At 36.7% G+C, this 576,716-nt stretch overlaps 1 protein-coding gene, 1 long non-coding RNA gene and 1 pseudogene across 2 annotated transcripts; 2 read left to right on the top strand and 1 right to left on the bottom strand.

Moving 5' to 3' along the window:
- The first annotated feature begins 111,146 nt into the window (after nucleotides 1-111,146).
- Nucleotides 111,147-387,847, top strand: LOC131481383 (uncharacterized). The gene is made up of 3 exons (XR_009246272.1): nucleotides 111,147-111,286; nucleotides 267,049-267,103; nucleotides 387,672-387,847. It is a non-coding gene; the product is annotated as an uncharacterized LOC131481383 (long non-coding RNA).
- A 35,220-nt stretch (nucleotides 387,848-423,067) lies between these two features.
- LOC101527697 (receptor expression-enhancing protein 3-like) lies at nucleotides 423,068-423,833 on the bottom strand (annotated as a pseudogene).
- Nucleotides 423,834-535,082: 111,249 nt separating this feature from the next.
- LOC101534196 (MOB kinase activator 1A-like) lies at nucleotides 535,083-536,848 on the top strand. Its single transcript, XM_036496908.2, has one exon. It carries the CDS (start codon nucleotides 535,135-535,137, stop codon nucleotides 535,783-535,785), a length of 651 nt encoding a protein of 216 aa, XP_036352801.2. The 5' UTR covers nucleotides 535,083-535,134; the 3' UTR covers nucleotides 535,786-536,848.
- The last annotated feature ends 39,868 nt before the right edge of the window (nucleotides 536,849-576,716 follow it).

Genomic DNA, 576,716 nt, shown 5'->3' with positions numbered 1-576,716 from the left:
TGGAATGACGTGAATATAAATGGAATTTCTGAAGTCTTTTTTTAAAGGGTGAAAGATGTTTCTGTTTCCTGGGATCATGTGAGGAGGGTATCCTGAGGAAGTCAACTCTTGAGGCAATGTAAAGTTGAACCTTTTGTAACCCTCAGCAAATATAATCTGAGTGCCTTTAACATGCCAGACATTGAATCAAGTACTGGAGAAAACAGCTATTAGGAGAAATTGCAGTGTCCGGGTTTGAAGTAGAAAGGATCTCTGGCAGCAATTCATCCGACTAGGAATTCCAAACTATTGTCAAGGCACTCTGCTTATAATGATGTTAATACCCATGCTCACTGCGATTCTTTTAAAATTGCTAGGAACTGCAGTGGTGATTGTGAGCCCATTCACAATTTATTTATAACTATTTTAAAACATGTTGCTTTAATTATAATGTTACCTGTAAATTGAGATCATCTCCTAACTAAATGACCTGAGTCATTTAAATAAAAAAGTATTGTTCTAAAACACAAACAAAAGCCAAATTTTCATTATGGAAATATGTCCACCTCATTTTCCCTTCTAAAACATTCACAGAACTTCAGATATTTGAGTTTCAATATGAGATGCATTTGAAAACTTTTTCCAGGGTTTGGCGTTGTGTTAAACCATTGGATTTAAACCACCACTTGTCACACCAACATTACACTTTAGATTGCTGGTTCTAGTTTTATTTAACTTCCTGCTAACACACCTGAGAAGTGTTTGTGCCCCTTTACTCATGTAGGAAATGAGACTGCAGTTCCTGGCCCCTCAGTATGAACTGGCTCAACTCTGGCCGTTGTAACTGGTAAATGACCCAGTTAAAGGATGATTAATCTCTCCCACTCCCTCTTTAGCTCTTACTCTTGCTCTCTTACCTCTGAAATTCAAATATATTAATAACTTTTAATAAATATGATTTAAAAATATTAGGGAGCCTGCATGGTTTAACCATATACTGCTTTTGCTTGATTGTAGCAAAAATCATTAATGTTTTAAATCTAAATTTAATCTTCCATGCTTTCTTTATGTGTGGTGACCAAGATAATATTTCAGGGATTTAAAAATCCTGGGGCCATCAAAGTTTTTGTACTTTGACTACAAAGTCATAGTTTGGTGCTACAGAGTAAGTTCCTGGTGCTTACAAATTTGAAATGATAAAGGATTTCTTTTGAATACATTCAGGCATATTAAACATAAAATGAGAGTTTTCATGCCTTAGATGTAGCCAAGGAGATTTGCTCAATGTCATTTTGAATTCTCCCCCAAATCCGAGGAGGGAGTCCCTCAGGTAACGCTTGAAACATTTTGAGCACTTGTATTTGTAAAAGAGGCACTTAAAATAAATAACCAAGAATGCTTTTAAACAAGAAAGTGCAGTTTGAGGGATTCAACAAGGAAATACAAGATGATGATTATAAAATGTAGCAATATTGGGTCACCTTTTATTTTTAGGGCATTCTAGTTTTCTGAAATAATCGAAAGTTAAATAGAAGCAATTATTTTAAACATTCTGATTTCTTCCCCTATTCAGGAAAGAAAAATAATTCAAATGTGACATTAATAGCTTTATGCAGCAGAATCTTCTTTCTGCTGTTGTAGCCATTCATTAACAGCAGCAACAAAATATGTGTTGAACTCTTCTGACATCTTTGATGAGTCTTGAGTAATGAATTATTTGTCAGCATACTGAACTAAACATAGACTAGTTTTACTTCTGTTAAAAAAATTAGTTTGATGCCATTTCCCTCAAAACACATCACAGGAAGAATAGCAGAAGGAATGGGGCAAATGGAATATTTACCAGCAAATAGGAAGTATCTGTTGCAACTCACAGCACTAAGTGAAGATTTCCAAATAAAAAGACCAACTCCATAGAAAGACATAAAATGAAACATTAGCAAAATCCCCATTAGTGAGAAATGCAATGGAAAGAAATGCATTCTCCCATGGTTTAGTTCCATAAAAGAAACCTAACTAAACACATTTTACCTTTAAAATAAGAGAAAGCAAGGAGATCTATCTATATTAATAGAGATATTACAAGATTCTTGGCTATAGAAGATGATTTTTTTACCTATATTTAGTGGGAAGTATTTCAGTTAACTAGACGATGGCTAGACTAGTAGACCTGTTTGTTTATATATCCATATCATCAATGTGATTTGCCTCTAGAAGATGAGATGGAATGTGCTTTGCTCACATGCTCATGTGACAGGCTGCAGATTCCTGTTCCTGCCTCTTGACCTCAGTCTTCAGCACTGTCTACTTGAGCTGATTTATCCATAGCTCTTAATTTAATTTCTTCAAAACTCTGTCTTCCCTGTCTGTATCTTCACTCTTGATTTTATTTTTACCTAAGTTCTCTTACCCTTCTGTATTTAGGCTTCAGTCTTCATGTCTATGGGAAAAGGTACTGAACTTGTCCTTAGGGAGGTTAATAGCAACACTTCCAGTAATGCTCCCGGGTCTTGGAGATCACCCAGTCTACCTCATTCCTATCCTTCACAATGACCTGAAATCATCTGGTGTTTGATTTCCTGTATGATTCTTGACTGGCTTGTCCTATTAATAGGTATGCTCAAAATAGAAAGAATATCTTGCCTGACTAATTTGATCATTGTGCTTCTAGTGGCTGAAATTGTACTGTACCTGACTAAAAATAAGAAATTTGTACATTTTAAATTGATTTAGCAGTTTATCAGTTTCACTGATTGTTCCAAAATAATGTGAATGCCAGGTAGGTGTCTTTTCATCTCCAGCACCAAGAGAAAAAAAGAATGGCTGACACACAGCTGCATAATTTTAGACCCTGCCTTTCCCTAGAAACAGTTGGGGAGAAGTGATTCACATAGAGAACCAAAATACCAAAACTGTTCCTTCTCATAAATTTTACTCCTACAACTGGATGTCTTAAAAAGCAGCCTAAAAAGGTGATGAGTTATTTGAGACAGGAAATCCGGCAGGTCTACACAATTGCTCAAACAATGCGTGTAGCAGAGGATCGCTGATCCAAGTCACAGCAACTCACTCTGGCCCCATTTTAATTTACTTTGATGGGAATCTGTCTGAGAGGTAGTAAAAGTGGGTGTGCTGCAGACAGCTATTTCCATGAGTCGAGCAATAAAACAGTGGGACTGGCAAATGTGGACAGAAGTAATCTAAAACATTTTGATCTGAGCAGCCCATTTGTGAATCTAATGATTTTCTGTGTTACTTAGATGACTTCGGAGAAGTTTACAGTCATCCATCTCAACTCAAAAATTACATTTAGAGGAATCAATGATGCATCATAGGCATGCTGCTTGGCACTGGATGAATTCTCATTCTCAAAAATCTACAGCCTAAAATCTCATTCCAGAACATTGAAACAAGCTTCCAAAAGGCACTGTTCATGTCTATCTTGTTAAGTGTGCTCAAGTAGCTATTATGAGAAAGCAGTATGAAGCACATATCTTAAAATGTGTTTTACATATTCAAGCATGTGGCTTTTTTCAGTGTTTTTACAAGAACAGTCAAAAGTATATTTTAGTACATTGGCTTTATCTGAGTGTTTCACATGGAGATAGCGAAAATTCTTTCCTAGGCCATATCATAAGCATTCTCAAGATGCAATGAGAATAACACACACACACACACACACACACACACACACACACCCCCCTGCTACAATTGATGCCTTTATCCTCTTAACTGTCACTCTTGCCAATAGCAGTGTTTATCATTATGCCTGGATGGGAGCGGGTTTTTTTTTTTTTTTTTTTCACAAAATGAAAGGGAGCTAGTCCAGAGGATTGAAGCCACAGCTGTGGGGTAGGACAGTCTGCTACCTAATACTCCAGTGTATTCACAAGGGTACTCAGCTCTCCTGCTGTGCTGCTATCAGTACAGGCTCTGAGGTCAACAGCAAGGAGTCCTCAAAGGCGTGAGTTCTCCTGTATTTAGTGTCAATGAGGTGAGTGAGGTTTCTGAATACTAGCTCATTGGCCCAGGAAGGTGTGTGCCATAGATAAGAAGGTATGCTGGGTGATTTCTGGAAAATGAAGTAATTTCATAAAGCATCTTTTTTAAAGATTATATAGTTCTTGTTTTCATATGTTATGAAGTTTGTCCTTTTATGGCACAATAATTTTAATAAGTGATCTGTTAGTGTAATTTTTTTAATGATTTGGATTGCCTCTCCCACATACCAAAAATTGGCAATGTCCATTGATCCTCAAATAGCATTTTAAACTGTAGGGAACCTTCATATTACAAAATGTGAAGAGTACTGTTTGAGGATCCACTTTATAATTACACATACATATTTGTGTATATATTAATTTCATTTTTAGTTTAAATATTACAACTTCCTGCCCAGTGCCTGTTGTTCACATCACCTCACAACTTTTAATAGAAGAAAAAATAGGCAGGCTATTTTTGCTCTTCCAATCTAAAAGCTTCTTGTTATGCATGGTTCACACATATGTACTGTGCCTTTTTTAGAAGTGATCATGCATTCTTTAATTTCATCAGATTTTTATGACGCAGTTTCAATCTCAGCTTCTAGAGAATGTGACCTTTTGAAGTTCTGGTCTATGAATCATACTAAGTACAACAGGAAAGCAATACGTTGTTTAATGAGTTCGTTAGGTCTCAGTGGCTTGTCTTTCAATTAACTTCGCAATAAGTGCAGAATTGTAGGCAGCAGATGACAGTAATTATTATCCACATCTTCAAATTTTATATGTGGTGGCAGCAAGCTTCTGTTTATCCTAACCTATCTCATTGCATCCAATGCAATTTAGTTACCCCCACAAATCAGTCACTTAATTCATGGCTTGTTACGTGTATGTATTGACACACTACATTCTTTTCCCCACATGTCCTGGCATCTGAAGTGCAAGTGTTTGCTTTATGAGTTTGTCTTTGGACTGCATAATATGAACTTCTTGACAATAGGAAGCATACTTTCTAATTTTGATATCTGAAGTAGTTGATGTGGACCCTGGCACAACTTTCGATTACAACAATTTATTTGTTATAAACTGTGGCATGATTTTTGACTCAGACAATGAATACACAGTAAAATGATTATAACTTATTTTTTGTGTCTTCACTTGACTCACCAGCTCCAAATCTTTCCATGGCTCCAGGGAGTTGAGTGTTTCAGAGTCAGATGAACACACTTAGGAAAACAGCTTGTTTGCAATGATGTTAAGAAAATGAAGTCTGTGATTTCTTTCACATCTGAACAGTATGTTTTTATAGAAAGTATATTATGTTTGGGGAAATACAGCATCTCAAAGTGAGTACAGCAAAGTGGACTTTACTATTAGGATTGTACTGAAATAATGCATAATTAAAGATTTCAATAAGGAGTCTTTTAGTGCTATTCTTAGATGATTCAATAGATTTTATTTGAAGAGAATTTGTAAATTGCACTACCCAAGATAACATGAAATAATTTTGAGTTTTGGTATTTTTCATTATCAGTTGAAATGTTCCCGTCCAAAGAATTTCTATTTTTGTATTCTATCACGAAATGCTATCCTTTCTGGAAGCATGTTATCAACAAATGCATTTTCCCCAAGCATAACACTTTATAAGACATGAGTAAAGAAAAATAACACATTTATAAAAGCAATACATGGTCGTTAGGATACAAATTTTGTTATAGTGTTAAGTGTGATGACTTTATCATGAAGATATTTGACATTAGTAAAACTGCTCATGGTTAGATCTGTCTTAAATATGCAGCAAAAGGGACCATTGACTTCTTGGAATCTAAGTTGCTTTTTACTTGGACATAAAACAATTAATTAGCACATGAGTTATAAAACAAAGGAGGAAAAAGGAAAATGTCATTTATTGAGCAACTGTTATACGCATATATACTTGGCATTTGCACATTATCATTAACCTCCATAATGTCAAGCCTCACGCAAAGAGATAATTTTGTCAAAGAAAAGATTCTTGGAGGTTAAATATCTATCTGCAGGCTGCAGGAAGGAGCAAAATCAGTATTTGACACCACTTTTCATAATCCTTATGTAATTTTGTGAAACTCTGAGTCACTGTTAACAAAAGTACCACCATGGTCTGAAAAGGGATGATGTTCTGATCTTCATAGCGTTCATAAGATGTTTAAAAAAGAGCAACATTGGGGCAGGCATTTGGAGCAGGAGTTAAAGTGCCATTTTTGACTTCACATCCCATTACAGAGTTAACTAGGTTTGAGTCCTGGAGCTGCTGCTACTGATCCCAGATTCCTGCAGCTGCTTGTGAGACTGCTCAACTACTTGGGCCTCTGCATCCCACGTGGGAGACCCTGACTGAGTTCCTGTCTCCTGGCTTGCCTGGCCCAGTGCCTCAGCTTTTTTGAGCCTTTAGGGAAAATACCTTTAGATGAAAGATCAAACCTTGTATGTATGTGTTTCTGTCTCTCTTTCAGATGATTTTTATTGAAAAGTTATTTTTGTTCTTTGTTCAGAAATGCTAAGCACAAGGTAGAGTCAGTAATGATAACAAATTTGAAATGTAGTATTGAATATGTAGAAAATAGAGCAACAGCATAAAATGCCTCATGAAGAAGTTAATATGGAAAGGGATCAAAAGCTGACCGATTGTGGATCCTTGCTGATTTTCGAGGGGGCAGTTTAGGTGCAGGACTAAATATGTATAGCATTCCATGTGTATATGAATTAGAGGTCTCAGGAGGATACTACTTCATGAATTTAAGCCCTTATCTCTTACTAGAAACAGTCAAAGGCTCATAACTCCCTTTGGCTCTCAATTATTATGCCCATTTTGGGGGCAGGGTGCATGAGGAAATAAACCCAGAGAGGTGGGATTAAAAGACAAAGTCAGCCAAAGACATTCAAGTGTCTAAAATGAGATTGACTCACAAATGCCCTAAATCCAAAAGAAATATCTTCAATATCTCCTTTCTCTAAGAATAATTGAAGAGTGCACGACAGAAGGTCTAAATGAGTGGAGTTCTAAAGAACTGGAAAAGGAATTAAAAAGAAGGAAAGGCATAGATGAAAGACGTCATGTAAAGAGGAGAGGGGATATTTCATTTTATGAGAGTAAGAGCAGAGAAAAGTTAACTACTGGCGTGGCACAAAAGCTGTCTTGGTGACAGGCTGGATAAACCTATCTAAGCCACATGTCCTATTCGTCTTTAATGCCACAGTGCATGCATTGTTGCTGCTATGTGTTGATTATATTACCATGCAATCGGTGCTACTTTTTCTGGAAAAAGGCACATAGTTTGCCCAGTAAACATCAGGTTTTTGACCACACTTGATATGGCTATATACTCAACATCTGATTCTGAAAAATTTTGGCTAATTCGTAAAATAAGTGCACAGAAATGAAAGTCATTATGTGAGAACATTTTTATTCTCAGGGAGTCATAAATAAAGTAAAATTTTTCTCATCTACCAAATTTGAATATTAATCTGCTAATTGCTGAATTGGAAAATTTGCTGTGTTTGTAGGGAATAGATGTTGACCTAGGAGAAGGGTGCATCTGTTTTTGACACAGTAAATCCTATGTTTGTGCCAAATAATGTTCTGTAGCACAATGTGGGAAAATTGACGGGACAGAGTGTTTCCTTGCAGAAATTCTAAGTGTATTAGAGGGAGATGACTCTGGATTAATGGGTCTCAAATTTAATGCATATATGAAAATCTGGAAATCTTTATAAAAATGCAAATGTTGACTGTAGAAGCATGGAGGAAATGTGTGCAATTTGTTGTTTATAACAAATGTGTGCATGATTTCAAAGATACTGATGATCAGAGAATGTTTTTTTTTGTATAACTGGGGACTGTATTGTGGCTACGTGAATTGTTCATTCAGAACTATTCATCCAGAACCAATTCTATGCATTTCTTCTTACATCTTCATTTAGTGACATCAAGTTAGTATCTTCATGATGGGTGTGGTGTGAATATCTGCACCATGGAAATCAGTAAATGCTGTGACTTTTTTTTTTTTTTAAAGTGGCCTCCTCTCGTACTATCATTCTAGGCCACAAAAATCAGGTTAATTCAGGGAATCTTTCTTCCATGGCACTCAATATCTGTAACATGGCATAAATTAATGAATTTTTTTAGGATTAAAGTTCCAAGCTGCCCAGTAGCCTATATTCTCTGGGGTAAAAGCATGGTGAAGTGATATACCCTTACATAAAACTTACGCTATTCACAACGTGGTATTCCCAATACTACAATGAAATACTAGCAGAAGACAAGAATTTTGGGTCTCACCTTCAGGAGACCTTAACATACTTGTGTCTTTGTTTCTTAATGTGTGCAATAAGAACAATTGTCACATTTCATTTATTATCCTAAATAATATATGTGGCAATCTCACAGCTACTGTATACATACTATTTCAGTAAGAAAATGTATGCTGAACTAAAAGTAAAAACTTTTCAGCATAGCTATGGGTCTGAGCTCATTTTGAACTGAGACAAATTAGGTGACTTGAATCAACTGATTTCATCCGTTTCCAATTAAGAATTGTGTTAATATGAAAAAAATCAAATCTGTATATACGGATGTACTTGTTTGTACAGGGAATAATATGAAGAAAACATGAAAATGGGGTAGAAGTTGTACCCCATTAAGTTAGATTCAGAAACTTGCTGAACCTAACTTAAAATTAAGTGACACTGTATCAAGTTGATATCAAGGCACTGAGAGGCACAATAGTCACAGATGGAGTACAAAGCAGCATAAATCCCTTGGGTTTTTGTAGTACCTGCTTTGGAATAGAAAAATGAACTTGAACTTCAATGAATTGTTCTTTCTCCTGCTTCCTTCTATTAGCTCTAATAAATGTGCTTAGGTGCAGTGAAATTATTCCAAAGTAAGCAGCAGAGGGTTTGGGGGATGAAAAATGAAGAGTATCACTGTTAATTAATGAATAATATACTCTGGACTTGGCTATGCCTTAAGTATGTTTATAGGGGAAAATAATAAGATCCCAATAAAATCCCAAGTGTTTAAGGTTTTTCTGAAACATGCTTTCATTTCTGTAATTATTATTTCATCATTAGTCATCATATCAAAAACACAAAATAAGTATCAATTTGACAGTTATTAATAGATTAAACAAAATTTTGAAGCCTATATCAGCAAGATAAGCTGTCTGAATATATTTTGAGCTTATAGGCAACATCCTGTCTATAAATAATAATTCACAATGCTAATTTTGTCTATTAGTTCCATTACAGATAGTTATAAATATCATGGAAAATAAATTAGCTGTCCACCATAAGTAATAAACTTTGCACAGTTGGGATTTGCTGTCAAAATTGATCTTTTTTTTTTCTTTAGCAATCACTAAATTGTGTATTTTTCTTCACAATATTAGTGAAGGCAGAAATTGAAATAAAAAGAGAAAGAGGACTGAGTCAGAGGCTTGGCAATGTTTAAGTTGTAGCAATAAGTTGCCATGAGAGACGTTGACAAGTCATTTAAATTACCTGGGCAACTGTCTTTTAACATACAAAATAAGAATATACCCACTAAGAAGTCTCTAAAATTATCCAATAACATCATTATTCCCTGCTTGGGAAATGGAAAAGCCTTTCAAAGCAGTGAAATATCACTCTGAGGACTACAAGGATGGTATATAAGCTTATCTTATTCTGCACCATCCCAGAGCCTATGAAAATTGTCTGAAAACATAATCCAGTGTTGATATGAAGGGCAAAACTGAGAGGACTCCATTGTAGTATGTGGCTCACTTAAAGGAGAAGTGGTGTTGAATGATCCCTGCATGCGTCAGTGTTACAAACGAAGCTTGCACTATGCCAGGGAAAAAAACACACCTGACTGAAATTCATACCATAACTCCAGTGCTAAGTTCTTGGTGGGAATGTTAGGAATTTGAAAACAAGTATTCAAATGGAATTTAAAGTGTAATAAACTAGGCTGCCACCTTGGGTGTCCCATCCCATGTCCCAGTGCTTCGTTTCAGTGCTGCCTTGGCTTCAATGCAGCTTCCTGCTAACCGTAATCCCTGGGGGGCAGCACTACTCACGTACTTGGCTTCCTGCCTCTGTTGTGGGAGACTGCAGCTTGACTTTGGGCTACTGGTTCTGACCTGGTCCAGCTCTGGTTGTATTAAACAAAGGGTGAGAAACCCCTTTTCTGCTTCTGTTCCTTTCTAACAATATAAGTACATAGGCAGATAGGGATTTTTAGAAACCATTTTGCCAGTGATTTTGAATGAGCAGGTATAGTTTTGCACCTTTCAGAGATAGAAAGTAACAACTGGAAACACTTCTGATCCGTGTGAGTGTAAAGTGGTACTTTAATCTGGTGGGTGTAGGGCTGGGATTCTATTAAACTTCCACAATGAAGAATAATCCTCCCTACAATATCGATAGTACCAAGGTCAGGAAATGCTGAATGAGGAGTTTCTACTCAAAAATCATATGAGTCACAAAGCTACTTCAGATGAGTTAATCGTTTTTAATTCCAATTCACAGGCAGGATACTGTGTCACCTCAGTGTGGTGGTGGTGATGGTGCTGAAATGGCATCTTGAACATTGTCTTTTAGCCTCTATTTAATGTCCTTTCCTGTTCCTCAGACTGTAAGGCAGTGCTGGGTATGTGAACTACCAGTACTGATTTTAGAAGACGGAAGTAAAAATAGATAAATAATTGTCAGTCATTCAGCAAGGCTGAGGTAGGGAACTTGAATCTTGTCAAGGGTGGAAAACCAAGAACCTATACATTGAAATGCCTCTGTGCAGTTGTTGTGTGCAAAAGCAGCTCTGGCTGTTGCAGGTGTTTCACAAATTGTAGTATTGGAGACACAAAACAATAAATGTATAAGACAGAATGAAGAGTTCAAAGAAGTTCTTTAATTTTGGAGCTTAGAGAAAATTTCCCAGTATAAATGATCACCATACAGGTCTTTAGGGAATAACTAATTTTTTTAATCATTCAGAAGTAAAGCATAAACATCAGCCCAGCATCTCTTCTGTGTATATCCATAGTGAAATTAAGATCAAACACCGAAGAGTCTATCCCTGTGGCAATTGAACTCAAGAAAACTAGGGACCCCAATTTTAGTGTCACAGAGTTAATGTTCTACACATCTAAATGGATAGATGAAGAGCTGAACTAACACTAGAGAAAACAGACTTGAGATATCCAGCTATAATTGAACAAGGAACTGTACATTTTCATTCTGGTACTTTAACAGGACATACTAGCCTTCCTGCATATGGATATTGGTAGCATTTAGTTAAATTTTAAGACTAAACCAGATAAAACTAATACAGCAGAACATTTTGTTGCTACTCATTTGCAGAAACTGATGAACTGTTCATGTTGAGAATTATTGATTTGGAGGCAAGAAGGGGAATACACAGCATGTATGCAGGGTGAGTGGAGTTGGCAGTCGGTGTGTTATTCTCATAACCTCCTTGTGCTTGCAGATTGCCGCCTGTCAAGTGGAAAGGGTGCAGAAAGCAAATTTTTCCATGATGTTTGTTGATGGTCTGAACACTCTAGCTTATGAGCAAATTTTCTCTCCTGGAAGGCTTGCAATGAAGGGTTTACAGACTCCAATTATTCATGTTTTCTGAGAACACCGATAACATAACAATACAGGTATAATATGATCAACATAAAATTTGAGTGGAAGACAAATTCAGATGGCTCAATCTGTTAATGGTTACCCTAGGCTTGTATCCAAGGCAACATTTCTTACATTTAATTTTATGTCATAGAAGAGAAAAAGACTACTTCTATCCTAAAGTGGAAAAAAAAACATTTCAGTTACAAGAATACTTAGTTCCTTAAATTACTTGATTTCTACACTAAGTAAATATGATTCATAACTGTATGTCTGTACTAACTCCAATAATAGACACATCAAACAATATTTAAAGCACAACAAAATTAGGGTTGTTAATTCTAATATTAAAGAGTCCTTTGAAGATTATTAAAAACAAAGAGGGGATTTCTGGTTTGCAGAAAATCATTTGCTTGTACTTGGTGGCCATGACTGCCTCTTATCTATGTATGGAACCCTTCCAGCACTGGTTATCACTTAGCTATTCAGGAGGATCAGCGCGGGAGTTTTGCAAAACTGGTTGCCTCTAGCTCTAGCTCCAAGATTCTGATATAATTGGTATGCGGTAGAGCCCGTGCAAAGGGGTTTGTCTTAGAAGGCCTCCAGGTGATTATAATGTTCACCTGAGGGTGAAAGTCACTGATGAGCAGAAACTTTTTATGGCTAGATTGTTTTACAGTATAGAAGAACTATTAATGAAATGCAAGTTTTCCCCCCTTCTATTAATGATCTCCTGCCAGCCATTCAGAAAAAAAAAAATTGGTCTCTGCTCTAATATCTGTCATTTGTATAGACCCACTTTGACAAACATTATCTCTTAATTAGATTCCAACCTTCTGTCCTTCTGTTTTCCTATGCAAAAGTCAATGAATAAAAGGGAAGAGAATAAGAAAAGTCATTTGAATGACTAAGGATTTAAGGGTTAAATCCACATAAATCTTTACGTGTGGGTCAATATTTTGATAAGTGGTAAACAGCATTAATGAAGGATTTACAAATAAAGATTGTTTGAAGTGATTGTTGATACTACTTCTTATAGAATGCAGTGTAACTGTAGTTTAAGCTCTTTTAAGCTCTCTGTGCAATGAGAGCTTCAGCTGCATGCTTCATGATCCTCAGGTGAAGTGTATTTCAATTCAAATATCTAAAGTGGAAAATTCCTATATTCTCTTATCATTAATTTGCTGTAATATCTAAAATTCAGTGGACAAAAATATCATATTTGCAAATCTCTCAGAATGTCAGGAAGCAGGTACAGCTTGTGTACTTAAATACCTTTGTGTGTATATACATTCGTATGTGCCCACTTTACCTACAGCTGTACATACCTGATTCAGGTTCCATCATTGCTTTTTTTCCTGGCTTTTATATTACAAACATATTGGCTTGCTGTTTATTAGCAAATTGCTTATTTTTACTATTCTAATGATAATAATTTTTTTGGTCTTTAGAGAATAATATGGATGCAAAGAAATTCAACTTTAAGAGTGTCAGTGGTATTTGTATGACAGGTAATGAGACAATTTGGCAGAACATCAGAAACTAATTGAGCTCAGCTCACATCAATGAGGCTTGTTCAGCTGAGGCTGTGCTTCCTAAAAAGAACCGTGGAATTAAATGAGACAATGTGACATGTACAATTTTAATTGGAAGCTCTAATTTAAAATATTTAAAAGCATGTTTAAAATAATTTGTGAATCCATACAGATGCTTCCTTCCCCAACTAATTAAGAATATTCAGTGGGTCATATAATGTCTGGATGTCAAAAGTATGAATTATTGAAGTGTCTGCACATATAAGTATACTTGCACCTTAGGCAAGATCAGATTTACTATAACAGAGGCAAGTGGAAAGAAACAACCCTAAGACTGCAGAAGGGTAGGTGATTTTTAATGTGGTTATTTTTGAAACTAGTGAAAGTGTCACTAAATTGCACGCTGATTTTGAAAAATTAAAATTATATTTAAAGTAATTTAGTCCAGTAAAACTTGGAAAGCAGTTTAAAGATGTAGTAGCACATATCTGTTCAGATTGGTTTGTGGTGTGCTCACTTTTCTTTTTTGTTTGAAGCTGTTTGGTTTTGGGGTTACAAAGTGAAACAATTTAAAATAACACCCACCATTTTAATAGCTCTGAAATTCTCTGTAATAAAATCTGTGACTGTTGTGCCTTTAGGAATTCTTTATTATGCTCCTTTTATAACAAGTATGAAGGGGAAAATTTTAGAAATTACTTCTAGGAATAACATTGAGAATTTGACACTAAATCATTTGTGATAAACTTGTAGAATCTGATACTTGCTAATTGAATATGTAGTTCTATAATGTGTAGTTAGAATGATGCTAAAGCAACATTTTAAAAACTGTAAAAACCTTTTTGCCAGTTATTTCAGCAATCTTAGCATGCTTTCTTGAGAATAATACACTTGGAAATGTTTAATCATATTTTTTGCACATTAGTAAGTGATATCAACACTGAATTATTGGAGGAGAAAATGTTTCAGAATGGTTTTGTTATTTACCATTTTGTTACCCTCCTTCATTTTCAACTGTTAACAAATGTAATGGGCCAGACTAACATAGCACTAAAAACAGAAATTTTTTAGGAAAGAAGAATTGATTAATAAGATAATTGGAAAAGCCTTAGGAAAAGAGGTAAGGAAGTGAAATGCAATACAAGAAGCAAAATCAGAGTAGATGAGACAAGACTGCAGTAAGAGAAGACAAAGACAAGAATTCATTTTATTTTTAACTGGAGTCGGAAAAAGAATTAAGGAGCCTAAAACCTACTGGGAGAAAAATAGGAGCTAATATCAAGAAAACAGACATTTTAAGGGAAACATTTGTCTCCAAGCTGGCATCTCCTGGCTCTAAAAACTGCAACTCCTTCTTACATTATTTTGCACATTACATATTATCCAGGGTCTTTAATTTATCTTGCAGAATTGCACAGGGAAGGAAAACTCAAAGAAAAATGCTTTTTGAGACAAAGAAAAACAAGCCTGAAATCTTATCGACTATAGACATTTAAGCACACACATGTTGTAAATCACACATGCATCAGGCATGCACACATGCTTCCAACAAACATATATGGTGCATGCAGACCCAAACATGCAATGCATATGTTGATAACTCACACATGGTCAAATATCCTGAAGATAGGCACATGGGTCCCACTTTTTTCGCTTATGTCCTGCTTCTAAATGACAACTAAAGATGCAATCGTGTTGATTTAATATAACTTATTTAAATATAGGGGCTAATCTTAGGTGTAAAATTTCTTATTCTACTTATAAACAGCTTTAAGAACATTCCCATTTTATTTCTTCATAAAAATAAATACATGTTCTCCACTCCCCAAAGCCAAATCATTTTTAGAGTTTTCCTGGGGAGGTAGCATAATTATGCAGGGCAGCATTGTTATCTGTGTAACAATTCAGATTTCCCAAGATGCACATAATTTGGGCAAAACATAGATTGGAATTCAGAGGAAGGGAAAATTCTCCTGAATCTGAGGACTTCACATTTTTTTTGCTAGCTTAAATAATTTTCATGTAATCAGAATGTGATTATGCCAACATTCCACCTGTTAACCACCTATGTTGCTTTCTGTTGTAAAAGCACAGGTAATGGAGAGCTGTTGTATTTTGGTGAAGTGGCTTCTAGTATTTTTTAGTAGGCCTAATCCTGTATAAGTAATTATTATTGCATGTGACAGTTTGTTCAAAAATAACTTATATCTAATTATTAAGCATTCCTTTGGGGACTAGAAGGATGTAAATAAATGCTGCAAAGGGAACCTCGCAAACAGAAACTGTTGGCCTGCTGAGTCATGTTTTCTTATGAAAGCTTACATATAGTTCCCTAGGACAAAACCCAATGCATCCTTATGCTATTGCATTCTCAGAAACTGCATGACTGCCCCGGTCCCACAATATCTCTGCAGGCAACTACATTGTCCTTTAAGTGTAGGTACACTAAGTCTACTTTTAAAGACATTATAGCACTGCAAATACTTACTCTTTGGATTTTTTGGCTTGAAGTGAGGGAATTACGAGAAATGTAATGTTGACTTGATATTACTGCTTTGTTGTACACATCCCTGTAGATTCAACCTGTTTTATCTATAGATGTGCTTTCAAGTCAGATAATCGTAATTTTTCTCTGAGGAAAAGTATGTGATTTTAGGTATGTAGATGTAAAAACTCAATTGAGAGGATCTCACAAAATTTTTCTTATAGTTCTTTACACAGCTAAATGTTTTAATATAAAAATCACATGAAACAGCATCTGCAGTACTTCCACTGATTCTCATCTTTTAATCATCTCTATTTCATTATTTTTAATAAATGAAGAAAACAAATGCTATAATTTCATAAAGTAGAATCATTATAGCAAAATTTATGTTAAGATTTAATACTCGTCAAAGCATATGTTATAATTAATCCTAGACTCAGTAGTACCAGCTATAAACTCCCAACAAGACTTGGTTTTTTTAGTCTTTCTAACAATGTAGAAAGGCAGTCAATAATTAATGTAAATAATTGTTATGTTAATAATTAGCATAATTATCAATATGTCCACAAATAGACATTTCCAAAATAGATCAGTAGGCAGTCAAAATTTTTATGCAAGAATAGTTTTCTCTCAAGTAAGGATGAGCAGTTTTATAATGTGAGCATATGTTGCTACAACATGTTATAACCCAGTCATATATGTTAACAATTTTCCTTATTTTTGCATTTATAACTTCTCTAAGTTGAATGCTATTTTAAGGGAAAAAAATGAACCTCTGTTAGCCTTTAGTGAAAAATTATCAGTAACTAAAATGAAACAAGATTCTCAACAGCCAGTGGTATGGTACATTTGTTGAACTTAATGTTATTTAGAAATATAATTACGATACTTGAACTACAGCAGCCCTGTTCTACTACAAGCTCTCAAAAATGTGTGTGCCTAACTGCAGATTTATGGCAGCATATGAATGGAAACCCAGCTTGGCAAACACTAACTTTTCCAGCAAAATCATCATGTGTTAGGACTATCAAGTGTGCCCAGTGAAGGATGATTTGTGTCAGCTAAAACTATAGCCTGGAGCTACACTTGATGTGTTATTACTTTAATCTAGTTATTGTAGCCTTGAAGTATATGTTAGCAAATCCAGGGAAGGAATGTCAGAAGTGAAACCATGATAATTAAGAATTTCAAGGGAAGGAAAAAAAATCCACATACTCACCATTAAATTGTTTCTTTTGGAATATAGTGATTTTTTTTGTTTACTTCAGATGTAGCATTGTGTATTACAGGGAAAATTTAGAGTTTGTTACAATGTTTTATATATATATATACACATATATATATAACATTTCATGATTAAGTTTAAAGATGTGCTAATAAAGTGTTAGTTATGCACACTAAAACTTTTAAATAAGATGTATCTATAAACATTAAGGTAAAAAGAAATGCAGCAGGATTCTGACAGGTTGGGTTGTGAATTGCAAATTATGATACTTCTTGATTTACATAAATATTATGTATGTAGTTGCAAATAAGCCTAAGAAAGATATTGAGAAATGAATTGATAAAATGAAATATTATATTAATATATTTGAGTAAAAATGAATGATAAGTCAGTATAAAATTAAAAGATCAGTATGATTTCAGCAACAAATTGAATTTTCTGGTTTTTGTTGATGAAGAAAAAGATTCAGAATTTTGAGCTTTTTTAGCATTATGAATATAACAATGCATTATCCAGAAAATAATTCATAAGGGATGTGAAAATCATCCTTAATATTTTAATTACAAGTATGTAAAATTTCTGATTCTTCTCAGTTTTATTCATTATTACATTTTTTGTTTAATCAGACTAAAATTGCTTTATAATAGCCAAGTTGTTTTACAGTATTTAAATTGAATTCTTAAATGTAGAAAATGTTATTTTCAAAAAATTTTAGACTTTCAGGATGTTTAAATACATAAATACATCATCAAATGTATTAAAATGTTGATATTTGCACAAAAATTAACTATAAGTAAAATTGAGAGCAATTTATAAAGAAATTAAATGCACCTTAAGTTAGTTAAAATTCAAGTGTAAATATATTGATCTGACAAACATTGTATTAAATAATGTCGCATTACAGTGATTGAATCAAGTGAGAGATAGCGTTGATATCAGTGATGATTTTAGGCTGAAAGTTAATATATTAACACCCTAGTAGGCAACAATACTTTTGGAGTTGTGATTGTATAAATGTGTTAAGCCTACAGAATGTTTAATATGCAGTGCTAAATATTTGCCAATGCTTTATTTATAACAAACTCCATAATTTGTAAAATTAGGATACATAGTCACTGGTATCTGAAATTTATTTATTCCTTCTGGATGAAATCAAACTGTACCTGCATGTTTTGATTAATTAGGGGAATTCACAACTTTAATCTTTTCAAAGCAGTCGTCTCTCTTCTGTCCTCTCATACAGAATTTCACAGGAAGTCATTACATGAAAGTCATTAGTTTTCTTTTAAATCATCCAGTGTATTTGAGGGGAGGTGAGTAGTGAGAAAGACAGCAAGAGGATGGGATCGCTTATGCTGATTTGCTACATGAGCGTAACTGCTGGTCTGCTGCTGAAGCTGGGAGCTTCATTTAGGTCTCTCAGGTGTGTGCCCAGGAACCTGGTTATTTGAATCGTCACAGCTGCCTCTCAGAGTCTTCATCAGCTGCAGGCTGGAATCAGGAGTCGTAGCTGGGAGACTGTCCTTGGCACTCTTGGGGGAGAAGAGCATCTCAGCATCTTACCTGAAAGGCAAAATGCCCATGAAGAAAGTTATAGGTATTTACATATTATTAAGTCCACCAAATCTCATGCACAGATTATATATTGGAGATACGCTGGAATCACTGTACTAAACACTTTAAAACTGGTTTCTGAAATAGAAGCAATTCAAAATTTTTATTTGACTTAGATGTCCATGAATGTAAGCTTGTGCATAGTTATGCAGCCCTATAAGGATATGTTATCTAACATTTGCAAATTATTTAGTCATAAGTGTCTTGTTTTTCAATGTGACGCTGCAAACACTGAAAATGATATAGAGTAGCTTTTTCTTCCAACATTTGCTTTAAACTGTTGCATCAAAATATCTTAGTGTTTTTCAAGCCATAGATTATGTTTAAAAGATTATTCTAATTTATTTAATCATAGCACACTATTATTGCATATCTCCAAGAAAATAGCATCTATTCTAAAAAAAGCTCACATGGTACTTTTAAGCTTTATTTATACTTAGCATTTTCAGTTGGATTAAGAAACTTCACTGTAAATATGTCTGTGAACCATAGAATTGCAGAATAATTTGAACATCACTGCTGGCATGTTGTTTAGTTAACTTATTCTCACTATTTTTATTACAACCATCAAAAAAATTTTAAAGCTACCTATCAACCTCTCCACAGAGAAATCATCATATGTTTTGCATTCTGTTGTTCCATATTTTAGCCACAGCAAGGATTCTATGACATACTCTAACCTGAGGGGAGACACCTGTAAATTTAGACAACATCTGACAATGCTTAGGAGCAAAGACTAGAAGTTGAAATGGCTGGGACCTGGCATGGTAGTGAAATGACCAAAGTCCTCACCTTGCATGTGCTGGGACCCCATATGGTTACAGTTTTGTGTCCTGACTGCTCCACTTCCCATCCAGCTCCCTGCTTGAGGCCTGGGAAAGCCATAAAGGATGGCCCAAAGCCTTGGGACCCTGCACTCATGTGTAAGACCTGAGAGAAGATCCTGGCTCCTAACTTCGAATCGGCTCAGCATCGACTATGGCAGCCACTTGGGGAGTGAATCAGCAGACTGAAGATCTTTCTCTCCTCTCTGTAAATTTGACTTTCCAGTCAAAATAAATAAATAAATCTTACGAGTTGAAAGAGCTATAATAATCCAAGTGCATTCAATTTTTTTTCTTTGGTTTAAGACAGTCTGGGAAGATATTCCTGATCATGGCAAACTTCAGAAAGATTTGGGGTATAATATGTTCAGAAAATCAAGTAAAAATCTTAATTTTTATCTACAAAAACAGTTTTAAGATGCAAAAGTCAGCTAGATGTATAATCTATACTGCCAATGCTTTTATAAAAAATCTATTTGAAAAAGGAAAAGGAATGTGTATGCAAGTTTGTGTGTGGGGTGTGAGAGAGGAGAGAGAGAGAGAGAGAGAGAGAGACTGATTTTCCATCGATGATTCACTCCCCAAATGGCTGAGGTTAGGCCATGCCAAAGTCAAGAGACTGAATTCCATTTAATTCTCCCATGTGTATGTAGAAGCACAAGGACTTGCGCTACCTTCCCCTGCTTTGCCAGGCACCTTAGAAGGGAGCTTCATCAGAAGTGGAACTGTGGGATTGCCACCATTGCAGATGATTTCTTAACCTGATACACTACGATGTTGGCCCACAGCTAAATTCCTCGAGGATGCCTTTGTGAGGCTGAACACTGCAAATGACTGGGGAATAGGGATGAGAGGATGAGCACTGGGGAAATGTCATTTTTGAATTGTGTTTTCTTCGGGGTTGGCAGTTTTAGAAAGTACTAACCACAAAGCACATATTGAATGTATTTAATTCACTGGTGGCTCATCTGCCTTAATCACCAGTTTCACTGTGTTCTGGAGTGGCTCGTGTTGATACAAGGATAGAAATGCCAGTCTAATATCCCGATAACAGAGTCAGCGTCGTATGTTTATTCTGTCAAGTTCTAGTGGCGCTTACAGCATTGGGAAAAAATCTGCATCTCTTCCATGTAGATATTTTAAGTTTTAGTTTCAAAATAGAAAATTGTACTTGCATCTCAAAAAAAAAGGCATCTAAAATTAGAAAAAAAAGCCATCTCAGGCCTCAATAGTCTTTCATAATTTCATTATTACTTATCATTTGCTAATTCTTGATCTGATTTCAGATACGAGATTGTGCTTCAAAGTAAATGATTCTGTGAGTTGTTATTGTTGTTTTGCTTGTAAGTTGACATGTGTCAGATGCTTTTGGATGAAAAGTTTTGAGGTACCCAATCAGAAAACACCACCACCCACTACTCCCTCTCTCTCTTAAATGCACACTTAGACACATATGTACACCGTGTAATACTGCTCTGTACCATCTTATTTACATGTGAATAATTTCTAAACCTGGTGCCATTTATCTAAACTACTGTTTTAATAGAATCATTTGGGATCACACCCCTTCCAAAATACCTTTTATAAACTGCTTGTCATTTATCTCAGTCTCAGTCTTGCTGAAATTATTACTTCTTTGCATTGTAGATGATTTCAAGAAAGTTGAAAGGAATTTTACTGATAGGAAATCATTTCAAGCAACTGAATGCTTTCACTGGCAAAACATGACACAAGTTAAAGCAGTAGACATCAGTCCTGTTGAATAAACATTCTTCCATAATGAGAATTATCTGTTAACACTGTTCAATATGGTATCCACTTTGCCTATGTGGAAAATGTAACTGCTATAATTACAGCAGTGACTTTTCAGTTTAATTTGGTTTTTATTTAATTATTACTTACATAGCACATGTGGCTAGGAGCTGTAATATTGCACATGTCTTAATCTTTGACCTGAAGATCATAAAGTAGTTTCCCATGCAGGCACCCTGAACAGCAGAAACATAAAAGAAGCCAGAATGTCAGTATTGGTTTCATGTTTGTACATCTCTTCTTATTTGTATTCTTACCTCTTTTCAAGACAGGAGCAAGGTCTTAACATTCTTTGTGCATGCAATATAAATGCCTTCTAAATTGAATTTAAGGAGTTGGATTTAAAAAGAGGATATTAGGAAGAAAATGTGCTGCTTGGATAATAATGAGTGTAGAGAGGGGAAAATGAGGGAAATGGAGAATAATTCAGAGCTATAAGAGGAAAGGTTTGCAAGGCCAGGGAGTTTTCAGAGCTGTTTCTTTATCACAAAGTGAGTGAATTTACACCCAGCTCATGTCCTTGCATAGAAACAAAGCAGGGTAATTTACATAGCAGGGATGTCACTCAGTGGCAAACTATAGCTGTGCCTGGAGAGCAATGTGGAGGGATTCTCAGAACACAGTTCTGGCCTTTCCTGATGTTCTGTTATGCTCAGGCTGGTAGATGGGCAAGAAGGCTGCTTTCCTGGCCTTGACTTATTCTTCTGGTTTTAGAAACTGCCTGATTGCCCAATAAGGAAAGGGTTAATCCATTGTGAATAACTGAAGGCACCGAGACTTTGGTAACCACTAGCTGTTATGATCAGTACCAACATTTTTGCTGATTTTTTGATATGAGAAGTCATATCTTAAAGAGTTAAAACTATTCAAGCATTTGTGGGTTGAAGGGTGTATGGATCAGCTACCTAGGGCTATGGCTAAGGAAACCTGCATTTTCCATTGAGTGGCTGCTGCAAGTGGCAGCTTACTGCAGTGGCAGCTTACTGTTGTTGCACTTCCTGAAGCTAGCTGATGATTGCTCAAGTACATGGGTCCCTGCTTTCCAAGTGAGAGACTTTGGTGGAAACCTGGGCTGCTGTCTTCCGCTTGGTCCAATCACAGTTAATGTAGGCATTTGAAGAGTGAACTAGGGTGCTAGAAGATCTCTCTGCTTTAGTCAGTCTCTCTATCTCTCTCTCTTCACTTCTCTTATCTTTCCTCCAACCTCTTCAAGTGAAAATAAATTTTTTTAAAACTCTGCGCTTCTTAAGTATGTATTATCTGCCATTTGCTATTTTTTTTTAAAGGATGAGGTCTGTCATCCACAAGAGAACCCAATACTTACACACACCTATTTTTCTGTGAGATAAATGAGAACATTGTAGCTGACAGATTTCAGGTGACATTTCAGGCTGACATTTAATAAGCCAGGAACTGACCTGCCCATCTGTAGTTAAGACCATCTTGACTTTAGAATGTGGACATACCTAACTATTCCATTTTGCTTCCTGAAAGAGCAGGACTGGGCTCAAATTATCAACACCTAGAGAAAATTCCTTATTTTCTCTTGACTATTCCATGTGGATGGAGAATTTAACTTTGAGAAATAAACTAAAAGGGACAATTTCTAACCCCTTATTTCTTTAAGAAGTATTTTGGTTAGGGAGGCCCTTACAATAATATTCAATTTGATCCTGTCAATCATCTTTTTAAATAGCTTGATTTCAAATCACACATTTGACATGTCCACAGAGTCTGTTGGGATTGTGCACACACTGGAAAAGGCAAGTTTGTCATTAAACTAGGAAACTGGCATTGTTTCTCAAAATTTACTTGGAAAAAGATAGTTTGGATCTTTTTCATTGCTAAATTTGGAACGCATATTTAAGTGAAGATTGGCTTGTTTTATGAAAAGCATTTTAAATATTTTTAAATAAGCTTGAATTAGAGATATGCTACCCTGTTCCATCATGCTGAATCTGGGAAATATGCCTATCACCTCAGAAAACTAAGGAGATTAGAACGTTAAGGCTATAGGGCCCACATGGTGGCATACAGTCTAATCCTCTGCCTGTGGTGCTGGCAGCCCACATGTGTGCCAATTTTAGTACCAGATGCTCCAATTTCCATCCATCTCCCTGCAACTAGCCTGGAAAGGTAATGGAGGATAGTCCAAGTACATGGACCCCTGCACTCACATGGGAGACCCAGAAGAAACTCCTGGCTTTCAGTGTCAGATCAGCTCAGCTCTGGCCATTGAGGCCATTTTGGAAGAAAGTCAGTGGATAGAAGACCTCTGTCTGTTTTTCCTCCTTTCTCTGTAACTTTTAAAAGTAAAATTAATATTTTTTAAAATTACCTATCTAATATAGATTTTCTATTCTCAGATATCAGAGGTCATTGCACAAAACTTGAATTTTTTTTGCCATGATCAATGGCAAACTTCTTAAATGTTGAAATATATATAGTTTATCAATTTTGTATGTAATGCAAGATTTCCTTACATTGTCCTGTCCATGTTTCTTATTTTACAGAGGTTTAAAGAGTACAAGTGACCAAGCTCAGAAGTAAATGCTGTGTCAGGACTCAAGCCTAACACTCTGGATGAGCTGTCCAGTGTCACTTCCCCTAGGGTCCTCTGTCTCTCTGGAACCTGTGTCACATTGCTTTCCTCTTCTGTGGAATATTGTTTGGGCATGAGTTTAAGGTGTTTAAAAATTGTTCCCAGGAATTCTGACTACCTAAATAAATCATTTCTAGAACATGAAATATTAAAATTCATTGTATTCCAATATTTACAATAGAAATGTCTTTTATTTTCAAATACTGATTCAAGATTTTTTTATAATCACATAGATTTAACATCTCTACTGTCAAAATCTGAAATCTAAATTGCTCCTGAAGTCAAAACATTATAGGGAACAGAAAGCCTAAAATGGAAACATACTTCTATTGGATAGAAAACCGATTTCATAACAAAATAAAAATACAGGTAATATCTGAGGTACTTTCATTTTATTTTAATTTTAGTCATTTGAAAGAGGGATATCTTCCATATATTGGATCAGTCCCTAAATCCCAACAAGAAGCTGGGCTGTGCCAAACCCAAGTCAGGAGTCCAGGATTGGTGTCTGTAATTATTGGTGGCCAAGACCCAACCAGCTGATCTATTACCTTTGCCTCCCAGAGTGTACATTAGCAATGGTTGTTATTGGAAGTGGAATTGGAACTTGAATCCTGGCACTTATATATGGGAAGCACCAGATATTCCATGTGATGTCTTAATTCCTGTGCTAAACACTTGCCTCTTGAAAGAATCTTATAGAAGGTTTCAGCAGACATCTCAAGGAAGTAGTATGAAAGCCTGTGACAGGGTGACATGCAGATTCTTCAGGTAGAGAGAGTAAATTGTTTTCTCCCCTTAGCTTTAGTTCTTGGGTATAAAGCAGAAATTATTGTAAATTCAGTTCTTTAAAAATGTGCTCATATCCTGCCAGCATGGGCCTCCATTTGGTTTTGGATTGCAGCAGTTAAACAATATTGCATATTGTGTATTCTCTTTATATAGCTTTCAATATACAAAACAGATTAAAATATAAAAGGTTGCTCTAATGACCTTGTGTGTTTTTGCTGCATTAGGAAAGAGCTCGACCATTGGTTCAATTCAGTGGTAATATTAATTTGGAACAGAATTGTGATTAAGTACCACTTTACCTCCTGTAGCCGACTATATGTTGTCACAGATAAAAACAGTGAAGAGATTATGTGGCTTAATGATTTAGTCAATACATATTTTTCAACAATCACTATGCAAGATAAAGGAGCACACATTTCCTGCCCACAGGAAACTCACAGTTTGGGGAGAAAAGAGGTACATAAATGTTCAATGGGATGTAATTAGTAGCAGGAGTTCTAACATTTCAGTGTAAAATGCTACAAAGCAGGAGGGGTAATTACTCCCTCTGCCTAATGAAAAAGAATCATCCCAAGGAAAGTGACTTTGCAATAAGACTTGCAAGTGTGACATAAGCATATTACAAACTCAGCAAATTCTGGGATGTAATTGCTCTATTTATTTGATTCCTGTACTCAGGAAGAAATGATAGGGGTTGAACAGAGTGAAAGGGTGATTGTACATCAGTTCTTTTTTTTAATTATTATTAATTACATTGCATTATGTGACACAGTTTTATAGGTACTGGGATTCCCCCACCCCTCCCCAAACCCTCCCCCCATGCTGGATTCCCCCACCTTGTTGCATTATCATAGTTCAAGTTCAGTTGAGATTCCTTCATTGCAAGCATATACCAAGCATAGAGTCCAGCATCTTATTGTTCAGATAAGTTCAACAGTTTGTTGAGGAGACCATCTCTGTCTGAAGGTAGCCGGCCGAGTATCATCCTGATCAATTAAAAGCCCCAACATAACATCAGCAACAATTTATAACATTATGGAATTAATTGACATGGTATTGAGTAACCAATATGTTAAAAAAAAATGCAAGTTCTTAACCACATCCTGCGACTTCTTCACTGACATTTCGATTTTAGTTTATATACAACTGGGTTCTATACACCTTAAAATGGCTATAGATTTCTATTCAGCTGTCTCGTGTCTATTTTAATTTTAGTATTTAGCGTTTTATAGCGTTGAAGCATAATTTTGCTGAACCTGGCTTTTTTTTTTGGGGGGGTGGTCTAGACTGGCCTATGACTCTAACAAGGCATGTGTCAACAATTTAGGTGCAGAACAGTTTTAGGAGGGGTGTGCAGAGAAATCTTCAATATCCTAGTGAGGAGTAACTAATCTTTGTGTCCCACCTAGTAAGGTGTAACTGAATCCACGCTGACCATTTCGTGTCTAATTCTAAGCTTTCCTTGTTGTTCTCTATCTATTCTAGATTCTTTGTGTGTTTGTTTTGAGGGGTTTCTGGAGTGATCTTGATGGTCATTGCCAGAGAGGGTGGGGACCCAAAGTTGGGACCAAGAGAGGACCAGAGAAAGCTCCCCTCCCTAGTCTGGAAGGAAGTTTACTGTTCTTCTGTTACTGCAGACTGCTCAGTGCTCTTGGCTACACCTCAGTTCTTAAAATGTCAAGTTTATAGGTTCTCTTTAAACTTGAATCTCACTCAACAGCTTCTTTTGCCCTCAATTTCTAGGAATTGTTTTGCAACCCACAGGGAAGAGAGGCTCTTGGTCTTATGAGAAATGCATTTCAGAAGACTGATGACATAAATTTGAAAAATTATTCAAAAATACCTTGTGGAAACAAGATGGATAACACTACAGTGATGAAATGTAGGCAGATAAGGAGATAAAAATATGCACTTTAAAATAGAAAGGTGTTATAGAAAAGAAAATATTATTTACCCTGAAAGGCAATTTAGATGTTATAAGGCCAATTATTATAGCTTTTTGTTGTTGTTAGACATTTGAAACTCCACCTTACACAATGAGTGGCAGTGTTGTTTTAATCATAGAGGACGAATGATTTAGCAAAGGTCAAGAAATCACTATAACTATTACAAATGAAGGAATAATATTCCAAAATTATGGTGGTATATCTGTATGGTTGATGCTAAGGAAAACTTGAAATCATGTATACCTAAATGTAAAGTGTATGCTTCATTAATATATGCAATGGAAACAGAATGTGTCAATGATAACATTGACATTTAGATATTCATTGAAAATGGGATGTCCATCGAGCCATGGCTGGGCTGAAACATCCAATAACAGGAACCACTGTTCCTGCTAGGACAGAAGGTGAACTGAGTAGGGCTGGCTCATGGACCCCCTGGTATGCACAAAATAAGCACAAGAAGCATGATGGGAGGCAGCACAGAATAGGCCATGGAAAGTTTCCCACTGGCATACATTTGGCATGGGTCAGGGGCAGACCAGGCTGAATCGGTTCATGTCATCCACTGGCAAACCCAGGCACCGGAACAGAGTGTGGGTCGGGACGGGTCTGGTCGCAACAGAAACCAGTCCACAATACGGAATACCAAGGTAAGGTTGCTTGTACTGGATTTGAATGCAGCACCCAACCAGCACGCGTGAGAACCAGGAAGGGAGAGGGCAGAGCAGCGGGGGGACTGAGGGGCTGGTCCCCTCGCCGGACAGCTACTCCCACTGGATAGCGTGGGCTGGGATGGAGACAGACCAGACTAAACAGGGCCACAACACCTGTGCGCTTCATGTGGACTAGATCGGAAAAGCCAGGCGGGGCAGATTATTCCTGATAGTGCAAGCATAAATTAGAGTGGGTGAGGGTTGTTTGGGCTTGGCCGCAGCATCAGCTGGTAGGGGCTGGCACTGGGGGCTAATTCTGTCAAGTCAAACCACAGAATCACCCGAAGAGTGCATAAACGGGGACTGAGAGAGACCCGGGAGGGAAGTGGTGGGTTCCCCCCTCTTGGGTCACTACTCCTGCGGGAGAGCTTGAGAACTGGGACGGGGGCTGGGGTGGCTAGACAGAGAGGCACTCAGCAACATCCCTGAGGACTAGATTGTTGAGTTGGTTAGAAGGAACTAAGCTTTAATACCCATTGACAAGCACGAGAGCCAAATGGGAAGCGGGACAGACTGGACTAGTCTGCTATGCAAACTGGCAGGCCAGGGAGAGAGGCGGGGCTGGTGGGAGTTATTGTGGGTCGCCCCGACTGGGCTACAGCTCCCACTGGTTGATGAAAGGGTCAAGTACGTGCTGGGCAGAACCAGGCTGGACTGCAACACCCATAGGTTCCAGTGCAAGTCGGGACTGAGAGCAGAGCCAACCCAGCAATTGCAACCACCAGCTGATCGTGGCGATGGACTGTGCTGGGCCCGTTGCTTGCTGGAGCATACAGGAATCTGGTCTGGGAATACCTCAAAGTTTCTTTGGAGATCTCCCCAATTGAACTGCTGGACTCAGAACCCTGGCCAAGATGGGACAGAGGACAGAACAAGTCAATCAACCACCTCAGCTATATGTTGAGCAGCGAAATACTGGGCAAATGAAGACTCTAGGATGGACTGTGATAATCAGTGGATTCTTCAATGACCTCATCGAGCTGGGAGTGGCGAGATTGGCAGCGATTCACAACTGGAGAACTATTAAACCACTCGAGCAGGTATCTCAGAGCATACCCCAAATCCGGGACTTTGGGTGGGTGGGAAACTGGGTTGGCCTTCTCCCTCAATATCCTCCTTTACCTCAGATACATGAAGGAAACAATATGGACATAAAGGTCTTACCTACATCCCTATAGCCCCTAAACCTTTTTACCGTAATTAACTATGTAAAGATTGTTAACAATAAAAAAAAAGATGTAGCAATAAAAAAAAAAGAAAATGGGATGTCCATAAATATATGATATTAGGATATTAACATACTCTAATACATAGACAATTGTAAATATCTTATTACATTAAAATGAATTAAAGTAAAAGAAAAATTACTAAGTATAGTTTAACAGATGGACATTTGAAGTTTCAGTTCTGAATACATTATCAATTGATTCACTGCAGTATCAGCTCTAGAGAAATTGTGCTTGTTTTCTTCAGTGTTGGGTGCAAAGGATCAGACCTGCAAGGTAGCAGAATAGCAGCTGGATGTATTCTGTGAATGGTGCCCCTTAGACATAGTAGTTTCTCAAAGGATAAACAATTGTGTTCAACTGAAGTATGTGATTAACATTCTCTTCTGCCCTGGTTCAGTAGAATTTACATACAACTGGTGTGTGCAGATAGGCTGTGTATAGAAAATATTTGAAAAATTATTGTTGACTGGACATCTAACACTCTGGAACTTTCAGGGTTTTTGAGAACTTGGTGAAAGATTTTGTCAGGTGCCATGCATTCCATGATAATTGAATTATTTTTATTTTCTGAGTACAAAAAATGCTACCAGGCTGACATTACCCCTCAGAAATAATGCAAAATGAGGATAAGTTGTGATTTGTTCTAACATTTATATTTTCCCAAGTCTTTTTGTTAATCTTGGCAAAGTTTTTCAGCTAGACATTTCGATAAGGCCATTTTATCATTGTATCAGTTTGTATGCAGGTGTAGACTTTGAAGACCACTTGTATTAACAACCTTATTCCTTGAAAATTCTATCAAGACATGATACAGCATTTGTTCTCTAATGTAATAAAGAAATTGTTGGAATTCTTTGAAGATGTGGTTTCATGGACCTTTTAGTCTGCATATTACAATTGTCAAAATGGTAGACATTATTTAATAAATTGATGATTAATTTGAAAAAGAGGTTGTAATGAAAGTAGTCTATTTACCTCTTCAAGGAAAACTCCATCAGATTACAGTTTAATTCAGCAATCATTGTGCAGTGTATAGGAAGGGTTTTTGAAAAGATCAGAAGGCCAAAAACTACTAATTGATCTTCTGCTTACTGTAGCTAATCCTGGGTTTGCACTGTCAACAGAAAGCAGATAAAATCTTCTAGAGTTCTAAAGAATAGTTCTCTCATATACCCAGAGGAATTTTATATCATATCCAGGAACTGGCCTATTAAACTGCAGTTGTTACTCAGAATCCTTGATTTCTTTAGTTGCATATAACAGCAATTGGAAGGTGTGTTGAGCTTCATGTTTGCAAATTATTTCATGACTATTTCAGACATTAGTGAAATTTTGACCAAAATTAGTGTAAGGTATAATGTAGAACTCAAAGAACAGTATTCATAACAATCTAAATTTTTTTCAATAAAATATCGTGGTAATCAAGGTCTTTCAAGCTTCAAGATAAAAGAAGAAATGAAATAATTCTTATTTGAGAAATTGTTCTCTTTAATTAAAGTATATTGTTATATAAAAATACTATTTTCAAAAGGCCTATTATAAATGTAATGTACAATATTTTCTAAGAATATAGTATCATGTCTATTTTTTCATAGAATTGCGTTCTGACAATGTATAAGAAAATTTTACAAGGTTTTTGAAAACATGCAGTATCACATATGTTTTTGTTACTGAATTTGTTACTTAATTGACACATGTATGTTATTCTCATGCTCTTTTATTAAAGATTTTATTTATTTGAAAGAAATACAGAGAGGACAGGCGAGACGAAGAATCTTAATCTGTTTGTTCACTCCAAAAATGGCCACAATTGCCAGGATTGGACCAGGCTGAAGCCAGGAACCAAGAGCTTTTTCCAGATCCTTCATATGAGTGCAGCAACCCAAGGACTTTGGCCATTTTCAATGGCTTTCCAAGGTACATTCATGGAAAACTGCATCTGAAGTGAGCCAGTCAGGTCATTAACCAGTGTCCATGTGTAATGCCAGCATTACAGAGCCTTAGTCTGATACACCATAACACTGGCCCTTTGCCTCCTTCTGCAGGATGATGAGAACCTAGAGAAGTGATTTAGCTGTTTACTGACATTATGTCAGTAAATGAACTCAGAGATTTTAAGATCTGACTTAGAAATGTTTCAGAACTTTATTGAAACTGGAATGTACAAAAATGTTTATTCTGGTCCAAAAGCTTTTTCAAGTCATATTTAGATACAGTTTTATGTATCTATGCCTATATATAAAAATCTTTCAAATGCTTTTCTACAAAATTTCATTTTTATATCAAAACAAACCTTATCTTTGATTTTCATTGCTCCTGGAATGTTTGTAAGCTCTCCTTTGAAACACATACTTTCCTAGGCTACATATATGATATTCTAAGGACGCAAAACAGGAATCTAGGAGCCCAGGCTATATGTGTTTTGCTCTATAATACTTTTCCAATACTTAAGATAATGGAAAACTGGTACAAAATTATCCATCAAATAAGAGTTCTCAGGTTATGAATTTGATTTATTCTTGTGAAACCCATTTGTCAGTTTCTGTCCATTATTCCATCTGTCAAGATCTGTTTGCATTCTAATATTCTCATCTAGCACATTAATTGTCTTGGTACATAGAGGCATTTATCTGTTATATTTATCTTTTATTTTTCTTTTAGGCATAATTGTTGTTACTTTCTAGACACAAGCAATTACAAACGAGATGTATTCTTTTTATTTCCTCAACTCTCTGAACACTATCCTTATTTACTAAACCACCTGCTTAATGGTTCACTTATCCTCATCTCCTTTTTAACATAGTTATTATCAACTTATAATGCTGTCTAAAAATAGCTGTTAGAAAACATGTTAGTATTCTGGTTACTCAAAACCATGTCAATTCCATAATGTTGCAAATTGCTGTTGATGTTATATTGGGACTCTTAATTGACTGTGATGATATTCTACCAGCTCTAACTTCGGATCAGAAATGGTCTCCCCAAGAAACTGTTCAACCCATCTGGACAATATAGCTGGACTCTATGCTTGGTATACGTTTGCAAGGAAAGAATCTTGATTGAATTTGAACTGTAATACTACATCAAGGTGGAGGAATCCACCAGGGGGAGGGGCTTGGGGGGTGGGGTTATTCCCAGAGCCTATGAAACTGTCACATAATGCAAAATAATTAATAAAAAAACATCAAAAAGAAAACATGTTAGTATTAACCTTCAAAGGCTGTTAGAATGAGATTATGATCTAGAAATATAGGTCATCAATATGTAACATGCACTATGTAAGCAACCAAAAAGGTCAAATTTTAGGTTCTGTTTTGTTTGCTTATTTTTTTTGGACTTTTCAATCCCCTCCCCCTCCAAAAAAAAAACAGGTATGGAAAAACATACAGAGTTGCACAAGATTCTATTGATTCTCCATTTACAGTTTATATGATGTGTGAATTATCTCAAAGTTGTGATGATCCCATTTCAAAAGAAACATGCCTTCAGAGAAAATCTAAGGACCAATATTACACTATTACAATGATCTGAAGAATGCACTCTAAATGATTCTACCGCCAGTGCACATGTGTAGTCGAACCACCAGTGCTTGTCAGAAAACGGAACGTCTGCATTATGCACTTGGTAAACGCTTCAGTTAGCAACTCGTAACTCCTAGGGGTCACAAATGTCCTCTTTTTGTAAGCTCGTATAAATCGGATGTGGTAATCAGGAGTATTTTACGGAGAATAACTTTGTGGCTGCAGTTCAGTTCAAATAAAGTACCACAGCTGATGTCAGTGACATCAACAAACATATAAGTGTTGTGAGATATGGCACTCAGTAGGATCTGAGACTCAATGAAGTCAAAGTTGAACTCTTTTTTTTTTTTTTTTTTTTGATTCGTTAAACCTAACTTTTGTCCCTGCAACATTCTAATCATTTGTATTTGTGTATTTGTTTGGCTCATACTAATGATAGATATATTTGGAATCTATGTATTTCTTATCAGCCTATGCTACCTGGACAACCACCATCTCTTACCAGAATGAACTCAGTAACTTTTTGATTAATCCCCATGTTTTCCTGTTCATTTCTTCTTCAAATTATATTTTCAGTATAGCTGACAGATTTCTACAAAATCATCAGGCCAGGATGCCGTCTCACCATGTCATTTCTGTACTCAGGCATTCTTAGTGGCTCCAGATTCCATTTAAATAAATGCCAAACAACTTATGCTGGCAGGTGAGACCCCTCCTAATTTAGCAGGTCCTCCTCCCATCTCAGTTCTCCTTTCTTGCCTTGTTTTAAAGTTACTGAGTCTTTGCTGTATTCCCTGCTTGCGGAAGTTTGACATATTTGATTCAAAGAATTAACCCTTTATTTCTTTCTGGTTTATCTTTGATTCAACAAAATCTACCTTGGTGAATATATTTAAAAATCACATCCTCATTTGCAATTTCATTTTTCCTTTTAGAGCTACTCTCTCTTACATTGTTCTGTTCTTTCATAATACTTGCTACTTTCTGCAATGCATACAATTTACTATCTGTTGTATTTTAAAAGTGTGTTCCTTTATCTCAGGCTGAACCACAACAAGGTGTTTCTAGAATACTACACAGGTACTAGGATAGTGACCCGGCACATCCAAGGCATTCATTAGCTATTTTGCTCAGGATTTGTCATCACTGGTGCTCCCAGAGAGCAACACAGTGTCTTCTTGATGATTAAGTTATTAAATTTTCAAAAAGTACATCAGGCAATATATCAAATAGAAAATGGCCAAAACATCAGTGTCAAACTTAAGAAAATTAGGGAGGGGTTAACTATAGCCATGTCATCATCTATCATATCCCTTGCCAGATGCAATAGTTACTAAATAATAGGACTTTACATCTTTAAAACTGATTATACCATCTTGAACACTTTCTCTTCCAAGAGATTTTGGGGGTCTGCTAGATAGGACATAGTGAGTTATGTTAGAATTATTACATTGTTGGCTCATAATTTATCAAATGAGGATTCTTCAATCTGATGCATCCATCTTGTATGTAATGTGAAATCAATCATCTAATCTGTATTTAGCAATGAAAATGAAATGAGAATAAATTGAAGCCTATGTAGTATTAATGCCTGATTATACTAGATATTTATGTGACAAAAACAGTCTCTATCCAAAATTAAGACTTAAAGGTCACAGTTTTGAAGGCATTTCATAATACAGTCTCATTTGATTATCTCCATAATACTGTGAGTTTGAGTATGCCTGTAACTGCTGATTTTTAACAGTCCTGTGCGTCCAACACAGTTACTAATATAATTTAAGGTATATTGAAATAAATCATGAAAAAGATATTGAAGCAGAAATGTACAGTATCTAATAAAATCATGCTTCATGATAAAGTGACAAAATCAAAAGCTGGGTTCTGTGGTAACCAGCATGGCATGTTGTTTTCTAAATATATCTGAAATATATCTAAATATGTCTGAAACTCTTGCATTTTGACAGCAGGTACATTGAAACTATTACTTTCTATAGTACTTTCGAAGAATGGAAAACAATACCCGTTTAAGAATGTGAAGCTATAAAAAACATCTTTGTGAACTATTCAGACTTCTCAAACTACTGATGAATGAACTGTTTCCTATACACATTTCCAAAGGAGGGTTAAGGAGGACCAAGTACAGAGCTGAGTCGGACAGGTCACTGTTGTCACATTTGGGTAGTTGGCTAAGCCATAATGTCATTACTAAGTAGGTGCAGAGTCTCAGTCTTTCAATTGTTAATTCTGTGTTCATATTGCAAGTTGTGTCTCTTGAAGAGTGTGCGTTGTGACTTGGTTCTTGGTTCTCAGTATAAAAGCTGGTAAGTGTGATGTTCTATTATAAATGATGATGAAGAAATGTTGTCATTATAGCCAGGTATTCAAATCTATCCTACCCAAGAGGAGCATGAGAAAGAGGTGTGCCCTTTGCCAGACCCTGTCTTTACAGCCAGGTCTATAGCTATTCTGCTCCAATAATAAATCACAAAGGAAGCATCAGTGTGGCACTGCATTGGAATGAAGTTTTTCTGATCTTTGATTACTTGTCTCTTCAAAATATTTGCTATCATTTTGTTTCAATTTATGCTTAGTGAATTTGAAATTTACATAGAATTGCAGAAACAGAAATTGTTAGGGTTTAATGAGCTAATTCATTTTTATGAGTGTATTGGATTGTGTTTCTGCCTTAGATCTCCGGTTTTCATTCTTATTGAATTTTCTAGAGTACCTTGAACAACCCATTTTTTAGAGGATGTTGTTGTGGGAACTAGGCCCTCAGTTTGTACCGGCAAACACAATGAGAGACACAGAGGATTCTACTATAAGGAATAAATATCCTTAGTGCTGCATATGTATTTAAAGATATACAAAACATTTTAAGTGCATTATTTTACTATCAAAGAGTTATGTTAGATATATTTATTTGAAGCAGAATGGTTATTTCTGATTGCTGTTTCTGAGCAGAGCAAGTTTTCACTTGCTTTTGTCTGGGTTGTTTTATACTCCACAAAGAAGAAGACTTGTAGATATTGTACAGTTTGGATGCATATAATCCTATCAAATGAAACAGGTAACCCTCAAATGTTGTATTTTATGCCCCTGTTGGGCATTAACATGCTTCATATCTACTTTGTATGTTTTACTTTTCTTCTAAATACTTAGTTTCTCATACTCTTTGAACCAATTTTAGAAACTTACTATTCCCATCAGTGACTGAGTAAAAAATATATGTTTTCTCTCATAGTCATCTGAGAATTGTGATTTTGAGTGTTTTGGAAAAAAAAAATTGTTTCAACTCTTTGACATTAGAAAAGATATTCCTCCTGAGGAAAGACTGAAAAATGCAGTGCCATATATCTTTTTAAATTTGTAGAGCAGAGAAGATCTACATCTCCAGGTTTGGAGTAGTTGCTTTAAATTATCCATTAATACATGCAAAATTTAGTATGATGACATAATACCTGATGATAGAAATAAACCAGACAAGTTCAAGATAGTAGTATTAACACTGTACCTAAAACAGCAAACATGTTTAAATAAGTATACTTCATTTCAGTGATACATCCAGCACATATTTAGAATTGTATACTAGCAAGCCACTTAGGTTTGGAGATTAATATGTTCAGATCCCATATTGGAGTAGCTGTGTTCAGTGCCCACTTCTGGTTCCTGACTCCAGCTTCCTCCTGATATACTCTGGGAGACAGCAATGATGGTTCAGATAACTGAATTCCCACCACCAAAAGGGGAGAATTGGATTGAGTTCTTAGCTCCTTACTTTTGACTGGTTTAGTCCTGGCTGTTGAAAGCATTTGGGGAGTGATAGACATGTGGAATACATACATCCTCTCTCTCTCTGCCTCTCAAACAACACATACAACAAGCAAATACTGAATTTTCAAAATTATTTTTAAAATGTGAATGAAAGTATAGGTGATGATATATATTGCTGAAATGTTTTGTAGTTAAAGTGTACAGGAAATCTTTTGTGAATGAATATATATGTATGTATTTTAAATAATATATATTTAAACATATATTTTAATATATGTATTTTTAAAAATATGTCTTTACCACATTTTAATGGTAAATATAGAATCTATTCCCAGATATTATACCATTGTATACTCCCATAGAAATCTTTATCTGCTATATCTTTTGTTAACTTTTGAACTGTTTATACAGTCTTGGCAGAATACCATAGCACTGAAAGAGAGGTACTTAAGCTCTAAACTATGAATGCAAGTAATTTTAATTCTAAAAAGGTTATTTTTGTAGGAAAAGTGGGGTGAGAAGAATTAAAATTGGCAGTACTGCAAATAATGCAGCATATAAAAACTGTTTAAATTCTGATCCTGACTCTACTTAGAAATGACATTACTTAGAAGCACCAGAGAAATGAGCGTAAGAACCTGGACACAGTGTATGCTTTGGAAACATCAGTAGGTTGAAAGTAAAAGAATGGGTAACATATAGGGAGAATCTGTTATTGTATATCATCAATTTAACAATTCAGAATCCTAGGAAATGGAGATTATGAGAGAGATTGCAAGGGCCAAATAAATATATTTAACATAGTCATCTAGAGGAATGGCATAATAGTGACTATCATATTGAGATGTAAAGGTGCAATGCAGTATGCATCTCTGCTTGCAAATGAAATATAGACTCCCGATGAAACTGTTAAATATATCTGGACAATAGGATGCTGGACTATCTGCCATTGACAATACCTACAATGTCAGGATACACTTAAATAGCAGAATAATGGACTTATGACTGTTTTGGAAGGAATATACTATTATAATAATATAGGGGAAATCAGTGAGGAGAGGAGATTTGGGGAACAGAATGGGGAATCCCAGAGCCTATGGGACTATATAGATAAGTAAGCAAGTAAATAAATAGGTAAATAAATAAATAGAAAAGAACATATGTTTGATGCAAATGTTGTCATAGAAGCACAATAGCTTTAGGAAAGCAAAGAGGTATGTGAAAGTAATCCATAAAAAGAAACATTAAGATATTTATTTAAGTAGTTAACTCACCAGTAGGATGCACATATCCCATGTCAGATTAACTGTGTTTGATCCTCACCTAAGGCTTCTGGCTCCAGCTTCCTGCTAGTTTAGACTTCAGAAGTTAGCAAATGATGGTTTAAGTTGTCAGGTTTGTGATATTCATATGGAATTTGTGGATTGAGACTCCTGACTTCATCCTGGCTTAACCTGAATCATTGTGGGCACGTTAGGGAGTGCACCAGCAGTTGAGATATTCTATTTCTGTGTGTCTCTGATCCTCAAAAGTAAGTAAAAATATCAAACACAGATGTTCATCTGAGGCTTGACATAGTACTAAGGGGTTCTAGAGCATAATAGTATAATGTTAGAAAGTGTAATGTCTTCTTCTTTCCATATATTCTTTCATAGAAAATGTATTTATTGAAGGTCAAGTGCAGACCAAATCCTCCTTTAGATTCTGTCAAGAATAATAGAATAAAAGAGCCTGGTTCCTTTCCACAATAAGTTTCTACTTACAGCATTCATTATTATCATAGGGAGCCTTGATTGAGTACCTGCAATATGCCATGCACTCTGCAAAGCACTTTACATTATTTATTATGATTAATTTTATGGATGAGAAAATGAAGACCTAGAGAGGTTAAGTAACTTGAACAAGCTATTACAGTTTGTAAATGGCATATCCATCTTATTTCACAACCTTACTTCTTACACTATGCTTTCTTCTGCTGATGTAATAAAGAGAAGATGTATGTATATTTTGGGGTGTGAGAGAGAAACAGAAGTGTACAGCAAAATATTCTATTTGAAATTTATGTAAACAATCATATTTAGAAATTCATAGAAGAGAATGTGTTATGCAGCAATATTAGTAAATAATGCCTAGCAATGGGAACTTGATCGAAGCCTTGATAACACTGGAGAAATTTGACTTGCTGAACTAGGGGGACGAGAATAATAAAAAAGAAAAAAAAATCTGTCTGAAACATTAGCTTGAGAAAAATCACTTAGCCTAATTTTGGAATGAGAATTTGTTTTAAGGAAGAAGGCAGAAGAGGTTGGTGCCCATCATGGGGAGCAGTTAATACACACTAAGCAGTAAAATTACTGGTGAAAGGCAAAGGAGTGTAAAACAAGATTAATAAAACCATGGTTCAGAAGGAAAACTTAAAGGAGCAGCCAACTGGAAAAATAAAATATGATCTGAGCTTTCCAGTATGGAGACATGGGATGACAGTGATACAAGTAGCAGAAACAAATAAACTACAACTACAGGAAAGAAATATTCTACTTCCCTGCAGGTTTTTGCTGTATTTCACTTATGTGTCATGTTTTGTTATTTTTCATGTGTTTGTTTTCAATCTGTGTTTCATAAGGGCTGTATCTGTTTTCTTATCCTTGCATTCACCATGGTAATAGTGCATGGAACATACTGGATGCATTCAAAAAGGATGACAAAGCCAGCCTGCAGACAAGAAGTTACAAGGCTCATAGGACGCCCATGTAGATATACAGCTAATTTCTGAAATTTGGGACTAGTATTTGGAAGGGAAATAGGTGTGTAGGTGTATATTTGGAAGTCAACAGCAAAGCAATTATATTTGAAATTCTGCAAGTTGTAGGTGTACATTAACAAACAAGCAGGAATGGAAAAGAATAAAAAGATGCAAGGGGGTCCTGGCTCGGTGGCCTGGTGGCTAAAGTCCTTACCTTTAACATGCTGGGATCCCATATGGGCGCTGGTTCTAATCCCGGCAGCCCTGCTTCCCATCTAGCTTCCTGCCTGTCACCTGGAAAAGCAGTTGAGGATGGCCCAAGGCCTTGGGACCCTGCACCCATGTGGGAGACCTGCAATGGTTCTTGGCTCTTGGCTTCGGATCAGCACAGCTCTGGCCATTCCAGTGACTTAGGGAGTGAATCATCGGATGGAAGATCTTCCTTTCTGTCTCTCCTCCTCTATACATATATCTGAATTTGCAATAAAAATAAATAGATCTTTGAAAGAAAAAGATGCAAGGCAAAAACTGAACATTTCTCTTGGCTATGGGGTGAGATAAAGGTGAGGGATCAATATCAAATCCTATAGAAAAATCATAATAAATCATCATAGAAGGCTCTCCCATATATGCAGTTACATATAGTGTGGACTTTATTGAGTATTTGATTTTTGTAACTGCAAGGTCATTACTAACTAAAAAAGTCTTCAAAAATGAATATGTAAAGAGTAGTAAGTAAGTGGTAGCTGATAAAGAGACATGCTCAATCTTACTTTCAATGGTAAAAATCAGCAAATTCTAGTGGTGGTACCATGTGGGTGGTTAATATAAAGAGCAAAAATTAAAAGCTTCAATGATGGGCTGATTTTCAACTTGCTCATTTGGCAGGAGAAACTGTTTCACCTCATTGATTTTTTCCAGTGCTAAACAAGTCATCTTCCTCTGTTCATTAGGGATTGCTTCATTTCTTTTCAATTCATTTTTTTTTTACATCAGTATGGAATTTGTCTCTGTTAGAGCTGTGCTGCAAAGTGCAATTCCCAACTATTGATGGATATGACAGACCCACTCTGAAATATGAAAGAGTACAAATGCAGCATCATCACTCAGAACACAGATGCAAATTTACAGAAGTAGACTGAATGGGTTCTTAGTTTTACTTTATTTATCGAAGCCCTTTTAGAATATTTCCTGTGTCAAGTTATGTAATAATACTTATTAAGGGAATAAAGATCTACATTTCAAGTTTTATTTGAGTACAATAAAAGAATAAGTGCAGATCCCTTAGCTGATTCTTAGTAAGTTTTATTGGACATGTATATTCTACTTTATTACAGAAACATAAAATAGCTGAACAAAAAATAAATGAGCTAAGTCTGCACTGTTTACTAAAGAAACCTTCTTGTTGAATTCGTTGGGAGTTTCGCCTGAGAAAATATTAAGTAATCAGATCTTTCTTTTCCTCCCAGAGTGTTCAGACTGTTGTACCAAAATAGTTTTAAATTTTTAAATGGTAGTGTATTTCTGCATGAAAAGTCATCCCCTTCATAACTGCATTGCAGGCACAACTGGCATGCAACTTAAAATGTGAATTATGGCCTCAACCTACTGCTATTAACTCCACTTGAGAGATCAGGGTGTTACGATCAACCAGCTCTTTTTATTTTTATTATCCAAAGAATTGTAGTCAGTATATGATTTTGGCAGAAATGTGCCATCAGAGACAAGCTGGCATATCAGTGTTACTCACAGGGTGGAAATGAATTCTTATTGCATCCTGAGACAAGCCTTGTGTGTACTAAGTTAAGAATGATTGTGAAGATGGAAAGAAAGTTGTTTCTTTTTTCACCCCCAATGCCTGGGCCACCTGCAATTACCGGGTGGGCAAAGACCTGAGACATAAGCCATGATTGCATGGGTGTTAAGTCCTAACAGAAGGTCATTAGCAATCAATAGATGAAAGTAAGTTAGAATTAGTTTTGTGCTTAATTTAGCAGTGTTTATTTTCTAAAATCTTTCAGGTTGATAGAAACCACGTTTTCTCATGCGATTCAAAGTTCAAATTCTCTGACTTATTTAACCAGTTATAGTTATGTGCCAAAGGTAAACTAGAGTGTGTAATGATGAGTGACAAACCCAAATGAATTTTTCATTTACCATCTATGCCCATGCAAAAGAGACCAATGGGGCAAAACAGAGATGATGAAGCTCATCCTTCATTACACCTAAATTAGGAGTGCAAAAGGTGTCTTTCTAACCCAGTGACAAAGAATTAGACCTCACCAGCATGGTCCAGGATCCTGTCATACTTTAATGTTTTTTTAAGCTAAAGCATTAATGTGGCTTTTACTGCAAATATTGATATGTCCATCTACAATATCTGAATTTGGGAGCATCACAGTTCAGAAAATAGTCTTGATGTTAGGAGGGAAGAAAAACAGTGTGTTTTTCTTACTGTCACACAGCATTGAGCACAACACTTATTATATCCAGATGTGTGTGATTTTTTTCTCCTGCGCGCCATGCAGACAACTCTCCAGGGAATACCCACTGAGAGTTGTTGAATTCAATTCAGTACTAAAGCTGTTGCCCTGGAGGTAGCATCAGCTCCCACAGGTAAAAAGCTCAGTATGCCAAGACTGCCCCCTGTGTCAGTTGCCAGAATCAAGACTCAGGCTGTGATCTTGGCTTTGGACACACCTGCTATGCACTGATATTCTCACACTACCCTCCTTGGGTTTCATTAGTTTCTTACAGCTACTCAGAAGGCTAAGGAAAACACTTTACTCACACTTACACATTTGTTATAAACATTGTAAGAGAATACAGATGAATATCATAATGAAAGAGATACATAGTATGTGTGGAAGGGATACATAAGGTATGTGGAAAAGGGCTAGGATTTTGTCCTCTGAGTGCCACCTTTGAGACATCTCTATCTGTTCAGTAATCTCTAAGGTTTTTTTTTCCCTAAACAGTCTTTTTTGGGTTTTAATGTAATCTTCATAGGCACTTTGAATCAAATCTCTTGCCATTGGTTACCAATGCTTTAGTTGCTCTCTCCCCACCTAATCTGTGGCTCTGAGAATGGGGCGTTGGTCCTTATGATGGCTAGCCCTCCTCTTGATGTTATTTAAGAGTTCCCAGTTCCCAGTCATCTCATTAGTACATGAGACACATTCATTTCACTCTGGAGATTCCTAGGGTTTTAGGAGGAATGTGCCTGCCAGAAACCAGGGACCAAGACAGAGAATGTATTTTTTATTATATCACTATATCACTCAGGAAAAATAATATTCTATTAGTTGAGTTATTCAAAAAATTGTATTAAAAGTTGTGACCCTCTCCTAATTATCCTTGCTAATTTCATAAGGAAAACTCTTCCTTCCTGTATAGTCCTGTTTGCATCAGATGGCCTGGACAGTTAACCACCAAAGCATGCTGCTTACCAAGAAACAAGCTCAGTGTCACATTATAGTTCATGCTGCATTAATTAGGTCTTACCGATAAAAAGATGATTTCATATCTTTGTGAAATAAGCCAGTCTCAAAAAGACAAATGTCATGTTTTCCTGAGCTGGGTTACCTAAAATGCAGGATACAAAAAAATGTGTATGCAATATGAGTGAAATAGACATTTTTAGATTTGGTTATAGTTTCAAAAGTCAATCTGTACTCATGAGTAACAGTGACTTTTTTTTTATTTCTGCTTGTTGAATCATTTACCTAATTCAAGTTTAAGCCTGTGTTAAGGAAGCTGAAAAACTCTCATTGTAAAAAGAAAAATGAGGGAATACGGAGGGGGGCATCACTAGGGGGCTGGGTGAGAGGTATCACTTTGCTCCTAAAATTTGTGAAATACATAAAATATGTTCACCTTATAAAAATAAATTTCAACAATTATAAAAAAATCTGAGATGTGAAGTCTCATTTTTCGGGGATGATAATTGGACACTTATCCATGTATTATTAGGGAAGAGATACACATCTATAGCTGAAATTCCACATCAGTTTTTTTTTTTTTGGCTATTTAGTGTTCCAAGAAAGGAGATACTTCTGTATAAGCAGGAAAGCCCTCTCTTTGGCTCGCAGCCACTTCTTTCTACTATCCATTTACACGTAGCTGACCACTAACTTCAGAGTTTCAGATTCTGACAAGAATAAACATGACTTCCATCATACCCAGTCTAGGGGCTATGCTCTTGCAATAAATAATTATAGCACAGTATTACATGCAGTAGGAGAGACCCAAAGCTGCAGTATCAAAGAAGGCATTTCAGGACAGGTAGAATCTGCTCTTAAGGAGTGTAAGTGATAGGAGTAAAGATAGAGAAATGAGAAAATGCTGAATAGTGGATGACAGTAATAGCATGTTAAATGCCCACCCCCCACCCCCGCCAAAGGAGCAGGAATAAAACCAGAAAAAACAAACAACAGGACTACATAATAAAATAGGGGAAATCAGTGGGCTGCAGGGGTGGGGGGAGGTAGGGTGAAAGGGAGGGGGGAAATCCAGAGCCATTTAGCACTGTATCATAAGATAAATAAATTATTTTTTAAATAAAAAAAATGGTTTGATAAGTAATTGGCAAGCTGTGAATTGTCATCTAATAGCAATGTGAGCAAAAGCATGAAGTTTCTGCCATGCTAGGCTTAGGTTTTTATTTTGTCCTGAAGACCAGACTAAGGAGTTTATTATAAGTAAGGGAATGGCCTGAGCAGAGCTGTGCTTTACAAAGGCTATTCCAGGCAGCATGATCCAGACACTGAGTGGTTAGCAACATAAACGACTAGTCAGGAATTAACTAAGGGAATCTGATCACCTTCAGACATGAACCCTTTTCTTCATTGTACTCAAGACATATGTGGACAGCTTGCCAGAATGGAGCTTGAAGATAATATTGCAATGAAGATAGAAGCCTTCCATATCACTTAGGTTTTATTCATTTCTCTTGACTGCATTTTATACATTAACCACATTCCTCATCCCTCATTTGTTTCAATATTTAAACTTGATCTTGCTTTACCACCTCCTCACATTTTAGTTTGTTTTATTCTCTTCTGTTGTAATTTGTGTAAATCATCATAGCCTCCTAAACAGTAAAAACAAATTTTACTTCAAGAAAACCAGAATAAAAAAAAACCTGATCATTAATTAACTACAGTAGTTTGATTTAGAAATAAATCACATTACTCAAGAGATATTTATTTGTTCTCTAGAATATAATGTGTATTTGGAATGGAAATCAGAATTCTAATATTATTTCCATTTTTAATTATATGTATTCTATTGAAAGAGATCATGCAGTTAATACTTATTCTTTTCAGCTTTGAAACTTCTTAAATGCTCAGATATATTCAAGCAAGTAACATTATGAGCAAAAATCACCAAATTGACAACTTTCCATGATTATTGAAATTTATTGTTGAGTTTTACATGTTCTTGTAAAAACAGTAATATTTATTAATAAAGTCACATCCACCCCCTGAAAGACAAAACCAATGTGCATTTTTTGCCAATTCATTTCCCCCTTTTACATTAATTATGCATATTTTGCATGCTAAAATTGACATGACTCTGATTAACCTGACATTGCCCTTTCTTTGCATAGTCCTTGAATTTATTAGAATATTTTGTTTGTATGTGCCTTGGGGAGCAGAGAACTAAATGAGTTGCAAAAATGCCTATGGTTTATCACCAGCAGCTAAAATTTACAGCAAACTTGAATGAAGTCAGGAATTCTGTATTCTAAACTTTGAGAAAACTGTAACCAATCAGCAGCTGTGTTCCACAGAAGAAGGTGGATATCCTCTTGACTCTGCAAATAACTCAAAAATTCCCCTCACATATCACTATAATTTTTGAAAAGAAAAATTATATTTTAGGGAATTTGTTGTCCATGAGCAATGCAAATGTATTTTTTAGTGAAAAATGTAAAATCTTAATGATTGATTCATAAATGTGAGTGTTGAAGCAATTGATTTCAAAGGAAAAGAGGGATTCAATATTAAGAACATGTGCCTCTTGTGTCGTTTTGGAACCACAATACATTGCATATTGGAGGATATTCTGATGTTACAAAAATGTGCTTTTTGTTCCAGTTTAAGTATATGTACTGCCGAAGTGAGCACAAAATTTCAACTTCAGTTTTAAGATTTTACTTGTTCTGTATTATATACAGATAGATAAAATGAAATTTTGTACAATATGTTTATGCCAGGGAGATCTTATACACAGGTTTTTCCTAACACATAAACCAGTTCATTTAGAGTTAGAAAATATTGTTTTATCCAGTGGAAGTAAATGATAGGATCTTTACATTGCCTCATTCAAATATATGATGCAATATTTTCCATTAGAGTCTAAGAGCTTTCCTTTAATTTCTGCAGTGTTTTTTTTTTTTGGAGGGGGTAAGTTATTACAGATTGTAATTTACAGGCAATTATTTTGTGGTATTAAAGAGCAGGGATTTGGGTCATAAATATCTCAGCCTAAATCCTGAAGCAACCACTCTCTGTGAGATAACTTGATAATTGACTTAACTGTTTGGTAAAAGGGATGATAATATCCAATTCACGGGGCTATTAAAGATAGAATGATCTATAGCTCTTAATTATAGCAAAACAGTAAACGGCTGTTATTGTCATTATCATCATCACAATCAATATCATCACAGATTTGCTGAAAGAATCAACTCTTAAGAATATCTAATTTATTTAGTTTCCTAATACTGAATCAAAAATATGTAGCAGTAACAAAATTATTAGTGTGGGAATAATGTAATAATGTAATAATGTATTTCTAATTGCTACTTGAGTAGTGTCTTGATCATGTAACTTTACCTGAATTAAAAAGTTTTATTTGTCTTTAAATATTTTCCACTATATGGATATTAGTGTAGCATGGTATGTAATGGAAATGACATGGAAAGCAAACAGAATGGGCTAATATTCAACAATGAGAATATGTCCTCCATTCCTTTTCCACTTGACTGCTTCTTCTGTTCAAAGGCAAACAAACATGAAATAGCCACACAAGTTCCCTAGAAAAAAAACGTGCAACAGGTAAAACCAAATCATTTGTTAAAAGAACCATTTTCATATTAAGAAACTGGAAATACTGGCAAGTACAAAAAACATGCCAATTTGTCTCTTCCTCAAGTGTTAGTTCTAAAGGGAAAACAGAAAGCTTAATAAGGTGTACATGTGTGTATAATTTTTAAATTGCATTTTGCCAATTAAGAAGGCAAAAGGATAAGGAAATTCTATTCTTTGCTTGCAAACCAATGTTGGAAAGTACTACATCTCAGATTTAGGGGAAGGAAACATTATTTGCAGCCGGAGCAGCATTTGTTTTTGTTTAGAAAGATCTTGCTCCTTACCTATCTCCGTCTCCCTTTTCCTCTTCAATCCACATAATACAATTGTAAAGTCAACCTTGCGTAAAATCACCCAGACCAATTTGCTTATAACTCACATACCCCATGAATTGCAGATGCAAAGAATATATTTGTTGCAGATGGAGCAAACTGTGATCCATTGAACAAAACTGATTGTAAGAAAGGAAAAAGCATCAGATGACGGAGTTTGCATTTTTCCTGCCATGATAAGTGAACATGGCCTCCTCAGTTTTCCTGCCTGTATTTTCTTATCTGTAAAACAGAAAAACAGTAGCACTCTCAGGATGGAATTACTGTAGAGTTTAGTGAGTGAATTACATGTGTTGAAGGCATTACCTGGCACATACTAATGTTCAATTATTGTTAACATTTATTGTGGCTGATTATGAAGGATGTTCTGGCTTCTAGGATACATGGAACCCCTAAACCAGGAATTCCATAGTGCATTCTACATCAGAATATTCCAGAGTATAGTAGCTCATCCATCACTGGATACACAAAATATGCTGGCTAGTAACTGCTTTGAAAGTATGAGGACTGGAAGAACTAACTCAAGTATCTACAGGCAGAGGTTGCACAGTCCATGTATCCTTGAATGTCAGAGTAGCATTCAGTTTGACTCCCTCTTGAAAGCTGGCTTTGTGTAGACGCAGGGAAAACACTCAGTCAAGATGTTCCATTCTGCAGCATTTGTTAGATGTTCTTGTTATGCCAGGACAAATTATTTCTCCTTTTAGCTCATGAGTTTTTAAAATTTGGTCTTCATTTTCACTATTTTATTACCCAGCAAACATCTTTTTTTACTGTTGCAGTTATGTCTTTTTATGTCAGTTTTGAAAAATGTGTTGTTACCCTATTTTCTGAGGGTAACTAAAAGTTGAGAACTAATGTCATTAAATGTGAGTATTTTTAAAAGAATTTGTTCTGTTTTCAGGCACATTATCATAAAAGGGGAAAGCAGAAAATAATGAAGTAGAGTTTTTCTAGGACAATGAGTTGGCATTAAAATGGCACATACTTCAAAATGGGAATACAAAATGACTGAAAAAAAAGCCCTGAGATTTAAAGCATAAAAGATGTTTCTAACCTATTTGTGCTTCTCCAGTGCTGCTGATTGAAAGTTTCCCATATAAATTTATTTTTTTTTTGAAGCCTCCATTCTCCAGGAGAAAAACAAGGGCCAACTGCTCCAATAATCTTGCCAGATGCAGGCATCTCACTTCTAAAAAAGAATTTCAGACCAGCTCCAGGTCTCAACCAAGATCACATTTCACAAGTTGCCTGCCTTTATAGGAGAGCTGGTTTATGCAAATCTTGTATACTGACCCCATGCAGTAATCTAAAATGCAAAATTTTTGAGACAGATGTGGTGGGGACAGGGAAGGCTGTCCTTTGTAATAACAGGGCTATTGGAAAAAAAAAACTTACAAGGGAATTACAAATAATTTCTGATTCTAAAAATGAGGTTTTTTTTCTTTTTTTAATTTATGTTATCTCATTCCCCATTTCATTCATTACTATCATTTTCTACCCACCTCAGGCATTCAGGAAACCATTTCTGCACACTTAAAATTGTTGGAAACCTCACGGTAGTAGGGAAAATTTAGAGGACTATTACTTGAATGAAAAGCATCATCACTGACATTTGGACATCTAAAAGTGGTTTTAATTTTGCAAGATGTTTTCAAGTATTTCTGTGACAGACAAGCTATTATTACTTGTTTGAACCCCAAGGGACTTTTTCTATGGATCATGAAATGTGAGATCAATGAAGCAATCGATGAGAAGGCAAATTTAACATAGTTTATTGACCAAAGTGAAGAGGCAGAACCTCATACATCTGATAGACTAGGTAGGCATCTCAGAAGAGACTAGGCTTATCACGGACATGAGTATGAGTCCCCTATTACTTCTCTGAGGTGCTGATGAGTGAAGGGCTTTCTAGGTGTGGAAGTAAGATTAGACTTCCCTGAGCTGCTGCCAGGGAAAGGATTGAAACCCAGCAAACAGGATCATAAACAAGATCAATTACTTTAGAAAAGCAATTCTTAATCCATCTAGACAGTTATGATCACGCAGGTTTTTAATCTACCAGAGAAGTAAAAACTACTTCATTTCATTGTTCAGAACCTTATAGGGCCAGCTGTACTGCTGCTTCACAAGTCAGTGGTTTCCTTCTGATAAAGGATAACCTAGGACACTTTGGGCTAATGCAGACAGAGCAGCAGCTGGGCTCCCCTCTCAGGACCTGATTCCTTCTTGCTTTGCACATAAATCTCTTTCTTTAAAACTTTTTCATTTTCTCCTCCTCTTCTTAAACACAGAGGCTGATGTCTACCTAGCCACCCTACCATCATCGCCTCTGTGAACTAGGGAGAAAAGTTTAAAATGATCAGTACATGGAGTTTCATTCGTGGAAACCATGGCCATCAATAATAACACACAGGTGAGGTCTTAAATTATTCTTCAATTATAAATTCACCCATGTTAATGTTTTAAATGTTAGATTCCAACTGTTAAAGCACCTTGCCTAAATGAATCTAATCTTCTGCTTCAGTCACTGAAAGTCCCATCAGTGAAGCCTTGGTCTCTGTTATCACAACAGGATGAGTCTGGTGGGTCTTTGACTTCGTAACTTGGCTCAACTATTCTCAGGAAACAACTCAGGCATTGCATTTGGATGTAGGTTCAGTCAGCAACGACCTTTTCTGTGTATTACTTATCCAAATAACAGTGACAGTGGCCTGACTCACCTCATCTGTGCCACTGGTTGTCTAGCCTTATCTTTAGATAGGTTTAGTGAACTGTTCCCTTACAAACAGTTTGAGAAGAACCAGTAGTTCACAAAAGTATTTCTGAAAGTTCAAATTCTTCAGTATGTAGCAATTTTCACCCTGTAAAAGTAACACAGAAAACAATCATTTTAATAGGTCTGCTTTCAAAATACAGTAAGAGCCTACAAATGCCTGTTTAGAAAATGAAGTGCCATGCTGCTTACTACAGGTCTCATGACTGTTTTTGACCTTGTCACTCAGTTGAGCATTAAGTGGGATTTTACTTGGTATTGTGGTTTTGAAAGTTACTCAGTTATAAATAGCTCTCTAAGGTTTTTTTGGTACTGTTTCATTTATATGCATACTGTTGGATAATATTAAGAATGGAAAAGAAAAGTTAATGAACAATATAGGCAGGTGTTTAGCCTAGCAGTTATTGATGCTGCATGGGATGCTGGCATCCCATGTCTGAGTGCTTTGTTTGAGTCTCTTCTGTCCAATCTCCTGTTTCTTGCTAATGTATATCCTGAGTGCCAACAGTAATGACTCAAATAATTCAGACCCCGCTTCCGGTGTGTTCTAGGAGCCCAGCTTCAGGGTCAAAAGAGAGGTTGTCACAACATTTAAGACACAACCAAGAGATGGAAACCTTCCCCTCACTTCTCTCCCTCTCTATATACATTTGACTAGATGTTTTTCCTTGTCTCTCTGACTCAAATACAAATTTTGAAAAAAAAATTAAGCAAATAAGAAATATAAGAAGTAATAATTTTGTGAAATTTTATAAATTTGCCCCAAGTGACTAGCAAAAATTGGCACATAATTATTTCAATATTTTAATGGAGCCACAAAAAAGTATGTGTCACTCTGCAAGGCTCACAAATCTCCTGTGCGTAGGGGGGCCAAAAACTGCACTAAGTTATATTTTAACTCATAAGAAAGCTTTGCAAAGTTATATAATATAAAATCAACACACACAAAAAAATCAATAGTCTGCACAAAGAATACACAAAGAATGCCATGGCTGAGAAAGAACTTATAAAGGCATTGCTATTCACAATAGCTACGAAAGAGTCTAAATGTCTTGGGATAAATTTAACCAAAGATGTGGAATATCTCTGCAATGAAAATTGCAAAATGCAAAGGAATTTAAAGATTCAGGGTGAAAGCAATCAAAACACACCCCACCAAAAAAATTACCATAAATTTGTATGGAACCACAAGAGACCTTGAAGAAATACAGCAATCCTAGGCAATAAAAATGAAACTGTAAGCACAACAATACCAAATTTCAAGACATATTACAAGGCAGCTATAATCAAAACAGTTATAATCAAAACAGCTTGTTACTGGCACAAGAAGAGACCTGTTGATCAATGGAATAGATTAGGAACCCCAGGATTTAACCTTCACCTCTGCTACCAACTAATCTGACAAATGAACTGAAATCAGTGCTTGGAGAAACGACAGTCTCTTTAACAAATGGCTTTGGAAAAATTGATCTCTGCATGCAGACATATGAAACAAGAATCCTTCCTTATAACCTATGCAAAAATCAACTCACACTGGAACCTGCTACTGGGTTAAGACAGATCTCAGTGGTAATGCTGTTGGGGAAATTTAATTTACTAAAGAAACCAAGATAAATATCTCATAACCATGTTGTTTTGTATGCTGTTGAAATACTATACAATAACGATGAACATCACACAACTGTCTTGATTATAAGTCTATAGAAAACTTTGAGAATAAATATCACATTGTATTGACATTTCCCTGTATGTGAGCATGAAATAATTCAATTTTTATCTGAAATACTTCTACATGCCCTATTTCATCCTTTTAAATACAGGTTTATTATTGCATACTTCAGAAGCAAAAGCTCTGCATAATTATTTGCAAATGCTGTTTTCAAATCCCCAAGTTGTAGAAAAAGGCATATGTTTACATATATTATTTGCATCAAATTCTAAACATAAGATGTTACTATCGTCTGCCGAGATTTAATGTCATTGGATTGTGTTCACACTAGCCTTCTGTATTATAAAACCATTTCCAAAGAGACTGTGAGAACAAGTGTTGTTTTCTCATTGTCACACTATCTTTTTAATAGTGAGAGTTTAATATTAATGCTTTTCTCGCTTGACTAGGAGCATTAGTCAAACCACATGAAAATGACAATTCCCTAAGATGCTGAATCCTTCTATTTCTTTGCTTACCTATATTAATACCCCAATTATGGCTGAAATAAAATGAGGGCTATCAGTATTATTTGGTTAAAAAAGAAAAAAAAGATGGGCTGCCTATTTCAACATTTAATCCCTTTCTGTGTTATAACCTCTAGATTGTCATTATCATGATAAATTTTATTTGGCAATGCATTTTGGACATTTTTTCTCTTATTGCCAGTGTGAAATGTGCAGATTAAAACAATAAAAGATCTCCTTAGTTTGAAGTACATGTTATTTCTTGGACCCAAAGGAGCATCATGTTCTTAAAGTAGTCCTGATGGATGAGTCTGGCTTTTGACAGGGGTTAAGAAGACAAGCATCTCCCCAGGGGTGTAGTGCTTTTCTGTTCTAAGGTATTCTTTCCTACTCCATGAAGTTGTACCCATCTTGTACTCCTACCTATTTTCCAGGTTATCAAGTAGGAACATTCTTAACAACCCTTAGTTCAAATGATGCCTTGTAGTTCAAATGAATATAACTAGTAGCTTTTCAGTCTCTGCAGCAGTTAAGAGAACAGGATGCAAAGATTTCGTTCTAAATGTTCAATGTCTTTCTCACCTTTAGATTGTAATGTAGATACGTCCATCTTCATAATCTCTCTGAAATAGCTACTGTATATTTTACATAGGGATGTGTAAAAATTGAAAATTTCTATGGAGTGAAAACAAAAATGATTTCCTACAATCAAAGGATTACAGAAACAAGTATATGGTACATTGCATTACTTTTTCCCATGTTTCAGGGATGTGGTTCTTTATTTCCCTATGTGTGAATTTTGGATTGTGGATTAATAAGTACCAACCATGATGATCTTCACCCCCTTTTCATAGGCATATGTGGCCAATGAGACATTACCTGAATGTATCTTCAGTAAAACAAATCATTCTCTCTTGGTTTTGCCAAGCATCTCTCTTCGTCTGCCCAGATGCTATAAGACACTGACACTGTCTGGTTTAAACAAACTACTTTTATTTCATAACACTCTGGAGGCTATAAAATCCGAGGCCAAGTTGGCAGATGACTTGCTTCCTGGTGAAAGTCTTTTCTCTGACCTTTACATGGCAAGCATTTTTAGAATTACATTATGTTTATGGGGTATAGTTTGATAATTCAAGACATGCACTCAATGTGTGACAGTCCAATCAAATTACTAAATACGCCTGTATAGCCTATGTACAATTCATAAAAATTTTGACTAATACTTAATAATTGTAGAAGTTATGTAGCCAGTATGCAGCCTTAAATAACAGCTCTTAACATTTTCTTCTGATCATTATTTTTAGAGACTTCCAGGATTGACCTTTTATTTGTCCATAAAACATAGATTATTTTGAACTACATTAATCTCATTGCACTTTCTTACCCTAAATAACTATGTTTTGAACATATTGTCCAACCAGCCTTCGTGCCTGCTTCCACACATCCCAGTTAGAGGAAATCATGTTAAATAAACGCAGAAAGGCAAGTGTTTCTTATTCTTGCTCGTTTGTGGAAGCCAAAAGTCTATTCATGTGAGGACAATAGTCGTATTTACTTTTATGACCATTTACCTCCTAAAGGCCCTACATCCAAGGATCATCACACCACAGATTAGAACTTTATTGCTTGGCTCTTGGAGAATATCAAAACTGCATTTATCACAGTGTCAATATTACTGGGATCATATAAACTGTGTAATTAATTAGTTAATGAAACAGTTCTTCTGGGAACATTCTTTCATAGTCACTTATCCATTCTTGCATCCATTCATTTACTTACTAAGATTAAAATTGCAACAGTTAATAATTGTTTAGGTGTTATGGTAATAGGATCTCATTTACCATCATTTAATATATGCCTTTAACAGCTTAACCCTAAAAGTGATTAATATGAGCCATTTAAGTATTATTTGAAAATGGAAGATGATTATGTCATGGAATGATTCGTGATGGTCTTCTGAAAAGAAGACCTCTATGTTGTCCAGAAACTTTGTTATCCTTTTGTTTTGATCATTAAATACCTGTCAATGTTTCACTCATTTGTTTATATTACACCTCTATTATGAAAACTATGCTGTGAACTGTGCTAGAGGGTAGAGATTTAAAAAAAGGAATGGAACAATTTTATTGTCTTCTAGAGGGTCATAATCTATTTGCTGAGAGCTATGTGGAAATATTTAGAAACCAGTAAGCCTTTTTAATATTCATATTTATAGCAAGTTCTAGAAAATTTTAAATCAATATCTTCTATACTTATATATAACTCATGCCTTGCTTTTATTTGAATACTTCTAGTCCTTTATTTAGTTGTGTAATAATGGGTGGCCAAGAGAATGTTAACATTTATTTATTAATATTATATGGTGGAGCTCCACATATTCTATTTTTCTGATCTCAGAGATCAAAAATTAGCTTAAGTGTAGCATGATAATCATCCGTTGATATGAAAGGAAAATCTTCTTGTATTAAGTAACAGTGGGTGATTTATTCTTAAATAAGGACTGGTTTTAATGTTCCTGGAAGCCATAAAGATCTAAAAATCAAAGGACTACTGTTATAAAATGCCTAAAAAATTAATTGTAAATTATAAGGAGAAAACACACAGAAGAAGTTCTGAGGAAACACATCGTTTGAGACATTTTGGAAGGTAACAAACAATTTGGCTTCTGAATTGTCTCAAGTCCGTTCCCAGACAGTAGAGTTTCTGTTCTCCAGGTTTAGTGTTGAATAAGCTCTGTGACCAAGAAATGTATCTATGATTTTTAGCTTTCTTGTTAATTTCCTAAAAGAATTATGCTAGCCTTTGAAGAAATTATCTTCTATGACCTCATGAACATTTAAAAACTTAATCACATTGATACATCTGGTGAAAGGAATGTGCCATTATAGTTTGCCAAAAATACATGAATAAATATTCCAAAAGCAAGCCAAGTAGATGGTGGTAAAAACAGTATAAATATTAATGACAATATCTATGTGGGAAAAAAATATAACTTTTGAGATAAGGAAATTTATAATTGGAAGGTTAAGGAACAAATCATTCAAGGCTAAATCGAACAGTGCTCAAATTCTGTTCTCTGGCATATAGCGGAGATCTGGGGACTGGGGATCACAGTACCTGAATGGAGCAGGTGTGCTCTAAAGCATCTCCATTTTCTTAATTTTCCTTCCATGTCAGTCTCCACAGTAGCTTATATAGGTGAATTGACACACATGATTAAGCTTATATATGTGCATATATGTAGGTTTATAATGTAGGTTTTTATTGATTGTTGAGTACTTCAACATATTTTAGCAGATCATTATTTATATGCAAGTAGAATGGACGTTCTTTAGATTGAATCAGAATGCAATGCATGATTTATCTTGAAACCCCTATAGCCTAGTGTAGTGCCTGGCGAATTTTAAAGCTTCAGTAAATATTTGCTGAACTGAATTGAGGGTGCTAAACTGACATTTCTTACTTTAGTTTACAAAATCTGAATCAAGGGCTCTTAACTATTTAAAATGTATGGCCTATTACTCTATTTCCATTCATTAATTTACATTTTAACTTCCAAAGTGGTACTGCAAAATCCCCTAGGAATGTAACATTCTTTCACGGAAGGATTATTTATTTTAGTATTTTTCATCTGCTTTTCTTTAACAATTAGGTTAAGGGTGGAGGGCGGTTCCAGGGTTGAATCGGCTGTCTGTAAACTAAGGATGTGATCTGGTAAGGTTTCATTGATTTCAATGCAGACTGCTGTCAGTGCTTCATGTTTCCAGCCAGCAACACCTGATTGTCACCGGCTACATTGTGAGTTTGCGGATACGAGAATGAGCGTGAAGTTCTTCTAGAACAGCGCACGACCTGTAATTCCAGCTCCCAAGTTGTAAGCACTGTTTCTGAAAACACTGACACTGACCTAGTAAGCCTTGGCGTTCTCTTTGCTCCTTCTTTATGTATAACCGACTTACTGCTACTGCAGTAAAACTAAAAACTGAAAACTAAAAACCAATAGCTATTTGGTACTCTTTTTGAAAAAAAATTCCATCCCAGTTGTGAGAGCGGTAGGCTGGCTGCCATGGTTGATTGCTAGCACTTCATAACTCTGCCATGTCATATTTGAATTTGTGCTTGATAACATTTCTGGTGCCTGCTCTGTTTACTGTCATCCCTCAGCTCAGTCCAAAATGCTTGTTTAGGTATTATGCTGTCCTCCCTAGTTCAAACACATCACTTGCAAAGCTTCTGCTGGAGCAGCACATGATGTTTAAAGACCAGAAGAGTGGATTTGTTATGCGCAGGTGGTGATCATTCTGGCTTGTCATTTAATGTTGACTTTGCTTTAGATAAGGTTCTGATTTAGACGGAAAAAAGTCACCAATGAGTTATACAGGATGTTGTTGACAAGTTTTGAATCTCTTACGATGGACACAAGTGGCTTTATGAAATTTCTTCAGAAATGGAAATTTAAACAAAGGTGTTGTGATTGTTATCCTAATTTGGATAGAACACACAATAGGAATGACTCCCTGAGAAAAAGAATTATGCTTGTATGTTTGAGGAACGAAAAAGTTCCTTTAGGGAATAAGTCTAATAGGTCATCTTTTTAGGTTTCGATCAGTTAGAGAATACCTTTCATTTCAGCCTTCAAATAAGGATTGTAGGACCTTTGGAACATTGTCAGCTTTGTTATCCCTTTCCCTTGATCTCATCAAAAAATCACTGAGATGGAGTGACATTTAAATTTATAATGTAAAATTTAAACAAGAATCTTATCTACAATTTCACCTTAATGTCGGTCAACGTTAAATGACAGACAACTCACCAAAGAGTAGGCAATATTTATGTTTTAAATTCTGTGTTTTATCAAATGGCATTTAATTTTGTTTCTATGATTAAGGTCAAATCATTCCAGATAGAAGAATACTAAGTAGTCCATAGGAAGAAATTGTTGATGTCATGTGTACAGGTTGCTTATAATTTAAAAAGGATATAGCAGAATTACAAACATTATATTCATTAGTTAGTACCATTAATTTTTATTACATTATGTTTAGACCATATGTTGATAGTAAAGTCAGCATTATGTGAAGCTGAATGTTTTATTGAATTACAGGGAATTGCTACTAAAATGTTTTGAGTTGCTAACATACCAATAGTACAAAAAATTTTAAAAAAGAATGTTTTTTATCATGACTAGAGAAACTTAAGATTATACTAAAGAATCATAATTTGATCATATTCTAGGCTGCATTGTTTTGATTTACCTAATGGTCAGCATAATTTTGTCTGAAAAGCTACAAAATATGCAGTTTTACTGTCTCCAGGCAGAATTAATAACAGAGTACTATATCTACAGTATTGTATCTACATTTTTAGTTAGTAGGCCACCACGCTGGACCCTCTATTCACTTTTAAACATTACAGCAACTTAGGAAATTTGCTGTTTGAAAAATACACCCATGATGACTTGTTAAACTAGTAATGTTAGATATAGCTTCAGATTTTGAGAAATGTAATTATGAATTCTAGTTAGCACTAATTTATTTGGCTCTACACTGTTAATTTTGAAACTCCAACTGTCTGAAGGGAAAAAAAATGCAACTTCTAGAAAATCAGGTTATTACTTTTTAAAAAAGATTTGTTTATTTTTATTGCAAAGTCAGATATATATAGAGAGGAGGAGAGACAGAAAGATATTCTGTCTGATGATTCACTCCCCAAGTGACCACAATGGCCAGAGCTGAGCTGATCTGAAGCCAGGAGCTTCTTACGTGTCTCTCATGCAGGTGCAGGGTTCCAAGGCATTGGGCAGTCTTCGACTGTTTTCCCAGGCCACAAGCAGGGACCTGGAAGAAAAGCAGGGATGCCGGAATTAGAACGGGTGCCCATATGGGATCTGGTCTGTTCAAGGTGAGGACTTTAGCTGCTAGGCCACCGTGCAGGACCCCAGGTTATTACTTTTTAAAATACTATGCTTAAATAGAACACTATAGTTGCTAATGGGCAGAAGTGTTAGAGCAATAACTGTTTTTAAACCAACTTGAAATGACTTTTAGTTTAGAAATGTGAAAAAAATGAACATTATGTAGATTAGATGAAAATCTAAAGCATTCAATCATTTGTAGACTGTGGGTAGCAACAATTCAGGTTATTACATTACAGTTCTCTGTGATAGAGGTACAATCTGATTATAGGTAAATAACAGTGTGGTAAAACGAGCAGTAGAGATCTAGACTTTAAAAAAAAAAGGACTGGAGAGAAGAAAGGAGGCTTGCCATAATCAGTTACAATTGACTGCAACAGAAATTAGTTTTCAGGGATCAAAGCAAATGAGTGACTGACCAGGGCAACCAGACTATCCCACAGTGTGTTAAATATTTATTGCCAAGCCGCTCGGCCCAAAACAATCTGAATCTTGGAAATTTTCCACCAAAATAGCTCATCAGTAATTAATTTGGCATGCCATTTTGCATAAGATTAGGAATTAATATTAGTCTATGTGCAACATAGGCTTTTTTTCACTGAACTATACCACCTTGCTCCTTTTACCTTTCAAGCACATGCTGGAACAACTATTTTGTTTTGTAGTGAACTCATGCCATATATTGCAAAGAAATCCAAAAAGGAAAGTGTTGCAATAGCCATGAAGGAGACTTCAAAGTTCATGGATTCGATTTATATGAAGTTGTTCAAGGCTGTTGCAATTTTTCTTTCTGCTTGATGCTATAAGGACTACAATATATATACACCTTTATCCAGTTTTGGTGCCTTAATAAAATATTAAGATATGTTCATGAGGTTTCTTTTCCAGCGAATTTCTCAAATTTTTGTAGGTTATAATGAGATGTCTGCTAAATGTGTCATTCTGCAGTGAAGTCACTTTTCTGATTCATCAATCACCTTCATAAATATAAACCATATCATAAACAAAAAGAAAGTGGCTGTGTTGAGTGATTAAGAAGTTATTGAAAACCCTTATCCTTTCCCTTGTTTCAAAAATCTTACCAACACTGTTGCACAAGTGTCAGATACTTAATAAACTTTAAATTTTCAAAAAAATAGAATATTGGGCAGGTGCAGTGGCATATCAAGTTAATCTTCTGCCTGTGTTGTCATCATCCCATATGGGCCCTAGTTCATGTTCCAGTTGCTCCACTTCTGATCCAGCTCCCTGCCTATGGCCTGGGAAAGCAGTGCAGAATTGCTCAAATCCTTGAGCCCTTGTACCCACATGGGAGACATACAGGAAGCTCCTGGCTGCTGGCTTCAGAGAAGCTCAGTTCCAACCACTGCCCCCATTTGGAGAGTGAGCGAGCACTCTCACACTGTTTATCTGTCTCTTTCTCTCTCGCTCATCTTGTCTTTAAATATGGCTTTCACACAAAATAAATATCTTTAAAATTAGAATGTTTAATTTTTTTATAATTTGTGGTTAAGTTAGTGCTTGCCTAAATGCAAAGCATGCTCAACATTTGGTCTTATGTATCTATAACATTTCCTTCTATATCAGTCTTCAAAGCTTTTCTTTTCTTTAGCAAAGAATGAGTCCAATGGAGTTCATTTTTGCATTTGTGCCAAACTAATTTATGTGGAATTTTATTTTTAAAATTAATCATCTTAGTTTAGCTTTGTTTGTTTCTCTAAAAGAATGAGGTTATGTACATAGTTGTCCTGTCTTTTTACTCTTTTCAAGCCAGTGTTCCAGTTGATAACAACCTTCTTCAAGTGATTGGGCATAATTTACAGGTTCCCTATTCTTGTCCTCTTCCTCCATTTCCTTCCCTTGAAACATCATCTAGGTAGAGAGAAGCTGGAAAAGAGATAGAAAAACTCCAAGCATGACTGCCCTAACAGCATGACCTCACTTTTATTGTTGGTGTGCTGATTGACTAACAGGTCTTCTATTTAGTATCTGGCCTTAGAGATTATCTACAATGCCAGATTTTTACTTGAGGGCTCAATTAGGGGAAAATCATTTGCCAGGATTCAAAATCAAATGTTTAGCTTTGTGTGCATGTGTGCACATGTTTATGCTACCTATGTTAATAACCTTAGCCTGTTCATTCTGTAGATAATACAGTGCCATTTTAACTTTCCCGATTAAAAAAATCTTATAATTTGAAATTTATGATGATACCTCACAGGGTTTTGGTAACTTTTTTCCCCTAACACAATAATAAAATCTGTCTTCTAGCTTGGAAAATTGTTACTAATGATTTCCTCATCCAATAGGGACCATTTCTTACGCAACCAGACTCATGTCAGAGACACAGCCACTCTGCTCATCTCTTTTAATCCCTGCATGCCACTGCAGTTTCACCACTACCCGTGTTCTTTCTTCTCACTCATTTGGTTTCTATGTTCCCAAAGTGGGTAGTGCTGTTTTTTAACTTCTGTCCTGCAGGTGGGTATTCTCTGTTCCCTATAGAGAGAGCCCCACTTTACTTGTTCAAATAGTTTTTGCTGACAGATGCTAACAGCTCCCATATATTAGAAAGCAGTAATAGCTGAATAAGTGGACACCTAAAATGCAAAGTCAGAACGCCGAGTTTCTCATTTCTCTTACATTGTTTTTATATCTGAATATTTATTACTAATAAATAATAATTAATTTTAGGAGTTCTAATGGTAACGTGCTTGTATGTTTAAGAATCTTTCATTTATGAATATGCATTATGATTAATCTAGTGGAAAGAAGCGGATATAAATGAGAGAAAGCAAATTGGTCATGAGTGATTATTCATGCTGGGTAGTGGATGCATAGGGGGTTCATTATTGTGCTTTAAACTTTTGTATACTCTTAGAATGTTTGATAATGATCTTATAATCTCTTTGAAAGCAAGTACATAGCATTTTCCTTTGGTTTCAGCATTTCAAATACCAGGAGCTTTTGAAACCAATGTCTCAGTTTATTCTCACAATGTTCTCACATGAGCATTTTCCTCTGTTGGGCAAACATGGAATGTATAGTGTTAGGAGTTTTTTTTTCACAAAAGTTTCTAAAATTCTAAACATCAAATTAAGAAACTTCAGAAATACTGTTTTCTAAAAAAAATTAAACATTTTTGTTTGTTTGTGTGAAAGACAGAGGCATGCAAAGAGAAAGAGAGAAAGAAAAAAAATGAGATCCTCCATTTAGTGGTTCACCCTGTGCTTCCTAACATGGCCAGAACTGGGCTAGAAATTCCATAGTGGTTTTCCACATAGATACCAAGAATAAAAGCATTTGGACCTTTGTCTGCTGCTTTCTCGTGTGTATTATCAGGAAACTGGGTCACAAAGAGAGCATCCAGGACTCACACCAGCACTCTAGAATGGCATGTGGGTGTTCCCAACAACAGCAAGTTAATTCACTGCATCACAACACTTGTGCCACCCCAGAAATCCTTACAAGTAAGAAAGCCCTGATTTGAGTCCAGACTGGATATTCAATCAAGAGATTCCTACGTCCTACTTCTCAATAACCCTGGGTCAATTTAGTAATATTCCAAACTCTTGTTGTTTACCAAATTCCTCTTGAAACAAGGAAACAGATTCAACATGCCACAAATTTGCTTTTTTACCTCCTGAGCATGTTTTTTTTTTTTTTCTTTTTTCTGGCTAGTACACTGCACGCGCTCTCCAAGACTGACTTTCCCACAATGCTGGATGGTATTCACTGATCCTGCGGTGCCTCTGATCTCTGCCTTCCTTCGGCAGGAGGCAGGTGGGCAGTACAAAATTCAAAGATGCACTCACTGATCTTGCACACACCAGCAGACTCATTTGAATGGCTCTCTGCTCCTTGCTGAGCCAATGTATTTCGGGATCAGACTAAGAGATCTGAGGCACTGCAGGAGGAGCCTGACAATACAGGACCCTGTGAGCCCTGCTTCTACTCTAAGAAGTTTCCCCAGTCAGAGTACTATCCCTGATGGTCCTGTAACTAGGAAGGGCAGCTTTTCTTACATTACTGGACTTCTCATGCCTAACTCTACTGCTCCTGAAGTGGAATAAGTATAACACAAAAGTTAGTTAATTTGTTGGGGAGCTTACTGCCACCTTTAACTCACAGCTGTTTAACACTCTGGCACTTTTATACCATTATGTTAATGCGTGATATTAGTTGATTAAGTTACCAGTTGAAATTAACTGCAGATCATATGATTGCAATAAATTATGTGCCAGGAAATTAAAGCCAGGTAGGAAGAGACATAATTTAGAATATTAGTGGGAGAACATACTGTGGGAAATACATGTTGAACATTAAGGTGCGAACAAGTGAAACTTTTAGAAATCAAACAACATATCAAGAATTAAGCTGTAGGTCCCCATCTATCAGTGACAGCATCTAAGTGAAAACTTGCTTCTTATAACTTAAAAGTACATTTTTGTTTTTTTGAATTTAACATCATGCACCGTGCCTTGTTTTCAATTTGGGTCAGCCAATTTAAATGCCTACTTATTAAAAGGTCCTGGGCTCATGGCTGTAGGTAACACTGGAGTACAAGAGAAAAGGTGAAAATGACTATTGCGCCCTCATATATACAGGCAGCATTATTAGACTGGAATAAAATGTTTTGAAATAGTTTCTTGAAAGTTTAGATGGAGATTAGATGTGGATTGATGAAGAGTAAATGAAGACATAATTCCACATTCACATCGATCAATATCTATTCACTCCTGAAATGGAAATCACCAATACCTACAAAGAGGGAAAGACTGCTAGATTTTTGAAAGCGTGGAATAAGTTAATGTCAACACAACTTTAATACTATAAGATACTAGTCAAATCTTAGGTGCAGAGAATATGGCCTCATCCCAAAATTCATTGGTGTGCAAATTTATGTTTTTCTCTATTGGTTGTATCTGTTCCTGGGGCCAGCAATTCCTCAGATGATTAGGGACACTGCCAGCAGATTAAAGTGCTGGGTTTTTCTGGGTTTTTTGTTTGTTTTGTTTTGTTTTGTTTTGTTTTGTTTCGTTTTGTTTCTGGTTGATGGAGTATGTGTTTGCCAAGCAACCATTAAAAAACCAATTCAAAAAAGATTTCATCAAGTGGGTGGTTTTCCTTCTCAACATCTGGCACAACTACTTCTCTCCCTTCTCCAAATCCCTTCCCCACTCCCCAACCCCCAGCGTCACGAACACACACACACACAAACACACACACTGATTGACTGATAGTTTTGCCTTTATACAAAAACCCATTCAAGTCAGATTTTCCTCTGTGAAATTCATTCACTGGTAATGTCAAGTACAAATCCTTATTAGACCATCATGATGCACTGTGTAAACCTTTTTAATCACCTAATTGTTTTGCTGGGAGAAACAAGTCTAGCAGGAAAAATAAAATTCCTTTAGTGATTACACAGTATCCTCTAGGCTTCTAGATTAAGAAACATCAGAAAAGAAGAACACTCTGAGCTCTTCCAGAGTGCCAGTTTATTTTTGGATCTTAACCGCTTTATTTTATTTTTGTTGCTTCGCAAAAGAATCTTTATCTTTCTGAACTGTGTATGATTAATTATGGCATAATACATTAAGATGACTTTTTTCCCAGAGTAAGCTATATTTCAGAGAGATTCCGTGATGTACAGATAAGCTTGTCTTGACATAGAGAATGATTTAGAGAAGTAGACAGCGGAGCAACTCAGGAAAAATGCTCTCTGTGGCTTAACAGTAAGCTTACCAAAATTTGTCAAGAGACGAAACTAAGACTACCTTTAAACTCTATAACTCTGTGTCATTTTTCAAGTGTATTAAAAGCTATTTTGCTTTTGCAGTCCTTGATTTAATTTCTCTGGAATGCTAATACCTTAGGCATTGTCTAAAATCAAGGTTATGTGTGCTCTGTAAGGCTGAAATGAACATTTCAATGGCCTAAAAATTGCCCCTGATGGTTGCCATAAATGGCCATTATCCTGGATTTTTAACATGTTTATTAATTTAAAAATAGATGTAAACCAGACATACAAACTTTCTAAAAATAGTTTAAAGCTAGTATAGAGAATGGGCCTGGTGCAGTTGCCTAGTGGTTAAAGTCCTTGCCTTGCACACCCAGGATTCAATATGAGCTCCAGTTCCTGTCCTAGCGACTCCAATTCCTATCCAGCTCCCTGCTTATAGTCTTGGAAAGCAGTCGAGGATGGCCCAAAGTCTTGGAACCCTGTACCACGTGGGAGACCTGGAAGAAGCTCTTGGTACCTGGTTTTGGATCAGCTCAGCTCCAGTCGTTGCGGCCATTGTGGAGTGAATCAGTGGATAGATCTTCCTCCTTTTCTCTCCTGTATGTATATCTGACTTTCCAACAATAATAGAAAGAGAATCTCAAAAAAAAAAAAGAAGTACAGAGAAAACACTTCCAAGATTTACCGTGCCTCACATCATGAACTAGAAACAAACTTTTATCTTGGGAAAGGCAAAATGACGGATCTGAGGGAATTAATGAGTAATATAGTAGCTATGAGGCCTTAAATATTTATATGCTATCCAAGAATTTGCTAGTGCTAAATAGTCATTATAGATGTAAAAAGGAAAAGGACAGGTATGTCTGTACAGATAATTTCTATCTATTATAGATAATTAAGACATACTTATAGATATATTAAGATTTGAAATGTGATTTAGACACTGCATGCATAATAGATACTGGACAATATCAACACTACTATATTACTTATTATATATTGTCAATGGTAGATGAATATTTCCACTTGCAATTCAGGTTTATCAATATACAAAATAATGGTTTTATAACAATATACAGATTTATATTGTACAAATTCAAAATACATAAATATACTTACATATTATATTGCTCTTTGAAAGCCACAAACACACATACATGCATACTCACATAGTCTTTAAAAATTTCATGGAAATGCACATTACAAAAAAATCCCATGCATTCGTTTTAAAACAAATTTGAGTCAATCATTCCTTTGGATCCTGTTTTTAGGACTGTTTTGAAGTATTTGTGTATACACTTAAAATATGCTCAGATGCTTCTTAATGATTTTCCTATGGCTAAGATATGACTAAGTATTAAGGTTACTTGATATCCTACAGCACTCAAATATTTGAAAATCATTTGGTGATTTCCTATTGACAACTAATATAGCTGTACTATAGTATCTAAATAGACCATACTCCAACACTGCTGAGGAATTCCCAAATCCTCAGATGTGTCAGGTTTTTCACAGGACAGGCACTGTATTTGCACATATCCTATGCTGATCCTCCAATTACTTTAAATCATCCTGAGTTCCCTTATAATGTTTAATGTCATGCCCACACTTAAGTTCATTCGAACAGGTTCAACATAATCCTTAGAGTCTAGAAAATTTAAGTTTTGCTTTTGGGGTTTAATGTATAGAAATAAGACCTGTGAATATAAATGTGTGATTTTATGAATTTCTGCTTTTGATATTGTAGAAGTAGAAAAAACTAGAACCTTAAGAGGGAAAAATAGTAGTAAAGAATTATAGCTAACAGGCAACATTTGGTTAATGCTCTTTCTCTTTTCTGAGTTAAACAATCGAACAACACACCACATGGCAACTAATGCTTGTATTGTATGTAAATGATGTTTCTAATGCATTGTTGAATTAAAGAAAGATACAGTGTTAAATCTTATTTTTAATCACAGGCATAGCTTTGACAGATAATTGTCTAAAATATAGCTTGTTTAACTTTCAAAATTGTTGACCTCTTACATCATTAATAACATATATGGCATTAGAAGAAAAACAAAGTGATAATGTTTGTATTTATTGAGATCTTTGACTTTAGGCAAATAATAAACTCTATAATTCTTGGTTTCTTTAACTGTTAAATAAGTTTGACAGTTCTTGCTTTGGGGAGATTTTACATATGAAAATGCATATAGAAAAAATCGTGGCATAAATAAGCACAAAATCAAGGAAAGTATTGAGAGTGGCTGTTAGAAATTGTCAGACTGTTATTTCATTTCAAACTTAGCCAAAACTGACAGAAAATAAAGTAATCCAGGAGGAATGTAAATAATATCATATATACAGAATGTCATACTAAAGCCAGTTTTGTGGTTCTGCAGGTTAAGTGACACTTGCTGTACTGGCATCCCATATCAAAGCGCCAGTTTGAGTCCTTGCTCCATTTAATATTTGACTACTTGATAATGTGTCTAGGAAAGCAGGGGAGAATGACCCTAATAATTCCACCTCCGCCAGTCGTGGTGAGGGAGTGCCTGGTCCCTGACGTCAGCCAGAGCTACTCCTACCTATTGTGTCCATATGGGGATTGAACCATAAGACAGAAGTTATTTCTCTCCATCTATCTTTCCCTCAGTTTCTTTCACTCTGCCTTTTAAATAAATACATCTTAAAAGAAAAGAAGAAAGATCATGTTGCTAAGATCACACTAAAAGTTTCTCTAAATGCAGAGCAAATGGAATAGTTAAGATCACAGGGAAAAGCTGACTGTTGAAGGGACAGCTTTCCTGGCACCTTATAAAGCCTGAGTAGGATAAGATTCTAGTTTATTCTTCTTCACGTCCTTACACTCATGAAGCTTGACGTTAACTCACCCAGCCTGTCTTGCATGTAGCCCCATGGACTTGTGGCTGTGTCTGCACTTTATTTGCAGTTTACTATCAAATATATTACTTCCTACCTGACACCTAATAACACATTATTTACTTATTGAATAAATGCAGATTAAATTAAGATATATTTAATACTGTGATAAACAGTATTGATTTTTCTAATTTGTTAACCTCTTAAAGATTGACATCACACATTTGTTAATACTGAACAGATTCTGTTTCAAATTCAAAATTTATCATTTTATTTATCTGAATTCAAAGTCCATTTATTTATTAAACCAATCTTTTCTTTTTAGATACTAAAAATACAAGATTACATTTAGCAAACACTCAAGTAGCTAATACCACTCATATTGAGAATGTGACTCACAATCAAAACAACATGGTACATGTGCCACCATTTGGCGAGACTATGGAGTTGCAAAAAATTATTACTAATTTTTACATCAGGATGCAAAAGGGAAATTCCCTGAATAAGGTTATGTTACTGAAAATTAGAAGCAATACTTATGGTTTTTAAACCATGGCTTGCATTATGCACAAATTAATTTTTGAATCAATGAGTTTAAAATTCTACATAAATTGAAGGGGAAAGTTATCTTACTTAACCACCAGTGATTGTCTTCATTCATTTCTAACCATGCTAAACAGAGCCAAAGAAATTCAAAGCTAGAGAGGATATATTTTTTTTCAAAACTAGAAGAAACCAAGAGCATGCACTTCTATGTATGATGCTCAATCTTAAACGAATCAAGACCCTAAATTAATTATAACTTTCAGGCAAGTCCTAAATTGACTCTGAAGCGTTTCCTAGCAAAAGTTCAGAAATGAATTAAAGACAGCATCCATAGGTGCTGCTTTCTTTTCTGAGGACACAATGACAAGGAGCTCAAGGTTATGTCAAATTCAGCTCCTTGTGGCTAAATCCCCAAATTCAGTTTGACTCTTCCCAAGAGTTTTGCCTACATTGTTGCCTGACTTTCTGCAATCCCAGTGGGACTCTGTGGACTAGGCCACTGCCTCCCCACTGCACAGGGCTCCCTGGGAGAGACAACAGCATGATTTACAAGGGAATCAGAAACAGAAATAGTGTTTCAGGGAGAACTTTATTAATACCTCTTTATTGGATCCTTTCCATTGGGTTTCTTTGTCTTTTAATTTTGGATATAGCCATTGCTCAGACATTTATAACTGTAAGAAATAAGAGTAAACCTATTACTATTTTAAAGAGTTATGCATTTTTAATAGAAAGGCAGATCAGACCTACAGAGAGATGGAGAAACAGAAAGAAAGATCCTCCACCTGCTGATTCACTCCCCAAATGGCCTCCAGTGTCAGAGCTGAACTGATCTGTAGCTAGGAACCAGGAACCATGAACCAGAGGCTTCTTCTGGGTGTCCCACATGGCTTCAAAGTACCAAGGATATAGATCATTTTCCATTGCTTTCCCAGGCCATAAATAGGGAGTTGGGTGGGAAACAGAGTAGCCAGGACATGAGCTGGCACCCATAGAGGATCCGGGCATGTGTTAGGTGAGGTTTTAGCCACTAGGGCCGCTGTGCCAGGCCCCAAGAGTGACTTTAAAAATTACATATTCAGATACATTTCAGGTGTTTGAAATTATCTTTTTGTTTCCTGGCGTCTGATACTCACTTTAACAAAACAATAAAAATGTGAATTCTAATATTAGTGTAGAATTTACATAATCTAAAACCTTTTAAAGGAATGCTGATATGTGACTACCTATATTCTGAGGTAAAATTTATTGCTTTAAGATTCAGGTAGCTGCTGAAAAATTGTGAGATACAAGATATAATTCAGTCTTCAGATAAAGCAATTCAGTGTGTTATTAATAAGATAAATAGCTTCTGTATTAAAGAATAAATGTGCTAAGTGTGCTAAGATGCAAACAGGTATTCTGGAATTATAATTTATATGTAGGTGGCCATTTGAACACACTATTGAAAACAGCCATATAAAATTAGCATACTCATATCTAATTGAGTGGTATAGACAAATTTCCACATATTTGAGTAAAGCTTTCCAAGTTTCAGAAAAAAAGTCATGACTTTAGCTCTGAAATTTAAAATGCTGTTGTATAAGCCATTTAACTAGAAAAATAATCTTACCCTGTTACTATCATTGTCTGACATCTATTCAGGCCATATGGAAAAATACTTGAAGACAGATACTAGTAAAGTATGTTTAACTTCTTAATGTAAATGTATTACTAAAATGAATTTGGCGTGTACATGCAATTATGTAAGCAAATTCCATTTGAAATTCATTGCTTCTGTAGAACATATGAAAACTATCTTAGGCTCACTTATTTGATTTCTGGAAGCTAGAATAATTATGATTACTTCTAAACACAGGAATGATTCATAGTTGTCAAATTCTGTTTCATCCTGATAATGATTTTCTATTAAAAAAATGATCAATGTTGCTAAGTAATCACTAGTGAGAAAGATTCAAAAGCTGAAATAACAGAGCTACTTTTGTTCACTTATGTAGGCTGTTTGCAAAATTAGAGCCAGGTTTGATGTGAATTTTGTCAGCCATCTGCACGCTCTGATTCTGTGGGGTTGCATCTAAAGCCTCTGAAGATTTCACCTTCAGAGAAAGGTTGAGCTGGGTTCTTTTGTTGTTGCATATTGTGTTTTGAAATGAAAATGCCCTGATGTGTACTGGGTGAAATATTTCTGATTCTGAATATGTGGTCAGTAATGGTATAATACAGGAATAAAGAAAGTGAAATTGGAAAAAAAAATAATGTCATAGGTGGAAATAGTAAAATAGAAGAGGAAATAAAAAAGTATATTTCAAAGCCTCTTAAATTATTGTTTACTATAAATAATATTTCGTTGTGGATTTTAACATGATTAGACATAAATGTAAAGTGGTAAACATAGGGAAAATTTTAGAAGTGCTTTAATGACTCGTAATATAAAGATGTAATATATAGTATATAAAGTATGTATACTTTATAAAGTAATATAAATTACTTTAAAACTTTTAAATTATCAGTGAATTATGATTATATAAACATTGATTATTTCAATAAATGAGTAAGAGGATTATAAATAGTTTTGCAACATGCATTGAAATGATTTATGTCTCTGTTATTCATAGACCTCAGTAATATTTTTGCATGCTCTTATTCTTATTTTCCTTTTTTCCTTGTATTGTGTAAGTGGCACCAAAAAAAATTGTCTTCTTTTTCCTTTTTTTTTATGGCTGAGTTTGCTTCTTTTAAAACTAAGCACCTGGATTAATAAATCACCCCAAAGTATTCTTTGTTCATTCTCGGTTGTTTTCCTTACAAAGAAACAAAGAGAATTAGCAAAAAAAAAAAAAAAATGGTGTTGTCATTTGTTTTATAGTGGGTAATTTTGAAAGTTTATTTTTGTTGTGGAGCCTACCACAAATTAATGACACATGAAAATTTACTAACTACATTGAATAATGCTTTGTTTGTCATCAAAAATCAGTTGGGAATGGAGAACGGGTTATCCTATGTTTTGGAAGACTGTCTCAGCTCCTCAGTGTTGAAAGTGCTCTGCACGTTCTGATTTATTTTTTTCCTCACTCATTCTCGTTTTTGCAAGAGTGAAATAAGGATAGGAAAGAAAGTGGAGCAGGTACAGCCTACGTTTTATAATGTATAAAAAGGCACTTCAAAGATGTCTGGTTCAGATTTGAATAGTTTCCAGGTACTGCTCTACCAAAAAAAGCACCTGGATTTATTCTATTCTCTTTTTCAGATTAAGTTTCTTTCTTTTTTTAAGATTTATTTTATTTTTATTGCAAAGTCAGATATACGAGAGGAGGAGAGACAGAGAGGAAGATCTTCCATCTGATGACTCACTCCCCAAGTGACCACAACAGCCAGTTCTATGCCGATCTGAAGTGAGGAGCCAGGAACCTTCTCCAGGTTTCCCATGTGGGTGCAGGGTCCTAAGGCTTTGGGCCACCTTAAACTGTTTTCCCAGGCTACAAGCAGGGAGCTGGATGGAAAGTGGGGCTGCCGGGATTAGAACCGACACCCATATGGGATCCCAGGCGTGTTCAAGGAGAGGACTTTAGCCACTAGGCCACTGCACCAGGCTCCAGATTAAGTTTCAATGTTACTTGCACAAGGTGATGAAAACATTGAAGTGTGCCACATTGTCTACTGCTATTTGCCCCTTCAGTAACAAGTAACAATAGTACAAATGCCATGACTTTTGCCTAGAACGTCTTGAAACTACACTTGTGTTTTATTGATCTTTATCCTTTCCCAAGGAGAAAATCATAAAGGCCATAGAGCAGGCAGTGATGTAAGCTAACATTGACATGCCAAATGGGGATTGCTTTATGCCATCGCTTTCCTCCTTCTTCCGTCTGCTTACCCACATAAAGTTTTCATCTTTGACATTCGTTACCCCTTGTGCCCACACAGAGCAGAGAGAAAGTCAGGCCAAAACCACTATAGGACAAAGTGGGTGGTACCTGGCTAGCAAATAGTTCATGTCCTTTCCTCCCTTTTCAGATTGCAAGCAAACAGCTTCCTCCCAGCACAATGTTTTTTGTCCTTTCATCTTATCCTAGGTCATAAAGCATGTTGAAATTGCTACAAGTAATAGGATCACTGAATTATTGTATTTGGCCAGCTATTCTGAATCACTGTGATTATAACATCGACCCTATGGCCGAAAAAGCACAAGGAGGAATAAAGAAAATATTGTTTAGGTGTGCTTGATAATATGGCTAGCTATTTTTTTTTTAGGAATTGTTAGTAATAATGTTCAGGTTATATAATCATGGTGGCACTTTTATGTTTATAGTCAATAGTTCAGAATCCTATTGTAATATTTCCAACCAAAACACCATTTAACATTAAATAGCCAGTTATTCTAAAATGTACAGGTAATTGAAACCCAATAGTGACATATATTTGCGATACAGACTCTCCAGATTTTAACACCCCTATAGGTTTTATCTCAAATCAAAAATGAAATATAAGGCAGAAGTTACATTTGAAAAAATCTCCACATGCTTTTTCCTGAAACATTTTTTTAAAGGTAATTTTTATTTGTATTCTCCCAACCATGTCTTTTCTCTTCTAGAATGAAATTACCTGTCTCTGAGAGAAACCAAAGCAATTATTCCCTTGCATGTCTCTTTTTAAATTTCCTTACAAGGCAGAGAATCCCAGAGAGAAATAGTGTATTGTTTCACCTGCTGGTTCATACCCAGATACCCACAGTAGACAGGGATGGGGCAGGCAAGAGGCAGGAACTCATCTATTTCCCTTGTGGAGGGTGGGACTCAATTACCTGAGCTGTCACCTGTTTTCTCTCAAGGTAAGCATTAGCAGGAAATAAAAATTAGGATTGGAGCAAGGCATTGAGGTCTGAACACCAATATGGAATGTATGCCTCCCATATGGCATGGAAAACAATGCACTAAATGCTTGTTCTAGCCTACAGTCTTTATTAAATATCTTTGTTTCATGAAATGCTTTTAAATGTGAATAAATTTTGGAAAAAAAATAAATCATGATGGATAATCATTCAGTTTTATTTAAAATCCATCTGAATAAAAAAATGTGCTGGAACTAAATCAAATGCTATCAATTAGCACAAAATGTAAGGTAAGATACTCCAGCAGGCAGCTGCATATCTTACGGCTTTAATGAGACTGAAGCTTGTTTTTCATAGATTTGAAATAAAAACTATTTGGATGACACATGGGCACAATTTTCTTTTCTACTTGACACTGGTGATTCTTGATGCCTTGTAGTACTTTGAAGTGGTTTTTCTGGACTATATCTTGGCTGACACAGAATCAAAGTTATTTAGGAAGAATAAAGAATATATATCAAATATCAGCACTGCCACTCAGAAAACATCGTCTGCCACAGTGTGCAGCCAAGCTTTTCATGTCTGTTTTGTGGTCAAGATATACTGCATATTGTTCCGACTTCATGCTGGCAAGTGTGGACACATGATTAGAGCACACTGGCCTTTCATCAGCCTGAGTATTTTCACTCATCTGTTATAGTTTGTATGTGGTATTATTTTGGAAAGCTTAGTTCCTGCTTGGTTTCTAAATAATACCATAAACAGGACTTTAGCAGATGACTAGAAAAGGAAAAAAAAATGTCAAGCTCTGCTGTTGGCAGTTCTCTATGATCGTATTATTTATCATTCATTGTTTTGAATGTCAATTGCAAGAATCGTTGTCTCTCCATTTAAAAACCTTTCATTCGTTCTGAAGCTAAGTCTTATAAAATCAAAGAAACATATTTCCACTTTGCTTAAAATAGACTACCTGCATAAGCCAAGTGTGTATTGTAGCAATGCCTCATTTATTGCTTTTTAAACTTAATTTTAGATTAATGTATTTTAATATACATCATTAGAAAGGTTTAAAGGCTGTACTTAACAGAAGTTTCAATAAATAAAAAGTGAAAAGGCGTAATCCAGCAGGAAAACAGTGCAAGGACATAATGAAAAGTTGTTCAAGTTCATCTTGTGAATATAATGCTTGGTCAAGCTTTATTTTAAACTTTCATGAAGCAAATGAAAGGAACTGTATGTTACTAAAACTATGGTTTTGCCTTTCTTACATTCTATCTTAAAAATATTAATAGTTCATTTTCTCAAAAATTTCAATTATAGATACAAAATGAGAATTCATCTGATAAATATGTATTTTTAGCTTTTTCAATAAAATTTTGTCACCAGGCCCAGCACAATAGCATAATGGTTAAAGTCCTTGCCTTGCACGCCTGGGATCCCATATGGGCGCCAGTTGCAATCCCAGCAGCTCCACTTTCCATCCAGCTCCCTGCTTGTGGCCTGGGAAAGCAGTCGAGGACGGCCCAATGCATTGGGACCCTGCACCCACGTGAGAGACCTGGAAGAGGCTCCTGGCTTCGGATTGGCTCAGTTCCAGCCATTGCAGCCGCTTGGGGAGTGAATCATCAGATGGAACATCTTCCTCTCTGTTTCTTCTCCTCTATATATCTGAGTTTCCAATAAATAAATAAAATTTTGTCACCTTACAATATAATCTTTTGCAAACTATAGCCATTCTATATATTTGTGGCATTTAGAGGAAAAATCTTGGATAAAGTTGTAATAATTACTGAAGGAAAAACTGCTATCTAAAAGCCACATATGATTAATACCACAAAGACTTCTGAACAAGCCATTCTACAGTTTTCAGAAAAATACTGTCTTCTAAGTTTTGTTTCATGACTTAACTATTTCCTCTACAAAATGAAGCTCAGTAATAAAAATTATGTTTATTCATCAATCAGAGTCCTTTTGAAACACATTATGAATTTCAACAGAAGGATAAGGCACTGTTCATTGGATCAGATAAATAATTTCATATGTATATATGTGTGTGTGTATATATATATATATATATATATATATATATATATATATATATATGCTTATTTGTGAACGCAAGAGCATTTTCATTTCGGTGAGATAGCTAGCATCTTATGGTGAAAAGCCGGGCAGTGTTTTTATAGAATTGCTTCTTTTTACAGTTTACACCAAGCCTTTGTATATTGTAATAAAAATGGCAGAACAAATGCTTTCTAGAGAAGCATGTCAAGCAATGGAAAAATTACTTCCTTGTGGTAAAGATGTGTTATTTGTAAATGTTCCTTTGTCCTCTCGGAAATCATGATTCTTTCATTTTAATACCTGTTTTGAAGTACAGAATATTGCTATTACTCAAACTTGTTACTAAATTAAATTATTTTGAATAGAAATAGTTATAGTATGCAACCACTATTTTAATTGGTAGCTAAATTAGTCACGATAGGATTAACTAGAGCAATATTAATCATTTAACTTTACTTGGACCTTAAGTGTTATTTAATGTAAATTGACAAATGTCATTTAAATATTAAAATATTTTGTGGTGTTGCAGGAGTTTCATTCATAAATGAAATCTGTTGGCATTTTTCCCATATGCCCAAATATGTTTCTCAGTTTTTAGGCCTTAGTAAAGAACTTATTCCCATACTGTTGAAATCTTTTCTTTTCTTCGGATTAACTCTATAAGAATTCACAAATACTTCAAAATTAAATCAGGAACTATACACAATTTCTTCAGTCCAGAACTAAAAAAATCTATTAAAATATTTGTTATCATAAAACTCCAGCTATTTTCATCTATTATTTTATTAAAAGTAAATATATGAGCAGTTTATAGAAGCAATTCATTATGTATAGATAATTTTGTTTATTTTGGACCTCAACTTCATCATTTTGCACAATAAATAGGTTACACACACAGGCAAAATACTTTTTGATGTCAATGTTTTATAGCCAATATTGCACAGACCATTAAAGCATTTCACGTGAAAAAGTGTTTTTCTTCTGACCAAATGACTTCTCTGCTTTGAAATGAAAATAGTAAAAGCTATCCAAAGATACAGCAGAGACTAAATTTGAGTGTTTTCAGAACGATTAAATATTTAAGTTGTGAACAGTTTTTAAGTCAATATAGGAAAAATGTTCCATTGAGAATTGTGTTGCTGCCAACCACTGCCAGAGATGCCAAAAAGGTTCTTGCAACTCTTCTGGATTGCACCAAGCCTTTGTATATTGTAATAAAAAAAGAAAGTCTCAATATCAGCTTCCATTTCCTAACATTGCATTTGACATGGCATCTTCATGTCTTTTCCTCCCTGGGTTAAATAGTGTCCATATTTCTGGGAGCCTTATAATCCATCTTTCTCCCATAAGTCAGAACCCTCAAAAGAAAACAAATTCCTGACTTGGGGCTCAGAGTAAATCATCAAAAGGAATTTGTGCATGTCCAAATGGGATTTTGACACCAACTCTATCATTACAAATTGAGACATCTGCAGTGCCATTGAACCATTGAGTACAACAAAATCCAGGCACAATTTTGAAAGGGATGAAAAATTTCCCCTTCAGAAGTGTTTTCCTTTGTTTGAAAGCTGCCTCTTTGAGGCAGCAGTATGATCATCTGTGCTAGGTCCTTTCAATTGCACAGAAGAGTGAAATTATTCTAATTACTGCTAAGCAACAAAGAACTTGACAATAGACCTCTGTAAAAACTTACTGAAATATAAGGTTAAACAAGACTACACACACACACACACACACACACACACACACACACACAGAGGCATTGTATTTTCCTTAACGCAAAGGGCTATATTTGTAAAAGCAGTTTTGGGTGAAAATGAGTATTACTTTAAATCCGTGTTTTATTTTAGGGTGGAGAATTAAACCTCTGAGCACATAGCAAATGACTGTGCTTGGACAGTGTTTACTCCTGGCTTTATGTGACATGACATGCAACATATTCCCTTAAACTACTTGTTGAACAGTAGTGTTAGATCATAAACTTAATTGACATATAACTACATAGTTAGGAATCTCATCTAAAGGATGAGACTTTTGTACTTTAATCACCTTGATTGAAGCCAGCACAACACCTACCAAACTCCTTCCATCTCCTTTTTATTGAGAAATATGTTCCAGAAAATACATATCTGTAGAACGTGGATGAGATTCTAATTTCTCTTTGAATATCTGCATTAAAAACTGTTCCCCAACTTGGAAAGCTGAATATAGGGATCATTCACTGTAAGGGATGATTAGCACAATTTAATTAAGCAAGACCTTTTCAAAACTATAATACTTTGTGTATGCAGATTTTTTTTAAAGGTTGATTTTATTTTTATTTGAAAGGCAGGTCACAAAGAGAAACACACACACACACACACACACACACACACAATGAGATAGATCAGTGTGCTGGTTCACTCCTCAAATGGCTGTAATGGTTGGCGCATCACCAGTCTGAAGCCAAGAGCCTCTTCCAGGGCTCCATTGTGGGTATGGGGGACTAATGACTTGGGCCCTGCTTCACTGCCTTTCTAAGTCACTGGAAAGGAGCCGAATCAGAAGTGTTGCTGCTGGGATATGAACCAGAGGCTATACGAGGTGCTGGCGCTTCAAATGTAAGCCTATCTTGTTATGCCACTGGCTTGCCCCTGCAACACCTCCAAAGAACTCTCAAATTAGAGGGTATTTTTATTTTCTCTTAAATTCAGGTTCATCTGTTCAGATTCAAATAAAATGTAGAATGACATTTTAGTCAAAGTGATCAATATTAATTGAAAATTGATATAGAAAGTTTATGCAAGGAATTTTATGAAGGAATATACTCTTAATCTGAATACTAAGAGGTAACAACTGTTAATACTGTTAATACTTCTCAAAAATTGTCTTTATATATATGTTTTTGTATATATATATACAAAAAGCAGGGTAATGTTTATAAATGTTATTTTAAAGCTTCCATCGTCTCAATAATACATTATGAATAGTCTTACCAGGAGCTTTAACATGACACACCATATAACAAGATTAAAGTTCAGTTTCAAAAGATGATGCTGCTCATTCCAAGAACAGCTTTCCGTGTATGTCTCTCCCACTGAAATGAAGTCATGTAACTGGTTCCTTGCCGTGCCTTTTCAGATGCTGAATGAGGCTGTTACATGCTCCAGAAGACAAAGTCCCTGTAAGTTTACTGTCTTGGACTCCATAACTTCATTTCTATTAATGACAAATTGTATTGTGAAACATTCTCCTGGGAAAATCAAATGCTTTAAATTATGGTTCTATTCGTGAAAATGTATCAGTGCATGGCAATGGGATTTTATGTGTCACTGGCATGATTGCATAACAGCAGAGTACACCTGTTCTCTTACCAGGACTCAGGCATGAAAATATTTTAAGCATGGGCTGTGTGTCCGGACCCAAGGTGCAATCCACTGTTTAATAACTTCATGAGTGGACAACCTAATTTGTTCAATGAGGATGATGAAACATTTCCTGCATAGATTGTGTGTGTGTGTGTGTGTGTGTGTGTGAGAGAGAGAGAGAGAGAGAGAGAGAGAGAGAGAGAGAGATGGAAAGACAGAAAGAACAAGTTCATACACAAATTTTGGACGACGTTTTGAGGTTCTTGAAAAGTACCTGGGACATGTCAGGCACAACTTGAAAGATGAGTGGACTAGTTTACTCATGACTAGTAAATGCAAGCATTGTTCTTGGTTACTGTGCTTAGAACAAAGCAAATGCACAATACATTTAAAACAACAACAATAAACCTGGCTAGTTTCCTGATTGGCAGTATCAGTTTTACTTTGCTCTTTAGTAATCTGCAATAGAAGAAGAAAGATAATCTGTCACTGAATTGTGGGATTACTGGTGTTGAATCAGCAGCATTTTTTTTCTTTATATACATAGTCAACAGTCATGACTGAAAATTAGTGAATGATTGAGTGATCAATTCTCTTCCGGGGCAGAAGGAGTTCACTTATCTTCACTTACGAAAGCAGAGTCAAGTGATTATAACTAATGTCCTTTGGCATTGTCATGGCAATGAGGAGAAAGGTTACATACCCAAACAACGCATGATGCCTACTCTTATGATTGCTTTTCTAACATATAAACTTTAGGTTCAAGTTCAAGGTCTTATGGCCACTTTCACTTTATGTCAGTTCATGACAAATGAAGGACGTCTTTGCTACAACCTCCTGTTTTACTAGAATCTCACAAAATTCACGGTGGACTCTCACATGAATACTCGTGTATATTGAAGGAAAGAAACCAGCAATGAAAGAAACTCCATCAAGGAGTGGTCCAGACTCAGCTGTCACAGGTCCTGTCAGAGTCTCAGATGATGGTACCTCCTGCTGGCCAGTGTCTGAAAATGCACATACATATCGCCAACCAAGGGAGCTCAGCCTAAGACAATGATGTCCACACGACTTTTAAATAACCTGTTTATTTGAAAGAGAGGAGAGATAGGGTGAGAGATTTTCTACCTACTGACTCACTCTTCAGATAACTATAATAGCTTTAGCTGGGCCAGTCCAAAGACAGGAACCTGGAGCTGCTTCCAAGCCTGTCATGTGGGTGATGGTCCCAAGCACTTTGATCATCTCCAGCTGCTATTCAAGATGTAACAGCAGAGAGCCGAATTGTAGGTGGATTGGCTGGGACTGGAACCAGTGCCCACATGTGTTGGCATTGCAGGAGATGCTTTTATCCACTACACTACAACATTGGCCCCACCGTTGTTTTATTGGTTTTTGGGGAGGGGGGATGTTTCCAATATTGATTTTATGTATTTGAATGACAGGTTGACATCTAGAATTTGATCTTTGGCACACTATTTCACTCCACAAGTAACTGCAATGGTTAAGAATGATCTGTGCCAAAAACAGGGGCAAGGAGCTTCATCCAGGTCTCGCATTTGGGTGACAGGGTTGCAAGTACTTGGGGCATCTCCTGCTGCTTTCCTAGATATATAATTTAGGAACTAGGTGGGAAGTAGAACAGCCAGGCTTGAATTTCCATTACAATTAGGAATGCTGACATCACGTATGGTAACATAACTCCCTGAGTGACATTGCTGGCTCCACTTCAAGTTTTTAGTGGATCGGTATGACAAATTTTTTTCATGTCTGAGCTTTGGTTTTTAGCCCTTCCTAAAGGATTCAGCCACCTTTATTCCCTTGTTCCTCTGGAGGTTGAAACTGATGTGCTGTTACTCAAATCCTCTATTATAAAACTTACTGATAGGCTGTCCTGCGTGCAAAGCCTTCAGCAAACAAAGAAACTTGTATCAGGACAGGCATTCTAGCTGTCCAGAAATTACCTCCCAGTATGGGAGGTACAGGTCAGACACCTCTCTAGTTAAAAGGGATTCTTTATAATGTAGGATGGCATAGCAGTTTCAAATAAAGCAGTTGTTTCTGTAGAAACATTGTGAGTTATTGGAATTGAAACAAACATAATAGATGCAATCTTTTAGAAGGTTGATCCTATTAGCATGTGGAGTGGGAAAAGAAAGTGAAATCTTTTGTTGAATAGGTCTGATGAAATAAGCCTTCCAACAAGCAAAGTGTAATGAAACTGTGATGTGTTTGTTTCCCTTTGTAACTGCAACACCCAGAACTATGCCTGGCACATAACCAACAGATATTTTGGCAAAACGTCACATTGTTTCAATATTTAACAAATGTGGCTTCACTTGCCATTTCAGGACCATGAAGATAATGATATCATGAAACTCTTTCAAGAAATTATGGAAATGAAATTTTGTAGAGTATGGAGTACACTTTAAGATATATTGAATTTAAGTTAATGAGCATTTTGAAAAGGTTCTGAAACCAAATGGACTATGAAACTCAAATAGAACAAAAGATCCATGCCAATGTGAATTATTTAGATACAATTTTGGAAGTCCTAAGAATAAGTAGTTCTTCAAAAATTCAAATCTTTAAGAATAAGAGTAAATAACACAAGGAATTATATTTAGCCTATGGAAAATATTACTGCATCCTTTGTGAAGTACTTGGGTTCAGTTCCCACATTTGGCTTCTGGTAATGCATACCCTGGGAAACAACATGATGGTCCAAGTATTGTGTGTCTGCCACCCATACATGATGGATTTCTGGCTTTAGCACTAATCCAGCTCTGGTCACTGTGAGCATTTGAATAGTGAATCATTAGTTGGGAGCTCTTTGCATAATTGTCCCTCTTTCCCTTCGTTACTTGTCTTCTTGAATAAATACTTCTAAAAATATTTTAAAAGTTGGTTGTATGTAAAATATAGATTATTTTTAAAGTATTAGGATATTTTATTGTTCATTCTTCCAGGAACTGTTTATCCCTATTTATAACAATTTTTGTAATTATCTGAAAACAGCTGGGTGTATATATAGGAATATGGACTTCCTACGTAAGTCCTCAGTTCCCATCGATGTTCTGTCCATTGTAGATTGAAAATAATGAAATCTAGAGAAAGAGAAATTTACATGTCTTTATCTGTTGTGGTAAAGATGGCATTGGTTACATTATTTCTGCTGTGACCAGCTTTCTCTGCACCTTTCCAAGGGGTGACCACATGTAGCTCTGTTGCAAATACTGCTTCTTTGATGCAATGTCACTGAGTTTTCTTTGTCCTCTACTTCTATGTAATTGGAAAGCAGCCATCGTACAGCCATGAAGAAAAAAATAAGTAACTTCTGAGACATTGAACTGGTGAATGGAGCAGCATTAGCCTCTGCCTAACTTTGGATGACTAATTATGTAAAGAATAAATCTGGGTGCATTCAAGACATTTTATTTGAGTTCCCTCAAACAGTTATGCACCAGATTTATTATCGTGCCAACTTAGATTCCCCATTAGTAAAATGTAGATGATCTTAATAACACCTAAATACTGCTGTGGCAGTGAGGACTGAATTATGCTTCTGAAAACTGGCTTGCAAATTACACAATGCTATACAAATGCTCCTTGTTATTGCTCATAAAATCATGTGAGCCCTTTCCTCACATCCAATTATAAAGCATGATGAAAATGGCTGCAGTGGTGAATAAGTTTCCTCCAAGAGAAAACAGTTGTTAATTATTAGCTGCAATTACCTTCCGTGAGCAGGCTTTATGGACTTGTGTCTACCTGCTATGGTGCTATATGCAACTGCCAGGAATCTGTGTACATGATTTTGTTTCTCCCCTGCTCAGTTGTTCTGCCACAAAATTCTTATTAATAACCCTTCTTACATAAGAAGGAACATGTATACATTGTGTGAATCAAAGAAACGTACAAGGATGAAACTGTATTTTTGGAAGCCAAGAAGAGTGATACATCACAAACACATGCGTTTAGTTTCTCCAAGCCAAATAAGAACATAAATATTTATATCATATTTTATTTAAGGAATACAAACTTTAATAACATGACAAAGTATGCAGTTAATTTGCTAACCTGAGGCTATTATTTAATATATAGAGTTGCTTCACAGGGTATCAGCTATCATAAAGAAAATGTTAGGCGCTCATTTTCCTTACAAATAAACATGGAAAATTGGAGCTACACATTGTAGTCTTTCATTTAGTTTCCATGAAACTGCAGGTGCAATTCGAGTCATTCTGAATAGACCCTCTTATTTGAGCCTTACATCCAAGTTACAAACTCCAAGTGAGTGGTTACCTGAAGTGTGATTTGGATATGGCTTTGAACTTTGAAAAGAAGCTTCTTACTGTCTCTGAAGCTTAGATGTTATTTTGACCTTTTTTCTCCCTAAAAACTAGAGGTGGGCCTCTGACAATATTGTGCTCTGTAATCAGTCACTCATTGACTTGACCACACAGGACACAGAATGGGATATCGTAAAAGAAATGCAAAACGAGTCTTCCATTTTTGTATCCAAAAAAAGTCCTTCAGTCACTCAACTTGCCCTCGTTAGACTCTTGCTAGGGAATAAACACATCTGTATTTTTTTTCACCAGACAAAAGATACAAATTCCCTATATCCTTGGCTGTGAGGTTCATTGTTCTTCAGTGGAGTGAATTGTCTCACTGTCGAGGAAACGGGCATGGTATTCCTTTGTTCTCACCTGGTTTCATTTGGTGTAAGGCTTCCACTCCTGAGTGATCTCTGCAGAACCCAGCTGTTTGTAGAGTTGAAGTATAACATGACTATGATCTCCACTATGGTCATCTTCTTAAACTACCCTGTAGATTGTTGCTGTGCTCCTGGCTTTAAAGGTTTGCACATGCGTTGCCCACTTCGCATCTACCCATGTATTATTTCATTAGCCCGTCATTCTGTTCCTCTTTTGTGTCAAGCATTTTTCAAGGACCCCAGTGCAGAACTGAATGTGCTCTCATTAAATTTTCTTCTTTGTTCTAATAAAGAAAATGTGCACATGAAGATAATAAAAATTGTGAATAAATATTAAACAGAGTAATAGAAAATAGAAAAAATAGAAAATAGACCAATAAAATGAGAAGGTTTCTTTTACTTCAATCATTTCATTTTTTTCCCAATATATTCTTGACATTTCAACAGAATTCCTGACATACTTGTGAAGTTTCAAATTATGACTGGAATACAAATAATGGCTGGTGTATTGAAGGGACTTGCTCAATAGTTTAGTGACCTTCTCTGACCTATGATGTTCAAATAACCCCAACTCATGACTCTGTTAACAGCTTGCAGGCTAGTGTGCTATTAATCCACTAAAAAACAATTCCCAATGCAAATTAAAATTGTCATGGCCATTAGAGGTCGTTAAGTAACAGTGAAAGATGCCTCTGTTGACTGACTCTCATGTATTCTAATATTGTTTTTCAGCATCAGTGCTGTCATGTATTGCCAGTATCGTCAATTGCCGTCCTATTGTCAGCAATGCTACACATTGTCAGCATCTCAAAGAATAAATCAGGCAAATAATGCTATCAAAGTGGGTGAAATTTAGATGTCGGTACCTAGTAAATTAGTGTTTCACTTCTCTGAGGAAGTAAGCAAGAGATGAATGTCACTTTAAAATGTTTTATTTTGAAACATTGTATATGGTAATATGAATAATTTTTGTCATTTAAAATTGTTTATTAAGCACTTTCGCTGGAAATATGTGGACTGTGGAGAAGATTAGTTGATGACACAGGCCTGGGATTCTCTCCAGAGAAGCACATAAGGAGAAAATATTAGAACAATTACAGGAATTATACATGCAGAGGAAGTCTAGAATATGATGGCAGTATAGGCTAGGATTACACAGACAGTTGGATCAAGGAAGCTATCTTTGGAGCTAATGACATTTAACTGTCATAGGAAATAGATTGGAAAGCACTTAATGCTTCTGAAAAGCAAAGAAGGAGCATCAGGAAACAAAATCCATGACACACAAAAGTGTTTGGGCGGTTCCAGGAAATAAAAAAAAAAATGAGACAAGTACCATTGAAGTGTTGAAATAGGAGCAGAAAATTGGCTTAGATGTTACTGGACAGATAAGAACATACCAGATCAGATAAGGTCTAGCTGGACAGAAAAGAAAAGGAGGGGGCCTTTAAAGTTTTTCCTAGGGGCAAGAGGAAGTGATCTTTGAGAATTAAAAGAGAATGAAAAGATTTCGTGTTTTAAATGAATCCTTCTGACTATAAAGATTAGATTAGAGGTGACTCGAGACAATTGGTTGGAAGGATGGAATAAAAGCCAATTCAAGGCATCGTACAGATTAAGTGAGGACATTGGTGACTGGCATTGGACCAGATGAACAGAGCTCAGAGAGATCAAGATGGTACCTTTAGCAAGAGTTAGTAATTGATTGGGTTGGATTCATGAGAAATGTGTGAGGTGAAGCTCGGATTCCTGAGTGAGTGCGCCTCGGGATTGCTTGTTACACAACAATGACAAGAATCATCTCCAAGCATGATGCATCTTGTCTGTACAAACCTGAACATTGTTGCTTGAATTCTCAGTATCAGTAGAATCATCAAGATCATTTAGAAAATATTTTCTAATCAGAAGGCAGAAGAGAAATTCCAATCAAAAAGCAATAATGAAGGGATTTGCCATGCGAAGAGTTCATTTGTTCAGAAATTCTGACGTAAAACTTGGGTGGCTTCAGAACAAAAATTCAAGGGCAAATAACACAAAGTTTAATAAATAAAAAGAGTTCAGAAGGAGGGTGTACTTATTATCAAATACTCTCACAGCTCTCTGTTTTCTTCCGAATTCCAGTGAAAGGAGGTTTAAAAGTCATTGAAATATTTGAAACACTTGTATTTTGCCTTCACTCTTTTTTCCTCTGTGTTGAAATTTCTTTTCCTGTCCTTGTTCAAAAATGATTCTGGTATAAACACCAGATTCATTCTCTCTCTCTCTCTTGCTCTCTCTCTTAATCTCAGCATCACTTTATATATGTTCTGCTTCTATTTATATTTTTTCTAGTGCTTACATTTTATATAAGCATATACCATGTTAACTCCAAATAATGTGTGCATTAAGACACACTCACACACACACACACACACACACACACACACACACTTATACACATTGGTAACAGTTTCCTCATTGTACTACTGAAATGAAAACAAAAACATGAACCCCACTGTGGTTGACTTGACAGAGTGGCATGGCCTGACAATTTCCGCTTCAGTGCACTCTCTTTTCAGGATTTACTAGATCTTTTCAAAAATAGGAAAACTTTCAAAAGACTTATTTATTTGAAAGAGAGGTAGGGAGAGACACAGAGAGAGATGTGCCATCTGCTGTTTCCCTCTCCAAATGACCACAATGGTCAGGCTGGACCAGGCCAAAACTCTTGAGACAGAAACTAGGTCTGGATCTCCCAAGTGGGTTAGGAGTCCAAGGCCAATTCTTGCCTTGCATGCACGGGGATCCCTTATGGGCACCGTGTCTCAATTGCTCTATATCTCATCCAGCTACTTGCTTGCAGCCTGGGAAAGCAGTGGAGTATGTTTCAAAGCCTTGGGACCCTGTACTCTTGTGAAAGACAGGGAAGAAGATCCTGGGTCCTTGCTTCAGAGTGGTTCAGCTTCAGCCATTACTGGCCTCTTGTGGAGTGAACCCATGGATAAAAGATCTTTCTCTTTGTCTCTCCTCCCTGTAAATCTGCATTTCCAATAAAATAAAATAAAAAGTGTTTTTTTTAAGAATGACTTATTTATTCACCTGAAAAGCAGAGTTAGAGAGGAAGAGAATGATCTTCCATCTGATAGCATGCCCTGAGTGGCCTCAACAGCCAGTGAAGGACCAGGACAAAATCAGATGCTAGGGTATATACGGGGGTTTCCTATGTAGGGAGAGGGACCCACATACCTAGATCATCCCCCATTGCTGTTTAAGCACATCTGCAGAGACCGGGATGGGAAGTGGAGTGGCAGAGACCAAACCAGCACGTATAGGAGATGCCAGCATCTCAGGAGGTGACCCAACCCGCTGTGCCACAGCATCACTCCAAAAGAATGATTCCACTCCCAGATAAATAAAGCATCTGGGGATAGGGCAGTCAAAGCCAGGCCCAGAAATCAATCTGGCAGGTAGAAGGGACCCTACAACTTGAATCATCACCTTTCACCTTTGGTATGCAAGTGCTTTTCAGGGTTCAAGTCAATATTACTGTGGCAATTTCTGTTTAGAGTGTAGAATGCTACATTTGTAATACTCAAAGGAAAGCATGTAACAGACTGTTAATAATATATAACAGCATAGTAAGTAACATGCAATGTCTATAAAAGATGTGGTTTCAAGATTAGTATGTTAGTACTACATGATCAAATATGATTTTACCATAATTACAGTGTGTGAAGGTCTTTATCACCTAAGAGTATTCTCTGATTCATTTCCTATTGACCCATGTCATAAGCAGTGTATTTATTATTCAAAAGTGTTATTTTATGTACTCATATGCAGAGAGGTTATCTCATGTTTGATACAACTGTACATCCTTGGTTTGGTGGTCAATTTCTAACATGTTTTTATCTGGAAGGAGAAATACTAGGACACTTTAAAAAGTCTAACTAAAATTCAAGTAAACAAATTCCCAAGGCTCGTGTTGTGGCACAGTCATTAAGCTATCACGTGGAGTATTGACCCAATCCCTTATCAGAATGTTAGAATTAGATTCCTGCTTCTATGTCTTAGTAACATGCATAGTGGGAGACAGTGGGTGATGACTCAGGATGGGTCCCTTGTACTAATAGAGGTCTAGGTACTTGGTTGCAGCCTTGCCCAGCCCTGACTTTTGGGGACAGTTGAGGAGTGAACCAGTGGATGAAAATTTAATTCTCATTCTCTGTCCCTGTCTTACTTGGTCACTCACCCCACCTTTCAAGTCAATGAAATATAAATGTTAAAAACAATAATTTGTTTGAATGTTCTCCATACTGATTTCCATAGAGGCTGTACCAGCCTGCAGCCCCACCAGCAGTAGAATAGGGTTCCTGTTTCCCCACAACCTCGCCAACAAGTGTTGTTGGTGCTTTTATTCATGTGGGCCAGTCTTGCTGGCGTTAGGTGGTACCTCATTGATGTTTTAATTTGGATTTCCCTTATTGCCAGGGAACTTGAGCATTTTGGGGAGGACCCAAGTACCTATGAAACTGTGTCACATAATACGATGTAATTAATGAATTAAAAATAATAAATAATTAAAAAAACAATAATTTAAAAATGTAGCTCTGGTTTAAAGGCCTTTGAAATCCATGCTTAATTTTTCATCCTACCCATTTTCCACAGACCGTTTAGACCACTTATAGAATGCTCTAAATATGTTTTTCAATTTTTTTTGGCATCCCATGATCTTTTTAAAAAAAATTATGAATGGGGCCTGCAGTGGTAGCCTAGTGGCTAAAGTCCTTGTCTTGCAAGCGCCAGGATCCCATATGGGCACCAGTTCTAATCCCGGCAGCTCCACTTCCCATCCATCTCCCTGCTTGTGGCCCGAGAAAGCAGTCTAGGACAGCCCAAAGACTTGGGACCTTGTATGTGCCTGGGAGACCTGGAGGAGTCTCCTGGCTCCTGGTTTTGGGTCAGTTCAGCTCCATCCACTGTGGTCACTTGGGGAGTAAGTCAGCAGAGAGATCTTTCTCTCTCTGCCTCTCTGTATATCTGAGTTTCAGAAGTTTTTTTTTAATTTCTATGAATGTTCAGTATGAATATAATGTGGGATGAATATTTCAGCTGAAGCAAACTGCCCTGTGCTGAAAAGCTAGTTCTCTTTGCAGCGATGGACAATTCCGGAGAGCTGCTTAAAAAAAAAAAAAAAAAAAAAAGCAATCCCCCCAGTCCTCAATCTAGTGTGAAGGAGCCATTCTGGCATTGATGCCTTCCAACTGCAAGTCACATTCCTCCTTCCCTATCTCAGTGTGTGATCCGACCTCACCACGTGATGAAGGAAACAATACTATTATTACCGGCTCATGAAGTGCCTGTTTTTGATTTCTTTTGTAATTTATCTTCCATGGAACTCATATTGATTTCTTGGGGGAAACTGCATAATCTCCAAGGAGATTTTTAAAGGACTAATCGTAGTTTGTGTCTTTCCCCCAACTAGTTTGCTCTTTCCAGTAATTTATCTACGTAATAACATTACAGATACAACCTAGTCTTTCAATTTATTTCTTCAAGAGCTGTTCATGTTTGAGCATGCTTTGCCCTTAATTGCCTGGGGACTTTTAGATAGCCCTGTCTTGAGTAGTCTGAAACATGTTGCAATATAAGCAATTAAGGTACTGAGGGACAGAAGCTTACAAATTGCTGGTTTGCTTCCATGTGTGATATTTAACTAATTGCTCATGGCTGTGAAAACCTTTCACTTCACAGCTGCCATGACTTTAAAGGGATAAACATTGCTCTTATATTTAGTTTAAAATAATGTAATTGTAAATCTCCCACGTGATGGAAAATATTACCCTCCTCTATACTTTGCAACACAGGGTGAGACTGTTGTCAGCCATTCTTTACAAAACTGTACAATAAAAAAAAAACCTTCAAAAAGTTTGTGAAAAATATGTATCATGAGAAATGATGAATGGGTTTCAAAGTTTTTGCACCAAAACGAACCTATGTTTCAATTTCACTTGACTTATATAGAGAAACCTTAGGTTTGGGCAAAAACAGAGTTGACTGGAAGAAAGAGAGTTTGAATTGTAGACCATCCCAACCGAGCTGTGCTACCCTAACTTTTGTGGACTTCTTAGGGATTAAATCAAATGACTGTAAATGCCCTTTTCAGCGAGTGCTTTCAGTAGAGACAGAAACGTTAACTGGCTGAAATGAATGTGTGATATCAATCCAGCAGGAAAATATGTGCAACTATTTAAGAGGGTTTTTAAAAAAGTTCTGAATTGGACATTTCTTTCTCTTTGATATTGGCACATTCATAAAGACTTTATCTGAATTTGAATATTAAAATAATAGTCTTGCTCATTCTGAAAAAAAATTCTGCTGAACCGAATAATTCTATTTGCTGTGTAAGACAGAATGGCTTTAGTGTCTACTTAAAGCACATTCAAGAGTTGGAAACACATAAACTTGTTCTTAAGTTCACATCAGCCCCTCTGGACTCTGTGCTTGCAATTTATATTTTTTTATCGTGCTTATTTCTCTTGAAATTTTGTTTGCAGCTCCCCCCCATGGCTTGATGCCTGCTATAATAACAGTGCCCCTGAAAAACAAATCCAAAATGAGTAAATAGCAATGGTTCTTTTAACCCTCTCTCAAAGAAGAATTTGATGCCTTCCAAAGCATTTTCTTCCTCTCCAGGCCTTTAAAATGACCTTAATCTGCAGACACAATCTGGCACCATCCCTGGCTGTAATAGAGATGTCAATATTAGAAGGCACCCCTTTCAACAGTTAGCATCCTGGATTGATCACAAGTTGGATGATTTCATTCCTAGAAGACAGGCAGTCGGGGGCAAGAAAGAGCTACTTTGAAACATTCTCTAAGGGTTTTTGTTCTCTGTGTTTTTGTTTCTGAGAAAGGAAAATCGAGATTTAAATCCTGAGCAGGCTTTGTAAAAGGGAGACTGTTTGAGGGCTATGAGCAGGAACAACATTTTTGTTCAAAGACTGCAGCAACCTGTTTTCATCCACACCTGCCTCAGGTGCTGACTTTGCAAAGGTGCTCTGTAGTCACCTGATGTTTTCCATCGATGAGGATCAGGTAGTTTTGGAGAAACAACATACAAGAGAGCTACCTGCTCTTATTGGAGCTTTGAAATCTCGAAGTGGAAAGTTCTGTCTTTTGTTTGATGAAATTCGTCGTCCTTACGGGGAGGCCGATTGTTCTCACCACTAGGTGGCAGTGCAGCCGCACACTTACTGCTAGCACATTTGCCTGCTGTTGAAGATGAGGCTCTGTACTGTGTTTCTGTACGCTGCATGCATACTAATAGTCATGTCTCTATTCGGAGGACAGACTTATCTGAACTTAAGTGATTTACTCTCCACATCAAACTCTGTGAAATTTCCATTTGTGTTTGCTTTTATTTTCAAAGAAAACACTTGAATAAATTTTCAACACAGTATTACAAGTACCATGACATTCAAATAATCCTTTTATAAAGACTGAATATAAGGAATTTCTACGAGTACATGAAAAAAGAAAAATTAGCAAATGTTATTGTTCAATTTTTTTTTAATCCACAAAACTAAAGTGCCAGTCTTTCAGACATCTTAAAAGAAAAATGAATATGTAGAACTCAAATCTGAGAAGCTTGCTGAAGGTGCTGCCTTGTGACTTGACTTAATGAACTGATTGTATACATAAAACATTACAATTTCTGAAAGTAACAATGTTTGGAAGAATGCACTTGATAATGGTATGCTTTACTCGGCTTCTCTATAAATGTGTTAAGACGTTGTTTCTTTAGAATTGCCCAAGTCTCTTGGACCCTTTTGTGCAACACTTTACACTATCCCATTTAATGTATTTTGGTCCATTTCCACATTCCTGACTGTATCACCTGCTTAGATGCACAAAATGCAGGGTCTGCAATTCAGAAGGAGGAGGAAGAATCAATGATATTATTACAGCTTCTCACTGCTTTCCCGGTACTAAAATAAAAAATAAAAGACAAAATCCAGGCCATCATTGGAAAGCACTCACTAAAGATATTTACATGTAAATCTTAACTTTCTCATGTGTTGGACTTTATCTGACCTTGATCGCGTTGGCTCCAGACAAGCTGTTTCTGAGAATGTGGCAAGAGGCGTTCCTTGCTGTGCGTCTGCATAGAACCACAGTAGGGAGTTATAACCTGGAGTTATCTACTGTCCGTAGCCCTTGCCGAGGCCTCACAGCCACACGTTCTGGCCTTTGTCGGGGAAAAAAAGTGCTCTGTTCTAGAAAACACACACGAGTGGAAAAGCTCAAACCTTATTTATTTGGGGCTGCCCGATTTCTGTAAGGCTTTTACACAGACCAACAGTAGTGTCCTCCTGGAATATTACAATGTGATATAAGGGGGTGTAACAAGCTGTTAAGCCTAGAAAAATATTTATTCCTCTTTAATTTGCTGTCTTCAAAGCATCGGTTGCTTTGCTTTTATAGAGCCTCCATTTTCACGTTTTAACTCCTAGTTGCTGGTATGTCTGTTTTTTCTTTACAGTGGTAACTGGGAGGAAAAGCCTCACCACCTCCCACCCCCAGGAATTTTTTCCCTTTGATCTCCAGGGCGCAAGCTTCATCTGTGATCATAGTGCCCCCTGGTGGCCGAAAAGAATTCAGCTTCTGGAATCTGAAACGACTATCGCTAATACCATCGTGTTGTCATGCATTGCATGTCAACTTTTAAAATGAGCTCTACCAGCACGTGTTTTATATTCCTATGAACAGTTTAGATTCCTTCTTTAATTTTCATATCAGTCGTTATCTGACATGTTAGCTAGGCAGAGACAGGTTAGAAGAGGCAGGAGTGTCTGGCACAGGCTGTGTGCCCCTGTGTGTGAGTGAGCACAGGGCCGTGGCCATGTGAGGACAGGCAGGCAATTGCACCCAGTTAGGGCGGCTCTGATGCTTGACGCTTGTGATGTTCAGTCTGGCTTGGGAGGGTATGACAAAAACAATGTGGGAATCGAATGTATGTTGTCTTCCTAAAGCAAATTTCACCCTGTGATTACTGGCTTGAAACATGGAGGAACACATAGATTTTTTTTTTTCATCTCCGTATTTCATTATTCTAGTCATTTAAATTTAATGCCCAAACAATTGGCTTTTCAATATTTAAGCCCCATCAAATTGAATGACATGACCACCTTTTCACTTGTCACAGTTGGGCTATTCCTGATGACTTTCATTATTTATCCGCATTGATTGGATGACCCTTGCCGTCTATTGGTAACCTGTAAAAGATTTAAGGCTTTGATAAGCACAATCTGGCTGCATTCTTTCCCACATTAATTAGTATTATTGGTCCACTGTCATATATTTATGAATTGTGCTGCCTTGGCTTTTGTACCTGCTCTGACTCATTTCAAAGCTATGTTATCCCAATCAATTAAAAGATTAACCTTTACTGTCCAGCATCATGAAAAATGCATTCATTTTCTGGAAATACAATGTGCTACATTTCTTTCAAATTAGAATGCTTGCTTTTAGAATGTGGAGAATAGTATACGTATCAATTGCTTCCTCCCAAATAATATATAGAAAATTGATTAAGTCAGTAATGCGATGCAAATTGGATGAACATGAGGGTCAATTCCTGTAGTTTTTCTGCCTCTGAAATAAACTATAATACAATTTTTAATAGCCTTTATTTTTTTCGCAATTCACTGCTGAGTTCCATGGCACTAAAGTTATCTGTTGGACTGTCTCAAATTTCCTAGAAGAATAATAAAAGCATACTCATTGTGATGTAAAATAACTGCAGTTAGAATCCAGAAAGAATATTTAAAGGAGTCTTTTTCTGGAGGAAATTGGGAACTGAGAGAGCAGTAAGTCTAAGGAATTTTATAGAAATGTTTGGGGGAATGTTGATGAATGCTTTTCTGAACAGCTTTCCGAGAGAAACTAAATGAGTGGCTTCCTGTGCTGCCCAGCATTCTGTAACCATAATAGTGTAGCCTCAAATACTGGTTCCTAGTCTTCCTTCTCAGGAACTTGACACCGAACTTCAGGGAACAGACCGTTGCCTTGTAGCTGTTATTTAATTCACATTTTAATTGACCAATAACCACTTACATTTTTTAAATAGTTGTTTATGTTTGAAAGGCAAAGAAGTAGAAAGAGGAGGCAGCGGCAGAGATCCTCCACCCACTTGTTCACTCCTCAAACACCTACAGCAAACAGGGGACTCAGGCCACCGTTCTGACAGAGCGTGAGGGAATCCCAGCGGTGGAGTCTTCAGCTGCTGCCTTCGAAAGCACACGTTAGCAGCAAGTGGGGAATACCAGGCATTCTGATGGGGATCGCATGCATCCCAAGTGATGTGTAATTGCTGCTTCAAAAGCTGTGGCTATTCATGTGTTAGGATCCCAAAGAAATGGTTCTTTTGCACAGGACAGTATTTAAACATTGATATACTGCTGCCCTCCTTCAGTTTAACACTTAGAGGAGGTAAGATTAATTGTAGAGTAGGTAAGATATTGTCTCAAATAATTAACTATTCAAAATATGAAACATACAAAATATACTTTTTTTTGCTGAGTTTAACTTTATCCTAAGCTGCCAAGTATTAGCTAAAGTGTTTGAAGACAAAGAATCTTGACTCCAGGGAATATTCTTGTATCAAGTTCCCTTAGTCTTTCTCTTTACTGCTAAAGGCTGACCTCTCAAATAACAGTCTGTGAAGAATTAATACTCTTGAAAACAAATTTGCTTGTTGTCATACATTTTAATTTGTGTGTAGTGGATGCCATCCAGTGGTTAATAGATTGCGTGGGACACCAGATTCCTGTACTGGAATGCCTAGTACAAGTCCAAACATTTAATTCCAACTTCCCGCTAGTGCATATCATAGAAGGTAGAGGTAATGGCTCTCTAAGTAGTTGATTCCTTGCCACCTATGTGGGAAACTCAGATGGAAACCTCAGACCCCTGTCTGCAGCCTGGCTGTTGGCATTTCAAAAGTGAATCAGTGGTCGGGAGATCTCTCTCCACCTCTATACCCAATAAGATATAAAACACATTTAAAACTTCAAAATAAAGAAATGAAATTTTTGGCCAAATATTTGGAGCACAGAATTAGAACATTGGGTGTAGGCATCTTGATACAGATTTACACTCATCTGTAAGGTTTACTTAGCACAAGAGCTGAGAGCATATATTATTCTATCTGATGATCTGGATGGCTTAGGAGGTGAATAATGAATGGGTAATGGAGAATAGGACCAAAAGAGAAGTTCATTTTTCTCGGGGTTTAGTCCAGCCAGCAGGTCCTGGGGCCGAGGGTGAGGCGACAGTACTCTCTGGCCTTGAGAAGCACCAGGGACAAGCTGGTGAGGAACGCCCACTTTATTATGCACGGGTTACATATTTTAAAAGGTATGGAAGGAGAGAGCAGGAGGGAGCCTTCTGGCAGACCCCACTCCCACCAAAGACACTGTGGTTGTGTGACACGTCTGTTTCCCTGGATCTTCCGGTCATGTCAGAGGTCATGTTCCACTTGTACTTTCCTTGACCTTCTAGCCATGTTGGAGGCCACACTCCATGAGTAGGCCTGAAAGCTGTGTCTCAGGCCGTAGGGGAGTAAGCTTTAGGCTATGCCTGCCAGGCAACAGGGCAGGGGCCTGGGGCGATCGCCCACACATTTTAGTATTAAAAATTTAAATCCCTGCATAGTTTTATCATTGCATACATTTTTAGTGCAAGTTTTGGTGACCTCACATATGCACAGATAAACAGTTCAAAGGGAGTAACTAACATCCCACTTAGGCAAAAATGAGATTTCGACATTTTATACAGAATGGCATATCATATAAAATGCAAGTGATAGATTATTTATTTCTAAATTGTCTATGAATATTTCTGTACTATTACTGACCATGTCCTCAAAGAGAAGCAAACAAAACCAAGACAAATAGGTGGACTCCTATACCATGGTGGAAAACTTGAATATGTTTTTCTCATCTCCAACTTTCTCCTCCCCTCCAAGCATCCTATTTTTAGTGTGAACTTGTTTTAACTTGTCATATTGTCTTTATGGCTGGCCCAAGATTAGCTAAATGTACTTAAACATAGCATTGCTGATAGGTGCTTTCCCCAGAGAGAAGAAGGAAGCTGAATCACTAGTGTTAAAAGCCATGTAGTTCTGAGCCATGTGTGAGCTATACATGGGTATGGACGAGCCATGGATGGGCTGAGTCATCCAGCAACAGGAACCAAAGTAGGGTGAAAGCCAGCCATGAAAAGCCACTGTTCCTGCTAGGACAGAAGGTGAACTGAGAAGGGCTGGCTCATGGACCCCCTGGTATGCGCAAAATAAGCACAAGAAGTATGATAGGAAACAGCCCCGAATAGGCCATGGAAAGTTTCCCACTGGCATACATTTGGCATGGGTCAGGGGCAGACCAGGCTGAATCAGTTCATGTCATCCACTGGCAAACCCGGGTACCGGAGGAGAGTGTGGGTCGGGCCAGGTTCGGTCGCGACTAAAACTAGTGCATGATATGGAATTCCAGGGTGAGATTGCTTGTACTGGATTAGAATGCAGCACCCAACCAACACGCGTGAGAACCAGGAAGGGAGAGGGCAGAGCAGCGGGGAGATGGAGAGGCTGGTCCCCTCGCTGGACAGCTACTCCTACTGGATAGAGTGGGATGGGATGGGGACAGACCAGACTGGGCAGGGCTGCAACACCTGAGCCCCGCAAGTGGACTAGATCAGGGAAAAGCTAGGTTGGGCTGACTATTCCTGCCGGTTCTAGCATAAATTGGAGTGGGTGAATGTTGTTTGGGCTTGGCCGCAGATAGCTGGCAGAAGCTGGCACTGGGAGCTAACTCTGTCAAGTCAAACCACAGAACCACCCAAAGAGATCATAAACCAGGGCTGAGAGAGACCCAAGAGGGAAGTGGTGGGGTTCCCCCTCTTGGGTCACTACTCCCACAAGAGGGCATGAAAACTAAGGCGGGGGCTGGGGTGGCTAGAAGGAGAGCACTCAGCAATATCCGTGAGGGCTGGAGAGTTGAGTTGGTTGGAGGGAACTAAGCTTCAATGCCCATTGACAGGTACTGGAGCCATATGGGAAGCGGGAAAGACTGGACTAGTCTGCTATGTATACTGGCAGGCCAGGGTGAGGGGCGGGCCTGGTGGCGGTTATTGTGGGTCGCCCCGACTGGGCTGCAGACCCCACTGGTTGATGAAAGAGTCGAGTGCATGCTGGACAGAACCAGGCTGGACTGCAACACCCTTGGTTCCAGTGCAAGTCGGGGCTGAGAACGGAGCCAGCCCAGCGACTGCATCCACCAACTGATTGTGGCGATGGACTGTGCTGGAACCGGTACTAGCTGGAACATGCGGGAATCTGATCTGGGAATACCTCTAAGTCTCTTTGGTGATCTCCCCAATCGAACTGCTGGACTCAGAGCCCTGGCTAAGAGAGGATGGAGGACGGAACAGGTCAATCAACCACCTCAGCTAAACGTTGGGCAGCGAAATACTGGGCAAACGAAGACTCCATGATGGACTCTGACAATCAGTGGCTTCTTCAATGACCTCATCGAGCTGGGAGGGATGTGACTGGCAGCGATCCATAACTGGAAGACTATTAAGACTACTTGAGCAAGTATCTCAGCATGCCCCACATTTGGGACCTTGGGCGGGTGGGAGACTGGGTGGGGATTCTCCCTCAATATCCCCCTTCACCTCAGATACATAAATAACATAATAAATATATATTTTTAAAAAAGCCATGTAGTTGATAAACTCAAACCTGTGTTTGTGTTCACACTGTTTATCGAAATGTGTGCAGAAAGTGAGTGAATTTCAGTCACTTGGTAAAGACCACCTATTGTTTGCTACCTGACTCCACTCCCTGAAGCCGAAGCCCAGAGGCAGCTGAGGATGGCTTAAGGAGCTGAGTTCATTGCTATTCATGTGGGAGAAATGGCTGGAATTCCTAATGCCATTGAGAGCATTTGGGAGGGAACCCGTAGGTGACTGACTGCACTTGAAAGCACAGTGCCTTCACTCCCTCTCTCTCTCCTCAATCCCGCAAATAGATCATCTTAAACCTTGAAGTTTTATGTTATTTAGCAAGCAGTGATGATACTAAGACATAGATTGTTTGATGTAAGCATAGTGGGAGGAAAGAGAACATGCCGTTAGTGATTTATCTTCCATATTAATACAACCCCAAATTTTTAAATTAAAAAATTATAGGTAAAATTTGGGCCCGGCAGCGTGGCCTAGCGGCTAAAGTCCTCGCCTTGAAAGCCCCGGGATCCCATATGGGCGCCAGTTCTAATCCCGGCAGCTCCACTTCCCATCCAGCTCCCTGCTTGTGGCCTGGGAAAGCAGTCGAGGACGGCCCAAAACTTTGGGGCCCTGCACCCGCGTGGGAGACCTGGAAGAGGTTCCAGGCTCCTAGCTTTGGATTGGCGCGTACCGGCCCGTTGCGGCTCACTTGGGGAGTGAATCATCGGATGGAAGATCTTCCTCTCTGTCTCTCCTCCTCTCTGTATATCCGGCTTTCCAATAATAATAAAATCTTTAAAAAAAAAATTATAGGTAAAATTAAGTAAAAGCTAAAAAGAAACGTTATGATAGTGTCTTCATGCAGGTCTGGAAACCAAGCACAACCTAACCTTTATGCGGCTGCATTTTCTGGGCAGTTCCATTTATACACTTTTGCTTGGTCTTGCGTGTGGGGCATAATTCACTCTCAGGGTTATTGGATGACTATCTGCAAACTTCAGGTTAGTTTTTCTAACCATGTTTTCTGCGAAGATTCAGATCATTCTGCTGCTTATCCTTCTCAAAATTTCAGTTAGTTGTCTGAAGGTCGTAGGGTACTGACGGTGTGAAAAGGTATATTATTTATAGAAATCAGTCAACAACAACCTGCAACGAAATTTTAAGGTTTCTGAAGAAACCATACTTGTTAAATTCATTAAAACTTTGGGTGAAAAAAGCACCTGTTTCCTCTTAAAATGAACCTAGATCATGTTGTTGAATCATTATTTTTCTGATGAAAAGTTTCAATTTAAGCTTCCAAAAATCATGAGTGTTGACTTAATTTTTCTTGTATTTTTGAGTGGTATGGAAACTGTCTGATTCTGAAGTTTTACATAGCTTTTTGGAGTTTATGGAGTAGGAATTGGGTAAGAAATTATAGTCTAGAGCTCCTTTAAGTAGTTAAAGATCATGGGATATCATAAAACTCAATGATTTTTATCCCAATTTCAGCTGCTCTAAAATTGCCTTGTTCACCATGCTTTTCCCAATCTCAGCTTCTAGTATGGGTATTGACTTAAATCTAAGTGCATGTGGAAATTTTTTTGCTGTAGCCATTATGGCATGTACATGGTAGCTAAAAAGTAGCAATGCTGAATCATTTATTTCAACTCTGTTAGCTATTTTAAATAATGCTCTAAAAAGCTGCATTCACTCGCATGTGTATTAGCCATTCCCATATAATTTGGAAGATTCTGTAAGCATCATTATCCCACTTAGAACAACTAGCATTTTCTCTTATAAGGGTATATGTTCTATGTAAATAATAAAAATTGATAAAATACCATGTGAGAATCCATACTGTGTTGCTATATTCAGTGTTACTAAGTGATCAGACAGAATCAAGACATATTTCTAAGCACTGGATTACCTAGCATAATTGTTGCTTTTAAGATATCTGGTTCAGTGGATTTTTATCTATTGCATCTATGCTGTCAAGTGCTAATTTAAATAGCTTTCCATAGAAGTATTATTTCTTCCTCCGTACCTCCAGCTCCACATACATACACATACGGAGCCTAGGATGGAAATTTCAAGAGTGACAAATGTCATTTACATAGTAAATGTTACCCTCATATTCAATTTCAAGGATTTCATATCAATAATTTACAAGTAATTAATAATATATTTATAACACATGCTAGAAGTAGGATAAAATTATTTATGGATGCTCAATAAATGTTTGATAATACTTTTGCCATCCATGTTATAAATGATAAATAGGTGACTATAGATTCCTTGTTAAAAATTAATACCTAGCAGTTATGGTTATTCTATAATAGCTTGAAAAAGTTATTAGAAGGGTGAATTAAAATCATACATCCATTGTGTAAAACAATTATGGCAAAATATGTAACCAATTCAAATAATTTGTAGGAATTGTTGTTATTGAAGCTAATGATATTTATTCACTGCTGGTAATATACTGTACATAATACCAATCCTAAAGAGCTAGAGTTTCTCTTTGTCCTAAATCCCAAATTAGTATTGCTAAACTCTGGTTATGTGTTGAGACATCACACTTTTGAAGAAATTACTATTAAATCATTCACAGTCAAGTGAAATTCCATTGCAGTTTCAAATAATAAAAATGTGGAATGATGAATAAAAGAAAGGCATTCTCAAGATTGGATGAATAAACTTTGGGCCATTGTTTTCAATGCACAAAAGTCTATGTCATCGAGTTGTTTATAGAATTTCTGGAAAAGCAGGAATTAAAATTGCTGTCCTGCGTGAGCCCTTTCCCAATACAGCACACAGTGTTTATGCCTCTTAATGCATGTGTGTACCTATGTGTGTCCATCACTCTCTAAACCTGTCCAACATTTTTGTTAGAACCATTCAATACCCTTATCTAACCCATGTCTACTGAAGTTGTGCTCCTGCTTAACTTCTTTGAGTGCCTTCCTCTTACTTTCAGAATGATGCTTAAACTCATTTGCCTTTTAATATATGTAGGATGCCAAGATTCTAAATTGGAAGCTCCAGCTTTGGCACCAAAGACATATTAGATATGAGAGAAATATGAGATCAAAATGCAGACTTATTTGGAGACAAGCATAGCTGTGAAATGAGTTCTATTGGCTCAACAAAGGTGCAGAAATTGAATTGCCACCACCTAAATACCAATCTAATCTAGGTTTGTAAGGGAACACTGTGAGGACCTGATAGTGTACTCTCATCTAGTTTATAAAGGGAAACCTGTCAGGGTTGGTCTCATGCAGATGGCACTGTGGGAAATATACATTGCCTGGGCCTGGGTGGTAGCCTAGTGGCTGAAGTCCTCGCCTTGCGTGCAGCAGGATTCTATATGGACTCAGGATTGTGTCCTGGATCCCCTCCTTCCCGTCCAGCTCCCTGCTTGTGACCCATGAAAGCAGTTGAGGGTGGCTTTCTGTCTCTCCTTATCTCTGTAAATCTGACTTTCCAATAAAAATAAACAGATCTTTTTAAAAAATATCCATTGCCTTTGTCCCATGACAGAGATATATGATTTTACAGATAGATGCCAGGTCTTTCAGAAGGAATGATTATTGTAAAAGCACCTGGCTCGGGGAATCGTGTGCCAAGGGGTAAGTGGCTCCATTAAAATTGAGTTGTGTTTTGGGGCCCAGTGCCGTGGCCTAGCAGCTAAAGTCCTCGCCTTGAACACCCTGGGATCCCATATGGGCACCGTTTCTAATCCCGGCAGCTCCACTTCCCATCCAGCTCCCTGCTTGTGGCCTGGGAAAGCAGCCGAGGAAGGCCCAAAATGTTGGGACCCTGCACCCGTGTGGGAGACCGGGAAGAGGTTCCAGGTTCCTAGCATCGGATCGGCATAGCACCGGCCGTTGTGCTCACTTGGGGAGTGAATCATCGGACGGAAGATTTTCCTCTATCTTTCCTCCTCTCTGTGTATCTGACTTTGTAATAAAAATAAAATAAATTTTTAAAAAATTGAGTTGTTTTTCATGCAGAAATAGCCAGGTGAGGGTGTTGTAAGATGTGTTCCTAGGAGAACCATACTTGATATGTATTTGTGTGCATGTGTTTACTGGATCAGGATGTAGGCAACTTACCCTAACCACACTGTGTGGACAGACACTGTGGAAAATGAATAATGAAGGCTTATCTGTCCACACTATTGCACTGGCTTACTACATGAGCGCGTGCGTACACACACACACACACACACACACACACACACACGCAAGCAGTGCAAGCACCATGTTATCCCAGCATGTGAGACAATGAGTCCATTATGGAAATGCGGAGTAGATTTGATCCACTGACACAGAGGCTGAGAGATTGCAGATTATGAAACTTAGGAGATTCAGAAATCAATTTAAGATGATTACAATAAGCTTTGTCTTTCCTCTCTTCTGTATTTGCATGTTTTGTATTAGCTTGACCATTTATTTTATGCATTCCTAAAACTGCTTTCCTCATAATTTAATGTGTCTCTTTATTAAATCACATGTTTCCTGAGTAGAAACTATGTGCTAGTTTTTGCTTGATCGCATAGCACCAATTATAGGGCTGGGTATCCAGCAGGAATAGCATAATTATTGGTAAATTTCGAGATCAATAGCAATGCCAAGCCATAACGGTCACTTTTTGCTCTTTTCTTAGTCTATATTGAAGGCAGTTGCAGTAATTTATTCAGGCAAGTCAGGCCAAGACTCTGTCTGACCATGAAAATGGAAATGAAGGAACTGACTTAAGAAATATGGAGAAAAACATCGGTAGAATTTAGTGACAGAGTGAATAGAATATGACAGAAATTCAGGTGCCATTTTGGAAAATGCCAAAAGCATTGTCGAGGGCAAAATCATGGAAGCAGGTGCCCTTATGCAATGAGGTAGTGCCATGAAAGATCTAGTTATCACAGGAGGATTTTTCCACCGTTTCCTTTCTGGCTTGCAAATACTGTCAAGCTACATTAGTACCAAAAGGAGTTAGATTGCAATGACCTTTACTAATCCTCCGCATTTATGTTTGTGCTTTTCTTGCAATAAAGGTAACATTACAATTATTAATGTCAGCATTTTCTTTGGAAACAGTGGTGAACTCATTAAGAACACTGCCAGGTGTTGCCAACCCCAGGTGTGAACCTAGTTGTTAGTGAGATGTAAATAACTCTTTATGGAAAATTTGCAGTCTAACGAATTAGCAGCCTCACACAAAGCCAAACTAGTTTCCTGTGATTAGCTTCATTACGCCACTGGCAGTTCTTGTACAAGTCAAATAAAATGGTAGCATGTGCCCCTCTTTTTAGAGTGTAAATCAGAGTAGCATCTAACTCTCTGACCACCTTTCCTAAAACAGCTAACAGCCTTTTGTCACACACACACACACACACACACACACACACACACACACACACATATCTACACTGAAGTGCATGTCAGGGCCCTTGCCATTATTTGCTCTGTTGCTCAGAGATGCATGCTCAATTGGTAGTGAACTGTTTCACCCAACTATGGGGGTGTGTGTTATACTCTCTGCATCTCCCACCTGATTTGCTCTTTAAGGGTTATGGTATCTGCTGGTGCAGACAGAGATGAAAAAGAGTTTCAGATTCTTGTTGAACAGCTACTCAGTGGCTATCAGCTGTTTTACACTGCCTCGTGGTTTTGAGACTGTTTTCCATTTCTCTATCACCACTGAGACAAATGCTAATAAAATTAGAACACTAGAAAAAAAGTAACAATTTGGGATCTTGATATCTAAATATGTAAAACTGCTAGGTTACTGTAACTGCTTCTTGTTATTACTGGATTCAGTATTTAAACATATATGGTCACTGGAAGGGTTTATGAATTCCCATGTATGTCATGGTAACACTAATGACAAAAGATATATCCTTTTGCAAAAAAGGACAGCACTCAAGAAACATGTTTGATTAATATAACTCATATGAGATTATCTTTAAAACTATCAATTTTACCATTTTAGGCCTACGTGTTTTTGTAATATATAGATTATATAATTGTAGTTATTTAATGCTGCATTATAAATGTAGTAACTGCTGATTTCAATATTAAAGGGTTGTATTGTGGAAGTTAGGTTACTCAACCTCTCAGGGAAAACAGGGGCAGCTATTTCAGGCTCTTAAGGTGGTGGTGAGTAACATAAGAGATAAAGTAAATTTATCTAATGATTCCTACTAAGTGGTATATATTTTCAAAAATGGTAGCATGTCTTTCAGCAAAACAGCAATCAAGGTAACATGCTGCCTGTTTGGGTCATCAGTTAACATGCATTGATTTAACATACATCCTGTCGTTCATTTGTTTATATCCATTATGTCAAATGCCTGCCTTGACTTACATTCTTACTTCCACCAACATCACTCACTGAAACCATTTGGTCTCTAGGTAGAGGATTGTCTCTGCACACAGATTGAATATTCCACATCTGTAACGTTGGACTCATCTTAAACCCTATGAAAGTGTAGGTCAGAGAGGAAGTGAAGTGAATTCAGGATATATGTCTACCAAGCTCTACTCCTTGATTTATTAATGCTGTTTGTTAAAGGAGCATAAACAGAAGGATGAGTGCATGAGATATTGTAAATTTTATTCCACAAGTAGAGAAGACCACCATGGGACTCAGACATAATGGCTTAAATGCTTGAACCCGTGATTCCCATGTAGGAGACCTACCAGGCCTGATCCTGGATATATATATAAATTTAAACAATATATAAAAATATATTTGGCTTGAAAACATAGTATTTAAAATATATAAATATATTTAGTTTAAAACTATGTATATAGTTTTAAAAAGAGGGAGAAAATATTTCTTGAATTTGAGGAATTTATTTTTTATTGTAGGGATAAGACATATAATGTGGTATTGGTGGAAGGAGTCTTAAATCAGGATTTGTTCTAGTTCATTTTTGTTTTAAGAATGGGAAATTTATAAAGAAAACAGATTTGTTTAGCTCTCAGGTATGGAGGTTAGAAATTAAAAATTTATCCGTGTTATCTTGCAACTTCTGCTGAGAGTTTTGTCCTGCTTTGGGCATGATGGAGAACCGAAAAGACAACCGAGTAGTGCAGAGGCAGAACTCAAAAGATCGCCTTGGCTTTTAACAACCTTGTCTCAGAACTAACCGGTTCAACAAGAACTAATCCAGAGTCCTAAGGAAGATCTTACTCTGTTCTTGAAAGTCCAGCCACCATGAACTCATTACCTGTTTAAGGCCCTGCCTTGCACACATTTACACTGGTGGTCCAATTTCATTGTGAGATTTAGCAGGGGGGAACCGCATCCAAATCACATCAGGAATCTGATCATTTATATTTCAATCTTAGCCCAGCTAAGATTTTCCAGATAGGTTCATGAACTTAAGAAAAACAAAATATCTTCTTTTTAAAGTTCAGTTTCCTCAGGCATATTAAATGAATATAAGAACAACAGCATCATTCAGTTTATGAAATCATACTATCAGTTTTTTAATTACAAAGTACATTCTCTAAAGTAGCAGAATATTTTTTCTACATGAATGCGGGGCCTGCAATTTCCTTTTATTTCTTTATATCCATCTTACTGACCAGTACATTATTAAATGAATGCTTAACTGAAAGAAACAAAGTTCTTGTTGTTTTTATCAGATTAAATTTATTAATCTGAAAGGCAGAACTGCAGACAGAAGAAGAAAGACTGAGTGATACCTTCCATTTACTGGTTTACTCCCTAAATGGGTGTGAAAGTCAGAGATGGACCAAGCTAAAGCCAGAAGCTCTCTTTGAGACTCCCACCTAGTTGGCAGGGACCCAAGAACCCTAGCTATCTTACTTTCCAAGGTGCATGAGCAGGCACCAGCATGGGAAACAGAGCATCCCAGGGTTGAGTCTGCATGTAGATACAGGATACCAGTGTTCGAAATGGAAGCTTAATGTGCTGCACCATAATGGTGGATGCCAGAATTATTTTATTCTACTTTATTTTAGCTTAAGATTTTTTTATTGAAAAGGTAGATTTACAGAGAAAAGGAGAGCCAGAGAGAGATCTTCCATCTGCTATTTTACTCTCCAATAGGCAACTAGCTGAAACTGAGCCAATCTGAACCCAGAAGCAAGATACTCTTCTGGGCTTCTGAGCCACCAATGTGGGTTCAGGGTCCCAAGGCTTTGGGCTAACCTCTGTTGCTTTCCCAGACCATAAGCAGAGAGGTCAATGGAAAGTTTAGCAGGTGAAATACAAACTGGCACCCATATTGGATGCCAGCATTTACAAGAGAAAGATTAGCCAGTTGAGCCCTTAGATTGGTTACACCAGAATTATTTTAAGCACAGGAATTGAATTAAACTTAAATAGAAAATCTTATGGACAGGAGATTTATAGTATTCTGCTTTGTGGACTATGAACATAAATTCTTAAAAATCATAAATAGGTTCAGATCAGTCTTGGAAGATTTCATCGCTACATAGAAGCTTGTTATGGAAGGAAGTCATATACATATGTATGTGTGTATTTATATACACATACATATACATATTTTAAAAAACAGAGCAGTTTTACAACTTCTATGCACTTTTTAGCTCACTTATTCTTTGTAATAACTCCACATGGGAGTTATATATTGCATGTTGTATGTAAGAGGTAAAGACTCAGAAAGGTTTTAGGTGCTTGACTTCAGTTACAACAGAGCTCCAGCCTTATAGATCCAAAGCCAGGAGGCAAGAGTTTCTTTCTGGGTATCCCATGTGGGAACAGCATCCCAAGAACTTGTAGCATCCTCCGGGTGACAAGTAGGGAGCTGGGTCAGAAAGTCAAACAGCCAGGACTCAAGCTGGCACCCTTGGGGGATGCCGGCTCTCGGGCAGAGGATTGCATTAATCTGCACTGGCCCTGAAAAACCTTATTTTAATAGTCATCTTTAAAGAAAGCAGTGATAGTGTCACTGAAGGAAGCTAAGAATTTGGATTTACTTTTTCAAATGTATTTTTTAGCACAATATAAATGTCATGTATACTTTTATATTCATGTCTTCTACTCTTTCTCCACATACATCCATGATTGATCCATGACTAGTTGTGTATTCTAGATTCCATTATTCTCCCTCTGCCCTCTCTTCTCTGGTTTATTTTCTCCCTGACCCCTTTTCTCTGGTTACTGTTTCTTCTGTGGTCCCCCACCTCACTCACACAGCATAGAACTCAAATACTCGTTCTATGAAGTCTTCTACACAACTGAGGGTGTGATTCTCTGTGTTTTAATAGCACTGAGAACTCTGTGATAGAGATCATACAGTGTTATCTAGTATTATCATTGAAAGATTTGAATATTGGAAAGGTAATATGCTCTGAAAATTTTTTAAAAAATGGTGTAAGCTAAGCTGCAATACCTATAGGTGTATATGAGAGCCTGATTGAGATGCAACATGGACTGTACTAGTCTGCTGCACATTACTGACATGAGCAGGAACTTGGGGCTAGCAGAAGTCCTTCTGGGGGCTATTAGGGTTACCCAAACTAGGTTTCCATTCCTGCTGATATGCTCAAGGGACAACTCTGTGGCACACTGGATTGGGCTGGACTACAGCACCTGTCAGTGTGCTTAGGACATGGGACTGGGGACAGAACTGACCAGGCAACTACAATCACCAGTGTTTGCCTAGGTTGATAAGGGTGTTGGACTGAACTGGATTCCATACTGGCTGGCATATTCAAGAGTCAGCTCTGGAGAGATTTGTTGGGGACTTTCCAATTCAACCACTAGACTCAAGACTCTGACCACGGAGGGGGGAGTGGGGGTGGGTATAACATAGGATTTGTGATCTGATCTTGGGATGCATGTATCAGGACTAGGCCTCTTCAATTGCTGATGCCTATGCAGTGGATGAAATTCTCAAGTGCTTAAGGGGGACAAGATAGCAAAAATAGTAGGACGTGCAGAGAATGTCAAGTGTCATGTAAGAAGATATAGAGTGGAGCAGGTTGGACCCCTGTCTTGGCCAAGCTTTGGCAGCAAGTGTCTGGGTGAGTGGATGCATTAGGGTGTACTATGTCAGCCAATGGAACTTGGTCAGATTTTCTCAACCTTGGAACAATAAAATCAACAGTGTCTTAGAACTATCAAAACCATTGAAGTAATACTCTCAGAGCATTGTTCTCCACATCGGGGTTTCTAAGCTGACATCAAGTGCACAACCCCCATCCCTGGGTACTGATGTAGTTTAGAAGCTGGGAGCAATCCCCACCCTCATACCCTGCCTCTGCTGCTCAGATACAGAAGAAAAGGTAATAAAAGTAAAATTGGAAGCATTTTCTCCTCCCACCTTCTCCCATTTGTTGACCCTCCCCACTGTAATCAGTGGTCCTCATGAGCATGCATGCTTATCAACTATGTAAACAACATAAAATATGTTTTTTAAATATTGGATTATATCCAGTATCTAATAAGAAATATTCTGTTTTCTAGCTTTTTAAGACTTTCTAATATTGAGCATTACTCATATATTAAAAATATTCAGTTCTCATTCTACATCAATTTTATTTGCATATGTGAATAAGACATTTTAGACACTGAGAAGAAAAATCTTAGTCTCCAAATCCACAGAACTTTTTTTTCTATTTTGAAAGATTCATTTGTTTATTTGAAGGCAGAGTTACAAAGATAGGAGAGGATTGAGAAAGAGAGAGATTGACTTTTCCATTCTTTGGTTCACTAACCAAATGGCCATAAAGGCAGAGATGAGCCAGGTAAGACACTGCAAGTCCATTCAGGTCTGCCACATGAGTGACAGTGGCTGGGGCACTTGAACCATCTGCTGCTGCTTTTCCATGGTGTTAGCAGGGGGGTGATTGAAAGTGGATCGTCTGGGGCTAGAATTGGCACATACACATGGGATGCTGGATGCTGATGTTTCAGGTGGTGACTTCATGTGCTGTGCCACAATGTGGGATTCAAACTTTTTTGTTTGTTCATTTGTTTATATTTGAATGATGAGCAGAGAGAGACAGAAAGAGGAAACAAGAAAGAGAGATTATCCATCTTGTGTTTCACTCCCCAAATACCTGCAACAACCAGGATTGGACCAGCCAAAACCAGGAGCTGGGAGCTCAACTTGAGCCTCTTAAAGTGATGGCAAAGACGCATGCACTTGTGCTGCCTCCCAAGACACACATTAACAGGAAACTGAAGTCAAGAGTGGAGCCAGAACTTGAACCCAGGCACTCAGATATGCGATATAGAAATCCCAAGGCACATTGTAACAGTTGCCAAAGTCCTGCTTGTAAAACACAAGTATTTATGATTTACTTTGCACGAATCAGGAGCTAAGCATTTTATTAGAAAAATAACATTGAAGAACAGATATAATCATAGCCAGAACTATCTGAAAATCAAATAACGTGTCTAGAATATTGCAGCTGGAAAAGTATGAGATCAGCATTCATCATCTAGTTGCAGAATCTGAGTTCTTCATAGGGCTGCAAGTCTACTTCTACTTAAAGAAAAAGGGAAAATATCCTCAATATGAAATTCTAATCAGTACCAGCACCCAAAGAAGGGTGTCTGCGTATAGCACTCGGTTGGTGCTAACTGGATATGTAGGAGTTGAGTGTAACTGGTGTCAAGGGAAGCCTGTAAGAGAGAAGGCAACAGGCAGTAGGTAAACAAGTCTACCAATGGGGAGAGTATGTGGGTAGGAAATGATAGAGGGACTCTGTGTGTTATCCTATTGTCACTGACTAGCCAAGAGAAGCTACTTTGGAAGTAAGGAGTTTCCTTTTGGCTTATGGGTGATGGCAGGACAGGGAAGAAGAATTATGTGGTGATCTAGGTCATAGCAAGAGGGGTGCTGGGGCAGGGGGGAACTAACTCCCAGGGACACAACTGCAGTGGCTAAGGACCTCCTGCTAGGATCCCCTCCAAACACTGTTTTTGGGGACATCACTTCTAAAACCACCAACCCACAACTTTGGGGTTTAAACTTTGAGGTTCAGGCATCTCCAAGGGTCAGAGAATCCCATTCCAACAACAGCAAGGGACTGCTGAACTACAGAAGTACCACCAGGGTACAAGTTGAATGTCCATGATGTACCATAAACAGATTAGAATGTATGGTGTGTGAGGTCTCTCATACTTGTGTTTAGTAATTTATTCTCATCATATTGAGAGAAACTAAAGATACATCTTGTTTGCAACCAGCATTCAAGTCTTGTTTATTCTTTAAACACCACAAATAAAGCACCTCTGTAAATAGGAGCTGCTGTGCTATAATCTAATAAGGGCCACTAGGGATAATACTGTTGGATGAGGAGTTCAATGGTAGGCCTTTGCTCTCTCATCCTTGGGTGGAAAAGTCATTTAAAAATTATTCAGAAGATTTTATTTCTTTTTTTTTTTCAGATCAAAGGTGGCATTGAACTATGGGAATATTGTACTTGGTAATTGTAGAACTAGGGGATGGAGGTAAAGAATCAGTTCTGATACCAAGGCAAATAATCTGTTGCACAGTAGCAGGTTAATGTTCAAGCATTAAATCAAGAGAATATAGAGTTTTCTGTTCACATGGATAGGCAGTGAAATAGGAAGATTTCTGTTAAAATGAGAGATTGCCCAGATCCCTCCCATAAAGGCAGAGACATCTGAGGCTTTGAAGTTTATTTACCTGATACAAAATTGTGTATACATGACAATTACAGTTTTACATGAATCACATTTTTGGAATTTCTTCTTTTATTTGTATTTTAGAAATATCATCATCAGTATCACCCTTCACCTTTGGTATAAAATAGCCATAGAGTTAGACAAAAATATAGCCCTGTTACTTTAAGTAGCAAGGTCAGCAAACGTTAGGTTGTAATGGATTTAAAAAAAAATCTTTGCAATGGTACCCATTGCTCATTCTATGCTTCAGCAGCTGGGAAACATGGCAATTATTCATCAGACAGCCAGGGTCTTAGGCTCCTAACACACAGACACTGTAATTTCCCAAGCATTAGAGTCCATATCCTGTTGCCCTCAGTACTTGGAGGTCACAAGCACTTTATTGCAGTATTTACATTTCATCCTTTGTGACAAAAGTACACACAACTGTTAATGGATTCCATGTTCTGCCCATTCTATATTTTTGTTTTGTATCATTCTTGGTTTTCATGGAGTTCACCTACATGGAGTAGCATTGTCTGCAAATAAGGAAGGTGGTGGGGGCACAGGATGAAAAATGATTTGGATTCAGTTGCAAAATATGATTTTTGAACATGACCTTCTTAATTTATCCTCTAATCAAGAGATTGTGAATATTCAAGATAACTTAGGTGATATATTTTATGTTTATATTAAAGAACATTTTCACTGTATTTTAATGAATTTTTTGATGAAGCCATTCTAATTATATAAATCATTTTTAAATAATCATAAAATGCAGAATATATTAAATGAGCCATTGTGTTAGGTTTCATTATTTTCAAGATAATTCTATTAAAACACCAGTTTGTATCATCTTTAAGTAGCCATGGAATGTAATAATTACCATCTATCCAGTGAATATTGTAAGTCATTTTATTTGAATGAAACATGGATAATCAATGAGTAAAATATACTTCATGTGTGTCAAGCTGTGATTTAGCATTTTTAAAGAAAATTGTGTAACCTTTCTAAGAATCTTTTTCTCCTCCCTGACTACGATGTTTGCTCAGAATGCTGTCTTTGTTCCTTTAGTCCCCAGGATATTCTTTAGGGCATAATTGCTGCAGTGAGTAATTTTTCATAAATAGTATATGATGCATTCTATAGCATAGAGATGGAATTGGTATTTAAATATGCAGAAAGATAGACCAGTGTGTAATGTTTGTTTCCAATTTGTTCTTTTTCAGCACAGCAGGACACTAATAAGAGGACAGGGAAAGGATACAGGGACTTCTCAAGGTAGCTCCCAACTCTCCTTTTCTTCTTTAACAGGAAATGGCAGGTCAATTGAAACACAAAGGAATCATTGTGGAAGAGAACTTGTCTATTCCAAATAGTCATATATTTCACATTGACATTTTTATGACCTGTCCTGTCGCAGAAAATCATAACTACAGTGAGCTAGGTTTTCTGTAGTTGGTTTTAATACAGCAAGAAGCTATTAGAAGGTGCTGAACACTTTTGTCTTCATGCTAATTGTGTGCAAAAGACATGATAAAAGAATGTATCAGACTAGTACTGTCCAAAGGGTCATTTCCTCTATTTTTTACTTCAGGATGAGCCCATGGTATGACCTTGGAATGGCAAGAAGATTCCATGGCTACAACCATTGGCTTATTTCTCTGGGATTTGCTGAAAACTTTGTGGCCTCAGTGAGATGACATTCTAATGATGAAGATGGAAAATAAATCCATTTAATCCATATATAAATATTTTTAAAAACTCATTACAGATTGCTATTCATTCCTGAAGGAAATGAAATTTGGTTATTAAAGTTTGATGCTATGTGTTTCAGTAAAGTATCCATTGGAAGCATTCAAGTATAGGGAGACCTAAAACCACGACTGTGATAATGTCTGATCCATTCCTCCCCGCACATTGTTCCAAGGTTACTCTGAGGTCATCATTATTGAGAAGCATGAAGATTTGATGAAACATAAATGCATAATGGTGTGACTAGTTAAGAGGGAAACCAAGAATGATTTTTCCTTCCTAATTTCTCTGAGGATTGTCTGTATATGTCCAACCTTAATCTTCTGCTTAGATGGGAAAGGAGATAGGAGAGGAATCAAAAATTTACTTTAAATCTGAGAAGTCAGTTTGATAATGCAGTATGACACAGTATGAATCTACCTAAAGCCTAGTTCTGCTATGTTGCTTTATAAAATCAATGTTACATTTTTATATACTAAAATCCACTATAGCATAAATGTATGTGATTTTCTTGAATTTTATCATAGGGTTATTTACGTTCTTAAAGATTTAATAAACACTAATACAGAAATCCAAGTGGCAGCAAAGAAACGTTTTTCTGTAATTTACTATTAGAATGCATGATTTATCCTTAAACAGAGATACTGTGAGAAATAAATGAAAAATGTTGTTCGTGGCTATATGTTATTGTAAAACAGCATATTTGAATATTTTAAAGGCATTAAATTTGGTCCAAATCAAAGTAGGCTTTTTTTCTTATGTTGACACTAAGAAGCATATGCTGGAAATACGAGCCATAATTAAGCAGTAAGAGACCACAGGTTTATGTGTATTGTGCTGGGAATGTGCCATGCACTAGGTATGTAAAAATGGAAGGCCAAAAGGAGAAAAGCCACAGCCGTCATAGTGATGGCAGAATTCCAACCCAACATATGAGTGTGTGCCTTGCCGCTTGCTTTTGCCATAGTAACAATCCCTTATTATGAATCATGTTACTTTATAAGAATATTTAGATCTTTATGGTTGGGACCAAAATCAGAAAAACACACATTCCAAATTGAAACCTTTTTGTTGCCTTGATGTTTTATGGGGTGGGTTTTTACATTGTTTCCGATATTGTCCACGTTCCATTTCAGCTGGGGACTGTAGCATCTCTGTAACTGCCAAAGTAGGCGACTGCAAAGTGGGGAGGGCATTTGAATCCAACAGGAAAGTGCTAACTCAGAGTTCAACCTGGAATACTCCAATCCAATTAAAACAAATTGTTTTGCATCTCCAGTTTCAGAAAATAGACTTGACTCTTTGAAGTTCTTAAATAAAACCAACATGAATCGTGTTACAAGGACCACTTGAGCTTTTAAAACCGGTGGGAAAAAAATAACTAAACCGAAGAGGCTTCAGATTTGCCCTTTTCTTCTTGCTTTTAAGGAAGAGTTATACGAGACAATGATTTGTCTTATGCCTTAATTAATATTAATAGTCTTGGTTATAAGAGTTAGAAAATTCATCCGCAAAGCATTTGAATTTCATTGAATACTTTAAAATGGCCGTATGACAAAGGAGGTCTTCAAGGGAGAGATTGAGGATGTTTTGAGGTAAGAAAACGAGGGAAAATCCTGGATTTGTTTGTCAGACACTGCAGAGGTAGCAGAGTAGTCTTGTGTCTTTCTAATGTATTAGTTCTGAGCGAGAATCACAGTGGGTAGAGCAGGCTACTGTAAGGTTCGCCAACCACCAGTGAAAGGAAAAAAAACACAAACTTCAGCCCACTGTCGACAAGAGGACTTTATGGGGGGAGGAGGGGTAGTGTGGGAAAAATCTGTTCTCGGCCCTTTTCTCCATGCAATGGTGAGGCAAAAAGCCGGACCAGCGGGGAAGATGAGGCACAGATGAAAAAGGCGCACAAAGAAGCATGAAGAAGGCTTTTATACCCCCTGCTGACGTGGAAACCTGAGCGGGTGCCAATCCGGTCCTTATTAGGAGAGGAAAGGCGGGCCCGAGTGCGCCATTGGTCCAGCCGGGTTCCGTCGCCCTGGTGACGTGCAGGACCTGCGCCGCCTCTTCCGGGTCTGGTCAGAGGTGCTAGTGAGCTGTTGCAAACTCACCTCACATCTGAGGTGAAAGTTTTCGTTCTGGCTTCTTGGTAATAGGAAAAAGGGCAACAAAGTCGAGCTGGCTATTTCCTGCCGAGGAGGGGCATTGTCCCTATGCCAGGTTCCGAAGAGGTTCCGTGGACACCGGAGTGTAGGGATGGAGTAGCGTCTGGTTGAAGGCCACTTGAGAGACCGCCCTCATACGTGAGTAGATAAACCTGAGCAAACAGCGTGCAAACATGAGGAGCAGGCAAATAACAAATAGAGTGCCGGCCACCAAAGGAAAAGGGACATTTTGAGTATATTTGTTTTTCAGTTCCTCTCACGGTGGTTAGGGGTTGTTGATATTTTCCTTCACTAGGCCGAACTCACTGAGGTGGGAGCAGCACTCCTCCTGTAGAAAGAGGCAGGTTCCTCCTTTATCTGCAATCAGGGGATCCAGAGCCTGAAGATTTAGGAGCGCCACTCATGCTAGGGAGGTGATTTCCAGTCGAAGGGAATCGGTGGATGCAGCTGAGGCCTCGAGAGCGATTGTTGTCGATCTTTTAGGTTCTGTGAGGCAACGACATTATGGGGGAAGCCTCGACTTTCCACTCCGGCAGCTACAAGATAAGAGGCAAGGGAGAGTCCTGCTACTAATGGCAGGAATATCACCTTTCTTTCACGGTGAAATGGTGTGTCTGGAGTTAGTTGCAGAGTGAAAAGCCTTCCCCTCACTATGTAGTGTAAGTTGGGAAACTATAGAATGGGATGCAGGGGAGAGACATATAGATATTTATATGCTTGGTCAAGGTGCTGTTGCACCAAAAGAAAATCCCCAAAGAGGCATTAAGGGTCTGAGAGTGACAGCCACATTGGTGGTGTACCAGAAACCTGCGACTCTCAGCCCCCTATCGTGGTACCTGATGTTTTTGCCTTGGTCCTTCCGTCCCCCGCCATGACCTTGTAGCAGATGGACACAATCTGAGAGTCAGGGTCATACAGCAGTGGAAGGGGAAGATGGAAGAATGGGACTCCAGGGGGTGTAGAGGAGGTATTTACAGGGCCTGTTATGGGGACCGTGATTAGAGAGGGCTGCTGCAGCGAGGTGCATCAACAGTCTGAAACATTACCTGCAGCCGTGTAGTGGAGCACAGGCGCCCCCTGCTGGATGAGGGAGAACCACAAAAAGGGGTTGCCAGTGCTTTCCTGGGATGGTATCTGTTGCTGAATGTCCCAGTCTACTTGGTGTATCTGGGTGACCTGATCATCCAGTTGCGCACAGCAGGCAGGGCGGTGTTTGTGTAAGATTGGAAGATTGTGGTGGTCATCCAACAGGTGGATGAATATACTGAGTAATAACTTTACCTCTGACCCCCATGAGCCCACCTGGGTTCCTTGGGGTCATGGATATTAATGAATAGAGTATCATGGTGCGCATACGTCTTTCCTGGAGTTCGTTATTGGATCTGTTATAAAGATGTGCCTTCGATAAGAGTAATACAGGCAATCTCCAAATGTATCCTGCCACTTACAACCGTAGTCATAGAACTGGTTGTAGGTGAAACAGATCATTATGAGAGCGGGGGTCACATACCCATTTTCCCCATTGGCTGTATTTCTTTGGCCTTGATCCCTATAGGCTTGTATCCCATGGGATTTTGATGGAGATTGGGGCCTTGCATCCATGGGATGCACAGTCTTCAACTCCCAGTAACTGATCTGTACCTTACCCCTGGTGCTCTATGTTTCTTGAAGTTATAATTGCCATATGAAGTGCTTGTCATTTCCATGTATGTAGGGGATGAGAAGGGAAGGGAAGGAGAGAATGGGGACCAGTGAGAAAGCCAAGATGCATTGGCTGCAGTGGTAGGAAAGTCCATTGGTATGAGCTGGGGATCAACTTAGGGCACAAGACATGATGTCAGGCAGAATGTCCTACTAGTTCTGCTGTTGTGATGTGATCCAGATCACTGTATGAGGTCCTGTCTGCTTAGGTTTTAGAGACTTCAGCTGCAATTCTTTAGGAGGAGAGCCCCATTTCCTGATGTCTGGGGTGGTAAGGAATGTGGAGCGTTCAGATGTTTAGAGCTTCTGAACCCCATTGAGTCACCTGTATAGTAAAAGCGGGTCCATTGTCTGAATAGCAGTCAGGAGGTCATGTTGTGAAAGAGTGTCAACCAGGGTGAGCGAGTATCTGAAATTCCTGTGGCAAGTGACAGTGAGCTATGAAAAAATGCATATTTAGAGTCGGTGTGAGGATAATATAGCCAACAGATGCAGTAAAGTGAGATTAAGAGCATCCTTAGTGAAGGTTGCTGTTGAAGTGACATCAGCACAGTCTGAGTTCTGAACAGGGTGAGGGAGGCCCTCAGTATGGACAAGATATCTTGTCCAAACAATGCAGTGGGGCACGAGGGGATGACCAGGAAGGAATATGAAGGGTATTCCCTTGAGGGAGCATGGCAAACGACCCATCTGTAAGGGTTTAGAAAGTGTTGCATCAATACTCATAACTGATATCTGGGAAAGATTCATATGGCCAGCATGAGCAGGCAACACAGAATAATCCTCAGCCAGTTCCAAGAGTTTGGTTGTTGGCTGGATTGATAGGACTGCTCCGGGGGAGGCTGCAAAGTTCAATGGAGGTGGATTGCCAGACGCCTGCATTGGGCAATCCAATTTCCAGTGACCTGTTCATCTGCAGCATGGATATGGTATAATAGACCTGCAAGAACCTTGGTTGGGACACTATCTGGACCAGTCTCATTCCTGCCTGCATTTAAGCAGGCTCCCAGGGGTGGTGTCTGGGCTACACCTGGCGTGGCTGGCTGTAGGGCTGCCCTCAATGCCTAGGACTGAAGGGTGACCTTTTTCTGTAATCTAGCCCTTGCCTGTTCAGCTGCTTCCTCACAACTATTATAAACTTTAAAGGCCATTTTAACAGTTCCCAGATAGGAGTTTGAGGGCCCTCCTCCATCCATTTGAGCTTTCTCTGAGTATCCGGGCTGATTGGGTAATGAAATGGGTCATCAAGACCATGGCACCTGCAGAAGCCTTCAGCTAAACATGCTTTATAATAAAACTAGATGTTGTCTAGATTGCAGAAAATATTTCAGTATGTGTTTTAGTTCTGCTGAGGAAGTAAAAAAAATGACAATGTTTGAGATCGTCACAGTAATCAGACTGTCAAAGCCCATTCAAAGAGGATGAATAATATTGCTATTACCTGGACTAAGAAAAACTAATTACAAACTGTTAAAAAATTTGTTGATTCTATAATAAAGAAGAGAAAAATAGAGGACAATATAAAAGTCTATATCATGTCTACATTTTAGAACTACATTTTCTAGAAGGTTTTCATACTGATGCTCATAATTAAAAATATTGACATGAATTTGAATTGAGAACACAAGTAAATGTTTTGAATACATAAAATGTGTATGTGAAAACCATTCCCATTGTCAGGAAGTTTAATCAGCTGGATTAGAAAATTCACAGGACATGGCAATAAAAGGGGGACATCCATCAAGTATTGTATGAAAGATAATGACTGCTAGGAAACTGCTACTTCCTACTGGGAGAGTGATGGGAGCATTTGGAGGGAGTGATATTTGAGGAGGTGTTTCAAGTGTGGGTGGACTGTACAAAAGCAGAGACTAGTCAGTCTGTACAGAGTGATCAGATAACATTGGGGGATTTAAGAGTACAGGCATATTCAGGTGACAACTGTCAAGTTCTGTTTGCTGTGGGAGTAGATGGCTAGAAGGTTGGAATAGTGTTGGAGGCTTTGGAGATCACTGTTTTATCAGCTAACTTTCAGACATGAAATTGAGTGCCCTGAGAGTTGGTGGTTTGCACAGAGAAATACACCATTAGAATGAGCCCAAGTCTGAATATGGATTTGCTGACTTCCCTGGTCCTCTGTGAACTGATTGCTTAGAAAGATAGAATGACAAAATGAAAAAGATATTTTAGGGCCAGTACGGTGCCATAAGGGGTTAAACTGCTGCCGGTGACTGGAGTGTCCTATGTGGGTGCTGGTTCAAGTCCCAGTCATTTCCCATCCATTGTGTTGCTAATGGTCTGGAAAGCAGCAGGAAATGGCTGGGGCTCTGGCATCCATGTGGGAGACCAGCATGTATGGTGGACTCCTGAGGGCGTTCGGGAGACACCCAAAGACTGGAGAGGAGAACAAAGGAGGGGGGAAAGGGAGAAGAAGCCCTAATGCCTATTAAACTGTGTCATAATGTTTAAAAAAAAAATAAAAGAAAGAAATTATTTCCTTTGGATTGGCCCAGCTTTGGCTCTTGTGGGCATTTGGGACACAAATCAGCCTGTAGAAAATCTCTCTGCTTCTCTTTCTCTACCTTTCAAACAATAAATAAAAAATTTTAAAAATTGTATTTTTAGCAGCAGTGGGAAGCCTATAAAGAATTCTGCCAGAGGTAGAGTCTTACAGTCATTGTATAAATAATTGTGATGTTTTCATGCTTGGAGGCGACCTTCCACACATCCACATTTTGCTTTCTTCTCTCCCAAATTGGTTCTTATAGTTAACAAAAATATGCATCAGGAATTATAAGCAAATCACCAGATACAAATGGATAAATGGAAACTATGAAGGCATTTTATTCCTATATATGTTTACTTATCATTTTTAAAAGTGCAATCTAACTATTGGTACTGGAGATAAACAGGTAGCAACTACAAATACTGAGAGTCCTTCAGTTTGATTCTTCTTCTGAACTTGTGTAATGTGCTACACTTGTCTCATGATTTTAGCAGCAGCTCTTATGCAGCCACATGATCAATGTGGTTATGGGGACCACGTGGTTTGCATACAGGTATTTACAAAAAGAAATGAAAGTCTAAAATGTCAGATTTTTCATTTGAACAAAATTATTAATCTATGTGTGGTATGTGAGGAAACCAAGAACTTCTTGCAGTATGTTCCCAGAGATACATCCACTCTGTGTAGTATCCATAACACAGTTCCTTCAGTAAGTACAGGTAATAGGATAAAGATATTGTCAGGGAAATCTGTTGCTAGATGAGGACATAGCATGTCAGGTTCCTTTACTTCTCCCCATAGGTTAGTTACCTTGTTCTGATTTCTCACACAGTGGCTTCAGCCAGGAGAGAAACAGGTATAAGCAACTGGCAATGCAAAACTTTTCTTCTTTTGTCATGTTTTAAGTGTAAAGAGGGTTCCTGGATAAAAACTACAGCAGGAATTTGTGTGTGTGTGTGTGTGTGCGTATTTTACCAGTAGGGAGGTTCAGGAAAAAGAACATATAATTGTAGATATGAATTTACAAACTGAGGTAAAAGTAAATCAATGTTAATTAATGTTAATTAATTAAGTAAATTAATGTTAATAAGCCGGAAAATTTATAGGAAATAATTACTTTTAGTAAATAATAAAGGCAGGTGTATATGTATTGAAATATTGTTTCTTTACTACATTTACTTTTATTCTTCAGACTACCAAAATATTTTTTCTCTGAAAAATAAAAAGATTTGTTCCTTTCCAAAGTAATTGACCCTGGAAACTTTAACAATGCTTTGATGGAAAATGCCATACAAAACAATGCTAGACAATGTTAGTCTGGGTCAGATGTTAAATATTTGCTGAGTAAAATACTCCATTAAAATATATTAAATATGAATAAGAAGACAATAATAATTCGTAACATTTGCTGTTTGTGTTCAGATTTATTTCAGGTTAGCACAGGCATTTAGTGCTTTTAATTAGGTTTAGATATTAATTTAAGATTTGAAATAATATATTTTGTACTGTCCAGATTGAGGGATATTTTGTTGTTACCTAGAGTTCTTTGTTAACACTGGACTTCAAGTTGTAAAAGTTCATGTGATAGAAAACATAAGAAGAGCTGGTTTCAATAATGAGCAAAACGTAATGATAGAAGCCAATATTTATTAGTGGTCACTAAATCCACACAATCCCATTGATGCTTTATCCACAGCACTCAACTGCGCACAGCTTTATAGTTCCAGCTGTATTTTCATTTGCTGAGTTTGGCAGCCTTACACATATTGCGAGTCACAAACCTGAGTTCAAAGATTTCTTCCAAATCACAGCTTTTGCACAAAATTAGCTGGAAGTTAGAAAAGAAAGAGATGATATTCCTTCAGATCCTGTATTTTAACTTTGTATACCATCATTTGATGCATTCTAATGAAATGATACAAAAGTTGAATTTGTAGAAGGACTAAATGACAAAAATGGTGGAAACAGTTTGTCTAACAATGAGAGTGGAAAATCATTGGAGTAAAGAAAAATGTAGTTCAGTTTTCTTTGAATTTAGTCTTGACTTATTTTTTGTTTCTTTGTAGAAGGATGGGTTTCCCTTCAACTTCATTTGAATAGGCTTAGAGTAAACACAGCTGCTTTCTTTTAATGCCACATTAACAGGAATGCATGTAAATTTCAAATGAAAAAGAAGAGAAATTCGAGAGAAATGCAGCAGGAGAAATAGTTTCACTGCTAAAAAGAAGTGCGTTCTTATAAGCATCTCCAGATTGCATATATTTTAAGAGAAATTTATAGCTAATCACAATTACTCTTTGCATACCCACCATATGGCCAATACTGCATAAAAACTTGAAGCTCAAAGGGTATGAGTAAAGTACCCAGGTTCATTACATGAAATTCAGGGGGGAGGATTTTACTGGGAGAATTGGAAAGTTGTGAGATGATGGCATCCAGTGCTATATGTCTGGATTAGGCTTATTTGCTTTTCTTGTTCTATCTGTTACAAGCAGTGAGTCTCCTTAATCGGTCTCTTTTCTGTAAAATGAGGTTGATGATAGCTTCCATTGGGAAATGCACCCTAATACGCCAACTTGCAAAACCTCTCCACAAAGCAAGAGAGAAAGAAAACAGTTTTATTACTGAATAAAGATTAAATAAGAATAAAATTTGCATCACTAGCAGTCTGCTAAAGGGATTATAAGGACAGAAAGAAATTTTGCCCTTTGCATTGGTGAATAGACACTGTCCTTTATGTTCATTTCCTCATGGTTGTCCTCAAATAAGAAGCCTTGATAATCCTAACTCAACCTGTTAATATGGACCTTCTCTGTCAACTAATTTCCCTTCTCTTTCTCAATCTATCTACATAGATAGATATAGATGATCTAGATACATATATAGATATATATTTATGAAAGAGTAATTATGCAGCTTGCAGCCTGGTTACCCCTGATGCCAGGCTCTTAGTCTGGCCAAAACAACTGGGAAGTGAGGGGATGATTTTCTCTGGAACACACGCTTCAGAAAGATGGTCTGCATTCTGGTGCTAAAATATGACTTATTTAATTACAAAAAAAGGTGTATGCCTTTTGCAAGTCACAAGAATTTATACTTGTAATTTTCTAAAGCAAGTGCTATACAATAAAGCAGGGACCAAGATGGTAAAGTCTCTTATTTTCGACATGGAGATTTAGGCCTTTTATATTTAATTTGCATTTGGTCTTATATTTACCAAATAGCAACAGGCCCTGTGCAGTAGTCTAGTGGATGAAATTATCACCTTGCTTGCACCAGGATTCCATTTGGGTACAGGTTCTAATCCCAGCAGCCCTGCTTGTGGCCTGGGAAAAAAGTGCAGGTCAGTTCAAAGTCTTGGGACCCTGCACCCATGTGACAGACCCGGAAAAGGTTCCTGGCTTCAGATCGGCGCAGCTCTGGTGGTTGTCACTGCTTGGGGAGTGAATCATTGGAGGGAAGATCTTATTCTGTCTCTCCTCCTCTCTTTGCAATGAAAATGAAAAAAAATCTGAAAAAAAAAAGACTCAATAGCAACAAATTTCATCAGGACACTGTTCAAAATGTTGGGCTGAGGATTGGGGAGGGGAAAACTTGAAAGAGCAAAGAAATTATCAAGATGTTTTTTAATTTGGGTTCTATCAGTCGAATAATAGAAACAAATATTAGATTCACAGAATAGAAATATACACCCACAAATGCAAGTCTCCCTCACTAATTCTCAGGATACAGTTAGCCAGAGTGGTGTTTGTAGCTGCCAGGAAGTCCTCTTCCCATTTCCTAAAGCTGTTCCTTACAGAGATGCACATAACTATGGGAAGGAATGTGAGTGAAGGAGAGAGGGAGGGTGTGTGAGTGACTTTGAAGCCATGTTATTTGTTGAACTGACTGCTAAAGGTATTTAAGAAGGATGTCCTAAGTTTGGTTAGATAGTCCTAATCAACACTAAAGGTACAATGAATTGCCAGTGGGATAGAACTGTGTGATTATCTGTTTTTCCAGGAGTTCAGTAGTACAAAGAATGGAGTCAGAGGAAGTTTAGGTTGAAATTACATGAGGTTGGAATTAGTATGGAATACCCAGTGAGATGCCATGGAAAATGGATTTATCTGATTTTGAAAAATAATAATATAGGTCCACACCACATTCAACATTTTTTTCAATTTATATGTGTTTTTCAAATCACTTTTTCAAGCAATAATCATAAATATTATCTTACTAAGTTTTGTCTATATTGCATGACTATTTTATGACACAGTTTTGTTCATTTAACCATCATATTGAGATTGATTAAAGAGAAGGGAATGATTGAGATCTTTCTGCTATCTGCATGATACATTGTTGTCAAATTTTTGTTTTTCCAAAGAATGGGAAAAGTCATGACTGACTAAGATGACATAGGTTTTGGCAAACCATTCATCCATACAGAAAAGTTCAAGCATTTGAATTTTTCTTTTTTTTTTTTAGATTTCTTTTTTATTAGAAAGTCAGAATTACAGAGAAAAGGAAAGACAGAGAGAAGGATCTCTGTCCACCGATTTACTCCCCAAATGGCCTCAAAGACCTCGTCTGAGCTGAGTTAATCCAAGGCCAGGAGCCAGGAGCTTCTTTCAGGTCTCCTATGCAGGTACAGGATCCCAAAGTTTTTGGCCTGCTTTCACGGGCCACAAGCAGTAAGCCAGATAGGAAGTGAAGCAGCTACCATAGGAACCAATACCCATATTGGATCCTGGCTCATGCAAGGCAAAGACTTAAGCCACTAGGTTACCATGCCGGGTCCAAATGTTTGAATTTGTTTTACAAATAGCTTTCTTCCTTGCTAACCTTAGTAAAGTTGTCAGGGAGAGCTTAGAAAAAAAGACTAAGAGTAATCAGTAATAATGAATAAGGTGCATATTCCAGGTGCATATTTCTTTTAATAGTCCTGGTCATTCTTTAATATTTCCTTTTTTTTTGAATAAGTAATATAATTTGATATCTAGAACTCAAAAGGGAACACATCAAATCAAAGGCAGAAGCAGTAATGGTATATCAGACAATACTGAGATGATTTGTAGAAGATGACTTTTTTTTTCAAAAATCACCATCTGTTTAATCCCAATTATGGAACATTTATCAAGTATTTTCCTTCCATCGTAGACTTTTTACTTCATACATGATGCCCAAATTTTTTCTGGAAGGGATTTTTTTCCCTACATTTATTAAGAGGTATTTTCCTTGGTGACATGAATAACCTGTGATTCATAAGTATCTTAAGCTTTCAATATTCCATTTGTCTTTGCCACTATAATACTAATACCAAAGAAGTAAATAAATCACCTCAATTACTCAGCTGGTTTCAGTTGATCAAGATTACGCTACAATCCTAGATTCGTCTTTAAAGAAATGTTAAATTAGGATGTGTGCAGTGGAGGGTGAAGAGAATGATGTAAATCTAACAAGGCTGTCTTAATGTTTAGAAAAGAGAAGTTTTAGTGACAACTAGATAAGTAAGCTGAAGTATAGAATGAGTATAACTTCAGGCAAAAACTGTTTTACTCAAGCATAGAACACAGAGCAGGTAGGCAAATGATGCTACTCATCACAGACACTTATAGTATAGAGAACATTCTGCCCAACATTGAAGACTAAAGAAATATCATTTCTTGCTCCCAAAGCATTTACAAATTCGATTATATAATTGATGATACAAAAAGGGAGTTTGTTTTGAGCCATATTTGAGCCCTAAATCAATAGTAAAACATGCGGGTTAGGAATTCTAAATGCTAAGGCCAGTTGAAGACCTGAGTTCATATTTTGAGGATCATTTAGATGAAAACAGAGCATGACACAAGAAAAAAGTCCAACAAGAGTACCAGACTCCCCTTTGGAAAGCAGATAGTGTGGTTGATGTAGCTGCTAAAGGGAGAGAGAACTGAGCTCAGAATTGGGTGACTGGTAAGTGTCCCCAGATGGAATGGGGAAGTTCTCCAGCAAGTGTAAATGCTGCTCATGAATTGAAAAGTATCCTGCTGCTCTCCACACTGGGTATCCTTGTGATGCCATTGTCCACCTCAAGACTAAAACGAGCCTTCTTTATTCAGCCTAGGAATCCTCTCTGGGTTGTAAGTCATCCTACAGGGGGCATCTCAGAGTCAATACAGACGTTTATAGTCCTTCATGTTCAGAGAGCTTTTGGAAAAGCAGCTTTTTCTTCTCAAAGGCACACATCTTTCCTACTGTATATGTGAACTTTTCAAGGTAAAGAAACCCAACTGTTAAAACTCTGGTAGGCATCCTGAGGAAACCCTCACTCAGACCTAAGTATATTTGACTGCTTATTTAAGACTATAATATGCTATGCTTAAATTTGTTATAAGCCTACAAGAAAATATTAACACTTATCATTTAAGAAACTTGATCTTTCCCAACACAAACAGAAAGATAAAATAGAGTTGCAAAAATAAAATGATATATTGAGAGTGTACATGGAAAACAAACCATACAAGAACATACTTATCTAGACACTGAGGTATCTATTAAGCTCAAATATCAGCCTAAGTGAAATCCTGGAGACCTAATTAATCATCATGTATGCTATCAAGAAGCTTTTGAACTTGTTGTGTTTTAGTAAAAATGTTTTTTTGACTTAAAGAACTAATAGTCTTGCTTAAGTTTTATTTACTGTATCAGAAGCTGTGTGAGAAAGAGTACAACAAAAATACAGAATTTTGCATATAGAGAAAACATTTTTTTTGCTTGATCAGATTGTCCCAAATTTGATCAACCCATGGTCTCACCACCAGCCATAATTTAGAAAATCTCTGTATTACCCTTGTATCTTATTCACTTTATTTTCCTAGTCCATAACATGCTTTACTGTATTAGAGTTATGATCAAATTTTTCATCTCAACATTTATGAAAAATCAATATCCGGAACTGAGATAGACAGAATTTAAATTAGTATCTGGAGAAATCCTTCAATGCCCTCTCCCACTACAGAAGAGACCAGAACTTGTCTCCAGAGAGTTCCTACCATTTACAGGCAATTTTGAATGAGGTAATCTTGTCATAAATCTTCATGGGAAAACACAATTGTTGAACACTGTAGGTGTTCCATTAATTGAGAGGAATGTTGGGCCTGAGATGATATTCCACTAGCCCAAGGGCCTTCCTGATATCCGGTATTTGGGTGCACTCAACTACTAAAAAAAAAAAAAAAGAAGCTGTACTGATATAACTCTCATTGCAACTGGGAATTCCAAATGCTAAGTGCTAATGCATGATTTAGAAGTATGCTATTTCTACATTCCTTTTGGATTACAAAGCTTTTGTCTCTGTGCTAGCAACATCTAGGCCTCTTCAAGGTCGAACTGAGAATCAACCACATGATATAAACATCTGTGGTTGGGTTATGCTCCACAAACCCCCTGTGGTCTTTTGACTTTATTTCTGGGCTTTGAAAACTGTTCATTTGTGGACTAAAAATGGAAAGTTGCTTTATTTAAATTGATTTAGTATCATCTGCAGGATTAAATTGTTGAAATTTAGAATGAATTGTAAGGACAAGCAGAATGTTTACATTCACAGTAATTTTAATTATGCTGCTAAGTCTTAGAAACCCCAATATTTTGTGTAAAACTGTGGAAGCTAATGATATAGTAAAAATTTGAGTTGGCCAAATGTATATATTTGTACATATGTATATGTATGTATATATGTGTGTATATATATATACACACATATATATAAATATATATATAATGTATTTTTTTTAAGATTTATTTTATTTTATTACAAAGTCAGATATACAGAGAGGAGGAGAGACAGAGAGGAAGATCTTCCGTCCAATGATTCACTCCCCAAGTGAGCCGCAACGGGCCAATGCACACAGATCCAATGCCAGGAACCTGGAACCTCTTCCGGGTCTCCCACACGGGTGCAGGGTCCCAAAGCTTTGGGCCGTCCTCGACTGCTTTCCCAGGCCACAAGCAGGGAGCTGGATGGGAAGTGGGGCTGCCGGGGCTAGAACCGGCACCCATATGGGATCCCAGGGCGTTCAAGGTGAGGACTTAAGCCGCTAGGCCACGCGGCCGGGCCCTATAATGTATTTAAAATATTCTAATTCTTGGAAATTCTGATAGAAATTTTCATTTTTCGTAGCACACATTGTTTTCTTCATGAAAATTTATGATTTGATAGCAAATAAATAAATAATTAAGGAAAACTAAAATGCTACTGAGTCCCAAATTGAAGAATATTTTTTAAGTGATAGATGAAACAATGAGAATATGAGATGAAAGATACTTGAGGCTTCCTTTGATATATAATTGTTTTTGAATTGCATCATTCTAAGTGTTTATGTGCCTTTTCTGGCATATTATTAGACATAGTGCAGCTCTAGAGAGAGATTGGCAATAAGGAAACATTAACTATGAGATATTAATTTCCTCAATGGTCCCTGAAAATTTTCATTAGCCTAGAGGGTTAATTTTACAGTTTTCATGCAATCATTATTTATCATCTCTTGGTTTATGGGAAAGAATTAGAGTTATTAGCTATTAAATTATCCATGAAAATTTGACACTCTTCTAGACCAAACAAACCCTGGGGCTTGCTGATTTTCCCAGTGTGAAACATCTGTGGCTTCAACGAGAAAGAACTTCACATTGTCTAATTAGATTTCCAAGATTTATAAGGTTCAAATGCTCTGTTATGAGAAACCTGAGAATTAGCACAAAAGTTTAAATTTTCACTTATGAAAGTTTACTTGAAAGATCCTTAACAATAACTGGCTTCTTAACAAGAGGATTGATTTGTCTTTTATTCAAATCATGAACAACTTTGAGATACCTGGATTACATATATTAAAAATTTAGGCAAAAACAAATTTGGCAATAATTTTCATGATGATCATTTAATACTGTAAACATTTAAAACATAAGATACATTCCAACTCATTGAACTAAAGGCATATAGACTGAGTTAAAGGTATCGATTGATAACTGTTAGGGATTAAAAAAAATCATCTCACAAATTATTGGTTTTGCAAACTTCCTTCACCTGTGAGTCCTGTACACTTTTTACTGTAAAAAATGCTAATGACCTTATGAGAACCTGAAGTTTTGATGGAGAAATTTAGAAAGAGATAATATTTTATGTTTCCTTTGAGATACTCTCTCTAGGAAAACAAAACACCATTCTCCAGGATCTTCCCAGAGAAGAGAATTAGGATTCTAACAGCCTTTTGTTTTGCAACAGGCATGATTGCTTCCTATCAGAATGTTTAGAATGTCCCTCTATCCTACTTCACATAAAATAACAGAGTATTTTCTATCAACTGTGCTTTCTCCTGACATTTTAACCCTATATTTTCAGGAACCTTTCTCATTCAAGTTGGTTCCAGGGACTATGTTGACAAGAGAACCTTGATGCCATGATGTCTGAGGGGTATCCAAATAACCAAAACTATACAAACTGCCAAATGGATCATGCAGTTGTCACCTCAGGGATGCATGTTTTTCTTCTTACCTTGAGTAAAGATGGTGTGTCTTATTGTAATAGATTTCAAGGACTTGTGCTTAGTTGGTTCATTGTTCAACATGCAGTTTGCCTCAGTGATTTAAGATGTTGAAAAAGTAAATTCAAGTAAAAGCATGCTAGCTGATAGTAAATATGTGATCATTTCAGACATTGTTTAAATAATTTGTCCCTGGCATTCACTTTTTCCAACACTACTAAAGGTTTTTTTGTTTTTTCTTTATTTTTACATCTGAAGTATTTTATGAAAAAAGATTCATTTTTATCAGAAAGGCAGATTTACAAAGAGAAGAAGAGACAGAAAGATCTTCCATCTGCTGGTTCACTTCCCAAGTGGTTGCAGTGGCCAGAGCTGAGCCAATCTGAAGCCAGGAGCGTCTTCTGTGTCTCCTGTGTGGATACAGCTTCCCAGGGACTGGAGGTCCTCTAATACATTGCAAGGCCACAGGTAGGGAACTGGATGAGAAGTAGGACAGCTGGGATATGAACCAAGGTGTGCAAGGTGAGGATTTAGCCACAAGGCTACCGTTCTGGGCCCATTTCAAGTACTTTTAGTTGAGAAAATATACAGTGTTTAGTTATAGTATTTTTACCCAACTACCTTATCTTTTACCATAATATAGACATATAAACAGAATGTATAAGTATCAACAAAATCCCACTGAAGTCATTAAAGGAAATGATTTCTTTTATCAGATAAATAAAGCAGAAGGTTAATCAGGCAGGCAATGTCCATGTTACGATTGGGCAAAGCAAGAAATTTATGATCATGGACATTACCTGATGGTAAATTTCAGTTTTAAGAGGGCTGACTAACCAAAACTGTAACACAAAATGAGAGCTAGAGTGAGGTTAATAACTTCAGTGAGAATATTTAAGTGGGATTATTTAGTGTGAGCTTCTTTGAAGAAAAAATTCTAGGAGAAAGCGAAGACCTAAAACAGGCAAAAGTTAATGGGCAAAGGCAGCCAGGTTAGATCTCCCCAGGCAGAGAAGGAGCATTACATGTGGAGATGGACAGATTCAAATACTAGAAGCTGTGATAACAGTGGGATAAGAGTTTGTACTATCTGTATATTCCCTCCCTTTCTTTCAGCAGGTGGATTTGCTGCCTATACCTTTCTAAAGTTCAGTCTTAGCCATCATTGTTGATTTTCAGATTGCTCTCTAGGATGGCATGAACTAAGTGAATTCCAAGATTAAGGTCCTGACAGGGTTATTTTCTGGGAAGGCATCTCCTCCTGGCTTACAAGATGACTACCGTTTACCTCCAAGATCATAAGGCTTCTGTTCTCTATGGAGATATCACTAGGTTTATTTATAGGGAATTCAGGGACTACACTTACATCACATGTAACCCGATTATGTTCTTAAATGTCTTATCATTTATACTGACCTGTTAAGGGTTAAGGTTTTCCGTATTGTGACGGGTAAAATAATGTGAAGGAAGGCAACCTCAATTCTCACATGAAAGAAGGGTTTTCACATGGCACAGCAAGTAGTGCAGTAAATTTATTGACATCAGAGACCATCCATTGCAGAAGCCAGGAGTGTGCTCTAACAAGGAAAAATCTTCAAAACTGAGGGATCTAATCTTCTGAGCACAAATTTTGGGGAGAAAGTATCACCCAACAATCAATCAAAGGAGAAGAAGTTGAAATTGCAGTTTTGTCTAGCCTGCTCATAAGTTAAAAAAAAATGGTGGCATAGGTAAATTCTTCCTATTCTCCTGATAAGCCAAAAACTCAGAAGGGCAGAATTACTACTTCCTTGTTATTTTTGTGATAAAACTGGAAATTCATAAAAGTAGGATCCTCATTTTGATCTTTTGGGGAGAAGCATGCATTTTGCACCCTTTTAAAGAAGTTTCCCTCTGGGGACTAGGGAGGGGAGCTTTCCCCGGTCCTTGCTTGGTTCCTACTTTGGGTCCCCACCCTCTCTGGCAATGACCATCAGGATCACTCCAGAAACCCCTCAAAACAAACACACAAACAAACAAAAACTTAAGAATAGATAGAGAACAACAAGGAAAGCTTAGAATTAGATACGAAATGGCCAGCCTGGATTCACTTATACCTTACTAGGTGGAACACAAAGGATTAGTTACTCCTCACTAGGGTACTGAGGATTTCTCTGCACACCCCTCCTAAAACTGTTCTGCACCTAAATTGTTGACATATGCCTTGTTAGAGTTATAAGACAGTCTAGATCACCTGAAAAAAAAAGCAGGTTCATCAAAATTATGCTTCAACGCTATAAAATGCTAAATACTATAATGAAAATAGACACGAGACAGCTGAATAGTAATCTATAGCCATTTTAAGGTGTATAGAACCCGATTGTATATAAACTAAAATTAAAATGTCAATGAAGGAGTCGCAGGATATGTTAAAGAACTTGCATTTTTTTTTCCAACATGCTGGTTACTCAATACTATGTCAATTAATTCCATAACGTTATAAATTGTTGCTGATGTTATGTTGGGGCTTTTAATTGATCGGGATGATACTCTGCTGGCTCTGTCTTCAAACCAGAGAGGGTATACCTAAGAAGCCATTGAACTTGACTGGACAATAAGAGAACTTGCATTTTTTTTTTCAACATGCTGGTTACTCAATACTATGTCAATTAATTCCATAACGTTATAAATTGTTGCTGATGTTATGTTGGGGCTTTTAATTGATTGGGATGATACTCTGCCGGCTCTACTTTCAGACCAGAGATGGTCTCCCCAACAAGCCGTTGAACTTATCTGGACAATAAGATGCTGGACTCTATGCTTGGTATATGCTTGCAATGAAAGAATCTCAACTGAACTTGAACTATGGTAATGCAACAGAGTGGAGGAACCCACCTTGGGGGGGAGGGCTTGGGGAGGGGTGGGGGTATCCCAGTACCTATAAAACTGTGTCACATAATGCAATGTAATTAATAATAATAATTAAAAAAAGAGAGAAAAAAAGAAGTTCCCCTCTTCCCATCCTGATTGAATGAGATCCTACTCTCTGCCTTAGTCCATCTACTTCTGTAAATATGAATTTGAGGGGGTGGGGTGCACAGTTAAGTCCACAGCATTATTTTTGCAACTTTACTTCAGATTTTCCAGGATTGGGTTAACTGCAATCTTGAAAAACATTCTCATGTTTTCACAGCCACATAAGCTAAATTTTCCTGTTTTCATCCAGCACAGTGAAACAGAGTGGTGAACCTGAGGAAAGGAATAGCTGATTTGCTTGACAATACATTAATTAAAGGAGAATTGGAAATGTTATCCTGGGAATTTGAAAAAGGGGGCTGACAAAGTAACTCCCCAATAAAAATGGAAAGAGTGATCATTGAAATGGATTTCTGAAATGTGTTACCTGATGGTAGAGTATTGTTCTTGGTTAGTATTTCTAGCAGCCCTCTAGCCCAAATAAGAGGACCCTTAATGAGTTAGAATCTAAAACTTAATTTTTCTACTGTTTGGATTATTCATCTTTTTTTCTTTCTGTTTGATTTTCTGTTTAACCTCAACACTAGAAAGGAGGATGTGTTTCTACATGTCTTTTGGGCAGTTTGTGAGTATTTTTCAACTTGATAAGCAACCCAGTGTAGCCAGGATATATTCTGCAGTATGGGGAGGAGTATCTGGGAATGTTAACATTAGATATATAAGATAAGGCTCTATTTTTTCTGACCTGTAAGCTTTGATTTCTAATTCTTTCTAAAATGAGCCAAAAGACACAAAATTTTGAAAAAAATGAGTTTTAGACTTTACCAAAGAAATTTGCAATGGGTAGATTTTCAGATCTCTGTGAATAACAAGAAGTATAATACAATCCTTTACATGAAAACAAAATTTGCATGAACAACTGGGAAAGTTGTTTTTATTTCAAATATGATGTGAAAAAAGAACTCTGTCATATAATTGTCTCATTCTTTTAAAAAGATGAACTTTTTTAAGATTCAAAATATGCTTAAATTAATGGAGACCATTCTTCCAGATTTTAAACTAACTCCTAGTCATACAATAGGAGCACTTATTTCTTTGTCATCTGGAACTGATGAGGCTGTTAGATGCTAATTTCAGGGTGTCACTAGCAACCATTTTGGGAGTAAAGATTGATTTGAATAACAGTGGGTTTTCCTTGTGGTAAAGTAGAAATACAATTAGAGGAAGAAACTCATAATTTACCTCAGCTCTATGTAAAAATACTATCAAAAGGATAAGAGCAAGTAACAAATGTTGATATGTGCCAAGAATTTGAAATCTTGTCAGGCCTAAACAAGAAAATGAATCAAATTCTCTTTGTGTTATTTTATCTTAAAAATGTTGGTGAAAAAATTGGTACCAGTAAATTTAATTTAGATCTTCTATCTAAAACTGCTTAAGATCTGTGAATGCATTTTGCAGTGTTCCTTGAATATGCAGGTATTTGGAACTTAGATCATTGAGAAAAAGTCATAATTCTCCAGAAGCATGAAAGTTAACATTATCTAGCTGCTAAAAAATTTAGACAGCTAATAACAGCTGTTCTTCAGGACGAAAATTCATCTTTCTGCATTTAGAAACATTGCATTGAACATTTTTGTTATATAATATGGTCATAGATGTTTATATCAGAATATTCGTGTAGACTATTAAGTATAAAATTTTCTGTTAGGATACTTAAAAGCAAAATACTTAATGAGATCTTTCTTCTATCATTTACACTGAAATATTTTCTGGTTTAATTAGATTTGGATATTTAAGTGTTGTAATGAGTCTTTACATAAAATTTTCTTCCAAACCACCAATCGTATATTAAGTTTCAAGTTGTCTTTTTTGAGTCATTTGCCTATGAGCAGCTTTTCTCAATGGTTTACCTTATCTGTTTAATAACATATTTTTTGTAAAAAAAATCACTTAGGTTCTTATCTACATTCACATGATGTATAGGGAAGGAAAACTTTCACGTGTAATGATTATTTTCACTGATTAAGACAAATCAATGAGAAAATTCAAACATACTTTATTTTGTTAAATTTATTTTTATTGGAAAGGCAGATTTACAGAGAAGAGGGGAGACAATCCGCTGTTTTCAATCTCCAAGTGGCTGTAATGGCCAGAGATGAGCCAATCTGAAGCCAGGAGCCTGTTTCAGGTCTCCCATGCAGGTGCAAAGTCCCAAAGCTTTGGGCTACCCTCAACCTCTTTCCCAGGCTACAAGCAGGGAGCTGAATGGGAAGCAGAGTAGTCAGGACACAAACTGCGCCCATATGGGATCTCTGTGCAAGCAAGGCGAGGACTTTAGGTACTAGGCTACCACCCTGGACCTGTACTTTGTTAATTTTTAAATGTTATATATTCATGGTGCATTTACACACCAAAAATTTAAACATTGGGCCCGGTGTGATGGCATAGTGGTTAAAGTCCTCACCTTGCATGCACCAGGATCCCATATGGGTGCCAGTTCTAATCCCGGCAGCCCCTCTTCCCATCCAGCTCCCTGCTTGTGGCCTGGGAAAGCAGTTGAGGACAGCCCAGTACCTTGAGGCTATGCACGCATATGGGAGACCCAGAAGAAGCTCCTGACTCCTGGTTTTGGATTGGCTCAGCTCCAGCCGTTGCGGCCGCTTGGGGAATGAGCCATTGGATGGAAGATCTTCCTCTCTGTGTCTCCTCCTCTTTGTATACCTGATTTTGCAATAAAAATAAATAAATCTTTGAAAAATGAAAACCAAAAAAACCCCCCAAAATTTAAAGATCCTTCCCACCCACCAAAGAAGGAGATAGGGTTATATACCAGTGTCACAAAGGTTGGTAAAATGTTGGATGTTATCAAAGTAACAGGGAAACTTCTAGAATAAATAATTTATGGAAAGGTGACTAGGAAACATAGTGGAGAAATTATGCTAAGTGAGAATCATTTAGTAAGTTTTTGTTTGCAAGCTCAGCTCAGTGCTGCCTGTATCTGGTAATAAGGGTTGTTTTCTTCTTGACACCAGGAGAGAAGAGACACCCTCACAAGTGTTGTCTGTGTCCTATGGGTATCTAGGTAAGCAAAGGACAGAAAGCTCCTCCTATATCTGCTTTTTCTCAGTTGTCTTTAATGAACAATAACCCCATATCAACATGGTGTACTTTGGGGAAGTGTTTTTTGATCCTACCAAATCTCTATCAGAATGAAGGAGGTGTGGGAGAACAGGAACTTGAACTGAGCTCTACTTGGGTTCATGTGTCCAGTAAGTAAAGTGAGATTTATTAAAAGTAGAGACTTCCTGCTGCAGCTATCAGGACAGGGCCCCAAGGGAGGAAAATCCAAAAGATTAGTAAGGGTTAAGTATTTTAGGAACAATTTTTGTGAGAGAGAGAAAAAAAAATAGAATGGTAGCTAATAGTAAGTTAAAGAGGGAACAAACCTCATCAAAGGAACTGCCCTGATGGCATAACAGGGTAATCTCTGTCTGTAGTGCCAGTGTGCCATATGGGTGTTCCCCTTTGGATCCGGCCCCTCTTATGGCCTGGGAAAGCAGTGGAAAATGATTGAGTCCTTAGACCCCTGCAGCTATATGGGAGACACAAAAAAGAAGCTACTGGTGCCTGGCTTTAGATCTGCTCAGCTCTGGACATTGTGGTCATATAGGGAATGAATCAGCAGATGAAAGATCTCTCTTTCTGTCTTTCCTTCTCTCTGTATATTCTGCCTTTCAAACAAAAATAAGTCCTTTAAAAAACTCACCAAAAGGGAGGAATCACAGTCTTATCTAGTTTCCTGATAAGCAAAAGCAATCGGAAGGATGTGATAGATAAATTGTTTCTATCCTCATGATCAGCTGAGAGCTCAGAAGAATGGAATCACGTCTTCTTGCTTTCTCATGATAAAACTGGAAGCCTGGAGAAGAGGGGATATGCATTTTGATCTTCAATGTGGCTTTGGGTGCTGATATGATTGTTCAATTGGCTAGCCCTCTGCCTGCAGCATTGGCATCTGATATGATTACAGATTTATGTTCTGTCTGCTCTGCTTACCATCCAGCTCTCTGCTTGTGGCCTGGGAAAGCAGTTGAGTACCGCCCAAAGCCTAGGGAACCTGCACCCACATGGGAGACCCTGAAGAAGTTCCTTGCTCCTGGCTTTGGATTGTTTTGCTCTGATGTTTTTGGAAGTCTTAGTAAATCCTGGCTATTAGTCCCAGATTGGTTGTGTAGTGTGCAAAGATTTTCTCCCATTCTCTTGATTGCCTCTTTCATTTGTTGATCATTTCCTTTGTTGTACAAAAGTTGCTTTGGCCTAAGATTCTGACTTTGACTGCCTGTGCTTCTGGTAATTTTTCTAAGTCTATCTGCACCTATATCTTGTAGAATGCTTCCTATGCTTTCCTTTAGCAGTTTGATGGTTTCTGGGTGCAGGATTAGGTCCTTGATCCATTTAGAGCTGATCTTTGTATAAGGTAAAATATGGAGGTCTTTCTTATTTGTTAGTTCTGGAAGTTAACATCCAATAGTTCCAACAGCATTTGTTGAAGAGACCAGCCTTTCTCCCTGGGTTATTTTCAGTTTCCTTGTCAAAGATTAGTTGGCTGCAGATGTGTAGGCTCTGGGGTTTCTATTCTGCTCCATTGATCTTCTCTGTTTCAATACTAGTACCAAATTGTTTTGATTATCACTGCCCTTTGTATACCTTGAAATCTGGAATTGTGATTCCTCCATCTTTATATTTATTCCTCAAGATAGCTATGTATATTTGTAATCTCTTGTGTTCCCACATGAGTTTATGTATCATCTTGTCTAGCTCTGAGAAGAATATTGTGATGTTGGTGGGGATTACATTCAATCTGTGTATTAATTTCAGCAACATGGACATTTTGATGATGTTGATTCTGTTGATCATGAAGCATGACAAATTTCTTTATATTTTAATGTCTTCTATTTCTTTTAACAGAATGTTTTGTAATTTTTACTATAGATTTCTTCTACATTGTTTGTTAGGTTTATTCCAAGGTATTTAAGGTTCTTCTCTACAATTTATCAAAGCCAGATAAAGATAGACACAGTAGTGAGAACTGCTGACTAATATCCCTGATGAATATAAATACAAAAATCCTCAGCAAAATACTAGCCAACAGAAACCAACAATATATCACCCAGATCTTTGACCTGCACCAGCTGATAGTTATCCCCAATATTCAGGGATGTTTTAAGGTACACAAATCAATAAATGTAATACACCACAGCAACAAAATGAAGAATAAACATGCAATGATGCAGAGAAGGCATTTGATAAACTCCAACAGCATTTCATGCCAGAAATCCTAAGCAAGATAGGCATAGAAGGAAAATTATAAAATACCATCAAAAGAATAAACAAAAAAACCCTACTGTCATTCTTGTGAAAATGGAAATTCATAGACATTGGTATTTTGCTTACCAAAGGCAGCTTCTGGGCAAAAGCAAAATCTTGTATAATTTCAAAGGAAATTCCCCTTTTCCTCATACCACCCAGCACCTGCCCCTTTCTGCCTGTGGGCTCATGTAACCCAAACAAAGGGACAATACGTTTGCATATTTGCTTATTAATATGTCATCTTTTTGCTAAATAACTCACTATAATGTTTTTATAGACATATGAAAACTATGATACTCTATAGAATTTTACCTTTGTGTAGAAGAACCATTTTAGGAAATATTAATTTTGTTATTTTTGTAGTTTTGGTTGAATTAATTATACTAAAGATTAAATGTTGTAATACATATCTTGTAGTTGCAGTAAAGTTATTAAGTGCAGAATCACTAGCCTTAGATAATTCATTTCAAGTCTCTTAGCATCAGTTTTCTCATTAAGAAAAGACCACTCGGGCCCGGCCGCGTGGCCTAGCGGCTAAAGTCCTCGTCTTGAAAGCACCCTGGGATCCCATATGGGCGCCGGTTCTAATCCCGGCAGCTCCACTTCCCATCCAGCTCCCTGCTTGTGGCCTGGGAAAGCAGTCGAGGACGACCCAGTGCATTGGGACCCTGCACCCGTGTGGGAGACCCGGAGGAGGTTCCAGGTTCCTGGCATTGGATCTGCGGGCATTGGCCCGTTGTGGCTCACTTGGGGAGTGAAACATCAGATGGAAGATCTTCCTCTCTGTCTCTCCTCCTCTCTGTATATCTGACTTTGTAATAAAATAAATAAATCTTTTAAAAAAAAGAAAAGACCACTCATGGTAAAGCTTGACATTTTTATAACAATAAGAAATATAAAGTTTTGTATTTCAGAAATTATTTTAGCTTAGAAGATCCTGTAGTATTAGCTATTATTTTTGTGTTGTTTTACCATTAATGCTTATAAAAACTCTATATTATACTCAGTTTTAGTCATGATTGTTACTGTTTGTTGACAAACATATATGCACATGGTATATGAATTGTTAAATTTGTAAAATGCGAGTCTTTCATATTTTCCAATAGACTAAAATCTCTTTGTTTTGCTGATATTCGATACTTGTATGTCTATGTAATCACATCCTAAGTGAAATATTTTTATTGTTTGAAAATTTTCTACTGATTATCTTTTTGACTGAGTTCTATCACAGTACTCACTGTGAAATTATTGAAGTGTGTGTACATGTGTACAGCATTGTTGAGAGGGAGCAATAAATCAGGATCATGAGGCAAGTTGAAGTATTACATGCCAACTGCAATAGAATCATGACAATGTGTCTTTCCTTGCTTTGCTTGTTCTTAGAGATAATCTAATCATAGGAGAGGCAGAGTGACATGAGAAAGCGAGAAAGAGGCAGTAGTCTTCCATCTACTAGTTCCATCTCCTAAATGGTCCCAGAAGCTAGGTCTGAGCCATGCCAAGCCAGGAACCCAGAACTCTATATGGGTTTCCCATAGGGGGAGTTGCAGGGCCCCAAGTGTTTAAGTTGTCTTCTGTTGTCTTCTTAGGCCAACTAGCAGGGAGTTGAATAAGAAGCAGAGTAGCCAAGAGTGAACTGATGCTCTGACATGAAAAGTTAGCATTATAAGTGGAAGTTTAGCATTGCTTCACTGGGCAAGCACCATTATCATCACTCCTGTTATCATATCTGAAGTGGGACTATGTAAACTATATATATTATATATATAGAGAGATAGATATTACTTTGGTAATATATATATGTATGTTATGTAAATTAGCAGGAACTTCATTATTTTTCTGATTATTCTTAAAAATATAAAGTACATCATTATGAAGTCGATCACTCTTTCAGAGCCAGCATATTTACCTTTTTTTTTCTTATGAAATGCATGACAGCTAATATTTATAAAATACTGTTTTTAAAGGATGGAATTATTCAATGTTTACAAAACATGCTTGAGTAGTGGTGCATTTCAAACATGCAATCTCATTAATTTATTGGGTTTTAGTACCATCTAAATGAATTAATGTAGTATTCATGTGGATCTTACATGTTTTTATGTATTTTAATATTTCATTGATATGCTGTCATTACTTTAAAATAAGATAGCTCATATTGAATTGGTTAAATTTTTGGATTAATTTTTCTCCATAAAATTTGGCTAATATTTGGCTAAAATTTTGGCTAATATTTCACTTTAGCTATTAAGTGGTTAAATCCATTTTTGTTGGTTATTCAGACCTTTGCTTACTCATGAATCAAATAAACTCCACCTGTGATCCAAATAGTGGTTTTTACTCTACTGATTTTGCTTATTCTCTAGACAAAAGCAGCTTGGTATGTTAATATTTATTTTTATTCTTACACCATTTACCTTTAAAACATCAACCCAAAAATCTCATATTTAATACAGTCTTCCTAGCCAAACGTGCAAACATACCAGGAGATTTTGCAGACTTTGCCAATGAAACTCATTCGTGTACCCAGTCTTCTGATAAAAACAGAATTTTTGCTTGTGTCCTATTAACTTTTTATGCTCCCTTCCAGTCACTATTCTTCTTGGGAGAATAATAAATCCTGTTTTCCAATGGTATGGCTTACTTCAATAATGTTACTATCTTACATAAAAGGAATCATTAAATATGTACCAGATGGTGTCTAGAATTCATTATTTACCCCTTTTATGAATTAAATCTGTTTTTTATGTTATTGAAGGACAATTGATTAGTTTCCAGTATAAAATGAATACATACAAATAAAGCATTGTCTATATAACATTTCTTTTGCATTTAAATTGCTTATCCTTGTTAAGTGTAGAATTGCTGGATTATGGAATATGCATGTGCTCAATATTAGTATACTGCTGAACAGTCACCATTTTATAACCTTTTTGGGATGCGCGCAGTTACAGGTCATTCTGCCTTTTTTATTGTTTGCTATCATGTTTATTGATATGAGTTTAATTTGTATATTTCAGTAAGTAAAACTTTTATGTAAGTTAGTAGCCATTGATAATTCCTGTGAGAAGTGTCACTTGTGTATTTTTGTTCATATATCTATTGAGTTGCTTGTTGTTTCCTTAATGATCTTTAGGATTTTGATGTATATTATGGATATGAGTTCCTTATCAATTAGTTATTCCCAAACTGTAATTTGCAATTTCCCTCTTTTTAGCTTTAGAACTTGACTGTTTCATTTATTTAGATCATTACTTGTTTTTCATTTATGATTAGTTTTATTTGTTTAGCTTTTTATTATTTATACAATATATATACAAAATATATATAAATATGTATACAGAAATGAAAATAATTATGTTTCATCATTGATACATGCAGACGTAGTATCCACATGATGTTTGCTTAATTTTAAAGGAATAAAGATATATTACTTATAGTCACCTTAATGTGCGACAAAAATCCAAAATGTCTAATGTTCATTTAACTATAGCTCAGTAACTGCTATGCTAATCAGCATTTCTCGGCTTTTATCTTCTGTGAGATCACATATTTTTAAAGACTGTGCATATACATTAAGTCATGCCATAATTGTATTTTTATTTTTTGGTTATATCACCTAACATATTGACCTCTGCTTCCATCATAATTTTTGCAAATGTAAGATTTTGTACTTTTACAGGCATAGATATCATTCACTTGTGCATACAGACCACACTTTTTTTATGTATTTTTCAATGGATGAGCAAAGAAGTTGTTTCTATTGTGACTATTATGAATAGTGCGGCTGTCAACATAAAGTACAAGAATAGCTGCAACAGATGATTTATTGCCTTTGGATATGCATCCAGATAATTAGATCCTGAGTGTAATTTTTGAGTAACATTTTGATATTTTCCCTTTGTTTTTATTTTTTAAAAGATTTATTTTTATTTAATAGATTATTCAGATCGAGAAACAGACAGACAGGTTTTCCATCTGCTGGTTTTCTGCCGTAATGGCTGCAGTAGTGATTGCTGAACTGATTTGAATCTGGGAGTCAGGAGCTTCTTCCTGGATTCCATGTGGTTGCAGGGGTCCAAGGACTTGGGCTGTCCTTTGCTCCTTTGTTAGACCGTAAGCAGGGAATTGGATCAGAAGCAGAGCAGCAGGAACATGAATTGGTGCCAAGATGAATGTTAATGTGGTAAGCAGAAAACTAGTATATAATACCACCCTGGGGCTTGCTATGCTATATCCCATAATGGTTACACTAATTTACATTGCTGTCAGCAACATGCAAAGGATGTTTTTTCTCCATATTTTTGCCAGCCAGAACTTGTGCCTTTTTTCATTTTTGTAATAACCAAGCTAACTGGAATGAGATCATGGCTCCTGGTGGTTTTGATTTACATTTTCTGGTTTGTTAGTAATATTGAACAATTTTTTCAAGTTCCTGTTGGCCATCTGAATGTTTGTATTTCAGAAGTTTTCCTTTAGAATTGATTGCCCTTGGGCCCAGCGCTATAGCCCAGTGGCAAAAGTCTTTGCCTTGCATGCACCAGGATCTCAAATATGTGCCAGTTCGTATCCCAGCTGCTTTGCTTCTTATCCAGCTTCCTGCTTGTGGGCTAAGAAAGCAGTAGAGGATGGCCCAAGGCCTTGAGACCCTGCACCCACGTGGGAAACACGGAAGAAGCTCCAGGCTCTTGGTTCATTGCTTCTGATCAGCTTAACTGTGGCCATTGTGGCCACTTGGGGAGTGAACCAGAAGATGCAAGATCTTTCTCTGTGTCTCTCCTTTTTTGTGTAAATCTGACTTTCCAATAATAAATAAATAAATCTAAAAAGTACTAAAAATTATTGCCATTTTAAAATTGAGCTTTGTTTTCCTTTTTGCAATTGGGTTGAGTTCTTTATATATTTGATTAGTACCCTTGAGAGATGTATAGCTTGAAAATGTTATCCCAGTCCATAAGTTGTCTCTCTACTTTGTTGATTGTTTTCTTTAGTACACACTCTTTATTTCAATAAAACATAATTTTTCCATTTTAAAATATTTATTTCTTGTGCTTTTGGAATTTGAGTTAAACAAAACATCTTTATGCATTCCAAAATTGTTAAGTGGTTCTCCTATCTTTTTTCGCATCTTCAAAGTTTCACATCTTACATAGAGGACTTTAATTCACTCCAGATTGATTTTTATACTTCATTCTTTTTTTTTAAAGAGACCTTTTTTTTTTAAAGATTTTTTTTTTTATTACCAAGTCAGATATACAGAGAGGAGGAGAGACAGAGAGGAAGATCTTCCGTCCAATGATTCACTCCCAAGTGAGCCACAACGGCCGGTTCACGCCGATCCAAAGCCGGGAACCTGGAACCTCTTCTGGGTCTCCCACACGGGTGCAGGGTACCAAGGCTTTTGGCGTCCTCGACTGCTTTCCCAGGCCACAAGCAGGGAGCTGGATGGGAAGTGGAGCTGCCGGGACTAGAACCGGCGCCCATATGGGATCCCGGGGCATTCAAGGCGAGGACTTTAGCCGCTAGGCCACGCTGTCGGGCCCTATACTTCATTCTTCTGCATGTGGATATTCAGTTTTCCCTGTACCATATATCGACACCTCTCCTTTTCCCTTTGCATACCTTTGCATATTCTCAGCATCTTTGTCACACCTCAATTTGCTGCTGGTTTCCGATTTTCTTCTAGGTCTCCAGTCTATCTGACTGTTTTTAACATGAGATTTAATTACTATAGGCTTGTAATCTCAAGTCATATAATACCTCTCCCTTTTAAAAAGAGATTTATTTACTTACTTTCTTGAAAGAGTGACAGAGGATGAAAGAGAAATATTCCTGCTGGTTCATTCTCCAAATGGCAGCACTATCCACAGGCTGCCTCTGGGAGTCATCCTGGTCTCCCACAGGCCTGGCAAGGGTGCAGCAGTTGGACCATCTCCAGCTTCCATGGCAGGTGCATTAGCAAGAAGTTGGATTGAAAGTGTATGAACCAGGACTTGAACCAGAACTCTGATTAGGACACCAATTGCAACAATGTAGCTCCCTGCTTTGTTTTCATTCAAAATCATTTTGATTACTTCTGGACTTTTGTGGCATTTGTTTGGTACACATTTTCATAGTGTGTTTTCCTAGTTCCATGAAAACTGTCACTGGTATTTTTTTTAATGATTTAATTGAATCTGTAATTTTGCATATTATACACATTTTAGTGATATTAATTCTCCTAATTCATGAACACATCCTTCTATTTGTATTGTCTTCAATTCCTGTGGTCAATATTTCTGTTGTTGCTGTTGTAAAGATCTTTTACTTGTTTGATCAAAATTGATACCTTGCTGTGTTGTTTAATCTCTGGTGGCTGTTAATAATTGGATCAGCTTCCTAATCTTTTCAATCAAATAATCTATTTTTATGCATCAGGAATACTGAGTTTTACATGTTAGTTTTGTATGCCAAAACATTACTTATTCACTTGCTAGTTCTTAAAACTTTTCAGTTGAATCTTCTGGGTTTTCTCTGTAGAAGATCCTGTCGTCTTCAAACATTGAGACTTTGGCTGCCACTTTTTCTTCTTCTTTTTTTTTAAAGATTTATTTATTTTTGTTGGAAAGTCAGATACACAGAGAGGAAGAGAGATAGAGAGGAAGATCTTCCATCCAATGATTCATTCCCGAAGCGGCCACGATGGCCAGTGCTGCACCGGTCCGAAGCCAGAACCAGGAACCTCCTCCTGGTCTCCCACGTGGGTGCAGGGTCCCAAGGCTTTGGGCTGTCCTCGACTACTTTCCCAGTCCATAAGCAAGGAGCTGGATGGGAAGGCTGGGCTGTCAGCCGGGATTAGAACCGGCGCCCATATGGGATCCTGGCACATTCAGGGCAAAGACTTTAGCCGCTAGGCCACGTCGCCAGGCCCACCACTTTTTCTATTGGGTACATTTTTATTTCTTTTTCTTTCTACTTGTTCTGCCTTTGATATTAAAAGTATGCTGTTTGGGAGCCTGGGTGTGGCTTTTCTCCTTGCCTTCCCCCAGATACAGGAAGGAAAAAGGAGAATGTGGAAATGGTGATCTCACCCTTGACCCTAATCATCCTAATAAACTTTATAAAAAATCATCAAAAATAAAAATTCAAAAAAAGAAGTGTACTGGATAAGATTTGTTAAAGAAAGAATTCTCATGTATTTGGCTTAATAAATCCTTGCTTTTTTTTTTTTTTTTTTTTTTTTTTTTTTTTTTTTTTTTTTTTTTTATATATAATCCATTTTATTGTATTGTTGTTGACAATCTTTACATAGTTAACTATAGTTGAAGGAAAATCAAGAAAGAGAAGGAAAAAAAAAAAAAAAGGTTCAGGGGGATAGGGAGGTGGGCAATGCTATTATGTCCATATTGTTTCCATCATGTATCTGAGGTAAAAGGGGATATTGAGGGAGAAGCCCCACCCGGTTTCCCGCCCACCCCAAGTCCCATATGTGGGGCATGCTCTGAGATATGTGCTCAAGTGGAGTTAATAGTTCTCCAGTTATGAGTCACTGCCAGTTTCGCTCGATGAGGTGGTCCACTGATTGATATGGTCCATCATGAAGTCTCCATTTGTCCCATATTTCGCTGCCAACATGTAGCTGAGATGAATGATTGTCCTATTCTGTCTTCTGTCTTTTCTTGGTTAGAATTCTGAGTCCAGCAGTTCAAGTGGGGAGATCTCCAAAGATACTTTGAGGTATTCCCAGACCAGATTCTTGTATGTTCTAGCAAGCACAGGGCCCGGCACAGTCCATCACCCTGATCAGCTGGTGGTTGCAATTGCTGTGTTGGTTCTGTTTTCAGTCCCGAGTTGCACTGGAACCAATGGGTGTTGCAGTCCAGTCTGGTTCGGCCCTTACATCAACCAGTGGGAGCTGCAGCCTAGTCGGGGCGACCCACAATAACCCCCACCAAGCCTGCCCCCTACCCTGGTTTGCCAATTTGTGTAGCAGAAGACCAGTCTGTCCCCCATCCCATTTGGCTCTGGTACTTGTCAATGGGTATTAAAGCTTAGTTCTATCTAATCGACTCAACCATCCAGCCCTCACAGATGTTGTTGAGTGCCTCTGTCTAGCCATCCCAGCCCCCGTCCTAGTTTTCATGCCCTCCCACGGGAATAGTGACCCAAGAAGGGGGAACCCACTTTTTCCCTCCCAGGTCTCTCTGTCCCGGTTTATGCACTCTTTAGGTGGTCCTGTGATTTAACTCGACAGAATTAGTCCCCAGAGCCAGCTTCTGCCAGCTGATGCTGTGGCCCTGATCTTGTCCACATGCAGCGCACAGGTGTTGTAGCCTTGCTTAGTCGTGTCTGTCTCTATCCCAGCCAACACTCTCCAGTGGGAGTGGTTGTCCAGCGAGGGGACCAGCCCCTTAACCCCCCCGCCAGCTCTGCCCCTCCCTTCCTGGATCTCACGTGTGCTGGATGGGTGTTGCATTCATATCCAGTACAGGCAACCACGCCCTGGCGTTCCAGAATGTGTACTGGTTTTGTCGCAACCAAACCCGGCCCATTCCACACTCTGTTCTGGTGGTCGGATTTGCCAGAGGATGACATGAACTGATTCAGCCTGGCCTGCTCCTGACCCATGCCGAATGCATGCCAGTGGGAAACTTTCCATGGCCTATTCTGGGCTGTTTCCAATCATGCTTCTCGCGCTTACCTGCAGGGACTGTGTCCTGCCAGAGGAGTTGCCCAGGCTCCTCCATCAGAACCCCTCCCAATGCCAGATTTTGCGCTTGCCAGGGGGTTCTTGAGCCAACCCTACTCAGTTCACCTCCTGTCCTAGCAGGAACAGTGGCTTTTCCTGGCTGGCTTTCACCCCATTCTGACTCTTGTTGTTGGATGTTTCAGCCCAGCCATGGCTTGTCCATACCCACATACAGCTCACACATGGCTCAGAAGGGGATTGAGACCCAGCCTAGTCAGTCCCACATCTACCCTGTTTCTCCATAACACCAGATGGTGCTGGGATCTGAACCGGCCTGGTGCATCCAATCCCAGCCCACACTAGTGCCTCGGGTGACTGCAACTGTTTCCTAGATAGAACGCAGCCCCCATTCCAGCACATACACCCCTTGGTGGGAACCTCATCCCAGCTGTGGCTTCCCAGATTGGGACCGTTCCTAGCTGTAAATCACACACCTGCACGTGGTTGCTCCGAGGACCATTAGGTGCCAGCCTGCTACACAAGCCGGAGCTTATCTTTTACTTGATAGGTGTTCAAAGCTCAGCATTGTTAAGGGATTGGAAGTTCTTCAAAGGAAGAGTTACTGGCATTGGGAATCTTTAGGATTGACTCAGATCCCAGAAACAGTGGGGTCACTCTAGAGCTATCTCAGCAGCGATTCAGATGTCCAATACCCCAGAGCTCCCCGGCCGGGCGGCCAGTAGGCACAGCCTGGCGCCAAATGGCGCACTGGCCGCCCTGGCCCAGCCCGCCATGAGCCATGGGCACATGGCGGACTGGGTTCGGGATCCGAGCTAGACGTCCTCTCCCGCAGCCCTCGGCTTGCCTCTGGCAGCCGGAAGTTAAATCCTGCAGGCCCGAGGTTGCGCCCCTCCCCAATCCCGTTCACCCACCACCCAATGAGGGTGTTGGGTGGGTCCCGGACATGCCCAGTCACGGAGGCCTCCCCCCTCGGCGTACTCACCCCAGAAGGAAGCAGGCCGCACCCAGGCATGTCCGGGCCCAGATTTATTTACTCATTTATTTATTTATTTTTATTAGAAAGGCAGATATACAGAGAGGAGGAGAGACAGAGGAGGAAGAGCTTCCGTCCAATGATTCACTCCCCAAGAGGTCGCAACAGCTAGAGCTGAGCCAATCCAAAGCCAGGAGCCAGGACTTCTTCTGGGTCTCCCATGCGGGTGCAGGGTCCCAAAGCCTTGGGCCGTCCTCAATTGCTTTCCCAGGCCATAAGTAGGGAGCTTAATGGGAAGCGGGGCTGCTGGGCTTAGAACCAGCAACCGTATGGGATCCTGGGCATGGAAGGCAAGGACTTTAACCACTATGCCATTGCACTGGGCCCAATAAATCTTTGATTTTGACAAAAGTAGAGAGACAACCTCATACAACTGTTTATAAAAAGCTTTGTCTATGTGCGTTTCTACATGTACATCATCTGGAATTCATTTTTTTTTTCTTATCTGTGTCCGATTTTGTTAATAATATAGCTATGTAAAACATAATTTTAAGATAGGCTGACATCATAAATCACATGATTATATTTGTAGATTTTTATATAGCAGACTGTATTGTGTACCACTATTTAATTATTATGTTCTCCATTTTATGATATGTATTTACCTTTATCAATTAATTTTATTTCTTCAAGTGGTATCATGGTATCTGTTACTTAATATAATTTGATTTCAACTTGAAAATTTTCCTTTAGGTACTTATTGTAAATCAAGTATAGTTAGTGTGGAACTCTCAGGTTTTCCTTATTCAGAAATGCCTTTGTTGTTTTTTTATTCTCACAGATAGTTTTGTAAGTATAATATACCTTGTTAAGTTGTTTTTTCTTATAGATACTCTCTTTTGGAACGTCAAGTCTCTGCTGTGAATTTCATCGATTTCCCTATAGGGGTTTCTTTGTTGCGTGACAGGCTACTACTCTCTAGTTTAACAGTTATCTTAGTCTGCAACTTTTGACAGTTAAGCTGTAGGAAGTCTCAGAGTCATCTTTTAGTTGCTCTTGCTTGCATATTTAGAACATCATGAGTGTGGAAGTCCACAGTCCTTCCAAGAGTTGGAAAGTTTTCAGTCATTATTTCTGTCAATAGCTTTTGCCTTTTTCTTAAGTGTCATACTCTGTTTGCTTCATGATTTTTTTTACAAATATTATGTACTCTCTTCAACCATCCTTTTTTTCCATGAATTCTTGTATCTGGCTTATTTCAAGTGACCAGATTTTGAATTTAATGATTCTTTCATATACATATATATATATATAAACAAGTATGCATTGGATGTTCCCACCGAGCCTTCCACTTCAGTCATCATGTTCTTCAACCCCAAATTTTATAAATGATTTCTGCTTTTAAAAATCTTTGTAATAACATACTCTTAATTTACATTATAATTACATGCTCAGTGCTGCACCAAATGAAGAGTTCAGGTAAAAAGTAGAAAGATCTGTAATCAGCAGCAATATGGAAAAGTACTGAAAACAGTAATCAGATCTCAAAGAAAGGAAGGAGAAGGAAGAGAGGGATGGAAAAAAGAGAGTGCAATGATAGTGTTAGAATTGTATCTATGAACTGTATGAATCTTCTTCATGTCAGTAAAAAAAAAAGTACAAAGTAAATGATTTGTGTTTCTTTATCATGGTAACATCTTTTTCAATGGTTTGTTTCCTTAATTTAATTTTTCCATTTTGTTTCCTTGCACTTCATTGAACTAGCTGCAGGTGATCCTTTTGAATTCTTTGTCAGAGTTTTCATGTCTCAGTTTCTTTGGATTTTGTTAATTTACTTTGATGTCATGTTTACCTGATTCTTTGCGAATTTTGAAACCTTATGTTGCTTTTAGTGCCATTGGAAAAAAAAAATAAAACTCTCTACCAGACTTTATACCTGGGTTTCAGCGGGTAAAACTCTCTTATTTTCATTTCCCTGATAGGATTTCTTCCGGCTTGGCAATCAAGCAGAGTTTGGTCGGGTCACATGGCTACCTCTGGGTCTTTAGTGTATTTGCAGTTGGCAGACTTGATTACAGTGACTTCAGCGAATGCAGATCCTTCTGGTTCTTGGCACATCAATGGAGATTCACTTCAGGGTTAACAGTTGGGATTACAGATGATTGAACATATTATCAAATACATACACAGAAAGGTGCAATCTGTACTGGATCATCAAACAGTTCCTGGGTGACAGAAGTGGCCCTAGACAATGTCTGTGAATGGTTGAAACAAAAGTAATGGGATGCAGTAAGAACCGTAGGCTTGCTTATTGAGGCTAAATGAGCAAGTATCTCGGTAGGGCATTGGACTGGTTGTAACATGCTAGCACTATGGTTTCAAGAACTGTATCCAGTTTATGTTGCTGCTTAAGGAAGAAATATAGACCACTGATTTTTAAACATTCATTGTTGCTCATGTAACGATATATTTCCCTCCCCCAAAATTCTTTAGCTAGATCTTAAACTAGTACTGTTAAATATTTTATTGCTCAGTTTGACATGTTTTAACATTTCTAATTTAGATCATGTATTATTTTAAGCAAATTGATTAAAATTTGTGGCATTACATTTTTTTACTTGTTTCTTTGTTATTGCTTGCTTACTTCATTTTTATTGTGGTCAGATGGTTATTCTGGTAAAAGCTAGCATGAAAATATTCTTCCTTTACTATCCAAGTACCAGGTCATTTTTGTAAATGACATAAATGTTATTTATTTTATTTTTGAGTGCTCTTCAGTTTTAAAAGCTTCAATTTGTAAATTATGGTTTTCAACCTTTTATCAGTAAATATTTTTATATGTTAATTCACATACTCTTATGAATCTGATACAATCTCTGCTTCTGTGAGTGGGTCTTTATCTCCTTTTATTCGTGTCAGTCTGTTTTATCCATTTGTGTTTTTCATATATGGTAAGTTAGCCATAAATACATGTATCTTTGTTAGTAGGTACATATTTATCATTAGATATATTCTTAATATGCTGGAATATTTGCAATTGTAATAAAATCCTCTTTTTGTTTGGTAAAACCTGCCCTGAAATCTACTTTGTCTAACATTGGTATAGCTTTAGTAATCTTGTTTTGATTGTTTTATTAACTTAGTTGTATACTCTCTTCATACACTTTGAATTGTTATCTTAGTATTACAACAGGTATAACTGACTTATTGCAGTTTAATTAAATAATGACCATATTTGAAATAAGTTGAACCTCAGAAACTGTAAATCCTGTTAATTCATTTTCTATGTCTTCTTGTTTTTAGGTCTTTCCCTTCTTCATAAAATTATAATCCAGCAGCATATATACATTTTGATAGTATAATATTCATCTATATTTATTTATATATATATATACATTTATTGCCTATTTCCAGTGTTTTGTTTTTAAATGATTCATATCTAGAATTCATTATTTTTTCTATTATCAAATCAGCATTTTAATTTTTTTAGTGTAAATCAGTTAGAATTAACATCTTTGTTATTGGGTTGTCTGGAACTAATCACTGCTATTTTGTGTTCAGTTTTTGAGTGTATTTCATTCAAGCTTAGTAAGTGTACTTTGTGAATCACTAATACTAATCACTTTAACAATGTCATTTTGCTGTTTTAAAGTTTCTATAACTTATGGTGAAAAACTGCAATCAATCTTATGATTGTTCCTCTGATGATAATGTGTCTTTTTTTCTGTTCAGTTTTTCTGATTCGCAACCCCTTTGGAATATCAACTTTTTCTCTGTGTATATTGAGTGAGACTGTGTGTGTGTGTGTTTATACTAATTAAGTTTCACTGAACTTCTGAACATTCAGATCAATGTCTTTCATCTTATCTGGGAAATTTACATTCAGTTTGTGTTTTTTTACCTTTATTTAAAAGGAAGTCAGGAAAGGGAGAGTAAAAGAAAGAGAGACTGAGAACATGACCAAGAAAGAGAAGAGCAGCAGAGAGTTCCCATCCACCAGTTCTCTCTCCTAATGCCTGTGAAGATGGTGTAGACCAGGGCAGAAGCCCGGACAGGGAATGCAACCTAGGTTCCCAATTAAGGTGGCAGGAATCCAGGTACTTTAACTTTTATGATGCTTGCCAGGATCTGCACTGATGGTAAGCTGAGAGGTCAGGATCTGGAACTAGGAACTGAACTCAGCAGTCCTCATGCAGAATGTGGGCACAAGGATAAATGTCTGCTCTTAGCACCTGTTAGGCCACTGAGGCATAAATAGTTAACATAACCCTAATGAAACAGATAATGTAAACCATGGAAAGGCTGGTGGAATGTTAGTTGCCTACAAAACCCTTCTTCTAGAACATTCCAGATTGCTAAGCTAAGTAACATAGACTTTACCAGGGAGCCTTTCTGCAAGCTCACTCACTTACCAGGATCCCTAGGATGCTGTTATGTCCACATGATCTCACCAGCTAGCAGTTTAACCAGGGACTCTGCCAGTCAGAGAGGAGCCTGGTTTCAAGTCCCCTGCCTTTCATACAGTCAGTCTTTATATTCTGCCTCTCCTGAAATAAAGCCTTGCCTTGTTATCTGGCCTTCACCTTGCCTTGTTAGACTGTAGAAGTCTAAAATCTAACATGCACTCCTCAGTATGTTTAAGGATATTTGCTTTTATCCCATTAGTTACTCTCCTCTTAATTTAGTTATAATAATATTAGGCATTCTGTTTTTATCACTTATGTGACTTACACATTATTTTGTTTGTTCTTTCCTTTATAAATGTGTCTATTTTCCTTTCAGTATTTTCTTTTTTAAAAAATTTATTTATTTGAAAGGCAGATTTTACAAAGAGAAAAGAGATCTTCCCTGCACTGGTTCACTCCCCAAATTGCTTCAGTGGTCAGAGCTGAGCAGAGCCAGGATAATACTCCAGGTTTCCAACATGGGTGCAGGTTCCCAAGAACTTGAACTGTCCTCCAATATTTTTCCAGGACACAGACAAAGAGCTGGGTTAGAAGTGGAGCAGCCAGACCTGACACAGTAGCCTAGCAGCTAAAGCACTCGCCTTGAAAACACTGGGATACCATATGGGCACTGTTATAAACCCAGGCAGCCCTCCTTCCCATCCAGCTCCCTGCTTGTGTCCTGGAAATGTAGTCGAGGACGGCCTAAAACCTTGGAACCCTGTATCCACATATGAGACCCGGAAGAGGCTCTGGGCTTTTGATTTTGAATTGGCTCAGCTCTGGCCATTGTGGCCACTTGGTGAGTGAATCACTGAACAGAAGATCTTCCTCTCTGTTTCTCCCTCCCTATATATATGCCTTTCCAATAAAAATAAAATAAATCTTTTAAAAAAAGGAAGCAGTGGAGCAACTGGGCATGAGTTGAGACAAAAATGAAATGCTGACTCTACATGGTGGAGGTTTAGCCTGATGTACCAGTGCACTGGCCCATCCTTTCTATATTTTCTATTTATCCAGCCATGAGGTTACTTATTATTTTTCTCTGTTGAATGTGAAGTTATCTCATCCAATAAATTGTTTGAATGAAGCATCATCATTCCCTGTTATAGTATCCACTTAATTCCATTGTTCAAAGATTTTAGTTTAATTATTTTGAAAGTGTGTGTGTGTGTGTGTGTGTGTGTGAGAGAGAGAGAGAGAGAGAGAGAGAGAGAAAGAGAGAGAGGGAGATTGAGATTGATTGATTCTATCTGATTCTATCCTCTGGTTCACTTCCTGGATGACCGCAATGGCCAGCACTGGACAAGGCTGCAGCCAGGTACCAGGAACTGCATCTAGGTCTCTCACTTGAATGTCAGGGGCCCAAGTATTTGGAAGATCTTACACTGCTTTTCCCACGTCAGTAGCAGAGAGCTGGATCAGATGTGTAGCAGCTGGGACATGAATCAGTGCTGATATGGGATGCTGTTACCAGGGATGGTTTACCCATTTTGCCATAATGACAGTCTTTGAATATTGTTTGTAAATTAGAAATTTCTGTGGAAATTTTTCACCCTTGTATCTTTTTGCAAAATTTTGTTTTCTTTAGCATATGTGCAAATTTTGATTCTCAGTGCAATGAGATTCTTGTCATTTACTGTAAGAAATCAAGGATATAGCCTCTCATGGTAGCTTAGTGTCTAAAGTCTTCACTTTGCATGCAGTAGGGTCCCATATAGGTGCTAGTTCGTCTCCTGGCAGCTCCACTTCCCACCCAGCTCCCTGCTTGTGGCCTGGGAAAGCAGTAGAGGATGACCCAAAGCCTTTGGACTGTATCCATGTATCAGTCCAAGAAGAACCTCCTGACTCCTAGCTTTGGACAGACTCAATTCCAGCTGGTGCAGCTACTTCTCAATTGAACTGGCAAATGGAAAATCTTTCTCTTTGCCTCTCCTTCTCTCTGTTCATCTGCCTTTTCAATAAAAAGAAATAAATCTTTACAAAAAAGAAATCTAGGAGAGGCATCTTGTCATTTCATTTCAGATATTCTGGATTTATCCTCATCTCCTACTTTTACATGGATCAAAAACTTTGAGAGATTCAACCCAAAGCCGTCATTGTGCCTAACAGATCTACTTTTCCCTTTCTGGGGAAGTCTTCATTTCCTTCAGAACACAAGATCAGAGGTGATTTTCTTTTGCATTTATGAAGTATTCAGTCTTATTCCATGTGGCACCAAATTTCAACATATTTTAAGAAGGGGACCCTCTCAAGTTTTGCTTTGTCCTATAAGTCTTTTTTTTTTTTCTTTTTTTAAAGCCGGGAACCTGGAACCTCCTCCAGGTCTCCCACACGGGTGCAGTGTCCCAATGCATTGGGCCGTCCTCAACTGCTTTCCCAGGCCACAAGCAGGGAGCTGGATGGGAAGTGGAGCTGCCGGGATTAGAACCGGCGCCCATATGGGATCCTGGGGCGTTCAAGGCGAGGACTTTTTAGCTGCTAGGCCACGCCGCCAGGCCCTGTCCTATAAGTCTTGTAGCACAGCAACCAAAATTTTTGTTGGTTTGCTTTTGTGCTGGATTTCTTTAAACTAGCTTAATTCATCCTGCAATTAAAATCGGTGTATACCCTCAAAAGGGAAAAAAAAAATTAAAAATTTCACTTCACTACAGAAATATTCCTTTCTCTAATTTTAGTGCACTTGATATTTATTGCTTTCACATACCTCCAGCGCATGTTCAAACATGCTTTTAATTCATATGGCTTCCTTCTGTTACTGTGTTTCAATGACCTAACACATTATACCGTAAACTATAATATACTAAGATATGTTTAATGTCCTTTTAAGTGTTATTGTGCCCAAACTAAATTTGAATTTTCCTTGGCTAACTTTAAAGCTGAAAGCAAAGACAAATATCTTACATCTGTATTTCTAAGATTGGGTCACAGTTTAAAAATAAACCAAGACATTTTGGTGTCTAAAGTTTGCAGGAAAGCCTCTACTTGGTGCCTCGTGTTCTCCAGCCTTTGATATCCATTCCTTCATATGATGCCGTATTACCAAGTGTGCTCTGTATTGAGTCACTTGCTTTTGATACATTTAATGGGACAGGTGAGAAAGGATATCATTGTGTGAACAGGTTACCGAAAGTCTCAAACATTCTGCCTTGATGGACTGGTGGCTGAATCTTCATCTTGCATGTGTTGGGATCCTGTATAGATGCTGGTTTGTGTCCTGGCTGCTCCGCTTTCCATCCAGCTCCCTGCTTGTGGCTGGGGAAAGCAGTAGAGAATGGCCCAAAGCCTTGGGTGCCTGCACCTGAATGGGAAACTCCAAGAAAGCTCCAGGCTCCAGGTTCTGATTTGGCTCAGCTCCAGCTATTTAGACCACTTGGGGAGTGAGTGAACCTGTTGATGGAGCATCTTTCTGTCTCCTTCTCTCTGTTGGTTTGTCTTTCCAATAAAAATTGATAAAATATTTTTTACAAAGACTCAAGTATTAATCATGTGCATCCTCTGTTCTCTTTCTTGCTTTCTGAATAAAGCAAGTTATCCAATTGTAAGAGGCCCTAAGGGTAATCCCGCATGGAAAGGAACTACTATTTATGGGCACCAGCCATTGCAGGGCTGATCCTTGGCAACAGCTGTGTGAGTGAGCTTGAGTATATTGTTGACATTCAAGTATTGAGATTTCTGTGGCCCTGACCAATAGCCTGATCACAGGTTATTAAGATACCTAGGCCAGAGGCATGTTGGCTTATTCATAATAAGGTTCCTTACTCTATAAAAATTGTGAGACACTATATTTTTTGATTTATTCTGCTGAAGTGTGGAATAATTTTGGTACTCAGCAATACATAAATAATACAAAGCACTAGGATTTAAATGTGATTGCCTCCCCTGCCAACCTTATATACACAATTAATCTGCAAAAGCAATTGTTAAATGCACTAAGCATGTGGAGACTCAATCTGTTTTAGTGTTTAAGAGAGAGAGTGTAGAGAGAGGTCTTTGTGTCAGTGGAGTTATGTTCTTAAGATCTCATGAGAGGATTTTTATGGGAGCCTCAGTTTGGACTCACTGACTTTCTCTGCTTTGTTTGCCATGTAATCTCTTCGTTGTGTGCATTCTGCTCTTTCAGGCTCCTCTCTCCTGATAGGTTTCCTTGGGGCCACCCATTCTTCAACTTGAAATTACAAAACTATGAGTTAAATAAACTTTTTTTCTGTTGAAGGTTAGTTGTTTCAGGTATTTCTATGGAATAATGGAAATCTGAGTGATATTCAGAGGTAGATTTCTGTATACACTCTGCTTCCAATGTTTATCAGCATTTGATTAAGCTGTAGTATCTTCTCAGTTTCCTCATGAGTATAAAAAGGATGCCATCCATCATTGCAGCAAATGAAGACTCAGGGGGAAAACCTATGATAAAGAATATTAATTAATTTAATAATTTTCACAAAGCTATGCAAGAAAGGTTAGGCTTTTCAATACTTGCTTGCCAATGAAATAAATACAATGTCTACATGAAGAAAGTAAATAAAAAGGGAAAAAGATTACAAAAATTATGAAATAGCAAATTTAATGGTTAGTTTGCTCTAGAAAACAATAATTTGTCTTTTAGCAAAGGTATCATATTTGTAGAGATCTTCTTGTATGTTCAGATACCAGAATTGTGAAAGTTGGAAATGGACTTGATTTATGTTAGTGAATCATTGCTATGGAGGAAAGCCCCCACCTAACCAATCATCACTTGTTGCAGCAATCCAAGGTCCCAGTTGCTCTGTTGGTGATGGTGATGTGTATGAAAATACGAGTGTCTGAGCTGCAGTATGTGATTTTATTCATGGTACAGGAAGGGTGAAATACCAGTTTTAATTCACATCATTGTGATTTACATGAAATAAAATGTCAACCCAATTTTCTCCGTTACATGATAAGATCATCTTTTATTTTCCTGTGAAAAACTTTTTCTTTAAAGTTAACCCCATTCAATACAAATGATATATTTTTATTTGTAATTTAAAGATGTATTTATTTTGTCTGATATATTTCTATGCTTTCAATGTATTCTCCTACTTATAATCATTGTTTTCATTAACACACCAGTAGCCCCAATCTTCCTTCTATCTAATCTAGATTTTGTTTTTATTGTTTTGCATTCTTTATATTATCCTCCAAAATCATAAAAATCCCTCTGTTAATTATCACTGTAATTTATTTTTTGTTTTGCTATAAACACTACTTTCTCATCCTTTGAGGTTTAAGAATTCAAAATATTTTTTTGTCTTAAGCATTTATGGAAATGTGGGGAATTAAATATGTGAAGGCTGTATTATTCTATTGATGAGAAATCACAAAGCTTGAGGGATAGTTTCAGCTTTGAAAATACTGAGGAGAGAACACAGCATTATATTGCTAAAAATCCTAGAAATTTTACATAAAATGATGTGTTAGTGGATAAACTGAGCTATGAAAACACTTCAGAAAGTTCCTGGAAAATATTTTAAATTGGAAGACTGCATGGATTCAAATCCGTTTCTGCAACTCAATAAAATTATCTTTCAAATTCATTTTTGAAACTGTTGCATCTGATGAAAAGACTTGGGTAATTATTTTTTTAAATGTCTGTTAGAACAAGTTCAGGAGAAAGGTAGAAAGCAACCAGGGAACATACTGCTTGAAAATAGAGCTCACTTTAGAAGAGTACATTGAGAGAGTAAATGCCCAGTGTACAGATGGGCTTGACAGAGAAGTTTTAAGTACAGAGAATAAGGAATCATGTGTATGTTAGAGTTATATAGCTCTGAGGATTTCAGCCCAAAGCTTAATAGTTAGGGTTGAAACCCTGAGAAAGAGAATTCCTCCAAGGAACCTGGAGAATAATAAATAGATAGTTCCCCTGAAGGTAGAAATAAGGAATAACTGGCAAGAAAAGACCCTGAGGCTTAGAGTGTTTGGATAAATCTGTAAATGGAAGAGAATGAAACTGATTGGTCCCAGAATAAACAGGATAAATGTTTAAAAATGTGCCAAGATCTCTAAGCAATGTGATGTTGTACCTTCAGTGCAACTTGCCTGAATACAGTTTTCAAGAATCTTAATTTCAAAGATAATTTTGTATTCCTACCTGTCATACCCTATCTAGGTACAGGAAAACCTCTACTTCCTCCCTAGCAGTTAGCTTTAATGTACTTGGCACTGGGAAATACAGATATATACAACAATGCCATTTGTGTTACTTAGCAATTAACCATTTCATTCAGTCGGACCCCATCTGATTTAGATGATCATCAGCTATCAATCTTCATTCGGTCTTATAAGGCAACACAGCATTTTGTGATGGTCTTCCAAATGTGGGAGGTTTTTCTTTTTAGCTGTTTTATTCATCTATGAATATATCTCAGTTTTATTAACTATTTATGTGACATGCTTTTTGGGATCCTCATTATTTTAATTGCCTTTCTCCTGTAGGTTGCCAGCTGTCAGTTTCATAAAAATATTCCAAGAAAAGATTTTAAATGCCATTTCACCTTACATATGAAAAATGCTTAATACTGTTAATTCAAAGAACAAATAATGGATCAGTGAAATGGAAAAAATAATTCACTCTCAAAAATCTAGATTAGCTAAATTAAAATATAAATTTGAGCATATCAACAGTCTGTTAATTGCAGCCAAGTCTATATTTAGCTTTTGTTTATCCTTATTTATTTACAAATTGCAAGTACAGGAGTTTTGGTATAAGTGTTGGCTCAGTGTATTTGTTAAAATTCATCAGCTTGGGCCTGGCTCGGTGCCTAGTGATTAAATCTTCACCTTGCATGTGCCAGCCCATATGGCAACCTGTTAATGTCCTGACTGTCCTACTTTCCATTAAGGTCCCTGAATGTGACCTGAGAAAACAGTAGAGGATGGCTCAAAGCCTTGGGACCCTGTTCTAGCGTGGGAGACGTGGAAAAAGCTCCTTGCTCCTGGCTTCAGATTGGCCTAACTCCGGCCATTGTAGTTACTTAGTGAGTGATCCAGTTTGGAGGAACTTTTTCTTGCTGTCTTTCCTTCTCTCTGAAAAAATCTGACTTTCCAAGAAAAATAAATAAATCTTTAAAAATATATATATATATATTTATATAAATTCATCCAGCTCTTTCTCATGGGAATCATTGTATAAGCCTCTTTCCTTTATCTTGGTCCAATCAATTTTTTGTAACCTAAGTTTGAAACTTAGTAATTAGTTCATTTCAATTTATTTTTGTTAGATTTAGCCCAGCATACCAGGCGAAAAATTGGGAAATTCAATTTTTTAATGTGATATGCGTATTTTGGCAAAACATATTTTCCATACCTTCTAAGCCATCAATTTCAAATATTGCTTACAATAATCTTATGTCATTGAAAATATGCATACAATAATACATCAATCTACTAATTATAATTTGATTTTAATTGTTTAGTGAATTAGGTGTCTCACATAGTTGTTCCATTACCTATATACAACTTCATGTTTTATCTACAAGATTACAATTCAATGCTCTTTTAAAGTCTTAGCAGAAATCAAGCTTACCTATGGCATTTTCCCAACATCAGCCAATCAATTAATCATATTCTTAAAATAGTTGATATTCATTATATGGCTAGTATTGGCTCTTAGTAGTAGTTTTATTTCATAAATTCAAGCTTTTGCATCTCTACTCTTCTATAGTCACTTACAGATTTTTCATATTCTGTGTGTGTAAGTGGGGAAAATATGCAAAATATCTAAAGAACATCTGATTTAAATGTTTTGCTAACTCTCATAACTGAAAATGTGGTTATAAGATTTTGAATATTAAAATCACTGTTAGCATCTCAGCACATACTTCTAACCTAAATAAAAAGATGTCTTTCCCAATTGCAAGTGCTGTTTTCATTGGTAGGAAAACAGTAAACGTAAAATAGATTTGTCTTTACACAAACTGTCTGGAACAGTTCTATTTTCTGACGTTAGTTGAAAGGAATTTTGTTAGAGATCAAAAAGAGCCACATGTGTAATTGCCTAAGTTGTTAAAAGGAAAGTCATTTGTCCTGATGACTAAAGAATTAAAACTCAGCAGGAATATCCTTTGTTTTGATAATTCGTTATTTCTTCAAATGTTTCTCTAAGCATATCCCTTTTCAGTCCAACAGTAAGTGTTGCTGAACAAAAGAAGCTGCTCTGAAATACTGTCTTGAGGCAATCATGACCTCACTGATGTTTCTGAAGTTCATGTGCGTCAATATTGTGTTGGTTAGATGAACATACCATTTTTCCTACCTTCTGCATCTTACAAGGTTGCAAAGATTGGGAAACAATATGTAATCTTCCATGAGAGACTTAGAAAAGATGGAAAAGTATGGAATCTGACAGAATTGCTAACTTTAAAAAAATACATTTGAGATACTTTAAGTGGGAAGAGAAAAATTTAGCTCTTGATTTCTTTAGAAAAGCATATTAGAACTTCACTGCAAGTTAACATACTTCAGGAAAGTGCCAAGCATAAAGCTGTTCTGAGTACAATTCTGAATACAATTGTACAGTTTCATTTATTATTTTCCTGCTGTGATTAGATAATTAGTAAGGTACTTTGTGTTTAGGTGAATTTTCATTAGGAAAGCAGTAGAATTAAATTGAAATGGCAAAAGTGCCATTCATTTCTTCTCTTCCTTAATGTGTTGATTTCTTCATGCCAGCTTTCAAGAATGAGCTCAGCATGTGTTCACACGTAATGTAACCTTTATTCTTGATAATTAAATCTAAACATTTATTGAAATCAGACTACCTAGCTGTTTTGAATGTATTTCTCACCATTACAAATGAGCACGATCAATTTTAATAGCATGAAAAGGATACCCATTGTTATCCATTAATTTAATGTTTACTACTAAATGAGCAATCCCTCAGAAACAAAGGTCAAATCTGCTTCTTTCTCAAAGGAAATGTTTGCTTTCTGTGGAACAAATAGGCTTTTTCATTTGAAATTAATTATGTCACTAAACTGATATTTAGTAAGCATTGTCTATTATAAATTCTAGGAAACCTGAGAGATGGAAACAAGTTTATATTTTGATTTTCTGTTTAAAAGAAACGTGCAGGTACATTGGGGGTAACATTCAAATACATGAAAACAAAGAATGAGATGGATACAAGGGATATATGTTAGTGGCATTAATATATGTTAGTGGTATTAAGAGAAAGAATTAAAGTAGGGCTGGAATAAAATGTTTAATAAATGTATATATGTAATTCAGTGAATGAATGAATCCAATAAAACAGTATCAGTGATGATTGAAGAGGCCAGAAAATAACTATGGCATAAGAAGGAGTGAATATAGAATGCTACAATCCTTGAGAGCTGGAGATAAGTATGGTATTTGATGGCAGAATCAAGAACAGTGCTTGAAGGTAGAAAGAAGCAATGAGAAATACAGAATTAGCCTGAAAATTTTGTCCCTGGACATAAAGACTCATTTATATATGATACCTAAATTATTATACTATAGACAGGTGCTATCAAATTTTGAATGATACTGATTCAATTAATGGTATTTCCAGTTGGCATTTGTATTTAAAAATACAAAGCCAATAGGTTAGTCTAAAGTTGAAAAAATATAGTTTGGTTTTTCTCCATGACCTGTTTAAATTACCAGAGCTTTGAACCAATAATGCAGGGAGGGCACAAACTATGCTTTTTTCAAACAAAAGATTAAAAAAAAATTGGAAAGCCAGATTTATAGAAAGAGAGGAGAGACAGAAAGAAGAGAGAAATTCTATTCATTGTTTCACTTCACAAGTGGTCACAATAGCCAGTGCTGAGTTGAGCCAGGAGCCAGGAGCCAGGAGCCAGGAACCAGGAGCCAGGAGCTTCTTCCAGGTCTCCCATGTGCATTCTGGGTTCTAAGACTTTGGGCTGTCCTGTACTGCTTTCCCAGTTCATAAGCTGGATGGGAAATGGAGCAGCCCAGACATGAACCAGCACCCATATGGAATCCTGGCACATGCAAGGCAAGGATTTAGCTATGAGGATATCATGCCATGCTTCAAAATATGCATTTTTATATGCTTATTATCAGTAAAACTGCAAAGTGTGGTAATATTGTAAATTAAACTTCTTTTTAACATTTTGTCATTCACATTTTCTGATACTCTGAATAAAGCAAGTGTTCTTGTTAGAGTTTATAAATTCATGTTGCTTTTTTAGCATCACATATCACAATTCTACCACTTAAAATATTTATTTGTTAATTTTGAGAGAAGAAGAGACAGATTTCTAAATAAATTGAGTCTTACAGGCTTGGAAGATAGAAGGTATCCTTGGAAAGATTCAAACAGTGAATAAATGTGAGAAGTAAGAAGAAGAAAAGTAAGAAGAATGAAAGATTAAAGTGTAAACAGAATCTTTACAAAGAGGAAGGGGTTATAGGACAAATACAGGTGTTCAGTATAATTCAGAAGATATTTCTTAAATTGAACTCAGTACAAGAAAGACAGTGTATCAATGACAGATAGATCATGGGGAGAATCAAATAGGGTGTGATTATAGGGAGTGGGTTTGATCTTTACCTTATCAAAGATAAGATTGTCAACTTTGTGAGATAAAAGCTCCTCAAAGTGAGTATACTAGTTTGAAGTGTTTTATGGATATTAACATTTTTACTTATATAGACTTTGAAGATAGTGTTGGCATTGAATAAGAGATGAAAATAGGACATCCTAGTCGATGATAGAAATCAATTCAGTATAAACCAGTATCAGTGCAAGGGAAATAGAGTTTCAGAAACTGGCTTTTTTAAATATATAACTTTAGGCTGGGGATATTTTATTTTATTTTTAGTTGAAAGGGATGCATGCCCATGTGGGCCTCTGATTGGAGTGGGGAGGGTCAGGTATGCAGGAAGGTGGGTAGAACAACTGTTTCAGTTTATTTATTTATTTATTTATTCATTTGTTTATTTATTTATTTATTTAGTCCTGTATCTGCAAGGGTGGAAAGGAGAGGGAACCTTCCCTTGCTGTCAAAATAACATCAGCACTCAGGGTTGGGGTATTGTTATTTGTTGTCATCTTGGAGACCTTGATATGGGGAAGAGTGTTCCAACAATGTCAACTTGAGTAGTTTTAATAGTTCTGAGAAGTTGTTGGTTTTGTTGCTCCAGGGTTGAGAAAATCTTTCCAAGGTCTATTGGTTCATAAAGTCCACCTTCATGCATCTTCATATCTGGGAACATGCTACAAAGTTTGGCCAGGAAAATTGTGCAATCTGTTCTGCTTTCTGTCTTCTGACTAGGCAGTCAGTGTTCTCTGCTTGCCTAGGTGAATTGGTCATCATGTCCACTGTCTGCATCTGGGTGTGCTGTCTACTGCACAGGCATTAACAACAGAAGAGGCTCAGTATTGCTTCACACACTGTGATGTGGGATCATACATCCTGTGATTTTCCCTGTGGCCAGGATCTGAGAACAATGGCCTAGCTGGGGAGTTCCCTACAAGAAACCTTACCTGTGGTGACCTCAGACTTGACTCTAATGTATGCCAGCCAGTGCAGGGTCAGGTTCTGTCCATCATCTTCACCAGACTTGGAACTTGTAAGACAGTCTTATTAAATTGTTTCCTGGTACTTCAGAGTTGCAAAGTTCATAATGCCCTTATTGCTAAGTTCAATAGTGTCACTATGTGCTAGGATATCTGCAAACCAAGGTATATATTTGCAAGGGAGACCGAGTTTGCACTTGCTACCTCATTAAAGTAACATAGTGAAAGTGGCCAACCCACAATTTAAAGTGTATTTTTCATTAGACTGAGCTGTGGTCTGTGACGTTTGGTATTCGATCATGTGTCACAGGGGGCACTATGCTGTAGAGTCATGCCAGTAAATGTGTGAACAAAACAAATACGATGACTCTTTTACAAGGTTAATGCTGTTTAAAACTGGAAGTCCTTATTCCTTAGAGAATTAAAAGAACAAAATTACATCATTGTGAAAATTTAGAGCTGGAAAGTACGTGAGAGGCAAGCATACTTAGTCTTCTTGCACAAAAGGTGTGAAAGGAGCCTAGACACATATCACATCTCAAAGCTATTTAGGAGCAGAACAAGTTAGCTGATCTAGGCTTTCCCGCCCTCAACTCTAGCCTCTTGTCAGTAAACCGAGATGTAGAGACATTAAAAACATTAAGAGCTGTGGAATAATTTTCTGTTATTCTAAGTTGTGCCAGTTTAAAAATAAAATTAGTAAATTGTGGAGGGAACAGTTTGATGGAAAAACGTGGCAGCAAAACATTCCATAAATAACCTGCTGGATATGAGATGAGAGGCTTTGAATTCATAGAAAATATTTAAATGGAGAAATAGATTTGGTCTTCATTTGTTTACAGTCTGTTCTGACAAGGAAAATATTCTTTATAGAATCACTAAATAAAGTCACATTTACAAATACTACTCAGTATTTTTTTTTATTCATTAATTACATTGTATTATGTGACACAGTTTCATAGATACTGGGATTCTCCCCACCCCTCCCCAAACCCTCCCACCATGGTGGATTCCTCCACCTTGTTGCATAACCATAGTTCAAGTTCAGTTGAGATTCCCTCATTGCAAGCATATACCAAACATAGAGTCCAGCATCTTATTGTCCAGTCAAGTTCAATGGCTTCTTAGGTATACCCTCTCTGGTTTGAAGACAGAGCCAGCAGAGTATCATCCCGATCAATTAAAAGCTCCAGCATACCATCAGTAAAAATTTTCATCATTATGGAATTAATTGACATAGTAGTGAGTAGCCAATATGTTAAAAATAAATGTGAATTCTTAACCACCTTCTGTGACCACCTCATTGACATTTCAATTTTAGTTTATACACAACATATAACATATATAACACCACATGTTTGCCTTAATTTAAGATGATATGATGTTATGTATAACATGTTATGTATGTTATATGTTGTGTATATACTCAGTATTTTTGATAATTATTATAAGGGAATTATGGATCATGTATTAATGATCTTTAAAAAAAGATTTAGTTAACTTCGGGAGTAGAGAGAAGACTTAGAGACATTGTCATCTGCTCTGACCATAAAAGACAGAAAAGGTTTTGGGAATGAGTGATGAGGCTGACAGAGCATTTTTAAAAGACAACATGAGAACAGTGGGAGTTAGTAGTGATTAGGCAGTTTGGAATTGACCTTACTACCTAGTGTCTGTGTCACCTTAAGGTTGTGAATTTTTCTCTTCCTCAGCAGCAATAATTGATATGTCTTAGATCTTCCTGTGTATATTGCTGCAAGTACTATTTTATGTTATGCTTACAGTAACCATATGCATAAAATTTCTGTTCTTATTTATAGACTACAGAACAGAACAGCAGTTTCATTAATATATAAGCATTCATGACAAAAATAACATACAAAATTTCCTGGAGGCAAAGTGAGTATGTTTAAAGAGGATACATAAAGTCTGGAATCCAGTCAGGCTACACTGGTTTGAATTTTAGCTTCACTTCTTCCAACCCTTACTAGATAAACAAATGAGTCATACCCAGCATGTTAGTACTGCAGAAAAGCACAGATGCTTAGCACAATATCTTTTACTTTCTTTGGGTTAGAGGAATTACGCACCTGACTGTCTGGATGGTGCTTCATCTGTTACCTTTGTTATTGAAGTCTTTGGTTAGTTGGATTGTTTGGTAACTTTTAGCTGACTCAGACTCAGCTATTGCCAAGGATGTTCTGAGCTCAACAAACAAAAAATATTTCTGTTGTTGGGTAGTTCTGCTCTCTTCATGCTTACATTTTCAGAATGAACCTTTTTCACTAACATATGTCACCTCACATCCATGTAACGAAGGATGGAGTCTCAGGCCTTCCTCACTACTAATTTTGGTGAGGGAGGAAAGCCTCTCACAAGTCAAATGCTGAGTGAGATGTTGGCAAGATGGTGGTCAAGTCCTCCACTTCCAGAACTTTATAACCAAATTACTCTCTGTTGTATTTGATCACTTGGTGTTCTCTCTTGCCCTTTCTGCAACCATTGTTTTCTACGATCCTAAGATAAATTTATAAATTAGGCTACACATATAGATAAATGTGTACATGTGTATATTAATAGGGTAAATGTTCATGGTCCTTTGTTCTCCAATTTGAACATTACAAAGTATGTCTTCTATTTCTGATTTTTATCTCTGATACACATGGACTTTCTTCAGTTCATTTTTTACCTTATCCTTTCTCAGTATTCTGACATGTAGAGAAGCTATAGAATATTTTTATTTTTATTTTAAAAATATTTATTTATTTTTAATCAGAAAGTCATATATACAAAAAGGAGGAGAGACAGAGAGGAAGATCCTACAAGTGCTGATTCACTCCCCAAGCGACTGCAGTGGCCAGAGCTTAACTGTTCTGAAGCCAGGAGCCTGCAGACTCTTCTGGGTTTCCCACATGGGTGCAGGGCCCTAAGGCCTTGGGCTGTTCTTGACTGCTTTCCCAGACTACAAACAAGGAGCTGAATGGGAAATGGGGACGCTAGGATTAGAACTGGCATCCATATGGGATCCTGCACATGCAAGGCAAGGACTTTTGCTGCTAGACTATGGTGCTGGGTCCAGAAATATTTTTTTAAAATATTTTCATCACTGATTCCTCAAATCATTACACAGAGTGTAAATCACACATTTTATAAACAAAAACTTAAAGAGATTTTACTCCACCCTCTTCTGAAGCTAAATGAGCATGCCAGTGAAGAGTTTGGTTGTGAACAGTGCCATAGGGTTGTTTCTTTCTTTGGTATGATAAATGAATAGGCAATCTAAAGTCATCTGATTTCTTAAGCTTGCATTTAATTGTATTTCTCAGGATTTTACTATTTTTTAAAGGATGAACATTAATCTAGCATTCTGAAAACAGTCTTGAAAAACAGCTTAACTCAGTCCTTGTTGGAGTAATTACATTACATTTAGGCATTACCTGCATTTTTAAAAAAGTAAATAATAGTTCATCACTATAACATGGATGTGATGATTTTAGAGTGAACAATTCTAAATTTAGGGTACTGTGATATTGAATCAGGGACATTAATAATGTGCAATGGATGCTGGTAGTGTGTCTCAGTAATTAGTGGCTACAGATTATCAGTGGTTTTTGGAGCCTCAAAATTATTAATATTAATCACATATTAATATAAATCTTATAATAGTTCATTATAGCTTTATAAGGAACCTCTGTGTTTTAATTAATGTTAATTCAATTGTCACTAACATAAGGGGATTATGAAAAAAATGTCATGAGAAGAGCAGTAAGTCAATTAGTCCAGATTATATATAATACATACATACATACACATAAATCTTATATATGCACATATATCTAGATGTATCACAAAATGTAATATTTAACACTCCCACTTTAGGAAAGCTTTATAGTGCCTCTAGTTTGAAGAGCTTGTCCATGCTAATGGTAGAATTTTAACCCATTTGCTCGGGCAGTAGATCATGCCGTCTTGTGTTACTGTGTCTGCGTCAATATGACATAACTTCAACAAAGACTAAGTACAATATTTAAGAATTGTTTTTCCTAAAGTTAGTATAGTTGATTATTAACTATCTTTGTTACAAACATTCATTCAAAATGTTTTCTTGGTACTTAACATTTTCTAAGTAATTGTAGTTCCTGAGGATGTATTTAAGGAAGACAAATGGAGTTTGCATCCTTCCTTACTATTTTATCACATGTATTTGCAGTCAATTGTTAAGTTATAATTAATTTTTTATAAATATAAGAATAATTTGAAATAGTTGTTGACAAAAGCTCATCTAACCGTGCTGAAGGGTGTAATTTTCCTTACAATTTTAAGAAATAACAAAGATATAAAGCAAACGTTCTTTTCTCTGAGAAAGAAAAAAATATATTCTGCCTTTAAATCTAAACTCTTTTATGTCTCCATGCTTGGACAGGCCACTTCTACTACCAGAATTATGAATTAATGCAAACCAAGATATTTTCTGATGACACTTTCTGCTGTATACATAGATAGTGTTTATTTTGGATCAGAAAACTTGACATAAATGAAAATGCATAATAGCTGAGGGACATAAAGGGCTTATAAGTAAGGTATATATAGGTCCTAAGTTTATTCACCAATTGGCCTAGTAAAAGCTGCCAGTGAAGAAGCAAAAGTCACATATCACTGCAGCTGGATTAAGGCCTGCTCTGTTCATGATTCCAGCTTCCTGAGCAGACAGACTTTGAGTGGCAGTAAAGATGCTCAGATGTAAGGCTTCCTGCCATGCAAATGGGAGGCGTGGTGGTTCCTCACTGCTGGCTTTTCCCAGGCCCCTGCAGATGTTTAGAGAGTGAATCAGTAGACAAAGTAAATTGACCCATCTTTGTCTCTCTGTCTCTTAAACTGTTAAGAAGAAATAAGAAGTATGTTCTTAAATCAAAACTTGTGCTGTTGCTAAGAGCAAAAACAAACTTACCTTCTTGGTTGATTCTTGCCTTATTATTAATCCATTTACCTTTTAATTAGGTTATAATTTTCCCAGTGAAAAATGGTGCAACTTTATCTCCAATCTTACATTCATGTGTAACATGTGTCAGAGATCCTTTGTGTGGTGTGGAGATAGAGAGGAAAATTATGCAGTCATTGTTGATTATTAAAGTATGCACAAATTAGCTAAGACGTAACTAACCCTTTGGGTTAAGTGGCAAGATAAAGAATGAGACAACTAGATGATTTTCCATAAAGCAAACGCCATTCAAGTTGGGCTTTAAAGAAATATTCAGAATTGTATTGAGAGGTAACATAGAAAGAACTAGTCCAAGCAGAGTAAACATGAACAGATAATAACAAAAGGGATAAACAAAAACTGGGGAAAGTATTATGTGAGTGTTACGTGTGTTATGGGCAGTAAAAATAGAAAGAATGAGAGGAAGCAGAATTCTGAGAGGTTTTAGATTTCTGGGTCTGAAGTTCTGATTCACATGCTTATACAGTCAGAACACTTTGTGTTGAGGTGTTTTCAGAGGTTTCTGTTTTGTTTTTTAAGCTAGTGAGAGTATAAAGGAATAAGAGAAAAGATAATGAACAAAAATTTTAATTTCAAAACTCATCACAATATTTCTGTGAAGGTTGGAATATTCATGGGGTATCCATGAACCTTTGCTCTGATCTCACTAAGTGGTGCTCTATGTTCTTAGTAAGCTCAATAGTGCCTTTTTCTTTACTCAGCAACTCAGGTCTTGTTTATTCCAAATTTCTCCAATTTCTGCTACTATTTTTTTGCATCTTTGATGTTCCTCTGAGTTTCCGGAGTTCCCAATCTACACACTTGATAGTCCTACAGGGTAGATCATTGCATTGATCTCAGTCTCCACAATTCTTCACCAAATAGAATAACCCCCATCCATCCCTTAGTGTCAGGCATTTGAATCATAAATCTATGCAAAGCTTACATTAATTTTAACTTATTCCCCACTACATGCTCATGTTGTCTTGTTCAAATTTTGCTTTCGTAACATATATATATACCATTAATAATTCCTACTTAGAAAATATTTTAGTTCACTGTCTCTGATGATAGTATCATAATTCATATTAGCATGTTTAAGATACAAGTTCATCTCTAAATTTATTATAGTCTTCATTGTTATACTCCAGGACTAATATTTACAAGAAAATTTTAAAGTTTGAATGGTAGGAGAAGTTTCACAGCTGTTTCAGATAGTGTCCCCTCTTTTTATGGAAGTGCATTTTTATTATTATTTTGTTTTGTAACACAGTTTAATAAGCATTGGGTGACCCCTCCCCTTTCCCAAGTTCCTTCCCCTCCCCACTGATCTCCCCTCCAGTTAAAACACAGGTATCTTCAATGAACTTTCTTAAGTCCGTCATGCTGCCACTGAGGTGTCTCCCAACAATGTAGGCTTGGACAATGTTGGAGAATCCAGCATCCAACTGTCAAGACATTGTCAGCTGTTTCACTTTGAGTCCATTCTTGTGCTGCACACATGGAGAAATACTTCGCTCTGTCTTCACCTATGAATGTATCAAAATCGGCTATATTTGCATTATGCATCCCTTTCAATACAGAGCCAGTGTACACAGTCCACCACAGGGGGAAAATAGTGAATCTGCATCCACATGAAAATATATTTGTATATACTTAAGTAAAAGATGGTTTAAAAATAAGGGTTTATCCATATGTTTTGTTTACAACAATCACATAATTGTGTTGAGTAAACAAATTTTAAATGAAATCATTTATAAAATGTTTGATTCTCTAAGAATGACTTGAAAACAATAGTTTGGCTAATTTGTATTGTTATGTTGCTAAATGAGGTTTCCTTATATGATTTTTCCCTTTTAATGACCCTGGGTAACCTGGACAAGAGAAGCATTCAGGTTGTCAGGAAAGTGGACTATGACACTCTTGAGATGTTCCAGCAGAGAAATTTTTCCAACATTTTTGAGAGAATGTTGCAATCTCCTAATAAAATGATTGCCCTCTTTTAATAGTGAAGAAAAGGAAGGATGTATTTGATGTTGGAAATGTCAAATCTTTCTTTTTTGGTGACTCTTTGGTATTCAGTATTATCATTTAAGTTGATATCATCAATCATCTCAGAATTCATGTAGCCCATGTAAATTATTGTTAGGATGTGATTCAAATAACAGAAAATAGAGAATAATAGTGGCAGCTTTTATATATATTATATATATGTATATATACATATATATATATATCTGAATTCATTTTTCTATGCAAAAGAGATCTAGATAATGACAGTGTAATTTTGTTACATTAGATTCAGGGATAAGGGAGGCCCTATGCTCACTCATTTTGTTCCTTTGTTTCTGAAAAGTTTGTACTCTAATCATGATTTAAGTTTCAAACTGCAGGAAAGAGGTTTCTATGAAACATTTTCCTAAACCACTGATGTCTGTGTTATTGGTCAGAACATAACAGTTTATTCCTACATGAGATGCTGGAAAACATTAACTTTTATCTGGGCACATTGTTGTCTCTTAATAATAAATTCTGTAAGTTACCGCAAAGGCAAACATGGTGTTTACGGTGACTCTTTAGACATATATCTCATGTAAGCTCAGCTTTACATTGTGAAAATAAGGGGTAATAGAAAAGTAAACTAACATGTAGAGAAAGCACAAATTCCTTCATTTTCTTCATCAGTATTCTAGCCACACTATTGTTTATTTTTCAACATTAACTCATAGGTTCTAAATATCAATATGTGTGCATATTTAATACTTGAAATCAATTTCAACAACTTATGGTAGAAGAGCATCTATTTAACATTTCTGCAACTACAAAACAAAAAAATTCCTTTTGCTCAATCAACTTTATCTGTATATTTTTATTTATCAGTAGCTCATCATTATATCCAAATGAATCTGTTGTTTTTGAGTTGTGCGAAGGGGGAGAGAGAGAGAGATTGGCATGAGAATGAATTAGGGAAGCCTCTCTTCTCCTGGCTGTTCCTTTTCAATTCAGGTGCTCTCTCCTGAGTGACAAGAACTGAATTACTTGAGTCATCAACCGCTGTCTCTGAGGATCCATATCAGCAGGAAACTAGAATCAGAAAGCAGAAAAGATATCAAACTCAGTTCCATTTCCGATGTGAGAATTTATAACTGCAGGGCAAAAATGATTATCCTTTCATTCCATTTTTAATGTCATTGTTAGGCATATGTGCCTAACATGGAGTTGGCATGGCGATGAAGTTGTTTAAGCCATCACCTGTGAGACTCCTTTCTGAGTCCCAGCTGTTTCATTTCCAGTCAGGCCTTCTGCTAATGTGCCTGAGAAAGCAGTAAAAGCCCAAATTCTTGGGTCTGTACACTGACAAGACCAGGATGGAATTCCAGGCTTCTGGCTTTGGGTGATAGTCCTGTCCATTGTGGCCATTTGGAGATTGAATGAGCTGATGGAACACTTTCTCTCTCTCTCTTTTTAAGATTGATTTTATTTTTATTACAAAGTCAGATATACAGAGAGGAGGAGAGATAGAGAGGAAGATCTTCCATCCCATGATTTACTCCCCAAGTGACCACAAATACCGGTGCTGTGCCAATCCAAAGCCAGGAGCCTGAAACTTCCTCCGGGTCTTCCATACGAGTGCAGGATTCCAAGGCTTTGGGTCATCCTTGACTGCTTTCCCAGGCCACAAGGAGGGAGCTGGATGGTACACGGGGCCACCGGGATTAGAACTGGCGCTCATATGGGATCCCAGTGTGTTCAAGGCCAGGATTTTAGCCGCTAGGCCATGGTGCCAGGCCCGGGACACTTCTTCCTTTTTGAATCTACCTCTCTGTAGCTCTGAGTTTCAAATAAATATGTCTTAAAAAATTAGTAAGTACATTTCAGGTAATTTACCAGGTTATAAGTATATTGTAATTGTAGCTTGCTCAGCATTTTAAAAATTAATTTATAATGGCTATTGAATTTGAGCAAATGATTTTTTCTTACCCATTTAGAAGATCGTATTTTTTATCTTTTAATCTATTATAGTACTAAATTATATTAAAACTCCTAATATTGGATAATTCTTTAAACTCTTGGATGAAGTCCCCTAATTCATGATGTATCATTCTGCTAATACTTGGCTAAGTTCCACTGATTAATATTTTGTTCATCTGTGGTACACTAAAGTGAATTTAAATGTATATTGTTTTTACTTCTTATATTATTATGTCATGTTGGTGAAGTTTTGGATGTGTTTTTTTATATTTTTAAGCATTATGTCATGATTTAAATACTATAACAGTATAAAAGAAGTTTTCAAGTTTTCATAAAGTTCACAGAAAATATCTTTTGTGGAAATTTTATGAATGGAATTCAATTTTGTATCAAAAAATTTTAATGGTACTTCAGATAACTTTTGTAAGTACCATTATACAAATTTTTTGTACCTGTTTGATACAAATTGAGTTGGATTTTATTTTGTTAACTTATTAATATATTTAGATCATTTCTTATTTCAGTAAGATTTAAGCAGTATTTATCTTTTTTTTTTTTTAAAGACTTATTCATTTTATTACAGTCAGATATACACAGAGGAGGAGTGACAGAGAGGAAGATCTTCCGTCCAATGATTCATTCCTCAAGTGAGCCCCAATGGGCCGGTGCTATGCCGATCCGAAGCCGGGAACCAGGAACCTCTTCCGGGTCTCCCACACGGGTGCAGGGTCCCAATGCATTGGGCTGTCCTCGACTGCTTTCCCAGGCCACAAGCAGGAAGCTGGATGGGAAGTGGAGCTGCCAGGATTAGAACCGGTGCCTATATGGGATCCCAGGTCATTCAAGGCGAGGACTTTAGCCACTAGGCCACGCTGCCGGGCCCAATGTTTATCTTTTAGATGTAGTTTCACCTAGCTGAAAATCAGTATCTTCATAAATACCATTTTCTTGAAAAATTTGTTTTATTTATTTGAGAGGCAAAGTGAGAGGGGGGGAATGGGGAAAGAGACAAAAATATTTCATCCATTGGTTCACGTCCCAAATGGCTGTAATGATCAGGGCTGGGCTAGGCCAAAGCTGGGAACCAAAAGCTTCATCCTGATTTCTCACATGGGTACATGGTCAACATCTTCTGCTACTTTCTCAAAAATGGAGCAGCCAGGAGTTGAACTATAGCTAACATGAGATTCCTGCATCACAGGTGACAACTTTACACACTATGCCACAATGCTGACCATGTGACTTTTTAAATAATGTTTTAAATCATTTCCCAATATAATAATATAGACTTTCATTGTTAATATGATTTGTGTTAATGAATTTTTCTTCATCTGTCAAATAAGCAAGATTTGTAGGCTATACCAAAGAATCACTTTACATTATTAAGTTTTTGTTGTTGCTATTGTTATTTGAAAAAAAAAAGACATCTGGCTCTCAAATAATTTTTTAATATAGAGGTTTACAATTGATAAAGACAAAGAAATCTCAGAGGACTCCCTCTATATTAAAGTAATCCATTTATTTTAGAGCAAGAGAGAGAAAGAAGAAGCAAGCTGCCATCCAGTGGCTTATTACCCAAATACTGACAATGATCAGGGTGGGTACAGGCTAAGGTTAGGAGGTGAGAGTGCAATTCAGTTCCATCCGTATGGGTGTCAAGAACCAAATTATTTAGCTCATCAAGATTACCTCCCTGAATTCATTTCAGTGGAAGCTGAAGTTAGAATTTGAGTATCACATGCAGGAATTCTGAATACAGGCATCTTAACCAGCATTTTAAGGTAAGGTAAGGTAAAAGCATACAGGCATCTTAACCAGCATTTTAAGGTAAGGTAAATGTCTCAAACCTATGTTATTTTTGTTGACTTTTTGTTTACCTTAAAGGGTGCTTAGGTCAGTTTTATACTTTTTTTTTTTCCTTTACACACTCATTTAAGCTGAACATGTTCTTTTAGTACCACTGTAGACCCTCTGTGCTTGTAATATCTTCCATATTATTCATTTTTAAATATGGAATTGCATGGGTACTTATTTCTTGAATGTCAACATATCATAAACAGAGATTTATTCTGTTTTTACCACTTTTTTGTCCAAATATCACTTTAGTTTCTTACTTCTAGCTTCATTGCACTTAAAATAGAAAATATAGTCTGTGTAATATTTTCTTTGGGAAATTTTTAAGTTTTCTAGTCTAATACATTTACTTTTTATAAAATTTTTATAATATTAGACATATCTTCAATTATTGAGGCCAGTGATACTAAGCATTTTTTATGTGTTTGCCACTTGAATTAATCATTTGAAAAATACCTGTTCATGTCATTTACCCATTTCATAACTTGGTTGTTTATTTTGTAGTTGTTGCATTCTGGTCATTAGTTCTTTATGTAACCAATAATTGTAAGACATTATGTGTCATGGCTATTCTAGGTGTATCCTAGGTGTGTTCTGGGTGTGGCCATCTTTGTCACAAGATTTTGATGGCTGTGTTCATATTCTCAAGCTCATTTTGAAGAGGAGCTAATTGAGGTATTGAGAGGCAGCTTGCCTAAAGTCACATGACTTCAGTGTCTAAGCCAAGATTCAACATGGGCTGCCTCTGAATTTGAGGTAGATCCCATCTCCTACTAGTTAAGTGCACTTAGCTAGCTAGGTTCACTAATCTCTAAAACAAAAAAAAAAACCAAAAGAACGAAACCAAGGGAGAGCAGTGCCTTTTTAAGTGATCACACAAAAACTATAAGTTGCATAATAAATGCTCATAAATAGTTAACACAATCTTGAGATAAATTTCAAATATGTATCAGCAATCAGCGTTGAGTTTTGCTTATAGTCACAGAGAACAAAGAAAGAACAATGATATTTCTAAAAGTACCCTCTACATCAGTTTTAGTGTCACTTATAATATGAAGTGTAATTTTTAAAATTAAAACTTGGGTGTGAAATAAACATGCAGAAAGGAAAAATTAATCATTAACGTAACCCATACTCAGCACCACTGGAAACATAAAATTGAATGAGAAGTGATACTTAACTCATAGAATGATCACAATCAAACAGAAATGGCTATTTTCCCCCCAAAGTCACCCAATTTTAGAGAATATCATGCAGAAACAAGGCATTCTGACCTTTTTTTGTTATGTGTAAGTTAATATGTAGGCATATGAGCAAATCATAGTGCATACAAGGACCTGCCTCTGAGGACTGCTTGTATACTTTGGGAGGGGACTACAGAAAATCAGAGCACACTGAAAACAAAGTAATGAATGCATTTGTTAAAAAGACTGTGATTGTATCAGAAGAGAAGCATAATAAGATATACAAAAAGAGAGAGAAGAAAGAACCTGTATTAAAGAGGGTGGTTAAACCTCTTTAGACGGTTATATATAAGAAAACACAGGGAGCTTATTGAAGACATGGCTCAGGAATATGGCTACAGTTTAGGAAATGGAGATTCCAGAGAAGCTCGTTTTGGGGTAAACACATGATATATACCGTAAAGAACAGGTTTTGGCTTGCCTTCTGGTGGACAGAATAACAGGACCTTTGAGTCAGAGAAAACAGAAAATAGAATAATGAGTTCAGTCTCATTTGGGAAATGTCTTAGAAGCATGAAGATGTTTGGCTTGTGTTGACTGTGAGAATTGAATTTGAAGAGCAGAACCTGAAAGTTAGATTGGGGTCAGCTATTGGGAGGTTTACATGCCATGCAAAGAACTTCACTTCTTCCAAAGTGAAGATAGTCAGCCTACATATCTATTATCTCATGGTTCTATCTGAAACAATTCAATCAGTTTAAAGTATTCAGGGCATAGGAGAGATTTTGTTCTTATTACTTACATAAATACAGTTCAGCCTGTTTTAAATAATTTTTAGGCATTTATATGGTCACCAATTAAAAAGAGCGTACACTGAAATCACTTTAAATTTACCTTCATTGGTTAATAACTGTGAGGTCATAGACAAATCATCTCATCCAAACTTCATAACTTTAGATTTAAAATTTAGATGCTAAAGCTTACCCTAATATATTGCCAAAATAAATCAAAGGGAGGTGTGTTAAGTGGTCAAAATAGACATACTAGAAGTGCCTGTCACTTACCTTCTTTCTGCTCTAGATAATTGTGTATCAACTTATTTTGTTTCAGTTTGTATTATGTATTCAGCATGGCAAGATTCTGCAAATAATACATATTTGAAGTTATAATAAAGTGTAGAAGAGTATATGTAAGTCAAAACTATTTTGTATGTGAGAAATCTCATGCCTCAAGAGACACATTCATCAATGTAGTCTCATAACAAACATTGGTTGCACTCTGCCTATGCAACGCAGACCTGAATGTGAAGATAAAATAAAACAAGGAATTTGGCACATTGGTTTATTAGCCAATGAAAAATAAATTGGCAGACAAATCAGTAAATCAAAACAACTTCTGTTTTTATTATTCCACCATTTTATAACATGATGTAACTGATAGGAGATAGTTTTTATTCAAATTATGTACGAGTATACCAGGTTGATCTCCCCATATAAGCAAAGCAAGACTTATAACATCATTAGTACACTTTAAATGCAAAATGATAAGACTATACAACTCAGTTTTCAGAGGATGGAAGAAAACTTTTGAGCTAGAACATACAGAACAAACAAGGAAAACCACAAGTAGAAGTACCAAAACCAAACATAGCTGCAGCTGCATCTCATTTTTTTTAAATTTACATATGGTAGCAAGTTTGGTTTTGTGATATATAGAACTTTCTATCATACAAAATCCATTTGTGTTTCAGCAGACTAGATTTGGTAATCATCCACTCATTTATTTTTAATTTTATGAGGCTTTCAGAATAAAATATTTCCCTCCAATAATTAGTAGGTTTCAATTCAGGGTTGTTAGAAGCATAGACTGTGTGAATGCATTCAAAATGGGCATGTCAAATATTCACAGCAAACCCCCCTCCTGTGTTTTGCACTGCTTGGCCGAATCTTATGAGAGTCCCAACCCACCATGGGAAGAAGACTGATTTTTGTAGGCTTATTTTTCCTGGATGTTAAAGAAATAGCAGCCTTATAATACCCTTGTTAGTAGTTGCAGATTCAAGTTAGACAATGAATGTTAAATTATGATAGAGACATGGGAATTATTGTGAAATGTGACATAAATCAGAGATACCTGCATATATGTAGGAAGTGCGAATAATCAAAGGCATTAGGATGATCACGTTTTGGAGTTTAAAGGAAAGAAAAGATTCATGGAAGGAAAAAAGTGGGGGATAGCTAAAGGTTATTAACCCTTGGGCTAATTGTCAGGATCCCGTTGATATAACAGAATTACAGTAATTTATTCGTATTTCAGAAATATTGAAAAATAAAGTGCAGATATGACCTTTATATTCAAATGAAATACATCTGATAATCTTTCCAGAATTTAAACTTTTATAGATTTAAAACACATTCTCTGCTTCCCAGTTTTTATTTACTTTTAACCCAGATATTTTCTTAAAAAATAGAAGTAAAATTATCTTCTTGAGTTGTTTTCTAAGAACAAAGATTTAAATTTACTTTGATGTCAGTTATCCTGGGCAATGAAAAGCAAGCTTGGTTTGTGGTTGTTCAGTGGAGTGATTACATTTTTGGTGTTACATATTGCTTGCCTTAACTTTGTGAGGATAGGACACCTTACTTCCATTTTGTGAAGGATATCTCTGCCACTTTTGTCTAGCTGCTTTCTCTTGATTGTGAGTGATGTCTCCAGATTCCCTAAGCTGCTCCAATCCCCCAAAGACAGAGCTGTGGGGTGTCCTTAACCTCCAATAATTGTTCTTTTTCCATTTTCATTGCTTTCAACGGCATTTAGAACAACCTCCAAAAAGTAGACTGGGAGACAAAAGCAATGGTGGGATCTTTCAGGATGCTTTTATCTTGAGATTTAACAAAATAGACCGCTTCTGGGGAATGGTGTTCAAAATGGCTTCTGCCTAGAGTGGGTGTGGGAAAATACAACTCAGTAAGAAGCAAATGTGTTTAAAGTCTTCTTCTGTCCTCAGCACATCCTTCCACATAGCATTAGAACTTTTTCATGAATTTTCTCAACTAAATAGAGGAATGCAGTTTGGTAATGGGTCATCATTATGCTCAGGAGTGTGTAGTTGTCTAGGACTATGGACTCCTAATGCTGCCCCAGGTTGGATCCTTTTGCTGTTATAGATCATTCAATTGTGCTTTTAGAGTAGGTAAACATACTGTCATAACAGTGCTTTTCTCTTCCCTAAGAGATAAATTATGGCTACAAATTAAAAAAATATAAAATTGAAAAGGACTTCCTGGTATATTTCTTTACTTTTTTGCATAATGATGAGTTAGATATTTCATCTCATATTAAAAAAAAACATTAGGAGATAAAAATTTGAAAGAGAACTATGAAATTTCATTGTCCTAATGTTAACATGTATAGAGTTGATGATCAGATTTATTCTTATTAACTACTTGCAAATTTTCATGGGTATGCTTCGTTTGCACATGTGCACTGTGTATGTAGTTAATATCATAAATTCATTTTATCATATTACATAGATGTGTAGTAATTACCACACTATGGTCAGGCAATAATATTACAGTGTTTATGGAAAAACATAAGTTGTTGCAAGACATTCAACATCTTCATTAATAACTGTGTCTTTTTTAAATGGACACAAATTTAACAAAATAGTAGTGGAATTACATGCAAAATAAATGGCTGAATACATATAAAAACTACAATAAATGTGGCACTCTGTGTTAAAAAAACTCACTGAAAGGATGTTTTTTGTTTTTTGCTGCTATGGCCATGGTGGGCTGAACTCCTGGTCTGCTATGAAGTGGTTGGAGGAGGTCTCTCTGAAAGAGGAAGGAAGATTTTAACCTCAAACATGGTTACATGATTGCATGTTGATTCTAGACCTGGGTGCTGACTGTCACATTTAAGTGATCTGTTACATCCTTTTATCTCTGTGAAACTGTTTCTGTCTTTGGGGTATAGGTGATTTTTGTTTTTGTTTTGGGTTCATGGGCGTAATAGAGTTCTTATTTTGTGAAAATTGAATATTCAGGTATGAGCTTTTGAAGGATGTTAAGATTGCTGCTTGGGAGAGAGAGAGAGGTGGGGGACATAGAGAGAGAGGAGGAGGAGGAGGCAGAGAGAGCAACCTATAAATATATCTTCCTGATGATTCCCTAAGAAAGGAATATGTGATTCTTCTTTGATGCTGCAGGAGTATTCAGCAGGAAGCTCCACCTGCTACCCAGCTTTCTTCAAGTGTTGCTTTCTTATAATGCTTGCAGGTCTAAATCTGAGCACGCACTTTCAGAGAACTCTCCCATATGAATACAGTATATAAATGTGTGACCATTGATAACTCTTTAACAATACATTTCTGTTGGTTTTCCTTTTCCTTGTGATATAATGTTTGATAATATAATCATATAAACTTAAGATTTGCCAAAAACATATTCACATCAAACTGTACTTTATTAAATCCCCACAAATACCCTTGAGATTATTACTGTGAGAGATCTGCCCAAATAAAGTATATATTGCTTTATTCTAGATCCCATGGCCTCAAATGATAACAACCTATTAGAGATGTCACCTCATTGAATATATCATAGTTTAAAACATGAGAAAAAAAGCCTACTGCATAATTAGATATTCATATTTTCTGCAAGCTCTTTCAGCTATTGGACTATGAATTTATACTGTGGATTTATTTCCCAGAGCATACATGTATTTCTAATATTATATGGTCTTCATGATTATCTTTATGTATTTCCTTTTAAAGACAAAGAACAAATCTGAAGAAATTTCCTTTGAAGAAAAGTTTTTTTTAAAAGGCTTTTTTTTACATTGTCATTAGAGGTGCAAAGCAGGGTTGATTTCAAGAACTAAAACAATCTGGATTTGATTCTTGAAAATTCTTCTCTTCTAAGAGGAGGAGATATGAGTAAGTGACATGCAGAGTGTGTTGGGGCTCCTTGTCAGTGTCTTGCACTTTGCAGGCCTGCTAAATGTTTCATGGTTTTGCTGTCACATACTTCTTCCTTTAAGTATAAAGTAATGTCTGAAAGACAGCTTGTGGATTAAAATTGTCAGGTTGCCTGACAAAAACCTTCTCCGGATATGTGTGCATGTGTATGTGTGTGTATGAGTGGGGAGGGGGAAGAGAGAGAAATGCTTTTGTGGTACCAACAGTGTTCTGCCTGTTGAGAACTATCTAAAGAAGCACCATTGTAAAAGGTCAGTGTAGCTATTAAACTTTTACAGAAACGAAAACCTAAACTCATCAGATCTAGGGCAAGGTAATAAGAGAAACTGAAAAAGACTAAATCTGTGAGAAGTGAAAGATGAATCAGACTCAGAGGATGTAGTTATGTTATCTAGATTGTCATTGGATTCATTTTACTATTGCTTAATAGACTTTTGTAATCCAGCAGTTCAAATTTTTTGCTACACTTTTAATAATTCTTTCCTGAAATACCAGTTGTTGTATGATATACTATTTTGCCTATAAGTGTTTTCTTCATATATAATAAACATATTGATTGAAATGATTTTAATTATGAATAGTCATTTAAAATTAGATATTCAGATGATGGAAAAAGTGAAGGTTTAATTTACAATGTAAAGTGTGTTATCCAGGATTATTATTACATATTTGTGCTTGAGTTATAAGACTCTACAATTATTCACTGATTTAGATACCAAACATTTTAAGCACAATTCTTTAGCAGAAACAGCAAGCCCTACATATTAAAGTGACCTGTTGCTGGAAATCTTCAAACATTTGGTTTTGAGTTTTACCATTAGGCTTTCTCCACACTGAATATATAAAGGTATAGAGTATATAAAAATACCACTGAGTATTTGATCTTGAGTCTACATGGCTGGCACTGAAATATGTCTTTGATTTAAAAATGATCCCTATAACTAACTTTAGCTAAGATGAGAAGACAACAGCACAAACAGATACTTTCTTTCAAAGATTTATTTTTATTGGAAAGTCAGATATACAGAAAGGAGCAGAGACAGAGAGGAAGATCTTGCTTCCGATGATTCACTCCCCAAGTGAGCACAGTGGCCGGTGCTATGCCGATCCGAAGCCAGGAGCCAGGAACCTCTTCCAGGTCTCCCACACAGGTGCAGGGTCCCAAGGCTTTGGGCTGTCCTCGACTGCTTTCCCAGGTCACAAGCAGGGAGCTGGATGGGAAGTGGAGATGCCAGGATTAGAACCGGCGCCCATATGGGATCCTGGGGTGTTCAAGGCGAGGACTTTAGCTGCTAGTCCATGGCACCAGGCCCACAAACAGATCTTAATAGACTAGATTTAATTTCCTGCACTTGTTTTAACTGTGCATTTTAGGCAATGGTTCTGACACATAGTATTCTCAGAGTTAGGAATCTTGTTTCTCAGTCTGTCTCCATTTGTTTTCTCCTGAATACTCATTTTACAGTTTTTTGGAAGGCTATAAGAGGAAGCCATTGACAATTACTGCTTGCTTTATTTGAGGGAGTGGTTTCATCATTAATATGGTGTACAGATCTCAAAACGTATGAGATTTCATAGATTGGTTGATGTGAACTCAGATGTTTTCTGTCACATTATGCAAATCAAACATATTAGTTAGTCTTTGGGACTTGTATGTTAAGGAGAATGAGAGAAATCATCATTGACAATATATTTTCTTCTCAGAAAGAACTTCTTTAACCACAGCCATGATGATCCTTTCTGTTTTTGTTTTAAGTTTGCTTCTCTGGCTGTTGTTTGAGTCTTCCCACAATCGAAATCTAAGAGGAAGCATGTTGTCTTACTATTTTAACGAATGTCTGAAAAAATAAACATTCGGAAGGTGTTTAAAAGAAAGCCAAGGCATGACATGGAGTCATCCTTCGTCTTCCATTTGAACAGTATAATCCTGTATGTACATACACAAATAAAATTGAAGGATTGCTAAATTGGCGTATAGAGTTAACCATATTTATCTTTTAAGCACCTTCTGAACTGGGCTGTAGAACTTGCCTTTAATCAGGCTGCTTAGTGCAGGAGAAGCAACGTGGGCACACTGTTCAAAGTTCACCTCTTGGGCCTGGCAGCGTGGCCTAGCGGCTAAAGTCCTCGCCTTGAACGCGCCGGCATCCCATATGGGCGCCGGTTCTAATCCCGGCAGCTCCACTTCCCATCCACTCTCTGCTTGTGGCCTGGGAAAGCAGTCGAGGACAGCCCAAAGCCTTGGGACCCTGCACCCATGTGGGAGACAACCGGAACAGGTTGCTGGTTCCCGGCTTCGGATCGGCGCGCACCGGCCTGTTGCGGCTCACTTGGGGAGTGAAGGGAAGGAAGATCTTCCTCTCTGACTCTCCTCCTCTCTGTATATCTGACTTTGTAATAAAATAAATAAATCTTAAAAAAAAAAAAACAAAGTTCACCTCTTTCTTAGTGTCCTTGTTTAAAGCATCAATTTGCCATTTTACCACCAGTAGAGGTGAAAACACACAAATAATAACTTTCTTGACAAAGTGTCATTTTTACAAGATGCCTTCACTTTCTGGTGCATTATTTCACTTTCACCCCTGGCGTATTGCACTGTTTCGTAGAGGAAATCTGAAGTCATTCCTTCTGTTAATAGTCATGCTTATTTTGCAGCCAAGGACAATTATGTGCATATCCATGCAAGCAGAGAGAGAAAAAGTTGAAAAAGCTCAGAGCTAATGTGACTTTCATTCCTCAACATCCTTCTAATGTTCTTTTAAACAGAAAAAAATTTGCTTCTCCATAGTCTAATTTTTCCAGTGGATAAATTTTCTGAATGTTTAATGAGCATTTTTTTTAATGTGGCAAAAATGATATCAAAAGCTGTCAAGTCTACCATTGTCTCATAAGGGGAATAACATCAATATTCCCAGAGCTCAAGAGGATTGTCATGTGAGCCAAAGAAAATAAGCATTTAAACAAGTAATATATTAATGACTTTTAAGTTATACTTCACTGTCACTTTAAAAAATCTAGGCAGTGCTAGAAATGCATGATTGAATTACAATAAGAACTCCAAAGATACTCTCCTCTTACAGTAGTACCCCATGACCCTTTTAAAGTACTGAACATGTTAGATTGAAGTTAATTCTATTTATAAGAAAGTAAGACTCTACCTAATTTGATTTTTTTCAACAATCTAGTACTGGAAAAAGATTATTATTGCCATTTTAGAAATAAAGAAACTGAGTTCAGCTGGAGGTTACAAGAGTTGCCCAAGACCCAGCGTCACTGATAAATGACAAAGGCAACATTGAAAACAGGCCTTGTGCTTCTCAATGCATTCTGCCTTCATTTGCATCTCTATTAGAAGAGTCAAAATTATGACACGGTCTTGAATCACTGAAACAAATTTCTCAAATAATACATAATTTGTGTATATATATATATATATTTAAATCAGTTGCTTAGGAACTGAAAGTAGTCATGAGGTAAATCACTGGAGGTATAATTTAACTTGTTTATGCTTCTTTTTTTCTGGAACAAGCTATCTTAAGATACCATCTCAGTTATTGGATCATGTTTGGTGGCAAATTAAAATATGACCTTTGGATCAGTGACATATTTGCACATCAGCTTTTCTGTCTATTCACTGAGAAAATATTTGCAGATAAGATAAATGTGGAATGAAAGGCTACGTTAGATATATTCATGTGAATCTATGTAGTACCTATTAAAGTCTAAGTATAGTATTGATTATAAGGTCTAACAATTTAATTAATTCTACTTAGATTTGAAATATGTGGAGGTTTCAAAGCAAATTAAAACTCATAACTTGTCCTTCTGACACATCTAAATGTATAGATCTTAATGCTTTAAGGTTTCATGATTTGCTCTTTTGTCTAATGTGAAAAGCAGTAGCTCCTCTGCACAGATGAGCTGCAATGACCATTCATCCTCTTTTTTTTTTCAAAGATTTATTTATTTTTATTACAAAGTCAGATATACACAGAGGAGGAGAGACAGAGAGGAAGATCTTCCGTCCGATGATTCACTCCCCAAGTGACTGCAATGGCTGATGCTATGCCGATCATGGGTGCAGGGTCCCAAAGCTTTGGGCCATCCTCGACTGCTTTCCCAGGCCACAAGCAGGGAGCTGGATGAGAAGTGGAGCTGCCGGGATTAGAACCGGCGCCCATATGGGATCCTGGGGTGTTCAAGGCAAGGACTTTAGCCACTAGTCCATTGCCGACGGACCCAAGATTTTCAACTTCATTCATACAGAGGGAAAGATCTGTTGTCTGCTCAAGCTAAGACAGCAATATTCAGATTTTTAGTCTGGTTCCACTGTAAGCATAGGATGAATTCACACTTCCACATATTACAGGGCTTCAAGACAAGTCCATGAGAAAAAATTGTATGAAACAAACAACATCGTCAGAGCACTGATAGAGAAAAATAGCTGTATTTGAATGTCAATGAACAAAATCCAGTGAGGAAAAATAGATAATTAACACTGGATAAAATTTATATGCGATATTTGTACGTATTCTATTACCTAAAGATGTCAACAAGTAGAAAATACAATGACCTACTGTTTTTCACATGTACAAAGCTGTAAACAATGATCAAATCCCAGGAGGGCAATCCCATTCCTATAGATCACACTTTTTGTACTCCACCCATTAGCTGTCACAGATCAAGCAAAGCAGGATATGTCCCTTTGGGGATTGGTATTTTTCACTAAGCCTAATGGATTCCAATTGAATCCAGTTAATTGCAAAAGACAAGATTTTATTTTTTTTTGTGGCTGAGTAGTATTCCACAGTGTATACAGACTGCCTTTTCTTTATCCATTCACCATTGAATGGACATCTGGGCTGACTCCATGTCTTAGCTACTGTGAATTGAGCAGTTATAAATATGGTGGGGGCAGGGGTATATACAACTCTCTCATATACTGATTTGATTTCATTTGGATAAATTTCCAGGAGTGACATGACAGGGTCATATGGTAGATCCATTATCAGATACCTGAAGAATCACCATAGTTTTTTCCATAACACTTGCACTAGTTTTCATTCTCAATAGTAGTGAATTGGAATACCCTTTTCCTCAAATCCTCACTAACATTTATTGTTTTCTTATTTTTTAAAAGATTTATTTGTTTTTGTTGGAAAGACAGATAAACAGAGAAGGAGAGACAAAGAGAAAGATTTTCCATCCTCTGGTTCATTCCCCAAAGTGGCCTCAATGACTGGAGCAGAGCCAATCCAAAACCAGGAGCCAAGAATTTCTTCTAGGTCTCTCATGGGCACTGGGGTGCAGGGTCACAAGGCTTTGGGCTATCCTCAACTACTTTCCCAGGCTATAAGCAGTGGAGCAGCTGGGACACGAACCAGTGGTCCCATGGGGTCCCAGAACATGCAACATGAGGACTTTAATCACTAGGCTACTGTGCTGGACCCAGTTTTTTGATTTTTGTATAATAGCCATTCTAACTTGGGTGAGGTGAAACCACATTGTGATTTTTACTAAGATTTGCCTTATGGCTAATGGTCCTGAGCATTTTGTTCACATGCCTGTTAGCCATTTGAATTTCATCCTTTTAAAATCTGTATCTGTTGAGTTTCTGCAGTTCTTTATCGGTTCCGGACATTAGTCCTCTGTCACCTGCACAGTTCGCAGATATCTTCTCCCATTCTGTTGGCTGCTGCTTCACTTTGTTGACAGTTTCATTTTCAATGCAGAATTTTCTTACCTTATTGTGTAATCCCCTTTGTTTTTGTTTTAATCGTCTGTGCTCCTTGGATCTATTTAAGGAAGTTTGCCTGTGCCTCTCTCTTGCAGAGTATCCTCAGTATTTTCCTCTACTAATTTGATGATATCAGGTCATAGTGTTTATTGCCTCAATCCATTTAAAATAGATTTTTCTTAAAGGCAGAGGTCTTGTACCTTCTTTTCTCCCTGGAATGATTTCAGTTCATTTATCAAAAATTAGGCAGATGTGTGGTTTCATTTCTGGGATTTCGATTCAGTTTCATGAACCTTCGTGTGTATATTTGCGCCAGCATGATGCTGTTTTAATGACAGCTGCCTTCCTGTGTATCTTGAGGTGTGGAATTGTGAAGCCAACAGCTTTGTTTTTGTTCTTTAAGATTGCTCTAGCTAGGGCCCGGCGCCGTGGCCTAGCAGCTAAAGTCCTCGCCTTGAAAGCGCCGGGATCCCATATGGGCGCCGGTTCTAATCCTGGCAGCTCCACTTCCCATGCAGCTCCCTGCTTGTGGTCTGGGAAAGCAGTCGAGGATGGCCCAAAGCCTTGGGACCCTGCACCTGTGTGGGAGACCTGGAAGAGGTTCCTGGCTCCTGGCATCGGATCGGCATAGCACCGGCCCATTGGGGCTCACTTGCAGAGTGAAACATCAGAAGGAAGATCTTCCTCTCTGTCTCTCCTCCTCTCTGTATATCTGACTTTGTAATAATAAATAAATAAATCTTTGAAAAAAAAGATTGCTCTAGCTATTCGGGATCTGCTATGTTCTCATATGCATCTTTTTTTAGACTGTCAAAAGTATTTTGGTTGAGATCTCATTGAATCTATAAATTGTTTTCAACAGTAGGGAAATTTTGATTATATTAATTCTACCAGACCATGAATGTGGCAGCTTTCTCTGATTTTGATGCTTTCTCTTTCTTTTTTTAATATTTTTAAATTTGCATAGTAGAGATCCCTCCCATTTCTGATTAGATTTATTCAAAGGTATTTTTTTTTCACCATTATCATGAGCGGGACTGATCTTGTAAGTTCTTTCTCATCCATAGAATTGTTTGTGTACACAAAAAACCTGATTTCTTCATAATATGCATTTTTCATGATTTTTAAATGTCTCTTTGTAGTTATAATTTCTGTTTTTTAAAATTTGTATCTGAAAGTGTTTAAAGAAAAAATAGAATCAAAGAGTAAGGAACAAGTACTTGGGAAAGAAAAATAATTTTAGAAAACTTTGATCAAGCAGTAATTAGTAAATGGTAAAAAAAAATAAAATTCTGTGGCAAAATGAAAAAATAAAATGATTGAAAAACTCAATTTATTGGTAATCACAATAAATTTGTTCTTTAAAGATTCCATTCAAAATTTAGGTGCTATTTATAAATATTCTTCCTTAAAAATGTATAGTGTTCAAATTTTATAAATAAATCTAAGGTGGGGGCAGCGATTGGCACAATGGCTCAATGGCAAAGTCCTTACCTTGCAAGTGCTAAGATCCCATATCAGTTCTGGTTTGTGTCCCCTGGCTGAACCACTTCCCATCCAGATCCCTGTGTAAGGCCTGGGAAAGTAGCAAAGGATGGCCCAAACTCTTGGGACCCTGCACCCATGTGAGAGATCCAAAATAACTTCCTATTTCCTAGCTTCTGGCTTAAGATGGGCTAAGCTGTGACAATTGCAGCCATCTGGGTGTGAACCAGTGGATGGAAGATCTTTCTGTTTCTTCTCTACAGAAATCTAACCTGCCTTTCTGATTAAAATAAGCATGTTTGTGAAAAAATTAAGAGGAAAATGTCAATACAATTATAATGGAATTTGATTTAGTTATTTTAACATTAAATGTGTTTCTATAAAGCAAAGCAAAACAAAACAAAATAAAACTGGACTCTTTCATGTGATATTATGGGTTAAGCCAGAATTTGTGATGAGGGCATCATCCCGTATCAGAGTGTTGTTGGAATCCTGACTCACATGCTTGCCACCCTATTTCCTAATAATTTCACTGGGAACAGAAACATAGGGCACAGAATCAGTGTACACACTACATCACTAACAACATGAGTGTTCCCAGCTCCCCATGAAAAATAATAATGATAATAATAATAGTAAAACGGAGCAATAAAAGAAAGAAAACAACATATAGCCAGCAAAGTTAGGAATCTAATCTACTACTGGCACAAACATGAAAATTGGCTTCAATTTCCTAGAATAAATCTGGAAGAGGGCTTTTGTATATTGTATGTCAGATTGGTTTTGCTTCCATGTGCACTGATTTCCTGAATTATATAATTTGAATGTGTTGGGGCTTTAACACTACATTAGGGAGTAGTTTCTTTTTATTATCTGCAGACATTTTCAAAGTTGACAGGAACAGCATTTTAAGTAGTATAGTAGGTCATGTATATGAAAGGGAACTGGAAAGACCTAATCAGGAATTTACAGAAAGAACATCATTTATGATCCTCATCATGTAAAGGTTGATGAATGAAGGTAGTGTTAAGAAATATCAGACATCCATGTATGCTATGGATTTATTACTTATGTCTTCCCAAATCTCTTAAAGCCTTGACCCCCAAGAAGATGTGTGGAGGTGGGGCTTTCAGAGAGTAATTAGGCTGTAAGAGTAGTTTGAGTTCCTGTGACTGAATCAGTGCCCTTAGAAAAAAATGTTTGTGGAGATGTATTCATGTAGCAGGATAAGGGAGCTTTTTCTGCTAATAAAAAGCTTGGCAGTATTGTTGCACATTTATAGCATTCCTTCTTGGTCATAAAACATTATCAGCTTAAATGTTAGCTGGCTATACATTCATCAGGTTTTAAATGCCATCTCTGGTTGCATTGGCAGGGCTTGACCAAATCAAGCTGATTGAAAAGAGCTGATTGTTTCCAACCCCTGAAAGGATACAGAAAGGGGTCTCCTGCAAGTAAGAAAGAAGATCCTCAGTAAATACCGAATGACCTGATACTTGGTTCTTGGATTTCCAAAGCACATGGAACAGGGAAAAGCAAAAGTTTCTGTTTCACATCACCCAGATTATGGGACATGACAGTGAGTTTTTTTTTTTTAAAGATTTTTTATTATTATTGGAAAGCCGGATATACAGAGAGGCGGAGAGACAGAGAGGAAGATCTTCCATCCGATGTTCCACTCCCAAGTGAGCCGCAACGGGCCGGTATGCGCCGATCCGAAGCCAGGAACCAGGAACCTCTTCCGGGTCTCCCACGTGGGTGCAGGGTCCCAAAGCTTTGGGTCGTCCTCGACTGCTTTCCCAGGCAACAAGCAGGGAGCTGCATGGGAAGTGGAGCTGCCAGGATTAGAACCGGTGCCCATATGGGATCCCGGCGCTTTCAAGGCGAGGACTTTAGCTGCTAGGCCACGCCGCCAGGCCCATGACAGTGAGTTTTTACTACACTGGGACTGAAGGACAGACGTAGACAATCAGTGTGGCTTCCTTTTAAGTGTTACTCAAAGCAAAACAGATACTTGTTTGAATGTCTAAGAACCATTTATTAATACCCACTAAATTTGAAACAGAAAAGATTAGACAGTAACTCCAGAGTTAATAAATTAGCATAATCCACTTTTACTTAAAAATATAAAATTCATGCTGATAGGGTTTGAAAGAAAATGGATGTTCATAATAATCATTCTCCATTAATAATAATGTAGCCACTGAAATGGAACATCTGAACACGTTTACATACGTTGATACAAAATTATAAAGTTCTAATAAAACTTCCTCTAAACTAAACATGAAAAAAAATTCCTGCATGTAGCAAAATCTGTATTTTGAGTCCTACTGAAATATTCCAGAAAATTAATTTAGGTTCCCCTCTCTTACATTTCATATGTATGGGGTCACTTCAAATTATGCACAAAAATGGAACTAAAAGATGAGGTTATTTTCCTGCAAAATAATTCTTGAACTCCAGTCATAGTTTTTGCATAATACACATTTTCCATGAACTTTTGAAGACCCCTTTTATACCATTTGCCTTATTATTTTTTCTCTGAAACTTCAGCAATGTGCAGCTTTTTCCATGTAGAAAGAATTCTGATAACTTCTATTATACAGTAACTGATATAAATGGATTACATATAGTAATAGAATCCAGTAGCTGGATGTTATTGTTTCCTGCACTTATCAAACAAGGCCACTGAAAGAGAAAGAGGTTAGGCCACTTAAGATCACGCATCTACTCATTGTCAACATAATATTGCTTAAGCGCATATGTATATTTGCATATGCATATATCTTGGATAAAGTACCCATTAATAAATCTACACATTATTACATTTACATCATTGAGTAATGAGGAGAATGTTGAACATTCTGAGTTTTCATGTTCTGTTAGTAAATGTCTATAACAACAAGGTGAATGGCAAGGGCATGGATAGGATTTTGGAGCAGATAATTTCTGAATATAGGTTAAATATATCACAAAATAACACCAATTGTAGAACTTAGGAGGCTCATACTAATGATGTTTTATTTGAATTCACCTATTTTATTGAAAAAAAAATGTTTTTTTTTTTTTAATTATTTATTATTTAACTTCAGTAATTACATTGTATTATGTGACACAGTTACATAGATACTTGGGTTCTCCCCACCCCTCCCCAAACCCTCCCACCATGGTGGATTCCTCCACCTTGTTGCATAACCACAGCTCAAGTTCAGTTGAGATTTCCCCATTGCAAGCGTATACCAAACATAGAGTCCAGCATCTTATTGTCCCGTCAAGTTCAACGGCTTCTTAGGTATACCCTCTCTGGTCTGATGACAGAGCCAGCAGAGTATCATCCCGGTCAATTGAAAGCTCCAACATACCATCAGCAAAAATTTACATCATTATGGAATTAATTGACATAGTAATGAGTAACCAATATGTTAAAAGTAAATGCGGGTTCCCAGCCACCTTCTGTGACCATTTCTATTGTGGAAATAATTTTGTCATTTTAAAATGAGTACTTGTTGAAAAAATTAGTTTCTTCACTGAATGTTACATTTCCGGCAGCCATTATTTTTCAATTGCTAATTCTTACATAATTATTATATATGTATTTATGGGATATAAATTGCTACTTTGATATATTTATACAATGGGCACTGCTGCAATCGGCGTAATTGGCATTTCCATCACCTTAACCATTTGCTGTTTCTTTGTGTTGGGAACCTTCAAATCCTTTTTTTCAAGTTCTTTATGAAGTATGTAATTATTTTTATAATTTATGGTAACTCTGTTGTGCTGTGGAACACTAACCCTTAATCCTCATACCCAATTGTCTATGTAATGTTGGTACCCATTATCCAACCTCTCTTTATCTCCTTCTTCCTCCTGCATTTCACCATGCTAATGACCACTATTCTACTCTATACTACAATGAAATCAACATTCTTAGCTTCCACATGATAATAATATATGAAGTCATACTTGTCTTTCTGCTTATTTCACTTTATATAATATCCATCAGTTCCATTCACGTTATTGAAAATGGCAGAATTTCAATCTTTCTATGACTGAATAATATTCCATTGTGTGCATACACCACCTTTTCATTATCTGTTCTTCTATCAATGTATATTTTGGTTAGTTCCATATCTTAGTCGTTGTGAATAGTACAACAATAAGCATAGGAATATATTCATTCTTTGATACACTGATTGTATTCCCTTTCAGTGTATATCCTGAGTAGGAGAACTGGCTCATATAATGGTTTTATTATTAGATTTTGAATGAAACACCTGCTATTTTTCACAATGGTCCCACGGATTTATAGTCCTAATAACAGTGTTATGAACCCCACTTGTTCCATATGCTCAACATTTGCTATTTTTGTCATTTTGAAACTAATTATTCTCTAATTTGAAGAAGATAACATTTCTTGGTGTTTTGTTTTACATGATTAATGTTGTTGAGTGTATTACCATATACATGTTAGCCATGTTTTTCTTGTTTAAGATTTATTTATTTATTTGAAGGAAAGAGGCACACAGAGGTAGCTGAAGAGAGGAGAAAGGGAAATCACCCACTTGTTGGTTCACTCCCTGTATGGCCATAACAGATGGTCCTAGATCAAGAAGAAGCAAGCAACCTGGAGCTCCAAGGGTCTTCAGTGTGACTGTTACAGTCATGAGCACTTGAGCCATCTTTGCCTGCTTTTCCAGATTCATCAATAGGGGGCTGGATCAGAAGTAGAAAAGTCATGGGTCATGTGCGATTGCTCAACTGGTTATATCTTTGCTGCAAGCATCAGCATGTTGTGTGGGCGTTGGTTTGTGTCCTAGCTTTCCACTTCCAATCCACCATCCCATTTATGACCTGGGAAAGCACTGGAGGATGGTATGAGGCCTTGGGACCCTGTACTGTCTGGGAGCTCCTGGTTTCTGACCTTGGATCAACTCAGCTCTGACCATAATAACCTTTGGAGAGTGACCCAGCGGATGGAAGATCTTTCTAAGTCTCATCACTCCTCTCTGTAAATCTACCTTTCCAATAAAAATAAATAAAAGATTGGCATACATTCAGAATTCCACCAACAACACCTGCTGGCATGGATATTGGGAGAAATGTACCCTCCTTCACTGTTGGTGAGAGTGTAGGCTAGTATAACCACTATGGAAGTCGGTATGGAGAGTACTAAGAACTGAAAATTGACTCACCATATGACCCAGTTATCCCACTTTTGGGAATATATCCAAAGAAAATGAAATCTGCATATGAAAAAGGGATCTGTAATCCTATATTTACAGCAGCATAATCTACAATAGCAAAGATATGGAAACAATCCAGTTGCCTGCCCAAATAGGAGTGGTTAAAGAAAGTGTGTTACATAAACTCCATGGAATAGCACTCAACCATTAAAAAGAATGAAATTATACCATTTGCAACTAGATGGTCCCATTATGCTCAATGAAATAAGTCAATCCCCAAAGGACAAATATAAGAACAGTAGCCCTTTCAGTACTGTTTTTGCTAAAACTTCATGGTTTTTTTTTAAGATTTATTTATTTTTATTGCAAAGTCAGATATATAGAGAGGAGGAGAGAGACAAGATCTTCTGTCTGATGATTCTCTCCCCAAGTGACCGCAATGGCCACAGCTGCAGTGATCCAAAGCCAGGAGCCAGGAGCACCTGCAGGTCTCCCACACAGGTGCAGGGTCCCAAGGCTTTGGGGCCATCCTCGACTGCTTTCCCAGGCCACAAGCAGGGAGCTGGATGGGAAGCAGCGCTGCGGGTTTAGAACTGGCTCCCATATGGGATCCCAGCGCATTCTAAGCAAGGACTTTAGCTGTTAGGCCACCACACTGGACCCTAAGCCTCATGGATTTTAATATTTCTATTTTTATTTTCATTTTTTCAAAAAAGTTTTTTTTTTGTTAATTTCGTCACTGGCTTATAATACATGTAGTAGCATAATTTTCTTTAAGAAGGTTTTCTTTTTGATTTTTTCAGGGGCACATTGCTCATTCAGTAGTATGTTCTTTAACTTCATGTTGTAAATTTTCTATTTTTCTTCCTGTTGATTTTGTTTTGTGGCTTTTCATCTCAGGGGATGTATAGTGACTGTACAGTAGAGACTATCATATCCAAGTATGAAAATACAGTGCTGTATGCATCTCTACTTCCAAGTAAGAGATGGGTTCCTAGTGAAAATGTTGAATGTATCTTGTCAGTAGGATGATAGACTCTCTGTCATTGTCCAGACTTACAATGTCATGATATACTTAACTAGCCCAATGATAGACTTCTGTTTGTGAAGCACTATACTACTGTAATAATGGAGGGGAAATCACTTGGTCGGAGTGGGGGTGGGGAGTTTGGAGATGAGGGAAGATAAATCCCAGAGTCAATGGAACTGTACTGTAAAGTGATAATAAAGTAAAAAAAAAGACAAAAAGTGGGTTCAAAAATATAATGTTCTTTTATGAGAAGCTGGAACTGCAGGTGTCAGCTTAGCTTGCTCCAAAACACTGATACCTTTGTAGAGTTCCTTCATAGAAATGTCTGCTTGTATCCTTAGACCATTTTTAAATTGATTCTTAACTATTAAATTCCTTATATATTCTGGATGCTATTCCTTTGCCAGATGAATAGTTTGTCTTTTTTGGATGCCATCAATTGGTAACCTTGCTCTCTCTGGTCTCTGAACAATAATGTTTCGTATACTGATATAATTGTTTTTTATATAGCGGCTTTATTAGTCTTGTAGTTCCTAGAGAATGATAATTTTGTTTTATTACATATTTATATCCAGTAACCAGCATAATCAATGTTATAAAAAAGAAAAAGGGAGAAAGGAAGTGGATATTTGGTTCTCAATTATAATAATAGGTTATTGTCGATTCAGATGACTGTTCAATTCCAGAGCATTTTGGAATTTTGATCATGGACCGTTCAAAGCAGGATACTCACATTTAAATGGAAATGATCTTAACTGGCAGCTGTTCAAGGCCAGGGAAGGGAAAGCATTCCAAATAGGCAGTGTTCTCATGCAGAAGCTTTCACATCTTGCTCACTTTCTTAAAAGAGCAAAACAAAGGGACCACATCTCCTTGGCAGACATCTAAAATGTATAGTTTGATTATTAGTTCAAATTATGAGATGCCTATTATATTTATAAATAGATATGAAATACATATAGATATGAAAGAAACATTGATGTGGAAAATGCTACAATTGCAAATCTTATCATATGAAACAATTTTTGAAATAACTTGCCAGAAGGGTAATGACCTCAGTTAAATTTTATGCGAAATAATAATTGGTGATTTAAACAAATAAAGTATCTTGCAGATTACATATTTGATAATATAATATTTTGGTATTATTTCCCTCTGTCTTGTGTTTATATATTAAATAAAAAATTTGAGATTATCGATTGAGATTTATAATTTAAAAGGGCTTTTTATTTCAACATACTGAAAAAGCTTTTAAATAGTTTAAATTCAAAAAGAGTGAGACAAGGTAAAGATTTTTAAAGCCATTGTGTAGATAGTTATTTTGTCTGAGGAAAAATGTTGGCCATTAACAATGTTTTGTGAGTATCAAAGTTCCATAGGTCTGAGAGGGAGAATTATTAAAAGCCATGGGATTATTTGTAGACATTTCAGTTAGATAAATATGTTTGTTGTGAATCATCTGAAAAATATTAAATGTAAGTAACACTTTTTCTGTATGAATGTGATCTACTGACCTGTAGAGATGCTTCTGTGCTTATAAACTTCCTTAGATTTACAGTTGTTTAGTGTTCTTCCAACAAAACATACATTTATGAAGTTTTATGTTTAGATAACTGAAATTTAACAGGGCGAAACTTTTACTTGCATTTCTGTCATTACCAACAAAACATTTCCCTGAAAGGTAATGCTGACAGACATAGCACTAAAGACTGACTGTATACATTTATCTGTTAATTCAACTCAGAAGGAGCAAACCTGCATTATCCTGTTCCTCTTCTGTCAAAGCCCCCTGCATGATTTTTGTTGTTGTATAATGCAAATTCAATCCAGATTCTGGATGAAGCCTGTAAACCCTCAGGGTACAATCTAAGTCAGTTTGTTGTTCTTGTTGTTGCTATTTACAAGGCATAGTTGTTCTCAGTTGGTGTTCGGTATTGTTAACAACAACAATAATGGGGTAAGCTTGGACTGAAATGAGCCAGCATTAGTCATAAGCATTTTACAAGGCAATGCAACAAACATGTAAATGACTTAGTTGCAAAACACTGCTTCACCCAAATGTATTTTTAGAGTTACTGACATTCATGAACTACAAGGTTTCAATTGTATGCTACATTTTTACATCAAAATTCATTTCTTTGGTTGGAATTTTACTAACTGGATTCTGAGGAACCACATGGCAATATCCCTCTTCATGAAAATTTCCCTATGTGTCTGGAGAGGTTTTCACAATTATTTGCTACTTCAGCATTAACAAAACTTAATGAGTATTGAACTTACCTATAGAACATTAATCATTTTCTCCCGACATATTATGATTTGTCATTTTTCTTCTTGAACTGTGCCGACAGATGTGGCCATAATACGTTTAAATATTCCCTGAACAATGCAAAGCTTGGTAGAAAGTATTTCATGTGTTTGTATTCTGAAAAGGATAAAGCTATTAAGGGAGTTTAAGGTGTTGCTATCTAAGTAGTCCTATCTTGATATTGCTATGTGGAATTTGCGGTCATTTCTTAGGAGTTTTGGAGCAGTCTCCAGGGAATTTAAATAATCAACCTTACTCTGGATGTTTCTATCAGTTGCTATGGCTGTGACTACATAAAGCTACTGGTGGAACTGAAAGCGTCAGAAGGACAGTTAAGAGCAATTCAACTGTTTCTCCTGAGAATTTTCTAGGACATGCACTGCTTAGTTGTAGTAAAAATATCAGAAAACCACATCATTATATATCATTCAGAAAAAGAAAAGCATAGGATTTGAATATTCTGTTTTAATAACTTGGGCAGTGAATAGCCAACCAAGCGATTTTTATTCATGTGGAAGCTTAAAAGATGTATATTTTAAATGAGTTGATAATAACAAGATATCTATTGTTTTCTTTATTTGAAAATAATGCCCCAATTATAAAAAGAGAAACAATGAATATAAATGAAAAGGTATTTTAGTGTGATCTGTTCCATATTAAATAAACTTAACTGGTGTCAAGAAGCTAAAATATCAGAAAGGTCTTTATGTAGTGAAATGACTCTTCATGAGACTCAATATTCGTCTACTGTTACTTGCCCTCCACCAAGCTCTGAAATATCTCCTGTGTTTTCTTCCTTTATGTATCTGCTTTTCACACACATGCATACACACATACATGCAAATACACATACACATATGTACGCTACCATTTCCCTATAGAATTTTTGAATAGACTAGGTCCAACGTACAGTGGGGCAGTCTGAATATTCAGGCATGTGGCAAGAGGATTTACACTACATGCTCTCAACCAAATGCTAACTCATCCCCAAGGGAACATTTGGTAACTTCTTGAGATTTTTTTTTCTGATGATTAACTGGTAGGATGTTACAGGAATTAAGTGGGTAAGGACCTGGGTTGCTGCTAAACACTATAATGCATTGATTATTATAATGCATTGATTATTATAATGCATTGATTATTAATGCATCTCTCACAACAGAGGTTCACTTGATCCCAAATGTCAGCTGTGCTAAGACTGAGAAAGCCTGCTTGAGACAGGTAGGTCTTGAGGTGAATGTACTGAGTTAACTCTCACTAGACGAGCTTTGAAGGGCAGCAGCTGCCCATGGTGTTCTTAGAACAGATCCTATGGTGAGGCCTACTGTGCTCTTTTTATAGCTATAGTCTGTCTGGGTGAATGTTTCATGAACAAAGCATATTTTTTTCTAGATTGCTTTCTTATTTGGGAGAGCTGTTGTTATTTAACTGATAGTCTATATATAATTTTTCCCCTCTAGACCATCATCATGAGTTGTGTTATTTTAGACTCTCATTTTCTGCCATGTTTTCCAGTTAAGCCTAAAAAACTTACATCTAACTAGGCTTGCTGTTTCTTTTTCTCTGTTCTGGCTCTTGTACACTCTGTCCTTCTTTAGACCACCATACTGGGGCTTCAACTCTAGGTACCTGTCAGAATAATTTGTGTGAAAAACAATTCTCATCCTGTCACTCACCTGTTAGCAAGGTAGAAAAATGTCCATTGCCTTTGTGATGAAAACGCAGCCTGACTGTACAGCCCAACAGAGCAAATTGTGCCACTCGACTCCTGCTGACTTCCACAGACCCCTCTCTTGATTCCATTGGTCACAAATTTTCCAGCCTGCCAAACTGAATTTCTTAGATCTGTCTGCACAAGCCGTGCGCTCTTACTCTGTGACTCACGTTCAGCCTTCTTCTAGGTTTATAGCTTTACCTTTATCTGCATCAACTCCTTTCTGTTTCATTTGCTTCTTGCTCTAGGAAACCATCTATAATCTTACAGGTGGGGTTACTCCTGTGAATATTTCTCTCACTGCTTTAACAGGTTGTCTTGCAAGCAGCATTTTTTTCTTTGCTTATGGTATTGATGAAGTTATGAGCTGTGCCCATAACTTTTTTACTTTATTCTTTAACTGACTAGGTAATGATCCTAAAGATAATTTTTGAAGTGATCACATGGAAGGAAGGAAGGAAGGAAGGAAGGAAGGAAGGAAGGAAGGAAGGAAAGAAAGAAAGAAAGAAATCAGTAGCAGTGAATTGATTTTTTCTAAATGTGATGTTGTGTCCTTGTTTATTTTCAGAGTAATTTTTTTCCAACTTTATCTAGTTTTTGTAATTCACCAAAAGAAAGACATTTATCCATGTTTTTCCCTATACTAATTCGTGTCTGTAGTTGGGCTCACATTATCAGAGATAAATATCTATACATATAGGGCCTGGCGAGGTTACTTAGTGGCTAAAGTCCTCGCCTTGCAAGTGCTGGAATCCCATATGGGCACCAGTTCATATCCCAGATGCTCCACATCCCTCCCAGTTCTCACTCTTTTGGCCTGGGAAAGCAGTAGAGGATGGCCCAAAGCCTTGGGACTCTGCACCCTTGTGGGAGACCTGGAAGAAGCTCCTGGCTCCTGGCTTTGGATAGAGTCAGCACTGGCCGTTGTGGCCAGTTGGGGAGTGATTCAGCAGATGGAAGATTTTTCTCTGTCTTTCATTCTGTAAATCTGACTTTCCAACAAGTTTTTTAAAATTGTACAAATGTTAGATGATAATTTTTCTGGTAATAATATCTGGTAAATTTCAAATCTACTTCTGTAGTCTAAAATATGATTAAGAGCAAGAAGCAGCAAATAATATGAGAATGAGTACATCACAAAATTTAAGGAAAATAGAAGAAAGTTTATTTGTGGTATGAAAATGTTTGAAATCTATACATATGAATGGTCTTTAAAAACATCATGGTAAATCTATTCTATGCAAAATTAATATTAGTTATCAAGATTCTTTATGTACCAAAATAGCCTATCCTGTAAATTGTTTTAACTACTTTTTATTACTGTTGTTTTTCTTATTGTTATTGTTATTATTTTGAGAGCTGGAGAGAGTTCCCACCCATTGATTTGTTCCTCAAATGCCTGCAGACTTAGTTTTGGGCCAACCCAAAATCAAAAGCCTAGAGCTCAATCCAGGTCTGCCAGATGAGTGGCAGAAATAAAATTACTAGGGTCAGCAGAGCTGTCTTGCAAAGTCTGTACTAGCGGGAAGCTGCAGTCAGAAGGCATAGCTGGGTATCAGACTCAGCCACTATCATATGAGGTGCAAGCCTTTTAAGCCATGTCTTAAGCTCTAGGCCAAGTCTTCTTTCCACTAACTTGAAAAGTTCGGTCATAATATCTGTAATACTAATTAATATTAACTAATGTAAATCAGCTACAATGCTGAAGAACATATAAAATTTCCCTATTTAACCTATCAAATAGGACTGTAATTATTCCTAGTTTATATATTTTTCCATATACACAAGGAAATTCATGCAAACAAATAAAATACTTGACTCAGAGTTGTAGGTAAAGAAGCAAGAGTTCAGTTGCTTCAAGAGCTTCAATTTTTCAGCAACATTTTCTAATTGGAAAATATCTAAGTTTTTAATTTTAAATCCAGAGATTATTTCTTGCTAAATACCTCTTCGTTGTAAATAAATGGACTAATATGCATAAAGCACATAGCAAGTAAAGAATGAGGAATATCTTGCCACAGTCACTATGGAGAGAAGGAATAAAATGATTCTCCAGCCCTTTTTCAGGAAGAGTGTTGCAAACTGATTTAAAAGGAATTGTAAATTAACTAGCACCTTGAAGTTTGTGCTTCTATCAAGACTCACCCCTGAACTGTCCACACCATAGATGCTTAGCAGAATTCTTGTGAAATTCTATTACTTTTTTATGTTGGAGAACATATTTAGAAAAGCACTTCCTAATCTGCATTTAGCAGTGAGGCCATTACTCTCTCTTTAAGTAAAATTGTTGTTTATTCTAATGACTGTCTAATTGACAATCAAGTGGTTCAACAAAGCAGACCTCTTACCTGGAAAGAGGATTCTGTGGAACTGATTGAATGATGTTCATGGCCACTGCATTCAGAAGTGTTTCTTACTGCTGCAGATTTCACTGCACCCAGATTGCTGTGAGACATTCAGTACGGAAATCAAGTCTCGTTGCTGCCTCAGTCAGCAATAAGGCTTCACATCCTTTCCCTTTCTCATTTTGGAAGTTCTGTTTGACTTTTAGGATTTTTATGCATGTTTTGAATAACCTGAATCTAATGCTAAATACTGCCTCAGTGAGACAAGATAAAGAAGGTGAAGTCCTCCCAGTCATTGACCTGTTTCAGAAAACTTAGTTATAATGAAATACTTCCATAATAACAACTGAGCTCTACTAAAGTAACTCTTATTGGGGCCAGGCATTTGTTCTAGTGGCTATGATATTGCTTAAGATGCCCATATCCTGTGTCTCTGTTGTGCCCTTGATTCCATTTTCTTGCTGATTTGATCGCTTAAGCAGTAGGTTTTATTGTCACCAATTAAGAAGATCTCAATTGAGTTCCATGTTAAACATGGGTTAAAATAACTCTGATTTCAATTTTAAACTAAGGCAGGATGATTGTTGTATTTCAAATGTCAGCTGGGCAAATTTTGGTGACAGAGATACTTGAGTTTAAATTTTACCTGGTTTCTTTCTGGCTTAAGTAAGTTGCTTAAACTTTGTTACCTTTAGCATCCTAACCTTTAAAGCTGCTAACAGTAATGGCCAGCTGGTGTTAGACAACTCCTAAACGGGTGGGAGCAATTACTATAGAGCTCACCACTCTGTGTGTGTGTTGGCAGAATGCACAGCAAGACAGCATATGGATGCAGAAGGAAATAGGAATCTATTGCAAAGCACAGAGCAGAGTCAGTCAACTAATGCTTAGTTCCTGGGTTTCCCAGGGTTACAGGTCCTTATGGTCTGAAGTCGGGTCTGAAAGTACATGTTTCATTCTTCTACAGGTTCCTGGTTACTAAGAAGTGCAATTGCCCCTCTTTACATAGGTCAGTGATACCACATTCTTGAAGGAATTTTGATGATGGCAAAATGGACATCAGTCAGTCAATGGACTACCTGCAACTCATAGTTGGATTTGTTTTTGGGCTCAGGTTTCCTTGGAAAACAAGTTTTCAAAAAAGACTGAATGTCCAGATGTCGTCTATGGAGCAGATACATTATGTCATGAGTCTTTTGCCAGAGACACTGTAGGTAGAGCTGGTTGAAACACACCCTGTTAAATCAGTGAGCTAATTTTAGTAAAAGGTTGATTTGCTGTCTTAAAAGCAGAGTGAGAAAGCTTTAAGCTTGGGGAGCAAAGCTGGGAGACTGTGGAGAACTAAAACCTGAAGATATTTAGCATCTCTTTTCCAGGCATTGCATTAGAGTTTGGTTTCAAAGAGATTAAGGATTAGATAAAATGATGAATAAAGGGGCTTAATATAATAGTTGACAGTAATATCTCAAATGCCATAGATGTTTATTAGAATATTTTTCTACTCCTGAATAAATGAGTAATAATATATCACTGAGACTTAAACTTTAGAAACTGGTGTTTTAAGGGTTCCTATAGTTGTTCTTAACTTTCTAGCTACTCACAGCTTCCCCCGCCCCTTGTCAATCATAATAAAGCTATCTCCTTTTCTAATGTTTTTTTTTTTTTTTACAGCAGATATACTCTGCCACATCTCCCTTCTGGTACTGTCTTTTATTTGAGCTATATTGGGTCTGTTATATTTCTATTTTTCCACACCAAATATAGAAAAGATAATTAAAAGGAATCACTCTCAGATCAGAGCTTTATGTGTAAGTTGGTCAAGCAGCTTAAGCAAGTGTTTCTGTCCTTGAGCACCATCACCTGTTTGTTGTTGCTTGTTTCAATGCATTTCTTGGTCCTTTCAAATTCACCATGCCATCTGATTAAGTTAGCACCTAACTTAACTGAAGTGAAATATACAGATGCTAATTTGGGTACACTATTTTAATACTACTTGATATAAAAATTTTCGGACACTTAACAACAGACAGAATATTGAACACAGCCTAGACCCAATAATTACAAAGTTGTTGCCTTACTAGTTTTTTTTTTTTTTTTAAGATTTTTATTGTTATTGGAAAGCCGGATATACAGAGAGGAGGAAAGACAGAGAGGAAGATCTTCCATCCGATGTTTTACTCCCAAGTGAGCCGCAACGGGCCGGTGCTATGCCAATCCGATGCCAGGAACCAGGAACCTGTTCCAGGTCTCCCACGCGGGTGCAGGGTCCCAAAGCTTTGGGCCGTTCTCGACTGCTTTCCCAGGCCACAAGCAGGGAGCTAGATGGGAAGTGGAGCTGCCAGGATTAGAACCGGCGCCCATATGGGATCCCAGGGCTTTTTCAAGGCGAGGACTTTAGCTGCTAGGCCACGCCGCCGGGCCCACCATACTAGTTTTTAAGGTGCTCCTTTCTTTACCTCTCTCTCTCTTTTGTTTAAAAACACTTAAAGCATATCCTGTATTTCTAATCAGTTTATTCCAGTTGTGGGAGAGCCCTTAGCCCTTGGGTAAGCTATTTTCTGCACAAGAAAGAATTCAAGGAAAATGTACAGGTGATGATCAACAGAGAAACAAGACTTATTTAAAGCCAAAGTCTGGGCCAGGGCCTAATTGATTACGCAAAAGGGGTGGCTTTGAGGCTTGGTTTGAATGCCAATATGTTATTCTAACACCACAGGCAGAGGCTTAGTGAATTATACTACGGTGCTGATCCCTGGTTATTACTTTTTGAAAAATTCCTTTTACTCTAGAGAAGTTCCTTTCTGCACTCCTTTATTTTTGTGTAATTGACTTGTAAACTGGAAGAGTTATTATACAACATTTTATGTATTTTTCATTTGCCCCCCCCCAAACACTTGAGATTGTGTAACTCATTTGGAGGCCTTTAGACAAGTCTCCAACCCTCTGGGAAGATAGACAGTACAGAATCACTGAAGAGTCCCAAGTAGTATGAGATGATTGTAGTGATGATGTTAGTGTATTCATCCACCGTTCATTAGAAAAACAAATCATAGAAGAGATCACTTCCTATTTGGAGATGAGTATAATGTATTGTCTCAGTCCTGAGAGTCTCTTCAAGTTACTGTGTCCAGGGTTTGCCAACATATGTGTATGCAGCTCCTGTTTACCAGCAGCTAAATGGCCAACAGGGTCTTCATTTTGGCTTTGTGAGGAAGGGACACTGAGAAGAAGGAAAAGACCTGGCAAATAGGGAATGAGCATTTTAGGTAGTGAGAACTGCCATCGTAAGACTATGAGATCTGAATGCTTGGCAGGTTTGATAACCATCATGGAGGTCCCTAATCTGTACTGAAGTGAGTAATGGATCAGAGTGTGTATGTTTGAGTATTTCTGAATAAAGACATTGTGAGTACTTACATTGGAATTTGTCTGGCGATAAGTTAGTTTATATAAACCTACATACAGTTACCACACTTCCAATTTGCCAAAGGCCCAGGAATCTAAACTTTAACATCTAGGGAACAAAAATATTCTCTAAAATAAGTTTTGGAAACTGGAACAGCAATGTTAGTGCCCTAGAGCCCAGCTCTATACACAGAAACTGTGGTTCTCTTTATCTCTTCATTCCCATTGTAACACAATAGGTACATTCTTCGCTTTAGCCTCTCCTCAAATGCCTGCCAGCTCTCAGCTCTGCATGAGTATAAATTCCAATTCCTCTTCTTCTTCCCCCATTATTAAACAAAAAGAAGTCAGAATCCGAAAGTGAGGAAAACATGACAAATGGCAAAGAACAAAGACAATGCTTAGCCACAAACGACTTGACTACTGACAAGAGGTCATAAAATGAGTGTAAGGGATTTGACAGCATGATATGCACCTTGAGTCATCTGAATGGTCTGAGATATTTCTCTGCATGTCTTGGCCAGTCTGCTATGGTTTTGTGGAATCTGACAGGAGCATGAGATCTCAGGGTTGGAGACATGAGACTCTCTAATACTCTGTGATTCTACACAGTATCAGTACCTTTTCTCCAATTCCTTAGGCACAAGTCTTCGAAGTTGATGCAAAGAGAGTCAAATGGCTTGTACATTCAATGTGTTAAGTCATAGGGAAGAAATTCTTATTTTAGGAAACTTTTATAATGAGTAGCAAGCCTTTCTGACCCAGAGGGAATTTTGCTTCAATTGGAGACTTATTTTCCTAAAATATAAAAAAAACAAAATGCTCACAATTTCAGAAGAAGCAAAACCATTCAAACAGTTATGTCCCATATTTGATAGATACCATATCTAATTCATATAGAAAGTTTCTGGGTTTCAGAAAACATGAAGTGGCTGGCACAGTGACCCTGCTGACTATCCTGTGCCTGCAAATGCGAGCGTCCTATATGTGCACTGATTTGTGTCTCAGCTACTCCATTTCCAATTCAACTCCTTGCTGGGGCCTGGAAAAACAGTGTAGAGAATGGCCCAAGTCCTTGGGACCCTGAACCCCTGTGCAAGACCTGGGTGAAGCTTCTGGCTCCTGGCTTCGGACAAGCCCAGGTCTAGATGTTGTAGCTATTTGAGGAGTAAACCTCTAGATGGAAGATCATTCTCTTTCTCTCTACAAATCTGACATTCCAATAAAAACAAATAAAACTTAAAAGAAATGGATGTTAAACAAAATGAATGAAAATAAGAAATATAATAATAACAAGTGGTTTTTTTTAATTTATTCATTAATTACATTGTATTATGTGACACAGTTTCATAGGTACTGGGATACTACCCACCCATCCCCAAACCCTCCCCCCAAGCAAGTGGTTTTTTATTCCAAGAGAAAAAAAACTTTCAAAAATTACTAGATACATTAAATATGTAAATTTACAAAAACACACCAGTGATTCATGGTCCAAATGTAAGGTAAAAGTTTATGTGAGTAATTTCAAGAAAAAGTGACAGGAATCTATTTGAATCTTTTTTCCTGGAATGACAAAAAGGTATGACTGTTTATATAGAAGACATGCTATCTTACTCTATTGACTTATTTTTATATTAAACAATATTCACATAGTTATATAAATACTACTTAATATTTCCAACTGTTGAAATCAATTTATAAATATATGACTATAATAGTATAACATTTTTCAAAATTTACTACTAAGGAAAATTAATGTGAATAAATAAAATGGAAGGAGAAGTGAATCGATATTTATGTAGCAGTTAAAATACCTTGTGACTTCCCTACAAGACACTTCAGATGAGTTCAAGTACCAGCTCCACTTCTTATTCCAGGTTTCCCTAAAGTATATTATAGGAAGGAGCACACAGTGACTCCAGCAATTGAATTTTTGCTGTTCCTATGGGATAAATGGATGAATTCCTAAACCCTGATTCCTACCTTTTGCCTGTTTGTTGCCGCTCTGGCTATTTTCGATTTCCAAGGAATAGACCAGCAGATGGGGAAATCTTTGTCTCTTTTTCTGCCTTTCAAATGAACAAGTAAATACGTGTAATTAATTAAAAACAATAACTACAATAAAAATGAAGGGAAAGTAGAAAGAAAAGGAGAAAACAAACTTCTTTGTCTTATAAAGCAAAGTCTTGAGTGCGTATGTTAAAATTGTTGGGATTTGGGATTTTACTAAAATCCCAATCAAAGGCACTAAAAAATTGAAAATAGTAACATAACATTAAAGGGTTGAACAGGTAAGGAGAGAAAAATCATCTAGTTCTTTTCTGTCATGGCAAAAACACAATATATATGGATTCATATCAATAAATCAAACAGTTAAAAAGATATATGGTCATAATCACTAGAAGAACTAAAAGGAAAAAAAGTAGTTAAACATGTTGCCTCTGGGAAGCAGTACTGGAAGTAGGGTGAGTGGATGCAGTGGGATCATTAGTTTTCATTAAACTTCAGTGCCACTATTATTAACATGCATATGTGTACCAATATATTAGCAATGGAGAATTACTCATCCTATGTCAAACTTTTTAAGACAGTGAATCTTAATTATAACATTTCCTTAATGGTATTGGAATGAGGTTGTGCCTTAAAAATGAGGCACAAAACACTTAAATAATTTTAACTGTACTTATATTGTAATTTGAATATCATTTCCTGAATTCAGGAAGTAATTTTTTATATATTTAGAAAAGTTGTTGTATAGTTGAACATGTGATTCATATGCTCTGAGCCATCTAATACTTTTTAGATAGTAGTAGTGATTTAAAATTCATTTCTGAAGTGAGCTTTTGGTTCACTTCCATTTCTCTAATAGTAAGCAGTAAGATGTTATTGCTTAACGTAGTAACAGATGCAATTTTAAATTTCATCTTTATGGAGAAAATAAGTGTGATGTTATATTGCATTGTCTAACGAAAAACGCATACCTTCCTTTTGACTTAGGTTTTTATTTTTTTAAGCTTCTTTGCCTACCAGTTCCTGCAACTTTTATAATGTAGATGTTCAGACTAATCCAAAGGGCAATTTACACTTAACCTTTTTTAACGAAATTCCCTGAGCAGCATGTCTCAGCAGTTCATTTACGATTCTTGCTGCAGACAACAGACTACGGCTTGTCTCCAAAATGGGCTTTATGTATTGTAACCACAGGACTAGACAGGAAAGGTTTTGCATTCATTGCATTTTGGCAAAGAGATTATATCTCAAGCAGCTTTCCCTGGAGTCCAGTCAAATAGCATCAAAGGTGAAGAAATTACTGACCTTTTTCTACTAAGCTGCCATGAGCCTCATGCAAAGAGGCCCTTTGTTGAGGAAGGGCAAGAAATGACTGCAGCATCCTTCCCTAATCTATAAAGTCTCTTTCCCTGTCAGTTTTCCTTACTGGTTTTACATATACACACGCGATATTGGGCACCAACAGAATATATTGGGGAACAACGTAAGATCAGTGTGTTTACTGAAATTTCCTGATCTAGTAAGACAATGAGGGGATTATTGTCTTCCCCCCCCCAATTTTTTTTACAATTGTACCCTAATCCTAATGTGGAAACAAGAGTGCACATTTTCAGATATTGCTACCTCAACACAAAGTGAACTAAAGCAAGCACATGAATCAATGAGATCTTGAGGTAATTACAGGCATATAATAAACATTTAATGGAGTGAGGGTGAATATAGCTAGGCACAGTCTTAAAACCCAAAGGAAGACGAATGTTAAATAAAATAACACTTTGAGACTCCAGGCCTTTAATTCCTGTGGATGATTACTGGGATGTTTTTGCAGTGCCAACTCTAACATTTGGTCTTAATTTTTAGCATGTTTAAAATTACAGAAGTGAAACCTGAGAAATATTCCATTTGAAAATATTTTTCACATCTTTTGTACATCTTTTAAAGCATCTTGTCTAGACTATAAACATTCAATCATCTAAAATCCTGTAGTAATACTAAGCCAGCCTAAGTATCAGTTGCCGGGTAGATATTTCACTTCTTCATTGTTTGAAGAAAACTTCCTGGTAAGCTTAATAAACACATTTCCATATATGTGTTTGCATGTATGTAACTGTGCAAATGATTTTACACTCAGACATTTGTTCTCAATAACTTGGTTTCTCAAGTGCGAGGAAATCTTGATACAGGAAAATTACTTTCAAATAATAACAATATAGAAAATAGTAACATTGGAAAAAGTTAATACCTGTGGATGTCTAGCACTTAGTCACTGACTCACTACACACGTAATTTTTTAAAAGTGTTTTGAGTATGAAAAAAAGAATGTTCCTGATGGTGCTCAGTATAACTTAAGAGATGTTTTGTAAAAGTTTAGATGTGTTCCTTAAAGTTGGTATGAATATTTAGTCTTTTCAGAATATCAGCATTGGCTTAAGAAAAATGGAAGGAGAATAATAGAATCAAAAATTTCATCAAAACATGTTATATACTCTCAATTGCCTATTAAAATGATATGACTGTTGTGGGACAATGGGGATAATCTGCCATCTTTTAAGTTTATTGAACTTCCTTATTTAGTCAGTGTATCTCTGCTTACTCAGTTGTTTCCATTATAGTCATATGTAAGAATGTATGGTATGAAATACATGTGCACACAGGCACACATGTGTGGAACAATGTGTTATTAAACATGTGATTAAAAGTTTTTTTATAGTAATCCAAATTTCATGTATATAATATTTCAAGCCCCTGCATGTTTGAATGTCACACAATTGGTAGTTTCATAGATTTCACATTCATACATTGAAATTTTGCATTTCTCACAAAGAATTAGTCCTTTTTCTTTAATGCATGATGCTTAGGTTGATCCTGAGTTTTGGGAAGTTCCCTGTTACTAGAAAGGGAGTAAATCCCTCCCTTGTTGGGAAAGACATCTTAGGGGAGAAAGAGAAAGTGAGAGGAGCCTTTCTCTTGACCTTCCAAGCAATGGAGCAGGTGCAACAGGCACTTGCACTGATTTCACACTTCAGGGCTGAGAACCAGAAGGTGCCTGCAACCTGTTCTCTGTTCCCCATTTCCCAATGAAGACAGGTAAAAGTTTTTGATTTTCCCTTTCTAGGGGTGATGTCAGTCATCTTGTGTAGAAATTAGTGACTGTGTGGTAGTTATCCTCCTCTAAATTCTGTAAGGATATTAACTTTCACATATTGCATGTTAAACTTTCAGGCATTTCTGGAAGTAAATTAACTAAGAGTGGATAGTGGATAACTATTTATATAGTTACTACTTAACTTGTATATGGGAAAAAAGATGTGAATAATGTAAATTACTTTTGGGGGCCTAAAATAACCTCTTATGTCATCTCATTTAGTAAGTAATGGCTTCAAATATAAAAAAGATTCAGGAGTCAGTCACAGGCACACTCTTTGTTATTATAGAAGTGAGACAAGTTGATGTTCTAATGACATGAAGAACTTCATTGATCTGGTATCAATCAAGAAACAGAAATCATGCAAAGATTAGTGGGAATGAATTCCACTTTTTATTCCAGTGAAGGTAATGCCAAAGTCAATACAGACCAGAATCTCCAGGGATGTTGCACCTGGCGGTGTCTTGATTTGAAAATATCATGGTGTGATTTGAGCACTGGTTTGTATTTTCTGCAAAGTGGAGACGTAAAGCTCAGTTTATCCAAGTAGATACTATTTTCCTTCCTAGATATCATAGGTATCAAAACATACCTGCCTATCCATCTGTCAAACACCAACTAGAGGAGAATATTTCATCAAGTTCCTTTTGATACATGAAAGAAAACTCAGTACCTTCTGTTCTCAGAAAGTCACACTATATAATACTAATGCCTGGAGGATAGCTTCCCGGGATGAAGAGGAAGGGAAAATGAACATTTAGTTGAAGTAGTTCCTTCCAAAAATTTCCTGCTATGTTTTAATATGTCACATAGAGATACCTGGGACCCCTTTACCACATTTTCTCACCTCTCTTGAAGACACATTTCCTGGTCTAATTGCCCCCTCTAACAGCAACCTTCTCTGAAAGTTCCTTTTATGTAATGATCAGATCTGCTCTTACTTCTCATCTGTCGACCTCAAACATGAATTGTACTGTGTTGTGGCTGTCACGAAGTCCAACCATCTGCTATGCTCTCCTGTGTTTGAAGGCTAGCGAATTAATGCCAACGGAATGAATTTACTAACTTTATTAAAACATCCACTTTCATAAGGAAAATCGTATTTGCTGTCGATAACAGTTAGGTCTCAAGAAATTTAGCCCCTCATTACTAGGCAGTTGTCCAGGTAACAATGTTGTCAAAGCCTTTTTTTTTTTAAATCCTCTTTAAATTTGCTTTTAGTGGGACAAACTTGCCAGCGATGTGCCAGGAAAATTTTTCCTTAACACTTGCCTGCAGGATCATGACCCCTTATGTCATTACCAGGCTGATAACTCCTGGGCAGCAGAGTAAGCCTGCATTCATGAAATCTGCTAGCAGATGTACTTCTGGAGGGGAGGGTACAATCACATCATCTGTGAGCTGCCACTGGTGAATGCTGTTCCATGTAAATTATTGCAGGTACTTTAAGAGAACCTAATGATACCTTTGTTGGCTAATGTTTTTCACCTTCAAAATAACAGTTGCATTCTCAATAGATTTGGGCAGGCAGGGAAAAACAAGCTGTTAAGCTTCCCAATTTCTTGTATACTAATTCACACAGTTTAGTTGGCATTCCCTCTGGCACAGGCATCTAGTCAGGTGAGATTGCACATCTCACTCATCAGCTTTTCATATTCCTCCACTGAGCTCTGGGGACTACATACTCTAGCACCCTTCCACTCTTCCTATGAATAAGTTGATTTATAATTGAAGAAAACACAAGCTTCTTTATAAATTGAAGAGTATGGAAGGAGGATACCTACTAGTGAAATAAGCTCTTTTAAACATTTAACAAAGTTTCATAGTGACAAAAAATTCAGGGATTTCCATCCTCAAGGCATTTTAGCAGACTGTACTTAGACATTTTCAAGATGCAGATATTGTGTTCTTTCAAATTTGTGTATAACTGTGTCAGCTCTTTCACAGTCTACGTGTTCAAGGGAAAAACATTATGATATAACGGGTTAAGCCTCTGCATGGATACCAGTGTCCTATATCCAAGTACTTGGTCTCAGTCCCTGCTTCTTTGCTGCTGATTCTGCTAATGTGCACTAGAGAGGCAATAGATGATGGCTCAAATGCTTAGGTTTCTATCACCCTTGTGAGAGACCTAATTGCAGTTCCTAGCTTTTGACTTCCAGCTAGCCAGCCCTAGCTCTTGGAGGCATTTAGGCGATGGAGGAGACTCTAACACACATTCTCTCTCTCTCTCTCCTTCTTTCTCTCTTGCTCTCTCTCTCTCTCTCTCTCTCTCTCTCTCTCTCTCTCACACACACACACACACACACACACACACACACACACACAAACTTTTAGAGGTTTTTTTCCTAACTAACCTCTGACAATCTTCTGGACAGTCCTGTCTCTGAGTTTGGATGGAAGTCTGCAATTCAGGGTGCCACACATATTTCTCTGCTATTTTCAAATTATATTGTAAGTTATCTCTTGTGAAATTAAACTTGTATAAGTTGGTGCTTCCCTCATCCATTTCTGGGGGAGTTTTCGGCATAGTGCAGCATTACCTTCTTAAATCTAGAAATACTTCCTCCCTCCCTCATAGATGACATGATAGTATCTGTGTTAACAGTCTTTTCTGATATTTTATTCTTTTAATGTAAATAATTAAGTCCTGGCTTTAGGATCTTTTGCAAAAGAAGTTATGAATGCATTGGGTTCTGTCCCTTTCCTCCTGTTTACTCACAATCATTATTACCCAAGTTTCACGTAGATTGGTTCTTCCTACTGATACACATTGAATATCAACCAACAACTGGAACATCCCATACCGTTCTTCTGCTTTGATGTTACTACCATGCAAGTGAACTTGCTCAACTTTTCTCCTTTTCTTGGGAAGATGAAAACTGGAAAGGTTGATTATTTTCTACCCTAGGTTTGAATTTAAGAAGATGAGGTATTTCTCATTTCTAGCAGTAGGCATGGATTTTCAATCTGTCGTTTTCTCCTTCCAGCCAAAGACACACAGAATGTTCAGTCAGCATTGGAGGAGGGATTCTGGGAGTAGGAGCAATCTGCCTCATCTGGCCTTGAGGTGGAAACACTATCGTGTCTCATTAAAAGGTCATCTTTCCCAGTTTCCTCTAATAGTGTGAAGGCAGATTGCCTATAATAGCATTGCTCCTCTGCTTGTGGCTGGTTAGAAACATAACTTGATATAGATGTGTACTATTTTCTTGGATAGATGTCACTTTCAGAGTGGTTGCAGCTGTTCCCAGTGCCACTGAAAAATACCTTTTAAGCAAGAATACTGATTCCCTTCTGTAAGGAACTGTGGACAGACATGTGATTCATCAGTACTCTGACACGGTAGAAATAGTAAAATGTGCACACTTCTCTTTGATTCTATTATGGGTTGCTGCACCAATTCACAGCTGGAAACAAATTGAAGTTGTTCATTCTGACAATGTAATGAAAGTGGTTTGCAAGTAAAGATCCTCTTCAAATTATTCAGGATGCTTTCCCTTCTAGGAATAAGTGTCGTTATTGGCTAAATTAAATTGGTTTTCTTTTAAATGTTAATAACAGAGATCTTGTAGTAGGCAAGCTTGGTCAAGGTAAGTGATATACTTGGGAAGATACTCATATACACTGACTGGTAGCTCATGATTCTTTTGTGTATTGATTCTTAAGTCTTCTTTCCCTTTGAGTTATCATAACATTTAAACATAATAGTAACAATGTGTTCATTTTATTATTTCTCATTCTAAAAGATTTAAGTGCAGTCTGCCTCCATCTTATGCCTAGGGAGGCAGTTCTCTTTTTTCATATGTAACCTTCCTTTTTCCTGTATGTGAATCCATTTTCAACTTTTAAAAATTTCTGTGGTTCTTTCACCACATAAACTTGAAATACAATCAGGTAAGGCAAACACTTCTTACTCCCATGGGAACTAAAGGCCTTTCCAATTGAGGGATATTTCTATGGCTGGTCTGGTTCTGTTGAGGATTATTTTTTTCCTCTTTAAATCAACATGAAACCTTAAAATCAGCCCCTGGGTAAGATTGTTATTGCTTTTGGTTTCTTTTATTGGTTTAAGCATCTTATTGACATTTGACAACACAAAACACAAACAAGGAACTTCATATGTCCTTTACATCTGTGATGCATTTGCCCTTTATTTTAATGGCTTTAATTTTTGCTCTTCTAGAAAGCATTGTTTGTCCAAAGTGCATCAAGGCTGTTGAGAAATAGTTTACCTCCCATGCTAAGTAAAATTAACAACTGAGTTGGGCCAGCTAAAAAAGCATTGACAAGTACCCTCCTTCCCAAATACCCCATTCCTACATCCCTGTTTGAATTGGTTTTGAATATTAAGAGTCACCAAAATCTGATCAGGCTCAGATTTTTTTTTTAAATTGAGATTTGTAAACATGACAGTTTGACTCAGCAGTCTGGAATTACCCCCAGTAGCCACTCTAGCATATTGACTTTATTAAGTTAAAGACACTGGGGAAACAGTTGAAACAAAAAGAATACTTTGATCTTTGTTTCTTTAAAGCAGAGATAAAGTTCTAGTGTGTAATAAATCCTCTCCACACCAGAGGGAACATAACGTTATTTTTTTTAAGATTTATTTATTTTTATTGTGAAGTCGGATTTACAAAGCGGAGGAGTGACAGAGAGGAAGATCTTCTGTTGGTTGATTCACTCCCCAAGTGGCCACAACCGTTAGAGCTGTGTCTATCTAAAGCCTGGAGCCTGGAGCTTCTTCCGGGTCTCCCATGCAGGTCCAGGGTCCAAGGGTTTGGGCCGTCCTCCACTGCTTTCCCAGGCCACAAGCAGGGTGCTGGATGGGAAGCAGGGCTGCTGGGATATGAACTTGTGTCCGTATGGGATTGAAGTGCATGCAAGGTGAGGACTTTAGCCACTAGGCTACTGGGCAGAGCCCCAAAATAACATTCTTATTACCAAGGGTAAGAAGTAGAGGCCCAGAGATATTTTTATAGACATTTGTTAAATAAATCCTTGTCTTACTAAACACTTCATCCAATCTACTTCCATGGTCCAAGCTCTTCTCTCTTGTATTGTTTTCCACAACTTACTATTTAATTCAGTATATAAGCATTTAAATCTACCTTCAGTTTGGGCAAAGGGAGTCTTCATTTCCTTGTGAAGGATCCAGTGCCACATTAGAGTTATATGTTGTTATCCTGTGCATAGGTCTCATGTCAGTGTAATGCTCAGGCTCAGCTGTAATCAACCATAGCAAACACCCAAACCAAAGAAACAGCTAGAAGAGAGAGAAACTACTGTGTCTCCTACCGGATGTATGTTTCAAGCTAACATAAAATTCGTTCCCTGAGCCACGTCCACCCATACTGAGCTCTTGTATTTCAGGAATGGCACCAGGATTGTTCATTTTTGAAAGTCTTATGGCTTCACCTATATCGTTTAACTTATTTTTAATTGCTTTCTGCCAAGAAATTTAGTTCTGCCTATCTTAGACAATTTTATGTCCAAGAACGTTTTTGAAAATGTTTATTTATGTATTTGAAATTCAGAATTACAAAGGGATGAGTGGGAGCAGTATTTGAAAATCAGAGTTACAAAGAGCTGAGTGAGAGCAAGAGACAGAGTGAGAATGAGAAAGAATGCTGGTTCATTGATTTGCTGATTACAACAGTCAGGGTTGGTCCAGAACAAAGCAAAGAACCTGGAGCTGCTTTCAGGTCTCCCACACAGAACAGAAGCCCAAGTGCTTGGGTTATCCTACCCTCATTTTCCCAGGCTATTATCAGGTAGCTGGATTGTAAGTAAAACAGCTGGTACACAAACTGGTACCAATTATGGGAAGTAGAATTGACAGGCAATGGATCTACCTGCAATGCCACAATGCCAGTCCCAAGTTCTTTTGTTTCTTTTTTAAAACAGTAATGTTTAAAGGATTGAAAGTATACCATAAATGATCACAGGCTCTGATCTCTAAGATCTCATAAAGCTTGATTTCCTAACAAAGGGAGCAAAGGGACGCATTCATATTACTGCTATCATTTCCATTAGAGAAATTTAAAAATGTTTCTTAATTGTTTTGTTTTGGTTAAGATATCATAGGTTAAACTGAAATTTTATTTTAATGTGATTTATCTTAAGCAATTAAATATATTCCCTTGAGTTAATAATTCCACATTACATACAGTTTAATGGTCTATAAGAAGAATCAGTGGCCAAGACTAAAGTTCATAACTAATTATTCTTTTGACTCTGACTCAACGAGGGCTATGTCCAAAATTCTTCATGATATCTGGTCAGTGACCCAATGAAATGAGTTGTTGGAAACATCATTCCTTTTCTCAGGAGTTGTGTTTATAATTCTCAGTGTGAATGATTACAAATAACATGCTGGCTGGCAGTGTCAAACAGGAGGGCAACAGTTAATGGTCCATAGAGATTTAACTACCTGTATTCCAAAAGGTGCTTCTTGTCAGACAGTGATACACACATTAGGAACTGACTTCTCCACTGCTTCTCTACTTACATAAATAAATAGATGCTGTTTTATAAATCCTGTCTCAGGTGTTTCTTGACAGGCAGAATCCCAAAACCACCGAGGGGGTAAGGCAATGGTGTTCTTCAGCATGAACCACCAGAGACAGTTTGATCGAACATGTCCATTTATTACATTGCAAGCACAAACTTATATAAACTAACAAAGGGCAAGGCAGGGGGGATGTCTCCCAACAGTCCGCCCACCCTAAAATGGCACTCTAATTGGCTAGAAGGCACCTCTTTCTTGACCCTACAATCATGTCATAGGTCACATACAACACTCACAGCTGGCATGTACGCTGTGGGTCACATATTCCAGGCAGGCTGGCAGGTGATGTGAACCACACTTGACTTCTCAGAGTTGCTTACCAGGGAAGTCTCAGCAAAGCCCATTCAAGGACAGAGAATAGAGACTTAGGTGCAATCTACCACCCTCACCTATATGGTCAGTGAACAGGCCAGGTTGATGTCTTGGTTAGCTGAAAAATCATTATCAGGGGATTCCCCCAGGGACAGCGTGTGCTATCTGCCTGCTACCTCCCATATAAGCCAAGCAGGCAGAAATCCTGGTGCAATCTCCCACAATCCAAGTTTTGTATTTTGTACATATTGCCTCCCCTTTTCAATAGTGTGAAAATATTCACATGTGTACAAAAGAGTGACCTGAGCCATTGTTGTGTCATAGCAGATCCATATGGATGCCGATTCATGTCCAGGTTTCTTTTCTTGCAGTACAACTTTCTACAAAAAGAATGGAAGGTATTCAAAGTGTTTGGGTCCCTACAACTTACATGGGAGACCCAGTTGATGCTCTTGGTTCTTGGATTTGGTCTGGCCCGAGGCTGTTCATTATGGCCATCTGGGGATGAAATACCTCTCAGTAGATGAAATACCTCTCTTTTCCCTCCTCTTCCTTTCCCATGCTTTCCTCCTTCTGCCTTCTGTAACTCTGATTTTGAATATAAATAAATATTTTTGAAAATAGTGACCTAGATGCATTTTCCCCCATTACTTCACCAGTAATTATCTATGAATCTGTAAAAGATCAACTAGAAATACAGCTAATCTCTTCATAAGAAATTAAGTACAGGCATCTGTAGAGGTGAAACTCCATTTATCATGATAATATCCCTTAGCAGATTTTCCAGGTTCTAGTCATGGCTCCTTCCTGAAGTCCAGTTTCTGTCTGTTGTACCCTCAGAGGTAGTAGGTGTGAGAGAGAGCAGTTGAATCCCTGCCACCTACATGGAAGACCCTGATTAAATTTCTAGCTTCTGGCTTCTGCTCAGGGTAGCCCTGATTTTTGTGAGCAAAAAATCAGGTAAATCAGTAGATGGAAGCACACTGTGCTTTCTCTCTCTCCCTGATTCTGTCTTCTACTTTCAAGTAGTTAAAATGAAAATGTTAAGAACTGACCATATTCATATGTTACTAGCATACCCTTGACACTGTTTTTTTCAGTGCCTTCTAAGCACAGATTGAACTATTTGTTAGTCTTTAGCTATCACAACGATTTTGTATGGTTGGTATTAAAAATGTTTATACAAGAGAAAGCCATTTTATTTAAGATAAATGAAAATGTCATCAGGTCTGGAAAAAATGAGTTAAGAATAACAGGATAAATTTAAGAATGGATAAAATTGATGATCATCTACATAAAGCCCTCAAGTGGTTATTCAAAAGGTAACTATAATAGTGTAGGATTATATCTATGATAGTAGTCCTAGATATTTCATATCTGCTGTGTGCTAAGCATATGGCTTAGTACCTACTGTAGTGAACTAGTCATATTTAACATTGTATTAAAAGGGAATAAATAGGAAACTTGTATGCAGATGTAAACTATTTAAGGTAGTGCCAGCTGGTGGGCATAAATATAGTTGGGCATGGATGGACTAAGATATGGGGTAGTTGATTACTTTATATAGAGTAGTCAGGAAAGACTTCTCTCAGAGTTGACATTTGAGTTGGGATCTGAATGAGATTTAAAAAGAACTGGTGAGAAGTATATTATTAGAATTAGAAAAAGAAACAAATTGTATAGTAACACAAACAAAACAAAATTGCATTGTTTACAGAAAGGAAAGTTGATTGGAAAAATACAAAGCAAAGGAAAGAGTGAAAGACAGGAGAAACAGACAGCTGAATTGGAAGTAGAACTTGCTTATGAAGGTACGAAACAGGAGAAATACTTCAATAGGTGTGTGTGAGAAATCAATACATGGTCCTCATTACCCCCATCTATATGAGCTGCATAGCGTACAGGAATCAGCAGGAGATGGGAGTGGGAAATCCAGTTCTTATCTAGAATTCTGCAGTTAACTTACACTATGTTCATGAAACAATCACTGTCACAACTGTAATACAAGCATTAGATACATGAGTTCTAAAACTCATTACATAACAAAAGAATTTCTGTTTTGTAAATGGGAATAAACATTTGTGATATATCAGATACCTAAGTGTTGGGGCACGTGGGTATAATATCCTTTCATGGATCTTGAAGAGAAAGCTGGTAAAGCCTTGTTTTGTTGATGCTTCTTCATGCATCAGTCATTCAGACGCTTGTAAACACCAAATAACCAATAACGTTTCTAAAGTTAATAAATATGGAAGGATACATTTAGCCTCACAGGTAAGATGTCTGTGCCCCAGAGGATTGCTTGTGTTCAATGCCTGGCTCTTGAGTCTAGCTTTCCACCCATGCAGACACTTTGAAAGCAGCTCCAGTAGTTTGGTCCCAGCTGTCTATTTGGGAAGCCTGGATTAGGATTTTAATTTCTGGCTCTGGTCTTTGCCCAGCTCCAGCCATGGCAGGCATTTGGAGAAGGAACCAGTAATGGAACTCTTTCTATGTCTGTCTCCATCCCTCTGTATCTAAAGAAAAAATTACACACATGCATATGCACATACATTCCGTACTCATGTATTTAACTTCCACAGACACACTGTTCAAATTTTCCTAAAAATGATTAACCTCTGAGCTATAGTTTACAATTGTTCCAATGTGCCTAATTATTGCAATATAAAATTAGCTTAAATTATATAAATATCTAAAAGCAAACATCATTTAGATGTCATTCACAGCAAGCCATAAAATTGAAACATAAAATGGCAATTTTATATAATACTACATAGTTACCATTTGCTGCACAAAATATAGTTGTGAATATCTCAGTTTCATTTCTGTTAATATTTCTATGTTTCTATTCTACAATTTATTAGTGTATAAGTATATTGAAGTAATTGATAAAACTTTCTGTGAAGCAGTTATCTTTGCTAGATAGACACTTATTTTAATATTGTTGCAAGTTATATCCTATGTAATAAGCCTCAATTCTTCAATGTTATATATGATATTAAAGTCACAACATCAAATGGGATTAAAGTTGAAAAAAATTACCTGAGGGCATTTTTGTTTTGTAGTTAAATTTTATTTTGTCATTTATTCTTATTAGCAATCATTAAGCAATTTGATAATTATAAGCTCCTTTAGCATTTTAATGAGTCTGGTGGCCATTACTAAGTGTAATTAAATTAGTTTTATTAGATGATATTTTGCCACTGTGATTAAATTAATTTTTATTGTGCTTAAACAATGAAAGCCAATGAAAATTTTTACATTAATGTTGGTATGAAACTCCTTTTTACTATAATTGAAACTTTCTCTTAGAAGTTATTTTATCACACAGTATATAAATTAGGAGGTTCTCAGAACTACAAATTCTTCTGCCAGTTTTGAGATTTGATTCTTTATTGTTAGTACTATTAGATAAATTCTGAAATACTCTCAAGAGTAAAGTGAGAAATTCCTGTTTTCTGTTGAATTGCCTTACGTAGACTACAGTTAAGCATTTCATAGGATATTAATTTGTATAGCATATACAGCACATGTTTACTTAAGGGAATTATGTGGTTTTGCTGTAATTATTAAATTCTATTGATTGTGTACAATTATGTTGTTTCCAGAAGAAGCACATCCTGCAGTTGCATGCCATGCCAACTCATATTTTATCAGCCTCAGGGACATTGTTTTAGTGTTTTTAAAATGCTATGGCAATATTTTATCATTATGAGTTTTTTCTCTTGTATCTTTTCTGTAATTAATAAGATACATGAACATATAACTGGCATTTGGAGTAATAGTAATATTGCATTATCATCATGTATACCATATACCAGAGATCAAACGTTAGAAATGAACCTCCATCTTAATATCTTATGTTCAGTGTTGTACCAATTTCATTTTTTAGCTTTTCATAACACTGTTGGAATTTTAAAAATAAAGCTCCGAAAGTCTTAAGAAATCAGCATATAATCCAATATTTTCATATATATTTCTGAAATAAAACAAAACCAAGATTATTGCTGCATAAAGATCACCAACAAAAGATTTTTGACCTTAATAGCATTCTTTCTGTTAAGGATTGCATTTTAATTGGATCGTTCAGTAAATATCATGTTCCAGGTGACAGAATGGCTCAAGTTGACCCTTACCATCCCTGAATTGACTCCTTTCAATCTGTTTGCCATTCTCTATCTCTTTTCTCTCCCCAGATAATTTAAGCTGTTCCAGTTGATTCAAAGAGTTCTTTTGAGGAAAAATTAATAATTCACATTGAGTTGAAGATTATTATTACTTGTGCACTGATAGCACCACTTGGGTATCTGAAAGACCTTTTAGCCTTTTTTAGCTTTGAATTTTGCCCTCAATCTCTGGAAAAAGGTCTCCAACCAGAATTCCCAAGGTCATGTTAATTCCCTTTCTTTCTTCCTGTTCCCCTAACATGCCCAACACTGTGTTTCATCATTCAGTGTTCAATCTCACCTTTATTTCGTTGGTCTCTTTTCTTCTCCCCTCTTTGAGACCAAACCACTGACATCTTTTCTGCTGTGACTTCTGCATTCAGCCCCGACTGCAAGTCTTTCTGTCTTTTACACATAAACTAGTCAGCAACCACAGGAACCTTCCAACTTTTAAGAACATTTATCTTGCTGTTTCTTCTCTTATTCAGTTTCAGTGTGTTCTGATTTCACATAGAGTAGAATGTTTGCTTAAAATTTAATGTTATATTTGCATGTGAACAAATTATTTGCTTAAAATGTAATGTTTCTAAATATTTTATCTTTTCAGAGTGTAAGTTTTAGAAGTCCTAAACATCATCTTTAAGGTTACTACTGAATCTTCTATACCTACTATAATGCCTGGTAAATAACAAACATGAATCCTTGAGTCTCTCCTGATTGTTTACAACAGTAACTCATTTTCATTTTTAATATCTTTTTTGTGGGATTTTTTTTTTAAACTTAGTGGTTAATACTCTGGTAAGAAACCAAATCCCCCATTAAGTGCCACAGTTTAATGCTTGGCTCTGACACCTGACTACATGGTTTCTGGAAGGTAGTTGTGATGGCTCCAGTTTTTGGGTTCCTGCCACCTGCAAGGATACCTGAATAGCGTTGATGGTTCTAAGCTTCAACCTTGGTAAGCACTGGCCATTGCAGGCAACTGGGGAGTAAACCAGTGCGTGAGTGCTTTCTTTTGTCTATCGGTCTTTCCTTTACTCCATCGATGTCTCTCCATCTCTTCCTTTTAAGGCATAAGAAAAAAAAAACCCCGATCTTTAGATTCACTTTCCCTAAAATCTTAATCATTATTATTCTCTATAGCTTTACTTATTTTTTATTGAAAGACAGATTTTTTCGGAGAAAGGAGAAACAGAGAGAGCTTTTATATCTGTTAGTTCACTCTGCAAATGGCTTCAGTAGCCAGACCCGAGCTGATCCAAAGCCAAACGCAGGAAGTTTTGCCTGGCTTCCCACGTGGATGTTGGATCCTGGGGCATCCTTTGCTGACTTTCCATGCCACAAGCAGAGAGCTCAACTGAATGTAGAGCAGCCAGGACATGAACCTACGTCCACATGGTATGTAGGTGCTTTTAGACAAAGACGTAGCATGCCACACTAGCACTCCAGCTAAAATAATCCATAAAATATTTAACTTTTTACCATAGCATAGTGTTGAATTTCATTACACACATGTCACAGACTATAATGAGTTTTTGTGTTTCTCTCACTGTAACAGATGCTTCATTAGGACAGGAACTATATTTGTTTTGCTCATCAGGTACCTAATCTTTGGCACCTATCTCTGCCTGACAAATAATACGGATGTAAAAATATTAAATATTATTGTCAGCTGAGGCTTTAGTATGTTTTACCTTTTTGTGTAATGCACAGAAAGTTCAACTGGTTAAGACACAGTGTTGAGTTTGCTATGTAAAATTTATTTTTCCTCCTCTGGATAATTGATGACCTTTACATGATATCTAAAGACAGGGTTTCAGATCTTATCTCTTGATATACATCGTTAAAATCCTTTTATTTTAAGTTATGGGAGCCCACATTTTGAAGAACACCTGTAATCATTTGCTGTTTGTACTTGTTATGTTTTATTATGTGCCAGACCTTATTAGAAGTGATTATTTCAAACTTTTATTCTTTAAGAATGCTCTATGATGAAAAATATTATCACCATTATTTGCTAAATTAAGGGAAAATATAATTAGTTCAATGAATTTTCAAACTCTGTATTCAAACTCTGTGAATGCAGAGCCTATATTGCTATTTACTAACTGTATTGCTTGAAAGAACATTGCTCCAATAGAGAAAATATATTAAAAAAAGTATGTACTATTTGATTTTCTAACACTTAAGACAAAAATATCTAATCTAATTGTCTAAGTAATATGCATTGTTTCAGTATTCATAAAATTATACATTTCAACAAAAGGTAGAATTTTAACATGATATATCCATGATAACATAAAAATGAAATATAAAAAGAAGATAAATTTTAAATATTAAAAAATTCAGTATGTGTTTATGATATTCTCTGTTTTTTCCCATTATTGGGGCAGGTTTTTTTTTTTATAAATATATTAGGCAAGGTCCAAATAAGAAGTAAATATTACATATGACTATTTAAGGACTTAATTTGTTCAAGTTAACTTATAGAAATTATTTAGTGGTTGAAAGAGATGCAAATGAAACTTTTGCCAAACAATGACAGCAGCCTTGTTGCAGCTCTTTTGCAATGCATTCTGCTCGTTGCTCATAGCTTTTTTTGCTTGGCACTTGTATTTGGTCAGACTGCAGAGCTTAAGGTTAATGCCCAGTGGACAGGTCCAAATGTACATTCGATACCATCATTATGAGCATTCTTACTGATAAGACACAGAGCAGATGAAAGTTCCACCTTGCCTTTGCCCAGGAGCCCTTAGGAAGATGGAAAAGGATGAATCAGTCCCTTGTTTGCAGAAAGGGTGACATTAATCATCCGACATCGTGAACCACTAGACAGGTGTCATTTGTTTTTTAAAGTTATGCTATGTTGTTTGTGGAGCTGCATAAATCTTCAGGTTCTTTTAAAATAGACTCCACAGGTAGAGCAAATGGGAAGTGAATCTGTCATGCTTGAAAATGTTAAAGATCAGCAAGTGCAGAGTTACTGTAGAGCTGACCTTCCTCCTTCATTACTGACTGCCAGATCTATAAGTGGAGAAAAGATTGAGGACATAAAGACAATAGAATGAACTTCATTTCATGTCTGAAAAGGGTCACACTCATAAACCACAGCATTTATTTAGGGATGTTTCCTGCAGTGTGTTTGGAAGGACCAAATAATGCAGCTATTTCCCTGATATTTCGTGTAACAGTGCAGACTGGGATGTCATGTTTTGACTCATTTGGTACACAGGAGTGTCGTGGTGGTTCACAAAAACATCCTTAATAAAAAAGAGAAAATATTAGAGGGAAGGAAGGCTGGCTGAGTTCATCATTGCTTTAATCACTCTGTGGTTTCAGAAATGCACTCAGATAGCCTTGGTTCAAGTCCAGAGCACACAATTGTTATTTGGGCAGTAAGTGTTTGTTGTCACGATGACAGGATTTCAACCACTTGTAAACCATAATTTTAATTCTGAGAGTAATGTTTACTTACTAGGAAAAGTAATTGAAAAATGGATTCCAGGAAGTGTCGCAGCCTTCAGAGATGTCAAAATCAGACCAATCTTGTGGCACGTAAACATTGGGCCTATTAAAATACACTTTGTAGTCTTCTGGATAAATCTAATTTCTTTTTTATAGCATTGAAGTACATGAATAGAAACTACAATGAAATTGTCTCATCACAAGACAAAAACAACCAAATCTATATTTCCACTGAGATAAAGATCCTGGCAGCCTATTATTTACAGTGTAGTTAGCATCATCAGTTAACATCATTGTCCCTGAAAAAATTTTGGATATTTTCTTTTAGTTTATTCTGTTCATTTTAAGCTCTGTCAATCATGATGATATGTATCTTTTAGGACAATAGGTATGAAATTTCATTATATTTTATGTTATACTGAGATTAGCAATTGCTATATTTTGACTGGACCTTCTAAAACTTCCACTGGAGTTTAACTGTATAGGCACAGTTCTCCTGAAGAGATTAGGTCATGAAGAAATCACCTTTACTAACAGATCCCTGCTGGTGTGGTATTAGAGGAGTGAATTCCTAACAAAAGTCTACATTCAGGCTCTACCCATTCCTCTTTTGGCTCCCCTGTGCTTGCCCGTTGGCCATTTATGTGACAGCACAAAATATCCCTATTGTATTGGGCCTTTCTGTCTTGGAGTTCTTACCTCTAGGACCCTAAGCCAAATTACTCTTGTTAATAACTTGCCCAGTCCCAGGTATTCTGTTAGGGCAGCAGGCAATGGACTAAGACAGCCTGTTGCCCCAGTTGTTTTGCTAGTGTCCTCTTGGAGGCAGGTTAGGGAAACACCAACTCTATGGGGCTGAAGCAATGAAAGGGTTTCACTGTGTCTTTAACCATAGACCCACAGATCAAGCAAGCTTTTGGGTGCTTTTATCCATCCACTTAATTATACTGTTTTATTGTTTCCTTCTTTCACTTTGTACTCCTCGATGTTTTAATTCCACTCCATGTAATGGGAAGGCAGCAACAGCCCTATGTGTAAGAAGCACACAATCATTTTTGAAAAAGAAAAAACATTTCTCCTGGAAGGAAAGAAATTCTAGAATTCCCTTGCTCATTGTGTCAGAGAGGGGTGGGGGCTTCATAAATCTGGTTAAAAGTTCTATCACATGCACATTCTTTAGTGACTGGTAACAGATGTAATACTCACTGCAGAAAAATTAGGGATTATATTGGAGTGGGAAGTTCAGTCAGTTTATTCAGAGGCTTTAACTCTAATAGGAAAGACTTGCTGTTGGAAAAGGAGATTAGATGAAAGGCAACAATGTCGATTATCCAAGGTTAATATTTATATATATATACAAATACATGTACTATATATATATACATACATACACAAAATAGATAATTCAGTCTAACAGGTAGACAGATAAATAGATAATTCAGTCTTCAGTCATATTTGTAATGCATTGCAAGACTTTTTGGGGAGGTTTCCAATTTATTGTACTAATTATTTCTGTCTATGTTAGTATCATAATGTTTCTTTTTTCTTATTTTTCTTATTTGATACTATATAGTATATAAATTATGCTACTTATAAGCAGTTGTATGAGAATATAGCAGTGGGATAAATGTAGATTAGAGAAATAACATGCTGGTTTCTTTAGGACACGTTCCTTCTCTAAACACTACTACAATGAGTGGAAATCTAGAAATCTAGCTACTGTATCAATGTACAGAATCCCATCCTGATTTTCTCCTCTTGCAGTGTGCTACCCACTGCGGAGGGACCCGGGCTTCTCATCAAAAGTTACTCTTGGACATGAAACTCTGAACATGGCAGCCAAATGGCAGCCTTGGGGCTCGGTGCCAGATGTTTCAGAGGCAGGGATGCCTTTCCAGATAAGCCTAGCAGAGATCCTTTGGCAAACCTGTGGCCCTTCAGCCCATAATGCTTCTAGCTTCCTCACACAATCATTTTAATCATAGGGTGGCAAAGGCCCCATCTCTGGTATTTTAAATTGAGACACACTGTGCTAATGCCTGCTACTGAGAGGATACAGCGCCTGAGTAATTCAGTTGCAATTCAGAAATGGAAGAGTAGGGCTGCTCCAGATGGAAGCCCTTCCTGGAGATTAAATGTGCATCACAGTGCAGAAAGGTTGAATGGCTTTTATCAATTTCCTCTTTCCTTCAGAAGATTTCTGTCTCCAAAGAGCTAAGATCTGAGGTCTTCCTGGTGTATTGATTTTTCGCTTAGTACATGGTAAACTCAGCCACCTCCTGCATTTTGAATTGCAGCTCGTGCTTCCCTAGCTTATTACCTGGAACAGCAGCTTCCTCCTTCCTACCTTATTTCTAATGCACAAGACATTTGTTTGATCTGACTTATTACTCTTATTTGATTTATTAATATTTAATGTTTGGATATAGGAAGAACTAAGTCCCACAAACCCTTAAACTAATAGACTTTCTTGGCTGTGTAGAAACTCTCTAGTTAGGTGAGATCACATCTGTCTAATTCACTTTTTATTTCAGTGTTTTTGAAGCATGCTTGCGTACTCCAATATCGTGATGTGTTTCCCAACTTTTGATCTAGTAACTTCTAAGTTTAGAGTCTCAGATTTAGCGTTTTAGTCTATTATTAGTTGATTTTTGTATTTCCTACAAGATCAGAACCTACATTCATTTTTATGGGTGTCAGTATTGAATTTCCTCACCACCTCTGATTGAAGACTGTCTTTTTTACAGTGTGTGTCCTTAGTAGTACCTTTGTCTGAATTCGCTAGACTGTAAATACAAAGTTCTCTCTTCTGTTCCATTTGTCTGTATGTTTATGCCATTGTCATGCTTTTTCAATCACTGAAGCTTTAAAGTATGTTGAAGTCAGGTATTATAGCATCTGTTTATTATTTTTTGCTTGAACTATTCAGGGTATTTTGTGGTTCTATTTAAATTTTAACATTTGCTTTAGTTTCATAAAAAGTTTAATATTTTACTGGCAATTAAGATGGGTCTGTGAGTCACTTTAGCAAGCATGCTGGTTAATTTAATCATGTCTGCCCTACTAGAGTAAGAGATACCTTAAAAAGTTGAAACAGTATTCCAGGTATATGTGCAGATACTTAGGAACAAGATTAGCGTATGAATCTGAATGGACAAGGTTGGAAGACCTCACAATAGCTAGATGCTACAAGTTGAGATTAGATGATGAGGGTGCATTGTTCTTGCTGTCTGAGCAGTGACATTCTCAACTCCTGCAGTGGTGTCATTTGCTCACCTTTGGATTCCAGGGCTTACTCAGTGTCCATTTGCTCCTGAATGAGGCTTTTGGACTTGAAGGAGTTTTCTTCTTGGACGTGAACTGAGAGTTTGACTCTAGGCTTCTCTGGTTCTGAAGCATTTGCTCTTGGACTGTCATCCTTGTCTGCAGTCCACAGATAACTTGTTCTGGAACTTCTCAGCTGGGACGCCAGTTACCATAACATATCTTCCTGCAAAGCTTTATATACATGTCTGTGTGCATTACCTAGTGATTCTGTATCTACATGGACTTTGACTAATATAGATAATAAGGACATTTTCATGATACCAATGCATACCTCTTGATATGTACATCCTCTTGACTTCTGCCAATATTTTATAATTATCACGGCAGAGCTCTTTCATCTTTATTTAAGTCTATCCATATGTGTTTTAGTTTATTGAAAATGGGATTGCTTTCCAGATTCCCCTTTGATTTTATTCCTTATTATTATAATACTACTACTGATTTTTGCATGCTGATTTCATCTCCCATGATGGGTTTCTTTGTTACTCCTAATAGTTATTTGGTCTAGTCTTTGGTTTTCTTTTTAATTACATAATTACTTTCATTTTATTGGAAAGAGACAGAAAAGCAGAGACAATTAAGGGAGTGCACCAGAGAGTAGTATCCCATCTTCTCATTCTCATAAAGCTATACCTGGGCCAGGCCAAAGTCAGGAACCAGGAATTTCATCCAGGAACCAATATAAATGTGTATCAGCAGAAAGCTGGCACAGAAACAGTGGAGTTAGGATTGGAACCAAGCGCTCCAATAAGGAATGTATGCTTATCAAGCAGTGGCTTAACTGCTGCATCAGAAGTTCACTCTTCCTGGGGTTTTACTGTAAAAGATAATACCTGTGAACAATGACAGTTGGACTTCTTCCATTCCAGTTTGGATGTCCTTTGTTTCTCTCTCTTTCTCTCTTTCTGTTTCTCTTTCTCTGATCTGCCTTTCAAATAAAAATAAATACATCATTGAGAGGGAGAGAGATCTTCCATCCACTGATTCACTCCCCAGATGGCTGTAATGACTGGTACACTGAGCTGGTCTGAAGCTGTAGGTCTGGAGCTTCTTTCCTGTCTGCTATGTGGGTGCAAGAGTACAAGCATCAGTGCCATCTTCTGCTGCTTTACCAAGCACTTTAGCTATGAACTGGATCAGAAGTGGAGCACTTGAGACTTGAAGCTACACTCATGAGGGGTGCTGACACCACAGGTGGAGGCTTAATGCACTGTACTACAGCACCAGCTCCAGTGTTTCTTTTTCTTGACTTACTGCTCTGACTAGAGTTCTAGTACAGTATTGAATCAAAGTGAGTAAAGTGGTTTTTGTATTACTCCAGACTTTAGGGAAAAACTTAAGCGTGTTCCTTTTCAGTACTGTGTTAACTGTTTGCTTATTATATATGTTCTTAATATTGAAATTCCTTCCTTATTATACCTAATTTGTTCTGTGTTTTTTTTTTAACATGAAAGAATGTTGAATTTTATCACATGTCTTTTTGCATGATCAGTTGACTTTTGTTTAACAATGGCCAGAGCTGCAGCAATCTGAAGCCAACACCCCAGAGCCTCCTCCAAGTTGCCCATGCGGGTGTTCTCTGAGCAGTGTGCGACACCCACTTGTCCTGCATGAGAATTGACAGTTTGAGTTTTTTGGTAATTGGAAAAATTTGGAATGCTTTAACTAGATAATTTTAAAAATAGAATCAAAAGAGATAATGTATCTTTTATTTAAACTAGGTCTTTTCAAGCGTGTAAATATATACCACTTCCTTTAAAGTACCCAGACCCTTTCCCCTATCTCTCTCTCTCCCTCTCTCTCTGTCTCTCTTGTGATGGTATCCATGGAAACATCCATTCCAACATGTTGGGTCTTTCCATAGAGACACTGGTTTCTGTATGATCTGAGACCTAAGGAAGGAATTGCTGGCATGGGCAGGCATATTGTGGCAGGGCAGGGTATAGCTGTATGATTTAAGATTCCATTCAATCACAAGTGTCCAATATCTTCTCAACTCTACAGTCTCCCCCTGTGTTGATGATCCTTCCTATTCCTGCAAGCACAACATCTCCTCTCCTTCCCCACCCCCCAACCACATCTTCTCTGTGCCATGTTGGGGCTTCCTCTCAAGGTTTTTTCCTACAAGGAGGAGAGGGCATGGGAGGGGAGGCTTGTGTCCTGATAGCCAAGACACTTTCTCAGTTCCCTGTCCCATCCTACTTTGTGAACGCTATATTCTTGCTGTTACCTCGTAGAGGTTGGGGAAGGCACAGTGAAGGATGGAGATCCTTTGGCCACCGGGCTAAGAAAGGTCCAAATATTTGGTCTACAGTTACTGGTCTAAGAACAGGATTCATGTGCCCTATCTTAGAACTGATTTTTATATGTGGCAGACCTTGACCTGGGCATTAAGTAGGAGGCTGGGATTTAATGTCTTCTCTCTCTTTTAAGAGAAAAGTTGGAGTTTCCGCTGCATGAATGTACTTGGAGCTGCAGGAGATGTAGCATGGGCAATTCTTTTCTCTCTGTATTACATCAAGGTATTTTTCACTCTTATAGTAAAATCAGGCCTTGCGGTCACTTCCTCGGCTTCCATAACCCTTGTGAAGTTAGCTTGCAAAGTGAGTGACCATTCAAATCAGTGTTTCTATGGTCATACAATTGCTAAGGCAATTACCAATCATCTTATTTTACTTCTGTATCTTTATTTCTCTCGAAGTAAATATCTATTATGTTCATTATATAAATAAATATTCTTTTACATAAGAGAAGTAGTATATAAACTAATAGCAATACTTAAATTTAAAAGCAAATTATTGAAAATGTTAAAAGTATCAGCCTGAATTGTAGAGCAATCACATGGAACTCCTAAATATGAAAAATAAATCACTACAATTAAAACAGTGACAGCTGTGTCAAGGAACTTTTGTACCTTTTTATAAACATAGGATAAAATCAGTTATTTTTATAACTGTATCTAACATGTTAGTTGAAGCAAAATTAAAAACTATTAAATGAATAATAGTGGTACTTTCATTTTTTTCTTCTGAATGGCTTTGGTGTTGGCTAAGGTTACATTTTGAATTTCACAATGTTAATTTTTTGTAATATTTGCTAAGCAAAGAAACTTATTTCTATTATGATTAAACTTCACTTGAGTAAATTAAAACTTTTAAGCAGTTGCACCATTAGATATATGATATGATAGTCACACTGCTGTTTGTCACTTAATCTCTTTGTGCACTGTTACTTGTAAAGTCAGATGGTTATTTGTGGAGTCTGTTTCTGTGCAGGTGGAGAAGCCTGCACAATAGATATGTGCAAATCCAATTGTTAGGCATATTTAGGATTCAGATGTCACAATCTTTGACATAGTCCTGATAGAACATTACAGCATATTGAAATAAGCTATTTTACTAAATGTGATCCACAGTATAAATGAAAATTTGACAGAGAGCAGTCAAACTCCAGACCTATTACAGTTTATGTGATTGTGAATTGACTTTCATCATATAAGCAGAATGAAAGAAAATAGTATTGTATACCTTGAAGAAATTGCATATTATATTTTTCTTCTTGCATAATAGATACACATTTTCATGTACATTAATTTTCCAGTTAGTATAAAAGATGACCAGTTGCTTACATGTAAATTAATTTAGAACAATCGTGTGAAACTTATTTTATAATTTAAAATATTTATATGCGTTTAAGAGTCATAATATTTGCCTTAAATCTGTTTAGAATATTTGCTGTCTGGCAATTTTACATGTGAGTTTCTCAAAATTACAGACATATTTATCCAAGATAATGTATTTTATGTTACCCAATTCTGGTTAAGGATGGATTCAGTAATGCAATTACCTTTACTAATGAAATTCATCTTCATTTTCATCAGTCTGAATATTTCTTCTAACATATGTGAGAGCTTTTTTAGTTGGGATAAAAGGCAATTTAACAATTTTCGCTGCTGTGTATAAAATCCACATAAAATAGCATTAAACTCTAAAATTAATAATAGGCATTATATTACAAGTTTCAAGATCAAATGTAAAAGCTATTAGATGTGTGTGTGTGTATGTGTGTGAATTGCAAAAAGAAATATCAAAGGCAAGTAATCTACTATTTTAAAAATGTAGGGAGGGAAAACTGCAGAATGATAAGTCAGTTATATTTACTAAATGCCTACTGGGTTTCAAGATCTTTAACAGTGATTTTTGTTGGTAATTCTTTGTCTTAAGGTAATTGCAGGCAGGAGATTATTGGATGAATTTTCATCTGACAGTAGTTTTAACACAGTACTGTACCTTTGCACATGAGGATAAGTAACTAAGAGCACAGCATTAGTGAGATGTGTGCAATGATTATTGGAAAAAGTATAATCTATAAAGAAAAATTTTTTCTTCCCATGCTTCTTTAAGAGATACGTGTATTTTCCACACAGATCTCTTTTCCAGTTCTCTGTAGACAACGTATAAATATTTTGTAGTTTAATTCAGTTATCATTCTAACTATTCTTACTTGGCAAAACTCCACAACCAAAGGGCCCAGGCCCATCAAACTGTCCCCTTCTTCAGCAATATGACAAGGGTTGTTTATATATCAATATAAAGTTAAAAAAATCATGTTTTTCATGATATGGAGTAAGTGAGGAGGGATGCTTTCCACCTTATAGCCTCTCCTGCCTTTGTTCCCCATTCACCCATCCACCCTTCTTCCTAATTTCATTTTTTAAAAATTATTACAACGCCATCCTTTCATTTCATTTCACAATCACAGGTTTAAAACTCCCTTAGGTAAAGATTTCAACACATAGCAAGTAGGAAAAAAATGCTACTATTCCTCAAGTATATAGGCAAAATCTGTAAACAATCACATTTCAAAATGTCAGTCTTGCTCTTATAGCTTACATTTTTATACTCTTTATATTAATTACCACATATTAGGGAAAACTTGTTTTTGTCTTTTTGGGCCTGGCTTATTCATTAAGTATAATAGTTTATAGTTTCATCCATTTTTGTTGCAAAAGACAATAGTTCGTTCTTTTTTATGGCTAGGTAGTATTTTATAGTGTATGCATACTACATTTTCTTTTTCTAGTCATTTGTTGCTAAACATCTGGGTTTATTTCATATCTTAGGTATTGTGATGCATGCTGCAATAAACATAGGAAAGTACAAGTGCATCTCTCACATGCACATTTCATTTCATTTGGGTAAATTACTGAGTAGGATAGCTGGGTCATATGGTAGAGCAATTTTCACATCTCTGAAAAATCTCCACATTGGCCTCCATAATGCTTTTACTGGTTTTTATTCCCACAATGATGACATAAGTTTATGTTGTTCAACTTGGTTAAAAATTGACTTTCCACAAACCCTGCCTCATTTCAGTAAAATTTGCTGATACAGCTTACAGAGTTCAGGAAAGCACTTTACTTCTGTTTTCCTGTTTATTCTAAAGGACTGAAAATAAACAATCAGTAGGTTGAAGAAGTGCATAAAGCAGCATGTGAGGAAGGCTTCCATGCCCTTCCTGAACACTTTACTCCAACCTGTCCATGTGATCACCAAACTCAACATACTCTCTTTCTATTTAGAACTTCTATGAAAGTTCTGTTATGAAGCACATGTCTGATCAAATCATTATGTGTTGTAATTAGATCAATCCCTAGGTCTCATTCATCAAGATTAGAAAGGAGGGCTGAAGCTGCTACCCTTTTAGCCATGCATTGGGCTTTCTGGTATCTAGCTCCCAGCCTGAGGCTTTCTACTAACTCCCACCAGCAGTCATCTCATTCCTATAGAAAAAGACACCCCTATCACTGATGGGATTACAATGGTTTCTTGTGTTACTGACACTTAAACTACCTTCCCAGTACCATTTCTTTAATAAGCTATTCAGATGGGACCTGTGCACTAGTCTAGCAGCTAAAATCCTTGCCTCGTCCACAACGGGATCCTATATGGGTGCCACTTGTAATCCTGGCAGCCCTGCTTCCCATCCAACTTTCTGCTTGTGGCCTGGGAAGGCATTTAAGGACAGCCCAAAGCGTTGGAACCCTGCACTCACATGGGAGACCTGAAAGAAACTCCTTGCTCCTGGCTTTGGTTTGGCTCAGCTCCAGCCTTTGCAGCCGCTTGGGAAATGAGCCATCAGATGGAAGATCTTCCTCTCTATCTTTCCTCCTCTCCAATATCAGCCTTTCCATTAAAAATAAATAAATCTTAAAAAAAAGCTATTCAAATGATGAAAGCTAAAATCATGTGAAACGAACAGGCACAGAAGTGGTCTGGACTTGTTTTGTCCTACAATACAAAGCTAGTAATAGAAAGCAGCAAAAATGCAAAGACTCCAGAGAGTCTATTTCCCTGAGAGCATAGAGTTTCATGTTTTCTTACTGGCAGGGAAAGAATGGAGGGCTTTAACGTAGCAGCAATAATTTCAGTTTAGGCTTGTCCTCTGTCCAAGCAGAAGGAACAAGAAATTGCTTCTTAGTGCAACAAAACCAGATAAATATTTGGTTTATAGCCAAACCAGACAAATGATTGAGGGAGAGTGTTTGATCATGCTTAACCCTGCCCTCCAGGTTAGTATTTGATAAAAGGATTCTAGCAATCACAGATGGGCTTTGTAGAGGAGGGGTGGGGGCAAGTAAAATCCACGTAAATAACTATGTATAAACAATATCCCTGGCTACAACTTCTGTTATCCAACGATGATTAAGGTGGGAATACACAGGTGACATAACTACAAAAGATTCTGCATATAAAATAGAGCATTGAGCATTGTATGTAAGAGGATATTTCAAGCTTTTGAAAAATGCAATTATAAAATGTTCATTTTGGTTGCAGAAAATTCAAAATTTTTATCTGAATAAATGACAACACTTTGGGAAATGAAAGAAATCAGGTTACTTCATCAAAAACCTTATTCCCTGTCTTGCTTCGATTTTCTGCTTTGCCTTATTTATAAGTTTACCTGCTGCTATATTTGGCTATGCCTTGTCCACTAAATATTCCTGGACTGGTCCCTGAAGTAACTTCAGGTGGTGCAGAGTTTCTTAGGTGATTAGGTCACAGGGGCACCATTCTGGAAGAAATTGATGTGTTTCTTGTAGGACCAGGTTTATTCCCAGAGGAGGTGGCTGTTCTGAAAATATGAACCTAATTCTTTGGCACTCCCTTGCGTCACTGCCTTTTCTGCATGCTTCTGGTTCACTTTTCACGTCTTCTGTATGTTATTACACAGTCAGATGACTGTGCTATGCTGTTTGGATTTTCCAGCTACCAGAAAAATGAGCCACATTAACCTCTGTTGTTTATATATTACTCAATGTCACAGTACCACGAAACTGGATAAACCACCTTCATTCTTAAATCAGCTTCCTGATTTCAACTTGAGACAGTTCTCTTGATTTTCATTTGTGAAAAATGAGAGTTCAACTGACCTTCATTTCCTGCCTCCCAATATTTGAATGTTCTGCTATTCTCTTTAGTAGTTTTTCGTAATATTTTTTGTGCCCTTGTCCTTCCCCCATCATTATTTCTTTGCTTATACTTGTGGTAGCTATTAGTTTTCAGGGCTATTCAGTATACATTCTTGTGTGATAATACAGTGTGTCTGTTTTGCTTCTATCTTTACATATCTTGGTGTGGGTGTTTGTATGTATTTATTTTAAAAACACAACATTGATATTCTGTGCACTAGCCTCTAGATGAACATAATTTACAGTATAGAGAGGATTAATGTGTTATTCAATATCAGGATAGCTAGTATATAAGCAATATATGTCCTTGTTTTCTGGTCTAATACTATAAGTTATACTTCCTTCATGTCTCAATTCATGATAGATTTTTGTTTGCTCGATATATGAATGACAGTATTTTTGTGTCATTTCTCCTTAAAAACTCTCTTAAATGTAAAGAAATGCTGAATTCTGACAATTTTGGCTATTAAAAACAGTAAGATGTGGTTAGAAGAAAGTAAGTAACTGGTAGAAAACGTCAACCATGACAAGATGCAAGGTGTTAATAATAAAGCAATTCATGATATGTGTTCCAGATTATTCTAGGTTGCCAGGGGCAGGGGAGAGTCCTAATGATAACTTTAGAGAATGCTTGTATCTTGTGGTGGGAAAAAGATATTGTACCCAACTCCAGCAAGAAGAAATGGGAATTTATATTATCCAAAGAGGAAGACAATCCCAAGGATGCCTTCTAACTGGAAAACCACTGACAGGAAACATGAAGGATAATGGTTTCTGACTAAACTGACTTTAGAATTATTGCTGAAGGCAGGCAAAGCTAATAAAATATCAAGAGTGGAAAAAAAAAAAGGTAATTTTCTGTTTTTGTTTTGAAAATCTTAGACTCTAACTTTGTTGGAATGAAAAACAGACAAGCAGGATGAGATGTTCAGTCTGCCGGTTCACTACTCAAATTCCTATAACAGATCCAGCTGGACCAAACCAAAACCAAGATACCCAAATTCCATGTAGGTCTCCCATGTGGGTGACAGAGATGCAAATACTGAAGTATGTTCTGCTGCCTCCCAGGATATGCTGGATTGAAAGCAAGGTAGCCTGGATTGAACAAGTATTTTTAAAAAAGATTTATTTATATTTTTGTTGGAAAGCCAGATATACAGAGAGGAGGAAGATCCTCTATCTGTTCACTCATTCCCCAAGTGGCCATATTGGCCAGAGCTGCACAGATCTGAAACCAGGAGCCCGGAGCCTCCTCTGGGTCTTTTACACAGGTGCAGGATCCCAAGGCTTTGAGCCTTCCTCAACTACTTTCCCAGACTACAAGTAGGGAGCTGGATGGGAAGTGGGGCTGCTGGGATACGAACCAGCACCCATATGGGATCCCCACATGTGCAATGCAGGGGCTTTAGCTGCTAGGCTACTGTGTCAGGCCCTGAAGAAGCATTTTGATGCAAGGTTCAGTCATTTCAAATGGAGGCTTCAGGTGTGCCAAATTCAAGCTTAGACAATTTTTGATCATTGGACTCTAGGAGTGCAGGAAGAGAAGCTTAAAATTATGCCTAGCCACAAAGGACTGAGAGAACCAGAAAGAATTTGGGTTAAATAATGAGTCTTTGTCATGGGTAAAAATCTTTCAGAGTTGGATAAAAGATTGGTCTGATGTGCAATCAAGTAAGAATAACAAAGTTGATAAATATTTAACCTCTGTGATGGGGTCAGACCATTGTTAGATATGGAAAAAACTTATGGAAATGCATTCGAGTGTGGAAATAATGAGAGACTTGTGAAAATTGAAGTAAACTTAGATGTCAGGGGGAGGCATGAGGGAATTAGTTATGCACCTGTGTTTTAGAGGGTGATAATACATGCACTCGTGAATATGTAGTTATAACTCAATGTCGAAGAGGGAATGAGATATTCTAGGGGAATTGGGAGTAGGATGTAAGAGTTCAAAATGATCATTCCTATGGAACTTACGTACTACAGGTTAGATCCAGAAGGAATAGGCAAGCTACACATATAGCTCGGTTATTTATGATGATGGTGATGATGCCCGTGTCCATTTTTGGAGTTTCTGGATTCAGATCTTGGCTGTTGTTCTTATTCCAATTTCCTGTTTCTGCAAATTTAGGAATAGAGCAGGTGGAAACTCCAATAATTGGATTTTTACAATTCAGGAAAGAGCTGATTTGATTCCCAGCTGCTGTCTTCAGCCTTGTCCGGGTCGAGTTCTGTCATACATTTGGGGAATGAGTCAGTGGATGGGGACTGTCTCTGCCCCTGTGCGCAGAAGTCAAGTAAGATATAAGGAGGATTGATCAGTAGGGAGTTTGGAGGATTTTGAAAGTCCTGCCCAGAGTATAGGCATCAGCAAAAACATCTTCCTTTTGTATCTATTTATTTTTCCCTTTTCTGAGGCTAGTTGGCCCTAGGTCCAGCAATTCTTGGTTGTACCTTTATATCTGAGACAGAGACACTAAAAGTAGCTGCTATGACATTTCTTCTAATGCTATACAACAGGTCTGTTGTCCACTTGAGGGCAATGTGGGGCACTCAAAGTGAAAACCTTGGGAATCAGTTACAGCAATTCTCATATGTAAGGGTAGTAAGGTGAAAATATATCTAGGAATTTAAAATAATTGTATTCTAGCAGCTATATATCTTTGAATTATAGGCCATCTTTGTAAATATTTAAGTTTAACCTTCACAAGACATTTGGAGTTCTAATTTTTAAATAGCTTTAAGTAAACCGTATGTTGAGGGGAAGAAAACAACTAAATTTCACCTACTGTTTATAAATACCCTGACCAAAACCTTAGTTTATCATCAGACAGATGGATGAAAGCAGTAAAAAAAATTATAGTTGCAGCTGATTTTGCTTGCTGATATTTTTATGTTCTTCCTGATAAAGATGTGATTTAAATGATTTCAGCATTTTTCTTTGATTCTGAAGGTAAAGTCAAAAATATAAATGTGCAGAATATCAAGTAGACAGAATTGATTTACTCCTGTTGACTTGCTCTATTTTCTTATCAACAGATTGCCATTTTATGGAAAAATTCATAAGTATTTAAAGCAGTGTGACAGAGTATACAACAGGGAGTTCCAAAACAGTCATCTTGAATATATTCTGTTAGTGCTATTTTTTGTACAATCATACATCCAATGTTTTATTTTACTCATTGTTTTTATTGTGCTGTCCAAAAATGTATCACACGATGTCTATTTCCTTTTCCTTAGCTTATTAAAAACCACTCTATAATCTCACTTTCAAAATAAGTCCATGTCTTTTGATTCCAAAAGTGTAAACTCAGATGGTTACAGATTTCCAGTGTGTTTTAGATGAAGCTTACGGCTTTACTTGCAAGGTTTAATTTATTATTATTATTTTTTAAAAGATTTATTTATTTTTATTAGAAAGTCAGGTATACATAGAGGAGAGGCAGAGAGGAAGATCTTCCATCTGATGATTCACTCCCCAAGTGGCTGCAATGGCCAGAGTTGAGCCGATGCAAAGCCAGGAGCCACGAGCTCTTTCTGGGTCTTCCACGCAGGTGCAGTGTCCCAAGGTTTTGGGGCTTTCTCGATTGCTTTCCTAAGCCACAAGCAGGGAGCTGGATAGGAAGCAGGACTGGGATTAGAAGTGACACCCATATGGGATCCTGGTGCTTTCAAGGTGAGACTTCAGCTGCTAGGCTATCACGTCAGGCCCACAAGGTTTATTTTTCAAATTAAAACCTTTAAGCAATCATCCAGCAAGTTTATTTCTAACCTGAGGATTGTACCTACCAGAATAAGCAGATGAAAAGTAAGGAAGGATTTCTCCCGATAAGCGGAATTATTTTAATGTCTTAGCTTACTATTCCATAGTTCATTGATTTCTTTTATATGCTTTAGGTTTTAATGCCCTATTTTTAAACAAGGGGCAACATGCTTTCTAATTTGACTCATAGCAACAACTATAATTGAAAAAAGGGTTTTTTTTGAGTATCTGGAATCTTAAAATTTTTGCACAAGGATTCACTGCTAGAATGTACCTCATCTAGCAAACTCAGTGTGATTTTTTTTAACCCAGACAATTTCATCTGTAATAATCAATTATTTTATGGTCATTTATTTTTGCATTTGTTCTTTAGTCTGAAATGTATGTATCATCTGTACAAGATAGTAAATGACAGCCCACAGGCACAATTTAACTCTATAAATATTTCTATTAGCCTGTGCATTTCATTATAAAATTTTGAGACATCATTGCAGAAACATCCAGACTTCTGTATCCTTTAAAAAAAATAATGGAATGAACTGACAAAAACACAGCCAGGGGCCCGGCGGCGTGGCCTAGCGGCTAAAGTCCTCGCCTTGAACCAGCACCGGGATCCCATATGGGCGCCTGTTCTAATCCCGGCAGCTCCACTTCCCATTCAGCTCCCTGCTGTGGCCTGGGAAAGCAGTCGAGGACGGCCCAAAGCTTTGGGACCCTGCACCCGTGTGGGAGACCTGGAAGAGGTTCCTGGTTCCCGGCTTCGGATCGGCACAGTACCGGCTATTGCGGCTCACTTGGGGAGTGAGTCATTGGATGGAAGATCTTCCTCTCTGTCTCTGCTCCTCTCTGTATATCTGATTTTGTAATACAATAAATAAATCTAAAAAAAAAAAAACACAGCCAGAAAGTATTTTGAAATAGTAGCAACCACCTTTTCTTCTAGAGTCCAACCTAATCTCTATGCCTCTTAAAATATATGCAATGTTTAACTCACCTGTGCAATCAGTCTGGCCTTGAGACATTTAAATTTGCCATCCTTGTAATTGGTCTTTGTGTTGTAGACCAATGAATGACATAGCGGACTATCAAACCCTTCTGGACAGGTAATATAAAATGGTGAGACAAGGAAGATTAAAACAAACACATTTCCCTACAGAAAATGAATGTTGGGGAGTAAGCAGTCACTGTTGCAGAAAGTGGTGAATCCTTTGGTCTGTACCTGCAGAAGGGAAGGTGGCTGAGACCCAGATTTGAATGCCCTGAAAAACAAAAATCTTGTGAATATTTTCTTAGCCCAGAAGAGTGCTCTCCCTGTTTTCATTTTCTATACATTTACATTGGGCACTGTATCCCATTCCTCTCATAATCTTTTCTTCTTCATGAAAGAGTTTCTGAAACTGAGCTTCAGTATGAGACACTTTTAGCTGTTTCGGCTGACTTTGTTGTATAATGTAATCAAGTTAGGAACCTAACACACTGCCCATTTTGCCTCTGGTATGGCTCTTATGCTAGTAACCAAACCAAAAATTCGTTCTTAACCATAATTCTCATGGCTGGTTTTTCTTTTCTCCTTAGCCCTGTTTCTTTCAATGTTCATCTCCATCCTTTGCAGTCCGCTGGAGACCATTGTAGGTAACAGTCTTGGTAGGAGTCTGCACCACCACTAACCTGATTTTACCTTTGTCAGTGTGTTATTAGGCTATTTCAAATCACTTTAATCCTTATCTGTTATTGTTAGAGGTCTAAGACAATTCATTTTCCAAAAATTTAAACCTTGAATCTTTTGGACTCCTAGATCTACTTACAATCCATGTGTTAAGACTTTGCTCTTATATTTTTCTTATTAAAAATTGAAAGTAATGCTAATGCATACTAACATTTTACTTTCTCCATTCACTTCATATAGAAGTATTTTATTCTCTCTTCCGGGTTAACATAGACCAAAAATTTATCATGTTTGCCACTCTATAAATTGGGTCTGTTTTTTACTTCCTATTAAAAAAATATGCATTTTTTGCTCAAGTTCCCTGGCAACAGGGAAATCCAAATTAAAACATCAATGAGGTGCCACCTGACAACAGTAAGACTGGCCCACATAAATAAAAGCACCAACACTTTTTGGCGAGGTTGCAGGGAAAAGGGAACCCTACTCCACTGCTGGTAGGGCTGCAGGTTGGTACAGCCTCTGTGGAAATCAGTATGGAGAACATTCAAACAACTCAAAACCAACATACCGTATGATCCAGCAGTAGCACTCCTAGGAATATATCCAGAACACCTGTTTCATGAGAAACCAACATGCACCCCTACGTTCATAGCAGCACAACCAGTAATTGCAAAAACATGGAAGCAACCAAAATGCCCATCAGCAAAAGACTGGATAAGAAAGCTATGGTTTATCTACTCCATGGAATACTACTCAGCTATTAAAAAAAACAAAATGCAGTTCTTTGTGGCCAAATGTGCCCCACTGGAAACCATAATGCTAAGGGAAATGAGCCAATCCCAAAAGATTAGATACCACATGTTTGCCTTAATTTAAGATGAAATGATGTCAATATGTAAAATAGTACCTGTAAAATGTAATATTATCTCAACCTCATGTGGTTAAGAACTTGTATTTTTTTTAACATATTGGTTACCCAATACTCTGTCCACTATTCCATAACATTATAAATTGTTGCTGATATTATGTGGGGGCTTTTAATTGATCGGGATGACACTCTACCGGCTCTACTTTCAGACCAGAGATGGTCTCCCCAACAAGCCGTTGAACTTATCTGGACAATAAGATGCTGGACTCTATGCTTGGTATATGCTTGCAATGAAAGAATCTCAACTGAACTTAAACTGTGGCAATGCAGCAAGGTGGAGGAATCCAGCTTGGAGGTAGGGTTTGGGGAGGAGTGGGGAGAATCCCAGTACCTATAAAACTGTGTCACATAATGCAATATAATAAAAAAAAAAATACATTAAGAAAAAAATTACCACAGAACATTAAAATGCCAGTGTTACTGTCTTGTTTAAGATCTTAGTAACTGGAAACTGTTCAACTTATCTAGACAATAAGATGCTGGACTCTGTACTTGACATAAGTTTGCAAGGAAAGAATCTTGATTGAATTTGAACTGTAATATTGCAACAAGGTGGAGGAATCCACCATGGGGGAAGGGTTTGGGAAGGGGATGGGGGAAACCCAGAGCCTATGTAACTGTCACATAATGCAATGTAATTAATAAAAAATAAAAAAAGGATCTTAGTAACTGGACCTGACTTGGTAGCCTAGTGGCTAAAGTCCTCCCCTTGCACACAGCCGTATCCAGAATAGGCGTCAGTTCATATCCAGAATGCTCAGTTTCTCATTCAGTTCCCTGCTGTGGCCTGGGAAAGCAGTAAAGGGCGGCCCAATCCCTGCATCTATGTGGAGACCCAGAAGAAGCTGCTGGCTTTTGATCAGTTCAACTCTGGCCACTTCAGCCACAAGGGAAGTGAACTAGTGGATAGAAAATCTTACTTCTGTCTCTCCTTCTGTCTATAAATCTGAGTTTCCAATCAAAAGAAATAAATCTTGAAAAAAAACTTACTAATTGCTGAAAAACCTTTGCCCTAACAACAAATGCTTTTTTTTTCTATGTAAAATCTAAAGAATCTGGTTCTGTTCTTATAGCGACTTTCTTCCATACGATCTTTTAAGACTCAGTGCCTCCCATTTGCATCTTTGGGACATTCACCATTCAACTTCGCAGGTCTCAAGGCTGGAAACCTCACGCAGGCAGTGAGGAAGAATGCTGAGGTTTTTGTTTTTTGTTTTTGTTTGTTTTTCATCTTTCAGGTCTGCCAGTGCTCTTTCCTTTTCTCTTCCACACTGTTTTCTTTCCTTATGTGTTTTTCTGTCCTATCACTATGATCTTTGTAATTTTTACTTTTTCACAGTATTGAACCTAGAGTTTTTGGTAAAGAAGTAAAGCTTTGAATGTACAAAAGAAAATAAAAAGGGATACAGAGAAGGAAGAAAGGGAGGGAGGACAGATACAAGAGAGGAGCAGGATCAGGAAAGACAGGAAGATTAGTTGTACTATTTTAGTTTAGGTCTAAGATGCTTTATGAAGGGAAAAAATGAAATGCTGGCTGAGACACACCATTTCAGAATTTCTTCCTTATTCTCCACAGCTGTGAGAATAGTCAGTGTCACTTCTAACATGGGATAGACACGTGGACTGTAGGCAGATCATTTAACCTCATAATAAAGTGAAAACTTTTTTATTTCCTAAATTAAAATATTAAAGTGAAAAGGACATGGCACTCTTTAGAGCTTTTTTTTTTGAATTTAGATTAAAATATCTATACCTGCATTTAGATGATTGTGATTTTTTTCCCTCAGTGAAGGTTAAGATTATTAATACCTCAGAAATGACTCACTTGCCTACACTTAGTATCTTGAATCTTTAAAGAAATATTCTGTTAGAGGAGATAAGTTACAACTTCTGAGTAGTGGGCGTTAACACTTAGCCGTAGTCTAGACACACAATGCGATTATTCCTATGCAAGAGGAAAGTGAAACAAAGCTGTCATGCGGAAGATTTTAGATGTCCCTGTGATTGGACAACCTGGGTGTTACCGTAGGCAAGGGAGCAACAGAGGAGACTAGCGATGAGCAGCAATGTGGATGACTGCCTTTTGTAACATTCCCCTTTTCCAAATTTAGGAATTTTAGTTATTTTACTATTCCCATTTGCAAGAACGTGAGAATAGGAGTGGGAGTTATTGTCTATCCACTGGTTCCCTCTCTGAATGTGTGTAATAGTCACTTTTGGGACACATGGAAATCAAGACTTGGAAGCTCAATCCAGGTTCCCCTGTGAATAGCAGGGACTCAACTGCATAACCCATCATCTGCTGTCTCCCTGTAAGCAGTAAGATGGAGAGGAAACTGAGGCAGGACTCAAACCAAGTCACTCCAAAATGGGGAACAAGAATTTCAAGCAGCAGTTTACCCACCAATCAAAGTTTCACCCCAAATTCCTTCTGAGTTGCTGTTTTTCTAGTTCTTCAGTCATATGGTTTCTTAAATATTTTGTGGCTCTCATTCCCAGCACTACTTCCATTAGACCTGTTTTGCTTATCACTTGAGTCAAGTGGAAGCAGTTGTTTTCTGGTCCTTTCAGTACAGAAAGGAAGGGTGGAAGGCATGCAACAATTCTGGTTCCTAGGGCCTCTGACAGTATGAGAAAACAAGATCATGAGTCACCCATTACATGATTTTTGTTTCTTCATCTTCAAATTGAGTGAACAGGAAGACATAGTAGAAACAGCTGACAGCTTGTTGTTAGGCAGTTGCCTTTGCCTCGCTCATCCTTACTGTCTAAAACATTGGGGGCCTTAGTTCCCTTGAGCCTGATCGCTTCAGTATGTCTCTTACCTCTTGAGTTCTTAAACTGTAACTCCAAACTGGCACCAAACCAAGTCATAGCCGTTTCTAATTTGAATGCCTCCTTCTACATCCTGGCAGTACTGAGGTCTCCATGGCTCACAAAGCAAACATGTCTAATATAATATATATCACATTATTTCACTTAAGGGTCTCTAACCATCTGCAGATGTTTCTCAGGCTGAATAAAAACCTGAACCACTAACTGCATGTATGCTCTATTCTAGAATTAACATGTAATTCTTATGCAGTTAGTGAAACAACTTACTCTTTAACCTGCCACAAATTCCACAGATTGTCGTAATTTTAACAGAAAACATACACTCTATGATTGAATCTCTGAGACACTCAGTAGGATACAACTAATATATGCTGTCGTGACAGATGTGTTAAATAATTCAGATATTAGCAAAATTAAAGCAAATGATTGAAAATTAGCATGTGAAGTTTGCTAACTCTCTTGTATAAATAAAATACGTGTGAGCATATTTACCTTAAACTGAATTTATCACTTGAATCACTTGCAGAAGATGAGTGTTTGTTAAAGTAAATTCATGGACTGTATCAACAGTACAGAAAATGAAAATTTTACATTCCCACCTGTCATAGCAGCTTGAATTTCTCTTAAGAATAAATAAGTCGCATGTTGTATTTGAACAACTAGATGGCACTAGTGCATCATCCTTTCAGTCCCAGAAAAGTGAATTCCAAAATCATCTTGCATATTCCAGTTCAGTGATGGAACACGCATTTGATCCTCAGCTGTACATTTCCGTTGTAATTTGAAGAGACTCATGAGTGAATATTGAAAATACTGTCAGTCTGCAGAGAACACTAACTACTTGCTAGCATCCCATTTTCATATTGTAGATACGGACCTTGAACTCACTATTTCATTTTCTATATATTTCCAGAAGAGCTAGTGTTTTTGTAATAGTCAGAGTTTGGATTTTAAAAACATCTTGATTTTAGAATTATGGGTGCTTATAGACAGCAAGATATTAAAAGAGGTAGTTCAAAATCTATTCTGTTACCCTTATAAAGAATAGAAATGAAATTTCCCAGCACATAGACAAAAGACCACATTTAACTGCATGCATCCTATGGAAAGACAATATTTGGCATTTGAATGTAGACCTCAAATTTAAATAACATCAGAGCCTTATGTAATTTTCACAGTGTCAAGTATTTTTCTAAATGCTTAACACGCTTATTCCCCACAACAACCTTTAAAGTAGACATAATGCCTACCTTCCTTTTTTGCATGAGATTACTGGGAAACAGTGAAGAGTAGTCACTTGTTGAAGGTCATGCAGTTAGAAGCTGTGGAACTGAATTTTAAATGCAGAGTGTTCTATCTGAATTGCTAAATTACCTCTAAAAAGAGCCTTCATTATTGCTGCGATAAACAATATCAATATGATACAGATGCCTAAATAAAAAAATTGGAATATACTTAAAGGGGAATTTGGAAGAATTATTCAGTATTCAGAATTATTTACACTGCAGAAATACTATAGAATTTAAACTTCACTTGCATATAATTTAGATACATTACAAAGAGAATCTAAAACAAATCAAACTTTATCAACATACCGTTGAACTAACTTAAAATCTGAATCTCCATAGGAAATCAATGGCCATGCCTAAGAAAATGATGTAGAAATAGTTTCTTTGAAATCTGTTTACCTTCATTTTCATCATTAGGTTACATCATAAATAATAAATGAAAGCTTTTTTTAAAGCAAGTTAAAAAAATAAGTACAATGACAGACATTTGGCCTAACCAGTGGTTAGGTTGCCCTTATGCATGTTAAGGTATCTGGGTTTGATTTCTAGCTTTGATTCATTGTTCCAGATTCTTGCTGTGGTTGGCCCTGAGAGCCAGCGGTGATAACTCAGCAGTCACCTTCCTTCCACCACTCATGGGAGTCCTGTATCCAGTTACTGGACACAATCTCCTGGCAGTTGTGGACATTTGTGTGGTAAAACCAGTGAATTAGAGCTCTTTTTTTCTCGTCATCTGTGTTTCTGTGTCTCTGCATCTAAAATTAATAAATAGTTTCTGAACAGAATATAAATACCAACATTTAAGAATATTAATATTTTCTGAACAGAAAATGAATGAATACTTTTCATGAAACTTGCTATCTCATGAGAGCTACCAGAACTGAAAAGAATATGGCTATATTAATTTTCTATTGCTGTGTAGAATATTATCATGTATTTTAAAAAACTTAAAACAGTACTCACATAAAACTTCATATATCTAAGATCAGATGTCCAGTAGGCTTAGATTCTCTTGCCTCCTATCTTACAAGACCATCCTACATTCTAATCTGAAAGGTTGGGAAGAAATCGTTCAATCAGGTTTCTGACAGAATGCAGCTCTTAGGAGGCCTCTGTGTCCTTGTTGGCTGTAAACCAGGAGTTGTCAGTTTCTGGAGGCTCTCACATTACTTGGTTTGTAGCACCTTTCAGTTTCAAATCCCATAGAAATGTATTAGATCTTTCTTATACTTTAAATCTGTTTAACTTCTTTTTATGCCCTTCTTGTATACCTTTCAAAGAATGTGTGTGCTTCAATCAAGAATACTACAGTTAATCTTCATATAATAAGGCTGTCTCATTTGGAACTTAAGTTACAACTGCAAAATATATGCGGCATGCAGGTTAGAGTTTGGTTGAGTAGCTGGGAGATAGGAGTCTGTGGAGTCATCCTTAGAATTCTGTTTAGCATCAAGGAACACATTTTGTTCATTGCATGACTCTTTCTCAGTGGCCATAGTTTTCTAATGTCAAGGTGAGGAATAACATGTATGGTAAATTTAGATATTAAATACACAAAAATATAATGATATCCACCATGAATTAAGTACAGTGAATATTCCTGATACATTTAAACACATTTTCTCCTTTGATCCTCACATAACACTTCAAGAATAAAGCTGAGCTTCATAGACTTTCTGCAACTTGCTAACATCAGACGGCCAGTAAATGAGGGAACCAAACTTCAAGACAAGAACTGTATGAATATAGCATCTGTGCTTTTTGCAGCACAGCGTGAAGGAAAAGGGATCTAAGAGTCTTGTCCTTGAGAAGAAAGTTATGCTTCAAGCAGAAAGATTAAATAAAATTTGTTATGCAACATCAATATGATTAATGATTCATTACAGATAGCATAAAAGAGTTTTATATTTATGCACCTGAGATGTAGTATCCACTTTTATCACAATAATTAAGAATTTTATATGTTCAAATGTAGTGAGTTCTTGCATACTATACATTATATAATTAAAATTTAGATTAATCTGAAGATGATAGCAGTTTTGCATGTCACTTATTGATATGGGACTTTATCAGCAATGGAAAGCAAAAAACTTGAGGATCTGAAACACTAATGTGTAGATATGGTAACTTTGTGTTTATGTATCTTCAAACACCAGTTTAATAGGACCTATTTTCTAATAGTCTGAAAAAGTTAGAACACATTTAAAAAAAAATCAGCAAGTCACAATTACTGATCAGCTTTTGGAATAGGTTATTTTATAGTAATATATAAACTGCATCTCATCAAATATAAAAATTGGAGAACCATCAGTCTCCACCTAAAACAGATTTTTAGACTGCTGCTAACGAACTTAACCTTAATCCTCTTAACATTATTGATGGTGAAGACATTCTGAAAGGAAAAAAAAAATGAAACAAAATCCAGTTGGGAATTTTACTTGTAGGAAAAACAGAAATAACTTTGTTTGCATATAATTTTGTTGTTACTTATTCTGTTATTTTGCAGTAACTTAGTAGAGCAGGTAGAGATTTAGCACATGTTTCTTAAACCATTAAGTTAAACAAATGATATTACCTGCTTTTCAGTGGAGAAACTGTCCCTTTCCTAGGCTCTCAGAGTTAGTGACTTACAAAACTGTCATTTGGGTCCGAGAAAGATGGTTATTAAGGTTATATCTCTTTTTTTTTTTCCATGTCTAGGCTTCTCCGCAATTTCTCCAAGTCCAGAAACATCACACATCTTGTAATGCGCAGTAGTTTGTGTATGACCCACCTAGGAAGTATACAAAATCTTATTCTCTTCTTTCACCAACATTAGTTTGATATAAACCCAGGCAGGTAACTTGTGTAGCCACTTGATAGCAACATCAGGCAACATTGAACAAAGTTAGTAATTGGTAACGAAAAATAACTGTGTGAAACTAAGTAATCAAGCTCTTGTCCTTATCAACAAGAGACTCATCCTAGGGCAATCAGTTGAAACATTTTTCTTTTACCAACAAAAAATAAGCCTTGTTCTTAGTAGTTCCAAGTGCACATTTTGGAACATGAAACAAAATGTTAGAAAAAGGAGAGATAGGCAACCAGAATCTCTGCTAAGCATGACAAATATTTTTAAGGATAAGGCAAGGAAAAATAAATTAGCCTTATTAGTAATAGCAATGTAAATTTTATCTATAACTGATTAGGTAATTGTTTAATAAGCTTGAGGTATAATGATTTCAGGAAATATGCATGTTTGTTGTCTAAATGTTCTCATAATCAACAACAAAAAGTTAGAAAGAACACAACCAAGTGTAGTTTCAAAGCTTTAAAACATTAAGGGGAAAAAACTTAAAAAGAAGCAGTAGGTCTCTGGTGAGTATTGTGCTATACCACTTCCTACACTGCCAGCATCCCATATCAGAACACCCAGTTTGAGTTCAGCTGCCAGCCACATGGAAAGTCTGGTTGGAGCTCCAAGCTCCTGGTTTTAGCCTAGCTTAGTAGTAGCGAATGTGTGTGTAGTGGCGTGTCTTTCTCAGCCTATTCGTCTACCTCTCTGTGTTGCACTGGCTTTCAAGAAGTGTTGATTAAACAAAGTGATCATGGTTGGCCTACGTTTTCTCTCATCATTTACACATGGTCTTCTGAGAGCCTTTTGATGATACAGCAGGCTTGTTGAAGATGAATTTTGGTAAAAGGGTGGACTTCAAGAGGAGTATCTTGACAATGTCTGGAGGCTCAGGGGAAAGTAGCAATATTACAGAGACACTGCATGGAAATAGAGGTATCATTAATTGACCGGAGAGTAGAAGAAAGCACCAACAAAGCAGGTAGACAAAGGCTGTAACTATTGAAAATTTCATTGTCATTTGTACTTGGTCTCTTGAAGGATTCCTGAATATTTATTATATTAATGAATTTGAATACTAAATTTTTTAGATGTTAAAAGACTATTTCTCAGAGTAGTATGAACTTTATAAACATGGAACTAAGCCTAAAGAGTTGTCATATACTTCTTCTCTCTCCCTTTGCATTTCCCGCTAATATTAGTATGATATTGCTCTGATAAATGTGTTACAATTGATAAACTAAAATTTATTTGTGAAAGATCATAGTTTACTGCAGAATTCAATCACTGAGTGAGTGATATAGTTCTTTGCCATGCAGCTGCAATTACAAGAGTGTAGAGAGTACTTTCAGTGCCCAGAACTGTTTTGCATTATGGCTGTTTATCCCCATTCACTTCCCATTCCAACACCTGACAGCCACTTACTGTTTTGATACTTTTGTCACTTCCACAATGTCATATGGTTGCAATCATATAATACATAATATTTTCAGAGTAACTCATTTTACTTGGAAATATATATTTAAAATATATTCATGCTTTTTCCACCACTTGATAGCTGATTTTTATTGTTGAATAGTAATCTGTTATTACATTTAACTTCTGGAGAAACTGTAAGGTTATCTTCCAAAGCAGATATACCTTTTAAAAAATCTGTTTTTTGGGGGTCCAGCGCTGTGTCCTAGTGGCTAAAATCCTCGCCTTGAACCAGCACCGGGATCCCATATGGGCGCTGGTTCTAATCCCGGTAGCTCCACTTCCCATCCAGCTCCCTGCTTGTGGCCTGGGAAAGCAGTTGAGGACGACCCAAAGCCTTGGGACCCTGCACCCACGTGGGAGGCCTGGAAGAGGTTCCAGGTTCCCAGCTTCGGATCGGCGCGTACCGGCCATTGTGCTCACTTGGGGAGTGAGTCATCGGATGGAAGATCTTCCTCTCTGTCTCTCCTCTCTGTATATCTGACTTTGTAATAAAATAAATAAAATAAAAATAAAAAAATTTGTTTTTCGGGCCCAGTGCGATGGCTCAATGGCTTTATCCTCACTTCGCACATTCTGTGATCCAAAATGAGCACCAGTTCATGCTCTAGCTGCTCCATTTCCCATTCAACTCCCTGGTTGTGGCCTGGAAAAACAGTGGATGATGGCCCAAAGCCTTGGGACCCTGCACTCGTGTGGGAGACCCAGAAGAAGCTCCTGGTTCCTGACTTCAGCTCAGCTCAGCCACAGCACAAGTGGCCATTTAGGGAGGGAACCAGAAAATGTTGCATCTTTCTGTCTCCCCTCTCTGTAATTGTAATCTGCTTTTCCAATAAAAATAAATAAATCTCTAAAAAATTGTTTTCCCATCTATTTGAAAGTCTGATTGACAGAAAAACACAGGAACACACAATGCACACACACAGATGTTTCTTCCATTGGTTCATTCCCAGATACTCAAACAGACAGTGCTGGGAAAGCCAAAAGCCAGAAGCCCCAACCTTGAACTGAGTCCCCACATGAGTAGCCATGGCCCAGGTACTTGAACTGTCATCTGATACTGCCAATGCTGGATCCAGCAGCAGAATAGCTGGGACTTAAACTGGCACTCTGTTATAGGATGCAGGTGTTCCAAAAGATGGCTTCATATGCTACAGCCTAAGGCCTTCCTTGATTGGACTATTTTGAATTGGTACCAGTAATGAATGAGAACTGTTAATCCATCATGGATAATTTTTAATAGTAATAAATAGGAATTGACTTTGTGTTTTGGAAGCTGTGTTCTGCTTATTGGCATGAGAAACAGAAATCTCTGTTAAGTTATAACTGTATACTTCATATCACTATGTCATGCCTAAAATTTATAACAACATGGATTGTTTCCTTGTCCTTGGCTGGAGGGTTTTATTTAACAAAGACATACCATGTATGAAAATAATATCACAGTATTTAGTGCCATACATAGGTAAAATGTTCAAAAAAATTAGCTTAAATGAAACAACTAATTTTAACAAATATACAAGGTGTTGTAGGTAAGGCTGTGCAGATATGAGTATTATATAGACTGTCAATTCATGTGGCATATCTTATAGACAAAAATACATGGGTGTTGGAACCTGAACAAGTTACCTAAACTTTGATAGTATTGTTTGTAAGCCATATCTAAGCATTGACTATGTCAAGGAATCAAGGAAATGTACCTGTTAAAAAGTGAGAAGTCAATTTTGTTTGAAAAGTACTATCTTTTTGAAAAATTCTTTATTTTTCATAAAAAAGTTCCTTAGGGTAAGGAATTTTCCCTTCTACTCTCTCATATATTGTCCCCTTCAACTACTTTTAGTGGAGGGCGTTTAGTCTCTCAACAACAGTCACAAGTCCATCATTCTTCTATTTAACTGTATCCTGACATTGTAGGTATAGAAAATGGTATAAAGTCCATCTCGAAAGCACAAATATATGTTCTTTCTGATATAAGGCAACCTTCATGCAAAATATAAGGTCAGCAGGTATATAAGTAAGCATGTATATACATGTATTTATCTAGAGGATCTGTATAAAGGAGATAAGTATACCGTAAAGTGGAGATACATTGTAGTATGCATCTCTACTTCTGAATAAAAGATGGACTCCCAGTGAAACTGCTAAATATGTCCTGACATTAGAGTGACAGCTCTGTGGTGGGTCTTAGCCACTGCTCTGAAGACTTTGGTTTTTGTTTTAGTTTATGTCAAGCTATTGGATTTTAAATGATTTTTCTTACAAAGAGGCCTAATCAGAGTTTTCTGAAAGATTACTTAAGAATGAAGGGAAAAAAAATCATTGAAAGACACAGTGTAGATTGGCCTTACACTTGATCATTTCTATTCTGCTATTATCTTTCCATGCACTAGAAATAACATTCTGAGGAATCTTTATAATCAAAGGTATCTGATACCTCAACAGATTGTATGGTGAACAACAATACAATTACATGCAGGAGTCATTTCCTCAAAACCTAGCCACTTCCTCAAACGTTTAATTAAACAGGCTTGCTGTGGTTGATTCTGTGTTGATACTTTGTTATACACTAATTCTGTTTCATTTACTTTAAATATACGTTATATAGAAATATGCAAAACCCCGATTTCTGCTTACTTGTATCCGTCCTTCCAGTATGGATTTTTAGTGAGCATATTGGACTTCCCTCTCCTGATATTCTAATGCTTTCAGATTTAACTCATCCTTCGTTGAATTCTCAATCTTCTAAACTCCAAGCAGCCCTTTCTTTCTTTTTTTTGGTTCTTCCTTAAATAACTGTTTTTTTAAATTATTATTATTATGTGACACAGTTTTATAGGTAATGGGATTCTCCCCACCCCTCCCCAAACCCTACCCCCATGTTGGATTCCTCCACCTTGCTGCATTGCCACAGTTTAAGTTCAGTTGAGATTCTTTCATTGCAAGCATATACCAAGCATAGAGTCCAGCATCTTATTGTCCAGATAAGTTCAACGGCTTGTTGGGGAGACCATCTCTGGTCTGAAGATAGAGCCAGTAGAGTATCATCCCAATCAATTAAAAGCCCCACATAACATCAGCAACAGTTTATAATGTTATGGAGTTAATTGACATAGTATTGAGTAACCAGTGTGTTAAAAAAAAATGCAAGTTCTTAACCATATCCTGTGACTTTTTCACTGACATTTCTTTTTTTCTCTTTTTTTGTTTGTTTGTTTTCCTTTTTTAAAATTTACATATTTTTTATTGCATCTCATTTTATAACAACGTTTCATAGGCTCTGATGTTCCCCCGTCCCCTCCTCGTGCCCTCCCCCATGGTGGATTGCTCCACCTTATTGTAGTATTACAGTTCAAATCTAGTCTTGTTTCTTTCAATGGAAGCATGCGCCATGCATGGAGTCCAGTATCTTATTGTCCAGCTGAATTCAACCGTTTGTTGGGGAGACTAACTCTGGTCTGAAGACATAGCTGGCAGAATATCATTCCGACCAATTAAATGCCATAACATAACCTCACAACAGTTTCCAACATTATGGGGTTAATTAACATTGTATTGAGTGACTGATATGTTAGACATGCGAGTTCTTAACCACATCCTGAGACTACTTCCTTAACAGTTCAATTATAGTTTGTATACAACTGGCTTCTATCTACCTTAAATTGGCTATAGGATACCATTCAGCTATCTCATGTCTATTTTCGTGTTAGTATTTAGCAGTTTATTGTGTTGAAGCATAATTTTTACTGAACTTGGCAGATTTTAGGGTAGTCTAAACTGGCTTATACCTTTAGCAAGACATGTGACACCCATTGAGGCATGGGACACTGTTGGGAGGGGTGTGCAGAAAAATCCTCCATACCCTAGTTAGGAGTAGTTTATTTTCATGTCCTACCTAGTAAGGTATGTGTGAGTCTCCACTGATCGTTTCCTGTCTAGTTCTAAGCTTTCCCAAGCAGCCCTTTCTAAAGACTGTATCACTGTAACCAGGAATACCTTACTTCTAACTTGAATCACTCAGATTTCAGGCCAGAGAGGTGTTTTTTTTTTTTTTTCTCATTTTGTGCAGTTTTTGCACTGTCCAACTTAATTGTTACCAGCATAGGGCTTGCACATTTACCCAACTATTATGACAATTTTCTGATAGAAGATAACATGTATTTTTATGGAGAGCATGGTTTTTCATTGGCATGAAAACCTTTTAGGTATTAGAGATGGTGCTGTAAGAAGGTTGTGAAGAGTTCTATACATGTTGAGGTAGCAAGTGCATATGGTCCATGCTTCAAATATTTGTTAGTTGATACCTATGATCCATAGCAAGTGGGAAAGATTGTAAAATTCAAGTACACTAAGGCTTTTAATGATTGGAGCACATGTGCTTGTTCAGGCTAAGAGCAGAAAATAACTAAACACATCATCTCATATTGATTTACTGCTTGACCATTCTCCCTAAAAATACTTTGAAGTTTTTATTATTTTTTTGAAGGACAAGAGTGCACAAAGAGCCCCTCAGGGATAAAAGTTTTTCCAGCCGTTGGTCATGGGTCATGCCCCTCCTCCCAGTTTTGTTGGATTATATGAATTTTGCTAAAAGTTTGTAGGAGAACAAATGTGGGAGACCCTTTCCTACCATGGTGTTTTCAAATCAAAATTGTAAATGATTGGAGATGATTGACAGTTATCATCTTATCAGCACACAGACTGATAGCTCTGAAAATAACATTATTGCTGTTCACAAGATTGACACTATTTCTCTGCACACACCATTAGTTTATCTCCATGGTGTTCCTGAGGGAATTTTTATGCTGATTGAGTTCTTTGAGTGGTAGGTACTGGCAGTTGCTGCTGCATTGCCTGATGCACAGATTGTTTCACATTACAAAAGCAGATATTACTCCAAAATGAGTCTGTAAAGACCAGTACATCAATGCATCAGCAGGTAGAATCATGTGACAAAGGAGTAAGAGTCCCAGCTGAATGTAACTTGGCCTTCAGAATGTCAAACCTATTACACATAGTAGCTGTATAAACCAAAAATAGTCACTCCTTCTGCATGATCAGGATTATCTTTATTAACATAATTCTTATTTGCTTATTATTTTATATCTGTTAAAGCAGACAGAAACAGACCTAGCATTTATTTTCCAACAGAACTGGGTGAGGAGGGCAATGCAATTGTGATACTCTCATTATACAAAAGATGCAACTGATATCCAGTGAAACAAAATTCTAAAAGTATTGTTAGAAATGAAGGACTGTGGGTCCTGTGCAGTGGCCTAATGGCTGAAGTCCTCGCCTTGAATGCGCCAGGATCCCATAAGGGCGTCGGTTCTAATCCTGGTAGCTCTGTTTCCCATCCAGCTCTCTACTTGTGTCCTGGGAAAGCAGTTGAGGATGGCTCACGTGGGAGACCTGGAAGAGGATCTGGGCTCCTGGCTTTGGATTGGCACAACACCGGCCATTGTGGTCTATATATATCTGACTTTGCAATAAAAATAAATAAATCTTAAAAAAAGAGAAGAAATTAAGAGCCGCATGTGGATGTTTGCTCTACTTTGGTCTTCTCCAACTATAATAAAATATGTTTTAAAAAATAATTCTTTAAGGTAAAAATGACAGTAACTCTTAGCATGTTGGTCTAAAGATCATAGTGTCATGACCATAAGAATTTACCTTGCTAACATCAGGTGCTAACAGAGTTAATTCTAATGAAATAAACTTCCAACTTCTGTCTTACTTGATTTCCAGTACACCCAAATCCTGGATTCACCACTAAAAAAAGCATTTTCACTCAAGACCCATACCTAGATATTTTACACTGTTAGATCCACAATTTGTAAAATATGGAAGCAAGCCTTCTTTAACCTGATAGAGGTGAGCAATTTTAGTTCCAATTGATGTCTTGCAGGCTAAAATATTCCCACCCGGAGTGCCATAGCTACTAGAAATTTCCTGTTGTTAGACAGAAGAACACCAGAATCTCACTTTAAAGCCAGAGTGTAGGTAAAGCCACATAAGTAATTTCTTACAATGTTCTTTTCATTCTTCTGTAATTAAATGTCTTTCAATGGAGTCCAAGATGCATGCCTTTTCTGTTGCCCCATTCTCTTGTAGAATTCTAGTCTTAATGCGAACATTTTTCCAGTGAGTTTTAGTATATGTCACTTCTGACATAAAATATGCATACTATAAAAGATTTTCAATTAAGTTCTTATCTGAATTAACCAGGCTCTGGTAGATATTTAATGAAGGACAGTTTTATAAAACTTTAATGTATTCATGTCCCTATTTGGATTTAGGTTAGATCAGTTTTGCAAATGGGACTGGATGCAGCCAATCAAATTTGTGATTCCCTAAAGCATTATCTTGTAGTAAGAAATACTCTAATACTCTTTATTTATATGTATATGTAGGCATACTCTAAGGTACACTATAATGATCAAGTTTCTACTTTAACCCAATATAGTTAGGCATATATAAATGCAACTTAAATGGTTTATTTTTGTTTGTTTTGACTGTTTTAAGAAGGAAAATAAGTTTCATTTGCCGACCATTGTATTTGATATAAATTAACTTTAATTTCTTTGTTAATTATTTGATTTACATTCCCTAAAGGCGCAAAATCAAGATTTACTTCCCCATGTCTTTTATGTAATGACTAAATAGCTGTAATTTTTTAAATTAAGCAAGGTTATTTATGACATAGTGTTGGTGTAAAGCATTAAGAAATAGGCACATAAATTTGATAGGTGTGGGCAGAATATATATATACTAAGACACCTTTAATCTTTACCTCAGGAATCTGTAATTCATTCTCTTATGGAAATACATCTAAGCTATTGATTTCCATAAGAAGACGACTTTAGGTACCTCTAATCATGCCCATTCGTTTTCTCCAGACAGGTTAGTAATTTTTCACAACTGCTAATGGCAGTTGTAGGCATTTAATTCTGCTTCCACTCTTCCGTAGTTGCTGTTTGGCAGCATGTTTGTATAGTAGTAGATAAAAAATAATCCTGAGGCATTAAAGCTGTCTCCATTTGTTACAGTACTTTGTTTACAAAAGCATCCTTATAAGCACTTCAAGTACAAAAACTTTCCACCTATTCTCTTTTTTAATTAGCAATTTATTTTAAACTTTAAGACAATTTTGTTACCTAAGGGACCAAAAACTGATTTTAAAACTCATGGTACTCAGGGAAGATGAGCTTCTGTATTTTACTTTACTGATAAATTTGTGCAGTGTAAATCCGAATAATGCTTTTTTTTTTTTTGAAGAGAATGATGGTTATTTTAAAATCCATGTTTAAAATTTGTACTGGTTTATACAATAGATGTTATTTTTTATTGTCTCACTTCATATGTATTAGAGTGTTTGGTAAATCTGACATGTATTCTTTTGGAACATCCGTTTTTCTCTACAATTATTTTAAATTAGGTAGTTCCCCTCTAGGGTCAATTCAGTGGCATTTACTTGCTGAGTGATTGATTAATTATTTCAGATAAGTTTCTATTGTGACACAGGCCTGTAGATAGGTTTCTATAGAGATAGAGCATTCAAAAGTCCTCAAAGCTCACAGTAAAATTATTGATTGCAAAACAATTTCCTACTCCAAACACACCACTTTGACTCAAACAATAATGTCTTACATTTGCTAAAAGGAAATTCAACATCCATCATATGTAAGCATAAATCTTTCTTATGCCCTATTAGTACTCCTTAAAGTAAAAGAGTTTGTTAGGTAATGTGGCTATAATAATAGTCAACATATATCAACCTACACACTAATTACCATGAACCCTTAACAGGAGTACAGTCAATGTAATATTAAGAGTTAGATTGAAGTTTAAGCCTTCAGATCTCCTGATGGAGAAAACAGTTTGGTTTGCACCATTTGTAACATTGAGACTAAACTTATTAAACCACACATAAACATTTCTGAAAAGGTAAGGAAAGCAAATTAGCTTGAACATTTTTCTATTCCTTGTCAATCTTGTGCTTACGTTTTAGGTAAATATTTAAGAAGTTGGTTCACTGTGTTATGAGGTGAGTCACTGATGTTTGGTGATAGTTAAGTTAGTGGCAGTAAGGAAAGGTGCAGCCAGTGGACGCTGACAGTGCTGGCATCACATTTGAGCACCAGGTGCAGTCCCCTCTGCTTTGCTTGCTCTTCATCTTTTGATCAATGTTCACAGGAAGGCAATGGAAGATAACCCGAGAAAGGGAACCTTTTCTACTGTGCACAAGACTCAGATTTTCTGGCTCCTGGCTTAGGCCTGAAGCAGCCCAAGCTTTATACCTTCTGGGGGCATAAACCAGCAGATGGTAGATCTGCTTCTGTCTCCCTTTGTATGTCATTCTGCCTTTCAAAAAAATAAATAAATGAATAAATAAAGATTACGGTGACAAAGAGAAAAAGACTGTAAAACAGGAAACTGGACAAAAAGGAATCTGCAGCCCTCCACAAAACAATAGAGTAAGAAGAAAAAAACTGCATCACTGATAAAATTTCCAAGGTTAGAGTCTGATACCTTACCATGCTTGGTCTACCTAGCAATGTTTTGCATAATAATTACTCCTATAAAATAGCCATTACATTTGCAGATTGATTCTAGCTTGAAATACTCTTCATAAAATAATTGAAATCATGCTTTAACATAAATTGCTAATATATTTGCATACACATACATATGTATATGTGCATACACACACACATAGTAGGGTCCATTTTATTTTCTCAGCAGCTCTCACTCAAGTATTCTCATCTCTCTCCTCTTCCCATCATTAAATTAATAAACTGAGGCTAAAGTTCTCAGTATTTTTCATATAATAATATGCACCCAAATATCTTAGAATGAATTTCTATAGCACTTGATTAGAATTACTGTTATTTTGCATTGTTGTGCTGTATTTCTGTTTTTAATGTAAAACAAGCTAATACATGAAATTTATGTAAATATATAAATTCAAAAGGCAAAGCAAATGAACTTCTGTAATACCATTTTTACTTTATATAATTCTGCTTTGTTATGAAAAATATGTCTTTGTATGAACAACATAGAATAGATTTACTCTAACATTATCATCTATTTCCAGTTTCTCTTGACTAATGGCTATGTGTTATCTGCTTTTTACTTCTTAAAACAGAAAAATTATTCAGATTTATTTCTTTGTTGAGAGGTTTACCCTAGTACAATAATGGTGTTTTTTCAAAAAGTGTATCTCTTCTCACACTGAAGAATTGATGGCTGGCATTTAATCCTCTTTACTGCGTTTTGCTGGTGTTTCAGGTACTTTTACATTTTTCACCTATCTTTTAGGGACACAAGATAAAATTGATTTTTTCTTTAGAAATTTACATACCATATCCAATACTGAAATATCAGATTGGATTTTGGTTTTACAAGAGTCAACTTTGGAAATAACATGGAGAAGGAGGATGCTCTCCATCATTACCCTTCTTGGCTAAATTCTACTGGTTAGTGTTATTGTCCACATTAGTGCTTTCAGAAGAATAAAACTATGAAGATATTCACATGGATAGATATAGTTTAGGAAACTGCTTCATGTGTTTGTGGAGGTTAATTCAAAATATGATGGCCTACATTAGCCAACCAGAGACTGTGGAAAAAGTTGCAATTTTAAACCGAGGACAGTCAGCTGGGAAAATTGGTATTTTGTTGAGGGAGATCAGTCTTTATTTTATGAAAGCCTGCAGCTGGTTGATGAGCCCACACATATATAGTCAACTAATCTTTGACAAGAAAACTGAAAACAATCCAGGCAAAAATCCGGGTCCATTCAACAAATGCTGTTGGGACAGCTGGATAGCAGCGTGCAGAACTAAGAAGCAAGACCCACACCTGTCACATCATACGAAACTTAGCTCTAAATGGATCAAGGAACTAAATCTACACCCAGAAACCATCTAGCTATTGAAGGAAAACATAGGAAGCACACTCCAAGATATAGGAACACGGAAAGGCTTCTTAGAAAAGACGCCAAAAGCAAAGGCAATCAAATCCAAAATGAACAAATGGAACTACATCAAACTAAAATCCATGGATTTAAATGTCAATTGGCAAACAGAAACATACAGAATAGGGGGTTTGTATAACAGAGAATCTTAGTTAGGCACATGAATACATAAAATGAACCATCTGAATAAATAATCCATTCTTAAAAATTCATTTTTTTTTCTGCTAATTTACACCCAAGAAGCAGCAGGTGATGGCTCAAATGTATTATGGATCCTTGGCACACATTTGGAAGCTGGATGGAGTTCTAGGCTCCTGACTTCAGTCTGTCCCCGTTTTGTCTGTTAAGGGCATCTCTTTTAGCTTGGCTCTCTCTAACTCCCATTAAAATTAAATAATTCAAATAAGAACCATTACAGTGAGCGTGTCTCCTCTGCCTGTGTCTCCTCAGTAAAACACATTTGTTCTACTTACAGAAAGGTTACTCATTTCTTTTTCCCAGATGTTTATGATATTTCCCTCACAATGTATTATAAACATTAGTACCATTAATAATGCTAATACCCAAAATTATTATAGCAGTTGCTATTGTTACCATTCATAACAAGAACTAATCAGTGAATCACCTCAAGGTGATTCACAGTGAAAAACTAGGTCTTGCCCATTTAATTTCTAAGATGCACAATAAATGTTTTACAGGTGAAAATTCTGAGAGTCTGTAGAATTGAGGGGTCTGTCCGACGCTTCTCCAACACCTCACAGGTCGGAAGCGTCTAGTCTGAGAGTGAATTCCATCATTCACTGCCTGTTGTAAATAAAGACAATATTGTTTTGCATACTAGAGCAGAGAAACTCAGTTATTGTGACTTCACAGTGACAAAGGAAGATTTAAATTAGAGCAAGGCCCATTAAGTAAGGTATGTAAATAGGTTTTGTCACTAAAAGGCCTTTCATCATACGTGACTGTGGAAGTTTATGTAACAGTTCATTGAGATTCTTAAAAGAGCCATTTATTTTGAATTACTTCTGGAGTGATCTTTGTTGGAAATAGAAAAATGGAACATATTAATAATTTTCTTTTCCCTCTTATAAGGAGGGACTTGAACAGGGACTCTAAGGACAGACCCCACAGTTGTGGACTCAGGGTCACTTTGAATGTCTTGAATTCCTGTTTGCCCAGTACTACTATAAACTTCCTAGGTCTTGGTCCCCTTAAAGCACACTTGCCTAAGTAAATATAGGAACCTTCAGGTTTAAACTTTGTGCTGCACCAATCCCCAGAGTCATTTATCCCTGGTGTCCCTTTACAGCTGCGTCTGCCAGTCCCTGACCCCACACTCCCTATACCCTCCTCGAGGCTATAAAGGTGCCTCTTCCCTTTATTTTTTCGCTCTCTCTTCTCATACCCTTTGTCTCTCTGCTTTTGTCTGTGCTGTCTCTACTGTGCTTTTCTCTCTGTCTCTGTGTCTCTGCTCCTGCTTTCTCTCTGCCTACAACTACCTCCTCTGTCTGAATAAAGACCTCTCTTGCTGTGTCTGGCATTATGGGTTTTTGGAAAAAGCTCACACCTCTATCATTTCTGTCTCATTTTCCCTGAACTGATTATGGATGATACTGAGTAAATTTAGATTTGAATTCCCTGGTAAGGATGAGAAAGTTCCTCCTTAAGGAATTTGGATTTGTTTCATCAGAAATACATAAAGGTATAGATTTGAGAGAATGATCTTGTTAGATTCAAACAAAGCACAAATCCTCTGTGATGCCATATTATGATGTTCTATTCCTGAAAGAATCTCTTGAAGCTTTTTGCATTATGATCCACTCAATCCTCCTAACAATGTTTTATTGTCCCAGCAGTATTTCCTGTTAAGTAAGTTCCTAACAATGTTTTATTTCCAAGCAGTATTTCTTAATCACAATAAGCATTTGTTTGGACTCAGGAGGTCTTCCTTTATTTAGTAGCTATATTGGCATTGAGAATGATAAATACCTTTCTAAAAAATGTTTATTTTTATTCATTTGAAAGTAGGAGAGAGAGTGAGAGAGAGAGAAAATCCACCCTTTTGTTCACTTCCCAAATGCCCACAGCAATCACTACTGGGCCAGCCAGGAACTGGACCTCCTCTTGGGCCTCCTCTGTGGTCAACATAGACTCCATACTTGAACCACTCCTAGGCTCATTAACAGGAAACTGGATTGGAAGTGGAAATGGAGGCAGGACTCAGTCCCATGCACTTCTTTAAGGATGTGGAAGCCCCAAAAGGAGGCTTCAGCTGCTGTGTCACAGAAGCCTTCTCACATTACCTTTGTGAGATAACAATTTATAGTATTCTTGATAATATGGGAATCCCCTTTCGCAGTGGTAGATAAGGAGTGGAGCTGACAGAACTCCTTTCCTGTATTCAGAATAGTCTCAAAGATGACTTATGTAATTGACAAGTGTTTAGCATTTGAAATATTTTTAGAAGATTTATTTGTAAGAGTAATGGGGCAAGTGTGAGAAACAGAAAGAAGGAGATAGACAGACAGACACACACACACAGATATAGATAGATATAGGTAGAAACAGAGAGAGAGTGAGAGAGAGAAAGAGAGAGGCAGAGATGTTTTCTCGATTGGTTCATTCCTCAAAACCTGCAAAACCTGCAAGCCAGAAGTCAGGAACTTCACCTAGGTCTGCCAGATGGGTGGAGGAACCCAAGTACTTGTGCTGCAGTCTGCTACCTTCCCAGCATAATAGCAGGAAGCTGTGTCAGAATCAGACATTGAAGTCAATCCTAGGCACTTGAATATGAAAGGCACACATTTCAAGTGACAGTTTAACCCACTGCCTCAATGCCCATCATTATGTTGACTTTTTTTGTAAAATATTGATCGTTTCGAAAATCAAAGTTACAGAGAGAGACATAGGGTGAGGTAGAAAGATTGAGATCTTTCATCTGCTGGCTTCTTCCCTGGATGACTGCAAGGACCACTGCTGGGCTATGCCAAAACTGAAAGCCAGGAGCTTCATCCAAGTATCCCATGTGAGTGGCAGGGGCCAAACACCAGGGTGATCTTCTGCTTTTCCTAGGCCATTATCAGGGAACTGGATCAAAGTGGAGTACCTGGAGCACAGAATTGGTGCCTGTGTGGGATACTGGCTTCACACACTGCAGCTTTGTGTGCTATGCCAAAATGTTGATCCCTGTTTTGAACATTTTTTATTGAAAGAATGAATTTGCTTTTACTTTTCCTCATAGTCGAGCAAATTGATGATGTTGTTTTTGCATTATTTTTGATTGCTTTAAAGTTTTAGGGTTTACTTTGGTGTGCTTTTATTGTTTCATCAAGTTACATTCATACATATATGTATATATACACATAAAATGACTATTTTCATTTTGTTAAAATACAGGTCAATATTGTCTTAAGCCCTTAGAACTTTAAAAATAATGGTATTTGTAAAAGGAATACAATGCTATTTGGAAAGATACTACAAGTAATATGTACTGTATTTCTTCAATTTTCTTTGAAAACAAGATTGCATTTTTAAGAATCATTTTAGGTTCACAGAGAAATGAGATAAGTTAAATGTTTCTGTAAACTAATTTCCTCTGCATATGCATGGCTCTGTGTGTTATCACATTCTCCTACCACAGGGCACTCTTACATGGTTTTATGTGATCTATTTGTTATGGCTCAGAAGCCTACAATGACATATTATTATCACCAAGTCCCATAGTTTCAGTAGGGTTCATTCTTTATTTTGTACATTCTATAGATTTGGAAAAATATGTGACACATATCCCCAAATATCTGTGCTTGGCCTATTCATTCCACCCACACACTGGTAACTCCTGCAATCACTAATGTTTTCACTGTCTCTATGGTTTGACTTTTTTCCAGATTGTCCTGTGTTTGAAATCATCACACAGGATGTAACCCATTCAGATTGGCTTCCTTCACCCAGCAATAAATATTTGTGGTTATTTCAGTCTTTTTGTGTCATAGAAACTTGTTTCTGTGAAGTCTTAAGTAGTACTGTATCATCCAGGTGTACCTCAGTGTATTTTTGCATTCACCTCCTGCAAGTCATCTTGATTGCTTCCCAGTTTGGGCAATTATGATTGTCTTTCAAGTATCACACTCTATGAGTTTTTCAATCTCAGACAAGTTTTCATATCCTTTGGGTAAATACAAATGGGCAGGATTGCCAGGTCTTAGAATGGAATTTATTTAAACTTGTAAAAAATTAGTAAACTGTATTTCGAAATAGCTATGCCTTTTTGCATTTCTACCAGCAATGGAGGTTTATTGACATCACTTGGTGTTGTCAGTGAGCAGAAGTTTGGTCATTATAATAAGCTTATGCATGATACTCATTGGTGCTTTAATATGAATTTTCCCTGATTAAATATGAAATGGAACACCTTTTCATGTATTTGTTTTCCATTTCTATATCTTTGATAAGGTCTTCAGCCCATGTTTTAATCAGATTTACATATTTTTAATCTTAAGATTTAAGATATTCTTGTACCTTTTAGCATTTTAGACAATACTTTTTTTGAAGAAGAAGAAGAACAAGCAAAAAGAAAAGGAAGAGGGAGAGAGGGAACACATTCAAGTACTTGCTCCCCTAGATACCTGCAGTGTGAGGAGGTGGGCAAAGGCTTTAAAGCCAGGAGCCAGGAACTCAAAGTCTCTCACGTGTCTGGCATGGACACAAAATTTAGGCCATCACTTGTTGCGTCCCAGGGTGTGCATTTTCCAGAAGCTGGAATTAGGAGCAAAGCTGGGCCTCACAACAGAGCACTGCAATATGGGATGTCAGAAATCTAACTTTCAGTTTAAATTCTAGGCAAAAACTCACCTCAGATAAATATTTTGCAAATATTGTCTTCTTCCCTGTGATTCTCTTTTCAATCTTCTGAATTTATGTTTTGAAGAATGAAAGCTTCATTTTTGTGAGATTTAGATCACCAATTTCTCCATTTACATTTTCCTTTTGATGTTGGAGTAGAAGATTCATTTTCAGATTCAAGGGCTTCTAAATTTTCTTTGTGCAATTCTTCTAGAAGCTTTAGTCTTGCATGTAACATCAAGTTTTGTAATCCATCTTGATTCAATTACATGAAGGGTACATGTGATCTGTGTACACATTTTCTCATGTGTTTGGTGTTTGTCAGTTGTTGGAAAACTGTTTTTTTATAAATTACAATTGTTTGCTTGCATTGCTTGCATTGTTGTTGGTTTTTTTTTTTTTTTTGTCAAAGACCAATTCACTCAATGTATTTATCTGCTTGAGGGCTCTCTATTTCAATGATTTGTTTGTCTATTCTTTCAGGAACATCATAGTTTTTACTATCAGGTATTTTCACTCCAGACTTGTACTTCTTTTTTTTTCTTAAAGATTTATTTATTTTATTACAAAGTCAGATATACAGAGAGGAGGAGAGACAGAGAGGAAGATCTTCCATCCGATGATTCACACTCCAAGTGAGCCACAACGGGCCAATGCACACAGATCCAATGCCAGGAGCCAGGAACTGCTTCTGGATCTCCCACGTGGGTGCAGGGTCCCAATACATTGGGCTGTCCTCGACTGCTTTCCCAGGCCACAAGCAGGGAGCTGGATGGGAAGTGGAGCTGCCAGGATTAGAACCGGTGCCCATATGGGATCCCAGGGCGTTCAAGGCGAGGACTTTAGCTGCTAGGCCACGCTGCCGGGCCCAGACTTGTACTTCTTCAGTATTATGTTAAAGTTTTTTTTTTTTTTTTTTTTTTGGTGACTGTACATAATTTCATTAGATTAAGAGATGAAGTATACTGTAAATATTACAAATTTCTTATTGTTTTCCACTATAGTATAATTTTATCTTTGATTTGAATATATGCACATTCTCAAACTTTTTCATATTACATAATTCATTTAATTTCCCCTGTTTGATGGTCATAATTATAAGAAAGTTGAGAAACTTTATAAGGGAATTATTAAGGTAATGTTATATTTTTAGAACTGTATCTATGAATTTTGTATCTGTTTTCTTTGTAATATAAAAGTAGCAGGAAAAAACGTATCTTTCAATGTTAATAAAAAGCAAGCTTCTAGAATTTAATTTACCTAATAATGTGATCTGTCATTTTAACGTTAGAAAACAATTATAGTATTCAAAACAGTAGCCTAGCAGCTGAAGTCCTTCCTTTGCATATTCAGGGATCTCTTTTGGGGATGAGTCCCACTTCCCATACAACTCCCTGCTTTGGGCCTAGGAAAGCAGTTGAGGACCGCCCAAATCCTTGGGATCCTGCACCAGTGTGGGAGACCTGGAGGAAGCTCCTGGCTCCTAGTTTCGGATCAGTGCAGCTCAGGTTGTTGCGGCCACTTGGGGAGTGAGTCGGCAGACATAAAATCCTTTTCTCTGTATCTCCTCTTCTCTCTCTCTCTCGCTGTATATATATATATATATATATATATATATATATATATATATATATATATATGAATTTGCAATAAAATAAATAAAACTTAAAAGAAGAAAATACCTGTAATGACAGGTAAAAGTATTCATTGCTTTGATGAAATCAACAAACTTACCATTTTTTTGCGATCATGTTGTGAAACATTATTAACATTAAAATCCTGAGTTGTTTACATTATAATTTTATGGAAAAAATAGAGTACATGTGGAGGTGATCCAGGTAGAAGAAATATTATATGGTAATTGGAGCCAAATTTGAAATGATGAAATACATGGTTGAGTATCTTCAAATGCTCTAGAAGTTAATTAGTATATTTTGAAATTTCAGAACAAAAAATATATGTCTATTTGAAGCAAAGACATTTGTTATGTATTTATTCTAAGTACCATTTTATATGCCTGATAAAATACATTAAACTCTGAGTTTGTAAGCTTGAGCTTCTCCTCATGTACTAATTACATTTTCTAGTAGTTATGTACAATTGAAATCTATTACGTAAAAATAAGTACTGTATCAAAGAAAACAGTCAAAAGCATAACAAGGTAAAACACGAACACCTTTGTCATCATAGGAACAAATGTTCACAGAGAAAAAGAATCCTCTTCTGTTGTATGTTTGACAGCTTTAATTACTGCTCTCTCTCCATTCATGTAACTGCCTTCTGTTCACGCCTGCTTTCCAGCTCTGTTGGATAGGGATCAGGCCTTCCTTATTTCTGCATTTTAGCAACTCAGCACAGGCCAGGCAGTCGGTAAATGTGGTAGAAATTAGGAAGGAATGTAAAAAGCAAGGTGGGAAAAGGAAAGGAAAAATAAAATGACTACTTGTACTACACATTCTTACTAAAATATAGTTTTATATAAGCCATTTTTAATAGAAGACAGACCCTTTTGTTTGAGCACTCTAGTCTTATTTTCATAATGATAATAAGTCCTAAATTGTATGCTTTTGGATTAGGAGATGGAACTACCTAAATGTAAATATCTATCTATCTATCTATAAATAAATAACATGTATTATAATGCATATGTATATATGTGTGTATATTACATATTGCATGTTATATATATATACACACACATACATATATATACACAGTCTTGTTTTCCCAGTGAGTGTTAGAAATTTTATTAGTGTGAAAAATTTGTAACTACTTAATGAATCCCAGAAAGAAACTGTAAAATAACGTAGGAGTTTATTGAAAATAATGTTATACATCTTAAGCTAAGATAGTAAAAGTAATAAAGGTGATAGATGTTGAGAAGTGCTTTCTCTGCTTCTCTACCTTTTGAATGAAAGGAGAATAAATTAAAAATAGAACACATGGAGTTATAGATCCTCCACCTTCTAAAGCTATCAATTGAACTCCTGTTAGGTGAAGTCTTCGTGCTTACTTTTACAAAAAGAGCCACTGATACATCCCATTGCAAATCACAGTAAAGGCATTGAGATTCCCTGTTCTTCCAGGCATGGAGAATGTGTGGATTTACCTTGAATGAGCTCCTGAGACCCTGCCTTGCTTCACAAAACTTAGTGCCACATCTCCTTAGAGATTTGTTTCTCTCTTTGGCTCTATGAGCTAGATAACTGAACTGCAGACAAATATGACAGGCACTCTTCCTTTTTCTGAGAGTTCCTGAAACCTCAGAAGACTTGGCATTTTGGATCACCTAATCATTTTTATGTGTGTGGAGGGGGAGGGGCAGGCAAAGCAGCACTTTCCTGTGTATCATGGGATGTGTGGCAGCATCTCTAGCTACTGTACACAGGATATCAGTTACAAGCCTCAATTCTGACAACAGAATCGTGTACAAACTTTGTCAAATGTCCCGAAAGAGGCAACCTTACTCCTAATTGTGAGTCATTCCTCTAAATAAAGATTATATGCATTTCTTCCTCTTCATCCAATAAAAGACTGTCCAAAATAATACTGTCATATCATTTGTACTTCATAAGCCTGGCCTGATTCATTCTTATTCTCTCACTAGAACCACTGGAAAGAAAGCAAAAATAGTCCAGTTCTTTCTAGAGCCAGTCTATCTAAGGAATCATTATGATTACTTTGAATTTATCATCTTAAACTGATTTCACAGGACTTTTAAGCAGTCACTACTACACACCCCAAAATTAATGAACAGTATCTAAAGGCAGAGCATGTGGTCAAATGTAATTATGTGGCATTAAAATAAAGTTGAATACTGCAAAAGATATGAGTTTTTTCACTAAAATTTTATGGCAACATATTGGTTTACAGTATGAACCACATAGTTATTTCTAACATACTTTACCTACAAAAGTAACTATACAAAGAAAATTGTCAGTATCTGGAAGTTTGTCATGTTTTTCCATAATGAGATATTGTAGAAAATGAAGGCTAGGGATTACATTCCCAATCCAGGTCCAAATCCAAATGGTTCAAGATGGGATTGCACAGTGTATCCGTTTTCATGCAGTCTATTTTAAGCACCCAAGTTGGATGATAAAGAAGTTAATGTGGCTTCCAGTAGTGCCTAACTTACCCTTAGGGAGCAGCTCATGCTGGGAGAACCTGGCTCATTATGGATTATTTTGTAGCATCAGTCATGCTACGAGATGACAAGGCTTTATAAGACAAATATTATGGATCAACCTGCAGAGGCCAGCACTACATGCCACCAAAAATCCTCATTGGCAGAACAAAACTGAAAGCCCATAATGAATTCTGTTACCGTGGCAGCATACTGTCAAATTATGCACTAATAGCAAAAGAGCTAGAAAACCATACCAAGAAACCAGCATGCATTTTGGCAAGCTAAGTACCAGGGTCTGGTGTTGAGCTTCTAAACATTCTAAAGGATAGAATTGACATCGAAGTGAGCCAAAATCCTTGTCCAACTCTCCAGGATCCTGGGTATGAAACCTAGAGCAGCTACTTAAATAAAAGGATTTTCTTCTTTATTTCTTCTTATTTTTTCCCCTTCAAATGTAATTAGATATTAGTTGGTTTAACAATAAAAGGGCATGCCAGAAGGGTAATGACTGTATCTGGGACCACATTCCCATTTCTGGGAACAAAGTTTTGAGTGCTTCAGTTCCTAGATTTAAGAAATGGCAATGTAATTTAAGGCATGGCAGAATCTTAGGCAATTAGCAAAATGTAAAGGAGACCAGAGCCCTCTTTTACATATGAGTAATCCTATTTTTCATTTTTATCTTTGAAACATGGATGTATTAAAATCTTTCTCATATTGAAGCAGGTAGATTATGTTGCAAGTTGCCAAAGAAATCAGAAATACAGATGAAATTATTTTATATGTATGTATTGGGTAAATAAAGATGTATACATTGTCTGTAGAGTTTGTTTGTAGTGTTTCTTTTCTTGTAACCACCAAGATTTTAGACTCTAAATAATTTCTTGATACTTAGGCACACATATTGCAAACCTCACCAGAAACAATGTTCTTCCATGTAGTTTCTTTTTACTCAAATCCTGTTCATCTTGTTTGTTTTTCTGGCATTTCCCCTTGTCTCACAACAAATGTTAAGCTCCTTAATTCTCCTTTTGCTGTGTGTTTTGAAATGAAAGGAGACAGTATAAAAATGAGGAAACGGATTTCATATGTGGCTCTCTGGAAGCCTACGAGTTTCACCACAGTGCTTTCAGAGCCGTCCTCAGGGATGAGAATGCAGGGAGAAGGAAAGGAGGACTGGGAAAGCCCCATTCAATTTCATGGCAGCACTTTCCAAATATTCTTTCTTTTTTTGAAAAACAAAAATTTCCCATATCAAATAATTCAGTAATAGTAAAACATGCAATATTATCCGTGGACTCTAACCAGAGCCTTAAAACAAAGGAAAAGCAATCATTACAAAAAATACAAGTAGGGGAATGTTGAAGGACTTAGTTGTATGTGTGATTAATCCTCCTTTAACTACCATGTAATCAGAGAAGAATGAAGCCATATAAGTCTAAAAAAGATTTAGTTCTACTTGCTACACTCCAAATCCACCTAGCAATACTTAGTATTGCATGTTTTTTTTTTTACAGTATCAAGGTACCCAGTGACAAAAGTATTTTATTGGGTTGAAAGATTTTCAAAAGTATATTTGTAATGCTGAAAATGTAATTACATAGTAAAGCCAGAAAAGAAAATCATTTAAGTTGATATCTCTAATATTCAAAGAACAATTATAATCTCTATAATTACTATAAGTAGAAAATTTTTATAGTAAGAAAGAAGCATCTTATTATCTCAAACATATTTTGACTTCATATAGCAACATTCTTACTTAAAATCACTTTTTCCATTTTGTTATTATCAAAATATAGTGAAATTCAAAATATTTCTTCATCTCATATTCATCTATATAGAGATTTTTCAAAATATATTTTATGTGTATGCATGATAATTTGAATAATAAATCTCAAATTAAAAGTAAGCTTTCAAGAATGAATTTAAAATATTTATTTTCACTATATAAAATTATATAAGATCCCCAGAAATAATATTAAAGCATAAAAGTTATTGCTTATTTTAATGTAAGTCCTCTAAGTTCAACTTAGATTAGTTATTAAAATACTTGTGAATAAGACATTTGTTTGCAAGCCATTTATTACTTTAGTCTCTTTCTGAGCTAGTAACTCTTATTAACCTACAATTTTATTACCTATATTATGCAAGGCTATTTGTTACATTTATTATAACAACTTTTTTGCTTTTTCCTTTAAAAAAGTACTATTTTTACCCAACTCTAGCTTGTAACATTTGAAAAAAGAATATCAACATAGATAAATATGAGTTGAAGAAACATTTTGAATTTCACTATGTCTTGATAATATAAAAATGAAAAAAGTGATAAAATATTGGCCTCCAATTTTGAGTGAACCAACAGCACTTACATGTTGAGCAGGAAGTGACTGGGCAAGATGAAGCATTTGAAATTGACATGGAGCATATTACTGGAAAATTATTCCAGAACTCTTCCTACAATTAACATTGACCGGAGGAGGGAAAACATTCAACAGATACAAAGCAAATTCATAATTACAAATAAAATTAAATATCCAAGTAACATTTCAATAATTAAAGTCTATTTTAGATGTTTCCTAGAAAATATATTTTGTAAAAAATTTATTTATTATATTTATTGGTGAAGGTCAGATATTCAGAGATGAGAAAAGACAGAGAGGAAGGTCTTCCATCTGATGGTTCACTCTGCAAGTGGCCACAACAGTCAGAGCTGAGCTGATCCAAACCCAGGAACCTGGAGTTTGTTCTGGATTTTCCACACAGGTGCAAGGTCTAAGGTTTTGGTCCATCCTCTACTGCTTTCGCACGCCACAAGCAGGGAGCAGGTCGGGAAGTGGAGCAGCTGGGACATGAACCAGGGGCCATATGGTAGCATGCAAGGAGAAGATTTTAGCCACTAGGCTACTATGCTGGACCCAGAAAAAAATGTACTTTCTCCTTTAAGCATATATATATATATATATATATATATATATATATATATATATGTGTGTGTGTGTGTGTGTGTGTGTGTATATATATATATATATATATATATATATATATATATACACACATAATTTCAGGTGGCTTGTTTCTGAATGTAGATGTAAAATTCAAACCAGGTCATCTCTTTCTGTCTTTGGCAAATTAAAACCATGGAAAATAAAATTAGAATTTAAAAAATAATTTCAGAAAGGGACTCCTCTGATAATATTTTCCCAACAGAACTGCATAATCCCTATAAATTTGAATGCATTTTTCTGTTTTTCAGTTTGAATATTCTGATAAACTCAGTATTAAGTACATGATACATCATTGATTTGATTCTTTGTTCATCACACTGATCAATTATTGAATGAGACAGCATGTTTGACATGTAGAACATCGATTTCCTAATTGTTTGGAAAAAAGTGTCTCTAGCTTGTTGAGGTCCTTTTTCTGTTCATTATTTCAAATTTATTTGATGGAATTAATCAAAGATTTTTTTTTCAGTCAAGTAATTTTAGATAAACATTTAAATGATTCTGTAATCATAATGAAGTCTAACATATTCTTCAGTCACTCAATAGAATTCCAAGATCACAGGTTACATAGGAACATTATGGAGAAAAAAAATGAATGTGCTCTTTATTCTAACTTGGATGCTTTTTGTCTTTTATGCGTGTAATTGAAAATTTACTTTCCTTTCTCTGTAAAATTTTGCTTGCTTTTTGTAGTTTAAAGTTAAGAAACTGAAGTACAAGAATAATACCATTATGGTGTTTCTTATTTATGAATACAAGAAAATCTTATTACCTACTACGGTTTAGAGATTATTATATTTGAAATTAACATATTCATTTTTTGTGTCTTTTTAACAGGCAATAATTTCAAACTCTTGTGCTGGATGTAGATTTTTCCTACAAGAACGTAATTGTAAGTATGTATGTGCAATATTTTGTTAAAACTATTTGGAACTCTACTATTACCTAAAAAGTACTTGAAGAAGCTTAATAAATATATGTATTTAAATTTAATTTTCTTGGTGAAATTTACTCACCCTACTGATATCTCTCTTAAAATTCTACAGTAGGATAAAGCCTGGTTATTTTAGTAATGTAAAAATAAGGCTATAGCCAAGCCTTTCACTTTGTCTATTGTCCTTAAATCAGTTTTGCTATTTAAATTTTGCTGACATATTTAAATAAATCCTATCTTCATTTAATTGATTTACATACATTCTGATGTTTAAGAATTAATGTTCAAACTTTGGATATTGGAATACTTTTTTGATTATAGCTTTTTTGGTGCAATTCAAAACTAATAATTTTACATATCTAATAGTAATTGTGCAAATAGCATTCAGAACTGTTGTACTAGTCTCACAAAAGATAAGATCTTTCTCACATTTGGAGTTACATGGTGGAGGGGGATGGATCAGTTCTGTTTTTCTGCAAAGTAATTGTGATAGTTTAATTCTCATGTTTATTTCAAATGTAAATAACCTTTGTTTTACTAGCTGACCTGGATTATTGTGGTCTGTTTCTTTACATTGATGTAATTACATTAGAATTATCTCTGGTATAAATTTAACAGGAAAATATCAATTTGCTGAAGGGTCTTTGCTCAATCAGAAGCTAAAGTAGTTTAAGATATGAGATATTTGAATTCTCAGTGTAATCTTGCCTTGTAGGAATAATGTATGTTTACTGGAATTTTGATTTTGTGACTGCAGATTTTTTTGTAAAGTAGATTTGTAGGGAAAGATGTCACTCACTTGCCATGATACCTGAATCTGTCAGTGACACTGAGACAAAATGCTGTATGTATTCCAAATTCCTGACTTTTAAAAATGACTCAGAATCCTTATGTGTCATTTGCTTACAGATTTCTTGTGTGTTGTACAACACAGACTAGGTCCTGGTGCTGTCCTTCTCTGAGGCTGCTATTTTCTGGGGCATTCTTGGCTCAGTGGTTGAATTGCTGGGCATTGTGCTTATCTGGTGTTCAGTTGGATGTGGCCAACTCAAGCTAGTAATGTCTTTTTTGAGTATGGTATATATTGTTATTTTATAGAATGGGCAATGATCTTTATACTTATAAAGTATCTGCTGCTTAATTCAGAGATAGATGGTATCATAACATAAATTTTTTCCTATTTGGGGGATTCCAACTTTGTTATTGATTAACATAGTTGCATATGATGTCTTTGGTACATAAACTTTTAATTTTTTGAAAGTGTTTAGGAATAGCCACATATTTCACAAATGTAAGGTTGAAATTTGCCTTTCCTTAGATGTTTCTGGCATATTTTTTATTCAAATCATGTTTTGATTCTAGAAATAATATAGTCAAATATAAATGTGTATTTATATAGATGTATACATTTTCCTTATCTTTGTAGCATTCTCATTTGCATTTTTTCCCTTCATTGCTAATCTACACCTGTTGTCTTTCATTCATTCCCAGACTCAGCTTGGGTTTAGACATTGGTGTGTGATGTTAGACAACAGAGATGTAGGGGGAAACATTGAAATTCCTGCTTTCTAGTTGCCCCATAAAATGTTAGAGAACATATAGATGTTTCAAAACAATTTCAAGTCATTGTGGTAAGAGCTGTGATAAATATCATGATCCAGTACTTGGGATGTGGAGAGCTAGGTGTCATCTTTGAGGGCTAAAATAGTGGTTTTTTGTATGTTTGTTTGTTTGTTTTGTTTTTTTATGGCAAAGTTATCTCTGGAAGCATAATATAATTGAAATGATGTTGCTAGAGGTGGCTGTGTGTGTGTATGTGTAAAATAGAGGATGGAAATGTAAGGCAAGGTTCTGGAGGAAATACCTGTAACAACAGTCCTGGGCTTCATAGGACAGGAAATCTTTATATCCAATATGTTTTCGATCAAAATGACACAAGAACATTACAAGCTCAAGGAGCATAAAATAAATGTTTCAAAGAAGTAGGAAATGAGAGAACTAGAGCATGTAATTATATCTGCAACTGTGCTAAGCTGTTTGCATTTTATTTTGTTTCTCCAGGAAAAAAACAAAAGCATGTCTTTTGTACTAGTAAAAAACATTAGAAATGCATTTGCAAAACACTAACTGAGTAGCAGTTTTGAAGGACTAGGGAAGGTAGAACATAACAGTAACTGGAAAACTGATTAATCCAAAGGAGTGGCTGTGGTGATTAGATACCAAAGGTGAAAGAGACTCTAGCTTTGTAACTCTAGGTTCTGTATTTGAAATTATACATCCTGTTTGTACAAGTAAACCTACAAGATGGTTGGTGATTGGAAAATTCCCTCCAAAAAAAGAAGTGGGTTGAGATAGAAGAGAGGCTACCTTTATGATACAGAAGAAAAAAAACCCCTCTGAACAAAATATTTACTATTAAAGGCTGGAAGGAATGAAGGCATATAAAAATGTTGGATTTTAAGAATGAGGGGGAGGGCAGACTGATTGTGGCTCAGTAATTCACACTAATGAGATATTTATAGGAGAAATTTAGTGAGGGGTACATAAAAGCTTTCTGCATTACCATCTCAAAGTTTTCATTTGGAAACTTAAAACTCCTCTTAAATAAAAAAAAATTTAAAATGATACAGTGTGAAAGGAGAAAGATTAGTTCCATGTGGGATATTCACCTGTTCATCTTGTTCCCTCGAGATACCCGGAAATATTCCACAGCACAATTCGGAACCCAGGTAGAGATAGTTTGCTCTCCTGACTATAGCCATGTGTTACATTCTCCATACACAGTGCAATACAGTAGCTGCCAAAGCTGGCCTAAAGCTGGCACTTGTTATATTTCAAATACTGAATAAACAATTTTGATGAGTGACTGCCTTTCTAGCTAGTATGGGTATTATTGATTCATATGAAATAGTGAAGTTCTAGATTTTAAGAGCACTCATAAAAGAAAAAGAATCACAAAGTTAAACAGTTCAGTAAGCAAAGTGAGCTTTGACATTCACATTATGTTAACGCTTGAAGAAATATAGAGCCTTAGTCATCTGCTTATTCCATCTTCAGTCTGGTAAATAACATGTGGATTTTAATAGAATGAGAACAAGTTAAATCCCTGAGTCACATTTCAATGGTGTTTCTCTTACTTGGGGAAGGGGCACTAAAATTCTCCCTTGCTCTTGTAAAGCTGACAAAAAGCCTTCAGTAACAAGTAAAGGGGTTCCTGTAAGAGACATTTTTCTGAAAACATCATGTTTAATGTTTTTCCCCAAATCACAAATTCTACTTTTAAATTCATTGCTAAAACTCATTGATGCCAGTTCTCACTGAAAGATAGTAATTGGAATTACAGGATCTTATTTGAATGCAATTTCCAGTGCTCAGATATGTAAAACATAGTTCACTATTTCTGACCCTTTAAAATGTATGAGGTAGAGAAATCTGAAATATAAGCCTTTAATTGCAGTGTTGCCAAATGATGGAATATCTTATTTCTGAGGAAGATTTGCTTTGATTTTAGAGTAAAAAGTGAAGTCGCTCTCTATTTGAATTGTGCACAACCTGAGTTCATTAAATGTCGTCTGTAGGTTAAGAGATGTTTCAAACCTGGTGACATGTTCATTCTAAACAGATTATTTGATCTTCCTTTCCCATTATTTGCAAATGAGATATTCAGGGAGAAAAAGCCAGCAGAAATAACTGTAGGGAAGAAATGGTGAATAACTAGCGTTATATTAACTATAGCTCTGGCCCGTTCACACGGAACTCTTCCCATACTCTCATTTACTAGCTAGGCTTTTGTCTAGTACTATACATTATTGTGTGTATCCCATCATACTTTAGTCAGTTTTGAATATGCCCTTGTGGCTGAAGCACCATTCCACAGTTCTTTTGTCTAGTGCAAATTTGTCTCACAGAAAAGTGACTTTATAATCATGCTGTTTGTCTACACACTTTTCTTCTTTCTACGCAAATGAATCTGAAGTACCCTTTTGGTCATTTCACCTTTTTTTCCTCTTAGAATTCTTCCCTTTTGGATATCTAGCCTTCAAAATAAAGTTTTGTCTTTAACCTAACATTCAAAGCCCTTGCTCTTTGTCTCCAGCAAGGACTTACACCTATTAAATTACATTTATTTCTCTACTTGGAAGAGGGCATTCACCTTTCCACCTGTCTTCCAATGGCCTTTCTTTTTTTTTTTTTTTTGCTCTGAGTCAATACAGTTCATCCTTCACATTACCTTCCCAGGTAGCCTTAGTTTCAAGTCATGGCAGTTTCACCCGATATTCCTCATTTTTTTTACAGACTTTATTAATTTGCTTCATCAATATGGTCCCTAGTAACCATTATTGAAATGAAATTTAATTAATAATAAAGATTTATTTAAGGATATTCATTATGTCCCTTTTAGCTTGCTTAAGAGAAATTGTCATGTAGTAAACTCACAAGATTAAACTGACAAAAATGGAAGACTGTGCTGCATGAAGCATTAATTAACAATTACCTTAAACTGCATGCCTGGCCAGCCCCCTGACTGATATTGAACATCAATGAGCTACAGAGAGAACTAGAAAATATTGTGGTTTTTTTTGTTATTGTGATCAAGAATGCTAGAACAGTAGACTTTGAATTTTAAATATCTGGAAAATATCTAAGGTCCATGCACAAGGATACTCTGTATGTCTGAAGATCAGCCTGATTTGAAAGGAATATTTATGTGTGATGTAGTTTGAAAATAATTTATGATTTTATTTACTGCATACACATCTACATCATCTGAATTAAATAATATGATAATTTTGTGTGAATATATTTTCATTTAACTCAATGGGAAGGAAAACATTTTAGCATATGTTTTTAGATATTGATTTTCAATTGAGAATGATTAGAGGAACTTTTAACTAGTGAAGATAGCTTGAGGAGGCAACTTTTAATATTTTTATAAAAGCTTAAGTAACATGAGCACTGCATACCCTTTCTAATAAAGTCAGATTTATAGAGAGAAGGAGAGACAGATCTTCTATTCCCCAAGTGCCTGCCATAGCTCAAAGCTGAGCTGAACCAAGCCAGGAGCCAGGAGCCTCTTCCAGGTCTCTCACATGGGTGCAGGTTCTCAAGGCTTTGGACTTTGCTTCACTGCTTTCCCAGGCTACAAGCAGGGAGCTAGGTGGGAAGTGGAGGAACTGGGATATAAGCCAGTGCTCATATGAGATCCTGGCTCATGCAAGGCGGCGGACTTTAGCCAGTAGGCTACTGCACCAGGCCCTATATTTTCTTTTGAAGAAATCTTAATGGTTGGAATTCTTCAGGACCACTTTGGTGTCTTTTGAATGTATATCCAATAGATACAAAAAATGTTTTAATCACTGCATAGATATAACTTACACAGTTTTTTCTTTTATACCCGCCTTTGCGTGATCCACATGAGATGGAACCATGACAGTCATGATGTGATGGTCAAATGAAAAGCCAAGTTTGGAAAAAAGGAGACATTGGTGTCTAGGCAATGAAATCAGAATATGGATTGTTCAGTGTTAGCAAGTGAAAATAATGATGAATTTTTCAGAATGCAAAGAGGGAGCATGCCAGAGACAGATTTTTATTAAGTACCACTATCTGAAATTTAATCTGGAAATAAATTTAGAACAATGAAGAATTATAACATTTACATGCAAAAGTGTGTTGGCTGTATTTGCCTAATGTAATCATAGCATAATAATTGTGTTTATTCTTAAAATGACTATTTGTATGTGGAGATTAACCTAATTCAGTGTTTGTGTGAATTGTATAGTCAGTTTTATACTCATTAATTCGAGTGCAAATTCAAAGCGTTACACATTTTTTCCCCCTGAATTTGTTAGTTGTGTTCAAGTGGTAGATTTGCAACTTTATTAGGATTGTTGTCCTTTGTATGAAGAGGAGCAAAAGTAAGTGCTTCAGTCTTAGAACTAGGGAATCTCTATTACGTAAGTATGTAAGAAGATAGCTCCTATGTAGGTCATGGGTGAAGAAAGGAATTGTTGACAGGGATAAGGTAAACTGAGTAATGAGATGAACAAGTGCCAAGTAAACAGGAGAGAAAATGAGGTTTCAGGCAAAGTTGCTTTAGCCCTTGGTGTTTGGGTCAAAACCAGGGCCTTTTAGGTAAGCCAGGCGATAGTGTGCAGCTGGAGTAGAAGCCAAAGCAGTGAGACAGCCGCATGGGAACTTGGGAAGAGAGTGACTTCAGACAATTTACTATCTTCCTGCCTTAGGAATATTGGCTTTATCTTCAAATTGTATTTTGTTTTCTGTTTTCACTATTTGAGGTCACACACCAGCCTAACACATCACTTTGAGCTGTAACTGACAGTGTAAATTAGACTTATTCCATACACGTGTCAGGAAATGTTATCTCTTAGTCTGTTTAAAAATGGGAGAAAAAAAAAAAAACATTGCAATGCAACTCTATTGATAAGGCTGCATTTCTTTAGATGGAAACAGGCCAAATAAAGTAGAAACACTGAAAGATCATCTTAGATAATCGGAAACGTAGAAATCATGCTGCTAATGTTCTTTCTGGTTTTACTCTCCAAACATTTCTTCTTGATTATGCCTTGGTGTGAAATCATTATTGCATGTATATTTATAAGAAACATTTGTTATGCATTTCCTGGTTAAGGAAAAAGGATCTGAATGAGACATACCTAGATGAAAATCTTGTCTCTGCTAACCTGCAGTCATGTAAACTCAGGAAACTAATATAATATTTTGTATGCCAAACAGTTCCATATAAAGCATGTCTTCGACAAATATAAATGCCAGTTGTTATGGCACCTGTTGTGGATTTGTGCACCCGAGAGAACGTAGACAAGGACCCAGTGTCCATCTCAGGAATGAGAGTGTGCTCTTGATCAGTACGTTTGTTGATACCTTACTTCCATCAATCTTCTGTGATCCTTGTTGCCTTGCTCTGATGAAACATTGAACTGAACAGTTAATTGCCTTGAAATAATGACAGAATACGCTTCAGCATGGGAAAGTTAAGTTGTTGCACAACTGATAACTATTGGTTTTTTCTCTTTTTTAAAATTTGATTTTGCTTTATGTCTCTACTGCTATTCTCTCATGTTTTTATTATACGTTTTCTAATTTTATGCTTAGCATGAATTATCTTACGCTGACTGGGCCTCTTAAAATCTTTTGTAAGTCACAGAGTTTGGGATATATGTGACTAAGTTGACTTTTACCTTAAAAATTATATATGCATGGTTCCCTAGTTGCAATATAGTTGGGAAAAATTGAAGAAATATGGATTACAAAATATCTCCTTCAATGTAATGGTCAGCTGAGGGTTAATATTTATTCTTGGGTTAGTTATCTTGATATGTTTTTGGGAATCTTTAGAATTCAAAATATCCAACTACATGCACACAGCTTTGACTCATTTTATTCACTCAATTCAAATAAACATTTTCTTCTAAAATTTCCATAACCTTATTCTGTTTTTATTCTTTTAAACATAGATGATTTGTTGAATTTCCAATATCTGAAATTTCTATAATGACAGCTATATATATTCTGTATATGTATAGTGTATAAACAATGCTGTTTTGCAGTGGTTGGAAGATACCTCCTCAGTCCACACCTGGGGTGCAGTTAGTGTCTGCCCACACCTGGGGTACAGTTAGTGTCTGCCCACACCTGGGGTGCAGCTAGTGTCTTTCCACACCTGGGGTGCAGCTAGTGTCTGTCCACACCTGGGGTACAGTTAGTGTCTGTCCACACCTGGGGTACAGTTAGTGTCTGCCCACACCTGGGGTGCAGCTAGTGTCTTTCCACACCTGGGGTGCAGCTAGTGTCTGCCCACACCTGGGGTGCAGCTAGTGTATTTCCACACCTTGGGTGCAGCTAGTGTCTTTCCACACCTGGGGTACAGTTAGTGTCTGTCCACATTTGGGGCACAGTTAGTGTCTGTCCACACCTTGGGGTACAGTTAGTGTCTGTCCACATTTGGGGCACAGCTAGTGTCTGGTTCTAAGCTCCAGAGACACATTCCCTGACTGCATCAAATGTCTCCCCTCTCCCACCCTGGCCAGGCTCAGTTGTCAACTGCTTAAGTATGATGCCTTTGTTTTTAACTTCATTAACCTATTACTATCACTACTACTTTCCTTTCATTAGCCATGTCCTTTCTTAATGATTCTTCCTTCACAAATTTGATTTTACTACCCATTATTTCAAAAGAAATGATCAACTCCTTATTTGCAAACAAACACCCTGTTCTTTTTTATTGCATCCAAATCATGGGCAGATCTGTGAACTATAATTCATTGAAATGCCCATCCAAAGTCTCAGGAACCTTAAGCGTAATTACTCTTTCTCTTTCAAGTTTTATTTTTTTATGTATGTCTTATCTTTGGAACCAGTCCTTAACTGTGCTACTTTGTTTCTTGATTTAGAAAAATAAAGGGTTGCCTTTGGTATAATGAATTTATGCTTTGTTATAGTGGGCTGGTAAATTTTAAGCCTTATTCATTTTCCTTAACAAAGCAAAGTAAGTTTAGTCTTTAACATTTTATACACTGTCTTCAAAGCTAGCATTTCTCTATGGTATTGGAAAGCTTAACTATATATTTAATTAAGAGTTAATACTTTTACATAGATAAAGGTGACTGGCATTTTTAATTAAGGTACAGAATAAATTATAGTTTATTATTTACTCATTGGATTTTTTGAAGCCATCTTCAAAAATTGTATAGAGCAGCCTTTTTACAAATTTTTTTGGAAATAAGATAATTTATTTAAAGTATCCTCATATAGTGATAACCTAAATTGCTGTTTTAAAAATCTGGGAAGTTGAGTTTATTTTTAAATTAATATTTCCTGAGCATCTAATTTCCAGAATGCAGTTTATTATGAAAATAGGTGGTAATTTTTTGGTACTCTTATTCTAATTATAAATGTGCAAAGGGTAATAAAGGAACAGATTTGGGTTATTATAACCAAGTTTGGTTTAAAAGGAAATAGGGGAAATATTCATGGTGACTTTGTGTTTGAAATCGTATTGTTCAGTATTTTGTAGTCATGAACTATAGTTTTGCCCAGAGTGTATTCGTGTATTCACATACTCTATCAGAAAGAGCTGAAGGAAGTCGTAATCAGTCTGTGATTTTGTATCAACTGGAAAAGATGACAGATCTGAAATAGCTTTTCTTATACAGGGCTTAAGACACAAATATATGTGTGCATCACTTTAGTGATAATGAAAACTGACTGACTTTGTGACCTCAAGTAATCTTTCAAGGATATTTCCATGGAATACAAGGAAATTGCAACCTTAAATATAATGGGTTAAACTTGCCACATTTCTTTTATTCATTTTTGAGAATGGATTCAGTTATTATATTTTCATTCATATTTAAATTTTTACACAAAAATGAGATCTTGGCATTGGAATGTTACAGACCCTATGTGAAATTTTGTAATCTCCTCTATCAGTTTGACCTTCCGCCACTCTGTATATTTATCAGCTGGACATTCTATCTGTTACTCTTCATGAAATAAAGCTGTGAATAGAATGAAGAAGTAGAAAGGTTAGCCAATCAAAATTCAGAATACGGATAAAGGTCACAGTGGTAGGGCATGCAATTCTAATTCCCAGTATATATCAGACAATACAAATCTGACACCTCATTCTTGTGGCAAAAATTGTAATAAGGGAATTGAAAATAGTGTGCAAATTATTTTTCATGCAGGACTATTGAGTTGAAATAGAGTTTGTCTATTTTCATTAAACTTTTAGAATTATATTAAAATGCCTATGAAAAAGCCATATATACAAAAAAGAAACAACAAATGTATACCCTCAAATCTAGGATTTTGCACATTTCTGCTCTATTAGTACACGTTAAGCTGAATTACATAATAGTAAAAAATGTACATATAAGACAGATCATAGTGACTTAGAAATTGTAACTAAAACTATGGAGAATATATTGATAGAATAATCAACTTTTAACTTTTAATAATTATGGATGTTACTTGTTGTATGTGCAGTGAAAGTTTGTGGAGTATTAGAAGCTGAATAGTGTGTACTCAAAAGATATCCATATGTTAATATGTGGAATCTGATTGTTACTTTGTATGCCAGTGGAAAAAAAAGCTAAAAACAAAAAATGAATCTTCATTGGTATAATTAAATTTAAGAAATTAATATGTGGAGATAACAAGGATCTCAGGAGCCCTGTTAGGTTTTCCAGGTTAATCCTAAATGCAATCTCATTATCCACATAAAAGGACAGGATTATGTGAAGGATGCAGCCACAAGCCAAGGAATGTCAGGTTCCCTTGGAAGATGGGACAGACCAGAAATGGATTCTCTGGTATGGCCTCTGGGTAGATCATGGCCCAGGTAACACTTTGTTAACTGGTCCAGAATGTGGTTGCAGATTTCTGGCTTCAAGAACTGAAAAGCAATAAGCATATGTTATTTTAGGCCATCAAGCTAATGGTTAATTTGTTATAGCTGGCATAAAAAACTAGTAAAGTCATAAAAATGTATTTTGCACATTTTTGCTGAAATAATATCAGTTTCAATGATATAAAGCCATAGATAATTCTCGTGGTAGAATTATAAATTGTCCAACAATAGTGTTATTTCTACATAGCTTTTTCCAATTGTTTCATTGCAGTTTTCAGTGTGAATAGAAATCATAGCGTTAATCATTCTTATAGTTCGTACATGCTTTGTTTAGTCCTCAGTAATAACATAAATACTTTAAGTCAAACGCTTCAGCTTGTCCTAATATGTATTCATCAATTAAATCAGTTAATCATTACCTAAGAGTACTGTGGCTGGAAAGCTTCATTCACTATGATGCAGAGAAGTAAGAACTGACTAGGTTAATGAAGATGCCCAGTGGTTCAGGAGAGCTGTTTTGATGAAGCAATGACATATTGGTAAGGATATTGAATAGTATCAAAGTGTGGGAATCAGGAACGTGGAAGTTTGTAGTAGTAATTATGAAGGTTCAGGAAAAGGAGGATAGAAAAGTGCCCCAAGTATAATTTTGTTATATACTTTAAAAATTATTTTATTGAAAAGTCAGATATATATATATAGAGAGAGAGAGAGGAGAAGAGTGAATTTGTTGATTCACTCCCAAAGTGGTCCCAACAACCAGAGCTGCAATGATCTGAAGCCAGGAGCCAGGAGCTTCCTCCAGGTGTCCCACACAGGTGCAGGTTTCCAAGGGTTTGGGCCACCTTTCACTGATTTCTCAGGCCACAAGCAGGGAGCTGGCTGGAAAATGGGGTCGCTGGGATTAGAGCCAGTGCCCATATAGGATACTGGCTTATGCAAGGTGAGGACTTTAGCCACTAGGCTATTGCGCTGGGCCCCAATCTTACTATATTTAAAAAGAACAACAACAACAACAAAAAAACCAAAAATATTCTCATTCTCTACTCATGTACTGAGCTGTTATTTACCGCCTGAAAATGAATACAGATGAATAGAGAAGCAATATACAGAAAAGCTCTGGGAATTCCAAACTCTGAAATAATGAGAGGAGTAGAGATAACAAGGAGTACAGTAACAAGACGGGGAAATTTTGGTGTCCTGTATTCTAGCTAAGAAAATACTTGAAGGAATGAGAGATCAAGGATCCAATGTTAATAGGTCAGGTAAGATAAGAATCAGACATGAACCATTGATGTTATTAAGGTGGATATCACTCAAAAGTAGTTTTATTAGAGTCATCTAATTTGTAAGCTACTTTTTCATGACATGAACTTTTTCAAATATGAGCAGTCTTCACAAAGTTCATGACAATATGTGCTGTGAAAAAATAGCATGGATTGCATTTTTAAAAAGTCTCACTCCAAAATGATCATATCTTTTAATTCTACTTTCGATTAACTTTTGGAAGTGTTTTCATATTTGCACAAATTAGTTTCAAAAGTTGATACTTTTAGCTAGTCAATGGCCTTTTATTTGTTTGCTTAAACTTAAGGTACAAGCAAAATCCAAAAAGTTTATACAATAAAATTTAAAAATATAAATACATTTTAACATAAAAATTAGAATCCATCTGTTTTTTATAATATTTATCTTGGTAACTTTTTGAAGATCTTCCAAAATCCTTTGAGTATCTCTTTTCTAAAGACTTTTTCTCTTTGCTAGACGAAGAATAAGAAAAGGAAAATGATAGGCAATTAGGATATCCAACTTTTCTAAGGAATTTTCTTATACAGAAAAAAGGCGATGCTATCAAGAGGAAAAAGTGAAATCAAGAAATATTATCTCTTTGTATGTGAGTAATACAGGATGTTTATATGGTAACAAAAATAGTTAGATACAATAAAGAAATATGGCATTGATATTGAAGAGGTGACAGAGGGAGATTTCCTTGGACAATCTTACAGGAAAAAAGAGATTAAGGGCAGCTAAGGGCAGTTGACTAGAGTGGCAATGGATGGTACATCACTTCTTTAGATCAATAACAGTTGTGGCACAATGGTATGAGAAGAAATCACAGTGACCCTGGAGATTTAAACAGGCAAATTATGCCATAAAGTGACCCAAACATTACTGAAATATTCTCACCAAGATGGTGGAAATTACAGTCTAGTGACACCAAAATTCAAAGCTAACTTTTTGTAAATAATGTAGAAGTGTTATAGAAGCTCAAAAGATTCCAAGATCACTTTGAAGCCAAGTGATAGAAGATGTGTGTGGGCCTGGGGTGCTTCCTCTGTAAATTAAGAGGCCTGCAGTGGAGCACTGTTCACAGTTTCGGTAGAATAGAAAGAATGATCAAAGAAGAACATTGAGTACAGGATATTGTGCTATTCATTGCACACAAGTTCAAGGGGACTCACTGAAAGAGTTTCTAAGGCTAGAGAGAGGTGGCAGATGATACTCATGTAGAGAACTAGATCTAATGATTTTCCATTTGTGTCATTACAAAAAGTAACAAAAGGAATAATGTATAAATAGCTCTTGTTCTGAGGTAGTTTGTGTTATGAGGCTGTGAGGGGTTTCGTGAAGAGAAGGTAGGGACCTGGGAGTCCTCTGATTATTGCTAAACAGGTAGAGCTAAATTTTGCTGCCATCTTGCTGCCAACTGCCTCTAAAGAGTCCTAAGATTTGTGATTTCTGCCACAGTTGGTAAGTAGATAACTGCAGTGTTTCACATCTCAAGAGTCTTACTTCACCCTTACTTAAAGGAAAAAGGTCATCTTTACTAGGTATACGTAACTAAAATCATGAGGAAGGTCATCTAGAAACAAGGCGATGGAGATCAATGCCATTATTGATCACATGTTTATATCGCTGTCATGACCTTACTAAAAATAACCATGACAACACTTGATTCATAAATGGATTTGACGTTAAAGGGCAATATATTATATTCATTGTTGCTCAATGGGAGTAAACCAGCAGATATATTATCTTGTGAGCTAACTTTGAGTTAGCTTGCTTATGGCTAAGCACTTAACAATTCACATGCAATGTGTAGCAAACAAAACCTTGACATATGTAACAGATAAAAAGTTGTACTTAAAAGTTTACACTTTATATAATCTCTGGATCCATGTTGTTACAAACCACTACCTTAATAATGGCTATAATTAAGGAAAATTTTGGTATATTCTTTTGAATTGCAATGCTTGAGAAAGTTGTTTTAAAATAATAAACACTATCTCTATGATTCCACTTAGTATCCTAATTCACTTAGATTTCTTTGAGTAGTTCACAGCATTTGCCACCTCAACATACCCATTCTCTCTGTCTCTCTCTCATACACACACACACACACACACACACACACACACACAAACACACAGATTCTCAGCAGAGAATACAAGGAGTGATAACCCTAGAACTACTTTCCAAGACTCTACCTCAATGAATAATGCTATTTCAAGACATGTCAATAAACATGACTGGAAAAGTCCCCTTCCTCTGTGCATTGTGAGGCTCTGATTATCTTTGAACATTATTCTAAGTTTAGAACTACAATTATGATTTATATTTCCTCAAATCACAATTTCTAATGCCAAAGCAAGTTAGTAGAAAAAAGAAAACAACAACAAAACATTCCTTTTGTTACTTACACTAATACTGTCTTCCAAGCAATATTAAGTATGCAATTAATTCCACAACAGAGGAAAACAAATCAAGTGTACAGTTACGTTGGTCCCAATATCTGGTCCCACTGCCAAGGATCTTTGCTTTCTCTCTTCAAAATGTTATTTGTATCTTTAAAACAATTTGTCATGACCTTTACAACAGTGTGTCATGGTTGTATTGTGGATTTGAGAAAAAATTTGAAGTGGAGATTATCTCTTACAACACAAAGGTAATCATAAAAAAAAGAATTACAAGTTTTTGTTTGTAGGTCATCCAGAGGATGTGTATACTTTAATTGGATCAGGAAAAGAATCAGAACTTAGAATGCTCAGATGTACCACATCAGAAAAATGATTTAAATTCAGCTCTGTATACTTTTTTCTTTAGTAGCATAAGCATGGAACACACAGATTCTTTATCAGTATTTGTTAGTACATAAAGAAAGCCCAAATGAGAAGAAAAATGAAATTGCAATATGATGAACATGAGAAAGTAGGCAGGAGCATTCTTTGGGACTATTGTAATTTACATTTGTTAAAATTACTCAGTTTAATAAGGTAGCCTTTTCAAATGACAAGAACAAATTGTTGAACTGTCATTATACTCCTGCACAGTTAGATAATAATTTCTTTGTTATGGTAATGGAAATAATATCTAGATTTGAATGAATACAACATTTTATGATTTGTGTGCATAGAAAAGATTCAGAGTTCCAAGTGTTGATTCTTGAACAGTCCCACATGTTCACAGACTTGTGTGGTCTGGAATCTAAACACAGCCTTCATGAAAGGCAGTTTCATCAAAAGTTGCACAAAAGAGTTTGAATTGATATGGATTAGTTTATGGGGGAAAGGATGATTTCAAAACCCATGTTGACTGACACAAGATTAGAGCAGATATAAGTATGTAAGGCAATCGAATTTTCTTGTTAAAAGTAACTTCCAATGTGGTAAGCATAACTTTCATTTCAGGGCTGTTATTTTTTCAATAGTTATGTGCACTGATTCAAAATAAAGCATCCCTATGAAAGTGAAAGGCAGAAATTGAAAGCACATAATTCATTCAAGGATATGTGCACATGGCTAATATTTCTAACAGAACTTATTATCAGTTTATGCTTTTTTTATCTTTTTTAAAAAAGATTTATTTATTTTCACGATAAAGTCAGATATACAGGGAGGAGAGACAGAGAGGAAGATCCTCCGTCCGATGATTCACTCCCCAAGTGAGTGCAACGGCTGGCGCTGCACCGATCTGAAACCAGGAACCAGGAACCTCCTCCGGGTCTCCCACACAGGTGCAGGGTCCCAAAGCTTTGAGCCCTCCTGGACTGCTTTCCCAGGCCACAAGCAGGGAGCTGGATGGGAAGTGGAGCTGCCGGGATTAGAACCGGCAACCATCTGGGATCCTGGGGTGTGCAAGGCGAGGACTTTAGTTGCGAGGCCACGCCGCCAGGCCCTATACTTTTATATCTTACATGAAGTAGTTATTATTACCTTAAAAGCTTAGATGGTAGAGCTTTTCATGACTCCTCAGCCAAAGCACAGAAGGGCTTCTGTTTCTTAGTAATGTTTTGTTGTTTTCTTTCCCTGAGATATTCTTGCTTTCTCTTGAAAATTTTCCAGTGACTTTTGTGATTTATAAAAGGAAAATCCCAGTGTAAACATAAGCATTAAAGCCTAAGTGAGCAACATAGAGTGTGATTAGCACATTAATGTAGTTATGCAATATGCAAGAAACTTTTTATGTGTTAGAAACCACACTATTTGGTGATGATGAAGGAACGTTGAATAAGCCAGAAATCACTTTCAAACAGGACCAGCTTCTTCAAACTGATATGTAGACATTTTAATCTACCTAGTATTGGCATGCCAATACAGACCAACATTTTTTTAGTGCCTAAATAATTCTGTTCAAGGTGTTATATGATAAATCTAAAATAAGTTAGAAACAAATTTCATTTGGGGAATTTTCATTGTTCTTGGATTGAAATCTCTGGAAGCCATTTTAAGTGGAAAATATGTCATGTGTAGGAACCCTAAGCAGTATTCTGTAAAATTTTTATTTATCAAAGAGTAAGTGTGAAAAAATTATTGAATATGGTATAACTATACAATGTGATTGTGTCCTCAATTATTAAGTAGCCTCCTTCTATTCACAGATTTCTGGAATATTTGTAAATAGAAATTTCTACTACAAATACACTATTCTGATTTTATGGTGCTGCTTCTGATTTGTTCAGCAAAGGCTTTCAGCTAAATGTCGATGTGCTCATAGTCTTAAGCACATCACTTCAAATGTTAAGTTGTGACTTTTTAAAAAAGATTTGCTTGTTTTTGAAAGGTAGGTTTATGGAAGGAGAGACAGAGTTAAGTGTCCTCCATCCACTCTTTCATTCCCCAAATGACTGTTGCAGCCAGAGCCAAGTAGATCTGAAGTCAGGAGGCAGAAACTTCCTCCAGGTCTCCCACATGGGTGCAGGATCCCAAGGCTTTGGACCATCCTGCCCTTAATTACTGGGCCGTTAGCCAGGAGCTGGATAGGAAATGGACAAAGGGGACACAAACTGACACCCATATGGAATGCCAGTGTTTGCAGGCAGAGGATTAGCCAGTTGAGCCATTGCATCAGCCCCCATGTTGTGGCTTTTGGCAACACTAAATCATTGTGAGTAAAGAAATTGGCCCTCATAATGCTTTAACATAAGCTGCCTCCAAGTAGAAGATGGGAGGTGAGATGCCAAGCAAAGATTCAAGCATATAGTGTGTGCCAGCTAGGAAAGAGTTCAGAGTAGCTTCTGAAAGATTTGGTACGCTTTTACTCTTTGTGCTTGGTAAACATTCATACATTTTGATATTATTTATTTTTAATATTAAGCATCAACCACCAATATAGAGAATTTCATTTTCTCTGTCTTTTTAGATCCAAAGGTGCAACCACAAACATTGTCTGGATTTTGGATCAGATTCTAATTTGTTTGGAAATTGTACTTATTTGATGGGCAAAGAGGCAAAAACAGTCTGAGGGTAAGGGCTGGGGTGAGGGTTGAGGGTGAGGGAGAGGAAAAAAGAAAGAGAGAGAGACTAGGGGCAGGGATCGGGAGAGAGGGAGAAAGCCATGATGGGAGGACTGACTCCATCTTCTGGTTCACTCCTCAAACCCCATATGAATACTTTACTTCACATGTGGAGTGTGAAATAATATAGTTCAAGTGTACCTAGCTAGGATTACCTCATTTGAAAAGGAAAGCATACTATTAGGGCATACTTCACTAAAAAATACATTTATTATTAATCTTTAATTCAAATTTAATTTGGCATCCTATGCTTCATCTAGCAACCCTAAGTATAGACCAAAGTAGATGCAAAATTAAGATAGGCCATGTATTAATTATCTTTATCGTATTCCAAATCAACAGCAGGGAAATTATTAATTAATTATTTTTATAGGTTATCTCCACAAATTAGAGTTGTAATATACTAAAAATTAGAATACTAAATAATTACAGCATTAGATGAACTACCTAAAATTTTTTAGATCACAAAAAGAAGTTCAGTGGGAAGTCTTCCAGGAAAGTTTTCACATAAACTAGACAAATCAGATAACATGCATTATGTACGTAATGTTTTGGCAGATTTTTGAGGCTACAATTCCATTTTTAGGAAATAACTGTTAGAATTAACTGAAGTTGTAATATGAGAAGAGAAATATATCCAGTTTTTTTCCTCCATATTGTTTTCTAATTTATCCACTTAAAATTTATTTTTTGAAAGAGATACAGCTAGAGGAGTAATTGGGGAGATTGAAAAATAGTGTGTGAGAGAGAGCTTGAGAGAGAGGCTGAGAGAGGCGGGATGGGAAATAAAGCATCTAGGACTACCAACCTATGCCCATGTGGAATGCAGTCACCACAGGAGGTAGATTTACCCGGCTCACTACAATGCTGGCCCCAAAATTTCTCTTTTAAAAATACTTTAAGATGACCAGTTTCATGGTGCATCCTCCTACCAACATCCAGTATGAATGCAGGTTCAAGTCCCAGCTTCCTTTCTTCCAATTCATCTCCCAACTAATTTGCCTGAAAAAGCAGTGGAAGATGACTTGAGTGTTTGGACCTCTGCAACCCACATGGGGGACCCAGATGAAGTTTCAGGCTTTGGCCAACTGCTAGTATTGCTGGGATTTTTCAAGACATAAGTGTGGAAAATATCTCTGTTTCTCCATCTGTGTCTTTGCCTTTGAAATAAATAAATATTTAAAAAAATAATGAAAAACCATGGAATTTGAACTGACATTGCCTGTTTTCTATTTCTGGCCTTTCAACATACTAACTGTGTGCCATTGTTCAAGTTACTCATCTTTCTCATGACTTTTTTTTAATCTGTAAAATTGGAACAACAATATTGCCTTACTAACAGTATCTAACAATATTATCTGACTGAAAGACTTGTTTTGAAACTAAAGTGAGCTAGAATAAAGAAAGTATAAAATACATAACTCAGGGCGAATATCACTTGGGATGTTTACATCCCAATTCTGAGTGCCTGAGTGTAAGTGGCCACCACACTCCTGATTTCAGATCTTACTAATGCATACCCAGAGAAGCAGCAGATGAGCGCTCCAGTAGCTTGTGCCTGTCACCAATGTGAGAGACCTGGATTGGCATCTTTTGGCTTTGGCCAGTCTCATCCTTGGCTGTTGTGAGCATTGGGGAAGTGAACCTGTAAATGGTAGGATGGGAGCTCTTCTCTCTCTCTTTCCCTCTTTTTTTTTCTCCTCAACTCTTTCTCAAATAATCAATAATGTTTTTTTTAAAAATAAAATATCTGACTCAAAGTGATATATCAGGGTCAATGGCAGTTATTTCCATTATTAATTTTTTTTCTTTCAAGAAAAAATGGTTACAACAATAGTATAGCCCTTCATCAACAGTCACAAGTCAATCATTCTTCTATTTAAGTGTATCATGCCATTCTCTGGGTATAGAGACAATGTTAGAAATTCTAGCACCCTATTGTCAAGATATATGTCAAAGGCAGAAATTTCATTTGCTTTTAGCTTGTTTTTATTTTTATTTATCTTTTTCAAAGATTGATTTATTTTTATTGCAAAGTTAAATATACAGAGAGGAGGCAAGAGAGAGTGGAAGATCTTCCACCCAGTGACTTCATCGGCCAGAGCTGAGTCAATCCAAAGCCAGGAGGCCGGAGCCTCTTCCGGGTCTCTCACACGGGTGCAGAGTCCCAAGACTTTGGGTCGTCCTCAACTGCTTTCCCAGGCTACAAACAGGGAGCTGGGTAGGGAGCTGGGTGGGGAGCGGGGCTGCCGGGATTAGTACCAGTGCCCATATGGGATCCTGGCACGTATAAGGCAAGGATTTTAGCCGCTAGGCCACTGCAGTGGGCTCTTATTTTTATATCGCTGAACTACAAGTTGCCAAATAGTTGTCAGAGTAGCTGCTTGAACTTTTTAGAAATAAAGCCAAAGTATCACAGATTGGTGACTTAGCCAACAGATAATTATTTCTCACAGTCCTGGAGGCTGTCTGAGATGCAAGTAACACTGTCTCTCTTCCTGTCGAGGACCACTTTTTTTCTAAGTATGTGTAGCCGCATACTTGCTGTGCTCTGCCATGGCGGACAGGAAGCTCCAGTGTCTCTTCCTTTTCTCAGAAAGACACTAATCCTGTCATGAAGTTCGAGTCTCGTGATGCCATGTCAACCTGAAAGCCTCACCTCCTTATAACCAATCTGGAGTAAGACTTCAATATATGCACTTAGTAGAGACATAAACATTCAGTCCACCACACAAACAAAAATCATCTGGACTCTATATTTATTCGGAACACCCTTGTACACACATTTGGCTGGGGTCATCTTTCAAAATAAGTACCAGATAAAGCAGAGTCCTTTGCCTTTCATAGAGTTGTAACCTCCTTTGTTATTTATTTATTTTTTAATCTGTCTTCACTTTCCCTGTTTATTTTCTTTTCCAAATTAAATGTTAAGAAGAGGAGTGCTCCTAAGAAAGGAATTGGGAGCAGTAGTGTGTGTTACAAGTGAATCTGGCTCACTATTGCATTTCTGGTATTCCCCTGGTCTAGAAAAGCTAGAATATGGCAGAGAGGAGAATGACTCAGAAATGATATGTAATCCAGCTGTGTGTGGGCGCTTTTTCTTCATATATGATTGAAATCAAATTTCTGTTCATTTCTAAGTTTTTTTTGATAAGTATGCCTATGCTCTAGATGCATATATCCTGTTATGTGAATATATACATGAGTATTTTCTTAGCTTGAAGATTAACGGTGTGGGGGAAATGAGCTTAAATTAAAATCAAATCTGAAGAATTATTAGATTTCTCACATTTAAGATACCATAACAAAACATAATTTATAATTAAATTGATTCATATCACAACAAATCCTATCACCCTGTACAATTGATTTACCCTGTACAATTATAAAATAAGGAAAGCAAATTCAAGAGGGTGAATTAATTATTAACTGGGTTGATTTTTACATTAAAATACACATTATTTAATATACAAATAAAATATTGCTACTACTATTGAATAACAGTTTCCTGAGTAATTTCTTAGTAAGAATTATAAGTCAGTAAATATATTTTTTATAGGAATATGTAATTAAACCTCAGGTTTAAAATGTCTTCATGTTCAGTGAGTTTTAGTGTATAATGAAAAAACTTTATTGTTTTTGGAGGAAAGTGCATTTTCTGGTTTGAAATATTATGTTTATTAGAACTATCCTTTAAAATAAAATATAGGAAAACTGAAGAATATTGCATTAGGAGTAAATCCTCAACTGGAATGTAATTAGATTGAATTTTCCCCTTCATTAAGCATATGGACAAATCAGATGTGCATTTTCATTTCAAAAGTTTATTATAGAGAAAACACATAAATGTAATTATAAGCATTCTCATTAATTTACCTTTGATTTCTTGCTACTCGGCATGTATGTCCAATTTCACATCTATGCAAGCCATTATCTGGAATTGAGTTTCTGCTTTAGGAGGTATGGCCTGTCATTATAATTGGAAGACTTTCTGTCACTTAAAGGCAAATATGCACAAAACTAACAGCGTTGTTACTCTGGTATTTAGAAGCAAAGATGGATATGGACGTGAGCAAGTACCTAGGAATCATTTTGAAGCTGCTGGTTAAGAATTTACCAATGTAAATCACTTCTTAAAAGATTATTTTCATCTACTTCAAAGGCAGAGAGAGAGAGGCGGGGAATGGGGGAGAATGGCAACTGAGAAGATTTCCATTCACTGGCTCACTCCCCAAGTGGCAACAATGACCAAGTTAAATCCAGGAGCCAGGTAATACACCTAGATTTCCAGTATGGATGGCAGGAGTCCAAGTACTTGAGCCATCACCTACTTCTTCCCAATGTGTGCATTTATAGGAAACTAGATGGGAAGTGAAGTTTTCCAGTCTGTATTGAAACTCCCAGATGGATTGCAAATGTTCCAAGGGACGGCTGAATCCTTTTGCTAAACTACCACCACATAAGTAAGTCACTTTTAAATACCTGCTGTGGCTGTATGGGTGGACCTGGCTGACAACCAATTCAGTTCTTGATAAGGAGGATGGAACTTTTTAAATGATGTTTGCTAAATATGTTTTGAGAATATCTGATTGCTCTTAATGTCTTTCTCATTAAGAACAGAGAACATGTCATTCATCTTAGTCTCAGTATAACTTAATAAAGTATTAATGTACATGATAGCTAATTAATAAATGTATATTGAAAGAAAAATGCTATAAACTTGAAAATCATAGAATAGTGTATTCTCAAATATTGCTACTAAGCTTATTCTGGGCTAGTGTGAGTTAAAATGATGAGTGTCTCATTAATTGGAGGACCTCTGTTTTCCCCAGTAATATTTCTTTTAAACAAAATACTCTTAATAAGCAATCATGAGCCATGATCAAAATAAAGATGGTTGTTGCATTCAAAAATAATTTGGTCACATTCATTAAGTAAATTCTCACATAAGTATGTAATTAGCAAATCTGTGAAATCTTGAAAGGAAACCACGAAATTCTGTTAGATTTTTAGAGGGTATAGTAATATAGGTGTATATCCTGTTAGTACTTATGCAAATTTTTAGAAACCGATGTCTAAAAACAGTATTATCCACAGATCCTATTGGTATCTGCAAAAAAAGCAACTATGCCTACTACTGATAACCCCCCACTTCCCAGCATGTTGAGGTAGATGTACCTGTTGGCAAGAAGAGAGAAGGAGGAAGACAGAGTGTGACATTATCTCTATTTGCATTTATACTAAAAGCAACGTTGAAAGTAAAATTATAAGTTACTAAGTCTTGTCAAATCTATATTGTTTCTGTTGCATTAGTGAATGTATGAGACATTTTATAGCAAACAAATCCTGTTTTTTAAAAAGGAAAGTTCTTTGAGGTAAAATCTGCAGGAGAAGTAAAGAGGATTTAGGTGCTGGTGGGGAGTCAAGAGATAGCATAACATTGTTTGAGAAATGAGAATAGTTACAACATGACTATGTGTATTTACAAAAGAATACATATGTGTAAGTAGGCACATAAATACATTCACATATTGTTTATATTGTTTGCAGGCACTACTAAGTTTCTGATGAATGTCCCAGCTTGAATGATCATATATGTTGATTGATGCAGTAAATCTACATAATTCATTATATGAAACTAATTTGAATTAATCATTTCACTTACTTGAATTTACTAAGAACATTGCAGGAAATAGAAATTTTAGGCAGGCATTGCCTGAGCAATTAGGACAGCAGTTATGACTCCTGTGTCAGAGTACCCGAGTTTGTTCCCATGTGTAGCTCCTGCCTCTACTATCCTGCTAAGGTAGATCCTGGGAGCAGCGGTGATGATTAAACTGGTGGAGTTTTGGCTACCTACGTGGGAGACCTGGCTTGAGTTATTGGATCCAGCTTTGGCCACCTGACTGGTGTGGTGATTTCAATCTATCTCCCTCCCACTCTCCCTTATTCTTTCTACCTCCACTCTCCTTTACCTGTCTAGCTACCTCTTCAACATTTTTTTCAATCAAAAGAAATTTCAAACTGCAGTTTTTCAAATTGAGCTATGGAATCCAAAGAACTGAAAGTAATTTTTTAAGCTGTATTTATTTGAGAGGCAGAATTACAGAGAGAGGAAAAGGAGTGATATACACACACAAATGCATAGATATATACACATAAATATATATCCATAGATATATAGTTACGGGGTGGGCCAGACTGAAGCTAGGATCTAGATCTTCCAGGTCTTCCACATGAGTGCAGGGCCCAAGTACTTGGGCTATTTTCCATTGATTTCCCAACTGCATTAGCAGGGAGCTGGACCCAGAAGTAGAATAACCACGACTCAAAGAGGCACTCATATGGTATGCCAGCCATGACTGACCCTGCTTTGCTAGTTTTTGTTCTTCATAATTTATGCTATCTTCACATTGATAGTGTTTGCTCCATTTTTGCTTTTCTACTAGGGGGTGGAATGAATTACTAACTGCTATTATGTAAGCAGGTTATGGTAGAAAGAAATTTCTGCATCTGTTATTCCTGTTCAACCTTTTACTGGAATTTATTTCACTAGGAAAGTAGGATTTGTAATGGTTTAAATTTTCTACATCTACAGTTTTCAATTTTTAAAAATTTATGTTACTGAGAGCATTACCATTGTTAGCTGATGAGTATGGATTAGCCTGTAAACTAATTTATGACTTTCATTCTTACATATGAGAAAAATTTACTTTAACAATGTAATTCATGATCAAACTGCAAGTAAACTATTGATGTTATACAGATTCAAAGTGGTTCTTATAAATGATTACATTAAGATCATTATCAATTTTATTGCACAAACTTCAAAAGATAATTAGTTGATATATTACCAGCACAGTAATGATTCTGAAGGAAAAAAGAATAGCATTTTCTTGCCCTATTAACTCCTAATTAGTTAATTAGCTAAGTGTACTTACAGATCTCAGCTCTCCTCAACTGTATGGTCACTTGAGATACCAGATAAAATACCTAAAATGCATGATTGTAAATGCAACATCAGTTAAAATTTGCAAGAAAAATCAACACACAATCTTTAGAGAGAAATACTCCTTTAATAACGTCTTTGCATAAATGGCTGTGACTATGACACAGGGAGAAGTGGGACTCTTCTATGGTTCATGTCATTCTTTCCATGGAGTTATGTGTCTTGGGAGGCAACACTTGAACAGTGACTACTCTGCTATTTTTCCTATAATTATGAACTATTGACTAACCTTTTCAAACCCCATTTCCTATCTGGAAAGCCGAGCCATCTTCTGGTGGTGTTGTGGAGAAGATAGACATAAATCATCTGGCTTAAGTCAATGATTGACAGCTGGTATTCTGTGTTATTCAAGTCTCCTGTACACTTTCACATTTTATCTTGGAAGAGATGCTTACCATGGAGTTTGTTTCAGTGTGCCATTGTGTAATTTTGATCTTATAGAGATAATAGAGACAAAGTATGTTGAATCATTTGTGTGGTCATAACAAAGTATCTGAAAATAGCTGTCTTAGTCCATTTTATGTTGAAATAACTGAATACCACAGAATAGATTATAAAGAATGATAGTTTATTCAATACACAGTTTTGTAGGTCTGGGTGCTACATCTGCTGAGGGGCATCCTGTGGCTGGGGACTCTTTAGTATCCCGAAGCAAGCACAGGAGACAAAATGGAGACAGACAAAGAGCTCATTTGGCTTTTATAACAGATCTACGGTTGAGATAGCTCATTGACAATTAATCTATTGATCCATTAATGCAATAATTTATTTATTCAGGATGGCAGAGGTCTCCATTACTTCATCTCTCCAAGTTGGGAACTCAGTAGTTCCCAACTCTGAATCCCACACAGTGGGGAATATTTTTCAACAACAGTTTTTATGGGGGGTTTTAAAAACCAGAGCACATTGTGATTTATAAGAACAGTATTTTATTTTCTGACAGCTTTGTAGGCTTGGAAGTCAAAAGTTAAGATGCAGTAGCTTCCTTGTCTTGGGATTGCTGCTTTCTCTCTACTTCCCAAATCCCCACTCATTTGTGTCTTCTCAAAACGGTAAAAAGGTCGGCATGGTGAATGCTGTGAAAGACTTCTTTTACAAGGATTTTTAATTCCTTTGACAAGTGATAAGTCCACATGTCTTACTCACTTCTTAAAGACCTTACCTCTCAATACGTTCACATTGGAAACTAAGGGTCACTACATTTATTTTGGAAGAGACACATTTAACTGTAGGGTTGGGAAGAATACATGCTTTCACTGATGTGACTTATAGTAATTGTTATCTTATGAAAAAAAATTCAGTACATATTGAATATTACCTGAAGGTATGTGTCTGTTCATTCAGTCCACTGATTTCTGATGGTTCCACATAGATGGCAGTAGAATCAGTGAATCTGATTCAGAAGTTTTGTTACTTTTGGCAACTTATCTGATGACAACTTTCAATAAAATTTTTATAACTTCAATACAACTTAAGATATTGGTTGGGAAAACAGCCATATTACCTAGTGGTTAACCTGACCACATCCGCCCTCGAAGTGCTGGGTTTGAACCCCAGTTCTTACCTTGGTTCCCCCCAGTGTAGACCCAGCGAACCTGTGGAGATAACTGAGATAACTGGGTGCTTGCCCCTGATATGGGAGGTGTGTATTTGTATCTTCTTTCCTGACCTACACATAACGCTTCTCAAACTCAGTTTTTAAAAATTAATAAATGAGGGCCCAGTGCAGTAGCCTATCAGCTAAAGTCCTTCCCTTGGCATGCGTTGGGATCCCATATGGGTGCCAGTTCTAATCCTCATGGCCCCGATTTTTATCCAGCTCCTTACTTGTTGCCTGGGAAAGCAATCAAGGACAGCCCAAAGCCTTGGGACCCGGCACCTGCGTGACAGACCCGAAAGAAGATCCTATTTTCCTGCTAGCTTCAGATAGGCTCAGCTTTGGCTGATGTGGCCACTTGGGGAGTGAATCAGTGGATGGGAGATCTTCTCTGTCTCTCCTCTCCTCTGTATATATGACTTTCCAATAAAAATAACCTTTAAAGCTCTTTTAAAAATTAATAAAGAAGACATTGTGGAACAGCAGTGTAAAGCATAGGAAAGTATCCAAAAGTGTTCTCTGAGATGTTTTCATAACAGGATAATAGGTTATAATATTTAAACAAACTAGATTTAAGAATTTATTGACAGACAAGAGTTCAATTCTCACTTGCTTTTAAACCTTGGGCAAGTAAAATTTTCTAATCCTGGGTTTCTCATTTATGTAGTAGGGAGTATAAGGCAATTATCAGCATGTGAAGATTAAATGAGAAAATCTTGCAAAGTGGGTAATATACGCTTGATATTTAAATCGTGCTGAAACAATTAATTGAGCTTAGTTCTTGTTCACTTGAGGTGAGGGTATTTATAAAATCATACAAAGTATTTCTTTTTTTTTTTTTTTTAAAGATTTATTTTTTTATTTTTATTACAAAGTCAGATGTACTGAGAGGAGGAGAGATAGAGAGGAAATGGAGCTGCCGGATTAGAACCAGCGGCCATATGGGATCAAGGCGAGGACCTTAGCCACTAGGCCACACCGCCGAGCCCCTATACAAAGTATTTCTTAACCCCGAATGTGTATAGCACGTAAGTGAAATAACAAATGTACTTGTGCAGTCAGGCATTTTTCTAGAAGAAAAAGTCTACAGTTTGAGGTATTCTTCATGCATTTTGTCTTTCAGTGGACAATGAAGCAGATAGCATGTAGAATTGTGTCAGGAGTCAGAGTCTGTTCATATGAATAGCTGATTCTGTGTTTAAATTGAAAAAACACAGATTTACTGCACACACTATCTTGAAATACACATTTCTGTGGAATGACTATTAAATCAAGCTAATTAACATTAATGCATTATTCTAGTAAGTTAATATATACTACCTCACATACATTGTTATGGTGGCACATAAAACCTATTCTTACTAGTTTTAAAGAACATTATGCATTATTGTTAATTATGCTAATATATACAACAAATCTCTTAAACTTACTCCTCCTATCTAACTAAAATATGTGTGCTTTGACCAACACTTCCCTAATCCCTCCTCATCCTATGCCCCAGTAACTGCCATTGTACTCTCTACTGCAAGGTCAACTTTGTTAGATTCCATATGTAACTGAAATTACATAGTATTTAGTTTCTTGTGCCTGCCTTGTTTCACTCCATGTAAAATCCTGCAGGTTCTGAAGAATATGTAAGATTCTTAAAATATTCTAGGACCTTGAAATATACAAAGTCATATTCACAGGAACATATTTAAGTTTATTGTCTTATCATTTAGGATAACTGCATATTATATAATATGATTGATGTTAACAATTTGACATATACCTGAAAAACATATGCATTTGTTTAGTAAGTACGCAATAAACTGTATCATGGAAATGTTTACTATTTTCTAAACACTTTAAACATTTTAAAACCTATTTAACTAATGATGTTTTACAAGAGCATTAGATTATAACATTTCACAAAATGTGTGCTGGATCCCCAAAGATGTAAATAATTACAAATAAAATCATAAACTTTATTTTGAACTTCATGTGTCTACTTGAGTTATGCTCTCTGAAAACACTGTATCTGGGCAGTTGTATTCATGTTCCATTGTGCCATGTGGCATTAGACTTTAAACAGGAGCTGACTGCTACAGGAGTCCCAATTGCTTCTCTCAATAATATTTCCTGGAGAAACAGCATTGGAGAATAAAATGAAAGCTGTATAATGATAATAATAATTGTAATAACCTTTCTTAGGTTCTGTAATAGAGAAGAAGGCTTTATTCTGCCCAAGTTATTGAACAGGAGGCAAATGAAGCATTTCTTATGGCTGGGGGTGAACTTGTCAACTAACAAGGTTACCTATGTTACTCTCACATTGACAGTTACTGGAGCATCTGATGACAGTTATAGTAGAATGGGTGACACATCATGATAACAGCAATCGTCTTATGCCTCATTGTAGTTCCTCATTTGGTCCTCACATATGCTTCCTGCTCACCTGATTCTATCACTATGAAAAGAACATTGTTATATAAAGTACAGCTTTACCTTGAATATGGATGTAAAACGAATGCTGCTTCTTGTTAATGTAATGAGAACATGAACATAGCATCATAATTGTTAAGACGGCAGGCCTGAAGGAAGGTGAACATACACAACAGAATGTTCAAAACATAAGAAAATAACCACTCCATCTAGGTGTCTTAATGTGTGCAGAGATTTGTATATATACGATGACCCCAGACAGAGCTGTTTATCTCATATCTTTGTAGTGATGCTTCAGAAACAACATGGTATAATCAAACCTGTTGTTATTTTAGATTTATGAGTCAAATATGACTGCACCATAGTTATGAACTTGATGCAGATTTCTTCCTGAGAAATTCACGTAACAAATGTTCAGCTTTGACGTTATGCTGCTATTTTTCTAACAGTTTGAATGCACAGCAATCTCTCTATTAAATGGTGTTCTGCTGTAGTTTACCATTAAAGAAACAGATGATTTAGGAATCTACTCTCATGTACCTGCTGTATTTAAGCATGCTTTATTTTATTTATTTGATTGTTATTTATTTAGAGAGTGGTAGAGGGAGAAGGTGCAGGAGAGGGAGGGGAAGAGATTGGAAAAAAGAACGAGAGTAAGAATGAGGGAGGGAGGGAAGAAGGCAGAGTGAGGAGAGAGAAAAAGAGAGAAGGGGGCTGGAAATTCCAATTAGATCTGCCACCTGGATGAAAGGAATTCAATTATTTGAGGTCTCACTGCTGCCTCCCAGGGTCTGACTGGCAGGAAGCTGGAGTCAGAAAACAAAGTTGGAAATTGTGTTGTGGTACTCGGATGTGTGATGCAAATGTTTCTGCCACCAGGCTGTCCAGATAGCCCCAGTGCTTTATTTTAAACAGTGTTTAACTAAATCAGTAATTACATTAAAATATTTATTTAAATTTATTGTACTCATTTTATCTTCTATTAAATGCCAATTTTTAAAATGGAGGCACTTAACTCTTAATTTAAAAAAAATTAATATATTGGGCCCGGCGGTGTGGCCTAGCAGCTAAAGTCCTCGCCTTGAAAGCCCCGGGATCCCATATGGGCGCCGGTTCTAATCCCGGCAGCTCCACTTCCCATCCAGCTCCCTGCTTGTGGCCTGGGAAAGCAGTTTAGGACAGCCCAATGCATTGGGACCCTGCACCCGCGTGGGAGACCCGGAAGAGGTTCCAGGTTCCCGGCATCGGATCGGCGCGCATCCTCCCGTTGCGGCTCACTTGGGGAGTGAACCATTGGATGGAAGATCTTCCTCTCTGTCTCTCCTCCTCTCTGTATATCTGACTTTGTAATAAAATGAATAAATCTTTAAAAAAATTAATATAACATTTTTAATTTGCATTTTTGTCAAAAGCTTAAAGTGGCACTAAACAATAAGTTCAACAAATAAAATTCAAAGATACTGTAGTTCAGCAGAAACGTAACAAGAGTAGGTCATAAGCAATGATTAAATGAAAAGATTTCAGCTTTACCCGTATCTAATCAATGTCAAGAGAGCTACAAATCATCACAGTTGTATATGGCTACTTAAAATTTGACACAAAGATTCAAAACCAAGTTTGACAAAGCACTATGTTTGCAGCAAATTTTAATATGCTTCTCAAGAAAAACATGTGAAAATCTAGTGGCTAAAGTCCTTGCCGTGCATGCGCCGGGATCCCATATGGGTGCTGGTTTATGTCCTTGTGGCCCACTTATGACCGGAGGAAACAGCAGAGGATGGCCTAAGGTCTTAGAACCCCACATCCCCATGGAACATCCAGAAGAGCTCCTGGTTCCTAACTTTGGATCGGCTTAGCTCTGGCATTGGAGGTCACTTGTAGAGTGAATCAGCACATGGAAGATTTTCTTCTCTGTCTCTTCTCTGTATATCCTCCTTTCCAATTAAAATAAATCTATCATTAAAAATCTTACTTTAAAAAGCTTCAGGGAAGGGGCTGGCTTCTGTGACAGAGGGAGTTAAACCGCTTACTGCAGTGCCAGCATCTCGTTCAGGCTCTGGTTCAAATACTGGCTCCTTTACTTCCTATCCAGTTTCCTGTTAATGTTCCTTGTAAAGGAAAGAACAGCCCAAGTGCTTGAGTTCTTGCATCCATGTGGGAGACCTAGATGAAGCTTCTAATTCCTGGCTTCTGATTGGCCCAGCCCCAGCCATTGTGGCCATTTTGGGAGGGAACCAGCAGATGAAAGATCTCATTTTTTTTAAGATTTTTTTTTTTAATTTTTATTGCAAAGTCATATATACAAAGGAGAGGAGAGACAGAGAAGAAGATCTTCCATCCACTGACTCACTCCCCAAGTGGCAGCAATAGTCAAAGCTGAGCCTATCTGAAGCTAGCAGGAAAATAGGATCTTCTTTCGGGTCTGCCACGCAGGTGCCGGGTCCCAAGGCTTTGGGCCATCCTCAACTGCTTTCCCAGGCAACAAGCAGGGAGCTGGATGGGAAGTGAAGCTGCTGGGATTAAAACCTGTGCCTATATGGGATCCCGGTGTGCAAGGCAAGGACTGTAGCCGCTAGGCCACTGCGTCAGGCCCTAAAAGACCTCATTTTTTCTTGGTAACGCTTTTGGTAGCCCTGCCTTTCCAATAAATAATAAAAGAGCTTTAAAAATTTTCATGGGTAACACAATCAAATGAGGTCTATTTTGTTGAAAAGAAAATTTGAAATCTATGCAGATTTCTTTTTTAATAAGTGCTTTCTCTGAAGCTTTTGAAGTCTCCCTTCACACAAATCATGAAAACCCAAAATATTTATATATCATTTTGAGATAATTCACAACTTCCACTTTAAAAATTGCTGGTAGCACCTTTAGTTTTTGAAATAACATTTATTTCACTTCATTTTTTACTATTTACATTTTAAAAAAGATTTATTTATTTTTATTAGAAAGTCAGATGTACAAAGAAGAGGAGAGACAGGAATCTTCTGTCTTTTGATCTACTCCCCAAGTGGCTGCAACGGCCAGAGCTGAGCTCTTGTCCAAAGCCAGGAGCCTAGAACTTTTTCCAAGTCTCCCGTGTGGGTGTAGGGTCCCAAGGCTTTGGACAATCCTCAACTGCTTTCCCAGGCCCAAGTAGGGAGCTGGATTGGAAGTGGGGCCACATCAATGTGAACTGGCGCCCATATGGGATCCTGGCGCATGCAAGGAGGACTTTAGCTAATAGACTAACATGACAAGCCCAACTATTTGCATCTCTTACATATTAGGAAGGTGATAGTCTATGTGTTTTCCTATGAAACTGTATTTTATGTCATTTTATTTCTTATAGACTTGGAGCCATAGACTGTTTTTCTGTTTATAACATACCTCTCAGATTTGTGAGTGTTGAATTTTAGCTATTTCAGAAGATATTTCTCTAAGATTATGTGGCATCAGTTAATCATAAAGAATTTACACATGTCATGGAGGCATGTTTATGAAACTGAAATTTGAGACAATGATTACTTTTCTGCTGTTACATCCAATCTAAAAAGGTTGAACATGTCCATCCCTCCTGGGAGAAATGTTGCCTCTTACAGCCACTTTGTGTTCACTGTCATCTGCCGCAGGACTAAGAGAAGGGGCTGCGGAGTCATCGCTCCTCCAAGGTGTTCTCATAATGACCTCAGGTTCTGAACAGTTTGAACATCCGTGTGCCGGAGCAGAAGCTGCCTTCATCTCTTTAAAGTGATAAACATAAAGAAAGTTTTCCTGAGGAATAATATTCCTTTTAAAGCTATCAAGTGCCTTGTCAGCATTGGGAAGAATCCCAATCCTCCATGCCTTTTCAAAGGACAAAACTGCTGTGAATTGAACTGGACTGACACTTTTAGTCTATTAGTAATAAATAACTGTAATGCTTTTGTCATTAGCAACCTGAGGGAAAGTGCAGATAGAGGAAATTATATACTTCATCTCTTTCTAGGATAAAGAAATATTCTCAAGAATGAGCTACACAAATAGATTTAGATATAAAAACAGAGATACTTATGAAGGTATTGGTTACTTTAATGCCCTTTAGAACATACTGAGGCTATAGAAATTAATCAGGTAGTCGTTTCCATTTTCCAGACTTTGGTCTCTGATTAGCCTTGTTTTCAGCAACAGTGAATGATAGCCCTTGTTTTATTCCTCTTTTAACCTCAAACATCAAGCCTCATGGCAAAATCTAATTCAAACATAAAGTGAGAATTACTGTTTCTTTTCTTCATAGCTTCTTCTAATTGTGTATTGAAATAAATGTCTGAAAGTATTTCAATAATGAAAACTTAAGCAAATGAGTATATTTCCTGCAGTGGGAAGGCTATCATTTTAGTGAAGTGTGATTTTTTTCAGGTAATTTGAATTTAAAGTTAAACATAAAGGAATATAGCTCCTTTGATCACCCTCCCCAGTCTCATTTTTGTCAAGCTTAGTGGTGACCACTGTGTCCCAGTTTATCGTCTCTTTCCTTATGTTTTGTTTTTTGCTGTTTTATAATTACATTGCTATCTGCATTTTTATTTAATCTACAAGTATGATTAATTTAAATATTCCCTATTAAAGACTTATTTGTTATGAGAGTGAAATTTACCCCACTCAAAACCGTGGTCAACAACACACAGGAATATGTAACTTATTTTGTGTTTCCTTTTGTTTTTGAGTCCTCTGACCATACTAGCCATCAAATGCTATCTGTACAAGTTATTCATCATGTGTTGGATCTTGCTGATGCTGCTGGCAACAAGGAGAGGAGTCTCAAATCTCTCTTGCATTTTCAAGCACTTCGTTGGATATAGCTGAGTTTCCTAACCACCACAGTGAACTCTTGTAGCTACAGTAAAAGCTCTTACATCCAGATCCACCTTTTAACAGTACCTAATTCTTCGCTATGGGCTATGCCCTTGACCTTATGTGGCATGTCCCTTTCCTTTTTGATCCATAATAGCTGCGTTTTTGATCCATAATAGCTCATCTTGTTAATGACAGCTTTTTCTCAACTGTTGACCTTATTCTCCTTCTTATTTTGCTGTTAGTGCCTTATATTTTAAACAAGTATGTACGGGGGAGGAGGACACTTGGATACTTGCACATGAGTAGTTTAACACTTTGATAGCTATCAATCCACTATCCTTAAACCTTACTTTGAAAAGAAAGGTTCTAGAATGCTAGGAGAAGCCTGAGGAACGGACTCACGGGAAACACATGCCTGGTGTGTTGCCAGAGTTCCAACTCTAGATCTCACCAAGGCCTTCGTAGAGCACTGCACAAATACTGGGATTCTAAACAACTTGTAGTCTGTGTGAATGCTGCCCTCTGGGGCTGTACTGTAATCTTTCAAACAGCATAGCTCTATGATTTCAGCCTAAGAGCAGAGCAAACCCAGTCTAGTTCCTGAAATTTCTGATCAAAGTTTGCACTTGAGCACTGTGCTTTGGTAATTTTCCCATGTAATATAATCAAGAAAGGCAGTAGATGTCCTCTCAGAGAATGTTAAGAAATTCTGTATGGACCACCAATCTGAAAATTCTTTATTCCAATAAGAGGTTCATATGTATGTATATAATATGTCATTGTATAATATGTTCATGCCATTTAAATTTTAAATTCTGGTTTCTATGAATGGGAATGTTGTGGGAACAAGCATATGAAATTGTTATTTATTCTTCATAGCTAAACATGTTAGGAGAACATGGCCCTAGGATTATGAATGCACTTTCTAATATGCAGTAGCAACAGGAAACATTTTTTAACACTTTGGAAAATTGGATTGAGTATATCATAAAATAGGGTAATTGTATAGAAGCTTCAAGATTTTCAGCTGTGCTGTTTCTAAACTTTGCTAATTGTGGTCTTTTATGCTCATAATTTTTTGACTTGTATATACCCAGAGTTATTGAAATTTAAATTTCTTCACTACACAATTATAAATGTGTGTTTTTCAACCTACCAGGATCATAATTAGTAACTCGTAGACAACAGACTTGAATCAGCAATAGACAATAATTAAACTACAAAGACATATAGGGGGAATCAAGAGCAATCCTGACAACCTCTTAACAAGAGGTCATATGCACAGAGCAGGGGGGCACCCCAGAGTGGAACAGGGGGGACAGGAGGAGGCTTGTATCCCATCCCTAAAGACTCCCAGATCCTCATCAAGGACAATTAGTACGAGCGCCAAGGACTACATCCCAACTACCAAGGAGACCACGGGGAATTGGAATGCCTTTCGGAGGCCAAGAACTCTGAGGTCATCCACTCCCGCTTGGATCTACCACATGGGATGGAAGAAGTCCAGATCCTTCCTCGCAGGATCCAAGGTCATCAGAACAACAGTTAGGAGCCCTGTGCAGTTCGCAGAAACAGCACAGTAAACTTCCTTCGGGTCTAGGGAGGGGAGCTCTCTCCGGCCCTCGCTTGGTTCCAACTTGGGGTCCCCACCCTCTTTTGCAATGACCATCAGGATCGCTCTGGACATCCCTCAAAACAAGCAAATAACCAACCAACCAAACAAAAAAATCTAGAATAGATAGAGAACAACAAAGAAGCTTAGAATCAGACAGGAAATGGTCAGTGTGGATTCACTTATACCTTACTAGGTGGGACACAAAGATTAGTTACTCCTCACTAGGGTATTGAAGATTTCTCTGCACAACCGTCCTAAAACTGTTCTGCACCTAAACTGTTGACACATGCCTTGTTAGAGTTATAATCCAGTCTAGACTACACCCCCCCCCAAAAAAAATAGCCAGGTTCAGCAGAATTGTGCTTTAATGCTATAAAATGCTAAATATTATAATGAGACAGCTGAACGGTAATCTATAGCCATTTTAAGGTGTATAGAACCCAGCTGTATATAAACTAAAACTGAAATGGCAGTGAGGTGGTCACAGGATATGGTTAATAACTTGCATTTTTTTAACATGTTGGTTACTCAATACTATGTCAATTAATTCCATAACTTTATAAATTATTGCGGATGTTATGTCGGGGCCTTTAATTGATCGGGATGATACTCTGCCGGCTGTACCTTCAGACCAGAGATGGTCTCCCCAACAAGCCGTTGAATTTATCTGGACAATAAGATGCTGGACTCTATGCTTGGTATATGCTTGCAATGAAAGAATCTCAATTGAACTTGAACTGTGGTAATGCAACAAGGTGGAGGAATCCACCATGGAGGGAGGGTTTGGGGAGGGGTGGGGGGAATCCCAGTACCTATAAAACTGTGTCACATAATGCAATGTAATTAATAATTAAAAAATAAATGTGTATTTTTGAGAGCTTTTTTTTTCTTTTAAAGATTTATTTATTTTTCTATTGGAAAGGCAGATATACAAAGAGAAGGAGAGGCACAGATGAAAATCTCCTATCTGCTGACTCACTTCCAAAGTGGCCACAATGGCCAGAGCTGAGCTGAGCCAATCCAAAGTTAGAAGCCAGGAGCTTCTTCCTGTTCCCTCACATAGATGCAGGTCCCAAGGCTGTGGGCTGTCCTCTGTGGCTTTCTCAGGTCACAAGTAGGGAGCTGGGTAAAAGTGGAACAGCTGGGATCCAAACACACTTTTGTGGGATCCTGGTGCATACAAGGCAAGGATTTAGCTACTAGGCCATCATGCTGGGCTCTCAGAGAGCTTTTTACCAGGCAGAGTTGGGCTATATTGAATAGAGTGGAGAAAAAAAATTAATGGGACATTAGTAAGATTTTTTTCAGTCTGAAGGCAGAGCCACACATAAAATTTAATGCATAAATTTGTGGAAGAAAAATGCTAATATCCAAAGGCTTTTAAAGTAGGTAATGAACAAAATGTATTTACAACAAATAGCTTTTTTAAAAAAAATTCATTTTATGACACAGTTCCATAGACTCTGGGATTCCCCCAAACCCTCCCCAAACCCTCCCCTTATATTGATTTGCTCCATATTATTACGGCAGTACAGCTCATAATCAGTCATAATTCCATCATAGCGAGCATGGACCATTCAGGGAGTCCAGCATCTTATTGTCCAGATAAATTCAACAGTTTCATTGGGAGACCATCCTTGGTCTGAAAGTAGAGCTGGGGGAATATCATCCCCTCCAATGAAAAGCCACAACACAAATTCAACAACAGGAAGAAACATGGAATTTACAACATCATGAAGTCAATTGGCATGGTACTGAGTGACCAATGTGTTAGCCAATGCAGGTTCTTAACCACATCCTGTAACTACTTCATTTACATTTCAATTTTACTTTATACATAACTGACTCTATAAACCTTAAAATGGATATAGGGTAGTATTCAGCTGTATTATATCTTTTTTCATATTTATATTTAGCAGCTTATAGTATTCAAGCGTGATTTTTACTGAAATTTGTGAATTTTAGGATAGTCCAAATGGGCTTATAACTCTAACAAGCCGTATGTAAACGATTAAGGAGCAGAACAGTTTTAGGAGGGGTGTGCAGAGAAATCTTCAATACCTTAATGAGGAGTAACTGATCTTTGTGTCCTACCTAGTAAGGTATATAGGAGTCCACGCTAACTTCTTCTTGTCTGTTCTAAGCTTTCCTTATTGGTCTCTGTCTGCCTATATGATCTAATTTTGGGGGCTCTGGAGTGACCCTGATGGTCATTGTAAAAGAGGTGGAGAGCCAAAGTTGGAGCTAAGAAAGGACCAGAGAAGGCTGCTCTCCTGATTCCTGAAAGAAGTTGACTGTTCTGTTGAGACTCCTAACAAATAGCTTTATAAAGAAAAATTCCTCCTTTTTGACATAAATTTGAGGCATCCAGTTGAAGTTCTGCATATCCAAATATGCAAATTGAAAGGCTCTTAGCTAAACCTGATACAAAGATATTACATACCACTTTTCTGGCTGGATAATGACCAGTAATTCACCAAATATCTTGTGACAATAATTCTAGGATGCACTTGAAAATTTGACTAAAAGTGTATTGTCTTCATGTAGAATCAGATGTGTTATCTTACATGCAGGGTAACTTATTGTGAAGAAAATTCCAGAATTTTGCAGTGACTTATCAAAATATTATTTCAGAATTAGAAAACTAGTAAAATTAGTTACAGACAATTTTAATAACACTTAGAAACTGAAACATAAGAAATTAAGTGTGAATCTTCTGACAATCAGGCATAAATATATAAAATACTTTGTATAAAGGTTCATAGAACTTATACAAATTATGATAAGATTGAAAATTTTTAAAATACTTACTTTATTTTTATATGAAAGATTGAGCTATATATACGTAGAGAGAGAAAAAAGAGAGAGAAAGAGCTCTTCTATCTGCTGGTTCACTCCCCAGTTGGCTGCAACATCCAGAGCTTGGCCAATAGTAAGCTGGGTGCCAGAAGGTTCCTTTGGGTCTTTCATGTGGAAGCAGGGACCCATAGATTTGAGCCATCCTCTGCTGCTTCCCTAGGTGCATTAGCACGGAAGTTGTAGGAAGTGGAGGAGAAACAAGTAAATTTTATTTTGAAACATTAACTTAAATTGTAACACTGCTGACCGGTAAGTCCCAGGGCATCTTCTTAAGCACACATTTACCAAAGACAGAAATTGTGGGATGGTAGTAGCACTGCTTTGTTTTCCCACTTCTCATATCTGACTTTCTAGGACGGGCTTCAGGCTCTGCTACTGAGCCAGCTTGTTGCTCATATGCACACTGGGAAACAGCAGTTGATGGTCTCTGTCATGCACATGAAGACCTAGATTGAGTTCTGAGCTCCCCGCTTTGGACTGAACCTGTCTGCTATAAACATTCAGAGAATGAACCAGCATATGAAAGAGTCTCTCTCTCTCTCTCTCTCTCTCTCTCTCTCTCTCTCTCTCTCTCTCTCTCGTTCTTTCAAACACTGCGTGTTTTTTTAAATGAATGTTTTTTTACAAATTGCTAATGCCAACAAATCCAGAAGCAAGACCTACGTCTTAAGTAAACGTATGTTTCTGTCTTCCCATCGGAAGGAATTTCAGCTGTGAGACAGAGAAGAGTGATAATGAAGCTAAGTTTCTTGAAGAGAGTACATCTCATAGGCAGGGAGATATCTCTGTAAAGAACTGAGAGCCTACTCAGCCTTGAGACTAGAGGTTTTTATTCTGGGTTTCGGCCTATCATTTATCCTCCCTTGTCTTACATCTGGAAATTGCTGAGCTTTCTGGGCATGGAATTTGTGAAATTATTGCATGGCTTTTAGCAGCACCCTCTGATGCATAGCTGGCAGGATTCTGAGGTGTTCACAAGGGAAGATTAGAACTCACATATAGGGTTATTGGAAATTACCAAGACGACTTGTTTTCAATGATTTATCTATTTGATTGGCAGAGTTATAGAAAGGGGGAGAGAGAGAGAGAGAGAGAGAGAGAGAGAGAGAGAGACAGAGAGAGAGCAAGAGGTCTTATGCATACTGTTTCATTCCCATAATGGCCACATGGCTGGGAACGAGACAGGATGATGCAAAGAACTTACAACCCCATCAGGTTGATCCCAAGGATTCCAGGGGACCACCGATTAGGCCATCTTCTACTGCATTACTAGGCACATTAGCTGGGAGCTAGATATTAAATGGAGCATCTAGGGCTCAATTTAGCTCCCAAATGGCGTGCTGATCTTACAGACAGTGGCTTAACACTGTTAAGTTCTTCTGTTAGGTTTTACAATTTCAGAGTTCAGAAAAGTGGAAGAGGTGATGAGTTAAAGTGGAAAAGACTTTATTTTAAGGAGGACATACTGGTGGTGCTGGGAAAAGGGTGAAAACAAGAGAGTTGGGATAACCTGCCTAGATGGAGGATAGGAGTGGTGGGTTGGTGGGAGGGAGGGATTAAATCTAGGTTTCATTCCTTCTGAGGAGCAGGCACAGTCCCTTCTTAAGCAGCTTACTGAGGGAGGTGCATAACACCATAAGGTCCTTGATAAGGTGGGTGGAGGATATACAGAAAGGCGCCTTGGTGAAGTTTACATTCTATGGTCTTAGTAGTTTGGTAAGGTCCCTGGGACGGAACAGTAAGCATTCCACTAGCCTTTAGATTAACTACTACACACAGTTTCATAAGGCTGGGGTTGCTCTGTTTACAGCCTGGATGCTATAATCACAGAAGCCTGTAACCTTGCTCCATCAAGCACAGAATGCCAACAGAACTGGTTCCATGTGCAAGACTTTGGATGTGTATATGCCAGGCTGCTTCCAATGCATTTTTTAAATGTTTATTTTTAAAAAAATGTTTACTTTTATTAGAATTCAGATTTACAGAGAGAGGATAGACAGAAAGATCCTTCATCTGCTGGCTCACTCCTTAAGGGGCCACAATAGCTGTTGCTGAGCTGATCTGAAACCAGAAGTCAAGAGCCTCTTTCATGCCTCTCCAGTGGGTGCAGGGTTCCAAGGCTTTGGGCTGTCCTCTGCTGCTTTCCCAGGCCTCAGTCAGGGAACTGGATAGGAAGTGGAGCAGCTGAGACACAAACTGGTACTTATTTGATATCCTGGTGCATACAAGGCTAAGACTTTAGCCACTAGGCTACTGCACTGGGCCCTTTTTATGTTTCTTACCCCATTCACCTATTCAAATGCAGCAATATTTTCTTTAGCCCCTCTCATACACAAATGCTACTGTCGACCTTTCTACCTAAAGATTGTGGACTGCCATCCTCTCCCAAAATTTTCCCTGATTTGTAGAGTATGTAGATTCACCTCCCTCGAAATTTATGCAGACAGTCTTAATTTTGGGTTAACAGAACTTTCCAGCTGCTACTTAACCTTGCTATTGTTGTGGAAACATTTGCTAGAATTTGGTCCTTTTCTTAGCTGCCATCTGTATTATTACAGAGATCCCTTTATTTCAGGATTTTGTGTTTAGTACTATGTAAGCTTCATATTACTTTTATTTAGAAAGATTGATTGTATTTAGTTGAGAGACAGTTACACAGAGAAGAGAGATGAGGGAGGGAGGGAGACAGGGAAGAAGGGAGGGAGGGAGAAAGAGAGAGGGAGTGGGGAGAGAAATAGCACTTCTATCTGCTCTGTCACTCCTGAAACAGTTTCAGTAGTAGTTCTGAGACCTAGCTGAAGCTAAGAGCCTGGAACCACATCAGGCCTCCCTCATGGCAGGGACCCCACCAACTGAGCCAGGCTCAGCTGCTTCCTAAGAACATTGCCAAAGAGCTGATCAGAAGTGGAGTATCTGAGAGTGGCATTCTGAGCAGCAGCTTGACCCTCTGAGTGTCAACATTCACACCATTTTTATATCTTTTATTTCTGCTTAGCGATGAATTGTGAGCAACTAAGGATTTGAAGTGTTCCTCTTTCATGTTTGTTTATTCAGGAGGTGCAGTTAAGAACACTTTTCTGGTGCCATTGTGGTACAGCTAGTTAAGGTGCTTCCTCCAACACTGGTATCCCAGATGAGCCATGATTCCTGTCCAAGTTATTCCACTTCTAGTTCTGTTTCCTGCTAATGAGCCTGGAAAAGTGGTAAAATGTGGCCCAAGGGCTTGGTCCACTGTAGCCATGTGGGAGACTTGGTTGCATTTCCAGGCTCCCAGTTTTGACCTGATCTGGCTCCTGCTGTTGTAGCCATTGGGACTTGAACCAGTAGATGAAAGATGCCCCTATCTTTCTGACTCTGTTTCTTTGTCCCTCTCTCTGTGTAACTCTGCCTTTCAAATAAATGCAACTTTTCTCTTTTCTCCCTGATCAAACCTTCTGTTGTAAACAAACGTGTTAACAGGTGGGGGCGGGGTGCGATCTTGGCAATTGTAACATATATATGCACACAGTAGGACTTAATAGTACTAAACCCCAGATTAAATAACACGCTCTCCTGTAGCAGGTGGTTCCTCCCTGGGATTTCTTTCTTGACATTTTAAATCATGGATGAATAAAAGAATAAAAACTCATTCCCAAGAAGGAAAAAAAGATAGGGCTCTTACACTCTTTTCTTGTTCTCTACTTACTAATTACATTCAGTCATTTCTGTAAGAGAATATGGTATGGTAGAATGGAAAGAAGTCGTAAGAGTCAACTAATGAAATTGTGTGCAAGGAAGCTTAACGACTAGCAGTGGACATGACACGCCACCCCACAAAAGGCAACCCTGTTACTAATAACCATGTGGTACTTTTTTTTTTTTTTTTACAAATATCAAAACAGTGTCTATGTTTATGCTTTCTTATTGTGCTTTTTTAGTTATTTCCAAATGTTTAATATACACAATATTCTGATGTTTATTTTTTGGTCTGTTTTTGCATTTCTCTATTATTTTTGAAGATTAATTGTTACACCTTGGTTGCTAAATACTTACTAACAAATGTGCCTGTAGAAAAGCAGTCAATTAAAATCCTCATAAATGGCATATGGAGTTATCACATCCATAAGAAATTGTCAGATTTTTTATGAACCTGAACACTCCATTTAGTCTTCCCACCTAGTCTTCATAAATTAATCATTTTGAGGAAAAAAAATGACATGACATATATCTTAACTTATTTCTTTGATTGCTGTTGCTATTTAACATTATTCGGTTTCAAATAAACATTTGGATGCCTTTTGTGAATTACCTCTACAGATTAGTTTCATTTGATGTTAAATAGTCAATGTACGTACTTGGCACGATTATCATTATACAATGCAATATTTGCTAAAGGATTTTGGAATATGTGAAAGGCTGTTTAAAGATTGCATTAATCATTTAAATGCATATTGATTTTTATAAATCTTAAGTACATTGTTCCTATTTTTACCCTCAGTGTTGAAGGTGCTTATTGTATAATTACCAGCTTAAACTGTATCAGAGCCTAGTTTTCAAAATGTAGTTGAAATCCTTCACCTCTAAAATTGTAGATGAGATTAGTTTTAGGGATTTCCTATTTTAATTTTTAGGTGATGAATTAAATTATATTGAGATTTTTGTGATTTAGGACTTTGCATCTGTAAATTTTTCTAAGACATCTTGTAGTAATGTTTGATTATTGGTTCATTTTTTGTGATTATCCCTCCAAAGATGTGAAGTTAGTTTTAACACATGAGACTTGGGCAATGTTTTCCACTGCTGATACAAATTCTCCCATGTCTTCACCTGGTCCTTGAATTTCAAGGTGATACATCTTATAGTATGTGTACTTTTTCTTTCCATACATTTGGCAAAAATCTAATTTAATGTTTCTGTCAGTCAGAAGTCTTGAAATCTGTTTCCTTCTTACATCAAAAATAATTATTTCTCAAAGCATGGCCCATCACTGAGTTGAGTCACCTTTGGCTACCATGGTAAATAATGTTACTATATCAATTATGTGTGATCTGCCATTACCTTCCTACATTAGTGCATGGCCTCATTACAAACAGTAACCATTTTGTTTCCTCTTTAATTCTCAGTGGTGCACAAATATATTAACCCAAGACATTTTTCATAATAGAGATTAAAGAATGAATGCAATCTAGTGAACCTTACATTTGCATTCAATGTGCACCTTTGCTTCAAAAGGCAAGTAATTATGTTTAGCAGTTTGTTGATTTTGAAATTTTCTCTAGAAAATAAAGCTATGCAAATAAATAGTAACTGTAGAACAATCGTTACCCGTGCAATACGGCTGCTGCAGTGACTCGGATAAATGGCTTGGAGATGATTTTCCTCTGGGAAGCACAGATGTGGGGCCATCCATGAAAACTGTTTTAAGCCAACCCATGTCAGATGAGTATATTTATGGACAAGGCAAAAAATCAGCAGAAAACCTTTTTAGGGGTACATGTTCTGTATCTGCTTTCATGTGCATAAGCTTTGGCTTTTGAAATATTGGTGGGTTTCTCTTTCCATCTTGGTGACTAGCTAAGCTACCAGGAGGAAAGTAATACTTATCTCTCTGTGGCCTTAGGGGCTTATTCATTCTTTTAAAAGTTGGAGCTTTGGAGAAAAACCATTATTCATTGCCTGGATACTAAACAGAGGAAACTTCATCCACTAAACAATGACCATTTTACTGTTTGCAATGAACCATTGGACTGGGGATGTGCTGTTGTTGTTTCTTTGAGCCGAATGAGGTTATTCATCACTTTATCTCCCCCTTGGGCTAGTTAGTTTGGAGCTTACTGAATAAAAGAAAAGAAAAAAGTAAAAGGGAGGGAGTGAGTGCAATATTTTCACTAGCCTCCTAATTATAATGATTTGTGAGTTACTGAACAAAAGGATCAGACTTATGTGCTCCACGAATCACTGTATTAGTTTTAAGATATATTAGACTCTGTGCACGTGAACTTTGGTCTTGTAAGTGGTAGCTATGCACTAGTGATTTTACATTCAACTTAAAATAAAATTCACTCACAATGGTTACAGGGCCTTATATAATCTGCCCCCTCGCCTCATTTCTCTCAGCATTCCAATTGCACCACATTTTCTCTCCATGAAACACACCAGCCATATATCTATTGAGAGTCTCTTGTAAGCAACACATCTTGCTAAAATTTGCATGTCTGAATCTAAGCTATGATTTGGATCACAAAGTCTTTCATTAATGTGAAAAACCTTTCCTGCCAGCCCTACACACCCTCTCAGAGTCTCTTTCTATTGTGGATTTTAGTTTCTTTTTGGCAGCTATTGCTAATAGAAAGTTTCACATTCAGTTGTATGTGTTTTATGTGTTTCTATTCATTGGCTGTGTCCCTCACTACTGTGTAAGCTCTGAGAGTAGACAACCTCTGTGTCTTTTTGCTACCATTTTTCTCTAGCACCTAGACAGGGGTGTGAAGTGCAGTTGATTCTCCCCATGGAATTGCTGAATGAGCGAGTGCCTGTACAGTCTGTTGAACCACACAGCTTTATTATGAGACACCAACTATTTCAGGACCACTGCTGGCAATGTCAAAAGATCCCAGAAAAATAAATCCTATTGCTATAAATACATCAGATGTCCAATACAAGATTAATGCGACATTCTGAGATTCAGGATCAAATTCCTTCCTTCCTTCTTCTAGTGGTTTGAGTTGATTTGAGTTTTCTGTTTATCCCTCATGCTGTAGTGATGGCCAGACAGATGAACTCTAGGGCTTTTGAGTGCTTACAGTTTTAAATTAGTAACAAAGAAATAATGAAGCATACAAACATATTGTAATTTGATAAATTCAGCTAAGAAAGAAGTATAGAACAGCCCTAGCCAAAGTTCAAAATGTAGTTTAGGAAGAAAGGCAAAGACTTTTTGGCACATGTCAATAATTACATATTGTGATAGTTCCCACACTTTGAATGAGCAAGGAAGTCAGGAAAACATGAGACTGAAGGTTAAAAAGGAAATATCAGAAGTACTTAATATTCAGATTTTATCAACAGTAAATGATAACTCGTGAAATTTTCAGCAATGAGGGAATGGTATTTTTTATATTTGTAGCAACATCTTTCAGTTATGTCATAAAAAGTAGATTTACTGAAACTTGACCTAAAAAAAGGAGATAGAAGCTGTTGCTGTCAGTTACAAGCTGATGTGTTCATCAAGGGAGCTGGTGACAGGATTTTAATCATAAAGTAGTAGTGGAGAGTCAAAGATTATTTTTGTAGAGGTACAATAAGTAGGACTTAAATTTTTTAACTGATTTAATTGGACTTTTAAATACTTGCTACCTGTGTCCGTTTGGTTCATACTGTGCATTCAATGCACCATTTAAAGAGAGAACAGAACATAAAGAACACTCAAATTACTGACTAGTACAATTAATCTGTGGTACCTTTTATTTGTTCCCAAAGCATTTGCTAAGTAAATATACGGGCCCTGAGATGTAGCAAGCATATAATACACCAAGTCTTACAATAAGGTGAGAGAGAGCTAAATGCCCAGTGTGACAGAAGACAATTATGTGCTCTAGAAGGAAGTAAAACAGAGTAAGTAGAATGAAGGTGCTGCGATGATCAAAGAAGTACAGAATTCCAACAGGGACTTCAGGAAGTGGAGGCACATGTGCATGGGCATGGTGTGCAGCAGAAGGAGGCACAAGGGCACAGGCAAATGCATCAGATTTGATGTGTTTCAGAATCAGGCACAAGGAAATTTTCACAGCACATCATAAAAACTCATGGGATAACAATAAATGAAAGCTAGAGAATGATCAGGAGCCTCATTGATATGAGGCATTTGGTCATCTATCATTTCACCAGCTGTCAAAGACATCCATAAATTTCCTGAAAGATGATTGGGTAGATGTTTCAGAAGGTATTTGAACAGCTGACAAATTCCTAAAAGTAATGGCCTTAAAGCCCTCTGGGCATTGTGATTTTATTTTTTATCATTTGTTATCTAAAAAAGCCTACTCTGAAATGGTCTGCTACAAAACATGTTTGAGTCAGCACTTGACTTTTTCTTGCCATCTCCAAAACAAAATGGCTGCTTCTGTGACCCAGGTAGCCAGTGAGACATGAAGTACCAGGACAATTTCTTTTCAGATTCCTAGGTTCCCATCAATGGTGTTTGAAGGCTCTGTTGATATGTTTACAAATGATGATGTAAACTTTCTTCATGAAAGAAGGCCTTCAGCATTAAAATATATGAAAATAAACCAATATGGCATTTAATCTGGGCTAGCTTTCAGCAATATTGAAAAAAAAAAAACCTCAATAATTCTTCATATACTTTCCTTTCTTGGATATGCTTTTATTTTTCTACTTTAAGTAATTTTCCACTGTATTCTGTAACACGTACCCCTAGTACAGTTGCTTAAGGCTTTTCATTTGCATGTCTTCCATTGCAACCTGAATTTATAGGTTTACTTCTGTTGGTATATTGATGGTTTCATTCCAGTGTGAATGCCAGCACATCTGATAAGTTCATCTATTTGATTTCTATTTAACATCTTATTTTTTTTAAATTTTACTTCAAAGGTAGCTAGAGGTATAGGGTAAATTAGAAAAGAAGCCATTTGCTGGTGGCTGGTTTATTTCCCAAATGTCATCCACAGCTAGGACTAGGCCAGGTAGAAACCAGGTGCCTGGGACTCAATCTGTATCACCATGGGTGTGGAAGAACTTGAGCCATCATCTGATGCCTCCCATTAGTTGATCCTGAAATGGGAAGCAGAGTGAGGATTTGGGCTCAGTAGCATCTTAATTATTATGTCGTATGCCTGCCCCGATCTGTGCAATTTTATCAGTGCACAAGGCTAGCTCACTCTCCTTTCTCTTGCAGGATTTATGCAATCTATCATGGCTTATTTAAAGTGATCTACTCTTCTTCCCTCCTTTTTTTTTTTTTTAATTTCAAGTGACATCTGAAAACTAAAGTGCCATATAAAACCTCTAGTTAAAACAGACCAATCCCCCTTTATAGAAGGCATGTATGTTCTTTGTGTTACTAAAATCTACATGAACACAGTTAGATGCCAAAAAAGATGGAGTTAAACCCATCTGCAAATAAAATAGTAAAATAATAGCAATCTGCCCACTATAAAAAGCTCCAAATGACTTTTCTGGTTACCAGAAAGTTTCATAAGTTTTCCAATGGAATCTTAGCTGAAAACAACTTCATTATTTAAGTAAAGTTCTTGCTCATTCCTTTTTAACCAATTTCAAAATGAAACTAAATCATTTTATCAATCTCAGTAGAGACCAGTCAGTGAGCCGACTAGCATAATTAAATTATATAGACACAAGGGCATGAAATACATCATTTTAGTGTGACATTGTTTCAAATTGTTATTCTTTGTAACCATGAGTTGATGCTGTTTGTGTATTTAATTTAATTTAATTCATGTATTTTTGTAATTTTATGTGTGCTCCCAAAGGCCTTCAGGCAATGAGCGTGTTTTTAATAAATTGAATTTGAAATAAATAAATAATAGTGGTTCATTACACTGAGACTGACTCTTTTCCATAGCAGAATTGAAATGAATGAATATTTAATACTATTATTTGAGTCATCCAAACATGAATTTGTATGATTTTTTTGAAAATAGTGAAACTATGAAATACTTATCTTAATGAGTATTTTTATAGCATTCAGTTGGAAATGGGATTTAGATACAAAGGCATCCACTGAGCATTTTTGGTATAAAATATATGCTTATTATATATATTTAAGTGACCATTTCATGATTTTTTCAAGTTAAGATTACTACTATTTTTCTGTTTTGTTGAAATAATCAAGTGTGCTTGAAAAGATAATCTTGATAAGGAGCTTTAACTCTAATGTAATTGAAGAGGGATGTATAAATATTGGTGAGAATAAGGTCAACTCTATTTTTACAAAAGTTTTCTAGGCATTTGCAAAAGCCTTCCATTCTATCTACAGTTTCAAGACAATCATATCTCGTATTCTTCTTCCTTTAGAAAGAGAATTTGGTCAGTTTTTGCAGTAAGAATGAAATAGATGTGACACACACTCTAAAACATTAAGTTGAATAAATCCTTCACAACTGTCTTCAGTTTCTGGATACCAAATAAACCTCAATTGATTATTAATGACATTGTAAACTATCTGATGAATGCATATTGTGTAGACATTCTTAAAATTATTTTTAGTTACAAATGTGAATGTTTATTGCTGTCCATGTTAAATAGGCATACCTTTTTGGTATGTATCTATTTATAGTTATTATATGTATATATCTTCATGTATCTATTATACATATATCAATACAATATACACTATAATACAGAATTTCCATTATTATGCCTGAACACAGATATAAACTGAGTTTCTGTGCAAGGATGTATTATCAGTCCAGGTATTGTGGCTCCATGTGCCTATGCAGTGTTGATTTTCAGTATCTTTATGGCACATCCAAGATAACAATACATTTCCCATTTTAGAAAAGAATTACACATTAGGTCCAGTGCTTGTAAAAAAGGTCCTGTTACAGAAGTTTTGAATTTAATAGCCTGCATTTTTTAGCACGTGTGTAAAAGATTTCCAAATTGCATTCACAAAGAATAGCTTCTTCTTGATTATAGAGGCCAATACAATGATCATTTTAGGTGATTTCTGAAAAAATTTTTAAAAGTTGCTTTTCTTTCCTGGATTTTGTTTCAAAAGAAGTCAGTGATTAGAACTGGGAGATAGCTGTTAACAGTCTGTTAAGATGTTATAAATGTGTGTGGACTATCCTCTGCAGAAACAAGTAGATTAGTGAATCACAGGAGTGTTCTTTGTCTTTAGAAACCATCTATATTTTATTTGGTAAGACTAGACACAGAGCATACCACTTAAATTGACTGTGTAAGTATGTTGAGATCTGTGAGTTTTGTAGGGTGTTATTGTGAAGATGTTAACAGTACAGGCTATAGAATCCTGATCACTATACTTTGTGTTGTGCACCTTGAGCAAAGCTATTGCATACCATTTTGCTTCAGTTTCCTTTGGTATAAAAAGAGGCTATTAATATGCATTTTATGGGGTTGATATGAATCATTAAAGTAGATAGTGCATATAATAGGCATTCATTAGTTAGTGATCTCTTGCTCAGTGCTCCCAAACTCTACAGTGCAGAAATATATATCAGAAAAATTGGATACATTTGTAAAATCTTTTTGGAGTAGTAGTGCTAAATAGATACTTAATGTGAGATGACATGATTCTGAGACTCTGATTCACAGGAAGGTAGAGAGATAGTTTTAAAGGGTAAGTGTGAGAGATGCTCAGTGCAAGCTTGAAGAAACCACCAAATATGTGAGCTGCCTTGATCATTGTGCTGGGGAGATCAACAGTGTGAAGGCAGCTGGGGAAGGATCAGCTCCCAAAAGACACTCAGTCCTGAAGATCCCCATATCCACAGAGGACTGTGTCATAACCAGCGAGAGACTTGTTCCACCAGAAATAAAAACAGTTGTTGCAAGAATTAAAATAGTACACATAATATAGTACACATAATATACCTGACATGTGGTAAATCATACATGGTGGTTACTGCTATTATCATTTTTGGCATTCTAAATTATAGCAGAAATCAGAACTTAAAACTGTGAAAAATATATATTTAGAACATGTTAGATGTCAACCAAAACTTCATTGCAAAGGCAGCAACATATTTCAATGATTTTATTAATTAAGTGAAACTCAAATTAGTAAAATCTGCATGCATATTCTGAGTCCAGAAGCCAGCTCCAAAATCCCCTTCCTTCCTGAGACTCTTATTTTCCACAACGCCTTGCTCACTGAGTTCCTAGAACTGAGCAAGTGCGTTTGTGTAGATGGACACGTTAATGTAAGATAAAACTCTTGTAGTGGAAAAGACCATTAGACATATCGAGTCGACTCATTCTTTCTGAGTATTCATCAGTTTTCATAAAGTCTCTTGTGTGGACAAAAAAAAGTATATGGAGATCAAGTGGGTTTCCTAGTGTACATCCCATTTTGATTCCCAGGGTATGTAAGCCACTCATGGTGGCTTGGGAAGGCATTTGAACAACCATCTTTGTGCATAGTCAAGCCGATGAGCTATGACTCCAAAGCAGTTATTATTTATGAGTCAGTGTCCATGAAGGCAGGTAACTTTTAAACACAGGAGAACTCCCATTGCCCTGGAAAATCTGTTTTGTTACATGGATTTTCATGGAAGAATGATTCTGGAGTTAACATTTTTCTAAATTACTTTAACATCTGGATTTTCTTCTTTGAATTTAGTGAGATATGAATGTATCCTTATACACTATTTATTTTCAGTTCTCTAATATCAGAATGGGCTTGCTGCACTAGAGAAACTGCCTCTGGCTGTATTCCAGTCATCTGACTTTTTTTCTCTCAGCTGCTGGACTGCCTATCGATCTGGTCACCTAAGGTGAGGGAAAAAACAAGCTCAACAAAAATTGTATTCAAAGCTCCTGTGATCATTTTTTCCCCTTTTGTGGCAGCAGGAGGACTGTGGGGGAGGGGATATTTCTTCCTCTCACTGGGAAAAATGAGAAAATCACAGCTACAGTTTATGTAGGTCATGCTACTACTGAAAGGAGAGTAAGTCTATGTCCATTTCCTATAAAAAGAAAGCAAAATTGGCCCATTCCAAAATTTAGTCCTTTGTCTATTGCAGAGAACGCCTTAACTAACTGCAAAATCAAACTGCTTCTGTTACGTTGTGTGGATACTAGTTTTGCACAAATAACAAAATTGGACAATAGACAATAGTTTCATTGGTCTTTGGCAAATACTTTTGGCAGATGAAGAAATTATTGCCATGGACTGTCACTATTTTAAATAAAACTAATGAAATTATGAAAATATAATGAAAGTAAGAATGTTAAATTATTGCTTTGCAATTACTAAGTGTATTTTCAAAGTTAAATTTTATTTTAATCTATTTAATTGGTATCAAATATATTACTATCTTTTGCTATAAATGTATTTTCCTAAAATCTGAATAATAATATTGGATCAGTAAAAGAAAATTGAGCGAAATATGTTTTCTGGTGTTTTTTGTGACATTGTCATAAGCTCAGCCTGCCCCCTCCCTTTACTTTTCTTTTTACTAAGCTATTTTGGATAAAATGAGATGCTTTTCATCCTCTTCAAATGGAATCTTTAGCTTTCTCTCAGACAATGGGGTTGAAGGTCAGGACAGAAGACAGTAGAGAAATATGGATGTGAGCCGAAAGCTCCAGTGGGAACACACAGGGGACAGAGGGCAGGAAATTAGGGTGGTCAGAGGTGCTAAAGTAGAGAGAGAAGGGCACGGGATTAAAGCTGATAGCATGGACATGGCCCCAAAGTGCAATTGTGAGACAAGGTGGGCCAAAGAGCACCTCAGGAGGGCTCAAGGCACCACACTGGCATTCTGACTCAGAGTGGAAAAAGGATTACAGTAGAAGCAAAAAAGGGGAAGGGATTTTTGTTTTGTTTTGTTTTGTTTTTGTACAAATTCCTTCTTCCTCCTGTCTTGCCCAGCATTCACAGCAAATGACCCTTATTCCTCCCGCTTCTGCATTTACCAGAAACATAAAGGCCATGGGAGGGAAGATTTTCTCAAATCCCTACCCAGCATCCCCCATGTGCTAAATAGGTCTATATACCCCATCAACAATCCTCCCTTTTTAAAAAAAATATTTTTACTTGAAAGGCAGATTTACAGGGAGAAAGACCAGAGGAGATCTTTCATCTGTTGATTCACTCTCTAAATGGTTGCAGAGCCAGGGCTGGGCTGATCCAAAGCCAGGAGTCAGAAGTTTCTTCTAGGTCTCCCATAGGGGTGCAGGGGCCAAAGGACCTGAAGCACTCTTAACTGCTTGCCCAGGTCATAAGCATGGAGCTGGATTGGAAGTAGAGCAGCCGGAATTACAACTGGCACCTGTGTGGGATACTGGGGCATGCTGGTGGAGAATCAGCTTGCTATGCCACTCTACCAACACCTCTGTATGCTCTTAATCCCCTCAGTTCTTGTCATCTCTGAGATGAGATTTTATACCACAAATCTTCTCTTCTGGAATTTCAGCTTCTGCTCCCTAACATAGAAGCATGCCAGTCTCATAAAACAACCATTAGACCAAGAAAAAGAGGAAAAAAAAAACACAAAATGATAAGGTTGTTTGTATATCTTTCACATTCATCTCTGGCCTGTGGTGTTCTCTACTTCATATTAATTATCTACAACTTATTGACCACCTCCCATCCTCGTTTTCCCTGAAAGGCTCTAATTATTTTCATCTTTTTACTGGACAATCTCTGAAACCTTGAATATATATCATCTTCTGGATTAAAATATCACTTCTATGATTGTAAAAATGTTAGATGGCTTATTTCTTTTTCAAGCAGATTCCTAATTGCGCCATCTCTTAGAGTAAGGTGTAGGAATTATGTGAGTCATTGGTGACTACATGACTAATATCTGGGGTGGAGAAGAATATTTAACTTATTTGATGTAATTAGTAGTGATTAGGGCAGGCTCTCAGGTTAGTTTCTCCATGAAAAGATGTGACATTGGAATAATTGCCCATTTCTCTTTGCTTCAGTTTTCCATCTGTGTCCATAAAGACAAATGACTTTTAAAGGTAGGAAACTATGGGAGTAACAGAGTAATGTAGCAAGTAATGCTGCTGCCTGTGGTGCTGGTATTCCATATAGTGCCTATTCATGTGCTGTTTGTCTACTTCTGATTCAGCTCCCTGCTAGAGTAGGAGGGAGGGAGGGAGGGAAGGAGGAAAGAAGTGATAGAAAGGGAGGGAGCAAGGAAGGAAAGAAGATAGAAAGAAAGAAAAAAGGAAAAATAAGAAAGAAAGGAAGGGAGGAAGGGAGAGAAAGAAAGAAAGAAGAGAGAAAAGAAATAGAGCCTGGCACAATGGCCTAATTGGCTAATTCTCCCCTTCTAAGCCCCAGACCACTTATGGATGCTGGTTCATGGCCCAGCTGCTCTACTTCACATCCTGCTCTCTGTGGCCTGGGAAAGTAGCAACAGATGTCCCAAAACCTTGGAACCCTGCATCCACATGGGAAACCCAGAAGAAACTTTTGGCCCCTTGGTTTGGATTGGTTCAGCTCTGGGGTTTCAGTCATTTGGGAAGTGAACCAGCAGATGGAAAAATTTTTTTGATAGATCTGCCTCTCCAATAATGATGGATTCTTTTTTTTTTAAAGGAAATATAAGAAAGCATAGCAATCTCATAAGCTTGTGAAACATGTTCTGTCAACACATGTAATATGCTTTACGGAATGTTAGTTGTATATGTTAGCTCTGGTTTTGAGAGATGATTCTCCATGAATTCATTGTGTTGCAAGCAGTCACCAATTACTTTATGTATTAGTTTTTTTCAAAAATGTTTGTGTAAATGAATAACTTTAGAAACAGTGATGATGCTCTCTTTTGGAGCAGAAAGAAGGTATGCTTATTTCCCAATTTTATGATATTTGGGTTCTCTAAGTTCTAGATTCCTCTCCAATAACAATTCACATCATGAGCAGGTATCACTTGCTACTGCTGTCATTGAGTAATGTTCTGTCCTTTGTTTTGTGTTGCTCTTAGAAGCCTCTTCCCTTATCCCTGAAAACAATGTGGCATACTACCTTTCAGCTTATAAATGTGGTCATATGTCAGATCCTGCCCAAGTATCAACATCTGGATCCTGTTTTTGTTTCTAATGTAGGTCTGAGTAGTCTGCTCATTTCAGCGAGTTTTTCTTCATTAAACAAATGATTTCTTGGTTTCAAGAGATTATTTACTCAAATTTTTAGGTTATCAGTTCTAATAGTGATACCCAGGATCAGTGAAAGTTCCCACACATTTATTCCAGAAACCAAGTTATTCTTGAATAAATAAGGGAGACTCTTATTGTATTGATTACACTAGGGAATGCTTAAAAGCTGAACACCCTATTTTTTTTAAAAGATTTATTTTATTTTTATTACAAAGTCAGATATACTGAGAGGAGGAGAGACAGAGAGGAAGTGGAGCCGCAGGGATTAGAACCAGCGGCCATATGGGATCAAGGCAAGGACCTTAGCCACTAGGCCACACCACCGAGCCCCTGAACACCCTATTTTAAATATTATTTCTAAGGTCGATGTTAAATACTGTGGGAGAAAATCTTAATAAGGGCTTCTACTGTGGATGGTGACAGTTTTTAACCTAGCATTTGGAAGGAAGGAAGGAAGGAAGGAAGGAAGGAAGGGAGGGAGGGAGGAAGATAGAAAGGAACAAACAAATAAAGAAGGGAAAAGAAAAGAAAGGAAGGAAGGGAGAGAAAGAAAGAAGAAAGAAAAGAAATAGAGCCTGGCATAATGGCCTAGTAGGTTAATTCTCCCCTTCTAAGCCCCAGACCACTTATGGATGCTGGTTCATGGCCCAGCTGCTCTACTTCACATCCAGCTGTCTGTCTGTGGCCCGAGAAAGCAGCAGATGTCCACTCAGTGAACAATAGGGCCTCTTCAGAAGCATGGTGAGCATGCTATTCTCTGATATTTTGTCTGCAAATCAGAGTTACTCATTGAAAACTTCCTCTGTGTTCCCACACCTTTCCTTATCTTCTCCTACGCATCTTTTCTACAGAATGAGCTATAGAAAGACAAGGAATGTTTCTTAACAAATATAATTAATTATATCTTTAATGCTAATACACTCTATTCAATCTAAAAATGTTTGTTAAATATTATTAAAACATTCCTTATGAATACTCTAAAGTTATTGTCCCATCTTTTTAGGTTGGCAAATCATCCAAAAGTTTCATAGAGTTGGAAAAAAAGTAGAAGTCATTTCTATTCTTTCATTAATTCTAATTCCAAAATCATACTATATAGACATTAATGAAAAAATTAAACATTTCATGTTCCACTTTCTTGATTTAATTACTTCCAGTTGATTGTTCATGCTAGATGAGAATCCCAGTGTGATTGTTTTGTAAAATATGAAGAGAAAATATCTTGATACCAAACTGGTGCTCTTAGGTTTACTGTGAGTGAAAGATTGCATACAGGACTGATGCTGAAACTCTGGGTCAATGATTCCTCCTAAGCTATCTTGGAAAAAGCTCCATTAAACTGGAATTTTTTTATAAACTTACTTAGTAGACCATAGCAGTAAGCTTTGAACTCCATTCTTAAGACTGTTCCTTTATCTGTGTTTCAATAATAGTGCCTTCTTATCCCACAACAAGCATTGGACATTTATGTTGATTATAACATTTCTAATTGGAAGAAAAAAGTAACCCTAGGCCTTACCTCATACTCATTGAATATCTTATTAATTCCTTTCTATCAATTTGGTTTTTAAGGACACGTTTTGATAAGGACTGAAATTCAGAGACAGAATTTTGAGCAGTTATTAATTGTACCTTTTATATACATCAAAATTCTTCTACAATAACTGCTATTTATACAACCTACTTCGTTATAACGCATGGCTAGGCCAACCTTAAAGAAAAAAACTGTATTATGATCAGTTACATTGATGTAAACATTTGCACTTGTAATTCATGTGCTTTCAAGGGGAAGTGTGACTCAATGTCATTCTAGAAAATTAACACTAAAAGAGATTATCTTTACATATTGACTTCATAAAAAGAACATTCTGAAAGTATTCTGAAAACAGTAGCTTGCTAAAGAAATTTGCTGGATTAAGATCGTTAAAGTATGCATTTTGAAAATAATTGTATGATTTTTCTTCATTCTAGTATTTATTGAAATACTATTAGGAAAAAAAATATTTGACATTCAATACTAGTTTGCCACCAAAGCAACCAGATTGACATTCCACATTGTCAGTAGTTGATTGCTGTTGATCATAATTAACACTGGAGGATGTACAATGTGGAAAAACTGCCAAGTTAACAACCAAAGCCTGTTAAGTTAACTCAATGAGCAGTGGAAAATCTCTGAGGCAAAAATGGTTCATTTCCCCATCATTGATTTTCACTGTCCAGTGAACCATATTTCTTAATATACTTTGTTTCTATTGCATTTTCCTGGTGTGTGCTGGATTCATCATGCGGCGCAATCCATGTTGACTTCAACTAAAATTCTGTAGAAGTAGTGTTCTTGCATTCTGTAAGTTATATATGAGATGCACATATGAATTCCATCTGACCCCAGGAAAACATTCTCTTTGGAATACATTTTGGTGGTTGTATTGATATTATTTATGCTATTTAAGAAAATGTATTATTTTCATAATCTAAAATAGCCAAAAGTCAGCATCACATAACATTAACTGGAATTCTTTCTCACAAAGTTTATTATGGCCATGTTGCTTAATTCTTATCAGTAAGTCCCATAGAAAGCCAGGGAACACTAAGCATTACTGATTTATTGATCTACAAGCAGAACTAATGCCTTATGGGCTGGCATTGTGCAGCAGCAAATTAAGTCATGGCTTGCAGTGATGCAATCCCACATGAACACTGGTTTGAGTCCTGGGTGTTCTGTTTGGGAATCTCTCACCAAGAATTCTACCCATCAGTTTGGTTGGCCTAGGTACAGCCACTGTGGCCATTTCAGAAATGATGCACATGATGAAAGATCTATCCGAAGAGAAACCTTTTACTCTTATCCCTCTGTGTCTTTGCCTATCTGATAAATAAACAGTCTTTAACAAAAATGATCATCTTCAGGAGCTTGATAGGAAAGCATAGGAATACATTGAGAAATTCCTTTGCAGAGATGAAATGAAAATAGAAAATTCTGAAAAGTACAACAGACAGGAATAAGTGGCTTCTTTCTTCAAATAAATGTTCCTATTGATGTTACATTGATCTTTAATCAGAGACTTTTATGGTAACATCACACACCATACCTGCTGCTAGACAGCTGTGTTCCACAGGATGGTGATTTTTTTTTCTATGTTATTATGGTAGTCAACAATACCAAGCAGAATGTCAACTGCTTGTCGACTACATTCAGTGTAAAATTTAAAGAAAATGTATCCATACATTAATTAAAGCAGAAAAATAAAGCTCATTTAAAAGATTACTTACCAGGACCAGTGCAGTACCATAGTGGCTAAACTCCTCGCCTTGCATGCACTGGGATCCCACATGGATGCTGGTTCCTATTCCTGCACCCCGGCTTCCCATCCAGCTCGCTTCCTGTGTAGTGGGAAAGTAGTCAAGGATGGCCCAAGGCCTTGGGACCCTGCACCTGTGTGGGAGACCCAGAAGAGGCTCCTGGCTGCTGGCTTTGAATCTGCTCAGCTCTGGCCATTGCAGCCACTTGGAGAGTGAATCATTGGACAGATCTTCCTATCTGTCTCTCCTCCTCTCTGTATATCTGACTTTCCAATAAAAATAAATTAAAAAAAAACCAAAGATTACTTGTAAATCTTGATAGAAAGAACAAGGAAAGTAGCTGAATTACTAGCATTGTACTCTGTATTATTTCAGTTTATAAAAATGCTCCACAAACTATCTAGAGCTGTGAGAATACACACAGATGTGTGCCTGAAAACACTCACACATTCACATTCAGCGATGGGGATGACAGCCTTACTTTTAATGATCTTATATATCATCAAGAATTTTTATGTCATTGACAAAAATTATCCTCTTTACATGGTTGCATTTCTTGATGCCTGAAACAGATGAAATCGTAATTAGAATGCTTTTTGATTACATCCGAAAGTTCTTACATTCAGAAATGATCATGCTTAAAACCATTTTGCGTTTTGAGCTTGAATCTTAGTATTAATAGGAACTGTTCTGCTCTCAACAGGAGCATTATGCAACATTCTGCTAGACATGCCCCTGTACCTTCACTTTTATATTTTAGATGATGTTACTTATCCAATTTTTATGTGAGTGCTTTAAAAAGGCAATGTAGAAGGGATTCAATATAATCAGCACAAGATGCAATGTGGACTTGACAATGGTTTCAGTGAGGGGAGAACAGTAGTGAAAATTTTAAATATTCTACATTTACCTGTCAGAAAGGCAGCTAAAATTACAAAATACCCCCAAGGAAGTTAATGTTCCAACAGGGTGAAACATCTCTTTGGATTCTCTGTTAGTATAGCTTATATGTGTTGTTTACACTCAATGCAAACTGAGTAAATAGTATTCTCAACTATTAGATACTTGGCATATTTAAGGGTATTGTTGGTTACACACACACACACACACACACACACACACATGTACACACATTTCTAGTAAAGTTACCATACTAATTAGGAGTCTGAAATCTCTGAGCTAATAAACTATTATAGTGCTTTGGTTTTGTTGTTATTTTTGCTTTAAAAGTACAGATAGGCTTTGCTTTTATGTGTCTGTATTTAGTTCTTAACTTTCCATGCAGACTGAATCAGTGCTTACAGTATTGAGATTTTTGTTTTAATTTCATGGTAGCTTCTCAAAACATAGTTATGGGTGCTGCATTTTTCTGTACATTTGAGAAAACCTGATTGCTCATCACTTTACTTTCAAGCTTATGTTCTGCAACCTTACATATGGCTTCATATTTGTTTCACATGGAGAAGCTTGTGGCACTTGCCAGTGCTACTCTGACTCTTCTCCACTTCTAGTCTAACTCTATCTTTGATTGATGTGTGTTCTCTTTAGGAACACCTACATTTTATCTTATTTCTAACCCCCAGAGTTGAGTAATTTATTGCTAGACTGATTTACACCCCTTTTCTTAAAATTTTCTTGATATAAATTATTATTTTGAGCTGTAATCAAGGTCTTCTTCACATCATGAACATTTTTGCTATACTTATTTTTAGTGGTTTTTTTTTTTTTTTTGCTGTGCACAACAATTTGGAGTAATACTTGTAATCTTAAAGAGATAAATACACTCTTTTGAATCCATTTCAGCAAATACAACATGTGCTGTAGCATTTCAAGATTCCCCTAGTCATCTTCCAAGAGACATTTAGACACATAAAAAGGATGCAGGTCATAAAAATAAAATAATCGCTGCATCTCATTCTTAGCTGAAATGAGTGCAATAACACAGCACAACCACATAATTACTTAGTCTCCTCTGAGTAGATTTCATAAGAATTACCAAGAGAAATAACACACATTTTAGTGTAATATTGTCGTAGAAGATTTTCTTTTTATTATTATTAATTGCATTGCATTATGTGACACAGTTTTATAGGTTATTTTTAATGTTTTAATCACCTCATTATATCTCTGTTTAAGGGACACCAGTTGTATCTTACGTGAGAGCCTCTTTCTCCTCTGTTTATATCATATATTTGTTGTTCTGACATTTTCCCACTACTTGAGTTTCCAGTGTTGGCTGTGTGTTTGGCAATTCTAACACAAAGGTTTTCCTACTTGGTTGCAGAAGTTGTGGAAAGCCCCAAGGCTAGGCTGCACCCCAAATAAACAGATATGTTGACTACCAAGATATCGGTGTTTCTGAAGACTTTTGAAGTACTTTCAGTGGATTACACCAGTTTAAGCCATTTAAACAAATAAATATTTTATTTTGTTCCGTATATAAATGTTATAAAAAAGTTGATGATATGTGACTTACTTTTAGGATGCTGAAAAGTACATTTATCGTATGCCAGTTGCATGTATGAAATGATGCTAGAAAAATAAAATGGCATTAGAAGACACTAAGTATATATAGCATTGCTAAAACTCCTTGATAGGAGCCTGGCACAGTGGCCTAGTGGCTAAAAGTCCTCTCCTTGAACACACCAGGATCTCCTATGGGGGCCGGTTTTTGTCCCAGAGACCCCACTGCCCATTCAGCTCCCTGCTCGTAACCTGGGAAAGCAGTCAAGGACTGCCCAAGGCCTTGGGACCCTGTACATGTGTGGGAGAACCGGAGGAGGCTCCTGGCTCCTGGGTTTGAATTAGCTCAGCTCCAGCAGCTGTGGTCACATGGGGAGTGGGTCTCTGACTTTGCAGTAAAAACAAATAAATCTTTTTCAAAAAGTCCTAGATAGAACCCATAGTTTTCAAAATCCCAACTAATTAAAATATATTTAAATGGTTTTTTTCATCTCTTTTAACATGCCTTACCAGAATGTATATGACTTTATAAATCTTTAAAGTCTTTACAAATATTGTGCTTGCTTAATGGAAACTTCCTGGTTTCCATGATTACTCAATTATATACAACATACTAAATAATACTAGTGCTCTTTTCTTCCATTTTTCATGCTCACTATTTTTCTTATTTAAACATACCAATCCAGGTGCTGTTTTATATTTCATGACAAAGCACAAAATCTCTCAGGACAATTTCTGAGCCTTATTTCTCTTTTTATATGACACAGAATGACATAAATCTTTGAAGATAGTAAATAATCAATTGAACTTTGTAATGGAAAGAAGGAAAACACTGCTCAGTACATAAAGCTGTACATAATCTAAGAAGGAGAGGTATAGCAGTACATACAAATTTTATGAAGAGAGTAAAATTTCTCATGAACACTCGAATGTATGTTTTCCTGGACCATATGTCATTCATTTTCTTCTGGGACTAAAAATTGAGTAGAGATATAATTCATTTTGTGAAGATTTAGTGAGTATATATGTGGAGCACATAAATATACTTTGAGAGAAATACTTAGAAGGCATGTGTTTCTGTTTTCTAAAATTTTAAATACTGTTGATTTAAAAAGTTCCATAAACCTAAAGGGGAACATGTAAGATACATGTGTAATTGTTCTGCACATAGGACAGTGAGTTTATTAAGGGGAGTATTTTTGGAGGTGATAAATTTGAATCTGCATTCAAGAGGAAACAGTACTTGTTTCTGGCAAACATGTGTGAAATTTTCTCCAGATGATAAAACAGCTGTGAAGACGTTGATGAAAAGGACTCTAATTTAATCGTTAGTGTTTGATAATTGTGTTTGGGAACTGTACAAACACTACTGGTTTGCTCACCTTATGTGTATTGTGTGTTGTGGGCAAAATTTGCTCTTAGCAACCAGAACTCTCTGGAAATTTAGATAATAATCTCTGTCATCAAAGATTCACTTATAAGAAAGAATATTTAAAGTAAGTTGTATACAATTAAGTGCCAGTATTAATCTTATAAGCAGAATAAAATGCTACAAAATTATCTATTAGCAAGAATAAGAGCACTTTATGTTTTCTGTAAAAATGAATTAATGAGTCTTTGAAGGATATTTTTCTAATGCAGAACATTTAAAAACATTTTTTTAAATGAAGAACACCATCAAAAAATTTGGGAGGAGGCACTGATGAAACTACATACTATTGGTGAGCCAGGAGTGTTAAATTGCTTTATTTAAAAAAAAAAACCTGAAATGAGTTCACTATTAACCTAAGTGTCTGAACTCTTGTGCACACTAAGAATATGTATTCTGACATAGTTGAGAGGTGTAAGGAAGACTTGATATGTAATCGTTTAGTAGGTCATCCAATATGTAATACACGCCAATGATTTTAGATGCTGGTTATTAAAATGAAAACTTTGATGATGACAGTGACTTCAGAAAGAAAAAGAAAGGCAGAGAATAATTGGCAGATGAGTTAAAAAGGAAAGGGGAAGAGCTGGAGAAGAGAAAAAAATTTAGAATTTTTATAAACACTTGATGCCCATTTGAATTGATTGATTCAAATGAAGTTATTTTGATGACAGGAGACAACAGATTGATGACATTTAAAATCATGGTGAAGGGGTTGGTGTGGTGGCTCAACTGACTAATCCTCAGCCCTTAATGCCTGCATCCCCTATGGGTGCCGCAGCTTCATGTCAGATCCAGCTCCTTGCTTTTGGCCTGGGAAAGCAGGAGAGGATGTTTCTATTGGGCCTCTACAATCTGTGTGGGAGACCTGCTGGAAGAGTTTCATGGCTCCTGGCTTTGGCCATGGAAATTGCATTCATTCAGACGGTGTAGACAAACAGATAGAATATTTCTCTCTGTCTCGACTTTTCTCTCTGTTAATCTGCCTTTCATACATACACACAAACACGTACACACATGTATGGTGAAGTGAGAGCAATAACATTAGCCCGGAAACAACTTGGTTTACAACTGTTTAACACAGAAATATGAAATGAAGCGTATATCAGATATCATGGTATAGATTTAAGAGTCATCAATGTTGCTACCATTGCAAAATTCTAAAAATGAAACACATTTACAGAAAAAGCTGAAGCAGGATTATTCTTTTCTACCTAATTCTTCTATATCAAAATTTTTATCACAAAGTCTTTTTAAACAATTTTTATTAATATAAAGAAACCGAGATGTTCACAGTTCCACAAGAGTATAAACAATGGTTAAAACTAGTCAGTATGGGATTTAGATATGTCAGACTTGACCATTAGTAAAGTGCCTTATTTACATATTTGCATGTGCATGCACTGGCACATACAGACATAAAGTGGATTTACTGAGAGGCTGCATGTGACATGCAGTGCAGGAAAAGTGGTCTGAGTCTTGTCTTTTCCACTTGTTTGCTTTATAATGGGCCACTTGACACTTGTTCTCTCTGAGTTCATTTGTGTCAGGATAAGTATTCCTATCACCTCCTCACCCCCGCCCAGTAGTGAAGATGTTGACATGGTTTATAGAAAGTGTATAGCTCTATATAGAAGTTGGTTGTAGCAAGGCCCATGGACTAACTACAAATATCAATCATCCACTTTCCCTGGTGGTCCTTGGTCTTCGTCCTGTACAAAAAAAAAAAAAACAGTTGATTTAAAATTTCTGCAGCTTCTGTCTGTAGTGCTCTTGAGTTGATATCAGGCAAAGTCATAAAAACTATAAACAGGAAACATCTTTATACGTCACAAATCCAGACCTCCTCTAAATGACTAAATACATGAAGATAAGGTTATAGAAAATGATTGTGGAGATTACTTACAATCTCTTATGAATAGACATGGCAAAATCACATTTATTCCATGACTCTATCATATCAAGAGTAAGGTAGACATTTCTTATTGGCTAAACCTTAAGTTTGATGAAACACTTTTTTTAAATTTATGGGATGTTTGCCATTCTATTATCCATTATGAGTTTATTCTCTTCCATTATCTACTTCCTCCTAGACGGAAGTTCTTTTAACTAATGTTGATTGAGTCGCATCTACTGCAACTGAATCTTGGAATAGACACTGGAGAGACAAAGGAAATAAGCTTTGTATCGTTCTTCAGGCAGTGTGTGTTTTGTTAATTTTCTTTTTTGCAGAGGAAGTTATTTGCATCTATTTAGATCCTGCTTAGGTGGTTTTGTCATGTTTAAAAGGCACTATTAAAAATACATGCATACATATTCTTCAAAAAATCAAGTTTTTATTAAACTGTGTTTTGATTTTTCTAATAAAACTGATTAGATAAGTCTTGAATTTTTAAGGTTTTGTGCACTGTATTTTACAGTTTTTTTTCCTGAGATAGAGTATTGACAGGGAGAATTTTGGTGTTTCTTACATTATATTGCATAAAATTCCGTTAAAGAAAATCTATGATAGAACCGTAGCCTATTGTTTCCTATATTTAAGGAGTTTAAATTGTGAAAGCCATTGCCGTTTCTGAAAACCGAAAGCATTGTCATTCTATACGTTATAAATATAGAGATATAGCATACTTTCAATGAGCTCCAGAACAGTTAAAATTATGAACATTTATTTGAATAGATTCATGGATCTTTTGGGGGAGTGGAGATAATAGATATTTTATCTGAATTCTTATTTTTGCTTTCATGTTTACCTAAATTATTAAACATATGATTTAATACAAACTGAAGAAGTGCTTAAAATTATGCAGGCCTGCTAATCATAGAAAAATACCTTTCAAGGCAGAGATGATAAACACAATATTTGAGAATTGCTTTTTAAAATTTTATGTCACATCTCTCATAACAAGTGTTGCAATAAGGTTTTTATTGCTAAAACTTAATACAGAATTAGGTCATTCATAAATCTGTTGCAATTAATGTTTCAGGACAAAATAAATAAAAAGATCTGTTGTTCTTTTAATAAGTGCCCAAACTATAAAATACTTCTGCTATAACTATGCCCCTAATGGCAAGATGTTTTATCAACCTATAAAGAACTATCTCAGTAGCATTTCATATTTTTACCTAACGCTCTATATTTACTCAAGTTTCATATTTTCTCACGAAATCTCTTAGATAACTAAGGTAAAACTTGACATTTGTATTCCCACAGCATTTGTGATAAGAAATTTCATTTACAATGTTCCTAGATTGTACCACACTGAGTAATACAATCCATCCCCATGTCCGCATTAGCAGAATGCTGGAGATTTAAGTTACTGAGTTAATGCTTTTTTAATGAATGAATGTATGAAATGAATGAATGAAAGAAGAGGAATGTTGCTTATAAATGAAAAAGTATGTACTACATTGTTATGAGTATGGAAAAAACATTTTTTTAAACTGCAGAGACAGTGTTCAGACAGCATACTTACAAAATTTGATTAATTATACAAAAATATACTATTTAAAATCAGATGAGTTAACTGAGATTTGAAGTTGTGTCATATCAATTTCCTAGAATGGGACTTTACCTAAAATGCAATATGATAACATGCAAGCAGTTTTACAACCGAAGTTTTGGTACGCATACAAATGTAATTTTACTATCTAGATCAGTGGGGTTAATAATTTCCATACATGCATCAAGCTTTGTAGCATTGGTGCCTTTTATATGTCTCTTTTCATCTTGTCAGGTTTGTGATAGGAACCATAACATTGCCATTACCTGTGCTTGTAACTGGAAAACTATGTGAGCAGCACAATCTGTGGGGTTATCTGTAAGTGCCATGAAAAGAGCTGGCTGTGGGTTGTAGCTTAGATAAGAAATGTGGCAGTTCATATGGGACTCTCTGGAATGTGAATATTAAAAAAAATACTCATGAGGTCAAAGAGGAAAAAAGTAAGTAAAGATTTTAAACATTGCACTTTTTTTTTTTTTGGTCTGAACTACATCTTTAACCTTTAAATTCTGTTTCCCCTCCTTACTAGGAAAATACACTGAGATTTTCTTTTAATGGGTGCAAATAGTTTATTTAAGAAATGGCTAGAGATCCCAGGAATGAATACTATTTATTGAAATGAGGAGGAAGCAAAGGAAGTGAAGATAATTTAAGCACATGTTATCAAGCCAGTTCCTACTGTGCACAGCTTAGTTCTGTCATGAGTGAGGCAATAGAAAACATGTTTTCTATGAGAAAAGATAGAACATATCTCAAAGATTTATCCTAAACAAACCAAAGACTCTGGACTATTCATGCATCTACTCTGCATCTACGCAAACACTCCGACTGTCTGACGCCATTTCAGCAGTCAGAAAAAAGGGATTTGGGGCAGTTTCACCAGTGTTCCAAAAAAAGCTGCATTCCTGTGGTGGAGATGGTTTCTTAGACAGTGTGGTCAGCTAAAGAAGGGTTCTGGCTGCACAGACCTAGGGACAGGCTGCCTGCACTGCCGCCATCACTATGTTTCTTCTGCCTAAAGCACAGAGCCTCTTCAAAATGTGCTTCAAGTTAGTTTTGTGTCATCAGTTTTACATATCCTTTCTACATTTAAATCTATTATCTATTTATCTATTAACAGATTCAGTCAGGGTATGAGCATGACATTTGAAAACTATATTCTTAAGGAATAATTTATATTACTTTGAAACTATATGTATACATACATACATACACATGTATATGGCAATGTACCATATTTGTTTTGTAAACATTAGTTGAGACAAACCCATTATATTTAAATTTGTCATTTCCTTCTCAACTAAAACTTGAGGATTTTTTCATTCAGAGAATGTTTCATTAGGGTTTTGATATGCAGAGAAGCAGGCTAGCAATGATGCCAAGGGGTAAAAGATATGTAAGACTTATTTTCCACCTCCACACGTGTCTAAAACTTAGTTGTAGAACAAGTTATATTTATTTAACTAAAATTCCATGTACTATTTGATAAGTACATAAAGATCACCACTATATGAATGGTAACAAAACATGTGCTGTAAAACATTTAGAATAGGGGCTGGCATTGTGGCAAAGCATTTAAAGCTGTAGCCTGAAGTACCAGCAGTCCATATGGCAGCACTTCAGTTCCAGTTGCTGCACCTGCAATCCAGCACCCTTCTAAATGTGCCTGGGAAGGCAGTGGAAGATGGTTTAACTCCTGCAGCCACATGCCAAAGTTGATGAAGCTCCTGGCTTTGTCTTTGCACATCACTGGCTGTCAGGACCATCTGAGAGTGAACGAAAGTTGGAAGGCTTCTCCCTGTCTCTACCTTTGACTCTATAACTCTGCCTTTCAGATAAATAAAGATTTTTTTTTTAATTAGAAGAGGTCATTTCTTACCTTGAACTTTAGATGTACTTGAGAAGGTAGTGTTGATTTTTGGTCTTAAAAATGAATGTGCATTCAGAGCAGAACGGCATCCCAGAGTGGAGCAGGAGGATAAGAGGAGGTCTGTATACTAGTCCCAGAAATTCCCAAAGGCTTTCCAAGTGCTTTCACCACAGAAGCAATGGATACTCCATCAAGGATGGTCATTATGAGCACCAAGGACCATATTCTGACTGCCAAGGAGATCACAGGTAATTTGGTGCCCTCGTAGGCCGAAAACTCTGAGTTCAGTCATTTCCTATTGGATTTCCCATATGTGATTGAAGCAGCCCAGAGCCCTCCTCATAGGAACTGGTGACATCACAACAACAGCCAGGAGCCCTGGGTAGTCCTCAGAGATGAAAGTATTGTAAATTGAGGAGCTTTCTTGGTTCTTACTTAGATCCAGCTTTTGCTCCCCATCCTCTCTTGCACTGACAATCATGATCACTCAGGATCCCAAAAAATAGCTCAGACAGTGACTAATATAGAAAGTTTTGAACAGACAGAAAGAAGTCAGCTGGGCTATAATTGCTCAGCCTGTACCCTACTGGTCAGTCTACCAATTTGGCTTCTCTTAGACCTCACTAGGTAGGATATGGAGTTCAGTTATTCCTCACTTGCTACGTTATTGGGGATTTCTCTGTGCACCCACCTAAGACTGTTCTACTCTTTGATTGTTAATATATGGCTTGTTAGAGTTATAAAACTTTTGATTGCCCTAGAGTGTATGAAGTTCTGTTAAACCTTGCTTGAATACTATAAACTGCTAAGTTTAAATAAAAATAAATGAATGTGCATTGATTAAGTGCTGGAAGGAAAGCCTTGTAAGTGAAGAAGAAAGGATAAACAAAGCTGTGGGGTTTTCATAAGAAACTGTTAATGATTAAACTGGTACACTGACATTATGTTGATCTACAGCTTCAAATATGCAGTCTTTTTGGTGGCTGCTATAGCTTGATTTCTTTCTGTTTTTTATCTTAGGGGTTGTTTTCTTTTTATTTTTGTCATAATTTTACCAAAAAAGTGATTTAAAGTTAACCCCCCCACATGAGGAATTAATGAATATAGCCTATCCAGGAATCAGTCTAGAGATAATATATACGTAAATATATATTATCTATCATAATTATATATATGATGTAATATGCTATGTATTTGCTATATAATGTATTGATAAATATACCTATATATGTATAATATAAATATATTAATAAATATGTATCTATTTTTATATGTCTATATATATTTATGTATATATATGCATCATAGTGTGTGTAAAGAATTTCTGCATCTTTTGGTAGACCTGAGTTAGGTTCTTCACTGTGTCCTAGTGTAACACAACCCTCAGAGTCTCAGCTGTGCTGTGTGGAAGAGCAGAGGGGCTGTGTATCACAACATTTTACAAGGTCTCCAAAGACTTGACTGACCAGATCATATTTCAGCCCAGATAAAGGATAAATATGGAAGAACCTTCATCTGCTATTTTTTTCTCTTTTTAAATTCATTTCTTTATTTTGTTACTATTATTATTTTCCATGATGTGGTTCTATAGGCACAGGGATTCATCCCTCTACCTCCCTTCTGCACTCCCCACTCCTCCACTATTTGTCCCCATATAATTGCAATAGTATAGTCCTGCAGCAATGGTTACAAGTCCCACGTTCTGTTATTACATCATATGTATAAACATGCTACCTAAGTATCTATCAGGACAGTTCCATTATATCAGAAAGAACATATGATATTTGTCTTTTGGGGATTGGCTTATTTCACTGAGCACAATGTGTGTAGTTGAGACCATTTTATTTGCAAATTGTAGAACTTTTTTTAAAGATTTATTTATTTTTATTGCAAAGTCAGATATACAGAGAAGAGGAGAGACAGAGTGGGAGATATTCCTTATGATGATTCACTCCCCAAGTGACTGCAACGGCCGGTGTTGCGCCTATCCAAAGCCAGGAACCAGGAACCCCTTCTGGGTCTCCCACGCTGGTGCAGGGTCCCAAAGCTTTCGGCTGTCCTGGACTGCTTTCCCAGGCCACAAACAGGGAGCTATATTGGAAGTGGAGATGTTAGAACCGTCGCCCATATGGGATCCTGGCGCATTAAAGGGGAGGACTTTAGCTGCTAGGCTGTGCCGCCAGGCCCCAAATTGAAGAATCTTATTAACAGTTGAGTAGTTTTCCGTGGCATAGATGTGCCATGATTTCTTTACCCATTCCTCTTACATCAGATATCTTAGTTTTTTTCCGTGCCTTTGCTATTGTGGATTGTGCAGCTATAAATACAGGATTATAGGTCACTTTCTCATATGCAGATTTCATTTTTTTGGATAATTTCCCAGGAGTGGAATAACTGGATCATAAGGTAGATTAGTTTTCAGTTGTCTTGGGACTTACCATGTTGACTTCCATAGTGGTTATATTAGCCAACATTCCCATCAACAGTGGAATAGAGTATCTTTTCCCCCACATCCACACCAGCAGGTGTTGTTAATAGATTTTGAATGTAGGTCAGTCTCAATGCAGTTAGGTGGAACCTCAATTTTTATTTATATTTCCCTAATAGTTAAGAAGCCTGAGTATTTTTCCATATGTCTATTAGTCATTTGAATGTTATTTTGAAAAAGGCTTGTTCATTTCTTTCACTATTTCTTCAGAGTTGTTTATTGTCCTGTTGTTCAGTTTTTGAAGTTGTTCGTAATTCTGTATATTAACCCACTATCTATTGTGTAGTGTTCAAAAAATAATCTAGAGATAAAGATTGGTCTCTTCAACCAATGCTGTTGGATAGCAGCCTGCAGAAGTTAAGAAACAAGAACCCCACCTGTCAGCTTATACAAAACAAAAAAACAAAACAAAACCTCTAAATGGATCAAAGACCTAAATGTGCACCCATCAAACTATTAAAAAATAGGAAAGTATAGCAAGAATTCAACAATGTGTAAGCATTGGTAAGGCCTTCTTACAAAAATCACTGAAAGCACAGGCCATCAATGCGATAATAAACAAATGGGATCAATTCACACTAAGAAACTTCGATACAACCAATGAGACAGTCAACTAAGCAAAGAGCAACATCAGAATGGAAAGACCTTTATATGTTACAAATCAAAATGTTGAAAACAGAAGAATTGATTAAATATTTTTGTTATCTAAACATTTTTGTCTTTTATTTATTTTAAAGACTTGAAGACAATACGAATACTCTCATCTACTCATTCATTTTCCAAATGTCAATATCGAGCCAGGGGTACTCTAGGAAGAGACCTGCAGCTGAGGATTCAACACAGGGCTCTCATGAGAATGGAAGGGACCTAACCACTTGATCCAGCACCGCCTCTCCCAGGATATGCAATAGCAAGAAGCTGCAATTGGAAACAAAGCTAGAATTCAGTTTTAGGCACTCTGATACAAGTTGCATGTTTCCCACAATGCATCTTAGCTGCTGTGCTAATTGTCTATTTGTGCCCCCTCCTGCTACCTGCAAAAATCATCAAAATATCTATATAAATGACAAGAACTAAATAACAGATTACCTAAATTAAGAAAAATAGAATATCACATAGCATGTATTGAAGTAAATAAACAATATGTAAGGATGCATAATACCTAAAAGTAAAATTTTGATGTGTATATAAACCTATTTTTTTGGTTCACATATGATACTTTTCCTTTTGAAACTTTCTCTCTTAAATTTTTAATTAGTTAAACATTGTCTCTATGTATAGCAAAAGGTAAATGCACGCACACATTCTAATGCCATAATTTAGTAGCGATGTTGGAAAAAAATAATATAAATAAAATCAAGTTATCAATAAATGTCCTTCAGCACCAGGGAGGAGAGCTTTCTCTGGTCCGAGCCTGGCTCCACCTCTGGACCCCCGCCCTCCCTCGCAATGACCATCGGGATCACATCGAAAACCCCTCACAGCAAACAAACAATCATGCAAACTAAAAAAAACCTAAAATAAATAGACAAACAACAGAAAGTAGAGCTTGAAATCTGACAGGAAAGAGCTGGTGTGGATTGGCTCATACCTCCCTGGGTGGGACACAAAGATTAGTTACTCCTCACCATGGTGTTGAGGATTTTCCTGCACCCCCCCCCAAAAAAAATGTTCTGCACCTTAAATGTCGACAAATATCTTGTTAGAGTTACAAGCCAGTCTAGATTATCCTAAAATCTGCCAAGATCAGCAAAATTATACTTCAACACAACAAATGGCTAAATACGAAAATGAAATAGACACGAGACAGCTGAATGGTACCTTCTAGCCATTTTAAGGTATATAGCAGCCGGTCCTGTATATAAACTAAAATTGAAATGTCAATGAGCTAATCATAGGTTGTGGTTAGGACTTGCTTTTTTTTTTTTTAACATACTGGTTACTCACAACCATGTCAATTCCATAATATTGCAAATTGCTGTTAATGTTATATTGGGACTGTTAATTGACTGTGATGATATTCTACCAGCTCTAACTTCGGACCAGAAATGGTCTCCCCAAGAAACTGTTCAACCCATCTGGACAATAAGTAGCTGGACTCTGTGCTTGGTATATGTTTGTAAAGGAAAGAATCTTGATTGAATTTGAACTGTAATACTGCATCAAGGTGGAGGAATCCACCAGGGGGGAGGGGAGGGGGAGGGGTGGGGGGATTCCCAGAGCCTATGAAACTGTCACATAATGCAAAATAATTAATAAAAATATATATAATAATAAAAAAATCAAGTTATCAAATTTTCCTATTACTCATGCTTTTCTATAAAATCACTAATTCTTGTGTTATTGAGAAAGCAATTTAATATTAAACTATATAATTGAAATCTTATTGGGTAATACAAAAAAAAGATTTATTTATTTAAAGTGGACAAATTTCATGTATTTGTTAATCAAATTTAGGAACATAGTAATAATTCCCATCCTATCATTCTTCTTTTCCCCATTCTCCACTTACCCTCCTCATTATTAATTTTTTTTTTACAGTAACACACTTTCATCTTATTTCACAGTCACAGGCTTAACACTCATTATGTAATTATATGAACACATAACAAGTAAGTGTAGGCAAAGCATATAAAAATCAATTCAGACCCAGAGGAACAGTCTCATTCATAGATGACATTTCTTTGTATTCTATGTAATAGTTAACACAGACAAGTATAATGGTTTCTAGTTGAATTTATTTAGTTATATTAGTTATTCTTTTTATGAATGGATAGTATTCCATAGTGAATATATACCACATTTTCCTCATCCAGTTTTCAGTTGATGAGCATCAAGGTTGCTTCCATATCTTGGCTATTATGTATTGAGCTGCTTTAAACACAGGGGTGCAGATAACTCCCTCATGTTCTGATTTCATTTCATTTGGATAAATTTCCAGGAGTGGGATGACTGATTCATATGACAGATGTATTTTCTTATCTCTGAGGAATCTCCGAACTGTCTTCCATGTGGTTGCATTAGTTTACATTCCCAACAAAGTGGATTGGGGTAGCCCCACATCCTTGCAGATATTTAGTTACCTGATTTCTGTATAACTATTCTACCTGTGGTGAGGTGAAACCTCATTGTGATTTTTATCTATATCTCCCTGAATGCTAGTGATCTCGAGCACTTTTCCCATATGTTTGGTGGTCATTTGAATTTGTTTTTTGTTTGTGGATTGTTTGATGGGTTGTTTGGTTTGTTCATGCTGGTTTTCTTGAGCACTTTATAGATCCTGGTTATTTTCTTCTGTCAGTTGCATAATTGGCAAATGTTTTCTCCCTTTTAGTTGGCTGCCTCCTCACCTTGTTGAGTGTTTCCTTTGCAGTGCAGAAGCTTCTTATCCCAATCTAATACCATTTGTTTGTTTTAATTCCCTGTGCTTCTCATGTCTTTTCCAAAATGTCTGCCTATGCCATTGTCTTGCAGAGTTTTCTCAATGTTTTCCTCTAGTAGTTTGATAGTATCAGGTTGTATATTTAGGTGCTTGATCCATTTAGAGTTAATTTTTATAAGAGATGTAATGTAAAAATCTTTAAGAAAAATTTGCAGGTACGTAGATCCAAATTTCCTAGCACTAGTTGTTGTAGGTATTGTCTTTTCTCCCTAGATATATTTCAGTTTTCTTGTCAAAAATTAGTAGGCTGTAGATATATAGGTTCATTTCTGGGGTTTCTCCTCTATTCTGTTGATATTCAAATCTGTGTTTGTGTCATTACCTGGCTTTTTTGATAACTACTGCCCTGTAATTGTTCATGAAGCCTGGTATTGTGATGTTTCTAGCTTTGTTTCAGCAGCATTTTTTTTTTCTAGATCTGAGAAGAATGCTATGGTATTTTGCAAATTGCTTTGGGTAATGTGTATATTTTGATTATATTAATTCTTTCAGTCCAGGAATATAGCAAAATGTCCATCTTTTTATGTCTTCTGTTATCTCTTTGATGTTTTATGATTCTATTGTAAAGATATTATGCATTATTGTGTGGATTTATTTCAAGGTATCTCAGATTTTTATAACTATTGTGAATGTGCTGATGTTACCATTTCTTTCTCAGTTATATGATTGATTAAGTGAATGAAAGCTATTAATTTTTGTGTGTTGATTTTTTTTCATTGTGTAACATTACCAAACCTCATTTATGAGTTTGTTTTCTATTGAGAAATTAGCTGTTAGTCTATTTGGGGAACCTCTGAAGGTAACCTAATATTTGTGTCATATATATTTTATAATATTTATGTTTCCTGTTGAAGGTTTGCTGTATGTTGTAGTAAAAATAATATTTGATCATGCCTATTAGAAATTTTATGTGCTCCCTGTACTTTAGGGATGTTCTCTGCTACTGTTTTGTTGAATAGACCTTTTGTACAATTGTTCTTTTCTGCACCTTTAGGTATTCCTAAGAATTTTTAGTGAATTGTTTTTGTAGCAGATGAAGAAACCTAATTTTGAGACAGTGAAAGTTCAACATATTACTTGAACATATTACTTGAAAGAATTCTGTGCCTGATATTTTTTATTTTAAAGATGCATAGAATAGTAGTGCATTTTATTTAAAGTTAACAAAACATCAATGGTATGTAAAATAAAATGTATTAGGGAAAAGTGGAAATAAATAAGAATATTTATTAAAGTTGGGCATAAGAGATACAATGCTTCAATGAAGGAATAAATCATGAATTTAGGAGTGAAGAGAAATTGTTCCAGTTTAGGTTGCATCAACCAATAGGTTGACATTGTACAATAAGCCTAAAGTTTCCAATTTCCATTAACATCAACTGAAAGGAAAAAAATAATTTACCTCTAGGTTTCCATTCAGCTTAAGTGTATTTGGAGGTTACTTTCATGTATGTAAAATAACTTTGACCAGCTGGAATTTATGTTGTCTCATGCAAATTCATAACATATATTTGGAGACTTATTCTTGAAAATTGGTTGTATATTAGATCATTTCCATTGCATTTTTAGAAAATATCCAGCCAGTATTTGCAGAGTCTGCAGATGTTGATATCTAACTTACTCAATGCCATTCTTTTATGTAGAATCATCATATATGTTACACAAAAGGACTATTCTTGGAAAGTTTTAGTGATTCTTCCTTTGAATGAAACAATATTTCTGGTATATTGGCAACCATTACTTTGCAGGACACACTGACATTATAAGGTATACCAACTTTTTTTTAAGATTTGTTTATTTTTATTGCAAAGGCAGATATACAGAGAGGAGAGACAGAGCGGAAGATCTTCCGTCCGATGATTCACTCCCCAAGTGACTGTAATGGCCGGTGCTACGCCTATCTGATTGTCAGGAGCCAGAACTTCTTCCTCCAGGTCTCCCACGCTGGTGTAGGGTCCCAAAGGTTTGGGCCATCCTGGACTGCTCTCCCAGGCCACAAGCAGGGAGCTGGATGGGAAGTGGAGCTGCCAGGATTAGAACTGGTGCCCATATGGGATCCCGGCACGTTGAAGGCGAGGACTTTAGCTGCTAGGCCATCATGCCGGGCCTGGTATACCCGATTTTTGATCAAGTACCTATAGACCCTTCCTGTTGAGCAAGTGTTATGCCCAGATCTAGGCAACCACCGTATCATTTTTACCATTCAGTGCTACCATTTGCATCTTATCTCTAGGTCTCCATAATAATATCATAGGTATTTTATGTCTAGGTCTCAAGATGAGTGACAGGGAACAAGTACTTGCTCCACTGATTTACCATGACCAGTAGAAGTGGAGAAGACAGGACTCAAACCAGTGCTTTTATGAGGTGCAGTGCCATAGGCAGCGCCTTATCCTGCTTCACCAAGTTACCACCCCCTACCATTGTAAATAAATATAAAATATCCATTTCTACTTTTGAAACAAAAATCTGATGGCATAGATTTTCATAATTTTCTTTAGAACCAAGTTAAGATTATTTTCCAAGTTTTTCTTCATTTCTTATCTTACATCCTTTCAATTTATGATTTGTGAGTTTTATCGGAAATGTACAGCTAGTTTTAGAATACTCTAAGGATTGTAGTAATAAACACTTTCTATGTAGAATTATTGTACTGGTGGGAAAGGGAATTCATTTCTATTCATTATTGCATCGTTTATTTTTAAATTTACTACACAGGTTATAGAAATAAGCTATAAAATTTTACATATTTGCCATTGTTAAAATGTTTTATTAAGACATATGTTTGGCATGCTACTCTCATTTTACATCAGTGACTAAAACTGCTGTTTCGTAGAATAGTCTTGTTCCTCTGACTAGGTTTACTTTCTAGTCATTTCCTGCAAAGTAATGGAGGGATATTGCCTCCAGCAGTGAAAAGAGAGAATAGAAATAGAAATTGATTTTAGCAGTTAGTCTAAAGAGGGAACAAATATGAATGCAGGAAAATACAAAGATTGACAAGAAGTAATATTAAGAATAAACATATAGGGTCATAAGCTAGTGAGTTCTGTCCTTAATGGTTAGCTTTACTTTTTCAGGTCAGAAATCTTAAAGAAAAAAACACCTATGTAAATTTTATTGAAAAATTTAAATGAATTTAAAATCAAGTTTAGATAGTTCATAACTGAATTTATATTTGAAACACCATCACTGTTTCACAGCAAATTAAAAATAGCATAAGCTTGTTCTATTGTGCTATACATGCTCTTACAACTGTGAAAATATTTGGAGGGTTTGATACTGTGATAGCAAAAATCTCTGTGCTTAGTTGAACATTCTAGGAATCATGTTACTTCAAACATATTAATAGATAGGCTGCTTTAAATGGGTATTGTCCTTTTTCTTTCAGTATCAAGACATTTCATTGCAAACACAGGAAGAAGAGGGTCTTGATTTTTCCAGCACTTTGACATTGTTCTGAAACATTGTTCCACAATTATAATGAGCAATTCAAAATTTATGATGTCTTACATAATTTATAGTAATATTTCAGTCTGACTTTTAAAAAATTATGGAAGGGATGAACATTTTGAGACATTTTCAAATACAATCTTTTAAAGTTATTCTTTTTCTCTTTCACTTTCTGGTCTGCTTTTCTCCCCCCTCTGTCTAAAATTGAGAACTTGTGAACATCTCAGTGTCTGTGACGAGATTGAATTTATGTATGGTTGACATTTAAAATAAAATGTTATTGCAGAAAATGTCAGAAAGTGTAGAAGTTAAGTCATCTGTTAGAGGAACTTAATATATTTTATAACCTTGTAATTTTTATCAGATTTAAAAGATTTATTCTGTCATAAATAAATGATGTTATCCACAAACTTGAACTTTCTCTTGGAGTAAATAATAGTTATTGAAGAAAATAAATTGAAAGGTAAAGAATTTAAATAGTTCTTTAAATAATCCAGGACTGATAATATAAACAATACCATAGTTAGAAAGATTTTGGCAGTACTAACTGTGGGATTTGTCTAATTCCATTTAGAATAAATAATCATTTCATATCTCTTGAACATAGAGAATCTCTAATGAAAAAAGTGATGAAAACACTTGCTTTTACTGGAAATTCATTTTTATTTTCAAAAGCTTGAGTTCTATGAAATATTACAGTAAAGAAGGATGCTTTTAGATTACTCCTTGGGCTTCCCAAGTAAAGGTGCTTTTGTTTCCTATAACTATGTCCTTAAATCTAGGAGAGAAATGAAAGAACACTTGTTCTCTTTCTCAAATTACTTTAAAAACTATAGCAGGGTAGGGAAAATATATATGCAAAGTAAATTGCTACCAGAGTCACAAAAAGTCAAATGTGAAATACCATAGGCCAATGCCTAAAAACTGAATAAACAATAGATAAGCAGAGTTTTGGCAGTATTGCCAATGAAATGATAAGTTTTATAAAACATATGTTAAATGGTTCATTTATCTATCGACTTCAAAATATTTAAGGAGTATTAAGAATAGAATTCAGTTTAAAATTCATTTGACAGTTTCACAATATTTTTGAGGAATAAACCCATAATTGAGTATTAGGTTATTCTTTAAGTAGCATTTGTTATTCTTTTTAAAAATTTATTCTGCACTTAATAAAATAAACTTGCCTTAAACTTGTCAATAATTATATAAAAAAGTTATGCAGTTGTGTTCACCCACTTATATTTCTTACCATAAAGACTGGTGTAATTATTCCAAGGTGAAAAAGCCCAATATTAGATCAGCTCATACTTTGCGGGGCCTCTATCATACTTTTCTTCTTTTCAGTCAGAATCCATGATACCTGTGAAACAATGTCAAATACTCCCTCTTTAGAAAAGATCTCATTCATTTTATTTATTTATATTTTAATACCTTTGAGTACATTGTATTGTATTGTATTGTATTGTATTGTATTGTATTTGAAAGTCAGATATACAGAGAGGAGGAGAGACAGAGAGGAAGATCTTCTTTGAATGCTTTACTCCCAAAGTGGCCCCTACAGCTACAGCTGCGCTGACCAGAAACCAGAAGCCAGGATCCTCTTCCGGGTCTCTTATGCAGGTTCAGGGTCCCAAGGCTTTCGGCCATTCTCAGCTGTTTTCCCAGGCCATAAGCTGGGAGCTGGATGTGAAGCAGGGCCACTGGGATTAGAATCAGTGCCGATATGGGATCTCGGCATATGCAAGAAAAGGTCTTCAGCCACCTTGCTACAACATCTAGCATGATCATATTCATTTTATTTGAGAGAGTAATAGAGAAAGAGAGAGCTCTTCCGTCTGCTATTTGGATCTCTGAATGGCTTCATTGGCTGAAGCTTGGCGTGTCTAAAATAAGGAGCCAGCAGATTCCTCTGGATTTCTCATGCCAATGCAGGAACCCACGGCACTGGGCCTTTTCTGCTACTTTACAGTGTGAATTAGCTGCGAGCTGTGTTCAAAGTGGAGGAGCTGGTACACAAGCCTGCCCCCATGTGAAATGAGAGCCTTGTAGGTGGTGGCTTCCATGTGCTACACCAGATCATTTACTCCTATCAGGGGCTTCTGGTCCTACTTTGGATCTTTGAGCATGATAGCAAACTATTGAAATCTCTGTTTCTTTCATCTGCTGTTTGCCTAAATGTTTATTTTAAATAGCAGAAATAATTCTGGTTTTCTAAATAAAGAGATCGAGCTTTGATTGCTTCTAGCTAAGGATGAAAGGACCGACTCAAAACCTTAACAAGCTAACAAGATAAAGTACTTAATATGAGAGTACTTCAGAAAGTTGGTAGGAAATGGAATTACAGACAAGTTTTTCCAATAGTAGATTTTCACTATGTGTGTCTTCAACTTTCTGAAGATCCTTAGTACAGATGAATTTAAGAATTTGTTCTGGAAAAAAATTCACCTTTTCCACCATCTTTTTGAAGTATCTTCTTATGTTTTAGAGTGCATAACAAAGATTATTTTACAGTCACAGTTCAATATGTGGAATTATGTACTGCCTGTTACAACTAGTTCAGTCATAATCTGAATCCAGGTACTTTAAACTTGAACTTGGTTTCTTATTATGGGTGATTCTGGTAGGAATATGAGTTCTCTAGGATATTGACAAAAACAGGGAACAAGAACAAACTATTCACCAAAACTGATTTAACAGTCCTAGTGCCATGGCCGAGCCACTAAATCTGCTTTGTTTTTTTTTTTTTTTTACTTTCTTTTTTTTTTCCTTTAATATTCATTTATTTATTAATTACATCGCATTACATGACACAATTTCATAGGTACTGGGATTCCCCCCCCCTTCACCCCAAACCCTTCCCCCATCATGAATTCCTTCACCTTGATGCATAACCACAGCTCAAGTTCCGTTGAGATTCCCTAATTAAAAGTTTACACCATACAGAGTCCAGCATCCCACTTGTCCAGTTCAAGTTCAACGGCCTCTTAGGGAGGCCCTCTCAGGTTTGAAGGCAGAGCCAGCAGAGCGTCACCTCGATCAATTAGAAGCTCCAACATATCATCAGCAACAGTCCAGGTATGATGAGGCTGGTGCAGAGTCCACTGATTGACATAGTCCGTCTTAGGGTTTCCCCTTGTCCAGTTTTTCGCTGCAAGCATAAAGCTGAGGTGGTTGATTCATCTACTCCATTTTCCATCTTTTTTTAATTAATGCTTTGATTCCTCCATTTTGTTCAGGGGAATCCCCCTAAAAAAAACTTCGAGGCATTCCCAGTCCAGGCTCCTACATGTACTACTAGCAAGCACAGTGCTCGCCACCGTCCATCACTCCGATCAGCTGATGGTTTTAACCCCTGGGTTGGCTCTCTTCTGAGCCCCAACCTCTATTGGAACCAATGAGTATCGCATCTCTCCCTGGCTCTGCCCATCACACTCTCGTCCCTCACCTAAACCAGTGGGAGGAGTGCTGGTCGGGTGTTGCATTCCCTACTGGCACAGGCCATTTCACCTTGGCATTCTGTGTTTTGTACTGTTTTTTTTTTTTTTTTTATCGCAACCAAACCCGGCCAGGCCCCCACACAGTTTCAGCACTTGGGCTTGCCAGTGGATGACGTGAACCGACTCAGCCTGCTCTGCCCCAACCCGAGCCAAGTGTATGCCAGTGGGTCACATTCCAAAGCCTCTTCTGGGTTATTTACCTCCATGCTTCTTGCGTTTATTTGTAGAGTCAGTGTCCTGTCAGAGGAACTGTTCAGGTTCCTCCCTCCGACTCCTTCATGGTGTCGGGCTTCACGCATTCCAGCAGGTCCTTCGGCCAGCTCCGCTCTTCAATCCATTCTGGTTCCTGCTGTTGAGAGTTTCAGCCCAGCCACGGCTCGTCCATACCCACGCATATCTCATATATGGCTCAGATGGGGTTGAGGCCTAGCCGAGCCCGTCCAACGTCTATCCTGGTCCTCCGGAGCACCAAACTGTGCTGTGGTCTAATCCGGCATGGTGCGTCAAAGCCGAATTGATATTTGTGCCAAGGGATTACAACTGTGACCCGACCAGAACTCAGCCTCCCTCCAGTTCCTGTGCCCCTTAGTGGTAGGCTCCACGCAGCCAAGGCCTCCACCACGCTCTCCAACCAGGCCTGTTGCCAGCCAGTGTTAACTATGCCAGAGGTTGCTCTGGTCAGCCCAGAGCGTCCTATAGACTGTCATGCCTCCTGCATAGACTCCACCGGCCCTTCTAAACCGTCCAATGGGGTCAGAGTGTCAGGGGATTGGTCCACGCATGCCTCACACATTCTAGCCCCGAGTATGGTTCTAGAATGCCAGTCAGTGTCATAGTAATGCCTTCTGTGACCCCTCTGCTGATCCCTCATCCTATCAGGTAATGGGGCATCCTGCTGGACAAGCCCGGAATTTTGCCTTTTAAGTGAGCTGATGTTGGTGATCGGCACTATAAAGTGACTACAGGTTCTTCAGAGGAAGATTAAATGCCTTTGAAAAGCTTAAGGACTAATACATATTCTCAGAGTACTGTGGGTTCAGCACGGAGCGTCTCATGCAGCATATCAGAGAAACCAAATTCCAGAACTTCCTGGCCGGGCGGCCAGCAGGCGAAGCCTGGCGCCAAATGGCGCACTGGCCGCCCGAGAGCCTCGCACCCCATGTACCTGCGCAGGTGGTGGAAAGCTTGGCTGTGTTAGGCTGGAATCGTGGCAGGGACCCGAGCACCCGAGCCGCATGGCGGCCCGGGGCCAAGCTGCTTGGGCCCCCGCCTGGATCGTGCTAGCTCCTCCCCCACTCCAGCCCCTGGCATGGCAGCTCAGAGGCGTTCCCAATCCGCTTCTCAGGGTGTGGGCACAGGTTCCTGTCCTGTATGCTCCACTCCCCATCCAGCTGTCTGCCTGTGGCCTGGGAAAGCAGTAAAAGATAGGCCAATGCCTTGATGCCGTTCATCCCACCAGCTCCTGGCTTTGGATCATCTCAGTTTGGGCCATTGGGAAATGAACCAACATACGGAAGATCTCTGTATCTACTTTTCTCTGTAAACCTGCTTTTTCAAGAAAAAATGAATAAGTCTTTATAAAAACAGTATAACATAAAATGATCCTAGATACAGAGAAAAACTAAGAAAAAAAACTAGTACAAATGAATGCTTATGCACAAGATCTCAGTGTGGACTGATTCTTCTCAAGTTTCCTTTTCTTCACCCTAAGGTGGACTCATTAACCATCCAAGACATTTGTCCAAATACCGCCTTGTTTCTTTTCTAATTTTCCTTATTATCCTCAGCAAAATCAAAGATTTTTGTTGCACTTTTCAAAGAAAACTTTGCTCAAACTTGTTTGGATTTTTTTAATTTGTTTGAATCTGAGGGAGGAAAGAAGGAGAAGGAGGAGAGAAAGAGAAAGAAAACAAAGTGAGAAAAGAAAGAGGCAGAAAAAGAGACTGTACTTTGTAGCAGCTGGTTCACTCCCAGGGAGCCCAGAACAGCTCGAGCAAGGATTTCTGTCTGGGTTTCCTGTACTGCAGCAGAACCTAACTATTTAAGCCATCGGTTCTGCCTCCTAAGGATTGAATTGGCAGGAAGCTTCAGTGCAGAGACAGACCTGGGGACTGCATGAACACAGGTGCTCCAGTGTAGAACACGGGGATCTAAACTGCTGGATTAAATGCCTGTTCCAAGGTTTTTTTTTTTAATGAAATATAAAAAATTTATTTTATCATTATGTAACTCTTGACCTAAAGTGACATATTCTTCTGTCTTATAGGGCATCAATTTTTGTGCCTCTTCTAAGAAGGAAAAAGTGAAAATAAGTTTTGTGATTCATCATTTAACAATATTACACACACTTAATTAAAGGTGAAATTTCCCTTGACAGTGATACATATGTGGGGAAGAGAACTTTGCCCCCTCATGAATGAAGAATGTTTGAATTAGGATACTACAGCAACAGCCTATAGAATCTTAAAGTGTCCAAATAAATTTCTAATTATAGACAGAGTCTCATTAAATAGTGAACATGTGTAATTACTGGAAGGTTTTCACTTAATTAGAATCTCATCAGAGCTTCCATCTGCATTGAGATTTTGATAATAGAGATCAGGACCTTTTGGGCTTGTTGGGGGAAAAGTGGGTCAAATTATGATGGAGCTGTAGATTTGTCATGAAATTTTGGGCATAAATAATTTTTATTGAGTTCTGAAAAAAAACAAAGAGAAAATAAATGACATTATAAAATGTAAAAGGTGGGTGTCAGGGTGAATCACACTGAGGATACCTCCCAAGTGATTATGCTCTTAGCATTAAAACACTCATGTGGCTTAGCATACACCTTGTGAAACTGTCAATAATTCTGGGTAAGAGAGATTGCAAGAGTGGAATGTATGCAAAATGTTGAACTAACAAGCAACAAATTTGCTGTAAAATGCAAGGTTCTATGTACAGAATCATAGTTATCCTCATAAACTCTGCATGACAATTCCCCCTGAAAACCATAAAACAAGTTCATTTGAGAAGAAAGTTTAGATTGAACACTGTAAGTTTATGTTACATGTTAATTATGACAGCACACAGGGATCTAATTATTATATCATGAAGAGCAAATGAATAGCCATATTTGATGCTCACATATATTTTACATATAATCACCAAGTAACCCTCAGAATATCATACTTTATATTTTGATATCATTTTAAAGAATAATTATTGTTTAGATGCCATCATTAAGGCACAATTTAAACAAAGATAATTACTTAAAGTCAATTATCTTTTCTAAGATTTACTTGTTTTTATGGAAAAGGAAAATTTATAGAGAGGAGGAAGAGAGATAAAGAAGTTCCATCTGCTAGTTCACTCCTCAAATGACCACAACAACCAGAGCTGAGCTGATATGAAACCAGGAACCAGGAGCTTCTTCTGGGTCTCCCACATGGGTACAGCATCTCAAGACTCCTGACGCCATTATCTGCTTTCCCAGGCCATAGCAGGTAGCTGGATGTGAAATGGAGCAGCTAGGACAAGAACCGGCACCCATATCAGATCCTGGTGCGTGCAAGGCAGAGGATTAGCTAATCGAGCCATTGCACCAGACCTAATCAATTCTAAAATAGAGAAATAAAGTCAATTCTAAAATAGAGAAATAAAATCAATTCTAAAATAGAGAAATAAAATTTTGGTTAGATATCAGAGATTTTTCTGGGCAATGGGAATACAAGGATTTACAAGCTTTAGTCATTGTCTCGAGGAGCTCATGGACACGTGACCAAGAAATTATCATTCCACATGATAAATTATAAAATAATAATGAGATAGGGTGAAACAGGAGTCACAAACAATCAGCTTATCTGTGTCAACTACACCAACATGCTGAAATTACTCATTTTCAAAAAGTTTGTGAGACTCAGCAGTTTTTCAAGCCCATTTCCTTTCTACATTAAATTGCTGTATGTAGACCATGGCTTCGTACCAGTATGCTAATTAAGTTTTAGAGATTTATTTATTTTTATTGGAAGGACAGATTTACAGAGAAAGGAGAAGCAAAGAGATATTCCATCTGTTGTTTCATTCCCCAAATGGTTGTAATGGCTAGAACTGTGTAATTCAAAGCTGAGAGCCAGGGGCCTTTTCGGGGTCTTCATGTGGGCGCAGAGTCCCAAGGCTTTGGGTCATCTTCTGCTGCTTTCTCAGGCCATAAGCAGGGAACTGAGTGGGAAATGGACCATATGGGACAAAACTAGCATCATATAGGATTGATGCTGTTGTTAAGAGGTTTAGGATTAGCCAATTGAGACACTGCACTGCTCCCTTAATTATTTTTTAATTAATAACTATTTTGATGGCAGAATATGATAGAGTCACCCAAACAACTTGAAATAAATAATTGGAGTATATACTACTATATACAATTAACTTACATGGACACAAATTCATTTCCTATGAATAATCAGTATATATCTGCAAAGACCTTTAATCATTAGTTCTCATTGTGAAATGTGCTAGTAAATGGTATTAATTCGCATCAGTGAGTACTTATTCACTAAGTAGTTCGTTCAAAACACGTCATACATCTCCATAGAAGAAAAAGATTTTGATGGTGTAGTCCTTGCCCTTAAAGAATTTGATATTAGATGGGTAAACAAACATATAAATAATGAATATGAATAATAATGAATAATAAAATATGTTAAGGGATAAATCAAGATACAGCTCATTAGCTGTAGTACAATAACATGTGTCCTTTTTTGCATATGAGTGGCTGCTAGCATTTTTAGGATGCTGTCTCTAGGTTGACTTTATTAACTGGACTTTCTTATATATATATATTTATTATATTTTTGACAATCTCTACATAGTTAATGACGGTAAAAAGGTTCAGGGGCTATAGGGAAGTGGGCAAGACTGTTATGTCCAGATTGTTTCCTACTTGTATCTGAGCTAAAGGAGGATATTGAGGGAGAAGCCCCACCCAGTTTCCCACTCACCCCAAGTCCCGGATGTGGGGCATGCTCTGAGATGCTTGCTCAAGTGGTTTTAATAGTTCACCAGTTATGAATCGCTGCCAGTTTCGCCACTCCAAGCACGATGAGGTCGTTGAAGAATCCACTGACTGACATAGTCCATCATAGAGTCTTCACTTGCCCAGTATTTCACTGCCAACATATAGCTGAGGTGGTTGATTGACTTGTTCTGTCTTCTGTCTTTTCTTGGCTAGGGTTCTGAGTCCAGCAGTTCGATTGGGGAGATCCCCAAAGAAACTTTGAGGTATTCCCAGATCAGATTCTTGTATGTTCTAACAAGCACAGGGCCCGGTACAGTCCATCACCACGATCAGTTGGTGGTTGCAATTGCTGTGTTGGTTCTGTTTTCCGTCCCGACTTCCACTGGAACCAATGGGTGTTGCAGTCCAGCCTGGTTCTGCCCCATTAACTGGAGTTTCAATTGCCCTCTAATTTTTTCCAGTTTAACGTAGTTTATATCGGACAATTATTAGAGCAGACACTTAATATGTTTCCCAAATAAAGATAAATCTGAGATTGAAGAAGTACAATTAACAGTTAGTCTTATTCAACAGGTATGGATCAGAACATGTTCAAAGCCAATAAGAACCAAGGATGATCCTGGGCATAGTCCACCCCTACCTAATGCTCAGGTGAATATTTGTGACACACATGGTCATTAGGGACCCTTTCCCGACATCAGCAACTGGTGCTCCTTCACTTGGATGATGAAGTGCAGTTCCCCTATTGCATGTAAAACTACTTTCATGATTCACCATCCCCTTTCTGCTTAGAATCTCTGCTTATCACGTCTAACCTCAGAGGCTAACTGTTCAGTCTTAGCTATTGTGAACTGAGCTGCTGTGAACATGCAGGTACAGATAGCTCTCTAATATGCTGGCTTTTATTTCATTTGAATGAGTTTCATGGAATGGGAGGGCTGGATCATATGGTAGATTTATCTTTAGATCTCTGAGCGTCTCCATACATGGTTGTACTCGTCTACATTTCCATGGATTAGGGTTCCATTCCCCCACATCCTCGCCAACATTTTGTTTTTCTGATTTCTGAATGATAACCTTTCTAATTAAGGTGAGGTGAAATCTCACTGAGGTTTTTATCTGCATTTCTCTGAGGGTTAATGAGACTGAGCATTTTTTCATATGTCTGTTGGCAGTTTGAATTTCATCCTTTGAAAATTGTCTATTGCTGTCTTTTACTAAGTTCTTAACTGGTGTGTGTGTGTGTGTGTGTGTGTGTGTGTGTGTATGTTGAGTTTCTTGAGCTCTGTATAGATCCTGGATATTAATCCTCTATCAGTTGTATAATTTGCAAATATTTTCTCCCATCCCATCTGATACCTCTTCACTTTGTTGATGGTTTCCTTTGTAGTGCAGAAACTTCTTAGTTGATAAAATCCTATTTGTCTATTTTTGCTTTATTATCTGTGCTTCTGGAGTCTTTCCCCAGAATTTTCTGCCTATGCTAATGTCTTGCAGAATTTCCTCAATATTCTCTAGTTATTCAACATTATCAGCTCTTTGATTTAGAACCTTGATCCATTTATGCTTAAAACTTGTTTAAGGTATAAGGTGGGGAGCTTGTTTCATACTTCTGCAGATGTATATCTAGTTTTCCCAGCACCATTTGTTAAACTGTTCTCTTCCTAAGTACTGATTTTAGCTAGTTTATTCAAGTATTAGCTGGTTACAGATGTATAGATATGTTTGATTGCTGGGATTTCTATTCTGTTTCATTGGTCTACCTGCTGATTTTTATACTATTACCAGACTGTTTTGATTATTGCTGCCTGTAGTATGTTCTGCAGTCTAATATTGTGATGTCTCTCACTTTTTATAAGCATGTGCTAGATGAAGTGTAAATAGGTCTTTCTCCTCCTGGATCTATAAATGCTGCGAACCACTAATTAGTGTTTACTCACGAAGAAAAAGGCAGATGAAAGTAAATTAATGATTTTTACTGCCTTCAGTTCATCCAACTCGTACTCCTGATGCATTAGTCAAAACTTTTTGTAGAGGAAACTATACAAGGTCTAATTCAACTTTGCGTATCACAAAAGGATTTGCATCAGGTACAGCATAGTTACTGTCAAACTTAAAACGCTAAGTTTGCTCAATATTTCTCCATTTTTTGACTCTTCCAATAAGAAGAAAACATCTAAATGGAAACTTCTGCATCTTTAGATCTGTTTCCAGATTCAGATCTAGCAAGATAATCATTCTATCCCAAATATTTGAACCAAATGATTGACTTTAACTTATTGGGTCCTACATTGGGTGACCCAGCTCTCTTGTTAGTCAATCACTATAGCAAGATCCAAGCAATTTTCAAACTGACTAACTCTCAATTATATACGCACCAGAACAAGCTCCATTCAAAGGACTTATTCTGACACTAGGCAGATGTGGATACACTGAATATTGGTGGACACAAGGCTGATGTTTGAAGCTACCACTATCCACCACATGTTAGCACATTCCCACTTTCTCAGCCAAATGGCTAACTAAAATTTCCCTTGTTAAATATTTTAATATGTGACCAAATCAGGACAGTTGAGTGACATGTTATCATTAATGTGTTTGGTTTTCTCTTCTACTGCCTGTAGCCACATGGAGGTGAATTTCTGGAGACAAAACATCTTACAATTTAATTTCAATTTTGATTACTATTGACTGACTTCTAAAAAAGTCCTGTATATGGGCTTCTCAAGTTCATTACTACTAACATATATTTCAAAGAAGATTATTTAAAAATGAAACTACTGGATCTGACAAAATGCTTTATGCTATGGAGTAATTCAAAATACTTTTTTAGATGAATGAAGGTCTCAAAGGATGGTCAGAGCATGCACTGAAAATACCACCTTTGGAGATGACAGTAATTGTTTAATACTAAATGTAAGTTTCCCTACCCCTAATTTCCACCTTGACCAATTCCCCAGTTTCCCAAATCACATCAAAATTTTATGCTGGAATTTACTTATAGGTTGAAACCCATAATTCGTTATTGTTAAAGGACAAATGGTCAAATGTCAGAAATTACATAGATTTCATCATAATATAAAATTCAACTCCAAATTTGCAACTGAACTTCCATATCTGGTAGGTCCTTAGGTGTTTATAATGCTAAATCTTTATAAGAGAATGCATTATCTTTCTTCCTACCAGTTCTACTTGTTCTGTTTGCTTTAGAGGAGAATGACAATCTAAGCTTTTGTCATCCATGAAATTCTAGAGACACCCCAACCCCAGCTTGACCACATTTTATAATTTTCTCTCTGTCTCTCTCTCTGTGTATATATATATATATGATATATATCATATATCACATATATCATACTAATTCACAGTATTAAAGAAGATTCCTTCAAAAAGTCTTGGTAAATGGAATTGTAAATTTTTGCTGATGGTATGTTGGAGCTTTCAATTGACTGGGATGATACTCTGCTGGCTCTGTCTTCAGACCAGAGAGGGTATACCTAAGAAGCCGTTGAACTTATCTGGACAATAAGATGTTGGACTCTATGTTTGGTATACGCTTGCAATGGGGGAATCTCAACTGAACTTGAGCTGTGGTTATGCAACAAGGTGGAGGAATCCACCATGGTGGGAGGGTTTGGGGAGGGGTGGGGAGAACCCAAGTACCTATGTAACTGTGTCACATAATACAATGTAATTAATGAAGTAAAATAATAAATAATTAAAAGAAAAAACAAATAAACAAACAAACAAAAATATATAAGCTTGGTACAAAGAATTGAAATGCAATTTTTTAATATTACATTTTCCCCTGAATATTGGGGTGACAACTTTATGTTAGGAAAAATAGGAATTATATAAATGTTGATATTTGCTAATATCCCAGCTGTCTACATAAAAATATATTCAGTTCTGGGGAAATAAATGTATTTATTTAATATTAAACTAAATGTTGATATTGTTTATAGGTCAAGTTAAATTTTAAAACACTGCCATGGTATTTAAAGTAACTAAAAATATCCAACTCTGCCCCTGTGTATTTATGAGAAGTTTGGATGCAGGTACAAGCACTTAAAAACTTAAATAAAAAAATAAATGTGAATCCTTCATGCATATACACATATGACTTTCCACAGATGTTTAGAGATCTGTTGATAATTAAACAGCAAGTAAAATCAACCCTTTTATGATGGTCTTTCTGAAAGCCACAATTATTTCAATGTGTAGTGAAATCCACATTTTGTTACATGGCTGTAAGTGAACATTACATTCATGAAAAAGATAAAGACATTCTGTTTTCAAAATCAAAATGCTCCTTAGAGAACTGAGATCTAAAATGTGATATCATGATTATAGAAGGAACATGTATGCATGAAATAAAACTTGCAGTTTGTATACTACAAAGATTCTTTTTTTAAAAAATTATTTTTTCAAAGCCCAGCAACAGAATTTTGATAACTTTTGGTTACTAATTTTTTGCACATTTACCTGGAAGTTATTTTTGTTGTTGTTGTTGTTTGTTTGTTTTAAGATTTAATGTTTGAATACTTGGTAGTTAGTTAATAAACCTCACTGTTCCAGAAAATAATATTCACAAATGAACTTTGAGATTGCATGAAATTAGCTGTTTTTCATTCTGATATCAGAAATAACTCATCTAAAACAGGATACACAGTGCTGTTCACCTGTCTAAACATTGTGTGTGTGTGTGTGTGTGTGTGTGTGTGTGTGTGTAGCAGAACAGGGCCTGGCACGATAGTATAGTGGTTAATGTCCTCACCTTGCACACACCAGGATCCCATATGGTTGCTGGTTCATGTCTTGGCGGCCCTACTTCCCATCCAGCTCGCTGCTTGTGGCCTGGGAAAGCAGTCCAGGACAGCCCAGAGCCTTGGGACCCTGTACTTGTGTGGGAGACCTGGAAGAGGCTCCTGGTTTCTGTCTCCTGGCTTCGGATCAGCACAGCTCTGGCCATTACATCCACCTGGAGTGTGAATCATCAGGTGAAAGATCTTCCTCTCTGTCTCTCCTCCTCTCTTTATATCTGACTTTATAATATAATGAAATAAATCTTACCAAAAAAATAAAAAAGGAACAACATGGAGATTGGGAGAGACAGAGAAATCTCAATCTGTTGGTTCATTTTCACTGGACCCACAAGACCCAGGGCAAGGTCAGGCTAAAGCCAGGAGCCGTAACCTCCATCTTTGGCTCTCACATGAATGGCAGGGGTCCAGGGACTTTAGCCATCATCTTTTGCTGTTCCAGATGCATTAGCAAGACACTAGATCAAAAGTGGAACATCTGGCATTTGAGTTAGTGTTCCATTATGGGATTCTGACTTTGAAAGTAACATCTTAACTCCCTGTTCTACAGTTCCAGCCCAAGCTTGACATTTTTATTTATGTATTTGAAAAGCAGAATTACAGAGGGAAAGCATCTGGGACTTAAGTCCACATCCAGTGGGGTACTGAAACATAGGAGACAATTTAACCCACTGCTCCATAAAGCTAGCCCCATTTGCCCCCTTGGCATTTTAACCTTGTTATCTAGTTTGTAAAATAGAGTAGTGATTGCAGTGCACAGGATTGCAGTGTGCTCTCCCATCTTAAAATACCTGCCACACTGCAGACATTCCAAAAAAAAGCAAAATTCAGTCATCAAGAAATATTTTTAATGATTTATCACCCATGATGAAAAACTTGGCTGCTTTTAAAAACATTTCTGTCTGTTAAAAATTTGTGTAGATACATTTCCGTTTCTTCTTTATCTATTATCTACATAGTCACTTTCTTTATCTACATTTTCACTTTTCTTATGGACCTCATTCGATAATATAATGATAGTATGTTTTACATTAATCTGCTCACTTTTTCCGTTTATTCTTTTAGCATCTTTTGAAATCAATGAGACATCATTACATACTTAGTTCATCTATTTGTTTATTATGTCAGTGATATTTAATTTATGTTCATATGTATTCAGACTAGCAGTTCACTAGATTGTTGTTTGTTAGATTGAGATTTTCATCTTATTGTTATCCATAGACACAGATATTTCATTCCCCATCCTCGCATTCCCCCTACCTCCACTGTTTTCCCCCATATTATTACAATAATTTAGTCTTCCAACAACAGTCACAAATCCAACATCTGCTATTTAGTATATCATGCATTATAGGTATAGACAATGGTAGAAAGTCTAGTATCTGGGCAATCCTTGCCTCTCATGCACCAGGATCCCAAATGGGCACTGGTTCATGTCCTAGCTGTTTCTCTCCCCTTCGAGCTCCCGGTTTGTAGCTGGGAAAGCAGTGGAGGATGGCCTAGTGCCTTGGGATGCTGCACCCATGTGGGAGACCCAGAGGCTCCTAGCTCCTGACTTTGGATCAGCACAGCTCCAGCCATGGTGGCCACTTAGGAAGTAAACCAAAAGACAGACAATCTCTGTCTTTACTTCTCTCTGTGGATCTGACCTTCCAATAGAAATAATAAATAAATCTTTTTTAAAAGTCTAGTATCCTATTGTCAAAATATATTTAACAGTTTGATTGGGAGTCCTTCTTTTATTTGGGAGTAGGGGTACATGCTATATTACATCTTCACTTCCTGGCATTGTAGTCTGCGTAATACAGTTGATCTGTGAGAACAGAAGTATATACATATTTACCTATATAACTATTTATCTCATATTTTGATTGCAGCTCTGATATGTTTGAACTCCAAGTTATAGTTAGTATTCCATTAGTTGAGCTTTTCCAGAAACAAAGCAAAGCAAACAAAACAAAATCAGGATATATGTGCACATTTAAGGAAAGCAAAAAGGAGAGTTTCAGGTTACAGAACTGATTCATGCAATTTTGGAGTAGTAAATGTTAATCTGCAGGGAAGGCAAAAGGCTGGAGACATGGTGAAGACTTGCAGATTGAGTCCAAGTGCTGTCTTCTGGTAGAATTCCTTCTTGCTCAACCATAGTTGATCTTCATTCTGTATTTAACCCCAGCACTCAAAATATATTGAATTGAGTGGCTACAACTGCTAGTATAAATAAATGGTACATGGATCTGCATATAAACCTGACTGAGAAACAGTAAGTTCTATAGCATTTCCTAGAAAACATTCAGACAATGAGAATTCTAGCAGCATTCCAAGAGATGAGTGTGTGTTTAAGGGCTGGCACGGAGAGGAATACAGTAAAGTATGCTTCGTAGGGTCTATCAGTAATTTAAATTGAATGTTTTAGATCTTAGCTAGTTTTAGGACCAAAGATTTTACAATATGTTTTCAATTGCAAAATGTGAATAAAAGGAAATATTTTTATTAATAATATTTTTATTATTATTACATTATGGAAACTAAAGCAATCAAACCAACATAGCAAAACAGAAAGAATATAATGGAGTAACCTGAACATAGTTGGTGGCTTCCAAAGCTTTCTGAATTCAGAATAAAAAAAATAGTAAAGATAGTAAAGTGATATAGGTACTGTTTCCTCCAAATTTATGGCATACTTTTGTTTAACATTTTGTTACAGTTTTTTGTTTTAGCATTTGTGGATTCTAGAGTGGCAGTTGTTCTATTTATGATGTACATGCAAATAGAAATTTTTTGATAATACTTTCTTGAAAAAGGCAAGTGCAACAGCTCAAGAACTGAAGCAGTCTGTATTTCTTTTTCCTACAGTATCTTAAAAACCATACCTGCAAGCAGGAGTCCCTCTGCCTCACAGGAAAAAGCTATCTCAACGAAGCATTACATTGGATTAACTGTAGTTTTAGTCACCCAGGCATGAGACAAATACCTTTTTCTCCTCTCCCTCCCCTTGCAGCCTCATAATTTAGATGTCCTTTAAAGCAGATCACTGGCCTAGCAAGATATGTTCAGCAAGTGGAAAATAAATCACTCAGAATGAAAGTCATTTTTCTAAAAAGAAACAGAATTAAGATAGTGGAATTCCACCAGACTTGTAAAAACAAGATTTTACAACCGACATTACATTTGAGGAATGGGAGCTGATCTCCTGTTAATGTGGATTTGGTTTAATCATTTGCCAGCAGAATAGGGATTATTTAGTGAACAGTGCCCTCTGTGTATGCAGTCTGTTATGTGACAACATTAGGCTCTCTCACAAAACAGGGATGTGGACAAAGGGAAATTGGAACAAATTAGTTTATATTTGCTAAGCATTTTTATGGAGGAAAAATAAATCTACCAATAAAAGACACACTGTAATTAGTCTCTCTAATGGAAAAGTAGGGTCTGATTAAGAATCTTTTGCTAATGCACTCTAGAGTTAGTTATAACCAAATTACTGAAAATGTTCAAAAAGCCTTTCTGTTATTACTTGACTTCCTTTGTCTCATTTGTCAAAGGGCTTCTGCAGCATTTCTCGCTGAGCAAATGTCCCTTTCACAGCCCTACAGTTCTGTGTGGGCCTGCATTCCTCAGTCAGTAGAGCCTGATCACCCAGCAGGCACAATTAAGGAAGTGCATTAGTTCTTCAGTAGATAATGGGAACTCTTAAGGAGTTTTCTATAAGAGTCTGCATGGCATATTTCTATATTTTCAAGTCAGCTGGATTCACTGGTTAATATCCCAAACAGCTTGACTAATTTGAAGTCAAAGAAATCAGGGAAAGAGAGAAAGAAATTTGGATAGCATAGTTGTCACCATCTACTATACATTACCCTTTAGGTAAGTCTGAAATAAATGGGAAGATTATCTACGAATTCCAGTAGTACATGTTAATTTGCATAATGTGAATGTGGATTAGCTAATAACGAATATCTTTACACACACTGTTTAGTTTGATTATTTTGAAGTAGCAACATTGATAAGAAATAGAATCACTAAGAGGTAGAAGAAAAAAAAATCTTGATGAAAGACAAAATTGTGACTGTTTTTACCCTCATAATGGCAAACAACACTGTAATTGCAAGAAGAAGGATAGTTTGAATAAAAAAGATACCTGAAAATGAATAAAGCAATGATGAATTTTCATTTATACAAATCATTCAGCTTGAAGGAGTGCAACATCAAGATGCCATAATTGCAAGAATATAATATACTACAGAAAACTTGATACAGTCATTCTCATTATTTTTACAAGGACTGGTGTTCCACAGACTCACTGCATCACTATTCCAGGTAGTGGTGGGTGAGATGTGAATGTTAGAACCACAGATGGCAGTTTTCTAAATAATGAAATTTGGGGTTTAGAATGACTGATATGCATTTTATCTAGTTATTTGGTTAAATGCAGCTGTATATATGGAAATGGACTGATATGTGAAAGGGTTTGGGATTTCTAGGTTCCTGATATAAATGTGCTTGATAAAATAAACACAAGCTAAAATGAATATTTATAGTCAGTTTATTTTTTAAGACACATATTTCAAAATATCCTCTTTGATTTTCATTTACTCTGAAATTCTATGCCAGATTCCTGAGATACAAAGACAAAAACCATCTAGTACTTCCAAATCACAACCTGGAATCTGGTATGGAAACAAGGGAGCATACAGGACATTATAATTTCGTAGAATGATAGTAATCAGCAGTCTGACAAGGGAAAATAGCTGATAGACCATCCAAAGGTGCAATGCTACCAAACTGTAATGTATACTGAAGGAAGGTAGGAAATAAAAATATGTCCAGAAATGTAGATGAAAGCAAAATCAAAAAGAACTCAGCATTTTATGCTCTTTACTGCAAATTTATGCAATGGAGCAAAAGACAAGCCTAGAACTTCCAAAATATGAGAGTGAGAGATTTTATATATGCATCTTAGAAAGTTCATTTGAGTGATCATCCAGATTTTAAATTAGGGGATTTTCACACTGGAAGCAATGCTCTTGTGTTCTCACCTCTTGCTTGCAAGCATTGTGGGTCAGATTGTGTATACAATTATGTACATTGAGCTTAAATATTTATTAAGGTTATTAATCTGAAAAAAATAGAATCTGAAGTGCAACATGTTATAAATTATGTTTAGATTCATGTCATTTTTCAATGAAGATGAAGAAATCAACAATTTAACAAGGTTCATTTCTTCGTTGTTATTTGGTTGTAATAAAAATGAGGCAACAGGGCCCAGCACGGTAGTTAGCAGCTAATGTCTTCGCCTTGAATGGGCCAGGATCCCATATAGGTGTCGGTTCTAAACCCAGTCACACTGCTTCCTATCCAGCTCCCTGCCTGTGGCCTGGGAATGCAGTAGAGGACAGCCCGAAGCCTTGGGCCCCTGAACCTACATGGGGCACCCAGAAGAAGCACCTGGCTCCTGACTTCAGATAGGTTCAGCTCCGGCCGTTTTGACCACTTGGGGATTGAATTAACAAATGGAAAGTCTTTCTCTCTGTCTCTGCTTCTCCCTGTATACCTGACTTACCAATAGAAATAAAATAAATCTTAAAAATAAAAAAAAGAAATAAGGCAAAAGAATAAGGCATGGAGCCCAGGGCGATAGTGCAGTGGTTAAAGTCCTCGCCTTTAATGTGTTGGGATCCCATATGGGTGCTGGTTCTAATCCCGGCAGCTCCACTTCCCATCTAGCTCCCTGCTTGTGGCCTGGGAAAAGCAGTCGAGGATGGCCCAAAGCTTTGGGACCCTGCACCTGCGTGGGAGACCTGGAAGAGCTCCTGGCTCCTGGCTTCGGATTGGCTCAGCTCCAGCCGTTGCGGCCACTTGGGGAGTGAGCCATCAGACAGAAGATCTTCCTCTCTGTCTCTTCTCCTCTCTGTATATCTTCCTTTCCAATAGAAATAAATAAATCTTAAAAAAAAAGAATAAGGCACGGAGCAATCACAGTAGGTGCACAGTCTATATGTAAAGTGTGTGCCCATATACACTTTGCAATACTGTGATAGCTTCTACATTTCACATAAGCAGTTTTTTTTTAAAGATCGGAAGATCTGGGTTTTAGACCATGTGAGGTAAACAAAAACTGCCAGATTTTCTACAGTTTCTGAATCTAAATGAACTTTCATTGGTATCAAAGGTATATTTGAGCTGTAATTCTAGGGAAAATTAAGTATGAAATACAAGCATTATAAAAATATAGAATGTTTGCTAATTTCAGATCAATAAAAAAGTATAAGATTGCCTAAACTATTAACTTTACCTGAAAGCAAAAATCTTCTTAATCTTCAATGCAATGTTACAGACAGAGTAATGACCCTCTTTTCTGAAAGCATTTCCACATTTAGGTGTAAGTGTGTAGGTTCAAAGGAACCTCTTTTAATTATCTTTGACAAGTATTTTGTTTGAAATATCAATTTAAAGAGTAGCACTGCTAATCTCTAGAATGTTTTTATTATGAAAATATGACTCATTAAGTTGGCCTTTTTATCCAAATCATTCTAATATTTTTGATTACCCGTTAAAATAGGGAAGCTATATATAGCTTGAGTGAATGCATATGAATGTTTGACCTGTTCTGTTTTCTAGTGATTACTACTCAGTAGAGAGTAAGCAATGCAATTGTTACTTTCAGCATAAAATGTTTCAGTGTTGCTAGTAGCTAATATAACCTGGAAATACTTCATTATGTTTTAAAACCAATTTTTACAATTTTCTGTAAACCCTAATTCAAGTTAGAATTAATAACAAAAGTTATACCATTACTAGATCATGTTGCAACTCTCATTTGAAACCATTTTAAGGTAATTTTTTGGCACGATTTCCAATCTTGATATAAATGTAACTTGTGTGTTTATGTGTGTGTATATATATTTATGCATATGTATCATACTGAATATATAAATAACATAGAAAATAGATTACTTATAACTTTATTTGCCTCCAGAATGCTAGCAGTCTTCACACTACTGGGTAAAACCATTCTCAGCATTCAATGTAAAGGGGAAAAATCAATAAAAGATCATGCATACATGCATATGCACATAATTTAATCCTTCTCTAATGTGTTGTGTGACATTTTGGAAATAACCACTGAAAGACAAATTGAAGAAGAAAATCCACCTATATTTTCACCAGGCAGAAACAACTCTATTTATATATGTTGTGTTCATTTTTATTTACGAAACACATACATGCATATACATAATTTTTAAAGCAAATAGAGTCTGTGTACTATGTTCATTGTTTGTAACCTACTTTTGGTTATTAACTAATATGTTTCCAAGTGATTAATTGATTCTGGACAGCATGTTTAATTTTTTTAAGTGAAAAAAGTTTTTAAGTATTCCATTATATGGAATCACCAAAGTTAATTTAAGCAGTTATCTACTGTATGTATTTAGTTCTTCATTTCTTGTCTTTTTCCTACAAGGTGTCATACATATAATTGTAGTTTGAACCTTACATGTCATCATGATTTCCTTTGAAAAAATCCCAAGGAATAAGTCTGTATTACAGAATAATGTTATTCTTTTATTCATTTTTATGCTCTTCAGTTACAAAGGGGGAGCAGACCCTTTTCTTCCGTCCTTCATTTCTTCTTTCATTTTTTCGTTCGTTCGTTCGTTCCTTCCTTTTAAAAAATGAAAATAATTAGAAATAGTTCTCATCACCATATTCATCCCCACATAAGCATATATGTTAGGCTAATGCCAAGTCTTATGCATGTTTTACAAGAATCTCCCAACTGGTTTCCTCATTCTTTCCCCATTCATTGATTATAGTCATCTCTGAGGAGCACCCAATTTGAAATCATGTGGACAAAACCTAATACTAATGAACAGAGGAAGTAACAGTGGCCGTTGTGGACTTAGTGCTACAACGAATTGTTTTGCAATAAATTGTGTATTTGTTCATTTGACACATTATTTCAGTTTTTACCACATAGCTTTCACATAGGAAATGACTGATTTTTTTCTCTATTTACACAAATAAATATTAACATAGTTATATAGTGGAAGTCTTGTTTTTATTTTCTTCTTGATGTTTTCTTTGCCTGCCATTAATAGAAATTAAATGAGAAGATAGGCTTATTTTGGTGTAAAATTGAAATCTATACGTGTGAGGGATTTGTAAAAACTCCAGGAAAAAAATATGTATATATTGAAAAATGTATGCATGGACTTCAAAATATTTTTACACACAAAAAAGCTTAACTTACAATTGCCTTTTCACTGAATCTCAAAGTTTTCTTGGATGTTAAATAGGAGATGAATCATGAACTTAACCTAGTGTGTGCACAAAGTCATTTGGAAAGTCCAGAACCACAGGTATCCAAGAATACTTGACACACTGAATGCTGCAGATTACGTCTGGAGATTAGCATATGCATCTTTCTTTCACAGTAACTAGAAAACAGCATTCAACAACTGACCAGTATGCTCCCTATCCTAATTAAACAAGAAAAAATTAGGGTCTTCTAAGCAGATAGCCTTCTTTTTTGTTTAGTTAATGACCCTGAGTCCAAGTTGAGCTTCACCAAGAGTCCTGCATGAATAAAGGAGCAACATGTCAGCACCTTGAGACATTTTACCATAGCACCCTGAGGAAAGAATGTTGATTCTAACCTGCTTATGCGTGCCAGGGCCAGTGTGTTGTAAGCAACTCAGAGCAAGTTTTATGTAAGAAAGTACAGTGTTGTATAAATCAAACTTTATCTTTGAGAGACTAAGTGGAGATTAGCTCAGATTATAAAATTAACATTCAAGTGTTACTTATATGAATTATTATTGCCCTTTGTATAAGGTATATGGCACTATAGTTATTAAAATATTTACTATTATAGAAAGTATGGTATAGGCAAAATTTTGGTTTACAGACACTGAGTAAATTGTACTGATGTTGGCCACCAGCAAGGTAATAACCAGTTTTCTTATCAAGTTGTAGAAACATCAGACATCTGAGCACTGGATCCTTAGAAGGATCTAAACTCACAGATATTTGATTGATGCCACCCCTAATTATATGCCATCCTCTATTTTAATAGGATGCAAATCCTTAAATATATCTCCTTTGAAGTAGTGTATTTATAACTGCTTTCTTTTCTGTGATTTCTTTATTTAGATCCAAATGAGAGCAACTATAAAATAACTATCTTGTACCTCTAACATGTATTTTCTGAGCATTTTCTAACCTGGATTTAGCAGAATTCTTAGGTCATTGGAGGTACTTGGCATATATTTAATTTGTATAGCATGATAAAAAATATGTAACCACAGTAATGCTTAAAAATCATTTGAGATTGTGTCTGACTCAATCCCAAATGAATTGATTACTGTGAATTGATCACTGTTGTCCTAATATATTGACTTAATCACAAAATTAGCACTTTTCGAAGTGATATGTGAGTCAACTTCAGAAACAGTTTGCAGTCTCTCTAACAGGTTCAGGGCAAGTATATTTTTGATAGGAAACTTAGTAAACAAATGAATTAAAACACTTGAGAATTTTGAAGTTCTGATTGATTACAAGGTTTTTTCTTTCCTGGATTTCTTACAATGGAAAAAATTTTCTTAGAATGGCTTGACTGGATTGAAATAATTATGGGTTGAAGTTCAGCCTTACCACACCTTGTATTATTATGTTAGGCAGGGAATAGATTTCAGGAGATACTGGCCAACAGAATCTCAGAGAGCTCAAGGTCTCCAAGAGCTGTAGACCTTCAGGGTAAACATTTGCTAGAGTGGTCAGGACACTAGTTGGGACACTCAGGGTCTTATCAGGGTGACTGATTCCAGAACCAACTGCTCCTGATTCCAGCATGAAGCTGGTGCACGGGAGGCAGCTTGTATTGGCTCTTGTAGTTGAGTTCCTGCCACATATGTGGTAGAACTGCATTCATTTCCAGGTTTCTGGACCTTTGGAGGATAAACCAATGGATAGGAACTCTCTGTTTCTCTCTGTCTCTTGACTCTGCCTATTTATCTCTCCAATAAAATAAATAAATATTTTAAAAATAAGTGTAAATCTTGAAAGTCATGTCTTATCAGTAAAATTAGGAACACATTGTGTTGTTTTTCTTAAGTAGATATCTTAAAGACTTTGTTAATGCTGTTTTCCCTTTGTTAACTGAATCAACTTGTTTTTCATTTTCTGTTTTTGGAAATGAAACATTTTCTTTCTTTTTTTTTAAAGGAAATTATGGAAGAATCTCTTTGGAGAGCTATAGAATGAACTTGTAGCTTTGTTGAAGTACCACTTATTTTAACATAAGTGGAATTTGGAGGTGACAGAAAATTAAGTTCACTATAATATAGTCTTGCTACGTTATATAAACATGCATTAAAGAAATATATTTCCCTATAGGGTTTTTAAAACAGGTAATATAGGAAAGTATTATTTTAGAGAAATTTAATCAGAAGTCTCATTATATTTGTATGGAATTTAAAAGAAAATGAAAGGATAACATGGTAGGTGAATATATTATTTACCGCAAATCCTGGATTAGTTTAGAAAAACGTTATGCTTAAAAACCCTCCAGCTAGTCTTTGCCCCAGGTACCTATGTTTATTGGGGAGGAACATGATTTTCTTAAAACTTTTCCAATTAATTTCTTTGTGTCAAACTATGCTGTGTAATTTAAATCCTACAGTTAATATATTCCAAACCATTTGATTCCTAGGAGGTTTTATATAAAAGAAACCATTTATAGTTAGCAAGACAACGTGAATTATTTCATTTAGAATTAAAGCATTTATTAAAAACTCAGAATATATTTTCCTATTAAATAACTCATAACTTTACAAATGTTTGGTGTTTTTAAGAAACCACATAATTTCTGTAAATATGTTAAAATATACTGTAGAGGTTTGTGATTTAGAGTGAATTAACAATTTCAATGACAGGCTGTTTCACACAGGGAAACTATCAATTCTTCTTTTTCTTGTAATTTCCTGTAACGACTTTTTGAGAGTTACATTGTTTTTTATTATTATTATTTTCCATGATACTGTTTGTAGGTATAAGCTCAGTGAGAAAGTTGCATTGAATGCATTAATATGCTTAGCTCCATGAATGATATGCAATTAGAACTCAGTGACTGTCCTTGAGATGTCTCAAAGTGCTAAGGAAGCAGGGGACACAAAGAAATCTTTCATGAATTTATAGTCTGAGGGGATGGATTCTGTCTATAAATGATTAGAATATGTCTCCTTTCTACCAAGCATGGGCATACAAAGTGTGATAAAACAAGACCCTGAAACTGGAAAGTGAAAGAATATGTGAACACTGACAATCCAATAAAATAACAGTCTGATATTTTTGCAAGGCTGGACGGGAACAAAGTTCCAAAGTAATTCTGCCATCTTACAAAAAATATTAAAAGTAAGACATGCATGAGCTGAATCTTGAAAGATGAGTGAAAATCTGCCAGGTAGATAAGAGAAAGTTTAGTTTAAAAAAAAAATATGGCAGGCAACAAAAGCATTAGTATCAGATAACCTGATATTATCGTCAGTCACCCAGTATTTTAATGAGCCAGCGCACATGGTTTCTAGCAGGACAAGATGCTGGAATATGATCATGAGAACCATAAGTTGGAAACTGAGAAGCACAATTTTATATAACAAGTGGTGAGATTCGTTTTTTGTTTGTTTTTCTTGCTTAAAACGTATAAAGATGATTTTAAAGGATAGCAGGTAATATGTCAACTAGGAAGCCATTGTTTAAGTCTGATTAAATTGTTACTGTCTGATTGTAATGATTGAAACAGGTCAGACCTGAATCTCAGAAAGGATAGGTGGCTAAATCAACAGCATATTATAGCAAACTTTTGAGACATATCTGGAATTGTTATCGGTCACAGATTTTTGCTCACTAAACAGCTCACCTCTCATAGTAGCAATGATAGGATGAGAAAGCCAAAAATTGAGGTTGAAATATATCTGTAGTTCAATTTAGTAAAATTTAGTGGAGAATGAATAGTGTAATTAATTGAAGACATAGATCAAACTTGAGGAAAAGGTGTGTAACATCCTGAAATCCAAGAATAAGCCATTATGAATTAAAGGATGTGGGCACAACAATGACCAAGAAGTTTGAAGTTTGGAATAGTGAAGAATGAAAATTGCCTATAAAATAGTAACAATTGATTCACTTGTTTGGTGAATAGGTAGGTAGTGCCTAGAGGGTATGTCAGACTCTGGTGTTGGCATGGAAGAATTGATACTTGTTCCATTTCAAAAACTCTAGCCTTAAAAAAGGAGAAAAGAATTTACCAGACACAAACATTGTTTGTTTATGTTTCCTTTATTGAGCCTTTAACATGTTGTTGCATTCATTTTCTATACAGACATTACATTCATAAGCAGCTATATTCTTTTTCTTGAAAGCAAAGGTAATCATGTCACAAAGTGAGCAATTCATGGCAGTGAATGTAACGAGGGGAAAGATACTGTGCTCAATTACAAGATATCATCCAGTGAAACAAAATTTATAAATATCTACCAACTGTTATGACAGCCACACAATTTAGAAAACATAGCATTTGACTTCCTGGGTCTGTCTTATTTCATTTCTTTAGCATATGATGTAAGAGCAAAGGTAACTGAAGTAATATAGGGTCACTCTGATGAAAGAGAAGAGAAAATGCTTCTCAACAGTTTCAGGAGGTTGTGGAAAAGATTTTCATGAAGTTGTTTTTGTGTTTGTTTGTTTTTTGTTTTTGTTTTTATTTTGCCTCTGGTGGTCTCACTTTGTTCTACAACATTGAATAAGGCCAGTCCGCTTAATGAGTTGAGGGCTCAGAGGACAATTTAGAGGTTTGATAAAGGGACAATACAGGGTCTGATGAAGGGACAAATTTAAGAGAGCTTGTAGAAAATGGTGAAATAATAGTTAAAAGTTTAATCCATTTTTTTCTTCTTGTCTATGTCATAGAACTTAGAAGTTTGTTTCAACTCATTGCAGAACCTGACTGCTAATTTTAGTAAGAGAACTATTGTAGTTAAATAAGAGACTACTTTAAAAATGTTTAGTATTATTTAGCAAGAAACTCTAACTCTAATTAGGAACTAACCAAAAGCATTTTACAAAGATTTTAGAGTTCAAAGAATAATGGAAGGAGATCTGAGTTGCTGGCTGACTAATGCAGTTACAATAAAGATGTGACTGGAACATAAGACTAGCTAACTTATGCAGATAAATAATGCCCATTGCATTGTCCATTATATATAATTCTGAATATAACCTTTGTAAAGCCATTGTATCCATTGTAAGACCAGTCTCTTAGACTTGAGAATAATAAATATATATGATGTATTTGTAAAAAGTTCTGAAGAAAACCAAAAGTGAATATAAGCCTATGTATCAAAGCCATTTATACTGGAGCAATCATTTGCTATGTAGGTCCACAGAAAATGTGATAAAATAGTTCTAACTTTATTTTAAAAAGAAGAAAATGATCTTTCAGTTGGCTGATTGGGATAAAAATAACTTTTCTAAACTCTAGAAATTTCCTTAAAGGGGGGCAATCTCTTTGTTATCATGTTCAGCATACCTACTTTTAATACATCTTTCTTTGTATATATAATGGCTATTTAGTTAGCCCCCAGAGATAATAAATTTGTTCATATTTAGGATAAGAGCTTTATACTTATAGATTTATTTCTAATATTAATGATATGGTTAACAAATTAATTCATCTTCAGAAGATTTGAATTTTAGTGTGAAGAAAAGTAACATATTCACTAAAATCAAATAGATCATTTTTCAAATACGATAACTAACATGTCTCGGAGCAGTATTTTGTATTTGATTCATGAGAAAAAGTTGGGAAAAATGGCTTTTCAAGTGCATATTTCTATTGATGCTTTACAATAGTTACTAGGGCAAAGGTGAAGCATCATGTTCTCGTATAAGTATAGAAGAAAACAAGCTGTATATTCTGTGTTTTGTCATGATTTTTGGTGGAAATCTCTGTAATTTAAGAATTATTATGGGAATAGGGATCAGGAAATATGGAGTTACTCATTTGTTAACTGCATGTGTAAATAGAATGAAACTTTCCTGTTGATTTACATACATTTTGAAACACAGAATTTTTCATGAATCAATAACCCACATCGGCTAAGTTCTTTTCATTTACTTAGCAAACCTGTCAAGACCGAAATGTTACAGCAAGGCTATATAATATAGCACATGACAATAGGATCAGAGAGAAAAAAGCAATATAGAAATTCAGATCACTGGAATTCTCTCACTGCAATCTCTGTGTTATTAAAGAAATCCTAAATCCATGCATGTCACAACAGCAGCTACAGCTGTCCTTTATTAAAATGTGGTAAACTAGAAACTTTCTGAGGTTCCATTTGGAATCTTGATAAGTTACTTGTGTTTAGTGACATACATGGATATACAAGCTTGATTGATATAATCTAAATTATCCAAGAGTCCCAGTGTCAATCTACAGATTAATAATGGTTCCTGCACAAAAACCCATAACCATAACTAATACAGATAAAATCTCCATCTCCATCGGCATCATAGACACTTCCCATCCAGCTCTCTGCTTGTGGCCTGGGAAAGCAGTTGAGGACACCCAAAGCTTTGGGACACTGCACCCACGTGGGAGACCCGGAAGAGGTTCCAGTTTCCCGGCTTTGGATCGGCACTCATCGGCCCGTTGAGGCTCACTTGGGGAGTGAATCATCGGACGGAAGATCTTCCTCTCTGTCTCTCCTCCTCTGTGTATATCTGGCTGTAATAAAATGAATAAATCTTTAAAAAAAATTAGTAATTACATGTGCTGCTGATCTTCAGGGTCAGTCTCATCAGTTGATATTGCTAAGCCAAGCTTCAAAAGATAGATGGCATCCTTATCATACTATGAGATATAAAAAATGAAATCAGGAAAATGGTGAGTACTGAAGACTTACCTGTATAGGAGTGTTCACACCAGCATGGGGCCAACACCAAAACTTAAAATGTCAAAATCTTTCAATTCTGATTTTGGCCACTTTGGCCCATTACTGATGGCAAAGTTAAAAGACTAAAGGCAATGATTTTTTTTCCCTGTTATTCAGAATAAAATTAGGGAAATGAGTACATTTTTCTTGTATTTAAATTTGTTTCTATAGAGTTCTTTTAAACCCTTGGTACTTGGTACTTGATAGCATGAGCTAGCAGATGATACCACAAATGAACAAGAATCCAATAAATATTAACAACAAATCAGAAACAAATGGCTTGGGTGTATGCAGACATATGTGCTAATGGTTGTGAGTTGTTTTGTTTTGTTTCCTGCTCTTGTTTTTAAAGATAGAATTGAATGCATCAGCATGTCATGGTGTTCCACAAGGACAATGCTCATTTTCAACAGCACCTTGATAAGTAGAGTTAGCAGCATCTGAGGAAATTTAGGAGCAAGGTTTTAAGGCAGGGCAGGGCAGCGAGAAGAAGGGAATCTGAAATCAAGGTCATAACATTCATGAAGGTATTGGGATTGTGAGTGTTATATGTGGAAACATAATGCATTTCACTGGGGACTAGGGAGACATCCAAAAGGGTAAGCCAAGATAAAGTTCATTCATTCTAGCTTTGTTATATATATATATAAAATAGTCTTTCATATAAATAGTATAATAGGAAGTAACATGATGTCAGTGGAATATCAGTTTTAAACAGTGTATAGAAGATCTCCTGATAGAATATTCTGTATAATTTTTTAAAATATTTATTTTTTATTTATTTACTTATTAACATTTATTTATTTTTGTTGGGAAGTCAGATATGCTGAGAGGAGGAAAGACAGAGAGGAAGATCTTCTGTCCAATGGTTCACTCCCCAATGGCTGCAATGGCTCTAACTGAGCTGATCTGAAGCCAGGAGCCAAGAGCTTCTTCCAGGTCTCCCACGCAGGTGCAGGGTTCCAAGGCCTAGGGCCATCCTCTACTGCTTTCCCAGGCCACAAACAGGGAGCTGGAGGGAAGCCGGGTTGCTGGGACATGAACTAGCACCCCTATGGGATCCTGGTGCATACAAGGCGAGGATGTTAGCTACTAGGTTACCACACTAAGTCCTAATTTTTTAGAAATATAATTTATGTACATTCAGACACTTAAAACAATTTGCCTGAAAATTGATTATCCATGTTGTTTTTTGCTCACCCCATCTATGTCATCAAGAAATCATGCTTCTAGTCAAAACTGTAGGAGGTAAGCTCATCAGTCTACCTCTGCCTGTTGCTGTTTGTTCCATATGGTGTAAAAGCCAGATGTTACACTTTGTATTCCTGCAATCATTGTTCTCTAGTGGAGGAGGTACATGAGATAGAATGTTATGATAGAATGTTATCACTTTTTAGTGATGTTTCCTCAGTTATACCTTCCTATCATTTTACTGTACTCTTCATAAGTTACATGTCATTTGTCTTGCAGAAGTAGAGGTATCAGAGAACTTAATGTGAACTAGAAATAAGAGTGTTTTTATTGGTTTCATTTTAAAATTCTCATGCATGGGGATGCAATCTGATGGTTTTACTAACACAAGCAAATTTTATATGTTGAAATATATAGATAGATTAAAATGTTCTACATATTTGTATATAGACTATTGGAAGAAACAATTTTTTTACTTTATTTTGCATACTTTTTATTAACATAATGAAAACAGATTTAATGTGATTTCATAAATACAATTCTAAGAATATAATGATCTTTCCTTCCTTTCTTCTACTTATTTATGTCTGTCCATCTTGTTTTTCTAATTTTCATCATTAGTGCTCGATGTTTCATTACATAAAAATTTCAGCAATTAAGAAATATTGAGGCCATTGTAAAGGATGGATGAAGACAAGAGTTATAAATGATAATCAAAATATGTTAATTTTACTCATGTACAGTCACTTTATTCACATTCTCTGTGCTTATCTATAATGGGCCTCAATCAGAAATTTTTAAACTGCTACATATTCTATTTTATAATATAGTCATTTCCTTTTCTCTCTTTATATCTTTGCTCTCTTTATAGTAAACCAGATGTTCATCTTACTCTAAACCTCAGAAAGACACTCAAATTCACATGTGTTCTGCATGTGATACTTCTACCAAGGTACCTACCAGTTTACATCTACCAAGGCAGTGTTAATAACTTTGAATTAAGCACCCTCTTCTCTTGGCAGTTTTTCTCATGGTGTGCATTTCCCTACTTCACTTAACAGCTGTTCTTTAAAACTTCACATCACATCTTCTTTTGCATACATCTGCTTTGGATACTCTACTGAGCTTTACCAATAGCATGCCCGCTTCCTTTGCTTCCTAAGTGCCCATTGACTCAGTCTGAGTTCTTTGAAAGCAGAACCTTGCGTTTTCTGTCTCTGAGTGCACAAATCTTTACCTCGAGCCGGGCCAATACTATACACTCAGGGAATGCTTGCTGCTTATTTAGGTGTTTGCATATTAACTTTAACATTAAAAATATTCTATTGAGAAGGTGGGATAAATACAAGAAATTCTGGAGTGAGGAGTTTCAATGTGTAAATTCTACCCATATTGCTAATTCATCGAACACTTTTTATGAGGCACTTTTTCAGGGTTCAATTTTGCCTTTTGAAACATTGGAATGATGACCCACCCAGACTGGCCCACCCCCAGACTGTAACGGGGAATACTAGATATTCTCTTATGCCAATCAATACCTACTTTATTTTTTTTCTCCAAATCATCATTATTGTGTACAAACATGATATTTAGGCATTTGGATGTTAACAGTTTGCTAAAACAAACAAAGTTAGGCATACAACAAGATAGAGAAGCCCCCCGATTTTTCCTAATGTATTAGAGTTTGCAGAGCCATGAACACCCTCTGGGCCTATGTAAGGGTGTTGGCTTGCTTGCTTTGAGGCTTTGAATTGTAGAAAAACTAGATGGTAGATTGGGAAGAAGGTGGGCATTGCATTAATCAGGAGTGGGTTTCAGTGCAAGTTTTCATTCCAATTAAGTGACCTTGAGCCTTAATCTTGCTATACTTCAGTTTAGTCAGCAATAAAACATACTGTTACCATCAGTGTTTTTTTATTTACTTTCTGGCTTGTTCAAAGATTTTTTTTTAATTTGAAAATCAGAGTTGATGGGGCAGACACAAAGAGAAATAGAATGAGAGGTCTTCCATTCACTAATTCACAACCGAAGTGACTGCAATACCCAGGACTCGGTCATGCCAAAACTAGGAGCCAAGAGTTTAATCTAAGCCTTCCATGTGAGTGACAGGGGCACAAGTACTTAGGCTATTTAATTCTGCTTTTCCCAGGCTATTAGCAGAAAACTAGAATGAAGTAAAACAGCCAGAATACAAAAAGACACTGGTGTCTTAGGCAGTCTGTCTGTTTGCTATGCAAGACCCATCAGTTTTTTGTTTGTTTTGTTTTAAATATGAATGAAATATGCTATAAGCACAGTGCTTTATACATACTAAGTACTCAATGAATTATGATTATTATTAGTATGGAATTCAAATTAATGCCACACTGACAATAATTCTGTCTCAGCAGTTCAGCTAACACTAAAGGCATGGAATAAGAAGCAATAAAGAAGTGGTTAACTCAGCTAGCTATCCAAGTGCTAAGAAAATTTTGTCTCCAAACCCTGATTAAAGGGCACTTTGCAAATTTCTGGTGTTCAGAGATTATTTTTATTCTGACATTGTTCTCATCCTACTGAGGAGCCCAGCTCAAAAATAATGATTACATAGTGACTATGCCTAATGATGCTGCACATTTGCGAGCAGAATTTAAGAGGCCATAGATTTACATTTAATGAATAAATAAAAATATATCAGTCTGCCAACTGTATACAGGCAATGTGAGCTTAACACAGCTCTCCACCCAATTAGAATACACATAGAATTACTGGAGACTTGAATAGATATTTACTGCATTTCTCAATGTGAAACATCCCAATCTACAAAAATTGTGAGATGCATTTTCCAAAATCATATTAATAGTGTCAATTGCTGATTTTAGTCACTACAGAAATAACTTAACATATTAAGATATGTAGTGTATAATTGAAAAAGATGATCATATGAGGCCCTATTTCATAGTGTTCTAATCATAACTTATAATATTTACTCATATTCTTAGACATCATCAATTAGACCATATGTTCCTTTTTCTCCTCCCAGCATGGTACCCCATTTGCAATGTATGCTGTAGAGAAATCTGAGGAAATCAAACACAAGATATTCATTTTTTCCCTCAAGTTTGGCTTGCTTTTTTATTATGCAAGAACTCATAAAGGGATCGACTTGGGGCAATTTATGTGGGTTATCTTTTTCCAATTGTTTTATGTAAGTATTAAAATATTTAAAGAGTTTAAGAAAATATTCATTTCTGAGCATGTTCTACAAATTGTTGGCCAGAAAATTATTTTCATTAGATAGATATGTTTAAAATAAAATATAGGTGTTCAATGCTACTTTAATTTTATTGCTCATGTTCTTCTTTTTTCTAAAAAAAAATGACAGTAGCACATGAAAATAACTTAAACATATTCTTGTTCTATCACTCCATTTAATTCTGACACAATGTTAAGTATTCTATGAATCTTTCTTGAGTTAACTAAACATCAAGCTTTCATTAGCACTTTCAAACAGAATTTTATCTCTACCTGCTTTCATGTTCTAATAGTTCCCTAAATGATATCCCCATACTAGATAATCTTTACATAATCTTTTATGCTGATGTGATGGTTGCTGTAAGATATATCTGCCCTTAACTTCCTGGCTAGTAACTCCATGAATGTCTCTTTTAAAGGCAAATTCCTATTTGGGTTCATTAGTGTTATTCCATGATTCCAAAATCAAGAATCATTCTGTAGGTTCATTATTTGATAAATTATTTCACAATTTATCAGTTTTCGTAAGTTCCTCTCTCTCCCTTGAGTATTCCCATTCCAGGCTCCTCTCTAAATGGAGATCCCATCCACTCTTCTGATCAAACGTAGGTGACATGTCTAATACAAAACCTTTAATTCCATGTCTTATAAATTCTTTGGACTCCAGCAGCATATATCCACACTTTTCTGACAGTACTTACCACAAAGTGTTGCCATAATATCATACTCTTTTCTATATGGTTACTTCTGGCTCCATACTTTGAATTCCTTGGAAGTATAAGTGTTACTCAAGCATAACAGTACTTAGGATAGATCTTACATGTTGACTAGTTCAATAAATGAGAATCTGGAGAGGCTGATTTACTGTTAAATCTTCTGTCAACTCAAGAGGAAGAAAACTGACTTATGTAATTTTTAATGTTTTATTTATTTGACAGGCAGTTACAGAGACAGAGGGAGAGAAAACTGTGGAGAGAGAGAGAGAGAAAAATGCCTGAGATTGGTTTTTCTTGTTCTAATGCCGTTCCCAAAAGTTGCAATGAAAAAGGCTGGGCCTGACAAAGACAGGAGTCCAAAATTCCATTTGGCTCTCCCACGTGGGTGGCAGGACCCCAAGTACTTTGATCTGCTGCTGCTGCCTTCCCAGTTGCAATAGCAGGCAGCTGGCTAGGAAGTGGAACAATGAGACTGTCAGCCACATAGACTGCCCGTTTCATAGGCAGTGGGTTAATCTACCATGCCACAGTACCAACATGTCTCATGTAATCTTCTAAGCACTTATAAATTTTGTTTGTGGGTCAGAAAAAGCAATATAAACAGAGATCTTACATTCTGCATTTCATTCACCAAATGTGCACATCAGCTATGCTGTGCTAGGCTTAAGCTTTCAAGCCTACTTAAAGCTTAAAAGCTTTCAAGCTTTTAAGCCCAGAACAGAATTTGAATCTCACACGTTAGTGTCCAAGTCCCCAGAGCTTGAGCCACACATGCTGCTTCCATGGTAGCCATTAGCTAGAAGCTGGAAGTGGAAACCAGGCACTCCAGTGAGAGATATGGGTATCCCGTATAGCATCTTAATCACTGCATCAAATACTCATCTGTGCCCTGTGTACTTTTCATGTAAGCTTACTTAACAATTGTTGATTAAAAGAATCTGCAAAGAGCAAATAGTTTTATAAAAATGGTTGTTCTTATTAGTAATATCACTTTTCTTGAGTTACACATCACAAAGTATGAGTAATGATGGAACAGATGAGAAGAAAGACAAAGTCGACAGCAGAGTCTCCCTGGAATTGTAAATGCTGTTAGAATATTCAATGTGACAACCAAATTCTGAACATTTTTTCTTTTCTTCCATTCTCCTGGATTCTTGTTGCTGAGATGGTGTAGTTATTTCCTGCAACCCTATTTTCACCTCACTTGCCATTTATAAGGTTATTACTGTTTTTATGGCCACGTATTGTTTAGCCTCTCTGTTAATCATTCAATGAATTGTAAGTGTGAAGAGCAGCATGCGATGTGTTCTTACCTTAGTCAGTGAGAGTTAATAGAACATATTCTAGAACACATTCTTATGCTAGAATATATTCTGCCCATGGGGTAGATGGAATAAGTGGCAGAGATGTATTTGCTTATAGTTTCGGGGGAACAGATATCGTAGATCAAGGTGTTAGGAGGCTTATTGTCCGGAAAGACTGCACTTACTGCCTGCAAGCTGGATGTTCACATGATTTCTTCATGTATACTTGAAGAGAGGTTAGGGTCCAGAATATGTTCTTTGGTTCCTCCTTTCTAAAGGACACTCACCTTGTTGGATAAGGGGCCCCACTATAGTTACCTGCTTCAGTGTTTCATGCTTGTCTAAACACAGATGCTGGGGGTACAGGGTGCTACATATAGACTGTTGGGGCAGAGAGTGGAGCACATACATATTTGGGTCATAATAGTTAACTATTTTAAATTTTACTGGTTGAAAATTTTGGTACAATAAAAATTTTCATTGTCATATGAAATCTGGGGATAAGATGGACTTGCATTTGAGCAAGAAAAACTTTCAAGGAAGTCTTAAGTATGAAAGCTTACCAATTTTTTAATGCATATGCCTCTTTCTTCATTAAGGTGACTATGTAATCTTTTTCTTCTAAAATTGGAAGCAGCTCCTCTTGCACAATTCATCTTTGTCAGATTTCTGCTGTCCAAATGCTTTGTAGCTACTTTGATTAATTCTGGAGCTTGATGTTCAGAGTTTCATGTTGATAAAGCTTAGAATTCTTTTGGTATGATTCACACAGTCATTTCTTGTATTTATTATGGCAACAAGCTTTAAAATTGCATTTTCTTTCTCTTCCATTCCAAATATTTTCTTAAGGACTGGCTTTATGTGTGAAACATTTTCTTACTGACACTTTTGATATAGGTTGATGATTAAATGGAATTTAAGTGTGCCTTTTTTTTTTAATCTCAGCTATCAAAACCATTCTCATTAGTCACGGGTTATAGAACTTTCAGGTTACATTGCTCAAAGCCATAGGGGTAATGCTTCCTAAAAGAACTTGTTTAGTGCTTCTTCAAAGGTGTAAGAGCCTTAGGAATCATCTAATATTTCTAAATTATTATTCTGCAGCCAAAGCCAGCTCAGCCAGTAGAACTCTGGTATCTCAGCTTCATCACACTGACCTAGGATACTTTGTAATTCAACAAAAATGTTGTATTTATTGTGTTACTCAAATCTTAATTAATATGAGAGCATATGTATTAGAAAAGTAATCTACATTCTGTCATTTAGTGTGGGTGATATTACTCTGTTCTTCTTCCATGTTATAACTGGTTTTGTAAATAGATCTTGAACTTGTCAAAGAATTATAATCTTGTGAAAAACAGAAAGTTCCATTTCCGTCAACTTAGCATTAGATATTGATGGAGACTTTGAATTCTGCTTTAGTAATTAATAAATCAATTACCAAAGTTTAGTGCAATACCACAGATATGTTTAGAAATTTAAAAACCAATGTATTCCCAGCAAAGCTTTCCTTCTTTGAAAATGAAATAAAATTTTTCCACAGTAAAGAAAACTTAGAAGAATATACCTGTTCCCAACCTACCCAACAAATGATAAAGATATTCTCTTGACAGAGAAGAGGCATAGCACTAACCAAAACAAAAGGCTAATGTGAAGAACATCCCAGTAAAATAACAACAGAAGACTAAATCAATTAACAATCCATTGCTAAAATGATAGGGCCAATAACCACCCATTCATACTAACCCTGAATGTTAATGGCTTAAACTCATCAATCAAATGTCATAGATTAGTAGACTGGTTTAAAAAAATAAAATCCATCTATTTGTTGCCTACAGGAGACATATCTCACCAACAAAGATCAGTGGAAACTACATCTCATGGATTTTGATATTATTAGGGTCCGGTTTTGTCAATTTCCCATGAACGACAAAGAGCCTTACTGATAATGCAAAAGCAAGCAGTTTATTGTGCCAGCATGCTGGGGTCAGACCAATCTTGGGGCATGCAGGCCAGCCAAGGAGGGGGTTGGACCCTGAACTAGCAAAAGGCTAGAGATTATATAGGCCCCTTCAGTCGTTACATGCGTCATAGCCCACACAAATTCAAACACAGCAATCAAACACGTCATCTTTAGGGCTTCCAGGTGCACAAAGTCCACTTCGTTCCCAGACACATTAGCTTTAAGGCCCCTCGGTCTAGACAGCTTATTCCATTCTCACACACATTCCTGTTCCTGGGACCAGGTGGTTGTACCACTGTCCTGCACCTGGGTGCATTCTGTAGATAAGGCTTGTGATGCTGTTCACAAGGTCACAGAGGAGCAACATTTATCACTAAAGTGGAGTTTTCCCATGGTCCAGATGCATTCCAACCTGGCAAAGCAGCAGCTTCTTGGCACAAAGGGCCTAACATTGCCTAACGCTAACATTCTAACATTCTAACATACTAACATTATACTAGCACTCTAACAATATATATTTTTTGTTTTTGGTTTCATCTCTTCAAAACACTTTCTTTCTCATTGAATTCTTCACTAGCTCGTGGATCATACAGTGCCATTGTTTCCTTCAAGAAGGTTCTTGATTTTATTTTTCATTTTTTCAGTGGCACATTGGTCATTCAATGGCATGTTATTTAACTTCATAGCATTTTAAATTTTTTTCTTACCTTCCTGTTGATGATTTTGTTTTGTGGCTTTTCATTTAAGGGAATGTGCAGTAACTGTGTATAGAGACTATCATATCCAATAGCATGTTATTTAATTTCATGGCACTTTTAATTTCTTTGTTTCTTCCTGCTGGTGATTTTGTGTTGTGGCTTTTCATTTGGGAGTATGTGTAGTGACTGTGTGGTGGAGACTGTCATGTCCAGATGTGGGGATGCAGTACAATATGCATCTCTTCTTCCAGATCTGGAAAGGACTCTCAATGAAACTGTAAACTATGACTTGACAATGGGATGCTGGACTCACTGTCATTGTCCATGCCTGCAATGATGGTCTTATGAGTGTTTATGAGGAGCTGTACTATGGTAATGATTTGGGGGGACTCATTGGGGGTGATTTGGGGAGGAGGTTGGGTAAACCCCAGGGCCTAAAGAAGTGTATCATAAAATGATAATAATAATTTTAAAAAGTTAAAAAATATATAAAAATGAATATGCAGTATTAAATCTATCTTTCCTTTATATTTTGTTATATATATACTATGAAAATGCATTTTAAGTAAAAGTTTTACTTGCATTATTTAAACAGAAATAATCAAAGAGAATGTGAACCCTGATTAAGATAAACAATTTTTAGTTTTGAAAAGGTCTAGAATTATTGGTTACATTTATTCTTAGATTTCTATATTAATAAATTGATGGACAATCCACGAATTTTCTATACACATATCAATTATTTGAGGTAATGAAGGCCAATATAAAATTTTATTTCAAATAACTAATGTAAGAACTGGTTGTAAGGGTGAAAACACAGCTCACAACTTGTCAACAAATAGACACAAGTAACACCATGTTACAATTTGTCCAACAGTTATGCAATATTCAGGGTGTATTATTCCAGTTCCTTACTCACAAGACAGCTATTTTAAAGCAATAATAATATAAAATATAGTTCAGTCCTCAAAAATAAGATGACAACCCAAATCTAGAAAATACTTCCATGAAACATTTCTTATAATATGCATATATATATATATAAACAGTAACTTGTGTTATGTATATGATCTGTTCTTAAATTGAATATTTAATAAAAGTAACTTTTACAAACTCCAAATTGTTTTCAAATATTTTAACCATTTAACTATTACATTTCTCAAGGTAACAGAAGTCTGATAACTAATGGTTCAACTCAATATTACCATATGTGGTATTATAATTGCTCAAATATAAGTGTTTTTAAGTGTCATATATATGTAGTGCATGTATGTCTAATATATAAAAAGAAAGTGATGGTAAATAATGGGTTTATCCATTTATTATCAAAGTTTTTGTTAACATGCAAGGATTATTAATAGGCTTTGGGGTTAGGCCTAGAGTAGGAAAAAATTGAGACAGGAGCTGCTGTTGCCATTATTACAATATGAGCAGAGCCTCTGAATGATTGTGTTCTCCCACATAGACAGAAGGACCCTAAGTACTTTACTTATCAACTTCTATCCCCCAAGTACATTGTCAGAAAGTTGAGTTATATGCAAGAGGGACAGGATTAAAACCAAGTGTTCTGGTATGAGGAATGCATATCCTAAGCACCATCTTAACCACTGTGCAAAACACAGTGTTTGTTTCTAAAAATTTTTACTGAATGAATTGTTATAAAATATTTATAGAAAATTTGGCTATTGAAATTCTGAAGCACCTCTTAAACCATACCCATAAATGAGAAATCTGTGGTTTATATTAATTATCTTTAATGTATGGCCATAAGTCAAATGTGGCTGTCAACATTAGTTTGGTCAAACTAGTTTTTTCAAACTAAATGTGTTCCATGTGTTTGATATTTACATGCACAGTACTTCACACAGTATGGTATAAAAGCATTGAGGGAATGAAAAATAAAGAATATTTTATTGAAGAAACTGTTTACCAAATTAAAATTGTTATGATTTATAGTACCAAAGTTGAATTAAGAAACCTCAGTAGGAAGACATTGTAAAACAAAGACTTTAGACAGACAATACAAAGCAGATACAGACTTAGATAAGTAATTTTAAAACATCCTATAGATTGTAGATTTGTAAATCTGCAGTTAAGTATGTAAATGATACAAGGACACATAAACCACAGCCCTGCTTCTAAGACTGATCTTTCTGGGAAACAGATTGCATTGTACCTAAGCAGGAATTCATAAGATGCACTCTCTAGAAAGACAAAAGCAGAGTATTAACAGAATGCCAAAACAGGAACAATTTATCGTAAGGGTTTCAAGAAAGGCTTTTATACGTGAGTACCAGAGTAGCTGCTAAAATGGACAGTGAGGTTGACAGACACTGATACAAGAGGATTGAAATAGTTTTTCAGGAATAGTTGACAGTTTATAGATCCGTCTAAATCTCCTCCAATTGAATTTTTGTAATCATTTATATGCTGCTGATATCATTCCTTATTCCACTTAATTATTCATTTTAGAAATGTTATAAACTACATCTACTTAGTTTTTTAAAAAATTTAGCTATTCTTAAACTCTCACTATGGCATTTACTTTCAGTTGGTGAATGATAAATTAGAAATTGTGTGCTGAACTGTTTAACTGGTGAGTGAACAGCTAAATGAAGATAAGAAGTTTTAAATTTAATACTTAGAAAATAGAAGATTGGAATTATTGAAAAGATGTTGTGGTTGAGTCATTTATCCAACTACAACTGGACAGTTTATGAAGTTCCCTCAAAACTTATTGGGATAATATCAGCTATATTAATTGATAATTTTTTAGATTAAATATTATTTAAAAGATTGTTTTCTTTGTTCAGTGATAAAGCTCAATTTTACTTTTAAAATTGAAAGATACAGCAGAAAGTCTTATGCTTCTAGAGCTCCAGTGTACTATGATTGATTGGTTCATTTGCTTGGTATATCTTTTTCCAGTCATTTTCACATAGTTTAATTGTATCTTTACTTATGAAATGAGTTTCTTGTAGGGCATATTTAGTTGGTCTTGTTGTTTTTATACATTCAACCAAACTGTATCCTTTAATTGGAGAACTTAATACATTTTCAACGTTAATTTTCATAAATAGAATATTAACTATCATTGCTCTTCTTATTGATTACTGATTATCTCTGCTCTGATAGTGAATAGGTACTACCATGTGTTTTCATGATGTTTATCTTTAGTTGTAGGATTTACATAAAAATTTCCTAGAAGAGTGATCTGAAAGTGAAAAATTCTTTGTTTTTAAAATTTCCTAGGAAATCCTTTATTTGTCCTAAAAAATCTAGTCCTAAAGGATAACTTCAGAGGATATAATATAATTTTAAAGTGTTTTTTCTTTCAAGATCCTGAATATTGTACTCAATCTCTAGTGCGTGAAATTCTTGTTGTCTACCATTACTATAATTGGTTTTAATTTACATATAATAATATATTCGTATTGATCTCTTATATTCTCTCCTTGTCCTTAACTTTTGAAAATTTGACTATAACATGCCTCAAAGAAGATATTTTTGGTTGAGTCTAGTGAAGATCCTTTGAGCGTTTTTTATCTGGTTATTTATTTTTCAACTCTTTTGGGGGACCGATTTCAGCTATTATTTCATTCAGTAGATACTCAAATTCTTCGCATTCAGATATCCCTATAATAATAGTAATATTTGCTTTCTTAATAGTATTCCATGTGTCACATACTTTTTAAATTAGTTTTAACTCTTTTTGCCATGGATTTTGATAATATTAACCTTCCCTCTATTAGTTATTGAATTATTCAACCAAAATGAAGGTTTTCCTGTACTTTGTTCAATTTCACAGACCTACACTTATTTAGAATTTTGTTAAAACAAGATATAATAGTCTTGTGTACAATTATAAGGCAGTCATTTTATAAATTAATGACTGGATATATGTTGAAATATTTAAGGATCAGAGCCAGTATTAGGTCATACTATATATAATCTCTTCCTGCAATGCTGGCATCCTGTATGGACACTGGAGTCTTATATGGACACTGGTCCTTGTCCAGCTGCCCCACTTCTGCTGCAGCTCACTGCTCATGGCCCAGGAAAGGAACTGATGATGGCCTAGGTACTGGGGATCCTTATGGGAAAGTTAAAACAAGCTCCTAGCTCCTGTTTTCAGCCTATCCCAGCACTAGCTGTTGTGCCGAGAAAGAGTGACCCAAGGGATGGAAAATCACACACTTTCTCTGTTTCTCTCTCTTTGTAACTTCAAGGTTTAAAAGAAATAAATAAAAGTCTTTCAAAAAACTTAGGATTCTTTAAAGTTTGCATGAGAAATTCCATTTTCTTTACTGGAATGTAGAAGAAACCTCTAGAGGAGGAGACCAGTATAACTAATAGAACTGAAATTTTTCTCAGATGTTAAAAGGTACAACAAAACATTTCCAGGAAGCACAACAAGCTTTTTTTTTATAGTCTGCTTATGGAAACAGCTTAGGAGAAATATTCAAAAGCTTATAGCTAACATCTCTATTTAAAAGAATCGCTACCCAATTAGTGTATTGATGTGTGTGTGTATGTTATCCTGTTGGAATGATTGTGTTTTCAGCCTTCTACTCCAATAACAGCTTGTTAATAAAATAGCAAGTAAAATACTAACAATTTTTTTTAGAAAAAAATCAATTTTAAATGACAAATTCTACATTGCTAAATAATGACTTTAAAACTAACTGTTTAGGTTGAGGGAATAGCTACCCTCATTGAAAGCAGCAGCAGCTGTTTGTAAGAAAATACAAAGAGCATGTACCTTACATGCTGGTAAGACATTTACGAAGCAGATGAAAGTGTTGTTCTGAATATTGCTCAGTACACCAATTAAAAAAGGGAAAGAGAAAAGTTGACAATTTAAAAAATATATACTAAAAATATCAGTATCATAACTCAACATGTTTTATAAATGTTAGAGACCTAATGAATTTGATTAAAGCAGTTTAATTAAGGTATAGTCTGCTATGTTGCAACCCCCTTCCAGACAAAATAGCTTGGTGAACAGGTAGTGCGTCCCTAGTGAGCTGTGAATATCAAAGTAGAGGAAAATTCTTCATTTTAATGAGCTGCATTTTCTGAGCCCAGACCTCTCCCCTGACAGAGTGGCTGCAGGAGGCAAAAATAAAAGCAGTTGTTTTCCTTTGAGACATTCTCCTGCTAAATGCTGTGAATGCCAGAAATTAAAATCATGGTGCTAAGATTCTTCATGTCTGCTCTGTCTTGTACTTGCCCTTGGGGTGGAAGGTATTGTTAAAGAAGCAGCCCAACAATCAAGTATTATTTTATATTTAGAAAACAATTACTGTTCTTATAACTGTTAAGAATAACTACTTTAAAAAAAAGTTATATCACTTCTTGTGGAACAAATCTCTATAAATATTTGAATGAAATGCAGCACATTTTCATTAATTAATAGTAATGTGTTATGCAAATAGTTTCAACTAAAAATTTAAAAGTATTAAGAAAATATATATAAGATGAAGCATTTTTATTTTCTGAATGCATGTTATTAAATATGATCAAAAGAGCATGCATTTATAGCTGTTATATATGTAACACTTCTTTAAGTAAGTTACATAGTAATAAAAAATTAAGTGTTCCCCATTTTTTTCAATCACTTATTAAACAGAATCCAGATATTCTTTCATTTAATAACTGTTAAAATTCAATTTTTGAGCAGTGAGTTTTACATATAAATACTAATACAAAATACTTTCCCAAGCAAAGGAAATTGAAGGTAATTATGCTTATTTTCAGAAGCATGCCATGAAAGTTGGAAGGAAAACTAGGCAGGATTTTAAAGAAGTTTGTTCCAAAAGAAATGCATATCATTACCTCTGTTACTGAAAGGTAACTGATGTTCTGGGTTTGCTCCAAGATGTGTGAAACTGTCCAGACTGAGGACAGCAGTTCATTTCAACCATGACAGCAACAAAACTCTGCAATGATTCATTGCTACCCACATTGAGAAAGTCAGAAGTTGGTTGCAGAATTGTTATTTTGATCCTATTTTCATTGTAAGAGATTATCTTGCTTAAAAAGCCAAATAATTACAGTTATATTCAACTTTAGCAGAACGTGTTTGCCGACTATACAAAGTCTTTCAACTTACCAGTATGTGCTAAAATTAATATGTGTTGCTATAATTTTAAATAAAGTACATTAGCTCCTACTGTAGATACATTCATTATTTACTTTTCTTTCCTTTTTAAACTTTAAAATTCTAGTAATACACTTTCTACCTTCCCATTTTTCTGTCATTTACAAAGCAAAATAGCTAACCAAATAGTTGTAACTTAAGGTGGTTGTGTTTCATTCAATGAATTAAAAATAAAATTGAGTTCTTACACAACTTGGTAGTGTTATGTTTCGTGGAAAATAGTGTAAACAGCCCCTGCCTCCAATGAAATGTTTTTTTCATTGTGTATATGATAGAAAAAATTATTTATATGTTTATTTTGAGATAGAATTTTTATTTAGACATTTGATAATCTGCCAGAAATTCAGTACTATTAAGTAGATTCATTCAATACATATGCAAATGAATAATATACTTGAAAAGCCTGGGCCTTCCCGGGTTCCCCTTCCACCAGGGCTAAGCTGCTGCCCAGCTGGTGCCTGCACATATCTGCATCCAAAAGCCCCAGTATAGCACAGTCCCTCAGAAGTCATTCCTCACCTGGACGTGAGCCCTCACATACCCGCATGTACCCTGCCCTCTCCCAGCCCCACCATGCCATCCTCTAGACCCCCAGCAAGCTCACTTACTCATGCCTCCAGAGTGCACTGCTGGGTGGCCTGGGTGCCCAGGCTGGTGCCTGCATGCAGACGGGTCTGAAAGGTCCCAGGCCAAAGTGGTCTGGGTCTTTCTGGGCTCCCCTGTCACCAGAGCTAAGCAGCCTGCTCTTTCATTTTCTTCATATACTTGCTAGACTATTGTGAGATAAATCCACCGTGGATACAGTGAGCTAGGTTTATCCAAGAAACCAGATATGTGCAAGTTAGTGGAACCAGAGCAATGGTAAAGTACTGAAATAAAATGTGAAGAGGAAGGAGTAGTTGGAGTAATGACAGAAGAAACAGAAATGTTGAATCTGAGCCTAGGAAGGTCAGTAGATTTCCTATTCCTTGTTCCCTGTTCTCAATAGCAATGTTAGAGCAATTTCATCAAATGAAAAAGAATTTAAACCAGTATTGAAAAGGGAAAAGAAAGAAGGCTGGTGTTATGACACAGTGGATTAAACTCCCTCTTACATAGCTAAAATCCCATATCATAATGTGAGTTCTGGTTTCAGCCACTTCATTTCCAAACCAGTTCCCTGCTAATACACTTGAGAAGGCAGGAGAAGATGCTAAGTTACTTGGGCCTCTGACATCTAAACAAGAGACCAGAGCAGAGATCCAGTCTCCTGGTTTTAGTCTGGCCCACCCCTGCTGTTGAATCCATTTGGGGCATAAATCTGCTGATAGAAAGTTTCTCTCATTTTATTCTGTTTGATTCTCTCTCTTTCCTCTCTCTCTCATTCTTAGCCCCCCCCCCATTTGCTTTTCAAATTAACTAATAAATAAATGTTTTCAAAAGGGTATTGAAAGAAAAGTAGGGAAGAAGTGGAAAGTAACATAAAATTTACTTTTTACCTGGTTCTGTTTTTAAGGTTTTGTAAAGACAGGAGGGATATCAAATTACTGTTTCCAAAAAAGGTTTGTCTTCCAGTGTGAAATGGATGGGCAAAGAAAGAAATTTAATTAGGAAATATATAGACCGGCGCTTACTTTAATATGTGTAGTACTTTGAGAATTATAATATAGAAAATTTGTATGTGTCTGTTTCTCCTTCAGAAATACTGAAAAAAGCTTGGCAGCAAAATAATCTGCAGAATGGACACAAATGATTAATTTATATAATTCCAATAGAACAAGCATCTGCAATGCAGTAAACAGATTGATCTAAGGAAACAAAACAAAAAGGAAAGGAGATGGAAAGACCTATGGAACTGTGCCTCTCTATTTAGCAAGTCAGAAATGCAGATATGAAAAGATACTATTCTCTTCAACAAGATAGTGCAGGTGGAAGATTTAGTATCTATTTGCAATATGGTTTTTCCATTTTAAACACTTTCCATTTAAAATATAATCTGTTTATGAATTTAAATAGTGTGATATTAAAGTCAAGAGTAAAATAAAGCAGACAAAAGCTAGAGTGATTTTAGCTGGTAAGAGTCAAACAGGAATTTGTCTGGTTTATGAATTCCCATAAAAGTATACAAACATAAACCCACACACATGAAGAGTCCTCAAAAGGAAAATGAACAACATCTTTTATGTATTTTAAAAAATAATACAACAAAGTAAATTTATCTTCTTGTTACCAGATTTTGCGATCCGCAGAAAATCAGCAGGAGTCTGAAGTCAATGTGCTTTATTCAGACTAGGCTCCCAGCTGCCGCCTAGCAGGATGGGGAAGCAGTAACAGCTGCCACCATGGTGGCCAAAGCAGGAAAAGCTGCAGCAGAAGGGTCAGAAAAAGAGTGCGAGGTTGAACAGCATAAGGTTTTTATACATTTCAGGCCAATTCCATATAATTATATAGTCATGATTGATCAGCTTATCTGTTAACTTTTAAAAAGAACAAGTTGCCAGGCTTCTATTGGTGGGTTTCAAGCAAGCAACTTTCAAATCGTACAAACTGGTCGGCTGTAGGACAGTGAGGAATGTTATCTAACACCAGTGGCCTTCTTCCTGAGGAGTGTTCTGCCTAGGTGACCTACCAGGTGTCACAGACTGTCAGGCCTGTGGTTCACACAGCCCCCAGCCAAGCAAGTAAGGCAGAAATCACAAAAGCAGAAAATACTGAGGTCCTTTCATCTTTTAATTGTTTTCCTCAAATTTTTAGAAATATGCAGACATAATATGTACATATGTATTTAAATCAATGGATACAGTAAGGAACAAAGTAGACAATTATTAAGCAATCTGTAATTGATGTTCACAGATGCATGAAAGTGTGTGTAGGTACTTGTGTCTATCTGAATAGATATTTGAACAGATCACAAACTTGAACAAACCACTTAAATAAAGTGAGCACGTGGAAAGAACACCACCGCAGTTGTGGAGAACAGTGACACGGCAGTGCCTCCACAAAGATGTGTACGTTACCTTTGTAGGGTAAGGGCTGCATCTGTGTAAACTGATTAAATACATGTCATCATGAAAGTGAAGAGGGCATAGCTGGGATAGATTCAAGGGTTCAAAACAAAAGAGGAAAGGCACGTCAGAAAGCAGCAACATCTTCCCTGACAGAAGCTGGGAAGTCTCCCAGAGGTGGAGGGTAGGGTAGCAATGAGAGCGAGCTTCAGAGAGTAAGGGAGAATAAAGACAATGGAAGTGAAGTTATGGCAATGACAAAAGGCTAAGGAAATCATGATGAAGCTTGGGAGGAATGGGATTTCAGTAAGAAAATAGCAGGGGGGCGGGTAACCCTTGAAGGGAAAGTGAACAGAATCAGAAAAACTTCCTTCAGAAGAAATGGTTTTCTCTAAAATCAATAGGAAACATTGAGAAATTAATAGAAGAAATGAATAAATAGGGCAATGAAAATAACAGATCCAGTGTGCTAGAAGCAAAGTCTGAAAGAAAAAAAAATGCAAGCCTGGGGAAGGAATATAGAACTGCAGATCAGGTGAAGAGTTAGAACAGAGAGTCAAAAGTGAGGAGAATATAAGAAAAATGCTTGGAAGGATAAATAAATAGAGGAAAATCAAATTTAAAGCAGCGACATAGTGATAATTGCATGGAAATGAAGGATGCAAGCCAAAGGAAGGACTCCAATTAAAGGATGAAGAAGCAAATGATTAAGCAGTCTAAGTCTGCAAGAAGTACCCAGTGTGAAGGACTTTTTGAAGAAAGAGCTGACTGCTGATAGTTAAAAAGACTTCTGAGGTCAGCCTGAGGGTTGTTATTTAATGGGGATAGGTGGAGATGAATGTTGTTAGGCAAGCACAATGGAACAGGAAAGATTGACAGTAGTATTTTTAGAGTTAGAGGATACTCAACTTTGGAGGGTACTGATCATAGATTACAAGATCTTTGTTCACAAATCTTCCATCAATGGCTGGTCTAATGTGATAAAGACAGAGATCCCTGAATGGCTGTGCTAATGATAGGAATCATACACCTACTACAAGAGCGAACTGGCAAGGCTGGTTCTCATATATATTGCCTAAAAATTATGCTTTTGGATGAGGCAGAAGTATAGTGGTTGGGTAAAAACCACAGGAAACAGTTATTCATTCCTCTGTTAATTAATCTGTATAATCATCTGAGGACAAACGTGATAGTCAATGTGATAGGTGGATTACTCGTATTTTTACGTCAGACACCTTAAATTTGGTCTCCATACTAACTGAAATCTAATATTCAAAACCAGAAGAGAGTCATATGAAATGATAAAGTACACATTCCATAGCAATGCTTTTTTTAGTGTCAGGAGAACTTCCTATCCTCAGGTCATAAATAAGACCATACAACCTTGGACATGTTGGGCTTTTTGATTTTGTTCTTTTAAAAATTTTTAATTTTTTTATTGGAAAGTCAGATTTACAAAGAGAAGGGGAGACAGAGAAAAAGATCTCCCATCCACTGGTTCACTCCTCAAGTGGCCACAAAGGCTGGGGATGAGCAGATTCAAAGCCAGGAGCCAGGAACTTCCTTTGGGTCTCCTAAGCTGGTACAGGGTCTCAAAGCTTTACGCTGGCCTCACTGCTTTTCCAGGCCACAAGCAGGGAGCTGGGAGGAAAGTGGAGCTGATGGCATACGAACTGGCTCCCATATTGGATCCCAACATATTCAAGATGAGGACTTTAACTCTTAGGCTACCATGTCGGGCCCTGGACACGTTTAAATTATGTGTCTTGATTAGTAAAATCAAAATGAAAGCTCAAGTATTGCCAACATTTCAAAATATAAATTGAATATGTATGGTTTAATATAGTTATATTGCAATGCTATTCTAAAAATGATGTAGTTTTATTATGTATACCTAAAAATATATTGAGTGCTACCATATTCCAAGGTTCTTTGAAGTGTGTGTGTGTGTGGGGGGGTCTATATGTGTGAGCCTCATCTGTGAGGATCCTTACATTTTTTATTAAAGAATTAACATTGTGTGAGAGGACCACAATTAAGCCTTTAGCCTCCTGTTTGACAAAACAGGGTCAGCTTTTGCTTGCTGTTTTATCTTTCACGTGTAATGGGATGATGTTTTTTCCTCTAATACAAAAGAGACAGTAAATATCATTTAAATGAGCTATGGACATATAGAAATAAGTCGATTCTCCATTGTAGTGAACAAATAGAGTCACAGTGCTTATTGAAGAATATCCTTGGGCCTAACCACTCTATATAGATGCATAAATGATTAATTTTAGAGAAATTCAGAAAGAATGAGATGAAGTTGTAATTGTTACATTCCACATACATGTGTCAGGAGGGAAAACTTGGTGAAAATGCAGCATTTTTGAAAGATTGATTTAGTAGATTTTAAGAAATGTCCAGGAGTCCACATTTATAAAAGAGGAATTTTCAGGGACTGAATTGATTTCCTACCATGCTACATAAATAAATAATTAGACAAACTGTCAAAATAAGTACAAAGACTTGTTACCGTATCTTCACTTTTTATTTGATTTAGTTTCTTATTTGACAGGCACAGATCTTTCATCTGCTACTCCACACTGCCAATTTCTGCAATCATCAGGGCTCAGCTGAGTTGAAGCTAGGAACTCAGAACTCACCTGTGTCTTTCATGTGGGTGTTAGGGACCCAGGTACTTGAACCATTATTTCCCACCTTCCAGGATGCACATTAGGAAACAGGAATGAAGGAAGGACTCAGGACTGAGCACTCTGATTTGAGATGCAGATGTCGCAAAAAGCAGTGTAACCTTCTATCAAATGCATTTCCCAAGATTCACAGATTTATAGAGAGGACAGCTATTTTTTTTTGCTATGTTTTATCCAAACAACTGCTAAGCACAATCTTTTCCTTCATTATTTAAAAACATAGATTACCAATTGAGATCTTCATGCATTTTGGGGTTAGAGTAGATTTGTATTTTGTGTTAAATGCTTTCACAAGAAAATCCTGTTTGTACTTTGTTGTGTTTTGCCTATATTCTGTTTGTTGCAAATTGAAGGAATTTATAACCATGTAGTAGAATCCATCAGTGCACTTGTATCCTCTGTACTCTCTATCCCTGTGTCACAGTTTGATAATTCCTGCAGTAGTTCCTACTTTTTCAGTATTACCAATCTGTTCTGATGATCTGTAATCCCTGATTTTGTGATGTTACTATTATAGTTGTTCTGAGGCACAATGAACTATACTAATGTTAACGAAAACTTGATCAATAAATGTTCTTTGTGTTCTGACTTATCCAGCACTCAGCCATTGCCCTGTCTCTCCACTGTTTTTCAGCCTTATCTGTGCACTGAGACTCAACAGTATTGAAATCAGTTCAATGTGTAACCTTAGAATGGCTTCTAAGTGTCCAGCAGAAAGGAGGCAGTTACAAGTCACGGATGATTAAGTTTAATGAAGAAGGCATGACATAGGTTGACATAAGCTACTTTCCCAAAGAATTCTCTTTTATGAATGCAAAAGAAAAAATGTAGAAGAACATTAAGTGTGTGAGGACAGTGAATGAAGGAATGAATGAAAGTCAGAATGCCTTATTGCTAATGTGAATAGCATGTTAGTGATTTAACATAAAATTGTACCAGACACATTTCCTTAAACTGTAGCCTAACAAGACTAACTTTTTTTCACTTCTATTAAATCTGAGGGAAATGAGGAAAACAGCAACAAAACAAAGCAAAAACAAAAACAAAAAAACAAAACAGCAGGTTGAATACTAAAGTGGGTTCATAAAGCTAAAGGGAAAAATCCATCCCTGTAACTTAGAAGTGCAAGTTAAGCAGCAAGAAGCAACAGTGAACCTTTGTCAAGATGTGTGAAAAGCTTAGGCAGATCCAGAAGATTGAGCTAAGATAACAGGTGAAGGTGGCTACACGAAACAACAGATTTTCACAATCAGCAAAGCAGCGTTAAAATCGAAGAAAATGCCATTGGAGACTAAATTAGCTGTGGAGGAGCAGTCAGTGCCAGGTTTAAAAGCTTCAAATTATAGGCTGACTCTCTTGTTAGCAGTTAAAGCAGTGGTAACTGTAACTTTAAGTCAGGGCTGCTCATTTACTATTCCAAACTTCCTAGAGTCCTTCAGAATTATTCTAAATCTACTCTGCCAATGTCTGTAAGTGGAACAGCAAAGCCTGATGACAGCACATCTGCTGATAACATGGTTTATTGCATATTTGAAGCCCACTGTTGAGACCTACTGCTCTAAAATAAAGATGTCTTTCACAGCATTACTGCTCACTGAGAATACACCTGGTTACTCAAGAGTTTTAAAAGACATGTTGAGATTATTGTTTCAATTTTTTTGCTGACACAGTACCTCATAGACAAAGGAACAATGTCAATTTTCAAATCTATTATTTGAGAAATAGATTTTGTAAAGCTTCAGCTGCCATAGATGGTAGTTTTTCTGATGCATCCAGTGTAAGTAATCAGAAAACCTTTTGTAAAGTATTCATTATTCCATATACCATTAAGTATGCTTATGGGGGCCAGCATAGTAAGTTATGCTGCTGCCTGTACCATTGTTCTGTATGGGTGCCAGCTCACATTCTAGCTGCTGCTTTATTTTATCTAGCTGCTCCAAAGAAAAGAGTAGAAGCTGACCTAAGTTCTCAGGTCCCTTTCACTCAGCTGGGAGGTCTAGAACCCTTTAGATCCAATAATAAGCCTGGCCCATCCATGCCTGTTATGACAATTTGGGGAGAAAACTAGTGGGTGAAAGGTCTACTTTACTCTCTGCCTTTCTCTCTGTATATCTGTCTTTATATAAATTATCTTTTTTTTTTAAAAAAAAAGGAGTAATTGTGATTCATAGAAGAATATAGAATATTGATATTAGGGAAAGTTAGAAGAAGAGGATTCCAGCCCTCAAGAAAGACTTTGAGGACTCAAGATTCTAATGGAGAAGTTAACTGATGTGGGACAAAAAGCTGGAGAAATAGAAGAATTAGAATTTGAGCCTAAACATGTGACTGAATTGTTACACCTAATAAAACATTAGTAAATGAGAAATTACAACTCATGAATGAACGAAAAAGCAATTTATTGACATGGACACTACCCCTAGTGAAGATGACATAAATACGGTGGCAAGGCAAACATAAAACTTGGCATATTAAATAGCCTTGGTTGATAAAGCAGATAACAGGATCTGAGAGAGTTGACTTTAATTTTGAAAACTCAGCTGGATATAAAATACTAGCAAAGAGCATCTCATGCTACAGAGAAATTTTTCCTTGTGAAAGAGCACATTAATGCAGCTGTTTCATTATTATCTTAAGAAATTAACACAGCCACCCACCTTGTAGCATCCATCATTCTGATCAGTCATCAGCCACAACAGCTAGAGAAGACCATTCAACAGCAAAACAATTCATGGAAGGTTTAGAAGATCGATGACAAATTTTAGTGCCAAGAAAATCTATATTAATGTATGTTCATACATCTCTATTAATCTATATAAAACCTATAAAAATCTTTAAAATCTATATTAATATCTTAGACATAATACTATTGCGAATCTAATAATCCATAGTAATATAACTTTAAAAAAAGATTTATTTACTTTAATTGGAAAGGTAGATTTTGTAGAGAGAATGAGAGATGGAGAGAAAGATCTTCTATCTGCTGGTTCAATCTCCAGGTGCCCGCAAAGACATGAGCTGAGCTCAATCCAAAGCCAGGAGAGCCAGAAGCTTCCTCCTGATCTCCCACATGTATTCGGCTTCTGAAGGCTTTGTGCCATCCTCTATTGCTTTCCCAGATCCTCAGTAGGGAAATGGAAGGGAAGTGGAGCATCCTGGGCGTGAACCAGTGCCCATTTGGGATCCTAGCTTGTTCAAGGCAAGGGTGTAGCCAATGACCATCACATGGCACTGTAACATAACTTTTATATGCACTAGAAAACAAAGCAAAATTCTAAGTAAATTTCATTATTGTGTCATTTCCTCTATTTGGTAGTCTGGAATTAAATTCATAATATCTCTGAAACTTAATGTAAACATCAACTGTCTTCAAAAGTGTTCTTCATCACAGCTTAGGTTCTCTAGAAAATGTGCAGTGCCTATATATGAAACTTGATTTAGTAGCTCATCATCTGGTATCTTTACTGCACCAGAGATCTCTAAAATGTTCATAAAAATATGTATTATGAAAAACTGCAGATTTCAAAATGTTTGCACAAAAGTGAACTGGTCCTTTATTACCACTCATGTGAACTTTTTAAGTGCCCACATACTCCAATATCTCAGAAAAGTTTGTGGTGTTTGGGAACATATTTAATAGATCCTGTAAATATATTGTCACCTATCGTCATCCTCACAGAATCAGTGAATATACATAAAACATTCTTGCTTTGAGTGTGATGTGAATTGTAAAGCTCTTTGGAGTGCTCTTGTAACTTGTAAAAAAATGTAAAATTCAGTGATATTTTCAAATATTGGCAATTTTATTAATCTAGGGAACAGTCACTAATTTTAAAAAGCCAACACAAACGTAATGAGTCAAACACTTTTAAAATGTAATGCATCATACCATTTATCCAGTTCAACCCTCTTGTTGGTAAGTAACAGATTAAAAGTAGCCCTCAACATGGTGATTAAACCAGTACATGTTTGTTGAATGTATTAAGGAAAGAATTAAAGTTGGATCACTCTCCAATAGAAAGTGGAACAGTGAAAACTAACACTAACAGTTCAGTCAAACGAATAAAAGATAAGCAGGATGCTTTGGGATATAAATGGTGATTAGCTCCACCCTACATAGTCCACTTGACCTTGCACCAAATTAGAGTGGAAAATTTGCCATAACGTAATGACAACTCTAAGGTATTGAAAGAAAAGAAATTAACTTTGATGTACTTTGTCTAAGAAAACCAAAGCATAAGCTCAGACTAAGAAATCAGCTTTCTAAACACCAGTTAAATTTGTCAATCACTGATGGTCATTTTCCCTAAATTAAAACACAAATATTATTTGGTGCCATTCAATACATAAAAAATTAGTTTATAAAGTACATGATAAATATACTTTATGAAAAAATTATGTATTTTTTCTATATGTGTGTTATGATTAAGTAACTGAAGTTCTTGAGTGATAGAGATCACATGACCATATTGATCTCTATTAAATAAATATTAACTAAGAGTATGTAAAAAAACACTGTCTGCATCAGATATTTAATTATAAAATATTATCTTCATTTCAAATTCAGTTCAAATGGTAATACATAATCCCTAAAATAAATATTTTATGTTTCATGGACCACTAAGCAAAGTAATAAATCTTGAATTCTAAAATAGCAGTTTTGCTTTCTTGAGACAAATCTCGGTCACTTTTTTTGTCTTCAATTTTGGAATGATGAGACATTAAATTCATATATATTGACTTCCAATTGAATTTTGAGGGGAATAATTATAAACACAGACAATTTCACAGAGAAATAGCTTAAAGCAAATCTTATCATTGCCCTCCTTTTCCTGTTTTTATAGACATACTACCATTTCTTTGATATCCTTCTATTAGGAAATATGTAAGTTGATGTATAAATATACTTTCTAAGGGACTCTTAAACATAGCATCTCAAAAGATAACTTTGAGCAGTATCCTAATGCTAACGCAGACATTATGAGTTAGGGGATGCTTTGATATAGCTCACCTCCCCAGAAATAAACTACCAACATACAATCTCATGAGGATAGTAGAATCATGTTTGCTGGAACTTCTGTGTGTCTGACAATATCTAGGCACATATGTAGATCTTGTCTCATGGATTCCTGCTAGCAGTATTTATTCATAGGAATGTTTACCAAGGCCTATGAAGTAGGTACAGCAGGTCTTGCAGCATGGTGGGGATTTGATTCGCCTGTAAAATACTTCCACTTTTCTCTTCCCTGTGCTGTTTTAAACCTTTCTGCCAAAATCCCCATCTTCTCGTTAGCACAAAATTCTGGGATCCTCTTTTACTTTTTCCCTTATTTTTAATTTAAGATGTATTAATTTATGTTTGAAAAGAATAGCTACAGAAAAAGGAGAGACACTGAGAGAGAACCTTCATCCACCAGTTCACTTTCCAAATGGCCCAAAAGGCTAGAGCTGGTCTAGTTCAAAGCCAGGAACTAGGAGCTGCTTCTAGGTTCCCACATGGGTGCAGGGGGCCAAGCACTTGAACCATTGCCTGCTGCTTTCCCAGGTACATTAGCAGGACCTGGATCTGAAGTGCAGCAACCAGCGTCAGAATCAGTACCCATGCAGGCTGCCAGCACCACAGGTGGAGGTTTGCTGATGCAACAGCATCAGACCCAACTTTCCCCCATTTTCAGAAAAACATCATACCATACAGTTGGTTACACTCCCCTAAATTCATATGTTGAAGTCCTAACCTGATAAATTAGAATATGATAATTTATTTTAAAAAGATATTTAACTTAGTTAAGTTATCTTATGGGTGAGCCATAGTTGAAAGACTTGTGCCTTTTTTTTTTTTTGAAGGTTTTATTACTTTTATTGGAAAGGCAGGTTTACAGAAAGGAGCAGCAGAAAGATCTTTCATCTGCTGGTCCACTCCCCAAATGGCTGCAAGGGCTGCAGATGAGCTGATTTGAAAACAGGAGCCAGGAGCTTCCTCCACGTCTCCCACATGGGCACAGAGTCCCAAGAACTTGAGCCATCCTCCACTGCTTTCTCAGGCCACAGGCAGGGAGCTGGTTGGGAAGTGAAGGAGCCCTAACATGAAATAGCTGCAATTTGGGATGCTGACCCTTGAATCTGGAGGGTTAGGCAGTTGAACCACTGCCCCAGCCCAACATGTATCTTGATAATGAAAATTTGGACACTTAAGAATACAGACAGAAGAATAAAAGGAAGCCATCTGCAAGCCAAGAAAGCAACTCAAAAGAGAGTGATTCTGAGGATATTTTTACCCTGGATTTCTAGCCTTCATGTTTGTAGGTTTTCTCCAGGCTCTACAGTTCACTCTGAGCACTGCAATCTTTTTTTAAAGATTTATTTGTTTTTATTGCAAAGTCAAATATGGAGAGAGGAAGAGAGACAAAGAAGAATATCTTCTCTCGGATGATTCACTCCCCAAGCAGTCTCAATGGTCAGAGCTGTGCTGATCCAAAGCAGGAGCCTACAGCTTCTTCCAGGGGTCTCCCACACAGATGCAGAGCCTAAGGGCTTTGGGTTATCCTCTGTTGCTTTCTCAGGCCACAAGCAGGGAGCTGGATGGGAAGTAGAACAGCTAGGACACAAACCAGAGCCAAAAGCCTCCAAATGTCTTACCCTTTATTGAATAGCTCCCTTGTCTTGTGGTCATTTTTGGCTTACTTAGTAATCAAAAAAATGTATTTAAATTAGTCTTCCACTGTAAGCCAAATTTATAACAAAATTAAATAATTGTCATTTAAAATGTTCTATTCACCTTCCTGTTTTTGACTTTACTGTGTTTCTTCTTATCCACACCTTTCAAAATTCCCTTTTTATTGCCTACATTTTTGCCACCTCTGTCATGAACTCATTTTGCAACCAGATATGTCCTTTCCCTCCAGTGAATATATACTTCTTGTTAATCATATATTCATTCTAGCATTTTGATAGTTGTTTTTCTGATACCAAAACAAGGTTACAGGCTTTGACTTTTAAGCTATAGTATATGCATCGCAATGCTCCTTGCATTTCTTGTTCCTTCTGATCACTACTACAATAAAATATGCAAGAGTCACTCTAACAACAAAAAATTTACCTTCCCATGGATCTAATCTGAAAGTCTAAGATAATGACATGTGATATATTTGATTGCCTCTCTGGTTCCTCTTCTTTGTTTACATATTGCTGTCTTCTTACTGTATTTTCTTCTTCCTTTAAGAAAAAAAGATTTATTTACTTTAATTGAAAAGGCAGATTTACAGAGAGAAGACTACCAGCAGGGAGCTGGAAGGGAAGTGGAGTAATTGGGACACAAACCGGTGCTCATAATGGGATCCCAGTGCGTGTGAGGCAAGAATTTAGCTACTGAGCCATCACGCCAGGCCTTTTACTGTGTTTTCGTATGACCCTTCGGCTCTCTCTCTCTTTTGACAGGATTCACAGGTACATTGTATTGGGGGACACTACCTTTATGACCTTGCTTAATAGGTATTATTTCCATAAAGGTCATATCCCCAAATAGGGTCACATGAAAGGGTGAATGCTTCAGTGTATTTCAACCCATGACAGTTCAAAAATGCATTTGAGGGTATATGTTGAATTGAAAACTGATCAGTTGTAGAGTGCAGTGTGTTGGTAACTGCTTAAAAGCCAACTCAGGGAGAAGCTCTGATATTTACATTTTTGTTGTTTTGACTGTCTTGATATAAATGTGCCTAACATAGTGGATTTCAAGCTATGAGGAAACCAGGGACAATGGTAAAGAAAACGTGAACCATCTGACATATGCTGTGATTATTTCTTTACTCCTTTGTTCATTCCCCAAAATGGACCTTCCAGCTAAGAAATTAATCTGTCTTAGAGGGGAAGCATTATATTTTGAAATCTGAAAGTTTAGGCCAAAATTCATACTTACATAGGGAGCTGCTTTTTAGGTGATATTTATCTTTGTTTGGGTGCCCAGTAAGTTGATAAGAGGATTTTTTTAAAACTTCAAAAGGTGACATTTTAATGGACAGCACATTAAATTATGTCATTAAAAACTGAATCCCCAGTAGGCAGCTTAATCATTATAATTAAACCAAGTAGTTTAAGTAAAGCTTAACCCAATCAGTAATGTTGCTTTCAAATGCTTTATGTGTTTTGATAAGTTGTCATTAGGAAAAAAAAAGTCCATTTAGCACCAGGAAGTAGAATAAACACATACCTCAGAGAAGTATGTTCCATTAGTTTCTAAACTCTGTTTACTGGCTTACATTATATATTCAGCCATCTTTCAGGATAAGGAGGTGATGTACTGTTTAGTGTTTGTGTATTCATTGATTAAGAACCATACTCTGGAATAGTTTGGTGAGGCTTGAATGCCTTGACCAATGAAAAGATGGTATAAATACCATCAGTTACTGCAGGCAGTAGTGAAAATGTGTGTGAAACTACTTTGTGTAGGCATCACTGACCCAAAAGATCCAACCTTAATAGTTTGGTGTCTCCTGAAAAGTTTAATAAATATAATTTAGAGCATAAAGGACCTCAGTTAGTATAGGCATTACTGAATGTACTTTTCTTTTCAGTGATGCTGATTAAAAAAGAAAAACACACTTTAATCCATAAGCTCCAGCATTGGATATAGTGAGCTCTAGCCATTTTCCTTCAGCTCAGGTAAATTACACAGCACTCTGGCATGTGAAAACTGACTCTTGTGATATAACCTCTTCTGATACAAACAAACAAAACTACAACAAAATAGTAATATTAATTGTTAAAATGAGAGTGTAAAGGTTAAAATAATATAATCACTTAAATCTTCCATTTGAAGTTCTTTTTATACATGAAAGCATTTCATTAGCAAATACTGGCATTCAGGGATGTCGCTGGTTATTTTTTGTCCAAATATGTATTGTATAAATACAATCAGGTCCCGGCCCAGGACAATAATTTAATTGGATAAATCCTCCCTTTGCAAGTGCTGGGATCCCGTATGGACACTGCTTCCTGTCTTGGCTGCTCCTCTTTCCAGCCAGCTCCCTGCTTGTCGCCTGAGAAAGCAGTGGAGGATGGCCTAAGTTCTTGGGACCAGGCTTCAGATCAGCTCATCTCTGGCCATTACAGCTACTTGCTGCCATTACCAGCAGATGGAAGATCTTTCTCTCCATCTTTCCTTCTTTCCATATATCTAACTGCCTAAAAAAATCAAAATAACCTTTTACAATAAAAAATACAATCTGTGCATCTGTATTATACCTAAGAGATAGTGTTTGATATGACATGCTATATGCCATATTACTGCTAAGATATTCTTATTCCTAGAATAATTGTGCTATAGTTAATCAACTTGAAAATAGTAAACTAGACTTAGGCCACTCCTAAATGAGAATGAGTCATTATTCTATGGCTTTGTGAGTTGCCAGACCCAAGCTTCTTCATGGTATCTGGAATGCCACTGTTAGAGAATCATTACTTCTTATACAATTTCCCATTAAAATAGTTTCCTCTCTCACATCACTACTAGAGATACCAGCAATTGAAACAGTACTTTATATTGTTGAGTCTGTCAGACTGTTTGTAACTGATAAGTCGTGATAGGTGAAGGAAGGTTTTGATTGGAGTGAGAGATAGAATAAAAATAATTAAAGAGAAAGTGTCAACAAGGCAATCTGTGTGGTGGGCTTTCCATGGCCAGGTAATGTTATGACCCATCAATGTAAGCCATATATAAACAGTTTATAATGCTTTAAGATCATGTGATATAATTCTAGTTATCACTGCCTTGTATACATTCACACACACACATGAACACTTGCTTTTTTTCACAACTATAGAAAAAAGTGAAATATAAATACATCACACGAAGTGAATGAGTCTCTTTCAAGCTTAGAGGTTTTCACTGGCATATATTTGAAATAAGACTTCAAATATGTTCTTCATTGAAACACTGAAGCATTGAAGCACCATTGGATTGAAAGCATTGAATTAATATATAATCAGGTATATTACATGATATAAATCAACAGGTTCTCTGAAGAGTAGACTTAATCTTATTCACTTTTGTTCATGATTTCTTCCTTATTCTGTCATATTCTGCCTTCAAATGCTACTCTTTCCATTCTACATTTTTAATTCAGTATGCTTCTGCTATAACTAGTATGTTTTATGTTCCTCATGTCCACCTGTTTAAACTTTTTTTCTCTGAAAAAAATCTATGTGAAATCCTATCCCTCAAGATGAAGGTTTTAAGAAATAGGACATTTGGGATATAACTAATCAAGAGGTTGAGCCCCTGCAAATCAACTAACTCATGATAAGAAATTCCACAGAGCTCTCTCTCTCTCCACTTTCTATATGCGGATACACTTAAAAGTCAACCATCTATAAACTAGAAAAGGGTCTTTAGACAAGCATGCTTGACCTTCCCTTTACTTGTTTACTATCCAGACAGCTGCAATGGTCAAGTCTAGACCAAGCTAGAACCAAGAGCCAGAGTTTCATTTAGGTCTCACACACGAGTGACAGAGTCCCAGACACTGGTGTCAGCTTCTGCGGATTTCCCCAGGCTATTATAAAGAGCTAGATTGGAAGTGGAGCAGCAGGGACATGAATCTGCAAGCATAAGAGATTTTGGTGTCATAGGCAAAGGCTTAGTTCACTACATTACAACAGCAGCTCTAAGATTAGCATTCTTGATTTCTTCTCTGCGAAAAAAAACATGATTAGTGTTAGCCACCATTATTTATGAACTATTAGTACTGTTACTTGATGAGAAGTCAGAATTGTACATTTCTCCTTTCTTCTTCTTGGAAAAAAAAAGACACAGAACTCTCTGCATACGGATACACAGTTTTTGTTTTTAACTAATAATTGAGATGACATCGACTTTGTAAGTTGCTGTTGAGTTTGTAAATGTAATTAGATGATGTGATCAGTTTTCATTAAGGGTTTTAAAGAATCCAATAAAAGGCAAATGTTATTAAAGAAATAAATAAGATAGCATAGTGATCTTCATTTGTAAACTTCTGACTTCAAGATTGAGTTTAAGTGTAAAAATTTAACTCAAAAATCCTCTCTGAAGGTTTGAAACCTCACTCAGTGTCATTGTGATCAGACATCAATCCCTATGATCATCTATACTGTAAGTCCTGTGTCTTTAATGTGAGGCTATTGATGTTTCTAGATAAGATTGCATATCTTTGTATAAGGAAAAATACATTGAGTTCCTAAAGCCATATGTTAGATAGTGCCTCAAAAATTGTTTTATAGTTGGAAATACTTTCCCTTTGTTCTTTACTAGAGCCATGTTATAAAAATTCTTCCCAATACTTTTCTAGTAATGCTTCAGAAAAAAATTAATGATTAAATGTTGGAACTTAGATAAGCAAGTTTGAATAATTTCAGAATTCTGAACTATTATAACGTCTTCTATTTGTCATACGAAGTAGAACTTACAACCTGAAAACTGTAGGGGATTATATAAAGTCAGTATTCATAAATGCTCAACACTTATATATTTGTGTATTGTATTGACAGTTGATTACAACTAAATAATTCTGGTATGATGATGTCTTCTTTACAGCTCGATATTTGGTATATTAAAATCAATATTCACATTTTCCTATATCTTAATACATAACCCATTTTTTATTTTTGTAGGGCATTACTTACAAAAATCAACACACTCTTTTTACCAACACGTTCATTATATTGTAACAAAAAAAAAAAACAACCTTTAGCTAAGCTAAGGTAAATTGATATCATTAACAAACTATTCCTTATTGTGCTATGTGAGAATTCACATTATCGGTACAGTTACAATAAAATTTCATCTTGTTCTATAACCCACAGAGCTCCCACTGACATCTGAGGGTGTTCAACTTTCATATATGCTGTGAAGTTTGCTTCATTTTTCTTTTAGATGTAGGTCAATACCATTCCACAGCTCTTAAGCAATTGAGAGTTTTGAAGTTGTTTGATTTCTGCAGTATTTCTTGTGGAATCTTTGTATATGTAGGTTCTCACCAAGAAAGAGAATTCTGTCTCTCTTTTTTGCACCATGACTGAACTAGGTCTAACTAAAGGGAAAAAATATTTGACTCGGCTCTAATAGGTATAATGAGAATTAGGAGCATTTCATGCTGGTTCACTAGATAATGGATACTTTCAACACAGATTTGGTTGATCTCTCCAAAATTTTAAATGTGAACAAAGAATCAATATCAAGTGTAATATCAAGTATATAAATATAATAATTCATATGAATTAAGGATGAAGTAAGAAAGAAAAAAACAACAACCACTTTTGGTGAATTCTGTCTTTCGCCCTGTAGTGTCAGTCTTGGGTCATAAATTTAGTGAGAAGTCATTCTAAAAATAAGAAGATGGTTAACAAACCAGGAATCCTTGTAATAAATTGCCCATATTTTTAATACATTTTATTATTATTGTTATTATTTTATAATACAGTTTCATATTCCCTTATCCGCTCCCCAGTTCCCTACCCCCAGTTCTTCTATATCATTACTAACATATAGTTCTTCATACTCAGTCATATGTCCATCACTGCGATAAATTGCCCATATTTTTTAAATAGGATGTGAAGAAGTACATAAAATTATGAATGTTTTGATTATATGATTCTTATGATATTCTGAGAATAGCTACCTATTAAGAGAAACAACCACCTTGGTCTGCTTAAAGAATATAAGGAATAAAATTCTTTGGTAGGTAAAAGATGAAACTGGTAACCAAACAGAAACAACATGTTCTTTTGTTCCATTGCACAGTGAGGAGACAATAGTTCACAATCATGTATTAAATATTGTAAAATGAGCCTGAAGAGAAAATCTGGTAGGCTTGACACACAAAGAAAAGATGAATCCATTGAAGTGTTACTTGCCTGCTTTGGTTGGTGTGTGCCCTGCCTATGTATTGATACATTGCAGTATATTTCAATGACAGTGGTGTATGCTAATCAAAAAATTGTGGGAGATGGATAGTGGTCCAAATCACTAAGGTGACTATATCCCACCTGGCTCACACGGCATATCTGACTCAGCTTCCTTCCAAAGCATACCCTCCTAGAAGGAAAAAAAAATTATGTCTCAAGTAATTGGGTCTCTGACACCCGTGTAGGAGACCTAGTTTGGGTTTCCCAGCTCCAGGCTTTGACCAGGCCAAGTCCTGAACATTGCAGGCATTTGGGGAGTAAATCAAGCATTAGGAACTCCATATCTGTATCTCTCCCTCTTGCTATTTCATTGTCTTTCAATGAAACTTTTAAACAATAAAATATATAAAATGTTAAAAAGGATTTTAAAAGATAATCACAAAAATGCTTTGAAAATTAGATAAATACTTAAGGTAATTTTTACAAGCAGTACTTTTTGAAGTTAGAATAGCTTAGTTCATATCTTTATTCTGATGTTTCCTACTTTCTTAAGAGTATTAAATAATTCTGTCTTAACTTCTTTCTCAGTCAAGTAGGAATAAAATACACATGTTTCATAAGGCTTTATTTGGGTTATTGGATATAAAATTTAGACTTAATATCCAGCCAGGCAGAGTGACCTAATAAATCTTAATTGTTAATTTCTTGAATGAAGTCAGATAATTTTAAACACACACACACACACACACACACACAGAGTTCTGAAATATTTTGAAGGAAAATCTTAGGAAGTTGAGTTTCACATGTTTCCAGCTGGCAGCTATTTGTATTTGGAACCTAAAAAAATACAAATTCAGTGAAATCTAAGGTAAAATCTTCAGCAGAGCTTTAAGCAACATGAATGAGTTTTTTGTCACGTGTGATAGTTAAGGGAATATCCTGGTTTGTGGGAATCTTTGCAATTCAGCTTTATCATATTTTCGACCAAATATATCTTCAAAGTTTTAGGTTTACTTTGGATTAATCATAGGAAATTGGATGGTGTTGATTTTATGCTGATTTTTTTCCTAGTATAAGAATACAGATCAATATTTTGTTGTTTTCAGTCATATTAGATATGCAGCCATATTAGAAATGCGGCCAATTACCGGATGACAAGACTGATGTTTTTAATGTACTAGAATGATGTGATATTTACATGGCAAGGGTTGGATGAGGCCTGGTCATTTAAATAGTTGATAGATAAACACAAGATACTTTGCTTCAAAGTTTACACCTCTGTGTTTAAAGTGTCAGGAAAAGTTGCTGTCTACCAGGGCATTCTGCTGCATATTTCCTCTTGATCTGTGTGATTGGCTCTTTAAGCCTACCCATAGAGAGCTTTGGATGTGAACATTACAGCATCCCAAGCATGTTATTCAAAATCACACTGATTTTTAATATTTTATATATAATATAAATATTTTAAAAGTTCAGATTCTTCTCTCATTCTTGGTAACTCTTATTTTTCATGCTCTAGAATACTTTTTGAAAAGTTGCAAAAGTCTGTGTGTTGTGTGAATCTGGTAAGACAGTTGATATAAGCTTTCCATGGATTAGTGATGTATGCGGGTATTTTCACACTCTAGAAAGATTTTACCAAGTGAAAATAGACATAACTACTTAAAATTAAATGTTTGGTGTTCTCTAATTTGCTTTGCCATTCCACCAATAATTGCTTGCATCCCAATGATCTAATATGCTATTTTTTTAAAAAATATGATTCTAAATTTTCCTGTTTTTATCTATCTCAAATTATGAGAAAAACTCTAGACACACTAAACGTGGTAGCATTTTTCTGAGTGAAGAATGAGTCATGAATTGGGCAGCAGTTAACACCAGAAGATGTTCAGAGTCCCATTTCAGTAGAATGAAGAGTGGGATTTTATAGACGAACAACAAAATTTTAGAAAGTACCTAATTACTTACAACTGAGCATTTTTCTTATTTGAGTGTGATATGCTCAGAGGGTGAGCTGGACGTTGCTGATTGACTTCTGTTTCTCTGTTTACGTTGGATTTTGATTTGCCAAACCGAACTCACCCCGATGATCTCCCAATTATATTAATCACTCTCCTTTTTAATCTCTGTCTCCAGAACATCAGATGGAAATTCCATGGTTTTCTACTGGGTTTTACAAACATATTTCTCCATTTACACATCCACAATGTGCATAGGAGGGCAGCTTTTCTAAATGGTTTGTTCCTACAGACTTGTCTTCATTTTGCTTCAAAATAGATTAGAAATGTGTTTGCCTCATTCCGCTTCAAAGTAATTTGTTTGCTTTCTGCTGTACCCCTATCTGGTTTTCTACAAGTCTTTTCCCCACTCAATTCGGTACCAGCTTCTGGGGTTTGTCTTCTACCTATTTGCGTCTTCTATTACTTGCTACTGCCACCTGCTGACAGACTGCAAAAAAGGCAGTGGCGTCCTTAGTTTAACCTTGAAAGAATCTATTGAGTCCATTCCTTTGACTGTTTTTTCTTCCTGTTTACCAGTAGAACAATAGGCAGAGGCTAACGAATACACAAGTAAAATAAAATTACTAGTGACATCTACTGTTCCTCAGAAAAATTAAAAAAAAGTCTCTTAAGGAAAGTCAAATTTATGATTCATTACTGTAAAAAATTATCACCACTTGCATAAAAGTCTTAGTGTTCTACAAGGGAGAGTAAAAGGTCAAATAACTGTTAGCTGCAGTCTGGTTTAAATCAGGTCTTCTGGAACATGATTAGACCAAAGTAGTGTTTGTAGTGAGATTGTTGATCTTAGGAAGAGAGAGGATTTGAATAAATCTCGTTGAGTCAACAAACATTTGATAAGCCAAAAGTTCAATAATTTGCTAAATTATCCTGAGAGCACTATAAGAATCTCATCTGTAAATAGCTGAATTTTAGGAAATCTTCCTTAAACAAGTATTTTTTTTACAAACCCATCATCCCAGAGAAGAATTTTCTAGACTCATATAGTCATGGAGGCAATTCTAATTCTTGATCTTGACAACTGTTGGATTACAGAAAAGATTATTCTTGCTGGCAAATAATTACCGGGGATATGTTGTACTTTGGATTCTGAATTTCTTGGTTCAGAGACTATTCAGCTGTGTATTCACAGATCTTGAAATCCAGTGGTTACCCTAGGAAGTGTTCGTTGGAAATGACCGAATAATTCTATTGGCCAAATTTGTTTTTCTTTTTCCCAATCTGTAATCAGAAATGGTGCCAGAAAGTTTCATTAGTTAGCTTCCATCCCTTTCATTAATTCTCTCCATCCATTGTGTAGTTCTCTTGCTAGGACCCATGAACAGTGTCTCTAATCATACATCACACAAGTTATTTTTTTCATTTATAACTTCTTGTTGTATTTTTTTTAACCTTTAAGACATTTTGAAAATCCAGTCTGTGATTTGCACGGTCCCAGATGGGGACATGCTTCTTCAGCCTCCTTTAACACCAATCCCCATGATACCAACAATTAAACAAAGCAACTATTCCATGTTGAAAGTCCCATGGTCAGAAACATTATGTCCAAGATTCTTCCATGGTGGGAGCTGTTTGTCACAGGGCTTGTTGCATGTTGTTTACTCAGAGCAATGTCCTCCACACTCACTCTCAATCAAAACCTCGCCCCAGCTGAGGGCAGATTCCTTAGGCTCAACATATCGCTATGTTTCTCTTGAGTAAGATAGGAGTGAAGAATGGAAGAGGTACAGGAAGACAAGCTGTGTGGTATTCACGTCACTTGTAAAGAGCTCTCCTTTTTTTTTTTTTTTTTTTACAAATAACACTGTATCTTTTTGTTCCTAAATAAATTGAATCATTTCCATTTAACATACATACATTATAAAGGTAATTTTTACAGATTTTTTTATTGAAAGAATATATGAAGATTATTGTGATCTAGCCTAAGAAAATCCTGTCTACATATCTCCTCATAGTTTGTATTTAGGTTAACTTTTTCCCATTAGATAGACTTGAGATTGTACAGTCGTGATAGAATAATTTCTTAATTAAAGCTGTGATCTGTGAACACAGAACTAGAATAAAGTTCTACATTGTCAGAAGAAGTATAATTCAAAATAATACATGGGCACTTTTTTCATTTCTGTTTGCTTTAGTGAACTCAAATTGATGCCAATTCTTAAATTATTACTATTTTCCCTGATATGGTTTTGTAGGCTTAGGGACTCCTGCCTCCATCTCCTCTTCCTCTTTCCCCAATGTCCCCTCCACCAGTCCCCCCCATATTATTGCAATAGTACAGTCTACAGCAACAGTTACAAATCCAACATTCTGTATCATGACATATCATGGAATTGCATAAGCAGTGATATAAGCAATGGTGGAAAATCTGGTATCAAATTGTCTAGATAAATTTAACAATTTCATTGGGAGTCCTCCTGTTATTCTAAAGTTTAGATGCATACTGCAATGTATCCTCACATTCCAATATGCTAGTTTCCACTACACAGCGAATCTATGAGAATATAAACATATGAACATACATGTTTACTTTGATAACTATTTGGTTTGTATTTTGCATAAAGGCTCTCCTGCATCCCACCTTTCAGCTCATATATGCCCTGGTCCTAGCAGCAACAGATGCATCATGGGAAGCTGGGTGTTTTGACTGACAAGTAGGCGGGGGCAGGGGCTTGTGACGTGTGGCTCTACATAGGTTGCTTTATTAGTTCATTAGTTGCTTTCCTAAATGATATCAGTCTTAACTTACTCATTTCGTATACACTGTTTTTCTTTATATACTTATGAAATAAGATGAGTACTTGGGCCCAGTGCAATAGCATAGTGGTTAAGGTCCTCACCTTGAACGCGCTGGGATCCCATATGGGTGCCGGTTCTAATGTGGCAGCCCTGCTTCCCATCCAGCTGCCTGCTTGTGGCCTGGGAAGGCAGTTGAGGACGGCCCAATGCATTGGGACCCTGCACCCACGTAGGAGACCTGAAAGAGGCTCTTGGCTTCGGATTGGCTCAGCTCCAGCCGTTGCGGCGGCTTGGGGAATGAACCATTGGACGGAAGCTCTTCCTCTCTGTCTCTCCTCTCTGTATATCTGGCTTTCCAATAAAAAAAATAAATATTTTTTTAAAAAGAAGAGTACTTTTAAATATATTTATTCAAAAATAGCTCAAATAAATAAATTACTGCTTTATCTATATTATTATTTAGGTAATATCATATATATGTTCCTTCACAGAATAGAAGAAAAAAAAGGATGATCATAAAAAATAAATAAATATCATGGAATCTTCTAAGACTTGATTATTATCCTATAAAATTTACAGATACTATCTTTACACTAAGCATGTTTGAAAACTTATTTAAATGGCACATATAATTACCATGCATAAAATTTAAATTGTAGAAATTCAGTATGTGACAACAAGGTGCATGTAAGGATGACCTTTTCATTTTAGCCTATCATCCTTTTTATTATTTATAAAATGTATTTGAGAGAGAAGCAGACAGAAAGAGTCCGCATCTGTTGGACTACTTCCCAAATGGTTGTAATGGCTGACCTGGTCAAATGCTGGACCATTTGGGCCATCTGTTGCCCAGGTGGGAAAACTGGAGAAACCTGGTTTTTGGCTTCCCCCTGGCCAGCCTTCTCCATTCCAGCCGTCTGGGGAATGAGCCAGAGGATGGAAGGTCGCTGTCTCTCTTACTCTCCCTGTGCCTTCTCAATCTGTCTCTGTCCCTCCAACTTTCTTTTACAAATAAATGCAGTTTTTAAAGACACTATCTTGTGTTGTAGAAATGGCTGTAAAAAAATCATCTTATGAGTGTTACTTTAATATATGAGTAGCCACTAAGCAATGCCATTTTAATTAATTTATATGTCCAGAGGTAGGCATTTGAAAAAAGGGTACTCATGCACCATGATTCTTCAGGAAGATTTTTTTTTCCAAGTAACATCAATTTCAAATAATAGTGATAATAATAATAATAATAAGGCAGCTATAAAACAAATATTGGAGAAAATGAAGTCTCAATTTTGGTAGTGTTTTTCTCTTAGATTAATCACTTTGTTGAAATATCTCCTGTAAAATTATTATCAGAGAACTTTTAGAATCTCCAAGATTTTGATAATTAACTTGATATCCCAAGGGGCATGATGTGAGACATTGGATATTAATCTTTAAGGCAACTGGTTATCTAGAAAAATAAGTAACTCACAAGGAGAAGGTTTTATTTATCATAAGTTGGATTATCTTACCACTTAACAGTTTTCTTTAAAGAAACCATCCCTTGATACAGTTATCTATCTGCCAAGTGAGCTTGTCGTATCTTCACCTGTCTGTTTTACTGGCCCACCACTGCTGTCACACAATACTGTGACACACCCTTTGTCTCTTTTTGGTTATTCTCCTGCCTCAAGGTAGTAGAGGTTTTTGTTGTTTGTTTGTTTGTTTTAATGTCACTGTATTCCAGGAGCCACCTCGGTGGATCTAGCTAGTACATCTTACTGGCTTTTTATAATTTCTCCTTGGTTGATTTCCTGGCTCCAACTCTCCCCTACTCTATCTTAAAATCATGTGCCTTCCAAGTTTATCCGGTTAAAGTCCTCCCTCAGATTTATTCAGGTTGAGTACATCCATTGTAGTAGGCCAGTCCCAAGCTGGGTGTATTTCAGTTACTGTCTTTGTGTAAGAGATGTATTCAAAGCAGAGATATAAAATAGTGACAAAGAGAAGGAATTATTTAAAGCAGTTAATGAGATCATACATATTCAGAAAGAGATATGGGTAGCTTCCCTCCATGAGAACAGAGGAGCTTTTTCTGGTAATATTGCCACTGCTCGTGCTGCTATACCCTCCCCCAACTGCTGAAATCTAGAACATCTTTTTATTGAATAGAGGTTGATTCCCTAATAGAATATCCAAATAGAGTGGAGTTTGTGAGGGATGTTAATATGCATTGTGATCTCTGGTATGATTGTTTTTAAATCTTCATGTGGAACGTGGAATGTGCGTTTTTACTGATGTCTTGTACATGATGCAAAGGTGAGGCTCTGGTACTTGATGGCAAGTGGGTATACTGTGCCTGCAACCATGGTGAATAGACATGAAGACTGGGATTTTTAGTGATTTGTGCTAAGGCACTCAGATTGCTTGTAACTGTCAGCTCCTTTGTTCACTACCTAATCCAGATTCCTACCTAATCCATGTTCTCCCCCTTAGCCTGTTGCTCAGTCAGAATCTCCTTTGCCTTGATTGTCCAGACTTCACCACTTGAACTCCCTCCAGATCTTGTAAATAAAGAATACCGTTGCACTACTTGACAACGTAGGGTTGGAAGTCTGATAATCTTCACAGGCAGGTCTCAACTTCCACTTCCATTGGTTGAAATCTTGTGCAACTTGCAAGAACAATCTGAAATTGTGTGCCCTTGTTGAATATCTCAGATAACTTCATCAGGAAACTAGCTGACCCTGATCAAATTCTCACATCAAATTTTATGTGTTCCTCTTTCTAGTACTGTTTGTTTAAAATGTTGTGTAAACATCTCATCAATGGATTTCAAGCCCTGTGATTTGGGTGTTAAGCCAGTGGATTCTTATACTAGCCAAAAAAGTAATCTATTAAATTTTAGGTGATTTGGAGATGTTATTTATCATTTTTATCACCATCATTATGTATTTTCTCAGCTTTATTTTTAGTCTTAAGTAATTACATATTTAGTATCTGATTCTTATTTTGAAGCCTGCTGTATTTGCATCTCACCTTGTAACCATGGTGTATTCCTGGCTGATTTTGATATATATTTGTGCAACTTCCATGCCTGTTCCTTAACTGACAATCTTTAGCTTGCAATTCTGCTGTAAAATAGAATCCATTATGGATGTAGCACAATTATGCTTTTCCTTAACATCATCACTATCTGAAAGCTGGCATCTGCACTGAGTCCTTCTGCAAGAATTCACTGGCAGAACTTAAGATGAGAGACTGAAATACATTAATAACCTCTATAGCTAACACTCTCAAATTAGATATGAATTAAGATGTTTTCCAAGGACAGTAAGCCCCCATCAAAGTATGGTACTCCTATACCCAGAATGATGGTAGCCTGCCTTTTATATTCCAAAGTAGATACCCTGGCTCTTATTATGGACTGTGTATCAACTCCAGTTTTACAATAATCCCAGCTTTTACTTCCTTGCAGAGCATAGAAACTTGAAGACAGCTATAAATCTCCTTTTTCTAGACATTGGAATAAACATTTACTTTTTTCTACCAACCTAATGTCATACTGCCCACACGGGAAGCAAATTCCAGTTCTGCAGTTCTATAGAAACTCCTTTAACGAGGTTGTGTGTGTGTGTGTGTGTGTGTGTGTGTGTTTTCTGTATTAGGATCATACTGCTGAATGTAATAAGCAATTGCATTCAAAGCTTGATTTTCACATATTTGATCATATTAAAGTGAGCAACTAAATGTATATTAGTGATTAAGGTCCTTTAGTCCTTTTTCTTATGTGTTTTTTAATTTTTGTTTTTTTCTGAAAAGTGGATTAACAGAGTACTGGATAGGGAGTGAGGCCTGTATCCAGAACTTAAAGGTGACCCAAAAGAGAAAAAGTGATGCATGAAATAAGGAAGCAAAATTTATGTTAAGATTTTCGGTGTGGGGAAATCAGGGAGGCTTCAGTCCATCCAAGACAAGGGGCCCCAAAGTCTATTATTTCCAAGTTTTTTATTAACAGCAGTGATGTAAGTGATCAACCGCCAATGGCATGCAGTTTTGTGAAAAATGGAATCTTATGATGAGGACATTTAAACATCATAGAACAAGGAGCGATAGAGAGTTTGGGTATCTACAAAAGCAGATTTTAATCACAGGTATAACCGATTACTGAGAAACTGGTAACTAAGTTGACAGTCACAATGTCTAGACATCTTGAGGGGGACTTGTATTGTCATCTAAACACTAACTGGGTCCACGAGATACATATGGGAACCACAGTACAGTCTTAGCTTCTTCAGCATAAATGCTGACCTGACTTTGGCCATTGTTAATCTGACACACTGGACTGCCTACCTTGACAGCTCAGCCGAACAAGCTTCAGTCGATGATAGGAGGCCTGGGGTGATCTCCAAAGCGCAAGCCTTCGCCCAGGCCCCTTGGTGGTCCCCAGCACTAAAGTGTAAAGCAAAAGTGAGTAGGTTTATGTTTTTTCATTTGCTAATACACAATCAAATACCTTAGACTTTCCATGTTTTCTTCAATGTGAGGTTTTATCATGCAATAGAATGTAAGCAAGAATGTTTGTTTTCACTTATTACACACATATCTACAACCATGCTTAAAAATACTCTGTAAAGGTTCAGTGGATGAATCTGTATGAGTCTGTTTCAAAGTTCTCAAGTTTCTTTCATTTATTAATTTATCTATCTCAGCATGATAATCACTTTTACAATTTCCATAATCTTATGTGTCTGTGTTTTGAATTTTGTTTTACACGTCAATTTTCTATCAACCTGGCAAATTCCACAAGTAAACAAGCAAACATATAATTAAACTTACTGAGCTTTTAATAGAAATATAGTCCACAGCTAAAGTTGCAGAGTGTTCTGGATGTGAGATTAGTTTGCTAAACATGTACATGTTCCCTTTCTTAGTTCTTTTAAAATATCTGTAAGTATATGTATAAAGTAATCTTCTCCATAAAACTGTTACTAGGTTTCTTTTCTTGATATTGTGTGTACAAATACATCTGTGTGTGTATATATATACACATATATGTGTGTATGTATATAAATACAGTGCGTGTATACAGCATTAACAAAATAATAAATATACATAATTAAATAAATGTAGATAAATAAAATATATATTATATAAATAAATGTGTATATCGTATGTGTGTACGGCATTAACAAAATATTGTGTAGCATTCACAATGTCAATTCTCTGTTGTGGATGTTGGATCTAATTAGAAATGTAATAGATTTTTTATGTTGCTTTTGCACTGGAAATCTTATCTTACTAAATAGTTTGTTACTATGTATAATTGTTTTAAGAAATAGAGCTATTCTGAACAGAAATTTTTCAGTATTTTTAAAAATATGAACTTTTATTTATTTTCTGTTTTGTTGCTCTGAACAGAACCAATGGAATGTGAGTAGAAGTAGTGAGTCTAATCATTCTTATCACAATATTATACCGAAAACTTGCACCATTTTCAATTACTTATCAAATTGTAGCAGAGCTTTCTGAATGTGTTTTCTCTTGATTTTAAAAGTTAAGAAATGGAATGGGTTGAAGGCCAGTCAGGAAAGGTCACTGTTCCTGCTAGGACAGGAGGTGAACTGAGTAGGGCTGACTCATGGACCCACCAATATGCATGAAATCTGGCATTGGGAAAGGTTCTGATAGACAAGCCTGGGCAACTCCTCTGGCAGGACACAGTCCCTGCAGGTACGTGCAAGAAGCACAATAAGGAACAGCCCAGACCAGGTCAGGGAAAGGTACCCACCGGTGTACATTTGGCACAGGTCAGGGGTGGACCAGGCTGAACCAGTTCACATCAGCCGCTGGCGAATCCAAGCACCAAAACAGTGTGGGTCAGGCCAGGTATGGTTGGAACACATACCAGTACACATTACAGCTGGGATAGGGTACACGCTGAGCTAGGCTAGACTTAATCTTCAGCAGCTGGAATTGGGGGTGGGCCAGACCATGCCAGGCTACAGCACCCACTAGCAAATGCCGAGGTTAGCATGGCAATGCCAGACTGGGTTGCAGCGCTAGTAGGAACCAGGGAGGGAGGAGGCAAAGCTGGTAGGGGAAATGTGGATGGTTCCCCTGCTGGACAGCCACTCCCCTGGAGAGCATGAGTTGGGAGGAGGGCAGACCAGACCAAGCAGGGCTACAACACCTGTGGGCCTCATGTGAGGGGGAAGAGCCCGGCTTGGTTGACTGTCCCTATTGCTGCAAACATAAAACAGAATGGGTGAGGATTGGTTGGGTTTTGCCACAGCATCAGATAGCAAATGCTGGCACCAATGGCTAATCTGTCAAGTTAAACAGACTCATTCGGAAAGTGCATGATCTGGGAGTGGGAGTGGCCTAGGAGGGAAATAGTAGGCACCTCCCACTTGGGTTACCACTTCCACTGGAGAGTATGCAAACCAGGACTGGGGCAGGGGTGGCTGGACAGAACGGCACCCACCCGCATGTGTGTGGGCTGGGTATTGGAGCTGGTTGGGTTGAACTAGGCTTCAGTGCCCATTGACATGTAATAGAGCTAATGGAATGTGGGACAGACTGGACTAGTCTGCTGTACAAACTGGTAGGCATGGGAATCAGGGCAGAGGGCAGGCCTGGTGGGGTTTATTGTGGGTTGCTCTGACCAGGCTGCAGATCCCACTGGTTTATGTGAAGGCTGAGTGTGTGCTGGGCATAATCAGGCTGGACTGCAACACCAGCCTGATTGGTGCTAGTGGAAGTCGGGGCTGGAAACAGAACTGACCCAGCAATTGCAATCACCAGCTGATTGGGGCAATGGACTGTGCCAGACCCTGTACTTGCTGATACACACAAGAATCTGGTCTGGGATCACCTCAGACAAAGTTTCTTTGGGGATCTCCTCAATTGAACTGCTGGACTCAGATCCTAACCATGAGGAGAAATGCAGGTTCCATGGTCTGCCATGGAGTGCAAGTGTCAGAGCCAAGCCTCCTCAGAGGCTCAGACGGAGCAGTGGAGAGCATAACCAGGTGCACATGGAGGTATCGGAACCTGCAGAGGATACCTGGCACCACAAAAGAGGACAGAACACATCAATCAACTACCTCTGCCAAGTGTCGGCGGTGAAAATCTGGCCTAACGGACTAGGTCAATCAGTGGATTCTGCACCGACTTCATAGTGCTTGGAATGGTGAGATTGGCAGCAATTCAGAACTGTTGAACTATCAAAACCACTTCAGCAAGACCCTTGGAGCATGCCCCACATCAAAGACCTGGGATGGGTGGGAGGCTGGGTGGGGTTTCTCCTTTTATCTCCCCCTTTGCCCCAGCTACAGAAAAAAAAAAAAAGAAGAAGAAAATGTGGAAATAGTAGTCTTACCCACTTTCCTGTAGCCCTTGAACTTGTGCCCTAATTAACTATGTAACGTTTGTCAAAAATAAAGAAAGGAAAATGTTCCTTTTCCTTTTTCTATTTTAAAATTTTCTTCTAAGTTTGTTGATTGCATTATTTTGAAAATTGATATACACTACGTGTTTTCACCCCACGTAATCTGTTAATGTGGCAAATTACATAAATAAGCTTTAAAATACATAAACTGTTATAGTCCTGAGATCAACCAATCTTCATAAAGATGTACTATCTCTCTGAAATGCAATTCTGATTGAATTTAGCTAATATGCTTTTTGTGTCAGTGTTTACAAGTGGGAAGGACCTATAATCTGATGTTGTCATAATATTCTTTCCTGGATGAGTGTCAGCTTTACACTAAGCTCACGATGGCTGTACAAGATGAAAATTGTCTTTCTGTCATACATTTTATGAAAATAGATCATAAAACTTTTCTGGTTTGAGATTCTAATGTCTTAAGTTCTGAGGAAATGTCTCCAGTGAGTATGGAAGTGGTCTAATTTTCTGAATCTTTTAATATCTATGTTGGAAGTTTATGTATTTTTCAGATATGGTTATTCTATTTTGCCTGAGTTCAACCTTGATGATCAAAAGACTGCAAAATACTATTTCCTTTTAAATTTGCTTGTATCTAATAAACTGTATGTCTATGCCTTATAGTACTAATTCTTTTAGAAGTTGTTTATGTTTATTTTACATGCAGAGAAAGACAAAGAGAGTGTAATTTTTCCATCTCTGGGTTCATTCCCCAGATATCCAGGGATGGACCAGGGTCAAACCAGAAAGGTGGGACTCATATTAGGTTTCCTGAAGGGATTACAGGTACCTAAGTGTCCAAGCCCTCAGCTGTGATCTCCCTGAGTGTGCATCAGCAGGAAGCTGGAATCAGAAGCAGGGCTCTGAGATGCAATGTGTGTCTTAACCGCCAAACCAAATGCTTGACACTTGGCACAAATTCTCAACTGAGCAACTGTTATTCTAGCTGCTCCCTAAGAAAATGCTTCCATATTATACGGAAAGTCTAAGTTTCTTTTGCACTGTGATCATGCGCTTAAAGTTAAGCAGTGTTAACTTTTAAACATATTTCTAAGCACTTACTCTTATTTTTGGGACGTATTTGTCACAGATTGTTAACAAGGATATATAATTTGGACAAGTGCATGACCAGAATTTCAGCAGCACTGACCTTGAACATTTAAATATTCCTGGGTACCAGAAATTATGTATATATTCCAGGTATGGAATCCAGGATTCATTGTTAGTCTGATGAAACTTACTATAATTTAGACCTGATTTTATTGATTTCTGCACTGCTTGCTTTATTAATCTTCTAATGTAAAAATCTTCCACTGTGGCAATAGACTTGTCTATTTTTTCTCATAGTGGTTCCCTCTTTTGCTTTATATATTTTTGAAATAGTTATTTTTAAATAATGGACATGGGGACCCATGTTGTGGCTCAGCAAGTGAAGCCACTGCCTACAACACCAGCATTCAGTCGGAATGCAGGTTCATATCTCAGTTGCTCAATTTTCATTCCAGTTTTCTGATAATGAACCTGGAAAAGGAACAGAGATTGACCCAAGTGCTTGGGCCCCAGAACCTGTTTGGGAATTGAGGATGGAGTTCCATGTTACTGGCTTCAGTCTGACCCAGCCTTATTTACTGTGACCATCTGCAGAGAGAACCAAAAGATGGAAGCTCTGTGCTTCTCTTTTTTCTCTCTCTCTTTTCCTATATTGCTGATTTTTCAATAAATAAATATGTAAAAGTTTAAAAATTGTTCACTATAATGAGAAGACTATATGACCAAGAGGCCATTATTGTAGTGTAGGAGGTAAAGCCACCATCTGTGGCACAGGCATCCTATATGGCTTCAAATAGTGTTCCAATGCTCTACTTCCAATCCAACTCCTTGCTGATGGCCTCGGCAATGCCATAAAAAATAGCCCAACTGTTTAATTCCTGCTAATCATGTGGGAGATGCAGATGAAGCTTGTGGCTTTATTTTTTAATTAAAAAATGATGAATGAACATTTACAGCAGGCCCCTTCAAATGTTTTTCATTTTACATGTAGAAATATGATAACGTGGAAAAACCAGTCACATATTGGAATGACAACTCCAACACATAAAGCTCTGGAGATGTTTTACTTTTCCTAAAGCCTTTTAGTTTCTGTAGATAAGAATAAGATCTATATTGGTAGATTGAAGGCTGATAATAATCTAGTTCATTATACCTGAAAAAACATTTTAAAAACTTAATAAGTTGAATGTAATTGATATATAATGTATTTAAAAATATTTTAATTTTTTCATTTTAAAGATGTGTAGTTGTCATCTAGTGACTACTCACAGCTAATTAGGACATTAAATTTAGACTCTTTCCAAGATGAATTGAAGTCTTAATTTTGAATGGAGGCAAGACTGGGAAATTTAGTGCCTCTAACATAAGAAATTAGTTTATTTCAAATCACACCTTTTATTTTGGTCGTGACAACTTGCACTAGAATCTAAAAGAAAGGCTACAAACTACTGGAACATTAATGTAATTATATTCTCATCGTCTGTGGAATCCAGAAATCAGAAATATTTTTGGATTCCAGAGCTTTCTAGAAAAGAGAAACCCAGGTTGTTAACAGGATAGTAGGAGCATTGAGTAATGGTGGAAGTGACCTTAGTGAATATAATGCTTGGAAACAACTTAGACATGCAGACCCTTAGATTTTCCAGTTTTCTGATACCATTTTAGATGCTATTTTAACTGCAGAGTTTGTAAGTAAATACCTTAGGATTTTAAAAATATATTTAGTTATATTTTTCTTAATATGTTGTTTTTTTTAATCGTGTTTGGCATGAACTAGGAGTGATGATTGTAGTGGCGCTCTCTATGACCCAATACCAACAGTTTGAGCAGTAACCATTGAAATATTGGAACAAAGAATATTATATAATTTCTTAATAAATTACATCTCAAATATTATTTCTATAAAAACATGGTATCCAGTACTTGATCATTTGTTAACTAATGAATTTTTTCACCTTTTATATTGCTAGATTGAAAATGTCTAGGAAGGTAAAGGTTACGTTCTAGAGTCTTATTCATCATAGAAGCTGTGTATGGATATGTGCATGTGTACTTTTAGGTTTATCTTTTCTAGAATTTTTGTTTCTCTAATCCTATGACACAAGCTAACATTGTCAAATGTGTATCTCGATTTATTTGCTTAAAACTAGTTAAACTTGCCTGAGGAAAAATACATCATTTTAACAGAAAAGGAAACACATATTTCTAAAACAGTGCACTCACTGGAAACACAATGGAAATAGCTGCAAAGAATTAGAATAAACCAAATTTTCTTGTTCTCTAACCTGATTAAATTTTAGTTGGCGAATCCATGTAAGTGAAATGACAATATTGCTTTATTACATAGATTATTAATGTTTTTAAAAATTCTCGTATGATGTGATTGTTTTATTGCATTGAGAAAAGCATTTACTTGAAATTAAAATTGCCCATCATTAATTATATTTATATAAGAATATTTTTCTTTCCATGTATTTTCTCAATCTATGATCATAGAATCCAGAATTTACTGTGCATATAACCTGTATTTATTTATAAAAAGAAATGCACATGCTAAATATCAAAATAAATGAGTGAATTCCCCACTATGGTGGGAATGCACTTCTTGGTGCTAAAATGTAATCTTTCCCTAATTCTTTCTAATCATGCAATCTACTCTCTGTATTGATTTCTAAAACAAATAAGCCTGTTCATGGACACAACTCACATTTTATTTATTCTACAAACGATTCTTCCTTTTCCAGGGCCATTTTTCTCTATCCCCACTAGAGACTAAGGGCAAAGTTGCTATTCTATTGACAAGATTCTAGTTTCGGACCCTGCAATGATTCACTTGGGTGTGGAATTATTTCCCTTGAAAAGCAACAAGGGAGTGCTAAGATGGTAAAGTAATAATTACTTCCTTCAGCAGCAATAGTTTAGGGAAAAGCCCAAAGACATATGGGCTGAATATTTAGCAGACAGTGATAATGGTGAGGTCACAGATATGACTCTGTGGGATGCTAGCAAAGCAGTATTGCAGGGAAAATTGATTGAAATCTTTGCCCAAAAGAAAAGGGAAAGGCAACTACAAATACCAGAGTTAGGGACTAAAATTAGGAGCCTCCAAAAGGAGCATATTAAGAAAGGGAAGGCTAAAACTAATTGATTTAGAAAATGCCAAGGGGAAACTTAATAGGATTCTAAATGAGAGAATGGAGTATCTAATAAAGCTCAATAAGAGCAAGTTTTCCTCCCATGGCAATAAAGCAGATACTATCTTGGCCTGCTAACTTAGAGGGAGAACACAATTGAGACTAATTAGGGAAATTAAGGGACAAAAAGGGCCCCACTCTAACCCCCGTGGAAGAGGAACTAGCCTTGTTCTTTATTGTTGTTTCACAGACACATACATATAGCATTGCAATTCATATTTTATTTTAGAATTTCTAGACTGAATGGATATGATAAAATACTATCTTTCTCATTCAATGTTCTGTTACTATCTCTGTATATTTATAACATTTCAGAGCATTTTGGAGTAGTGTAGTGTGGAATTGGTGACATAATGTTAAAATTAATTTAATATTGTGAAAAGGCTGCCAGAGAAGGAATCAGGGGATCCTGCTCTGAGTGTTACCACCACCAAAAGCTCACTGATAAGTACTCTGGTCTAGCCTGCTGGTGTCTGTGCCATGGATGTGGGGGACATGGAATAAGATCTCTGAAACACCTCAATTTTGTTTCATCAATTGGCTTAGTTAAGTAGTTATAATGAGTAATGTTGGCAGTATCAGTTTTCAGTCTAATACAAACATACATGGCAAAGAGGGTTAAGGAAATATATAGAGTCTAGGTGGGATTATAAAATTACTTAGAATAGATTTATTTCTGACTCATTTTTATATTAGAGAGGGAAAACATAATAAACTAGTCAATTCTGAACAAATTCTGAAAATAAATATTAATGAACAAGATGAAGAAATGTATAGTACAATTAAACACTGACTACAGTTTCTGAATTAACTGGAACAGCTACCGAAAGAATGTTCTTAATAGTTCTGTGCATCTAATGCCCAGGCCCCAAAGAACAGCAATGGGAAAATAGGCACTGTGGTCTGCAGACACATTTACAGCTTTGAAAACCAGTAGACTTAAAAGCAGAGGAACAATATGAGACCTGCTCTATCAGGAAAAAAAAAAAAAAACATAATCCTCACCTACAAAATTCAAAGACCAGGGCATGCTCAAATACATGTCAAGAACCAAAATGTGAAAGAAAGGCATGATAAAAGAGCAAAATGACATAAGCAGTGTGTAAGGATTTCTCAGCAGAAATATGCCAGTAGCAGCCCGGTGGTTGGGAAGGGCAGTTACCTAGAAGGATGCCTCATCTCTTTAAGATTGCTGTGGTCTTGGATCGTGCACTTCCACCTGACAAGTGCACAGGAATAAATAATTTCTCTAGTTTAGCAAAGTTGGAATTTTATTTAAAAATAGGCTGAATATTGAGAGTAGACTTGAAAAAGATATTCAGCCTGTTCAAAGTATCCCCCATAAATAATGTTCTTAATAAAAAGTCACTTGTACCATGGAAAGGCAATTTGAGATGACATTGCCTTAGCATAGGAAACGCAAACATGCTGTAGTATTTATGTTGAGAAGTTTAGTACCTGTGATATAGACAAAATTGTCTTCCAAGAGTTTTGAACAGAAATTAAGGAATTTTTCCAAGAACTAGGATGTTAAAAATTAGTTATCAATAAAACTTAAAGTACAGGTACTAATATAATGTAAACAGTTTCCAAGTGTACAAAGTAGAAGTGCTATATGTATATCTGGTTCTCAAATACTGAACGTTTCAGAAATTTTCAGATGGCAGAAAAACTAGAGAGTGCTATAAAAAGAAACATTAATAAAGGCTATTACAGAATCTTATAATTTTATATCATATCCTTATTATATCACTGCCGGCTCAGACAATTAAATTATCATCGTGTGATGGGACACACATGGAGGTAAACAATACCACAAAGGCTATTGTATCCTGAGCCATAAAAAAGGCTTAAGTATAGTGGGCTCTTATTTCATCTCATACCTAGGCACTCAAGGTTACCGATGAACTAGGTAATGTGACTTACTGTCATTTCTGACACATATGTTAATAAACCTTGCATAACTACCTTTACTAGTCAGTATTTGAAAGTCTTGTTAAAAAAAATTAAAACTGAATTCACAAAAGTAAGTTCTGTCGCTGCCAAAATTACTTCGATGTGTAAATCCTTATGTTAGAAAATGAAGTCATCTTGGAATAGTTGAAGTATATATAGTTAAAAATATACTGGTGGTCTTCTTTATTTTATATTTTAGTGACCCATATCACATCTCATTATGACCTCTGACACTTTTCATGGATTTCATGCTCTGTGGCCTTAGAAGCCCTTTGTGTGTTCATGTTTCATCATCTGAATATAGCCTATCCACTTTTTCATCTCTTTTTTTCTTCTCTGCTTTTCAGTGGAATTCCATAAGCTGCTAACTCACTGGAGCCTGGTTTACCCTTCTTTTTCCCTTCTGGTAGAGGCTGATACAGTCTGTCCCAAAGGCTCATCACCTTGGATAGCTGTTAAGTCATACATACTGAAACTTCTCAAACATCCTGTTATGGCACCTTGACTGTTTACCACTGTACTGACAGCAGCAGAAGCTTCTGAGATTAAGCCTTGCTGTCCAAAATTCATCAAAAAAGGGCCTTTTTTTTTTTTGCTTTGCTTATACAATATAATCACTTTCCCTTTACTTTGTAGAAAGAAATGGGTGAACTTTCTGTGTAGTAAAATTGTTCCTTTGATATAGGGACTGAGCAACCATATGACAAGAGCAATCTTCAGCTCATAGAACAGGGAAAATCAAGCAGCAGATATGCTACTGTTTTGATCATTGTATAGAGTGGCTCATCCATCAAACATATTCTTTCACATTTGTGGTTCTTACTGTTTGGATAATATGCAGAATAAGGCACTGTCAACATCAGTACTATGGCTCTGGAGATTATCCAGTACATCATCTTACGGGGGGGCTCAGGCTCCACATCCGGAGCCAGTGGGCACTGAGCACTACAGACCAGGCTGCTAAGGGGGACCGCCAAGGGCAGGCCATGTGCTGGCAGACTCCTTGCATGGCCAAGAGCTGCACTGGCACGTTTGGGAACTGGCCCAGTATCTGCCATGATTGTTTTTATCTTTTTTTCCCCTCTCCCTTGCTAACATTTGCCCTTTTTCCAAATGTCCATGATAGACAAGTTTCAATGATTCCCTCATGGATTGACTCATGCAGAAATGTTCCTTAATACACTGCACTGGAGGTTGGGAAAAGTATGTTTAAAATACTGCAAGTTATCACAAATATATGGGGGCAAAAAAATGTCCTTGTGAAGTAAGAAAACATTTAAGTTGTCACCAGAAGCTAGAATAAGTGTAGGAGAATGGAAGGAGATTTATAATGGGTACCGAAATGCAGTTCAAAAGGAGGGAAAAGCTGTAATGTTTTATAGCATAGTAGGGTTACTACAGCTTTCTACCACCTACTAAACAGTTTAGAAAAAACTAGAAGTGTTCATTTGTTTCAAAGGCAAAGAAATAAAAGTGCTTAATCATAGGAAAAAATACTAATTACCTTGATTTAATCATATACATTATATGTGTGTATCAAATTGTCATACCCCATAAGTATATAGAATTATGTCAATTAAAATTAAACTTAAGAAACTATTCAGTGTTTTCATGTATTAGTGATACTGAACTTTTTTAATTGATCACTTTGTCCCTAAATGGTGCTGTGCAGTAGACATGTGTATTGGGATAAAAAAGGGAAAGGAGAGTATGCTGGAACTAGGAGAGCTACAGAACAACAAAATAAAGGAGTAGAACATATGCTTATATTTTCTACTTTATTGACACATGTGTGTGAAAATGTATATTCTTTTGAAGCATGCATTATTATCCTTAAAGTATATATAAAAAGTGCATTTTATAAATGGTAACTACAATTCCTCTAGTGAGTATTTATTGGATAAGCACTAGGTGCTGGATGCAAAGAACCCTTTGTGGAGAGAATCTAGTCCGAGATAAGAAGCAAAGATGCTTCGGCACTTAATAGGGGATAGTGTGAGACATTTATAGCGATATGCTACCAGAACACAGATACACCAAACTGAACCCCAAAGACAATGGGCCTGCCAAGAAGCTATCTGGAATGTTCTAATGCAAGCTGTGCACTAAACTGAACTTGGTCAATATAGTTTTGTTTTGTTTTGCTAAAATGCACCCCCTGCTTTGTTGACTATCTGATATTAACATTATTTTAAGAATGCAGTTGAGAATGAGTGATTTGGGTGACCAACACTACTTTGTTTTCTTTCGTTTTTTCACCTACCTCTCAAATTCCTGCAGTATGGGCAGCTATGTATGTGCCTGGACAAAAAGTTGAATCAAATAAGAACAAGATACTTGCTAAAATATTACTGTAGTTGTCAGAAAGCCAGTCAACCTCTTACAAGTTATGCTACAAGGAGTTGTGAAATGTAAACTAACCCCACATTTTAAAAATGATTTTCATTTCAACAAAAGATTCTTTTGGCACTTCAATTTGCTTTGTTATAATATAGCTGGCTTGCATCCATTTAGTAGAATCTCTCTGATGTCGCTTAACATATATGCTTTATTCTATGTAAATCTGAATTTATTTCAGCTTTTGCACATGAAATTGATAAATCATATGCATTTTCACATTGTGAGTAGACACTTCCTGGGAAAGATAACTTTAATTTATTATGATTGATTTTTAACTTACCTGAAATGTATTTAGCTCTACATGAATTTTTTGGGTGGAGAAAATAAAAAATATACATTTCTTGAACTATACTATTGCCAGTTACCAACTATATTTCACTTTTTGTAATTCTATATTAAAACATTAAATTGAATAATTTAACACTTTGAACAGTAATTACTTTTCAAAAGTATGGAAAATATTTTAGTTTATTTTTTTAAAATAACTTCATTTTAACTGGTGATGGGTAGAGATACAGGAAATTGATTTCCATGTTCAGTTTTGCAGGTTCCAACAGTGATAGTTTTTACTACATGATTAATTTGTCTGTTGGTTTGACTTAACTTAAAGAATTATTATCACATAAACTCATGTTAATGTGTTACTCTGTTAGAAATTTTATCTCATGTGACCTAACTTCTAATTTCAGTTCTTCCAATGGCTAAAAATGAAGTAATTCTGTTTAGTAAGTGAAATATTTCAAGAACATAGTGATGAGATAGATTTATTATAAATGAGGTTTATATACAGTCTCAAAGATATAAGTTTAATATATACTTTTAAAAAGTAAACCCTGTAAAACTATTGTAATGCAGAATGTTTGTTTTAGGATTTACAAATTTCAATAAAGCTCAAATGATGCTTACTCAGAATCAATATGCAATATTTAATGCAATCTGGCAAATACCAAATACCTAATGTAAGCAAGATGGCTTGCTTATTATAAATTATCCGAAACCCTATTAAGTTACCAGCTTTTATTACAATGGATAATTTAGTCAAAGAGAATACTTTCTTATATCATTTTCAGTGCCAGCCAGAGCTATCTAAAAGATTCAATATAAAGAGATCTAAGGAATGAAACTGCCTTTTAAATACTGTTAAGCTTATCTACTATACTTTTTAAGCCATTAAACTAAATAGCCTTAATTGATTCTCTGATATCTTGTTCTTAGAAATCCCACATCCCTTATCTCTAACATGAGCTTTTTGACTACCTATCGCATCAGAATGTAAGGAGAAACTGGAAAAATAAAGATGGTGTGGGGATAACTTACTTTATTGTTAATGGCCATAGCATTCTGAGGATGGATACTTGATTTCTAGGATCTTGTGTTGCATTAGACTTTGTTGGAAACTGTAGTTTAAAACAGTACGATAAATTGACAAGCTCATAATGCAGAAGAGTAACACTAGGCTGAAATGAAAAAGGACAGCAATGCACTTTAATGTAAGTGCTTTATTGAATAAAAGAAGTAAAGATACAAACAAATGAAAGCACTGAGCCTGGAAAACCTGTTTCACAACAAATGGAGAGGGGAGGAGAGTTCAGTGGGTTCCTCTGGTCAGTTTGGATGTGCTTCAGTAAAAAGTACAAGTTTACTTGCTTTAAAGAATGGTCAAATATTTTTGTTTGTTTCAGTTTTTGCAAGAGGAAATTATGTAGAAAAACACTATGTGGACAATAATACTTGAAAATAGCATCAAAATTATGCATATGAATAATTTTATGCAAAATGTTGAATGATCTGTAAAATGTTGTTAGAATTGTGAAGTTCCATTTTGTTTACAAAAGCATTTATGCTGGGTGGTTTTGGTGACTCAGTGATCTTTAAAAACTTCTTAGTTTTCTTTAATTTGAAAAGTAATTAGCCGGTTGTATGAGGAGAATTCTCAGAAATAATACTCTTTAACATATTTACACATAGTTATTTTTATATAAAAATATGATAGAATAGGTTGGCATGCTGTCAAGCACTAACCTGTTTAAATGTAATTCATTTTAGAGTAGAAATTACATTCTCCAATTCTAAAGATTCAGTTTTCATATAATTCAATTCTTACATCAATTTTATACATTTTCAGATTTTTTCTAACACTGATTTTTTCTACCATTTGAATACGTTAATCTGAAAAAAAAAAAAAAAAACACCAGTCCGGCAGTTATAGTAAGTTTTATAAATTTGTGTCCAATCAGGTTCTTCTGTACCAATCATGTATTAAACAGTGAAAATTAAACCTTCACCAAGGAAGTCAGGAAAGTATCAGAGAATTCTCATACTCTCTTTTATCATGTTAACAGGCAAATTTATGGATTAAAAATTTTAATAACATATATTATTAAATTTCGGCCATTGGGGTTTTTCTTTCTTTAATGTTTGGGTGGGAGAAATGTAACATCCAATTTATATCAGCCTTTAGATAATAGCATGTATAATGATACATGATCCTGACAAACTTCTATGTCCTTTCCACAAAAAAGCACAACCACGTATCAAAGAACCATCAACCACTGGGACAGCTCTTTGTTTTAAGTGATGTCTACAAAGGCTCACAAATTCTTTGGGCAAAAAAAAAAAGCCAGTGATGATCGAAGAACAGACAGGGGAGATTCCAACACAGAAGAACAATCTCTATATTATTCTATTTCAATTACTTTTTGAAAAATAGATAGAAGTTAGAACACTCCTTTAAAGCCTTCATAAATTGTGGATTTCATAGATCATATTTTCAAGGACAGCAATTTATTATAATTAGGTAAAGATCCATCTTTATTTTCCTTCAACTCCATAGAATTTGATTTAAACAGTAACTAATCAAGAATTAATTACTAATCTTTTCATTGATTTTAAAATTTGTCCAGCAACTATTAACTCTGCACCTGTCACAGCAGCTCTGGACCTTTCCAACATTCAGGCTAAGAGGAAAAAAAAAAAATGAAAAGAAGAAGAAACTGATTCAAAGTAGAATTTGCTAAGAAGTGGAACTTATCATATTTTCTTAATTTTCTTTGCCTTCCATTCTTAAAGGAAGAGAGAACTTGAAGATGGAATCAATGTAAAATGACAAGAGTTTCTAAGTTTCCATTTAATTTTTTTTTTCTCTTTAGATCCCTGTCTTTGTTGGCTATATTTGTAGAATAGTAGCAGAAGTAACAAGCAGGCTGAAGGAAAGAGGTATTTTGACAGGACAATGCAAATCTCTCTACCATGAAGAATTTTAAGGGAAAGAATAAAAATATAAAAGTGGTTAAAAAAAAAAAGACACTGGCTCACCTTCAGTAAATGATAGTGTGATTCATTCACCTGGGAAGAGACTTTAAAATCATCTTCAGCTTCCTTCTATTCCATACGTAAAAATTTATGATCAGCAGTTTAGCCCCTTCAGATTTATGCTCCTTTCTCTACTCTTTCCCCCTCCATCTGAGCTAGATGACATTATCTGCTTCCGGAGTTGCTATTGCAGGATTGCAAATGATGGCTAATAATTTGCTGCTCTAAGTTTCTTTAGAAAATAGTAAGAGTGACTGCTTGCCAACACAGCAGCAAGTTTTAGAAAACAAAAAAGGATGTTTTTCTATGAAACAAATCGCAAATGTCTTAAATAAGCACAATGTATTAACACACTGTATATATATAAGCATGCACACACATATATATGTATATATATGTATATATATAACAAATTACTTTGAGGCAGAGACAGAAGAGTGAGAGCTTCCATATGCTGACTCATTCCACAGTGATTAGGGGTGGATGAGACTGCAGCTGGTAAACAGGAATCCAGTAACTGATTTCTTGCCACCCACCACTCCTTTAAGTAATATTTTAAAAAATTTGCCGTTTTGGAACTTACATAACTAAAGCAAGTGGTTATACCTGTGATGACACTTAAACTGCCATAGGAATTGTTTTTACTTTCTTCTTATTGTCAGAGCTAACAAAAATGCTTTACATTGCAGCATCTATAAACATGTTAGCAAGTTACCAGAAGCCAGGAGGGACCTCTATAAGTTAATAATTTTGGAAAAATGGGTTTAAGTTTTTGAAGCCACTTGTCTTAATTTTGAAAGACTTTATCCAGTGCTTAATAATGCATAACACCATGCAAGTTTTATCCACAAAATTTTTAATTTTTTTTATTTTATTGAAGGAAGTACATAGATACTACAAAATAGTCGTATATTTTGGATGTATGAAGTTATATAAGGAAAAAGAAACTAGAAAACAAAGTAAAATATCCTTAGTATCTACAAAAATTACAAATACTAGAAAGAAATTTTTTTTTTGTATATCAAATAGATTTTGTTGCTCTTGGCATCATTAACAGCAATTCCACTGATCACTTTACATTGGTTGCCTGATATATTTGGGATGTTTTTATTCATCTAATATGAATTTTTTAAATAATACTTTGATGTATTTTAATGCAGGGCCATTAACTTCAGAAGAAATGTCAGGAAAAAATGGATTTTTAAATTTTATCTTGATTTTCATAATTTGGAAGGAAAGCAAATTTTTAGTTCCATTGCAAACCAATTTCTGATTGCAACAAATGTAAGATACTTGCTGTGCTTTTAAACATGTTAGTTTATACTTCACACACACACACAAAACGATGCTGAAGTATCCCACTTTTAACATTGGAGTCCATTCCTAGGTATCTACCGAGCATTCTGCTATGTAAACGTACTATGCTAATGTGTTTGACTAAGACTTATGATTGGTTTCATTCTTAGATCCATTCTGCTGCTGTGCAAATAGAGCCTTAGGTTCCTTTATGCCTTACCAAACATTACTAGTAAAATTCCATGTGTTATTAATATATCATTTGGCAATGTTTGCTTTGAAGTCCAGGATATTCAAGAAACATAAAACTATACTCTGTCAGATGTAATTGACCACAGGGTTAATCTAAATTGATAAATTGATAAAGTCTAAATTGTGAAAGAGTATCAAACAAATGCTGTTAGTGCAACCTACAGTAAACCCCTAATCAACTGTAAACAAAAGTAGATATGACTGATTTGTCATAACCTTTGGCATGATAGTGTCCTTGAGTTCATGCAATAAGGATGTTTTACACACAAAATCATAGTAAAATAGAACCTTGTAGTGGCTTAAAAATGAATTGGTCCAAATAAATTCCAAGAAAAATTGTCTTCCTTTGCTGTCTCTAATAAAATGATATAAATGAAGTTTCCCAGCTTTTAAAAAATGTAAATTTTTCCTTATACACGATTCCTATCATCTATTCAGATTTTTAAAACTTTCCCACTTACGTAGTAAACATTTATTAAAACCCATATCATATTAAATTATCAGAGACATTATAATTTATGTGTCAGAAGTATATAAGATATCAGACTGCTTTAAAGAGGTTGACAAGTCAACTTTTGTTCCCCAACATCCCTATTCTTCATAGAGAAATATATTGAATTTCAAATCTACACTGTGAGTTTTTCTTTAAAATAATGCCATCATGACTCACATGACTACATCATTAATTGTAATTTTAACAGCAGAAATTAATTACTTACTGTGTAGTACCATATTTGAGCACCTACACCCAACCATCAAGAAAAAAAAAACACAAAAAACAAATGATAGAGTTAAATTTTCTCTTCACAAATAAGAGTGGGAGCCTCCAAACCATCTCCAAGCCTCCAATTGGCTTTGGATCTCTGAGACAAGTGCATGCTCTGATGCAAAACTCAGAATTCAAAATGAAACATACAAATTCTGCTCTCTTTCTAAACATGAGAATGATGACCATGAAATATTAGATGGCTATTTTATCCATTTTTTCCTATATTGTAGGGCTTATCAGAAGGACTTATATGTCTTATAGGAAGATCCTTCAAATACCTCATGGAGAAAATAAAAAGATATGTTTATATCAGTGTAAAATAATTGAAACACATATGTGTTTTCACAATGCACATTTTCTATACATTTTTTGAAGATCCTTCCTAGATTAAAAACTCTTTGCTGTTGTTGGATTGTGATTATTTTGGGGGAGGGTACAATGTACACCAAAAAACACTGCTGTGCTTGTGAAAACATTGCTCTTCTATTTTACATAAACTTTTCAAGAGTTAGTTAGGGGCAGTCTCTCTTTCCCTATTGCCCAGAACAAGTTTGAAAGAAATTTTGCTTCAGCTTGTGAAGCTCCAATGTGGTGTTCTTTTAAACAGAATTTATCACTTATAGTCCTGTGAGGGAGCAAAGATGTGATAAGATAAAAGAAATGAAGCTTCAAGTTATCTTTCTAATCCTCATACCTGGGATTACTTTCAAAGAGTGTGTTTGCTCTTATCTCAGGGGAAATTCCTCTTCCCTTGGACTACAACATCCTGGTAAGGTATTTTAGAAAACATGGTATACTGTTTGTGAAGATAACAAAAAGTGTCTATCTTTTGAGAGTCTCTTACATAGAATAATATATCAAATATATTATTTATTCTTTTAGCCAGTTTCTAGACCCCTGCTCTTTTTCCCAAACACAAAGTGTCAAAAGAGAACAAAGAAATTTTTCTTCCATATGCTCAAAAGATTGTCTGAGGTCGGGCTTTTCATCACAGTTTCTAGGCTCCAGTCTGAAGTTTTATTTTCTGTGTCTGTAGTGATTACCAATACAAACACAGTTCCCCAATAGAAAGGCCAGCTACTAATCAGTTATCCCATTAAGTACATTTTAAGCTTATCTTTCCTTTAAGTAAAAGCATTCTACAGGAAGAAATGAATACATGGGTTATCTGCAAGCTATATATTTCAGACAAAAATCAATTTCACTGTGCAAGAAACTGGTATAAAATGAGCTAAAATTATATACTAGTTTACTAATCTTAACAGAAGAAATATTTAGTATAAGTAGCATACCGTTCTATATAGCAGCAAAGAAAAAAGTGAGTTTAAAAATATCAAAACTTAATATTTATTTAATAATAACATGCAACAAAAGTTTTTAAGATTTTAAGGACAATGTGTGTATGTGTGCATCCATGTGTTTGCACGCACGCACACTCATGCATGTATTCACTTAACTATAAAAAGTAATAAAGTTTTCACAGCTGGAATGCTGTTTTATTGTAGCCAACTGAAATTTGTAGGAAGCTAAAGTAGGTTTTCATTTCTAGCTCACCAGATTATGTTATACTTTAGAAGATTTTAAATTTGACAACATGCATATTCCAGCAAACTTTTTTTAAGGGTATGTATAAATTCATGTTATCATAACTCCTAGATTTAAGTGAAAGTTTTAAAGGAATTGAGAGAGACTCAAGCATCTAAATAAAGATTTTCTCTAATGTTCTCATGTTTCCCAGGAAATACTGTTTGTTTCTATTAGAATCAATTAGTGAGATATTCCCTGTCCTGAGATGGTGGCTTATGACTTGTGAGTTTATTATTTATGATGACAGATGCCAGGATTATCTTTATCTATTGACCGACACAGACTTGATTGTGAGTAAAACCCTGAATTTGACTTGCTGCAGCACAACCAATAACATTGATTCCATTAAAAATAACCTCAAGATGCTGATGTGTTTGCCACTGCTTTGTTTAGACTTTATTTTATTATACTATCCAGTGCTGATTTCACATTAATTGATATTTTATTTTTACCCCGGCTTTGAAATTTTTATGATTTTACCTCAATTTACCTGCAAATTTTGAACCAAGAATGTAATTGTTTTAAACTCGAAATATTTTCTTTCCCATAATTCCACAAAAGTGACTCTCTAAAATTACAATTATTAAAATATATATATATCAGACATAGTTCTTTCTTTTACCAATTAATGTTAACCAAATTATCTTTAATATGACTTACAGAAAAGTTCAAGAACTATGCTAGTCATCAGTATAGACATTATTTAAATTGTTACTGTTCATTGAACAAAAATTAGGTATTTCTTCCCTTAGAAGTGCTGTACTAACTTCTTTGAATAAAAAAGGAATAAGGATGTTTTCTACCATAGAAGTTAATTGAACAGCTTGGGTTGATAAAAAATGAAGGCATATACATTAACAAAAACTTACACATACACCCAAACATATAAATAAGACTAAAAGGAAATAGATCTAAAAATTCATTGTTAAGGTAGAACATTCTTATATATGTTAAAGAATGGGCCATGTCAGTTAAGAGAGATGTGAAAATGCAAGCTATGTGGGCCAGAAAGGAAAAAAACCAATCTCATAATTGCAATTCATATAGGTATAGCTGGCATCCAACTTGTTTGCTCCATGTGTGTGGAGAGGGGAGAGAGAGAGTGAGAGAGAGCACCTGTGTCTAATTTCACTTACAATCGCTGTAGAAGACAGATGAAGGAAATAGGACTGACATAGCAGAAGATCAAGTATTGTAGCAATTATACACACCACGTTAGCCTACCCACCCCATCACCTATTATTGTCACTTCATTGCTTTCATTTCTAACTTACTATTGCACATTACATACTATTGCTCCTTAATTTATGATTTAGTTCTATCTCATTAAAACCTGTTGTAAGTTTTAAAAGCATTAAGTCAAACATGCATTTCATGTGTCTAATCTACCCAACATCGTAGCTTAAGAACACAGCACATAGTAGAATGTCATTTGCTACCGCTGTTGATCGTAAAGCCATGATTGCTGCAGCTACCTAGCATCACAAGAACACTGTACTCATAGTTCTAATCCAGAGAAAAATCAAAATTGAAAGTATACCTTCTAGTGAATACTGTTTTGCTTTTGAGCCATTATAAAGTCAATAAATCATAATGCAGTTGAACCATTGTGAGTGGGGAGATGTGTGTGTGTGTGTGTGTGTGTGTGTGTGTGTCATAGTCCTCTTCATTAGCTTCACCCTAGAGTCTGAATTTTTACCATATGCCACACTGTGTGTATGTACCCCCCAAAAAAGTGTTGTGCTAGATAATCAAGATTTATTGAATGTTGAGTGAGTAAGATGCACATTACCTATTAATATGTACCAAAAATTAAATTCAGTACAGTTTCACTTGCTCAAGATTTCTAAAGAGGGGATGGCATTATCACACAACATGTTAAGCCACTGATTCTGTCATTGTGCCAAAGCAGAGCGCTGGCCTGGGCCTAATCTGGCTGTCTGGCAATTAGGGAGTGAACCAGTGGACAAAGCTTCTCTACCTTCTGTCTTTCAAATAAATCAATACTTTTTTAATAATTATTTTTAAACATCCCCATATTGTGGCACTAATTTTTCAACATGATTCCAATTAGTCTAGAGTGCATATTCCTGTGCAAAAATCATTGCCTTTTAAAATATTAAATAATTATAACCATGTCAAAATACCTTTCAGTATTTGGATTTCACTTAGTATGATACATGAGCATTTGAAAGGGTGATGGTGTGTGTCACCACCCATTTGGGCTACAATATGTTAATATTATAACCTGTGCTGCTTATAAACAATAGAAATGCATTTGTCATGGTTCTGGAGTTGGGAAGTTCACAATTAAGAATCTGGCATTTTGATGTCTGATGAATGTTCATAGGCGTACCCTCTAGCTGATGTTGTGGAATGGGCAAAGGAGCAATTCCACAGCGTGTGTTTGTTTTATAAAACACAGATCCCATTTAGAAGGACTCCTGCTTAATGACATAATCAACTCCCAAGAGTACCATCTCCTGGTACTATAACTTTGAGGGTTAAATTTTCAGCATATGAAATTTGGAATTAGAGTCACTAACATTCAAACAACAGTAATGTGCCAACTGATAGATTTTACAAGATTAAATGAAAGATAAATAAATTCTTGGAAAGTAATTGGCAACATGCATCTTTTCATCTTGCCGAAGGATGATGTAAATGTATTTTAAAGCTTTTATATATAGCAAACTGTGCTGTTATAATAGTTGCAGGAAACAATTTGCACTTTTTTAATTTGCAGGAAGTGAATCTTATTTATGATGATTTTCATGATGAAACATAATCAAGTGGTAAGACACAGAGATCTGAAAATTTTTTTCTGTTCATTGTTTTAAACTAGGCAAGTCAGTTTATTAATTATCTCTTTTCATGGTTAGTGCCAAAGTGAAATATGTGGTTAGCTTTTCTTGGATGTTATTAGAGAACAAACAAGGCTCCTGTGGTCTTAATACAGGCTGATGAATACCATTAAATTATGAGCTCTTTTGATAATCATAAAAGTGAAGCCAGATGTGTCTATTTATAATCATTTTACTTTTGCCAAACTCTGGATTGGTAGTGATCACTTTAGCTGAAGGGATATTAAGACTACTGGTGTGCATATTAAGGCAGCTCTAAGGAATCTCTGCAGTGATTCATGGCTCATTTATTCTGCACAATCATAAACTTAGTCTCTAAAAACTCTATTTGTTTATTGCTACTTAAATTTTTGAAATCGCCCCAGTTTACTCATACAGGTATAGTCATATTTTTCTTTTGAGCACAATTCCATGCTTGTTAGTGTGGCTACTAGCTTATTAAAATGAAGCCTAAGAAGAAAAACTTCAGTTTAAGTTGTATTAATAAAAGACATTTTCCAGATAATTGTCATGATTCTAATAAATGAGAGTTTATGTTACGAATAACATCTCACCCTAGTTTCACGTAGCTACAGAAAACTCCATTATTTCATTAGTTTGTATTATGCATTTGCCTGTCAACAGATTTTTAAATAATTTTCCCTTAGTTCGGGTAAAGTTTCTCTGCATTTACCCAAGATTTTGTTTTTTCTTTTCACCAAAAACATTTCAGTTACATGAATACAAGTGTGTGTCCTATCTTTTGGCTCTTTCATCTTATCCTGCATTTTATTCTCTTGCCTTCTCACTCACAGTTATCAGGTGTTGACATTTCTCGTATTTCTGTCTGGTATGTTTTGAGAATTTATGAAGGATTGCTGGTGTATGCAGTGTTCAGTTGTGTAATGTTAATAATGAAACTTAGGATATATTATCTTTGTAAACACAGTTTCTTCTCATCATGTCCGTAATCTGCAACCAAATTTTTGTTGAATTTCATTTGTAATCTTTTTTAATATTACAATAAATATGACTTATCTTTACAATGATACTGGCAGGTTGAATTTACTACCACTTAAGCAAAAGTGTGGCTTAGTATATTCCTTGCATGACATCTTCTCACAAATCCTGTAAGGAGGTATCTGCCTTTTTCTCACTCCCTCTAGTGTTTAAGACCTTTTGAATCCCAGTGCATATGTTGTTGCTTTTGTTTTAGTTTAACCAGATGTACAATATGATAAGAGTGCTCTGCCCCTGGAAATAGAACAGATATTGGCATCAAGCATATTTCTTCAGGGGCATTTACAAGTTATTTCATCTTGTTGACGCAAAGTCTTTTAAGCTGTAGAATGAAGGTAAAATATATTGCCTATATCCATGGGTTATTAGAATTTATTTAAATAAGCTATGGTAAATTATGTAGCATCTGACCTGTTGCTTTAGTCTTTTTACTTGTTGTAAATTGTAATATTTGTAAGTTTTAAATGCAAAAGTACTTGGTACTAAAAATCCTCATCTAGCAGTCAAGATGACTTCCAATCCCAGTATACCTAGGAAATAGAAATAAAAAAATAATAGACCAAAAATGAAAAATACAAGGCATAGTGAGCTTAACTTTCCATTGAGCCCTCAAAGAGCTCAGTTCTTATAGATCACACACAGTAGAACCTCTTTTATCCCATTCTGTCGTTTCCTTCCGGAAGCAACAAAAATACACGCTTAGCTACAGGGAAGAACTGCTTTCCCGGAGCTGGCAGCCTGCACCGCTGTCGGCTCCAATACACTGCTACACCTATTTTAGAGTGAGAAGTCTGTGCATTTCTTGGATATAAGAATGGATTGTTTTGAAATTCCTTTCAAGGCAGCTTTACAAGTTCCTTCACTCTGCATAAATCCACTGAGAGTTTTCTTCTCCAAGTTTATGTACAAGTTCCTGCACTGTGAGATAGGGTATCAGGTGCAATGTCCTGTATGTGTGTGTAACTACAACAATAAAGCATACACATAAGCTACCAATGAATTAATCATTAGTAAGCTTCCTTTACACTTGATTTATGTCAATTTTAGTTATTTTTTCTATAGTGACCTATCTTACAGTCACCTTTATTGTACTAACTTTTCCATTTTATATCTTACTCTTTTTTTAAAAAAAAATTTATTTATCTTTATTCCGAAGTCATATATATAGAGAGAGAGAAGAGGAGAGGCAGAGAGAAATATCTTCCATCCGATGATTCACTCCCCACACCACAACAGCCGGTTCTGCACTGATCCAACACCAGGAGCTCTTCCGGGTCTCCCACCTGGGTGCAGGGTCCCAAGGCATTGGGCTGTCCTCATCGGCTTTCCCAGGCCACAAGCAGGGAGCTGGATGGCAAGGAGGGCCGCCAGGATTAGAACCAGCACCCATATAGGATCTTGGTGCATTCAAGGCAAGGACTTTAGCCACTGGCCACAGTGCTGGGCCCTATTTCTTATGCTTTAAAAAATACTGAAAGCACTGATTTACATAGTAATCCTCAGTCATGTATTTTCGTTAAAATCGGTGCTCTGAAAATGAATCTATGTCTTCCCACACCTCACCCATTTTTAAAATCAGATGACTGCATTATGATTTTACTGAGGATTTGATTTGGATGGGCTGTATACTGGATCATATGGACACATGACGCCAGGACCTACTAATAGGCTAATGTATAGGTGAATTTTTATCACACTATTAAATGAAAGATAAATATAGTAATTGTGATAGTAGTAAATCAGCTTGCATTTGATGGACATCTATCCCATGCATGTGCAACCACTTCCACTAAAAATTTTATGCCTGAAACCACCAAGAATGGCCTTACTCTTTCTAAGCTGCTTACAGTTTTTCTGTCTAGTTTCATTCATTTAGCCACAATAACCTTCATTCTGCTTCAAGGCTGCCCTGGGGCGCCCTATATCCAGCTTGTGTCAGGATGGCTTGTTGCAGGTTCTAAGCATGAGGTCTTGCAGCCTCCTGGAAGCTCAGCGAAGACAGCCGCAGGTGATTAGATGAAACAGACAGCAATATCTATATAGTAAAGGCTTGAAGTCCATCCTTCCTGCAAAATGTATGTGCCTGGGGCAAGAGCCCAATTTGCTCCCCCTAGGGCCAACTTTGAACAAGCCTTCCTTTTGCTCTGTTTGGGTAGAAATGTTGGCATCTCAGAATGTACAGCAACCTCATGTCTCATAGGAGATCTCGAACACTTATGAAAAACTACTGTAACTGTTGTAAATCAGTCACATTCCTTCCCTGGGTAAGTTCACTGTCTTGTATTGAGGCTGAAACCAAGATTTCAATTTGCCAACATTTTAATGCATTATGTGAAGAAGGATAAAGCTGTTGCACATGTAGAGTTAATTATTTATTTTTAACTAGCACAGTTAGGTTAGAAACGCACAAGCAACACAGTTTCAGAAGCACCTGCACTTCAGGATGCAATATAAAACATATTCCATTTAATGAGCTCTGTATTGCATTGACTGTTGAACCGTACATCAATTGCATGCCCCTTCCTTTCAACATTCAAACTGTTTAGTTCCCACTAATAGGTACATTAAAAAGAGTCTTGGTACGAAGATGAACGCAGACATCAGAGCTATGTGCATTTCTGCCTATGCTCACACTTTTTAAAAAGCTCCTAAGAGAAATCTTCACAAAGATAAACTGTAACCCTTTTTGTGCAGTGTTTGCTAATGGAGAAAGACCACGACATGCATTTTTGTTTCTGCACATAGCTGAACCAGATAAACAAGATGAGATCCACTATCAAATCAGAGGAATGGTCATCATAATCACTGATCGTGGTAGAAACAGACAGCTGATGAATTTTGTAGCTCCTTGTATGTCTCTAAGTGCCTCTGTTGAAAAAGTGTACAAGCCATGCTACTGACAATTATAAATTGAATCACAGTGCCTAACAGCACTTTGAAAATAATGATGGATGTGATTTCTTTAAAAAGTGGGCCAAATGAGGTCTGAAATATGTCAAAGGACATATATACTCATAATAAAAAACCATTAGAAAAGTTAAGAATGCACATTTTCATTTGCTTGTATTTTGAATGTTTTTTGAACATTTATTAAAAAAAAAACAGGAAAAAAGTGTCTGGACTCCTGAATAAAATTCTCTTAAATGTTTATCTGTTGAAGTAGAGAGAAAAATGGAAGAGAAATGTTGAATACATTCCTAAATCACAAAATCACCACTGTTTGTGCTTCTAACAGAGAATGCTAAAATATTCTTGAGTTAATATTTTAGCTGGTTTTTGAAAATACATAATCACAAATGAGTAGAAATAGTGGTTTAATATTGTACTGCCTTTAAAAGCTAGGATGAATTATTTGTTATATAGTTGGTCATACATGTAGAGAAATAAGAAAGATTTAGGTGAGTGTTAATAACCATTGGAAATCATAGAATCTTCTTTATTTGCTTCAAATTTTAGTGTGTTTGAAAGCAATATTCAAACATTTTTTTTGCAAATAGATTGAGAGAATGTTTTGCTTATAATTATTCTTTCCTCAGATTGGTTATCCTTTGTGAGCATTGAAGAACAAAATTTCAACATCTATATCTTCTGAATGAAAGCCAATGTATTTTTATTATCACAGAAATTATACATCTGCATATCTTTACTGAAATGTATCCTAGAACCATACACATGATTCAAACTGAGGTTTTGTTTTGTTTCATTTTGTTTTGAAGCATTTGATATTGGGAAGGAATGTTCTTAGAGGATCACTTTCATACAAAATTTTCTTTCCCAGAGGTTCTAGACAGGGATGTTTTCTTTCTCTTTCTCTTTCGCCGTTACTCTTTCCTTTAACACACAAACACACACTCTCATTTTCCCTACTATTGAGCTTATTGGTTTAGATAAGTGTTTTACATGATTGATGAATGAAAAGGTGATTTAAGATTCTGCATGGTGTGATACTACTTAGATTTCATTCTCATAAAATCATTAAAAGTATCTCCAGAACAGAGCAAAATATATAAATTAATTATTTTGTTTGTTCTCTAAACCACTGGTTTGCTCTCTGAATTTTTTTAGCACATTCTAAATCTACAGATTGGATTTTGTGCTTCTTCCCTAGAAGGTCAAATATTTTGTATAAATGTATTTTGAATTTCAAGAAATATTATAAGGTAAAAAAATTAGATCCTATGTGTCAGTATATCAGTAACATGAGAATATTGTGCAAATGTTAAAATTTTAGAAATTTTAAAAATTTCAGACTTTGTCATTAACACCAAATGCCCTTCGAACTATGTATGTAGTCACAATGTTCATTTCACAAAAAGTAAATAATTGTATTGAAAACACCTCTTGAAACCTCTAAGCCGAATTCTTATTTTGTATAAATTGGCTAAGCAATTGGGTTTTACTATTATAAGCCCTCAGTGTAATCTGATGCACTTTTAACTGGTTATTAAATTCAAAATCAAATATTACACTGTTTCATGTATGTCACTACTTTTGGCTTTCCTGCAAGGTTGAATAAACAGAAAATAAAATGAAAACATCTGCAGAAAGTGATCCTGGTATGAAATATTGCCATAACATTTCACTGCAATCAGAATCACTGTTTATTTCCAATATTAAGACCAGCAGTAGGTAAGACCACTTGCTGAAAATTAAAAGCTCAACTATGGAAAACTGTGGCCAAGGGATATGTAATCTACACTGGAACATTTGTTAAATAAATAATGAAATACAAGAAAGAAACCAAATCCTTTCAGATATCCTTGGATTTTATTCATATCCTTGTGTCTGGAGCAGCAGGCTACTGTTCTCACAGTAGTGCTGTTTTGACTAGTAAGTCCCGTATGAGCTCATCAGGCAAGTCCTCACTTGCTTAACCACTGCTTTTGGTACTCAAGTCTTTTCTAAGGAGCTATGAAATTCCTTTAGCAGCAAAGTTGATTTTACATTACCCAATGTGTGTGTGTGTGTGTTTTAACATTACAACTCATTTTAGCTCTTTTGGACATCTTTCACAATAAAACTGCAATAAAACCTGTTTCAATTCACACTGCAATTTGATGAATTACCTTCTCAGGGTTTCATTATAACTGTGTTTAGAAGTGCTACTGTAGAGACTGAGGTGTTTTAAAATAACAAATAGTCCTCTGCAAATGAAAAGCTTTGGATCTAAATGCCTTGGGTTGTGAGTGTACCTGGGAGTAGTTCTCTAATTCTTTAGAGCATGTATTTTTTGCTTTATTAATTTTAGTCAGGGCTGTTTTATCTATAGTGGAATGTTTCTGTGCTGGAAAATTCCAATTTAGGTGTGTGACAGACCTGGCCTGTGAGGGAAACACAAAATCCAGAAAGTGTAGTTTGTGGTTAACAGCTATCACACAGGACATCTTCTGATCATGTGATGAAGTGGGGCGAACTTAGTGAGCTAGTGAACTTCATTATTTCATTACTCATAATGAATTCTGAGTACATCTTACACAAAAAACCATTAGAAAACAAATATGAAGAAATATTTAAAGCTATATTTACCAGTGTTACTTTAGTTTCCAGATTCTTCCTAGGTGATTGGCTTTTCCTGGTATATTCATTCAAGTAAAATTCAACATATTAGAAACATAAAAGTATATATCTTTGAGCTTGATCAGAACAAGGAAAGCAAGTCTCTCATCCCACTTCACACAGGTTGGAGTTCTTAACAATGTTTACTACTTCGGTATGAATTATCATCAAAAGTGTCTCTTTCTAGTGAAATAATATCACCTTTCAACTTAAAAACCTTCATACATCAACCATTTTGTAAGAGAGTTTTAATGCTTTTGGAGTTCCAGACAATCATTAAAATCTGACTGGCAATATAAAACTAAAGAAGCAATTTGACATAGATTTTAATTCGACTGATTTATTAATAGGCTCAGCTGCATCAAACATTGACATCTCTGTGTTACAGCTCTGTATATAATGCATTTCATCCATGAAATCAAAACATGTGGTGCAGAATAAGAGAACAGTCTTTCAGCAGCAAACATGTATTGGATGTTGTAAGAAATCTGAGTATGGCAGATTCCACAGGAATCAGTTTCTCTCCCTTTGTCATATTTTTTATTTAAACACAATGTACAACCAGGACCTGGGATAAAGTAAATCCTAGTTTATTGCTAAGTTAAAAAAGCAACAAATTAAATGACAGCTTTCTTTCTGGAAAGAGAATCTCCATAATTCTTAATGGGTATACCTTTATTCTAATTAATAGAGATTTAGAGTTAGAAGGATATAAGTCATTTTTGTCCTGTTTTTGTTAATATTGTTGAGGATATAATGATCATAGATGGCATAGCCAGACACTGTTAAATGCAGGGTTTTGTTTTGTGTTTTGTTTTTTTGCTCGTAGCCCGAAGTACTTTTTTTGTCTTATGAATTTGTCTTATCTAAGACAGTTCAAAGTTATTTCTTTCTTGCTGATAATTATGAAAAACCAGTTAAAAGTTTGTCTCTTGTCTCTTGTACTTACTAGACATTGACAATGTTTTTAGAAATATTTTGAATAATTCATTTAAAATTATTTGCATTTTATTTTCTGCTTTGCATTTATTCATTTACTCACTCAACAGTGGACCAGGCATTTTTCCTAAGGGCTGATAGACAAGAATGGACCCAGTAGATGCAGAACTGTACTAATCATGACCAATAGCGAGAAGGATAAGCGAGAAACTAGGAGTTGTCATTTGCAATGAAGAAATAGTAGAAGATCAACAGAGTTAATATACCTGCATTATTTTGAGTTTTAGAAGCTGCACATTGTCTATTTACTTTTATTGAAAACTGTTATCTTTATCATAATGATTTATAATGTCAAAAACATTTTTAAGTTACACATTTTATTAGCCAGTTAATTACAAAATTACTAACAGAAGAAAATGTCATGTTAACAATGACCAAACTCCACCATTTATGTTATTTGCAGACTATAATTGGTTGATGATTTTAAATGTTATCCAAATGACCATAGGACAAGTCTTCCTATGTTGAGATTAAACTTAGACTGAGCCAGAAATTTCTTTCTCTTTTGTAGGTTTGGCTGTATTACCAGACCTACATTTTAAAAATTTAATCATTGGTGAATTAACAAATTTGTTAAGTAAGAGAGATCTATCAATAAGTTATGTATTGTTTTGCTTATCCTGTATGGCTATTCGTAAAATTCAGGATGAGAAAGTTTAAAGAAAAAAGCCTCATCAACATTTCATGTGTATATGTCTGTTGAACACATCACTGTAACATAAATAAATAATAAGTACTCTGTGATTAACAGCTCTTCTAATATCCATTTGTTATTATTTTTACATAGAGAGTCTTTCCTATATCTCACAATTTTCAAAACCATACATAAGAAACTATAATTTTTCTGGTTGTGATGATTTTTTAATTCATGCTCTCTGTTCAAGTAGGCTCATATTTCAAAATAATGAAAACAGCGTAAATTTTTAAAATGTGCTACATTAGGATAAGATCAATAGTTAACAAAATGTCACTGAAAATAATTGCTAATATGATCTGACAGGAATTTTATTTTTGGTGGTTTCTTCAACTTGATGAAACATTATAATTCTAAAATATTTTTAGTTTGTGTACTTATCAAAAAAGTATCGGTATAAAACAAAAAATCAAAACCTACAAACTTTTACTATATATTAAGGAAAATATTACCCAGGTACCATATCTAAAATCAGCCTAAGAATAAACAGTGCAAGGACTGGACTGTGTGGGGCACAGCACCTCATGTGACTTCCTGAGACTGACAGTCTTCCGTAAGATCTTGTTCCATGTCCTGGTGTTAGGATGTTCCAGTCCTGGTCCTTGCGGCTGTTTGGGAGTGAACCTGCTAATGAAAGATGTCTCTTTGCTCCTCCCTCTGCCTTTCAAATAAATAAAGCTTTTAAAAAGCTGTTAAGTCTTTAAAAAAAAAAAAAAAAGATCTTGTTCTATGAATTCCAAGTCCCATAGAGCAAGAGAAGTGATTTGCTTTTTATTTCAGTTTTCATCTTGATAGTCATGAACCCAGTTACTGGCAGTCTCACAGAAGATTATTTAATGAATATTTCTACATAGGTATTATTATAACATATTTAAATACCTCCATCAACATTAGCAGTGTTAGGAAAATGAAATCATTCTTCCATAATACATTCTTCTATTGAGCTTCTTTATTATTTCGATCACTTCGTAAGTAAAGAAAAATGTAAAATGCAAAAGGAAAAATAGTTCCCTAAGAGATTTTTTTAAAAAGTAAAATCAAGTGGATACACATTAACATAAATATATTTCACATGAGATGAACTCTTCAATGCAACACATTTTTTTATAGATAAATCTTTTTTTAAAGATTTATTTTTATTGGAAAGGCAGACATAGAGAGAGGAGAGACAGAGAGGAAGATCTTCCATCCGATGGTTCACTCCCCAAGCAGCTGCAGATGAGCCAATCTGAAGCCAGGAGCCCCTTCTGGGTCTCCCTCGCCGGTGCAGGGTTCCAAGGCTTTGGGCCATCTTCAACTACTTTCCCAAGCCACAAGCAGGGAACTTGATGGGAAGTGGAGCTGCCGGGATTAGAACCAGTGCCCAAGGCGAGGACCTTAACCACTACACTATCGTGCCAGGCCCCAGTGCAACACATTTTGTTGTCTAGCAGATATTCAAAAAGAGCCAGCAACCAAGTAGCCAGCAATTTTGGTTTTGTTGTTGTTCTTTCAGATTTATTTCTTTTTAATTTACCATGCACAATTAAGTAGTCAAGGCAATTACAGTTTTGTTGCTTATTTACTTAAAAAACTTCAAATGTGGCACATGTGCTGAACTCACTCTGTTTCAGAGTGCTTGATCCTGGAGTCCTGCATGCTAATCTTAGATATGAAACACACAAAGTAAGAGAATCATATGTCTTAGAATCCCTGCTTGGAATAAATATAAGGTATAAAAAATAAGGTTTCATGTAAAAGTAGTGACATCTTTTACTATGAATTCTGAATAATGACTATAAGTACCTTTGGCTAAGGCAGATTTTACCCACTATTTCAAAAATCCATCAGTGTAAATCTGGCCCATGATCAGTGTTAAATTTCTCCCATGCTAAGTTTCAGACTCCTCTCTGAGACTCAGCTGCTTGTAATTTTAAAACAGTATGAGATTTCTTTCATTTATTTATTTATCTATTTGTTTATTTTTGACTTGTGCTGGAGAACAGAGGACAATAGGATGCCACAATATGACTGTACAGGATGCAGGACGCTAATCCTACTAAAGGAATGCAGGCTGTCCCTCAGCGCCAAAATACGCTCTCTGATATGAATAGTTTCTTTTCCCATTAGTTTAAATAAAGCTGGAGCAAAATCCATAGGTACTTTAAGATATGTTCACCTGCTTGATACTATAAATATTTTAAAGTTATTTATAAGGCAATGTTTTTGCACCCGAATTTTATAAAACATGTTTGATAAACATACACATTTCCACATGTAGTCCATAATGACATTTAGATGGTCTGTATGAAGAAAATGTCAGAGCATGTTATCAATACGTTCTTAATCCCCCTGCATGGGCAACTATTTTCTTTTTGTGTCTAACTTTTTGCCATACTATTTTTCGGTTGTGTTATTTTACTACTCCCTAGAAGGGTTTTTCTATTTTATGAACCTTCACATTTTGACCTGTAAAGCATCAATCTTCCAAGCTTTAATTTAGGGGGAATGACAAAGACCTGAAAACTAACTTTCCGAAAATCGCTTTCTTAACATATATTTTTAAAGAGGAAAATTGCTATGCCTAGTTGATTGCAATTTAAAGCATCATCTTTGGTAGATTAAGGGTTATTTTAAGCCTCATAATTTCCATAATCATTTTGCCTATAAATGTTTGAAATTTAATTTGAAATAACATCTTTATTAATTTTTATCATTTCAGATGAAAGTTGATTGTTTCTAGAGCTTGTAATTCTCTGGAGTGTTGCATACCAAACTGAGCTCGCTACAGAATATAAATCATAAGATAAAATGGGCATGTTTTCCCCTGCAGTAATTCTATTCGAATCAAACTGATCTCTGATTCTTGTCAGAATGCATCATTAATAACTTATTAACATTTATTGTAGTTTATACTTCAGACCTTAATATACCTTAAGCTGTTTTAAATATGTATAAATTACTGTTGGAATATTATTGTGTATGGCTTCTCTAGTGCTTGATTCATACATTTGAATAATCACCTCATTGAATTGGGCACTATGAGAAAAATACTTACAGGAAGAGGCTGTAAGTTGGAGACATCAAACTCAGTTAAATGTGTTATAAATGTGGGATATTCTGTTCTATGACTGTATTTCCCTTCAGTTGATTTAATTAAAAACTATCAGTCTTTTAGATTTTGATGGGCAGCTGAAATGGATATGTAAAGGTACATTTTTGAATGACTGTATTGTCAAGCCCAGAAATAGAAATCAGTGCTAATAAGAGTTGCTGCCAAGGAAAGTATTTTGGGCATGATGTTAATTTGAAAAGGTCATAGTATTATCATTCTACAAAATTGAGAAACGGAAATGTATATTAAATCCATGACATTTTGTCAACACATAAAATGGCAAATGGTTATCTATAGAATAAGTGTGAATAGCATTTCCTTCCTCCTGTAATGTGACACTTCCAGATATCAGGACACCGTTCACGCAAGGACCATTAAGGTTGAGAAATGATTTTTCCAATCTCCCTTCCTTATACAGCATAGTGCTCTATTCAATGGGTTACAAACCTGAAGTAGTTGTCCCACAGAACATAATGTAGAGTAAATGTGTATACATATGCATTTATTGCATTTGTGTAAGTATATGATACGTATCTAAGTATATACATACAGATTTTAAACTATTTTTAGCACACACGCATAGTATTGTGAATTCCTTTTGAATGCTTACTGCATGTTACTTACATAATTAGGGCCATCTGCTCTGTTATTATCAACTTCTGAGGATTGTGACATTCTGCGATATATTTGCAAATCATTAAGCAGCATGTTAGAAGTATAAGCATAGAGTATATTTCTAAGAGATCTTGAGAAATCTTGTGTGGATGTAATACAGAATCCTGAGGAAGACAGGGTTCAATGACTTCTAATTTCAAAAAAAAATCTATTGCCAAATGTGATAGAATACTTTATATATAAATAATGTTTCTATTCAAGAAATAAATGAAAATTTATGGGAATCTGAAAATACAATAACTTGTTTGTTCTAGGAAGTACATATTTAGCAAATAACATGACCACCGTGATAGTCCAAGCCTCCATCATGACTGTATCTCCAGGTGCTCGTGAAGCCACAGCAGCACTAGTCAGCTGTCCAGTGGTAGAATGAAAATGGAAGCCCAGTGCATTCCTTTGTTCATGACTTCCAAAACAACTTGTCATTGTTATAAACTGAGTTGGTTATAAACATAGCAGAAGTCTGAATTTTGAAATTTGTAAGTTTAAAAGATGAAGGGTTATTTTTTTCAAGAAGTAATATAAAATAACTGGCTTATTTGCCTTTTTAAAATAATTTATTTTAGAATAGATACTCCTGTAAATATTTATGTTTTCTATAAAGGTTCTAATATTTAAATGTATGCATTTGCTCATAATTTATATGAACAGAGTTGTATTATTTTAGTATTTTCTAGTCTATACATAATAACATATCATACAAATTTAAGAAGTGTTACAAATCATTTACTTCATGGTACTATCCTCTACAATGATACTCTTCTTAATCATTCTGTTTGCCATACTGCAACTAGATCTTTCCTATGTGAAATAAGCTAAAAGTCACTAAGCGACAGTAGCCAGTTTCATTTAACATATTTACTACTTTCTAGACTATAAAGTAATTTGGTTTTAAAAAGCTGTGCATACACTAAGCAAGATTTTCTGCCTGAGATGTTGAAAAGGTGTGGGGAGCTTAATTCCATATTCCCCACCCAGAATTCCCATGTTGCCAAAAATCTTGTCAAACGTTTTCCAAACGCAGGGCAATGACACAAACAGGGTTCCACCCAAGCACCAATATATCAAGAAATACTTCCTCACCGCTACTGAACCACAAATATCACCGATGTATTTTCTCAGGAAAACAAACAAAAAAAAAGTTTTCTGAAAAAAAAAAACAACAAAAATCCTAATAGTTACATTTGATCTGGAATAAGAGAATTTCTTTTTAGCTTCACCTATAAAATGTATCTTGTTTTTATAAAAAAAAAATCACTTAAATTATGTGGGTAAATTCTTTCTTATGATTTATTTATTTATTAAACTAAATTTTTTTACTTTGTTATTTTATGATATGGGTCCGTAGACTCTGGTATTTCCCTTCCGCTCTCCCCAAATTCCTACCACTCCACTGATTTCCTCTATGTACTTACAATAGTATATTCCTTCATAACCAGTCTGAACTCTTATTTGGTTTGATAAGGCCATAGAAGAAACTCTATCAAAATATTTGGACTTTTATTATACTTATTTTGCAGTCACCAATCCTCTGGAATGCAATCTGTATGCATTAAAACGAAATATTAAGCATTGAATAAATATGTTTCAGAATCTTCAATTTTCAAATATCTGCCTTGTAATTTTTTAACTTTAAAAGCTAAAATAAATTTGCTGAATTTATATAACTAATTAACAGACATTCAGTGCAAATTATTAAAGATTAATTGTGTTGGAGTGAGGACATTGAATCACTTTCAAAATATTTCTGCAACTGAATATACTTTTTCAGTGTAACAGTAATTAAATAACATTTCCTATTGGAGAAAATTTCATCTTAATTGTACAAAATATGCTTCTTAAATAATGGTTATATTTTTGCAAAACCATAACTTGGTTGCAGTCCTATTTTTGAATGTTATCATGAATGAATTTATTCTGATATGAGAAAGAAATTTGACCATTTATAAGTTTTAAAATGCAGCTTTTTCTTTAACCACTTAAAGGTATGGGTACTCAGAGACAGGAATCAGTAAGAGTCATCTAGATTTGGCCTACCAGGTCATACTTGTGGGGAGTCAGTCAGATTTCCTGAAACATCGTATTAACAATATTAGCATTATTCAGTGAGGGTTGTTGAATCTCCAAGGGAGAGTCAATCATTGCTTCTACTAATTATTTCATGGCAGGAAAATATATCACTCTTTGGTCCTCAGGTTCTTACTCATGAACAAGTACTTATGTAATAAGATGCCAACTGCTGTCTATAACTTTCTCTATCATACTATGTTAGTTATTCTGTTCCTAATATTTATTTATATGTTTTAATATTGTGATAATATACTTCATGTGTACTTGTACAACTTATTGCCCTATGTTGAATATGTCAGGGTAGCTTAGGTATAAATGTTCATGCATATCAAGAATGCTTAAAGCCAGCTCTGCCAATGCTGGTCATTTGCTTAAAGTTACCTAACATTTTGCTACCTGTCTTCAGCTATAAAATTAATTATAGCATGTTACAGGATTTTTGTTAGTATTTCAGGTCTAGCACAGATACATACTTTGAAAGATTCTTATCATTGAGTAAGCTGTCAATAAATACTATTATTATTTGTGTAAATTCTGCAAGTTGTAGTTATACTGATAGGTATGGTATTGACAGCACTACTTTGAGGTCAAAATGTAAATCATATAAGCTGTCAGTTTACACTTAATATATGGACCATTTTATTATTTTTAAATAACAAATAATTTTATATACCTAACACTTTAGTAGTGAGTCCTTGAAATAATTTTGACCCTTTTTCCCCTAGAGAAAAGGCTAATAAAGTACAAGAAAAAAATACCACCTGTCTTATTACTTACATTACAAGTAACTGTCAACTAAATAAAAGCCAGTTGAGGTGATCATGTTCCTCGACAGGTTTCATATAAGAAGGAAAACCTTAAATGGAAACGCTCTGCACAAGAGGACCATCCTGTAGAAAGCATATGGTGGGATGGTAACAAAGTCCTTCTGTATCAAGCAGAGTCCAAAGCAGCTGCAGTAGCAGAGTGCTACCTGAGAGAGAAATGGGGAAAGGAAGATTTATAATTGGGCTTGGTGCCACTTGATGAGAAGTTGGTATATTTTATATAATATCTAACAATATTCAGTTAGTTAGTTTTACTCTTTAACATGAGCAACACCTAAGGTGATTGGGGAGATGCTGAGCAACACCTAAAATGTTGGAATAGGTTATTGTTCATTGCCAACTGTGATTGTAACATTTGACTGAGAGAATTTATTCATGTAAAAATGATCTGTATAAAATAATGTTCGAAACAACTTAGTGCTAAAGATTCCTCATGAATTGAAAATTCTACATCATGTCTTTTTCATAATTTATTTCATATGTGTTTCTCAGACTTGTGTGAATATATCCCTCCTTATTTCTCTGAGATGACTAGCTAAATGTCTACAGTGAGTGAAACTGCAAAAACCTATGATTAAGAAAAGTCAGAGTTTTGGCTTTACCATTGTATAGTATGCAGTTGTGTGCGCAGAAATGCAGTCTCCACTAGCACACCTTCATGATTCACCACTTGCAAGCACACTTGAGCAACATCTGATTATCTATTCACAATCTCGATCAGATTGGAATTATTTGAGGAATAAATCTAACATTTTTACTTGCTTGTCCTTTTGTTCTTATATCTGCTTCTATATACAGCTATGGTTGATAAGCCAACTGGGCATTGCTGTCTGACCATAATATAGCCAGTATACTTTAATGCAGAACAAATACTGCCATTCAGGCAAAGAGCTAAGACAGAGGAATTTGCCCTCATTCACTGAGCGAAGATAGAAAGGCTGGGAAAGATAACCGATAACCGTGAACAGTATTACTTGGATAAGAATGGGATCCAGTTCAACATTAGTCCCTCACCTTCCTCCCACAGTTTCTGCAGCTTCATTGCTCAAGAGTTGCTTATCTGTGCGGGATGTTGCATAGATTTTATGGCTAAATTAATAAAATTGTCACTGACATATACAAAAGTGTAAATTGGTTTATTTCAACGTTAGGAATCACTTGGAAAATGTTTGTTAACAGAAAGATTGCTTTCCTTCAGTAGCCATGATGGGTTAATCAATATAAATGACTCTTACAGGGGAGAGTTCTTGCTATATTTTTCCATCGTCATCAATATCCCGACTTCCTCCACATACCACTTTAAGCATGGTATGTACCCTGAGCACATAAAGCATGGATGTTTCTTGCTTCAGCTCTTCGACAGTTTTGAGTTTACATCTACCTTTCTATCTAGCTGGAGATCAGCCTGCTGTGCATTTGTTTTAGAACCACATTATTATTAAGACTTTATAAATCCATTATCCCTCAGGTATTCTTCTCCAAAGTAATTCTAGGCTGACAAAAGAAATGTGCTACCCTTTTTAAATATTCCTTTGTCATCGCTAGATTCTTGATTTCTTTGTGACATTTTAACTGACACATCTAAGAATAATTTTTGCTGTCAAGTGGCCATGCCTCTCTAATGGCCTAGGGGATGCTCTGGGCCCTCTCTCAAGGACACTGACAAACCGGTAAAAATACAGAAACATCCCACAAAGATAATGTCCCCCATACTATGCCAAAAAAGACAAATTTTGAAAGACCATCTAGAATATTTTAGTTTTGTCCTTTAGTTGATTTATGTCATTGTTTAAAAATTTAGAAAAATATTTAGGGTTCATATGAAATATATTTTCTGATATGAAACATTTAACATACAATTATATATATGTGTGTATAATATTGAAATTACATATGTATTTCCCTTGACGGAGTTGTTAGCAGTATGTGCTATACCAAAAAGAAAACATTTCCTCAATTACTTGAATGATGATGACAATAATAAATTCATCTACTGTTTTTTTTTTAAAGAGGCACTAAAGTATACATGGAAATTAAGGTATTTTACATGATGATCAAAGTATATTTAGACTACAAAGTTCTTGTCTCAGATTTTGAAAACTGTCAATTTTTCCCACATATGTCAAACATATCTATGTCACTAATAAAATCACAACAGTATCAGTATGCATTTTATTCATAAAGCCCTTGTAATTCCAGTGAAGTAATGCCAAATACATGAATAAGCTGTAATAAATTAAAAGGAAGTGCTGTGTTGTAGCACTGTTAATTTCATAACAACATACCAATTCCATTCTATGTTTAACCTTTCTGAACAACTGTTTAAGCAGATAAAGCAGAGGTATAATCAGGCTTTGGGACATTAAGCTGAGACCTGGGAAGTCAAACACCTGTCTTGGAGCGCTTGACTGCCCCAGAGACCAGCATGTACCAAGTACACCTCGGAATCTAGAGGTGGAGAAGTCTGGGCGGTTTCCGGATGTTTTTCAAATATAGACACCCATTCCTAAAATATAATCATAATTTCATTAATATTTAAGATTCCAAAGAAAGCACTCAAGATTCAATAGAGAAAATTTCCTAATCCTTTTTAGTCAGATTTCCTTTAAATAAACTTAGGAATATATCAAATGCAGAACACTCCAATCTACCTTTCTATTTATGTTTAATTTTTTAATTTTCATTTGTGATATTCAAAGTATGCAGTTATGAATTAGTCACACAACTGAAGCATTTCAATGTCATACAGGCTGTCATTGAAAACTTGGATAAATTTCTAAGTACCCTCCTATGTCAAAGGCACAGGCTACCCATACTATGTCACACACAGCAAGTAAATTTATGAGAATTAAATTTATGGTGTGGACTGGATGAGGAAGCTTTTCCTTTAGGTAAATGAAAATTTGTTTAACAGTATTGTTTAATACTAATCTTCAATAAGTTAGAAGCCACAGATTTGATTTGTTTTTTTCTTTGTCTTACTACTGGTAATGTACATATTTGTAATATTTTCCTGTGATCCGCTTGGTTTCTGACCTTCAACCCTGTATTTTCTGTTTTGTGATAACATTTTATGTTTCTTTTAAATTTCATGCTTATAGAAATTTCGTGCTTAAATTATTCTCTTAGGAGAAATCAATGCTTAGAATATTGCATTAGCCTTTTGCTACTTGCTGTGGGATCATGAAAATAAAAAACAGTTTTCTCTCTTTATGGAAATTATGGACTGCATAAAATTTAGTACACACTATTAGATATTATGACCAGACCACAATGGGAAATTTAAGTTTAACACAAAAGAAGGGAGGAAAGAAGGGATGGAGGGAGGAAAAGGGAAGGGGAAGAGAAGGAAGTAAGAAAGGAGGGAAGCAGAAGGCAACAGGGAGGGAGGGAATCAGGAAAAAAAATAGGAGGAAGATGCAGAAAAGAAAGAAGTGAAGGAAAACATGCCATGTCTATAATTTCTGTTACAAATAGTGTGTTTTGTTAAACTTTGTTTTAAGTATCAGTCTAATAAATGGATAGAAGTTGAATACCAGTATATCTTTCTTTCTTCCACTTTTTAAAATATTACACTTCTTTGTGTTACAGTTCTTAATTTTGACCAATTTCTTTGTCTTGTGAGCAGGAAGAATTAGGCATGTGGACAAGGAAGTTATGAGCAATGTGAGAGAACTTTACTGAGTGAAAAAGGAACAAGACAGCTCCAGCAGGCTCAATAGGAGGCCTAAAGGAGAAACTGAAGGAAAAATATCTAGTAGTTTTTAGATGTCTTTAAATGAGAAACATTTCTTAATAAGTTGCCATATAGGCTAATGAGTTGAGAGCTTGGAGCCACTTGGGTCCATCGGCCAGACTCAACAGTTGCATAGACGTGTGAATAAGGTGAACTAAAGCACACTGCCCACGCATGACTCAGGTCATAGCTGGAGTCACTTGTTTTGCATAAAAAAATTGATTGAGTTCTCAAACAGGTCTGCAGTGGAAAACGCATTTTCCGGATCACCTCACCTGGTGATTCCAGTGATTGTGTTGTTCCCCAGGGCCCAAGGTCCCTTTCTACCTGCCTGTAGTAAGAAGCTGTCTTCTGTCTTGATCTTTCCACCACTCTGAAGAGAGAATCCTAATTGCCATTACAGAAAGAGGTGATAACCATTCTAGATATTTTCAGTTGAAAAAGGGACAATGTTGGAATATGGTAGCCAGATTCCTGCAGAGGTCCCATGTAGGGTCTTCAGTAGAATGAAGTCTCAATTTGCACAACCACCTGAAGTGGACAGATTCTAGACAATAGGGAATGATGTTGTTGGGGGCAATGTAGGATGCGTGTTAAGGAATAATATAAGGAAGATATAGAGCAGAGGAATTAGAGTGACCATACCACAAGCCCATCCTTCAATTTTACTTGTTAGCAGCTATCATCAGATCTTCAACATCCAGGCTGCAGCTTCTAAAATGCAGCTGAGTTTTAATTGCTGACATAAACACAGCAGGTGTTGAAGTGATCGTGCAGGACTACATGTGTGCCCCTTTTTTGAAGATTTATTTGTTATTGGAAAATCAGATATATAGAGGGGAGGAGAGACGGAATATCTTCCACCCGTTGATTCAGTCCCAAAGTGGCTACAACAGCTGGAGATGAGCCAGTCCAAATTGAAGAGCCCAAAGCCTCTTCCAGGGTCTCCCATGTGGATGCAGGGTCCCAAGGCTTTGGGCCATCCTTGACTACTTTCCCAGGTCACAAGTAGGGAGCTTGATGGCAGATAGAGCCACTGGGACACAAACTGGCACCCATATGGGATCCCAGAGTATGTAAGGTGAGGACTTTATCCACTAAGCTACCACACCTGGCCCTCTTGTGCTCCTTTCTGAGGCAAGGAGATCATTTACGTCCATCCTGTGTTCCAGTATGACATTTGTGAGAGATTTTAGTGGTTTTTGTAGCTCTGAAATGTTTAAGATTGTTTCATTAGCTAATTGTGCAATGGCCCCAGTTAAGTTTGTTAAAATGTGTAAGAGGGCATCCTTTCATTAGGAAGGACATAAGTTCCCTTGAGTGGCTATGAACAAATTATGGGTACTTTGGGGAGCTGTTTTAACAAGGACAGGTATAATGTAATCATGCATAAGGACTCTTCCTCCATAACCTCTTGGCTTTACTCAATTTTGCTTAGGGTTGACATCCATAACTTTATCTTGGTTTTATTCTCCTGTTGCAATCACGATCCTTTTTTGAACACATCACTGATCTTCCACTTGTCCCTAGTCGCCAGGTCAGACCTGACCTGGTTGTCAATTAGGTCCCTTGTAGGGAAAAAAAATACTTTACAATCAAGAGTCAGTGTCTTTAACCCTCTTAACCACATTTAAGAAAACAAAGAGGTCCTGTAAAGAGGTGATCTGGGGCTATTTTATGTGGAGCTTACTATTCATTTCAAAAAGTTAGGCTAGCATCATCTTCTTGAGAGCTTTACTTAGAATTTTGACAGGAAATAACAGCAAAATTCAAAAAGAAAAATGTGTAGCAAAGCCAATGTTAACAAACAACTCAAGTTGATATGTTTATAATGAGGAACAGGGTTATGCAGGAATCTTAGCTTTAAAATTTCTCAAATTAACAAGCCTAAAACAATGAGCAGTTACATCCTAAATGCATTTTTGTTTGTTTGACTGTTTGTATTCAATCTAGTTATAAAAGTTGTTTTTGCATTGATATGTCAACCCTTTTAACTGTATCTTGTAACATAGAGAACAGACTTATTGAATTCATATAAGCAATTACATTTTCATGAGAATTTAAAATGTCTCAGATAACTTTGGAATTTTAGACAAATTATGTAGAGAGAAAGGTAAATAATTTATCTGCATTTAAAGCTGTCTCAAAGCTCTGCGAACAATAGAAATCAAGGAAAAAAACCATCTGGTGGTGCAATTTACTTGCTGTTCTTTTATTTTCTATTGAATTAAGTTTGTGCTTGAATTAAAAGTGTATCTTAAACCCATTGGATTTGTGGGCAGGTTGCACTTGGATAAACTAGGCACCACTGTGTTGATATGTAACTAGATTTATAACCATTATTTATCTATGGATGTCATCATTTGCAAATTTAATTATAACATATTTGTGATTCCAGTCTGCTGCTTTGTAAAAAATAATAATAACTGCAACTGATATTTCATTTGAAAATTTTAAAATTTCTAATCATTGTTATCCAGGTTATTAAAAATGAGCCAGAGAGCTAGTTCATAGTTCCATACTCATTTAGAGAAAATTGTAAAGTCTGAGCTATATTTGTTGATCTTCTCTGAGATGATAATGAACACTGAAAATAGATGAGAAATCAATGGAGGAAAAAAAATTCAAATAGACTTGAATTTTGTCTTAAATTGCTATTTAAATAACAACTTATGAAAACATATTTGATAGTAGTCTCAAGTCATCTTTTTAAAGCATTTAAGATGCTAAGAGTACTTAAGATGATTTTTAAAACCATCTCATCTACTTTTATTCAATTTATGCTCATTAAATATATATGACTTAAATATATGCATATATAATTGTGTATACTTAACCTATTAATTTAATTCATAATATTTAGAAGATATGTATGATATGTATATGCATATGATATATATGACTTAAAAATTATATATTAGGTAATCTTAATTATTAAAATTTTCTTGCCCAGAATGATTCTAGATACCAAAGAAGGTTTAAATAGGATAATCTGCAGAGGGTAAAGAAAAAATGCTCCCAAGCTTTGTAGCAGAAAAGAGAGGAACAAATATCAAAGGCAGAGAGAGATACATTGAAAGGTAACTCCCTCATCCTGATTTTTCTGAGAACAAAGTCCTTCGAGCATTAAGGGAGCTTTCCTTGCCAGAGGCCTTTGGTCATCCTTCTGTCTGACTTACTGTTCCTGCGGGTGCCATGAACAAGAAGTGTGGAGGATAATGTGCACCTTAATAGTGACGAGTGATGACCAGAAGACAAAATAATCCTGCAGGAAACATGGCTTTGTCTTGTGCCAGGTAGAGGCTAGGTATCTTCTAAGGCTGTGATCAGGTAGTCCTGTCAGAGCAAACTTCTAGTGGCAGGCACTCTGTCATCATTTAGCTATCCAACCTGTGCCTGCAATGAAGCCACAGATAAAGTGGCACAATGATAAGGGAGGAATATACGTGTAAGAAAGTTTGACCTTCCCCAGAAAGGGCTTCAGCTTGGAGTTGAAGCAGCCTTCCTGAAAAAAACTGCTAAGAGTCTTAACCTGTTTCTAATGATTATCTTTAGCAGTTTTCTCTCTCTCATTCTGGGTTGAATCTGGGTTGATCTTTACCTCATACTTGCAGGTAGGCTGTCTTTGAGCAAGCTGTTTTCCAACCTGGCATTTCTTGACAGTTAAAACTGTTTTTACTTGTTTATTTAAGAGGAATAGTTTAGGGGCCTTTTATGGAACAAAAGGACGAAAAAAGGTATCCCTAAGTTTCTGCCTCTGCCCACTTGAGCACTTAACCAAAGCTGTGAGAAAGATCTAATCAGAGTTATGCTAAACAAACAAACAGAATCCTTGGAGATTCAGTTCTCTCAAGCAATTGAGACTCAATAAAAACAACAGGACATACTTGAAACTTTCCCCAAAAGGCACAGAAAGTTCTGATTATTAAAGTCTATTGCAACAGCATAGAAAAACCTTGATTCAAACAACTAGCACATGACATCAACATATGGTTCCATTACTTAGTGCAATTAGATATGCCATGAAACAAAGAGGAAGCATTCAGATCATCCTGTTGTCAATAAGTGAAGAAAGGGACAGAGACTGTTATGTGTGAGATGGCTGCCACGTGTGCCATTGGCATTTCAACTCCTTGCGAGTGTCTCTGGGAAAGGAGTGGAAGATAGCCCAGATTTCTAAGCCCCTCCACTTATGTGGGAGACTTAGAAGAAGCTGCTGGCTTAATCATGGCCACTGCAGTCATTTGTGGAGTCAACTGGCAGGTGGAAAATCTCTTTGGTTTATGGTCTTTTTCGCATGGAAGACTGTCCAGCAGCAGGCATTTTCCCTGGTATAGGTAACAAGTAGCATGGGCAGAGAGCAAGTGAGTGCCTGTCTCTTATGAGATATTCATGCCTATGGGATTATATTAGATATAGACATAGATATGGGTAAATATATACATATATATAGGTAAACATGCATGTTCATATATTCATTCAGAGGAACTCTATAATGGATACTAGCATACCAATGAAGATAGGGTGCAATATGCATCTCTACTTCCAAATAAAAGATGGACTCCCAGTGAAACAGTTAAATATATCTTGACAATAAGATGCTGGACTTTCTACCTTTGTCTATACCTAACCTGTCAGGATACACTTAAATTGCAAAATTATGGACTTATGATTGTTGTCGAAGGACTATAATGTCGAGTTTATATCGGGGAAATTAGTTGGAGAGTGGAGGAAAAGAGAAGGGATAGAGGAGATTCCTGACCCTCTGGAATTTTATCATAAAAAAACTGAAAAATGAAAAATGTTTTAGATGGAGAACACTATGGTGACCCAGAGAAAATGAAAATCTGCAGGGAAAATACCACAAGAGAAGGAGACTGTGCAGAGAAAACAGCCTGACACAGTTACAGAAAGCCAGAAAGTGCAAAGAATATGGGGCAACTTGCTTTGCAACAGTTGACTTGCGATAGGAGTCCTGGTCCAATGAAGGGGGCTTCAAGTGACACTGAAGGTTTGCTGTGACCAAAAACTTCAGTTGCTCAGAGATCTTATCAGCCTCACATGTCACTTACCTTCCACAAGACCGTGATAACCAATGCCAAAAGGCCAAATGCAATCAATCAAGCACACTACAGTCAGTGTGTACTCTGAGTCCTGACACCAGCAGCCGTGCTAGTCGGTTGTGACTGGGAGACAGAGCCCATTGCTTTAGCTGATGGTCAACTGGGTTGGAGTTTAGAATCTCTGAAGCAAAAAGAGAAGAGCAGTCCATCTGGCTCACCCTTCTGACAGTCTTTGACCATCCCCCAAGAAATGAGGATTTTTCTCCTTCTGGCAAATTTTTGGAAATGGTACAACCCTCTTGTATTTCAGTTCTAACTCTTCACCAGGTTATTGTCTGTGATCAAGGAGAATTAGGAAGTGTATGAAATGTGAAGGAAGTTTATTAAGTGAAAAGAAGAGAAAGTGAAGGAGAAAGCCCCCTGCAGCAACTTCTAGGAGACCTAAAAGTTGTCTAGGATTTGCAATATGTTTTTTTTAAAGATTTATTCATTTTATTACAGCCAGATATACAGAGAGGAGAAGAGACAGAGAGGAAGATCTTCCATCTGATGATTCACTCCCCAAGTGAGCCCCAACGGGCCGGTTAGCACCAATCCGAAGCCGGGAACCTCCTCCGGGTCTCCCACGCGGGTGCAGGGTCCCAATGCATTGGGCTGTCCTCAACTGCTTTCCCAGGTCACAAGCAGAGAGCTGGATGGGAAGTGGAGCTGCCGGGATTAGAACCAGCGCCCATATGGGATCCCGGGGCTTTCAAGGCGAGGACTTTAGCCACTAGGCCACGCCACCGGGCCCTGCAATATATTTTTAAATGAGGAACGTTCCCTGACTGGTTGCTATATGTGCTAATAAGGTGAAGGCTTTGAGACACTCAGTAGCAGTTGTCAGAATAACTTTTCATGGATGTGCTACAAAGATGAAAACTGAAACATTTCATATGAGCAGCTCAGGTCAGAGCCGGAGTAACTTCCTTTGCGTGCTGATGCAGGTTGCGAGTCTGATGCAGTAGGTGCAGGTCTTCAATGGTGGGGGCTTCTGATGGGTGCTACATTCTCTGGTGCTTTGGAGAGTACGCCTCCTGGGGGCTCCTTGTCTGCCTATCTGTCACTACTATAGTATTCATGATTTTGTGACTCTTAGAATTTATTCTGTATGAAGAAGTTGAAAATCTTTTCATTTGATTTTTTTTCAATAGCCCTTGCCTATTCTGCTGGACTATGACCTTTTAACTTGATTTATTGAACTTTTATTTAAGTCTTTGACTAAAAAGTAAAGTTAAAATTTTAGCTCAAACATGAATTATTATGTAACAAAAGAAAATAAGAAAAAGAGGGGCAGGAGGGAGACAAGGCAGGAAAATTTAAGTAGAGTTGATTCCACATTGTGTAACTATTGTCAGCTGTTGGCCTGACTATGTCAAAGTGAGAAAATGTTGCAGGGAGCTGTCTTTTTAAGAGAGATATCTTGCAGTTCCAGAGCATGGGTGATTTTTCAGGACCTAATTGTGCAGGATACTATAACACAAAGTTTCTGTTTCTGAAGGAAGGCCACTCTTCTTATTCAGATGCTTTGAAAGCCTGTAAGTAGTTTTCAGTTCATTCTCTATGAGTTTATCTTGATTGAGAGTTATGTCTTCTGCAGTCTTCTAAAACAAAAACAAACAAACAAAAAAACAAAAAAACCACTGCCAATTGAGAATAAGAGAGTGAAAGAATTGACTGAGTTAGGCAAGTTGTCCTGAGATTGTTGAGTCAAACAGGACACTCTTTCTGACTATAAGATTGAATAGAACATACACATTATGTCTTAATAGGATTCATGCCTGTTAAAGTCACTGTCCTGGTCACCAGGCATTCCTTTTTTCCCCTCAGGTTTTCTAACTTATTTATTTATTTATTTTTAAAGATTTATTCATTTTATTACAGCCAGATATACAGAGAGGAGGAGAGAGAGAGAGGAAGATCTTCCATCCAATGGTTCACTCCCCAAGTGAGCCCCAACGGGCCGGTGGTGCGCCGATCCTGATGCCGGGAACCAGCAACCTGTTCCGGGTCTCCCACGCGGGTGCAGTGTCCCAATGCATTGGGCCGTCCTCAACTGCTTTCCCAGGCCACAAGCAGGGAGCTGGATGGGAAGTGGAGCTGCCGGGATTAGAACCGGCACCCATATGGGATCCCGGGGCTTTCAAAGCGAGGACGTTAGCTGCTAGGCCACGCCGCCGGGCCCATAACTTATTTATTTTTAATAGTTTCTTTTCTGGTACCTTTAAATGTATTTGTGACTTTTCAATTAAATTATTTTCAATTTAGTATTTTACATATTAATAAGTGTCTTTGTTAGATAAAATATAAATGGATTTTTTAAACCCTAGAAAAGTGCTTTGGATTTTGAACATATTTTTGACTCCCACTAATTGCATTATTTTGATTAACAAGAGAAAAAGGACAATTTTAGTGCAGACGTTCAAGCATAATATGAATTTAAAGCATTTCTAAGGCAAAAGTGGGTAGTCACTTAAATAAAATCACCCATTATAGATGGGGGTGATTAGTCTTGCACTTAAATAATCAACTAAAAGCTACATCTGAACTTTATAATATGCATACAGATTGTATTTTCTGTGTTTGAACTTGATGACAAGAATAAAACAGGAAGAATAAATGTACCAGGGGGAGATTTTCTAAAACAAAGTACAGATTTTTGAAAATACATATTGTAATCAGTAACATCTCAGCAAATGTGTAATCTCCTCTGACAAAATACAGAATAATTTTATACATTTAAAACAAATACGTAAAAAATGATTGATTAAAGCAGCTTTGCTAAACTGAACTAATGGCCATTACCAGCGACTGAGAAACAATGAATCTTTGCCTAAAGCAGTGAGTGCAATAAGGCTTTTCATACGTTTTTGTATGCATAGTAGAGGCTAAATTTGTTGCAGCATCCACAGAGATTTAAATTAATTTCAGAAAGAAAATTATTACATTAATTTGTTTTCATCGAATATAATTTAGAATTAGTTATTCAGTAAGGGTTTTCCCAGTAGCCTTTAATAAAATGATAGAGATGGGCTTATGGGGAGAGAATCTTAATTGTTCAGCACTCCATTTCTGTGTGACTCATTTTGGAACTTAGTTATTAGTATGAAACAGCTTCAGTAAACTGGTGTTTGTAAACTGGAGTCCCTGACTCCCAGCTCTGCTTTCATTATTATTATTATTATAATCTTTAAAGAAACACATACATGCAGAGATTGTTTTAACCTTTACTATAGGAGGAACATTCCCATTGTTCTCCAAAGCATGCCATAACAAGAACTGATTTTATATATAAAATTCATAACTCACAGAGGCACCTCTTATGGGCCCCTATGTACCTCCCCAGGTACAGTGTTGGGAGGCTTCCAATAGGTCTTCAGATTTTCTGATTCTGCACAGTAAGATGTGACTCCTGTGGATCAAAGCAACAACAGCCTTGTATCTGAAACAGTTAATGAGTGACAATCTGAATTTCAATAAGCCTGTTCAATGGAGACAACCTTATAAGGACAGCTTAATAATAGTGAAGTTGGTTACACTGTCAAGTGTAAAGTCCTGGAGGTACAGCTATTAATTGAAAAGTGACAGAACCAAATATCCAAATTCCTTATTTATTGATGTTAACATAAAAATTGTATTAGCAATATATGCAGAATCCTTTAAAAATATTAAATGAGTATAGAAACCCAGCAAGGCTTGTGAAAGAGTTGTATTTGAATTCCAGCTTCTCATCTGAAGTAGTGGTTTGGTTGGGGTCTCTTCATCAGTAAATTGTAGCTGATGAAGAGAATTGTGGAACTCATAAGCCACAGTATGATCACACAGTCTGTAAGTGGCTATGACACCTTCCTGAATGTCTTTTTTTTTTTTAAAGATTTATTTTATTTTTATTACAAAGTCAGATATACTGAGAGGAGGAGAGACAGAAAGGAAGTGGAGCTGCTGGGATTAGAACCAGTGGCCATATGGGATCAAGGCTAGGACCTTAGCCACTAGGCCATGCTGCCGAGCCCTCCTGCATGTCTTCTTTCAGACTGTTACCCTCACCCATTCAAAACACTTAACTGTACACCAACCCATTTCCCTCTCTGCTCATTTCAGCAAGATTCGCAGGAGAGCAGAGTTTGAAAACTCCATAATTTGTGATTAACCTCTTAATTTGACAAAATTAGACAAATATTGAATGACCCGAGGAATAAGTGAATGAGCAAATGAATGAAAGTTTTAAGGAGTGGTGCAGATTCAGTGTGTTTCTTCTCATAGTTCTGTGTTTGGTGTTATTCTGCTCCAAAAGGAAGTGCATATGCTGCTGACCTACAAGAATCTTTTTGATTGGCAGAAGAAAGACTTGAACAGATGAAGAGGTAACAATAGGTAATACCCAACCAAAATAATTGAAAGAAGCAGTTAAGAGTAAGAGTAAAATTAGTAAGTATTTGGTAGGACAAGATAGAAGGAGAGAGCATCTCAAGTTAATTTGGTGGAGGCAAGAGAGAAGTTGAAGAAATTATACAGACCTGGATAAATATATGGGTAGAAGGGTGCATGCTAGTAAATATGGCAGGATGAGAAATGTACACAATGCAGTAAGAGAATAGATTAAATACAGCAGAGTTTCCACGCAGTAACTAGTAAATTAAAGTACTAAAATGTGACAGGTTTGCAGACGTCTAGAATGTCAGATTAGAGAGTTTGCTTTTATATGTATGTGAATCATTGGAAATGTAGGAACTGTGAAAATTAACACTTTACAACATGAAGTTTGTTGTGTCCTGTTGAGTTGAATTCAAGGGCTGCTGCATAGCTGGAACAGAATAAAAAAGGCCATTTTCTATAGGCCATGAATAAAGTCATCGGGGTACGGATTTAAGGTGGTACCAAGGTGAATAAAGAAAAGAAAGCTCATTCAAGAAAAATGAAGAAAGGTTCAATAAACCTTAGAAATTGACTGGAAAATTTAACAAAAGTTATTTTGGAGTGATACAACTGTTGCCCCATCTACTGAATTCTTAATGATTACAAAAATAAAAATATAAGTATAATAAGGATGGATTTGGGAAAGTTTGTGTTTTTGTTTGTTTGTTTTTTCTCCTCAGTGGAGAATTTGCCACAACTCAAAAGTTTTTGGTCTTAGGAAACTCCAGAAGAAAACATGTTTTCCCTGAATAGATTTGATCATTTAAAAACAATCTTACAAAATTATTGTTTCTTCAAATACAGTTGGAGAAAAATTGAACAAGAGACAGTGGATAAAGCCTAATAATGAACATCTTGTTTTGTAAATGCAGTGAAGTCTTGGTATTGGGAGACACTAGAAAAGCTTGAGTTGTTAACCTTTAGCTTGGGATCTTCACTTAGGCTTAGAGTTATTATTTTTGAAGTATAAAATAATATTTAACTTATAGCCATTTAATTTGATCACAAATTAAAACATTTTAACTTGACTCTTCTGAAGTACGTTGCATTCAACTATTTTGACATAATCTTTTGCAGTCAAAAATGCAGATGCAAAAACATGCTTTGAGATAGCTAATCCTTTAAAGTTTTTGAAAGTATAGATAGTACTATCTATATACAAGTGTACTTACATATGCAAGTATAATATGCCAATTTCTTTGAAACTCACTATAAACTGGAGTGCAAAATATTTTATTATGCAGTTAAATAGACAGCTTAATTACAACCATTTGTCAGAGCACATGAAAAAAGCAAGCCATTTGACATTTATTGTATCTGAAAGAATAATTTTGTCTATCAAGTGTGAGGTCCCTGTTCTTAAAAGATTTACCTGCCTCTGATTTCTTTATCTCAAGTTTCCAATATATCTGATAGTGCTAATAACAGACATTACATCATATACTTTACCTCTCTTTCTTCAGCAGTTATACATATTCACAATTACATCAATTGATTACCTGAGCCCACTAAGTTATGTATCCTTTGCTTTTAAAATAACATTGTTTTGATACAGCTGGTGATAAAAATATTTATTCTAATTACAATGTTAGTGCATTTATTTAATAAATGGTATCAGTCCATTAATGGAATTCCTATTCATATTTATTGGTGTCAATTCAGCTTTATGAATATTCATTAATTGTTCAGAAATACTTTTTGAGATCAAATGTAGCATTAGACAATATTAATAATGCATGCAGTATTAGAGAACGTATTAATATTTTTGAGACCAACTCAGCTATTTCAAATGATTTTATATACAGGCAGTGGTCCAACTGACATAAAATTGGAATTCCCCCAATAAAGGGAGAATGCTATCTACTTAGCTAATTAAAGTTTATGCTAGGCAGCAAACTTAAGTTCAGAAGACTGAGGTTCACATCGGTGCTTTAAAACAAAATCCTAATGAATAATTTGAGGGTCTACATTATATTTGAACACAAAATTATCAGTCTATAAATTGCTTTAGTTAGAATAGTGCCTCTTTATTGACCCGGCACAGTAGCCTGGCAGTTTAACACCTCGCCTTACGAGCACCAGGATTCCATATGAGCGCTGGTTCTAATCCTGGCAGCTCCTCTTCCCGTCCAGCTCCCTGCTTGTGGCCTGGGAAAACTGTTGAGGACAGCCAAAAGCCTTGGAACCCTGCACTCACATTAGAGATGTAGAAAAAACTCCTCTCTCCTGGCTTCAGATCACCTCAGTTTGGGCCATTGTGGCCACTTGGGGAGTGAATCAGCAGATGAAGATCTTCCTCTCTGTCTCTCCTCCTCTCTGTATATCTGACTCCCCAATAAAAATAAAATGAATCTTTAAGAAAAAAGATTGCCTCTTTAAACTTTGACGTTATTACTTGCCATATCAGGAAAAAATAGCAATATTTACAAATTCATGTTTAGTGAAACATTTTATCTGATTTCTATGTCTCAAATGTGTGAATTAAATCTTTTCATTTTTAGCTAATCATCGAAGTTTTCCATGTCTTTGTGTATAATTTGTAATTATAGCAAATCAGTTCAGAACCTTTAGCTATAAGAATAATGATTTGAGTGAAGAACATTAGTAATAAAGGTAGTTTTTTTTAATGTCTTATTTGGGCAATCTGAGAATGTATAGAATTTCTCACCTTCACAGGTATCTTGAAAATCAGATACAGCCTTTTATATAATTATTAGTTTCTATCACAGGATGTAAGTATGTAAATTACCTATCATATTCACTTATCTTAAAATCTCACATTCACATTTGCTGAAATAAGTATGCCTGCTTCTAGAATTTCTACCAGAGCTATTTACTTCATAAATTGTGATAATTAAAGAGTGACAAAAAATAACATTGGATCTATCATATAAGGTAATCAAATTATAATTGAGCATGATTTAATTTGTTGCAAATAAAGCAAACAAATATATGCTTGCCTTTAAAGCTGAGTCTTTTCTTACTTGTTAATCTGCAAATTTTGATCATCCACTAAGGATATCTTTCTCATTATCAAAAATCCACTAGCTGTGCCACCTAGGGCTAGGAGCACTTGACTGGCACAGGGTGGCCATGCCTCAGAAGAATCTTTTCCAGCTTTTCTGGTAGAGATATATGAAGGTTAATGGGTTTTGGTCAGAAGTACTTAAAGCAATTTAAAAAATTACATTTCAGAACATCCCACCTGACCTATTACTTGTCCTATTAGACCTAGAGTGATGAGAACAAAACCTGGAAGTCATAACCCACCTCCAAGCAGTATCCAGGTGTGATGCTGCTATAGAAAGAAATCTTTAAAAGCCTTCAGCATGAGACAATAATACCCCCTACCTTGAAAATGTTAATGATATAGAAACTGATTGAAGCAGAAAAAAGAAGAGTGAAATTACAATGGTGCTTAGGCTTGATTCTATTTTTAAAAAGATAGACCATGGTTGGGTTGATGTGAGAAAGCATGTAAAATCCTCAACATCAACCATGCTTTATAAGTCTACGCTACAACCACGTTAATGTGATTATAGCTAATCTATTCAGATTCATAAAGGAGGCATTTTGTAATTGCCTGCTATAATTATGTTGAATTGTATCTTTTTAAAACTTGAGCCTTTCCATATTTTTTTCTCTTTTTTGCTTTTAAACCTGCTTTTACAAAGTCAGGTTGTAATTACCTAACTTAGAATGCAAAATGTGGCCTTTAAGCAACTAAGAGTCAATCGATCAGTTAGAATTAATAAATAGCCTCAAATTCTTCACCCTGAACAGAGAGTGAGATTATCAATGGAAAGTGAGAAAGACATGAGGATAATTTATTTGTTGTCAACTAATATGTTTATATGTGTATATCCCAATGTAAGATACTGGCATAAATTCTGAAATGTAGTTAAAACTTTGGTAAAATTTGGGGGGAAATTACTTGTAAGGTTAATGACTATTTTCTTATACATTTATATGTAGTGATTTAGACACTGTATGAAATATGCAGACTTTGGAAGGAACTTGATTACTTTCAAAGTCTGAAAAAATGGATATGAGTAATATACCAATACTTCTTCGTGGAAAATGACTCTTCTGATGCTAAAGGAGAAACGAATATGTTTCTCATACTTCTGCCACCTGATGAAGGTTCACTCTCTGGTTCATGAAGGAAAAGAGGGAGGGAGGGAGGGAGGGAAGAACTGAGAGAGAGAGAGAAAGTAGGAGAGAGGGGAGGGAAATAGAGGGAGAGAGGAAGAGAGGCTGCAACAGCCAGATCTGGGCGGATCAGAACCCAGGAGCCAGGACTTTCCCCGAAGTCTCCAAGTGGGTGCAGTAGCACAAGGACTCAAGCCATCCTCGGCCTCTTTCTAAGGCTGAAAGCAGGGAGCGGTGAGCAGCTGGGACACAAACTGGTGTCCATATGGGATCCTGGTGTTATAGATGAAGGGTTAGCCTACTGCACCTTCCCTAAGTCCTGATATTTTTAACAGGTAGGTTTTATGATCTCTAATTTTGAAAAATCCTACTAAAAATTTATCCTGATTGTTTTCCCATCAGAACATCTGTTTTGCTGATTGAGAATGATGTTTACATCTTGTTAAATGCTTTTAGGTCATTGCTAAGAAAAGAAAGTATTTAAACAGTATTCAAGAAAGACCTTAAAAGCATGATAATATATGTTATTAAAATTGTTATAACATCCCAGAAATTCTTCCATATATTTTGCTTATTTAAGTAACATTCAGCTTTAAAGTTATAGCTTTAAAGTATTATATAGGAACTGATACTAATCAAGTAAATGAACTTCATATATAAGTGAAGGGTACTAGGATTCCAGATAAATAGTTAAACCAATAAAATATATTATTTCAACAAAAATCCCTGAGAATATATTTTAATGCTACAGATGAGCTAAGGAGTCAACATTAGGAAATAAGGTACTTGGGGCACTTGGCATATGAATATAGAGTAAATTTTAAGTTTATATACTGTTATTAATATACTATAATAATATTATAGTATAATGTACTAATATACTGTTACCCAAAATAAACAGGATGTTTCAGATGCAGAATATGGGCCTAATCATACTGTACAAGCAAATTTTTTAGCAAAAAAATCAGATGCATTTGTTGAAAAATGTCAAATAATTGCTGAGCCAAGATATATGATTTTATACTACTATAATAACTATTCAGTACACTCACCAAGAAATTAAATGGCCAAAAATTATTTTGTGCAAATTATAGAGCACTTGATTTGAAAGCTGCCCTCAGTAAAATAGATGAGTAAAGGCATTGCATTGAGACAGATTTGTAGTTGATATGGAGAGAAATATTTTCTAAACTTAGTAACACATTTTTTTAAATATTGTTCTTGTTGTTGAATAGAATTTAGTGAAGGGATTGAAAAAAATATTTCTGAAATTGATATTATTCAAAAATTGCTTGAATAGGACTTGCTTTAGATATAGTCTTATTTGCTGATCACCGAGCAGATCACTATATGTTCAGCAAAGAACTTTTTTTTGGTTCATGTAAGGGAAAAGGAATGTACCAGAAGGTAAGATTATAGAAGGCAATGTGTTTTACACAGCAGGAATAGAGGATATTAGTGTAAAACAATACATTCACGGCTGTCTGTTCTCTCTCGGCAGCGAACAAGAAACAGCCTCATTGTACACAGAGTGGTCTCACTGAAAAAGTCCAGAAAGAATTTACCTCATTAATAGTGGTTTACCACCAATTCCAAGAAATGATAGTCTTAATGAATGAGGACTATATTTCCAGTAAAAAGAATGTATTGTACTTGTTCAAAATTATATCAGGAAGAGACTAAAAAGATGTTTAAGCCAGTCTTGGCTCTGACTTTCAGCAGGAGAAATTCTGTTCCCAAATTATTTGGTGCCACGTCTGTAATTTTTTCTCCACATCAGTTGCCACTGCCTGAAAACAAAGCACCATCACGTCTTCCAATGAATACTCTGTTTTTCTACCCGACTTCCAGCTTTACTTCCCTCAAACCCATTAACACACTCCAGGAAAGAATCTGTATTTGAACCAGTGATGACCCCGACTAAAATCCTTGAAAGATTGTGATAGCACTTAGAATAAGCAAGAACTGTTGTCTGTTTTAAAGACTTGTGTAAGACAATTACTGACAACTACACATTTCCACATCACTCTCACGTGTTGCCATTTGACTGCTCCTCTTTCTCTCCGTGGTTTCCACTTGCTAAGACTTTTCTAAGTGTCTGCAAGCATGTGCCATCCATTTGGATGGACCTGCCCTATCTCTTTGTTCAAGGTTGGATATTTCTCAGTGAAGCTTCTCCTGAATATTCCTTTTTAAAAAGGTTACCATTGTGTCTTTTGCTAGCATTTTCTTTTTTCATTTATATTTTATACCAATTCACAACTGAATATATGAATTCAGTTATTAAATGATTCCCATTCTGAGTAATCTCTCAAAACTATCTCTCAATTTCTAATATTCTGCAATATGTTTAAACCCACCTGTTGCATTGTGATTTAGAATGAGTGCTATTTCCCACTTTCAGATTTTTTTTTTTTTTTTGGGTTTTCAAATTTGTTCACTAAAGTCTGTGATTGTCTTAACTGAAAGTATTATTCTACATGTGCCATTCTTTTAAATACAAGTACTTTAGATGCGGGCATCTCAGGTTCATGTTGCTTCTCATTCTCTTGATTGTGTACTGGTCCCTTGATTATCTGATCAGCTGTTCCCTAAATCAGGTAAAAATAATTCCTGGGGCCTTATCTCCAATGATCCTGTTCCCTTTGTGAACAGTGTCCTACTCTCCGAGGTGTAGACTAATATCTAGAAACTTTGTTGTTTTTTTTCTTTTAAAAAACCAGGAACTCACCAATCTGGAACCAGCTTTTTGTGTAGTGTTCTCACTTGAGCATCCATTACTTTAGATTTCCTATAAAGTACATATCAATCTGTACATGTCTGGGCTTCCAATTTCCAGTTAGAGCCTGGGTGTGTGCAAGTTCTCCTTGGGGTTTCCCAAAGTCTGTTGGTATGGAGTCTCTCACTTCCCTCTCAGGCATATCCCCTGGGACTTCAGCTTTGCTCAGGGATCTTCCTTACGCTCCTGCCTGGCACATAGAGACCGAAGTTATTGCTGCATGGACATTCACTCCAGCTCTGATTGAGACCATGTAGTCCCCGGGGCATCACCCTGCATTCTTACAGCTCTGCTGAGAGTTTCTGCCTTGATTTCCAAAAACAAGAGATTTTGCATTTCCTCTGAGTCTGACTATATTTATAAAATAGGTGTTTTTTTTTTCGATTTTCTCTGGAATTGCTGTGTACTGTAAGTTAGTCTTAGCATAATTGGCCATGTTGCTGTAAGTTCTGAGACAACAGTTTCTTTTTTGGGGGGGTATGTCTGCCACAGGTAGGGGTTTATTATTATTATTATTATTATTATTATTATTATTATTATTTTGCTATCTCTGGCAATAGAAGTTAGGCTAGAATGTTCAGAGTCCATTTTCTTTTTTCGAGTTGTTCAAAGAGAGACAGTGAAGATGTCAACCTTTTTTTACCTTCTTGAAAGAATAATTTCATTGAGCAGTCTGTGAGAAATACAGGTCCTGAAGGTGGAAACAATGAATTCAAGTCACAAGTGCTGAGTCTTCTAAAAAGAAGTGCATAAAAATAAGAATAAAGCACACAGATCATGCCTTATATATGCTGAAAGGAAATCTTACTTTTCGTTTGCTAATCCGAGTACAGTTTTACAATAGGTTGCTATTTACAATTTTCCCAAATTTAGGGTCATGGAACGTTTTTCACATTCTCCTGAACTTTGCGAGCCGCTCCCACAAAACTTGCATCATCTCCTCACTGACACGGAAAGATACGTTAGAGTGCTGCAGCCTGGACTTGGGCATACCGACAAGCAAACACAAAACGAGGAAAGATAGATGCCTTTCTGTATTCTGAAGAAAAAAACCTGTCACTCTATTTTTGTCTGAGTTCTGGCATAAAATTGGGATTACAGGAGATGATAGAGAATGGGAATGGGCACAAGAGCGAATGAGGGAGATCTAATGTTAGGTTGGACTTGCAGTGTCTTTTAAAAGGGAGATTTATGGTAATAACGGATAGAAGTGATTATGGGCTGACAAAGTTCCAGGAAACATGTGATGTGAAATAAACTGACACAGCTTGAGTTTTTAAAACCATTTTGACAGGCTATGTCATAAACATGTCATAAACATGGTCTGTTCCAGTGTGGTGAATCTCAAAATTGCCCCTACATGCTATGTGAAAAATACAGATTTTAAAGAAGTTAAGGTAAATATTGATAAGAGCCTTTTCTGATTCCTGAATTGTGTCTCCACTGAACAGTATGAAGTGTTGTCCATTTGAAGACACATTTACCACACAGGAATTACGAATTAAGCTACGTAGACATGGATAGGAAGAAGAATTAGTATGTTCACTATCCATGACCAGAACATAATTATTCACAAAGGGGGAAGGAAGAGTGACATTTAATGAACACCTATTATGTGTAAGGTGTCAGCCCAGGTCATTTATAATGAGACAATGGGTTCTTAGGAAGATAATTAGAGTCTCCCCTTACAATCTAGTTTCAGTGATCTGAAAACCACCATGCTCTTCGAGATTCACATCACATTATATTGAAATGCTCATTGCATAAAAGGATATCAAGGATAACTGATTACAGTAGCTATTGCCCTTGCATTTACTTATATTTATTCATTTTTAAACATAATGACTACATCTTCAAATGTTTGAAAAGAAAAATTTCAAAGCCCTGTCACACAACATAACCACTCTAAAAGGTTTTATCTACATATTTCATTATAATATTAAAGATGATCATATGTTAAAAGAAAGTAACTCAGTCTGTTTTCAAAGTCCACCTCTGTAGTTTCAGATGATGCAAATGTGCAACGGACATGTGCAATGATCATTTACAAGGTTCACATATGATTCTTGGGAAATCTAGGTCACCTCTCAATATCAGGATGCTAAATTGCATATAAAGCAGGTCAGTTATACTGCACCACTGATTTACAGCACTATGACAGCCAGCTATTTGCCTTTTAAGAGTAAAATTGTATCTGCTAATCCTTGCTTTTAAGCAGCTAGATCTGACATTGCTTAATTTACTCATAACCCTTCTAACAGACTTTTAGCAGAGGGTATTGGTCTTTGTACCAGATTGAAAACTGGTAGTCCCACAGGAAATTGATTAAAACTATTATCATAGTTAAGGTTGCCTATCATTCTAATTATAATTCACATCCAATAATGAACACCTTGTTCAATAATATTTAATTCAAATCATGATGCTGAGTATAAAATTACACATCGAGAGAATTCATTAGAAGTTTCAAAAGTAAGCTGAGTAAATGTGCCTCGGAGAATGTATTTGATGAATTTGTAAAAGTATTTAAATTAGATCTGTAAAGTATTATGAAAAATCCACAAGGGATGCACAATTAGGCGAATAAGCTCTTCAAGGCCAGGAGCTGCTGGGCATTCATTGTAAAATGCTTTCTGATATATTGTTTATGCAAAGTAGAGGTATGGGAGGGGGAGCTATAATACACAACAAAGTAGAAACGCAGCAGAGGTGATGCCAAAAGTAATTGAATCAAAAGTAAGTAATTCCCCCATAATTAGTTCTCTAGCCTTTGCCTGCATATTATTCATGCGCCACTGAAGTATTTTAATATGGGACAAATGGTTATTTAATTTATGCATGTTTTATAAAGTCCATAATGTATGGGCTGCATGAAAAGCTCTTTCACAGGAGTCTTTCCAACTGTGGTGAGAGGGTTTGACAATACTGAGCAAACTATTATGTAATTTATAGCACCGAAACTGGCTAAATTCATGTTGATTTGGTCTTAATATCCTGATTAGGTAGGATATTTCTGTCCATTTTCATTCATGTTATGCTCATTACCATGTAACTGGAGCAAGTTTAAAATCAAATGAACCTGTTGTTTTGTTCATTGATTCATTAATTCATTTGTACATACGTTGCATTTGTCCTCGACATATTCAAGGGTAATTGTTTTCCAGATATTTGGTTTCTTCAGTAGTCCTATGCCAGAATCAAGAAAATAAACGGTCCATCTTTTAATGGAGTGTGTCCTTACTGAAGAGGGATTCATTTAATAAATAGTCAAACATGTAATATACCAGTGAACAATATAATGCAGTCCCTAAAGCAAGTATCACTAATCTTTTTTTTCTGTAAATGGCCAGATAATAAACATTTAAGCTTTCCCAGCCTAAACGCATCTTTGTTGTGCCTCAGCAATGATACAACAGAGGACTCACAAACACAACATAAATAAATGAAGGTGATAGTGTTCTGATGAAAACACTGCTGGCAGAAACGGGACACTCCAGAACTGCTCCATGGCTTTTAGTCTGCCAACTTTTAACGAAAAGAGGTATGGTCTTAAAAAACAGTTTTATAAGTGGACTTTAATAAATTTTAAAAAAGTTTTAAAAGTGAATTTTCTCGATGATGAAAGGGAAGTTAGAGAAAATTTCAGCACACATGTGATATCTAAGGCCAGGTGTGAACAACTAGTAGAAAACTGAGATGTATGTGGTGGGGTATATGAAAGGCAATTTTCAATATCCAGATGTCCATAGACTCACAAAGAAGTAAATGGATGCCTGATATGTGACACGTATACTTTTATTCCCACTTTACAAATAAGGAAATTAACAAATAAGAAAAGCAACCTCCCCCATGATTTGCTTAAGATTCCAAAGTAGTTCTAATTCCAAAATCTTTCCTTTTCCACTTGGCCACCCTATCTCAATGTGCATGACAAAGACACAATGGAAGCAACTTTTCTTTTCTCTTAGGAATTTGCAGTCTATTCAAATTCTTTTAGACTGAGATTGAAGTAAAAAATGTAAACTTATTTTTGTAAAACCTTCATAATTTTCTGCTATGACAAGGACCAGGAATAGATTCATGAGGGAATGTTCACGGGAAATTTTCTAAAACACATTTGTTATATCCCAAACCACCAACCCTATACACTTAATATATCACAAAGCAAACTTTATGGAGGGACGGAACCCCGCTGGTTATTTTAGAATAGACCTTGAGCCATAATGTCTGGGATGTGATTTATTGATCACTATAAAGCAGAACAATGAGAGATTTACAACATTGAGGTAAAAAAAGGGAAAAATAAGTATGGCTTGGCCAGCAGTAGTGGTAATACACTGAAATAAATATACTTTTACCTATTTCTATTTACATTTTACTTTCTTTTTAACTCTACATGTAATACATTTCTGTATGTATTATAATAACCCATCCTAAATGAACTAAATCTGATTGTGCAAATATGTTCGTGAATTCTCAAATGTACTAGGTAAGATTTTATTTCAAAATATGCTGAAACAAAGTATGTGTGCTTAAAAATGCAAATCATATGTAAATATCCATTTTTTATATGTTTAAATGACATTTTAATATAGTGTCTTTAGCTGATAAAATGAAAAAGAAGCACTATATCTCGACAGAATCAAGAAAAACCTCATACCTATAATGTTTAAAATGGTAAGGATAGGGAAATGCTTTTCCTTTCACAGTGTACAAGCTGGCACAAATACATGTCTTGAATGAAGTTGGATTGGCTTCAGAGCACACGATACGTTTATTGAATTTGATCAGAAAGGACTTAGATGGGTTTGGACACAAACTGGAAGAGCCATAAATTCCAAGAATTGTCATTTTCTGGTTAATTCTCTTCTGAAATGAGATTTTCTTAGCTGTTAGGAAAGAAAAGGGCTATTAACTAGGCATTAACAAGCAATTTCCAGTTCAATTTTGCAGATAAAAATGTTTGATTAAGGATACTGTGTGTAGATATTTAGAGGCATTACTGAAACCAAATGTCAGACTTACAGGGAATCTCCTATGAGCACATTTCCTCATATATTGTTTATTTTATTCCTGGAATAGTTAGAACTTATTATATATAGTTACCATGGAAGAGAAGTAAACTCAAGTATTGAAATTTGCTTCCCATGATAGATCTTTTTGTCTTCCCAAGAAGAAAATATGCTCAGAGATCCAATATGTATTAAGTGCCATACATCGAAATATCAATACCACCACATTTAAAATTATGTGAGGGAAAATCACTTTTCCCATTTTCCACATGCTTACAAGTTTAGATCAAGTATTTGGATTGGACTTCTAATGAAGATACATGTTTTTAGCTTTTTATTTTTTACAAAGATTATTTTATTAATCTATAAATGCACCATTGACCAATTTGAAATGCTTTCCAGTTGTACTAGCAGAATGCTATCTAAATGTCATTATATTGTCTAGAAATTCTGAAATATAGTAATGCTTCTGGAAAGCAGCTTGGCTTTCAAAAAACAAAATTACAAGAATGATTTCAAACTTTCAAGCATTTTTCTTAGCACCTCATGCAAGCCATTAAAATTATGAGAAATTGTAACTTGAAATATACAGAGTATTAATCTATCTGTTTAAAAACTCACCACTCCTAATAGATATTGTCCTCCTACATTTTCATTCTTCATACCTCTCTGATAGATATACTTTGTTGTGTGAAGTTGGATTATAGCTGGCCATAGTAGAACAATTAGCAGAGACAATGAGATATTTTGATAATGGGCCTATACCATGTTCTGTTGTAAGACTCGATACCTCTCACTCTGTCATGTAGATGACCAAACACTACTGTCAGAGTAGAAAAGTGGATGAAAAATAGATGATCAGCCTAAATAATGTCATGAAAGATTTAATTTTCTCTCTGGGATGTTGAGATCTGTATCCTACTCCAAGCTAACTGTACTATGTGTTTTGTGTGGTTTTTTTTTCTTGTTACTCATATTGCATCTAACTGCTGACATTATAATATTAACCATATATAAATAATAATAAGAATACTATGATCTGTGAATAATAATAATATACCCTGTGTTTTCAAGAATCAGATGCTGTCATTCAATCTTTGAAAGTTACATTGACTTTTTTTGTTGAAAATGCTAAGGATACTATCCTTATTTAAACTGTGATACTTGGCTAAATGATAGTTGAGAATTATTAAAAGAGCCTTTGTTTGTAGAAGTTATCCTTTGCTAATTATATGTCAAATGCCAATTTTTCTTTATATATTTTTACAAAATTTGGTTGACAAAATAGCAAAAAGGCCAGTCACTTCCCTTGAAATCAAAACTATGATACCCACGAACAAAACACAAGCAGGGATTGTTTGCTTTTGTCATCTTTTCTCTCTTATGTAAAAGTTAGGGTTTTCAAGGTTTTTTGTTTGTTTTTGCTTTTGTTTTTAATCAGGTCATCTGACTTCTAGCCTGGAAATAACAGCCAATTAGTGGAGGCTGTATTGTTAGTGAATTTTACTTCCTAGTGACTTAGAGATGTGAAGTTGTGGTAAATTAGACATATCTTTGTGTGATTCTAATAACATGCTTTTACCAACAGAATGTACCAGATGGGACAATTTGCCACTTTCAATTCTCCACTTTAAAATTTTCTAAAGCTTCTTTTTCTCCTGCTTTGTGTGCCCTGAGCCATCATGTAAAAATCTTTCAGGAGACTATACAGTCTTACCACATTGAATGGCAGTGTGAAAATGAGAAAAGTCTCAGGCACAAATAGTTTTATTGGCTAACTCTGGCCACATGAATAGCTATTGACAAGGTCAAGAGAATCTCCAACAAGTATTCCCAAAACCCCAGGGGACAGGTTGGAGTTAGCGGGAAGTGAAGAAAAAAGGAAGTGACATTTCACTCAGAGGAAGTAATATATACCTAATTCCTGGGTGGGCAAAAAGATCCATGTTCTTGAGTCAGGGGGAAAGACGGGAATGAAGAGAGCAACAAATAAAGGAATAGGAAGGAAGAAATAGAAAAATAAGGAATGAGGAAAGACAAAACAGAGGAAAGGAGAAGAGTGCAGGAAGAGGAATCACAAAATCAAGCAATCTGAATCTGATTAGTGACAAGTAGAGTTTCTGAGGAGAAATTTCAGTTCCATGCTGTGTGAAGGATCTGAAGCAGAGGTAGAGTGAACAGCAAAGGTAAGTTAGAAAAAAGATACTGCAGTGGTAAGAGATGACAGTGATTGGGGATATGGCTAGAGCTGTGCAGGTGAGGTAACACACAGAAAAAAATGTTTTTGGAAAAAACAATTCAACATTTATTTCAATAGAGTAAAGTTAGATCATGAGAAAGAAGTGTCCATGATAGCTATTTGATTTCTGTTGTGGGCAAATGGGTGTATAAACCCAGCCTTTATTGAAATACAGGCCCTAGAAAAGAATAGATTCAGGGTAGTTTTGGAGGAAGAATGATTCAGAATTGAGACTTAGATCTGTTAACTCGGTTTGAGATATCTGTGAGACATCAAGGGGGGATGTCAAGAAGGCCCTTGGATGTGTTTTACTGTGGTTCAGAGATCTGATGTGGAAATATACAAGTAGATGGCATTTAAAGGCACTGGAGTTGAAATAGTGCCCAGGAGCAGCATGTGGAGTATAAAGAGGATCCAAGCTTAAGGTCAGAAGAAAAACTTTTCCTGGTGATTAATTTGAGGAAGAGAAAGGGGGAAAAATGTAGGCCCAGAAGATGTAATGTGAGAGGATGAGAAAATATGAAAGACTTTTATGCTGAGAAAGCTAAGTGAAAGGTGTTCAGGAAAACGAGGGGCTGCTTCAAACATGTTAAGCCAACTGAAAGCTAGGGTTTCTATCAGATTTAGGAATGTGATGTTCACTGCTTATTTTAGAAGAACAGTTTTAGCAGACTGATGGGTTAAGAGGAGGGAGAGAACCACATGAACTAGTGGCTGTAGAAGAGATGAGAGTTATGTAAATCTCCAAGCAGCATAGTTATAAGCAGGTTACAGAGTTATATTAGAAAACTAGAAGAGAGAATGGATCTAAAAAGGTGAAATTTTTATATTCAAAACACGGGTTTTAACATTGATAGAATTTAGCTTGTAGAAAGATGGTGATAATGTAGCCAATGGGAGAAACTAAACAATGGAATAAATAATGTTGAACATTTTTGGAGAGACTGATCTTCCATTTGTCTATTTGCTGGTGTATTCTAGAACTTGTTCCATGATTTCCCAAGGCTGCACCTACTACTGCCTTAGGCCAGGCACTTCTCAGGCTTGATTCCTACAATGCTTTGTTCTCACACCTGCAAGCTTCACTTTTTTCTATCATTTCTATCCTTGCCCAAATATTTTCTTCTCAGAGAGACTCAATCTGGTCATCCTATGTAAAATTTCCGATGATTCCCTTCTCAAGACTCCCGTTTTTGCTCGCCTGGTCTACCTTTACCTTTTCCTCCCATTTTATTGGCCACAGTCTGTGATGTTTTAAATGGATGTAATCAATACCAAGCTATCAATTCGCTAGTTGTTGTAGATAACATCTTCTCTTGTAATAAAATATAAGCTCCCTTAGGGAAAAGATGCTTATCTGTTTTCTTCATTGAAATGATCTTTCTAATGAGCCTGTGATGCCAGCACCCCACATGGGTCCCAGTTGAGTCCCTGCTGTTCTACTTCTAGTTCAGCTCCCTGCTGATGGCCTGAGAGCAACAGTGAAAGACAGCTCCTATTTGTATCCTTGCTACCCATGTGCAAGACTGGATGAAGTCCCTCGATCCTGGCTTCATCCTGGCCTGGCCCTGTTGTGGTCACCTAGGGAGAGAATCAGTGGATGGAAGATTCATCTCTCTGTCTCACTTCTCTCTGTGGTTCTTCCAAATAAATAAGTAAATCCTTTAAAAGCGATCTTTCTAGTCTCTCTCATACTTCTTTCATACCTTAGAAAATCATCTGCTTTTAAGGAGTGTGAATGTGTGGTGTGAGTTTAGGGGAGTGGAGTATTCTCACATCTTGTATTATTCCATCACAACTCTTATTGACTTGGGCACTGCTGTTCCATTTCTACTCCTGGATTTTGTGACTGCTGCTCCCCTCCACCCATACTCACACTGCTGGAAACATCTTTGTAATTTCGCTCTTTAATGGGTTTACCTCCATAACCTTCCAAGGGGAACATGGCTCCTTCTAACCCAAGGCTTCTGTCGACTGTTTTTGTGCAGAGAATTTTAGCCTCACAATGGATGACTCCATTAATTTCTGTTAAGTGGGGATTTGTACTCTTTCCATGATTTCCCTACCAGGTCACCTGCTGGAATGCCTACATTGGAGGAGTACATGAGGGAATCAGTGGGTCTGCCTTACCCCTTACTGTATACCTCAGCAGAAGAGTGCACATGCGTAACGAGGTACTTCACACAATGTGAACACACAAGTATCTCTTAATACTCTGTGTGTGTGTATATATTTTGAGAAAGTTCTAACAGTCTTGTTACCCAAATCCTTAAACTATGAGTATTTCCAAATGCATCAGGATATTATCAAACATTAATCAGAGGTAGGCACCATTTGTCTTACCTCACATTAATGACCAAAAATTTCTAGAACATCTCTTTCTTGGCAAAATGGTTGGTTTTAACCTTCCAATTTCTTAATTGTTTCTCAAGTATACACATTAGCCTTTCTCCCCATATCCCACTGCCCAAAATCAAAATTACCAAATGTTAGGTCTAGAATTTCATTGCTTTTCTTAGTTTGACTAATCTTATTATTTTCTGATTAGAAATACAGACCACTTCTAATTGCAATAGAAACACAATGACCATCTAATTGCAATAGAAACACAAAGAACATTTCTAATTCGACTCTAGCTTTAAAATTTCCCTGTGTTTATGACAAAGTAGGTGGGGAGATGGGCTAATAACTATGAAAAGCACCTTATGAAATGTGTAGTCCACCCCAAATAAGATAATGTCTTTCTTAGCAGTAGTCAGAAGCACAGCAGATTCAATAAAATCCACAGCTGCACTTGACCTATTGCTGAAAAGATGTGTCACTAAAATCCAGGCTCCTGCTGCCCAAATCAAGCTGATAAATTGGAACAAGTGTGCCTGAGTTCATTTTAGCGACATTGTTCAAAATTTAAGCAGTATAAATAGAAATAATTTATTTTGAGACTTTCTTTTGATGAGAGAAAGCAAATTGTAGCCAAAAAAAAAAAAAGCAGAAAAGGAAACAGGTGGGGGTAAGGATAAACTGTAAGGGAATCATTTGTAGAAATAAAAATGGAAATTAGAAAATACGTGTCAAGTGGAAAACTCTGTGGGGAACCATCTAACCTAAAAGCTGAACGCACACAAAAAAGGTGAATGACTGCAAAAGCTTTCTCACAGTGGCTGGGGCTCCCCCTCCACCAGGCGGCAAGACAGCTAAAGGGAAAAGTGTGCTGAGTCTCTCAATACACCCCTTTCTGGGGAAGGGAGACAAATCTTCATGGAGAGAGTAGAGGCGAAGGAACTCTTACTTCTGATTTGAGTAGATTTGTTGTCTCATGAAACTCTTTTAGCTCCTTGTCAAGAAATAAATTTTCCCACAGAGCTGAGAATGTACTTTTTAAGTTGTAATATAATACAACATCAAAGCCTTTAGGGTGATGGTAGTGTTTTCCTGAAGGGCTCAAATGGCAACCAGGGGCCTTTGGCTGTCCTCATCCCCAACTGGAGTCTGGTTCTGTGTCGACTATTGAATGCAGGATGAGAGGAAAGAGCTGCTTAACTCCCTTTGGCCACCTGGGAAGAACATTCATACAAGAGAGGACATGTGCCTCTCACATCAAACGAATCTAATGAACAACCAAATGGAACCCAAAGAGGGCTCTGGCTGCCAATTCTCAGGGGCTGGCAGAGTGCCTTTCCTAAGCTCCGGAATCATGAGTATTCCAAAGAAGCCAGGAAATGCCCATTCCTTTCCTTTCACTGTTCCTTTATTCTGTGGTAGAAATAAAACTATCAAGGAGGCTGTGAACATCTGGGCCTGCTTTGCCAAAGGAGCCAGACTTAGTAAGGTACAAAGCAGGAAACAACTTAATTGTACTAACCACTGACTCTGTGAACTCATTCTACTGAACCATTCATTCAGATCACTGGAGATAGACTTAAGAAAACAAAAAAGCCCATTTGTTCTTCTGGTCACCTTTAAGTTTTAAACAAACAACATTATGCCTGATCTAAAGAAAACTTTGATATCTTATTCAATTTAAATTGTCTCTCCAACCCCAGCTTTGGGCTCCCAGGAAAATGTTTTGGACACAGGTAGTATAGTGAGTCAAGTTTTCCCTGTTATTGTTTAGTCTTCCTTCTCTTCTCACTGGGGTTCTTTCTGGGGTAAAGATGAGACAGAAAAGGAGTCTTGGTACGGTCCTACTCTATCATTCTCTGGTTTGGGCACTTCCCATTCTGGTCATCTGACCAGGGCTCCTTCCTCATCTGTGCTGGTGGGGCATGCACACACACACAGGCTCTTTCAAGTAGAGTCTCCAACTCCTAGCAGGTGGACTTTCTGAACAGGTTTTCACAGAACAAATCAAAGCTAGTTTCTGTCCATGCTGTTCAGTTCATGTTGACAATTTCATAAGCTATGCAGTGCTAGGACCCTGCCTTCTCTTCCTTGAACATCTAGCAAGCCTTTTGCCTTTGCAAATTTTTACAGAAACCATCATCTTCTAGGATCCCTGTATTTTTTTTTAACATTTTATCTTGTTTACTTATTTGTTTTATTGGAAAGGCATTTATACAGAGAGAAGGAGATACAGAGAGAAAGATCTTCCATCTGCTGATTCATTCCCTAATTGGTCCCAGTGGCCTGAGCTGAGCCAATATGAAGCCAGAAGGCAGGAGCTCTTCTGGCACTCCTGTATGGGTGCAGGGTCCCAAGGGTTTGTGCCATCCTGTTGCTCTCCCAGGCCACAAGCAGGGAGCTGGATGGGAAGTGGGGTAGCTGGGACACAAACCGGCACTCATATGGGATCCTGGTGCTTGCAATGTGTGGATTTAGCCACTAGGTTATCATGCTGGGCCCAGGATTCCTAAACCTTTGAAAAATGTAGGTAAACAACTCCAGTTCCTCTTCCTCTGAGTTTTGTTCAGGGCCCTTTCAGGTAAGGAAGTGAAATGCCTACCTAGTTCAACAATGGCCCCATGATGGCGGAAGTACACTTGCTTTGACAAGCACTCACTATTGTGTGCTTCATATTCTTGAAGTTCTTCTCATTTGATATGAAGTGGGGTGAGAAACAAGTTCTCCAGCCCCTTTAACCTACATTTTTTGGGGGAAAAAAAGGATATGCATGCTTGCAACATTTGATGGAGAAATTTGCTGTAACCATTATTTTGCTTAATCTCCTTATTACTTCTGTTTGAGATATTAAAGGATGAGGTCACCAGACTAGATCACTTGCTGTCTTTGGGTCTGTGGCCAAGATTCCAAAGCATGAAATTCCTTCATTTTCTTTCTATGCCTCTCTAAAATACACTGTGCCTGTGTAGAAGGAAATGGTAGATGAACATAGCGTATGGTATTCTAGGACTTGCACCTCTAAGACATCTGAACGGGATGAAAATAAAAGCAAGGGCAAGTGTGCGTGAGAGCTGACTTGACAAGTGGCACAGATGTATTAATGGCTTGGGAGGATGGGATGGATATTATAAGGCCAGAGAAAAGACTTCTGGAAAGCCAAGTTAGGACTGATAGTGGAAGGTGAAAAGTATACTTTCTTTGGCAGGAAAATAACATGAGGAAAATGGTAACTTAGGAAGATGACTGAGGACTAAATATAGGAAGAGAGTACCTGGTGTTTCTCACCACTTGGTCAAAGTTCCCTGTACAATTATTTTTGTAAAGATTATCTTTGCGGGCCCAGTATGATGGTTTACAACACCATTCCTTAAGCAGTCATGCTTATACAGATAGAAAAATATGATTAATTTACAGAGGAGATCATTAAGATAACATATGAATACCTAAAAATTCATAAATATATAAATTTTTGAGACTAACATCATATTAGAAATGTTATTCAGGACTGGACTAACATAAAGGAGAGGAAAAGAATATAAGAAGAGCTTTTGTCAACTATATTTACTAAACTTCTGCTGCCTATTCTTCATATGTACAGGTAATCCCATTCTCATGATGAACTTGCAGTGATAATCAATGTTACACCATTGTTCAGATAAAGCAGTGAGTGTTTTGTCCTGGATCATATGGCTAGTTGTGTCTGATCCTAATCTGTCTAACTGAAGAATGTATTCTAGTCATCTCAACTTGGCTGCATTGGCAGATAGAAGGAAGGAAGTCAGAGGGGAGGAAGAAAAGAAGGCTCAGTCACATTAGGAGGAAAACACAGAAAAATTCAAATCATGTACAGGGAGAGTTAAAGGAAATAAATAAGATGCTTTGAATTGCACATTCCAGAAAAGTTAGGGGGGATGAGTAATGAGAAAAGAACCTGCTACGTCAAGAAAGTCCTTCAGAGGGCAACCTGAGGAATGCTGACAGACAAGGTGGGGCATTTAGACAGTTTGTCTTCTGAATCAGTGAAGCGATAAACGGAGATTAGAAGGCATCACCCAAAACAAAAAGGAAACGCAAGGGCAACTTTCATATTTCCCAAAGGAAATATGTTTTAAATCCCAGATACGGAGTCTATAAAGAATGAAAGATTCAAAAATGCTAAGGAGCATAAAGATAGCTACAAGAGTAAGTCTTTGAAGGGATAACATGTGATAGCATCTTAGGGATTGATGGAAATGTGAAGAAAGCATGTCAGAACTCTTCTGTTTCATCATAAATGAGTTCCAACCATTCAGACACATTTAATGTCAAGGAAAAAAAATTTAGATCAAAGCAATTCATGACAAGAAGACCAAACTAGAACCATGGACTTCCACATAAATGATGCCTAACTATGAGCACTACATCCTGAATGGCAGCCTTGTGTCATGGAATTTCAGATATTACTGTGACAGTTCAGATGTCTGAAGCTCCAAAGCTTTCCCCCTCAACTTCTATTTTGTCAACTCATCCAATTACATATGGCTCTTCATTTCCTCTGATGATATATGTAGTGGCTAACGCTTACACTTAAATGAGTCATTCTGTGTCAGTCAGCTACGTTCAAGTAAATCCTCTCCCTTGAACCTGAACATGTTGGCTGCAATATTTAGGGAGAGTCATTCATGAATTTCTCTGAACTGTTTCTCTAAGATGCACTTGAAATTACAATTGTGTTATTTGGTTTGCTATTTCTTAACAGCTTATATATGCATGTGAAAATAACTGTTCAAACCATAAAACCAGTTTAGAAGATCTTCTAATGATAGTAGGGGTTATAAATTCCTTACTTTGCAGGCTAGAACATGAGAGTTATGCATATGAAAATGAAAATGGGTGTTATTGTAATTAAAACCATGATACAATATGTGAACTGTTAATCACCACTGCATACTTTCTGTAGTACTGAATAAGGGTTAACCTTCCTCCTGGAGGTGGTTAACATTGTTGTGGAGACCAGAAAATGTGGCCTTCCTATGCAGAATTTGGGTTCACAAGACAGAAATAAATGATATAGTTCTAGCCAATTCAGCTCCTTCTACGAACACAATCACACTGTTGCTTTGCAACAGGTAAAAGTGGTCATTCATGGGGGCTAACTGTAACTTCAATTATTTCAGATGGAAACATGACCAGGGAAATGGACATAACATCCAAGCCATATGTACCTGCATATGAAAATTCTATACATTATGTATAGAATTATAAAATCTTTAGAAATAATAATATGTGGATATCATTTACACTCACACTAAAGTTCTAGTACAATTCCAAAGCATTTGGAAACATAGTTTACATATAAATTACTACGGATGTGTTTGTTACATAGGAAAAGATAACATAAAATTATTTTCAGTAATCGCCACTGAAGAAACTCTCAAATGTATGCAAGATTGGCACAAAGAGGCATATGAATATGTTTGTATTATACTGAAATATTAAAATGTAGTTGTTACCAAAATGGTAAGGGGGGATCTTTTAAACTGCTTTTTAAATATTAAACAACTACAGTAATGGTTGCAAATACATTGGTCAAGAGGGATTTTAAGTTAATCTCATATGTCCACAAATCACATTGTTTCTCACGTTCTTTGTTGTATCGTAAAAAAAGTTTTCAGGTGTAGTGTATCACTTTGAACTGTAAGAGAAAACATTGCTGCATGATGTACTCTAGGTTCATTTATGCTTTGTTTTGACAATAAATGGGATAAAAAATGAGAATTAACAAGGGTTAACCTTCATCTTAAATCTTTGACAATTTTCAATTTAGAAATAGAGTAGTTACTTAGTAGAGCATGTTACTCCATGGTGTTAGTCCAAGTGTTCTGAGATGCAGATGGTAACATGGGTAATAGAGAAGGTATTTAATAACAAAAATAGATGCCTGTAGGAGAAACTGGGAAGGGAGTGGAGAAGGGTGAAACAGCTTTCAGACTATGGGGCTGCTCTGCAGTGAAGGAGCGTGAAGAAGCATCATACAGTCTAAGGAAGCAGCCTTCAGGTCCATGGGACTCAGCACCTTCCACCAGGGAAGCCCGTGTCACCCAGGAAACAGCTTGCTTTTGTGTCCTACCCAGACACTCACTCTGCCTTCCACGTGATAACTTTCTTATTCACCCTGGGTTAGTGAAGTTACTGGAACTGATGATAGGACTATATCCCATGCATGGAGCAGCCAGGACATGAACTGGCACCCACATGGGATTTTGCTGTTCACAGGTGGAGAGTTAGCCAATTGTGCCAACCCTGGGAACATTTAAAAAAAATGCAACTGTGTTTTGCTCAATGATTCTATTACATTACCTGGTTATTTCCTCCCTGCCCCATCTTAGAGTGCATAATAATGAGTCACATTTCTGTGGTAGAAAAAAAGCCTGTACCTCCCCGTTTTTTGTTTGCTTGTTTTTTAAATATTGGCTACGTGGGTAATTGTTGTGTAAATGTATTCGACAGACAAACATTTGGTTTTTTTGGAGGGATTAATGATATAAAATCAGAGTATGTTGAGTGAGTTTAATTTATTAATCCTATTACTTTCTTGTTTAACAGAGATAATTTAAATCAATCGTAGTTTCATTTAAAACCTGTGAATTCTCAAATCTTCTAATTTAATTATGAAACTGAAAGAGATGTCAAATCATTTTGAGTTTACATTAGTTTAAAGTAAATAATGTGCACATGACTAGGGTACTTAGTGACAAGTATTTGTAATTAACTTCATTTTCACTTTCCTTCTTTATTCTCAAATTATGTAATCAGTAATATCATGTTTCATGGATGATAGTGTCTACTAGCTAATGTATATTTCTTCTGCTCTGCTCCTAAAAACTAGAAAAGCCAGGCTATTCTGCCGTAAACTTTTATTGACAGGGGTTCATAATTCAGCTATAAAATTTCATGCTGGGCTACAATTCGGCACACAAGCCTTGTGCCCTGAAGAGCTTCTGTTACTACAAAAACAATTGTAAAAATCCATTTTTTCTCATTTCAGGTGGACCAGAAAAATGGTACAGTGAGAAATATTATCCTCTGTACCAACAATGTCAGGGTACACTTAAATAAGAAACTGATAGAATTATGATTGCTTATGAAGGACTACACTATTGTGACAGTTTTGGGGGAGGGGAAATCCCAGCCTATACAAAATTGTACCACATAATTCAAAATTCAAAATAAAAATATATTTTAAAAAAAGATAACTTATAAAAATAAAAGTTGGTCGATACAATGATCTCCTTGGTTCTTAGCTATCATCTCTCACCTATCAAAATAACTTATCTAAATAGTTACAAATAATTTTCACTTACAGCAGGTGCAACGCTGCATGGTTCTGGGAGTGCAAGAAATATCAGCTTTCTTTAATCTCTAAGATTAAGTTCAGTGTGAGATCACTGTCACCAAAGCAAGCTGACAAGAAATTCAGTAACAGTTTGGGCAGCTTCTCTCTACCCTTGGGCTGTAGTGGAACTCCTTGGCTTATGCAATCCAGCTAATGAGTGAAGAAATAGACCTGTTATACATGGTGGCTTCTGATCCTTGCCTAGGAAGCAAGTTTGATTAGCAGAATCGCTGCCACCTAGACCATAATCAGAAATGGGAACTTTGAGAAGACTCCACATTCGTAGTGCGTGAATGCCGTGTCCCTCAGAAATCTTGCCACCTGAAGTGCAGAGCTGGAGAATGGCAAAGCGTTCTGGCTTGTGCTTTGGGGGTTCTCTACCCCTCAAGGGTGTCAAACAGTCACCCACAAATCCCCAGATGTATCTGCCTTGGCAATTCTCTCTCTCTCTCTCTCTCTCTCTCTCTCTGTCTCTCTGTCTCTCTCTCTCTCCCTCTTTCTCTCTCTGTCTCCACTTCTAAAGTCCCCATTACCTAGTATTCTGTTTGGGGAAACTTGATAAATACCTGTCTCTAAGGCTTACAAGTTTATTCTAGAAATGTTCTCTTAAAAAAAAAAACAGTTTATAGTCATAGCTGTTAGAGAATGGGAGAATAAAAGAGATGAAGGATAATTTCAGTCTTTCTACCTACTCTACTTTAGAAAAATAGGCACTGCATGTCTTGTTTTAATAAAATCACCAAGTTACACAAATTTTACTTTTTTTAACATTCAACACTATGAGAAGTTATTCAAGGTGAATAGTGGTTTTAAATTTGTAATGTCTTCTTGTCATTTAGTATGTGAGTGAAACCTCATTCTCATCTTCATTTATAAAAGAAATAAATTATGCAATTCTATGAAAATAGAATTGTGTCTCTTCTACATAATTTCTTTCTGTTCTAAAAACATCAGATTTTATGAAGTAGACCAGAGCCTCATAATTTCTGAATTGTTTTTGGTATTCAATATTGTTTTCTAATTTAGAGGGGTTTTTTTTGTAATTTTATGAAAATTTGACTGTCACAGTTACTATTTGCTAGCTTGATAATAATCATGGGGCTGTTCTGAGCAAAACAAAACCAACCAAGTAATTAAGCAATAAGAATATTTTCTAAGAACTTTTAGGATATTCAAAGATAATGATGAAATGATAGGTTATACTATTGTTTTGAAGAAGCATCCTAATTTAGAAGAAAAAAACATCATTGTTTAAGTTACTGTGCCGTCAGGTCAAAGGACCCCAGTGTTGACTTGGCCAGGCTTTTGGTCTTTCATCCTAATGGTTATCTCCGAGTTTTCTCTTGTCATCTCTCTGCCATGTAACCTTGCCCAGAACTGAAGTAAGACACAGGCTGGTGTCTTGATACAGGCTTGATGTCTTCTCTTGGTCCTTTGACTTCTCTTAGCCCACCTTTCTCTCCCTGCCTTGTACCCCTCAGAGTGAACTTGCATGGTTTTCCTTGCTATCTGGTCTGCTGTGGGAATTGGCCAGTGAGGAGCTTGTATAGCAAGTGGAAAATGTGTTCCAATTGCAGGAGTCCCATGCCTGCCAGCCAATTCACATTGGTCTTGGTTCCCACAAGTATGAGGCAGGAGAGATGGATGTTACTACTTGGGGTATTTGTAGCATGTCTGTATCCCTAAGCTGCATCCCCGCTATTAGTCAAGGTTTTTTGTTTGTTTTAATTGAGCTGTTTTTCAAATAATCTTGTGTTAGTGTGCTTTATGTTTCCACAGAGAATTTGATTGACCCAAAGACTAGGAAGGCTTTGTCTGGGAACTGCAGCATGAGGGACATCCTGGAGGAACTGTAGGAGTAAGCAAGAAGCAGCTGGAATAAAGAGAAACAAAGGAGGAGCAGTGTTGCAGCACAGGGAGAAAAGCTCCTTGCTATGACTCTGGTTCATGTCCTGGTTACTTGGCCTGGGAAAGTCGTGGAAGGTGGTCCAAGTTTTTGGCTCCTGCCATCCACCTGAGAGACCAGGCTGAAGCTCCTGGCTCCTGGCTTCAGCTTGGCCCAGCCCTCAATGTTGTAACCATCGGGTGAATGATCAAAAGGATGGGAGACATCTCTCTGTCTCTCTCTCTCTCCCTGTCTGCAACTCTTTCACATCAATAAAATCTTTTTTTAAGTAGCAAATCAGGAGCTTTTCAGATAAAAATAATTTTTGCCAAAAAGGAAAAACATTATATTTAGGTGACAAGTAAAGGACAGCATTTATTTTCACATTGGTCCCTAGAAGGATACTGACTTACATTTCATCTTTTCAAGCCTATCTGGCCAGTAGCAAGTGCTTTGGTAGTGAGTACTCAACTCTGAGCCTTTACTTTGTGTTACATTGAGCAATCTATAGGATGCCCACCAGGTGGCGCTCATGTAGTAACTTTGGAGCCCCACAGCAAGCAGTAGTGAAAGCTGCATTGGAAATATTACTGTCAAACAGATGTTCTTGTCTTTGATGCTGTATCTAAGTTAAGGTAGGAATGATGAGGTCGGAAAGGCTAATAAATTTATTATGTGGTGGAAAAGTTATTTCTCCCTGCCCATGAGACAGAAAAGCCATTATTTTAAAAGCATAATGCTAGCTGTGCTTTGTTCACTGTGACACAAAATTCTACTAATCCTCTTCATACTTTTGTTATTCTTTGCGTGATGTGTGTCTCTGCTTATAAGTAAAGAAGAAGAGATTACAGTGGTTGCTGCAAACTGACTGCTTAAGAGTTCAGCAAATTTAAATAAATCCGTTGTGGGAGGAAAATGTTTTGGATACTGATCATCCAACAGTGAATAAAAAATATAGACAGAGTATTAATGCAAAGAGGCAAATGATGTTCAAGAACGACAGCACTCATAAACAAAGTCGACTGTTTGACAAAAGTGTTTTTCCTCCCACTTTGATCAAACAGACCAGAGCATTTTTGCATCCAGCTGTCAAAGTACTGGATCTGTTTTCCACCTCAGTCCCTACCTTGCCCAATCCTTGCCATGCTTTCATCCAGGTCTTCACCCTGAAATGAAATATGTAGTTAATAGATTGCATTTGATGGTTGTTAGCTCTGCAGATAATGAGAAATGAGACAGAAAGTTTAGGGCTCTTGTTCTCCTTTTACCCTTTTTTCCCAGCCACAAGACTTTCAAACATTCATAGTCAGATTGTATAGATTGGGAAAGGTTGACAAAGAAGGAAGGGAGCCAGATGATGACCCAGGCTACATCCTTCTTGGTTTGCTAATTAGGCGGCAATGCCAGGCCCTCAGCATTGCATACCCTGGTACTTGCTTGCTTCACTAGTGTCAGATGTCAGACTCGTGTGCATGGCTGTGAGTTTGGAGAATTCCAGGAAAATAAAAAGTAAAAAAAGGGAGGAAGGTAGGTAGGAAGGATGGAAGGAAGCAAAGAAAGAACGAAGGAAGAGAGAGGGAAGGAGGAAGAGATTACTGATAAATAAGAAATTCACATAGTTGAACTCAATAAATACTGATTAACCCATGAAATGGAGTTTATCACCCTTATTTCACAGATGGTTAAAAAATAAAATGAAATTAAAAAACAAAAGAACAGGGAAGTGAAGGGATTTGCATTAAATTTTTAGCTACCAGGAAATAGGCAAAATGTGTGGGTTACCTAAAATCTTAAATGAATGCTGTGGAAATCAAGGGAGGCACAGAATGAGAAAAAAGTGAATTTTGCAAAAAAAAAAAAAAATCCGGTTTAAACATATTTAGAAAACCGACTGTGTAATCAAAATGTATTTCTGTTTAAGATTTGTTGCAAAGAGGGACATTCTGACCAGATTTGTACGAGGTCACAGGAGGCACATTCACCCTGACTTCTGCTGAGTGACATTTTCCCAAATATGAACTCTGCGTAGTTGTACCCAGACTTGTGACTTGAACGGCTTCAAGTCTGTCAAAGCTGCATCAAAATTCTTAATAATTTCAAGTAAGAGGTCCTGCCTTTTCATTGGTATTGGGTTCTGAAAATTACATAGCCTCTTGATGGCAAATTTTCTCTTTAATTGTGACTTGATAAACAGACACATCTTATTTCTTTGTAACACATTTTTGTACCCTTATAGACTGATCATAAAAAAAAAAATTCTCTTAAGCAAATTAGTTCCCCAAACATGTAATCTGGGATGAAACACTTAGGTGGAATCTTATACTACCACTCTTTGAGTAGCAACATCCTTTGTTCACTCAACAAATCTGCATGGAGAACTAACTCTGTGAAGCGTTGACAAAACGCACAGAGATTTTCCAGTGTTCTGTAGTCCCACTTTCTTCAGCTTCCCCAAGTAAAGGAAAGTTCCTGTATGTTGCCACTCTGAATCATTCTAGATTTCAACTGGAGCTCCCTCTGAGAGAGCGACCCTCTGCAATCTTGTCCCTCAGCCACTGAGAGCATCTTCCTAATTCCCCTTTGTATCACCTACCATGATCTCCAGCGGCAGCCACAGAACTGCCCTGTGAGAAATACTATCCTGTGGAAATTGCCGTCTTTGCCAAAGGCTAGAAAGGTTCTCCGTCAGGTCCCAGTGGATTTGTAACATATTAAATATGTTCCATATTCTTTGTATATTAAAAACTCAACTCAGAGAAATGTCTTTATGTATTAATTATCACTTTCTACTTGATATTAAGCTCTGCTCTGTTCATAGGAATTTAGTTGTAGCTTTTTTTCTGTGGAATCTGCTGGAAGTAGACCTGGGACTAAAATTACCTCAAAGACAGCATATAGAAGGGCAAAATATGACGACTATAGAACAATGGAAAATGGACTCTGTACTTGATGTCCATTTCAGGAATAAATACATTAGCAGAGCTATGTGGAGCGAGATCTGAGCCTTGCGTGGCTAATGCTCACACCGGATGCTGTAGAGAAAAACTATTAGACCTTTTTCCAAATAATTCTGGAAGACTGTGTAGAGGAGGTGGGATTGCAGCAGCTATTTGGATGATAGAAGAGAGATAGCTTGGCAGACAGAAAGAGAGAGCATTCCAAGAATATGGCACAGTTTGGAAAAGGTTTCTGTGGAATGACTGGGTGATGGAGATGTTAAGCCAGTTGGCTTGAACTGAGTGGGGGCTCATTCCAAGGAAGGATTTCAAATTTGATTCAAAACAAAATAATGACTTTTGGTAGCATTATTGCGGTAACTCACAATAAATTATTGATTAAAATGTGTATCATTTAATTCAAGACCAGGTCAAAATTGCTGGGATAACAGTAGTAGGTGTTGCTACCATCAGCTGCCCTTTAAAGTCAGCACAGCAAACTTACATTGTGTTCCTCAGAGCAACAAATATCCACTAGCAAAGATTGTTTGAGCAGAAGGGAGCAGGAGTTGTCCTTGTTTCATTGCTATGATACCTATGAGACTGAAGAATGTGACCACCTGCCTTTTCCTCCTGTCTACCACCTGTGGTACTGTGACAAGCCCTCAAGTTGGAGACAGGGGGCCCAGTGGTCTGGAACTGTGGGAAAAGGCCACAGCTACACCTGCCAAATGGTTAACTTCAAGACCTAACTTAGAATATAGTTCTCTGCTGTCAAAGACTTTAACAACCTAGGAAGGCTTGTTTCTTTTCAGGAAGCATATAGATTAAATGAGGAGAAAGATTATGTCAAATTGAAAAGTTTAGTAAGAAAAGTATTAAGTAAATGTCACAAAGAGGAACTCTTAGAGGACAATTGATTGAAGCAGACAAGAAGTGTGGAGGAAGACCATGCTTCTTTAGCTTAGAACCACTAAGATTGACCATTAGGTGTGTTTAGTAAATGGGAAATGTCTTAAAGTATGAGTAGAACATACAAGATTAAACAGGCAGGACTGAGAATTAAAAGATTTGATAATTTGGAAGAAGAAGATGCCAGCCAGAAAAGGAGAGTCATAATGATATATTGCCACCCCCGGCCCAGTTATCCAGAGAAGAAGGTGAATAAAAATGAGGTAGGACAGGAAGAGGGATAATTAGCGATAATGCGAAGTTGAGTCAGTTTCTGAAACTTTAAGCTACAAGATAACCAGAAAGTAGATATTTTTTGGTCCAAGTTCATAGGGAAAAGTTCATATTTAGAAGACCTTCAGTAAGTTTATTTTCGCCTTCCCTAATGCAATGTTGGATTGCCAGTGCATAGCAGAGGTAAATCATCTACCCTATACGATGATTTTGAAAGCACCATCTGAAGAGCTACCAGATAATTTGTCTTTGTGAAAGGCCGTAAGCATATTCCTGAGCTCTGCTACTGCTACCAGAACAAGCACCTTGTGGAAGGGCCCTGGAGTGCATCATTTGGCACATCCTGCTGCTCTGGCCATCTGCTACACCTTACAACATGGTCTGGCAATTCAGGAGATGGCACGGGCAGCCCGGCACTATATCCATATGTTATCCTCCTTGCTTGAGAGACAGAACAGCCATCTTCAAGACACCATCAGAAATTTCAAGTCATGTGACTTTCTTTGTCTCCCCAAGACCAAAGAAGTTGAAATTTACTTTAAAATTGCAAAGACAAATACCCTGCCAATGTAAACAAAAACCTGAGCCGATATTATTAAGAATTATCTGAAGAATTCAACAGAGAGGACTCCTATTGAAAGGAGAATGAAACAAAGAAAGCCAGCTGATGATATGTATTCATGGGTGGCTTGGTAGCATTGATTCTCTGGCACAGGAAAGATCCTTGTAAAATGGTGTACCAAGGTTTGTCCTTGTGCACAAGATTGCATAATCCAAATCCTTGCTATTCAAGATGCTTCCTAGAGAAACAGCATCTGCATCACTGGGAGCTTCTTACAGATGCAGAATGCAGGGCTCTACCCGAGAAGTCCTTAACCAGACACTGTATTGTCACAACAGTCCCACTGTGAGTCACACGCACAGTCAAGTTGAAGCCAAACAATCTAAAAGATATCCTCAAAAAAGCTTCTGATGGTATATAATTTCGACTGTGCTGCGCAAAGAATCCTGATGCGATGAATGAAGTAACATTCCTCCTACTGCATTCAGGAATATATGCAGAACACTTATAGAAAATGTGTGTGTGTGTGTGTGTGTGTGTGTGTGGGTATAACCAAGTTCCTAGTGTTCCTCCCAGGGATCAATACATGTGCTATGGAAGCAATGGTGTCATTGTAGGGAATCTTACTTCTGCATCAGGAAGCAAATTGTTTTGGGGATCTTTGCCCCTGTCCCAGAAACACACTGATTGTCACTCTTGACCCACAACTCTTGAATCTCTGCTGATGGGTTTATTCAACAAAATGACTGTAGATTTGCTTGGTAACCTCATTATCTACCGTGGGCACGATGGCTAGATCTTGTAGCCTGGGTTTCCGACATGGGCTCAGCATCTTTCACATTGCGGGCTGCCCTCTCTCCCGGATGGCTGAGTCTGCCAGCTCACTCTATTAGTGAGGCTTCTAAACCCCGTTGGCAGGAAAAAGCCTTTTCTCCCTTGGAGTTTGAATTGAAAATGAACTCCCTATTTGCACAGTGCCATGACACTTTACATAAAACCATTCACCATCCCCCAGGCAGTAGTGGTTCTGGACAGGACTTCTCAAATGCCTGATGCCCAGAATCACACGGGTAGCACTTGCTCAAATGGAAAGAAGGATAGCTGAATACTTGAACAAGAAGAGTAAAAATGCTTGCCTTGCCTCTACATTGTCTACCTAAGATTCAGTCTCACATGTCAGAATGACTAACGGAGAGGATGTTTTTAAATCACTCAAATTGCCTGTGTTTAAATCAAGCAAATAAGACTTAGAAAAAAATTAATTTTCTCTTAGGAAGTGATTAAAAATAAAGATAACAAATTATCAGTTAATGAAGCACACAGCCTGGAGAGGCGATATTGACAGTAAAATGTGGATTATTTAGAATACTGTGTTTTTTTAAAAGAAAGCATTTATGTGGCCTGGTACAGTAGCCTAGTAGCTAAAGTCCTCACCTTGCATGTGCAGGGATCCCATATGGGCGCTGATTCTAATTTCAGCAGCCCCACTTCCTGTCCAGTTCCTTGATTGTGGCCTGGGAAAGCAGACGAGGATGGCTCAAAGCTTTGGGAGCCTGCACCCGTGTGGGAGACCTAGAAGAGGCTCCTGGTTCCTGGCTTGGTATTGGCTCAGTTCCAGCCATTGCAGCCACCTGGGGAGTGAATCAGTGCACGGAAGATCTTCCACTCCATCTCTCTTCCTCCTCTGTATATCTGACTTTCCAATAAAAGTAAATTGATCTTTAAAAAAATAAAAATAAGTATGTGTTTATTTGAGAGGCAGAGTTACAGAGAGAGGAAGGGAAAGATAGAGAATGAGAGAAGAGAGATCATCTATCGTCTGACTCACTCCCTAAACGGCTGCAGCAGCCAGGTGAGATGGTCGGAAGCTAGGAACCAAGAGGTGACTCCAGGTCTCGCATTTGCAATCAGGGCCCCAAGCACTTGGGCACTACTCCACTGCTGTGCTAGGTGCATTAGCAGGGAGCTGGACAGGAGTAGAGCAGCCAGGACTCCAGCTGTGAGTGGCAGCTTTACCTGCTGGCCACCCTGCTGGCCCATAGTGTACTGTTCTGAATGGACAATATAGAGGAAGATTTTTGAGCACCAGTAACTTTTGCATTAATATTGCTGCTATGAAAAAGGAAAGGAAAGAACATTGAAAAATAGACCTGCTTTTTTGGAGCCCGGTTCACTCGATAATCCCAGTTCACTGAGATAATCCTATCTCAGAAAATGGGATCCCAAACCTGAATTCCTGTGTGAGTCACCCTCACCAGGCCGAAACCAAGTAGACACCTAACAAAGGCAGCTAGTCCTGTGGCATAGTAGAGCTAGCTTCAGCCTGTGGTGCCAACATCCCAAATGGGCATTGATTCATTTTCCAGCTGTCCCACTTAAGGTCCAGCTCCCCACTTACGACCTGAGAAAGCAGCATAGGATGGCTCAAGTCCTTGGACCCCTTCACTCTTGTGGGAAACCCAAAAGAAGCTCCTGGCTCCTAGTTTCAAATTGGCTCACCTGTGGCTGCCATGGCTATTTGGGGAATAAGCCAGCAGATGGAAAATTTTCTTTGCTTTTCCTTTTCTGAAAGTCTGATTTTCAAATAAAAATAAATCTTAGAAAAAGCCCTGTGAATGGACTTTGGCTTTGATCATCTAATCATTCAAAATACTTTATGCATTTCTTCTGTAACTCCTACACAACAGGAAATTTGTAAGTACGTTTTAACTTGCTTATCCTCTCAACCAATGTTTATTAAACACATATTCTGATGTATTATTTTAAAGCCCTAAACTGAAAGCATTAAACAATAACATAACCCCTACCCTCATGGAGTTTACATTTTTGTGAAATTGATGTGCAAATAAATAACCCAAAAGATAATTGTCTTACAATGCTGACAGAGATAATTGGCAAAAGAAAAATTAGCATTGCAGGAAAATATGTTAACATCTGGAGAATAATGAAATTATGAGCAACAAGCATCAGGGAAATCATGCCAAATTCAAATGATGGCAGCTCTTGGTAAGCTTCCAAAAGTAACTATTAAAAGAACATATTAGCCTTAAAGCCAGTATGTCTTCAGTGACTGTGCAGTGGAGGCTCTGTCATGCTCCATTCATGGGGGATGGACAGATGCCAGGGTATTTCACAGGAACCTAATTGTTCTTCCCTGCCAGGAAATCGCTGCAGCCTGACAAAATCCCAAGGATCAAAGTGCCTGCAGACAGGAACTCCTGTGGCAAACTTGTGTTGCCTTCAGGTTACGTTATAGATCACCCCAAGTGCCTGCAGTTGGCAGTGCCTTGGGCGATTCCTGGACTACCAGATCCACCAGTTTTCTCTGTGACCTTGGGTGTGTTGCTAATGCCTTTGAACCTGTTTTCTCATTTGAAAAAGTGGAATGTACAATAGAAACATCAGCGCAAGACTCAAGAAGAGGATAAGTGATATTTTGTAGAGATGTAGATAGGCCGTAGCTACAGCACCTACTCACAATGAAGAGTGTGATAATGTTGGTATGCTGCCTCAATTTGGTAACCGTATCAGGATTTTTAAAGATCAAATATACTTTGCAAGTTGGCCCAAACTTTAATTTTTTACCTTTGGAGTACTTGTGCCAATTAGACCCTGCTTGCCTAAGTAGTATTTCTTGTGACTATTTCGCATTTTGTACATAAACTGTTAAAGAGCATTGCTTTTTTCCCCTTGTGTTTCATGAACAATCATTTCTTCTTTTTTTTTCTTTGATTCTGATGAGCAATCATTTCAAAACCTTCTCCCTGACTCCTGCCAGCCACCACCAGCTCCATCATGTTAGCTCATCCATGCTTATCTGCATAGCTGTTCCTATTTGCAAAATTACTTGACTATTTAATTACATGTTGTTTTCATTTAGAAGTAGGCATCGAAAGCTGAAGTAGGAAAGGTTAGAGACAAGCTATAAGGAATAATACTTTGTATAAAGGCAATGCAAAAGAAAAAAGGCAGAAGCATGTCACTGTGTATGCTAAAACAGGAAATGAGAGTCAGCTTCTCTCTTTGGACCAACTGTGTGACAAAAGGAAAGAGGGAGATATTAATATATGCAAAATCCTGGATCAATATTGAGATTATGCCTATGCGAGATGATAAAATGTTTCTGTTTAACATTATTGACAAAGTTGAGATTATACGTACATATGAGATTATAATGTGTTTGTGTTTAACATGACTGACAAAGTAACTGACTTTCTAGTCTGTGAACATATTGATCTATTGTTTGTCCTTTGCATATAGATTTTAGAAAGCATTACGTGTAGAAATAGAAAGGTGTCTGTAACTTGTTGGTTTTATTTTATTTTTTGTTGATTTATTTTCAGTCTGCTACAAAGAAAAAGATGTAAAGAAGTAGCATGTTTTTCCAGTTTTAGTATGCATCCCCTCAGAGGCAGGGGACTACAGTTACCTGTTGGGCATCTTCTAGGTTCCAGATACCAGGCGCCCATGTCCCAAGGATATACCTGCTGCTGGAGTTAGCACAAAGATCTGGCCTGGAATCAAGCAGATTGAAAAATGAGTAAGCTGGGAGGTCCCTGGAAGTGGAAATCTGAGGAGAAATATCTCTGCTTTGGCATTTCAGCTGAATTCTCTCACATATGTATGGGTTTGGGCTTTCCTAGAAGCAGCGTACAGGAAACCAGGCTCTCCTTCTGAAGGTGGAGCTGTGTGATTCTCTGTGTACACTGGCACGGACTGCAAACCTTGGAAAGGAAATGTGGCTGAGTGCCACTGGAGCCTCACAGGCTCCTGGTAGCTGCCAGGCATAAACCCTTTTCAAGCTCTGGGAAGCCTGCACAGTAACATGTTTCCCCTCCACAGCCAGGAGCTAAATTAGATCTCTGTGCTCTCACTGCTCAATCCTAAAATCTTCAAGCTCTGACCACTCTCAGAAGTTCTCCTTGGGCCCTTTACTGTATTCCCTTTGATCATTTGCTTGCTGATTTCTTCATGAGACCTCAAACTCAGAAGGCTAAAACCAAAGTCTATCATTATCTCTGAAATCATGTATTACAGCAGCCAAGTGAGTTTCAGGCTCCGACTCATCATTTTCTGTGTGATGAAAGTGAAATCACGACTGAGGGTGACACCGAAGATAGAACAGGCGAAAGACACAAACCGTGTTTGCAGCACCAGCAGAACTCTTGCCTAGTTCTGATGCCACATTCACTGTTCAGGTCCCCTGGTTTGATGCATCGGTTAATGACATCATGGAAAACATGCATCAGCTGGTAATGTCCCTCCCCATGCCGTATATCCAAAAAGGTAAGAGATCTTGTGGAATCTCTGAAATGCATTGTGTAATCTTTGCTTCTTCTTACTTATTACAACTAGTTAATTTTTCTTTTGCAGTCCCCCCCCCAAAAAAACAATGGTAATTGAATCTTTTCCATCCTCTCTGCTTTCACACTCACTGTCGTAAACTCCATTCAATGCACCGAGAACAGAGATGCCATCCAGAGGTTGGATGGCACGGTCTCATGTTTGAAGCAGTCCTTGCCATACCTGCACATGCAAGAACTCCACACTTTATGCCATGGTCTCCCTCCCTGCCTCAGTGTTTCCATTCATTCCATTTGGGCCCTCTTCTCATCGTCTCATTGTTTCTCAAGGTGCCATCACTCTCACATGTCTTGTAGTTCTGGCCAATACATTTTTTCCCCTCAAGCTTATGTGAAATTCCAATTCTCCAGTGAATTCTCTCTGTCAAAGCTCTATTCCAAGTTTAATCTCACCCCTGAGCAGCGTTCCCTAATGATACTAGAGAGACATGCCAAGGTTTTTTTGTTTTATTCCATGCCTGACTCCAAACCTAATGCCCCCTTTGCTGTCAAAAACAGACAATGTTAAGTTGTGCTTCCACCACTTCAAAACACCCACCTTGGAAAAGTCAGCAGCAGCCACTTCTCTGCAAAATTGTGCTAGCCATAGTGAGTGATATTCCACACAGGTGGTCAGTTCCTCCTTCTCCTAGCATCTTCACGTGGTATACCGGACACATTCATGATTTTCCTTCCACATTGTATTTTTACTTCACTTTTAATGCCTCTTCATCTCTCTTAACTCTACACTTGAGAGAATTCCAGTCCCCGATCCTTGAATTTCTTCACCTTGTTGAATCACTTTGTGATTCAGAGTATCTGGCCACATAGGCTTCAAATACATTCAAATCTGAGGACTTCTATGATGCTGAGTATGACCAGAAACTCTCCCCTGAAGCATAGATTCATACATTGTGTGTGTGTGTGTGTAATAGCAGGTAGAAAGGCTAATAGGCATTTCTGACTTTTCTCACATCTCAGTTCTTTCCGTCAGCCAGTCCTGTTAGCTGTATCTCTAAATTGGGTCCAGCACTCTATCACTTCTACATGGCTCCTGGTTCATGTTACCATCAACTTTCTCTAGGATTGAAATAACCTTTTAATTGAATTTTTCCTGATTCTTTTTCATTTATTCAGTGCATTAGAATACTGCATAGTACACAGTAGTTGCTCAATCCACATTATTGAAAGAATAATTAGGGCTCAGTGAAAGGGCTCAGTGGCTAAATTTTCATGTTGCATACACCTGGATCTCCTACTGGCGCCAGTTCATGTCCTGCCTGCTCCTCCCATCCAGCTCCCTGTTTGTGGCTTGGGAAAGCAGTTGAGAACATCCCAAAGTGTTGGAATCCTGTATCCATACAGGAAACCCAGAAGAAGGTCCTAGATTTGGACTGGTTCAGCTGTAGTCATTGCAGCTTCTTGGGAAATGAACCAGTGTCCTGGACATCTTTCTCTGTGTATCTCTTTCTCTCTGTGGGTCTAACTATCCAATTAAAAAAAAAAAGAACGATTAACTAACTGATAACTACAATGCAAATCTGTTAGCTGCTTTGTCTCCTGTGGCAGAGTCTCATTCTGGCCCCATGTCATGTGGTCGGGAATCCAGTAGTGCAGATAACATGACAACATAAATGTTGAGGAAAGCATTTACATCTCTAATGGTACAGAATGTAGCTGAAATATGTCTTGTAGTCATCAACAGTAGGAAACCTGTGAGAAATTAAAGCTACTGGTGTGGTTTAAAAGAAAAAAATATGGACCAAAAGGCAGAAGAGAAAAATTTGGATTCTGAATCTTATTACCTGTGGAATGCTTGTAAGCTACTAATCCTAGTTGGCCTCTCTTTCTCATCTGCACAGGGACAGTGATGGATTAACTTGTCTCTGAGAGCCTTTCCACACCTAAAATTTATTTTTTAATTTTGTAGATTTCTGAGGAAAAAATAAAGAAAAAAAGAAGAGAAGGGAGGGTAGATAATAATCTTTTTGCTAATCTTGAAGTATGAGGAAAAGGATATAGAAGAGATTATATGTATGTAACTGTATTTCATAGAAAGAATGTGGCTACACAATTTGGTATTTAAGAATTCTGGCAGGAATGTTTAGTTTTCATGCATTTATGTATTTGCTGATTTTTTAAATTACTAGTACCTTTTTTATTACTAGCATCTTTTCCACGGAGCTGGAGTTTTTGCTTTCTGTACATGACAGCTAAAATTGTGGTCCTTTACATATTGTTTTGAGTAATTATAAAACACAAGCTGACCTGAGTTTTATTGGAACAGTTTAATGCCTGATATCTCTAAACATTTTACTGTTTCTTTAAACAATGCATACTCAGGTTCTATTGTTACTTAAGAGAATCCAAATCTATTAATTTTAATACAAATTTTAATATATATGTAATCTATACTCAAATATATTTTCTGAAAAGCTGTAAATATCTTAACATAGTAGAGATATTAAGATTATCCTCTTTTCTACTTTTGTAATTTAATGTAGAGATGCTATTCCCCATGACAAGGATGTGCTGTTTTACATCAGCCAAGTTGTGATGCATGGCGATACACTTTCATCTAGCATGGAATGTCCATTACTCTATCAGCTAGTTACTCTGTGCATAGTGTTTTCTCAGATGGGTCTCTTGTGAGGTTTTATTAAGGCAGAATATTAATTCATAACTACTTAACAGTGATATGAGGGTGTGCTTCCTAAAAGGACAGCCACCAATGCTGTCAAGTTAATCACTCAAAACTGTGGCCCAGTTAACTGAGGACACTGCCAAGGAGGTCACAGATCCCATAAAAAACAGTAAGGACGCAGGAAGTAGACCATTCAAAGAATATGAACAATGATCTGGGATCATAGCAATTACCTCTGGAACCAAAGACAGTGTTCAAGAAAAGAAGTTCCTGTGGCCATTTAGAAAGCTTCACACCCACTCAGGTTACAAAGCAGAATAGAGACTCATAAATGCCGCCACAATGTTTCATTCTTCATCTTTTAGGAAAGCCATTTTTTTTTCCTGAAATACAAATAAGTAGGACTAACTGATTGCATGCCCTTTCTTGCTTCATTTTGCAATTTAAAACAGATTTGAAACTCTTTATTTACTTGTGTTAAAATGAATGGGCAAGCAATGGCAGCAGCCATTCAGTTGCAATGAAAGGCAAACCATTTGATACAATATAGCAAAGGCAAAGTAGAAAGTATATTCAGCAAAAAGGATGTGGATGGAATCTGAGACTCGTGGCTGTAACTTCTATTCATATCTTGAGATTTAAAATTGCTGAGTGGATAAGATCCATTGCTGCAGTTCACTAGAGGACAATGACCTGTGTTTGAACTATGTCTCACTTCTCTTGACCTAAAAATGTCATGGAAATAAACAACTCACAGGGAAGTACTAAATCATAGTCATTAGACAAACAAATAGTTGTAGACTGTCAGTATTCAGTTGGAAGAGTTATGAATCAGTGAAGAATTTAGTGAGAGGAAAAAAAAACATTTTGAAGAAATCAAAAGACAAAAATATCAAAACCTTTGAGATGAAGCAAAAACAGCATCGAAAGGGCTGTTGATCTCGTATTTGGCAAGGAATTTGCCATATATCAAAGAGAACATATATTTTTCCTTCTGTGATAGACTTATTTCACTGAACATAATGATATCTAGTTGGGACCATTTGATTGCAAATGGCAGGATTTCATTCTTTTTAATGGCTAAGTAGTATTCCATGGAGTAGATGTACCTCATTTTCTTTATCTACTCCTCTTTTGATGGGCATCTGGGTTGTCCCCATGTCTTTGTTACTGGAGATGGTGTTGCTATAATATAGGATTATAGATCCCTTTCTCATATGCAGATTTCATTCCTTTTGGAGATATTCCAGAAGAAGGATACCTGGGTCATACGGCAGGTCAGTTTTAAGTCCTCTTAGCACTCTCACTATTGACTTCCATAGTAGTTGTACTAGCCTACACTCTTACCAACAGTGAAAAAAGGTCATATCATAGCATCATTTTTTTCAAGAAGATTTTTTATTTTCTTTTTCCTTTCTTCAGTAATACATTAGTCATTCAGTAGCATGTTATTCAACTTCATGGCATTGTAAATTTTCTATTTTTCTTCCTGTTTTTTCTGTTTTGTTTTGTTTTATGGCTTTTCATTTAAAGGGATGTATACTAACTGGTTTTGTGCTGCTCTGCTTGACCACACATAATAAGTGGCTATTGTTAGAAGAGACATGTCTCATCATGATCCATTTAGATACAGTAAAGAAGTGATACTTTGCTTTAGTAAACTTCAGAAGAATCCAATGTGAACAAATATGCATAGAATAGCCAAACAGTGAACTGCACATAGTCATAGAGTACAGCCCTGCTTGAGAACTCGGTGATAGGACAAGTGACTGGCAAAGAAGGTCAGACGCTGCTTGAGTCCTGCATCCACTATGGAAGTATTTGGATCCCAATCCTGGCTCTGCACCCAATTGCAATTTTCTGTAAATGTTCATACTGGGACATAGCAGGTTAGTCAGGTAAAATAATTTGGCCTCAACCATCCACAGGAGACACAGAATGAGCTCCTGGCTTCTGGCCCCTGGCTTTGGCCCGGCCCATTCCTGGCTATTATTAACATTTGAGGAGTAAACCAGAAGTTGCAAAATATGTCTATTCTTTCTCTCTCTTTCTCTCCCTCTCTCTCTTTCTTTCCTGTCTGCTACTCAGATAAATAACAATTTAAAAATATGAAAACCCAAGGAAATGAGAACAATGTTTTAAATAAATTAATCAAATCAACATAAAATGCCACCTACTTTTGACATAGAAAAACTAACTGTCAAATTTCATTGGTATATAATGCAAAGGAAAACTGACTCTGCCTCCTGGTTTCTACATTATAATCAGATTCTGAAGAAGACTCAGTCACCATCACAGCTTATGTTCCACATTCAGGCGTTTCTTGAGTAACATCACATGAACTTGGTGTGCATCTGTTTACTTCTGTTATTTCAATTCGAGTGACCTGGGTAGGACTGGCATTGCCCTCACAACAGAAGGTGGCAATCTCCTGCTGCTTACGATGAATGGAAATCTTTGAGTCAGGGCTCATAATCTCAGATAAACAGTGCCCCTCAATTACCAGGGCTGGTTGAATATGATCCTTGCTTTACAAGTACCTTATTTTCCAATATGCAGTGTCTCCATTCAATTATCAGGCTTTATGGGAAACACAAAGGTCACTACTTACATCTCAAAAGCTCTTAAAGCAAACATGTTATTGCTTCCTGTACAATTTGGGTTTTAAGAACCTTCAAATTCACCTCAAGAGAATGCTACCATCATCTCTGTGCTTTTTTTTTTTCAAAACCTTAGTATAATGGAATAACATCCTGGCCCACATATTGAAATAAGCCAATTAAGCCCTTCAAAAAGAAAGCACTGTGTTATTTTTCATCTCCTTCACACCCTGCCCCATCACTCCAATGTCAAATGCCAGGGCAATCCTTTGCTAGTGTGGAGGCTTAAACTAAGAATTTGACATCAGTAATCTTTTTATCATTTAATATTAATTATAAGAGTAATAGTCAAGAGTAACTCATTTCACATTATGTTGCTATTAAATGTATTCCCAAAAGAATTTGACTATAATTTGCCATTTTGTCCATGTTCAATTATTTTAAAGTGTTTCTGAATTAACAAGATCGCTTTAGCCTTAATCACTACTTACCTCATCATTTTAGCATTGGTGTGCCTGGCTTATAAAGATGATCCATGGGTCCAGAGCAATGGCTCAGTTGGCTAGTGCTCCTCCCCCTTAAGCACAGGAATCCCATATGGGTGCTGGCTTGTGTCACAGTAGTTCCACTTCCCATCCAGCTCCCTGCCTATGGCCTGAGAAACAGTAGAGGGTGGACCATAGCCTTGGGACCCCACACATGGGAAACCTGGAAGACGCTTTGGCTTCAGATTGGCTTAGCTGTAGCTGTTGCAGCCACTTGAGGAGTGAATCAGTGGATGGAAGATCTTTCTCTCTGTCCCCTTCTGTCTGTAGATCTGTCTTTCCAATAAAAATAAATGAATCTTTTAAAAAAGAAAAGTGGGGCCCCACACGATGGCTTAGCAACTGAAGTCCTCACCTTGAACACGCTGGGATCCTATATAGGTGCCGGTTCTAATCCTGGTGGCCCCAGTTACAATCCATCTCCCTTCTTGTGGCCTGGGAGGGCTTTGGGATCCTACACCCATGTGAGACCCAGAAAAGCTCCTGGCTCCTGGCTTTGGATCGGTGCAGCTCCAGCCGTTGCGTCACTTGGGGAGCGAATCATTGGACAGAGGATCTTCCTCTCCGTCTCTTCTCTCTATATATATCTGACTTTGCAAACAAAAATAAATAAATCTTTTTAAAAAAAGAAAAGAAAAAAAAGTTGATCTGTGACTGAATGAGACTGTAGTTGATGTCCATGCTTAGTTGTGTGGGGTGACAGTTCTTTTGAGAAGGCACCAGTCCAACCTTGTTGCTGAAACATGTGTCAGCATACAGGAGAAGGGGAAGAGGAGGTATTGGCTCCTGAGAACTGCTCTCACATGAGTAGCCCAATACTTTCTTAGTCACTGGAGCTGTTTAATAAACTCTTCTGTATGTTCTTTCTTGTTTTTTTTTTTTCCTTTTCATTCTTTTTTTTTTCCTTAAAAGATTTATTTGTTTTCAAATAAAGAGTTTTCAGGAAGCCAAGACAAAGAGGGTAAATGAAAATGAGAGAGTAAGCATTCTTGTTTTTTACTCCCCACATGGCTGCAGTGGCCAAGGCTGTGTCAGGACAGACCCAGGAGCTGGAAACTCCATTGTGATCTCTCAAATAATTGGCAGGAGCTAGATTGGAAAAGGAGCAACTGAGACTTGAGCCAGTGCCTGTATTGGTTTGATGGAATCACAGGCAGTGACTCAATCTAGTGACTAGCAACGCTGGCCTCTTTTTTTTTTTTTTTTTTTTTTTTTTTTTTGCTGAAACAAAGCAATTCTCATGGTTCTGTTTTCCTACTGAAGCCATTCAGCATTTTGTGTCAACTATTGTTTATATGGAAATATACTCTACTTAACTGCTGCATGTCTTTGATTGATTGTTGATATTATCATTACATGATATTTCTTGAGTTTATTAACTTCTAATTCTTAAGTGTTGTTTTTTTCTCCATGCTCTTCTTGGGATCTTTCAAAAACATTACTTATTTTCATTTTATTTGAAAAGCAAAGGGAAAAACAGAAATCTTCCATCTGGTTGTTCACTGTCCAAATATGCACAACAATGAGGGCTGAGCTGCTCTGAAACCAGGAGCCTGAAACTTCGCCCAGAACTTCCATGAGGGCCTGAGTACTGTAGAAGTCATCTGCTGCCCCCTGGCATGCATATTAGTGGGACACTGGATTGGATGAAGAGTCAGACATAAGTCATTATGGCATCTGGGTATCCTGTAAGTAGCATAGTTTAGTGCTATGAATGAATTCTGTGTCCAGTGTGTGTCCAAGACTAACACAGGATATTATGGTAGATCCAGAAAATTTATAGATACAACCTGTGTCGACTCAATTGCTGGGAATCTTTAAGATAAGTGAGAAAATGTTTTCTAATGGAGAAGCCCCATGATTTTATCAAATACCACCTCAAAGTGAGAGATGACATTCATTACAATTCTAGTCACCATTGTTCGGTTACATCCATAAAGATTTCTGTGGTTTGGGGATGAAATTCTATATATGGGTCTTTTAACTGGTTGACATTATAACTGAGTAGTTCCCAGCCAGCCCATCTTCTACTTTCGGACTCCAGGATTTAATTCAGAAGAAAAAGTGAATTAAGTTGGCCTGCAGCAATGTTCTCCCTTTTATCTATCATATTCATATTGTGTGATTTAAATTCACCATTCTTATACCAAGAACTTGCTTAGCAACAGGAACTGTGGCCTTTAACATTGCTCTGAACACTGATAATGAATGACTTGAGAAAGGGATTTTAGGTTTTCTGTAATCACAAGAAAAGGATGATATATTCAATCATGACATGAAAATATATGTATAAGCCCCGTTCAAAGCAATGGTATTTTTGGAACAAGAGCTTTATAAATAATCTTTTTACTTTTTATTGATATTTCATATGTATATATATTACAACACCTCAGAAAGTTCAAGGGAAAATAGAATTAACAGTAAATTTATTTTGTTGCAAAGACTTTTTGAAATTGACACATAGGTTTATTTTTTCATATGCATTTCCAGGAATTTTTTTTTTAAGATTCCTCATATAAGTGCCTCATTAAATTTGTTCATTAGCGGTCTTAAAAGAAAACAGAGTTGATATGGAATAATGTGACTTAGAATATTAGATTATTAATAACTAATCAAACAAGTACTGTTACTAAACACTCCAAGTGCTTTGTTGGTATCCACGTCTTTCATTCTCATAGTGACTCAGTGATACACACAGTTATCCTCATTTTACATTTGAGTGACTGAAGCAGTGAGTGATTTAATTGGCTTAATGTCACACAGCTAGAGCTTGATGGGGCCAAGCTGTTATTCTTACTTCAGGGTGGATAATGTTCTGAACCCCAACGCACTCCATTGCTTGGATCTCCCCTCAAAAGTATAACCTGTGCTTGCCTTTATATAGCCATAATCATGTGCTTCGGTTTTCTGTCCTTTGTTGTTTAGTTCAACATTTCTTATTTTATGAAAATAATTTTGCAAAAAACATGGAAAGAAAAAAAATGCATGCTCAGGATCTATTTTTCACTGTTCCAAAGCTGGGATAGCTGTTCTTTTGACAAATTCTGTTACTGAATTTGCAGTATATGCTCTTACATGGATCTAAAAGGAATTTGGAAAAACTCTCTCAGGTAAAGGAATCCACGGCACTGCCAGCCTCTGGTTACACAATTTGTGTTGTTTCCATTTTGTAAGGATCATTAGGATGGCAGTCAGAGAGAGCTCTGGCTTCTCGTTCCATTATCTCCCTCCAGGATGTGGCTGCCAGGATCAATGTTCCCTTCTCACCTCCCCAATGCTACCTTTCTGCCTCCTTGAATCCCTTCATTCCCTGTCCTTTGTGATATGACCTTCTTGTACCTTGAGTCAGTTACCCTGATTCTAAAACCTCCCTTAATTCCGTATCTCTTCCCTCCTTCCAGGCTGCCTGTGTGATTCTCACTTTTTCCTTAGCTTCATTGTTAGGTCTTCTGTTTCACTGTCAGGCTGCTTGAGTAGCACATCTCTTAACAAATACAAAACTCTTCATTCCATTTAGAAACTAAAACCAGAGATGTGTTTTAAGAAGCATTCTTGTGTCACTGTGTTGAAGTAACATGAATAGGATCCTAATTAATTTTAGTTCTGAATGCAGCAGCCTTCTCAGTAGAGTTCAACTTGATCCTGCATATTCTACCTCACTTATCGCAACAATTTGACCTTGGAAATACTGTGGAGAACAAAAATATTTTAAACAAGTATTTGATTGGCATTATAATTACTATCATGTTAAGAGCAAATGCCAGTGGTAACAAGATATCAAACATTAGTGCTGGAGGAGGTAGAAAAAGGAGAGAAAATCATCTTGAGTCATAGAAAGACTTCAAGAAGCACCTGCAACCACAAGGCATCTGCAGACATGAGTGTTCTATATTGTGGATGGGAGTTGGCACTGTCCAAGCATGTAACATTTTAAATGGGTCCATATACTAACATAAATGAAAAACTCATCATTATTCACAAAATCTGGCAGTATTCTTTTTTACTGTTTTTTTTTTTAATTTGATAAATAGAGTGATAGTGAGAGAGATATTAAGAGAGTAAGAGTGAGAGGAAGAGAGATATTTTCTGTTGTTTCACTTCCACGAGTGCCTACAGTGGACAGGACTGGCTCAGGGACAAAGTTGAGAGCCAGGAACTTAATTCAACCCATTAAACAGACTGTTGAAATATCCTCATTTGTGCCATCGTATCCTAGGATGTGCATTAGCATGAAACTGGAGTCGAGCCAGAGATGGGAACTGTATCTAAGGGGAAGGGGCAACATCATTAACTGGCCTCTCAATTACTAGGCCAAATGCCCACACCTGCATTTCTCTTAAATCATCATATTATTAGCATAGTACTTGCAAATGTTATTAATTAATTACATTTGCTTCTAATATGTTTATTTTGTTTTAATACTTTGACCTTTAATCGGCATTCTTTAATGATTGATATATATTACCACTATTTCATTTAAAGCAAATGCTAAGAACTGTATTTACAAATTGGAGATCTCTAACATAGTTCTTAAATGATTTGCATGCTCATCAGTACATTTGTAGTCTTGCCTGTATAGTTACAATGATAGGTGTATCTGGCTTACTTCCCACATCAATACAATCTCTGAAGGAGCCAATTTTTAAAGTCATATATTAAAAGTATCATTTGCTGATTGCAGACATGATAGAAATGTTTAAAGGTGCAATTATGTCATTAACAAATTATCCAGTTACTAAGTTGACTCATTGAGGTAATAAGGAAAACTCAATGCTATTTTTAGAGAGAGAAGCTGGCATTATGTGAAGAATATCTTCATAATTTAAAGAAATCTTATAAATCTAACCTTTGAAACCATCATCCTTTAGGTACTAAATGCAATTTATGTTTTTAATTACTTGTCATATATGAATGGAAATTGAGAAGCAGTAGAATTGAAGTTTTTCATGATAAAGATAATTCCAACATTTCAGGAGGTTATGTTTACCAAAGGCAGAATGGGCATTGGTATAGCAGTTAAGATTCCAAATGGAACACCAGAAATCCATACTGAAGTCCTTGAAATTGAGGCTTGTCTCCATTCTTGATCCCAGATCTCTGTCAGTGTGCACTAGGGAGGCAGCCTGTGATGGACCAGCAGTTCAGTCCCTGTCACCCACATGGGAGGCCTCCACTGAGTTCCTGGCTGTAATGGATATACCAGGAGTAATTCAGTAGATGGCAGATTCTCTTTGTCTCCTTCTCTCTCTCTCTCTCTCTCTCTCTGTCTCTCTCTAGCAAAATTTTAAAAGGGGAGCATCACGTTGTATGGTGTTGTAAAGCTACAGATCATTAAGCATTGTTAGTGAAATTAGGTCATTGTGCTGGTGTGGACTTTGGGACCTTTCAAGGCAGTACACTTTACCTAGTTTTCTGTGTAGCCTTTATCTCCCTGTCATCTGGAATCTGCTAGCAAGGGATGACCTGGTACCATAGTAAGCTTCTCTGATCTTTTGGATTTTCAAAACATTTTGGTTTCATTTTGTTGTGGTATAAACACAAATAATACTTGTTAACTCAAAGGAAATTTGCATTTGCATCAAGATGAAGAGGCTCTGACTTGTTCTTGCCTTATTGAAAGATAGAGGTTGCTTTCTGCATATCCTAAAGTATAAACTGTAAATTGCAGCATTAAGTAAAGGATAGAGACTCATGTGCTAGTCTCTTTCCAATCTGTATTTAATATCACCAAAGTACATTTTTAAATGAGAACCAGAAAGAAAATCCAAATGTTTATCCTCAAGTTTTTTTCTACTTTAGAATTACATCCTGGTTTCCTTGTGTTGGTTGATAACACCAAATCAAAATATTTTTTAAAGATTTATTTTATTATGATTATTCTTTATTGGAAAGTTAGAGTTACAGACTGAGGGAGAAACAGAACTTCCATCCACTGGTTCACTCCACAAGTAGCCACAACAGCTGGAGCAGACCCAATCCAAAGCCAAGAGTGTCTTCTGGATTCCCCAAACAGGTGCAGAGCTCCAGGACTTTAGGCCATCCTCTACTGCTTCCCTAGGTCACAAGCAGGGAGCTAGAAGGGAAGCAGAGCAGCCAGCATATGAACCAGTGCCCTTATAGTATCCTGGGATGTGCAAGGTGGGGACTTTAGCCACTAGGCTACTGCAGAGGGCCCCCAAATTGAAGTCTTAACAAACTATTATAAAGCACTTTGAAACACACAAATAATTTTTCAAATGTTTGATGTGACACTACCTACTGGTAACAGGTGAAGGTAAAATACACATGTGTGTTTATGTGCATTTATACACTGCTATGTTAAATTGTGATTGCAATGTACATAGTAACATAAACTCAGAGGCAAAGTATGCAGAAACGTAAGACTTGTGTGTTGGTAAGAAAAGTGAGTCAAAAAAGTGGGTTTCCCTTTTGTGTGTGTATGTTTCCTTTTAACCTCACTTCTCAGTCCTGGATGAATGAACCACATTCATAAAATACAAATTAATATAACTTCCTTCACCAAGGGGCCAGCATGGTGCACAGTGGGTTAAACTACTACCCATAATGCCAGCATTCCATATAAATGCTGATTAAAATCTTGGCTGCTCCATTTCCAATCTGGTTCCCTGATACTCTGCATGGAAAAGTGCTGAATGATGCCTCAAGGTCTTGGGCCCCTGCAACAACGTAGGAATTCCAAATGATGTACAGGTTCATGGATTCAGGACAAGCCCTGACTCTCAGCTATTTGGGGGAGTGAATGTATATTTGGAAGCTCTCTCGCTCTGCAGTTTTTAAAACTTTTTAAAAAAGATTTACATATTTTTTTCTTATTGGAAAGTCAGATATGCAGAGAGGAGAGACAGAGAGATTTCCCGTCTGATAGTTCACTCGTCATGTGGCCACAATGATTGGAGCTAAGCTAATCTGAAGCCAGGAGCCCTGGGTCTCTCTGAATCTCCTACATAGGTGTAGGGTTCCAAGGCTTTGGGTCCATCCTAGACTGCTTTCCCAGGCCACAGGCAGGTAACTGGATCGGAGGTGGAGCAGCCAGGATATGAACGAAAGCCTGGAATGCAAAGACCTTAGCCACTAGGCTACTGCATTGGGCCCTCTCTCTGCAGTTTAAATAAATAAATGCATCTTAAAAAAGGAAAAAATTAAAGAAAAAGAATACTCCGAATAAAATATATAACAAGCAAGAAATCACTTTGTCATCAACAAAATATTATAACAGTATACAATATCATTCCTAGTTTTGTTATGTTAGAAAGCTGCAGATCAAATTTAGGTTGATATATTTCATTGTGAAATTAATATTGTTTAAAATTCACATAAATATACTGGCTTTTATGGAGAATCATGATTATTTCTTATGAAAACAAATCAACATGTAGGCAAATACCCTAAAACTTGTTTTAAAACTTTTATCCAGAGGCCCAGCGCCGTGGCCTAGTGGCTAAATCCTTACCTTGCATGTGCTTGATCCCATATGGGCGTTGATTCCCATGCTGGCTGCTCTGCTTCCCTTCCAGCTCCCTGCTTGCAGTCTGGGAAAGCAGTAGAGGACAGCCCAAAGCCTTGAGAACCTGCACCCATGCGGGGGACCTAGAAGAAGTTCCTGGCTTCAGTTCAGCTCAGCTGCACTAAGCTCTGGCCACTGTGGCCACTTAGGGAGTGAATAATGGACAGAAGATCTTTCTCTGTGTCTCTGTTTCCCTCTGTAAATATAACTTTCCAATAAAAATAAGTAAATTAAAAAAAATAAACCCTTTCATCCAAACTAAGAAGATTTAAGGGAAGCTGTTATCACATTCAGTAATAAAAGCGATAATAATATTGATCCACGTTCCCTCTAATATAAACATCATCAAACATTTTGTAAAAATTAATTAAGTCTCACACTTCCCTGATTTGAAAATGAATTAATAATTCATGGAATAATGAGACCTGCACAATCAACACCATTAGCTGGTTCTTTGGATGAGCCTAATCCCTCAGTCTTTAATTTAATCACTACAAGATTCTTTCATCTTTTGTTGACTTGTATTTGAATTGTCCTCATTTTAATTTCTAATAAATACATCTTGATTATTAGTTAACAACTTATATAAACTTTTAAAAGAATCCAACTTCCATGAATCTACGAAGTTAAAAGGGAAAGGTTTAGATATAGTGCCTTTCATCCACAAGAAATCTTATAAATAAGGACAAGTTAACTGGTTCATATTGAAGTGGACAGAATTATTTCTAAAAACTAAGGAAGGTGATAAGAAATATATTGCAGATTATGTAAAACCATAATATGCCTTCTTTTAGCACATTCATTAAAACTTTCCAGTCCTACTTCTCACTATGTGAATCTCTGAGCTGGCTTCAGCCCTCTGCTTTGAATGATGTGAGCTGAATCAACAACTGCAAACTCTTTCTGAGACACGATGATAGAACTTGCTGTTACTTTGCCAGAAAGCTAACTGATTTGCACTTGGGTAAAAGTAAAAATAAAGGGTGTAGGGCCTTTATTTGGAGTCATAGGATATTGATGTACAATTTATGGATTAAAGTTTTTATAAATTGTGAACAATGAATTTATTAAATTAAATGTTGGCTTCCTAGTATAAACTGCAAGAATAAAACTAAGTTCTCTAGGTTAAAAAAAAAAAGACAATTAACTGAATAAGTAAATAGGCAATATTTGTGAACCTATAATCCATGAATGAGACCTGAGGAGAGGTCACAATAACATAAGGAACCTTTAACTTTATCTGTGATCAGGAAAAGGAAAACCCAAGTGACATGTTGTTACACACCAATCCAGAAGCCAGATTTGACAAGTGTAGTGAAAATATGAATAAATAAGCGTTCATTTATAGTCCTGGTGGGTATGTAAATTGAGCCTTATCACTTTACAACTCACACTTATATAGCATATATACATTTTCTTTTTATCTTTGAAATATGCATGCAAGTAACAATGCTTAAGATTGCTCATAGTAGTTCTGTCACACTAAAAACTTAAAAGCATTTATAGGAGAAAGGATATATCCATCAAAATGTATTCCCTAAAAGATAGACCTTACATTGGCTACAACTCCCTGTGGTTGAGTGCTGTGTTCTCACCAGCTAGAATGGTGCCTGGAATGCAGTAAGTACCCAGTAAAATTTTAGTTAGCTGGATAAATGACTGATGAATTGTTATTGGCCTACTATAAAGAATCTAAAGGTGAATGTCCCAAAATGACCATATTGACAATCCTGAAAATCAACAAGTTGCAGATATATAATTCAAAATCATTTATATGAATTAGAAGTTACATAAAATTCTTCCTATTATAGAGGATTCCTAAAATATGTACAGATTTCATGACAAGAATAGATATAATCAGGAAAGCAGTGTCCCCTGAAGTGAGGAGAGAGTTTATAAGGTCAGACAAGAGAAAGGCAGGTGTAATTATATTTATATTGCTTTATTTTGTTAAATGTCTCAAAATTTTAGTGTATATTGAGTGTTAAAAAGTCAGTTTTGTATATCTCTGGCTATGAAATAACTCAAGATAAGATTATTCAACAACACTATTCAACATTCCCAGATTAGGAGTGATGAAACAAGTCAACAGGAAAATTTGTTTCTTAATAAAGTATGCTAATGCATTGCATTTTGATTTTCAATAGCTTAGTAACTTTGGTTAATGATTTACTTCTTCTAACTATTCTATTTAAATCCAACCAATTCAAATTACTGGTATAATTTTGTGGTTGAAGAGCACTGAACTGTTCCAAAGAAGTTCATTACTGTCCTCTGCAACCTCATATTGGCTGTAACATTTACATCCAACAGTTAATTAATTAATAAGCAGCCATGTACAAATGACATTGCGCTGGCTAGAGTACAGAAGTCTTCTGGGCCTGTCCCTGCCTTTTAGAAGCTTCCTGTTTAAAGTGTTTTTAATTGTAGAAACGGGTTTGTAATACTCAAAAGGGAACAGCTAAATTAATGTTCAGGCATTATTTCTTATGATTTCTCTTGGCTTAATATGTACTCTTTGTTCTGTTATATTTATAGCTCAGTTCTTCTGGGCCAAGATGGAATCTTCTTCAGCATTTTCTGCACTCCCAAGCATACTGTTCATATTTCATACATAATAAAAAATCATAATATTTAACCTTTCATTATAGTTGCTGTTAGCTATTATATTCAGGCATTTATGATTTTGCCTCTAATTCATCTTAATGTCTTTAATGATCATTGTAATAAAACAAAACAATTCTTCATGACTATAGTTATAGATTAAGCTGAGAGGAATATGCATGTGTGACAAAATTACATATATTTGTGTCTTTAAGACAATCAAGGCTGTTTAATCTTTATCAGTGACATCAGTGCGGACCCAATTAGCACAGTTTGCAGCCACTTCATAATTCAAAAGAATGTGATCATTCAGCTGGAAGCACATTTGACAGAAACTCCATAGTCATGAAAGTAAAAGCTTGCAAGATCACCCACTAGGATGGAGAAGCTGTCATTCTTTCATCAGTGCTGTTGAATACTAATGTCAAGGTCAGAGTGGTGTAATTTTAGGCTGCCAAAATATTGCTGGAATTGATATACCAGAAGATGTTTAAGAAAGTAAAGTAAGAGAAGTTTGGAAAACTTTCCTAAGGAGTTTCGTATGACACGCTACTGCCCGAAGGCAACTTTTCATTTTATTTCTGTTTTACGACAAAATCTTCTGTTAGTTCTCTGGATAATGATTCCTATATTCTTTCTTTCTTTTGTCCCTTATATAATTAAATTTATATCTTGGCTAAGAATTGTAGCTATGGTAAAAAAAAAATCTATTCCTTTGAGATTCTAATTTTAAAAGAAAGCCTGCTTTTGTTAAGCTCAGCATTCACTCCCCACTTTCTGCCACAAGTAAAGTCAAAATATGAGATGCATTTAATACAAGCGCAATTTTCCTAAAATGTCATTTCAAACACATGTTTCTCTCCTCCTAGAATGTAGAGAATAAGAACATAATAAACTGAGAAAAAAAGTCCAAATTATCTTGGATTTCTAAGACAATAGCCCATTCTAATTAAACAGTAAATTTATTACATTGTTACTAAATACTGTATTTCTGTGAAGCGCCAGCATTGTTTTTGTTGTTGGGCTTTGGTAAGCATTATGCATGTTGCTTGATGCTTGGAATCATTCTATGCAGCTTTTGTTGCTATTGTTTTGGACACCTGAGGTTCTAACTGGCTGGTGACTTTCTAAAAATTGATGAAAAGTAGGATGAATTCTTGGCCCTGAAATCTAGCTACTGTGATATTTGTTAATATCTTTATATTATTAATACATTGATGGTAGAATGTAGCATTTTTGTATATGGTATTCAAATTTTCTTCTCCAGATTTTCTGCTCCTATTAAAAAAATGAAATGATAAAATAATACACAGAATTCACCATGTATTGATTTTCATAATTATTGAACATTTCCAGACTTCATTCCTTCAGACATGACAAAAGCAAAACAAAACAAAACTAAACTAAACTCATGGTTGCCCTGATCTGATTGACTTTACAAACATAAATATGTCAATGAGCTATATCAAACAATAGCTCTGTAGGATTGCTTTCCATATTCCAGACACACTTTGAAAGATGTCGAGAATGACATGTTTGCTGTAAAATATATACATGGCCCGGTGAACTTTCCTAGTCTTATCTTGCGCCTCAGTAACTCTAAAGACAAAGTAAAATCTTTTCTTCTGCAACAGACATGTTTTAAAAATATTTAAATATTGCTTTCAAATATTGCATACCTTTCATAAACTGTTTACTTTCAGCACAGTTCTCATTTGCATTTACTGCTAAAGGCAGCTGCCCAGAGCCTAGAACAGAAAGCCATCACCTTGTGTTTCTCAGTGGATATTTTAACTAAATTAATTCTGTCTGCATTAAAACATGCATACACTAAGCTTTAAAAGCAACTTGTTAGTTTCCTATTGTGCTTTCAATCTTCTTTATATGTAATAGTACTACAAGCCTGTTCAAAGTTAAGTATTCTTCAGTGATTCAGGTATAAAATACCTAGGCCCTGCGTGATAGCGTAGTGGTGTAAGTCCTCACCTTTGAACACACCGGGATCCCATATAGGCGCCGGTTCTAATCCTGGCAGCTTCACTTCCCATCCAGCTCCCTGCTTGTGGCCTGGGAAAGCAGTCAAGGACAGCCCAAGGCCTTGGGACCCTACTCCTGCGTGGGAGACCTGGAAGAGGCTCTTGGCTTTGGATTGGCTCTGCTCCAGCTGTTGGGGAATGAACCATCAGATGGAAGATCTTCCTCTCTGTCTCTCCTCTTCTCTGTATATCTGCCTTTCCAATAAAAATAAATAAATCTTAAAATAAAATAAAATAAAATAAAATAAAATAAAATAAAATAAAATAAAATAAAATAAAATAAAAAGTGATGCCCTTATAAGAGACTAACAACTTGGCATTAGAAATCATAGACTACAGTGGCTGCAATGACCCAGGCTAGCCCTTTGCTTCCATATACCAAGGTGTCAGGGATTGATATAATTGAGAGTCTAATAGTTGGTATTTGAAAAACATAGGATAGCATCGTGAAGACAGAAAGGAAGCTAAAAGTTGGCCCCTAGTTATCAACTGAAATGTATGTAGAAACATATTTTTCTAACATACCTTATGTCTTAGCCTAATAACTATTTACTGATGCTCTTTTCATAAAAGGTGTTTGTACTAAACCTGAGTGATGCTGATTGCATAACTGAACAAATAATTTTAGGGGACCAATCAGGCCCTGTGAACAGTCCTGGAGATGCATCAATAAATAGAATAGGTCTTTGTACCTAAGAAGCTCAAAGTCTGGGGTAACAGCAATGAAATTAAACACCCAACAACATTATATTCTTATTCTATAACTTCGTATTTCACAGACCAAGCCCTGTTTTCCTTAGAAGAAAATAAAGACATCTAAAATATGAAAATGGGTACTCCAGGATCTTTGGTAATCATAACAAAGAAAGGAAAAGGAGACAGGGATTATGTCATACACACGAGTAAATGTGGTGACAACCTTCTAACAGGCCTGCAGAATTGCACTAGCTGCCAACATTTTGCAATCCTTATACGATGGTTCTTGGGTCACAGTTACCAACAGGTGTGTGGCGCTCCTGGAATGCCATGCCCTGCTAGGAAAAGTGGGTTGAAAACACCCAGCGCATTCTTGCTTCTCCCCCAACACTGGATCTTCTGGAACCAGCTCTTCTTAATTTCAGGAAAGGTCCAAGGCTCAGGTTGTGTCTGGTGAGCAGTGGTGGTGAAGAGCACCTGGGAGCTTTAATCCAGACTTTCAAGGTTCAGCGATTTACCTGAGGATCTCATAAACTTGATGGAATTACATAACTCACAAGCCTCCATTTCCTACGTTTAAGTTGGGAAAATAAATATGCCTGTCTTAAAAGATACAGTAAAAATTGAGAGAAATCAAGGTAGTCAGTTCTTTTTTTTTTTCCTTCCTCTTTTTTTTTCTTTTCTCTTCCTTAGCCATCTCACTTGCAGCCCAGTAAGAACCATATCTACAGAGATGGGTCAGGAATAGATTATAGTCTTCCAACAAGTTACGATGCGTGAAAGTCATCTGTGATTACTTCAAAATAAGAAGCTTAGTGTAAAAACTTAAGTGAGATGATGCAGATAAAGCACTTAACACACAATAAGTGCTCGATAAATATCAGCAGCTGATAGCTGTAATATAGACTAATTTCACTTTGGAAGTGGAATAAAATTGCTAATTGTATAAGTGTTGCATGAAATAATGCAAGTGAAGCCCTTAGCATACAATAAGTGCTCAGTAACTATCAGTTAATATGAACTGAGTTTTTACTGCATGTGTCAGAGAGGAATTGACAAAATCATCCTAGGATGCAACTTTCTGCTGGTATCCTACACCCTGCAGACAGACTTTGATGGTAGCTGAGGAAATCGCTTTATCTTACACCTGTTAAAAAAACAGGCTAGTGGCATGATCATAGCATCGACGGACAACTGGGGCCCGATGGACGAAAATGAAAGAGAATGAATACTCCTATCTCTGAGCTCAACAAGACAATTATCACATTCACTAGAACCAAAAGGAGAAAACAAGATAGAACAGTGGTTAAATTTTGCACTGGATCTAAATTTTAGTGAGCACAATTTCACCCTGAATGTTCTTCCAAGGCATTCATTTGGCCAGATTCACAGAGTTGACTTCATGAACATTAAAATATTAAGTTTAAGATTTGAAAACTCTGTAATGCGTTTCAAAATGCCTTTGCATAAATCATCTTGATTTAAAAAGAAATAGAATAAATTAACATGTGCCTGTATATTACATGGATAACATTATGTCTTTTAAAGCATGTTTCCAAAAATGTGCAAGAGAATCGTCAAATATAATGGAATGTTGATGGTCTCATTTAAATGTTTGGTTCCAGGGTTACAACTTGAAATATTAACCATAATTTTGAAAGGCTGAGATTTGAGGCCTGAAATACCAAGATTTCAGGAAACACATAAAACGTGTCATTGTGTATAACAATAAACCAAACATTACTTTGAGTTTTAACTTTCATGTCCAACTCAAAACCCTAAGTGCACATTCCAAGGTTGCTTATGTGTGTTAAAATACTTCATAGGAAAGTTGAAGAAATCTAGTGTGTGAGCCTAAATGTTCGGGTTACCTTTTTAAAGAAATCAGTTGAATAGCTCATCACAGAAGTAAGGTTTTCCAAACCAACAAAAATATTAGGTCCAAATTACTACATAATTTGATTTGGAATCCAAATAAGTGAAGTCCAAGGCCCTCTTTCATTAAAGTGGTAACCAATTTTATGGTGCTGGATTGTGACTTGCTTGCCCCTTTTTTTGAATGTGACTTAGGCTAAATAATGGAGTCCAGGCGCCACCATTTCTAATAGGGGCACAATTGTGGCAGCTGGAAGCCTGAGCTGGTTTTTTTCCATTCAAGCCTGATGTTTCCTCCTTGAATCATAACACTTGAGAAATACATGTTGACATTCTGTATTCGCACTGTGGGCACTGGCAGGGCATCAGCATAATTGTCAGTGACAGACATTCCTTTATAAAGAGAAGTTCTCACCTAATTTGTGTGAAGCAGTCCCCAAAGAATGTCATGGTAACAGCCAGCACATGTGCAGTATTGCTTTCAAATAACACACATGTGTCAAATGCCAAAAGGAGGATTTGTGGAAATGACATCTACAATTGACAAAGATACGCTTTCTTAAAACCATGGGGGAATCTGCCTTTCTGGGAGTTGTTTTGGTCAATGCCCTTTTAATCTAAAATGACTACTTTATTACTCTTGGTGTGAGCTGCCCTTTGCATGTTAGCAATGAGGCGTGAGTAGAAGTGGGTTATCCAAGGGTCCTCCCCCAAAGCAGCCTGTTTAGTACCGCTATACCACAGAAGGAACAGACAGGGAAATTCTTACTGTTTTGGAATTGCCCTCATATAATTTGATTTACTCATCTGATGCTGCTGAGTAAGTTTTTTACAAAACCATCAACAGAGTTCCTTTGTGAAATATTACCAATAGCCACCCCTAGATGATACTTGTCATGTACTAAATAATTTGCATAGATTAGTTTATTTAATCCTCACAATGGCTGTATGAGAGATGTTTATCTATTATTTCCATTTTACAGATAAGGATTTTGAGGCATTGTGTTTAATGAAGGTGGGAGCTGGTATCTGAACAGAAAAGGGCTAGATCCAGAGTCCATGTGCTGAACCAGTATATTATATGTTGAAGGAATGTTTCTTTAATTGAATATTATGATATCAAAATGCTTGATAAATGGAGTATTCAAGCAATGCGTCATATTTCTATTGCTGCTGTTATTATCAGCATTGTCACTCTGAGCTCTGTAGTCAGCACTCTCATATACATCCTTTATCTGAATAATTCAATCACGCTATTAACAGTTTTGGTAATCAGAGCATCCTATCGGGAATCATTGTCCTCCACTGTAAAGGATTAGAGATAAATTGCATGCATCATGTCTTTAGCACCCAATTTGCCTTTACCTAGATGTAGTGCTTTTGGCCAAAAAAAAAAAAAAAAAAAAGTGTGTTAAGGACACTGAGACTTGTTTATTTTTGCAATTTTGACTAAAAAAGAAAAAATATTACTTCCCTTTCCCCACTATGCTTAATTCATTTTGACAGCTTTACTGGAAATGTAAAACTTACAAGTCCCTCTTCTCCGGCCTTTGCCCCTCGGGGAGTAGGAGGTGATGAGACTGCCACCACACTCAGTGAAGCTCCCCTTGACCCTCATCTGCATCTGTGCAGATGATGAAAATTCATGAGCTGCCTCTTTGAAAGTGAGCAGGATCTACCAGTTCCTCTACCTGAGTCACAGCTTTCCTGCATACTGAAGGGATGCTCTGCTCACAGGCAGGGTCAGCCCCTCACCTGCAGCCATCTTGTTCAGGCCCTGTTCTGGGTGCTGATCACAGTGTCTCCTCAATATGAGCTCCAGGAAGGACATCATGTTATGTGAAACAAGTCAGGCACCCAAAGACAAAAACCTGCTCCCTCTCATGTGTGGGAGCCAAAGAGAAAGTCAGTCTGAATGTAGAATAGAGATTCCCAGAGGCTGGGAGAGAAGATAGAGGACATTGGATAAGTGATACTATAACAGTTAGATAAAAGGAGCAGGTTGTTCTAGGGCAAGTTTTAAAAAATATTTAAGTGGATAGAAATGCTGATTAACCCGATACAATCATCACACATTGTCTACACATGTTGAACTAGCACATGGTAGCCTATAAATAATTATACATACAATTTAAACAATTTTCAACAGTACACGCAGAACTCCTTAGCTCTGAGATGAGTGCAACTGTGTATTAGTCCTATCTTATTCAGATGCTCCGTGCTAACAGTATCTGAAATACTTTTAAAAAAAAAATCTAATATTAAGGAAATGTAATGTTTAAATGAAGATAGTCTCAATCCAGTTTAGAATGAACTGATTATTTTAACCCTGACATTAATACCTTCAGGAAACATAATCATGTACAGGAATAATGGTGGATTTTCTTCAAAACTTTCGAAAAATTCTTGCTCAGAAAGCTATTGGTGAAACCTCAAGAAAAGAATATATTATCTTTCTAAAAAATATTGCTTGCAATGAAATTAACATAATGAAATTAGCTATCTTAATTACTAAGTGGCATTTAGTACATTTACAGTGCTATGAAATCACCACATCTATCTACATCTAAAACATTTCCATTCCTCTAATACATGATTCTGGCTTGTTAAACATAATGTTTTAAAAGTGCATCCACGTTGTAGGAGGTATATTTTTCTATGGCTAAATAATATTTTATTATATATGTAGGGTATATATGCATATATGTATGGAATATATACAGTAAATATTATAATTTCATCCTCCTTTCTTTCACTAATGGATATTCAAGTGGGATCCATTTTGGCTATTACAACATATGCAACCGTGAAAATCCATGCCCATGTGTTGGAGTACCTGTTTTCAATTTGGGGGGCATATAACTAAGGAATTCAATCATTCAACTTTTTACTTAATTATTTTTGTTCTTTATCATTTACAGACTGCCACAATCTTTGCTAGCCACATCACATGCGTGTAAAGTGTTCTGTGTACACTTCCCTCTGTTTCTTCTTAAGACAAGCGTTTCTTGTCTTAAACTCTGCAGAACAGTCTTATTTTTCAACTTTTTTTTTCCTATTCTTTCAAGCTCAGCTAAGGCATCATTTCTCAGGACTCAGAATGTTCTGCATGTGCCACATACTGTCATATTGTTTTATGATTAGAATCAGTAGAATAAAGAGAGACAAGAGGAATCCCATGTGAAATACTGCAGGGAAACATAATATGGGTGGGGCTGGCATTTGGCCTAGCACTTAAAGGAACCCACATCCCACATCAAAATACATGTGTTCACTTCTTGTCTTAAACTCGTGATCCGGGCTTTCTGCTATTACAGACCTGTGGAGACAGTGATGCTGGCCGAGAACTGGGCTTCCTGCTGCCCACAAAGGTGACCTCTATTGAGCTTCCTGCTCCTGGGGTTAGTAAATTGGCCCAGTCCTGTCTTGATCATTGTGAGAATCGGGAGCTGTATTCCTGTCTGTCTGTCTACCTGCTTCTCAAATAAACAAAATAATTTTTAAAATAGCAATAAAATTTAAATAAAAACCCTTACCTGCTTAACTATTGGTAATTAGTAACTCAGTCACTCAACAAACATTACCATATTCCTGTGACCTACACACTAGTAATACGTTCGTAAATCAAATAAACATAGTCCCAAGTTTCATGGAGTTTTCAATCTTAAAATAAAAAAAGGAGAATGAGTCTCTTATCTAGGTCACATATCATTTCTAAAGCCATTCATTGTACTGCAGCATTTTCTAAATGTGAATTGTTTAGTCTTTCCTTGCTCCATCTTCCTCCTAACCCTGATTAGTTCCACCTTTCAGTCAAGGCCATGTAGTAACAAGAAGAGTCCTTCAAGATGACATGTGGTTTCACAACTGTCCAATGACATACTGTCAGACTGAATATTGAAAACACCTCCTTGAAAAGCTGAATTTCAATCACAATATACATTCCCACGTACACTTCTGCTGTAACCATATGCTCACAAATCTTGGCCTAGCAAAAATGAATTTAAGTCTTAAAATAATAAAACATTAATTTGTATTTGATTTTCATGAAACTGTAAAAACTAATATAACAATTCAAATGCTTTAAAACTCATTTTAATCAAAATGATTATTTCATAAGTTGCAAAGAATTGAATTTCTTTTTGTTGGGAAACATGAAACTGAGTTGATTCATATTCCGGAGGCATATATAGGGCTAAAGACCAAATGCATTCCAAAATGGAGTTAAATTAAATTGATCATTGATTTCTCATGGAATAGCAAAGGCCAAAAAGAACCGGTTTGCTCTCACCTGCGGGTTCGAGAGATTCAAGATAGCTTTTGAAGCTCCATATAAGTGATAAGTATCCCAACCAATCAGCTGGGTCCAGTCCAAAGAAAGTTCATTCTTTCTTAAGAATATAACTCATAAGTAACATATGTGTCATCCACTTATGTCCTATTATCCATGATTTTGTCAGGTGTCCACATTTTCAAAGAGGTTTGGAAATGTAGATACGCACTTTGTACTATCCAGCTCTTATATAAAAGACAAGGGAAAGAAAGCATAGGAGGAAGAACAAACTCTCCCAAGTGAATTCTCTGAAGTAAAGAATGTACAATTTGATTAAAGTAGATTTGAAGGTAATAAAAGAGTAATGTTCTGAGAATCTCTGGTCTAGAACGAAATCCTAACTATGTTGTCAATAATTGAGTCAACATGGTTGAGAATACTGGTCTAGAAATAAGAACCTCATAAATATATTTTTCATCAATAAAACCTTCTCTGCTTATTGGTTTTGGTTTGATTTCAACGATGTGAAACATGATAGGAAAGTCTTGGTAAAAACTCAATTCCTCAGCAATAAAGATTATTTGTTACAGATGGTTCTAGATAGAAAGTAACAAATATATGTGTCTATTTCCCCCCTCTCTATTTTGGATCACTTTCTACATTTGCAAAAATAATGCAATATCAGCATATTTTTGTGTGCTTGTGAATAAACTAACTTTTTAAAAATTTGATTTAGGAGAAAGTCCAATTTAATACAAAAAGAAAAAAATCTATTTCTTTGAGGAGTCTTTCGTAAAGATACATTTTACACTTCAAGTTAAACTTTTCAATAATTTATTCCCTCTCTAGGCTGCCTGAAATTCTAAATTGCTCAAATTACTGCTTGGGTGCATGGATGACCTCGTACCAGGGCACACCTGATGGCAATTGTTTATATATAGAACACAATCTTGATCAATCTCTGACACTTACCGCTGACTTCCTGCTGCTCAGAAATGTGTACTCTAATAGCATTTGTATGTTTTCTTTTTCCCTCAAGGTTTCAGATTCTTTCTCTACAAGAACACTGAAAATTAGAATGAACACCACAGACACCATTATAGAAGTAACCCAGGAAATTTTGTTGTATTCTATATATTTGATTTGCTAAGTAAAGCATCTTTTTGGTCTAGAAGTATACATCTATATTAATGTGAAAATACACAAAGATTTACTTAGGCATCCAATTTTTGCAGATTTCAAACTTTTAATAATTCCAATCAATATGATTTCTTAATATGCAACATATTCGCAAGATTTTAATGCAGAGTATATTTCAATTCCAAATAGTTTAAAACAGACTCATAAATTTGATAGAGTGGTACTCTTCAAATCTGTGCTCCTGGGAGAATGGTGTCTCAGAATGTTAGCATCCCCATACAATAAAAAACTCTCAATATTACTAACTTTAAGGTGTTTGCATCAGTATAGGAATCAACAATTAAATATATGCCAAACTGAATGAATTTTTAAAAGGGGATAGATAATGAAGACTTTGATAAGTTTTAAACATAAAACTGCTTAAACAACTTTTGTAAGGCGTTTCTGTAATGGAGATTGGGAATCATTTTGTTGTTTTTCTTTTGCATGGGTTCAAGGCTGGTCAGAGTCTATTATATCTTGGAAGTACAAGGAAGAAAAGCATCTTATAGATACTGATACCGTTATTGCTATGACACCAAATGAAATACATATGTATGACATACATGAGTGCTTAAAAAAATAAACAGTTTTAATTCCCGAAACAGAGACTAGAGATAGGCCCAAAAGATGATAGAGACTGGTAGGAATGAAGCTCAGAGTATGTGACTGTACCAACATGAACACAAGGGACAGGCGTTTGGTGTAGCAGTTAAATAGCTGCTTGGCTGGTCTACATAGAATATTGTACTGCCCAGCTTTGATTGCTGGTTCTACTCTGAATTCTACCTTCCTGCTAATGTACACCATATGAATCCTTAGGTGATGGCTCACGCACTTTGTTCCCGACATCAATGAGGGACACTTGGATTGAGTAGTTCATTTCTTGCTATCTGAGGAATAATTGGGCAAATGAGAAGTCTCTTTCTGGTTTGTGTGTGTATCTGTATGTGTGTACATGCGCAACTTTAAATAAATAAATGTTTTTAAAAATTCATGGCAAAAATGGCTAATGACAACCAGAATTAAAAGATAAGCATTTGTTTACATAGAATATTTTGAAATCCATGTAAATAGTGTATAAAAGTCATCAAGAAGTATAGTATTAAAAATTATGCATGGATTTCAAAAGGTTTTTTCTCACAGCAAATAAACTTGCCTCTTATTTCTCTACCTTCACATACTTATTGGATTACAATTGTATGCAGTCTATTGCCAAGTAATTGACTTCTGGTCATTCAGGTGACCTCAGAAGTTTTTTCTTTGACACACATTTCCTACCCACATTTATCAGAAGACACTGATCTAGAGTAATTACTGCTGCCTCACCTCTCTGCACTCTCTGAAATTATCCTATCTGAATAGGTATTTGTTGTATTTATGTACTCAAGAGAATATAAATTCCATTAGATCTTGCTTTAGCAGGATTGTCAGAGCCATGGCCAAATTTGCCTAATAGCTGGTATTCAGTAAATATTTGTTAAAGGGGCAAAGGAATCACAGAATACCATACTTGGAAGCAACTGGCATTTTTACAAATACCTAAATTTTTAGTGTGTATATGTAATCCCTATTTTATGTTCTAAATCTCTCTCAGATCTGTGTCTTTTTCTTCAGTTCTATGCCATCATCTGTTCCAAGGGCCGGTTCTCTAAAGTGAATAGAGAGACGCAGATCTCAGCTTCAACTGAAGTCTTGACTATATTGCCCAATCCTTAGGTCTTCACACCACAAGTTGATATTTGTTTTTAAATGCAGATGGTTTCTTATAAAACTCTTCGTTAAATCAGTTCATATTTTTCTCATTCATCTTAGTCCTGTGTTTTCAACTTGTTCTTGATGTTCTGGCAGAGCCCAGACTCAGTTGGCTTGGTTAGAATCACTGTGTGCTCTGTTTCTCTGCAGTGCAACTGCCAGGATCATTTTATTGTCTCCCTTCCCTAAAAAACTTTTATTCTCTTATCTGTCTGAAATGCCCTATCTTTTTGTGTCTTTTTCTATTTAATTTAATCAATTTATTTCAAAACGAGAGTGACAGAAGGGAAAAGACAAGGGGAGAGATCTTCCAACTGCTGCTTTCCTCCCCAGAAGTTATTAAAAGCCAAGGCTGGATCAGGCAGAAACCAGGTATCAGGAACTCCATCCAGATCTGTACACAAGTGGCAGAGGCCCAAGTACTTTGGACATCACCTTCTGCCTCACGAGATCATTATTAGGAAGGTGATCAGAAGAAAAGGTCGAGGCAGAACTCAATATTAACTGCTCTGACACGGGCCGAACACATTCTAATGCATCACAACACCGACCCCATCTCTTTCTTTAGCTAGTTATTAACCTTATGGGCTGCAGGTCCATTTCCCAAATCCTTCCACTTCAGCTGTATGGTAGTACAGAAATAGGTTATGGATACTCAGCTAAACAATGCTAAGGTTGTAATTATGCCCCCACCCCATTGCTTCTTTTTTTTTTTCATTGCATCTTCAAGACGTGAGGTGCTGCACCCACACCTCCTCTTCCTTACTGCCTCAACCCCCCAAAGACTCCCACCGAGCAGGCAGCACACACTGGCGGGGCTGCAGTGACACACCCGGGAGAGGACTCTGGGGGAGCAAAGATGGACAAGAAGTGGGATGCTGTGGGTGGGTCTCCATCTTCATGGTTACCGTGGCTGATAGGCTCAAGCTAACACTTCTGTAAAGTAGAATTTGATTAGCCTTATTATGCCTTTTCCTTTACTTAAATCCCATTCATTGAAATATAAAAGGTAACAAGATTGCAGTCACTTCATCAAACATGTATATATTAACATAGTTGTTAATTGAAAAATTCTTATTGGAACTCATCATGTGCCAGAAATTGAGACGTGAACTTTCAAGACCCTGGGTTCATGCTGATCCTTCTACTCGTTCTATAGTTTTGCTCTTTGGCATCTATCTTTTCAATGTCCTTGTGTCCCTGGTGAAGTTCTCTTCTTTCAAGGCCCAACTGAAATGTGACCTCTTATCTGAAACTTCCCTGAACTCTTTCAGGCTGAATTAATTGCTGCTTTATCTGTGTTCCCAAAGGAGTTGGTTCATACATTTGTAAAAGCACTTATCACATTGCATTATAACTATTTGCATATCGGTGTCCTTCCTGCACTCTTTTGCTTTGTGTCATGGACCGTATCTTATTCCAAAATCTCTCATCTCATACTTACATCTCACACTTATATCCCTGGCTCTCATCATGTGGCTTGATTTGTGACAGACTGTTTAAATGTTGTTGTATGAATGCCCAGGGTTTCTCAAGTATCTGTGGACACTGCTTTCAATGTTGCAATGTAAACAACTATATGATATATTTTTCAGTCTTTTCTGGATGACATACTACATAAATCCTTAAGGCATTGTAGCTTTTCAACGGAAACTTGAAACCTATAGTGTAGTCAAAATTCCCAATGCATAGTAAAGATTAGAACAATAGAAAAATACAAACTTTGCAAAAATCAGGGCAATAAGAAATCTGAAAAGCAAGTGGGAATGCAACTATCCTTGGAAATTAGGCTAGGTCACTGAGGATGAATCCAAAGAAATAGCACAAGAGTGTAGGGACATATTCAAGGGGACAAAATACAAAAGAAAAAGAAGTATATTATTCTAAAAAGACAACATAAAATATCCCCAAATAACACATTTATGTGTGTGAATAGATAGATAGATAGATAGATAGATAGATAGATAGATAGATAGTGTGTATATGTATTCAAGGTTTTCATCATTAAAACATCAGTAATCCATGTAAAATAAAGTGTAAATGTAAGCATTTGGATATCACCCTGAAGTTTGTTGTTTTTCCTTTGAGTTTGCTCACATCATTTCTGAGGTCTTGTTAGCTTTGTTGCTTATTCACACCTGAAGGATCTTAAAAAAATAGGTAAGTTTAAGTCTGCTATAAAATTTCAGTTCCCTCCAGGGATTTTGTACTTATATAGCTTTACTTGAGACTTCTCAGTGACAAGATAATTCTTTGTGATTCTCAGACCCAGAAAAGCAGATTTCCCCTAATCTGAAACCATCTTGACATCTTCAGTCAGTTTTGAATTAGGGTATAATAACTGGTTTTGAGTTTGTGCAATGGAGATAACTTAATGATACTCTAGATCCCCCAACATTTATGTTTCAAAGCAGTCTTTGGCATATATCCATTCTGTTGGTGCATGCGGTGGGCAAGGAATGTTCCCTTGACCTGAATAAAGTGAATCTGATGAGGCAAACTAGAGACAATCTGAAAAGATTATCAGGAGTTTATCAAGTCTTGCCCCATGTTCACTATTAATACTGCTTTTGATTAACTTGGTACTTACCCCTTACCGAGACTGGATAATAGTGACCCTTTAAATGAAAAGCAGTTAAAAATGGAGCATGTTGGGCCGGGCACAGTAGCCTAGCAGCTGAAGTCCTCGCCTTGAACACACTGGGATTCCCATATGGGTACCAGTTCTAATCCTGGTGGCTCTGCTTCTCATCCAGCTCCCTGCTTGTGGTCTGGGAAAGCAGTGGAGGACAGCCCAAAGCCTTAGAACCATGCATCTGCATAGGAGACCCAGAAGAAGTTCCTGACTCCTGGCAACTGATTGGCACAGCCCCAGCCATTGTGGCTTCTTCAGGAGTGAATCTTCCTCTCTGTCCTGCCTTCTTTCTGTATATCTGGCTTTCCAATTAAAAAATAAATAAAAATAAATAAATAAAATAGAATATAAATAAATAAATAATTATCTTAACAGCAATAACAACAACAAAACACACAAGGGGGCCCGGCATGGTAGCCTAGGAGCTAAAGTCCTTGCCTAGCATGCGCTGAGATCCCATATGGATGCCAGTTCTAATTCCAGTGGTCCCACTTCCCATCCAACTCCTTGCTTTTAGCCTGGGAAAGCAGTCTAGGATGTCCAAAAGCCTTGGGACCCTGCACCTGCATGGAAGACCCAGAAGAGCTCTGGGCTCCTGGCTTCGGATTGGCTTTGATCCAGCAATTGTGGCCACTTGGGGAGTGAATCAGCAGACAGAAGATCTTCCTCTCTGTCTCCCCTCATCTCTATATATATGACTTTTCAATTAAAAATAAAATAATTCTTTAAAAAATAAAATAAAACACAAGATGTGGCTGGAGAATTGGATCTGATTTCTTCATTCAAAAGACTTTGCCAGTGACAGTTGAGGCAGAAAAAGGGGGATATTTGGTGCTAAGTAATTTTGTAGGAAATATTTATTTACTAGAATCTGGAAAGTATTATGAATAGCCATCAGAGTACTGTGTTTTTTTCTGTTTCGCAGTAAATGTCAATGATTAAGCTATTGTTGTTGTTTAGCATCAGGGAGACAGAGGGAGATCTTCAATCTCTGATCTCATTTCCATGTGTCCAGGGTAGTTCTTCATTGGGCCAAGACCCTGAGTCTGGAACCCAAGTACTTCCCCTGTCACATTATCAGGAAGATGGGGTCAGAAGCAAGAACATAGAATTGAACCTGGATACTGCATTACAGGAGGCAGGCATCATAACCCATATGCTAACGACCCACCCCTTTTTTCTTTTGGGCCACTGTCAAATATATAATAAAGTTTATTTCATGTGTATTAGTAAAACTTCTATACTTTCTCAAGGAAGTAATATTTATTTGGTGGAAAAATTGCATTGTCAGCGAATAATCTACTAGAATGACAAAAATTAAATACTACATTCATGTATATAGATACATATGCATTTCCATATACTCATAAATACATAATATGTAGCAGAAAAAATTTTCAATGGTAATTCATCATGGCTTTGTTATTTATGGTTCTGTCAATAACTTCAAGACCATCTTTTCGTCACTTTAAACCTTAATTTCCTCATCTACACATGACATATTTGGAATTTAATGCCAGTTGCAACATTTATCAATCCTTGAGAATATACAGGATTTTGCACAATTAGGAAATTTCATTCCACTGGTTTTCACATTAGTCCACAGTTAAGTTTTCCATGCTCATAAGCAATCTAGAACCTTTCATAGAGGTCAGTAAATAAATACAATAAAAATAAAATTATTGTGAAGTCAGCTTCATACAGGAGCCTGGGGGCATCAGTGTTATTTCGTTACTAAAATGTTTATGGTAGACAGTAACAACCTGGAACTCCATAAGAACTCCAAGAAGAAATCGAAGGAGAGCTGCCCAAGCACAGAGAGCAAGAGAGGAGGCAGCTGTCCACATGCCTTAGTGTCATTTGGATGCTCCTATCTGGAGTGTGGTTCTTTTTTGTTTGTTTGTTTTTGTTGTTAAGATTTATTTTTATTACAAAGGTGGGTTTATAGAGAGAAGGAGAAAACAGAGATAAAGATCTTCCATCTTCTGGTTCCCTCCCGAAGTAGTCACAATGGCTGGAGCTGAGCCGATCCAAAGCAGGAGTTTCTGGGTCTCCCACAAGGGTGCAGGGTCCTAAGGCTTTGGATGTTTCTCAGATACTTTTCTGAGCCACCAGAAGAGAGCTGTAGGGTTAGTGGAGCTGCAGGGACATGAACTGGTGTGGATATGGGATTCTGACATGTGCAAGGCAAAGATTCAGCCATTGAGCTATCACACCAGGCCCTTGAGTGTGATTCTTTATGACTTTCTTTGAGGTCCTTATCCAAAAGCTGGACAAATATGAGCAGGAAATGTTTAATCTCTTTTTTCTCATCATTTTATATTTATTCAGCAGGCATAGTGTTTTAATGTATGTGTGTGAGAGAGAAAGACTCTGTGTCTGTCAGTGTGTGTGTGTGTGAGAGAGAGAAAGAGAGACAGAGAAAAACAGATACAGTTCTTTTTTTAAACCTAGAGAGTCTCCTTTTGGAGTCAAAGATTATTTCTCTGCAGGAGTTAGAAAAAGGATCCTAAGGTCATATTTCAACAGGGAGCATTCCATGTCTCCAAATACCCAGTCCATGTATACATAAAGATTTCAATCACACTTTGCCCTTTACATAACTTAAAAGTGTTGGTTGTTCTCTATAGATTCTTGCATTAGAGCTATGCTTTATGATTCTGAAGCTTTATCTCAGTACTTGTTTTGGAAAGTGAAGAGCAATTTTGGATGTCTAGACTGAAATTCAACAGAATTTTGGGAGAATCTGATCCTTACACATGAATGAAAATATTGCATAAAATAAATGTCTCTTTTGTAATGCTAGTTTTTTTCTCTAATAAAGACTTTGATTGTCCTCTAACTGGTAATTAAAGTTAAATACTGAAACTATCTTTTAAAGTGTCGATTAAATGAGACCCCTTATAGACGGCTAAGGTACAAATTTGCTTGCTTCCAGCGGGTTACTGTTGCTTTGGAGTACAAGGTGGATCTTTTCTCCATTCTAATAGGCCTAGTGACTATAATATTTTACTCATTTTCAGCTATAATAAGCTTTTGGGTATCTGAAGCTACAAGGTTTGAATTTCTCATCCAATTTGTTTTAGTGCAGGGGCACTGTGTTGGGGTAACATATAAAATAGTTCACAGGAGACTTTCAATATTAGTTTCCTCACACCTGCAGTTTTTGAAAAATAGTCTTTTTTCCCCCTGAAAACAAAAATGAAATGTTTACAAGGATCTAAGGAACTGAATTTTACCCCCACCTCCAGCAATTTAAAGCACGGAGCTGAGCACTGGGGTAGCAGGGGGTAAAGCAAAAACTTGCTTTAGGAGATTTAACAAGCATTTTCCAGTGGAAGTACATTTTGATTAATTTTCCAATGGAAACATTTTTTGTACATTTTCCCTTCCTTGAATGGTTTACTGAAAAATGCATAAAAATGCTTGTGTTTTTCTTTGCTGCTTACACAATATTACTCAAATCTTAACCAATCTGCTCAACTCTTTCACTGGTCCTGGGCTTGCCTGTGATTTAGTCTGATACCATTTTCTTCACTTCATTTTAATCGATGAAAGTGGACATAATGGACCAGGAAGATGTCACTTGGTCTTCACTAACTGCCCTTTCTCAGGGAGGTAGCACCTTAAATGTCCTTTCATCTTAGGTTCCAGTGTCTGAGGAAATTGAAAAGTATTATCAGCCCAGGATGGGTGGCACCCATCCTACAGTTTATTTTGTGATTTCTTGAAAAATCTGTCATGGCATTCTGGAAAATATGGGGCTCCAAATAACCAAGCAAGGCCTAGTTTCCCAGATCTGTAAGTGTCCGTTAGTTCCGTGTTCTCAGCAACATTATGAACATACTCCTTGTCATGCAAAGGTTCTTGGGATTACAAGATGTCTCCATGTGGTCAGTGTCTGAAAATGCCAGTGTTTACTCTCATCCTAGAGTGAAGCAGATCCAAGTCAATTAGAGGCCAGTTAGTAACTTTTAGTCAGAATACCAATCCTTAAAAATAGATCACTTCATCATCTATGTGTATTTCCAAATGATTCAGAAGTAAAATTGACATGAAATATCTAGTGTTATTAGAAAGAATGAATGTGTAGTATCATGGATGATTACAGGTGAGTGGACATTGAGGAACATAGGAAAAAATAAGATCTTTCATCAGTACTCCCAAAATTCACAGGAAGATTTAATGATTTGGTGCCCAAAGGTGCGAAGTAGTGTTTCTTAGGCTTCTGCTCTAACTAGCCTTTATGATATGTGTAGAACAATTTAAATTTAGTTAAGTGTAAGAAATCAAAATCTGTATACTTTTTATTACCTTCATATTAAATCTCAATAATTAATTCTCCGTACAAGTGTGAACTATGTGCTATGTATTCATCATTATAACAGAACCGTGCAAGGACATTTTTACATTATCTTGATGAGGAGGAGGACTTAAAAATTTTCCAAAATATCAAAGTCATAAAGTGCTGGGAACTGTATGTTCCACTGTGATTTATGGGAAAAAAGAAAAATTTAAAAAGTATGTGGAACATTTGGAATAAAACATCAACCAAAATTAATAATTGTTACTACTTGTTGATGCAAGGTAGCAAGATTAATTGCTAAGAGGCAAACACAGTGCATTTAGACAAACGTTGTTTCAATAAACTCGAATTTGTGGCACTTTCTAATATAGTTTTAATGTCAGTGACCAAAAGAAAAAGAAAACTATGTAAATAATTACTCAGAACCAAGGGGAAGGAAGAGAAAGCAAAATCCCAATTACTTAAGCATGTTAGAGTGAGGAACAGTTACTTGTGGAGAGTAAGTAGTGTGGAATCTATCCTAATATTAGTAGTTTGAATTTATTCACTCCTAAAAGTGGTTGATTCTGCGTTGTTTAACCACCATTCTGCAGTGCCACAAAGTTATTGTCAACTAAGTGCAAGAGTTTCTATTTTGGTATGTCTAACAGAAGCATTTTTCAAGTTGCTCCCAGTCCTCTCCTGACTGCCCTCCTTCTCCACGTCCTCCTGAGCAAATTGACCTGAGATGTCTGTGCACAATTTTACAAGAATCACCCAATTCCTCCTGGATTTGCCTTTTGTTGTAAAGAGAGACTTTTTAATGACCAAGATATAATAGTAGAATATGAAAGGGCCTGAAAGTACCATTTTGCAAATCAAGATTGTATGCAGCAAAATTTAGAGTCAGCTGGAAAAGGGAGAGAGGGGTGTTTGAAAATGTTAAGGGTTCAAGCAAGAGAGCCTGCTTGGAACTCCTAATTAAAGAAATAAAAACCGATTTCGGGGCAGCGAGGCCTGGGAGGCAGGGAGGCCGGCGCCGAGTCCTGAGCAGGGCAGGGGCTGGCGGCCCTCCGTCTCTTCCGCCAAGATGAGCTTCCTCTTCAGCAGCCATTCTTCTAAAACATTCAAACCAAAGAAGAATATCCCAGAAGGGTCCCATCAGTATGAGCTCCTGAAGCATGCGGAAGCGACTCTAGAAAGGGGGAATCTGAGACAAGCCGTTACGTCGCCAGAGGGAGAGGACCTCAATGAGTGGATTGCTGTTAACACTGTGGACTTCTTCAACCAGATCAACATGTTATATGGAACTATTACAGAATTCTGCACTGAAGCAAGCTGTCTAGTCATGTCTGCTGGGCCAAGATATGAATATCGCTGGGCAGATGATACTAATATTAAAAAGCCAATCAAATGTTCTGCACCAAAGTACATTGACTATCTGATGACTTGGGTTCAGGATCAGTTTGATGATGAAACTCTTTTTCCTTCTAAGATTGGTGTCCCATTTCCCAAAAATTTTATGTCTGTGGCAAAGACCATCCTGAAGTGCCTGTTCAGGGTTTATGCCCATATGTATCACCAGCTCTTTGATTCCATGATGCAGCTCCAAGAGGAGGTCCATCTCAACACCTCCTTTAAGCACTTTATTTTCTTTGTTCAGGAGTTTAACCTGATTGATAGGCGTGAGTTGGCACCTCTTCAGGAATTAATTGAAAAGCTTGGATCAAAAGACAGATAAATGCTTCTTACAAACCGCAACTACCTTCTTGCTTCATCTACTGCTAGAGCTGTCTCCATGCTATCTGTTATAGACTAGTGATACAAACTTTGAGAGAACAGGATAAAAAGTTTCTTGTTATCTGTATGTCTACAGATAAAATTGTCCCAAAGGCAGGTTTGCCTTATAGCTTCAGAGTGCTACCCTAAGGACACAGCAAAATTTGAGGTACCATCTGATGACCTTTATGTTCCTGTCACAGAATCATATTTGGTTGTAATTTGTGGTGACTGATCTGTAGTTTATTGGTTTACTTACTACTTCATTCAGGAAAATGATTGAGTCTTATTTCAGGTGATAGCATAATAGATACCAGTAATGTATTAGTAAGTTTCCAAAAACAAATTTTCTAATAGCACAATCAGATTGATTTTAACATGCTTTTAGTTTTTTTAATAGATATTTTTAAGTTTTTTTTTAAGATCTAGAACATTTGCATCACTTTCAATAATCCTTCAGTTTCAAGTCTGTACTAGTATTTTTGCAGATAAGGCTATATATGTATATTTCAAAATCCATGATTGTGGTTTAAATCATCATATGGCAAATATAAAATGAAAGTAATCAGAATTATTTTAAAGTGATTTTATTTTTAATTTTTTATTTGGGAATTTATTCATATCTCTTTAAATTATTAGTAGTGTGTTTCAATTTTTTACTGCTTCTAATGGTAGCCCTGGAGGTTTTATTTTGAAATGCTTCACTCAGACAAATGTGTAGCTTTTGTTTGAGAAAAAGAACTAGAAAATTATGGCAAGCTTAGATGTCTCAAAGCTATTATTTTCATTCACATTTTTTAGAAACCTTGTCATTCTAGGTAAGAGAATAGACATACTCAGTGCTTGATGGCCTCATTTCCATTTTTTTTCTTCATTCTTTGTTTTTATTGTGACTGTTAAGAATAATGTAGAAATGCACAAACTTTATCCCAATAAGATTTAAGGAAAGCCACAATGAAAAACTTTGAAAATGTGCACATTTTGTAAGAGCTAGTGTGCAACTTTGTGTGTGTGTGTGTGTGTGTGTGTGTGTGTGTAAGAGAGAGATCTAAAGGAAACAAGATGGGAGGAATAGCTAAAAGAAGAATCACATTGAGTCTTGTTAGTATTCATAGGTGGATTGAGCCTCCATAGGGGGGTTTATTTAGGTTCAATGGCTTTTGAACTCAAAATTCTTACTTTCTATTGGATAAAAGAATCTTCCCCTTTAGTGAAGAAAACCTTTCTTTCCCATTGGTCCCCAGGATTTAGTCACCTGTAGCTGACCACTTAACATGCAATGGGGAGTAGGGAGAATACTAGAAGGCCACTTGGCCCATAGAGCTTCCCAGACACACACTGTGTGTCCAAGTTGTGATTCTTACTAAAAGGTACCTCCTTTGTATGTTTGAGAAGGGGTGGATTTAAGTGTTTATTATTTACAAAAATATAAAGAATTGCTTAGAAATATCCCTTCTTATAATTGGGTTTTAATGAATTCTGAAATACATACAGAATTTTTTCATTCATCTGATTAAGCTGGAGCCATACAGTGTTTGAGGAGTTAAAATAGTAGGGTAGTCACTGAGGGATAAAAAGAGCAAAACCCCCATGAAGCATTGGGGCTTACTGGCAGCCCAAGTGCTTGGCCGGTGAGCTGGTGCTCACCACTGGCAGCCAGGAAGCGGGTGTCTAGGATCAGCTGCTGGCGACTGTAAACTGTGGCTTGAGTTTGCTTATGTCTGCAAGGAATGTGTGACGATGTTTCTCACCTGGAGTTGTGCTTTCATTTCTGTGTCCTCAAACAAAAGCGTTCTCACTTTTCTCCATTTTACTTTCAGTGATAGCTGTCCTCCCACTGGTCTTGACTAGCCCCAAAGAACCCAAGTTGGTCCTCCTCGTTCTGGGAGAGTAACAAAGATGGCTTCTTAATGAGACAGAAGTCAAAACTTCGTGGTAATTGGAGATTCAGAATATCCTTTTTTCCCCTAGTAGAAGCATTTCAGATTCCTAAAGCCAGTGTGGCTTAACCAGCAGCGCAACTGTTACTGTTTACATTATTTGTTTACTTCCAAGGCCAGGGAGTGTGGAGCAGGAGGACTGGAGGAACGGGAGTGGGTGGGACCGTCCTAACTTGGCTAGAGGACTAACCTTTGGTAAGAGGCTGAAGAACAGTCTCTGCCTTGTGATGGGCCTCCCACACCCAGGCTCTGTCTGTTGCACAGCACACACTGTCCTGCCCCCTCCCCCACTCAGTCATCTCCTCTGAGTGTCTGATCTCCACTCAGTGTGATTACAATCATGGGGTGGAGAGGACTTGATAAATGATGCAGCTAATCCAATGGTGCTTTATTCTCCAGGCCTTTTTAAGAAACTTGGCTAGTGATTTTTGTTTGAAATCCAACTTCCCTTCTACTCTGGTGACTCTGTAGTGATGGCCCTGTGTATCCTTTCTGCGTGAGATTGTGAAAAAGTGACTTACAGGGCTGCCAGCTACCAAGGTATTTATTTTGTAGCTGCTTACTTGAGAATTGCAAATCTGTATTCGGTGTGGCTTGGATAGCAAAGATAGTTTTGCTTCTAGGTTGGAAGCCAGAGGAGCAGTTCTGGTGGTGATGGTATCTTTTGCAAGCATTGTTGAGTTTTCTGATTTCAGTGCTGACCTTCTCTCTGGACAGTGTGATTCTCCCACGAGTAGAGGAGTGCAGCATCCTTGCCTCAGAAACATAAGTAAGGCAGAACCGCAGAATGTTAGGTCCTATAAGTCTGTAGGTCACCCCATGCCTGGTGCTGGTGGTACCCTGTCTTGGCAGGGCACCTGCAACCTATTAGTGAGGCCCCTGGCCTGAGAAATGCTAGCGCGAAAACACCTTCAGTGGGCACATGAGTCCTCCTGAGACGAGTTCAGTAAGTGGATTTATTTTTTGTTGTGGAACTCGGGCAAAAGCAGAAAATAATCATTTCATCTTTGTCTCTTTGCATTTGATTTTGATATTTTAAGCTGCAAAAGACTTTGGGGAGTGATATTACATGTGGTAATGGTGATTTTATTGAACCAACTGCATTGAAGTTTACTTGGATATTTTTTCATTATCAGATTCTATTCCAAACAAGTGTTCCGTAATCCAGATGGATCACCAGTGTGCTCTAGACTCAGTAGAGAGCAACACTTTGCATTTGGTGTACTTTGGAAATAGTTCACATAATTTAATCTTGGTTACCATTTAAAATATTTTTAAATGTTCTTACATAAAAATTTATGTTGTATTTTTAAGCTGTTAGGGGCTTTATCTATTTTTCTAAGTCAGTTAACTGTACTTTTTGAAGAAGTATTTTGTATCTATTTTTGTAACTTCATCAGAATAAAATATATTGAAGCAAAAATAAATAAATAAAAACCGCCTTTAAAGAATGTCAAGGACTGTCATTGATAGTCTCCACCAGGAAAAGAGTCTTCTGAGAATTGCAAATGAGGTGATGGCACTGCCCAAATAAACCAGGCTGGGGTTTCTTTTTCTTTTATACTCCAGAAGTAATGAAAATGGGGTTTAATGGCACATAAATACAAATAATTAAATAGAAGATAGTGGTAGTGGTGCATTACCTGAATTAATATCCAAGATTAAGAGACCAATAACCCTGAAACAACTTCGTTATTCGGGCATCTCATACAAATTAGACACATCTCTGAGTAGAATGAAACATAGCGTCTACTCTACCATTTTGAATCCAGAATTAAAACAAAACTTTTTTTTATGGATTATGTTTCTGGTGTTCTGTTTGACACATGCTGAAGCATATGTTCTCATGGAAACAAGCCAGATTATCAGTTACACAAACTTTTGTATGTCTTTTCAGATTTAAATTTAAAAATGGATTCATTTGTCTCACTTAGGTCATTAACCAAATTGGAATCAGTGATTAATATACCTGTAATACTTTTAAGTTTTTAGGTTATTACTTGTAGGAATTTTGATAAATGAAGGGAGCAATAAGCCATTTAACACTGAGAGCCCAGGATGATTTGTAAGGATTTTTCAGATGGAGTAATTCTGCAGAAATAACAGGATAAGTTGAATTTAGAAGAGAACAGACAGAACTCCAGTTAGCAAACTTTTTTAAGGAGTAGAAAATCATGTGTCATGTGGCTTCTTATATTTGAGAACAGTTAATAAAGATTTCAAAAAAAAGTAGGAAAAAAACACAGTTTGGGTGTCTTATAGTTGTCACCTCTGTGATCATAGGGAAGCCAGGTTTTTCATTATTATCTTTCTAAGTTCTTCTCTCTCTTTTCTTAGTTGGCACGGACAGAGGTAACATCTCCTCCCTTTTCTTTATCCCACCCAAATGTCCACTTACAAGTTTTAGTGTCAGACTCCTCGAATGTTGTGGGTCATGCTAAATTCCTCCTTAAGTGAACTTATTTCCTTATACCAAACACTTGTCATGTAAACAGATACATGGACAGTACTTTTTCCCACACACTGACCTCTTAGCATCTAAGATCTTTGATATTTGCTTGAAGAGCTTTACCCTATAGAAACACTAAATTTTCAGCCACATGGGAAATTTGAAATTATCCTGGAGCTCCATTTTAAAAGTAAAAAGAGGGCCCTATGCGGTATCCTAACGACTAAAATCCTCACCTTGCATGTGCCAAGATCCCATATGGGTGCCGGTTCTAATCCTGGCAGCTCCACTTCCCATACAGTTCCCTGCTTGTGGCCTGGGAAAGCAGTCTAGGATGACCCAAAGCCTTGGGATCCTGCACCCAACGTGAGAGACCCGGAAGAGGCTCCGGGCTCCTGGCTTTGAATCGGCTCAGCTCCAGCTGTGCAGCTGCTTGGGGAGTGAATCATTGGAAGGAAGACCTTTCTCTCTGTCTCCCCTCCTTTCTGTATATCTGACTTTCTAATGAAAATAAATCTTTTTTTTAAAAAGTAAAAAGAATGAAAGGAAGATAACTTCAACACATTCTTATCTCAATAAAATTCAATTTCATTATAAAAGCAGAGCAAATATGATCAATAAAATAATCATGAAAATCTGTAAGTAAGCATAAATTCTTCAGAATCTTATATTATTTCGTTTTATGGTAAAACTTGATTTAAATGGGCTACGTTTTAAGTACTCAGTAGTCTATGTATAGTTGCTGATTACCATATTGGACAACATCATTCTAGTGTATATAACTTTTTCAATTGAGTAATTCAGATTATTAAATAAATATGTAATTCAGATTAAAACAATAGCATTTACATATAACATACAAATTAAATATACCATCTTTTAGCCATCTAAGTGTATGCTGCAAATAAAAGTTGTCTTACCAGGATGGACGTTTAACCCAGCATTAATATGCATCTTATGGAGCCCCGGTGGTGTGGCCTAGTGGCTAAAGTCCTCACCTTGAACGCCCCGGGATCCCATATGGGCACCTGTTCTTATCTCGACAGCTCCACTTCCCATCCAGCTCCCTGCTTGTAGCCTGGGAATGCAGTCGAGGACAGCCCAAAGTCTTGAAACTCAGAACCCACTTGAGAGACCAGGAAAAAGTTCCTGGCTCCTGGCATCGGATCAGCGTAGCACTGGCCGTTGCAGTCACTTGGGGAGTGAATCATTGGATGGAAGATTTTTCTGTCTCTCCTCTCTGTCTATATGAAATTCCAATAAAAATAAAATAAATTTTTTTTAAAAGGATATGGGTATCTTAGGATACCCACATCCTATTTTGTACATCTTGGTTTGATATGTTGCTGCAGTTCCTGGTTCCAGTTCCCTACAAATGCAAGCCTTGGGAGGCAGTAATGATGGCTCAAATGGTTGGTTTCACCTTAATGGGGAACCTATATTGGATTCCTCACCCCTGGTTTTCATCTGATACAGACTTGATATTTTCAAGTATTTGGAGAGTGAATCTATGGGTGGGCATTTTCTATCTCTGTTCCTTTTCTTCAGGAAAGATAGAAAAAAAGGAAATGGAAAAAAGGAAGGAAAGAAGAAAGGAAGGGAAAGAGGAAGGGCAAGTGTCCATTGGCTCAATTGGTTAATCCTCCACCTACAGGTGCCAGGATGCCATATGGGCACCGGTTTATTTTCCAGCTGCTCTACTCATCCAGTTCCTTACTTGTGACCTGAGAAAGCAGCAGAGAATACTTCAAAGCCTTGGGACCTTGCCTCTATTTGGGAGACCCAAAAGAAGCTCCAGACTCCTGGGTTCAGATCAACTCAACTCCACCAATTGCAGTCATTTGAGGAGTGAACCAGTGAATGGAAGATCTTTCTCTGTCTCTCCTTGTCTCTGCATATCTGCCTTTATGTTAAAAAGAACTATCTTTAAGAAATAAAGAAAAGAAGAAGCAATTTTTTTAAAGATTTTATTTTATTTTTGTTGCAAAGTCAGATATAGAGAGAGGAGGAGACAGATAGAAAGATCTTCCACCCATTGATTCACTCCCCAAGTGGCCACAATGACTGGCAGCTAAACCAATCCGAAGCCCGGAGCCTCTTCTGGGTCTCCCACGTGGGTGCAAGGTCCCAAGGCTTTGGAGCATCCTGAACTGCTTTCCCAGACCACAATCAGGGAGTTGGATGGGAAGTGGGGCCACCCGGATATGAACCAGTGCCCATATGGGATCTTGGCACATGCAAGACAAGTACTTTAGCATCTATGCTACTGCGCCAAGCCACCCCAAAATTTTAAGGAGCAAAGAAAGGAAAATATTATTTTAAAATAAAACTTTACCTAGCTGGTATAAATACATACTGGAAGTATTCTCACTGTTTGTAACTTACGTAAGCATTTATTTTATTAATAATTTTGGATCTACATTCACAATTAGTAAATATTTTGAAGAACTCAGACTTTTTGAAAAAAGGCAATGTTAAATCTCTTTGGACAATTTAATTTATTCTGATACTGGATTATGAATTTATTTTCAAGTGAATTTTAAAATCAAAATTGTCATCTACATGAGCTAACCCAGCACCCACAAAAGTATTTGGCATGTAAAGAAGTATTGTCCAGGACAATCAAGATGCTGGAATAGGGTAAGGACATGTTTAAATGGATGGAAAAACATTTAATCAGGATGAAGCAGAGAGGACATATTTCAGGAAATAGGAAGTGACAGAACAACAGCAGAGGGGTACCTGGAGACTGACCGACACAGGAAAGCAGCGGACACAGTGGTGTGGTGTTGCAGAGACTGATACTCCAGCGGCATTCAGCTAATGACGATCTGAACTCCAGCAGCAGCCGGAACTCCACCAGCAACCAGGTGGGAAGGGACTTTCACTGGGAGCTTGAGAGGTAAACCCAGACAAAAAACTGTCTGTCCTCTGGTCCATTTGATTTGACCAGGAGCAGAGACAGAGCAGCAGATCCCAGACGGGCAGTGTGAGAGCAGGGGGAATTTCACAGCCCAGTCAGCCCCCTAGAGCTGAACTGGGTGCCATTTTGCGTAAGGAGGCAAAGGCAAGGGAAAGGACTGAGCATATGCTGAGCTGGGAGTGAACTCATTTCTGATTCAGTGAGCTGCAGCAACATGGCATTCTACAGGTTCCACCCAAGGCAGGTCTGGGTAGACCTCAGATCTGACGGCCAGCAGATCAAGAACTCTAGTAGTGATACATCAGGCGCAATTTTGTACACTGTGGCATTAGCTTTAGGACTGCAGGAATAACAGTGAACTGCGCATGTGCTGAGCTCACGAGAACTCACTGAATTCAGCGAATTGCACTGGTCCCACAAGAAAATAATACCGACTGTGGCATTGTACGGGTCAGAATAGGTCCATGTAGCACCCAGACCTAACGTCCACCAGGTTCCAACAAGATCAGCACTACCAACATCCTAGCTATATATAGGACACCTGGTGTCTCCCTAATCCTGGGACCTGCTCCAACCGAAAGGGGAAGAAAGGTTGCAGAGACAACGGTGCAGCCTCAACACGGTATCACAGGAGGAAGAGAGTGGTGAGCCAGGAGCCAGGGCTGTGGAGACAAAGGTGGAAATCTAACATAAGAACCCAGACCTGGAACTCACTGGAGGGAGTAGCACAATTGGTTGCAAGAAAAGAATTGTGTACCAACTGCAATAAGTAAAATCGAACTGTAGACCTGTGGGTGACAGAGCTTTAGAAACCTGCCCCAAGGAGAAGACTCTGCTAACCAGAAGTGCAATGGCCAAGAGCAAAAGAAGAGACAAAGGCACAATGAATATTACCGAAAACTCCCATGCAAAGGAGCAAAACACTGAGCCAACCTCAGAGTTAACTGAGGAAGACATCGAGAAAATGGGGGACATAGAATTCATAAAACTCATTTTAAACTTCTGATCAAAAGTGAGAAACACATACAAGAGTTTAAAGAATTTAAGGAAGTAATTTCTTTTTTCTCCCTGATGTTGATTTTGTATCATGACTTTTCATTTAAGGGGATGTATAGTAGCTATGTATGGAGACTGTCATATCTAGTAAAATATCATTTAACTTCATGGCATTGTAAATTTCTATTTTTCTTTCTATTGTTGATTTTGTATCATGACTTTTCCTTTACGGGGATGTACAGTAGCTGTGAAATGGAGACTAACATATCCAGATATGAGGATACAATGTAGTATACATTTCTGCTTCCAGACTAAGATGGACTTACAATGAAACTGTTCACTATTTCTTGACAATAGAATGCTGGACTCTCTGCCATTGTCTATGCCTGCAATGATGGACATATGACAGTGTGTGAAGAATTATATTTTAGTAATGATATAGAGGAACTTGTGGGCGGAGGGGATAAGGGAAATGCCAGGAGCCTATGGAACTGTATCATAAGATGATAATAATAATAATAAAATGTTAAAAAAAAGAAGTGTTGTCCATAAAGCCACCATGAACTATAATAAAGAAGAGGCATACAGCAGCAAAAAAAAAAAAAAAAATGAGACTGCTTTCCAATATAATCCCAGACCTAATACAATATCCATGGACTAATTACTTAAATTCTGTTGAAACTTAGTGTCCTCTGTGAATACAAGATAAGAATTCCAAAGTTTATGTAAAGATCGAGTGTAATAACATTCGCAGAAATAACTTAGGAACTATAAGCAAAGGGAAAGTGTTATGACTACATTTAGATACTGCAAATGTTGCCACATATGAGCAGTAGGTCATTGGGCCCTGCAGCACAAAAGACTTTCTCTTCCATGTCTGCTTAAAGGACACATCTCTTCACTTTACAAAGATTAACAGGGACATGGATTAAGTTTTAATGCACTTTTGCAGTGAAACTTACCACTATCACAACACTATGTATATGAATACATGTTATCATATGGAGCAACAAGGATAAATAAGCCATGCAAGCCACTGAAATTGCATATTAGTTAGAAAATGTTGATATGGTTTGGAACTTGTAAAATGGAAACTACCTGAGTTCTTAGGAAAAGCTGTGTCTGTGAAGTCCTTTTGAAAGTTGTACTCAGACGTTAGTAATAGCATTTCTGATTTTTCCAAAACAAGCTTGTCAAAATGTATTTGGAAGGCTTACAGCATTATTAATAACTTCACTGTTTGGCAGGGAGGCATCAGGATTGAAAATAATTTCTAAGTGGTTATAAAACGTGATGATTCCCATCAAAAGCCTGAGTTGAATAAAACGTACTTCTAACTTAGCAAAGGATGCCGAGCTTTGTACTTCATTCTATTGTTGGGTTAAGCAGCCCCCTTTCCCTTGGAGGGGCTCCAGAAGCCACACATAGGGCAGAATGTGGGGTTGTTTGGCTAGTGTGTAGGTGGCAGCTGCAAGGAGTATGCGACATCAGCGCTCCACAGCCTGCCCCGCCTGTCGATGTGCTTCTGAGTGCAATAGTCTATGGTCCATAAAGCACTAAATGGTTGGGGCTTCACCACTTAGAGATCAGCCTTGGTCCCTGGGCAATGTCAGGGCCATTGAGATCAGCTGGAGCTTTGCTGCTCCTCTCTCCCAAGTTCCATCTACAGGAAACCAGGGACAGGGTCCTTTCCAAGGAAGGCCCACGCTGGGGGAACTCCTTGCCTTCCATTATCCAACAAAAAACTAATTGAATGATCATTAGCATGTGCTGCAAAGTCTTTAGAAAGGGTTGATAAATGAGCCATTTCTATTGTTTAAAAAAAATGGTAAATTCAAGGAGAACTCACACATCTTTTAAAGCTTTACATTAAAAGAATACAAACAGGAGAGTTCTTCTTTTCTTGCCTTCAGGTCTTCAGGGAGGACAGCACTAGTTGTCTAAATCCTTACTGTTTGACCAATTTCTTGTTGTTCTCTTTAGAGTAAAATATTAAATGGAGAAGTCATTTTAATACTCCATGTTGCTTTTGAAGATTTTAATCTGAGATTTAATCTACCATAAATGCCCTTATATTTATTTATTTTTGTGTTCATGCAGCAAATATAAATTAGATAATATATACTATTTGACAGAGTATATAGTATACATATATCAGCACTTACTGAATTATCTTGAATTGTGTAGAAATCACAACAAAGCCATTGCCCTTGTGAGGCTCTTTTTGGAAAGGCAAAGACAATAAGTACATATAATAGTCAAAAAATAAGTGCCATAACAAAAATCAAGCAGCACAATGAATGAGAGACTTAATTTTCAGGTAATAGAATGACCTGAGTCACTTTCCCTGAAGAAGTGATACTTGACAATAGTAAAAAAGGAGTAAAGTATCTGAGCCAGAGAAATATGTGAGCAATCACCAAGTGCAAAAGTGTGAAGACAGGCGCTTTGATATGTTTGAGCAACATCCAGAAATCCAGAATGATGATAGTGAAGGCAAAAGAAAGGAGGGCTTAGAGGAATTAAGTTAGAGTTAGCTCAAGCAAGTTTCTTAGACAACAGTAATGTATTTTATTTTAATCTAAATGAGATGGAAAGCCATTAAGTGGTTTCCAGTAGGTTGATTTGGTTTGTAATGAAAATAATCTTCAAAGAATAGCCTGCAAGTATCACCAACAATAGTCCACTGAGATAGGCAAGATGAGAAGTAATAGCCCCTTGGTCTTGAGGAATAAGAAGTAGTCAGAATCAGGATTGATTTTTAAAGCAACGTTCAACTGGAATTGTTGATGGAATCAAAGTGGGGTTTGAGGGAAAGAAAAGAGTGGATGATTTCAAATTCTTTTGGTGTGTGTGTGTGTGTGTGTGAAATTAGTTAATATTCTTGGCAGAGCCATTAAACACTATTATGTAGATGTACTGAGAGCTAAGTAATTTCAACCTATAACAATGCTTACAAAAGAGAAATTTGGGGTTACTATTATCCAATTTGCAATAAGAATCACCACACAATTCCTTTATATAGCAAGATCTTTTAGTGCAGTTAAAGTGTGATTCAATTATTGTAAGGCACATTTAGAAAGAATTATTCAGGAACGTAAGTAAAATCCACTTTTATTAAACATTGGAAGAGACTAGCCAAAGGCATACCCTTCCCTGTCATATGAAGGCACATCATTAGGAGAGCCACAAATAAATGTTGGCCCCAGGACAAGTGCCTGTCACCTTGGCACAACTGTTGCTAATTCCTCTTTGTGCTCTGAAAAGTGTTAAGACAGTAAATTAACAAATTATGTTCTCTAAAGTATAATCTAAACGTGCGGGCTTATCACATGAACTTAAAATTAAAATCTTTACCATGCAAAAATCTGAAGTTCCAGGATGCATTAATATACAAAAGAATTAGAAGTAGAATCATTATCGTTTGTGACTTGTTTCTATCAACAGAACATTAGGGTTGGCAAGGAATGGTATTTCTTGACTCCATGTATTTACTGATGCATGAAAATAGGACACTATACTAGGCGCTAACTGTTCAGAAATGAGTTCATAGAATTAATTTTTTGCCACTGATGAATTCATCACACTTTCCAAAAGAATGCTTTCCACACTAGGTCATATGATTCTGCTTTCAACGAGATCCCATTAGATCTTAAACAAAAAGGTGACCCATCTTTTTGTAACAATAACAGACCCTATTAACAAGGATGGAAGTGTTACCTCTGCTATAGATTGTACCTAAGAAGCAGATTCATGAGGCTAGACCTGATATATTTCTGGCTGTTTGAAAAGTAAAAGTGAATCAACAAATTACTAAAATTGGTGTCCCTGCTCTGCCAGCATTCTAACCTCAGCATAGAATTCTGACTTTTTAATTCCCAATCCTTATATTCGCAGTCTTGCTTCAGACTCTTATTTCTTGGATGAGGCCAAGTCTGTTGCTATCATTGCTTTAGTCTGATAAGTAAACTATAAATGGCATCTCTGGCTTAATAATTCCTGGGAAAGGAGAGGTCTATGTCAAAGTCTAGACAATCATACCACCATTATTAGTACTAGTAGTTATTTTACAAATAGCATCATCATCATCATCATCAATAACAAGTTTGACAGCTGTGTACCATGGAAGACGAAAAAGGAGGTGACTCAGTTTTGGTCACAAAGAACTCAACAATGTGCAGATAGTCACTGCTCATTATGTTTGATTGATTCACATTCGTTAATGTAAGGGAATTTAAAATGATAATGAAGGCTTAGAAAAGGTCTCATTTTTAGACAAGTAATATTACATGACATTTTGTCTTTCAGCTGGGGATTTCAGGGAAGTTTATAAATATTACCTTGATATACCTTACAGACTGTATTTACAAAACTAATTTACAGGTATTTAATAAAGAAAAAACATGCCTCAAGATTATGTGATTTGCCCCAAATCTTAAATGACCATATACTCTATATTTCCACTGAGCATAATATATCACAAGATAATGTTTTATGTAACTTTTGTGTTATACAAGGGGACTTCAGGAAATTCACAGAAAATGAAATTAGAAACTGATTTTTGATCCTGAAGCATTCTTTTCATAGTTTCTTCATTGGGTAGTTGATACATCATCAAGAACTCTCCATAAGTTGTTGAAAGTTTACCTGCCTCCTGTGCCTTTCATTGATTTCCAACAAAAGTTTTAATCTGACTCAACATAACAGTCTTTCTTGAATGTGCCTTGCCTCCCTTCATCTTCATGCCTTTGCTTGTATTGTTTCATCATAACAAACTGTCTCTTTCCCATTGACACAAATCCAAAGTACATCCAAGGTCCAGCTCAAGTTTAATTTTTCATTAGCCTTGGTGGAGATTACTTTCATTAATGGCAAATAAAAAATATTCATAAAATAATTTAAAAGAGCTAATCGTATCTTTGTTTTTACAACCTACATCTGCTGCCCGTATGGTATGCTGTTTTCTTCTCTCAGTGGAGATTATAGGCGTTTCTAACAATACAAACAACCAGGTGAAGCCAAATTCCATTCATTGGCAAAATTTCATCCTCTCATCTATTCAAGGACAGACACATCTTAAAAATTCTCCTTGTTCCTTTTTCAGTTTTCTATCTACTGCTTCTATCTACTACTGTGGTCAAAACTGTTGTTATTACTTCCACATTATAATATCTATTTGGTCTTTGTTTTCCTATACTCTGTTTCAGGGTGCACAAAAATCTCTTCCTGAACATTCTCTACTCTGTGTTACTCTAATTTTTCTTCACCAATTCCACCTTTTTCCAATATCTATAAGATTTTTGTCCCCGTCATCCCAGCAAAGTTGGTCATATCAAGAAGGTAATTGATCTTAACACTATCAGGCAGCGTTAGTAAAGCTGCAATAAGCAATACATGTCCCTATCTCAAGAACTTTGATCCTCTTACCCACCCCATATATTAACGGACGCATTGCTCTGCTTTCTGAAGTCATTGATCAGTTATTATTTTCTCAATGAGAACCTTGCTACCCAGACCCTCTAAAATTAAAACTGTGCTCACCAATACTTATTACAATACCTGTATGGCTTTTTTTCTTGGAATTTATTGTTATCCAACATGTAGATATCCTGCAGCTGAAAGCTACAGAAGACTTCTTAGTTTAAAATTTTCCATCACCTGGACAGTTTACGTTGATATTGAATGGGTGAATGAATCACTCTAAATCACACTGTTTTCACTTTCCTTCATTGTCTATATCTCTGTATCAGTCATTTGGACTTTAGTCCTTAGTGTGAACTTCGTGTAGTTTTTCCTGAGCAACTACCTTGACTTCATACTTTGATCACAAACTCATTTCTTAAAAAGGAAGATAGAGATTTCTCTTGTTCATTATCCCCCCCATAATTGACATGTGCACACACATGTAAATGAGTAAGCAGTTGGTTGGATGAAGGAATGAGCAAGAAGTTGATCAGGTGGATATTGTAAAGTTGATGAATGATGGTCTATGCTGTGAAGTCTGAAAGTACTAAGAAGTAGCATTGTGGGCTAGAATCTAAGAAGGGAAAGTTAAAGTGGAATATTCAGCCAAAGGTGTCCTGGGCACATAACGCGAAGAGTTTTTAAGTGTGTTGTGCTTTCTGGAGGTAACGGAGTTGCCCTCATGAATCCAGCACTCAATTCACCTGCTTGATTCCTTTAGTCTCCTGTTCCACAGAGTTACACTTGGCAGATGTCAGACACCATTTTGCTAATTTGCAGCAATGGAAACTGTCTAAGCAATTGAGACAAGTAACAGATGCCAGAAAGATTATACTGCTTTCTCTACCACGCCAACGTTCCCACTGAATCAATTCTTACATGTCAGGAGGTTAGATTATATGCTTTGGAAGCAAAAATATACACTCAAGTTAATCCCCATGTGCCTGATTCCAGAATAATAGAATTTAAGATGCAATCCTACTATACTTGGTTTCAGGAAATACATTTCAAATATTGGCTGAAATTGGTATATTTAGGTTGAGTCATGTGTATGCTTATATTATCTCTTTCATGCTATCCTGATTTTGCAAACAATTCAGAGTAGAAAGCTGTATGCATGCACAGGTGTGTGGTACATGGGTTGGTGAAAGAGCTTGGGAGAGTGAGAAAGTAGAATGAACACAATCAAGAAATGGTGTTCTTCTTATGCAGAAGCAGTCCTATCTTATCATACACGGAAGTACAAAGAATTGGTTTGTTCTAAGGAGGCTACTCAGACTAGCAGTGTACATAGGTTACTAAGAACCTCTATAGAAAAAGTGCAACTGGGGAAATCAGAAAAGCAAAAGGAACTGAGAGGTGATGCAATGTGAAATCAGGAGTGTCCTATGTGAGAATAGGAATTTCAGAAATATTACAGGATGGCTGATGATCTGGCCTTTTTGAGCTCAATCCATGCACTCAGTGGCTATCACTCCAGTCGTACACACACACACACACACACACACACACATGCATACTCACACACACACCTCACACCGTGAGTCAACAGGACTGTGGCAAACCTCCTCTACCCACAACACTGCTCTGGTTGCCTGCATTGTGCACTGAGTTATTGGTAAAACCACTATAAATTTGGACTATGGAAACAAAGGTTTAAATGTCAAAAGCTGTTCCAGGTGCTGGCATGGTAGCACAACAAGCTAATCATCCACCTGTAAGTTCTAGCATCCGACTTAGGTGGTGATTCAGGGTTGCAGCTGCTCCGCTTCTAATCCGGCTCCCTGCTTATAGCCTGGGAAAGCAGCAGAGAATGGCCCAGATCCATGGGCCCCAATTCCCACATGGGAGAACTGGAGAAGGCTCCTGGGTCCTGACTTCAGGTTGGCTCATCTCCGGTTGTTGTGGCTATCTGGGGAGTGAACCAGCAGGTGTTACTATCTTTCTCTGTCTCTCTCTCTGTAAATCTGCCTTTTGGATGGATAGATTCCAAAAGTGAGACATTAATTTAATCTTCTGTATCTGCTAAAAGAACACGTGCATTAATAAATCAACACCATGTTCTACTTTTGTAGTTTCACATTGTGTACATGCTCATACTCCATTCCCTCTCTTTCAAAGGCTATCTAGTGGACATCTTTGCAACAGGTAGCATTCCATTAGGCTGCCATCCACCAAAAATAGGCTGTCACATTATCATCACCCCTAGCATTGCCATTGATTCTGATATGGAGTGTGTTTCTATTGCTGTTGGTGTTCTCCCGAAATCCTGTCACTTCTGTGTGCCTCACAGACTTGTATATTCATCACTTTACTTGATTTTAGTACTCAGCATTATCTTCTGAAACTTTGCCATGTAGACTGCTCTCATCTGGTGTAAGGAGTAGCTCTGTTTCTTAGGAAATTATGGTATGTGTCATTCTCAGAGTTATTGACTCCGCCTTCAAATCAGCATTTCCAAGAATCAGACTCATTATTGAATGCTCTATTCAACAACGTGATTATGTCTCTATTCTTTCCAAATCAATTTCTCTTCAGCTTCTCTTAGCTGTAGAGGGTTCTTCTGTCTCCATTCTTAGATGACTCTCCTCCTCTTCGTGGATCTTATCTAAAAACATGAATTTTCTATCTTTTCTTTGCCTCCTAGTGCCTTCCCTTCTGTTATTTAACTTTACAATTGTATTACTTAACTCTGTCAAATATCTTGACATACAGCATGCACAAAATCTGCTCTCCATTTAAAAACTCATCTTATTGTTGGAAGACTTCTCCTAGGCCAGAGATCTGCAGCTATGCTTTGTGTAGATGCAGGCTCATAATAGTTCTGTGGACAAAGGAGACAAGAAATTTAACAAAGCCCAGTGTGAATTCTGATCATATATATAAATATATATTAATATATATTTGTAGAGGTTAGCCCAAAGACATTTTATATAAGCACACACATATTGAAATGCACGCTAGACAATGCTCTAACTGAAGAATGCCTGCTATGAAAATATAGACTCTTTAATAGAATTTATCTTTTATTATAAAATTATGATTATTGAATCATAGTATACTGTAGAAGAGAAAAAGATACTGGGATAGGAAAAGCACTTGAACTCATAAATGCTGTTTGGCCCTTAGCCGTATATGAATGTTCAATCAAGACCACCATGCTGCTTTCACACCAGCTCTAGGATTGCAAATCAGAGCAGGTGACTCGGGTTCACTGCCATCCAACCCTCCCTTAACCATAACTCTTTTTGCACACGCTTTGAGGCATTCAAACTCAGCTCTGAGTCACTGAAGCAAAATTAGAGCATCTGGGTAGAGTGTCAAAACAGCAGAGCTGACATCAATGCAAAACCCCAGAGGCTTAATGCAACCCAAGCTACAAATGCTACATCAGTCGCTGTTGAAGGGGCTACATTCTCTGGTATTATCATCTAGATATGATGACTTGTAAAAGCCAGTTGGAAAGCCACAGTGACATAATGCATCATTTTGTTTGTGATCTTCTTTTCCAAATATGTGTTGAAGCTTGTTGGAAATACTGTTGCACTCTTACAGATCCTCTCAATTATTGTGTTAATCTTCTGGTAGTTTTCCTCAGCATGCATGCAATGCAATTGACAGCTTGAATTGCCTAGTATATGGAAGAATGGTGTATTTTTTTAAAAAGAATATAGTAATGATATGCTCTAGTTTAATATTTGAAAAAAGGTTTAGTGTTTTTACTGATGCATTCATGCTATAAAATATATTATTGAATGATAAATTGTATAAGCATGTCTTTTTCTTAGTTTACCAATCAAATGGTCTGGGTAAAATCATATTGTCTCAAGTTTTGTTGTTGTTAATTTGCAGGTGGATGATGGATTTTCACTCTTTTGACTGCTAGACTCCTTGTAAGTAAACATACAGCCTTTTTCTAACAGTTAGTGCTGCTAAAACTAATATTTGCTTATTTTTGCATAAATAAGAAAAGTTGTAAACATTTTTTTTTTACATGAAAAAACCAACAACCTGTATTTACTGTTATTTTTTGGTCTGTTTTATGAGTTTGGTGTGTAAATGTACTCCCTGAACATCAGTGACTAAAATCTTCCATATGCTTTGTGACAACCAAGTTTCTAAAATATTTTAATAAATATCACGTATACTATTATAATAATTTAAATAAATGAATTCAGGTTATGAAGTTTCAAATACCAGGTAATATGTTTTATTTTTTATTTGACATTAATTTATTTAATATTAACAAATTTATACTGATCCTAAAGAATGCTGTTGGTATTTATGTGTATAATATAAGCCCCTTAAAGAATTCTCCTGTAATTTGGTGATAATTAGTGTTTATACTAAATTAGCCAGAACCCAATTAAATTAGTATACTTTTAAATTCAGGAACCATATTTTTTCAAACAAATAATTGAGGTTGCTGTTTATTAATGGACAACCAGCCAAAATTGAAACTTTGCACAAGCTGCCTTATGGTTCAGAGTTGATAATCTTTATTACTCAATCATGCTTTTTTTTTTTTTGGCTGATTGTGGGTTGACTGCTGATCAGTACTATTCTTTAAGAAGTAAGCTTCACACCGAGGAGGGAGGTCTCTGTGACTGGGTAGGTCCAGGGCCCACCAACCGCCCTGATTGGGTGGTGAATGGGATTGGGGAGGGGCGCAACCTTGGGCCTGGGGGTTTAAACATCCAGCAGCCTCCTGGCTGCTGGTGGGCCTCAGGACGGGATGTCTTGCTCGGAACCCCACTCCAGCCACCAGGTGCACTTGGTAAGCTGTCCCTAGGCGGCCAGTGCGCCATTAGATGCCAGGCTGTGCCTGCTGGCTGCCCGGCCGGGGAGCTCTGGGGTTTTGGTTCTTTGAATCGCTGCTAGGTAGCTCCAGGTTGATCCCACTGTGGTTCTCGGATGTGAGTCAATCCTAAAGATTCCCAATGACAGTAACTCTTCCTTTGAAGAGCTTGTAATCACTTAACAATGCTGAGCACCAAACACCAGTTCATGCAAAAGCTAGAGGTCGGGGCTTGTCCAGCAGGATATCCTATTACCTGACATGATGATGGATCAGCAGATGGGTCACATTAGGCAGGGCCATAACATTAACTGGTACTCGAGAACCGTATCTGGGGGTAGATTCTGTGGGGGATGTGTGGGCCACACCCTCTGGAAATTCTAGCCCCACTGGTTAGCTCAAGAGTTTGGGTGGTGATGGACTAAGCTAGGTGTGACCTAGGAGCCTGCCATCAATCACAGGTAAAGGAACCTGCAACAGTCTAGACTGGTCAAGGCAGTAGCACCCAAATGTGCACCCTGAATAGGGTGTGGGGTGGGCTGGGCTGCACGTTCACCAGCTCATACAAGGCCAAATGGAAGGCCAAACTGCGCCGGACATTGGCCTAAAACCCATTGGCATGAATGAGAACTGGGTCTGGAATGGGATCAAGTGGAGGAACTTGGGAAACTCCCCTGGCGAGTCATAGCTCCCGTTGGTGAACATGTGTTACAGACCTGGTGGTCGGACAAGCTGGGCAAAGTAGCTCCAACAGTTGGCTAATGTGTAAATTGGTAATGGAATGGGATGTACTGGGCAGGACTGAGCAAAGCTTAGCCTACAAGTGAAACTAGGAACTAGGATGGAGCACAGGTCATGCCGAGCTAGGTTCTTGCACCTACTGGTCTGCATGAGTCAAGGACGCTAAGCCACAGTGTCCAAGGCAGAGGCCAGGACAAGTGAGGGGCTGAGCCAAGCTAAGTCAGAGCAGCCACTGGCATGCACGTGATCTGTGGCTGGGAACAGGCCTAGTTGGGGAGCTAAGGGGGCACCCTAACTGGGTTAAGGTTCCCACCAAGGGACAGATGTGCGGGAATGGGGGCTGCATTCTAACCAGGAAACAGTTGTAGTCTCCCTTGGCACTAGTGTGGACTGGAACTGGATGCACCAGGCCAGGCCAGACCCCAACACCGTCTGGTGTCCTGAAGGACCAGGGTAGATGTGGGATGGACTAGGCTAGGTCTCAACCCCTACTGAGCCTTGTGTGAGCCGTATGTGGGTATGGATGAGCCATGGCTGGGCTGAAACATCCAACAGCAAGAACCAGAATGAATTGAAGGCCAGTTAAGAAAAGCCACTATTCCTGCTAACACAGGAGGTGAACTGAGTAGGACTGGCTCATGGACTCCCTGGTGTGCGCAAAATCTGGCACTGGGAGGGGTTCTGATGGAGGAGCCTGGGCAACTCCTCTGGCAGGACACAATCCCTGCAGGTAAGCGCAAAAGCAACATGGTAGGAAACAGCCCAGAATAGGCCATGGAAAGTTTCCCACTGGCATACATTTGGCATGGGTCGGGGGCAGACCAGGCTGAATCAGTTCACGTCATCCACTGGCAAATCCAAACACCAGAACAGAGTGTGGGTTGGGCCAGGTTTGGTCGTGACAAAAACCAGTGCACAATATGGAATGCCAAGGTGAGGTTGCCTGTACTGGACGTGACTGCAGCACCCAACCAGCACGCATAAGAACCAGGAAGGGAGGGGGCTGAGCCGGCAGGGGGATTAAAGTGGTGGTCCCTTGCTGGACAACTACTCCCACTGGAGAGCATGGGCTTGGAAGGGGACATACCAGACTAGGCAGGGCTACAACACCTGTGCACCTCATGTGGACTAGATCAGGGAAAAGCCAGGCTGGGCAGATTATTCTTACTGGTGCAAGCATAAATTAGAGTGGGTGAGGGTTGTTTGGGCTTGGCCGCAGCATCAGCTGGCAGAAGCAGGCCCTGGGGGCTAATTCTGTCAAGTCAAACCACAGAACCACCTGAAGAGTGCATAAACCGGGATTGAGAGAGACCTAGGAGGGAAATAGTGGGCTCTTCCCTCTTGGGTTACTACTCCCACAGGAGGGCACGAAAACTAGGACAGGGACTGGGGTGGCTAGACAGAGAGGCACTCAACAGCATCCATGAGGGCTGGATAGTTGAGCTGGTTAAATGGAACTAAGCTTCAATACCCATTGACATGTACGAGAGCCAAACGGGATGTGGGACAGACTGGACTAGTCTGCTACACATACTGGCAAACCAGGTTAGGAAGCGGGCCTGGTGGGTGTTCTTGTGGGTCACTCTGACTAGGCTGCAGCTCGCACTGGTTTATGTGAGGGCCGAGTATGTGCTGGGCAGAAGAAGGCTGGACTGCCACACCCATTGGTTCCAGTGGAAGTCGGGACTGAAAACAGAACCAACCCAGCAATTGCAACCACCAGTTGGTTGGGGTGATGGACTGTGCTGGGCCCTGTGCTTGCTAGAACACACAAGAATCTGGTCTGGGAATACCTCAAAGTTTCTTTGGGGATCTCCCCAATCGAAATGCCAGACTCAGAACCCTAGCCAAGAAAAGACAGAAGAAAGAACAAGTCAATCAACCACCTCAGCTATATGTTGGCAGCGAAATACGGGGCAAATGGAGACTCTGTGATGGACTATGTCAATCAGTGGATTCTTCAACGACCTCATTGTGCTCGGAGTGGCGAGACTGGCAGCGATTCATAACTGTTGAACTATCAAAACCACTTAAGCAAGTATCTCAGAGCATGCCCCACATGCGGGACTTGGGGTGGGTGGGAGATTGGGTGGGGCTTCTCCCTCAACATCCCCCTTTCCCTCAGATACATGATGGAAACAATATGGAAATAATAGTCTTACCCACTTCCCTATAGCCCTTGAACCTTTTTAACCTAATTAACTATGTAAAGATTGTCAACAATATAGTAAAAAAAAGAAAGATATTGAAAAAAAAAAGAAGTTAGCCTCATTGGGATGGTCTGGATATGGGAAGAGAAGGAAATAATTACATTCTCCATTGTTTCCCGTATTTGCCTTAGGTCATGTTCTGCCTCCCAGTGATGACAAGTAGAGAAAGTAAAAGTTGTATCTTAAATGCTAGAAAAAATAGGATCCTACTGACAAATACCCCCCCCCAAAAAACACCCTGATGGAGATTACTAAATTGCATTTACCCGTTCTATTTATATCTGTTATCTCAGCATTCAGGATACTCTTGTCTGCTTTCATGTGCTAGAAGCAACTTGAACCTTTATCTCCTGGGGTATATTTGTACTTGAAATTCATTTGAAAGAGTGTTGATGAGATCAAGTGCTTCTAAAAGGAGCAGCTATGAAGAGAGATCAGAGGGCCTTCAAGGTGGAGATCTTTGTGGAAATAACATTTACTTCTTTCACTATTTGTGTGCTTTTTAATTTTCTAAAATAGGCATTATGACCATGGGAATAGCACAAGTGTATTCCATTTAGCATTCTAATGAAGTGTGATTTTTTTCCTAGCAATACAGCCCATAATGAAACATAAATGTATACAGTTTCATATACTTAGGGAAAAAAATAAGCAAGGAAGAACAAGCAAGGAGCTTCTGTAATGCTAGCATGTTGTCATTCAACTGAATTCTGTATGGGCTTCTTAACATTTGTGAGAGCCTCTCTGTCATGTAGCAATCTACACTATCATCGCTAGACTTTTCTTGGCAACAAAAGAGGGGACAGGGTATATTGGAAACAAGCCAGCATGCTCTCCAGATGACACATATGCTGGGAGTGATGAGGGATGGACTTTCAGCACTTTTATAGTAAGGAGATTGTTTTTTTTAGAATAGGAAAAGCCAAGTGAAGGTACATACAGCTTGACATGTTATTATCTTAAATTAATTGTCTAGTCATTATAGATGTAATGTAATAGCTCTGATTGCCATAAATTTGTTTGGAATCCATGTAGTTCAAACATTTATTTTTAGAAGTGTTTGTCACTTTAAACTAATTAAGCAATTTCCTGGTTTTAATGAATTTACTGCTTGGAATCACCGACTGTGGATTTGCGAGATCCACTGAATGAGGTTGCCCCATGGAGGGTGATGCTAACTATCCCTGTGAGCGTTTCTGGATGGGAGCGTGTGTTTCAAATGCCTGCCTGCTTGCAGTCTGTGGGGTGTTATTTTGAATGCTTTGCTTGAATATCAAGGCCTGTTCTTTCTGCAATGAAATTGTCTTGTCAATCTCATGCTTTCAAGAACAATCCAAAAATGTCTCAACTGTTTTTTCTGCTCATCAATCTAGTTTTCCTCCCTCCAGTTTGAAAAAGTTCCTGACTGAATATATTCCATGAATTTCTTTTTCTATTGTGATTTGCAGTTGTTTTGAAAACAAGTCATATGCACACATGCTCCAGTTATATCACTTTACAATATATGAACCTCCCACCCTCTCCAACCACTGGTAGCATTAGAGCATGATAAACAATTTTATACCAATATTCCTTTAATGTGCTATTTTCTCTGTTTTGGAGAACATTTTCCCTACCTTTTGAATTTGTTCAAATCATAATCACCTTTCAAATCTTCAGCAAATATTATGACTTTTTTCCATTAAATATGATTTCATCAATATTAAGGTGGTTTATGTTTCTATCTCTGAGCATGAGAGTGTTTTAAGATATTTATGTATCCCAGTTTGCCTTTTATTAGGATTTTTTTGGTTTAGCCAATTATATTTTCAGCCTTATTAGAAAAATTAAATGTGTTGTCCATCACACAGCAGGTACTCAATAGATTTAAATACTGGCTAGACTATGACTGGAAGATTTCAGTGAATTGAACAACTAAGTGATATATTTTTTAAAGATTTAATGTTTTATTTGAAAGGCAGATTTACAGAGAAGGAGAAACAGAAAAATCTTCCTTCCATTGGTTCTTTCTCTGAATGGCCTCAATGGCCAGAGTTGAGCTGATCCAAAGCCAGGGGATAGGACCTTCCTCCAAGTCTTCCATGTGGGAAAAGAGGTCCATGGAAGGAAGGTCCAGCCATCTGCTGTTTTTTTCTCAGGCCATGAGCAGACAGCTGGATCATAAATGCAACAGCCAGGACATGAAATAATGCCCATATAAGATGTTGGCCTTGCAGTTAGAGACTCAGCCTGATATACCACTGTGCTGTTCCCCAAAGTTAGCAGATTTTTTAAAAATGAATTTGAAGGAAAGTGGTAGAAAACATGAGATAAATAACATTTAAGAAAGTAAATACTAAGTATGGGCCATTATTCAAAATCTTTGTGGAGTAGTAACTTGTATTAAGTGAAGACTTTTTTCTTTTCGTATGTATTTTTCATCATTCTAGCTTGCTATTCTAGCTTAAAAGAGCTTTGACTGTTTCATAGACATAAAAATAATGTTGCGGAGAAGGAAGACATTATGGGAAATGGAGATTAGAGGGAGTTAGGGCTTGAAAAGAGGTTTGAACACAGTATTTGTTCTTCAGTTAAGTCCCCAGTTTCATTTGGAAAACAGAGGAATAATTCTTGTGAAGTTGCAGGTGATGCCAATTTGAAGAGGGCTCTAATAGGTAGGTTTGGACACAGAAGACATGTCTCTCATGAATTGCATTCACATTAAAACGTTCCAATTCCTCCACACAGTTTGGTAGGGGTGAGCTTAAACTTGAAACTAGAAACTGTGCTTAAAAGTTATGGTGACATAGTGCAAGAAATTTCTGAATAAGGACAGAAATATTTCAAGGTATCATAAGAGATTCTATTGAAATTGCCAACCATACACTGGTAGCAGAATCATTCTAGTTATAATGATATTGTGGGAAAATACATGTGAAAATCATTAACTGTTATTCAGGTTACTATCAGTCTCTAGTAAGATTTTGTCACCACCTAACACGAAGACCAGTAACTGGCATGCAGATCTGTTTTATTAATATGTTTCTTTTCTTTGGCTACAGACAAGAACGAATTGGCATCCCAATCTAGCTATGTCTTACAATTATATTATACGTTGGCCCCAAACCAGCTCCAGAATCAGTATTACACTAGAGCTATTCACAGATTGATTAAAGTCATAGCCAAAGCTATAATTTAGTAAAGCAAATGAATGCAAACTAAAATTAGCTGCACCCCCCCACCACCAAAACCAAACCAAAACAAACAACAACAAAAAAAACAGGAAAAAAAAACAGAAAAAAAAACGGGTGAAGTTCAGAGGAATTCAGGCACAGGCTTCCAAATGTTCTCCTTTGGTGACATCATTCATGGTACATTTAATTCCCCCAGCTAAGACTTGCAATAAAACAACATGAAATTTTGTTTAACAGGGAAGCTTATTATAGTTTCCATGCTCAAGTTGGTTGTGTTTTTTGTTTGTTGTTTTTTTCTGAAAGGATGTGCACCTAGACAGTTTCTGCCTGATCTGTATCCAGACTCCAGAGTCCCAGAAGGAAAGTAGGTCCTAAGAACAAATTATTGTTTATTTCAGTGCAGTGTGCAACTCACTGGAGGTTGGGTGGTAAGAAGCTTCCTGAAATCCAAGTTTCCAGATGTCATCTAATGGACCAACTTGTAAGCAGGACTTTGAAAAGACAACAGACATATCTACTATATCAATTCTTCCCTGCACATTATACCTCTGCTATTTCTCCCTCTTCTCCCTTTTCTTTCTCTATATGTTGGGATTTCTGCTTACTTAGATCTGCTTCTCCCTAATTTCTGCCGACTTCTTCTTATCATTTCGGACTTATGCACCCCCAGCCATCTTCATTGGCAGGTATTTTGTTGAGCCGTCTTGAAGAGAGAACCAAATACTACCTCAGTCCCTCGGGATCCTGTGAACAGGAGCTCCACACTTTGACCCCTCAGAGGCCTGTGGAAAGCCTGTGAATTGATGGTGCTTGGCCCAACCAAGCATGTCCATAGGGGGAGAGAATCAAGTGCTCAATTTTGTTCACAATGTTGTTCTAGCATTTCAAGTTCTCAGATAATAACAGAGCCTTTCCAAGCTTCCAATGTCCTTTTTACAAGGACCAGGAATAGAGAAAGGTAACGGTTGGAATTATTCAATATTGGAGATTGGCATTTGCAAAATGTCACAGAATTGATTGAAAGTTATCAATCCCAAAATATAGCCTTGAGAAGAACATAAATGTCATATTCACTATGCCAATTTGTCTTTCTAACAACTATTTCAGCACATGTTTTATTGTTTCTTGATCATCTACTAAACATAACACAAATTTCTCCTTTGTATTGTCATAAACATAGTTGTTTGTCTCCTTTTCTCTTATAGCTCTATGTGACCATCTAAAAGGAATTTGTTATTCACCAGAGAACATTTTGGAGTTCTGGGTTTTATGTAATTCCATCTGACTAGAATGTCATTATTACCCATCTCTCATTGTTTGATTCAAATAACACCTCTTCCAGGGCATCATCCCAAAGCAAAGAGAGAGGTGAAGGATGTGTGTTCGCATGGGTTAATTAATTCCCCAAATGCCTACAATTCTAGGATTAGCCAAGGACAAAGCCATGAGAGGAACTAGCATGGGTGGCAGGAAAACAATTATTTGAACCTTTCTGTTGCCTCCCATGAACTGCATAAGCAGGAAGCTGTTGTCAAAAGGTAGAGCTAGGAATTCAAACCCAGCTACTCAAGTATGGAATGTGTCTTAACTGCTGGGCCAATGTTCACTCCTCAAAAATTCTTTCTGAGTGTGGAAAAAGATTTATGCCTTCTTTTTTATGTTTTCAGAGGAATCGTGTTAAAAAATATCTCTTAACATGTGACCTTTTCTATAGAGGTGGTAGATAAATATGTTTGGGTGATTGAGTAAATGAATCTGTCAATATCCCATTAAGCAGTGTTATTAGGTTGTTTCAACTTTCTTTCAATCATTAGACCAATTATTCTGTTTTTTTACTATTATTATTTACTTCATCACTTGAAAGTGGAAGTTTAGTGATTTTTGCAAGTTACACTCTAATAAAAGGAAAACATTAGCTTCTGATTCTGTCTGCATTGTACCTACTATGTATTCAAGTTTCTCAGCCATCCTGGAAAGGTTTTGACAGAAGCTCCATTACTTTTACAAGAATCATCAAAATGTGTTATTCTTGATCCAATTCTGTCATCTGAAGGTCATATTATTGGAGCAATGAGAAATGCCTCGCACAATGCTACTGAAGATGCTGGCAAATATTTGTGATTTTGCTTGATTCACAAAATGGAAAAAATGTCTTTCTGCCCTACAAGTTTTGGTTTAGTAGATGATCATATTTCAGAAGTGAAATATGAAACAAAAATGAAGGCATTTGACTGTAAAAACCCCAGCTTTATTGCCTTTATTCTCAGGGAGTGACATGTGCAAATTAAAAAAAAAAAACTATAGAATAAAACTTATCCCAGACTGGGTCAGAGCAACCACAAGCATTTGTAAGGTCCAGGCTGGGAGTGGGCCTATAAGGAAACTAAGAGGATTCTCCTCCTGGGATGCAGTTCCCACTAATGAGCACATGGACCAGGGGCAGACCATGCTGAACATGGCTGCAGTATCCCTCATCATGCATGTGGGTTAGGTCCAGAAATGTGCCAGACGAGGCCAGGCACCAGCTGCACTCACTGGCACTCACAAGAGCCGTAGTGGTTGTGGGATGGGCTAGGCTAGATCACAGCACCTGCTGGTCCACATTACAACCAGGTCTGGAGGGGAAACAGAAGGGCTGGGCTGTAGCACATGCTGGTAACAGCTGGAATGGGTGTAGGTCTCTGGAGCAGGACCACAGTAGCTGCAGGTGAATGCTGGGACAAGGGGTGGATGATGTCAGCCTGGGCCAAACACTCACTGGTGTGCATGAGATCCATGACTAGGAACTGGTCTGCTAGGGGAACTTGGGGAACTCTACTGTTAGGATTCAGCTACCACAGGTGAGATCAAGAACCATGGATGGGGCAGCCCTCAGAATGTGTAGGTTGGGTCTGAGAGACAACTAGGCTGACAGTTTGCAGCACCCACTGGCAAGTGTGAGAGTCAGGACAGGGTACAAGCCAAGCCAAGTAGGAGTGCAACACCCACCAGTTCACATGAGGGCCTTGAGTAGTGGCTGACCCGACTGAGCTAGGTTGTAGCACTTGTCAGCATGAGCTGGGACTGGGGGCAGGCGGTGCAGAGCCAGGCTATAGCACCTGCTACAGAATGCAAAGGCAAGGCAGTCCATGCCAGACTGAGCTATTGCACCCACCAGCACACTCAAGACCCAGGGATGGGAACAAGCCTAATGGGAGTTTTGGGGACTCCTCTGCTGAGTTACCCCTTTCACTATTGAGAGTAAGAGGTAGGTTTGAGGACAGACTGGGCTAGGCAGGGCTGCAACACCAGTCAGCCTACATATAAGCAGGGTTGGTGGGAAACGGGGCTAGGCTAGATCACTGTACATGCTGCTGGCATATATAAGATTCACAGTAAGTGTAGGCTACTCAAGCATTTCCATAGCATCCACTAGTAAGTGCTGTGGCTGGGTGGTGCAAGTCATGTTAGGGTGAACTATAGTACCCACTGGCAAGTGTAAGATCTGGGATTAGGAGTGGACCTGGTAGGGAAAGTGCTGGCACTCATCTGCTAGGCTGCAGCTCCCACTGGTCAGCATGAGAACCAGGGCTAGGGGCAGGCCAGGCTGGACAAGGCAGCAGGTCCAAAAGGCATACTTTATGGGCCAGGCCTGGGAATGGATTGAGCTGAGCTAAGCCACAGCATCCATGGATGTGTATGTCAGCCATATGGTACATGGAAGGGCCTATACTAGGCTCCTGTACATGCCAGCATACACAGCAACAGGGTCTGAGGCTGGGCGTTGTTGGGATTATTGGAGGTCACCTCAACTAGGCTGCAGTTCCTGCTAACATGGATTGAGGGCTGTGTTTGTGGTGGGTTGGGTTGTGTTTGTGGTGGGTTGGGTTGTGCTAGCTCACAACACTCTTTGGTTTATATGGCAGATGGAATTGGGGACGGAACTGACCAGGCAAGAACATTCACCAATGTGTTTGTAAATGATGCTGGTCTCATACTGAAACAGTATGACAAAGTTGGCACATACAAGAGTCAGGTCTTGGGTTACCCCAGGCCAGGTTTCTTGAGGAATTCCTCAACTAGACAGCTGGACTCAAATTCTGGCCACAAGAAAAATAATTACAAAATATGTGGTCTGAACTTGGAGTGTGTGTGTGCTAATACTGGGCCTCTTTAGTTGCTGATGCAGAGCAGTATATAGCAGGCTTAGAAGCACATGGTGGACAAGACACCCAGATCATCTATGCTAGAAGAGAACATTGAGTGCCTTGTTAGAGGATGCAAAGCAGCACAGGTTAGATAACTCTACTGGTCAAGCTTTGGCAGCAAGTATTTAGCTGGGTGGATATATTATGGTGTACTTTGTCAACAAATGGACCTTTGAAAGATTTTTCTCAACCCTGGGGCAACAAAATCAACATCTCAGAACTATCAGAATATTCTTCTACACATAGGGGTCTCTAAGAGGACATTGAGTATCCAGGTCCCGCACCCCCCTACCATCTCTTGGTGCTGATGTAGTTTGGTAGAAAAGAATAGCCCTCTTTTCCTTTTGCCCCACCACTTGAGGATACAGGAGAAAAAGGAAAAACAAATGCTACCTGGTTGGATGGATGTTCAACTAGTATTCTAATTATACCTCTATCTCTAATCTCAGTTGAAGTGGAGAAAGTGATAAATGAAGATAGGGTCTGTTTGATTTATTCTTCTCTTCTTAATTTATCATTGGATGGAGCATCACAAAAAAAAATCTTTTAAGAGTTTCCCCTTACTTAGAGATTAAAGACAAACTAATAAACCCTCAGATTTGAACACTTAAAGTTATTTGAGATAATCCAATTCACTAGTTTTCAACTGTGTTAAACACCAAGCTTCCTAGTCACCAAACAGTTGATTATAAATGTTCAGTGAATTTATGTTCATAGAAAATGTCTTACATACTAGATTTTTTTAAAAAAAATAATGTGATGTAAGTAATAAAATGAAATAAATTTTAAGGAGAATATGTACTTTAACACACACTTATGTGAAATTACAGAAGACATTATGATTGAACATACTTCATGTTGCACCTTCCTGTCCACAGTGAGACAGAAAATGCATAGCCATAAGTACAATCTGACAAATGCAGTGGCAATTTAAACACCACGAGTAACACTATCATTACTGATAAATATCCCAAAACAGAGAAAAACTTTTATAGAATTCTAAATAATGTAATCTTACATTTATTGAACATTTCCATTTATGTCAAAACTTGTGACCAAAATATATCTTTCATAATTAATTGAAGTTGCAGTTTAGGTTTGGATGATAACAGAGAATATTTTCCTCCTCATCATTTAACTCTGAAACTTATAAACAACACGAGTCTTCTGCCCCCATCCCCAGTGTCCTGTCCATGATCAGGCATTTAGCAACTCTGCCTTTCATTTGCCAGCATAATGCTGATCCCAAAGAATGGTACACCCAAAATTTCATTTCCACACATTTTCAAAAGGCTTCTGTGATATTCCTTCCCAGCTGAGAATCACTATCTTATCGAAGACCATTATTTTTTGGAAGAGACAACTGATGACTACAGAATTTAAGTAACTTGTTGAAAGTCACACAGCCAGAATAGAACATGATTGAACAAGTTAGAGTCAGCTTTGGAACCAAATAGAATGTGATCCTCTGCCAACACAGAAGCTCTGAGATGATGTCAGATGGACATGTTCCTGGGAACAGTGGCTACAGACCTTCCTGGGTTCTGGATGAAAGTGCTAAAATAGCCCTACTTGCTATCACAAAGGACCAGTTATTTTTTGGATGCACATAAATCAAATCCCACCCGTTGTCTTATTGTCTGCTTTCTAAATCTTCCTTCCCTCTTGAAAATAGATGTCTTCCAAGCCTTTCCAATTGCTTGAAATGAGTTCTCCCTTCTGCTGACAAACACATCATTTCTTCTCAAAATGGCCTCTATTACTGTTTTTGTTTCTTTTCAATGAATATTTTTCTTCATGAATATGTTCCATGTTTCATGAAACTTATCAGAATTTCATGTTTATCTACTTAGGATTGTATCTTGTTGTTTCTTATTTGTCACCTAAAAGTGTTTTTTTTTTTAAGCTAGTTTTCACTGGCTTTATCTATCCTATTAGTTGATAAACACTGAAGTACAGCTACTGATTCCAACCATCCATTGTCACATTAAGTACTCTGTGGCCACTCCACAAATAGTTGACTGATTTATATCACTCTAAGGACTGAATAGCTGTGATTCTTGTAGCTTAACGCATGCTATAAAAAGATGATTAGATCATGGAAAATATAAACATTTAAAGAACCTTCAAATACCAGTACTAACTAACAAGCTCTTCTTTGGAATGCATTTTGTGACAGTTGATTATTGAAGTTCCTGGATGTGTGACTATTCTGTCCTGGTTGCTATGGGCCATCTCCAGGGAGATTTCCTGTAGCACTCTTCACAGTAGAAACTGATACATAGAAGGGTCATCCAATTAGTTCCTATGGCTCCAGGCAGAACCATACCTAAACTGTCATCAATTCTTAACAATCTTCAGAGAGAGCGAGAGAGTGAGAGATGCTACAACCCCAATACTAACCACACAACTATTTAGCAGTCTCTTATGTCAAGAATTTATTCTACCTCTATTCTCAAAAATACAGTTTTAATTTAAAATAATTTATTTTTGTTTCACCATTATCAGAGAATAGCAGTTGTAATTCACATTATTAATATGAAATGATTAATGAGCTTAAAGATGTTAAGAAACCCTTAGCTACTTGCTTTCATTGTGTTAAAAGTAGCAGCAACTTTTCTTTCTCTAATCTTACTCCTATGTCTGCAGAGTCAACCAACTGATCATAGAGTTATTATGTTGATTTGTGCAATTGTCCTCTGTTTTCACTTCTTTCCAAACATTTATTAAGCACCCCATGTGAAATAAATCGGGCTAAGCATTGGAAAGTTAACAATACCAAAATGTACTTTTAGTCTCAAGGTCCAAGTGTAAAAGTAAATAACAAGTATGTTTAAGAACTTATTAGCAAACTAAACCAGATGATATTATATGAAATAACATTTATAAAATGTTTAGATATACATATTAATTAGTGTTGAAATCTTATCAATAGTTAACAATCAATGTCAGTAAAACCCTTCCAATTAAACTATTCATTTATTCATCTAGAAGTATATATGTTTCCATATTTTATTTCATAAACAGGCACTAGAGTCATAATGGTAAGGAAAACACTTCCTATTTGTCTCACAGAATTTACATATTCATAAATTACAAAATGTTATGGAATAGATGAATAGATGTGTAATGTAAAATGCTACGGAATAATTATGGATATCTGACTTAGTGAACCATAAATGAGTAGTGAGATAATTTCAAATAGCAACGTGTTCTTTTTCAATCATCCATTTATTTATTTTTATTACTTGAAAGGACAGCAAAGAGACAAGGAGAGAGAGAGAGAATAAAATATCTTTCATGCATTGATCCATTCCTCCAGTGCCTGCACCAGGTGTGGCTAGGCCAGGAAAAAGCCAGAAGCCAGAAACTTCCTTCAGCTCTCCTTACGAAAGTGGCACAGACCTAAGTACTTGAACCATCATCTGCTGCTTCTAAGAGGCATTAGCAGGAAGATGGATCAGAAGCAGCATGACCGGTACTAAGACCAGCACCTTGATTGTGTGGTGCAGCTATGCCTTGCAGAGGCTTACCCTACTGCTCCATAATGGCTACCCCTATAATGACCATCTTATGCCTAAACTTCATAGAAGTTAATTAGGGGAAAAAGAGAGAAGGAAATAATTCACATACTTTTTTAAAAGGGTAAAGTTCAGGAGGCAATAAAGAGTTGGAAACCAGAAAGCCATTTTTCTGCCATATGGAAAGCAAGAGAGAAAGGAATCTCAACTGAAATTGGAATGAGTTAGGCGTTAGTGCATGTATTTTCTAGTGAGCCATATTAAAAATATGCCTTTCTGCTACAAAACAAAACAAAACAAAACTGGGCGTCAATGGAGACTAACTTTGTTTTGGAAATATGTGTTCAACTGCATTGAATTTGTAGGTTGCATAGAAGAAACCAGAATTCCATGTGAAAATGGAATTTGATTGAAAGAGTAAAAGAGGGGTTAGCAGGGCCCAGCACGATAGCATAGTGGTTAAAGTCCTCGCCTTGCATGCGCCAGGATCCCATATGGTCGCCGGTTCTAATCCCGGTGGCCCAGCTTCCCATGCAGCTCCCTGCTTGTTACCTGGGAAAGCAGTCGAGGATGGCCCAAAGCCTTGGGATTCTGCACCCGCGTGGGAGACCCAGAAAAGCTCCTGTTTCCTGGCTTCGGATTGGCTCAGCTCCAGCCATTGCGGTCACTTGGGGAATGAACCATCGGGCAGAAGATCTTCCTATATGTCTCTCCTCCTCTCTGTATATCCACCTTTCCAATAAAAAAAATAATAATAAATCTTTAAAAAAAAAAAGAGGGTTTAGCAATGTAAAAAAATGCTGGAAATCTAATAAGATGAAAACTGAGAAGTGAGCAGTTAGTCATAGGGAAAAAATAAACTTTAAGAACAATTTTGTTACAGTCAATAGTGATGATACTGGAAATGAGACTGGAGCAGACCAAATGGTGAGCGGTAGCTGAGAAAATAGAACTCAAATAGAAAATAGAACTCACGACTTTGAAAAAAATTTCTAGGCAAGAATTTTCAAGTGTGCAAAGGAAGACATCACAAATATGGTTAAAAGAACTTGGTTCAAGCAGAAATGGATGCTTTTTATGATGTTAGGAAGATCCATTTGTAAAATGGTACAGTGGATGTAGTAGCACTGTATGAAGTTAGTGTGCAATTGACTTGAACCTAAAAGATGTATGCCACCTTTATTATTTTAGTAGAAAATTGGTGAAAACTGGTTCCAAATGCAAATATATCTTTGACCCTCAAAAGACAAATGAGTTCCTGTCTGGTGGCTTCTTTTGGTTCTGAGTTTGAGGGCCAGACTATGCTGAGAATGATGAGGACAAAAAGAGAAGTAATCAGGACTTTGGGAGAGTCAAAAGGATCTAAAATATGAGGGTACCTCAGAAATTTTGAAAAAATGAATTTAAAAATTAGGATGCCTTTTAATGCAAGAAAAATTTGTAATCTGTGTATAAACTTCTTGTAATATGCATTCTTGTGGAATTTTTACATTACTCTTATGCTAGTTAAGCGAAGGAATGTCATATGACTTTGAAGCAGTGATGAAGTGATGCAGTCCTAAATAGAAATTCGCAATGTTCCCAAATCTGAAATTTTCTGAGTGACAATGTTTCCTACAATGGAAAATGCCTCTCACTTGGTGCAGAGAATTTTTTTTTTTTAAATATGGCCCATGAGCCAGCGAATGAATGGTTCCTGACTGCTCTTCCAACCTCAGAATCATTTTCCTCTTGCTTTCCACATTCCAGAAGAATGGCCTTCTATTTTCCTATCATTCATTGACTCTTTGTTTCCTGGTCATTGTAATTGTTTCTTCCTCTTGATTATCTTCTCCCCACTACCTATCGTTAATTTAATTCACCTGAACAGATACTGACTTGAATCAATATAACTAACCTCGGATGACCCTCACTCTCACCAATCAGCATCCTGTATAAGTTATTATTGTTTCCCAAGATTCTTTTATTTTTATTTGAAAGGCACATTTACAGAGAGAGAGCGCAATCTCTTCCCTCTGCTGGTTCACTCCCCAAATAGCCACAATGGCCAGAGCTGGGCAAAACAGAAGCCAGGAGCATGCAGTTTCTTTGGGGACTCTTAGAAGGATGGAGGAACCCAAGGACTTTGGCCATCTTTAGCTGCTTTCCCACGCCATCAGCAGGGAGCTGGATTGGAAGTCAAGCAGTTTGGATTTGAATGGCACCAACATGCATTGCCCATTCCACAGACAGAGGCTTGACCTACTACTCTGCACTACTCTGCATGCCACAGTGGCAGACCTGAAATTATTAGTGATGCATTTTTTGGTTTTTGGTTTTTGGTTTTTGGAGGTCAGCTCTCTGGAAGTAACCATGGAGAAATTGTTATTTGGGTTTATCAAGTTTAAGAATAAAAGGATTCAGAAATTTCGATTAGTAGTAAAAAAAAAAAAAAACAAAGAAACAGAAAACAAACAAAAAAATAATCTTGTTGACTGGGACTTAGAAAATAGCCTGGATACAGAGAAAAGGAAATCTGGAGAGCAGTCAATCTCGAGGGTAAAGGTAGCGGTATGTATAGGCTGGCATTCTGGAAAACTAAGAACAACTATGGAGGAAGCACTGTAATCCAAAAACTGAAAATTCTGTCAGCTATGACTGAAAATGGGATCCTTGACGCAACAGTTTTGCTGAAGCAATAATTTTAATAAAGACAAAATTCTACCTATACCCATATGAGGAGACAGTAGGATACAAAAAATAAATTTGTGGAATATGCTCTTTATTACTGAGTTATAAAGTGATTCGGAGCAAGAATCATATGTTTAAGTGCATGGCACATGGAATAAATCATGTGTACATGCTGGATTATTTACATGAAAAGCAAGTGGAATATATGAAACAACATATACCAATTAAATCAATTACCTGTAATTTAACCTTTCAAACATTATTGATACTATCATCTTGATCTACATATATGTACACATATATGTTCTCTAACAATACAGAATGTAGAAATTTGCATGTTGCATTATGAATAGAGAAATCATAATTTTCAACTTTTTACTAACTTGGTAAATTGTTTTCTTATCTCTGCATCATGTTCCAATAGTGATAGAAATGACAGCAAAACAACTGAACTTCCTTCCCTAATTACATATAAGTTAGAAATGAAAAACAAAGGTAGAGTAAAAGCAGATTGCACATTTGACTTGTAGGTATTGTAATTAGGCTGTAGTGGCATTATTGAGAGATCATCGTGCTTACTTTAGTAATAGAATGAACAAAAGAATGGCATATATTATGAGATACCAACCAGAATCACTGCTGTTATTCTCTTTTTGGGAGAAAAAAAATCTCAACAAATTCCCAATAAAAATCCCATGTGTTCTATTCTAAAACTACCAGTTTCACAAAATACAAAAAGTATGTGAATCAGTCTCACACTGATCTGTGACCATGACTGAAATAGTCACGGCCTAGTTAACATTTTCACTAGATAAATTAGCTCTTACTGATTCTCCACTTAAGAAACATTTAGGTTATGATGACTTATTTAACAGTGATCATTTTAAACATGAGTTCAATTAATTTTCACAGCAATTTTCAAAACTGGAGATTATCTCTTTTGAGATAAGCGTATTTGAAAGGTAGGATTGATACTTATGTTGAGAAAAAGCAAAATATCTTTGGCTGTATGTCCTATGCACTGTGGTTAAGACAGCTCTTGAGATGCTCCAATCTCCTGTTGCTGTACTAAGGATTAAGTCCTAGCTCCTCTCCTGAGTCCAACTTTCTGCAAATGTGCAACTGGTTAATAGCATGGTGGCTTAAGTACTCAGGTCCCTGCCACGCACATAGGAGACTTGAAATTGAGTTCCTGGTTCTTACTTATTTCTCTCTCATTCCCCGTCTTTCTCTTCTCTATTCCTCTTCCACTGCCTTTCAAAGTAATTTAAAAATTTTTTAAATGTTAGCTCTTCTGTATTTGTTGTAATTCTGTTTTTCTAGTGGCCAATAATACAGTGGTCCAGGTTTCTGATACATCTAATTTCCAGTAAATACTGCATACTAATGTGTATTTTTGATAATTAAAATGAGATAAATTTCTTGCTTTGAGTTGTGATATCAATTTGGATTTTCTCCGTTTTCTTTTGAAATTTTCCGTGATCTGTGGACATATTAGATGTATTAGAATCAGCCAGGATTAGCTCTGTACCTCTAGTGTGAATCTTGTAGGTAGCCACAAAGCAAAAATTCAAGAAGGTTTGTCATTGACTTCCAGGTATACAAAATATATACCAGCTTTGGAATTCAAAACTAGCAGTTATTACAATGAGTCAGTTTTCTTTCGATGACTTACTAATACATGACTTTGCTTTATACAAAAAGGGGATGAATACAAAGATGAAAGACTTCGTTTTTTTCTAGTGTCAAGTAATATAGTGGCTAATCACAAGGCAGTAAACCCTGAATACAGGCAAATAAAATTAATCTGTTCTCGTGGAATTTCTCATTTTGCCTTTCAAAGTTTATATGAAAATTGTAATAGACCAAAAATATAAAGACAAGGCAACCGGGTAAATAATCCACAGTGCAAGTTGCAGATTCAACAGCATTGCTTGTAGTTAGCTGCCTGAAGCCAAACAGACGTGATTGCTTCCCCTGCTACTCTTTAAACAAGACATTTATTTCTATTCCTCCTATTATGCAAAACAATAGTGGGCACAAACAACAGCAATGCAGGGATAAAAATGCCAAGAAGAAATAGTTCTAATCATGTGGAAGAACCATTCTATGAATGTTGCTAAAGTGATGGTTCCTGGTGTGGCTGCACCCTAGTGTGCGAGGCCCCATCAGACCGGGTCGGGGAAACAGAAGGTGCAGCCTGCTCCTTTCCTGCCGCTGCAGGTGATTCCACATCATGACATAGACTTCACGCTCTTGCACAAAACAGAACTGGTGATTCAATGCACAGAAGATCCTTCCTGCTGATCTTTCTTTCACAGAGGCATCTGGTAGAGCATGTGTCTGACCGAAGTCAATGTTTAAAATCTCATGAAAATGACATATATGGCAAAATAAACACTATTGGGCTTAACCCATTAATTTTAGTGAGGAAAGCTCTAGAAAGGATCATGTGACAGATCAGGTTTTAAGTGAAGACATTTTAATTTTTGTGACATAATGACAGGTTAAGCCTCTTGACATGCTCATGTTCTGATCATTTTTCTTGTCTAGAATATCATTATGTCTGGGCAGGCAAGAGGTTATGAACTATACAAATTAAAAAGATAATTTTATCTATAATGCAAAGAAATATTGGTCTCTATCTTACTGTGCTAAATGTGCGTGTATGAATATCCAATAAAAGGTGACCTGTCCATCGGATTTTAATTTAAAAAGGTATGGATAAAGTGTAGTCCTGCATGTGTAAGGATTATTACTGTGTAGGCAAGTCTTTTCAGGTGATTTTGTCTGCTTCTACTCAATTGTATCAAGTAGTTCATTCTAATTTATTGAGAATTCTGGAGTACAATAAATGTGTCTTGACTGATAAACATTACAAAGGCAAAGAAACCAACTCAATATAACATGACAAACACAAAGATAGTAGTTTTATCTTACTTCAATTTGGCATAGTGTCATGAGAAGTTTGTTAAGCTTCAGAGTCATGTATAAAGTTACTTCCCAACTTGGCATCATAAATATTTGCTATTTGAGCAATTTGGGATTTGTTTTTAGTTCTTGTTTAACATGTTGGTCAACATATTTTACATTGCTGGCCAAACTATTTTTTCATGTTATATTTTTATCCACATTATTATATTTTTACTTTTAAAAGATTTTTTATGTGAATGTGCACAAACATATTTAGCAAGTAATATTCCAATAGTGACTTCTCCCTAAATATGTAATGTTCCAAAAAGTTACAACTGTTTTGAATCTTTTTATGAGTTAATTCCTCCCTAGTCCCTAGGAGTATTTTGAAAGATATTGTGTGTGTGTGTGTGTGTGTGTGTGTATTGCCATCGTTGAATTATTTCACACTGGAAAGTTGTTAAAATTGGATATTACTTCACAATAACAGATGACTCCACAGACTCTAAAATAGGGTACCAATAAACTACCATTACTTTTTTTTTTAATTCATGAACTTATCACAAAGTAACTGGAGGAATAATGCTATTAGTATACCTTTACTGAAAACACTATAATCAAGGAGTATTGTACCAACCACTCATTAATGCAATTATGCCTGCATTTTAAAACTTTATGATGAAGTACATGAACCAAAAAGTAACTATCTTCTTGTCATTGATATTCCTGCATAATGAGGTTCATCTAAATTAGCGTTTCACTTTTCTCTGGATTTGAAACTTAGGAAACAAAACACAGAGGCACAGGCTCACATCCATTTTCAGTTTTAGGGTTTCAGCACTGATGCCGTGACTGCCAACTCTGGGTCTGATTTAGCATTTGATATTAAACACGCTGATGTTAATGTAAGAACTAAGCAGCCTATGGATAGCTAGCAGTGTAAAGACCCTACCATTCCGGAAAGCAAAGGGAAACTGTAGGAAACAGAGAAGTCTGGTGGATGTTCTAGACTGACAGTCCATTCTCAAGGTCTGAACAGGGTAGGAGGTGTACAGTGTGCCTTGTCTGTCCAGGAAAAAAAAAATTCTCTTTATTTTGAAAATCTTCTCAATCCTGCTGTATTTCTCCCAGTATTACTCCTAAATTCATCCTGTGTTGCTTATCTGTATAAAATGCACATGTAAGTTTGTTATTGGTGTGCTTCTATGAGCTCCAATCCTTACAGAAAAGAGCCCAAATTCCTTTTTAAGGTGGGCATAAATTAGTCCTATTTACTCCTCAGGGTTTGATTCCCACTCAGAGCTGTATCTCACAGCATACTTTCTTGGGACGAAGGCAGGCAGCATACTCTCTTACCCTCCCAGAGCCTGTACCCCTGCTGACTCATCCATTAACAAGATCACAGCTCTCTAAACCTCGGCCTGAACTGCTTTTCTGAAGCAGAAGCCAGTGGGCCCAGGCTCCAGTGCTCCGGTGGCTCCAGCATCTCTGCATACTCTTGTTTTCCACAATTTATGAAAAAGTTTTGTTACAGTGTTAGTCTTCTCCACTAGAAGGTAAGGCCTTCCATGTCAATAGTACAGTATTGATCTTCCTATTTTAGAGGGTTGGTTAATGGATATAGAAGTTAGACCCATGCCTGTTTCCTGGGATTCTTCAGTTAACATTTTCTGGATACAGCCATTACTCACACTCAAGGCAATGTGGAGCACATTTATCTTATTCAGTGTACTTGCTCAGGTCCTCTTCCCTGAATTGTTTATTGGCACTGAAAGACTCCTTTAGCAATTTTAGATAGATAGGTAGGTAGATAGATAGATAGATAGATAGATAGATAGATAGATAGATAAAAGAAAAAAAATCTTATTTGATTCACCCAATACTTTTGCATAGTAAGTTGTGAGAACTAAAACAAGGAGAATCATTTCTTCTCTCCATCACCTATCAGCACACAGTTACAGTCAAATCTTTAATCTTCCCCTTATTCTCTTTGCTCATCTCTCTTCCTTCTTGATCTCTTTCATCTCTCCTTTCATTCCTTTCTCTTCTCCCATACAATAAAGGGATAATGAAGTCACCCAGATCTATTGAGGATTCTGTGATCACAAAGTACACGTGGATAGAAACAGTAAATTCTACCCCATAAATATATCCAATGATCAGGTGTCAATTAAAAATAAAAAGCTAATCCAATATGCTGTTTATGTATTGTTCTGCTTTTATGTCTGTTATGTATCCATAAGGCTATTGTAATTAGAATTTTTTAAAAATCCCCTAAAACAATCCCTTAAAGCCTTCCAGACTTTTACCCAGCCCCTTCCTCCACTGAAGCGGACTCACACCCCTCCCAACGTGCCAAGTATTAACACTTGGTGGCAGTTGCAGTTTGGAAACTACGCCTACCTAGAAACAGTTTGAAATGCCAAGTTGTTTTAAACTTGTATGATTAATTCAAATAATAACCTTTCACTAATACCATCAGCTCGTGATTGTTCACAAGCCATTATGAAAGGTGTGAGCTCTCTGCTTGTCATCCCTTCCCCCACTGCTCCTCCAGGCTCCCTGGCTTCTCAGCCAGAGGGAGGGCCTTGGAAAACAAAGAACCGTGACTTAAAATCAATCCATTGTTCCACATGTTATCAGCTCTGAAAAAGGTTTTGCTGAGAAAAATGTTGCAACTCTAAGTTAAAAATATGGTCTGGGAATCACAGTGGAATTTATCTCTTGTCCTGTTATTGCTGATTCCTGCATGCAATCCAGAGGTGGAGACAGAAGTAATGTTGAAGAAGAAAAGAGCTACGTCAACACCCAGTCACTGCTTTTTGTTTTAGCATTTGATCTGTTTATTCTAAACAAGGTTTAGAAATCTCTTTCTCAAGTCTTTGCAAATTTCATTTTCTAAGGAGGAC

This window comes from Ochotona princeps, chromosome 11, assembly GCF_030435755.1.
Source record: "Ochotona princeps isolate mOchPri1 chromosome 11, mOchPri1.hap1, whole genome shotgun sequence".
Lineage (NCBI taxonomy): Eukaryota > Metazoa > Chordata > Mammalia > Lagomorpha > Ochotonidae > Ochotona > Ochotona princeps.
The sequence above is the reverse complement of the archived record's forward strand: the minus strand, read 5'-3'. Positions and strand labels throughout refer to the sequence as shown.

What these genes read in the sequence shown, in the direction of transcription:
- LOC101534196 (XM_036496908.2), top strand. Translation starts at nt 535,135, where the DNA reads ATGAGCTTCCTCTTCAGCAGCCATTCTTCTAAAACATTCAAACCAAAG.